General features: G+C 44.4%; 5 protein-coding genes, 3 non-coding genes and 2 pseudogenes across 31 annotated transcripts in view; 3 read left to right on the top strand and 7 right to left on the bottom strand.

Moving 5' to 3' along the window:
- The window catches only part of Tex261 (testis expressed 261), a 9394-nt gene extending 3969 nt beyond the window's left edge, over window positions 1-5425 (bottom strand). The window contains exons 1-3 of the mRNA XM_026405127.2: window positions 5266-5425; window positions 4280-4359; window positions 2785-2938 (exon numbers count right to left, since the gene is read on the bottom strand). Of these exons, the coding sequence (XP_026260912.1) occupies window positions 2785-2938; window positions 4280-4359; window positions 5266-5335 (304 nt within the window). The 5' untranslated portion in view covers window positions 5336-5425. The remainder of the gene's footprint in view (window positions 1-2784; window positions 2939-4279; window positions 4360-5265) is intronic.
- Window positions 5426-25100: 19675 nt separating this feature from the next.
- Window positions 25101-35073, top strand: Nagk (N-acetylglucosamine kinase). Of its 2 annotated transcripts, XM_026405124.2 has the most exons (11): window positions 25417-25473; window positions 26477-26725; window positions 27298-27382; window positions 27534-27632; window positions 28414-28555; window positions 29360-29470; window positions 30157-30269; window positions 31888-31975; window positions 32885-32982; window positions 33417-33495; window positions 34297-35073. In XM_026405124.2, the coding sequence occupies exons 4-11, from the start codon at window positions 27573-27575 to the stop codon at window positions 34485-34487; spliced, it is 882 nt and encodes a 293-aa protein (XP_026260909.1). In that variant the 5' UTR covers window positions 25417-25473; window positions 26477-26725; window positions 27298-27382; window positions 27534-27572; the 3' UTR covers window positions 34488-35073. The 2 variants fall into 2 exon arrangements, with proteins under 2 accessions (XP_026260907.1, XP_026260909.1); XM_026405122.2 differs by lacking the exon at window positions 26477-26725 and having other exon boundaries at window positions 25101-25473.
- A 3539-nt stretch (window positions 35074-38612) lies between these two features.
- Paip2b (poly(A) binding protein interacting protein 2B) lies at window positions 38613-77588 on the bottom strand. Of its 2 annotated transcripts, XM_026405094.2 has the most exons (5): window positions 77427-77588; window positions 76678-76781; window positions 49680-49828; window positions 45724-45900; window positions 38613-44472 (listed from the first exon to the last, which is right to left on the bottom strand). In XM_026405094.2, exons 3-5 carry the CDS (start codon window positions 49815-49817, stop codon window positions 44416-44418), a joined length of 372 nt encoding a protein of 123 aa, XP_026260879.1. In that variant the 5' UTR covers window positions 49818-49828; window positions 76678-76781; window positions 77427-77588; the 3' UTR covers window positions 38613-44415. The 2 variants fall into 2 exon arrangements, with proteins under 2 accessions (XP_026260879.1, XP_026260881.1); XM_026405096.2 differs by lacking the exons at window positions 76678-76781; window positions 77427-77588 and adding an exon at window positions 70963-71051.
- On the bottom strand, window positions 52528-52738 carry LOC113194170 (small nucleolar RNA U3). The gene has a single exon (XR_003302240.2). It is a non-coding gene; the product is annotated as a small nucleolar RNA U3 (small nucleolar RNA).
- Window positions 77589-96838: 19250 nt separating the features above from the next.
- LOC113194163 (transcription factor Sp2-like) lies at window positions 96839-99313 on the bottom strand (annotated as a pseudogene).
- Window positions 99314-114840: 15527 nt separating this feature from the next.
- Znf638 (zinc finger protein 638) lies at window positions 114841-242090 on the top strand. Of its 6 annotated transcripts, XM_026405097.2 has the most exons (28): window positions 114841-115003; window positions 185292-186807; window positions 191228-191289; window positions 194520-194558; window positions 196053-196351; window positions 197487-197761; window positions 199000-199146; window positions 200013-200135; window positions 207473-207531; window positions 207747-207796; window positions 212540-212590; window positions 215923-215988; window positions 217040-217126; window positions 217391-217456; window positions 217792-217832; window positions 219334-219465; window positions 222154-222282; window positions 223578-223619; window positions 223903-224037; window positions 226706-226831; window positions 228646-228683; window positions 233144-234362; window positions 234929-234994; window positions 235859-236798; window positions 237587-237694; window positions 239001-239102; window positions 240003-240121; window positions 241644-242089. In XM_026405097.2, the coding sequence occupies exons 1-28, from the start codon at window positions 114888-114890 to the stop codon at window positions 241707-241709; spliced, it is 6219 nt and encodes a 2072-aa protein (XP_026260882.2). In that variant the 5' UTR covers window positions 114841-114887; the 3' UTR covers window positions 241710-242089. The 6 variants fall into 6 exon arrangements, with proteins under 6 accessions (XP_026260882.2, XP_026260883.2, XP_026260884.2 ...); XM_026405098.2 differs by lacking the exon at window positions 217391-217456 and having other exon boundaries at window positions 241644-242090; XM_026405099.2 differs by lacking the exon at window positions 237587-237694 and having other exon boundaries at window positions 241644-242087.
- Window positions 162988-163957, bottom strand: LOC113194131 (small ribosomal subunit protein uS2 pseudogene; annotated as a pseudogene).
- An 18412-nt stretch (window positions 242091-260502) lies between the features above and the next one.
- Window positions 260503-260620, bottom strand: LOC113194173 (small nucleolar RNA SNORA3/SNORA45 family). The gene has a single exon (XR_003302241.1). It is a non-coding gene; the product is annotated as a small nucleolar RNA SNORA3/SNORA45 family (small nucleolar RNA).
- A 553-nt stretch (window positions 260621-261173) lies between these two features.
- On the top strand, window positions 261174-469070 carry Dysf (dysferlin). Of its 17 annotated transcripts, none has more exons than XM_077791802.1 (57): window positions 261175-261392; window positions 288386-288441; window positions 289145-289236; window positions 306178-306283; window positions 317272-317386; window positions 318618-318710; window positions 319075-319286; window positions 320296-320424; window positions 320821-320883; window positions 321635-321685; window positions 324115-324145; window positions 324869-324984; window positions 326153-326279; window positions 328925-329028; window positions 335542-335610; window positions 335789-335832; window positions 339231-339313; window positions 348310-348351; window positions 349649-349764; window positions 350230-350346; window positions 351500-351677; window positions 352289-352413; window positions 354227-354333; window positions 359533-359725; window positions 361749-361904; window positions 365209-365340; window positions 365425-365591; window positions 366337-366451; window positions 366723-366828; window positions 367081-367223; window positions 368879-369052; window positions 382974-383067; window positions 383566-383643; window positions 390614-390795; window positions 393234-393374; window positions 394091-394120; window positions 395507-395536; window positions 403258-403359; window positions 403476-403637; window positions 404648-404813; window positions 405185-405261; window positions 411157-411219; window positions 433006-433104; window positions 443382-443510; window positions 443771-443926; window positions 445418-445509; window positions 448229-448399; window positions 449057-449199; window positions 450549-450688; window positions 451747-451835; window positions 451983-452078; window positions 452490-452631; window positions 456641-456740; window positions 461611-461789; window positions 463398-463507; window positions 464950-465097; window positions 468772-469070. In XM_077791802.1, exons 1-57 carry the CDS (start codon window positions 261305-261307, stop codon window positions 468808-468810), a joined length of 6408 nt encoding a protein of 2135 aa, XP_077647928.1. In that variant the 5' UTR covers window positions 261175-261304; the 3' UTR covers window positions 468811-469070. The 17 variants fall into 17 exon arrangements, with proteins under 17 accessions (XP_026260941.1, XP_077647928.1, XP_026260943.1 ...); XM_077791801.1 differs by lacking the exon at window positions 261175-261392 and adding an exon at window positions 272497-272749; XM_026405156.2 differs by lacking the exon at window positions 348310-348351 and having other exon boundaries at window positions 261174-261392.
- Trnav-cac (transfer RNA valine (anticodon CAC)) lies at window positions 284832-284905 on the bottom strand. The gene has a single exon. It is a non-coding gene; the product is annotated as a tRNA-Val (tRNA).
- Window positions 469071-576716: the final 107646 nt, after the last annotated feature.

The raw sequence follows: 576716 nt of genomic DNA on the forward strand, positions 1-576716 counted from the left end.
GCAACTCAGCAAAACCCTCAGCAAATTAGCAAGACCCTGTGTCAAAACAAAAAACTATGCAAGGGATGTAGCTCAGTGGTAAAGTACTTCTGAGTTCAATCCCTAGCACCCCTACCCCCTTCCAAAAAAAGATGGGAGAATCAGCCCCAACCTGTTCAATGCAGAGGGCATCATGAGTAAAGTCAGAAAATAGGTAAGAAAGTTCTAGCATGCTAATAAAAAGGGGATTCTGTGTTACATAACACAAAGCCTGGTTGCAATGAAACTTTTTTTTTATTAGTGGATGTTTTCTTGCAGTATTGGGGCCTCATACATGCTAAGCAAGTGCTCTACCATTGAGCTATATCCTCAGGCTTTTTTAAATTTTATTTTGAGACAGGATCTTGCTAAGTTGCCCAGTGCTTACCTTGAACTTGTAATCCTTCTTTAGCCTCCCAAGTAGCTGTGATTATAGGTGTGTGCCAACACACTCAGCACGAACTTGGTTTTTATTGAATATGAGTTCTAAAGAAAACTCTCCTATAGGCAGTAGGTAGAAGGAAGACATGATTATGCAGACCAGACCTTTAAGAAATTCTAATCCAAACTGAGAAGCATAGAAATAGTCAACTCAAGTAAAGGGGCCCTCATTCCCTGGGAGTAAAAGGCCATAGTTTGTAGACACTTTGAGGTATAATCATATGGTTCCTCAAAATACTAGGGAGGAGGTCCTTCCCCATCCTACCCCAGAGGGAGGCAACTAGTCTGATATGTTCTGGTCCCACACACACCTCTTTAGTGTGCAACTGAGTTTATGAAAAAGAGCAAGCAAGTAGATCCTGGAGAGAGGTTACTCAGAGATAGGTGTCCCTAACTGTTCCCATGTTGAGATGAAGGGTAGGCATTAGAAAGAACATGTCCCCAGAATCTGAACCTCCTCACACACCCCTCACAGCAACTACCATGTCTCTTTTCTACCCCCTTGCCTCACCCCTTCTAAGATGATGACCACAGCTCTGCTTGCCTAGACATATGCTAAGGCTAAAGGAAACTGAAGACAGGACAATGCCCTGTGCCCACAAGATCTTTTGGAAAATCCCAGAATCTCGGAAGGCTCAGGCAGGAGGATCAAAAGTTCAAGGCTACCTGGGCAACATAGTAAAACCCTGTCTCAAAAATAAAAAGGACTGGGGATATAACTCAGTGGTAGAACGCCCCTGGGTCCAAACCCCAGTCCATTAAAACAAAAAATCTAGGGCTGGGGTTGTGGCTCAGCAGTAGAGTGTTCGCCTACCACATGCGAGGCCCTGGGTTCGATCCTCAGCACCACATATAAATAAATAAATAAAGGAATTGTGTCCAACTACAACTAAAAAATAAATATTAAAAAAAAAAAATCTAGCCAGGCACAGTGGTGCATGCCTGTAATCCCAGGGGCTCAGGAGGCTGAGGCAGGAGGATCGTAAGTTCAAAGCCAGCCTCAGCAACTTGGCCCCTGGGTTCAATCTCCGGTACCAAAAAATAAATTAAAAAAAAAAAAATTTTTTTTTTTTTTAAAACTACCTTGGGCATCTAAATGGCAGGCTATAGGCTGGGGGAATGATAAAGGAAGTCAGAGGAGTCAGGACTCCCACAAAAAACCCTGATGAAGAAATTTTACAGTGAAATCACACCAAGGCACTCAGGGAAGAGATCAGTCCTAGTTTACTACTGAGCCCTACCTGTGGATAATAATCTCTTTCAAAGTTTTCCACAGAAATAGAAAAGTAGCTCTAAAACAACCCCCGTCTCTGTCTTATACTCTGACCCAAGGCTAGGCTGACCAATATGATTAGCAGATGAAACAGCAAACCTTGTGATGAAAAACTTTCTGAAACCTTCTCCATGAACACCTGTAAACCTCTATAATCATCTACTACGTGCCAAATGAATTTCCTTCCCAAAAGTCCTGTCAGAAGTATCACCTCCAAACAGATGGAGTAGCTAAGGCCCAGAGAAGGGGAGATGACTACACAAAGTTAGAAAGTGGTGGCAGGGCAAAGGCAAGAAGGCAGGGGCCCTCAACTTCAAAGGAGCTGCAACCACTGAGAATCTGACTTGAAAAGGCAGTCCCCATGAGACATCTGCACCAGGCCCTTGTCTGCAGGAGGCTCACAGTCCTTTGAGGCTCCAGTCTTTTTTTCTTTTTGGTACTAAGGATTTTTAACCCAGGGGTGCTTAACCACTGAGCCATATCCCCAGCCCTTTTCATTTTTTATTTTGAGATAGGGTCTCACTAAGTTGCTTAGGGCCTTGCTAAGTTGCTGAGACTGGCTTTGAACTTATAATCCTCCTGCCTCAGCCTCCCCAACTTCTGGGATTACAGGTGTGCACCTCTATGCCTGGCAAGGCTCCAGTCTTAATCATGACTTTAGGCCAAAGGACTGGATGGGAAGCTGCCTACCTCTCAAGATAGGGCCTCATGCTTTTTAGGCCAAAGTAGTTTCTCTGAGGCTGGGACTACTCAGTCGAGAGCCCTGCCTCTGCCAATCTACACCATCTTCTCCCTTCCCAAATCCTTCTTCAAACTTACCTCTTTGGAAAGGCCCTCCCAGTCTAAGCCCTCCCCCCCAAAAATTCCAGGCAATGGGGCTAAGTCAGGGTCTAGGGGCCTCAAGACTGAGAAGTCCATCTGCCCAACCAGCCTTGCCTCCTGGAGGACTTTGTGGCTTGCTTCCTTCTCTGTATCCCCTTCAGTACTCAGGACTGAGATGGGCATATTTATTCAACCATGTCAGCTGCCTCCCCAATTCTGTCCTCTCTCACCACATGACAGGATGAAGTTAGGCGAGGTCAGCATGATGAAGGGGAAGGTCTGGAGGAGGCCAAAGTAGACCAAGTTGGTGAAGAGGCCTACGCCAATCATGCTTGTGGGGAAGCGCTCAAAGACATAGAGCCCAATCAGCACAGCTGTGGAGAACTGGAAAAAAAAAAAAAAAAAAAGCACTCGATGCAGGAAGCCCTTCCACACAGCCTGCCCAGACTCTCTAACCCCAATTGCCTATGGGTAGCACTAGGTTCATACTTTAATCTCCTCATTTATAGTCACAGGCCTGGTTTCCCCAGCTAGACTCTCAACTCCCAAAGGGCAGCTTCTTTAAATGCCATTTCTCAAAAAAATTTTTTTTGCGTTTTTTTCTTTTTATAGTGCTGAGGACTGAACCCAGGGCCTCATGCACATTAGGCAAATGTTCTATCACTGAGCTACATCATCAACCCTTGAAGTTCTTTGACAACTACCCAAAGTAAGAAAAATATACTACAGTGACCCCAACACACACACACACATATATATGATCAGAGCTCAAATTTAATACTAGTCTTTCCTTTTCTTTTTTTCCCTTTTTTGGTGCTGGGGATCAAACCCAGGGCCTCATGCATGCTATGCAGACACTCCACCACTGGGTTACACTCCAAGCCCCTATTCCTTTTTTTTTTTTTCCTAAATGCTGATCCCAACCTACTGAACTGATTATACAGCTCATACAGCTCAATAATGAATTGTGCCCGCAATTTGAGAAACATGTTCTGAAGGAGGTGTAATTGTCAGTGCTTAACAAGTGACAGTTGGCTGAAGGAAGGTCTAATTCCTGCACCAACACCCACATGCTGGGCCTCTGAGCCCAGAGCTAAGGGCTACAGTCTTGTCTCCACCACTAACTTCCAACACCAGGCCATGTCCAGAATGGAAGCAGCTGCTGACCCCAGAGGCTTGAGTGGCAATGGACTCTTCCTGTCCAGATGTACCCCCAGTCTCTCCTGCAGCTGGAGGAAATCTGTCAGCAAGCAATCACTCCTGTGGCCTTGGCATCAATAGCACAGACCATATCCAGGAAGAGAAGCCTCCCATGAGGCACGCTTGGTGTGTGTGGGGGTGCTCCCCTTAGGACAAATCACACAATCCCATTAGAAAGACAGCATTGAACAAGCATTCAAAACTGTCCTTAAGGTTCCTGTAAGTTCTAAATGCTGGAGACAGAGCAAGGAGACAGAAACAGTGAAAAACAGCCAAGCAAAGGCAAAGTCTCAGGCCTGTCAACAGAGGATGTCCACTCAGCTGTCACCTTAGGAACAGAGAGCGAGGTCTGCAGTGCCACTTGGGGAAGGAGGCCAAGTGGTAAGCCCAAACCTGGGCTCAGGAGTGCAGACCCAAAAGACAGGTCACAGACAGGGCTCTCATCATCCAAGCCAAATTTTCCCTACTTCCTGCTTTTGAGCTAGACAAGAACAAAGGGGAATATTGGGGAAAGCTGCCACTTACCCAGATCATGTATTTTATGATTCTGCTGGTAGCCACTGTGTATTCTTCTATCAGTTCTGCCAGGTAGTAGAGTCCAGCCGCTGGGGAATGGGGAGAGGAACAAGCAGGGAGAACATCAGCCAGGGTGACTTCTGCCATCCTGGTCATCCCTCTCAGCAGCCAGTTCCCCACCAACCCTCACAGACTCCAGAAACTAAGGCACAAATCAAACAATCCACATGTTGCCCTTACAAGTCTGGAGAAGCAGAACCTTGTTGGAGCAACTAAGGAGAAATTTCGTAAGAATGAATGGAAGCCGGCATGGGACTCCTCAGCGCAATGCTAACCTCTGGCCCAGAGAACATAATTTCATGCACTCGTTCAATAAATCTCTTCAGGGCACTTAATATGGGCCAGGTGCTAGGCTGAGTGCTGAGAATACAGTAGAACAAGACAGACAAGAACCCTTCTGACCAGGTTGAGGGGAGGTGGGAACAAGTAGGGAGAAGAGTCAGACTAGCCCAATGTAAGAAGGCTACTTTAGGGCAGGGACTGAGCACTGCCGGATCACCAAATCCCGGAGGGCTTTCAGGAGAAGGTAAGAGATGGAGTAGGAAGGGGACACAAGGGATCAGAGCATCAAAGGCGGAGAGCAGCAAGTACAAAGGGGCAGAGGAAACAAGGCAACAGCAAGTGTTGGGGAAAGTTGGGCAAGGTGGGTCCGCGAGGATGGCAGCGGTTAAGCGGTAAGCAGGCGCCGGGAGGGCACTTCAGTCAATCTGGCACTGCCAAGCGGACTTTGTGACACTTGGCAGGACGCGCGGTCAGGCCAACCGGCTGGGCTTAGCCGAGAGTGGCAGGACATGGAGGGCTGGGGGTGGGAAACGACGAAGGTCGGGGGTGCAGAGCAGGGACCCCCAACTCGCTCCAGACCCCCCGCGATGCGACCCCTGGCAAGTCCAATGCCGGGGCGGAAGCCCGCAAAGGCCAGGGTGGCGCACTCTCACCGACGGCCAGTGTGATGAAAGCCACCTGGATGAAGAGCGACAGCCAGCTCAGCATGTACATGAACCACATGGCGCCCCCACCCCGCCCGCCCCGCGGCCGCCGGGACGGGCCTGCGCGTTTGGGCTCCGGCAACACGGAGCCACCACCACCGCCGCCGCGTCCCCGCCCCGCGGACGGCCTACGGCTGTGCGCGGCCGCCGAGAGGAGCCCGGCCCGAGCGCCGCCCCCGGCCAGGTCCGCACTAGCGCCGCCCGCCGGCCCGGAGGACCAAGCGCTGCTGCGGCCTCGGCGCCGCTCTTGCTCTCCGTTGTTTCTTTTTCCAGCTCCGCCGCCCAGCGGACGCTGAGCAGCGTCAAACCGTGGGACAGTCCCCAGGAGCAGAGAAGAGGAGGCACTCTTACAGCAGCTCGGAGTGCAGGTTGTCCACTAGGCCTTCTCTCGCTATCGCAGGTAACAAGGACGAAGTTACTGATTGCCTTACAAGTGCCGGGCGCTGTGCAAAAGGCTAGGCTCCATGTTCGTGACAGAAATTGATCCAATGATGCGAATCATTTTCTGCATGGAAGTTTGGGTTACCTTGCTCCAGGTCACACATCTATGAAGTCTCACAATCAGGAGTTGGAGTGCTTTTAATTGGTCACCCTCAGACCTAACTCGACCTTTATATAGAGGCTCAGTTCTTTGGGGGTCGATTCTTTCTGTACCTTTGTGTCGCTTGCACCTTGCTCAATGCTGAGAACGCAGGATGCTAACTGCATGGTCTGCGCTTATCAACCCTCTGGGAGAGTTGCTGAAGGATCAAGAGGAAGGAAGTTCTTGTTTAAAAGTTCCCCATCTAGTGGCGGAGACAGGCGTACAAAATAAAGTGTGTATAGAAGGATTCTGGTATGCTTTTTCCTATCAGCATCACATTTTGATGCATGAAAAAGTCAAAATTACCATAGGATCCAGCAACTCCACTTTGGGGTACATAAGCAAAAGAATTGAGAAAGTAGAGACTTTGTACACCACTGTTCATAGTGGCATTAGTCATTATAGGCAAAAAAGTGGAAACAACACAAATATTCACTGATAGATAAAAGGATAAAGAAAAGGTGGCATGTATATACAACTGAGTATTCTTTAGTCTTATAAATAAGTGAAATTCTGGGCTGGGGATGTGGCTCAAGCTGTAACATGCTCGCCTGGCATGCATGGGGCGCTGGGTCCCATCCTCAGCACCACATAAAAATAAAATAAAGATGTTGTGTCCACCAAAAAGTAAATATTAAAATCTCTCTCTCTCTCTCTCTCTCTCTCTCTCTCTCTCTCTCTATCCCTCCCTCCCTTCCTCCCTCCCTCCCTCTCTCTAAAAAAAATAAGTGAAATTCTGGCATATGCTACAACATGTGTATGTGAAACTTGAAGATATTATGTTAAGTGAAAAAAAGCCAATTACTTGAGAGACAAACCTTGAAGATATTATTTTAAATAAATATGCCAAGCATTGTATGGTTCACTCTTGTGAGGTTCCTGTAGTAGTCAAAATTATAAAGACAGAAAATAGAATGACAGTTTCCTGGGGTTGGGGACAGCGGCCAATAGGGACTTATTGTTTAGTGGATAGAGTTTCCATTTGGGGAGGAAAATTTTCTAGAGATGAATAGTGGTGATAGCTGCAGAACAATAAATGCACACTTACTGTTACTGAACTGTATACTTAAAAAAACATTAAATTGTAAGTTTTGCATCATGTATAGTTTACCATAATGAAAATACATACATTTCCCTATGAAGAGAAGGAGTGGAGTTCAAGAGTGGAAGAAAGCATTCCCACTGTATGTCTTTTTATATCCTTAAAACACTGAGCTATGTAAATGTATCACCTATTCATAGTTTAAAAATTAAAAATGTCCACAGTATACTAGATCTACTAGGATGTCTCACATTTTCTGTTGTTGCCCAATCACTTTGTGAGAAAAGCCAGTGTGGTACTTGAGAAGGAAGAGGGTTAACCTTGGATCATGTGACTTGGTAGTTCCTGATTGGCCCAACAGGGTAGCTTCATTCTCAGATCTTTTCTTCTAGGCAGTTTATATTTGAGACACAGAAGCATCACAGAAGCATCAATGAATAGAGGCATGATAAATTCTTAATTGATCTTTAAATATCTCTCCAGAAATGAAAAAATAGAAAAGCATCCTCCATCCCATTCCAGAAACTTGAGGTTCCAGAGGGTGGGAATATTTACCCTAGACTAAGCCAGCCAGCGCTGTTACTCTAGATCTGGACACTTTCATTGCCCCACAGTTTTAAGATTGCAGACTGGCCATAGGAATCAGAACTAAGGAACCAAATTTTCTCTGAGACAGAAAGAGAGAGCCATAATTTCCTGAGAGCCACGAGAAGCAAGCAGTGAGAAGTAAAAGCAACTGGCTCCTATCTGTTCCATCCAGCCCAACAGGACAGGGCAAGGATCAGGAGGCTCCTTGGGACCATGCCTAGCAGGGAGTCAGGCTGGGAAGCAGCAAACCCAGGCCTTGCTTAAAGGAAAGAGAAGAGAGCAAGAGGGACCGACACTCAATTCAAGGGACTTATTTCAACAATGACAGGATTTGTAGATTCAGAAGTCCTGACCAGATTGTTAATTCAATCTTTGACAGGCCCTAGTAACTACACATATTCTTTTAATTTTTACTTACATTCATATGTTACCATGTAATATCTGCATGTGGGGACCAACTCCCAAAAAATCTCATGAGGGGGCCTGGGGAAAGCTAACTATGTCAACATCACACTTCTTGACCTTTTAACTAACATCAAGGATAGAAGATAAGATGTGCTAGCAGTCACAGTGCTCTGTGCCACCATTCCGAGTGAGGATGAATTAACACATCTAGAATAGGAAATAGTACTGAGGCAGGCACATAGGGTTAAAAATTGGTGATAAGAGTCAAGTGACAATAAGCCCTGCAACTCCAGAAGCTAAAGTAAGAGAATCACAAGTTTGGGGCCAGCTTAGGCAACTTGGTTAGAACCTATCTCAAAATAAAAAATTGAAAGGGCTGGGGATGTATATCAGTGGTACACCACCCCTGGATTCAATCCCCAGTACCGGAAAAAAAAAATTGGTGATGATTAAAAGAAAGGCACTACATGCTCTATGTTTAAGATAAGTGGCAGAAACAGGAATAGAGGATTGAAGTTCAAGTCAGAGACAAAAGGAAAGGCCTGCATGCTTTATGCTTAAGCTGAATGGTAAACCCTATCCAACTACTTCCATTGTTCAAGATAAACAACAGAAAACATCAAACATGATGCAAATATGTCTGATCACAACACCTTGACCTATCTAACTGTAATCCTCATTTAAATGAATTTCTGTGTTAAAAGATATGCCCAGGAGGGTAGTTAGGGGAGACCTAACACAATTTTAGGCACATTTTGAAACGTGTAAACATTTTTGACCAAGTTTAAATTGGACAGATACAATAAGAAATTGCCCCATAGCTTATGTATATGTTAATTTGTAGCCCCTAAATGTATAAAGGCTATTCACCTCTTGATTTGTCTGCTATTCTGCCTATGAGGATGGATGCTTGCCTATGAGGTAACCATCTTACTTAACTAATCAATGTAACAAATGATTCTTTCTAACCCTCTCCATGTAAAAGCCATGTTTGATTTCTATCCTGAGTGAGTTAAAAGACCTGCTGAGCCAGTGACATTACTACTATTGTCTCCATCTTACAGATGAGAAATGGAGGCACAGAAAGGTTCAAAGTCACACACCTGTGCTTAGAGGAGATTGGAATGTGGGAGGCCTGATTTCAGATAACGTGATTTTCCTTTGTATCCTCAAGTCACCAGTCTTTGCGGTCAGGTGATTCTGCCTGTCCACAACACGTGCCTTTTGGCTAGTGGGCTTGGTCTGCCTTATCTCTATGTGTGCTGCCTGGACTCCTGGGCTCATCCTTTCCTCCCTCTGTCTTTATCCTTGCAAGAACTAATGAATACACCAGAGGAGTCCAGTTTTAGTCACCTCTGGTTTGGTCTCCAATGTTTTCACTATTTTGTCTTCTCACATTCCCTCAAAATTCACTGCACTCAAAGCCTGGATGGGCATTTAGTTGGATCTGTGGTCCCATGGCTCAATCCAACAGGCTGGATCATCTCTGGGGTCTAGAAAGACATTTGTGTGGAATAAGACCAAGATCCCACGGTCAAAGTTCCCATCACCTGGCTGTGTTGGCTGCTGCCCTCTAGTGGCCATCAGAGGAGCTGGCGCAGACCACAGTTAGGGTAGAGTTAGTGGCCTCCTGGAAGAGTTTTGTAGAGATAATTGAGGTCTTACTGCCAGTCTTAAGAGTGAAGGCCAAGTAGGGAGGCCCTGAGAGCACACACACACACACACACACAAATACCCACATCACACCCATCACATACACATTACACACAGCTGTGGTCAGGATTCACCTCAGCTTCTGGGCCTGTGCTGCCTCTGACTGACCAGGTAATTGTTGTTGTGCAAGATTCCATGAAGTCAGACACAGGCACAAGACACCATGAAGTCACCAGGCAGACAGGCTTGGAGATCCAGGCCCTTCTTTCCTTCTAACCCTTATTCTCCTTTTGTGATTCTTGCCTAGACCTGACCTGTCTCTGCCAGCTCCCAGCCTTCCTCACAGAAGTTGGGGGTTGGGCAGATTTAAGGAGACATGTTCCTGCCCATCCCACTCCACGCCCAATACATACCACCATGTCACCACAAGATGTCCTCTTTTGATGTCCCCATATCCTAGGGGGTATTTTTTCCTGTAATGGTTCATGTAGTTAGCAGGTTGGTTTGGTATTCCACAGCAGGGTAGGATAGCCAGAACAAAATTCTAGTAAGAGACAAAGCTCAAACCATGAAAAGCAATAACGGCGGCTGTGTCCACAGCATCTGTATGTCTTAGTAGTCTAAGCTTCCTGACCCCGACCTTGTTTCTACACTATGTCTCTGCCCCCACTCAAGCAGCTGCTTCCCAGTCTGGGTACCCTCCCCCATCCTGGTCACATGCTTGGGGCCCCAACTCAGGTGTCTGAGTTAAAGAGCTCTCCAGTGACAAGTCCTCAAAGGCTCTATTAATTGCCTCAGTTTTATCTTCAGCTAAGCTGCCAGGCCTGAGAGGAGACATGACGAGAAAGAATCTGATGGGGGATGTAAGACCCCAGCAAGTTGTTAAATCAAATTTCTAGACACCGAGAGATCTCTGAAAGAAAAGGATTTATTGAGCTGTAAAAAATGCTAGTCTGGAAGAAAGGAAGAGTCCTGGGACAAATTCCCTAAGCCAGGAGCAGCATGGCGAGGTAGCAGTTGGGAAAATATCCATGAGATTTAAACCAGAGTATTTTATAATGATAATTTTGGGAAAAGAAAGAATCAATTGCTTACCCTGGAATTTCCTTGGCTATAGATAAAAAGGGCAGAACAACATGAAGCAGACAAAATTTTGGAGGCAGTAGGTTAATGTGTAAGGAGAACTTGTCATTCCTGGACCGGTCGGGGTTGTCAGCAAAGTGTGATGGCTCCTTGAAGGTTGTCCTCTTGGGGTTTTGTGTTAAGGGTTTCAAAATACTCTTGGGGATGTGGAGCAGGTTCTTTGTTTGACCTGAAGGGGTTAGCGAAATAGTTTCTCTTACCTCTTTTCTCTTACACTCTTAGCCTGTAACTATATTTAGGACATGTCAGAATTTTTCTCTAACCAATATTCAGTCCTCCCCCCTACACACACACACACACACACACACACACACACACACACACACACCAGAGCTCCTGAGCAGCACTGTCCAGGTCCTGCAGCCTGGTGGGGTGGGTTAGGGTGGGGGAGCAGCTGGCTGGTGGAAGTCCAGCTGGCCTGGGCTTGGAGGGCCTCTTGGAAACAGCCTTATTAGCCAGGACAGCAGAGTGGCATCACAGTCGCTTCTGTCATTAGCATAATGCAGATCACTGAAATCCAGGCCTGAGTGTCTCCTGGCCTATATGCAAGCAGCTCCAGGTGGTCTCCCCTGACAGGAACTTCTGATGAGAAGAAAAGGGAATACTCTTGCTGACCAACTGGCCTCCTTCCTAGGGGCACAAAGGGGATCAGTAGATCAAAGAAGTAAGAAGGTCCTGGACCAGGAAGTAGCCAGTGCTACCTTCCACTTCACAAATCAAGCCCAAGGTCAATCTATATATGAACACCTAGCCCACTTCTCTGCCAGGAACTCTTACTCATTATTCAAAACCCAGTTCAAATATTGCCTAAGAAAGTCACGGGAATGTGTGTATCTCCATGTCCCCAGATCCCAGCATGGAGCCTGGCACAGAGAAGTGGATATATGATGGGCAAGAGCCATCCTGCCTGTAAGGCTGGCCCCTGCAGCTGTACTTCCGCCAGGTCACACTATCCCCCTTGGAAGGGTGGATCCCTGACCCAAACTAGTGAAAGGGTCACTTGCTGGAGAGGGTCCCTGTGAGAAGCTGGATTGGCCTGTGTGCAGTGTGTGACACTCAGCCATCACAGTGGCAGCTTGTGAGCCCCACAGCCACCACTTATGCCATGTGGGTAACAATAGCAGTTTGTGTTGAGAAAGCCTGAGCTGATGTGCGTGAGGAAGAAGTGGACATTGGGTGTGGTCTGCGCCTTCTGATCACAGTTCCAGGCCTTTCCTGTCCCAGCTGTCTCCCACTCTTGGCTTCTATGACACTGTTGAGGATCTGTTTCTTGCAAATTACTTGTCCTAACTTCCCCCAGAGAGGACATTTCAGGGCTGAACAAATGCCCCTAGTTATCTAAATCATGTCTAAGTGGAGCCTGGTGGTTCTCAGCCCTAACCATGAGAAGACTCCCTGGGATGAGGTTCAGTGTCAGCAGATTTCCAAGTCCCCACTTCCACAGGGTTCCCACAGGGCAACCAGGTGGAAACCACTACCCAGGGGAAAGAAGAACACAGGAGGCATGGATCCTCTGGAGTCCTGAGACCTACACCGACCAGGCCTCTCAGGTTGGGCTACAGAGTTTTTGGCAGTGGAGGGGCCAGCATGTGTCCAGCCTGCCTGTCCTCATTTTCCTTCCAGCTCTTACCTTGCAAAAGCAAACCCTGGAGCTTTCCAGCCCTACTGCCCACACAAGATTCTCCAGATCATGACTCTGAAACCTAAAGAACCTTGCCTATCTTGTCCCCTGCCTCCTGAACAAATCCCTTCCACTCCTACCCTGGAGGCACTCAATGTGCCCTTCTCTTGGCCTATCCAGTTATTACAGTCTTTCAACACACAATTAACATCCTTGCCTCCAGGAAGCCTTCCTGGTTGCTCCAGAACACTCTAACCCTTTTCCTCTCCGGCCTATGTCACCGAGAGTCAGCATCCTGACTCTCTTGCTTCTTTAATTAATTTTCCAGGCATTTCCATCTTGCTTCACCAGCCAGCGTGCAAGGCCCTGTGGCCATTCATCCATAACCTTGCCAGACACCAGGCTTGGCACGAGGCAGATGTTCAGAAATCTCTGGGCCCCTTTCTCATCTCCCTGCTCCAAAGAGTCAGCTGAGGATGCCAGGTGAGATAGGTGTAGGCTTTCTCTTATACACGCATGCAAATGTGGCCAGTGGGAGTTGCTAAATTGGGAGGGAGGGCAAGATCACCTTTTAATTTCATCCCAATCTGGAATCTCTGTGCCCAACACACCAGATGAGCTGCCCATCACAGACTGCCTACCACCTTCCATACATTCTCAGAGTGGACAATGGAGGGATGTGAGTCTGAAGCCACAGCCAGTGTAGGAGACCAAGATTGATGTGTGACTGGTTTTAGGGCCCTGACTGGCTAACTGCATGGCTCTGTGTGTGTGTGTGTGTGTGTGTGTGTGTGTGTGTGTGTGTGTGTTGGAGTGATAAGGACAAAGCTAAATGCAAACTTCTGCCAACCAATAGCACAGAATGGCATCTCCCAAGAGCCACTGGAATCTCCTTGCTATGGCCTTCTGCAGCCTTGATGAGAGCTGAGTTAGCAGCTTCTCCTCCGAGAGCCTCTGGGTCAGCTGGGGTAGAGGCACAATAGACTTCAGAGACTGACAGGTGTCCAACCTCCAGACTCTCACTTACCCACAACCATATACTCTGCCCCAGAAAGGCACTACACAGAGAGGCCCCCTGCAGCTGGCAGTGCAGAGGGCACAGGTAGCCATGCAGGCAAAGAGGCACACGGGGACTTGCTCAGACATGGAAGCAATCAGGATGGAAGTGGAATAACTTGTATACAGATACACACAGATCAGGCAAACCCACAGACACAGGACCCAGCACAGATCTGGGCTTCACACCTGACATCCTCTGTAGACACCCAAATCAAGCCTTTGTCTGGGTTAGTAGGGCAATGACAGTTTTTCCCACCTCCCTTTTCTTACATCCACTCACCTTTTCTTGAGGCCTCCTGAAGTGAGGCCAGCCCAGGTCCCCCTCTCCTGGAACTCAGGGCTCTCTGTTCTGGGCTGTGCTTGGTAGATGAAAGTCAAAGTAGAAGGTGGCCTTCCCTGCCTACGCTGGGTCTGGAGCCTCCACACACAGGAGGAGGCTCAGGGCAATCAGGGTAGGTCATCGACACCCCTGCTGCTTTCCCAGGCCCAGCCTTGGTTACAGCATTTGCCTGGGACTGGCCCAGTCAGGACTCTGGCTCCTGAGGGGAAGTCTGGCCCGAGAGAACCCGGTCTGGGGTCTCCAGTGTCCCGCTCAGGATTCTGGTCAGCCTATCCCACCATCTGCCAGTGAGTCCTATAAGTCAGGGCACCTATGGATGGCCTTGCCTTTAGCCATTTGGAAGCAGCTTCAAGGCCAGTTTCAGGGTGGTCCCAGGGTGGGGCCTGGCTATAAGAATTGTTCTCTCTGGGCATCTCCTGGAGCTGGGCACCACATGCCACAGTTGGATCTGAATAACTGCAGGTACCCTGTGGGGACAGTCCAGGTCCTGAATGTGAGAGCAAGGCAAGCCCCTGTGTGCTGGGCTATGGGATTGGACTAAGGGAAGGAGTCAGAGCTGGATCTCAGAGCCAAGCCTGGCGAGGACTTTCTTACTGAGGGCTGTTGCCCCAATCTGGGTTGTCAGGTGCCACACCAGATATGGCATCTCTCTTTTCCTCCTGTCCACACACTCCACCGGGTCCCTATAGTAGAATTCCAGCTCATCTCACTCTGGCCCTGCTCTCTGCTCTTGTCTACAGCTCTCCTCCTCCAGAGTCACTAGGCGGTCTCTCTCTCCATTATTCAGATCACCTCCTCAGAGGTTAACTCCTGACCACACCAGCTTAGTAGCAACTCATCCCACTTCCGCTTAACCTTTCCTTTAGAACTTCTCACTGCCTGACAACACAGTAGATACTTCTGTCTGTCCCACCAGAATGCAAGCTCCACAAGAGCAGGGACTTTGGCCTACTTAGACCCAGATTTCCCAGTGCACACAGCAGGCATGCACTAAAATGTGCTAAAGGAACACGAGAAGGCACGCCAACGACAGGCAGGTCCTAAGTGACAAACGTGCGTGAATATACACTCAGCACACACCTGCACACACCACACCAGCACTGGCGAGCAGAGGCATGCGTATTCTCGTGTCTCACTAGGCTCAGCTCCCCAGAGCCCAGGGGAAGCGTTATCACCCATGTTCCCCCAACCAGGCAGCCTCCAGCTGGACTCCACTCAGCCCTCCTGGTGCTAACTTGGCCTGACACGCCGGCTGCACATGGGGCCTCCCGTGGAAGCTGTGGCAAGCCCACCACCATTGTGGTGGCTGCTAATTGGCTCTGTGTTGGGCCTTGGGTCACCGCTCGGTCAGCCATGGCTGATACCTTCTTCCCACTTGTCTCAGGAAAGGCGCGGCTGTCCCTTCTGCTTAGGCCTCAGCAGGCCATTGAACCGCATATGCCCAGCCACGTGGGACCGGTCTGGCCAGCTAGCTTCTCTGATGGTGGCTGGCCCCTACCCTATTCACTCTTGAGAGATAGCAGAAATAACCCAGTGGAGTGGGCAGTTGTCTTAGGGACATGGCGTGATAACCAGGGTAGGAGAGAGAGCCCAAGCCAGGTGTCTATTTGTCATCTGACTCAGCACCTGAGATCCCACTACTATAGGGACCACACTCTAGTCCATCCTTGCTCACCTTCAGGGTTTCTCTTAAAGTGCACATCCCCTACTCGGGGACAAGAGGAAAAGACAGGGTCCTGGAGGGTAGGAAGAGGGAACACCATTAATTGGAATCTTATAATCAATTCTCACCTCCATTATACCCACCTGTCAGGTCCTGCACGTGATGCTGTTGTGCCCCTGACCTCTATGTCAAGGTATTTTCAGCAAACTATTTTCAGAGTAGAAGCAGCTGCCCTCACCCACCATCACACCCACCATCACACCCACCTCTGGGATGTTAGGGCTCTGGGGATCTCAGTGTGGTTATTCCTCAGCCAAGGTTCTGACCCTCAGTGGGTGCTGGCTTATCTGACTTTCCTCCCAGTAGGAGTTGAGAGTGGACAGTGCCTGGGATGTGAGAAAGCTTAAGGCCTTACTTGATACAGGGGAAGGCTCACTCCACTCCCTATTTTTCAGATCCCCAAGGTGTACCCCTTCACAATTTTATCAGGGCCCAGGCATATTTTTTTTTAATTGTTGGTGGTGGTAGTACTGGGAATTGAACTCAGTGGCACTCAACCACTGAGCCACATCCCCAGCCCTATTTTGTATTTTATTTAGAGACAGGATCACACTAAGTTACTTAGCACTTCACTTTTGCTGAGGCTGGCTTTGAACTCGCCATCTTCCTGTCTCAGCCTCCGGAGCTGCTGGGATTACAGGCATGCACCACCATGCCCTAATCTTCTCCTGGTTTGCTACTAGAATAAATACATCCCAGTCTTCAGACAATTCTCAAATCCTGCCTCCTCCACAAAGTCTCCCCTACTGCTGTCTTGCCTGACGTTGCATCCTGTGGTTACATCTTTGCTCCGTCTGCCTTGATCAGGGGACTGCAGAGCTTAGGGAAGATCTGGGCTGTGGTGTGTCTCTCCTGCTTTTCCTCCTCTGGTGCTCCAGTTTGTGGGGCAGGTCATGACTGCAAAAAGCACTTCATCAAGTCAACAACTCCAATGGCCTCCCTTCTTGTCTGCTGGGGAGGGCACACAGAAGCTGTTGAGTGATACTCCTGGGTCTGATCTAGCCCTTGCTCTGGATCTGGAGAGCTGAAAGCTACTTGGCTTTTCCTGCTTAAGGGCCAGAAAGGGATGGGGCAGGCCAAGGCCTTGCAGAAACAGCACCTGTGTTGATGCCAAACAGAATCCTGTCTGCTCCAGGGAAGAAATTAAGAGGAAGGAGTGGAGGGTCGCCAGCCTCATTCTACTCCCTGATAGGGCTCAGCTTGGGTCCAGCAGGGACAAGCTGCCTCGAGGGTATGGATCCCTTGCTTCAGGTGGTTCAGCCCAGAAGGAAACAAAAGTACACTCCTAGAGCTAAGTGTGAGGCTTCTGGGGAGTTAAAAAGTTTTATGGCCTTTGAGTAGGATTCAGCCATTTATAAATCAGTGGATTATGAAAGAAAAAAAAGAGAGGTCTGGTGTACTGATTCACACCTGTAATCCTAGTGACTCTGGAGGCTGAGGCAAGAGGATTGCAAGTTCAAGGCCAGCCTCAGAAACTTAGTGAGACACCACCTGAACATAAAAAAATAAAAAGGCTAGGGATGAGGAGGGGGTTGTGGCTCAGTGGTAGAGCACTTGCCTAGCATGAATGAAGCACTGGGTTCTATTCTTAATACCTCATATAAATAAATAAAATAAAGGTCCATTGACAACTAAAATATATTTTTTTAAAAAGGCTGGGAATGTGGCTCAGTAGTTAAGCACCCCTGGATTCAATTCACAGTACAAAAAGAGATAGATAAGTAGATAGATAAATTGAAAAAGAATACAAATTCTACTTCTATTTGGATTTCCTTGAAATCTGCCCAAGGGATCAGTGAGTTGAGTATAGAGCCTTCAGGGCCATAAACTTGGGGATACCATAGATCTATTTCTCCCAGAGTTTTCCAAACTGGAATTTAGAAAGTCTGGATATATATTTGGCTGGGGTGGTAGTGGTGGTGTTGGAAACTTCCCTGAGAGACAAGACCCTCTTGACTCAGAACCTTGCTTCTCTAGTCAATAAACAAAATAGAACAGGAATGGGGTTCTCTCCTTTGGGAGTTTTTCTGAGCCTTAACCTACTGATGGGCATCATGATTCTTTAAGATAAGTGTAGGGCAGATGGATTTTCAGTGTCCCCCCGGCATCATAAGAATCATTGCTGTGAAACTACCAATTATCTCCCAAGGGAACACTATTTGGGAAACACTGTTGAACTGATCTGTGTAGTAATATCTCATTCTATTATTTGCAGTAGCATATAATTCCTGCCCTCCTAAATTATTGGAAGACAATTTTATGAAACCTAAAAACATGACAATGCATGTAATCCCAGCTAATTACCCTACCCAGCAGGAAATGACAGATGCTCTTCAGAGTTGATGCCAAACATAGGCTTTATCCTCATTTTCCAGATTCTTCTGTGAGGCTCAAGGCCCATAGACAAGGAACCACAACTTTATGACCTTTATATACAGTGTACAGATTTTTGTTAAAAAAGATACTTCATCTATATCATGGAATACTACCCAGTAATTAAAAGGAATGACTTCAGAGACATGCAATCGTGTTGCTGAATCTCCAGGGAATTATGCTGGGTGAAAAAAGTCTACATTTCTAAACTGTGTGTGTGTGTGTTGAACCCAGTGGTGTTCAACCACTGAGCCACATCCCCAGACCTTTTTAAAAATATGTTATTTAGAGACAGGGTCTCACTAAGTTGCTGAGGCTGGCTTTGAGCTTGTAATCCTCCTGCCTCAGCCTCTGGAGTTGCTGGGAGTCCCAGGTGTATGTCACCACACATGGCAATTTCTAAACATTCTTGAAATGACAAAAGTTTGAAACTGGAGAACAAATTAGTGGTTGGCAGGAAGGGAGGGAAGGGAGGAGTGTTGAGTATAAGAGGACAGCTGGAGCAGTCCTGCTAGAGATAGGATTACTCTGCGCATTGACTGTGGTAGTGAACACACAAACCTACACGTGATAAAAATGCATAGAATTAAGCACCCAAATTCACAATTATAGAAATGGATACAGACAAGAATGGAGAAATCTGAAAGATTGATGGGTTATGTATCTATGTCAACATCTGGGTTGAGGTTTTGTACTATAGTTGTACAAGATTTTACCATGGGAAAAACAGAAGTCTCTGATATCTCTCACAACTGCTTGTGACTCTATAATTGTCTTAATAAAATTACAATTATTTACTTAAAAAAAAGAAATATAGATTGGGTGCCATGGTACCTACCTGCAGTCCTACTACTCAGGAGGCTGCAGTGGGAGGATACCTTGAGCCCAGGGAGACCCCATATTAAAGAACAAACAAAAAAGAAACTCAAGGGCTGGGGGTATGGCTCAGGAGTAGAGTGCTTACCCAGCATGTATGAGGCCTTGAGTTCCATTTCCAACACCACCAAGAAAGGAAGGGAGGAAGGAAAAAAAGAAAGGAAAGAAGGTCAATTTTTATAAAAGTAGGACCATGGGTTCCTCACATGTGTTAATGGACAAGCAAAAGCTTGGGAGAAATGGCCTTCCTTTGCCCTCTCCCTCCTTGAGACCTCTTTCAGAAGAGATCTGTTCTAGGGGAGTCCACCTCACTTCCCTGAGATCTTCACTCCCTTTCCTGGGACACATAGTGTTCATGGCTCAGAGACCTCCATATTTGGCACTCCAGCTAGGAACCAGGGAGCTGAATCCTGACAAAGGAATGGGACAGGCCAGCGAGTGGAGGTCAGTGCAGACAGAACAACTGAACTCATGCGGCCTAAGGAACCTCAGACGCCAGAAACTGGACACCAATGACCAAAGACCTGATGGGAAAAGAGCACATATCAGCCAATGCCTGTAGGAGATATGGTACTGTTTAACCCTGAACTTCACATGGCACCCAGGGGACCCAAGAGGAGAAAGAGAGGTGTTGGGTCTTAGTTGCGAGTGAAATGGCTGTAAATGATGAGATTAAGCTTTCCACTATTAGGGGGAAATGGAGAATTAAGACAGAAATCAAGTTTATTATAGGAAAATAGTTACATTTTTGTATCCCTGAGTTTGTAGACTCTAAAAAATTGAACTCACTACCAGGTAGGCACTTTTATAACTGTACTTATACACAGATAGACACAGGTATAGATCACTGACATTCTCATGTGTATAAAACCTGTACCCAGTGGTATGCTGGTAAATGTTGAACAGGTAGTTCTTGAAAACAGCCATAGCCAATAACCTGATTTGTAGCAGCTATTGATTTCTGTGGTATAGACATTCCCACAATGGTGATTTCAAGCTACAGACATATCTCTTAATGGAGTTGGAGAGACGTACACAAAACTAGGTCTTTGTGAGTTGGTGTGAGCGTGCTCCGGTGCAACACCAGAGCTCTGACACAAGTCACATTTGTACATTGATGCATCTGCCCAAAGGTGCCTAGATGTGTAGGATTGCTCAGGTTTCCTGGAGGATGGAAATGCTAATTCTAATCCTGTAGACACATTCCTACAGGAAAAATACATAGATGTTATCTCAAATACATGCGTCTGCAGACTCAGTCATTTACAACATATACAAAGACAAGTTCAAATATTTAAGTAAATATGTGCCTGTCTACCTATAGATTCACACAGGCTGAGGCATGCACATAAAATCCTATGCAGACACCCACATACCCAGGAAGGAAGAAGGAATAGATCAGAGTGATGTGCTCAGGTTGCTGCCCCAGTCTGAGGTTCCACACCCTTCAGAACCACTTCAGATAGAGTCAGGTAAAGCCCTTCCTTCCCTTCTCTTCCTTCAATGGTTGAGGAACCTTGAGGGGAAGAAAGTTTATGCCATTTAGTTACACATGCTTCTGCACTCTGGGGACCACATATGCCCTCCCCACCTGGATTGGCCTAGAAGAACCCTTCCTTACTTCCCCAGAGGCTCCTTCCTCCACTCTCTTTCCTTGTGAGATAGTGAAATCCAACCTTTCTTCCCTTCCTCGTCCTGGGTCAGAAGCAGGAGATGTCAGTGTAATTCCACTCAGATCCCTCCCTGTGGTTCCTGCTTTCCTTACGCCCTTATCATTTCCCTGTTTATCTCTTGCCCAGGCCATTGCTTAGCCTTCTAAGTATCTGTCTCCATGCTCCAAACTCTCTGCTCCCATTTGGCCCATTATAAGGAATCTGCCAGTAAATCAGCACAGTGCTGAGGTCACATATGTATTGGCAACTCTTAGGGCTAGATCCCGTTGAGGCGTCCCTGATTAAGACAGTTAGGGACCACCACAGGGACAAAAGGCAGATGTACTCTCAAGGCCTTAACTCATGATCTACTGCTCATTAAAAGTATTACAAAAACGGAATGAGTCTGAGCCCTCAATTATAACAGGGACTTAGAGAGGCAGCCTTTGCTAATAAGCACTGACTTCACTTGAACCTGCTGATGACTGATGGGTAACTAAAAAAGGATCAAGCTTGGCATCTCTGCCTTCATTTTGTATCTGTCTCCTTTATTACCTTAAACTGTGGGTCAGATTTCTGCTCACCATTGTACACAGGCGTGGTAAGCATTTAAGGAGGGTTCATTTAAAGCTGGTAATTGCCTGCTTCAAGGCTGAAGACACCAAGATAACAGTAAGTAGGTATTTTTGAGATTTGCAGGGACATTCTACTACTCATTTTTACAACTTCCTTCTACAGCAGCACCTGGAAGTCTTCAGACAGTGTCGTAAACCTTCCAGGAACAGTGGAGCCTTGCAGAGAGGTCACCCCATTAGAAGAATGACAGTAAGCAGAAACAGTCATCTCATGGGAACCAAATTGCCCCTTTCCAGGTTCACAGGTCTGTTAATCATCCTGCAAAACAAACGGAGATTGCTCCCTCAAATGATAAGGATTTCTCCTTTCTCTGGAGCCACAGACAACTCACCCCCAGCAACCCAATAAAAGGTCTGTCCTTCCTGATTACCCACCCCCCAGTGCTCTCTCCCTTTTCCTTGAGGTACAGCCCCACCCCAACGAATTTTGCCTATATATTCATATTCCTGACTGATTCAGTTTCATTTCTATTGTTACTGTGTCAGCAGTTCTCATCTCCAACATCATGCTCCAACATCATGACCACATGACCAATTCTTGCTCCTTAGTTCACAATTTCATTTCTCCTTATTTTTTTCAATGTCTTTCTCTCCCTAGTGTTCTGCAAATTGTCTGTGCATTGGAACTTGCTTGTTCTTTCCTTCAGTTCATACAGGGCATTTACTATACCACATGTTTATGGCACAGTACTTTATAGTTTACCAGCATTCTTTTTTCCCCTGCCTTATTTATTACATTAGAAATAAATTACCTTAATATATATAGAATCCCACCCCCACACCTAAGCTATTTCAATTTTCTGTGTGTGTGTGGTACTGGGGATTGAACCCAGGGCCTTGTGCATGTGAGGCAAGTATTCTACCAACCAAGTTATACCCCCAGCCCTATTTCAAAACTAAATGGCACACTTATAAATAGCTCAAGATCAAGGAAGAAATCACAATAAAAGTAAATAAAAAGTGCTTTGAACTAAGTGTAGTAAAAGCTTAAAATATCAGGATCTCTGGGATGAAGCAGTACTCAGATGAAAATCTATAACTTAAAGTACTCTATCAGAAAGAAGCTAGAATAACAATAAATGATTTTCAAATTATATAGTGGGAAGGAAAAATAAGAGTAAGACCAGAAATATATGAAATAGAGAAGAAATAATACAGCTAAAATTTGATAAAAAATGAGCAAGTCTATTCAAGAAAAAAAGCAAGAACATAAAAATTAATATCAATGGAAAAGGAGCTATCAAAATAACACTACAGATGCTAAAAATATATTAAGGTCATATTATAATTGTATGCCAACATATGTGATAGCGTACATATCATCTACCAGCATTCTTGAAACAATTTTTGGAGCTCCTGTCATGTGCAAGGTACTGAGGTTAGCCCTGGAAATACAGTATTGAGCAAAGAGAACTGTTTCATGAGCTGTCAGAAGGATCTGTTAAGACCTTTGGGGCTAAAAGTCCTCTGTTCCAAAATAAGTGGATTTGGCATGAAAGATATTTTCCCACTGTCCTTCTTAACACCTCTGTCCTGCCTCCCCTGAAACTATGGTCTTCTAGCATCACACGGACAAAGTAGGGAAGATAGAGAACAAGACTGTGGCTTACGGATATCTAAAGGAAATTACCGACCTCGTGAGTATCATAGGAGCCACTGCTGGGATGCTGCAAGCCCAGTGCAAAGGAGCTTTAAACTTTTACAAAGCTATTTAGAGTTAATGAACACCTTCCTGTACTGCAACACCTTTATTTCTTTCTTGTTATAGTAACTAACCACACCCATAATAAACACTATTATTTTTGTGAGTTTAGGCTAATTTGATTTCAAAGCCTCAGTTTTCACTGATAACGTGTGGCTGGAAATCTCTTCCTTGTCATAAAATTTTAGGATGATAAACAAATTAAGGTATATAAAGAACTTTAAGGATTATAATGTGCAACACAAATGTATAGTATTATTAGTCTTTTATTAAATGCTACTTTCTTCAAACCAATCACATGACCAATACTTATTTCGGAAACAAGCAGTCAGTGACTTTGAACTTGTATGATCTCCTGCCATCATGCCCAGCCAGGAGAGGTGACTGAAATACTCTGGTCTGGATGGATAGGAAACAAGACATATAACACAGTTGCATAACAGAATGTACTGCACGCTACAAATATGAGCCACACATGTAATTTAAAATTTTCTAGTACCCGTATTTAAAAAGATAAAGACGCTGACAAATTTGAATAATATAAAGATTTAACCTACTATATCCAAAATGTTATCATTTTGATATGTAATTCATATACAAATGATTTGTGAGATATTTTTACATTCCCCTTTGACTGTATGATCATATGTGTATTTTATACTGACAACATATCCCATTTTTGTCTAGCCACAATTCCAGTGATCAACAGTCACATGGATACTGTGTAGGGCAACAAATATAAATGTAATTGTTAAGATCAAGTGGTAGTGCGCTCGCCTGGCATGTGTGAGACCCTGGGTTCGAGCCTCAGCACCACATTAAAAAAAAAAAAAAAAGATCTGTGCAACACTTTAGGGTTTCCCAAAAGTTTTTGACATTTAAATCTCATGTATCCAGGGTAGGTGTAGGTTTACCATCTTCATTCTGTATATATGAGAAGCAGCAGCAAATTATGTGTAATTCTTTCAAACATCCAGCTACTAAATGATGAACTCAATCCTTGTCTTCAAACCTGGGCACTTTCCTCTTTGCTTTCTTTTCTAAACAAGCAAACCAAGAGCACACTGGAATATTATCACAAATGTAGGTTCCAAGACTCATTGCAATGGTACAGAAAAGGAATCCATTTTTCTTTTTTTGTATGGGGGATTGAATACAGGGGCACTTTACCACTGAGTTACATTCCCAGGCCTCTTTTATTTTTTTCTTTTGAGTCAGTGTCTCATTAAGTTGCTGATAGTCTCATTAAATTGCTAAGGTTGTCCTCAAATTTGCAATCCTCCTATCTCAGCCTCCCAAATCACTGGGATTATATGTATGCATCACCACGCAAGATTAGGAAAAAAAAATATTTTTTCAAAATTGACCAACAATTTCGCGTCGTGTCTCTGCTCAAACTCCTGCCCAGTTTGAAACTCAGCAGAATCTATTAGCTGTTATTCTAAAAATGTGTGTGCTGGATTCGCAGCTACGAATGAAAATGTCACAGGGCAAGAATTTTAAAACCTTTATATTCTCTATCATGTAGTGATTTACTTTTTATTCGTTACTTAGTTCTTCAGCATCCCGAATGTAGGAAATTAAGATTCTTCTCTTCCAGTTTAAAAAGCACAAGTATGCCAAATATTCATGTCAAAGGATAACCAGACTCAGCCAGCTGGCTATCAGGTAGAGAGTCCTGTTCAAGATTACAAGATGGCAAGCATGTAAAAGGTCAGGGGCTGGACAGGGATAGGCTAGCTCTAGAATTGGTGCCTTAAGAAGTACCCATCCCTAGACTGATGTTCCCGAACAGACTGTGCTAAGGGCTGCCCTACTGGAAGGCAGAGTTGGGCGTCGGGGACACAGAACCACTCTTAGGAGCCCAAAGGGCCCGGCAGTGGCCAGCTTCTCTTTCAGACCTGGCCAACTCTTCCTCCTTCGGGTTACCAGTCCCTTTCCTGACGCTGTGGGAGAACGGGTGCGGAGTGGTGGATGGAAAGTAACAAAAGGCCTTTAAAACTTTATCTGCTGGTCTGCGTCCTCGTAAATACCCTTCACGGATAACTAAATTAGGTCGGCAGTAAGAGCTGACTGTTTCCTTCTCAGGACAGCCTGGAGGGTTTTTCTTGTTTTGCAAAAGGCTTCTACTCCCTCCTGGTTTCGAATATTCACACAAGCGCAGCTGAAGATCCGCGCAGGTGTTTTGTGCACGCGTGTGATTTTCGCCATCGCCAGGGTCCCACATTAATTTCCTTAGGACGCCCCGGGACCCCAGGTTTGTGCGCGGAGCTCCCGGAGCCCTGCCGTGTGTGTGCGTCACCGTCAGCGTAACCCTGCACACAGCCGACGGGAGCATGGCGCACGCGCAACGCGGAGCTGCCAGCAACTTCCGGACGTCCAGGGCCGGGGAGGGGAGTGACGAGTGGGGCCAATTCGCGACGCCACTTTCTGACTCCAGCACTGGGGATCCAGTACCCATCCTCGGAAGCAGGGTCCGGGAGGAGGGAGGCCCGGCCGGGACCGGGAAGAGCCGCTAAGAAGCACAGAAGCCCAGTCCGAGGAGTTGCCCTGCCCGGGCCAACCACGGACCAAGGCGGTTCCCAGAGCCACGCCCCCTCGCGCGCCCCGCGAGCCAGCTAGACTGCGCAGACGAATACGTGACGCGGGGCGGCGCCGAGCAGGAGGGAGGGAGGGAAGATGAAGGAGGGCGGGGGAGCAATCGGCGGGACCAGCGGCGGCGGTAGCAGCAGCATGGCCGCTCTCTATGGGGGTGTAGAGGGGTGAGTGCGGCCCGACGCCGGGAGCACGGGAGGGGCGGACTCGGACATTCCAGGCTGGAGGGCGGGGCGGAAGGTCATGGCCAGCAGGGTGTGCAGGCAGCCTCGCACCTCAGGATCCGGCCACTGTGGGCTTCTGGGTTGCAGGGCCTTACGGAGAAAGGGTGTGTCACGTGCAGGGCCAATCTTAAGTGCGAGGCGTTGTCCCTTGCAGGGCCTCGGTGAGTGCCAAGGCCACACCCCAGGGGGTCCTTTGTATTTTACAGCGGAACCACGCCCCTTTCGTCCACAGACAACTCACTGGACAGCCCACTCGGCGTATTCCCTCTGGGAAAGCAGCTTTTTCCTCATTCCCAGATCCAGAAGGAGTTTTTGCAGAACAGGTGTCAGGTGTGAAGTTTCTGGGTTGGAGATAGCAAGCTGGAGTGAGTGGAAGCTGGGACAAAGATCTTTGCCTGAGGGTATCTGGGAGCTGGAACAGCTGCGCGACACAGTGTTCACACGTTCTGGTGCCCATGCCCCAAAGCTTTCATTTCTCTTGGCACCACAGGCACCTCATGCTGGTTTGAATCTTCTGTTACTCTATTTTTCTGCTAAGAATCTTGTCTGTAGGACTTTCTGTAGTAGCTCTGCCCTGGGTATAACTTTGGGTAATACCTCTGCCCTCTCTGAGCTTCAGTTACTGAGGACAGAAAGGAACAAGATGATTGATTACCAAATTCCCTGCCAGTGACAAAATTCTGTGAATCTGAATGTGTTGACTCAGGATATAATAGAAAGTGACTTGTTTCAGAGCTTTTGAATCTGATTGAATTAACTTCAGTGTATGCCTTATCTCACTGCTGACTTACCCAAAAGTCTTTTCACATGAATTGTGAAGGTTGATCTCCCCCATCCTGTACCATCCTGAATTTGTAGCACTTTTTTTTTTAAAACCTCAGTCAGTGTAGCAGTTTGCATTCATCCCTGTAACATTCATCTATAAGCTATAACCCATTTTTTTCAGTTTGTCAAGAGATTGTTTTGGATGTTGAATCTACCACTTCACATGCATTGACTACTGTTTGAAACCTCGTGTCTTCTTTGAATCCGATGAGAAGGTCTTCAGTGTCCTCTCCTAAGACATTCCTAAAAGTACTGATCCATAAGGAAACACACATCCCATCACCACAGATCTGCCTCTAAACTACCATTTTCCCCAGTAATCAGCATTGGAGGGTTTAATTGATTGTGTGTAAATTCTCCCTGCCATCTGGTGAGCATTTCTTATAAAGATGTCTTGAAGACCTTGGCAGGTGGAGCTGGGTCTTGAAAGGCAGCCTTTAATAGTTATGAGAGGAACAGAGAGATGTACACATTTCTTTAGCTTTTTTTTTTTTTTTTTTTTTTTGTTAACCAAATGTCTGTGCCAAGCTGTGTGCTAGTAATGAGGCTAGATAAATGATCCAGAGCTTGGGCCAGTGGAGCTGTTAAATCTATTTAGAAGTAGTCACAAGCAACTGAACACATGCTTGATGCAGAGGAAAATTTTAATAGTTATGGGGACACTGTGAGGGTTTAACTAACATAGCCTTAACTAAGTGGGGTGGGCCACACATCAGAAAATTTCAAGGCCCAGATGATGGATATTCAAAGGGAAGCTGAGGGAGAACTGTGTTTCAGTTTCAAGACAAACATCAAACCACAGAGGTGGGTTTGAGAGTGGTGATTGGGATTACTGAAGCTATCTCTATCACACTGGGCTTTGCCTGTAACAGGGACTGCACTGGTTTAGCTCTACTGCAGGTTTTTTCTAAGCAGAACTAAGTGCCCTCTTGTGTTCTGTAGGGGAGGCACACGGTCCAAGGTCCTTTTACTTTCCGAGGATGGGCAGATCCTGGCAGAAGCAGATGGACTGAGCACAAACCACTGGGTAAAAAGCCACACTGAGGGGACCAGAGGGCTTGGTTCTGATTTTATTCTCTAATTCCAACTGAGGTGGTGGCTGGGATTCATAGAGCAACTGATAGGGATGACATAGGTCTTGCAAGCCTTTGTAACTCCTCTTCCCTTGATTGGGCCAGCTAATCGGGACAGAAAAATGTGTGGAGAGGATCAACGAGATGGTGAACAGGGCCAAACAGAAAGCAGGGGTGGATCCTCTGGTACCTCTTCGAAGCTTGGTGAGTCCGGGGTAGAGCCTTGGAATTAAGCCAACAGCAACACTAAGACAGGTGGCAAGTTTAGACTGGATGAACTTGATAACTATGGATGAGAAGGCCTCCAAGGTCTAGTCCCTGGTGTTGAAACTCGTGATCTTACCCATTCTCATGGTTTCAGCTGCCACCTTCAACCACAAGTATATTGAAAGAGTAGGATTAGGGAGAGCCACTGAAACCTTGGTTTAAATCCCAGCTTTACCACTCAGTATCTGTTTGATCCTTAAGAAGTGGGTCTTACTTTCTCAGCCCGTTTCCTCACTTGGAAAACATTGCTAGCAGTAGCTAGAGTTATTGGGAAAAGTACAGTGATACATCCCAAAAGGGTTAACACAGAACCTGACCCATATGCACTCATTATGTGTAAGCTATTCTTACTCTCAGCTTAGATCTTCCTCCCAAGTTGATGCAGCTCTGGCTACTCCTTGTACACATAAGTGAGATGTTCTTTGGACACAGCCAAACCATCACCCCTTACCTTGTTTCTCTGCCTGATTTTTCTAAGAGCATTGTCTAAGCTCTAAACATAGCATTGTTAAATTCCTCTTTCCTCTGTCCATCCGCAGTCTGGGCTGTTCTTGGAGCCAGGGCCTTCTGAGGGGTGGTGGTGTGGGATGGAGGGACTGAGGCTGGATGAGCAGGGTATAGCCAGACATAGAGCAGGAGGCAGGCATCAGGAGGGTTGGGATGAGAAAGGCACTGTGTCTGGAGCTCTGCTTGCTTGCTCATCTCCCATGTGGCCCAGGGCCTATCCTTGAGTGGTGGGGAGCAGGAGGATGCACTGAGGATGCTGACGGAGGAGCTGAGGGACCGATTTCCCTACCTGAGTGAGAACTACTTTATCACCACGGATGCTGCAGGCTCCATCGCTACAGCTACGCCAGATGGTGAGGAGGTGGATGGAGGGGTGAGGTCGAGAACTGGTTTTTTCTTGGGAAAGCCCCTTAGAGGTAGCTGGCAAAACTAGTATTGCAGTATCTGGAAGGAAGTCTCTGTGTCACCGCTCTTCACCCAAATCCTTTCATGATCAGTTTAAGCCTCTGTCAAAGCAAAACTTAGAAGATAGAAGTAAAGTGGGCAAGAAATGTAATCATGATGGTAAGCAAATCAAACATAAGACTTCATTGCAAAGGAGGGAGCCCTTGGTGGCAGCCAGTGAGAAGCAGGCTGAGGGTATCCTAGAGCACAGAGAAGAAAGTTGGGGAGCTCTGTGATTTTGTAGTGCTAGATCACAGGATTGGCATTTGCTAGCTCTACCATCCTGGAGAAGTCATGGAACTTTTATATTTGTAACTTTTATATTTATAAGGAACAATTATATTTATAAGGTGCTAACTAAATATTACTATAAGAACAATGTCTAGCACAATCTATGGCACATAGTAGGAACTCAGTAAAGCAGGTAGACTCACCTGAAGACTGGCTTGGCAAGGAGCCACATTCCCTTAAGGAGATGTAGACCATGTTCCTCAGTCCCTAGAGACAGGCTCTATGATTGCAGTTTCTCCGAGGCCCAGGCCCTCCCCTTTAGGCAGGAAACCTACTGGGCTCAGTTTTCTCCCCTGTAGGACTGGGTGGTAACCCTTTTGCCTGGGATATGTGTAGTTTCTGTCCTATCTTCTTCCACAGTCGGAAGCTGTTGCTCTGTACAGAGCCTTGGCCACACTGAGCCTTCCCTGCCCCTTCCCCAGGTGGGATCGTGCTCATCTCTGGGACAGGCTCCAACTGCAGGCTCATCAACCCTGATGGCTCCGAGAGTGGCTGCGGCGGCTGGGGCCACATGATAGGAGACGAGGGCTCAGGTGAGCTCACACTGGGCCTGGACCCTTTCCTTCCTGCAGCTCCCCATCTTCTCCCCTGCTCTTGGCCTACTAATCCCTGGGGTTTTTCTGGGGATAGCCATTCCAAGTGCAGGGTAATGGCTGACAGATCATAAGAGTTGCAATTGCTGGACTAACTGCTGACATTGCTCTTCACTAGTGATTTTGCTCCAGGGTTCAGATTCACATCTCAGCACAATGGCTGTGGCCTACCTGTGTTGACTTTTGGAGACCTTAGGGAAGAATTGAGATTATGAAAGATCATAGATGCCATACCAGTCCGCTTCTGGGAAAGAGATAGAAACTCCTCCCACCATGGCCTCTTTACGGGTAGCATGTGTACATTTTCTCAGGGGCCCTTGGGGCCCAGCTCGAGTTGTGACTCTGGCACAATTGTGAGATCTGATTGACCCTGTCTTTGTGTAGGAGATGCTGTGATACAGATTCACCTATTCTGTCTTCCAGCTCCAGCTTGCTTTTATCGGGGTCAGTCAGATACAATTTCATTCAAAGCACCTCCTTCTCCCCAGCATCCCCACCCCCAGGAATCAGGAAATGTAATTTTCTATAAAACCCAAGCAGATCACTAACCCTGTCTGGGTCTGAGTTTCCTTCCTGGTGAGCTCCAAGAGATTGCCCATCTTCTTAGCACTCTCTGCTCTCTGCAGCCTACTGGATTGCACACCAAGCAGTGAAAATAGTGTTTGACTCCATCGACAACCTAGAGGCGGCTCCTCATGATATTGGTTATGTCAAGCAGGCCATGTTCAACTATTTCCAGGTACTTCCCTGGCCCCAGTGAATGTGTCTACCTAGGGTAGGGCAGTGGGGGACCCTGAGACAGAGCAGTTGCAGGAGAGGGATTGGGTGGGCCAAAGTGGGTCAGAGCTGCAAGGTGAAGTATAGGTAAGAACAGAATTTAGAATGCTGAAGACAGTGCATTCCAAAGGTATCATGAGAAAGCTGTGGTTTGAGAACAAGTGGTTAGCCAGGCTTCATTCTTGGGCAGCTAAAACCCACTGAAACAGCTTTCTAGGCTAACATGAAAATTGCAAGTGAGGTCAGGAAGGAGAAATAGCAGGTAGAGTCTGAGCAAGATCCTTGAATGCTGATCTGCTCTCTGGCCTTTATGGGTCAGGAAAGCCTATTAAGAAGGGAGCAGAGGAATTTCAGAGGGAGGCACAGCCACCTACCCAGCACACTGGGGACTGACTCCTCATCTATGCTGGGCTCAGTTGTGGGTTGAGAGAAACAACTGCCTTTAATGGAGCCAGTGATGAAAGGTGGGAGGATGTGGAAGGAAGAGGAGAAGGAAGACAAATTTATTTAATAGCTCATCTATCTGCATGAGGGCCAGTCTGTCTTTTGGGGGTCACTTAGGCAAGCTGGACCTAAAGCTGAGGAAGGCGATTAGAGACATTGGAAGGTAGGGCATGTCTTCTTAAGGCTGAGGGATTGGTGATTAAAGAGTAACCCTGTCCTGTGCCACAGTGAGGAATAGGGAGGGACCAGGAGAAAACACCTCCTTAGCAGTTTAGTTGTCTCACCCAGTCGATTGTGTCTGCACTCCACCAGCACGCCTGCTGCTCCCTCTTATATTTTTCAGTCATTCTTAGAAAGTTGTTACCAAGGTTTGCTGTGAGCTCTGGCACATGCTTGTAGGCATAAGAGGCTGAGGCAGGAGGATCATGAGTTCAAAGCCAGCCTAAGCAACTTAGTGACGCCCTGAGCAACTTAGCAAGATTCTCTTCCAAAAAATAAAAAAGGGTTGGGGATGTGGCTCAGTGGTTGTGGTTAAGTGCCCCTGGATTCAAAAAAAAAAAAGAAGAAGAAGAAAAGAAAAGGAAGTCGTTACTAAGGTTAAATGAGACTGTGTATAAAATATATATGTAGGTACTCAAATTTCAGCACCACTTCCCTTTACTAAAATGTGTCTGGGAAATCACTTGAGATGTTAGGGGTAGGCAAGTTTGTTGGGGAAGAAGGACCTTCTGTGGTCACATAAGTTTGGGAGAAGCAGATGAATTTCTTGGTTGCAGTACCTCTTGGAGCCTTTGCTAACGTGTGTTGTAACTCTCCCAGGGACAGCTGCAATATATGGTATTACTTAGATTCCTTTGACCAAAGAAACCTTTCCAAGAGCACTTTAAGGAACATGCTGTGGTGATTACATATCTGTATTCTATACTGCCTGTAAGTTAATTGGTAACAATGAAGTTCATGCTAGGAAAACACTTTTCTCAAATGAGAAATCTCACATCCTTATACTTTCTAGAGCTAAAACATGCTCCCAGAATTATTCTAGCTCTTCAAATAGTATAAATTAGGAAGGGCAACTTAGGTGGGCAAATGGGATTTTCTTTACATCTCATAGCTGTCTTGTGGTGTTTGTCTTTCAGGTGCCAGATCGGCTAGGAATCCTTACCCACCTGTACAGGGAGTTTGACAAAAGCAGGTTTGCTGGGTTTTGCCGGAAAATTGCCGAAGGTACTGAGGTGGGGTAGGGTTTTGTCGGGCTTTGTTTCCCTCAGACCTGCCTAATTAGAGGGTGAAGTTCATATGGGGGCTAGACACCAATTTCCCTCTCACCAAGTGACCTCACTGTTTTGCCACCTCTGTCCTTGGTGATGGCAGGCAGAGGGCTTGGGGTGGAGGCAGAAGGGCTAGATAGTTGTGCTGACTGTTGTTTTGTATTGTCAGTGTTTCTCCTTGACAGCTGTCAAGGCTAGGGCAAGCTATATGCCAGTTTCTGAGAAATGTATGAAACAGTTTTCATTTAGACAAATCTATAACATTTTTTTAAATCAGTTACATCCAAAGAACTAGGGGATTAAGGAAACCTTGGGCATATTTTGTTGGGTGTCAGAAGCTCAAAATATGGCTTGCTTATTTAGATTTTGCTTTCTACTCTGTTAATTTGGATTCCATAGCCTCAGGGTACTCTTGGGCTCTTTTAGAGCCTGCTAGACTGAGCTCCTTCTCCCCAGTAACAAGGAAGGGGCTAATCAGTGGTAGACTGCTGGAAGCAGGGTGGGGCACTGACCAGATGTCAGCCAGCTTCTTAGCTGAGTTCCTGGGTCCCCAGAGCTGAGAGATTTATAGGGATAGGCTCAAAATAACTCAGTGTAACTAGTAATCTGGTGGTAGGGTGCTTTGGGGCAAAGGGCTGTCCTTCCCAGTGCCTGGTAAAGCATTCCCTATAGGGTACCCTTCAAAGGTGCAGCGGGGAAGTGGAGAGTGCTGCCATGAGACTTGCTTGCCCCTGTGCCAGTGGTGGGGCATCTGTCCTAATTCAGACTTCAGCCAGCTAGAGGTGCTGCCCTGTGATGGGGAGAGTAACCGGGACAAGCTGTCCCTAGGTGTTCACCAACCCCCTTTTCCCGTCTCCTATCCCAGGTGCCGAGCAGGGAGACCCCCTTTCTCGCTACATCTTCAGGAAGGCTGGGGAAATGCTGGGCAGACACATCGTAGCAGTGCTGCCCGAGATTGACCCGGTGAGTGGAGGTGCTGCTTCCCTTTTGGTGATGGAACTGCCCCATCAAACCCTGCATCAATTAGAAACTATTTTAGATGAAGTTATGAGGTGAGAAAAATTTTGCTTATAACATAAGAAAATCCTATGGTCAAGTGCTTCCCTCTGTAACTGGTGTGTTACTACCTGTATTTACATGTAGTAAATGGGTTTAATGTCTGTCTATCCCCTTTCTATCCATTCCCCTTCCTTTTCTCTTTCCTATTTCTGTAGTTGCTTGCCCCTTTTCTCTTCCCTCCCCTGCCTGCTCTTCCTTTTTCTCTTTCCTTGAGTTCACCTTATTCTGTTATTGACTAGAGGGAAAGTCTGGGATTTGGGGTTGGTCTTAGGAAACTACCCAGCAGCTCCAGAGATACTTGTTCAGTCCACAGCATCCATTTTTGGCCCTCTACCCAGGTCTTGTTCCAAGGGAAGATTGGCCTCCCCATCCTGTGTGTGGGCTCTGTGTGGAAGAGCTGGGAGCTACTGAAGGAAGGTAAGTCTCGGGGCAAGGGGAGGGGAAGGGCAAAGGCAGAGAATGGGTCTGGAGTGGAAGTCCAAGGAAGCTGCCTGTTTTAGGAAAAACTGATACCTGTGCCCTGAGGCCAAGACAGGCCACTGATGCCTCAGGTTAAGGCCCTCAGCCTTCATTTTGCCTCTGTCCCATCCGACTTCCACAAACTAACTATATATTTATCTTTTTTTATTTTTTTGGTGCTGGGGATCGAACTCAGGGCCTTATGAATGCAAGGCAAGCACTCTACCAATTGAACTATATCCCCAGCCCTAACTATATATTTATGCTGGGGATTAAACTTCGGGCCTCAGACTTGCTGTGCATGTGCTTTACCACTGAGCTGCAGTCCCAGTTCCTTGAGGTCCTGAAAACGTGTTATATTCAAATGATTTATTAAATAACCTCTTTTTAAAAGTTAAAGTGAAAACTCAGAATCAGAGCTCCAGCATATGATAAACGGTGGTAACATCCCTAATCAGCAAATCCTGGCCAGAAGAAAGAAACGTGACTTCTTTCCAGGCAGCCTCCTTTCAGGAAGTTGCTCAGCTCCCTTTAGACATTCTGCAGGGCTCAAGGGCCCCTATTGGAGTTCCCAGCATTGGAGCTGAGAGGAGGGCAGGCCTTTGAGGCTGCTGGCTGCATGTGCCCTGGGATCCACTGTGTCCTGGGGACTTGGCCTGTTGGCCCCTTCAGCATCTTCACAGAAAGACCTTAGCATCTTTGTCCCCTTCCCCTCCTCCTGGTCTCTTCTCATTTCTGTCCTTGCATTCTTCCTTGCAGGTTTCCTTTTGGCGCTGACCCAGGGTAGAGAGATCCAGGCTCAGAACTCCTTCTCCAGCTTCACCTTGATGAAGCTGAGGCACTCCTCCGCCCTGGGTGGGGCCAGCCTAGGGGCCAGGCACATTGGGCATCTCCTCCCCATGGACTACAACGTCAATGCCATTGCCTTCTACTCCTACACCTTCTCCTAGGGGACTGGTCCTAGCTCCTCCCATTCTAAGCCTAGTGGACATTGGGTGCTAGAAAGGAGGTCTTTTCTTTTTTAAAAACACATATAGAAGAAAATAAATGCACTCTGCCCATTCCCCAATTGGATTGTGTGTTCAAGCACCCTTGCTGTTATATCCTCAGTGCACCACTAGCAGGTGTCCCAGAGGGCTTAGGAATGGTTTTGTCCATAGTTGAAAGCCCCACCTCCAGGGACTTGGTCTGTGATCTGCATCCGTTCACCATGTTCTTGGACAGATAATTTATCTGTGCCACCTCAAACACATCCCCCTTGCCTTACCATACACATTAACCTGTGACTTAAGTTTTCTCCTGTCAAAAGTAGGTAATGATTCCTGCCTAACCCCTATTGGAACTAAGTAATCTTCCCCTGAAGTAACCACAGGCATATTACACCCTCTCCTGAGATTCTCAGTAGGATTTAGGGACAATACAATTCTAGTTCAAAAAATTTTTTACCTCACTGGATTTGGTAGTTGTAAGTAAGCAGTGCATTTTTCAGTTTCTTGTGTGAATGAATTCTTGAGTTTATGAAGATTGCTGAGGTCCAAGAAGGCCAACTAGGGATAGCCTATCTGGATGGCCTACCTGCCTGTTCCTGATACTAGCCTGGCTCTAGTTATGGCATGACATTTTGTTTGTTATGTGGCCCTGGGAATAACGAGCATCCGAGAAGAGCAGACATGGTTCCTGTCCTCTGGATTCTGTAGTTGGACTAGTGAAGACAAGCCTAAAGCTTCCTGTGCTGCTGCCTGTGCTACAGTCTTGATCCACAGTGGCTGCCTCTACAAGTGTCCAGAGTGTACACTATTAGAAGACATCGATCACCTCCTGGATATCAGTTCTCAAACTTACATGCCTCAATTCTAGAGTTTATTTTAAAATCAGGTTTCAGTCTTTTTCCCTCCTCCTACCTACCCCCTACCTCAAGAGGTCTGACTCAATAGGTCAGAGATGAGTGGAGTGGGTGAGGAATTTTTTTTTTTTAATAGTCTCATTATGTTGCCCAGAGTGACCTCAACCAAGATCTCAAGCATTCCTCCTTCCTCAGCCTCTCAAGGAGCTGGTCATATACCACCATGCCAACCTAGGAATTTTCATTCCTACTCAATTGTCTGGGTGGTTTTTGCCAGAGGTCCAGCATCTGTACTTGCTTATTGCTTCTGAGTTCCAGTTACACTCTCAGGGGTTCTTAAATCTTACCTGTCATTCATGTGGAACAGAATGGCCACAGCTCTCTTCTCTTGCCCAATGTAGCAAGCTGGTGCTTTGAGCAATAAGAACTCAAGCCAAGTCCCTTCAAGGGACAGAGCACTTCACATCCAACTGTCACCCAATTCTTTGGGTCCAGCACTTGGCAAATTGCTAGTACCTCACCTTGTAAAAAGTCTGCAGAGAACAAGGATATAACAGAAGTATCTTTGCTATATCCCACAGTCCTAATAATAGCTGAGTTATTGAGTGGTGAGCTTGATTGTATTATTATTTTAGTAGTAGGGACTGAATCCAGAACCTCATGTGTTAGGCTCACTGAGTTGTATCCACAGCCCTTTTTACTTTTTTTTGTTGTTGTTTTGAAGACAGGGTCTTGCTAAATTATTCAGGGCCTCATTAAATTGCTGAAGGCTAACCTTAAATTTGGAATTCTCCTGTCTCAGCCTCCTGAATTGTTGCAATTACAGGCATGAGCCACCATGCCCAGATTTTTTTTTTTTTTTTGGTACCCAGGGACACTTTACCACTGGGCCACATCCCCAGCTCTTTTTTTTTTGAGACAGGGTCTCAGTAAGTTTTTTAGGACCTCAGTAAATTGCTGGGCTGGCCTCAAACTTGTGATCTTACTTCCTGAGTTTCTGGATTAAGGACATGTGCCACTCACCTGGCTTGGTTTTTTTTTTTGTTTTGTTTTAATGTGTTCTTAGGATTAGGTTCAAGCAGTGTTTTGGTAAAACGTTTATAAATAATGAGACCTACTTATGTTCTTCAAATATGACCATCACTCTATTTGTGTAGACTCTATATAACTCCAGTTGAACAGTGGAGGTTTTAGAAAGGAATAGCAGCATATCTTGACTTTCTTAGTCCAAAAACATGATTATTGAGTAAATGTTAGTTGAAAAAATGAAGCCAGATACACTGGTGTCCACCTGTAATCCCTGCAATTCCTATTAAGAGAGGAGAATTGAAAATTGGAGACCAACCTCGGCAACTTTGCAAGACTCTGTCTCAAAGTGGAAAGGGCTGGGGATGAAGCCAGTGGTAGAGTGCCCTGCATTCAATTCTCAGTATTATACAAAAAACAAATGAAAATCTCTCCCATCCCCCAAGTACTGGGGATTGAACCAAGGGCCTCAAACATGCCCAACAAGTGATTTACCACTGAACTATATCTCCAATCTCTCCACCCCATGAAGATAATCTTAAAGTACCTAAGGTCAGATATGCTCCTAGATTCTATCACATTTAGTAGATGTGATAAGGTTTCAAGCAGGGTGTGGTCACATACCTATAATCCCCTTGGGAGGCTGAGGCAGGAGGTCACAAGTTTGAAGACTCAAAAAATAAAGAGCCGAGGATGTGGCTTAGTGGTATAGTATGTTTATCTAGTATGACAAACAACAAAACTACACAAATGTGATGAGGTTGTTTATTCTCATTAGTAAGACACTATTACACTAGTTGCGGTACAGGAGCTTATTTTTGTGTGAGAGTTTCCTCCCCTTTAAACATATGCTTCCAACAAGATACCAGGAGCAATTAATGGGATTTTGCACTACCAAGGCATCCAAGCCTATAACAGCCTCATGACAAGGCAAGAAAGCAATGAGCACTGGACTTAAATAAGGCTGGTACTGCCTTCATCTGTCTGATGTTAGCACAGCTCATCATCCAGACCAGTCAGCTAACACTCATGTCTTCCAGGTGTGATGAAGTGCTCTGAGTGCTAAAAATGACTCGGCCATTTTTTAATTAGCAAAATTCAGAGCTGTACATGTAAAATATATCCACACTTTAGTACACTACACTTACAATTAAGTTTAGTGCAATTTAAAAAATGAATATACCATCCACATCTTCAAGGATGTTACAATCTAATATATCAGCCCTATACTTATAACTTAGAAACTAAGTTATAAATAGGCAAGTCAACTCAGATTTTCTCCCTAGCTTTGGCAAGAAATCAGGGCTCAAAGCAAAACCCATGGGCTCATAATCTTTTTAGCACCTAAAATCCTTGAAAGAAAAAAGTACAAAACACCAATCATCTCAATAGTCGTCCCCACTAACCCTGTAGCCCCAGTGCCTAAGATGAAGCTTTGAATGTAGTAGGCGCTCAAATTTGTTTAGTAGTTGAAAGACAGATAACAGAATCTTTTCACTTTTTTTAAGGTAGGAGTTACCTTTGGCTCAAATAGAAGTCAACTCTTCAGTTTCCTTTCTAGCCCAAGAAGTCCCTTTCACCACCTCTGTTCAAAGTGTACTTACTGCCACTACTGGCTGAGATGTATTAAGAGATTTCACTCACTCACTTTCTTTTCTTTTCTTTTCTTTTCTTTTCTTTTCTTTTCTTGGTATCAGGGATTGAACCCAGGGGTGCTTAACCACTGAGACACATCCCCAGACCTTTTTCTATTTTGTTGGAGACAGGGTCTTTCTAAGTTGCTTAGGGTTTTGCTAAATTACTGAGGCTGGCTTTGAATTTGTGGTCCTCCTGCCTCAGCCTCCCAAGCTCCTGGGATTATAGATCCACACCCAACAATATTAAGAGCTTTCAATGTGCTAGTCAATATTATAAAATTCTAATTTTCAAAATAGACTCAGGGTAGGTGTCATACCTTTACCAATGAACAGGTTCAGGCCTAAGGGCACTAAGAAAGTGGTGAAGGTGGGGCTTCACTCAGGTCTGATTCCAAGCCCATGCTTTTATTGTTTTGTAATCTCATTTGGAAGGAATATTATTCAATTGAAACTGATATGTCTTTAGACATTAAAAAAATATAACTCACATACCACACACACATACCCCTACATTATGATGATACATAGTGAACCATCCCTAGGAAAAAAAGTACCAAGGCCAGCAAATGCACTTTATTCTCATTTATTGAAATTTTCAACAGCTGCCATTTGGTGTGTATAGCAAACTTTTAAAAGTGACTTCTATTTTTTATATTTTTATGAAAATTATTTTCTTCAATTTTAAAGCACTATCCCTCCTCCAAAGTAGTATTAATAACTGCCATGTAAAGTTTATTTAGAAGGGGGGAAGCAACAATAGCTTTTAAACATTTATGAAACTGCGACAAAGTTCCAAAGTCTCAACCTGGGCCAGCCGGGGGTGCTATGCTGTCCCCAGTACCATCAGTACTTTACTTGCCATCCATACCAACAGGGGTGCCACACACACACCCTCTGACCTTCTGGGGCTTCTTGTTCCACAAGCTCCACTCTCTCTACTTCTGCCATCAGCCCTCCCTCTCTCCCTCCCTCCTAATGTGTCCAACAAAGGCAGTACAACTTTTAATACACGTTCAGCTTTGTAACTGGAGACATGCTACTTATTTAGGAAGTTCTCAGATTCCCCCATCCATTCTGGAGGAGGAAAAACATCCAGCACAGCATAGATGGTTTCACTTTCTTCTCCACTGAGACACATGCTCATACTTATTAAATGGATTTATTAGATGCTTCAAAAGTCCTGATGTGTAGTAGACAGCACAAAAGTTTCTTATAAAAAAATGTTGCAAAATTATAAAAATTTCTGCAGCACTCAAGGCTCCTTCTGTGGAGCTTCTTAGTGACAAAGCTGGTTCTGAAAAGTAATTCCTTTGACACGCACAGTAGCTTCACCTATGAGTCCTATATATCTATGTTCAAAGAGTTCCATTTAGACCACAGGAATCTGAAATCCAAGTGCGTCAGGCTGTCTGGCTAACAAAATGTACATACCCATCAATGGGATACTACTCAGTAGTAAAAAGAACAAGCCACCAAAACATGTTCTATGTAGTGGATGAGCCTCACAAACATTATGTTAAGTGAAAAAAGGCCTGATACCAGACACCACGTGCACGACTCCATTGATGTGAAATGTCAAGAAAAGGCAAATTTATACATGGAAGTGGTTGCCTGGAGTAGGAACAAGGACTAACGAACATGAAGATCTTACTGGGAGTGATGAAAATGTTCCAGAACCAAGTAATGGTTATGGCTGCACCACTGAGGAAAGTTATTAAAACCACTGACTTGTACAACATTTGAAATGGGTGAATTTTATGATATGTAAAATATGCATCCTTAAAGTTGTTTTTTAAAAAAAGACTCCCTACCTCCCAACTACCCTTCAAGCATTAAACAATTTTGAAGAGCTCACAATCAAAAGAACAGGATTATCACTTAGTGTTGATTTACACAGTAAAACATTTTACTATTTTATAGAAAAAAATATTTTAGTAATTGTAAAATAGTAAAATGTTTTTAAATTTTATTATCTCAGGGCTGGGGGATGTAGCTCAATAGTATGTGTTTGCCCAACAATGAGGAAGGCCCTGAATTTGAGCCCCAGCAATATAAAACAGAAAAAAAAATTTCAATTTTCTGTAGAAATAAATAATCTAAAACATTTATTATTTTGAAAAAAAAAAGCCAGTGAGAAGGTAGATTTGAGGAAGTAAGTAAGTAAGCTCAGCAAATTTTGCAAATGAGACTTAAAAACAAAAGCAGCCTTTTAAAAATAATTCCTCCCCGCCAAATAAAGATGGTGTCTCTGTTCTTTTAGATTTCTCTCACATCCCCTGGAAGCAGGAAGTACAAATCTCTTGGCTAACACCCTACAGAGATCAGTAAATCCAGCTGTCTTTTTCTTATGACTTCCCTAAAAATGAAACTGACTGGGAATAGCAATGGGGGTTTAGAAAGTGAGAGCAGAAGGCCAAGTAATATGCAAGACACTTGATTATTTCCTTGGGTAGATTTCCTGCTCCCCTGTCCCTGTCACCAGTAGCATGTTCAGTATGGGAGATTAAAACAAGGGAGAAAGAAACTCTAAAACCTCTCTTTCCAAACTGTGACCAAGTCTGTGGATGAAATTCACAAGACAGCAAATCAGGGTCAATCCTGTTCTCTCTGCCCATTTGCCAGTATCCTAGAGGAGATGCACAATCTTCACAAATGGGTGAATATCTCCAAATCTTGATCAAATTTTTCAGATCTCTACTGGTTCTCATATCTCAGTTATCACCTAAACCAAGATATCATTAGCCTGTAATGCTGAGTTGCTCACTGAAGAAGGCCTGCCTCTTCCAGCCACCAGAGGGTGGATGTGGGAATGCTGTTTCTGTGGGCTACCTCTTCTCTCAACTTTGCTTTCTAACCTGTTAATTACCAGCATATTCACGTGACCCCACTATGGCTCAGCCTCTCTTAAATCAAGATAAAACTTTTCAACATTTATAGCAAAAAAACAATTTGGAAAATGCTTAGTATTTCACTAAAACATTTACTGTAAGCTACTGTTAGCAGGGTAAATTTAAAGACATCCCAACTGTTTCGACTTTGCAAACTAAAGGTGCTACAAAGATCCATCCTTATCTTTATGATCTTTCCAGGTCTGTCCTTATATGATTCCCAAAAGTAAACTAATGTACACAGAAACTGGTCCGAGGCTCAGAACTGCCATGTACCCAGGCCTAGGCTATATCCTTGAATTTTCTGTTGCAGTTCAAATATCTTGAGAAATTCAAAAGATGTTCCTTTATTGTTTTTTCCCATGAAGAAAAAGAGGAATTATCTCCTTGTAGTTTTAGAGTCAAATAAATAATCACAGTAATCTAATAAATTAACACTGGGACCAGCCAGATTGGCAACTGTTAAAAATACTCCATTTCTATAAACTGTCAAACTTCTAGTTGCCAATTTTAAAAGTAAGAAGACAACAGTGGCTTAAATTCAACATCAAAACTATCACTCATAAACACAAGCTTTGCCTTGCTTGCACTCAGACCTCTCCTGGGGGAAATCTGAGATGGAGGCTCTCAGCACTTCCCCAGGGAAGGGCCTACCAGACCCACATGAATTTTCTGCTAAGAAATTGGCAAATTAGGGCTGAGCCTGTGGCCCAGGGGATAATCCCTTCCTACAATCCCAACACATTTGAGAACATGAAATAGATGATAAAAAGAGTTGGGCCACAGGAGGAACCAGTGGAAGCACAAGTCCTATATATTAAATAAGGGATCACCTTGCACGCTGCTTCCTGATCTGGAGGGCAGCACATTCTGCATCTGAGGGGGACTGAAAAATCCTGCCCTTAGGTTCCAGACTCATCTGGTTGAGTTTCCTTAGTCCAGACCCAATATACCTTGTGACACTGTGCTGAAGACAGACATCCAAAACAGCCAGCACAGCAGAAGAAAAATGAGCCTCTTGGACCATGCCTAGTAGTTCAGTCTACCTGACATCAAAAGAACAAACCTTCAGGATGAAGAAATGGTTACTCTGGATCCCTACAGAGCTTTCCTGATGGGTAGCCAAAGGAGAGTCCATTGTCCTCTTTGTGAAGATACCAGGATCTTGAAAAAGGGTCTTCCTACAATGCCAACACATTCCAACAGCCTTCAGCATTTTTGAGCTTAGATGGGCTAATGGAGACTAGAACAGGCACAGTAGCCCCAGGAGAGAGATTTCCCCTATTTATGTACTTCCAATGCCTTCTCTTTATTAGAGGCAACATCCTGGCTGAAAACTAAAGCTGGAATAAACAAGGTTTTTTATTCAGAGTCCTCCCTAAAATAAAATTAACAATTTCATTCTCTTGAGGTAGAAGCTTTGGGAATATGCATGTTTGGCAATACATGTTCCGGAAGCTACTCATAGTCCTATGACATGTGACCTAGTGAGAAAGACCATTTTTCAAATGATTCCACCCTATAAACTTAAATGAGGAAAGATATGGGTTTGTATTTTAAATCTGGTATTAGTGTAAACCCAACAATTTATGAGGCTAAGGAAAGAGGATTCCAAGTTCAAGGCCAGCCTCAGCAAGTAAAGAAACCCTGTCTCAAAATAAAAAATAAAGGACTGGGGATGGTAGCCCAGTGGTAGTGCACCACTGGGTTCAACCCCTTAGTACTGGAGGAAAAAATCCTGGCATTAGCCTGTGGATCTTCAAAAAATCAACAAGGGAGGCTGGGATATAGCACAATGGCAAAGTGCCAGCCCAGTATGCATAAAGCCCTAGGTTTGATCCCTGGCACCCTCCCTGCCCCCCCCCCCAAAAAAGTCAACAAGTGAGCTCATAAGAAAATGGAGAATTTCTTCAGCTTTCCAGACCTAGTCCTTTTCTTCCAAACTCTGTCCCACAACCACATACTGAATCTCTACCGACTTTATTTCAAGTTATGTGATCTTGCCCTTATAGGCCTATCACCCAGCAAGCAACAGTTATACAAAAGCCACTGCATCCTCAGATCTCCGCCAGTACTCATCCTGGGAGAAGAGCCAGCACTAGACATGCTCTTTCACACACACTACTACCTCCTAAGTTCTCTGTACACAAAAAGCAGCTCCTGGTGCCCAGTTTAGTCCTTAGATGTATCAACAAAAACCCTCAGTGAGTTATAGGTAGGAAAGACAACAGGAGCATACCCAGAAAGGTCAACCTAGAAAACTCAAAAGATTTGGTGTATGGGAACAGTAAAATGTGAAACAGCTTTAACTATCCTGGAGGGTTGTAGACACAGTCATATGGGTCTAGCAGGACTCCTAGGTCATTTTTCAATTCCTCTGCATACTTTTATAAGGTAGGAGAAGCATCCAATCTGTGAGCTGAGCTTCTTACTCATGTCCTGAAAAATATACTTCCTTGAAAAGGTGCATAAACTTTTCTGAGGGAATTAAGATACTAGGAGAACCATGTTGATGGGACTGGAGAAAAAATTAAAAACTGAATAAATTTTAAGACAGAAACAACCCAAGATGCTACAGTAAACAAAAAACAGGATTTAAGGTTGAGTCTCCAAACTCGAGCTAATGGCCAAAACAGAAGGCTTCTCACATGTTTTGGTAACATAACTTTTCCTAAAAACAAAGTAGGGCTAGGGTGGAAAGCAGATATGGGCAGAGACAGCTGAGGGCTGAGGTGGCGAATCAGCCCTAAGTGCCCTTTCACCTGTAAATGATGAGACTGATGGTAGCTGTAAACAAAGGCTTAAGAAGAGGACAACAGCAACCACAGGACTCTAGTGACAATCGCCATCATAGTCCACTCCTTCTATGTACAACTTTCATCAGAATGAAGAGTTACTGTAAACTAAGAACTTTAAGTCTGTTTTTTCTTGAATGGGGTTCAGAGCAGAAAGACATGGCTCCACAGGCCATTGGTACTCCCAATTCACTGCAGAAACACCAGGGAACAGGAGAGCTGGGCTCCAGACTCTGGTTTGCACCATGTGTCTCCTCTGCTTGTCCCTTTTCCCATCCAGCAAGACTTCGCAACAGTCTTTGCAAGTAGCTCTGTGGGTATTTCTTGCTCCTGGTAGGTACACAGCAGGATGAGAAGGGTATTTCTTAAAAACCCAATATTCCTTGGTCAGCTTATTTTGTTTAAACACAGACAGTAGAACATTCCTGATAAAGGAAAAAATAAAATGCGATTTCCTTAATTCAAAAAGAGCTAATTAACAACAAAACAGGAAACTGCTCCAAAGTCAGTAGAACCAAAAGGAAATACTCAGAGGCTTGTAGAGTCACAGTATCCAGTTAAACCGAGGTTCCCCTTCCCGGCTGTACTCCCCTTGCCCACCCCACCCGCCTCTAGACAGCTCTGCCTTTTTGTGCATCACTATCCCCAAATGTGGGGACAGGCAAGTCCTCCTCAAAGGTTCTGTTGGCTCAGTACTTCACTCCTGGAATAAACTCCTTGGCATCTGGGTTCAGGTTACTTTTGCTCTGAAATAAGAACAAGAGATAATAAATCCTAAGGCAAGCTGTACTTTAAAACTTATTTTCTTCCTACTTAATTTTTTTTTTTTAGTACTAGGTATTGAACTCAGGGCCTCATTCATGCTAAGAAGTGTTCTACCACTAAGATACACCCTCAGCCCCTCCACTTCCACTAATACCATTACCTTCCCCTTAGCCTTTAGGACAAAAAGAGAAAATTCCTTGTAACTCTATTGTTGCTGGGCTGCTCTCAATGGCTCCTGACATACTTAGCCCATACTTAGCTCATTTTCTCCTTCCTGTTTGAGATTCTGTTCCCTTCCTGATGCTTCTCACAATCTCATCAGAGGCCTTTCAGTTCAACTCTAAAAAGAATTTTCATTTCACAAGTATCTCAACTTCGTGAAAATCAGAACTCCATGAAACCGGTCTTGGTTACCATAATTTCTACTTTTCTTCATTTTTATTTCTTTGGTTATAAATATATTCACACCTCTGTTGTGAATACCCCAAAACTCAGCAAACTTCAGGGCATAATCATTTGAGACACAAGTTGGGTGAAAAACATAATGCATACAGAATTCTGACGTTACATAAACATGGAAGGCAAGAAATTTATTTATCTGGTCTAATTATAAGTGGCAAATGACCTCTCAGGAATAGACTCCTTCTAAAATGAACAGGCAATTTTTATGATACAAACATTCAGAACTTAGGTTTATTAAATACAGACTTGGGCGACAGTAAAGAGGAAGATAGCAGCAAGTGATCATTTCAGAGCCTGTTTGGAGGTTCTAGCAGGGAAGCACAGCTACTCTAAATTCTTGACCAGAACGGGCTTCCTCTACTGGGGAAGATCATCCTCAATTTGTAGCTTCAGGCAAGACACATATAGAGTAGTGAAGGAGGAAGGGACACCATCTAGTCAGGTCAGCAGAAACAACCCTGGTGATAAATGGGGTGACATGTCACAGCCAGACGGCCCTCAACAGATCATGTGAAACCAAACCTGATCTTGAGTATTCAAATTTATCCTTCGTCTGAATAGTTTTATGAAAGCCCACTGGCAGGGCAGGGGAATGAAAGTTGGCATCATGTCTTCACTGCACCCTCTCATCAATGCCCATCTAAGTGGTGAAGAAACAGCAGCTCAGAGGGCTCCAGAAACTTGCAAAAGATTGAGGGCCAGAAAAAGTCTGTGACTCCAAATTCTACATTCTTTTTACTGTCTTATGTGGAAATACACATGGTTCTTACCAAAATATCTTCAGAATTATGGTCATCCCCGACGGACAGTCCATTTAACTGCTGCTGCAACTGTCCCATGGCCTGCGGCAGGTCTCGTGCTGGAATAAACCAGTCTTGGTCTTCCTCATCCAGCATCTCCTGGAAGCAGCGGTCTAAGAAGTCTTGCTCCTGCAGCTCCTCCTCCACCTGGCATGCAAAGGGAGCACCTCAGATATCCTATCCAGGGGACGCATCCCTACAGGAAGCCCCCACTCCTTCCCTTCAAAGGTTATTGCTCTGAAGCTAAGATGAATTTGTATGAGATTTAAGAATTAAGATGCTTGTTATGATTGGTTAGGAAAAACACGATTTTTAATTTTTAGCTGAATTCCATCAACAATAAAACAGAGAAATAGTTATTAAAAATTTTAGATCTTTGGGCTGGGGATATAGCTCAGTTGGTAGAGTTGCTTTTCTTGCATGTACAAGGCCCTGGGTTCAATCTCCAGCACCACAAAAATAAATAAATAAAATAAAGGTATTGTATCTACCTACAACCAAAAAAGATATTTTTAAAAAAAAATGTCAGGTCTTCACACATCTTGTAAGACCTACAATATGTACCAGATATTTTCCATTTCTATGGCCTTGTGGAAAATCATTTTACAGCTTAAAATTCTTTTTTCAGTCTTGTTAAGAAAGAAATTATTAAATTTCCCATTTTATAGGAAATATGTAAAAGATACAGAAAGTATGTAATTATTGTACTACTTGGATAGTGGAGATTAAATCAAAACTAATTCTTAGCTCCTGGCCCACTTTTCTAGTAATGAGATCCTCAAGGCAGAAAAGTAATTTCAGAACCTCAGAAAGACACAAAAGATACTTTGTGGCTGGGTGCAGTGGTGTTTACCTGTAATCCCAGCAACTCAGGAGGCTGAGGCAGGAGGATTGCAAGTTCAAAGCCAGCCTCAGCAAAGGTGAGGCACAAAGCAACTCAGTGAGACCCTGTCTCTAAATAAAATACTAAATAGGGCTGGGGGTGTGGCTCAGTGGCCTAGTGCCCCTGGGTTCAATCCCTGGTACCCCCATTCAAAAAAAAAAAAAGATACTTCGTGGCATATCACTAGAAAACCAACCATGTCATCAATATAGTATTCTCTCAAAGCAAGAAGAAATGTATGAATATTTAAACAACTCCATATTTCTTAAACTCTGCCCCAAACTAAAGCAATAAATACATCTAGAATATTTTACACTTCTTTGCAAACACTGTTACTCATAGTAAGCTCTGCAGATTTTCCAGTGACTTTAACAGGCTTCCTGCCTCACATCTGGCAAATTCCTCGCCTGCATCCTGATGACAAACTCACAGCTCACTAGCGCCACCACTAGAATGAACATCAAGCAGAAAATGATTTTTCAAATTAGCCTATACAACTCACAAGTCACTGGTGGTAAGATTTAAGAAAAGGATTTTAACTTTGTAATTAGTCACATTTTTTAAAAATGTCAAGTGAATTACATAGTTATGAAGTTATTAAAATAACCACAACAAAATATTTCCAAGCCACAAGATTTAACATGACTTTGTGTTTGTTTGAAATTTCCTGGAATTTTCTTGCTCGGTTCTTTTATATATTCCCTTTCTGAAGCATTTTACTTCATATATTTCTCTTTCTGGGGCTTACTATGTAAAACTATTTCCTGAATTGTAGCAGTAAGCTGTTTTCTTTGTATAAGAGTTGGGAAATTAGGGCTGGGGTTGTAGCATTGCCTAGCACATGTGAGGCACTGGGTTCGATCCTCAGTACTACATAAAAATAAATAAATAAAATAAAGGCACTGTGTCCATCTACTTACAAAAAAAAAAAAAAAAAGAAAGAAAGAAAGAAAAAGAAAAGAAAAAAGAAACAAAAACAGATGAGAAAGTAATGCCAAATAAGTAATACCAAGACTTAATACCAAATATGAAGAATTCCAAACAAGAAGAAAAAAAGCCACCTTAATTTCAACACTCAGACCTGAATGGAGATTACTGACATTTTGGAATGTACCTACCCTACTCTTACTAGACACCATGGGAAAACGGCAGGAGCTTAGAGTAAAAAGTCCCCTGATAATTAGAAATGTACATACAAAAGAATCGTAAGATTTAAAAATTCAATAAGCATTCTTCATCTCTTTCCACAGTGTAGACAGGGAGTAAAAGCACATTTTATACACTACATATAACTGTTTTTTTGCCTCCTCCAACCCTTAACAATAGGCGTCTTTTCTTCTTAAAAATTCCATGGAAGCCGGGCAGAGGGTATAAACAAGCCATTTATAATAAACTGGTATGTTTAATCTTACTTCTTCCCTTCTTTTCTCAGTTATACTTTCTGAAGATGACTGATACTATTTTTATTGGAACTTAATTCTTTCTCCTCTCACAGCTACATTTCAAATTCTTTCAGCATCAAATTCAATGAGTTATCAAAAGATCAATGTCTCATTCCTAGTTTTGGGAGCTTGTATGGTGTTCTGCATACAATGAATCTTGAGTTGAACCTCAAGTGAGAAGACATTGGATTCTATAGCTGGTAACCCAGATATAATATCTTCTAGCATATGTGAGGCACTTTCCAATAAGAAATCTGAGAAAATAGAATAAGATGAAAACAACTTGATTGTGGTTAAAAACTGTATAGTTCACCATGGTCAAACAAAGTGACCTATAGGGGTGTAAGCAGAAATTACATCAATCAGATCTGAGATCCTAAATCTTCCTGCTCTCGAGGAGTTCCAAAGTTTCTCTTAAATACTCAATCCCCTGGCTTGACATCACATACCAATTGGAAAATAATGTTACAAAACTAGTATTTCCTGTAAAATATTAGGGTTGGGAGAATTCAAGCAAACAATCGTTTACCTGCTTGGCCTTTCTAAGGGCCTGGCAGAATATAACTGTCACTGCTTTCCTAGTTCTGAAACAAGTTATATTTTTAAAGTTTCTAAACTATCTTTCCTCAACCTCTTTGGGTATGTGTGCATGTTTCTGTAAGCTGCTAGGTTTCCAATACTTTTCCAAGTACCCTGCCTCAGTTTGCTATATTCTTAGATACAGAAGCCCACATCTGGCCTACAGTGTAAACATCTGGCTCTTAAGTTCCAGTCCTAATCAGCAGGGTTAAGAGCATGTCAACAAGTATTATCAAAGCCAGGACAAATTGTTCATGCTTTCAGCAAATTTTTTTCCAGTCAGAGGCTAGTTAAAGGCAGAGTCATATAGGTCAACACAAAAGCTAAATGCAACTATTCTAAAATCCCATAGAAAATATATTTATTTTCGCTTAGAGTTCTTAAGCATCTATTATGTCTGCATTTATTTTCAAAATGAAGCACGTTTCACATTTCCAGTAAGAAAATAAAATCAATGAACTTCAAAGTACAGAAAAGTAAGCTCATTACCATTCTATTTCTTATTGTTCCATAGTATAAGCACTTAATTTCAAGATAAAAGACCTTAGCTAGCTGGGTGGGGTGGTACAAGCTTGCCATCCCAGGTACTCAGTAATCCCATCTGCTTGGGGAGGCTGAGGCAGAGGATCACAAATTCAAGGCCAGCCAGGGCAACTTAAAGAGATCCTGTCTCAAAAACAAACAAAAATGCTGGGAATGTGGCTCAGTAGTAAAGCATTCATGGGTTCAATCCTCCATACAGGTGTGCAAGGAAACCAGTGACACCTTCCCCTTTTTTGGTGGTACTGTGTATTTGACCTAGGGGTGCTCTCTGATACTGAACTGTATCCCCTGCCTTTTTCCCCCTTGAGACAGGATCTTGCTATGTTGATGAGGCTAGCTTCAAACTTTCAATCTTCCTGCCTCAGCCACCTTGAGTCATTGGGATTATGTGCTCCTCCACACCCAGCCATTTTTATTTTTACAAAAAATATTATAGCTATTGAGTTACATGTATCATTAGCTTTTACTTCTTTCTTTACCTGTCTGTTGAAGTCCTCTTCATTCTCCATCCACATATATTCTGCAAATGGGTTTTCTTTTTCATCATGCCCATTTAGTCCCTGGTCCTCTTTGGATTTTACACTGGGTGGTGTATTTGCCACACTTGATCCATTCATTATGACAGACTCTATAGGAGCAAAAGAAAGGATAAAATGAATACAAGGATCAAGAAAATGTAAACCCACAACATTTAAGTTCTTTTAGAAGTTTCTGAAGTTCTGAGCCAAAGACTTAAATGAACAGAGACTGTTAAGACTATAACTGTGGGGCTGGAGTTGTGGCTCAGTGGTAGAGCACTTGCCTGGTATGTGTGAGGCCCTGGATTTGATTCTCAGCACCACATACAAATAAATAAAACAGCACCACATATAAATAAATAAAATAAAAGAGCCATTAAAAAAAGACTTATTATTATCAAGCCAACCATATCCTGCAGTTACCAACTATACAGATGTACAATTCTTAAAGAGTTAAGAGGAAAAAAAGGGTCTAGGCTTATTATTTTTTTTTTTCCCTAGGCAAGAGGCATAGGATAGGGTGGGGGTAAGGAATCTTCCCATGCCAAATTCCTGAAGGTCCTAGAACCTAATCCAGATCCGCTTCCTTAATGATTAAACAGGAAGAGAGAATGTATTCTTTTTCTATTTCTTAATTCTTTTTGTAGTCCTGGGGATTGATCCCAGGGCTTCACACATGCTAGGCAAGTGTGCTACTACTAACCTACATCCCCAGCCCGAGTATGCATTCTTAATGAACACTGTAAGCACCTGCTCCTTATTCTGATTCTCAAACTTTGTGTTTCTTTAAAATGTATTTCAAAAAAATAATCCGTGTTCATTGTATGATAAGCAAAAAGTAGAAAAAAAATCACCAGTTGTCCAACCATCTAAAGTTAATAATAATTAACAATGTGGTGGTGCACAGAAACTTCCTGACACCCTGGCATGTATGTAGATACAGACATACACATGTTCCCCAAATTTCCATTCTCAGAAGTAACAGGATCATGATGCATTAAGCCCCACCATTTTTTTCTCATTTGTGTTAATATAGCCATAGGTCTTTTGGAGTATGTCCAATGTTTCTGTATTGTAAAGTTTGGATGAACTTCTGGTATTTATTTTTTTCTGATGATTTCTTTATAACTGCTACATTGAAGAGTATGTTCCTTTGTTTAAGTATCTTGATTTATTGCCACCCTCCCAAAAGAATTTAAATCCCCCCAGCAGTGTGTAAGTGCCTGTTTTTCACATTCATGAATACTATAATTTTTAAACCATTCCTAGTCTCATAAAAGAAAACCTGCATTTTATTGTTTACGCTTCTTTAATTTTTACTGAGGCTAAGTATTGTGAAATGTTTACTGGCCATTTTTCTATTAAGATTCATGGATTTTCCTTATCTTTGGTAAGAACACGTATTAGTTTAATTTTTTAAAATTAAAAAAAATTTTATAAAAACAAGTAAAATAATTACTACATTTGTTTATTACTATTATTTTTTGCAGTACTGGGGATTGAACCCAGTGGCTCTCTACCACTAAATTATATCCCTAGCTATTTATTTATTTATTTATTTATTTATTTATTTATTTATTTATTTATTTATTTTGGTGCTGGGAATTGAACCGAAGACCTTGCACGTTAGACAAGAACTCTACCACTGAGCTACACCCCAACTCTTATTTTTTATATTTAAAACAGTCTCCCTAAGTTGCTGAGGCTGGCCTAAAACTTGAAATCCTCCCACATCAACTTCCCAGGTCGCTAGAATCACAGACATACAACACCATGCCTAGCTATATTTGCTTCATTATTTTTGGTGGCCATATTTGCTAGCCTTCATCTTTGCTTACAGCTTGTGTGTGTATGTCAGTCTACGACTCTTAAAGGTGCATATGTATGGAAAAAAAGAGTTTGCTTTGGCTTGTAATCCATTTTGGTGTTTTGTTATCACTGAGAATGTGTCTTTTTTCTACTCTTTATCTTATATTAACCATTCTTCAAAAAACATTCCAGTCTTCACTCACTTTTCTTCTCTGTCCTACTGTACCTAGGGAGTACCATGTTAAAATTCTTTCAGTTTTTTCTGTTTCATGTGCATAACCTTTCTTGTTCCAATTATATCTCAATTCCTGAAAAACAAGACTTGAGGTGCATATATTTTGTAACTTACCACAACATTAAAGACTCCATAAATACTTGTGGCTTAATTGTGCTTTGGCAACTTTCTCTCTCTATCCCATCTTTCTTCCACCTAATTCCTTGGGGCTTCTTTATAGTTTCTTAACAAATTATTTCCCTCTTGTCTCCATCTTGGCAACACACCTAAAAGCCTTTCTTTGCATCTGAGTATACTAAAAATTTCTTACTTAATCTTCTTTAGTTTCTGCAAAATTCCTAAACTATTATGAACATTAGAAATCTACTCTTGTAGTTGGACGTGGTGGCATACACCTGTTAATCCCAGCAACTTGGAAAGTTGAGGCAGCAGGATTGCCAAATTCAAGGCCAGCCTGGGCAACTTAGCAAGAATCTGCCCACAGAATAAAAAGTAAAAAGGGAATATAGCTCAGTGATAGACTGCCCCTGGGTTCAGTTCCTAGTACCACTAAAAGAAAAAGAAAAACAAATAAAGCCCTAATCTTGTAAAAAGGCAAGTAGAACTGTGAATAGTAATGAATACATGGAAAAACAACTCACTGATCCTTCTAAAAGAATTCCATTTAAAGCAGAACCCATTAAATTTACCATAGGTTTAAATAGGGGACCTGGTAAGAAATATATCTGTTTAACATATTTTATTTATTTATTTATTTAAACGGAAACCACTCAGATTGCATTCCCTCCCTCTTGTTCTCTAAAAACGAAAGAAGAACGATCATCAATGGCAATAGGCAGCTGCAGCAAAGCAAAACCAAAAGCCAGCTTCACGCTCAGAAGGGAACGCTACGCCTCCTCCTCAAGACATATTTTAGATAGTTAGAGACAAAATAAGACAATATTTATTTCAATACAGGATCTTAAAAACAATTCTACAGGGCTAAAGGAGGAATCCTGTTCTTTATTTTTACTACTTCCATTTGCAGCATAGAAATGACAGAAGCAAGTCAGCTTTAAATGCCAGAGCAACTGCATAAGTAAGTGTGGTATTACTAAACAGAGACTCTTACAGGTTCTCTACTTTTCTGAGTAGCAGGTTATCCTGTATTGTATTTCCAAAGATTTATTTGGCTGTTGTTTACAATCAGCACTTCTCCCCATCCATGTGGAAATTGTCCACAGAGAATCAGAGTTCAGTTTTCTAAAACATCTGCCTTTATCAAAAAAATAAATACTAAGTGCATATGATCATAAGGAAAAAGGGAAGGCAGAAAAAGAACAGAATACCCCTTCTGATTTAAGAGCAAGGTAGAACACAGAGCAAATTACACAATGCACTTGTTCATGAGAAAGGCAATGGTAATTACCATAAACTCAACATGGAGGTGTTACTTGTGATTTTATAATGTATGTATACTTGGGGTTTCATCCATAGTTCCATAATTCCATCCATCTATCTATCCATTTACTCAGTGCAGTGCTAGGGATGGAATCTAGGGCCTCATGTATGCTAGGCAAGCACTGAGCTACATTTTCAGTCCTAGATAGTTATAAAAGGTACTTTAGGCTTCAGAAACCAGAATCCCTGCCTCTCTTTAACCTTGTGGCCTCCTTTCACCTGATCCTTTTTGTCCCCAAGGCATACCACAGATACCAGAACTTCTCTTCCTCAAGCCAGGTCATAGAAATTAAAAATGTAGCTGGGCTCAGTGGTGCACACCTGTAATCCCAGCCACTTGGGAGGCTGAGGCAGGACAACTGTAAGTTCAAGGCCAGCCTCGGCAATTTAGTGAGACCCTGTAGCAAAATAAACAGGGGTGGGGATATAACTCAGTGGTAGAGAATCTCTGGGTTCAAGCCCAGTACAGCAGAAAAAAGAAACTAAACTTATACTCTAATCTTCCCCCTACCTTTCTATCTCTCAGCTAGTCATAAAGAAATTCTCTGACACATCTTGTCTGACACTAGATCATTTTTAAAAAGGGTCCAGTCCCATAGTTTGGAGCAAGGAAATTTGCACAGAGAGGCCAAGAAGAATCTTGAACAGACAGGCTTTGCTGGTTTTCCCCACTCATTTATTAGCATTAGATCATACCTTTTTTGTCTAATTACATTGTTACACAGTTGTCTATGTTTCAATCATATTTATGCAATGAAACCTTCATTTAAAAAAAATAAAAAAGGGTTCTGAAAGCTTCTGGACAGCTGAATGTGTGGAGGCTGACAGGAAGGTAAAAAATGACTCATCCACATCCTAGCAAGATGGTGAAGCCAACTTCTGGAGATGGACACTCCTGGGCTCAGGATCCTTCCAAATCTCACCCTATATCTCTCTTCATCTGGCTATTTATTTGTATTCTTTAAAATATCTTGTATAATAAACTAGTAAACATAAATGTTTCCCTGAGTTCTGTGAACTGCTCTAACAAATTAACTGTACCTAAGGATGGGGTTGTGGAAATCTCAATTAGAAGCCAGCTGGTCAGAAGTTCTGGAGGTCTGGATTTTTTTAAATTAATTTTTTAAAATTTATATATGACAGCAAAATGCATGACAATTCTTATTACACATATACTACATTTTTTCATATCTCTAGTTGTATACAAAGTATATCCATACCAGTTCATGTCTTCATACCTGTACTTTGGATAATAATGATCATCACATCCCACCATCATTAATAACTCCATGCCCCTTCCCTTCCCCTCCAACCCCTCTGCCCTATTTAGAATTCGTCTGTTCCTCCCATGCTCCCTCTCCCCACCCCACTATGAATCAGCCTCTTACATCAAAGAAAACATTCAGCATTTGGTTTTGGGGATTAGCTAACTTCACTTAGCATTATCTTTTCTAACTCCATCCATTTACCTGCAAATGCCATGATTTTATTTTCTTTTATTGCTGAGTAATATTCCATTGTGTATTTATGCTACATTTTTTTAATCCACTCATCTACTGAGGGGCAACTAGGTTGGTCCCACAGTTTAGCTATTGTGAATTGTGCCACTATAAACATTGATGTGGCTGTGTCCCTGTAGTATGCTGGGTCCCTGTAGTATGCTGTTGTTAAGTCCTTTGGGTATAGACAGATGGATGAGAGGGATAGCTGAGTCAAATGGTGGTTCCATTCCCAATTTTCCAAGAAATCTCCATACTGCTTTCCATATTGGCTGCACTAACTTTCAGTCCCACCAGCAGTGTATGAGTGTATCATTTTCCCCACATCCTTGCCAACGCTTATTGTTGTGTGTATTCATAATAGCTGCCATTCTGACTAGAGGGATAGAACCTAGGGGCACTTAACCACTAAGCCACATCTCCAGCCCCTTTTATTTTTTATTTTGAGACAGGGCCCACTAAGTTGCTGAATCTGGCTTTGAACTTGTTATCCTCCTACCTCAGCCTCCTGAGCTGCTGGGATTACAAGCGTGTACCACCACATACAGCAAGAGATCTGGAACTTTGGAGTCTGCAGTGGGTGACAGTCTGGTGGACTAAGCTCTCAATCTGTGGGTTAGTATAAGAACAACACTGGCTTGTGGGCCTACTGGGTGAGAGTGAACTGGTGCTTCAAGTGCCCCATTCCTTTAGTAACAGGGTAGGAATTTTGCTGGACACTGGTAGCTCCTAGGGAAGCAAATGGATGTTTCCAACTTGGGGAAGAAACAGAGTATGATAAGATTATCATCATTAAATTTCCCATTTCCAGTTCTTCACTTTTACCCAATAGGTATTTGGCATTAAGAAATCTAAGAACACTTTGAAACTTATCGCTCCCCCACCCTACCTTCCCTCTCATGTTCTGAGTATATACAGGGGTACTAAACCCTGCAGAGCATTTGCTTTAGTACTTTACCATGGTCAAGGGCTTATGTCTAAAATATCTGGCTTAAAATAGGGGCCTTAGTTACCAGCCATAATGAACACCTACACCTTTCAGATCCAATATACTCTTACCAAAAATAGCTGTTCTTTGGATCTATATGAGATATTTCATAAGCTATAAAATCTGAATTATGCCCATAATAACAGTTTGGGGTGTGTAGGTGGTACCAGGGAATGAACCTAGGGGCACCCTATAACTGAGCTACATCTCCAGCCCCCTTTTTTTTTATTTTAAATTGAGATACAGTCTTGCTCAGGCTGGCCTCAAATTTGTGATCCTCCTCTCTCAGCCTCCCAAGTCACTGGGATTATAGGCATGCAATACCATGACTGGCTATATTTGGGATTTTTGACTGAATTAAAAAGTCATCTCTGCCAGGCACAGTGGAACATGCCTGTAATCCCAGCAACTCAGGAGCCTGAGGCAGAAGGATTGTAAATTCAAGGCCAGCTTTGGAAACTTGGCAAGACTGTCTCAAAATAAAAAGTAAAAAGGACTAGGGAGACAGTTCAATGGTGAAGTGTCTCTGGGTTCAATCCCCAGTACCTAAAATTAATAATTAATTAATTAAAAAAATAAAACTAGCCTCTGCTATTCTGTTTTCAACAGTTTCATTATTCCATCCAGCCTGTTTAATACTATTTTTAAAATTAAATATTGTGGATAATAGTCTTTAATTATATTTACTTCAAATATGCTGCCACTGGATACAGGTTTTACCTTTCCTCATTATATCTTAAAAATGCAAGCCCTTGGCTCAATCTACTCATTTATTAAAATCTGAGTGCCAATTTACATTAGGCACTGATGCTTTGGCAGCAGGATATACAGTTCTTGCCCTGGTGGTATTTACATTCTCTTAGGAGAAAAACAAGCAAATAATTAAGAGTAACTATGATTTATACTGTAAAGTGAGAAGTAAATGAGACTATTAGAAAAATATAGGGGGAACCAATCTAATTCAGCTGTGGGCAACATTTTCACTGATACCTGAAAAATATAAATCAGCAATAAGGAGAGGAAAGAAGCATGTGCAAAGCCTCAGGCAAAAGAGACCTTTTCAGGACACAAAGAAGGTAGATGGGCATCTAGTAGAAGGACAAGGAAGAGATGAGGCTGAAGAGGCAGATAGGCTGGATCACATGGGGCTTCTGGATTTTACCCTAAAAGTGATGAAAGCCATTATAAGGAGTTCTCAGCAATATAATGACTTGATTCAAATTATGTTTTGCACTCACTCAGGCTGCTATGTGGAAAATGGACTGGAGAGACCCAGAGCGGATAATGAGACTAGTAGGGCAGCTAATGCTCTTAATCCAGATGAAAATATGGCGGTTGCTTGGTTCATGATGGTGGCAGTGAGAAGAGAAGTAGGCCAACTCCAAAACTATTTCAGGAAGTTCTGGGTGATGAAGGCGATGTGGGGAATCAGGGTGAGGGAAATATCAAAGATAATTTTGGTACAAAGAACTGGGCAGATGGTAATGTCATTGTCTGAGCTGAGGAATTCTGTGGGAAGAACAAAATTTTTCCTGGGTGGCGATGGTGGGGTGGGCTAAGAAGGGTGATGAGTTCTATTTTGGACATGTTAAATTTGCAACGCCTCAGAAACACTCAAATGGTGATGTTAAGTAGGTTGGCTATATGCATCAAGAATAGAAGAAGTGTGGCTAAAAAGAGAAAGTTGGAGTAGTCATTTATATAAATGGTAACTGAAGTCATGGGACTAGAAAACACTGCCTAGAAAGAAAGAGCAAAGTGAGATGAAAAGATGGTCCAAGGCTCAGCTCTGATGTGTGTGAAGATTTTAAAAAGACAGGCAGAGGAGGAGGATAATATGAAAGGAGGTTAGGTAGAATCTAGAAATGAGAAGGAAATCAGAAGAATTTGACAATACAGAAATCAAGGAAGGCAGAATTCCAGTGTAATAGATTAAATGGAAGTTCACCAAAAGATATGTATGGCCTGCAGCCACCAGAATTTAGAAGAGGCAAAGAACAGATCCTCCTCTAAAGCCTTCAGAGGGAGTGCAGTTCTACTGATTCCGTATACTGGCTGATTTTGGAACACTGGCCTCCAGAATTGAGAAAGAATCAATTTTGTGTTTTAAGCCATTAGTTTATGGGTAATTTGTTACAGTAACCACAGAAAATCAACACATTTCCAGTGAAGTGGGAATGCTGAAGACTGCTAAAAGGTCAAAGAAGAAGAAAGCTAAAGAGCATCCACAGAATTAGGAAATTAGAGATTTCTGATTACCTTAATAAGAGCAGTTTCCATGTAGAAAAATAAGGGGGAAAGTCAAATGGAAGTGAGCTGAAATACAGGTGACAGCATGTGTGAAGTAACTCTTTCAAGGAGTCCAACTGCCAAAGGAAGCATGGGCAGAAACTGGAGGAGTGAGAAGTCCACAGAAACTAACACTGAAAAGGTCAGCGGCATGTTTAAGTATTCACAGAAAGGGTCTAGTAGAGAGGGAGAGGCTATGAACACAAAAGAGAATACACAACCATGCTCCAAAATACAAATGGCTAGGATTCTTAGTGATAGATGACTGCAGGGTGAGCATTAAATCAGAGCAGCAGGAAAAAGAGCATGGGGAGAGGGATTTGAACCATACAAAGTCATAGGAAACATCGCTAGCCTACGGCAGGTGATTTCACTTGCCTGGAGGCAGATATGCTGTCTCCCAAGTATGTTTCCCTAACTGGACAGTTGCTGAATTAACCTGTCAAACTCTAATTCTCCAACTTTCTAGTTAGCCTTTCATTTTCTCTTCTAATTTTTTGCAGGGTCATATCCCTCCCCCCGCCACACATTTTTTTCTTGGGTGGCAATGGTGTTGGGGGGTGGGACCTATATAAAGCTACTTAGGCAATACAAGAAATAACTTTATAAAGCCTTTAAAATCATGTGGAACATATTTTTATATGCCATGTTATACTTGGCACTAAATTGTCTCTTTATTTGAGAATTGTTCTTTTATTAAGTAAATAAACTCATCAGATTTTATCCATCATTTGGTGGAGGATTCAAGGAAGACAGAAGGCAGGGAGAGTAGTGCAACTGTCATAAGGGTGAGGGAATATAAGTGAGATATGTATAGAGATTAAAAATCAAGTTCCAAATTAATCTCTAATTAGAATGATTTTGTCACTGGGTGTGGTGACACACGCCTATAATCCCAGCAACTCAGGAGACTGAGGCAGAAGAATATTAAATTCCAGCCAGCCTGGGTTACTTAGCAAGGAGGAGGGAAGGAAGGGAGAGAGGGAGGGATGGAGGGAGGGAGGGAGAAAGGAAGGAAGGAAGGAAGGAAGGAAGGAAGGAAGGAAGGAAGGAAGGAAGGAAGGAAGGAAGGAAAAAAAAAAGCTGGAGATAAAGCTCATTGGTAAAGCACCTCTATCTCCAATCTCCAGTAGTACTGTTAAAAAGAAAAAGATTTTTGTTCCTGGTATTCCCATTTCACTCATTCATGGAGCAGCAGCTGCCAAATTTTTAATAGAAAACAAGTAGGTAATCACTCTGCTAAGCTTTTCTATGTTGACCTCAGTGCACAAATGCTACATTATTTATCTTCATATGATACAAAAAGAGTGCTTACAAATAAAATGTCAGTAAGTGTTAAACACACAGAAAACTGAATTTACCTGCAATAAGAAGTTGACAAGAAGATTCTGAAAACATGATCAGTTGACATTAAAGTCAAGAAAAAGAGAAACAGCCAATCACAGTGGTTCACACCTGTAATCCCAGGGGCTCGGGAGGCTGAGGCAGGAGGATCATGAGTTCAAAGGCAGTCTCAGCAACTTGGGGAGACCCTAAGCAACTCGGCAAGACCCTGTCTCTAAATAAAACATAAAAAATGGGATGGGGCTAAGCTCAGTGTTTCAAAAAGAGAGAGAGAGAAAGATAAAGAAATAATTTATGTGATAACAAAAAAATATAAAAACAAGGGTAAATTACAAATAGAGGCATCATTTAAATTAAACTTGGCCTGGTGGGGTGGCTCATGCCTATAATCCCAGTGGCTCCAGAGGCTGAGGCAGGAGGATCACAAGTTCAAAGTCAGCCTCAGCAAAAGGAGGGTGCTAAGGAACTCAGTGAGACCCTGTCTTTAAATAAAACACAAAATAGGGCTGGGGATGTGGCTCAGTGATCAAGTGTCCCTGAGTTCAATCCGGGGTACCACTCCCCCAAAATTAAACTCAGTGCTGCCAGATTAGAAAGACAATAGCAATTTGATAAATCTCTTTTCTATTAATGGTATGATGTATCCTGTACTATTCAAGGGCTGAGGACATAGCTCAGTTGGTAAAGTGCTTGCCTTGCAGGTACAAGTCCCTGGGTTCAATCCCAGCACCGCAAAATCCAAGCAATAACAAAAATAAAACAAAAAAAGACTCTGTCTTATACTATTTGATAAATTTGCCCCATTGATGAAATGAAATCTGAAAATCTGATACAGACATTCTGAGAAGAATGACAACAATGAACTTTATTAAGGCTGAGAACTTCATTAAGCTGGTTCCCTGGACCAAAGCCAAGAAAACAAAACAAGCATTTTCAAATAGGATTAAAACACATACGGCAAATGGCGAGAAGGCATATTCTAATTCAGTGATTTTCAGTCTCACAAATACATCAGATCGCTTGGAAGCTTTTCCACAACCATACCTGTCATGCATTCTGAATTGTTAGGCCAGAGTCAAGGCCCAACATTCGTATTTTTGCTCAATAATTTGCTATAGGTAATTCTGATGGGTAGAAAAACTAAAGATGACTAAAAACAATTCTTCCAATAAAGTGGCAGACTGTGTGGAATAGTACAAATTCTAATTACTCTAATTTCTACATCAGCAGTTCCCAATTTGGTGTTCTACTAATCTGTATATTCTCTTTGAAACAAACACAATCCACATTTACATGGCTATGTAAATTCAGTGCTCTGAGAAGTCCTTTTAAAGCATTTCCTAGTTTTATTTATCCAATTTATTACATTTATTTATTTATTATCTATTGATGTGCTGTGACCGTATCCCATCCAAAATTAAGGTTTTGAAACTTAAAGCCAAAGTGATAATATCAAGAGCTGAGCCATGAGGAGGTGATTAGGCTCCACCCTCTTGAATGGAATTAAGGCCATTATAAAAGTAGCTTCACACAGAATTTGACTCTTTTGCCCTTCTGCTGACATAGGGATTCACTACTCCAGAGGATACAAAACACCATCTTGGAGGCAGAGAGCAGCCCTCACCAGAATACCGGACCTGCTGGTACGTTGATCTTGAACTTCCTAGCCTCCAGAACTGTTTAAAACAAAAACAAAAACAAAAAAAACTTCTATTCTCTATAAATTGCTCCCTCCCAGTATTTTGTTATATGAGCACAAATCAATGAAGACAACTATTTGTTACACTTTTAACCTAGTATCTATTAACTCACAAACTTTTAGAAACAATGTCCTACGGATATTCTGTGATGTCAGCATTACACTATGAGAGATGTACACAACAAGTCATAAAATAGACTCCATAAAGCATTTAATGGCACTTCCAAAGGTAGAATCAACAGATTTGCCAACACTTGGTGACTCTGTACCCAGACCTTCCTTCAAACTCTACTCCTCCCACTGAAAGGCAATCCATCTTCCTTCCAGAACATCAAATGGCAGTCAGCACAGTATCCTTAACTTCTCCAGATCTAGCTCTAAAGAGTTATTACATACTAGTAACAGGGGGAAATACTTGAAGTTTTTAAAGATAATATTAATCAAAACATTTATATGGGAAAATTATTACATATAAAATATGTATAACTTTCCTCATCAATAAGTGTATAAATGTCTTAAGACTGACTGACAATTTCAACTTGTTTTATCAGAAATGCCACAATAGGAGGTCTCTGTGCCTAAGTTTCCCCTAGTTTGGCCTCCACTTTATATTTGATTGATTACACATATATTTGAGACAACATTACTCATTATTCAGTTTGGGACTAGTCTATTTATCATCTTGAAAGCTTCTTAAGGGCAAGAAAGAAGCTGGCACCCACCTGTCCCCAGTAAATAATTTGTTGATTAACTGCTGTTTCTAGAATTCTGTATTCTAAATCTCATTATTCAGGTAGGAAGCCCATACCCTTAGGGGCAAGGATCTGTAGCTGAGCACTCTTCATGGGGTATGAACAGCTATTCCCCATGGCCAGTGGCAACCCCATTCTGAAATCTGTTTTTGACAGGTTAAGTTATTCAAGGTGGAAAATCCCCCACTTCCAGGAAATTCTGAGATAGTCTTATTCACTATTAGCACTTAATAACACCAGGTGGCTATCACATTCTCATGAGTTGTGGATTAGGCATAATAGTTTGCCACAGTGGAACTATCTAAACTGGAAGAAAACCAGGGATTCCTACAAAAAAAAAAAAAAAAAGAGGGAACCGTTTTCATTTTATTTGATATACTTTTGGTTAAAAAAGAAAAAAGAATTGTTTGCCATAGCAAAGTGGGAAGAGGGGAGCCAATCAGCCTAAATACCTATGTAATGAGACAGAGAAAACAGCATGCACTACAAGTCTATTCAGGAAGAGCAATAATTTGGGGTGGGAGAAATTTTTTGTAAGTTAAGTTGGCTGGGTGAAGTAGCACACACCTGTAATCCTTCATGGGAGGCTAAGGCAAGAGGATTCCAAGTTTGAGGTCATCCTGGGCAACTTATTGAGATCTTGTCTCAAAATAAAAAATACAGTGGCAGAGAGTTTGCCTAGCATGTATAAGGCCCTAGGTTCAATCCTCTGCACAGGTTGGGGAAAAGGTAATTTGTTGGAGAAATGTGAGACCAAGTTAAAGACAGAACTGTTCAGAGAGAACAGGGAATGTTTCTCTGGCTAACAGGGGCACAATGCTGGAGCACAATGAAGAAGAAAAGTCAAGAGCAATATGTTTTAGAGAGTAAAAGGATTCATATTATGTAATAATAACTATACTTGAAGACTTTCTACTTGCCCATACAGAGCTTAGGAACCCATGGATTTTTTTTTTTTTTTTTTTGGTGTGGAGGTTTGAAGAAACAGAATTTTACATCTAAGTTGTAAAGAGGGAGCTAAAATAGCTCATGAGTTGAGAAAGCATTCAAGGCAAACTCCCCCAGACCTCTAAGCAAAAGAGAAGACCCACTAAATAGTCAAATTACATAGAGCAAAAGAGTAATCTACCCAAAAGCAAGGAGAAAGAACAAAAATAAAATAATAACTCTTCTAAGAAATTCACTAACTATTCTTTTAATCTTTACAACAATCCTATAAGGCAATGGCTGTTATTGTCTCATTTTTTCCCCAATGAATTGTCTATTGTTCAGAGATGCATTAAATACCTTGTGTAAAGTACAACATTGTAAATGTCACAATTGGGGCTTAACCTTACATCTTTTTGAGCCAACCCCAAAACCCAAGCTCAGAACCACTACCCACTTCAATTCCAAAATGCCTTTTTTTTTTCCAAAATGCTAAGTTTCACTTTTTTAAAGAAAAATATTACAAATGCAGGTGGTAGAAGCAGGCTGAAGAAAAATTATATTCAACAAAAATACTGAGGTCTTTGGAAGAAAAAGGTGAACAAGGTCATATAACCTGCTAGTATGTTTAAATCAAAATAAATAATATTCCCTACCATACTCAAATAAAGTCCATTTAATTTGAAGCTTGCTGGTACATTTAGGAAGAGAAAGCAGACCCCCAAAAGGTCTATAATCCCCTATGCACAATTTCAATATCCAAAGCTCTAAAAATTAAAAAAATTCATAATTCAATAATTCATGTGAAAACTTAGCTGACAGTAAAACTTGAAGTGAACTGATATGAAACTATGTACAGACTTTTTTTTTTTTTTTTAAGAACCGCTTATAGGGTTCAGGAAATAGAAAAAGAGGGAGAACTACCAAAGTCATTCTACGAGGCTAACATCACCCTGATTCCGAAACCAGACAAAGACACTTCAAAGAAAGAAAACTACAGACCAATATCTCTAATGAACCTAGATGCAAAAATCCTCAATAAAATTCTGGCGAATCGGATACAAAAACATATCAAAAAAATTGTGCACCATGATCAAGTAGGATTCATCCCTGGTATGCAAGGCTGGTTCAATATACGGAAATCAATAAATGTTATTCACCACATCAATAGACTTAAAAATAAGAACCATATGATCATCTCGATAGATGCGGAAAAAGCATTCGACAAAGTACAGCATCCCTTTATGTTCAAAACTCTCGAAAAACTAGGGATAACAGGAACACACCTCAACATTGTAAAAGCAATTTATGCTAAGCCTCAGGCTAGCATCATTCTGAATGGAGAAAAGATCTGGAACAAGACAGGGATGCCCTCTTTCACCACTTCTGTTCAACATAGTTCTCGAAACACTGGCCAGAGCAATTAGACAGACGAAAGAAATTAAAGGCATAAAAATAGGAAAAGAAGAACTTAAATTATCACTATTTGCAGATGACATGATTCTATACCTAGCAGACCCAAAAGGGTCTACAAAGAAACTATTAGAGCTAATAAATGAATTCAGCAAAGTGGCAGGTTATAAAAAAACATGCATAAATCAAAGGCATTCCTGTATATCAGCGACAAATCCTCTGAAATGGAAATGAGGACAACCACTCCGTTCACAATATCCTCAAAAAGAATAAAATACTTGGGAATCAACCTAACAAAAGAGGTGAAAGATTTATACAATGAAAACTACAAAACCCTAAAAAGAGAAATCGAAGAAGACCTTAGAAGATGGAAAAATATACCCTGCTCATGGATAGGCAGAACTAACATCATCAAAATGGCGATATTACCAAAAGTTCTCTATAGGTTTAATGCAATGCCAATCAAAATCCCAACGGCATTTCTTGTAGAAATAGAGAAAGCAATCATGAAATTCATATGGAAGAATAAAAGACCCAGAATAGCAAAAACAATACTAAGCAGGAAGTGTGAATCAGGTGGTATAGCGATTCCAGATTTCAAACTATACTACAGAGCAATAGTAACAAAAACAGCATGGTACTGGTACCAAAACAGGCGGGTGGACCAATGGTACAGAATAGAGGACACAGAAACCAACCCACAAAACTACAACTTTCTTATATTTGATAAAGGGGCTAAAAGCATGCAATGGAGGAAGGATAGCATCTTCAACAAATGGTGCTGGGAAAACTGGAAATCCATATGCAACAAAATGAATCTGAATCCCTTTCTCTCGCCAAGCACAAAAGTTAACTCAAAATGGATCAAGGAGCTTGATATCAAATCAGAGACACGGCATCTGATAGAAGAAAAAGTTGGCTACGACCTACATGCTGTGGGGTCAGGCTCCAAATTCCTCAATAGGACACCCATAGCACAAGAGTTAACATCTAGAATCAACAAATGGGACTTACTCAAACTAAAAAGTTTTTTCTCAGCAAAAGAAACAATAAGAGAGGTAAATAGGGAGCCTACATCATAGGAACAAATCTTTACTCCTCACACTTCAGATAGAGCCCTAATATCCAGAATATATAAAGAACTCAGAAAATTAGAAAATAAGATAACAAATAACCCAATCAACAAATGGGCCAAGGACTTGAATAGACACTTCTCAGAGGAGGACATACAATCCATCAACAAGTACATGAAAAAATGCTCACCATCTCTAGCAGTCAGAGAAATGCAAATCAAAACCACCCTAAGATACCATCTCACTCCAGTAAGATTGGCAGCCATTATGAAGTCAAACAACAATAAGTGCTGGCAAGGTTGTGGGGAAAAGGGTACACTTGTACATTGTTGGTGGGACTGCAAATTGGTGCAGCCAATTTGGAAAGCGGTATGGAGATTTCTTGGAAAGCTGGGAATGGAACCACCATTTGACCCAGCTATTCCCCTTCTCGGTCTATTCCCTAAAGACCTAAAAAGAGCATGCTGCAGGGACACTGCTACATCGATGTTCATAGCAGCACAATTCACAATAGCAAGACTGTGGAACCAACCTAGATGCCCTTCAATAGACGAATGGATAAAAAAAATGTGGCATTTATACACAATGGAGTATTACTCTGCATTAAAAAATGACAAAATCATAGAATTTGGTGGGAAATGGATGGCATTAGAGCAGATTATGCTAAGCGAAGCTAGCCAAGCCCTAAAAAACAAATGCCAAATGTCTTCTTTGATATAAGGAGAGTAACTAAGAACAGACTAGGGAAGAAGAGCACGAGAAGAAGACCAACATTAAACAAGGATGAGAGGTGGGAGGGAAAGGAAGAGAGAAGGGAAATTGCATGGAAATGGAAGGAGACCCTCAGGGTTATACAAAATTACATACAAGAGGAAGTGAGGGGAAAGGGAAAAACAGTACAAGGGGGAGGAATGAATTACAGTAGTGGGGGTAGAGAGAGAAGAGGGGAGGGGAGGGGAGGGGAGGGGGGATAGTAGAGGATAGGAAAGGCAGCAGAATACAACAGACATGAGTATATCAATATGTAAAGCAATGAAGTGTAACTGATGTGATTCTGCAAGCTGTATACGGGGTAAAATGGGAATTCATAACCCGCTTGAATCAAAATGTGAAATATGATATATCAAGAACTATGTAATGTTTTGAACAACCAACAATAAAAAAAAAAAAAAGAACCGCTTATAGGGCTGGGGCTGGGGCTGAGCGGTAGAGTACTTGCCTAGCGTATGTGAGGTCCTGGGTTCGATCCCCAGCACCACATAAAAATAAGTAAAATAAAGGCATTGTGTCCAACTACAACTAAAAAATAAATATTAAAAAAAAAGAAACGTTTATAAACCAGGGTTGGTTGGTTGGTTGGTTGGTTTATTTATTTATTTTGTGCAGTGCTGGGGATTGAACCCAGGGCTTTGTGCATGAGAGGGAAGCACTCTACCAACTGAGCTATATCCCTAGCCCCCATGTACGGTCTTTATTTATCCCACTTAGTATAAACACTTTTGCTTTGCTTGAATGAATTAATGTGTGTGGAAAAAAGTGTTGCCCCAGACCCATGCAGCACTATACAACAGAGAGAAAGTGTCTTTCTAAAACCTGGAAATTTCTCAATTCTGAATCTCACCTGGTCAAGGGGTTCAGACTCTCTATGGATCAGTATTCAAAAGCATTTAAAAAATAATTTCCAAGAATGATTAAATCAGAGGCATTCAATCGCCATGATTTCATAAACCAGTATGTTTTTTATACTATTTGGGGGCCAGACATAGTGGCACATGCCTGTAATCCCAGCAATTTAGGATGCTGAGGCAGGAGGATCACAAATTCAACGCTAGCCTCAGAAACTCAGTTAGGCGCTGTTTCAAAATAAAAAATAAATAAATAAAAGGGTTGGAAATGTAGCTCAGCATAAAGTGCCCCTGGGTACAACCCCCAGTACTAGGGGCGGGGGAAAAGAAGAAAATATTTTGAGGGAAACACAAGATTAGAACTTTTCACAAACTAGGTCAAGAGAGTAAAAGCATCCTATCAACATCATTTTATAAAATACTATTTTAACAATAAAATATATAAAGTCTTAATTCAGTGCAAATGACAATTCATTAAATTGAATAAATTAAATTTTACAAAAACACTATGTGGTCCTTATTTTCTTATTTCAGGGCTGCTAAAAATTCACCTGAGACCAACACTGGTCTGATCTGAGGCATAGTGCCCAGCTATAAAGTTGTCTGAAGAAGTTGTTACAATGCAGATAACCAGGCATCTCTAACCTAGGAGGCAATAATTCAGATGGTTTGGGATAGAGCCTCCCCCATACACATCTAGATTACTTTTTAGAAGACTCCTGGGTTGTTTATGATGTGCAGACAAGCTTCAGAACCACTGGTCTAGTCTCTAGTCTCCTTTTCCTCATCTAAGGAATACCTTCTCTAAGGGTATAAAGGGAACCAAACAGGATGTTTCTAGGTAGGGAATCTGCCCCACCCAGTGTTTGCCATACAGTTATTCCTCTGAACAGTCCAGGCTGGACCAGCTGGTCAATTTAAAAACTGAAGCTATTAGCAGTGGAACAACAGGAATTAGAGAGTTGACAAGCAAGAAAAACTTGTTAAAGCACATTGCCTCTATAAAAAGATGTTGCTCCCAAAGTTTTCTCTCTTCAACTCAAAGATTTTACAACATATAATGCCTAAATTCAGCACAGATGTCTTTGTCTTGAGCTAAAGAAAAGTAAACAAGTAATTTTTAAAAATATGTGCATTGTATCTACACGTGCATGTATGTATGTATATGTGTATTTGTATGTATATTCGTATATACCCATCTATTCCTTAATAACTGCTTCTAGTTTGTAATTTTTATGCCAGGTTTATGATTTGGGCCTTCATTTTTCAACTTCAAAAAGATGATCAGAATTATTAGTATTAGCTCAAACAATACAAAGGACAAATCACAAAAATATGAAAAATCCACAGCACACTTGATGTTTTGTGAAGCAGACTACATTCTCCAACAATCCAGGAAGGTAATTCTAGTGATTTGTCTCTTTCTGAAAACGTTTCTCTTATTATCTCAAATTAGTATTAAAATCCCTAAAACCTAACAATAAACATAGCTAGCATCTTTAAAAACACATAAAGCTTTGAATTTAACAAGCACTCGAAGCCTTTTACCAGTTTTAAAAAAAAAAATCAGGCCTTTCTAAACTAGCTTAAATGCTAAATGATGGAGGACACAGAAGGGACATCTAACTCCTATTCCCATGGGGTTACATCACTAAATCCTATTTACTAGAGTCCCCCGTTCTGTCTAAACCAAACACAGCACTACACTGGCAGAGAGGGTTGAATCTTTCATGATTTGCCCCATAACCTGTGTGTTCCCAGAAACTAAGCTTTCTTTTAGAACTAGATTTTTATGATTCATATTTAGTAAATGGTGGTGATTCTTAATAATTTAGTATGTAAACCAGTGGCATCAGCAAAAACTTGTTAGAAGCAAATTCTCAGGCCCCACCCTAGACAAGCAACTCTGGGGTGGGGCCTAACAACATGTATTGTAACAAGCCCTGCAGGTGATTCTGATGCACGCTCAAATTTGAGAACCTCAGGTATGCAACAGATAGAAAAATACCTTCCTTCTCTAAGTCAAAAGCCAAGCATTCTCTGTATTTTATTTTGATATCGAATAAAGATTTCCAATTAAAATACATAATCTCCTTATTACTCCCAGCCTCCTTTCATTGAAAGTGTTTTATTTTCATGAGTTAAATAAGCAAACAAACTGCTACCAGAGATTTACTTGGGAAAGGGTACTTTTCCCATCCAGACTGATCTTACACAGCAGTACTGTTTCATCCTCTTACATCTAAAGTTCTAAACAAGTATCTTCATCATGTGAATCTCAGACATTAGAAATTCTATAATGAAACATTAACTAGTTCTGAACATACCAAATTTACTAGAGAAGAAAAATGGAATCATTTGCTATATTTCAGAACTGCATTCAACAGGAAGTTAAGATTTCAAAAGTTTTCACAATTATATTACTTCCAAGTTAACATAATTAAACCAGAATACCGTATTCTTAAAAACTTCTAGTCCAGCAAAGTTTTACTGCATTACTTCTTGCTTTCAGTGGGGATAAAGCAGAGCCCTCACAGGCACATTGTAGTTCTGTAGTCTTGCAGGTACACAAACAGTTACATGTGTTCAATATTAAACCAAAGGTCCTCTAAGCCTGCAGATGGTGTTAATAACTCAACACCAGCACCAAAGCCTAAACAACAGAGACATGAAGAACACTGCTAGCAAATAAAAGTAGATTCACTAGAAAACCACATTCTGTTCTGCCAAAATTATCACATAAAAACTTTACTTCCCTGAGGTAACTGCATTTAAAGAGTAGGCAAGACAAGTCTATAGCTCACATTGCACCTAGTTTCCAAAAACAGGCAACTGTTTCAAAGCACACACACAAAAATGAAGAGAACATTCTTTATTTGTATATAGGTAGCTCAACACACTAAACTGAACAAACATTAGCACAAAAGAAAACTACAATCACAGAATGATTTCCATGCTACAAACGTGACTGCAAATAAAACATGAGCAAATAAAATCAAGCAATTTATTTAAAAACAAAACCACTTTAAGTTCAGCCCAGAAATTCAACAATAGCCATTAACAGTTAATTTTTAAAAATAAATTGTATCATATTAACAAGAAAAAAACAAAAACAAACATGATCATCTCAGTAGTTGCCAGAAATGTGTTTAATAAAATTCAATGGGCTGGGGGTGTGGCTTAGTTTGACAAGGCCCTGGGTTAGATCACCAGCACCACAAAAACAAACAAACAAAAAAACAGAGCCAAGCCTGTGGTGCCCGCCTGTACTTGCAGCTCTAGGGAGGCTGAGGCACAATGATCACAAGTTCAAAGCCAGCCTAAGCAATTTAGCAAGGCCCTAATCAACTTATCGAGGCTCTGTCTCTAAATAAAATACAAAAAGGGCTGGGGATGTGGCTCAGTGGTTGGGTGCCCCTAGTACCAAAAACAAAACAAAACAAAACAAAAACCAAAGAACCCCCCAAAACCCAGGAATAAGTAAAATCATGCTCTTTGATGTAATCAATTTACACACATGTAAGCATCCCTATTTCAAATTTTTAGTGCACTTCCATTAAAGACAGGAAAAAGATTAAAAATATCAACTATTATAACCACTAATTAATTCTAGTCAAATGGTCCATCCAATGCAACTAGTCAAGAACACACTATTGGAAAGAAAGAGGCAAGATTATCCTTATGTGCAAATATGATTTTGATTTTTCAGCAAGACTAAGAATCAACTGGTAAACTATTAGAAATAATAGAAGCTTAGTAACAAGACTGGCTATAAAATAAACACAAAAATATATAAGGCACTTAGTTCAATTTATTTTATAAATAAGAATAAATACAAAAAATTAATTGTATTCATATAAACCAATAACAACCAATTAGAAGAGATAAAAGAATAAAACAAAAGCATTCTTTTTCCCTAAACTGAAACAATTTTTGCTGTGGGATAACTTAAAAATTTATATTAAAAGCCCTAAAGTTGTTTTATAGTCTTTTCCTACAGACATTCTATGTCTGAGAATTCAACCCAAAAATACTTTCTCAAGTCTGCTAAATGTACAATGAAATTCCCCATGGTGGCGATGGGGGGCAATGGTGAACATAATATAAATCCAGCTATTAGAATGAGACAGGCTTAGTATGATGGTGCACACCTGTAATCCCAGCAGCTTGGGAGGCTGAGGCAGGAGGATTGCAAGTTTGAGTCCAGCCTCAGAAATTTAGCAAGGTCCTCAGCAACTCAGTGAGACCCTGTCTCAAAAAAAAAAAAAAAAGGTTGGAGATGTGGCCCAGTGGTGGAGTGCCTCTGGATTCAATCCCCAGTACCACACACAAATGATGATGTTAGGGTATAGATACCACCATTAAATTATAACCAAACTATAGTGAGAAAAAGACTATACATCACGATCCTCCTTGTTAAAAATGTTTACATGCATAGAAAAGGTCTAAAAAACAAAACAAAAAAGTGATTTGGGTGGCAAAATTAAAGATTATATTTCTTTATATTTTATCTTAAATTATGCAAGGAGAATATTGCTTTCTTTATAATCAAGGAAAATGCTATTTTAATTTATACATGTGTGTGTATGTAGATATTTAAATCTCCTTTTCTTATTTTTTCTCATGTATGTGTCACATGTAGGCTCCGGGGCTTGGATTCCCTCCTCTTGAGGTAGATCAGCCCACTTTTGAAATGTGCACTACACAAAGTTGCCTTAGCTTCATTTTTTAAATAAAGGTCCTATGGTAGTACCACAGAGAAAACACAATTAGGTAAATATAAATTGATTAAAAGTGTGATTGCAGTAGAATATTATATGTAAATATATAAAAATACTACAACTGAATATTAAAAATAAAGTCACTATTAAAATAATGCAGACTACAGTCTGGAAACATTTGTTTTATTTTATTGCTCTTAAAAATATTTTAAAAGTATACAAAACTGAGGGAAAGAAGTAAAAAAGACTGTCTCCCCATTTCCTAGGGTGAATCTTCCCATCTTTGCTGTTTCTGCTATGTATTCACTGATACCAAAAAGACTAGCAGCCCCCAGATCCTTTCTTCTGATTTCTAATAACTTCATGTCATTCACTCACTCACTTTTAAAAGGTAATAGAAACACATAATTCCAAAAAATTAAAATATAATATAAGCCTCCATAAACACATAATGGCAAAATCTCATTTCTACTCTTATTCTCCTTCCACAGATAAACACTTCAATTGGTTCCTTATATGTCTTCAGAATTTTTTTTTGCAAATATGCATGTATATTGTACTGTTCTCTCTCAACACAAAAAAGTAGTATACTAAAAACTCAATATATATTAGAGGTCTTCTATATCAGTACATAGGTCTTTTTCACTCTTCTTTAAAAGTACACAATATTCCATGGTTTGGATTTTCCAATTTACTTAACTAGTTCCCTCTGATGGATACTGAAGTAATCTCTACCATATAAACAATAATGCCAAGTATAACCACCTACACACATCTAATTCATTTCTAATGTCTTTGATGAAGCCTCTAAAATGGTTCAGGAGATGAAATCATCATAAGGTTACAGGTTCACTAGGCTGAAAAGTGTCCCTTTTCTATTTCTCATTATGTACAGTAATATGTAGTAATTATACCCTTAGGGGATTTAGCTCATAAAAGTGAAATGACTAAATAGAACACACAGAATAAACCCATTTCCATTAAAAATACATATGTATTTATGTATACACATGAATATGCATGTAAAGTATAAAATATATCCATCAAAACATTAACCATTGATTCAGGATGATAGTATCTAGGAATTACTTTGTAGTCCCCCCCACACACTTTTGCCGTTCAGTGATTTCTATTTACAACAATAAGAACAGACTACTTCTGTTTAAAACAAAATAAAATGTTAATTCAAATTAAGCTGGATATATTTCTTTTATCTGCCTTATATTTCTATAGTGCTTCAGAGGGTTCAGTATCATCTCATTCCAGTGATTTATCCTCAGCACTTTATATATTATTAACTGCTCCTTTTTCTTGATTTAGATAGCATTTTATTAAAATCTCTATTATCTCACTTGCCATAAAACAAATCAGTTGTTCATTCATCTCTTTTGCTTGCCTGTGAACTCCATGAGTAAGTCTCACTATATTTTCAGCACCTTGAATAGTACATGTCCCACAAGAGATTCATACATGGTAAAGAAGTCAATTATTTCACTACAATATAGTAGTTCCAAGAATTCAACATTTGTATTACTAAATCCTTACAGATACCATGCCAACAATCTGAGAAAAACTAGCACCAGTTACTAAGCAGCACCACGGTTTACTCAGTTGTGACATACCCTCTGGTCAAGTTTTTTCAGCCTACCAGTAGTGTTCTGTAAACTTCATCTTTTTCTATCTGTGCCTTTGCATCTGCTGATCTCTCTTTGGAATGCTGTCTTAAGGTTTCATTTACCTAGAGAACATTCCCACTCATTCCTTAAGAATGAGTTCAAGGGCTAGGGATGTAGCTCTGTGGTAAAGCCCAGGCTTAGCAACATGCAAGACCTGTGCTTCAATACCCACCATGGGGGCAGGGGAGGACTGAATCAGCTTAAACAATACCTTCTCTGGGAAGCCTTCATATATTCATATCCTTTCAGGAAGAGTTGAGAATTCCCCAAATTCGATATTTTTGTATCTTTTACTATGTATAAGCCTCTGAACTAAGTGCCAAGGATAGAAAGACAAGGCTGTGGATCCTGCCCTCATGAAGCTCATAGTGTAGAAGACAGCCATATGAATAATCACATTATAAGATATTAAACGCAACACCAAGAAGAAGATATATTGCATATCTGACATGTGTCAATTACTTTTTTAGTAGATGCCTTATTATCTTTGATCATGTTAGAAGACATTTGAATTGGAAAGAAGATTGAAATTCTAAGACTGCTGCCCCTAGATAGGGTCTGAAGAACTCTCTCTAAGGAGTTTTATATATCCTATAGTTGTCAGACAAATAATATATGAAACCAACCCTGCTTCTTTGGCTGTAAGAAAGGAAACCAGGGCGCAGCGCTTCAACCTAGGACATAATACAGGTTGAACTTGAGGAAGATCAATAACCAAGAATATGGCTTGGCTCAAAATTCTGCCTGTAGGGTCCTCCATTTTAGGAAGTTTCATTTTATTTAGACAGACAAATCCAATCAGATTATTTTCTTTTGGAAAATACAAATATTGGGTGAACAAAGTAAAAAAAAAAAAAGCAGGTGCTAGAGCTCAAATCCTATCCTAAATACTGTTGAGTTAGTGTTCTATGAGGTTTTAAAAGCTCTAGAACCGAGAGACAACATGGATGCTTGTAATTATTTCCCATTCAAATTTACATTTACTACTCAGCACCAAAGGTAATATGTGTGAGCCTCTTCCTTGAAATCTAAAAAGTGTTTAACATGTAATACATATACATATGAAATCAGGCTCAAAATTCCAAGAACTTGATCAAATTCACCCACCTGATAGACAGCAGAGACAGAATTCAAAGACCATGATTCTACAATATCCCGCCAGTTACATGGGCAAATGATCTCAAAATCAACAAATGACAAGTACAGATTGGCACAGGTCAATGGAGAGAGGCTCAAAGGGGAAAAGTTTATTCATAAGAGTAGAACAGATATATTCTGGAAGTATACTTGGGAAGGTAACATGAGAACGAGCACACCAGGTGTCACCTTGGTCAAGGTAATTGATAATTTCAACCTGGACCTCCCTCTCCAGATTTAGCTGTCTTTCTAACTCAAATATAAGACCCACATAGCAAGAATTTAATCTCTAGCTTGGCTTATAGTAAGTACTTACTAAATATATGTTGAATAAATAAATAAGTGAACAAATTATCAAAGAAGCTAAAGGAACATTCCACAGAGAATCTGGGGAGGGTACCATGAAATGGTCTCTAAGGATCACTTAGAAGCATGGTTGATCCTCACTATTTGTGGATCTCATATTTGCAAATTCATTTACTTACTAAAATTTATGTATAACCCCAAAATTAACAAGTGGTGCTCTTGAGGTCTTTCCTGGATAAGTATACAGTGGTGAAAAATCTACTGCCTCTTGCATACATCTCAAGCTGAAGTCCAATAGGTGACAGGGCTCAAAGATTCAGCTCTCATATAGAGATGACCAGAGGACAGACAGTAGGGGGCAGTGCAGTGCAAGAAGCTCTAGCTATAGGGCCAACTGGGATAAGGATTGAATCAACTTTGGCACCTGTTAGTGAGGAGGCCCCAGGCAAATCCATGAACACTTTTGAACCCCATTTTATAAAAGTCTATTTTGTAAAATAAAGAAATTAGAATCTATCAGGATGGGTTGTTTTTAGGTTTAAGATTATAACCTATGTGAGATAGGTAGGTTCAGGAAATGGCACTGTGGGAAGTCTAGAGCAGTGAGAGATGAGGCCAGAACACAGTGCCACAGTGCTTCTCTGCATTCTGTACACACCCTGAACTGCAGAACCTCTCTCTGCATTTAATTCTTGGTTTATAGGTTTATCCTCCACCAAACTGAGCACCTCAAGGTCAAGGTCTCTACGAAGAAACATAGCTACAGTCCTCTGAAATTTGCAAAGGAATAACTATTAAGCACAAACATACCTGAAAAGACTTTACAAAAATAATGTAGTTTTTCATCTGCAGTCTTATATCAACTTACAATAGTGATCAACTCAGACATCTGCAACTTATCTGGGGGTTTTCTTTGATGGCTGTTATAACTCTGACATAAATTATTCGACATACCTGGGCATTTGTTAGTTTTAAGACCTTGCTCTACTGAGTGTAATTTATTAACAAGACTCAAACATATGATCCATTAGACAACTTATCACCTCAGAGTAAAGATTGCTTTGAATTCACTCTTATCTTTCTTTATACAAGATAAAATCCTACCATAAGTAAAATATAGGGATGCATATTTATATATCTTACAAGTAGAATAAGAAAAAAAATTTTCTTTTCACAAAAGCTTTACAAAATCCTGGCCCAAACACAGTGAACATGATGTTAAACTCACAGCTTATATTTCTTCACTGAGACCTGGGAAAAACAATTCCATTTTATGTAAAATCATAAAACTAAGAATTATGGAAATGAATAGGGTTTTGTACACGTGTATATGCTGGCTCTCTCATGCACAAATAGCCTAAGAGGCCTATCAGTCTTAACCCAATATACTCTCATTTCCTCCAAATCCTCACAGCTCAATATCTAAATTAATATTTTCAAACTTCTAAAATTTAAATCAAAATTAAGAGTGGTTAGTTTTTCCCTATAAAACTCTTGGCATAATTTTATTTAGGGGGCTGGAATGTAACTCGGTGGTAGAGCATTTGCCTAGCATACTCACCTGGGTTCAAATGCCAGCACTGCTAAAATAAATAGTACAAGACAGTGTGAAGTATAATCTATAAACATATGGCTAGAACCAACATCAAGCAGCTATACTATGAAGGTGAATACAAAGGTGAAAAGAGACTATGGAATGTTGTTTTTAAACAGATTCAATGCTGTTATTATCCATTCATAGGTTGGGTGTGATCAAATCCCATCGTGCAGTACAACTAAAGTATGTCCTATATTTTATGATAGGATAGCCAGGCCCTTAACTGGAAACGCTGACGCTTTAGTTAAGCTCTTTAAAGTATAATCCAATTCCATCTACTGAAAAATATTACATTTTAGGTCTGTTGCTGCCATAGGCCCCTTTCACCTGCATTTTCAACAATTATCATCAAAAGAACTGTATCGGGACAATGATCCTAAAAGATTATAACGATCAAATGCCATCTTAAAGGAGGCAAAAATAATTTACCTTTAACAAAGCGATTAAAGTTCCCAACCTTGCCAAGTTCCCTGTTCAGTGTATTCCGCCTCTTTCCAGTTCTTCTGTCTCTCTTGCGTTCACCTTCCAGCTGCCTGGAAGAAGCAAGTGGAAAATGTTAGTTTCCAAGAAAAATGAGAATGAAATTTAGGGGGTGAGAGGGTGATGGACTCACTCTCAGAAGACAAAGCATAAGAGAAGCAGCCAGGGTTTCTAAGTTAAATTAGGTATGAAGAATGAGGGCTGGGGTAAAGGTGGAGGGAGTAGAAGACAGGCAGAAAATGCGCGGGGTCCAGCCAATGGGGGAGGGGTAAACGCGCAACTCCTCCTCGCTCTCCCCCGGGGGAGAGGGCGGGGGATGCAGCAAGGGTCAATTTGCGCTACTAGCAGTAGTGCACCGGGATAGTGACCCGGCCCACAAGTCCGAGAATTCGGTCCGAGTGTTAGAAAGGGACTGAGGAGACTCAGGAACTTGAATGGGAGAGAACAGAGCACCTGCGCGGAGAAAAAAAAAAAAAGGACTAAAACCCTCTACTGCTCCCCAGAGATACAGGGTGACCCAAACGGACGTCCCTTCTTGCCGAAAGGTGCAACGTGGGACCCCGCGGGCTTTCCCTCCCCACAGGTGTTCGGGTAGGCGCGCGCCGCCCCTTACAGCTCCCACGGCGGTCTAAAAGGGGGCGCAGGACGCCCCTAGATCCAAGGGTCCTTTCCCTTATAGCTCCGGCACTCGAGCCCACCTGTGCTAACCAGAAGTCCCTCCTCCAGACCGTATTCTGCCACTCCTCGGGGAGCCTAAGCCGTCGCCGCAATGGTCGCAGTCGCCAGGACAGTCTCGGCCTCTAGTACCAAAACGTGAGCCACAGCACGGGAGAAGCGCCACTAACACTCGCCCGGTTACCTCTTACTGCACACTGGCTTCTCACCCCGCCCCCGAATCCAAGCCATTGGTTGCCGGGCACCGCCCCATTCGCCTATTGGACCGAGGAAGATGCCGCTCATTCACCTAGAGGGCATATGTAGCTTTTATTGGTCTAAGTGTGAAGCTGTGCCCGCCCATTCCCTCAGAAGTTTAAGCTTGTGATTGGTCTTAACGTCTGTCCGTTTACTCCCTTAGTTCTTTCCCTCGCGGTGGGGGTTTGGAACGCCCCCCTAGCCGGAGACCCTCCCCCGCACCGCCGACTGATTGACTAAAAGGACGCTGAGCTAATCCGGAATAGGCTTTGGGCCAAGGACGCGTCTGGCCTCCACGTGGGGGAGGAGCCCAAGGCTCAGCTCCTCTGGGTTTGTTTACAAGAGCTTTAGCTTTTGCTTTTTGCATTGGCCGAGCCGAAAGCCATTCCCACCGGGGTTAGCCAATCAGTTTAGCAAACAGGAGGCTGGAGGCGGGCTTCAATGGGATTTCCCCTGCTGTCAGTTGCCGCGGGAGGAGCTTTGAGCAAGGGTGGCTTGGACTTGGCGCAGTGTTTTGTCGCGGAAAATTTAGGAGCTAGGCTCCTTGGAAGACTAGAAGGAATTAGAGGGACGCTTCCACATTTTTAAAAACAAACCTGAGTTATTCAGGTTTTTTTTAAGGCTAACTTATTTTCTCCCTTGGATTTAGGGCGTCCAATCTTAAAGGATTTTGAATTTTATTCTTCAAGAAATAGGAATATCTTTATGGTATATGAGTTTACAGTATATATCTTTGTCTTCTCCCACCCTCTTATGCTGACTAAAGAACTTGACACAAGTAGAGGCTTGGTGAATGAGTGGATAAATGATAATAAAGAGGAGAATTAAATTCAGATTAAATACCATAACTAAGTATATTAAATACATATTTAACATTAAATAATACAATAAAGTAAATAAATCCATTTATTTATTCATCAAATGTTGTTGAACATCTTCTAAAATGTTCCAGACTGAGATCTACGCTCTGGATATATAAAATGGATAAAACAATGAAGATGCACCCCTAGTGCTTATTCCTCGTTAAGGAGAATGCCTAGAAGCAAGTAACCAATAAGTTTTTTTTTTAATTTTTTAGATGTTGATGGACCTTTATTTTATTCATTTATTTATATGTGGTGCGGAGGATCAAACCCAGTGCCTCACACATGCTAGGTAAATGCTCTACCACTGAGCTACAACCCCAGCCCCAACCAAAAAGTTTTAAAATGTTAGGTTGTGGCTAAGTGCTCTAAAGAAAAATACAACAGAGTGGCAGAATGTTTGGAGGAATGGCTATTTCAAGTGTAAGTTAAAGAGCTGGTCAGTTTAAAAGTCTCTTTGAAAAAAGAACATTAAACCAAGACATGAATAATGTCTAGCATGTACAATTCTAGGATCTCTATTCAAATTGTTTCACATTAATTTTGAAGTTTTATGATTAGGTGTACATCTGTTTAGGATTGCTTGCTCTATTTTTGTTTTTTGTTTTTGTTTTTTTAGTTGTAGATGGACACAATACCTTTATTTTATTTATTTATGTGGTGCTGAGGATCCAACGAGTGCTCCACACATACAAAACAAGTGCTCTACCACTAAGCCACAACCTCAGCCCAGGATTGTCTGCTCTGTTTTAAAGTTTTATTTTTATAGATCATTCCTCAGTATCTACTGGATATTAGTTTCAGGCTCCCCCAAGGATTTTTAAAATCCATGGATGCTCAAATTCCTTAAATTGGCCTTCTGCTTCTGTGGGTACATGAAATTTGCCATTTAAACAATTTTAAGTGTACAGTTCAGTAGCATTAAGTATGTTCACATTTTTACATTTAAATTTTTAGGAAGTGACATACTGTTTTCCAAAATGGTTGCACCACCCGTTTTACATTCCTTTGAATAGTGTACAAAGGTTCCTATTTTTCTTCATCCTTGACAACATTTGTTATATTGTTTTTTTATACTAATCATCTTAATGGTTGGAAATAATATCTACTGAGTTTGGTTTGAATTTTGCTAATGATTAGTTATGTTGAGCATTTTTTTCCTGTGTATATCTGTTTTCAAAAAATGTCTATGCAAGTCCTTTTCCCATTTTAAAATCAGATTTGTTTTGTTTTTTGAGTTGTAGGAGTTCTTCAGGTATTCTGGATATTCATCCTCTATCAGATATATGACATGCAAATATTTTATCCTGTGAGTTGTCTTTTCTCTCTATTGATAGTGTCTTTTAATGCTGGTGGAGGGTTTCTGATTGTGCAAGGACGCCATGTGATTCTAAAGAGCCTGTTTTTTCAAAGCCATAAGATTGCCCAAGTCCCTCTCTTATTATCCTCCTGAAGGCCTCTTAGGGAAGGAAGCAGAGGAGGCTATGGCAAGGCTATCATAGAGACAGATTTAAAAAAAATAAAATAATTAAGCATTTCTTATAGGGTCAAGTTTACTTTATCAGACAAAGCTTTAAAGCAGAGTGGAAATCTTTTTGTTTGTTTGTTCTTTTTAGATATACATGACAGTAGAGTGTATTTTGACATATTATATGTGCATGGAGTATAACTTGTGGAGTGGAGATCTTGTTTTGTTTTGTTTTGTCTCCCCTTACATCCCAGAGAGGTTCCTGGGAGAAACCCCGATAAACTAGAGAGGTAAAATAGAGAAATAAGTGGATACACTGGCTGGGCTTTGAAGCAGCTACAGTTACTGTAAAATCTCTTCTGAACATCTTCACCAACCCAAGGAACAATGTAAAGAATATTTGGCTCAATGGGGGGCTCCAAGGGAGAGCTCTTTTGTGACTTCTCTCAAAATTGTTATACTATCCATTTATTCTAGAAACAGGAGGACTTCTAAAACAGAGTCACCAACCCTAGGGAATTTCTACAGGATCTTTCTATAGGGACACTGACTAACTCAAGATAAATGACCTAGAGATACAGGCATTTGGAGATCCCTAAGAAATGTCTGGGTCCTACCTTATTCCCTGTGGTGAAACCAACTAGTCAACAATTATACACAAAGATAATTTATACACAATTTTCTTTATAATGCTGTTTTATTTTCCCATTGTTGGGTCTGGAAGATAAACTCTCATGCATGCTAGGCAAGTTCTAACACTGAGCTACACCCCAGTCCCTAGTGCCTTGTTATTTATTTAATTTTTTGGTACTGGGAATTGAACCCAGGGGCACTTAACCACTGAGCCACATCCCCAGCCCTTTTTATTTTTTATTTTGAGTCAGAGTCTCACTAAGTTACTGAAGCTGCTTTGAACTTGCAATCCTCCTGCCCTAACCCCCCAAGCCAATGGGATTACAGGCATGTGCCATCTGGTCTGGCTAGTATCTCATTCTTTATCACGAATGGACAATGATAATCAAACAATTGAAGAAGGCATCTAACAGGAAAGACAATGATTAAATTAAACACACAGGAAAAATAAGCTCAGTGGAAACTGAGACAATGTAAGAAACAAAGTGAAATGAAAAAAGAAGGAAACAAAAAACCCTTTAATTAATATCCTTTAAGGATAAGATGCTGCATCATTAAATGAGAAGAAAATGCTACTTAAAAAAATTCAGAAGACAAGAAAGAGTTCTTAGAAATTAAATAAAAACTTAAAATTAGCGTTTTTCATCCAGGCACAGTGGTATAGGCCTATAATTTCCACTATTTGGAGGGCTGAGGTAGGAGAATTCCAAGTTCCAGGCTGTCCTCAGCAACTTAGCCAAACCTATCTCAAACTTTTAAAAATCTTTTAAAAGGCCTGGAGATGTAGCTCAGTGGTAGAGCAACCCTGGGTTTAAGTCCCTGCACTTCCATAAAAAAATGAAATAAAATAAAATAAATTTAGAGTTTTATTTTGCTCTTAAACAGAAGATGCCTGGAAATAAGAAAATGGGGCTCCTACATTCCACCCAGCAGGCAGGAACAAGAAGTGAAGAAGCTATGTCTCTTCCCTTTAAAGGACTTCCAGGAAGTGTTTCATTTACCATTTCCATTTACACCCACTGCCCAGAACTTAGTCATATGAACAAACTCAGCTGTAGCGGGAGTCAGGAAATTAGTTATTTATTATCAAGTGCTGGTTGTAAAACAGGGATTTTACTATTAAGTTAATAGAAGAGAATGGATATGAATACCACAGAAGAGCTGGAAGATGAAATTGATAAAATATCCTATAAAGCCAGGTGCAGGGGTCCATACCTGTAAATCCTAGCAACTTGGGAGGCTGAAGGAGGATTGCAAGTTCAAAGCCAGCTTCAGCAACTTAGTGGGGTCTTAAGCAACTTAGTGAGATCCTGTCTCAAAATAAAAAATCAAAAGGGCTGGGGATGTAGTTCAGTAGTAAAGTGCCCCTGGGTTAAAGCCTCAGTACCAAAAATAAATAAATAAATAAATAAGTAAAGAAAGAAAGAAATGTCATATAATAAGGCAAAATTTAAAAGAAAATTACATGGAAGATAGAGAAGATAATATAAGAAATGTTCTAGAAGGAGGGGTTGATAAAAATTCTGAAAGGATATAAATTAAATGATACCAAAACATGTCTCATAACTAACTTAATTCCTTAAAAAAATGAACTCAACAACCACCCCACATTTTGAATTTAAAAAGTCCACACCAGTAATAACTAATACTTGCTGAGTTTTAACTGTGTGTCAGGTATCACTTTAAGCAGTTAATATGTATAATCTTCATATTTGTTCTTCAAAACAACACAGTACTGTTATGGTTCCTCTCTCATAAACAGATAAACCAAGGAAAATCATTCTGTTTTCCTGCGGAGGGAGAATGGATTCAGATGTCATACCAATGATGTTCCATGTGTATCAAGAAGGCATGAAGAGGGCTGGGGTCGAGGCTCAGTGGTAGAGCGCTTGCCTAGGATGTATGAGGCACTGGAGTTTGATCCTCAACACTACATAAAAATAAACAAATAAAATAAAGGCATGCTGTCCATCTACAACTACAATTTTTTTTTTTAAAGAAGGCATGAAGAGCTGCATTATCCACATAATGAGGTTTTCCTGTGCCTCAGGCTTCCAAGCAGGTCAGAAAATGTCTTGAGAAAGATAGAAGGGATGACTGGCTTCGGCTTTGTGATTAGCTGGGATGACTGGGGAAATGGTTTTCGTTGACAGGCTGGGGCTTGGAAGACGTGAACTTCTGAAGGAAGCTTTCTTACTGGTTTGTCTACTTATGAGGCAAGAGGGGAAAAGGGAAAGTGGAGAATGAATGCTGTCAGCAACTATGAAAAATGGAGTCAGACTTTTCATTACAAACTCTAATTCAAGTCCAATCATTTGCAAAGCAATAGGGATAAAATGATCCTATAAGTTTCCAGGAATAAGAAGGTCACCTAAGAACAAATCAGGAATCAAAATGAAACCAGATTTTCCAATGTTGACACAGGAAAACAGAAGCTAGTGGAGGAATGTTTTCAAAATCCTGAGGGATCATTAGTTCTAAGCTACAAATTGGTACCCAGCCATACTATCAATGAAGTGTAAGGGTGGAATAAAGACATTTTCAGACAATCACAGCCTCAAGAAATTACCTTTCAGGGACCCTTTTATTGGGAACTTCTGGAAGATGCACACAATATATTGCATATATACATTTTTTGAATTTGTGGGCATGTTTATTGCTGAAGGATGTTCCCAGAACACAATTTATAAGTACATAATTCTTCAATGTCATTGAAGAATAGACATTAACACAGAAGCACAAGGATCAAGAACAATCAGGAAAGGTGACATTACAAAAATGGACAAAATAAAGTGCCAGTGACGGACTCAAAAGAGACAGAGATGTATTAACTGTCTAACAAAGAATTCATAAGAGCTAGTTTTAGAAAGCTCAATGAACTTCAAGAGAAAAAATGCAAAATAATGAAATGATGTAAAATGTGACTAGAAGTGAGAAATACAATACAGATTTTGAAATAATAAAGAAATATCAAACAGAAATCCTGGAACTAAAAAAAAATACAGTGGATGAAGTGAAAAATGAAAAAGAATCAACAGCAGCATTGATTAAGTAGATGGAAGAATCTTTGGATTTGAAGAGAGATTCCCTGGGGGGAAAGTATGATTAGAAGAATAAAAGAAAAAGAAAAAGAAATGAAGAAAGTTTCCAGGATTCATGAGATAACATCAAAAGAGAACGTGGGAGGGCCAATGGCATTCAAGAGGGATCAGAGAAAGATAAAAGGGAAGAAATATTATTTAAAGAAAGAATGTTCCAAACCTGGAGAATGATAATATATATCCACATACACCATGGTCTAAGGCCTGCAAACAGATTCAATCCAAATGAGGCTACACCAAGACATATTGTAATCAAACTGTCAAGGATCAAAGACAAAGAGAGAGTTTGAGAACAACAAGAGAAAACAAGAAAATAGCATAAAAGACGTTAATATATTGCATATACTTTTATTTTATGTACATTTTGATGTTTGACATCTCAAAGGACCTGTGTGGGGAGAAACTGCCCGTCTTGGGGCTAGTCAATTCTTGGGGACAGCAAAGGGCTCAGCTGAGAGCACAGCTTTGATATGCAGACTTTATCTGCCATCTCTATCTGTTTCTACATCCCAAATGGCCATATTACTCTGCCTGGATCATCCCAGGGTTGGGTACCAGGCAACTAGACACCATCCCTGGAACCCAAAGCCTGCCAAAATTATACAGATTTGCCATTCCTAAACGATTTACCTTGCCCTGTGTTTTCCTGGAAACCCCAATTAAGACTTTAAGCTCAGGCTTTCTCCTTGCTTAAAACAATAAAAAGTTATTATCTTACAATTCTGGAGGTCAGAAGTTCACAGAAATTTAGTTTTTGTTTTGCAGTGCTGGGGATCAAACCTGGGGCCTTGAGTATCTCAAGCACTCTACCCCTGAGCTACATCCTCGGCCCCCATAATTAGTTTTAATGATCTATAATCAAGCTGTTGGCAGGCCTGAGTGCCTTCTGGAGGCTCTAAGGGATAACCCATCTCCTTCCTATTCCCATCCTCTAGAGGCCACCTATATCTTTGGTTCGTGGCCCCTTCCTCCACCTTAAAGGCCAGCAATGTAGCATCTTTTCTCCATCCAACTTATGCTTCCATCCTCATCTCTTTAACTCTGATTCTTTAGCCTTCCTCTTTTTTTTTTTTTTTTGAATGTGGGGGGAAGGAGAATAGGGGATCGAACCCAGGGTCACTTAACCACTGAGCTACATCCCCAGCCCTTTTTATTTTTGATTTTGAGACAGAGTCTCACTAAGTTTCTTAAGGCCTTGATAAATTGCTGAAGCTGGCCTTGAACTTCTGATCCTCCTGCCTCAGCCTCCCAACCTGCTGGGATCACAGGTGTGCACCACCATGCCCAGCTTCTGCCTTCCTCTTAAAAGGACCCTTGAAATTAAAATGGGCCCACCGAGATGGTCATCATTATACAAAATATATGTATGAAGATTTGAATTTGGTGTCAACATACATATATACAGAGATATGAAAACCTGTGGTATATATGTGTATTAAGAATTGTAATGCAAAAAAAGAGTACATGTATAATGGCATAATTTTAGCGTGAACATACTTTATATCAGAGTTACGAAAAATTGAGCTATAAATAGGTAATAATGAGTGTAAGGCATTCTACTAATATCATGTATGTAATAAATAAATAAATAAATAGGCCCATCGAGTACTCCAGGATAATCTCTCCATCTCAGAATCCTCAACTTAAACTTACAAAGTCCCTTTTATCACGTAAAATTATATATTAATAGGTTTTGGCAATCAGTGTGTAGGCATCTTTAAGGGCACATTATCCTAGCTGTCACATAGAGCTAGGGGTAGAGACAGGATTCAAATCTAGGTAATTTTTGCCCAGAGTTCTTACTCTTAACCACTATGTTCTGCTGCCTCTGTATTTACATAGTCATCATCATGTTAACACTGAATGTCACAAAATTCATGATATGACCACATTGGGAGGATAGGGAGTAGGAAAGTATAGATTAAAAGTCAATAGATTATCTGGGCAGGTGACACACACCTATAATCCCAGTGGTTCAGGAGACTGAGGCAGGAGGATCTCAAGTTCAAAGCCAGCCTCAGCTGTTCAGAGCCACAGCCGAGTTGGGATGGAGCCTAGCATTTTGCCAGTACTTTTGAGTTCTCGCGGAGTTCCCTGTTGAGTTCCCGTTGAGCTCTCATGGGGATTCCTGGAGAGTTCATGTTGGTTGGTGAAGTTCTGGTGAAGGGAGTTCCGGTTGGTGTGTGGTGTGTCCACCACGTGGGTGGCGTTCCTGGGAGTTCGGAAATAAAGTTTGTTCCTGCTTGAGTGGCTCGTGATTTGTGCCCAGCCAGACTGCAGCACTCAGCAAAAGCGAGGTGCCAAGCAACTCAGTGAGACCCCGTGTCTAAATAAAATACAAAATAGGGCTGGGGATGTTGCTCAGTGGTCGAATGCCTCTGAGTTCAATCCCAAGTACCAAAAAAAAAAAAGAAAAGAAAAAGAAAAAAAGGCCAATAGATTAGATTTAGCCTAAAACTAAAAACTTCCAAGAATAAATATATTTATTATTAAATTATATTGTTATTGATAGTAGTTTATTAGTAGATGAAGATTTTTATATGTCTCTCTATATACATATCAAAAGAAGCAGCTTAAAATGTTGAAAAAGGTTGCCTCAAGGGTGGAGAGAACAGGTGATTTTTCAGTATCAGTCTAGTGAAACCAATTGATTTTACAACCACATGTAGGTATTACTTTGACTAAACACAAATAAGTAGAAAACCCCAGGATGGGATCTGTGAGGCACTGTTTATGGAGTTGCTGTTTGTAGTGTCCTCCCTGCTGGTCTCTGCTCTCAAGTTTCCCCGCTTCCTGACCTTGTTTTAGGATCTTGTTACTTGCCTCTGGCTCCTTGCATGAGGTAAGTTCTACCGAGTTACGTCAGCGTTAGCACCCTCCCTTGGATACAGTTTTGGTATCTGTCCTCCAGTTAAGAGTCCTGGGACTCTGGGCATCTAAGCCTGCACTATCAGAAAGGGGCCTAGGCAAAGACTTACTTGACTTTGAAAGGTTCCAGGCATGGCTTGTGCACAAAGCACCTCTTTCCCATATTTATTTGGCCTGAAGACAGAAGGCAGAGATCAGAGTCAAAGGCCAAAGGATAGATCCCATACACCAGGGAGTTAATCTTAGGAGCAATATGAAGAGTAGGAGCCCAGTTGTTGAGGCAACATGGGATGAATGGATGAACAGGGGTGAAGGAATGGACATTCCTTCTAAGAGCAAGGAATAAGAGAGAGGACTGGCACACTGGGGTGGACCTTGATGGGGATAACACTAAATGAGCCATACCAAGTTTTGGTTTCTGAGCCTGTCATTGGGACCATTAACCAATCCTCTAGTTTTTGGTTTTGTTTAAGTTTTTGTTTTTTACAAAGGCATAGACAGAGGTTTACTTAGGAAGTAGATACACATTCAACCCTCCTTGGGTTGGGGCTCTAAAATTTATAGAGGGGCAGTAGTTGGGAGCCAGGCTGGAAGGGGAGCCAAAGTGGAGCCCCATGCTTTCACACTGGTTTTCCCTGTATTTGTGCATTTCCCTCATTTTACAAGGGCACAGGCCAACGGTGTATCTCTCAGGAGTTTTAGTTATTCCTAAGCACTTTCTTCATCTCAATGACTCAGGGACATTTCCTTTGAGATTCAGATTCCTGTTTCATTTATCCCTAATTCCTGTCTCATCCCTGCCCCTCGCCCCCAGACTTTGATTCCTTAATCTTAAGGGTTAGGGGCAATGATCTATCTTCTGTGGCTGCCTCAGGCTGGTAAGGGATGAGGACCCCACTTAGTCAGTGATCAAAAGTCTCATCCTGACTGTTCAAAAGGAGTCAACCCACTCAGTTGTGGAATGGGCTAGAATTCTTGTACTGCCATCCTCTTAACATGGAATTGTTGTAATCAGCGTCAGTGCCTCTGAAGTTCCCCATACAGGCCACAAAGAGGTGTCATGGGAGAAGATCTATCTCCTAAGAAGGGTCTAAGGAGTTACCAATAAGAAGAGGGAGCTTGACTCAGGACCAGCAGGGTTCTTGGTATATGTGATGGAAAAGGGTTTCAGCACAGACTAGTCAAAGGCATAGACAGAGATTTATTCAGGAAGTAGATATATTCTCAAGAGAAAATGTGGGCTATCTTGAGAATTAAAAAGCCAATCCTCCAGTATTTTTTATAGAGTCATGCAGAGGATACTTTTCTACTCCTCTTTGAGTTAGGCATGGGTATGCAACTTGCTTTGGAGAATAAAATGTGAGTAGAAGCATATGTCATTTCTGGACAGATACAAACAGACATAAAACCAGCATATTACTTATAAAATCTTTCTATCGCAGTGATCATATAACCAGTATTGAGACAGAGCCTCCAACAATCTGGGTCTCCTGAGTTACTGTAATGAGTAGTACCCTATAGACAAAGTATCAAAGTTTTGTTTTAACTAAGCACTAAATGTGCCCCTGTGATCCCAGTGACTCAGGAGGCTGAGGCAGGAGGATCTCAAGTTCGAGGCCAGGTTCAGCAATTTAGTGATACCCTTAGTAATTCAATTAGACCCTAACTCAGAATAAAAAATAAAAAAGAACTAGGGATATAGCTCTGTAGTAAAGTATACCAGGGTTCAACCCCCAGTACCAAAAAAAAAAAAAAAAGACTTGTTCATGACAACAAAGGACTGTTTGTTACACAGCCTGACCTACCCCTACTTGACTAATACAGGTCCTGAAGTACCAGAGCAGTAAACACAACAAATAGTCCTTAAGAACTCAATAGATCAAGCCCAGAAAACCAAGTTCTTTCGTGCATCAGGAACAGAACCTCAAATGATGGCTGTGTGTAGTAGGCAGAGTTCAGATGGGCAAGGATGTTGCCTTTTAAACTGTACATCACTATATGACATCACCATTAGCAAAGAGAAATTCCTATGAGAGAGGAGTAATAAATATTTGTTGAAGCTTCTCCATAGGACATCTCCTTCCTGAAGTGCAGGCCTGGATTTTAGAGCCCTTAGAGGTAAGATAGCCTTATAGTTCACATCCATTGTGGAGGACAGGCAGGCAGTGGCTGAAAAGAGCCCAGATTCTGGAGTTAGACTTGCTTTCATACTTAGATTCTGCCACTTGCTGGCCTTGGGCAAATTACTCAATCTTTATAAAATGAAGGTGTTAAAAATATCCACTTCCTAGGCTTGAGAAAATAAAAATGATAGTATGTAAAGCAAGACATTATTTAGAACATGGGTTATAAAAAAACTAAAGGCCTATTTCTGGGGACAGGGTTTGCCTCGAGGACCTGAGCAGAAAAGACAGCTAATTAAAAGATGGGAAACAAGTAACTTGTATTAATTGTTGAGCTACAGAAGAGCTGGGCTGAGAGGCCAAGACATATTTCGGGGGATAGTGAAGACCCGGAAGCCTGCTCAGTACCTTCTGGAAACAATGAACACTAATCAGGGCGAGTGGATAATAAATTGTAAGGTAGCTGGGCATGACTGGAATCCCATCACTTGGGATGCTGAGGCAGGAGACTTCCTTAAATCTAGGAGTTCAAGAGCAGCCTGGGCAACACAGTGAATCTCTGTCTCTGTCTCTGTCTTTCTCTCTCTCTCTCTCTCTCTCTCTCTCTCTCTCTCTCTCTCTCTCTCTGTGTGTATCTGCAAGGTGAACCAGGGGTGAGTTCAGAATTTAAATGACCAAGTCTTCTGAATCTTCTGTGGAGGAAGACCTGATGGGTAGATTTACTGTGGAGATACAGATAGCAGTTAATATGGAAAATGTCCTGGTTCAGGAGCTTGAATGAAAAACCTTCAAGGAAGCCCTGGGTGCTAGAGAGGGTTAATTCCTCAGGTTTCCCAGGCATGTCTTCAATGTGAAACTCTCATGAAGCAATATGAAGGATGTTATTTTTTATATTTAGAGCTAGATATAAGTAGTCAGGAAGCCCTGTGATAGGGCAACCCCGAGCTTTAGAGAAAGAGGTCGTTTGGGCTGTCTAGAGTATATGAGATGGAAAATTAAGAACACTAAAAAGAGGCAGCCTGCCTGGAGAGATGACAACAGCCCTGCATGTGGCAGCTGCTGCAGGCTGTGATGGGATGCGTGCCCTAGCCTCAGATGCTGAGCTCTGGGAAACTGTGCCTAAAAGCTGGAATTCCCACTTCCTGGGATTTGACCTCCACCAGGGTCAGCGTCTGTGAGAAATGGGCACAGGGATGCAGTTAACAGACATGATGTCCTTCTGGGATACAGTCACCCTCATAACTTTGCAATAAGTTAAGGGCCTACAGACTGTAAAACACTAGACTGGTTCAAACAAGGTCAGAGCTGAGATCAACAAAGTCTGCAGCCTCTGGATTCTTGAGCAACTTCCAGAACCTAACAAATAGCCTCTCTCTCTGAGTAGGAAGGGGTGCTTCCTTTAGTGATGCCATTAGAGCAGGAAAGCAGTGAATGAGCCGCTAGTAATGTCCAGTGTGTGACAAGCTGTGTTGGGGACTCAGTAGTCCTGGAAGGAGCCCTTTACTTTACAAAGGTCATTGTGGTATGGCTGAGGAATTGGTGTTATAGATTGTGAGAAGGGTTTCAGCTTCAGAATTGGGAGTGCATGCAGATACAGTGGTGTACACCTGTAATCCCATTGCCTTGGGAGGCTGAGGCAGGAGAATCGCAAGTTCAAAGTTCGCTTCAGCAACTTAGTGAGGCCCTAAGCAACTTAGCGACACCCTGTCTCAAAAAGAAGAAGAAGAAAAGAAGAAGTAGGAGTAGTAGCAGCAGTAATAGTGGTGGGAGTGCAGCTGCTTGGCTAGCTCTCAGACTGGGCAGAAAGTCAAGTAGACACTTGCCCTAGGGAGGAGGGTGATAACTGGACAGGCCTTCAACTCCCCCTGTAGATGGGACCTCTGGAACTGATATGGCAGGACAGCCATAGGATATGGCCCCAAACAATATTGAAGTTGTCAGATGTGAGTGCTTCTGGTCTCTTGGCCTTGAGCTTTAAGAGGCCACAGACCTCAGACAGTGTGGGCAGCGTGTAACTGATAGCAGCTGGCTCAGGATGCACTGTTTCCCACAAACAGCTGGAATGAATGGTCTTCTGGTTCACTGCCCTCCCTCCCTGGAACATTTCAATCTCAGCAATACTGCTTCTTCTCTTCTACCCAACTATTTTTTTTAAAACAAAGTGGGTCCAGTTAACCATAAGGCTTGGCTTTGCAGAGTTGCCTATGAGTGTATGTAAGGACCTATGGTCCTCCATCTTTCCACATGGTGCTCACCTCTTCCTCAAAAGAAGCATTAGACAAATATTCTTTAAGGATTTTTTAATGAAGCATCCAATCATTAGCTTCTCTAGATATCTAAAAGTCCTGATCTGGCTTTTCTTTACCTACCCTACACCCTCCTTCTTAAGGTTGCACTTCTTAGGAGTGCAAGTAGAATGCAAACCGCCCCCCCCCTTCTTTTTTCTCCCCTTGGTAGGGATTGAACCCAGGGACTTGAGCATGATAGGTAAGAACTCTATCACTGAGCCATATATATCTCCAGCCCCCTAAAATACTCTTTCTATAGTAGGTCTGGAACATAGTACCAGTTCAATGAAGCATCAATCTGAAGACTCCAAGCAGAGATGTGGGAGCCAGGCATGAAGTTATGGAAGAATGATCCATCACAGCAAGGCAAGGAAAGAATGGCAGGGCTGAACCATGATAGATCCACAAACTTTAAATTCTCCTCCACTTTGCCTACCAGGAGCTAAATGCAAAAAATGTCCCATCCCCCTACATGGAGACTTCGGTCAACCTAAAAGGCATAGTTTGGCTAATGTTGGCATTGGTTAGGTCAATTAGGATAGAACAGCTGAAAGAAAGAGAGCCAGAGGGAGAGTCCAAAAACTGTCCAAGAGAGAGCCAAGACCAAGACTGGAGAGAGCAGGTGGTGTCAAGTCTAACAAAAAGCAGATAAAGCTAGATGGTTAGGAGTCAGGTGGAAGGATGGTAAAGAATGGGATAGGGTCTGGGAAGAGTATAGAGGATGTAGCCAGGATTTGAAAGGAAAGCTGAGATGAGATACCCAAATCTCATTTGTGTTAGATGTCTACCTGAAGGTATTTGAGTAGGTTCAACAGATTTAAAGGCACAGGATGGGAGGGGGCATTACATTAAACAAAAATATGTGATACTGATGATAATTATTTAATAGTAATGATGACTTCAATACCCATTTAAGTAATAAGCTAAAATAGCTTTGAAGTTTGTGTGGCATAGTTGGGAAAATATAAAAATGTGCTGAATGTTAGATGCCATTAGAGAATTATTGCTAATTTTGTAGGTTGTAATGGTGATATTGTAGTTAATAGGAAGAATACTCTTATTTTTTTAGAGCTATCAGAAAATATTTAAGGATGAACTATTATGATAACTGAAATTAATTTTGAAATGGTTTAGCAACCCATACACATATACATGTAATGAAGAAAAACTTTGACCAATTTTGGATGCAGATAGTGAGTTTATGCCTGTCCAGGATAATATTCATTGTTTTCTTAAGTATTTTTTCTTAAAGTTATGAATAAAAAGCTAACACATTAGTTTTTATTAATAAGTTGACTAGAAACTAAAGCATAAGTTATGTAATAAATTATCATACTAATGAGAAATCCAGTCTTTGTGGGTGAAAATATGTTATCAATGATGACTGTTGACCAGAAACATTTGGCCAAAAGACTTTAATTTAAGAGACTTTACAGAACAAATTTGAGCTTAGAAATGGCTGATAAAATAGTTTCCAGATTTCTCTCAATTATTGGGTCTTTCCCAATTTCAATAAGGAACATTCATTTGAAAATTCATCATTTTTTAAGGGAATTGGAAGATTTCTTCTCCCAAAAACTTGCATCTATTATGTGATTCTTACCAATTTTTGCCTAGCCTCTTTAGATATGTCTTCATGACTGCCTGATTTACTCCCTAGTAAAATTGCCACCTCTTTAAGTGTCATTACTCAGAACTCTAGATTACCCTCCAAGTACATGATCAAACAAATATTTGTTTATGGATGGACTTAAAAATTCCCAGCACTCCCCAATTTATCTTTTGAACACCATCATTTTTTCCCACAGTATTTTGAAAACAAAACTCATTCACATTCCCAATGATTAAAAGGGTCTCCCTGTGCCCTGGAAACCAAAATTCCAAGAACATCTACAGGTTCCAAATTTACCCCTCCTGTAATGGAAAATCCAGTGCTGACCTCTCCTTGCTGAGGTGGCAGTTTCTGATTGCACAATATTGTGTTCCCCTCCAGGGCAGCAGGAGCGCAGACACTCTTCTCAGAGTCTGTCTCCTCACTAGAAACATAGTCTGTTCATTTAGCAATTAAAGCTGTCAGCACAGCAAGCTGGCAAGAGAGAGAGCAGCATCTGTCCCTGGGCAGAAGCCCTTGGCAGAGCCATGACTTCAGGGCCTGGGGAAACAGGTAGGACAGTGACTGTAATTTGTCACTTCCCCAGTACTTGATCATTTGTACCTTATGTACTGGCAAATGACATACGCATCACTCTAAGAGGAAACAGACAGGAAGTATGGGAAAGAGGTAAGAACAGAAATGGTCTGTGGATCTCCAAGGGCTCAAACCTTGAAGTGATGTTGTTTTACCTGTTCAACCTTCCATTCCGCATTCACAAATAGACTGTGCAGCTGGGTGCCAGGAACTCAATGGCTAATGGGACATGATTCTTGTCCTTGAAGAGCACACAGTAAATGGGAAAGATGAAAATGTAACTAAGTGCTACAAAGTGTTTTAGACTTTATGGGGCTTGGGGAAGACAGACAAATAGGAATGGAATGAACTGTGGGTCTCCACAGCATCCACCTGCCTCTTTGTCCTAAGGTGCCTAATTTCCCAACCATCGCAGCACGTTAACTCATTGCAAGCTTCTTTTTATTCAGGGAGCAGTGAGTACCATGGATGGAACTCAAGAGCACCTGACCACTGAGCCACATCCCCAGTCCTATTTTGTATTTTATTTTAGGGTCTCACTGAGTTGCTTAGTGACTCACTTTTTTGCTGAGACTGACTTTGAACTTGGGATTCTCCTGCTTCAGCCTCCAGAGCCGCTGGGATTACAGGCATGGGCTTTTTTTTTTTTTTTTTTTTTTTTTTTTTTTTGTAGTTGTAGATGGACAGCATGTCTTTATTTAATGTCTTTATTTTTATGTGGTGCTGGGGATCAAACCCAGTGCCTCACATGTGCAAGGTAAGCAATCTGCCACTGAGCTACAGCCCCTGCCCACAAGCTTCTTTTTGAATTGAATAATGACTGAATTATTAGAAGACCTGGGTTCTAACATGAGTATTTCTTTTTAAAATTTTATCTTGAGACAGAGTCTCACTAAACTGCCCTGGAAGACCTCAAACTTGAGATCCTCCTGCCTCAGTCTTCTGAGTGGCTGGGATTACAGACAGGCACCACTGCAACTGGTCTATCATGACAATTTCTGACGTTAACTGGCTGTGTGATCATGTGGCCCTCATTTCTTTTTCTATCTCTCAAATATTTCATCTAAAAAATGAAGATAATTGTCTGTCCTTAATCCTCCTAGTGCTGATGATCAAGGGCTCTGAAAAATGAAGATATTCTGTCTGAACAGGGTGAGGAAGGGGAAGGGAGGACAACATGGGTTTGAGGTAGAAAGTGAGAAAAGGGAAGAGAGTGTCATGATTGTAGGGCTATATGGAAATCCTGGGTCAACAGGGATATAAATCTATTTAATAATTTTTAACAAATAAAAATACTATCTCAGTATTTTTCACTTTTAAAAACTCACAAATTACTTTATTGACAAGATGATTATTTGTATCACTACACATACAATGATCCAGGAAAATATGAAAAGGATGGCAAATGTGTCCAGAAATATCATAAGCTACATATAATCCATTATTGGTACTTTCATATACCTCTCTTTGACTACACATACACACACACACACATGCAGATGAAACTATTGTACACATGATGTTCTTTAATCTTTTTTCACATTTGAAAAATATTGTGGCCTTTTTTTTTTTTGTACCAGAGATTGAACCCAGGGGTGCTTAACCACTGAGCCATATCCCCTTTTTATTTTTGAGATAGGGTCTCCCTAAATTACTTGGGGCTTTGCTAAATTGCTGATCCTGGCTTTGAACTTGCATCCTCCTGTCTCAGTCTCCTGAGCCACTGGGATTATAGGCATGTGCTATCACACCATCTGTGTACATATTTCATGCTAATATATCTAGACTATCATTTAATATGGGTGTTGAATCCCATTGATTGTGTTATTTCATAGATTGTATGTCACAATTTATTTAACCAGTTCTCTATCAATAAACATTTATTTATTTCCAATATGAAAACATGGAAGTGAATATCCTTGCAAATATATCTTTAGAAAAGTGTATTTTTCCTTCCTTAGGATAATCTAAAGAACTAAAATTGTGGGATTACTTTTCCCCCAAGAAAGTAACTATTATGTAAAATTTTTGCTAATAATTCTCTCATTTTTCTTTGTAGTTTTCCCCATCTGTATTTATTCATAAATGCTCACATAGAAGTTTTTAAAAATTCTTATATAGTGCAAACTTATCTGTTCTTTCTTTCTTTCTTTCTTTCTTTCTTTCTTTCTTTCTTTCTTTCTTTCTTTCTTTCTTTCTTTCTTTCTTTCTTTCTTTCGAGGCAGAGCACTATGTTGCCCAGGCTGGTCTTAAGTGATTCTCCTGCCTCAATCTCCCAAGTAACCGAGATCTGGGATTCTTAAGTGCACCACTGTGCCCAGCTCACTCTTTTGTGATTTATAACTTTTGTTTTTATTCTGAGAAATCTCTCTCTAATTGATATTTACATTCACTAAGTTTTCTTTTATTTCAGTTTCAATATTTTTCTTTTAAGTATAAAAATAATCAGAGTTTAGCCGGGTGCAGTTGTGCACACCTGTATTCCCAGTAATTCAACTCAGTAGGCTGAGGCAGGAGGATCAGGAGTTCAAAGCCAGCCTCAGCAAAGGCGAGGTGCCAAGCAACTCAGTGAGACCCTGTCTCTAAATGAAATACAAAATAGGGTTGGGGATGTGGCTCAGTGTTTGAGTGCCCCTGAGTTCAATCCCCAGTACCCAAAAAATAAAAATAAAATAAAATAAAATAAAAATAATTTTTATTTTTTGAGACAGGGTCTCATTAAGTTGCTTAGGGCCTTGCTAAGTTGCTGAGGCTGGCTTTGAACTTGTGATCCTCCTTTCTCAGCTTCCTGAGTCGCTGGGATTATAGGCATGGGCCCCTGCACCCAGCTTGGATGGAGATGTTTTTATGTGAATCCAGATATGAGTTGAAATATCGTGCCACTTAGCAAAGAGAATTGCTAGAGAAAAAAAAAAAATCACGTGCTCATCATTGCCACAGTTTGGTGTAAACAGAAAGCAGTCATGAGGGAGGGAACTTCCATGGAAAGGAAGAAGAGAGCAATTAAATAAAACTTCTTTAAAGCACACACAATATACAACGTTCATCATCCCAAGTAGAGAACATAAGGCAGCATTCTCCATAAGAAAAAATGAGGAATGGGGAGGGTTCATAGGTATTTGACTTTTCAAATAAGAAATTGGAGTGTCTGGAGGAGCACCCTGACAGGGCTGGGCAGTGGTGTGGAGGCACCTCCTGAGCCTCTGCAGAGGTGGGTGCCAATGGGGAGTTGGGTGCAGGGCCTATGGGCATCCTTAGTGGTTGTGTTTGGGGGCAGAGAGGCATAGGAGTTGGGGTGGGCCAGGCAGGATGGGACTCCCACAGTGCTGGAAGTGTTGGGGGTAGGGAGTGAGGATGAGAGGGGAGCTCAGATTTGCTCCTTGATGGAACAAAATGCATGTTTTTCTTTGAAAATAAGGGTTCCCATGCATCCTGGTTTAGAACGTCTCATTGGGCATGGCCAGTGTCCATGGTCTAGACAGGCTGGGAGCTAGTGATGAAAAGGGAAGGACCGGTTGGAGCCGGGCTTAGGAGAAGGAGAGCATAGTGAGCAGAGTCCCTTCCTATGGGTCTGCAGCCACATATCAGGAGTAGGGCTAAAGGCAGCCATGGGCACCTATCTGCCAGGGGCCCAGGTAGGACAGATAAAGGATTGCAGCTTCTGTCTCAGTTGGCCTTATAAGTTCTTTGGGACAGGTGGATCTTGTAATGCTTGGCAAGGTAGTCACTTTTCATGAAGCTTTTCTGACCCTGGGTGCACTCAAAACTGTTTGTCTTCTGTGTGGATGAGAGTGTACCTCTGGAGCTTGTCTCTCCATGTGAACTTCTTTCCATAGAAGAACTATTTGCAGAGCAAGAGCAGCTTTCTGGTGTGTAGTTGCCCGTGGGCCTGCAGCAGGGATGCTTTCAGAAAAGTCTTGCCACAGTCAGGGATATGGACACATGCTTTTTCTGGCCCTGTCTCCAGACCTCTTCTCCCCATCTTTGCAATTGGGACTCATGTAGGCCATATAGCACTTCTCCCCAGGTGGGGCATCTCTGGCTAGGACCTCCTCCATCTGCAGCTGGATCTAGTTGGGGCTTAGCTCACTGATGGTCAAGTTGTTTCCAGAAACATTCTGCACTTATAATTGCTGCTGTCTGGCTAGTGTTGGTGATGGTGACAGCATGCCCTGGACTTGGACTTGGTTAATATTGATGGTCTGCATTGCCTGGGCAGCTGCTGTGGTGTGTTCAGAATGATGACTCTCCCAACAGGCTCAATCTGTAGTAGGGATTCTCTTTTGGGAGAATTGAATCCAACTGTTTTCTGCTGGTCCCATTCAGCTAGGGAGCTTGGTGTGCAGGGCTGCTACATATGGTTGTTGAGGTGGATGCAGCTATTGCTAAGAGGCTATCCTGAACAAGAACTGACTGTACCTTTACCGGAAGGTGTGCAAGTGGCAACCCTGAGTAGGCGCTGACTCTGCAGTCTGAATCTGAAAATTCTGGGAGGGTTTTTGCCTGATGGTGGGAGGGCAGTGGGTGCAGTCTGCACTCCCTGCAGAGTCTCTTGGAGGATCTGCACCATCTCCTGCTGCTCTGCCTTTGGGGGCACCATCTAGACCATAGCTGACTGCCTGCCTTCCCAGAGCTCTGAACAATCAGGTTGTTTTCTTCCTGGTGACGTTGTCTGCCCTGGTCTCAATCATGGTCTTGATTAACACCATCTCCATTTGCTCAGCCACAACCTCAGACAGTTGGGAGGCAGGAAGACTCTTCTTTCCTGGCTTTCTTGTTAGTCTAAGACAGTGACAGGAGGGGAGGGGATCTTTTGGTAGAGGAGCTGAGTGGTGGCTCCAGCGTCACTGGCATTCACAGGTTGTTGATGGGCAGGGTGAGCATCATTTTACCATCCCTCTCTGTCAGCTTCACCAAGTTGGCCAGATTCTACACAGGATTGATGACTGTACTCAACTTTTGGATGGGGGTTGGCTTGATGAGGAACAGGCTTGTGACTGGATATCTAACAGGGTGGTGATGGCTTGATTTGTACCAGGAATGAGATTGGGTTGGTGAGATTGGGCTGTACCTGGATAGCCTGGGATTTGCTTTCCTGAATCTGAGGGACTGCCTGGTACTAGATATTGGCATTTGATCAGGTTCCTTTATTGATCATGGTGGGGTTCTGGATAACAAACACCAGCTGTTCTCCAGGAAGGAAGCACTAAGTTGTGACCTCTGAATCTGAGGTATATTTCCTTTGGAGGACAAGATGCCAAAGCTATTCTTGCCAGGACCAAAAAGGAGAGGAGCAGGTTTGACAGGGACCAGTTTTCTTGGCATGGGTTGGGGGAAGATGGGGAGGAGAAGGCCCTACAGAAGCTTCAAGAGCTGGAGGGACACTTTTGCTATATGTTGCAGCAAACAGGGTCAAGAGAGAGGGCTGGACCGTGGACCCCTGGACTGCTCTGATGCTGAATGCCCTTAACTGTCCACCCTCCACCTGATAGAGAATAAGGACTTTGGGTGATTTCCCCAACTTCACCCTCTTTCAGCAGGAAGCAGCTTGGAGATATCATAGTCCATTTTTCAATAGAAATGAAATATAGAATTGACAGTGGGGAAATATAACAGTGGTCCACCTTATGCTTTAAATATAGCCTTTGCTGCTCTGCCACTGCAATTTATTTTTTAAGTGGACACGTTTCTTTCTCTTTCCCTGCTCCTCCCTAATCTCTCTCCCTCCCTCATCTCAAGGCAACAGGATTATCTTTCTTCGTAACCCTAGGCAGAGTTATCTGTCCTTGAGTATAAACCCACCATAGGAAGGAAGTAATCCAGACTTTGGGGATGGTACCAGAAGATCTTGGAAAGGACTATCTCCCAAATTAAAAAGTGAATTACAACTCCAGAGAACCCATGGAATGTAGCCTTTGAATCACTTCTTTAATAGCCCTCCGTTCCTGCTGATGGGCAGAATCACAACCTCTGGGACAGGAGTCCCCTGTGTTTCTCCTTTGCTAGCAAAGCAATAAATCTTCTTTTTACTTTTTCTCAAAGGGGGGTGGGGTGGGGGAATAGCTAGGAGTCCTGGTTAGTGGCAGCTTGGAGCTCCAGGTTGTCCCTGGGATTGACTGCAGAAGGGTCAGCCGTGTTCATTGTGGGTGACTAATTATAACATCTTCCTCCCTGGCCTCTTCCACCACTGAAAGCCTCTCTTTGTGGCTGAGTGTTAGTGCTTGCCTAGTATGTGTGAGGTCCTGGGTTCAGTTCTCAGCACTACCAAAACAACACAAAAACTCAACTGTATTTCTTAAGAGGGATAATACAGGGTTAGGGTTGTAGCTCTGTGAGTCACTGGGTTCTATCCTCAGCACCACATAAAAATAAATAGATAAAATAAAGATATTGTATCCATCTAGAACTAAAAATATTGTTTTAAAGAAAGAGGGACAATAAAACCCATTTTTACTGTTCCTGTATAGAAAGATATGGTTCTGAGAATGTAATCCAGTCAATAAGAACAGTATAGCAATCTCCACAGTCTCAGCCAAGTCTTACTGCAACTAAGGAAGGGTCAGAGAGAACTAGGCTTCTTTTTTTCCCAGCAAAGCAGATAGGGCACAATCTGTTATCCAAGGGAGGGGAAAGGAACTAATGGCACTCTGAATAATACTGTGAAGCTCTGAGAGTGCTGGAGATGAAATTAAGAAATGTCCTTCCCTCTAAATTATGAGTCTTATGTATGTCTCACTTAAAAGTTCATTGTTTTGGTCACTTGTTTATTTATTCAAGAACATTTATTATGTACTGAGAATGGATTTCAGTCTCCATTTGTCCCATTGGCCAGATACACAACCATATGCAGTGGCCCTGGGTAAGGAGCAAATCACCTGAAGGTGACATTGGAGCAAATATCTGAAGGAAGAGTCAACCTCATGGCTAACTGGAGTAGAACATTCTAAGGAGAGAGAATAGCAAGTATAAAGGTCCTGAGATAGACATAATTGAGGAAATAATAATAATGCTAAAACTCTTATGGCTATAATGAAGTGAAGGAGAATAGTGCGTAATGAGGTAAAAATGCTAAGTGGGAATGTAGACAGTGTGGTGTCTTGTAGGCCATTGCAAGAACTTTAGCTTTACTTTGAATGAGATAAATTGACTTCGTTTTTAAAGAGATTTCTTCTCCTACCTAGGAATAAGTTGCAGTAGGAGTAAGTAAGACCAGAAAGGCAAGAAACAATATTTTGGATTGTTCTGGATCACAGTGGCAGCAGAAAAGGCAGTGAGAAGTGAGTGGTTCTGATATTTTCAAGCAGAACTGATAGGATTTTGCTACCAAATTGGAAGTAAGAGATGATTGAGAGGAGTCCAAGATGACCCCAGTAATTCTGGCCTGGGAGATTGGAAAAATGAAGTTTGCCCATTTACTGAGACCGGGGAAGATATCTCAGTGGGAGGGGAAAGTATGCAGAAAAGATCAGCATTTGGATTTTGGACCTGTTAAGTTTGAGTCATACAAATGGAGAAGGGCAGTTAATTAGATTTATAAGTCTGGATTCCAGAAAAGAGATACAGCTGGAGACATGATTATGGGAGTTGGAAGCACATGGTTGGAACCAAAGCCCATGGGACTAGAGGCTATCCCAAGGGAATGAGTGTAGTTGGAGAAGTGGAAAGAGCCCTTCTGGCCTTCTTGCTAAACTATGCGGAGCTCATTCTTGCTTTAGGGACTTTGCCAAGAATATTCTTCCTCTAGACCTTCCCAAGGCTTGCTCCCTCACTTCAATCACACCTCCCTCAAATCAAAAGATCTCCTTGACCACCCAATCTAAATGGCATCCCTTCTCCTTATACCCACCAATCATTCTGTGTCCCCTACTTTTCCAATTTCCTAAAATCACACCTTCATTTGTTTACTTATTTATAATTTATCTTTTCCATAAGGTTAGGACTTTCTTTTCTTCTTCTTCTTCTTCTTCTTCTTCTTTTTAATATATATGTTTTAACCAGGCATGATGGCCAGGCCTGTAATCCCAAGTTTGAGGCCAGCCTCAGCAGCAGCTTAGCCAGATTCTATATCAAAATAATTTTTGAAAGGGCTGGGGATGTAATTCTGTAGTAGAGTGCCTGAGGATTCAATATTGCCCTAGTAGAGACAGAAGGAAAAGGGAAAGGAAAGAAAGAAGGAAGGAAAAAAAATATATATATATATATATGAATACACACATATACACACACACACACACACACACACACACATTTTAAGTGTTTGGGTTTTCCAAGAAGCAGACCTTAGGCAAAAATTTGCTTGTGAATGTTTATATGGAATATGATTAAAGGAGATACCAGTAAGAGAATGGGGAAGTGAGACAGATAAGTCAGTCAATAAAGGATAACTTGTCAAGCAAATTACCATTGTAGTTAACTAGGGCTCTGTCCTGCAGGAAAACACTGGGCCTGAAAGAATATACTGTGAGGGGTATCGTTGCTGAGATATTAGTAAAAAATGGTTCCCTCTCTGAATCTGTGGTTTTGCTTTCTGTGGTTTTACGTACCAGTGGTCAACTGTGGTTAAAAATCATTAAATGGAAAATTCTAGAAAAAAAAAACAATTTGTAAGTTTTAAATTTTTTATTGTTTTAAATAGCATGAAATCTCACTCCATCCTGCCTGGGATGTGAATCCAGCTCACTCTATATGTGCCACTTGCCCACCACTTAGTAACTGTCTTGCCTATCTGATTGACTATGAAGATATTGGATTGCTTGTGTTCAATTAACTATTATTTTACTTAATGATGGCTCCAAAGCACAAAAGTAGTGATACTGCTAATTTTATTACAATATATTGTTATAATTATTCTATTTTACTGTCATTGTTTATCACTGCACCTAATTTATAAATTAAATGTTATCATAGGTAAGTATGTGTAGGGGAAAAAAACACAGTATGAATAGAGTTTGCTATTATTCATGATTTTAGGAATCCACTGTGGGTTTTGGAATGTTTACCACAAATAAAGGGTAGTACTGTGTCAACTCCTATTGGTCACCAATTGAGGGTTGTTTTTAGGGTGTATTAATTCTTTCCTGATGAGTCGACTTGCTCACAGGCAGGCTGTGTTCTGACTTCTGAAGAGAGTCAACATGCAAAGAGATGTAGATACTTATAATTAGAAGTGGGATGGAGTGCAGTACAATGGTAAGGACCAAAGGTATATTGTGGTGGGGGCACAACACCATCTCCCACATCATTCTATCCCCAGTACCTAGAACTATGCCTGGTATGTAGTGGGTTACTCAATAAATCCATGCACCTTTCAATTAACATTGTTCACATGAATCTCATAGGTGTTTTCTGGAGGGAAAATCATATTTGGTACTCAGATCTTAAGTTCTCCTGACCCACATAGTAATTTTCTTTAATTTTCCCAATCCTTAGTAGAGTTGAATACTACACTCATGGGCAAACTTGTTTGATGGTGATGTGGACACTGAAGGAGCAGAATCTGTGGGAGGCACATGTCCAGGAATCCCAGGCAGAGATTAAGAGCAGAGTAGAGTGGAGGAGATGGGCCGGACTAGAGCTGGGAGGAGCACAAGCAGAGCAGACAACTCAGGGAAATAGCATCAGATGGAGTTTGGAAGAACTTCTGCTTTTCCAATAGCTACTATGTGAAGCTAACTCTTGGATGACTGTTCAGGAGGGAATTTTTCCCTCCCTGATTTGAAAAGGCACCCATATATCAAACATTAAATTCCAGTGTATCCTTGCACCTATTTCTGAATTCTACTCTGAGGGGATCGTTCTGTCTGTTCTTCTGACATTTCAGAAACACAGTTTGACTTCTTTTCAAGTCATCTGTTTTTTTTCCTGCTTGAAAGCTTATAGGATTATTTCCTCTGTATTTATGTTTGCCTATGTTGGGAAGCGACCCTCAGCTGTGCATGTGTGCATGTATGTGTGTGTGTGTGGGGGGGTGGCTAGGGATTGAACCCAGGGGCTTGCTTATACATGATAGGCAAGGGCTCTACCTCTGAGAGTCGTCCCTAGCACCCATTCAGAGTCTGTCATAAATGGTGTTGTAGCTTTCCCCTTGTTCAATGGAGCATTTGCACTTGGAACTCTGAAGTGCCACATGAGAAATCTTTCTACCCCAAGGCCATCAGGCTACAAGGAAATTAAGCCACACAGAGTGGCTTACTTGGGTGCTGTGATCAGTATAAATCTCACCATCTGAGACACCTCCAAGGAAGGCTCTGGTTATCAAAGAGAAGAGACAAACCATCCCTTCTATACCCCTTTCAAATCTCTGATACATAGAATCCATGAGTCTTATAAAATGGTTGTTGATTCACACGATTCAGCTTAAACAGTTTGTTACCCAGTCAACAAGGATAGCTTAAGTGTAAGCTTCTTGAAGGATATGGGGACTCACCAAAGTGGTTCCTTGCTATGGAATAACCATGAAATTCAACAGTAGTGAAGAGCAAAAGCATCAGGGCTGCCCAGCTCCAGGGGCCCCCAGTAATACAGGAGACAAAAATAACCATGGTTGCTAGAGTTGTGTTGAGTGGCCATTATGGTTGCTGTGGGTGAACTGTCCGCAGCCAGAACCAGGAGAATGGGAATGAAAAACAAGGCTAGTGCAATAATCTAGGCAGGAAGGGGAGGACCTGAGCTAAGATAGCAGAAGTGGAGAGGGAAAAAGGATACAGTTCAGACAGTTTTCAGAGGTTATCCAGTAGGATCATGAGGCATGTCATAAAAATCTGGAATGACTCCCAAGTGTCTTCTCACAAAAGATGGTGCTATAATTCCCCAGGTCAGAGACCAGAGGAAGAGGGACCAATCTGAAGGGAGAGATGATAGGTGGAGGATTTGGACGTGTTGAATTTGAGGTGCATGGGACATATGACAGAGAGTTGGACTGTAAATAATATTTTGGGTTTTAACAGTATATATTTAATAATTAAAGTCATGGAAATGAATGGTGTGGAAGACCAAGAAGATGCAGAAGGAGAAGAAGGAGGGCCTAAGACCAAACACTGGGGAATGAAGATGTTCAAGGGCCAGGCAAGGGAGAGGATCCCCATAAAGGTTTTTCTGAAAACAAATTATTGCATAGGTGGTAAAAGACAGAAAGCATCTGGTGTCAGAGTAACCAAGAGGGGAGAGAATTTTAATAAACAAGATAATGGTTAATAATACCGAATATCTCAAAGAGCAAGGAGAATGAGGACTGAAAAGTGGCCATTGAATCTGATCATTATAAGGTCACTGGTGACTTTAGAGAGAGCAGTTTCTGTGGAGTGGTGGGAATAATGAACAACGGGCAGTAGACAAGGACTTACTGCAGAGTCAAAAGAAACATGAGTTCTCTAACCAGGCAGGGAAAGAGAAAAGAGCATTGAAATCTGAAATGGCAAGGAGAGGAGGCAGAAGGGGTGGGTGAGTGGGCTGACTTAGGCCTTTGTCAATTATACTGTAGGCCTTTGTCCCTGGGAGAGAGGCTGGGTAGTACAGTGGTTAGGAGCTATCCTTCTGGCATTTGTGTTTAACTTCACCACTACTAACTAGCTGTGTAAACTTGGGAAAGTTACTTAGGGTTTGACTTTAGTTTCCACATCTGTGAAGGATAATTGTAACCACATCTTAGATGTTTGTGAGTGCTTAGACTAGCACAAGCAAAGAACCCAGTAAATGTTAGTGGTCACATTAGTTCTATCATCAGCATCATCAGTGCATTTGTGAACTCTGGCTTTTTTTCTCAGTAATAGCTACTGCTTTTGCTTTAGGAAACTGATTTTCAGAGTATGATCCAGGGACCTCTGGAAGCCCCAAAACTCTTTCAGAGGGCTTGGGAGATCAAAACTACTTTCCTAATACAATATGATTTGCTCTTTTCACTTCCATTCTCTCACAAATGCATAGTGCTGTTTACCGGATTCAATGTGATGTGTGATATTGTAACAGACTGATGCAGAAACAAATATGAAAATTTAGTTGTTATTAAGGCAAACAGAAAAGACTTTTAAAAATGTTAAAGAATGCCACTCTTCTCAGCTGTTGGTTGTGTTTTAGAAATTATAAGTATAACTTATAGCTTATTTTTTCATAAAAATGTGTTATTTATGTTAACATAAAATGTATTTATTTTTGTTACTTTAGATGAATGCAGACTAAATATTTAAACACTTATCTGTTTTAATTTCTAACATGATATATTTCCAAAAGATTTTATTCACATAAACAAAACCTCTTAGAGGTGATAATAATTTTTAAGAGCACAAAGGGAAACTAATGCTAAAACATTTGAGAATCATTGCTCTAGAGACAATTGGAATCAGATCAGGATGTGTTAACTAATTTGTACTCTATTCTCTGGTCACATAAACTCACTTGTTTTTCCCTAAAAAAATGATTTTGTTCACAGCTCTGAATCTTTGCTGTGCTGTCCCCTCAGTTTGGAATATTTTCATTTACTTACCTGTCAAAATGTGGCATATCCTTTAAGACACCTGTACCCCAATTTCATTGGCATCTGGTGATTTAGGTCCTCAGCTTCCCTTCTTAGAAGGTTATAGAATCTAGAACACTTATGCTCTTTGTTATGATCTCTTTCTTATTGTTCACCCATCATATCAAACATAGTGATAACTATGTTCCAATCTGAGCAAAAGTGGGAGAACAACCCTCTTCCCAATTCTTTTTCCAACTTTGTCACCTGGGACCCCATGCAACTTTTCTTGTTCACTGAATCTCACAAACCTGCCACTTTCATTTTTGCATACAAGTTCCTTTCTATTAGAGTCAGACAGTCTAGGCCTGTGAGAAACACAATACCCTGCTCCCCATGCCTACATCTCTTTTACTCCTCAGGGGTTCAAGAACTAAAAATATTTTCATTTACAATAGAAGCACTTCTGTCAGATTCCAAGCCTTACTTTATGTTCATTTGGGAATCCCCTGTCATTATCATCATCTTTCTGATCCTTATTTGCATTCCAATTCCCACACTAGGTCTGCAAGGGACATGTTTTCCTATTGTATTAGTTATCTATTGCTATGTAACAAATGACCCCCCGAAACTTGGTGGCTTTAAATAATATTTGTTATCTCAGTTCCTGGAATCTGGGCTGACTTGGCTAGGTCTTCTCCTTCAAGTTCTCTTATGGATGATGATCAAGGTGCCAGCTGGGGCTATGGCATCTCAACGCAGGACTAGGGAAGGATTTGCTTCCCAGTTGTTGGCAGGATTCAGTTCCTCACTGACTATTGTCTGGAGGTCATCATTTCCTGCCACAGAGGGCTTTGTAAATAGCAGCTTGTTTCATCAAAGCATGTAAACTAAGAATGCAATAGAGTAAATCTGGCAAGAAGGAAGTCATTCTTATCATGGAAGTGACAGCCCAATGCTTTTGCAGTGTCTCTGGTCTCCAACTTATGATGATTCCTCTTGCAATTTTTGACTTTACAATGGGAGTGAAAGTGATACTCATTTGACAGAAACCATACTTTAAATTTTGAATTTTTATCTTTTCCTGGGCTAGGGATATGCAGTAGGATCCTCCCTTGCTATGCTGACAGTGGCATCTGGCTGCTAATCTGTCAGACACCCAACAGGAGATACAACTCATCTTCTACAGTGTACTGTGTTTCTAGACTGTGATGTTCAGTGGCTTAGGTGTATTATAAGCATTTTCAACTTAAAATATTTTAAACTTATGTTGGATTTAATCAGGACATATCTTGTCTTAAATTGAGGAGCATCTATATTCTATTTGCTAGAAGCAAGTCACTAGGTCCAGGTAAGAAGGCAAGAAGATTACACAAAGCATGAATGCCAGAATCATTGAAAACTACCTTGAGAGATACCTTCCACACTCCTTTTCCTTGACAGTGAAACTAAAACTCATTGAGGTTTAGTAATTTAAATCAAGTCACTCAGCTAATAAATGGTAGAGTTAGGTTTGATTTTAAGTCTTTCTAACCCTAAAGCCCACTCTTCTTACACTGTATTTTCACTGTGGCTATCTCACCATTCAACTGCAGCCTTAAAAAGGGCAAGAGGAGCTTATGTGCTATAGTGATAAAAATGTTGGGCCAGGCATGGTAGCTCACACCTGAAATCCCAGCCACTCCAGAGGCTGTGGCAGGAGGATCGCAAGTTCAAAGCCAGCCTCAGCAAGTTAGTGAGACCCTAAGCAACTTAGTGAGACCCTGTCTCAAAATAAAAAATAAAAAGGGCTGAAAATGTGGCTCAGTGGTTAAGTGCTCCTGGGTTCAATCCCTGATACCAAAAAAAAAATTTTTTTTGATAGGTGGATGAATTAGGGAATCAATTAAAATAGTCCATATTTTGGAACTGTGCATAAGAAAATTGCTAAACCAGGGCTGGAGCTGGGGCTCAGCGGTAGCACACTTGCCTGGCATGTGTGAGGCACTGGGTTTGATTGTCAGCACCATATATGAATAAATAAAAAAGGTCTATCAACAACTAAAAAAATATTTAAAAAAGAAAAAGAAAATTGCTAAACCAGGTTTCAAAATAAAAAGCCAGGATGTAAAACAGACCATGGGTCAAACTAAGAGAAGGAAGCAGAGGGGCAATCCAGATACATTGTTGACCCCATGGAGTTCTTCAGATTTCCTTTCCTTCTGTGTGAACACGGTCTTTCTCTCTTGGTTATCGAAGACAGTTCTTGTGTATTGCCAGAATTCAAACAGTAAAATTGCTAAGGATGCTCAAAAGGCATTCTGAATAAAGTTATATCAATATCCATATAAAACCCATTCAGCCTATGTATTTATGTGTATTTGACCCAAAAGTCCTAACCTATGATACCATGATGCTAAAGAGCAGGGGATAGTAGCAGCCAAACAATACTAAAAGAGATAGAAAGACCAAAATTTTAATGCAAATGTGGATGTTCCCTTACCTCATAATAACTGAATTATTCATATATAATCAAACATTGCCTGTAAAAATAACACTTCTAATAAACTTTTTTTTTGTATTGGTGGAAACTTACAGTATACATTTCATTTTTTTTTCTAATTAGATACACACATTTTATCTAATTAGATCTGTAGTTCCTACTTTTTATGGGAGCTCTGTAAGAGGTTTATAGATACAAAGTTATACTATAGAAAGGGGATTGGCTTCCACCATTTTTATCAGTTAAATGAGAGCTCACTGAGAAAAAGATGCTGGAACCAACATTTTCTTTCTTCTACTTCTTTCTTCTAATGAGAATTATTTTTTTCCTGGCCAGATCTTGTATAAAATGTGACTCTGAAGAACTAAGCAAAAGCAATAACCATGTGGTCCTTAATAAGAAAGGGAGACCCAGGTGCAGTGGTGCATGCCTGTAATCCCAGTGACTTAGAGGTTGAGGCAGGAGGATAGTAGGTTCAAGGCCAGCCTCAGCAACTTATCAAGGCCCTAACCAACTTAGTGAGACCCTGTCTCAAATAAAAAATAAAAAAAGTTGGGGATGTGGCTCAGTGGTTAAGTGCTCCTGGGTTCAATTCCTGGTTAAAAGAAAAAAAAAAAAAAGCTACCCAGTCAAGAAGTTCATATTATGTGATCATGATGTTTCCATTTAGGGCTAGACAGTAAGTATCAGCCCACCTTACACAGCCTTCATCAAAAGAATCCTGAAAACATATTTTGTAACTTTCTAGTTACTAGATCAGTGCTGTGTAATAACCTACCCTAGAGAACAGTCACCTAACTGGGATCCTAAGTTTCATTGTTTCTCTAAAATATCCCTAGGTATGAGCAGAATGGCTACCTGGGCAATCTTTCCATGCCCTGGGTAACTAGAGATGTGTATTTAGTGGCTGAGCTATGAGGCTTAACTTCCAGACTATCATTCTAATTTCTAGTTCTGTTAATTCAATAAGAAAACTTAAGAGAAAGTTATCAGTGAGGACCTATGTCACCAGAAAATCCTGCACTTCGGAAAAACATATAAATACATATCCAAGATTCTATAAACTTGCTGATATTACAGTATTTAGGAGTTGTAATTTCTGCATTTTTTTAAGTGCTAAGAATCACATGCTAGGCAAGTGCTTTACCACTGAGCTCTACCCCCAGCCAAGGAATTACTTTTTAGAAGTTTAGTCTTTAGAGGGGTAGGGTTGAAGGTGACTACCTCTGGAGGTTACAGCATTACACAAATGATGGTTTCATGATGGTGAAGCTGTGCATTTAATTTTTTTTTCAGTTATCAAAGAGGAATTTTGTTTTTCTGAAATTTTTGATTCCATGCCCAGAATGTTACTGTTTATAGGCTTAGATAGGTCATTTGCTGTTGTCAGGTGGCATTTGCAATTGTTGAGCAAGACTCCTTTAGCCATAAAACCATGCTAACCTCTCCAGGACATTCATTCCTCAACTCTTTGCTGACAGTACACAAGTTATCATATAGCCTGCATGGGGTGGTGAGGTACAGTTCTATTTTCAGTTCACCCTCTGGCTTGCTCTATAACCTTGGGAAAATCACTTCTAGGCCCTGTGCCACAGACCTGCTGTCCGTAAATTAGGGCTGATTATAACCTTCCTCTGGCCAAGTCAGTGGAATTCATGAATTCTGAAGTCAAGCAAGTAAGAATTTCAAATGCTCTTGGAGACTATCACATACATTTATTATTTTGAACTTTTTTTTTTTACAGTTCAACCTTCTTGAACATTTGATTCTATTTTTTCTGTAATAACACATCAACACGGAACACATTAAAATGATTTACCCCAAATTGGATGGCTTAACTATACTCTTTCCAACTTTACTACTCAGAGATGGGAATTTTTTTCCATCTTGCTTATTCATTTCCATTTCTCCCAGCCATTATCCAGGGTCCATTGAACATGACATCCAAGGGATTTCACTTGTGACAGGGGCTTAACCAGGCTTCATTCATTCTATCTTCATCAATGGATGAAAATCAGTATTACTTAAAAATTCATAAACTTAAGCCTCTCCTAAACTTAAAACACCTACATTTACACAATGTTATCTTCTTATCTTTATGTAAGGCAAATGTCAGCTAGACTTTCTCTTCCTTTTGCAATCTAAATGAGTTCATCTTAAATAGCCAACAGGGTGGCCACAACCCTTCTCAAGATCACCAGTCTTTGCTGAGGTGCTTGTCTCTTCTAGTCTTTCAACCCCGAAGCCTCAGCTTTGTGTGACCTTTTCACTTCCAACTGCTTCAACTTCAGCCTCTTCCTCAGTTTCTACAAAACTCCATTCACACAAAGCTTCAGTGAAATTTTAAGATTTGGGAAAGTAGCTTCCAATTTACATGTCACACCCTGCTTTGCTTAAAACTCTATTTTCCCAAATTATCACCAGAGATTTCCCATTAGCCCTTTACTCAGTGCATACACAGCCTTGTCCTTGTCCCCTTGGCTTGTCTTTCCTATCCCCTCCTTGCTTGGCCTATCTCTTCTCAACACTCTGTCTTCCTCTCTCTTCAGGCAAAAGATAAATTCCTCTCATATTCTCATGCAAGGAAGTTTTTCTTGTGTTGCTAGGGCTGCTGCTCATAATCAATATTTTCATGGTCTCAATTGACACCCAAAACAAATTATGAGTGTATTTTTCCAAAAAGAACAGTTTTCTGCCCCCGAGGAATCCTGGTACTATTTATTTACTGAATTTCTTCCTAATGATACTCAATAGTGCATGCTTACTTATGCATACTTGTAAGCATTTACAAACTAATTTGTATTCTACTTTTCTCATGTTATTTCACATGTATTTCCCCATTTATTAATGTAACCCATTTTTGCTACTTTAATGTGTATCCTCCCAATAATCAAGTATCCTAGTAGTTTCCAGTTTTATTTTGTTTTTCATTATAAATAGTGTTGCTGGGGTTGGGGGATATGGCTCAAGTGGTAGCATGCTCACCTGGCATGCGTGAGGCACTGGGTTCGATCCTCAGCACCACATAAAAATAAAATAAAGATATTGTGTCCACCTAAAAAAAAACTAAAAAAAAGTCAATATTAAAAAAAATAGTGTTGCCATAAATAATGAATGAAAATTGATTTTCTAATTTGTATTATTTTGAGGGACTGTATTGTATTCCATATGTAGATAATTGGATGTAAAGAAATGGTTTCATAGATCTTGTACTTTGCTACAGCACTCTTGAAAATAGTTATTCTGTGAAACAATTTTATCAGCTTATGGATTTAGCTATTTTTCCTAGCTCTATCAAGATTCTCTTTTGTAATTTTCAACTAGCATTGCAGCAAAGTCAATAATTTTTCCAAGATTTACTTTCTTGTATTTCTTCTTGTATGGACTATTTGCTTATATACTTGAACTCTTATCCAGTGAAGTCTGGGTATTCATTTTGTTTTAATTGAGATATAATTCACGTATACACAATTCCTCCATTATTACATACTTCAATGAATTTAAGTCTATTCACAGAGTTGTGTGACTATCACCACAATTTTAGAACATTTTAACACCCTCAAAGAAATTCTGTGCCCAAGCATCAATCTGGCCCCCAATTCCCAGCTCTGTGCAACAACCACTAATCTCCTTATATGTTTCTATAGATTGACCTCTGTTTATTTCATAGAAATGGAATTATATAGTATGTGATCCTTACTGACTGGCTTATTTGACTTAGCATAATGTTCTCAAGGTTCATTCATTTGAAGCATATCAGTACTTTGTTCCTTTTTATTGTGGAATAGTATTCCATTATATAGAATGGATATATATCTACATAATGACTATATCCCATTGCTTTATCCATTCATCAGTTGATAATCTTATAAGTTGTCACCACTTTTTGTCCATTATGAATAACATTGCTATGAATATTCAGTTTTTGTATGGGCATGATTCACTTCTCTTTAGTATGTGTGCAAGAATGCAATTGTTTGCTGTTATGGTTTAGATTTGAGATATCCCCCCAAAAGCTCATGTGTAAGACATTGCAAGGAAATTTAAAGGTGAAATGATTGGGTTATGAGAGCTTTAACCTAATCATTGCATTAATTCACTGATAGGGATTAGCCACAGGCAGGTAGGGTGTGGTTGGAGGAGGTGGGTCACTGGAGGTGTGCCTCTGGGGTATATATTTTGTACCTAGTAAGCCTAGCTTAGTCTCTCTCTGCTTCCTGATTGGCATGTCCTGAGCTGCTTTCCTATGCCACACCCTTCTTCTCTGATGTTGTACCTCATCTTGGGCCCAAAGCAATGGGGTTGGTCCTTTATGGCTGATACCTCTGAAACTGTGAGCCCCAAATAAACTTTTTCTCCGCTCTATGTTATTCTTGTCAGTTCCTTTGGTCATAGCAATGAAAAACCTGACTGAAACAATGGATCAGATTATAACTCTTTGTTTAACTGTATGAATAACTACTGGACTGTCTTCCAAAGTGGCTGTACTATTTTACTTTTCCAACAGCAGTTTCTCTACATCCTTTCTGTATTAGTATTTTAGGGATACCAAAACAAAATACCCTAGACTTGGAGACTCAAACAACAGAAATTTCTTTTCTTATAGTTTTAGAGACTATAAGTTCAAGATCAAGGTGTCGGCAGGTTTGGTTTATTCCAAGATCTTCTTGGCTTATCAATGGATGTCTTTACCCTGGGCCGCTGGGCTGCTGGGCTGCTGTCTGTGTGCACACACCTCCTACAAGGACACCAGTCATATTGGATTAGGGCCTCAAATAGGGTCACACTTATGATCTCATTTAACCTTTATTACTGCTCTAAAGGGCCTATCACCAAATACATTCATATTGGGCACTAAAGTTTCCACATATGAATTGTAGGGGATGCAATTTGGTCCATGACACTCAAAACATTCGTTATTATCTTTTTGATTGTATATGTTACATGTGATATATATTGTTATTATCTTCTTTCTATATAAATATGTATTGGATTATATATAATCAAAGTACATATAAAAATATATATGCCTTTTTTACAATATCCATCTTGAAGTGGATATTATGAAGTGGAATCTCATTGTGGTTTTGATTTTCACTTCCTTGATGGCAATTAATGTTAAGTGTCTTTTCATGTGCTTATTGGCCTTTGTATATCATCTTTGGAGAACTATTTATTAATATCCTTTACCCTAATTTATTTCTTTGTCATAACATATATTAGTCCTATTGTGGATTATCTGCATTATTGAATAACATATAGATATAAAACATACTAGGAGCAGTTACAGGAGAATTTTTCTAAATGTTTTAATCTAAAGAAAGATTAGAAACATTTAAAAATCAATTAAAATGTGTTTATATGAAAAATAAAAAAATCATTGCAAAAAATACCATAAACATAGCCAAAAGACAGGTGGGTAAAAGATAAACTATTTATGGTGGATTAATTTACATATATGAAAATATTCCACAGCTTTCAAAAAGACCAACTAAATAGAAAAACAGACAAAGGGTATGAGCAGACCATTCACAGAAAAGGAAATTAAAAAGTTAAGTTTGATAGCATGCTGTATAGAGAAATATGTTGAAACAGGCACTCTGAGACATTGCCATGGGAACATAACCTGAAACAAAACTGTATGGAGAGGAATTTGGCAACATTCATCAGAATTTTAAAAGTCCCCACCTTAAGGTCTAGCATTTAACACCCAGATATTTACTCTAAACATACATAGGCTCATATGCCAAGTGGCTATAGATAAGAGTATTGATGGTATTGCAGTACTTACTGACTACAGTATTGTTTGTAATAGCAAAAGCAGAGAAACAAGTAGAAATAATTTGATGAAATACTATGCCATCAACATAATGAATGAAAGGCATCGAGATACATTGTTCGTATAAAAGGTGGAAAACAGTATGTGTGTGTGTGTGGGGGGACTGATTGGAAGTATTGTGTGTGTGTGTGTGTGTGTGTGTGTGTATTTTTAACGGAGACTGTCTTGAAGGAATATGCAAGAAATTTAATGGTAGCTTAAAAGAAAAGATATCCAATCTGGGTGGGGGGCAATAGGCAGAGGCAGCGGAGGATGAAAACTCATTTCATTGAATAGATTTTTTTACATGATTGAAAATTTTAACCATATCACACATTGCCTAGTTGTAAGAAAAAAATCAACTGACGACGACGTGGTGTGGGTTGTTCTCCACTGTGAACCAAGGCCACTGGAATTTCAGAATTGGGTTTTCTTCCCGGCAAATATCTCAACCCCCTCCATATCAAAACTTGACTTTTGATATTGGAATGCGCCTTCTGTGGGCTCCTGCAAGTCCCTGTTTGCTGTATCTGCACACCCATCCTACGGATTACGAGATCCGAAAGTAAGGCTGTGGCTGGCCCGCAGAAGATGTCCGGTAAGAAGCGAGCAAAGAAAATACTTGTCTAAAACAGGAAAGAATCTGCAAAATCAGAAGCGTGTCCCTAACGTCTTAGACTGTTACAGAATGTGCTTCCCACAACCTGGAAGGTTATGGGTGGGACAGCGCTCAGGACCGCTGAACCTGAAGCGTCGCTGGGCAGCTGCTGGGCAGCAGAGACACTTGGGCGGTCCAGCCTGCTCCGCCCCGCCCCCGGCTTCCCGCGCTCTGCGCCCATTGGCTGGCCTCGCCGGTGGGCGGGCCCCGCCGCGTGAAGCCGGGCGCCCCGGGGCTGATGCGGCGGCGTGCGAGGCGCGCGGGGAGCTGCGCGGGTGCTGCGCGGGTGCTGCGCGCGCGCCGCCGGCGATGCCCCGGGACCGCGTTTCTGCCGGGACTGCACCCCGGCCGGCAGCCGGAGCTGCGACGGCTGGGTCGGTCTCGGCTACCGCGGGAGCGCCGCGAGACTCGGACCCGTTGAAGCGGTGAGCGCTTCCTTTTCCCCTTATGCTCCCCGCCCTCGCCCCGTGCCAAGGGGCAGTTGGCCGGGGGTGGGCAGGAAGGGGCGGGCCGACTGGGTGCTACGCACCGGCGTCCCCGGGACCAGGTCCAGATTCACCCCGTGACTGTCAGTCCCTAAGATGCCTGTCGCGCTTAGTAAGTGGTGTGTGCAGATGTGCCAACTGGTCATCGAGCCGCCGCGGACACTTGTCCTCGGCCTTTGGTCCAAGCAACTCTGATATGGATCTGGATGGGTTCGGTGAACCAGACGCGCAGTGCGAGGTCCCCAGAATACCCGGGTTAAGTGAAAGCCCCCCTCGCACTTAACGGTACCTGAGAGGCCGGGCTGAGGGGTCACGCAGCAGCTTAGCTTCTGTGTGGGTAAAATAGCTCGGATGAGCTTGAGCTCTTTTAAGAAAAATTACATTGTAGAATTGCATAATTTGCTCTGTCTCATCCAAAAATAGCTTTTGATGCCAGGATAGTAATTTGAATGCAAAATTGACTCTTCCTCCCCATAGGAAGAAAGTTTTTTTTTTTTTTTTTTTAATAACAATAGATTTCTTGAAGGAAATTCTCGGAAAACAGGAAAATAAAAGGAGCCATACATAATGTTCTAAATGATCAATCTTGAAGAATTAGTTTTGTTTTCTCATTTTGCTTAGGTGTGCTTTCACCCACCTCTACATAGACAGGTTCCAGAGTTTGGAACGATGTAAATTGCATCCCCCAGCCCCATCCTACTTAGCCGAGGGCAAATGTGCTGCACCGAGGACTCGGGGCTGACCCCAAGATCCGGAGAGGCTGTCCTGCTGGCCAGGTTGTTTATTGCAGCGATTTGCAGTCATAAAGGACACTGTTCTCGCTCCCGCCTTAGGGGCATTTGGTAGCAGCATCAGCTCTTTCTTTTCGCCCTTCTTGGCCTGAATCTTCTCCAGTCCTCTGGATGGATCAGGCTGGATGGAGGCTTGAAGTAAATAAGTGAATTGTTCTTACTCAATACAATGGATATTAGTTCTATACACCCCTCTCCCAATTTTGTGGTGTTTGTGGGAGTTGTTTGGAGCCGAAAGTGCAGAGATTGATAAGACGTTTTGGAAAAACGGGATGCTTTGGTATTGTCATCTTGGCACTTGAACCAAGTTCTGGTAGCATTTGTCTCAGCCTGTTTTGCCCCTTTCCAGCCCTCTGGATTGATTTGAGTTGAAAAGGAATGCCTGTTTCCTATCTTGTAAGGATTAGGGAAAGAAATTGCTGACTTTGCAAAAAAAAAAAAAACTGCAATTTAGTCCACTTTCTATGGACTAAATTATAATTTTTTTTTAAACGAGAGCATATGGAAGGTTGTGGAATACTGTAATTGTTCTTCACTAGGGGACTAGAAAGTACAAATTTTGCTTTGATTCACTAATTAGGAAAAACTTAAATACTTTGAATGCACCTTTTACAATTGCCAATGCTACCATTAATTTACATGTAAAATCAGAAAGTATCCCTGATTTATCTTTTCTATAAATCTCCTTTGAATAAATTTAAAGAACTCATGTGTTGTTTTGCTATTCCTAGTTGTTATGATTCTTAGTGTTTTCTTTAAATTTTAAGTGTATTTTAGTGAGAGGGATAATAAAGTATAGTATTTCCTTACCTCTTGCCTCTAGGGACAGTTTATACTCTTAAGGAATATAGTAACAATTTATAAAATAGAATGATTTGAAGAATATGTTGAAGATTGCTCTTTTTAAAAAATATGTGTGTTGTGATTTCTAGAATTATTTTTCTGCAAATTTTTGATGTGGTATAATCATTTGAATGCAACATTGGTATTTTTGTTTACTAAATAGTCATGAGCTCTTTTTTATATTTATTTTTTAGTTGTAGTTGGACACAGTACCTTTATTTTACTTGTTTTTATGTGGTGCTGAAGATCGAACCCAGGACCTCAAACATACTAGGCAAACAGTCTACCACTGAGTCACAACCCTAACCCAGTTTTGAGCTCTTTTATGGGAATACATCATCTTCCATTAAATAAATTTTGCAAAATACAGAAAAAAATATATACCTACTGTTTTCAGTCATCAATTTTGAAGGATTAGTTTTTCCAGTTAGTTTAGACCAGATACTACATGCCCATGTTCCAAATTTGAAATGGTGTCAGTAGTGTTGAATATGCAATTTTTGTGATGAGGGGGTGGGAAGACTTATAGTTTATATTAAAATTAAAATTTTTTCCATTGACATATCAGCAACATCAGAGACTATTATGACTTTTTCTCCTTTAAGAAATGAATGGGATAATAAAATGCTTTAGTAACTGACTATTAGGACTGCTAATGTTAAATGCTGTGGGTTTTTTTTTTTTTTTTTTTTTTTTTGGTACTACGTATAGTGAATCCAGGGGTGCTAACCACTGAGCAACATTTCCAGCCTTTTTTATTTTTTATTATGAGACAGAGTATCTCTAAGTTGCTTAGGAACTTTGAACCTGTGATCCTCCTGCCTCAGCCTCCTGAGCTGCTGGAATTAGAGGCTTTGATTGTTTTTAATGACATTAAGTTGAAAGGTTTTTTTTTTAATGTTTATTTGTATTTCTTTTTTTTTTAGTTTTTGGCAGACAACATCTTTGTTTATATGTGGTGCTGGGGATTGAACCTGGGCCGCACGCATGCCAGGCGAGTGCGCTACTGCTTGAGCCACATCCCCAGCCCCAGTTGAAAGGTTTTTGAGAACTCATTTCTCAGTGACTTTTTTACTAAAAGTTTTCTTTTTTTCTTTTTCTCTGAAACTTCAATCTTTTCCTTGCAGCATTCATGTAAGATCTGTGGTTTTGTTATCAAGGTTCAATCCCCTCTTTTTTTTATCTTACACATGTGAAATTTTGCAAGATTAAAAAATAAATTCTTAAGACATATGAATGTTCTATCATTTTTTATTAAAAAGAAATATGTATAAAAGATTCTGAAATATAGTAAAGATTATACTTGTATAATATTCAGGCTTACTATTTTGAGAGAAATTCTCTTGCATAGTAACATTTTTTTGTTGCTTTTTTTTTAGAGAGAGAGAGAGAGAATTTTAATATTTATTTTTTAGTTTTCGGAAGACACACATCTTTGTTTGTATGTAGTGCTGAGGATCGAACCCGGGCCGCACGCATGCCAGGCGAGCACGCTACCGCTTGAGCCACATCCCCAGCCCGCATAGTAACATTTAAAAGCCTTTGAGTTTGGGAGGCTGAGGCAGGAGGATTGCAATTTTGAGGCCAGTACTGAGGGAAAATAAAAATATGATATCATTAAGTTTCCTGTTCCTTTAGATATGGATTGTTTTTCCTTCCTGAAAGATTTTCTGTATCTTTTCTGAGATTGTATGATAGTGTGCTCTTCCAGTGGTTCTTTTTTTTTTTTTTTCTCCATAGGGCCCTTTTAACCTGAGATCCCCTCTTTTTCCCTATTTGGTAAAATTTTGGTAATTTCTTCCTTTCCATCAATTCTGTTCTCCTTTCCTTAGTTGGACTTCAGACCTTCTGGTTCAAATTTTAAATTTATTATAATCTTTCTTATATTTTTTATATCTTCCTTTCTATTTTTTTCCAAATTCTCCAGGCAAAAATTTCAACTATATCTTCTAGTCCTTCTATTTAGGATTTTATTTTAATCATCATACTTTCAATTTTGTAGAGCTCTTTCATATTCTCTGATTGCTTCTTTTCATAATATCCTATTCTTATTTTAGGAGGGCAATGAGTTTTCTTATTTTTAAAGGATATTAAGTGTGGGTTTTGCATTTAGAGTTGTCTTTTGCTTTCTTCATTGTTTCTGCCTTTGGAAGTTCTTTTTTTTTTTTTCTTTCTCTCTCTCTCTGTGGCTTTTCCATTTCTTCAGGGAGAAGCTTTCAGTTCTTTGCAGTATAGGATGTAATTTGGGGAGGAGGCCCAGTGAAGGAGAGGGTGTCACAAGTCCCCAAGAACAACTCTAGGTTGAGTGATTAACTAGGAGGACTTCAAAATTCTGCATATACTTGTACTCACAGCTAAGATTTATAGCAGTAAAAGGATACAAAGCAAAATTGGCAATGGGAAAATGTGCGTGGAGTGAAATCTGGAGAAAAAGAGATGCAAGCTTCCAAGATTCCTTGTCCCAATGGTGTTCCATAGGATTGCTTGTTAGTTATGACTGCAGGGTGAAATGTTGTCTACCAGAGAAGCTCACTAGAGACTCAGAACCTGTGGTTTTATTGGGGACTGGTCACGTAGGCACCTTCTGCCTAGCATGTATTGAAATTCTGGATTCCCAGAAGGAAAGTAGGTGTTAAGCATAAACTACATTGTACAATCAATATTTAGGTGCAACAAACCACTCCTATCAGTTAGGAAATTGTGAGAGCCTTCCTGAAATCAAAGTTCCTAAGCATCAGCCAAGGGCAGACCTTGTAAGCAGGCCTTTCAAACGTTAGCAATGTCAGGCCTGCTGTATGAATTCTTCTGCATGGGGACCAAGGGTCTCATAGTTTCATATATAGTCTGACTCACTGTACTGCTTTCTGCTCCATACTTTATCCTTGCCCTCTATTGGTAACCCGGAGGTCAGTACCTCTTTCCTATGGAGCTGACAAAGTCACTAGGTTGCAAGAAAATGGGAGAATGGCCCTGGGAAAGGGTGCATTTAAACTTTATGCGTTGTAAACTATGATTAGATGAGGAGTTCTCAAAGTAAAAGAGAATAGAATCAGATACCACAAGGATTTCAATTAACTTTTAGATTATTGTATGTTGTCTTAGGACAGTGATTCCTGAGGCTTGGGGAAGCCTCTGTTGGGGAAGTGGGTGGGTTGTGTGAAAAGACTACTGTTTGCTTTGCTTATTTTCTAAGGATATAGTTGGATGTTGGATTTAAATCTCAAGATGGATATTGAGTGGGAAGAGAGGGGAAGACATCTTAAGTTAATGGGCTGTGGACCATTTGTTTGACTCTCAGTATTTTACATGGTTTTGAATTAACTGTTAATACTTTAAAATAAAGCAGACACACACACACACACACACACACACACACACACATACACACACACACACACCCTGCCTGCCTGCATTTCCAGGGTTTAAAGATATGAGAGCTCTGGGAAAGCTGAGACTGCTTTAGTTCATGGCTGCAATAGCTGGAGTTGGGGGCAGATCTGTCCCCCTCTCCTTTTTTTTTTTTTTTTTTTTTAATGGTGCTGGAGATGCAACCCAGGGTTTATCACATGCTACACAAGCTGTCTACCACTGAGCTACATTCCCCAGTAGCTCATCTGTCCCTTTTGGAGAAGATGTGCTTCCCTTTTGCTCATGACACCAATTTGTGGGCTAAGTGTCCGTAAAAACTTATCCTTTATATTTGTGCTGTTATTTTACTGCTATAGCTTTAAGAAGGAAAGACAGTATATTTTGGGTCCTTTTTTCTTTAAAATATAGAAAAACAAAAAGGTCCTTTCATTAAAAAAAGGTAGGGGAAGAAAGAGCATTTTTTAATGTGTAGAAGTGAAGAGAATTCCTATACTTTAATATGTAAACAAAGAGTATTTGTGTCAAGAAAAGATGCCATTGCTGGATGTGATGTCACATGTCTGTAATCCCAGTGATTCTAGAGGTTGAGGCAGGAGGATTTCAAATTCAAGGTCAGCCTAAGCAATTTAGTCAGGCCCTAAGCAATTTAGCAAGACCTTATCTCAAAATCAAAAATAAAAAGGACTGGGGATGTGGTTCAGCAGTTAAATATCCCTGGGTTCAATTGCTGGTACAAAAGAGAAAGAGAGGAGGTGGGGGAGAGGGAAGAAGGAAGGGAGGGAGAGAGAAGAAAAGATGTCATTATTTAGCAGTCAACCTTGGGGCTGGGAATGTAGCTTAGCAGTAGAGTGCTCACCCAGCACGCACAAGGCCTTGAGATCAATCCCAAGAATTGCTAAAAAATAAAATAAAATAAAAAATACAAATCAACCATACATAGTAAGCATGATACCTACTACAGTAGTTCCCCTTTTTTTGTTGGGGACAAAAAAAATTGGTGGCACTGCAGTGGTTGTATGTAGGGTTCAGTACTATCTGCAGTGCCACCAATTGATCTGGTAACCACGATGGATACTAAATTACAAACAGGAGGGTGGCATATGCCATGTGACTATGTTGGACAGGTCCTGGGCAGGATAGAGCAGAAAAGTGCTCTTTTTATTTTTATTTTATGCTATTCAGAATGGTGTACAATTTTAAAACTTATGAACTGTTTATTTCTGGAATTTTTTATTTAATATTTATGGACCACAGTTAACCACTGGTAACCAAAAGCACAGAGAAGGAGGGAATGTTGTATACAGAAGAGATATAAAAATGTTGTTTTTGAATTGGTAATTAAATAAGGGAGATATATATATATATATATATAATTATGAGCCTGAGGGCATCAATACCTTAAATTCCTAAAGCAGTGCCTTTTTTTTTTTTTTTTTTTTTGGCATTACTGGGGATTGAACCCAGGGGTGCTTTACCACTGAGCTATATTTCCAGTCCGTTAATTTTGAGAGAGTCTCATTAAGTTGCCTGGGCTGGCCTTCCGCTTGTGATCCTCCCACCTCAGACTCCTGAGTTGCTGAGATTATAGGTATTGCTCACCAGCCCAGTAGCAGAGCCATTTTTGGAGCAGAAATTTTGTTTCTCAAATAAATAAACATATAAATATAATTAGAAATATTATTTCATAGCATATTGAAGACATTGCGAGGATTTAAAAGGCAAGCTACAAAATTAAATTATTTATATCATTTTTAATTTAAGCTCATGCAAACATATTTAGATAATGTCACACACTTAGCAGTATTTGTGATATCTGAAGATTTTAATGGTTGACAAATTTTTGAACTTTTTTGCCCATGAGAATACCAGTATCAGAAGACTCACTGGGCCTGTTTGAAAAATCTGTCAAAATTTAATGAAAATATGTAAAAATTTATTAGCTTATTAATTATATGTAGTGCTCCTGGGATAGTAAATAGTTGAGATTAACATTGGACATGCTGGTGACAACTTGTTTAAAGGAAATAGACACAAATTTAATTCAACGCAGATTTTACAAGGAATAATTCTTAGGCCAAAAGTTTAAAATTGGAACTAGTAGCTGAGTGTAATCCCAGTAACTAGAAGCCTGAGGCAAGAAGATTTTGAATTCCACGCCAGCCTCAGCAATTTACTGAGGCCCTAAGCAACTTAGCAATACCCTGTCTCAAAATAAAAACCAAAAGGGCTGGGGTGCCCCTGGGGGTTCAATTCCTAGTACAAAAACAAAAATAAAAAACCCAACCTATGTAGTCATTAACGCCATGAACTTGATACTGATACTTGAACTTCAGGTAGTTCAAGGCTTTACAGCACTAATAGTATGAACAATATATTAGTTTCCTATATGTAGTTTAGGACCAAAAATACTATTTGAACTGTTAAATCATACGCATCATATAAGGTAAAATGTGTGCCTCAGTTTACCTATGAAGAATGGCTCAAAGATTTGGCTTGTTTGGTTGACATTATAGTCTTTCTAAATACTGCAGATATTTCTTTATAGGGACATTCACAAGGAGTACCATTATTTATTTGATCCAGTTTTCTCATTTTTAGTTAATTCTTTGTTGCTACCAGAAATTAAACCTAGGGGCCCTTAACCACTGAATCACATACATAGCCCTTATTTATTTATTTATTTTCAGACAGGATCTCACTAAGTTGCTGAGGCTGACCTTGAACTGTTGATCTTCCTGTTGCAGCCACATGACAGGGATTACAGGTGGGCGCCACCATGCCCAGCAATAAATGTTTTTGGAAATTTTTTTCACTAAGGAATATTCTGGATCACTTCAATATGTGTGGAACCTGGTTTCCAGAAATGAAAATTATGTCCTTAAACTTCATTCTCAGAATTATAGAATTTAAGAGTGAATTCCAAGGCAGGGTCTTTGATTTTACACTTTATAGAAATGAACTCTCATTTCTCAGTAACATCATATAAATGGATAGCCACAAATCAAAGTATCAAAAAGGAAACAGAGGGGCTGGAGTTGTGGCTCAGTGGTAGAGTGCTCATCTAGCACATGCGAGGCCCTGGGTTCGATCTTCAGTACCACATAAAAATAAATAAATAAAATAAGGTATATATATAAAAAAGTAAACAGAGCATCAAATTTCTACAAATGTTTTTAATTCCCTAAGTTAAAAAAAAAACACTATGCAAAAATTTCATCTTTTAGTTCAACTTAGTCTGTTTTTCAGTTATTTTTTTTTAAAGAGAGAGAGAGAGAATTTTTAATATTTATTTTTTAGTTTTCGGCGGACATAACATCTTTGTTGGTATGTGGTGCTGAGGATCAAACCCGGGCCTCACGCATGCCAGGCGAGCACGCTACCGCTTGAGCCACATCCCCAGCCCTCAGTTATTTAATTAGTAATTTTAAGTGTGTGAAAGATTGTAAAGGTTGTAGATTATAAAAGATTGTGAAGTTCAGATTCATAAATGGAGAGTTGTGTGCAGTAAGCATGATTAATAATTTTAACATAAAAACTGTTAATTCTGGGGTCTGGGATTGTGGCTCAGCGGTAGAGCTCTCTCCTCGAACTGGTGGGACCCAGGTTCGATTCTCAGCACCACATAAAAATAAAGGCATTGTTTTAAAAAAAAAAACCTGTTAATTCTGAATATGCCAATTATAATAATAGGTGTTTCTGTGTAGGTAGAATGCACAGAGTATCTTAGCAAATCTCTGAACTATACACATAAAATTCATCTTTGTTTGAAAAAGAGCCTGTATTTAAGAGTTCTTTTATGATACTTAATTTAAAAAAAAAAAAAGACTACAATTCACAAATACAGAGCAGAACTCCATATTACTCAATGGTTTATCTGGGTGGTAACTATAGACAGGTGAGGCACGGCTAGAGGAGGTAGGTCACTGGGGGTCACTGCTCCCTGGCTGCCATGATTGGAGCAGTCTCCTCCACTGTGTCCATCTGCCTTGATGTGCTATTTCATTTTGGTCCTTTTGGACCCATTCACAATGGACCTGTTGGCCATGGACTAAACCTCTGGAACCATTAGCCAGAATGGACTTTTCCTCCTGAAGTTGTTCTTGGTCATAGTGATGCAAAGCTGACATGTTTTTGGTTTTAAATCAAAGGTGTTTTGAGCTATATGAAAAACCTCATAATTAAATGTTCCTGTTTTTTTAATTTGTATTTTTTTTCAGTTGCAGGTTTATAGTCTTAAATAATAAAAGCTTGGGTCACGTTACATGCCTAAATCATAGTTTGTTAACAATAATGTTTGATTCTTTTTCTGGCAATTGAATTTTTTTATTATCTTGGTGATTTCAATTATTTATGCTACCAAAATTTGTATGTGACCATTATTATCAGTGGGAGGTGAAAATCTCAGCTATGTCGTTGGACATGCTGCCTATGAAAATATGGGTATGACATTATTTTAATTCATTTTTCATTGCTATCATTTTTTTCCTTACATAGGCACCAAGTGTACTTTTGTGATGGTTTGTTTCACAGTGGTAGTTTTAGGAATTGAACATGGAAAATTCCTGCTCATTTATTTTAACATTGTAAATACATGTTAGACAATCTATGATACAGTGTGAGTTTCTTCACCCTTCTCTTACCCCCTGCTGAATCTTTTTTTTTTTTTTATTGTTGGTCGTTCAAAACATTACATAGTTCTTAATACATCATATTTCACACCCCTGCTGAATCTTAAATGAGAATTCCTGGTAAAGCTTCAGGGCAAAATATTTAAAAATAATACCTATAACTTTGGTGGGATCTGAGAGGTTCCACCCAAACTCCATTAACATATGTATTTTCTTTAGACATGGAGAGTTCAGGTGAGGTGTGAGATTCCATATTGTATTTTGTAATAATGCCTGAGTTTCTGTTGTTACATCATTGAAATTCTTGGTTTTGAGACAGATGTCTGCGGCCTGTGAGAAGCTGCCTTGTCTCCCTCTTCCTGGCAGTGCTACCCTCACCCTGGCTCGGATGCAGATAGAGCACTGCCTTCTCAATTGCTTGCTGTGTGTTGCCTTTTCATAGAATTATAGACTTGAAAGACTTTAGTAAAGCTTTTGAACAGAGAGGAAATTCTTTTTTCTAAAGTTCTCAAACTAGCCCAAGAAAACAGAAAAAAAGAGGGACAATGGGAAATATTTTCCTAAATCTTCAGTTTGTAGATACTGAATTGTCACTGTTAATATATTTGCATTTCTCCTTGCTCCCATTTGGTCTTTCTTTGGGATCAGATGGGGGAGTGGGAGTTATGTTTCTGAATACTTTCTTCAGTGGTTCCCGAAAGTTTGGTCCCTGGGCCAGCAGCCATCTCCTGAGAACTTGCTGGAAATGCATGATCATGTTCTATATTCTAGACCTACTAGATGAGAAACTCTGTTGGGGAGTAGGGTGGATGACAACCTGTGTTTTAACAAACCTTCAGGTGATTCTGATATGTGCTGAAGTTTGAGAATCACCATCCTATATAGCTTGACTGGTATCTATGTCGGAATTGCATGTAGAAACCTATATGAGTTCCCGAACTCCTTCAGCATCTTCTTGCTTTCTCCCACTGCTTTGGACTCTAGGATAAAGTATATATTATGTGGTAAATAAAGTATATTAAGTGGTAAACTGTGGACATTTAAAAAATTATTTTTATGTCTTAAATGGACATAATACCTTTATTTTATTCATTCATTTTTATGTGGTGCTGAGAATTGAACCCAGTGCTTCACACATGCTAGGCAAGTGCTCTACCACCAAGCCACATCCCTAGCTCAAATAGTAAACTTTATCTCAGCTGACTGGGACTTTGTGATAGTTAGAGTTAACTACTTCAAGTGACAATTAATTGCCTCAATTAATTATTGAAGTAATGGATGAGACAGAGATGCCTTAAGCATTTCCAAAGAAGTCAGTTAGCTCTGGCACCCTAGGAACTATTGATCAAACCGGAACCTAGGATTTGAGATATGGCCAAGAGCAATTATTATCATTTTGGTAAGTGATAAATGGGAGAAAAGATGAATGTGTACCATTCAGGTCCAAATTTTAATTGTAAAATATACATAACATAAAAATTTACCACTTTAATTTTTTTTTTTAATTTTGGCCAAGGCCACATGGGGCCAGTTAGATACCTTTCTCTCTCTCAGTTACAATTAGATACCTTTCTCTCTCTCTGTCATTTGAACCACTTTAAAATATACAATTCAGGGGGACTAAGTACATTTATATTATTGTGCAACCATAGCCACTATACATTTCCAGAAATTTTATATCAATCAAAACTGAAGCTCGGTATTCATTAAATAATAACTTCCCATTCCCCATTTCCTCCAGCCTGGTAACCACAATTCTACTATATTTATGAATTTAATTATTCTAGGTACTTCACATAACAGGAGTCAAATAAACTTTGTGTCTGTCTTGTCTTATTTAGCACAATGCTTTCAAGGTTCATTCATACTATAACATGTATTAGAATTTTCTCCTTTTTTTTGAGGTACTGGGGATTGAATACATGACATTATGCATGCTAGGCAAGTATTGTACCATTGAGCTAAGTCTCCAACTCCAGAATTTCATTTTTAAGGCTAAATAATATCTTATTGAATATTTTGACCACATTTTGCTTATTATCTTTTCATCAATGGACATTTGCGTTGTTTCTGCCTTTTGGCTGTTGTGAATGATGCTGCTGTGAACAGTGTGGTAACTATATCTGTTCAAGTTCCTGCTTTCAACTCTTTTGGGTATATATCTAGAAGAGCAATTGCTAAATCATATGGTAATTCTATGTTTAGATTTTTACTAACTGCCATATTATTTTCCCACAGTGGCTATACCATTTTCCATTCCCAACAGTAATGCATAATGTTCCACTTTTTCTATACCCTTACCAACAGTTGTTATTTTCTATTTCTGAATTTAAAAAAAACAGCCATCCTAATGGGTATTAAGTGGTATTTCATTGTGGTTTTTATTTGCATTTTCCTAGTGATTAGTGATACTGAGCATCCTTTTCTGTGCTTGTTGGTCATCTGTATCTTCTGTGGGGAAATTTTCATTGAAATCCTTTGCTCATATTTAAAAATTGGGGTGTTTTTTATTTTTGAGGGGTTCTCTCTCTCTATATATATATATATATATTTTTGGTATTAATCCATTATCAGATGTATTGTTTGCAAGTATTTTCTGCCATTTCATGAGTTGCCTTTTCACTGTCCTTTGAAGCTCAAAAATTTTAAATTTTGATGAAGTCTATTTATGTGTATTTTCTTTAGTTGCCTGGTAATTATTGAATATGATACTACTTTGGTGTTATATTTAAGAAATCATTGTCAAATCCAATGTTGAGAAATTTTTACACTATGTTTGCTTCTAAGAGTTTTATAGTCTTAACTCCTTTTTGGGGGGGGATTGAAACCAGGGTAACTTACCATTGAGTTACATCCCTATCCCTTTCTATTTTTTTTAATTGAGAGAGGGTCTCAATAAATTACTTGGGACCTCAAGAAGTTGCTGAGGCTGACCTTAAACTTGTGATCCTTCTGCCTCTATCTCTAAAGTTATTGGAATTACATGCATGTGCCAGCATGCCTGGCTTATAGTTTTGACTCTTAAATTGAATTAGCTTTTGTATATGACATAAGGTAAGGGTCCAACTTCGTTCTTTTGCATGTTGATATCCAGTTTTTCCAGCACCATTTGTTGAAAAGACTGTCCTTTTCCCATTGAATGATCTTTGTACCCTTGCTAAAAAGCATTTGAACATATATGTGAAGGTTTATTTCTGGGCTGTCTTTTCTATTTCATTGTTATTTATGTCTGTCTTTATGCCAATATCACATTCTTTTTACTGTACTTTGTAGTAGGTTTTGAAATCAGGAAGTGTGAATTCTTTAGCTTTGTTCTTTTTTAAAAAAACATTTATTTTTTTAGAAGTAGTTGGACACAATTTATTTTTATGTGGTGCTGAGGATCAAACCCAGAGCCTCGCACGTGCTAGACGAGGGTCTACCGCTGAGCCACAATCCCAGTCCCCAACTTAGTTCTTTTTCAAAATTGTTTTAGCATTTCAGGATCCTTTGAGATTCCATATGAATTTTTATATGGATTTTTTTCTGTTTCTGCAAAGGTATGTTTTTTATTTTGATAAGGATTGCATTGAATCTGTAGATTGCTTTGGGTATTATTGCCATTGTAACATTATTAAATCTTCCAATTCATGAATATGGATATCTCATTATTTTTTTTCCTCCTCCTCCTCCTCCTCCTTCTTCTTCTTCATGGTGCTGGGAATCAAACACAGGGCAAGCACTCTACCAATCAAGCTACATCCCCAGCCCATTATTTGCCTTCTCTAATTTCTTTTAGCAGTATTTTGTAATTTTTAGTATATGTCTTTTACCTCCTTGGTTAGGTTTATTCCTGTGAACTATTTTATTCTTTTATACTATTATAAGTGAAATAATTTTCTTTTCATTATTAGTATATAGAAACAATTAATTTTGTGTTTTGATTTTTTATCTTGTAACTTTGCTGAATTTGCTTTTTTTGATTCTGGTGTGTGTGTGTGTGTGTGTGTGTGTGTGTGTGTGTGTGTGTGTATTTAAAATTATTCAACAGGGGCAAGGGACTACCATTGTGTTTTTTTCCATTTTGTGTGTGATTTGTCCTAAAAAAGTCTAGGATAGTGTTTCAATAATTTTAAGGGTTTTTCTGACCACTTATAAAGAAAAATTGTGCATAATTGAGGAGGCCAGACAATTGAATAGTATTGGATTTCTGACTGTGCTGAACAATTAAGACAGGGTCATACACATTGTAGAATTTTAATTTTGTGTGGCCCTTGACCCTTAAATACCAGTAGCTCCTGGATTGTGGGTTCAGCCAAAGGATAGCCTCTACAGATTTTCATAAATCAGTGGGTAGGTAGGGCTTAGGAACATACTGACTTAGATTGAGAACATTAGAGAAAAATATATTCTTTTAAAGAATATAGGGTCATCAGGAAAGCTAAGTGGCTGGTCAAAGTGGTGCATGCCTGAAATCCCAGTGACTCTGGAGACTGATGCAGGAGGATCATAAGTTCAAGGTCAGCCTCAGCAACTCATCAAGGCCCAAAGCAATTTAGTGAGAGCCTGTCTCAAAATAAAAAATAAAAAGAGCTAGGGATATGGCTCAGGGGTAGAGAACCCCTGTGTTCAATCCCCATTTTAAAAAAGAAAAGAAAAGAAAGCTAAGTGAAAAATTAGAGGAAGAGACAAACTGGTCTTTAGAATGGGTTGCATAGAACTGTATATGCTATAGCTGAATAAGGAATTTAAGGTATTTTCAAGGATTATTTTGATCAAAATCAAGGCAAAAACAGATTTCATTTAAGTTCTATCTGGAATTTGAATTCTTAGTTGCTAATACCAGGAAGCAACCAGCAAGTAGATCTGTACTTGAAAGACTCATAATTCTCAGCCTGTAGTATTGGCTTGGTATTGCAGTGCACCCCAGTGCCAGCCTATCCCTCTTTACTCCCAAGGGAAGGGAAGAGACCCTTGAGAGGGGGAGACCAGCCCTGCAGTGAGGAAATAAGATAGTGACTAACATAAGAATTATGATTTGATGTAATGTATTACTGGTTTAAACTAAGGGAACCCAGAATGGATTCAGCATAGAGAACTGTCTTGAGGCTGGTCATGGTGGGCATATGCCTATAATCCCAGTGGCTCAGAAGGCTGAGGCAGGAGGATCGAGAGTTCAAAGCCAGCCTCAGCAAAAGTGAGGCACTAATCAACTCAGTGAGACCCTATCTCTAAATAAAATACAAAATAGGACTGGGGATGTGGCTCAGCGGTTGAGTGCCCCCAAGTTCAAACTCCAGTACCCAAAGCAAAGAACTATCTTGAGACTTGTAACTATAAAAAGTGACACAGTCTTCCCCTCAGGAGGGCTCCATGAGATGGTTTTCCTTAATTGTAAAGGTTTGGGGCATAGCTAGTCTTAATCTGGCATTAAATTAATAGACTGGATTGTGCCCAGTTTTGGTTAATGTGCTTTAAAAATGATGTAGATAGGCAGAAATGGTGGCACATGCCTGTAATCCCACCTACTTGGGAGGCTGAGGCAGGAAGATTAAAGTTCAAGTCCAGCCTGAGTGATTTACTGGGATGTAACTCAGTGATAGAGTGCTTTACTAAAATGTGCCAGGCCCTGGGATCAATTCCCAGTACCACACACACAAAAAAGTGGTGTAGATAAATTCAGAAGCCCAGGGTAGGTAATCAGAATTATCAAAAGCAGGCAAAGTAGCAGCCCTAAGATTGGCTTAAGCATTTTTCTTGGAGCCCAGTCCAGATTAAAGGTTTTTAGTAGCAATACTACAAAACACCACAAGATGGTGACAGAACTCTATTTTTTTTTTAAACACCAAATTTGGAAGAGATCAGGTATTCCTTGATGGAAATGAGGAAAAGAAAGATTAAAAATGTTTATATTTCAAAACTTTTGGAATGATTAGAATGCTTGTTCTGGCAAGATTTTACAATGCTTGCCCATGATTTCTGTGAAGTATTTCATACATGTTGAAAAGCAATATTGATCTGCGTATTAGGCACCTTGCCTCTTGGGCTCTTGCAGACACTGGTATTGCCTCCTTAGCATTCTGTTCTCCTTTCCTCTCCTTTCTGACCTCTGTCCCACTGTCCTTTTCCACTAATACTTTGTAATTTAAGGATTCTCCAGCACTGTTCCTGGGTTCAAATAGAGACTCCCAGTTATTAACTGTGTAACATTCAGCAAATCCCGTAACTTTGTGCCTCGGTTCTTTTTTCTACAAAACAGAGACAGCAATAGTGCCCACTTTGCAGGATTATTTTCAGGGTTAAATGAATTAATAAGTGTAAAAGCACTTAGAACAATGATGGCACATATAATGTTAAAATTATGTGGAATTAAAGTTTAAATTTCTGCTATTCATTGAGTTGATTTATCTGTCATTAGACAGATGAGTGAACTTCTTGAGGATTTTCCCTGATTAAAAAAAAAAAAAGAAGAAAGAAAAATATGTCAAAATACATTCTACCATCAACTAACTAAAAAGAAAAAAAAAAAACAAGGGCTGGTGATGCAAAGTAAAAAAAAAATTAAAATTTAAAAATTTAAAAAAGAAAAGTCTAAGTCAGATTTACCAGTTTAGGTAGGATTTAATAGCTTTTTTTCCCCTCCCCATCAGTCATCTTTCCCAATTTTACCTGTTTGTTTATTTTTTAAACTTTATTATTTATTTCTTTTATTTTATTATTTTTATGTGTATTGGCTTGGTATTGCTTAGGATTGAACCCAGTGCCTCACACATGCTAAGCAAACAGCTTTATCAATGAGCCATAACCCCAGCCTAATTTTACCTCTTTAAATTAGTCACTGAAGAGAAAATTACAGGCATTTTATTTATTTATATGAAGGATTTTTTTATTAAAGGGTTGTGTTCTCAGAAAGTGAAACAAGGAAAAAATATTAATGCAAGTTAGATTTTTGTTCTATAGATATTTTTTAATCTATTCAGGGGAAAAATCTTTGCAATAATCAAGATTTTTAAATGATACTCTGCCTTATTTACTTTAGGATTATATTAAGATATGTGCTAGTGAAGTTAAAATTGGTACGTTCATTTTTACAGAACTTTTTAAATGAAGCACTTTTAAAATGAAGTATCAAAAATATGAAATTGTTTTCTACAATGATCCCCCAAAGACCGGTACCATAATTAAGCTTTTCCAGCAACCCCACTACCATGATTAAGCTTCTTGTCAGCAAGATCTTACAGAGCTTCGACAGGATTTCACAGGATTTCTGCAGAGAGCTCATTGCGATTTGAGGCTTCCTCTTTCATGTAAATGCCAGGTTTTCAGACAAAGGGTCTGATAGAGGCTGTCTGAAGAGAGCTCACTGTTATTATCTCTGTTTTCCATGGTAAAAACTAGTGAAACCCCTGTTTGTCCTAAGATATGGGACAAAGAGTACCTGCCATGTAACCACTCCACTGAGTATAAATCTAAAAGAATTTCCCCACCAAGGTTCCAGAGATTTTTAGGCATCAGCCCCTCTAGACCATTACAACTTAACCCTGCATCCTGAAAATTCCTCAGGTGTCCAGTCTCATCTGTCCTATATCATCTCCACATTTTTTTTTTTTATCAGTACATTATAGTTTTACATAATGGTGGGATTTGTTGTTACTTATTGGTTATAGTTTTACATAATGGTAGGATTTGTTGTTACATATTGGTAGATGCACACAATGTAACAATATAATTTAGCCAGTATCATTCTCCAGTAAAAAATATGAGATATTTAAAGATAAAAATCATAAAAATAATGCCCTATACTTACCACTCATTTAAACAAATAGAATGTTAATAATATATTTGAAACTTTATGGTACCCCTACTGATTCCACATTCCTTCCTGCACATCCCCCAGGCTGGCTTTGTGTGTGTGTGTGTGTGTGTGTGTGTGTGTGTGTGTGTGTTTGGGATTGAACCCCAAGGCCTTGCACATGTACTCTACCACTGAGCTACACCCCCAGCCCTTTAGATTTTTGATTTCTTATTCTCTTACCTTAAAATGTAACTTACCCACTTATGGATACATTTATAAACAATGTAGTGCTTAGATTTGTATGTTTGAAAACTTTACACCAATGGATACATATTATAGGTATTCTTTTGCAAGTTACTTAAAAAAAAAAAGAGTCAACATTTTGTTTTCTGACACTCATTCAAGTAGATACATTTAGCTGGTGCATTTTTACTGCTGTATGGTATTCTGTTTTGTGAATATACCTTTTATTTTGCTATTTATCTGTTCAATGAAAAGAAGTATTTAATTCAAGAAAGCTTTAAACTTTGCTGTTAAACATTTTGTGAACATTTTGTGACTGTTGCCTGAAACACACATTCAAGCGTTTTTCTAGGCCACTCATCTAGGAGAGCTATGCTGGGAAACGACACATAGTTTTCTACAGTGATGGTTGTCATGCACCTTCCTGTCAACAGCGTTAAGAGTTGGCATTACTCCCATCCTCACCAACATTTGGCTATTTGGTTTTAGCATGGTGTGTGCAATATGGTCTGCTCCAGTCCCTCTGGACTCCTGAGTTTTCCTCATGACCTTTTCACATACTCTTTTCTCTGCCTAGAATGTTCTTTTCCCTGTGATTTGCACAGTTTGCTCTTTTACCTCCCTCAGGGTTTTACTCTGTTTTCCTCTTGTCTGTGAGGTCTTCCTGGCCAGCGGTGTGAAACCTGACATTCCTCTCCCTTCTTCCCAATTCTTTTGCTGCTTTATTTTTCTCTGAGCACTTATTGCTTTTCCCTTCTGGCAAGGGAGAGGGAGTTTCTATGTCTTTTTTGTGTGTGTGTGATAAATTAATAAAGTTCTTTATTTTTTTGTGTGTGCGTGTGCGCGATTTGCTAAACTATTTATTTATTTATTTTTGTATGTCTTGTTCTCTCTTGTAGCCCTAGAGCAGTGCCTTGCCTGTAGTAGACTTTAATAAATATTTGTTGGCTGAATTGAATGAATTTCATTTGCATTGTCTCGGTTATTAATGAAGTAGAGCATATTTTTTTTTTTTTGTGGCCATTTGTGTTTCTTCATCTGGAAAAGTGCTACTCAAATATTTTGTTCATTTTTCTATTGTGTTGTTTAATACTTTCTTATTGATTTTAAGGAGTTCTTTATAAATTCAGATTATAAAATTCTTCATTGAATTTCTCAGCGGGGCTGGGGTCTTGTTAGAGTGCCGCAGCTCCTTCCTGGAGGCAGGAGGTACGCTGTGGCCTGCAAAGCCTAGAGCCACAGGAGCAGTGCCCGGATGAGGCCAGCGGTGCCCAGTGGCCCCAAGACCCGGGCATCCTCTGCCTTCTCTCCACTTCTTGCTTCTGCACAGCAGTGTCTCCTGGGAACCTAGGGCGCCGACATGGATCGCTCTTGCTGCAGAGGTGAGCCTTCCTTCACGACTGGGGGATCTGGGGCATGGAATCCAAAGGCGCGCTGAACACAGGAAATGGTGGCGGAAAAAACCCCAGCCCACTTTGGAGGAATTCCTGGACGTGGAAAATCAATGGTGTTGCCACATAAAAGCTTCCACAAGTGTTTTGAAAAAATCTCTATTATAATGGAGTGGATTTCATTGATTTGTCCAAGAAACACAAATCGGAGATACTTATCATGGGTTGGGGGGCTGCTGGAGATTGTGAATCCAGGACCTTGCACATACCAAGCAAGTACTCTACACTGAGCACATGAGCTATACCTCCATCCAGGTTGAATGGCTTTCTAAACTTTCACAGTGCAATATGTACTATTTTTTCCCCAAAATAAAGCAAAGCTGTTCTCACTCTCTAGAGCAGGATCTATGACTTTTGGGGTCATGTTAGAAACATGACCAACATAAGAGAATTATGAGTCCCCCCAAACAAAGTCACTAGTGGGAGATCAAGCAGAAAGGACAAAGCTTATTTGAAGATCATTTGCAGGACTTGGATTTAAGTGCTCATTTGGGCAAGGAATACCAAAATATGATATTTAATTAGATGTAAGACTGAACTTAACGTACCAGGTGGTTTCTGTCAGAGTCACCTTGGTGGCTGGTGGTGACAATATCAGAAAGTTTCCTGTCTCTGTTTTTTTTTTTTCAGAGTAGAAATTAGAAGTTTATTAAAGGACAGCAGAAAAGACGTCTCCCGGAGGAACAAGGGGACCCAAGAGGTGGAATCCGTGGAAGTGCGGTTGTCTCCCCTTTTTATAGTTTTGGGGATGGAATGTAGGTTGAAAGGCCCGAGGGGTGGGACACAGGTGGGCCAAATAAGTAATCTGGGCCGGAAGGACTTCATTATCACTTCTTGGGATGGGCTATCTCCAAATCTGTTGAGGGCTGTTTCCTGGGTTCTATTAACATTTCTTTGGGGTGGACTTTGGCCTAGGGCCTTTGGGGGGGGGGGACTTCATTAACATTCCATCATGAGTTGTCTGGAGTCATTGTCAGCATGGCCTCCATTTTAGATTTTACTGAATGATGATATTAGACCCGATTTACCTAACTACACTGACTACCTAATTTTAAATCTGGCTTCATTCCCCCCTCTAATTTTGGGAACTCCTTACTGCTGTAAGGAAAGGGGGCGAAGATCCTTCTGGCTTCTTCAGGCTGAAAAGGGACGGTGTGGGGCAAGCAGTTTGGAGTCCCCCTTTAAAAATCGGGTCTATCCAGTGGTACAGCCTGAGCTTGCCCCACTGGCCATGAGTGGTGGAAGCTTCAGAGGACACAACCAGGGCCTCCAGGCCTCTCCCTCACCCTGGGGACCACCTCATCCTCCTGGAGCTGCGGCTGCTATCCCTGAGTGAGAGGCGACCCTCTCTGACCCTAAGGGGAAGCAATCCATGTGCAGAGCATCAGCAAGGATCTCAGGTGTCCAAGAAATGACTTCACACCCTCCAGGTCGCCCAAGCCTCCCTGGGGTAGGGCATTGCTGGGTTTGCACCTACCTGTGGAGCTGATTCCCCACATTGGTCACACTGGCTGTGGAGACATCTTCCAGGTGCTCAAGAGTCCTGACTTGGCTGCTGCCCAAGCCCCTTCTGGCCTCCACCCTTCACACTGATTACCGCTACTTTGGCTAGTGCCTGGCTGGGAACCCCTGCCCACTACTGGCCTCCACACAACAGTAGCAATGCAGACTGTCCCGCTGGCCCTCTAGATCCCCTCTCTGTTGCCTTTACCTCTCCACCACAGAGGCCCTTGAGCACCATGGGTGGCCGCCCAGAGGTGCTTGGCTACCTTTCTCCAAGGACCTTTCTGGCCACACCACACCACCCCTTCGTTTGCTGCAGTGCTGCAACATTTCCTCCACCCAGGGGAGAAGCAACAGTATCTCAAACAAAACCCAGGAATTGGTGTGTGACTCATCTGCTTGGAAACCTTCAGTCCCCAAACTGCCTTCTAGGAGTTTTCTTGGCCAAAGCTGCCGGATGTTTGAGCCTTTTCTTTCCAGGGTAGATGGATTGAAAGATGCCAGTTGGTGACTATTTGTGATCTGGGCACTGCTATGTTTTGAAGGAGGTGAAGGGAGTCACGCTTGTTTGTCTTCCCACCCAAGTGAAGAGTTGTTGATGTTCACTGCTTATGCTTAGACAGTATGCAGTTTGTTTTAATTTAAATTTATTTTTTGTTGCAGGGGATAGGGGTATAGGCTTATGAAGAGCATTCTGAATCTGAATGAACTCTTTGTTGTCCCTGGTAGGAGAGACACCCCTAGACTGGCCTCCATGCCATCTCCCTTGGTCATCTTCACTTGCTGTAAGAATTTGCGCCTGTTTCAGGAGCATCATGTCTACTTGGATGAGCCCATCAGAATCCACCACTCAATGGCGTGTTGTCAACCATCACAGAATAATGCCATCTTTGATTGCAAAGTGCTGACAAGGAACCATGCTTTCCTCTGGTTGGATCACAAGACAGGCAAGGTCAGACTCCTGCATCGTCTCCCCACCTTGCTCCACTTGATACTGGCAGTTGGAGATAATCAGTGGAATCAGGTCTCGCTCCACTTCGTAACTGATAATATGCAGGGAAGATGCAGGTGTGAGGGATACCACCTGGAATCAGGGAGAAGCTGCGAGCCCATCCTACCATCAGAGCAGTCTCGAGGCTGGAGGCCTTGCACTCAAGCATGGCTTTGACCACTGCATCATGAGTGCCTTGTATTCATCCCCATGCACCAGGTATTGGTCCATCTGGGCCGTGTGGTCCTTCTGCAGCCCAGGAGAAGAGGGTTAGTTATGGTGGGGCAGGGTAGGGTGTTCTGCAAAGACCCTTCTCCATAGGCAAAGAAAGATAGCAGACACTGTTGGAGGTGAGAAGCAACTCAGCTGGAACTCCCTTCGAGGTCCAGCCATGACAATCCTGGAGGTGTTCAGGAGCATGGCCTCCACAGGGATGGAGAGCCTGGGGAGAAGGGAGGCTGAACCTGGAGCTTCTTGATTTCTCTACACACGGCAACACACCAAGCAAAGTGACAAAAACATGTCATCTTTGAGTCCCAGATAGTCATCTTAAAGATGCCAGGAGTTTCAGTGCCATTTTTTTAACCCCAAGACAGTAAGAATTTGACAATTTCTGAGCACTGGGAATGGAGAAGACGGAAAGCCAAACTCATTGCACCATCTCTCAATTCTTACCCATCTCTGCCTGGCAGAGAGCACAAGACACAGCTTGCAAGCTGAGTAAGCAAATATTAAAAGAAACACTCATTCACTTTTCCTGTGTAGAATTCAATTAGAAATTAAGCCTCGATAAAATGCAGGTGAACTACAAACCAGAAACACACCCAAATGTGCACACACAAACATGCCCATACCTACCTTTGCCCCATGGCAGGTGGCCTAAACCCACCCTGAAGCAGAGACCAAGGACCAGATGCCTGTGTCCTGCCGATTATGAGGGACGGGAGAGTGAGGAGTGGTTCTCACAGCTTTCCTGCTCTGCCAGGGACCTGCGTCTCACCTGCTGTGCAATTACTTCCTTGGGAAACACCCACCAGCATCGATGGCCCTGCCTGGAGAGGCTCTGCACAAATTCCATCCCTCGAAGGCTCGCGAGCCTCCGGACCAGGTACACACGGTGCCAGTCGTTCCCTGCCTGGGTGCAGAACTGCCCGACACATCACAGGTAGTACTGCTCCTCCACAGCCAGCTCTGACAGTGCAAGGAGAAAGCTGGTCAGTGACTGGGGACTAAGAGCCTACTTCTGAGGAACTCAGTAAAAGAAAACATCCAGAACAGGGGAACATGGTAAGGGCCAGCAAGACCCTAAGGAGAGTTCCTTTTCTGAACTCGTAGCTAATTTCTCCAAGGTAGAGAAGACCTGCCTGAGCCCTCCCGAGGCTCCAAGAGGAGATCAGAAGCCCTGTCGAAACACAAGCGGGTCCTGGCCACCTCCCGAAGGTACTGACAAGACACTGTAGTGGCAGGTCCTTGGCCTCGGCTCCCCTGAGGAGCAGGTCTGTAGGAAATGGCCTTCCTCCCTCAGGCAGTGGAGTTCACTCCTTGTGCAGTAAGCACTGGTCTTCTCATGAATTGAATCCTAAGGAGCAAAGAACAAGAAAGAAAAGAATATTATACTTTTCAACAGGCAACTCCTCAATCTTCTAAAATTGCCAGTGATAATTAATGGGGAAATAAAGGGCTATCATTATATATAAAAAAAAAGACCCTTCATTAATTACTCCTATAGTGAATATTCTACTTTGTGGCTTACCTTTTAGTTTGCTTCTGTAATTTTTTGGGTTATCTTTTAATAAGCAGTTTTAATTCAAAGTGGAGAGGATCATTAATATTTCCCTTGATCCTTTGTGTTGAGTCTTGTATAAGAAATTCTTTCCTATCTTGAGGTCATAAAAGTATTTTCCTATATTTTTTGGTAAAAATTTTAGAGATTTGTTTTTCACTTTCAAGTATCTAATCTTCCTGGAATGAATTCTGGGTATGATGTGAAATAAAGGTCCACTTTTTTTTTCCCCCATATGGAAAGCCAATTGTACTTTTACCACTCATTGACAAGTCTGTTCTTTCTCTGGCTGATCTGCAATGCCAGCCTGCTGGGGACTGAATGTTTGTGACCTCCCTTCCCCCCACATTCATCTGTCAAGGCATTAATCCTTATTGTGATGGTTTTTGGAGGTGGAGACTTTTAGAAGGTAATTAGGTCTAGATGAGGTCTTAAGGGTGGAGTTGCCATGCCCTTAGAGGAAGAGGAAGAGAACAGAGCCCTGTCTGTTACTGCCATGTGATACAGAAGAAGGTGGTAATCTTCAAGCCAGGTAGAGAGTCCTCACATTGAATCTGCCAGTGCCTTGATCCCTGACTTGCAGAACTATAAGTAATAAGTTGTCTATTATTTAAGCCACTCAGCCTATGGTGTTATGTTAAGCAGCTTAAGCTAAGATCCTAACTCTGATATATATCAAGTGTCCATAAATCTAGATCTTTTTCTGGGCTTTCTTGTCTTTCATTCATTTTTGTCTTTTTCTGTACAATGCCATATTTTCTTCTACATTATAACCTTGATATCTGGTAGGGCAATTCTTCTTCCATAGTAGAGTTTTTGTCTATTATTGGCTCATCATTCTTTTTCCCCCCAAAGGTATTTTGAAAATTTGTTCTGTTTAGATCTATATGACAGTAGAGTGTATTTTGACAGATTATTCATACATGGAGTATAACTTCCCATTCTTGTGGTTGTACATGATGTGTAGTTAAACTGGTGGTGCATTTCTATAGGAACATAGGAAAGTTTTATCCAAGTCATTCTACTGTCTTTCCTGTCTTCATCTCCCCTCCCTTTCCTTCATTCTCCTTTGTCTAATCCACTGTTCAGTCTTCATCTATTCTTCTGTCTCCACTCCCCTTATTGTGTATTAGTATCTGCATATCAGGGGGAACATTTGGTTTTGGGGGCATTGGCTTATTTCCCTTAGCATGATAGTCTCCAGTTCCATCCACTTACTGGCAAATGCCATAATTAATGTTCTTCTTTATGGCTGAGTAATATCCCATTGTGTATATGTGCCATGTTTTCTTTATCCATTCATTTGTTGAAGGGCACCTAGGTTGGTTCCATAGTTTAGCTATTTTGAGTTGAGCTGTTGTAAACATTGATGTGGCTGCATCATTGTAGTATGCTGATTTTAAGTCCTTTGGGTATAGAATGAGAAGTGGGATAGCTGGGTCAAATGGTGGTTCTATTCCAAGTTTTCTGAGGAATCTCCATACTGCTTTCCAGAGTAGTTGCACCAGTTTTCAGTCCCACCAATAATGTATGAGTGTACCTTTCCCCCCACCTCCTCTTATTGGCTCATCATTCTTTCATATAGATGTTAAATTATCTTATCAAATTCCAAAGTATGACTAGGAAAGGTTTTTGGTTAAAATTCTATTCAATTAAATTCTATTAATTCTTTTGAATGTATTTTGGGAAGAATTTATGTATTTATGATATTAAATTTCTTATCTATAAACACAGTATATAGCTTATATTTATTAAGTCTTTTTAATATGTTTAAATAAAGTTTTAAAAAGTTTTCCATATAGAATCTTGCTATAATTTTAAATATTTGCTCTTGGTATCTTAATTTTTATCACTACCATAAGTAGTTGTTTTAATATTTTCTGACTTTGTTAGTATGTAGAAATGTACTTCACTTGGTAATTTGATCTTATACGCAGATACTTTATTAAACTGTATTATTCTACTGATTTATCTGTAGGTTCTTTGGCATTTTCTTCTTCTTTTTTGGTACTGGGGATTGAACCCAGGGGTGCTTAAACACTGAGCCACATCCCCAGCCCTTTTTATTTTAAAAAGAGACAGGGTCTTGCCAAGTTGCTTAGGTCCTCATAAGTTGCTGAGGCTGGCTTTGACCTTGTGATCCTCCTGCCTCAGCATCCTGAGCCTTTGGGATTTTAGGCATGTACCACCGTGCCCAGCTGGTGTTTTCTATACAGACTGTTAAATCATCTGCAAATAAGACAATTCTGTTTCTAATCTTCAATCTTTTTTACTCTTATTTTTTTTTTTTTGGTCTTATCTCAATAGTTGGGACCACCAATGAAATGTCAAAAACAAAACAAAACAAAACAAAAAACATACAAAAAAACCCCAGTGATTATAGGTATCAGTGCATTGAATAGTGTTGCTACAATTTGAGTTTAACCTAAAACTTCAGAATATGACTTTATTTGGAAATAGGGCCTTACAGTTGTAACTAAGGATGGACATGAGATCCTACTAGACCTAAATGCAATGCAAATGTCCTGATAAGAGATAGAAAAGAACACACATAACCCTGGCATGGTGGCTCATGCCTGTAATCCCAGCTACTCAGGAGGCTGAGGCAGAAGGATAGTAAGTTCCAGGATAGCCTGGGGAACAAAGCCAGACCTTGTACCAAAATATAAAAGGGCTTGGGATATAGCTCAGTGGTAGAGCTCCCCTGGGTTCAAGCTACAGTACTGCAAAGAAAAAGGACACATAGATACACAAGGAAGGTAGAGGCAGAGATTGGAGTAGTCTATCTGCAGTTCAGGAACACCGAAGATTGCCTGCAAGCACCATGGCACCTATGCCTTGGAGTTTCCAGAAAGAATCAATGCCAACATCTTGCTCTCAGCTTCTGGTCTTCTAAAATGGAAGAGAATGCATTTCTGTTGTTTTAAGCCACCAGTTTATGGTAATCTGTCATGGCAGCATAACGCAATGGACATCTTTGTCTTTTTTTTCCTGACATTTGTAATTTATTTAATTTTGTTTATATGTGTGTGTCTGTGCCGAATGCCAAGTGCCAATGTCTCGGCTTGGCACAGAATCACGAGCCACCACACAGCTTTGTAGGTTCAAACAGCAATTCTTTATTCCCGATCTCACACCAGCCTCCACACGCGTTCAGGGACAATTCCCAATATCCCCGATCCCAAATCCTACTCCACGAGGCTTTTTTCAAATCCCATTTTAATCTCACGAGAACTCAACGGGAACAAGCAGCAGGAACACCCTAATCCCAGCAGCAATAATCTTCAACCTCAACTTCCCTAAAACTCCTATTGTCACGCCCTAAACCCAAGGACGGAGATACTTCCTGCAGGAATACACCCTAATCCTGGATCCACCCTGGTGATTGAGCAGGGTCACCTTTCTCAAACACACAAGCAAGGTCGCAGCAAATTTCCAAGGCAAGTCCATTTAACATGGGGTACACTGGCAAGGATTACGATGCGTCATACCTACTTGGTAATGGCCCTCAGCATGTCTGAGAGACAGACATAGGATAAGTTTGAAACTGAATCTTTAATTATAGTCCTTATTTTAAAATAAATTTTTGTTTATTTTTTTAATTATTATTTTTTAAAATTTTTGTAGTTGTAGATGGAGAGCATGCCTTTATTTTATTTATTTATTTTTATGTGGTGCTAGGGATCAAACCCAGTGCCTCACACATGCTAGGCAAGTGTTCTGCCACTGAGCTACAGCCCCAGCCCTAAAAATAAAATTTTAATTGGCAATGTATTCACATAGTTCAAAACAAAAAGGTATATACAAAAGGGTATACTCCAGCCACCCACCATAGTGTTCTTTATGTGTGTGTGTGTGTGTGTGTGTGTGTGTTGTTTTTTTTCATTAAATATAGCTCAGTGATCAGTCCTGACCATTATGCAAAACTGATTTCTTACTCATTTGTACAACTTCATAGTATTTTTATTGGTTGGGTATATAATTGTTTGTTAAACTAATTCATGTTTGTGGAATTTAGGATGTTCTTAATTTTTTGTAATTATAAATAGTGCTTTTATGAGTGTATCTATTGGATAAGTTTCTAGAAATAGATTGCTTTTTTTTTTTTGAAAACAGGAAAAAGAAGGTTTATTGCTTTGCTAGCAAAGGAGAAACATAGGGGACTCCTGTTCCAAAGGCTATAATCTGTTCATCTGCAGGAACAGGAGGCTTTTATACGGGTAATTCAGAGCAAATGAGAATAGGGAGAGATCAGGAAGGAGAAGATTAGAGAAGAGATCAGAAAGAAGGTTAGGGAAAAGAAGTTGGGGAAAAGAAAAAAAAAACATGTAAGTTTCAAAGCTACAAGGGATATAGTCCAAGCATAAAATGAACACTTGTTACAATCCCCCACTGTCAATTTCTACATTCCATTTCTATGGAAAGTGAGTGATGACATCTCCAAAGCTACTTCCTGCTGAAAGGGGGTAAAGTTTGGGGAAGTAACCCAAAATCCTTCTTCTCTATCCTGTGGGGCATGGACCATTAAGAGCATTCAGCTTCAGAGCAGTCCAGGGGTCCACAGTGGCAGATGGCAGGTGACTGGACAAGGCATACATAGGGCAGGGATCATGCTAAGCCAACAATAAAGACAGCAAAGCATTACTTTTTTGTAAACAATTAGCACAAAACAATTACTATTTCAACCAGTCTCCAAAAACTATGAGGACAGTAACTCATAATCTTCTCAGTGGAAAACGGATCAAATTCAATCTTAAGAGGTTAGGAAGATTTGTAAGCCTATGAAATCAGACTCAAATTAATTCAGGACAAATTTGTGATTAGTATTATTAGGCACACTCACACAAGAACCTTTCCTTCATAGCCTCCAGCTTTACTTACTGTTGGTAGGGCTGACACAAGTGTATATCTCAAGTTACATTAAAAACAACAATAACAACAACATTGTTTTTTCCTTTTAAATGACTACCCACATAGGACTGGGCTTGAGCTATACTCTTCTGCCAGGTATTTAGGACCAAGTTGGTCAAAACTGACCTTGTTCCTATATATTCTTAAGAGTCAGCTGAGAGTCCTCAGAGATCACTCTTGGGGACATGTGTGAAACCTCCTGGCTCCTTTAGCTCTCCTCTAACAGTGGTGCCACTTCCCAGGATTTGTTGGGGTCTGGCTGCATAAATGGCTTTTTTGGGAAGCATTAGGGACATTTCCATCTCCAGTGACCCTCCTCATGGCAGAATGTGTACTGCTTGGCTTCCTATTCTCTGGGGTCCTCTTTAGATCTTCCTGATTCGTAGTTCGGGTGGCTCACCAGAGTTGCAGGGCTCAGAGAGGGGTCTCTGTCGTTCCCTGGGTCCCAGCTGACCTTAGAGGGCAAGGGCCAAAGTGTTGGCTGCTTTTCCTTGGCCCTTATATTTCCTTGACTTTGGTTTACAAGTTATTGGTTTTAAATGCCCAGAAAACCAGTTTCATTTAATTGGGGTTAGTATTAGTATTGGAAGTCAGCATTATATAATATCTATCCTGTAGGTGATGGCTCAATTAGTCTCAAATATTGACCCAGGTTTTTTTTTTTTTTAAAGAAGTAGTATCTCTGCAAAACACTGCAGGCAACAGTTATAAAGTTTATAAGGAAAATACAAAACAAAATTAACATAGCAAAAACATTCAGTTTGTGTAATAGATATGAACCAAAAAAAAAAGACTTTTATAATCTTGAATCTTTGCTTAGTTACCTTATATGATATCCCCTGTTTGAGATCACAGTAATCTTTACAACAAAATCAATCTTTTGCTCACAGCTGTACATGAGCTGAAGTCTAGCCTATTTTGGAGCCATTTTAACATGGAGTAAGGTGGGAGGCAGAGCCTTAACAAAAATCAAAGGATACCCTTAAATCTCTTGGAAATTTTAGCAAACAGTGTTAATCATCAGAAATTGACTAAACAAAAGCCACAGTAAGGCAGGGCTCTTCACAAATAACACAAAACAACATTACATCTGAAACATGAGTCACAGAAAGGCTAAGAGAGCTTTAACTTTCTTTTTGTGGAAAAAGTAGCAGGATGATTCCGTGTTTTAACATGTCATCTTTAAACAGATCAGGCTCTCCTTAATACCTTCTAAAAATACCTTTAAATTCCAATTTGAGTGTGCAGAGTAACACAAAATTGTACATATAACTTTTTGACAACAGGTTACTTTATCTAGCTATAAAACATCAAATATATGAATAAATACCAACCAAATTTATTTCAAACCTGAGACTTTTGCTACACCTAATTTTAGTTTGGAGAACACCAACTTGGCAAAGTGCTCTCCAAAGCTTTACATTTATCTAAGCTTAAATTTTAAAAAAAATTTTTTTAGATGTTGATAGACCTTTATTTTATTCATGTAATGTATGCGGTGCTGAGGATAGAACCCAGGGCCTCACACATGCCAGGCAGGTCCTCTATCGCTGAGCCCCAGCCCAGCCCCAAAGCTTAAATTTTAAAGTACATTAGAATCCAGAGTGTACAGAACAGTAAACACAGGTCTGCATGGATTAACAAAGCTCAAAGGATAGCCTTAAATCTCTTGGAAATTTTAGCAAACAGTGTTAATCATCAGAAATTGACTTAGCAAAAGCCAACAGATAAGACAGGTCTTCAAATGACAGTGTGACCCTTCTATGTCAGACCCAATGTATAAAAAAGAGCACTTATTGGTTATCTTGCTAGTAAACTTACATATACTTTCATTTTAAGCTTTTACATAACACTTAGACATGGCTTGGACAGTTCTCAGATGCATACATATCCTATTCACATATATTTTGGGTGTCAACTGTATTGTTTAACCTAAATAACAGTTGTTTGTTTAGTTACAAAGTAATCATTTAAGATTTTAAAACAGGTACGAACCTCAATTCCTTTAAGACTTGATTTCCCCAAGTAATAAACCTGACAAATACAATAAAATTATCCATAGATAAGAGCAGATCAATGTTTCAGACTTTGCTTCATATTAGTATGTTAAAGTTCAAATAACTTTGACTCTGCTAATTTTAGCCAATTTAATCAAACACACACTTTCTGAGATTTACCTTCTGTACACCTTCTGTGACTGACTTAAACATTCACAACTTCTTTACATCCTTAGTTTTGCCCACTTTCATCTTGAACTTTAGCCTAAGAATACTACTTTACCAGATAATACTTCCTCCTCCAGAAACATTTCTTTTACCTTCTAATTTTTCTTACTAAAATATATTTTCATACCTGTGGCTTTCTTTTATCTTGTCTATTTTTGGACCCTTTCTTAAATTCATATTCTGAAACAGACCTTATGAATATTATCTGTGCATTTAGTTTACAGGATGATTTTATTCCAGGAGAGAGTTGGACAATCCAGCATATACAAAAACTGTGTCTTAATCTTTTGAATTTAAGGGGTTAGATGCTTAATCAATTTAGAATCCAGAATGTTGAATTTAAGGGGTTGGAGCACAGGATATTTTTGAGCCTGACCTCTCTCCCTTATCATTATCACAATGTCACCAACTTTAAATGAGTTCCCCACAGTCAATTGTACCCAGAGGCTCCTTTGGGGCCTTTTTCTTTTTTCTTTTCTTTTTTTTTTTGACATCTAACATTTTGTCATAAGCTTTATTGGATTGACCAAAAGCTCAAGATTAATAAATAGCATAATATTGTCACTGACCAACTTATTAATCCCAGGCTGAGTTACTGATAGAATGTTCCTAATTTCAGAAGTGGCTATGGTCCAGAAGAAACTGAGTCTCAGAATTCTTGACATATTATCTAGCTTTATAGTCATATGACAGACTTTATAAAATGTATAGATTTATTTTTTTATTTTTATTTATTTATTTATTTATTTTTTATTGTTGATCATTCAAAACAATACATAGTTCTTAATATATCATATTTCACAGTTTGATTCAAGTGGGTTATGAACTCCCAATTATACCCCATATACAGATTGCTATATCACATCAGTTACCCTTCCATTGATTTACATATTGCCATTCTAGTGTCTGATGTATTCTGCTGTTTGTCCTATTCTCTACTATCCCCCCTCCCCTCCCCTCCCCCCCTCTCCCCCTCCCCTCCCCTTTTCTCTCTCCACCACCTCTACCGTAAATCATTTCTTCCACTTGTATTGTCTTATCTTACCCCTCCTTTCCTCTTATATGTAATTATGTATAACCCTGAGGGTCACCTTCCATTTCCAAGCAGTTTCCCTTCTCACTCCCTTTCCCTCCCACCTCTCATCCCTGTTTAATGTTAATCTTCTTCTCAAGCTCTTCGTCCCTACCCTGTCCTTGGTTACTCCCCTTATATCAAAGGAGTCATTTGGCATTTGTTTTTTAAAGATTAGCTAGCTTCACTTAGCATAATCTGCTCTAATGCCATCCATTTCCCTCCAAATTCTATAATTTTGTCATTTTTTAATGCAGAGTAGTACTCCATTGTGTATAAATGCCACATTTTTTTTATCCATTCATCTATTGAAGGGCACCTAGGCTGGTTCCACAATCTTGCTATGGTGAATTGTGCTGCTATGAACATCGATGTAGCAGTGTCCCTGTAGCATGCTCTTATTAGGTCTTTAGGGAATAGACCGAGAAGGGGAATAGCTGGGTCAAATGGTGGTTCCATTCCCAGCTTTCCAAGAAATCTCCATACTGCTTTCCAAATTGGCTGCACCAATTTGCAGTCCCACCAACAATGAACAAGTGTGCCCTTTTCCCCGCTTCCTCTCCAGCACTTGTTGTTGTTGGACTTCATGATGGCTGCCAATCTTACTGGAGTGAGATGGTATCTTAGGGTGGTTTTGATTTGCATTTCTCTGACTGCTAGCGATGATGAGCATTTTTTCATGTACTTGTTGATTGATTGTATGTCCTCCTCTGAGAAGTGTCTGTTCAGGTCCTTGGCCCATTTGTTGACTGGGTTGTTTGTTATCTTATTGTCTAATTTTTTGAGTTCTTTGTATACTCTGGATATTAGGGCTCTATCTGAAGTGTGAGGAGTAAAGATTTGTTCCCAGGATGTAGGCTCCCTGTTTACCTCTCTTATTGTTTCTTTTGCTGAGAAAAAACTTTTTAGTTTGAGTAAGTCCCATTTGTTGATTCTAGTTGTTAACTCTTGCACTATGGGTGTCCTATTGAGGAATTTGGAGCCCGACCCCATAGTAGATCATAGCCAACTTTTTCTTCTATCAGACGCCGTGTCTCTGATTTAATATCAAGCTCCTTGATCCATTTTGAGTTAACTTTTGTGCATGGCGAGAGAAAGGGATTCAGATTCATTTTGGTGCAAATGGATTTCCAGTTTTCCCAGCACCATTTGTTGAAGATGCTATCCTTCCTCCATTGCATGCTTTTAGCCCCTTTATCGAATATAAGATATTTGTAGTTTTGTGGGTTGGTTAGTGTATCCTCTGTTCTGTACCATTGGTCCACCTGCCTGTTTTGGTACCAGTACCATGCTGTTTTTGTTACTATTGCTCTGTAGTACAGTTTGAAGTCTGGTATCGCTATACCGCCTGATTCACACTTCCTGCTTAGCATTGTTTTTGCTATTCTGGGTCTTTTATTATTCCATATGAATTTCATGATTGTTTTATCTATTTCTATAAGAAATGCTGTTGGGATTTTGATTGTCATTGCATTGAACTTATAGAGAACTTTTGGTAATATCGCCATTTTGATGATGTTAGTTCTGCCTATCCATGAGCAGGGTATATTTTTCCATCTTCTAAGGTCTTCTTCTATATATTTCTTTAGGGTTCTGTAGTTTTCATTGTATAAGTCTTTCACCTCTTTTGTTAGGTTGATTCCCAAGTATTTTATTTTTTGGGGGGATATTATGAATGGAGTAGTTGTCCTCATTTCCATTTCAGAGGATTTGTCGCTGATATACAGGAATGCATTTGATTTATGCGTGTTGATCTTATATCCTGCTACTTTGCTGAATTCATTTATTATCTCTAATAGTTTCTTTGTAGAACCTTTTGGGTCTGCTATGTAAAGAATCATGTCATCTGCAAATAGTGATAATTTAAGTTCTTCTTTTCCTATTTTTATGCCTTTAATTTCTTTCGTCTGTCTAATTGCTCTGGCCAGTGTTTCGAGGACTATGTTGAACAGAAGTGGTGAAAGAGGGCATCCCTGTCTTGTACCAGATCTTAGAGGGAATGCCTTCAATTTTTCCCCATTCAGAATGATGCTGGCTTGTGGCTTATCATAGTTTGCTTTTACAATGTTGAGGTATGATCCTGTTATCCCTAATTTTTCTAGAGTTTTGAACATAAAGGGATGCTGTACTTTGTCGAATGCTTTTTCTGCATCTATCGAGATGATCATATGGTTCTTATTTTTAAGTCTGTTGATGTGGTGAATAACATTTATTGATTTCCGTATATTGAACCAGCCTTGCATCCCAGGGATGAATCCTACTTGATCATGGTGTATAATTTTTTTGATATGTTTTTGAATCCGATTCGCCAGAATTTTATTAAGGATTTTTGCGTCTAGGTTCATTAGAGATATTGGTCTGTAGTTTTCTTTCTTTGAAGTGTCTTTGTCTGGTTTAGGCATCAGGGTGATGTTGGCCTCGTAGAATGTATTTGGAAGTTCTCCCTCTTTTTCTATTTCCTGAAATAGCTTGAAAAGTATTGGTGTTAGTTCCTCTTTAAAGGTTTTGTAAAACTCTGCTGTATACCCATCCGGTCCTGGGCTTTTCTTAGTTGGTAGTCTTTTGATGGTTTCTTCTATTTCCTCTATTGTTATTGGTCTGTTTAGGTTGTCTATATCCTCCTGGCTCAATCTGGGCAGATCATAAGACTTAAGAAATTTATCGATGCCTTCACTATCTTCTATTTTATTGGAGTATAAGGATTCAAAATAATTTCTGATTATCTTCTGTATTTCTGAAGTGTCTGTTGTGATATTGTCTTTTTCATCCCGTATGCTAGTAATTTGGGTTCTCTCTCTTCTTCTCTTCATTAGCATGGATAAGGGTCTGTCGATTTTATTTATTTTTTCAAAGAACCAACTTTTAGTTTTGTCAATTTTTTCAATTGTTTCTTTTGTTTCAATTTCATCTCTGATTTTAATTATTTCTTGCCTTCTACTTCTTTTGCTGTTGTTTTGCTCTTCTTTTTCTAGGATTTTGAGATGAAGTATGAGATCATTTATTTGTTGGTTTTTTCTTTTTTTTAAGGAATGAACTCCAAGCAATGAATTTTCCTCTTAGAACTGCTTTCAATGTGTCCCATAGATTCTGATATGTTGTGTCTGTGTTTTCATTTAACTCTAAGAAGTTTTTAATTTCCTCCTTGATGTCTTCTAAAACCCATTGATCATTCAGTAACATATTGTTCATTCTCCAAGTGATGCTTGATTTTTCCTTCCTTCTTTTATCATTGATTTTCAGTTTCATTCCATTATGGTCAGACAAAATGCATGGTATTATCTCTACTCCTTTATATTGTCTAAGAGTTGCCCTGTGACATAATATATGGTCTATTTTTGAGAAGGTTCCATGTGCTGCTGAGAAAAAAGTGTAACTAGTTGATGTTGGGTGGTATAGCCTATATATGTCAATTAAGTCTAGGTTATTAATTGTGTTGTTGAGTTCTATAGATTCCTTATTTAACTTTTGTTTGGAAGATCTGTCCAGTGGTGAGAGAGGTGTGTTGAAGTCTCCCCTGATTATTGTATGGTGGTCTATTAGACTCTTGAACTTGAGAAGAGTTTGCTTGATGAACATAGCTGCACCCTTGTTTGGGGCATATATATTTATGATTGTTATGTCTTGTTGGTGTATGGTTCCCTTGAGCAGTATGAAGTGTCCTTCTTTATCCCTTTTGATTAACTTTGGCTTGAAATCTATTTTATTAGATATGAGTATGGACACTCCTGCTTGTTTCCTCAGTCCATATGAATGGTATGATTTTTCCCAACTTTCACATTCAGTCTATGTATATCTTTTTCTATCAGATGCGTCTCCTGTAGGCAGCATATTGTTGGGTCTTGTTTTGTGATCCATTCTACTAGCCTGTGTCTCTTAATTGGTGAGTTTAAGCCATTAACATTTAGGGATATTATTGAGATATGGTTTGTTCTTCCAGCCGTATTTGTTTATTAATGTTACTAAATCTGATTTGTTTTCCTCTTTGATTACTTTCCCCCCTTTACTGTCCTACCTCCCACTGTTGGTTTTCAATGTTATTTTCCATTTCCTCTTCCTGTAATGATTTGCCAAGGATTTTTTGAAGAGATGGTTTTCTAGCTGCGAATTCTTTTAACTTTTGTTTATCTTGGAAGGTTTTAATTTCATTTTCCATCCTGAAGCTTAATTTCGCCGGATACATGATTCTTGGTTGGAACCCATTTTCTTTCAGTGTTTGAAATATGTTATTCCAGGATCTTCTAGCTTTCAGAGTCTGTGTTGAGAGATCAGCTGTTATCCTGATTGGTTTACCCCTAAATGTAATCTGCTTCCTTTCTCTTGTGGCTTTTAAAATTCTCTCCTTATTCTGTATGTTGGACATCTTCATTATAATGTGTCTAGGTGTGGATCTCTTATGATTTTGCACATTCAGCGTCCTGTAGGCTTCTAGGATTTGGGATTCTGTATCATTCTTCAAGTCTGGGAAGTTTTCTCGTATTATTTCACTGAATAGATTATTTATTCCTTTGGTCTGGAGCTCTGTGCCTTCCTGTATCCCAATGACTCTTAAATTTGGTCTTTTAATATTATCCCATAATTCCTGGATGTTCTGCTCATGGTTTCTTAGCAGACTTGCTGAGCTGTCTATGTTCTTTTCAAGTTGAAATACTCTGTCTTCATTGTCTGATGTTCTATCTTCTAAGTGATCTACTCTGCTGGTAGTATTCTCAATTGTGTTTTTAAGTTGGTTTATTGCTTCCTGCATTTCTAGGATTTCTATTTGTTTGTTTTTTATTACCTCTATCTCCCTGTGAAATTGATCTTTTACTTCCTGGATTTGTTTGTCAATGTGATCTTTCATTGTCTGATTTTGCTGTCTCATGTCTTCCTTGAGACTCCAGATCATCTGAAGCATGTATATCCTGAACTCTTTATCTGACATTCCATCTGTTGCAGCTATTACCTCTTCTAAAGTTGAGTTGACCTGCATTGCTTGTGGTCCTTTCTTTCCTTGTCTTTTCATTCTGTTTGCGTTTCTTTCTGCTTGGTGAAACTGTTGTGTTTTTGAAATTTACCCCCTATTTATTTATATTGCTCTTGTATAGTTGGGAAGTCTCCCTTGCAGGGCGGGTAGTGGCTGTGCTCCTCCTCTAATTATGGTGGTCTGTCTGCCACGGTGGTCGGTCGCAGGTCTGCCCCCACTGCGGGCGCGGGTGGCAGCTCTGTTCTGCCCCCACTTCAATTATGGTGACTTAACTACCATGCCCTGGGGTCGTTGGTCCTGATCTGGATGTGGGCAGCAGCTCTGCTCAGTCCCCACTCCAATAGGTGTGACGTGTCTACCACACTGGCAGGCCTCTAGGCCAGTGGGTCGCAGTACTGCACAGCCCCCACTCCCAATGGGGGTACCTGACTACCTCTCCAACGGATCGCTGAACCCCCTCCAGACCTGGGCGGCGGCCCTGCTCCACCCCCACTTCAACCAGGGTGACGTGACTGCCTCGGTGCTATGTGTCCACCACGCTGGCAGGCTACCAGGCCTGTCTTGCCAGTGGGTCGCAGGACTGCCTACCCTGCAGGCTCAATCAGCAGCTCTGCACAGCCCTACTCCAAATGAAGTTACTTGGCTACCATGCCGCAGGGTCGCTGGTCCCATTCTAGGCATGGGCGGCTACTCTCTTAGGCCCCAGCTGCAGTTGGGGTGTCGTGATACCACGCCAGCGGGTCACTTGGCCTGCTCTGGGCACAGGCGGCAGCTCCACTCTGCCCCCCCCCCACAGCACCCAGCAGGACCCAGACCGAGAAGCAGTCACCGCCGGTTCCCCAGCCCTAGGCCAAAGCAGCTTCGGGAGCCAGAACCCGGCCTCTCCTATCCCGACGCACTCTCCGCTGGGAGCTGGCTCCAGGGAGCGACCCCCACGGGTTCCCCAGCCCCAGGCCAAAACTGTTCCGGGAGTCAGAACCCAGTCACCCCAAGCTCAGCGCACGCTCCACTTGGAGCTGGCCTCCACTGGCAGTCTCCGCAGGTTCCCTAGCCCTGGACCAAGTTAGCCCCGGGAACCAGAATCCGGCCGCTCAGAGCCCGGCGCACAATATTCTCCACAGGTTCTCCAATCCCGAGCCTGAGCTATTTGTCTGCGAGACGCAGGCAAATACCAGCCTGAAATCACCTGTTCTGTAGCTGAATGAGCTGAGATCAGTAGAAAACAGGGATGATTACATCACCACTCCAAGATGGCGGCTGCTGACCTCCTCCGTGGACCGGTGTCGGGAACCGAACTGGACCGCTTCTCTCCTCTGTCTCAAAGCCAGAACTCAGCATTAAGCGCGGCCATTGTACCACTGGCGGGAGCCCTCCGAATCCGTATCGCTGCACCCCCGCTCCAGCACCTCACCACTTCCCAGCGCACACTGCAGACTCCAGCCGCGGGGCGATCGCCGATCAGGCTATGCGACCCTCCGTGCGGAGAAATCGAGCTCCCGCAGCTGAACCTCGAGTGATGGAAATCCGTCCACTAGATTCTGGAGCACCTCAATTTCACTGGAAATTCCCAACAAGATAGCCTTCAGCCGTTTCACCTCGTCTTTCTCCTGCTCAGTGATGCGGTGCACTGGGGTGATGCACTCCCTTCGCCGCCATCTTCTCTCTATATAGATTTCTGGGGCCTTTTTCTTACACTAGGCACATTGATATGCAATGGCGGAGGCCCTTTCCATCCTTTTCTTTAGGCTTCCTTGAAGATCCTTTTTCAGAGGCTGCCTACAAAACACAAGTGGGCCTTATTTTCTATCTTTTTCTTTTCTGAGTTCGGTTATTTATTCTGCGGGTTTCCCCAGGCATTTAGTTTGATGGGATACTATTCTAGCAAGAATTGCTTTGCCCCAGTGATAAATATTCCCTGGCTAAATAGGGTCTCCTGTCAGATCTTAAAAGGGGAGACTCTTGTCCCCAGGTCATAACCTGACAGTGCTGGAACCTACTACCACATCCCATGTGGCCAGCAACCTCCACCTCAACCCAGGGGGAAAAGGGGCTGAAAGGCAGAGCAGAGCCCAGGACCTCTTTGGTCATTTTTCTACAGCCTAGGTGGGTTTTTTTGGGATTCCCCCCCCCCCCCCAGTTTAGGGCCAGTGTCCTTGAAATGAATGATCATGTCCAATGAAATGATCTGCGGCTGATTGGGGCCAGGCTGAGAAACAGTGCTGGGAGTACTAGCACTGGGTTTAAAAGATTTAAATCTTTTCAACCCTTTCTTCTGGATTCCTGCTATCCTTGCACAGAAGAGGCACTCAGTGCCTTTTGGCACCTTCAATTTAGTTCCTGACGGTTCAGACCCCTTAACATGAAACTGCGTAAATGCCTGTACATATACTCTACCCCTGACAGACCAACTTCAGCATCAGTCAGAATTGTATAATAATCCAGAAAAAATCATTCAGAGGCTAGATTGTATTACAGCAAACCATCTTTCTCTTAGGCTTGTACCTATAGGTGGCCAGTTCAGCCAAGATCTCTCTGCTCCAGAGACTACTGGTAAGATCAATGCAACATAGTCCATGTCTTAAAGGCCAGAAACAGACAAAAAACAAAACAAAAACAAACAAAACAAAACAAAAAAACCCACAGCTGAGAGAGGATCACCTAAACCAGGGCTGACAGATAGGAACCTTTAAAAACAGACAGACCTGCATGTACAAATTTCTTTTACTTACTTTACCTTTGACCAACCACAACTATAAGATTGTACAATAATCTAGAAAGCTATTTAAAAGCCAGATCTTTACAGTAAAACATTATCTTAGGTAGACTTATAGGTGGCCCTTTCTTCAACTCACTTTACCTCCGACAAATAAATTCTAATTGCAAGATTGTACAAAAAGAAACAGAGACAACCAGAAAGAAGTGCCAAAACTATGGCTGATAGATAGGAACCTTTAAACTGACCAGCCAAGAACTTTCCCAAGAGACTTTCCGTAGAAACAATGCAGTACTGGCCATATCTTAAAAGGGGCAGTAGCAGATACAAATAAAACAGATAAGTGGAGGGAATTCTCAAGCCCAAGGCCAACAAACAGATGAGAACCTAGAACAGATCAGAAGGGACTACATATCCCTAAGTCCCACTTAACCGTGACTCTTAAACCAGTGGTGCCACAAATGTCCCCAGAAAGAGGGACCAGCTGTTCCCACAAATAGGAACTAGGTGTATGGAATCAAGGGTCTCTGCATGCACACTGAGGGATTTACAAAATGGCCAAGGGTGTGTGAATTTCCTCAGTTCAGTTTCCTTTTTCTCAAAGTAGAGCAACTGATGGAGCAACTTGTACAGTTCAAAGAGAGAAGGTGGGAATTTCCAGAAAGAGCTTTGGCAGCTGCTGGGATGGTCCCTCAGTTCCTCCCTTTACTCACAGGAGGCAAACTCACAGGTCTCTCAATTTCTCCAGTAGTCAGCTCTGAACAAACTCACCAGCACCATGAATCTCCGGCATGGAAATTTTGGGGTTCCTTGGAGAGCCAGGCCTGCCCAAGAAAAGCTGGAGCAGGGGCTGCTCTTGGCTCCTGGCTTGGCTTGCCAAATTTGTAACCGAATGCTTGATCCTCGTCCTCAATGCCAATCCAATAACAAAGACAAGGTCTTGAGGAAAAGGAAAAAGGTTTATTGCTTTGCTAGCAAAGGAGAAACACAGGGGACTCCTGTCCCAAAGGCTGTGATTCTCTAGAATTGCTATTTTAGGTATGTGTTTTTGTTGATAGATATTACCAAATTGCTTTTGTTAGAAAGATTATAATTTACACTGCAGATAGGAATCAGTGAGAATGCTGATCACCTATACTCTAATCAACAGTCTTTTTTTTTTTTTTCCTAGTAGTGTTGAGAATCAAACCCAGGGCTTAAAATGTGTGAGAAAAGTGCTGTACCACTGAGCTTATGCCCAGACCTTTTAATTTTATCTTGAAACAGGATCTGGCTGAGTTGCTGAGGCTGGCCTTGAATTTGCTATCCTCCTGCCTCTGCTTATAGAATAGATGGATCATAGGTCTGTGCCATCACCTCTGTCAACATAGTCAAAATTTTGGATGTGTGCTAATCCAATATGAAGCTATGGAATCTCCACTTAGTTTCAGTTTACATTTTCTTCTCAGTAAAATGGAGCGTCTTTTTAGAGGTTAAATAGCCATTTGTGATTCATTTTTTTTTCTTATCATTTTCCCACTTTCCTATTGAGTTACTTTTATTCTTATTTATTTATAGGTGCTTTAGGAGGGCACTAGTTCTTTGTAATGTGAGTTATGGACATTTTCTGGGTTCATTTACTCTGTAATAATGCTTTCTACACTCTTCTGATTTTCTGAATTTATAGGTTGTTTCTTTCCTTAGAACTAATAATATTCTTTAGATAGGGGCAGGGCCCCCCCAAAAAGTAAAATTTAGCATGCCGAAAAGATGGTATTTTCAAAGAATCCTAACAACTCTGCGACTTTCCTATTCTTTGGTCAAAATTTAAGGGATTTTATTTTCTATATTTCCTTTGTTTCAGATAAAATTTAAAATCTAAGAACTGTCTCCTTGACTACACTTAAGTTTTTGAAAGTTTGCTTTTGCCACATAGAAAAAAATGTAAAGTAGAAAAATGAGATAGTAGAAAGAAAAATAAGGGGGAAAATTCCCTGAATTTCCCTAATTGTTAACGCCATACTTTTAATGATATGTACTTTGAGACATATGTACATATACGTCTTAATATCGTTGTTTGAAAATGAGACATACTTTAAACTTGTCAGGTCATCTTACAAATCTAAAAAATGTTAGTAATATTTGTTGTATGGATATAAACCAATTTTGTGGTTTATCTTCAGTTGTTTCTGCAAACTCACTTTTTCTTCATAGTCGTTAGCTTTTGCTTATTCCTTGCATTTGGCCTTGACCTTCTTTTCTTCCAGGTATCATCTCCTAGGTATTTGTATTGATGGCTTGCAATTTCAACTGCTAGCTACATGCCTACAACTCACAATTGATATGTCTAGCTTATAAATCTCTGCTGAGCTCCAACCTATATATCAAAGCTACTATGTAGCATTTCCACTTGCTGGCATCCAGATACCTCAAATTCTATGTACCCAAGCAAGTGAGAACTATGAAATTCCCCCACTGCAAACCTGACATTCTGCCAATGTTCCTTATTAAGTGAACGGCACAGTAATCTGTCTACCAAATAAGGCATAAACACAGGAATCATCATTAATGCATCCTTCAGCCCTCCCCCATGTCTACTGTGTTACCAGATCATTGCTCATTTTCTTTTTCTTTCTTGCTTTTTTTTTAAACTTCATTGCCATACATGCTTTATTCAGTTCTGGAGGGGCACATCTTGTGGGGAAAATGGTGGTGAGCCACCTTAAGGGTCTGGCTTTTATATGGCCCTAGCAGAGCCAGGTCATTGGAGGAGCTAGTAACCTTTGGCAAGCCCTCTTGGCAGGCATGGCCAGTAATGGGAGGAGTTTCATTGCCCATTTTTTCTCAAGTCTTTCCATTTCTTAGTGTCTTTACTGCCAATATTTCAGTCTATGATATGACCTTTGGCCAACCAACAGGTCTCTGTGTTCCCCATTGGATGCCATCTAAAATTCTCTATAGCAATGCCTCTTGAAGTATCTGTGGTGAAGGACCATTATTTTTTAAAAAATTCCAATCTGTTACATTTTGTCACATTTGTAAAAGATAGTAAAAATAAATTAATAGAAAAATGAAATAAAGGACTGGGATTGTGTTTTGGTGGTAGAACGCTTGCCTCACATGTGTGAGGCATTGGGTTCGATCCCTAGCATCACATTAAAAAACTAAATAAACAAAATAAAGGTATTGTGTTCAGATACAACTAAAAATATTTTTAAAAAGAAAAATGAAATAAAAACAAAGCCAAAATATAAGCTTCAATTTTTTTATTATCAGACACAACAGATATAAATCTTCGCTATCATAGTGATATAAAAGTTTCCAAATACTTACTCTAAGATTTTGCATTTACCTTGATATGTACTGGTTGCAAACAACACACCATATCTGATTTGGCCTACTATTGAATCCTCAATGCTCAGGGCATTGTCTGGTATACAGAAGACACCTAATAAGTATTTGTGAAATTAAAAATATAACTTTGCCATTTTGGGGGCAAGTTGTTTCCAATGATTGGTCACTTTAAATATCACATTGAGCATGTCTATAATTAAGTCTTCATTTCTTCAGGCTCAATTCCTAGCCATAGAATTGCTACATCCAGGGTAGAGACATTTTAAAAAGGTTTTGTTAAGCTAAATTGCCTTTTAGAAAGATTGTGATCCCGTCAATGTTGAATGTGAGTGCCATTTTTGTTCCTTTGCAATAGTCCTCTGTTTAGCTCCTTCTCCTAATTTAACTACTTCAGTCTTGGCCTATGTCTTGGATCATCTTTGAGCTGGGGAGAAATAACTTTTCTGCCCCTTGTCCCCATTCTGCTTTTCCAGGGAATGGTTCATTACCAGGTGGTATTTACCTTTATCTGAATAGAGTAGTTTGGGATGGTTGGAGGGGGCAGGAAGGACCATTGCTCTTTAGGATATTCTAGTTCTTTGAGTCTTCCTAGGTCTGGATTTTTTTTCCCATGGTGTCTCCTTTAATTTAGTTTGGCACAAATTTTGACTTTTGCAGCCAAGCAAAACTAGTGATTATCTGACTCATATCTGTGTTAGTCTGTGGGCATGAAAGTATCTCTTTGTAAGACCCTATGGTCTTTTTTTTTTTAACTTTACTGAAAATTTATTCAATAAAATAATAGAAGAAATTTTTTCAAGTATATATTTATTATTTTTCTTTGTGACAGAGGAATGCATTACAATTCTTATTACACATATAGAGCACAATTTTTCATATCTCTGGTTGTATACAAAGTACATGTACGTTTTCATACATGTACTTTGGATAAGAATGATCATCACATTCCACCATCATTTTTAACCCCATGCCCTCTCCCTTCCCCTCCTACCCCTCTTCCCTATCTAGAGTTTGTCTATTCCTCCCATGCTCCGTCTTCCCACCCCACTATGAATCAGCCTCCTTACATCAGAGAAAACATTGGCATTTGTTTTTTTGGGATTGGCTAACTTCACGTGGCATTATCTTCTCTAACTCCATCCATTTACCTGCAAATGACCTGATTTTATTCTCTTCTATTGCTGAGTAAAATTCCATTGTGTATAAATGCCACATTTTTTAATCCATTCATCTATTGAAGGGCATCTAGTTTGGTTCCACAATTTAGCTATTGTGATTTGTGCTGCTATAAACATTGATGTGGCTATGTCCCTGTAGTATGCTCTTTTTAACTCCTTTGGGTATAGACCAAGGAGGGGGATAGCTGGGTCAAATGGTGGTTCCATTCCCAATTTTCCAAGGATTCTCCATACTGCTTTCCATATTGGCTGCACCAGTTTGCAGTCCCACCAGCAGTGTATGAGTGTCCCTTTTCCCCCACATCCTTGCCAACACTTATTGTTGTTTGTCTTCATAATAGCTGCCATTCTGACTGGAGTGAGATGAAATCTTAAAATGGTTTTGATTTGCATTTCTCTAATTGCTAGTGATGATGAACATTTTTTCATGTATTTGTTGATTGATTGTATATCCTCTTCTGAGAAGTGTCGACTCTATGGTCTTTCCTTGTTGGCTTTCAGATAGGCTGACTTAAACTGAAACTTGGACTTTCTTATGAGAATTAGATGTCCACAATAATCAATACCTGAGTGAGGATACTTTTTATTACAAGTTGCAGAAAATCCTAATACAAACAGATACATTTATTATCTTCCATAATGGGAAGTCCAGAGGTAGGGTGAGCTTTAGACTAGTCAAGATCAGCAGTGGTTCAATTATGTCATTAGAGACCCAAGTTTATTCTTTTCTTTGTTCTGCTATTCTCGACAGATGCTTCCTCCTATGATCGGCTTCTTGTGTTGCAAGGTAGCTGCCAATAGACACAAAGGACATAGACTTCCTTGGTGATTCTTGATATAGAGAGAGGGAGGGGGTTTTTATTAAAATGAATCAAGATTTTCCTTTAATGTGATTGGATCAACTTAAATTATGTGTTCCCATCTAAAATGTTTCTAAAAGCCATTAAAAATGTAGGTTTTGGGGCTGGGGCTGTTGCTCAGTGGCAGAGTACTTGCCTAGCATGTGAGAGGCACTGGATTTGATTCTTAGCAGCACATAAAAAAATAAATTAAATAAAGGCATGCTGTTCATCTAGAACTATAAATTTTTTTAAATATAGGTTTGGTAGGTAGAAAGTTAGTGTTCCAAGTTATAATTTAACTAGCTCCTTTGTAATCACAGACCAAGGTTGGTTACTTTATAGCTAGGGCATAGAAGAATCTGCATGACACTCCATATTTTATGGATTATCATTTCTAATCCTTTTATGTTATCAATTTGTATATTTGTCAGGATTTTGGTTTTCAAATAACAAATACTCAGTTCAATTTGATTTAAACAAAAAAAAGTGTTGGGCTGGAGATATGGCTCAGTGGTAGAGCATTTGTCTGGCATGTGTGAAGCCCTGAGTTCAGTCCCTAGCACTGCCAAAAAAAGGTGAGGGGAAGGGGGATTTTATTGATTCATGGAACAGAAAAGGGTATGGGATAGTCTGATTTTGGACGTGGCTGAATGTAAAGCCTGAAGTGTTATCCAGGTCCTTCTTTCCTAGTAAGTTTTCTCAATTTGGTAATCATGAGGGCCATCCATCAAAAGCCTAAGACTCAAATCTTATTAGCCTTAGCAATCTCAGCAGAAAGAGTATCTCCTCTGATCACTTTGGCATAAAAATCCCAGGAAGCATTCTGATTGGTTACCTTCTTATTTCTGAATCAATTACTGTGGCCATGGGAATAGAATATTCTGATTGGTTAGGACTGAGTCATGTGTCTCATGTGTTCCAAGTTGGCAGTTCAGCCATATCTAAACTTGGAAATCCTTGCCCTCTGGAAAAATGGCTTGGTTATGGGAAGAAGGGGGTGGGGGTGAATGTTGGGAAGGCAAAAATAACAGCTGCTCACTAATTTAGCAGTTCAAAAGGGTCCAAATTTGCTACAGCAGTAATTCTCAAATTGTGTTCCCCAGACATACTAAATCAGAAATTCTGAACTAAATAGGCATGGCATCACATGCCTGTAATACCAGCTACTTTGGAGGCTGAGACTAGAGGATCATGAGTTGGAGCCCAGCATGGAACACAGTGAGCCCCCAATTAAAAAAGAAGAAGAAGAGGAGGAGGAGGGAGGGGGAGGGGAGGAGGAGAAGGAGGAAGAAGAGGAAGAAGAGGAGGAGGAGGAGGAGGAGGAGGGAGGGGGAGGGGAGGAGGAGAAGGAGGAAGAAGAGGAAGAAGAGGAGGAGGAGGAGGAGGAGGGAGGGGGAGGGGAGGAGGAGAAGGAGGAAGAAGAGGAAGAAGAGGAAGAGGAAGAGAGGAGAAGGAGGGGGAGGAGGGAGAGGAGGAAGAAGAGGAGGAGGAGGAAGAGGAGGAGGAGGACAAATGAAAAATGAAAAATTCTGGTAGTACAGCCAGAAATCATTTCTCCTTCTTTGTTGATACTCTCATACTTTTTTGTAAAAAACTTAATCATGGTTTCTTTTAGGTCTTTCGATGTGTTTGTAATTGCTACTATGAAGTCTTTGCCTGTTACATCCAATATCTGGGCCCCTTCACAGGGGGTTTTGCCGCAGTCTGGCTGGGCACAAAATCACGAGCCACTCAAGCAGGAACAAACTTTATTTCTGAAACTCCCACCAATGCCATGTGCGCTCCCGGGAAATATGCTGAACCACACATGTGGCGTTCTCCCAGGCTACACTACACCAACAGGAAGGTCCCTCCTCCGGAAATCCCTCCTACCGCATTTCCCCAAGCAATGGGAACTCTCCAGGAGTCCTGCTAGAGCTCCAAAGTAGCAGGCCGAGGCGGACAGTAGGGGTCTAATATCCAATTGAATGCAGATCTTAACATAATCATATCATCTCAGTGGCTTGCTGGCATCACCTTTCAACCAAAAATGCCATGCGTCATTACTACTTGGCTATAGCTCTTAGCAGGGTTTCTTTTGCCTATCTGTTTTCCTCTGTACAGGTTACCCTTTCCTGTTTATTTCCATGTCTCACAATGTTTGTTGTTGAAAACTGGAGTATCTTGGGTAATATATTGCAGCAACTCTGGATACTGACTCTCCCCCTCCCCAGGCTTATTTTGTTATTGTTTGTTTAGTGACTTAGCTGAACTATTCCAGTGAAGTCTATTTCCCTTTCCCTTGAAATGCACAGCCTCTATTTTAGCTCTACAGAGGCTGAAGTCTTAGAATGTATACATGGTTCCTGGGATAAGTATTTCATCAGGGCTCTTTTTTCCTTTGAACCCAGGACTTTATTTGCTCATGCTGGGTAAACATTCTATCACTGAGCTACATCCCCAGTCCTTTTAAAAATTTTAGTTTGAGACAGGGTATCACTGAGGCTGGCCTTTCATTGGTGATCTTCCTGTTTCAGTGTTCATTTTGACTTCCAAATTCTTCCTTGATCTCGCTGTTATACTCCATCTGTCATTATCATATCATATCCAGCTTTTATTTATTTATTTTGGTACTAGGGACTGAACCTAGGGGTACTTTACCACTGAGCCACATCCTAGACCTTTTTTATTATTATTATTATTTTAATTTTGAGACAGGTCCTCTGTAAGTTGCAGAGGCTAGCCTCAAACTTGTGATCTTTCTAACTCAGCCTCCTGAATGCTGAGATTACAGATGTGCACCATCACGCCCATCCAGCTTTAAGCCTTCATTAATTGCATGCTGATTTTCCTATTGTTTCTGACCATGCCCTGAGTTATAAATTTCTCCAAGTCTGATTGAATTAAACTTATGTTCCTTTGCAGAGATAGTTTTTGAGAATAATTCCTGATGTTTGTGCTGTTCCCAGGAGGCTTTCTCTTTCCCTAGTTCTCTCTTGCAAATTTGCTGACCTACATTTTTGCTTATCAATATTGTGAAACTATCAGCTTCCTTTTAATTTCTTATCAAATTTCTCTATTGTCTCTGAGACTGCCCCTAAACTTGAACTTGTACTCTGTTCTAAATTAAGCCATTTCCCCTGAGGAGAACTTGTCTGTTCATAGCCTGCCTCTTCCGCTGAGCAAAATCTCTGAGCCACTGCTCCAGAGTTGAAGTTTGGAATAGTGGTCCACTTCTGTGGAAAGACAACCCTAGTTTAAGAGCAGACCTCTGGATAGGGGCAGTAGCCTTTGATCTTCTCAGCTTACCTCTCTTGGAGTGGGATTATGACCTAAAAACATGTTGGGAGGAGGCCCAGTATTATTATTTTTGAAACTGATATTTGTTTTCCAGGAACTTTATTTCCATTTTGCTTAAGAGCTGTGGAAGAAGAGCTCAAAACCACTCTTATTCCTGCCCATTCAGTGGCCTTAGCAGTGGGTGCTACAGACCAGTCTTCAGTGGCTAGCTGGGCCTTCCATCTTCAGTGGGGAACTGCTAGATAGACATAAAGGCTACTTGCCCATCTGCAGACCAGTCTGCATCCTCAGGTTGAGTAGCAGTGAACTCAGGAGCCGGCGCCGTTCCTTCACCCTGAAATGCCTCCTTGGTCATGGGCTTTTCAGTGGCAGCCTCTTCAGTGCCTCTAGAATTAAAGATCAGGCACGACCTGCAAGGAATGTTCAGAGGAGATGATGCCATGTGTGTTCAAAACTTCCTGGGCCAGCACCTGGGAAGATTCACCACATCAGCCCCACGGGGTGAGTTCCCTTGTTGTCTCATGGTAAGGCAATGTCCACGCAGTGCAGAGGAGAATCTGTGTTGCACATAGCGATGACAGGCAGGTTGAATAAAGTGCCTCTGAAGAAGCTGGTGGTCAGACCTGGGATCAGTAACCACCAGATGATGTGGCTCCTGGAAGGTTATCTGGATCTTGTTGGTGAAGATTCCAGAAGTAAAGTGGCCAGTAAAAGGCGTGGCTCTAGTGGAGCAGCAAACTTCAACACAGCCACTGGTCAGGATTCCTAGGGTAGGACGCTGACCTCAGCAGGGCTTTCAGTGGCTACAGTGGCACAAGTTGTTAGGAGAAGCTTCTCCCAGTTCTGCTTCAAATTAATGATGTAGATACCATTGCTTTCCCTTTTGTAGATGTACTGTTCCATCTGGAAATCAAGATTGGTACCACCTAAATGGGTCCCTGCTAAAAGGAATTTGAAGACATCTTTCTTCTTCATTTGGAGGACCTCAAGGGTTTCAGACATTGTGCAAGTTTCCCATGAAGTTATCACAGGAATTCAGAACACTGTTGTATGAACCCCTCTCTAGGTAGCACAGAAAAGCAGGGCCCTGTTTTATCTGAGTAGAGCCTCCCTCTTGTAAATGTGGACTAGGCATAATAAGGGCCCCAGACCTTTCTGCTAATCTAGACTGAAGAGAGATGCTGATGGCTGGTTCCTCTGGAGAGAGATTGTATTTCTTGGGGGGTAGAGAAGAGGAGGCCCATCTTCTCTATACCAACTAGAGTGAGATTTCATCACACTGAGCTTTGAGATGACAAATGAGTAGGTTATTCAAATGCCAGAGACTCCCACTGTTCTTACCAAGATTTGGTAGATTTCTTTCTTTAGTAAGTCTATTTCGTCATTCACTATTTGTTGTTAGAACAATTTACAGAACTTCAAGCGGCTATTTTTTAATAGTAATTTTCACCAGTTGTGGTTAATTCACTCACTGTGAAGCATGTCCATGAAACTCTTCCTGCATCCATTCTGAAAAATCCCTCCCTCCTTCCTTCCTTCCGATTGAACCCAGGCCTCATTCATGCTAGACAAGTGTCTACTACTGAGCTATACCCTCAGCGCCCTTTAAATTTTTTATTTTGATATAGGGTCTCACTGAATTTCCTAGACTGGGCTTGAACTTGTGATCCTCCTGCGTCAGCCTCCACAGTAACTGAGATTATAGATGAGTGATGCCATACCCACCTTCTTTCTTTTCTTTCCTTTCCTTTTCTTTCCCTCTCCTCTCCACTCCCCTCTGTTTCCTTTATTATCAGGAATTGAACCCAGGGGCACTTAACAACTGAGCCACACCCTCAGCCCTTTTTATTTTTCATTTTGAAACAGGGTCTCTCTAAGTTTCTCAGGGCTTTGCTACATCGCTGAAACTGGCTTTGAACTGGTGATCTTCCTGTCTCAGCCTTCTGAGCTGCTGGGATTACAGGTAGGCACCATCATGCCCATCTGGCTAGATCTTTCTTAAATTGCTTTTGTAGGTAATGTGTACACTGTACACAGTGTTATCAGGGTAAAGGGCTCATAAGATGTTCATCCTTCAGGTAAAGGATTATTCTCATTTTATGCTTGAGAAAACTGATTATTAATATTGCTTAAATTAGAGCTTAGATTAAAATTCTGTTGTTTCTAAAGCCCAATTCATTGCCCACTGATTGATTATGATTTTGAATCATGTTTTAATGAATTGATTCCCTCATTTTCAGATAAGAATATTAGGTATATACCGCTGTATAGACAGTTTATCCCCAAACTTAATTTAAAAAAATAATATTTTTTATCTTAATTATTTCTGGGGGTCAGGAATTGAAGATTAACTTAGTTAGGCAGTTCTAATGATGTTGCTTTCAGGATGTCAGTTTACGATGTACTGTGTGTGTGTGTGTGTACATAAATGTATATATTTCTTTTTTTTTTTGTACTGGGGATTGGACTCAAGGACATTCGACCACTGAGCCACATTCCCAGCCCTATTTTATTTAGAGATAGGGTCTCACTGAATTGCTTAGTGCCTAACTTTTTGCTGAGGCTGGCTTGAACTTACAGTCCTCCTGCCTCAGCCTCCTGAGTCACTGTGATTGCCGGTGTGTGCCACCGAAGTTCAGCCCCTGTGGGCCTCTTAACAGCCTACTTGGATGTCCTCACAACATGGAAGCTGGCTTTCCCTAGGATAAGTAATCCAAGAGAAAGTGGGTAGTCGGCTGCTCTCCTTTTTTATGACATAACCTTGAAAGTCACATAGTATCACTTCTGCCACATTTTCTTCATTAAAAACAATGAACTAAGTCTGTCACATTCAAGGGGAAGGGAATTAGGTTTCATCTCTTGAAGAGAAGTATATCATATGAATTAACAAACATATTTAAAAATCATTTAACAAGGAGAGACAAACTGATTTCTTCTCACCATTGCATTAGCTTTGATAAAACTCCAGAAAAGAAACTGCTAATTTTCTTGAGTTAGTTTTTGAACTTCTCTATATATTATGCCTTGGTGTACTTTATAATCTCCAAAATTTAAGGATCAGTAAGAATCAAGTTTTCTTTCTTTTTTGGTACTGAGGATTGAATCCAGGGCTACTCTACCACTGAGCCACATCCCTTTTTATTCTTTGAGATAGGGGTTTCACTAAGTTGCTTAGGATCTTGTTAAGTTGCTGAGGTTATTCTCAAACTTGCAATCCTCCTGTCTCAGCCTTTAGACGTCCTTCTTTTGAAGGACAGGAAAGGATTCTGGGATTTCTCAGACTTTTCATCATGGCCTTCTGTCTATGTCAGGACTTAGATTTAGAAACTAAAGACAGAAGAAGGGCAAGTAGTTGCCCCAAATGGTACTTATTAGAATATTTGCACTTGAACTGAAATAGTGATGAGATGCTTTATGTCATTGAGACAAAGCCCCATTTAGTTAACAGATCACAGGAGAACGTTCATGATGACTCTTCTTTTTTTCTAATACTTTTGCGCTTTGAGCTGTGACAGAGCTGAGCAGGCAGAAACTGAGGGCTGGATAGAGCTACTCAATTCTTGTTGTCTGGCCAATCAGAAAACAGGGTGGATGAAAGAAGAGGGTAGGGATTTATGGATAAGAGTTATGGTAAAGAGACAGTGATGCTGGGATTGGTGGGGGTTGGGGATTTAGCTCAGTGGTAGTAGAAGGCTTGCCTAGCACACACAAGGCCCTGAGTTCTGTCCTCAGCCCTGAAAAAGGAAAAAGAAAAAAAAATATAAAGACAATGATGAGTAGAATATCTTTCCCCCCCTATAAAGAATACTGACACTTCTAGCTGGGAATGAGAATTTATGGAAGCCTTTCAAGGTGACTAGAAAGCGTAGAAACCTACAGTATCATGGGTCTAGCAGACTATGATAAAGAGTATTTTTCTTAGAAATGCCATAGGTCTTGATGAGTAGCTTTTGGTGCACAGGAGATTTCCAGATACAACTTATGGACAAGCCAATCTAATTTCCCCTTCTTTTACCTTTTACATGTAATAAAACTGAAATCTGATGAGTTTTGTATCAAAGTAGGAGCCAGAGAGGTGACTCTTGTAATTCCTAATCCAGTGTCTTGTGCAGAGTTACATGTTGCTGTGTCTGTCAGACTTTGCATAATCTGGTCCCTCACCTTTCTCTCCATTCTCATCTTGTCCTCTTTCCGTCACTCTTCCTCACCTGAGCTGGCCTTCTTGTTAGTACCAGGGCCTTTGCGCTTGATGTTTCCTTTGGTCCCAAAGTTCCTCCAGGTATCTGCATGGCTTCCCTTGTCTTCCTGTGTATTTCTGCTCAGATGTTGTCTCATCAGGAAAGACTCCCCTGACTCCCCTATCTAAAGTATCTCCTAGTTCCCACCTCATCATTTTCCCCTTTACCTGTTGTATTTTTTAAACTTTTATGTTATCACATCATGTACTTATTTATTTTTTCTACTGAAGTATAAATCTGTGAGGTCAGGACTTGAGTTTTGATCACTGAAATATCTTCTAGTACCTAGCAAAGTGACATAGAAGAAGTATTCAATGTATTGCAGGTCAAATTATGTTACTTCTTTGCTCAAAACCTTTCTCTCATTCGCAATAAAAACCAAAGCCCCTTTAAAATGGCCTTTGTCGTGGACCCAATTGTGTTTCCTCTACCCGAGTTCACAAATTGAGGCCTTAATTCCCAGTGTACCTCAGAAAGTGGCCATATTGGGAGATTGGCCTTTTAAAGAGTGGTTAAGGTTAAATGAGGTCATAATGGTGGGGCTCTCATCTCATAAGGTGGACTGGTCTCCTTATGAGAAGAGGAAGAAACAAAAGGGAGCATGTGCACAGAGAAAAAGCCTTGTAAGAGCACAGTGAGAAGGTGCTTAACTGCAAGCCAAGGAGAGAGATCTCAGGAGAAATTAAACCTCCTGATACCGTGACCTTGGATCTGCAGCCTCTAAGGAATGAGAAAATCATGCCATTAATGATGAGGATAGCTGGGCGTGGTGGCACATGCTGTCATCGTGTTGGCTCTGGAGGCTAAGGCAGGAGAATTGAGAATTCAAAGCCAGCCTCAGCAAAATTGAGGCACGAAGCAACTCAGTGAGACCCTGTCTCTAAATGAAATACCAAAAAGGGTTGGGGATGTGGTTCAGTTTTCAGGTGCCCCTGAGTTCAGTCCTGGTACTCCACTGCTCCAAAAAATGATGGGGATAATTCTGAGAAATGCATCTTGAAGGATTTAGCTATTTATGAATATCGTGGAACATACTTACACAAACCTAGATGGTATAGGTCAATCACTCGATGCAGCCAAGAACCATGGTAAACTTGAGGTTGCTGCTGGCATCCATAGCATACTGTTACTCAATAAACTTTATGAGCAGGAGTATACTATAAAATAATGATAACGAGTATGGGAAAGTAAATACATAATCTAGTCGCACAGTCATTTACTATCATCACATATTGTGCTCTATAGATAGTTGTTTGGACTATATTTTTATACAACTGGCAGCATCATCACAACACGTGAATAGTGTGTTGTGCTACAATATCACAACAGCTTTATGTCACTAGACAGCAGGAAGTTTTCAGTTTTCTGTAGTGAACAGTATAATTTCTGCCAGAGCAGACCCTCAAGTAATATTTTTTTATATGTTCTTTTGGAAGATAGCCAGGCATAGCCACAACAAGAGGAGACATAGGAGAGTCTCAGGAAAACAGAATTTACCATACTCATAGGTGCTGGAGGCCAGAGGCATGGCAGGCCATGAAGGTCTGTAGGAGGAAACACCAAGGTCAGTCAGGAAGAAGAAGGGGCAGGATGGAGGGCAAAGCATAGTGTTACCGCTGTTGACTGGTGACGAGACCTTGCTTCCCCAATGTTGAAGGATAACACCAGAGAGCACGCTGAGGCAAGGTCAGAGTAGAAATTAGAAGTTTATTAAAGGACAGCAGAAAAGACTTCTCCCGGAGGAAGAAGGGGACCCAAGAGGTGGAATCTGTGGAAGTGCGGTTGTCTCCCCTTTTTATAGTTTTGGGGATGGAATGTAGGAGAAGGGTTGGGACACAGGTAATCTGGGCAGGAAGGACTTCATTAACACTTCTTTGGGATGGGCTATCTTCAAATCTGCTGGAGCTGTTCCCTGGGTTCCATTAACATTTCTTTGGGGTGTACTATGGCCTCCATTTTAGATTTCACTGATATTAGACCCAATTTACCTAACTACACTGACTACCTAATTTTAAATCTGGCTTCAATAGGACAGGCTTTCATTAGTGTTTCTGAAGGAAAAGCTAAATGGGACAAGGTGAACAGCTAAGAATTGGCTAGTTTGAGTAATTGAGGCAAGTGCTAAGAGATAAGCATGGTTCTTAGTTCCTGACTACTGACATTGGGATTATCCTGGCAGAAGAATAGGGCCTCCTTCAGTCTAGGGACCAAGGGAGAAAGTAGGGCTCTGGATTTGTTAGTTTGCATAACAAAGGTATGTTCTTGTTGAGCCCTTGTTGGTCTTCAAAGAGTAGACTACCCTGGTTTTTAAAGTGTCAAACATCATAACCTAGAAAATTAAAAATGTATACAATACATATTTGTTGGATCAGTTAATGAGTGACCAAATGGCACTGATCCATGGGTAAACAAGTAGATCATTAAGCCAGAAGGTCCATAAACACCCTCCCATCAATTTAGAGGCACACTGCCTGAACTATATCCCCAGCCCTTTTAATTTTTGAGACAGGATCTCTCTAAGTTGCTCAGGCTGGCCTTGAACTTGCTACCCTTTTGCCTCAGCCTTCTTGCCTCAGCCTCCTCAGGCAAGGGTCATATATCCATTTTTATATATAGGGATGAAATAGTTCTTCATTTTTTGGAAAGGTATGATATATTTTGAATACAGGAAAAGGATAATTTACTTAATATCTGGAATCTTCATGATTGACTTTATTCATTTCAAAGAAAATAAAGCTAGATTTCCACCTCATATCATAAAATTAATGTTAGATGAATTAAACATCTAAATATGAAAAATTATGAAGTTGCAAACTCAGAAAACTTTGGGAGAATTTTATATAATTTCTGGGTATGTATCTTCTTGGGAATAGGAGGAGGCTTTCTAGTCTAAAAAAGAAAACTTAGAATTCATAAAGGAAAAAGTTCATAGATTTGATTGCATGAAGATTGAAAGTTTATAATACCAAAAGAAACAAAACATTAATGGAGAAAAACCAATTATAATGTGGTTGAAAAGAATTAATATTCCTTATGTAGTAAGAACTACCTTGTAATAAGAGATTATCTACTTATTAGAAATATAAGAATATGAAAAGGAGTTTTTAAAATAAAGAAATGTACATGACTAATAAGTATGAAATTGTATTCCATAGTTACATGCAATTTTTCACCCATCAGAGTCATTTATGTGTGTGTGTGGTACTAGGGGTTGAACCCAGGGGTGCTTATCACTGAAGTACATCACCAGCCTTTTTATTTTTGATTTTGAGACAGGGTCTTGCTAAGTAATTTAGGGTTTCACTAAGTTGCTGAGGCTGACCATGCCTTGTGATCATCCTGCCTCAGGCTCCTAAATCACTGGAATTACAGGCATGTGCCACTGTGCCTGGCTTTCATTTGTTCTTTCAATAAATATTTACTGGTTTTTCTACTCTGTGTTAAGTATCATTCTTGGAATGCAATGAAGAAAACGGACAAATATCCCTGACTTCATGGAGCTCATATTCTGATGGAGGAAGATACATAAGAAAAAGATAAACCAGGTGTGGTGGGGCACAGAATATCAGGTACTTGGGAGACTGGGGCAGGAGGGTCCCAAGTTCAAGGGCAGCCTGGGCAAGTGGGTGATACCCTGTCTCAAAGTAAAAATTTAAAAGGATTGGGGTGCGGGGCTGGGGATGTGGCTCAAGCGGTAGCGCGCTCACCTGGTATGCGTGAGGCCCGGGTTCGATCCTCAGCACCACATACCAACAAAGATGTTGTGTCCTCCGAGAACTAAAAAATAAATGTTAAAAATTCTCTCTCTCTCTCTCTCTCTCTCCTCTCTCACTCTCTCTTAAAAAAAAAAGGATTGGGGTGCCCCAGGGCTCAGTCCCCAGTAGCACAAGAAAAAAAAATTTTTTTTGATGTGTTGGAAAGTGGCAAATGTAGAAATAAATAAAACCACAGGTGAAGTCTACCTGAAGGGAATGAAAGAAAATTTAAGAGATTACTTTGATCAATAGTAGAAAACTTAATTGGAAAACCTAGATTCCATGAATGCTTTTCAGAAACTATAATTGTTAACCAAATTATGGAGGAGAGAAATTCTTATCAAATTAAATGTTGTAAAATATCTAGATAAAATTGTTGAAGAATAGCTCTCATAAATAAAGCACCAGACAAGATATTTCCAAGATGAATTTTATCAAACATTAAAAGAACAGACAAGCCAATGATATTTAAAGTATTATAGGTTTTAGAGAAAGAAACGAGTTTGTGGGTAAATGATTATTCTCCTGCATATTTAGTGTAAGAGGAAATTTGTATAGGCTTTTTGGGAAATATTCTGGCAACTATTAAAATTATATATTTTAATATATGTACACATATATTATATAAATATTTGTATAATATTTATATAATAGTCCCACTCTTGGGATTCTAGCCTTTAGAAATTAAAGCATCATTTGGTAAGTCAATTTGTATATGGTAATACTTTTAGTAGCAAAAAAGACTGGGAGCAACTTCAGGGTACCACAACAGGTTGAATAATTGATGGTGCAACTATATACTACACATATTATACAACTATTAAAGAGAGAATCTACATGGCTTACCTGGAGAAATGTCAGTAATCAGTGCTAAGAGCCATAGCCAAGTAGTAATGATGCATGGCATTTTTGGTTGAAAGGTGCCAGCAAGCCATTGAGATGATATGATTATGTTAAGATCTGCATTCAAATGGATATTAGATCCCTGGTGTCCACCTGGGCCTGCTAGGGGACTCCTGGAGAGTTCCCATTGGTTGGGGAAGTGCAGTAGGAGGGAATTGGGAGGAGGGATTTCCTGTTGTGGTGTCGGGGAGAACACCAGTGTGGGTCGGCATGGGAGCATACAGGGCATTGGAGGGAGTTTTAAAAATAAGCTTTGTTCCTGTTTGAGTGGCTCCTGATTTTGTGCCCAGCCAGACTGGGGCAAATCAGAAAAGCAAATATCAAGATAATGTGTACATTTTTCGGAAAAAAAGAATAAAGAACATTTTTTTTTGTTTCATGTTAATCACACATTGTGTGAATATAAAGAAACATGGAATTAAACTCATCAGATAAGTTTATACTATTGGTTAACCAGGATTTAGGGAGAACTGGTTGGTTATTTATTTGTTTTTGGCTTGTTGCCAAATGTTTTTTTTTTTTTTTTAAAGATTCATCTTTTAGCCTTTCCTCTGCTTATTTCAATATGAGTATGGGTGCCAGCTAAAACTGATGTGTGAGCCTCAAAATGGGTGCTGTGATTTGCGTGGTATCTGGAAGGTAGGGGTTTACCATATTTTGTTTAATGATTGAGTTTTTATACTGATATAATAGAGTCATCTTGAAAAGATAAAGCACTGAAAAAAATTCATTTCTCTCAGTGCAAGGTTTTTAATGGCATTATGAACGCCTACCACAGAGGCATTAGTGTGAAATGGTGTATAATAGGATTTCCAGAGTTAAGCTTTTAGCTCAGTATTTAATTTCCTGGCATTTTGAGTGGCCACGATATACATCAGTGATTGCCATAGGAATTAAGAAAAAAAAAAAGAGTGCAAGGTGAAACGATAAAGATAGGAGGAATAAACTTTATTTGTACAAAGCATCTTGATATTAAGTGCCAGGCATTACTTGTTTTAATGTTATTACTGAAGGGGAAATGATCATGGGAAATTTCATGGAGGAAGTGAGACACTATAGGTCTTCAAAGAGGGAGTATAGTTTATGGGCTCACAACAGGCATTGACTAACACTATGCTCGAGTCGGCAGAGGGCGCCGCAGCACGCCATAGCACCGCAGCGCCCCCTTCCGGAAGCAGGCTGCCCCTGGTCCTCTCTGGTTCTTCGGGCGAGCGCGGGTGCTGGAGGTACGCAGGCGCCAGGAGCCGCTTAGGACTCTTTGGTGCTGGAGGGGCGCGCATGCGTGCAGCTCGCTGGAGGCGGTAGCTTCTTCGGCTTCGCGACTGAACGCTGAGTGCTAGACTGTGTGGGGCGCAAATGGGATCCGGCTGTTAGTCGGTAGGCATAGGTAGGACCGCTGCCTTGTGGGGAGCAGGGGGCTGGAAGGCGGAGGCTCGAAGCGTGGGGGTCCTGCGCCTTTCCTGTGGTGTCCGGGCCGACTATTGTATGTGTGTCGCAGCGGCTGCGCACAAAATGGCGGCGGGCAGACGGCGGGGGCGGGAGGAGCTGGGGGACCCCCGGGATGGCAAGAGAAGGGGTGCTGGGCGGCCCCGCTCGCGCGTTTGCTCGCCTCGCTGCCCAGGAGCGCTCGATCGGGCGCCGGAGCCTGCGTCGGAAAGAGCCGCTGACGCCGCTGCACGGGCCGAGGAACGAGAAGAGCCCTTTGGCAAGGCCGGGCGGCCCCTTCCCCTTGGGCGCAGGGCCTGTCGAGGCCCGCGCCAGGCCTGACAGCCGTGGAAGCGGTGGTGAGGGAGCCCGAGGAGGGAGGAGCCATGCCCCTCCGCCCAAGGAGGCGGCGGAGTTTGAGCCGAGTCCTCAGGCCAGCGACGTGGTGCAAGAAGCATGCGGAGAAGAGCGTGTTTGCGTTTGGGGCTGGGGGATTTGGGGTGGAGGGGAATGATGCGATCCAGCGCCTTTTGCCGGCCACTGTTCCCTGTGCTTCCTTGTGCGGAGAAAACGTCACCTCTGTGTGGGATACGGAGGGCTCGTAAATGGCGGTGATACTTATTTCCACATTTCTCGGAGGAATCGTGAATACAGAACGTCAGTAATTAGTTTTTGTGTGATTCCTAGCTTTGGAGGGGGCGATCTGTTGGGGAAAATGTATCTACCCCATGCTCGAATCCTTGAGGACGTTTGAAACATCTTTTGTTGTTTGAGTTAATTGTGAAGGTGGGAGACTTAACAACTTGACAAAATTTTCAATTAAGCTAGACAATGAGGGCCACCGCCAGCTAATTTTTCTTAACCTTAAAATTTGCCTTTAGGCGAAATTTGGAAGGAGGGGAGGAAATACGACCAATGTGAAGGAGTTCGGAAGAAAAATTGTCACCGGCTTATATTGATTGAGATTCTTTTCCTAACCAGCTTTGGAATTAATGACCCCCACTCCCAATCCTCTTTCGTCATTTGTTGCAAAAGGTTAACTCATTTTTCAGGGATGTTGTGTTTGCTGGTTCAGATTAGCAATTTAAAATAACCTGGAAAAAGAAATTTACAAAATGGAGATGAATTTAAGGACGTTTACAAAGAAAAATAAACTTGCATGTTACATTACTAAAAGATTGCTTTAAATGTTAATGATTGGCATTCTAGATTTAATAGGCTTATGTTGTATTTTTTAAATGAAATTTATTTGACAGCATTTCACATACACTTTGTGTCCCTATGTTGTTATATGTACTTAAAAATAATTGTGTGGAATCCACCATATTAATATGCTAAAATGTGCTGGGCCATTCCTTCCTTGGACCAAGTAGGGGTAAAGATAAAACAGTTGAAAGAAACCACTAAAATCTAATTTGTTTTTATTAACTGGTTTTCAGAAAATGTTTGTCGCATATATTTGTCACCTTATATATTGGTTATATTTGTTTCATAATTTTTTTCTTAGTATTTTGTTATGGAGGGTTGTATGATAGAAACTAGTGTGTAAAATATTTTCATAATCAGTTGTCACCTTATGGCTGTCTTATAGGTTTTTTTCTTTCTTTCTTTTTGGTGGTGCTCTTAAGGTGATTTCAGAAAGTTTTGTTTTAATGTAATGGAAAAAAATGAGAGACAGTTTCATGGGAAGAATAGACTTTGAAGATCTGGATTCGGATCCCTATTTTCCTTTTAACTGTGTGAGACTTGGGACAAGTTATTTTTGTCTTTATGAAATTTTGTTTCTTTATTTGTAAAGTGGTGATGCTAACTGCTTTCTGCTTGAGTTTTTTTTTTTTGGTCACTATTGAGACAAAATATGGAAAGCTCCTATCCCTTGATACATATTAGTCTCTTAATAAATGTTAGTTGTTAATTTTAATCCAGATTTTAAAGTTCTTAGGCAACATTTCTTGATAGAAAATTACAGTTTGGGAATATTGCTTTTTAATTAAGAAGAGGCTTAAAAGAATTTAGATTCAATTAATAGAATTTTAGAGTTCAGAGATAATCTTTCATTTAAATATTTTGGGCTTCTATAAACTTTATGCTTCTCTTGCACTTTTCAAAACATGGTAATAATGTATTACATGATTGTGTTAGTCTTTGTATCTGTTTGCATGATTGGTACATATTGGATATGCAGAAGTTGGGTGAATGAACTTAGTAGTTGCTAGAGCCTGGATGATATTCCCTTTCCATTGTGCCTTAATGTATATTGATCAAGGTTTGAATAAATCTGGCCATTCTTATATGTGTTAACATACTGAGAAACAGTGCTTCTTGTAAAGGTATTCATTAGAAAAGTTTAGGCTGTTTTGCAAGGTAACAGGAGTTAATGAATATTGAAATATGGTTCAGAGATTCTCCACCTTGAAAGTATTTGTTTTTGGCTAAAGCTAATAAGCTCCCCACTTGTATCCAACTTATTTACTCTTTTCATTGCTTCAACTTTGTGTAGTCTGAATTTGGTGGTTGGAAGTGGAAGGAAAATAAGTATATGGAAAACAAGAATAATAGAAAGAATGGTGAGGAAAAATGTAGAAATAAAACCCACAGGTATAATAATAATCAGTGAGGATCAAGAATAAAAACATTTTGGAATGAAAATAAGAAAGTTCAGGGAGCAGGAGAGTTAGCTTTAAGGTGCATATATTATCTTAGTAGTTATCTTGGGGTAATGTATATTTTGGATTGTTTTTCAACACTTTAAAGACCAACATGTACTTATTTTTCCAGTCTGTATTAAATTTTTGTACTTTTCACCTGTCTTATTTATATTGTCTATCTTTCATAACCTAAGTATTTAAGTCTACAAGCTCCCTACCTAAAGCATAGGTAAAAACTTTCAACTAATTTTTCTGTTGTCTTGCTGAGTGAAAGTTGCCAACCTTCTGAATTGTATTTTAACAGTTAATTTTTTTTTTAACTTTTTAAAACATTTTTTAAACATTTTATTATAGAAATTTTAAATATATGCAAAAAAGAATTACATAATGATTCATCCAAGTACCTGTCATCCAGCTTCAATAATTATAAGCTAACAGTCTGGGGCTAGGGTATAGCCCAGTGGTAGAACACTTGGATATCATGCCCTACTTTGATCCCCGGTACTGCAAAAAATAAAAAATGAATAAATAAAAGAAATAAAAGTAAACAAGCTAATATTCAATCTCGTCTAATCTCTACCCTTGCCCTTCACCCTTAGTTTTTTTTTTTTTTTTTTTTTTTTTTTTTGGTACTGGGGATTGAACCCAGGAATACTTAACCACTGAGCCCAGCAGCCCTTTTAAAAAATTGTATTTAGGGACTGTCTCACTGAGTTGCTTAGGGCCTCACAAAGTTGCTGAGGCTGGCTTTGAACTCATGATCCTCCTGCCTTAGCCTACCAAACTGCTAGGATTACAGGTGTGTGCCACTGCACCCAGATCTTCACCATGTTTTTAAGCAAATCCTATGTCTGTGATCAGTTCTTTAATATATAGTTAATATTTTCTAAAATGTTTAGGGAAATTGCTTATCACATCTAAAATAGCCATTACCAATTTTTAATGATGACATAATTGTTAATAATTTTAAAATATAATATCAGATATTAAGGCAGTTTTTAGATTTCCTACTTGTAATGTGTCACACACATGCATATATAAAGTTTTGTTGGAGTCAGGATCTGTGTGAGATTCATAATCAGAGCAGTTGCTTATAATTGGTTGCAATTGGTTGATACATCTTTTAGGCCTAATTATAAACTCCACATCTACCTGTTCTTTCTTGTTGAAGAAAAACCTTGCTTTTTATGCATTAAATGATACATTTATATAATGGCTTTGCTTTATCTGAATTAGTGAATTTTGATATGACTTTAAAATGTAGTCAGTAATGCTAAATCTGAATTTAGGAACGACTGGGAGAAAGGTGGAAATAAGCAATTAATTCCTATTTCTATTTCTAATATATTGTAATTTTCAGAATTTACCCAGTCTTAATAAAAGGAACAGATGTCTACCTGCTTCTTACGTAAAGCATTTTATTTACTTATCTAGCATTTTTTGAGCTCCAGTTATAATTTTAATCTGCATGACAACATTCTGAGTGTTCTGTTTTTATTTGGATTTTTAAATGATGAAACTTAGGTTAAACTGTGTGCTCAAGGTCCCATTGTTATTAAGTAGCAGGACCAGAATTATAACACTGAATATAAGGTCTAAATTTTTAAACATTGGGCTATAGTATCTCTCTAAATCTGAATTAATAGTGTTAATTTTTGCTTATGGGAGTAAACCAATTTTGTATGAAGTCATTCATTGGCACCTCTCCTTGCAGGGGTGGATATCTTTGGATCAGTGCAAATTTCCCCAAAGATTGGATTATTATAGATTGCGTAATGGACTGACTAACAGTAGTTGGGGACGGAACATGATGTAGAAAAAGAAGGGCCAGATTAAAAAATGAGTTTTGGGGCTGCCGATCTTTTTTATGTCTCTTGTCATATTTGTTTATAATCTTTTTGACCTAGTGTACAGTTAAGTTATAAAGTCCAGTGTTGTACATAAAATGTTGGATAATTTAACCATTTTTTAATGAATTTAAGCTTTGGGTGACAGGGAATGAATTGCTTTTCTCCCTTCTGTGCATGGTGCATGTGTGTACACACACACACACACACACACACACACAAAACTTACTTTTTATCTGAACAATTTGATAGTAAGTTGCCTATGTTGTGCTTTTTTATCCCTACATACTTTAGTGTATATTTCCTAAGAACAAGATGTTTTGTAATATTATAGTTAACAACTTTAGTAAATTTAAAATTGTTAAAATTCTTAAATCTGAATTTGTATTCTGGTTTTCCTCATATGATCCAATAAAGTCGATTATAGCATTTTTTTCCCTTCTAGTACAGGATCATCTAGGCTGGGATACTGCATCTAGTTGTTATATCTCTTTAGTCTTCTTTAATCTAGAACATTTCTGTAGCTACCTTTATTTTTTGTGAAGTTGACATTTTGGGGTATACAGTCATCTTTGCTCTTCTTTTTGGGGGGGTGTACTGGGGAGTGAACTCAGGGGCACTAGGCTACTGAGTCACATCCCCAGCCCTGATTTGTATTTTATTTAGAGTCAGGGTCTCACTGAGTCGCTTAGCACTGAGGCTGTCTTTGAACTCTCGATCCTCCTGCCTCAGCTTCCTGAGTGCTGGGTTTACAGGCGTGCACCACCAATGCCTGGCTTTGCTCTTCTTTTTAACAGAACATTTCTCACTTTGAATTTTGTCTGATATTTTCTCTTGATTAATCAAATTTCAAATTATGCATCCCTGGGTGGAAAAATTGTGTAAATAATGGTATGTCCTCAGGATATCAGATCTGGAGGCGTGTGATGTCCATCTGCCCTTCATAGTGTGACTTCATGGGTCGTACTATGTTGGACATGTTTTGTGTAACATGTTTGCTAGGAAAGACGGTTTAAGACCATGTATATGTCCCACTCATCAAAATTTGCTTCTGGATGTAACATTTGCTAATGATTCTTGCCTGAACCATTCTTTACTGATAGTTTAAAAATGATTTTCCAACTCTAGTTGTTCTCTAAATTTACTAGTGGAAGGTCAGCGCTCAATAAGAGTCTTCCCTTCTCCTTCATTGATTGATTTATTGATATGGACTCTTGTTGGTTTTCTCAGTGTTTTATGATTTTTTACTGTTCAGATCTTTCTTGCCTTCTCCCATTTCACATTTGTATGTCTTGCTTTCCACATTGTGAGAGCACTGGTTCCCAACACCATCAAAACATTTACTTATTTGCTCATTCCTAGGATATAATCTAGAGTAGTTTTAGCATGACTTCATCCGTATTACTATCCAAAAACATAAAACAAAAAACAAAACTCCCAAACCTATTAAATGAGTGAAGAATTGTTCCCATTCCCTCAGCTGTATCAGAACTGAGGTATATAAATTGAATAGTGAGTTATAAGTTACTGAATTTTTCTTTTTCCTCTTCAGTGGGTTGTAGTATTCATTTAAAATATGATTGAATTAGTTTGCTTTCAGTTTGAGGTATTTCTCTCCTTCCCAACCTTGTTGATTTAATATTTTTTAAAAGTATGTAGATTCTTAACATGCTTCCGAAATTTCAAACTATATTATAAAAGCTAACTAACTCAGTTGTAGAGAGAACTTGCCTCCGGTGTGTTAGGAACAAAACAAACAAAAAACAACATAAGGTGTATTCCAGGGCCAGGCATGGTGGCATGCACCTATGATGCCAGCCCTTGGTGCTTTGTTTGGCGGGTGGTGGGAGGATTGCAAATTTGAGTCCAGCCTCTGCAATTTAGCAAGGCCTTAAGCAACTTAAATGAAAATAAAAAAGGGCCAAGGATGTAGCTCAGTGGTAAAGTGCCCCTGGGTTCAGTTGCCGTGAAATATTCACTCCATGAAATATCATTTTTATATCCCTTAAGTCTTTGCTGTCCATTACCTTTTATAAATAACCCACTTCATTGTGTTCTGTGCTATTTTATTTTGTACCCTTAAGCAGATATGTGTATATTTTCTTATTTCCCGTTTTTGACAAATATGGTTTACTATATATGTTCTTTTGTACTTTGTAAAGACGTTATGGGTTTTGTTATTTTAAGGCATTCATTCAGTCAAGTACTTTAAGTATGTTTACTTGGTGATTTTTGAACCTACTTTAAGCTGAATGGGAATATTTTTTGGCCTGTGTTATCCATGAAAGAAACAAGTAACCAAATGTCGGGGAAGGTAAGGATGTGATTAGGCCTCAGAAACAGTTGGAACTGGGTATTGAGTGCCTTCACTATTCTGTTTACCTGTTGGTCCTATTTGCCTTTGTTATGGTGTCTTTATTTTGTTGCAGTGCTTGTGCTTTCTGAGGCAGTGACTATGGTTGTCAGAAGCATTTCGAGTTTTATGAACATCTGCTACATTCTCATTTCTAGTTTTAAAAACAATAATCCCAGGGAAGATTATTTATTTCAACTTGGATCAGGTGGTTTCTTTTGAAATAATCTATTATGCTTTTTAGGAGAGTCAAGGTAGTATCACCAATGCATATATATGCTCAGGGGAGCAACATTTACGATGAAAACATTTGTGGTCTAGAGACCCATTTATGTATGCAATGTACATGCTCCTAAAAAATAAAAATAAATGTTAGCTCATGTATCAAAAACTTGTTTTTCTGGAAATAATAACAGTATTAAATTATTGGTATATGGGGTTGTTAGTGCCTGGATCTCATGGTGATCTGTTATTAGCATTGTGCTTTGACAATGGATCCTCCCTTGTTCTTCAATTTTGAACTCATTATGTTTATACATCCTTTCCGGTAGCAGTGCAGTTTGTGATGCTCTTCCTGATGCCAACTTAAGTTTTTAATTGTTTTTGCTTTCTTTTACTGCTTCTTTGAAAGCACCATGTTTTAGCATTTTAATGCCCAACATGATATTCTCTATTCACCGTCTTGGCACCTTCAGAATTATGGCATGTGTATCTTAACATAAGGGAACAAAATAATGGTAGAAAAGAATTGACTGAATGGGTATAGCTCTACATGGTAAGGGAAATTAGAGTGTAGTTTAACTGAGAAAAGCACAGAATGAACAGCTGGACTCCTGTATTAACTAGCTATTATAATAACTGCATTCTTAAGTGCCAAAGCAAATGTATAATATTCTGAGACAATGCTCTAACAGAGTGGCTTCAAATGAGGTATGTGGGTGAATACCTAGAAAAATAATTTTAAAATACTATTCTTTCCTTTATAGTAAATTGGTGGAAAACTTTTCTGCATGTCAGCATGTCATAACGGTGGTCCCCCCACTTTATTCTTTTTGGTAAGGAGGTAAGACAGGTAAAGAACATGAATTATTTTAATAGTTAGAAAAAAAGAAAGCTATAGAATAAATTTACAATTAAGATAACAGTATGAAAAGAACACCAAGGAGAGACATAGATTCTGTTATGGTCTTGTTTCCTTCCTGTGTTCTAAGGCTTCACTTAATCTGTACAGTTTACATTGGGATTTGTTTGCTCTTGGTTATGAAGTTCAAATGAGATAATGGGTATTAAAGTGTTTGTAAACCATGAAGTGCTACAAAGTTCAAGTATGAGATTTTTATGTAAATCTTTTTATTATAAATCTGGGGGAGCCATCGGCTAATTTTTGATGCTGCTTTTGGATTCTAAAAAGTTTTTAGGTCTTTTAATACCTCTAAAAAAATTTAGGGCTTCCTTTCCTCTGAAAGACAGTATCAAAATAATAGGCAATTGTTGATTGTCCATAGTAGTAGAAATCTCAGAAATTCCTCATGGGATTTAATGGTGATATCTTTTTTTTTAAATATGTCAGGTCATTTCTTCATGCTTCCCTGAAGAACCCAGCTTCTGCTACATGGTTCTAAAAGAATTTTTATGATTGATATACTGAATTCTTATTTTAGAGTGGTAGTTTTTGTTAAGAGCGTTCTTGAGAGTTTTTAGCTGCTATTTGTCAAAATAAATGTTTTGTGATCATTAAATAGCCTGTTTTTGAAAAATAATATAGGAAAAAATAAAATGTCAATTAAAAATAATATATAGGCTAGGGATATATAGCTCATTGGTAGAGTACTGGTCTATCATGTTCTAGTTCCTGGGTTTTATCCTCAATATCACAAAATAAATAAGAAAGAAAACAGCATACTTCTGAGTTGTAAAATTGTGTTTAGCATAAACTGTTCTTAAACTCTTCTCTATCACATGTGCATATGCATATGCAAAACTAGAAGAATTCTATCAGAATATTAGTTTACTTTAGGTGATGGTTTTATTTATTTGTTTTTGAAAGGGAGTATTTCTGTGTTGCCCAGGCTGGCCTCAAATTCCTGGGCTCAAGATGTTCCTGCTAGCCTCCTGTGTAGTTGGTCCTACAGACAGTTGCCACTGTGACCAGTTTTGGGTTTTACTGAAAGATTTTGTTGCTTTTAATTTTCTATAACAAGCATATATAATATTATAGGAATAAAAGTTTTAAAGGATTAATACTGTTTAATTGCACTCATTTTCAAAGGAGTTAATAATCCATAGCTCAGATCTCAACTTGGTTTAATGATTTCATAAGTTGGTTATCTGTAAATTCCTCTGGGTGAACTCTTTAGGACTAGGGCTGCTGGGGTTAGATGTCTGTCTTAATTTGTTTTGTTGTTTTCCAGGTGTTAATGACAAATATATCCTTGTCTTTGGTTCTTATTTCTTGTAACATTGTTTTTCAGTTTCATCCAGTATCATTCTTACAAGGCAGAGGAGTTGTTTTCTTTGTTATGGTATAACATAATTCTTAATGAGAGGTTTCTACAGAATAGTTTGTAAATAAAAGACTGCTCTCTTAAATCCTGTAAATGTATAACTTTTAACATCTAGAAAATACATAAGTAAGTTTTTGCTTTTAAGGAACATAAAGTATAGTTATATCCAACTGGTATTTGTTCATAATTACATCTAGTAATTAGATGGCTGTGATTGAAATCTTTGCCATTTGTGTCTTGTTTTGGAGGAGAAACAATATTTAGAAGGGCTTGTGGTCCTGAAGTTCTAAGAGGAATCATCAGCAAGTGGAGAAAATTGTGCAGAAAGTGTTTGAGTAACTAGATGACAGACTGATTTCCAAAGCCATCATTGTTTTAAAGGATTGAGTTAAAAACAAAATTGTTCTTAGAAGTAATTTTATTATGTAGAAGGTGGTAGGTACAGTTTCATATGACTTGTGATTGTTTAAAAACACACCTGGATTTTGTTATCAGTGGGAATTTTTTTTTTTTTTACATTGAATTTGGGTATCAGTGTTCAATAAGCTTTGTCTGCTTATGTCTGGTGAATTTGGAGCTTATGTAACTTGTCTTATTTTAGTGTTTTACTCTAACTTGAAAATTAATAATTTGTAAATAATGAGGACTTTGGAGGTGATAGTTCAGATAGTTTAACAAATATTTGAGGGTCTTGTGAGTAGCAATAGGGTTTATATGCTTGGGAGATAAGTCTTAATGATAAGCTTCAATTGACTCTAAATTGTTGGAAAAGATTATGCATGTGAATACAAAAACATTAGCTAGTAAAAGGTATAAGTCAAAAAATGGTAGAAGCAATAATTAATAAACCTTTCTTAATTATTGGCATTGATGGTCAACAAAAGTTTGATGGATACTGACTTTGAAAGTGAGTAAAGTCAAATCAGTGTCTAGGGCAAGGTTATGTTGTTTGTTTTGATAGGGAGATGGGAAAAGAATAGAGGCAAAGGTCTAGCTAGAGTAAGTATCTGGTAAAATTAGAAAGGTAGAGATTGACTAGATTGGTTGGACCTTGGAATGAAATAAAGAATGAGAAAGAGAAACTCTTGGGTTTTTGAACAAGAGCAATGTAGTAAAAATGTCCTGTTGCAAAGATTGAATGTGTTGGCAGTCTGTAAAATGATTGGAAGGGAGAATTTCCCAGAAAAATTAGCATTTTACTAACATTGTGTATAAAGTACGCAAAGTTAGTTTACTTACATTAAGTATAAAGAAAAATGTATATATAATTATGAGTGAAATTGTAGCTTGAACCTGAAATCAGTGATCAGTAAATAGAATCCATAACTTGGATTCCCATTGGTAGACGTAGATGCCACAAGACTTCACAGTACACTTTGGGTATACAAGTATACAAGTAGGCAATTGATGGATAGCCCAGGCATAATGTATGCTTTAAACAGCAGCAATAAACAAAAAACTGGAAGAGGGAAGGCAAGTTCTGTGGCTGCTGACCTTGGTCCTGAACGATAACTAAAGTACTATTTCTCTCAGAAGTAGGAGTAACGTAGCACTTCTGATGGGCTGGTCAGCAGCCAGTTTTAACTAATACATGTCTGGGGATTGCAGGATTGTCTTGCTCACATCTGTTAGTTAAGAGTATGGATTATGGGGTTAAATTACATTGAATGCAAACATGGACATAAGCAAGTGTGTGCTTCTTAACTTCTCTATGCCTTAGCATCTGTTATAAAACTATACATATCTCAGGGAGTGTGGGAACTAACAGTCCACATAATATGCTTAGAACTGTAAATGACACATGGACAATGCTCTATAAAGTTTATCATTGTTATTACTAATATATCTAAACTTGCTATTGAGGAAATTCAAAAGTAGGGGCTGGGGTTGTGGCTTAGTGGTAGAGTGCTCGCCTAGCATGCATGAGGCACTGGGTTCGATCCTCAGAACCACATAAATGTAAAATAAAGATATTGTGTCCACCTAGAGCTAAAAAATAAATATTAAGAAAAAAAGAAATTAAAAAGTAGGGTGACTGGTTTTGTTACATATTATCTTGTCTGTTATAACCAGTTTCATGCTCTTGCGTCTGCTTTGTTAGACTCTGAATTCAAGTTATTGACAGCAAAGTTTTACCTTATAAGAAACTGTTTAATAGCAGTTTAATTGCTGTGTAGAATTTATTAGGTGTGAAAGCTGGTTCCAAGGAAGAATGTGTCTTAACAGAAATGAGTCTTACAGAAGTTTAAGGTTAACCATTGTTACTTTCATTGTTTATATGTATGATTCATGCATATTAAGCATGTGTACATTTCTAAGTATTTTAATGCATTCATCTTCTTTTTCCAGCATTAAAACATGAAATAAATACTTTGTGTTTTTCAAGATTATTTAAAAGAACCTATAAATACAGCACCTAGCAAACAGTGCATCACATACAGGAACTCTGGCTTGAATTTTGGGGTTTGTGTTCTGGATTTAGGAAAGAAGAAAAGAAGGTTTCAGGAAAAAAATTTAAATTCTTGTAAGCCTTTACTCTAAAAATATATGAAATGCAGAATGGTTTCATGGCTTTATTTCAAAATGTTTTACACTGGCTGTAGAACCCACTTCATGAAGTAGTTTGAGTTAAAATGATCTAATATTTGTGTTTTAACTTTCAGCTTTGTGTATTTCTTGGAAAATTTCGCACCACTTGTGAATTCCTTGAGCCTGGGCATTGCAAACCCACTTCTGTTGGGCCCATCTCCTTTGCACTTTGCTCAGATTAAGACTCAGTTGGCGCTTCAGCAGCTGAATGCCGTTGCCTCACATGGTTCAACACCACCTTACACTTTATTAAATCAGGCATTCTTGAAAGTAGCCATGTCGAGACCCAGGTTTAATCCTCGAGGAAACTTTCCACTTCAAAGGCCACGAGCACCTAACCCTTCTGGGATGAGGCCTCCAGGACCATTTATGAGGCCTGGATCTATGGGTCTTCCAAGATTTTACCCAGCAGGGAGAGCCCGTGGAATCCCACACAGATTTGCTGGCCATGAATCTTATCAGAACATGGGACCACAGAGAATGAGTGTTCAGGTAACTCAACACCGAACTGATCCAAGGTTGACCAAAGAAAAGTTGGATTTTCATGAAGCACAACAAAAGAAGGGGAAGCCTCATGGTAGCCGGTGGGATGATGAGCCTCATATGTCTGCATCAGTGGGAGTGAAACAGAGTTCTATTACACAGGTTACAGAGCAGAGTCCTAAAATACAGAGCCGCTATACAAAAGAGAGTGCCTCAAGTATCTTAGCAAGTTTTGGATTGTCTAATGAAGATCTAGAAGAACTTAGTCGCTATCCTGATGAACAGCTAACTCCTGAAAATATGCCATTGATTTTGAGGGATATAAGAATGAGAAAAATGGGGCGCCGATTACCTAATTTACCTTCTCAGAACAGAAATAAAGAAGCACTTGGTAGTGAAGCAGTTTCAAGTAATGTGATTGATTATGGGCATGCAAGCAAATACGGCTACACAGAAGATCCACTTGAAGTACGTATTTATGATCCTGAAATTCCAACCGATGAGGTCAAGAATGAATTTCGGTCACAGCAGAGCATTTCTGCATCTGTTCCTACTCCAAATATGATATGTAATACTATGTTTCCTGTTGAAGAAGTGTTTCGCCCGATGGACTTCCCCAGTGAGTCCTCAAATAATCAGTCCTTTTTCCCAGTTGAGAGTGGAACCAAGATGTCAGGCTTACACATTTCAGGACAGTCAGTCCTTGAACCTGTAAAATCCATCAGCCAATCCATTAGCCAAACAGTTAGTCAGACAATGAGTCAGTCTCTGATTCCTCCACCTATGAACCAACAACCTTTTTCATCTGAATTAATTTCAGCTGTAAACCAGCAAGAGCGGATCCCACATAAACCTGTGATTAATTCATCTAATGTACATGTTGGATCGAGAGGAAGTAAAAAGAATTATCAATCAGAGACTGACATTCCCATTCAATCTCCCTTTGGGATTGTGAAAGCATCATGGCTACCAAAGTTTTCACATGCTGATGTCCAGAAGATGAAGAGACTTCCAACTCCTTCTATGATGAATGATTATTATGCAGCATCTCCAAGAATATTTCCACATTTGTGTTCTCTGTGTAACGTAGAATGTAGTCATTTGAAGGTGAGTGTTTTTAAAGATCACTGTATAATGATGGTCAGCGCCCAAGTTTTCTCTAAATTCTGATGTGTGTGCTGGTGTTAATAGGCATTAAGGAAATTACACAAACTGATTTTGATTGCAAAAATCAGTGCTTTTAGTTATAATCTTATATACTGCTGGTTTTAGTACTGAATTGAATGTTCTACACACCTGTTACTGGGCGTACCACATAGTTTGTCCATTTACTTTGAACTTTCAGTTATCCCATTTATACAACACAATTTATATAACATAAACTGTGTACTTATAACATGATGTCACATGAGTTGTGTTTAAATAACATCTTTTAGCATAAAATATAAAAACTTGGTAAATCATTTGTGCTGCATACTTTGAAGAGACATTTAACGTTGATTTAAATGCATTCTGATTTTTACATGGACCACTGATAATTTATTTTCTTATCATTATTTTAATATTGAGAAGGGGCTTTGTAAAATAATGTAATAGTAAAATGAGTCAAGATGCATTCATTATTATGGGACCAGCTGTAGGTTTAGCAGATAGTTTCTAAAATAGGCTTAAGGTAACTTTATTGGTTAATATAGTTAGAAGGAAGTTTTTTGCTGAGATGCTGAAGAGTAATACCATGTAGACTATATTATTTAATAGTAATCATTGGTAGATTTGAGCAGGAATTTCCAAGTAAGTTTTATTATATGTTTAGAACCACAGGTTTTTCTTTTTACTATTGTAATTTGTAGATTTAGATGGCAAATGCCAAGTAGGAGATGTTTCCCATAGGAAGAAACTGATTCAAGGCCTTAGCCTTAAATTGGTGTGTTCTTTGAAGAAGCTTAAAAATCTGAGGGTGTTAATTATCCTTTTTTTTGTTTGTTTTTTTGCTACCCTTTTTTCCCCAATTTATCCACTCAACAAGAATCTGATACCTAGATCTGTTGCTCTTGTTATTTAAAGTTAATGCCAGCCAAAGAAAACATTCTGGGCTGGGAGTGTAGCTCAGTGGTGGACCATTTGTTTAGCATGCACAGGGCTTTGAGTTCAATCCCCAGTATCCAGGAGGAGAAAAAAATTTAAAAAAACAAACAACTAGCATTCTATTCATTTTAACCAGAATTATTGAAATCTAATAAAATAATAAATAGTTGGCCATATTTCATCAAAAGTGATAAAAAAGTCTTTACCTTGAAAAATCTCAGAATAATTCACAGTGCTTTGTTGTAAACTGTAAGTAATGCTGGCCTCAGTGTTAGAAGCTCTTTGTATTACTGTATCTGGGCATACCACATAATTTTGAACTTTTAAAAGTAATATTCAATTGAAGAAAATATATCTTCACATAAAGAAATTGAAGTTTTAATTTTTGTTCTGTAGACTAGAAAAGGTATACACACTTTTTCAATGTATATTTACTGATACCAGTTTTGTACATAGTTCTGTAGGTGCCAGGGCAGAAATGAGGAACAGTATTAAATTTAGATGTTTTCAAACAACTCATACAGTTGCACTGAGGAGGAAAATTATGCATCTAAAGACTTCTTAAAAATTAGGAAAAGGAAAAAAATGGTTTGGTGATTTATTTAACTTGTTTTCCTGTGATGGAGGGGAAAGATACTTAGTATTTTTATCTTGTTCAGATTTGTATCAGTCAGGCCAGCATTATCACTTGACCAATACCTATTGTGTGTCTAACAGTATGTAATTAAAAAGTATAAATACACTTCCTGCCATCAAAAGACTTTTGTAGTCTAATTAGATAAGACTAGTGGATTCAAAGTTACTAAGTGAGTCTAGACTAGAATGCCTCAAGAATGAAGACTTCGTGGAGTAGTTCAAATGATGTGAGGGCTTTAGATATACCTATCTTGAAAGGGAGGAGAGATGACATTCCAGGTGGGATCAATATGTGGATAGGCAAAGGTCTGAGAGAAGAATACATCGATTGCAATGCAGTGGGTGGCATTTGGGAAAGAGTGATGAGCATGCTAAAGATAAATAGAAGGAGTCTTGAAAAGCTAGCCTAAGGAGTTTAGATTTTAGTTGGGAGACATTAGGAAGTTTAGTTTAATTTCTTGATATGTGAATGGGCATGTTGAAAGTGTATAGGAGATTTGACTGAAGTGTGCAAGTGAATGAAAATGAGATGGGAATGAGGAGTAGGACATGTAATTGGAGGCTTCCTTTACTATTCAAGTGTAAAATAGTGGAAGCCTGGGTTCATAAGATAAAAATTTGTAAGAGGAGAAAATCACTTAGTGATCATTAGAGCTTATACAGAGTTCCTTTTAAAATAAAAACCCAACTTTTTAATAGCACAACAAATTGAAGCTCATTGAAGTAATGAATTCCACCACTGAGTGGACAAAGGATAGTATGCGAACATGAACTTAGATGATACAACTAACTCTTTTGTTTTTCTGATGTACTGCCTCATAAATGTGCATATATGTGACATTATAAATATATAGCCAGTAAATATGAATTACCAATTGCAAGCTTTTTCCTGCTGAGTAAATCCGACAATTCTTTTCTACCCATCCTTGAGTCTTTTAAACTATAGCGTAAAGAGATACTTTGAGAATGTAACAGTAGATTGTGAAGTATTTCCTTTCTAAATTATGGGTTGGGTTTAAGAGGGGCTTTCCTTGGTTTAGAAAATTGTCTTTCTGACTGAAATAATTTGCTTCAAGATCAACCTGAGAATTTTTCAAGGTAGTTGGAGATTAGAGAGCAAGTGTTGATAGGGGTCTGTATTTTACAGTTCCATTCTGATCCTGTCCAGTCTACAGTCCTTGCAGGATTTTCTGCTTTGGTAGGTATTATCCCTTTTTTCCCTGGAAAGGCAGTGTTGCTTTTGAACCAGTTATCTGATCTGGATATTATTACTAGGGAATCTAGAAATTGGGATGACATATATATATATTTACTGAGCTTAAAGTAAGTAATGTCAGTAGGTAAAGTAAGCCTGTTAGAAGATAGCAGTGTGTGTATTGAATTGAAGAGCACATGCCTTAAATAAATAGGGCAGCTATCACCTTCAGCTGATAGTTGCTATGAGAATATGTATTTCAGTATTGTGATATTTTAATATTTCTTCAAGAAAAACTAGAAATTGGATTTGGGGATAAAAATCTCTGAATTTATAAGTGTTGGTAAATTATTTAAATAAAATACTTTATGGTCCAAATAAATCAAGCCAAACTCCCTGACTGCCAGTGTGTCTGTATGGTGTAAATAATGTCCAATTAATATCAAAGATGTGGGTTTAGTATTACTACTAGAGACTCTTAACTGCTAATCTTTTTTAGCTTTCTGTTTGTATTACTGAGGAGGATATGCAAATATTTCCTTTTTGCAGCCCACAATCAAACCTTGGGGCTTAATGAAACAGTTCATATTTGTCATAATTTGTTAAGTATTTCAGATAGTTCTTGCCAAGGCAGAGTTCAAAATTAGTGTCAAATGTTGTTTTAATATGGAAACATCTAGTTTGTCTTTAGAAATGACCTAAACTAAAATGTTTTTGAAATGGAAACAAGATTTTCCTCAAGGGAAGTTGTAAAATTCAGAACTGTTTATTAAGGTTTTTTTGCCTTTCCAAATGCTGGAGGAACAATAAAACATTGAGTAATATACATGTTGCTTTTAACTGATTGTTTTACTTTGGAGACTGTATCTTTAAAAACTGTATTGGTTTTTGTTTTTGTTTTAAAATCAGATGTATCTTTCAGGAGCTATTTATGGTTATAGATTGTAATTTTAGGGCAGATTTATTTGTAAATGAAATAATGTATAAGAAAGCATTTTGTTAATTGTAAAGCTCAATATGTAAGGGATACTGTCTTTAAAATGGCGTCACTTTCCTTTAATCTTGAAAATAAATTAGATTTTATTATCAGTTTTTCATATTTTCACTAATCTTATCATTTCTCAATATAGTGAGTACCTTGTTTGGAATGGTACTGGCCTAGTAGTATTTGGTTGTTGATGATGTTAGCATGAGGTATAAGTCATTCAGATACTATATTTTGAAGATGCTGTTTTGTAGATAACCACTTGCACCTTATTTATAGTTTTTGTTCTCTGAATTTTTTTTATACTCGAAATGAGTTATTTTATGGTCTATGCTTTTATTTTCTCCAAGTGTTAATATGTATTGATTTCAAAATGGGCATCCATGGGTATAATTTTTTTTGAACTTTTTTTATACTAAAACATTTTTAAATGGGATCAGTGAGGTATGGTGTTTCAAGGGCATTTGGACACCTTTAAGTTTTGTTTGTGAAAATTTTATTCCCTGGCCAAATGCTGTTTATAATTAGATTTGTTGTAAAATCGTTTGTCATTTAAAAGATAAATCTAATTAATTGGTCAACAAGAGGAATATTCTAATTTTAGTACTTTTCTCCTTTTACAATAGGATTGGATTCAGCATCAAAACACATCTACTCATATTGAGAGTTGTCGACAGTTGCGTCAACAGTAAGAACATTTTTCTCTTTAAAGATTATTGCCTATTAAAATACTAATTTTGTAGCAGTATATTTAATATTTTTCCAAAAAGAGAGAATTCAGCATGATCCTTTCCTCTGACTCAACTCCTTCCTAACTTAATTCCCAGTAGGTAGATTTTTTTATATCTTTGGTTTTTTTGCTTTGCTGGTTTGCCTTCCCTGAATGGTTTATTATTTCAGAGCAGATATCATTCCCTTCTATTATCTCCCCCCTTTCTCAAGGGTTAAATAAATAAAAACTAATCCAAGCCATATATCAGTATTTAATTTCCAGTCTAAAAGCTCTCTGGCTCAGAATCTTTTCAGAATAAATCTTAAGTAAGGAATGAATATTAGTTCCATTCTACTTTGTTCCTTATTTAAGACAGGGCACCTCTGAAGATTTCCCCTACTAGATATGGAGGTGAAAAATACTGCTTTAGAAGTATTCTCTGTGCCTGTCTCCCTATCTTTTTCCTTTTTCTTTTCTTTCTCTCCTTCCTTTCTTTCCTTCTTCCCTTTGGAGAGTATGTTTACATTGATTTTTTTAAAAAAAATAATACTGAAGATTTAACCAGGGGTGTTTTACCACTGAGCTATACCTGCAGTCCTTTTTATTTTGAGATAGGATCTTACTAAATTTGAGACTGGCCTCATACTTGGAATCCTCCTGCCTTAGCACCTCCCCACCTCCAGTGGCTGGGATTATACCACCACGCCTGGCCAGTGTTGGCTTTTTTGAAGGGTTCAGGAACAGTGTCTTGTGGAATGTCTTCCATCGTGTTTGCTTCCTGATCATTAAATTTAGATTGAACAGTTATGTCACAGATACTTCATAGGTGATGTATTTATTGCATCACATTGAGACATAGTCTTAGTTAGCTTCTTGCTCTTAATCATTATGTTATACTACTTCATTAGTGTATCATGCTTTTAAAACATATTTTTTACTAATTAGGCAGATATTGGGTGATCCAACTCTACTTTTAGTATGTTATGCTTTATCTTTTTGCTTTGAGCTTTGGAGATAAGAGCATTTGTTTTAGTTGGCAAGCTAGTAAAGGTCTAAAATAGTATTACTGATTCCTTTTTTTTTTTTTGGTAGAGGGACACAATAACTTTATTTTATTTATTTATTTTTATGTGGTATTGAGGATTGAACCCAGTGCCTCACCCATGCTAAGCAAGCACTCTACCACTGAGCTATAGCCCCAGCCCTGTTACTGATTCTTCAGTAATAGTTCTCTAGCCCTTATGAACCATAAATTGTAGAGCTCTGGAAATTTAATAATAATTTCTATGTATTTTCAACCAGCTTATCTGTGAGAAAACTAAGGATTACACATATCAAGTAACCGACTTTTAAGTTACATAGCCATTCAATGACAGCACCTACATTGAAAAATCTAGTTTTGTTTGATTACAAAGGTTTCTTTGTAAACCTTGTAGTCTAAGACTAGAAATTATCTTCTTGAAAGGTACAGAATAATGAAAATGTAGGAGTAGATAAAAGGATTTTTTTGTATTGGAAATTATTAACATTAGATTGGATTGAAGTTAACTTTTTGTCCTTGTAGTTTCTCACCTCATAGTTTCTCTCATGTTGCTGCAAGAAGTAGGGGGCAGAAGCTTTCTCAGAATTTTCTGTCATTTTGCCACTTATGTTTCATTGTTTAGAACTTAGCCTATCTTCTGGAAGAGAGCAAATATAACACTGCTTTAGTTTTTGTAGTGAAAGCAGTCAAGAGAAAAAGGAGTTGAGAATTATTGTTAACTCATTAATAATAGCAACAAATAAAAACTATTTTACCTCTTAAGTTTTGATCTAACTTTATTTTCCTGCTAGGTGAATTACTAAAACAATCTGCTATACCTCCATTACCTGACGTTTGTCTTACTACTGAAATTGTATTCCTGAATATTAGTGACTTAAGATAATTACTATGCCCAGCTACCTATTAGTGTCCAGATTCTCTAAAAAAGTTTTAAAATAATTTTTAAAACATTACACACACCTGTAATTCCAGCAACTCAGGAGGCCAAGGCAGGAGAATCACAAGTTCAAGGCCAGCTTGGGCAACTTAGTGAGACCCTATCTCTAAATAAAATAAAAAGGGCTGGAGGTATAGCTTAGTGATTGAGTGCCCTGAATCCCCAGTACCACAAAAAAGAAAAGAAAGAAAGAAAGAAATGAAAAGTTAAGAGTGAAGATGGCTTCTGTGATCTTACTCATTTTTTTATGAGTACTCCTTAATCTTTCATTGTTTTTTCTTTGCTTAAGTATTGTTCATAGATTTTGTTCTCACTCCTCCTATTTCTATGTCCACCCTGTGTTAGTCTCACTCTCAAGACTACAGCTGTGGCTTTTATATGCCTCATTGCTAAACATTTCAGTTCTCATCTTTTTGCCTAATTCTAGAGATTCATGTACAATTGTTTTAAAAACATTTATTTGATATTCTTGCTTAGAAATGTTCATGAGTTTTTCCCTTTTATTTGTGTACAACCTCATTACTTGATTTCAAGGCCTTTCATAAGTTGTCTCTCCCTGAGGTAGCCTTTCCAGGTTTTGTCCTTTATAATTTCTTTTCATCATTCCTATGCTGTAGCTGACCAGACAGTGGAATAGAACACCTATGTTTTGCCTCCAATCCTTCACTTATTTATTGCTAGTATTTGAAATCAAACCTAAAACATACCTGTTGATAGACCTTTTTAAGTGCTATCCACAAAGTAACCTTTCTGTGAATTCTCTCCTGATTGTTCTTAATAGATGTATATCTTCAAGTTGTACCATCTCTCATTGTTCATATTGTATTCTGAGAGATATCATGTAGAATATGATAAGCATGGAGTCCTGGAGAGTTCTGTAAAGTAACTAAAATGTCTTCTCTCTTTTAACCCTTTCTAAACTCATATCTTTGTACCTCTTCTGTGCCTCTAAATACTTTTTGCATGTGCTGCCCATTTTATTTAGAGTTTGAGGCCTTTAAATTATGGGGAATAAGTTTCTCTGATATACATATTAGCACAATACCTTATTTATTGAATTAGACACTGAAAATATTTTATTTCTAAGAAATTTTTCATATTTAAAATATTATTAATCACGATGTAAACTTAGATTTTTGAACAGTCTTCAGATATTACAGATAAAGATTAATTGAGCCATATAATCTTATTTTAAATGTCTATTAATATTATTTATTTTCAAAATAGATATCCTGATTGGAATCCTGAGATCCTACCATCAAGAAGGTAACATTTTTTAATAGCGTTGTTATTGTTAAAACTTGATTTTCAGCTGGGCACGGGTGGTACACACCTGTAATCCCAGTGGCTCGGGAGGCTGAGACAGGAGGATTGCAAGTTCAAAGCCAGCCTCAGCAACTTAGTGAGGCCCTGAGCAACTCAGTGAGACCCTGTCTCTAAATAAAATATTAAAAAAAGAGTTGGGGGTGTGATTCATTGGTTAAGTGCCCATGGATTCAATCCCTGTACCAAAAACAAAAAACCCAAAACAAACAAAAAAATGTCCTTAATTTTCTTCTAAGAGCAAATATTTACTTTTTTAAAAGCTATTCTTTCCCAGAGCAGTGGAGCACACCCCTAATCCCAGTGCCTCAGAAGGCTAAGGCAGGAGGATCGCAAATTCAAAGTCAGCCTCAGCAACATAATGAGGCCCCAACCAACTTAATGAGACCCTGTCTTAAAATAAAATAACAGTGGGCTGGGGATGTGGCTCAGTGGTTGAGCACCCCTGGGTTCAGTCCCTTAAACCAAAAATAAAAAGCTATTCTTTTGAATTGTGTCCTACTTTCATCACTTTTCATAATGGGCAAATGCAGGAAGCTCTCTAAAGCTTCTTTACTTATTGTATGTTAAATAATACGTTCTTTTTCTGAACTTCAACTTTCTTTAATCTTTAATGAAAATATTTTTATTCTAACTTTATTATAATTTCATGTTAAGCTTTGAATTCCTGAGAATACCAACTCAATTTATGTGTATACACATTTATGGAAATCAAAAAAATATATGTAGGCTGTATACTTTTTCAAGGAAAAATTTTTGAAAATATTTCTGTATGTAAATCAGTTTCTAAATTCTCTACTTAGCTTTATACTTGAAAAACATAATTCGTAAGAAATCAATGATGACACTCTTCTGTAAACTAGAAAGGGTAGGATTCCAAGCCATTGGAATGTTGATCATCTGTTCTAATTGGTTTCTTCCAAACCAGAAAGTTGAATTATATCATAACAATAGGTTTTCTTGTTTTAAGTAATACTTGTTATGAGTTTGATATTGAAGGTAATAATTAATTTTTGAGGAGGTACTTCTAGCTGGGTATGGTGGTGACTTGAAAGGATAAGGTAGGAGGATAGCAAGTTCAAGGCCAGCTTCAGTAATTTAGCAAGACTCTCAGCAACTTAGTGAGATTCTGTCTCAGAATAAAAACTGAAAAAGACTGGGAGCTGGGTTTGGTCGCCTGTAGTCCTAGCAACTTGGGAGATTGAGACAGAAAGATTACCAGTTTGATGTCAGCCTCAGTATCTTAGCGAGGCCCTAAATAACTTAGTAAGACCCTGCCTCAAAAATAAATAAAAAAGGACTGAGGTAGCTTACGTAGCTTAGTGCCCCTGGGTTCAATCCCAGTACTGTAGGAAAAAGGAGGTACTTCTGTCACTTAGTATAATTTTAATTTACATTAAATTGCTGCATCTTGATTCTTTTTCTTCTACTTTGTAGAAATGAGGGCAATAGAAAAGAAAATGAGACTCCAAGAAGACGTTCTCATTCCCCCAGTCCTAGGCGTTCTAGGAGATCAAGTTCAAGTCACAGGTTTCATCGATCTCGAAGCCCAATACGCTACCCATATAGACCAAGAAGTCGGAGTCCAAGAATTTGCCATCGGTTCATTTCTAGATACAGATCTAGATCCCGATCCCGTTCGCCATATCGAATTAGAAATCCGTTTAGAGGTAGTCCAAAATGCTATCGATCAGTCAGCCCTGAAAGGACATCAAGGAGATCAGTGAGATCATCAGGTATGCTGATAACCATGAAACAATAAATCTACTTATTTTGATTAAAATTTTTAGTTCCTTTTGTTTAGATTTTAAGAAATAAAATCGTTTTATAAAATTGTAAAATTGCTGTGTGAATTCTGACATATATCTCAGAGTCCATTTTTTTGGTAATTTTGGGAGAGTTGTATCTGTCCATGCACAAAAGTAAGCATGTGAAAACATAGTTTGCCTTAACTATAGACTTTCTTTTTTTTTTTTTTTTTGAGAATTTTTAATATTTATTTTCTAGTTCTCGGCGGACACAACATCTTTGTTGGTATGTGGTGCTGAGGATCGAACCCGGGCCGCACGCATGCCAGGCAAGCGCGCTACCGCCTGAGCCATATCCCCAGCCCCTAGACTTTCATGAATACATTTAAAACTTAAAAAATTACTCATATGTTTACCCTGTTTAAGAAGAACTTTGAATAGTTCTTTTCTCATATTCAATATATTCTAAAAGGTTGAATGTAAATGGAAATATTTGCAAATTTATAAGGCAGCTGGTCTTATTGTTGTGGTCCAAGATCCCCTACATATCCATAGGATTTTTTCAAAGTTCTGTGAGGTTTTTCTTTTTCCAATTACATCTATGTTCGAGGCTGGATTTTCTTTATGTTTTCAACCAAAACGGTGTATCCAGCGTATTGGATGCAAAACCACAAATAAGAATTTTTAAGTATTTCCCATTAAGCCCAACATTAAAGTGTGTAGAGAAATGTACAGTGTTATTACTCATTTCACTAATTTTTTTTTACTTTGAGAATTTTAATCTTTATAAAAGATGTCACCGTTAATATTGGAGTTTATATTAAATGAATTAGTAAATTGTTTGAAAGTTCTATTTTGAACTTTTAATATGGTAAATATCAGTAAATACAATACAAATTCTTTGAAGTCCTCAGCATGTGAAGAAATCCTGGAGCCACATGGAATAAAGGAACTACATATAAAAGCCTTCAGAGTGCACAGTTAAAACTTGAGACCATTTTTTTGTGTGTTTATCTTCCCTATTGAGCTCTGTGTGATAAATGTTAGTCTTTTTTTCATGATGTCATGAAGTGGTTCTATATATTCCTTTCAATTGAAGTTGTACTTACATTCTTCTTACTAGATAGAAAAAAAGCATTAGAAGATGTGGTACAACGATCTGGACATGGGGCAGAATTTAACAAACAGAAGCATCTTGAAGCCGTTGATACAGGACACTCCCCAGCACAAAAACCTAAAGTTGTCAGTGGAATAAAGCCACCAGTTAAATCTATAAGCTCTACAAAGAGTGATGCAAATTTAGGAGGACATTCTGCTCGTAAATCAAAGAATCTTGAAGATGACACCTTACCAGAATGTAAACAGGTGTCTGGTAAAGCTGTCTCTCTCCAGCGTAAGGTCAGTAAGTCTTTTGTTTATTAGTGAAAGTGTACATATATATGTTATTATGGCAAAGAGAAAACGAAGTTGTCTAAATTTTCTTATTCTACATTTCCAATAAATGTGAACTCATAACTTGTTAAATTATTTTGATATGATTCCATTTCATTGGTTTCTCATATACTCTTAGTATAAAAATCCAATAATTCAAATCTTACAGCTTAGAAATGTCAGAGATTTGGCATTTGATGCGTCAAAAAATATTGTGATGGCATGGCAAAATTTTTGGCTGGCTTCACAGATAGATTGTTGTCTTCAAGTGCTTAGGTATATAGTGCTCTCAAATTTTTGTAAATACATTGAAAACTTTGTTTTTGCATGGATCTGGCAGGCAGGGGAGATAACTGGGGATTGTACTCAGGGAAGCTTTATCACTGAGCTGCATCCCCTCCCCTTTTTATTTTTTTGAGACTGGGTCTTATTAAGTTGCTGAGACTGGCCTTGAACTTGAGATCTTGCCTTAGCCTTTCGAGTAGCTAGGATTACAGGCATGTGCCGCCATACCTCAGCACATTGAAGATTTTCACCAACTATTTCTTGCCCCAAAAAGGTTATATTTAAAAAGGATAAACTTAGAAAATCAACTTGTAATTACAGAATTTCAAAGAGACTTTGGAAGAAGTATTAAGTATGGGGAAAATTTTGAAGAGGGAAACATTTTTAATTTGTCTGACAAGACAGTATTAAAGTTCTTTTCATTTTGTTTCAAGACTTCTGTAGGGTAGTAATGAATTTTTTTTGAAAGTTCTTTTTGTATTTTAGATAATTTTTAATATGGATAATAAATTTGATTATTATAGTATATTTATATCTAACAAATGAATATTTAAAAACATTATACCCATATACGATAACATTTTTAATCATTAGAACATACAATTAACAACATGGGAAATTCAGCTTCACTCTATGATGGGCCATGTAGGTTCAAATAGAAAATTTTTCTTAATAGCTCTAGATCATTTCTTACCCCCCCCTTTTTTTTTAGCATTTAAGAATTTAAATGTACCCCTGAGTATAATCCCCAGTATTTCCTCCACCTGCCTTGCCCATGTAAAAAAAAAAATTATAAACATTTAGAACAGATCCATTAATGGACCAAGATTAAAAGGATAATATATTATACAAGGAATTATTATTTTGTTCTTTGTCACTTAACTTGGTTTCTTTTTATTTTCTTTCACTCCAAAAAATAGCTTCGGAAAGAGCAGTCTTTGCATTATGGTTCAGTTCTTCTTTTATCTGAATTACCAGAGGATGGCTGTACTGAAGAAGATATTAGGAAGATATTTCAGCCATTTGGAAAAGTTAATGATGTCCTGATCGTTCCATATAGAAAGGAGGTGAGTCATTCAGTCTGTTTTAAAATTCATGCAGTTGTTGTTTTAGTGATTCTGTAAATTTTTGTTGGGTCTCTCAGCTGGTTATACTGCATATGTTCACTGGGAGTTACAAGTGTTTGGATGTGAATGAACATGTTCCCAATTCTTTGGTACACTTTTCTGTAAAGGGCCAGATAACAAATAACTTTAAGCTTTTGTGGGTTGGCCATAGCATTCTAACTACTCTCACTGTGGTATAAAAGTAGCTATAGTTAATATGTAAATGAGCAAGCATGTTCCCCAAACTTTACAAAAATAGATGGTGTGCCATATTTTACACCAGTGGAGTTATACTAAAATAAATTATTTTCTTTGTATGGTAAGTATTTTTTGGATGTGGGGGATATTCCTATAGCTCATCTGATAAAGTTTAGAACTATGAGGAACCCTAAAACTAAAGCAGAACATAGGTGTGAGTTAAGATAAGGGAACACAGTGGTAGTGTCATCTTTACTGCAGGAAGCCTTAAACATGTTCAGGTTTGAGCAAGCTAGACAAGATCCTGGCTTTACTCCTGTTGTTCAGTTAACCCTGTCTTGCTATTCCTTCTTGTTACATGAGCCTGCCATGGATTTCTGGGTCCCTCTTCCTGTCTTGGTAACAGTATAGAGATTCTATGAGGTTAAATATCCTTTTCATGCATGAAACATGCTTAAGATCAAATGATCAAGTGAAACAAAGAGAGGCAAAAGCAACTGGGCCTTAAACTAATTTCATAGTTTTCTGTTCCATGAGGAAGTATTAAGTCCATTTTAAAACACAGGGGCTTTTAAAAGGTACCCCCCCCCTTTTTTTTTGGACTGAAAAAGAAATAAATTTCATTTTAGGCTTACTTGGAAATGGAATTTAAAGAAGCAATTACTGCAGTCATGAAGTATACTGAAACATCACCTCTTGTGATAAAAGGAAAAAGTGTGAAAATAAGTGTTCCAGGAAAGAAAAAAGCTCAGGTAAATTGAATTTTGGTACTAGATGTTTTGTTGTTGTTGATTATTTTAACCTTTTGTTTAAGTGTGGCATACATGCAAAAAACTTTATGAAATGTAAATGTTAGCCCAACAGATTATGTGTATAAATTCAGATACACTGAAATTTTAAAAACTCTTTATGCATATACATACATAGCACCACAATGGTTTAAATAACAAGCAACAGACTAGGATCATACTTTACATATACTTAACCATATGTAAAACAAAACTAGCAAGTGTCTGTGAACTGCCACCTATATCACAAAACAGAACATTGATAACATCCTTAGCTGCTGATCCTCAACCCTCCCTGCTGCCCACAGGTATTTCCTCACTTCCTTTCTGAAGCCATGGTTGAGTTTTGTCTGTTTTATATTTTTATATAAACAAAATCAGAGATGATATGTTCTTTTGGGATCCTTATTTCCTTAGAAGTGTTAATTTTTATGAGTTTAGTCTTGGTTAGACTGTTTTCTGTGCTTAGTTGAAAGAAAATATCAATAGAATTATTTTAAAATCTTCAATAGTATTGCTTTGTGTGTGCTCTTTTATTTTTCTATTTGCTGTAGAATACAGCAAGGTTCTATATGAAACATTTCCCAATAATAGTCTATCCGTATTAATATATGAGGTGTTTTTCTCATTTTTGCTTTCTGTGAGGCATTACTTTGTATTTTACAATTATTTTAAGGTTCCTTATTGGTTGATGTTTATGTTATTTCTAGGTCTTTCACCATTATAAATAAGACTTTAGTCTTCTTGTTATATGTCTCTCACAGATCATCCTTTTGTGTTATAGGATATACAGTAATACATAGTATTAGATTGCCTGCAAAGTAGTTGCAGTATCATATAACCTTGTAATTTGTGTGAGGACTGGTATTTCTAAATTAGCAATATTTTAATTTCTTTAGTTTTAAAAATTCAGTATATCAAAAATGGTATCTAAGCTGGTCACGGTGGTGCATGTCTGTAATCCCGGTGTCTTGGGAGGCTGAGACAGGAGAATCGTGGGTTCAGAACTAGCCTCAGCAACAGCAAAATACTAAGCAACTCAGTGTCTCTAAATAAAGTACAAAATAGCTGGGGATGTGGCTCAGTGGTTGAATATCCTGAGTTCAATCCCCAATACCCCCATCCCCATGGCATCTAATTTTAATTTGCATATAGTGAACTTTCGTATTTTTATATAATTATTAGCTATTTTTTACTAGGTATTTTAGTGAGTTGTTGGTTTCTTTCTCCCAGTGGGTTCTTATCAGTTAAAAATTCATTTGAGCTGGTGTGGTGGCACTTGCCTATGATCCCAGGGGCTAAGGAGGCTGAGGCAAGAGGATTATAAGTTGAAAACAAGCCTCAGCAACTTAGCAAGATCCTGTCTCTGAATAAAAAATAGAAAAGGGGCTGGGGATGTGGCTTAGTGTTTAAATGCCTCTAGGTTCAATCCCTGGTACCCTCCCACACCCCCCAAAATTCATTTGAAGGTGTTTATTATCCTAGATACTAATTTTGTGTTATATAAGTATCTGTGTATGAGTGTATACACATACATATATATATATATATATATATATGTATGTGTATATATATATATACATATATACATAAGTTTTTAATTTCCATGTGTTCAACTGGACTGGTATTTTCCTCTGTGGCTTTTGCCTTTTTCCCCTTTTATCATGTTTTGGAATACCTTCACTATATCAGTGCCAGAAAGATACACTTCCTTTATTTTCTTAATCTATTTTTCATGGTATAATGTGGGGTTAGGCTTGGTATTATATACAAAATGGGTAGCAATTAACCCATTGCTACTCATACCTACTCTATCCTTATTGATTTAATTATCCTTATTGATTTTACCTCTTTAAATTTCTTTATATACATAGGTCTGTTTTAGATTATTCTGTTACATGAATCTAATCATTTTTATGGTGTTACTATGTGGTATAAATTATTATAATAATTATTATGTAACTTTACAATATTTCCTTATCTTTCTGACAAGAATTCCTCCCAGCCCTAAGCCCGTGGGTGCTTTATCACTAAGCTACAACTCAAGGCCTTTTACCTTTTTTTTTTTTTTTTTTTTTTTTTAATTTGGAGACAGGGTCTTGCTAAGTTGGAGAGGCTGGCCTCAAACTTTTGATCCTTTTGCTTCAACCTCCCCAGTAGCTGAGATTAAAAGGTATAAGCTATCATATGTAGAGTTCTATTTTTAGATATTATTTAAATTTATTTTGGTTTATCTTGAATATTTACTGATGTTGGTTTTAGAATCAGTTTAGATTCCCTGAAAAGTCTCCCTGAGATTTAATTGATACTATACTGAATTTGTATAAATACAAATTCACCGAGTCTTTCTCTTTAAAAGCATGGTTTATCTCTCCATTAATTTAAATTTCATTTTATGCTCATTAGCCAGTTTTATAATTTTTTATAAACAGTTCTGTATACTTAAGGGGCGTTAAATTTATAAGAATACATATATTCATATAAAACATATTTCTCTAAGAGAAAGGGGCTTTACTTTTTATTTATTTTTCAGTAGCCACTAGTCGGGTAATGCATCATCCTAGTTTTCCCTGCTATGTGCATGCTGTCCATTCTTGTTGTCTTGGTTTTGACCCTCTGTATTGCTGATTATATCATTTAGGATTTTGTTCAGTTTCATTTAACAGAAACCTTACCATCAATTTATTAAATAAGAATTACCTTTATGTTTTACTAGGAAATCTTTATGTAGTTTATCCAGAGCTGGTGCAGCAGCTTCCATAATATCTTGAGGAACCTAACCCATCTTTCTTCTCTACCATCTTTAGCATGTAGCTTTCACCTTCAATTGTAAGATGGTTGCTATATCTTCTGGCATCATTTCTATATTCTAATCAGAAAGGAGGAAATAAATGGGTTTGAAAGAATGAGTTACCCAGAAACATTTAACTATTTAATTTCCTAGAACTACCACACATGGCCGTTTCAAGTTGGGGAGGAGGTTAAGGAGAAGCAAGGATAGAATGCATAATTTCAGAACTTAAGCTTTATCTTATTGACAGGAAAATCTTATTCAAAGGTTTGAACGTAATGGAAGGGATTAATTAGGATGATGCATCTGGAATTGGTTTGGAGAATGAACTGAAATTCAGCAAGTGACTTGAAAGCAAAGAAAGCCTAGCAGTTTGACCAAAGTGGAGAGGAGTCAAGAGAGCGCTGAAGTCCAGTTAGAAAATTCATCTAGTCAATTCATCTTGTATAATGGTATTATTTTTTGTAGATTAGTAATCTTGAAAATAGGAAAGTAAAGTAATTTAAACCAATGATTATTAAGCAAGACTTAGCTGGTTATTAGATTTGGAGAAATGGGGAAGCCAGTCTTATTTATTCTTTAATGTTTAGGAAAACAGATAAGAATACATTTAATGAATTAGAGTGTTTCAAACAGATTAAAATCCTTTTAGACAATTTTTTTTGTAAGATTTGTTAAGGTAATGACTTAAGCCCAAGAATCCAGACATATTTGCTATCATGATTTTTCTAGAAATGCATAGGGGAAACTGTCAACACCAGAGGCTGGACAACATGTCATCCACCTGTCAAAAATATTGATGTTCTTCTTTAAATATGGTTTGGATGATGCTGAATTTAAGGAGGCTTAGACGGCTAACTCATGACTCCCTCTGTTGTGATAGAACAGCATTCCTAGGCACTGACTGGAGGGAAACTCCAACAGAACTCTGGTTGTGCCTTCTTCAGACGGGAAGTATGTGGACAGTCTTTTTGGCCTGTTAACAGAGTAAGTGGAAGACATTGAGTTTTCCTGCCAAAGCAAGCCAAAAATAAACTGGAAACCCAAATTAGAAAAAAAAGGACTGTGCTGTTGTTTTCATGGTCCAGATCATGATTTTTGGCATGAGTAGTTAGAACCAAGATGAAACTTAATTGACCTGCCCAAATTGATGTTAGGACTGCCTCTGATGTGTTTTACATAAGTTTTCCCCATTTTGCTGCTTTTCAGAGTCAATAAAGAAATTTTTAGAATAGGTAAAAATTTCTAATATATTTATATTAATATGGATTCGCATAACTGATGGAAACTCAGTTACTTATCTTTAATAATAAGCCAGCATAAATCTCTTTCCTAAATAGTGATTCTTCCTTCTGAACTAGTCCCTTTATTACTGTTACTCATAACCTGAAAACAAGTATTCAGAGAACCCCTCCACCCCCGCCCCCAGAGAAATAACTTCAGGCATATACTCACAAAAAATTTTTTAAAGGGACCGGAGCCCTTACTCTAGAAAAAAAGTGTGATCAAATCGCCCCAAAACAAAACCCTTAGAGCTATGAACTGTTGTTGTGGCTCACCCTGTAAAAATAAGCAATACTTCAGAAATTTCAGTTTGATATTTTTTAGCAACATGTATAATATTATATCTAAAACTAGAACAGTCAACTAAGAGCCAAGAAGATTGCATGGAAATGAAAAATAATTTGGGGAGAAAGTAAGCATTTGAGCATTATAGAAAATCTAGTGAGTTAGCAAGGTGATAAAAGCAAAAAAATGTGATTAGAATTCAGATGAGGGTTGATTCCATTTTAAATAAAAAACTTTCTTAAGCATGTATTATGAGTTTGACAGTGTAGAATCTGCAGAAGTTATACAGTGGTGAACAAGACAGACGTAGTCCTATCCTTATACCTTATATATGAGAAAAGGTTAAAGAGCTGAAACTGATGTAAGAGGAAAGGCTTGGTAGGTAAATCTAAAAAACCTAATCTACACAGAATTGAAACTTCAGAAAGAGGACATCACTTAAATGGCTGTGAAGATTTTAATATTTCTTGGTTATGAAGGAGAGGGGTGACCTACAGTGATCTAGGTAGACACAGTAAAATACAAGAAGTAATCCAGCCTTCAGGAGTGGAACAACACATTATCAGGGTTGTACGGGAAAAGACTGTGATTTATTGCAATTCAGTATATCTATTGCAAGTGAAATTCTAATATAACTTAAGATAATATTTTCAGACATGTATGGGCTTAGAAAGTTAATTCATTTACGTATTTTTTAGGAAGTAATATAAAACAAAGAACTTAAGAAATGGAGAATTATATAAAATGTACAGTCAAAATAATCACATTGATAAATTAATATAGCATAAATTATTTAAAAAGATAATTTTATGCCAAACTATATCATCAAAAATTTGTGGTAAGTGTGGTGGCATGCACCTGTAATTCCTGGTGCAGGAGTCTGAGGCAAGAGGATCATGCGTTCAAAGCCACCTTCAGCAACTTAGCAAGATCCTAAGCAACTCAACAAGGGCTATCTTTAAATAAAGTATTAAAAAAGGGGCTGGAGATGTGGTTCAGTAGCTAAACACCCCTGGATCAATCCCTATCTCAAAAAAAAAAAAAACTGCACTGGGGATCGAGCTCAGTGATAAAGTGCCCCTGGGTTAAATCCCCAGTATCCCTTCTCCACTCCAAAATTGGAATGTAGCAAGATGTGAGGGCTAAAATTTTTAAAACTTATACAGAGGAAATTAGTAGTTTGGAGTTTCTTTTAAAATTGAAAGTAACAAAATAAAAATAGGAGATTTAATATCTTCTGAATCATTGAGGTGATAGAGACATTTGTAATACAGTCCTTTATAGTACAGAGAGGAAATTGCAGAAATTCCCCAGAAGAACAGAAAATGTAAAATTACATGAGAACTATTATGAAAATCATCTCAATTTAGCAGATTTTACTGAATATTCACAAATTGCCCTACATGATTTTTAGGCATTTAAATAGAGTGTGGAATATAACAAAGTCCCTGGTATCACAGAGTTTAAGAGATACAGAGAGAATAGACCATCAATAAATTAACATATGTATCATGTCTATTGGCAACAAGGGTGGTAGTGAAAAACCATCAGGAAAGGGGAGTAGAAGTATTCTTACTGGGAACAAGAAACTGGAATTTTCAATAAGGTAATTGAGGGAGATGTCATTGAAAAGGAGGTATTTGAAGAAGTACCTGAAGAGGGTTGGGGATCAAGCCGTGTCTCACAGAGAAGGAACAGCACTTAGTTGTAAATCACGTAGTTCCACACTAGCTTGTTTGAAGAGAAGAAGGATGCTTGTGGTTGAGGGTGGAAGATAAATGGGTGGTTTGAGGAGTAGAGAGTAGTGAAACATTTGGAGGAAACCTTTACAGGCTATTAGGTTCACCTTTTATCTGCAGTGTCAGTTACTGGTGTCAGTTCTGATCCAAAAATATTAAAAGAAACAATCATAAGTTTTAAGTTGTGTGCCATTGTGAGTAGTGTGACGAAATTTCCAGCTGTTGTGCTTTGTCTTTGCCAGAAACATTAATGAGCCCTTTGTCTAGCATATCCATGCTGTGTAACTTCCCATTAGTCACTTAGTGGTCTGTTTTCACACTAAATGTGGAGGTGTTACAGTGCTTGTGTTTAAATAACCCTTATTTTACTTAATTATAGTCCTAAAGTGCAAGGATATTGATGCTGGAAATTTGTATATGCCAAAGAGAAACTGTGCTTCTTTTTAAGTGAAAAGGTAAAAGTGTAATCAATAAGATATTTCAAGAGACCATATTTGCATAAATTTTTATTGTCGTATATTTTTATAATTGTTCTATTTTATTATTATTAGTAGTAAATCTGTTGTTGTACCTAATTTGAAAGTTAAACTGTCACAGGTAGGTATGTATGTAAAGGAAAAAATACAGTATATATAGGGTTTAATACTATCTGTAGTTTCAGTTATCCACTGGGGATTTTTAGAATGTATACCACACAGAAATGGAGAGATTACAGTACTGGCTTTTGCTCTGAGTGTGGGAAAGTTTTCGGGGCTAGGAATGGCAGGTTTAATCTGACTTTATGTTGTCAATAGGGTGTGAGTAGATGAAAAGGCAAGGACAGAAGCAGAGATCCTTCTGAGTCAATTGTATTAATCAAAGCTAAGTAATTTACCCTGATTGAATTGGAGTGCTGGCAGTTAGACATCTGAAATGTCACAACACTATGAGAAATCATGTTTTTGAAAGATAATGATTAGAAAAATGTATGTGAGTGATGAGAAAATATAAAATTCTGCTGTATGATCACAGATTGAAGGAAATATTTTTATTCTATCTGTATGTAGAAAAAAGGGTAAATAAGCATTTATACTTCATAGTAGGAAGATTTTAAATGGTTTTTATTTTTCTTTTTGAATTCCTTTTGCTTTTGTGCATTTTCTAAATTAATTTTTATAATTGGGAGAAAGCTAAAATTTTTGTTAAATATTTTTTGTTTATAGAACAAAGAAATGAAGAAGAAAACTTCAGACTCAAAGAAATTAGCTGCATCTGCTTTGAAGTAAGTGATTCTATGGTTTCATATGTGAGAATTAATGTGTACATGAATTGAAAAATTTAAATTTTAAAACTGTATTTTAAATCACCATAACTATAATTTAAATGGGACATTGTTCCAGTGGAATGATATTTACCTTTTTTAGTTTTGAATGCTTCATTTTTAAAATTTTATAGAACTTCTAAGTTGGTTGCTAATTTTTTTCTCCTTTTAAATAGGAAAGATGCAGATGCTTCAAAAACTGTTGAAACTGTTACTTCAACTTCTGGTAAGTTGTTAACTTTAATATTCATCCAAATGAGGGTGTTTTGTCATTTCACTTGAATGTTTTTACAAGATGATGCTTGAAAGTCATTATTATACTTTAAATTGCATCTTTAATTGTATTAAGTAAGCATTTAATATTTAGTGCTCTGTAATACAGAATATCTGGAATAAAGATAAGGACTCTATGAGATAATGTATATAAATGACCTATTGTAGTTCCATATTTAATAGCTGTAGCTGTATTTTTACATATTTAGGTTATAATACTTTGCTCCAACCTTTCCCAATAAACCACAAGATAAAACGTAAAGAAAGGTTTGGTAAGATTGCTTACCTGTTTCCCTTTGGTTTTTAAAGTTAGCTGAGAGCCAAAAAGTAAATAACAACAACAATAACAAAAGACTAAGTAAATAGATATTATTACATTTGGGTGCTAAAAGTTGTTTCTTTATACTCAGGAAGGTACTTCATGTCTTTTTTATGAATCTAGCTAAATGAATTTTGCATAGTTTTGAAAAACTGTTATCTTTTTCCCTCAATCCAGTTAGGACTAGAAAAAAATTGCAGCCAAAATATACCCTCTTGAGACTAGTAAGGATAAATAGATTAATAGTGAATGACAGAGAGAAAACTAAAATAAAGCAGACATGAAATATAATCAGAGAATTAAATTGTTTTTTGTATGTTCTGTTTGGGGATGGCAGGTATATAGTGAGTTTTGGATTTCTATTCAGAATAAGATAAGATTTGAGGTACTGAAATTATTAACCAAGTGACTGGAAAATTGGATTGTGTAAAATTATCTCCTTTCTCTAATAATGTTTAGTTGGATAAAGTAATGAAGCATTGGACATTAATGGAGGTACTGTGGCAGTCATTTTGACTAAGATTTTAAATTAGATGATGTATATATTACAAGTATTACATAGAAGGCTGAGTTATAGTTCAGCAGTAGAGCGCTCACCTATCATGGCTTTGGGTTCCATCCTCAGCACCACATAAAAATAAATAAATTAAGGTATTGTGTCCAACTACACCTAAAAAATAAACATTTTTAAAAAAACCAAGTATTACATAGAAACAAGATTACCTTTTGCAGGGAGATGGCATAACAAAGGCAGTAAAACTGAGGAAGCACTCTGTAGAAGGCCTTTAGGAGTCATGCTGAGGAGTTTTTTATTTGACCCAGTGAATAACATTTCCCAAAATGTGTTGCATGAGAGTAATTTCTAGAAGATGATTTGGGTCAGATAAAATTTAGGGAATGTACTATTTTTTTTTTTTAAATCCGTGAAAAATTTATTTTCAGTTTTGTTTAATCCTCTGTTTCCTAAGCTTGGCTAAAGTACACTCCATTTTTACTCTAAAATTGGTAAAAGTTGGTACAGACCCTGGGTAAAATTGCCATAGAAAATATGGAGCCATCTACTAGTTGTTTAGGATTCTTACATAGATTGATAAATGGAGAGATTGAAAAGTCCTATTGAGGAAACAGTTGGATTCACTTGGGGTAATTAGGACTTGATATGAAAAGGTTAATTAGAATGGCATATGAAGGTAAAGTTTGAATTTTGTTATGTGGAATTTTTTTAGTAAGATATAAATATTAAAGGAATATAATAATTTTAAAGTTTTGGGTTGGATGAATTTTGCTCCAAGAATGGTAATATTGGGTTTGCCTGTAGTTCAGCAGCAAGGCGCTTGCTTAGTAGCATGTGTGAGGCACTGGGTTTAACCCTTAGCACCACATAAGAATAAACAAATAAAATAGGGGCATGCTGTCCATTGACAACTACAAAAAAAAAGAGTGGTAATATTGGTTATTACAGAAAAACATGATGTTAGATTTCAATTTAGCCAGAATTTAGCTATTTTAGAATATCTCCTGAATATCTTTAATAGCTAGTCATATGGCATTGAATGTGGAATGCAAATATGTAGGAAATTTTCTAAGTGTAAAGTATAAATGTTAAGTTTTTCTAATATAATAAAAATAATTACTGTGAAGAAAAATGCTTCAAGTTAAATACTAAGCACTTCCTATTTTCTAATGTAAATATAGAAAGAGAGGAACCTATAAAGAAGTGTTAGGTGAAAGAATGGTATACAATATCTTTTTTGAATTTAGATATGTCAGATTGAAGAGTGATATGAAAAGTCAATTAAAGATAGTTTGATTATAAGCACATCAAAAAGAATGAAGCTGTGGGGAAGAGGCAAAAACATAAATTTGATCATAAAGGGAGACTTTTAAATTCTCACCCAATACTAATATGAAAGAAATAAAAACATTAAATAATATGTGTTTTAGAAAGTGAGAAGTGCTGTGACCAAAAGAAAAAAATAGAACCAGGATAAAGGTGATTAATTGATTTACCTTTAGAATATAGTATGTAAATAATAGTGATTTTTTTTTAAGCAAAAAGTTCTACTAACAATCTGTTCCCAAAAAGGGAAAACAGGGGTAAGTCAAATTTTGAGCATCTATTTGAGTTATGTTATTTACACTGGGCACTTAATGTATTTATGTTGGTTACTTTATGTAATCTTTTCTCATTTTTAAATAAGTAAACAGATTCAGAGAAGTTATTTGACTTACTGAAGACCACATGAAGAGTTAGGACTCAAACTGTATGATTTCAAAGTGTTTCGCCTGCATAAAACTACTGCTATCAAAATGAATTCCCAGATGAAAATTACTTTATTTTAAATGTAATTATAGGGGCTGGGAATATAACTCAGTGGTAGAGTGCTTGCCTAGCATGTGCAAGGCCCTGTGTTTGATTCCCAGTACCACACACATACAAAAAATATATAATTATAAAAATAATAAATGATTACAGAGCTTGTTCTTAATCTCTCTTGATCACTGTTCTTCTTTTATCTTAATAGTTTCCCTAAAAGTTTGCTCCACTTTTCATGCTATGCTTTTTTTCCTAGTTGATTCTCTCCTTTCCATGTCTTTAAGGACCAGTTACATCTCTTATACATATTTAAACCTTCTCCATACCCTCAGATGTACTCGTCTCATTTAAAACAATTACCATGGATTGAACCCAGGGGAGCTCTACCACTGAGCTGCATCCCCAGACCTTTTTATTTTTTATTTTGAGACAGGGTCTTTCTAAGTTGCTGAGCCTGACCTCCAACTTGATCCTCCTGCTCAGCCTCCCAAGTCTCTGGGATTATAGGTATGCACCACTGTGCCTACCTTTTAACCTTTTTAAAATCTAGTATAGAATAAAGTCCAAATTCTTCATCTTTACATAAATTACCCTTTGCCCTTTGAAGGCTTCATCTTCCTTTTTCTACCTCAAAATTCAGCTATGTTTCAGCCTCTCAGAACAATTTATATTCTAGGCATGCTATGCTCATTCATCTCTCAGTTCTTTACTTATGCTGACCATTCATGTAATTGTTGTCTGACTCTCAGTGAGCTTTACTTAGTACCTACTTAACAAGTACCAGGCAAGGTGCTAAAGGTAAAAAAAAAAATCAGTGAAGGGGCTGTGGCTGCATTCCTTAGCATGTGTAAGGCACTGGATTTAAAAATAAAATAAAATAATTCTATCCAAAAGGTCAGTGAAAACTTCCTTTTGTGGGGTAGGGTTAAGGCCAATTTTAATTCTTTCTTTATGGCCTGTCTCAGTTTCTTCAGTACCTTCCCTGACTTTCCTTCTCTGTTAAAAGTTTGCAGCTCTCTTCTAGTAATAATTTATACATTAAATCACTTGGTATTAATAATTTGTGTTAATAAGTCTTTGTATCCTTTACTTGCTGGGTAAGGGAACATTTTTAATTTTATTTTTCCATCATTTAAATGTTAAGTCTTATGCAGCGGCGCATGACTGTGATCCCAGCAGCTTAGGAGGTTGAGGCAGGAGGATCGGGAGTTCAAAGGCAGCCTCAGCAGAAGCAAGATGCTAAACAACTCAGTGAGACCCTGTCTCTAAATGAAATACAAATAGGGCTGGGGGTGTGACTCAGTGGTCAAGTGCCCTCGAGTCCAATCACCGGTATTCCCCCCAGAAAAGTTAAGTATTTATATCAAAATAACCATTGGATCAGAAATTTAATGTGTCACATAGCCTGGTAAAGATATTTTTAAATGTGGACAACATATTTTTTAAATTCCAAAATGAGGAAATTCATTCCAAATAGGAAGACATTTGATTACATAAAAAATACTTTTACATAAACATTTCTTAATATTTAAAGGGGACAAGTAAATGAGGAAAATGTCAACAACTTAAAGAGAAATTTGGCAAATAGAATAAGTAGGTAAGATGATGTAGGGATGTAAGAAATAAGGAAGATATTTAAACGTGAAAATTGATTCAACTTTTCTTATAATTAACAAAAATTAAATCATACCAGTGTTGATGTCACATTGGAAAGATTTCATAACTTTTGTCACTGAGTTAAGCTTATGGTTAAGTTACTCAAACATAAGTTGTTATGTTTGAGTGGAAATGTAGAAGCCCCACTCTCATATTTGATAGGAATACTAATTGGTACAGCCACGCTGGAGGGCTCTTTTAATATTAATTATTAAAAATTTAGTGTGTACCTTTTGACACATCAAGTTCATCTTTAAGAATTTGCCCTAGTAATAATTCCTCAAGAACATCTTGGGATGTTTCTTGCCATACACATAATCAAAATTAGGGCCAGGTTAGCTCTTACCTTAACCCAAATGATGTTATTATAATGTGTTATTGAAATATTTTTCTTGTTATTTTAGCCAAAACTGGACAAACCAAGACATCTTCGGTCAAAGTAAACAAATCTACAGGTAATTTTTTGGGAGGGGGGAGATTGAAACAGTGTCCTTTCGCATGCTAGCAAGTGCTCTACCACTGAGCCACACTCAGTCCTCCAGGTGTGTTTACAGTTAAGATCTAGACACATTAGCTAACTTTAAATTAAGAATGTCTAGCAGTAGTCTTGGATTTCATGTGATACAGTCTTATTGAATGTATATTAATTCTCAAAATATATAATCATCCTGCAATTCTGAGAAACAAGATTTAGTGCATAATATTCTTTCCTTATAGTAATTATCAAAGTAAGATAATTTAACTGGAGAAAGTATTTCTTATAATGAACATCACAGATATTTTCTTCCTTTTCTTTCATTGATGTTGTCTCTTACTTTGTTTTATACAATAGTCCAGAAAGCAAACATGATCTCTTTGCAGTTTTTATAAGACTAGTGGGTTTTAAAGTAATTATTATTATTTTCTTTACTCTGGCATAATGCTTCCTTTTCCTTTCCCTTCCATTTCTACTAAATGCAGGTTAATTCAGGGTCATCTTTAAGTGGATAAGAGCAGTGGATTAAATTGTCTTCCCTACAGTATTAAAAAGAAAAAGAAGTAGCTTTTTACTGGGAAATACCACCATTAGTGGCAGACCCAGAATTTTCATGTAGCAGTTTCTTAGAAGCAGTCATCTGAGGGGGTCTTATATTGCAAGGAAACTTGTCTTAAGACTGCATTTATTTATCAACAGTTCATTATTACTTTGATAGGAAGGATATGGAAGTCACTGGTAGAGATTTGGTAGGCTGGGAGATAAAGCTGCTAGAAACATCCCAAGAGTCATCTTTGTATTTCTTGAGGAATTATTACTAGGGCAAGGGATATTGGAAATAGATGCTGGCTTTTTTTTTTTTTTTTTCTTCTCAAATTTTGGTGTACAAATGGAAATAGGAAAGTGAATTGACTTGTGATAATAATAGGGATAGTAAAAGAAACGCATGATAGGCTAGGGGCAAAGTTACTTCAGTGTAGTAAAATTTATGAATTACTGGGGGCTGGGGTTGTAGCTCAGTGGTAGAGTGCTCACCTGGCATGTGTGGGCACTGGGTTCAATTTTCAGCACCACCTAAAAATAAAATAAAGATATTGTGTCCACCTACAACTAAAAAAATAAAAAGTGTTAAAAAATTTACAAATTACTCAGAATTGACTACTTGTGTGACAGATTGTAAAGAATTGGTGCAGTAGTTCCTGTACCCATAGGGATATGTTCCACAACCCACAGTAGATACCTGATACTGCAGATAGTACCAAACCACACATATACTGTTTTTCTGACACATAAATATCTGTGATAAAATTTATTTTATATGCTAGGCACAGTAAAAATTAGCAATGATAATAAAATAATAAAAAATTGGGAATATGATCTCTAAAAATATTTTACCAATTGTACTTTCACCTTTCAGTGAAAGTAAGAAGCACTTAACGGCTTCTTTGGCATGTGTGAATTGTCAGCATCACAACACTTTTTTTTTTTTTTTTCAGTTGTAGGATGGACACAATGTAGTTATTTATTTTTTATGTGGTGCTGAGGATTGAACCCAATGCCTCACACATGTGAGGTGAACGTATTACCACTGAGCCACAACCCAGCCCAGCATCACTACTCTTGAGCTTTGGGGCCATAATTAAGTAGTTAAGTAAACACAAATGCTCAAATAATAGTGTGATATCAGAGACTGCTACTGAGTAACTAATGGACCAGGTATACATTGTTGATATGCGGGATAAATAGCACATTCACATCTCAGGCAGAATGAAGCAGGACTCAGAATGACACAAAGTTACTTATAAATTGTTTAATTTCAGAATTTTTCCATTTAATACTTTCAATCTTTGGGTATATGAAACTCTGAAAAGCAAAATTGAAAGATACCTTTCATGTTGCTGTTTTAGAACAACTATTATGGTCTGTCCTTGAATATAAAAGGTGGATTTGTACACTATTACTCTTGGATTTTATGGATGTCAGTTATTCTCTCCCTCCGTCCCTCCCTGCCTCTCTCTGTGTGTCTGTCTTTCTCCACCCCCCTCAATTCTCTCTCCCTGTCTCAGGGTGTGTGTGTGTGTACGAGAGAGAGAAAGAGAGATTGATATAATTTTTCAAAAGTATGGTTGTATTCTTACAAGGTTACTGTTAGATAGTTGTGACAATCTCCAAGCACCTTTGTTTATATATGAGGAAATGTATGCAGAAATCATTAATGCCCCCACATTTTTTTTTTTTTTTTTTTTTTTGCTATGGCAGTGGTCGGGCACCAGGAATTGAATTCAGGGGCACTTGACAACTGAGCCACATCCCCAACCCTATTTTGTGTTTTATGTAGAGTCAGGGTCTCACTGAGTTGCTTAGTACCTCACTGTTGCTGAGGCTGGCTTTGAACTCTTGATCCTCCTGCCTCAGCCTCCTGTGCTGCTGGAATTATAGGCATGTGCCACTGTGCCTGGCCACATCTTCTTATTTTAACTTGGAATTCAACTTAGATTTATGGCATTTTCTTGCTGAGTTGTTATAGATTCTAAAATTCAAAGCTAAATTTCAGAATGGTGAGGTTTTTGGCTTCTTAGTGATCTTTTTTTTTCTTTTTTCTTTTTAATATTGTTTAGTTGTTAATGGTTCTTTATTTATTTATATGTAGTGCTGAGAATTAAACTGAGCGCCTCCCACATGCTAGGCAAGTGCTCTAGCACTGTGCCACAATCCTAGCCCCTTTTTAGTGATCTTTACTGCAACTTTGATGATCACAATCTCTATAAATAGCATCATCACAGAAAGTAAGCAACAATAATCCATGTGTAGGCAAAAAGGAATTAAATAGTCTTGAACAGCTAGAACACCTTAGGAATAAGTCAGAAACGGTCTTTATGTGACTTTGAGATGTTCTGAATTTTTTGGTCAACTGACAGCAAGGGAAGCTTGGATCTTGGAGGTTCTGTGTATAACTGGTTTTGGAACCATTGAAAGTGTGGGATTTGGAATTGTTTTTATGTTCTTAGAATTAATAATTTAGCTTCTAGTTGATCCATTCACTTAGAGATTCATTTAACTCACCTTAATACCATTTACACATATCCTAGTAAGGGAATGAATTCTTATGTCAGTGATTTCTTTTCCCCCTGAAGAAATTATCATAGCTGGATTTTAGGAAATCATCTGTGCTTTCCAAGATGATACAGCATTTTATATTTCAAATAAAAGATGTTCAGTTTTGCGTATATTCTTTCTCTGTGAAGTTCGTTCTTTGGAGATTGTTGATACTAGTTAAATAAACCAGTTTTGACTGTAGCTTTTCTTATTTAGGGAAATCAGCGGGTTCTGTAAAATCTGTGGTAACAGTAGCTGCTAAAGTTAAAGCTATCAAAACAGGTAAGACTAAAAGAGGTTTATTACGTTTACTTTTAATTCTTCCCTAAAGCATACAAATACAATATCAGAAACAAATTTTAAATTCACAAATAATTTTTAGTATTTAATAACATTTTGAAATAGATATTGCTATGACCTATATAGGACTTTTATTTGTTGGTACTTTTATCTTGGATAGTAAACTGCCATTAAAGATACATTTTTGTGCAGTGATATAACTCATAGCTATATTTTATTTATTCACACATGCACACATCTGTATATATAGCTTTATAGATTGTATTGATTATATTTAACTATATATGTAGTTTTAGAGATTGTATAGTTTGACAGATTTATAATCATATAATCAGGCTACTCTGTCATTCTCTCCTATAAATAGTTTAGTCTTTGCTTTTTTTTTTTCAGAATTTTTGCTTCACATTACCTTTCCTAGCTTGTATAATTTTTTTGATGTTTGTTACTTTAAAAGATTAGTTCTTTCCATGTTAGTAGAATGAATTTCTCTGTAAAGAAATAGTACATTTTCTCTCTAAGTACGTTATTTTAAATAAATGTAGCTTTTTGAAACTTAGCATGATCTTCTTAGTGGTGGTATCTTTTCTTAGACTAGTATCAAAGAACCTTTGCAGAAATTCTAAAACATGTTTTGCTTCTGTAATTATGTGTTTCTACTACATGAAGGTTAAATTTATTTAAGGCCATCAACAAAACATTGTATCTTGGGCTGGGGTTGTGGCTCAGCAGTATAGTGCTCACCTAGTACGTGCAAGGCTCTGGGTTTGATCCCCAGCACCTCATAAAAATAAATAAATAAAATAAAGGTATTGTGTCCAACTACAACTAAAAAATATTTTTTTTAAATTGTATCTCAACTTAAATTTACTTTTACTATTGGTAAACAGATATTGAAAATAAATGGAAATAATGAATATATGGAAAGAACTGCTTTTACAATAAAGTTGAACAATTCATTTACTAATACATTAGTATGAAACATGCTAAAATGATTGAACAGACCTGTAGAATAACAGTTGGATTGTTTTAAAAGGAAAATCTACTGGAAAGAAGTCTTTAGAAGCCAGAAAGGCTGGGAATATCAAAAACAAAGATTTAAACAAACCTGTAACTGTACCAGGTAAGCTTGAAGTATTATCATTCTATATTTTATTTTTTTTTAGATCCTTTTATTGTGTATTCAGGATGTATTTTGAAATTTCCCTTAAAAATCCTCAAAGGGATTATTTTGTTTTCAGAGATAAATGTGTTAGGTTGAGTTTGATTTGAACCAGGACAGTGAAAGAGACTTGAAATCACAAAATAATTTAAGTTATTGTTTACATTTACTAGTTTCATTAAATAAGTGTTTTTGTAGACTACTAAAACAGACTATTTCATGCAGCAAATTCTGAAGTAAATACCAGTACAGAAGCTAAAGCTGCTGAAAGTGCTAAAGAAACTATTTCAGGTAGGCCAATAGAATTTTATTTTGTTCCCCTATGGTTAAGGATAGAGGAAAATTTTTAAATTTTAAGAAAAGCAGTACCAAGTTTTCACAGCTATGTATTTTTAAATACCACTGTTGTACACAAGATTATTCTGAAATTTTGCTCTTAAAAGGAAAAAAATATTATCTAAAAGCCAGTGTCTCTTTTGTAGTTATTACCTACTAATTTTCTAGTCTTTTGTCAATTGTAAATATGTGCATATAGCTTCTGTTCAATCCATTGTAAAGTGAGATTTTAATAAATATATCTACATGAATTTTAAAAAAATAATTGTTATTATTATTTTGGTATTAAGAAGCTGCTTTGGAAGCCACAGAAAATGAAGCAGTTAACAAGGTCAGTTTTTATGTTTTATTTCTTTAAAGCTCAAATTTTGACAAAACAGTTGTTTTGTTTTGTTTTTTTGTAGATCCATGTAAAAAAAATTTACAGTATTTGTGTTGTGGAAAATTCAGTCATTTGTGACTCCTTAAATATGGTTTCAGTTCCAAAACCTTGAGTTACAGAGTAGATCTTAGGGATAGATTACCAAAAAAATGTGTACATATTTGAAAAGATCACTTTTCCCTGAGAATAGCTAAAATGGGGTTTGGGGTAAATAACAGTTCATCAAATTAGAACTCATAGAATTTCGTGGTATCTTTTTTCTTCCTAGGAGATATGCTAATATTATATTTTTTAGAACACACGAGGTTGTTTGATGTTGTGGGGACTTTTGGAGGGGCAGGTGGAGTTTCAGTTTATTTGAAGATCATAAAGTTCACTTTGATTATTTTCTTGTAATTATATTTATCATTAAGAATATTAAAGTATCATTAATTCCTATTTTATTTGTTTAGATTTTAAGGGCACTCAGGTGCTAATAAGCACAAGTTTATTTTGCTGTAACAAATCCATTAATTCATTCTTTAAGAAGTCACTAAGTAGACTTTATTTTAGGAATCTCTTAAAGGACTTTAAAAGGAACCATTTTTTTGGTATGGGGTATTGAACCCAGCCTGGGGTGCATACCACTAAGCCACACCCCCAGCCCTTTTTATATTTTAGTTAAGAGTGTTGCTAAGTTGCTCAGGGATTTGATAAGTTGCTGAGGCTGATATTTGAACTCAAGATCCTCTTGCCTCAGTCTCCTGAGGCACTGGAATTACACATATGATGTGCCAGTAAATCACTCTCAGAGGGTTTATGAAAATTATAAGTTTCTACCTTTTTTTTTAAACAAAAGTGAAAAATTGCCAAGCTTACTATATAGCTTATCCTTAGAAATTTTCCCAATATTCACAGAAAGAAAAATAGTATTGATGTAACAGTTATCTTAGAAAATAAAATGGATCAAGATAGGTAACAGTAGAAAAGAAAGTACTTCCTCAAAGTGTGGATTAGGTTGTTGGGTAAGGATCTTAATGAATTGGGTAAGCTTTTTTTATGTTGCCTAAAAATAATTATCTTACTTGGGAAGATAAAAAGATACACACTAATTTGGAGATTGAGGATGTTGTGTCACAAGGTATAGGAAATGGCAATAGTACATGAAAAAAAAAGAAGTTGTAAGTAAGCTTATGTTTTAAAACACCGAATGGCAGGGGGAAAACAACCCACAGATCAGGACTAAGTGACAGGTTGTTTGACTATAGTTACTCTGTATATTTGAAGAATGTAAATTTGCAAATGTAAGGGGAAAGGTTGTTTTTTATTTGAAGTTTATTCCAGCCTCCTGAATTGGTCAGACTTTTCTCAGTAGTAAACACAATTTAAGTACTAACATAATGATGTGAAGTATAAATTTAAATATAAAAAAAGTTAAATTTTAATACTAATTTCTTAATTTCTTTTGAAGGAATCAGAAGAAATGTGTGTGGTACTTATTTCTAATTTGCCTAATAAAGGCTATTCTATAGAAGAAATTAATAACTTGACAAAACCATTTGGTGGTTTAAAGGATATTTTGATTTTATCATCTCATAAAAAGGTAAGAGTTGTTAATATTAGTGATAGTTTGCACACTAATTTTGAGAAACATTAAATTCATGAAACTATTTAAAAGCAACATTGCAAAGTAATGCTTACATTAAGCTAAGAGAGTTTTAAAATGTAAAACAGATTTATTTTTAATACTGTCCTATTAAGGCATAGTTTTAATGATAAGAGGGAATGGCTAACTAATATGTCAAAGATTTACTCGAGATTGTATTTTACTAGAAAATGTTTAATATCTTTAATGTTTAATAAAAAGCTGTTTAATAACAAAATTTTATAGATGATTCTTCTACTAGTATGTCTTATTCTATTCTTTCATCAGTGATAACTCAAATGAGCAGTCACCGTTTTCAGACATAAACTAATAATGCTAACTCTACTTAGAATAAATAAGTTTGCTGGGCACCGTGGCACATGCCTGTAAATCCCAGCCACTTGGGAGACTGAGGCAGGAATACTGCAAGTTCAAAGCTTCCTCAGCAATTTAGCGAGAACCTGCCTCCAAATTTTAATAAAGGCCTGGGGATGTTGCTCAGTGGTTAAGACCCCTGGTTGAGTACCCCCCAAAAAGTTTATCTGTATGCTACAAACTTTCAGTATTTATTGTTTTTGTAATTTTAAAACAGCACAGTAAGATTTTTTGGTTAATAATAAACAACTGGTGGAAGGTATTCTATAGGAGGTAAGATTTCAGGAAAAGTATGAACATTGGAAATCATGCCATTAGATTGGTAAACAGCAGTGTTCTTATCATAGAAAGGTGTGTTGGAGATCATGAAAGGTCTTTGAGGCCAGTGTTCTTAAGAAAATGAGAGAAGAGTGAATACAAGTAAGTTATGTAGTTTCAAAAATATGTCAAAAATAGGTTATTTGAGTGTTTCACAATTCTACAAATGCATTAAAAACTATGCATTGTACACTTTTAAATGGGTGAATTTTATGTTGTGACAGTTACATTTTATTAAAAGAAAAGTAGATTATTTGTAAGTTTAAAGATGATGACAATAAAAGGAAATGCATTTTTTTAATATTAAGGTTTTATATGTGACAGTATATTGAAATAGGGGAAATTTGCATTTTTAGAAATAGTTAAAATTTTTTAATAACTTAATTTTTTAATTAATTTATTTTTATGTGGTGCTGAGGATCGAGCCCAGTGCCTCACACGTTTTAGGCAAGTGCTCTACCACTGAGCCACAACCCCAGCCCAGAAACAATTAAAATTGATTACTGATAACTTTACATGATTCATTAAAGTATAAATTCATGTATATTATATATTGTATATAAGTATAAAATCTAAACACAAAAATACCTAGGTTATTAACTACCCAGTTTTGATTAGAGTAAAAGTGTTAAATACTTGGAGATTTAGTTCTTTTAGCTATTACATAAAAAAAATCAGATTCAGTACAGTAGTCCATCCTGCCTCCTCACTACTGCTTATATAGGAGAATTACATTTGATGACTATAGGGATGCCTGAAACTGCAGATAGGACTGAACTTTGTATATACTGTATTTTTCCCAATACATACATATACAGATATAATGCCTTTTCCATCTTAACTAAGTACTTAATATGCACAGTGGCCATAATTTTTGCTGATTTGATTTTCAGATGCAACAGCAAAACTAGCACAGATTTCTTTTTCCTTCTTCACAATTTCACAGATAAAAGATTTGTCTTTATCATAGATCTTAGCAATCTCAGCATGTATTTTTTTTTCTTTATTATGTATAAACTTTTTACCTTTTTACTTGAAGCACTTTACAGCTCCTCTTTGGCACAAATTGTTAACATCATACTCTTATGCTTTGAGGCCGTTATTTAGTAAAATTAATGTTACTTAAACAAGAGCTACACTTAACAGTAACAGAGATGGCTATTAAGATGACTAATGGGCAAGTAGTATGTGTATACAGCATGGATATGCTAGACAAAGGGATCTTTCAGGTCCCAAGCAAGAAGTGGGATGACTGGAGATTTCATCACACCACCCATAATGGCATTCAGTTTTAAAATTTATATATCTTTTTTTAGTTAATGATGATATTAAAATTAACATAAAGGAAAATGGATACTTGAAATTAAAAAAACATTTGTATAAAGTGAGAAACAGAAGCTTCACATCCGAAATATGCTATTTAGCATATTAAAAGTATAATGAATAAATGGGCAAATGACAGAAATAATTTGTGAAATATTTATAGCTGTATACAAATACATAGAAGATTTTTACCACAGTATATATTAGCAAGTGTATAGAAGAATTAATTTCAACTTACCTAGGCTTGAAAATTAAGACAAAAATACATAGAGCTAAAATTTTATACCTATGAAGAAAACAAAAAAATAACTTGACAGTCGTTATACATGTATTTACTCAAAATGTAATATCTACATGTTAGATACTATTGTACTAAGAATGCAGTGAATAATTTATTACCTTAATGTCAGTTACTAGAATGTTTTTTGTTTATATTTGTAGTATTGCCTTACAAGTTAAGTCATTTATTATTTCTTAGTAGTTTAGTTAACTGTGTGCATCACGATTTTGAGGTCTGCATTTTTTATCTTAAAAATATTTATTAAATTGTTTAAGTCATTTGACTAAAGTATTTTCTTTTCAAGAAAAAATAAAGACTTTGTTTTTTACTTGTAATTTTTATTTTAAAAGGCATATATAGAAATAAGTAGAAAATCTGCAGATTCTATGGTAAAGTTTTATACCTGCTTCCCAATATCCATGGATGGAAATCAACTCTCCATAAGTATGGCTCCTGAAAACGTGAATATAAAAGATGAGGTAAATCATAGATTTACACCATCATTTTTATTAGATATTAATAAATTTTTTTGTCAGATTTTTAAAGTCTGTTATGTTATCCTGTTTTCTTCTTTGGTGCATGTCTTTTTCTCAGACGCGAAGAAAACTTTTGGTCCTCCCAATAATCACTTAATCCACTATTGAAGGAATCCTATACATAGTTTGTTGGGTTAGAAAAAAAATTAAAATTATCTGAAACAGGCATCTCCTCACTACTCATATCTTACAGGAATTTTGGAAGTTTTCTTAATTCTTTTTCTCTGATTTCTTTTTTTTTTTTTTCCTGATTCCTTACATGTGAGCCTTCATGAAGTTTTCTTTCTTTAACTACAAAATTTGTTTCCCTTTCTTCATTCTGTCTACAGTTACTTCTCTTAAAAACTTCTATTGGACCAGCAAAGTTATACTCCTTTGTACTTTATGCCTTCAGCTATGTCTCATCAAGTCCATTCTTCACAAAACCACAAAAATGACAAAGTTCTTATCTATTCAAATTCAGTAAAAACCCTTCAATGTTTCTATGTGACCTATAGTGACATATTACTATGTCTAGAGGAAGGTGGAAATGCAAAACACTTGGAAATTATAGAGAGTGTTTTATATATGTCACTTGTGTCAAAGAAAAAAAGAGAACCATAGTCTCATAAGATAAAGTTCTTTTCCTGCACATAAAACTTTTCATTATTTATTCTTTGCCAGCTTTGACATTCTATTCTCATGTCACTTTGGCCTTTTTATATTTCAGTAGCAATAGTTCACTGTACATTTCTACACTATGCAGCTTTGTATTTGCCTGTATCTGTTATTCCTCATCTTCTTCTTTGCTTTGTTAGCTTTCTTTTTTTCTGTCTTTTTTTTTCTTCAATTTTTTAGTTGTAGATGGATAAAACTCAGTACCTCCATGTGCAAGGCAAGTGCTCTTCCACTGAGCTAGCACTCCAGCTCCTGTTAGCTTCTTTTAATATTAAATTCTCTTCCTTTTGTTCATATTAAGTCATAATTAGTTCCTTATATGTGAATTTGAATGTCTTCCCTAAGTGGCACTTACTGATCTTTAATTAATTTAGAGAAATAAGGAAAATGAAGTTGTATGGGGTAAGACTTCAATAACTTTTTCAAAAGGAGGGAAATATTTTTGGAAGGAATCAAAGTTTTGTTGCTCATTTGATGAAATAATGGATAATGCAAATTTGTGTAGAGTTTTATAAATCTTGACTAACTACATGAATGAGAAAGAGCTTATTTCTTCAGCTTTTATCTTTTTGACTTTTTAGGAAGCCCTGTTTACAACCTTGATTAAAGAAGATGACCCAGAGGTGAGTTTTGCATTTACATACCCATGTTGACGTGTTTGTTAGAAACATTGTTTTATTGGTTCATCTTTTAGGAATTAAAGAAAACCTTAGTAGCAATATTAAGATACCAGTACTGAAGGGATAAGATATGTCATGTGAATCTTACTTTCTTTATCTACAGTCATTTTCTTACTCTTGAGAAGACATCATATGGCCATTGTAATTTTAAATTACTACTAATCTGTGTTTCACAGTTTGAAGCTACAGCTTTGAATTTTTCTGTGCCATCTCTTAAAAAATACAGGCAAATACAGATAAAATTTATAGCCAGTTTGTGCATCTTGATAATTTACCAGAAGATGGACTTCAGTGTGCACTTTGTGTTGGACTTCAGTTTGGAAAAGTGGATCACCACATATTCATGAATAATAAAAATAAGGTAACAAGTTCCTCCCTAATTTAGCTATTACGAATATATGACTGGACCCTTATTCTTGTGGTCTGCAACTTTTGTGGTTGCGGGGGGCTGGAGTGGGCAGTGTACCAGGGATTTTTAACCCACGGACACTTCAGCGCTGAGCTATATCCCCAGCTCTTTTTATTTTTTATTTTTGAGACAAAGTCTTACTAAGTTGCTTATGGCTTGGCTGTTGCTGAGGCTGACATCAAACTTGCGATCCTCCTGCCTTGGCCTGCTGAGTTGCTGGGATTACAGATGTGCACCACCATGCCTGGCTGTGATCTGCAACTTTTAATTCAACTTCTGAATTGAAGCATTTATAAACACCATTCAGTTGCTTAGTAGGATAACAGACCAGGATATTTTCTCCTCAACTGTGACAAGGAAAAGAAAATAATCAATCTCTCTCTGTCTCCCTTTCTCTTTTTTCAGAACTTTTAGTTTTTAAGGAGAAACAAGATTCATGCAGGGGAAGGGATAAAATAGTCCAAAAAGTATTATCTAACTGGGAAGTTTAGATTGAGTTTATTTGAATCTGACTTTAACTAACTTTATGGCCTTGGCAGTTTGTTTTATACTTATTTGTAAAATGAAATACACATTACCAGATATCTTTTTAAAGTTCCTTTCAGCTATAAAACATACATTTAGGTCTGTTCATTTATGAGAATTATAAATACTCATTTCATGATTTGGCTTCTTTTTTTTCTTTTTGTTTTGGTACTCAAGATTGAACCCAGGGGCACTTTGCTCTATCACTGAGCACATCCCCAGCCTTTTTTATTTTTATTTTATTTTGAAACAGGGTCTTGCTAGGTTGTTGAGGGCCTCACTGAATTGCTGAGGCTGGCCTCAAACTTGCAATTCTCCTGCCTCAGCCTCCCAAGTCTCTGGGATTATAGGTGTGCACTATTATGCTTCTTCTCTTAAAATTAAGAACCAAAAATTGTTCATCTATTTGCGTTTTTCATACCCTCTATATTCAATATATATTTTAGTTTATGACCATTAAAATTAGGTTTTGATCAGCAGTATTTTATCTAGAAAGGATTTCACATTAAAGTGGATGATTTTTGCTTCATATAAAGTATATATTTGATCAATGACTTTTTTTTTTTGGTATGTTTCTAACTGAAAATAGAGCATGTTTGGGATTACATGTTTAGGATTACAGATGTGCATATAGGAATGGTGTGACATAGGCTGGAAGGTAGGGCACAGATGGCATGTACAAATTCTAAAGTTTTACTTTAGGCAGACTCTTTTTGTACCAGGGATTGAACTCAGGGGCACTTGACTACTGAGCCACATCTCCAGCCCTATTTTGTATTTTATTTAGAGACAGGGTCTCACCCAGTTGCATAGTGCCTCAGCCTCCTGAGCCACTAGGATTATAGGCATGCACCACCATGCCCAGCATCATTTTGTATATATATATATTTGTAGACATTCTTAATACACAGTCTTTAAAAATTCATATCATTTTCAGTTTTTCTTTGCCTTTTGCAACATTCTAAGGATCGTTTTCGTTCCTTTACTTGGAGATAGGATTAACAATACCTTTGGAATCACACACCTAGAGCCTGAAAGAAAAAGACAATCAAATTATTCAAGAATTTTAAAAAAGATATTATGGTGGTAAAATATACAAATTCTGTCATTTGCAAAAAAACATAAATTTACCATTGCAGCAATGTTTAAATTCACTGATTAATTTCGGTTATTAAGTATTAGGCACATTCACATTTTATTGACAGTATTATCGTTATCCATTTCCAGAAGTTTTCCCTTAATCTCAAATAGAAGCTCCATTAAACAATAACCTGCCATTCCTCTTCCTCCCAGCCTGTCAATCAACATTGTATTTTCTTTTTTTTTTTCCTCCTTGATTTTTTTTTTGGGGGGGTGGGGTGGTAGAATGGAACATAGGGCCTCTTGCATGCTAGGCATGACATGACAAGAACCATTTTAAAGGAGGAAAAGTTCATTCTGGGGTTCACAGTTTCAGAGGTCTCAGTCCACAGATAGCTGGCTCCATTCCTCAGGGCTCAAGGTGAGTCAGAACATCATGGTGGAAGGACATGCTGGAAAGCAAATTCAAGACATCACACCAGAAAGCAGAAAGAGCACTGCTTAACAAGGACAAGATATAAACCCCAAGATACACCAGTGACCCACCTCCTCGAGCCCCAGCCTATCTGCCTACAGTGACCATCCAGTTAATCACAGTCAGTGGTTGAACACACTAATTAGGTTAAGGCTCTCTTAACACTTCACCTCTAAATCCTTTTGCATTGATTCACAGATGAGCTTTTAAGGAACACCTCATATCTAAACCATAACATATGTCTTCCAGGTTCATACATGTTGTATCATGTGTCAGGAGTTCCACTTTAAGGTTGAACAATATTTTATTGTATTCATATATCACATTTTAAAGTCTACTCATCCACTGGTCGACAGTTTTGTTGCTTCTATCTTTTGGCTATTGTAAATAATGCTATGTACAAATAAATGTTTGAGTCCCTTTTTTCAGTTCGTTTGGGTTTATGGAAAGAGATGGCTAGATCATACTTAAATAAATGTAATTCTACTTTTAATTTTTTAGGAACTACTCATCCTTTTTTTTTTTAAATCTTCTCCAAAGGCGATTCTTCAGTTAGAAAGTCCTGAATCTGCTCAATCAATGTACAACTTTCTGAAACAAAATCCACAAAACATAGGTGACCATGTATTGACTTGCACGTTATCTCCGAAGATGGATTTATCTGAGGTAACATTTTTTGTGTGTGTCAGTTTTTGTTCCTTTCGAAAATGAAAAAAAAAAAAAGAGCACTTACCCAAAACTTAGAAGATATACTCTGAATGTAGTTTGAATAATTATTCTTTAAATTTTTTAAAAAATTTGTTCCTTTTAATCAGTAGTCAAACTAGTTTTGACCCTAAATATTTTTTCTTTTAAAATTTGTTTTGCAATCACTTGTAATTGTCATGGTTTATGGAACAGTGTAAATTTGTCTTCATGAGAATAAAGTGAGGTAATTGTGAAAAATATAATATCACTTTTTGACATGTGGGTGGAGTGATCATCATTATCTCTAGGATAATGATGATAATGATAGGCTGCTTTGGTTTTCCTTCTGGGAGAAAGAAGTGTGTATATTTGTTTTAAATTAAATTTTATTGGAAATTCTGTTCTTAGCTGGATATCACAGTATACGCCTTTAATCCCAGCTACTTGGGAGGATGAGGCAGGAGGATCACAATTTCAAATCAATATCAGCAATTTAGTGAAACCCTGTCTCAAAAAATAAAATGAGCTGGGGATGTGGTAAAGTGAACTGGGTTCAGTTCCCAGTATTGAGGAGTAAAAAAAAAAGATCAGTGTATTCTTCACTTGAGAAAAGTTCTCATTGTTTATTTTTTCTCTTCAATTTTTATTGTATTTTTCTAGGGATTTTTTTTAGTTGTTTTTTTTTTTTAAAGCTCCTACAGTTGTCTGAAATATCTTTCTTAAACCAGTTTATGTGCTTATCACATTCAATCCTATGCATTTGTTTTTCTCTTTTACTTATGAATTGGGAAAGAAGTTACCTCATACAAGTATCTGTTAGATTTCCTCTGCTATCACGTAAGGTTTTGTTCCCACTAACAGGCTACTCCACAGATTGAGAAGACTGCTTATGAATACTATCTTTGGATGGGGTTTATTGACTGTCAGTAATATCTGCTATGCTAGTAGGACATAGACTAGACTTCTGTCACAAACTCTATTAAAAGAGGTTCTCTAAGCAGATTATTCATTTTATGTAAAGTACTATTCTTTTTTTTCTGACAGACTTTCTAGAAAGTTTCAAATGAGATAACATATGATTCCTAAAGAAAAGTCCTCCTTTTTCTGTGTATAAGCTCTAAAGGGCAGATATTTTTTATTTTTGCAAGTTGTTCACAGATATGTTCCCAAGTACCTAAGATAGTGTTTGGTACATAGGCACTGATCTTTTAATTTCTACTTTTTTTTTTCTGGGGGTGGGGGGTGGGGGGTCTCAGAATGTTGTTTTGTTGGAAGTTCAGAAAAATATTTAAAAGGTTTATTGTTCCAGCATTTCTACATGTTTTGAGGAGGAAACTTTTTAAGTCTTCCTTATAAATAGAAATCTTTTAAAATAATTCTACAAGGAAGATGGTTATATTTCAGGTTTATTGGCTTTCTTATAAGCCACAGATAGTTTCTCATTCATGTTAACATTAGGGAAAATTTAATTGCTATATGTGAATTATTCTGTATAACACAATGTAATGGTCTTTATTGAGAAAAATATTTCTAGAACCTGATTGTCAGGTGAACACTGAAAACTATCTATTCATTATTTTTAACTCATTATGTTCCATCCTGTGTATAGGACACCTTTAAAAACTTAAACTGAGCCGTTTTACAGGTGTTCCAAAAAGTTTATGGATATTTGTGTGATCTTTATATAGGACAATAGGACAAAATGGGTTTAAGGTTTAAACTTTAAAAATTTTTTAACTGAATATTTAAAATCCAATAGAATAACCTCTAATAAAATATGGATTGTGTTTCAGGCTCAAACTGAGAAAGACCCAGAACCAGAAAAAGAAAGGTATGTTGCTTTAAGTTTGCTAACATTTTGTACAGTATTTAGATACTGAATTTTATTTCCATATTTATAGTAAATAGTCTCACTGTAGAAAAAAATCCTATCTTACTCATTCCTTTTGTGTATATAAGAAGTCATTGTGGTTTTCTTTTGGGGTTCTGTTGACCGAGGGGTTTTGTTTTTTTTGTTTTTGTTTTTTATCTCATTCAGGTTTTACTGATTATTTAGGTAAACTATGAATTGAAATATAAATATTACTGTTTAGATTAAATATACAAATATTACTTCTTTATAAAATGCTTTGTAGAAACTAACAATTTAACTTCATGATCAATATTATATTATTTTTGTTAGAGTTTTCTATTTTATAGTGAACACAATAGTGAAAAATTAATTTCCAAAATACAAAACATCATTAGTTTAATAAAAAGATAATTTTTAATAAAAAGATAATTTTCAGTGTATATTTTGGTACATTTTAAGAAACTAAAGTGGGGAAAGGAAAATTTGTCAAAAAACAAAAAAGTTAATATGAACTGCTTTGTAGTTTCAGAGGATGAAAGCTCATTTTTTAGAGTCCCTAAAAATTAGTGATTCACAAACTTGATTTGACCACAGTAAACTCTGTCCTTACTAACGTTTTCATTAAAATGGATATCGTTTTCATTAAAATGGATATAATCTTTGTCACTTCCTTATCCCACCAGTTAATAACCTGCCATTCACTGCTTTTATTTGCACAGCACTGATTTAGAACATTTCTTTTACCTCTTGTGTACTAATTCATCACTGGTATTTTGTTAGTCCACGTTATAAGAACATGTAAGCTTGAAATAGCAGTTTGAAAGTATTTAAATATAAAAAGTATTTGTTGTTTAGTACACTGATTTTAAGATGCCTGAAAACAGAATGTCTTATGGATGTTTTCTTCTTAGTTTTTATAAAATTTTACTATTCTAGATAATAGAGATGACTATGAGTTCATTAACACATATTGGTAACTTTGAAGCAATGGTTTTTCCACATGTGTCAACACATGCTTTTTAAGTTTACATCATCAACCTAGTTACATTCATATACCTAAAGAATAATACAACCAACAACGTTTTCTCTTAAAGCCACAGAGGACTTAGTAACAGTGGCGCATGTAGTAGTACAGAGACCAACAGTTTTTCCACAATAACTCTGTGACTAGTAAATAAATAGACTTGCCCCCAAATTCATTTTCTGTACTTTGATAGTTTTCTCTGAAGTCTGCAAAAGAAGAGCTATTGCCTATAGCAGTAATAATTGGTCATTATCTTTCTTTTATTATTTAGATATATCTTTTAAAATTAGATATTAATAATGAATTTACAGGTAGTTGTTCAGTCTTATAAAATTAATTTAGAAATTCTAGCGTTAATCATTTCATAGTTAATTTCTAGTATGCCATTCATTTTTTTCTGACTTATATGAGATGAAGGAGAAAGATACGGGATATGGCCAGAATACTTAACATTTCTTTTAGAGTAAACTGATGTTAAGAAAATACTAATATAAAGTACTTGTGGTTGCCATTCATCATGAATATGATCCTTTTGTTTATAATTAATGTAAACTATTTAAATAGATTTCCCATGTAGAGAAAATATCATTCATAATTTAATAATAACCCACATATTAACCCTGTATTCATCCCCCTTCCATGCAATCAATATTTACATATCATGTGACTAAAGTTTCAAATAAGGATGCTAGATGAAATTTCCCTAACTCACTAATATTGGGAAGTACCCAGTGAGACTCTGAAATAAACACTAATCTTCAGTATTGTGAAGTCAACTCTAAAGTTTCCTGTCTTACAGTGTTACCCTTCGTTCTCATGCTCAGCTTTTGTTGTATGCCTTTTTTGACATTGTAGAATTATGGGACTTTGGGGTAGAATAGGGGAGTAGGAAATTAGATACCTGTGATGAATGCCTTCCTGGAATCCTTTTTGTGTGCCATTTTCCAGAATATGACTGTTTTCCTGTTTAACTCTGGTGTTAATAATGTCACTTATTTGACATCTCAAACTAAGAGAGAGGCACAGAAGGACAAATGTGGAATTAAATCTTTTTTCCAAATAGTTCTATGTTCTCTTTCAAGTGTGGAACTGCATAGTGATTCATTTTGTATAAAAGATAATAACTTTTTATAGCCAAACTTTAATGGTAAAGGTAAAAAAAAATCTTGCTATATTCTTGAGCCAGGAATCAAGATCCTCTTCATTGTTATTCTTCCAGCCCCGTAAATGTTTGTAAAGATTTTAGGGTTAATATGCAGTTCAGTAATGATTCAGGACTTTGAGTTTATTCTTCATCATCAGAAATTAATCTTGTATTTTGAGAAATAATATTCATGTATCTGTGTATGTCACAACTTCTTTGTCATGTTTGTGCTTAGCCACAAACTTTATTTGACTAGTCCCAAGAATTTGGAACACATAAAATCAACCACTGTTTTTTTTTTTTTTTTTTTTTTTTAATTTGGTAACAGGGATTGAATTTAGGGGCACTCGACTACTGAGCCACACTCCCAGCCTATTTTGTATTTTATTCAGAGACAGGGTCTCATTGAGTTGCTTAACGCCTCACTGTTGCTAAGGCTGGCTTAGAACTCGAGATTCTCCTGTCTCAGCCTCCCGAGCCACTGGGATTGCAGGCGTGGGCCACCATGCCTGGCCATTGGTGTTTTTAATATAAAAGATGTGAATTATTTCAAATAAAAGCCTTTCATTATACAAAGTGTAGCTTTTACAGTAAATAGAATACATATTAAGGTCCATGGTTACTGGTTCTTCAACTCAAATTACTCAAACTTGGTGCCTTTGCAACTTTTGAACAAACAGGTGTTTTTCTGGTAGAAAAGTGTTCTATTCTTCTTTGCAAGCCTAATTAAATTTACCATCCTTGTCGGAGAGCCAGTTTATTGGCTCAGGTGATTAAACCCTGATTTGGACTTTTTCGATGCTTCTGAAATGTGATGAACGTCTTAGGACACAGGTACACGTCATCTTGCATTGTTAACTAGAATATATTTAACTGTACTTTGAGAAGTTTATCAGAGGTACTCTTTACTATGAGGTATTGATATGGTAATCATCATTTTTTTTTAATTTTCCTCCAACCTGCTGCTTCTAATGGAATTATGTGAATATATTGGTTAAACTTTAATTTGTGTTGACAGCATGCTGGATGTTGTCTTCAAAAGCTAAGGTGTTCCTTATTCTCCTAAGATAAATTCTGATTATAGAACATAAATATTAAAAATACTTTGTCTCTGCCTCAGTGAAAGTAGTGGAATTATAAGATGACGCACTTTTGTTTACTTTGGGTTTGGGAAGACCATGATGAGAGATAACATCAATTACATGTACTTGGCTATGTATTTTTTCTATTTCTTCTGAATATCTATGGCTATGTATTTTCTCTATTTCTTCTGAATAACTAGATTTTTTTATTATTCTTAGTACTGGAGAGGTTTCTTTTAAGAACATATATTCCTTTCTATAATGTAGCCAGAGAACAATGTTTTATAAGACAGTATGTTCATGTTAAGGTGGTTCTATCAGTTTTCACCTCTAACTTTAAATTCCCAACAGAATTATTTTAAAAAATATTTCCAAAGAAAAGTCTTCTTTTAAGTATATATCATTAATAAGTATAATTCTTGGGAGATTAAAACAAATCTGTCTCACATCAAAAAATGAGAGGATATGGTTAAGAATGACATTTTCCCCCTACCAGTTTGTTTAGATAAAGTTTACATAGAAAATTTTAGTTTCCTTGTAGAACTGTACACATATTTTCTTATTTCAGTTACCACTTATAAGAGGATAGGACATCTAATAATAACTGAAGGTATTTGAAATTCACATTTGGCCTTCCAATAGGAAGTACAAACTTGACACAGCAGAAAAAAATATTGATTATAACTCAGATGAGTAAAATCAACAAACATATCAGTAGTCGTACTTCTGTCACTGTTTCCTTTGAATTAAAGAGAAATCTTCAAGCCAGGTGGGGTGGCACATATGCCTATAGTCCTAGCAACTTCCGGGGCCAACTCAGGAGGATCACAAATTGGAGGCCAGTCTGGGCAACTTAGTGAGACATAGTTTCAAAATTAAAAAGGGCTGAGAATTGAGTTCAGTGGTAGATCTTCCCTGGGTTTAATTCATAGTACCACCAGAAAAGGAAAAAAAAAAAACCGAGATGAAGGATCTCTTAAGTTTTTACATTGTTTACACACTTACATCAGAACATCTTAACCACTTTAATGCTGATTGGCTGGATTTCCCAGTGCTTATTACGAATGCATCGGGAAGTCTTTACAATTGGCATCAACAGAATTATTTATAATGGTTGAATTCTCATCATAGTTTGATTTTTGTTTGTTTTTGTTTGTGTTCTTTTTTGTTTGTTTTTAAATACTTTTAGCCCTGACTTGAAAAACAGTCCAGTTGATGAAAGTGAGGTGCAAACAGCAGCTGATAGTCCCTCTGTTAAACCTAGTGAGGTTGAAGAAGAAACTACTCCCAATATTCAGACAGAAACTTCCATACAGCAGGAAGAGCCTTGTGAGGAAGAACCTGAAAAAGCACTGTGTGACTCTGACTTTGCTATTGAAACACTGGAAATTGAAACTCAAGTGGAGGAGGTCAACGTAGAAATTCCTCTTGTGGCAACCACTCCAGCTAGTATTGAATTATTTGTGGAAAATATAGAGGAGTCTGCTTTAAATCAACAGGTGTGTACCACTGACTTTGAGAAGGAAGAGGCAGAAATTATGAACCCTGAAACAGAATTGCCAATATCAGATAGTGTACTTATAGAAGAAAGGAGTATCAAAGGAATTCTAGAAGATTCTCCATCTGAAGCAGAAGATTTCTTTTCTGGAATCACACAATCTATGGTAGAAGCTGTAGCTGAAGTGGACACACATGAAACTGTTTCAGAAATAGTGCCATCTGCTTGTGTTACGACTGTAGCACCAGGAATTTGCACTGGGGATGAGAAGATAGTGAATAAAAAGAGTATTTCTGAAAAAAGCGACATAGATGAAAAGGAGGAGAATGAAATTAATACCAAGGAAACCAAAATGGATCTACAGATAGGAACAGAGAAGACTGAAAAGAATGAAGCTAAGATGGTTGCAGAAAAATTGGAAAAGATTATGGTAGCAATGAAAGAAAAGCCTGCAGAAAATATTGTAATCAAGGCCTGCCCAAATAAAGAATTGGGTCAGACCAATAAGCCCGATGAAACTGGTAAAACTAGTATGCTGGCTGTATCAAATGTATCTGGCAATAAATCAAATAGTAAGGCTGCTATGGTCTCTTCTCCTAAAGCAAAAGCTCCAGCGTCAAAAACTGAAAATCAGAAAAGTTTTCTAAAATCTGTGCTCAGAGATCAAGTAAATGTTGAAAAGAAACTTTCAGCCAAAGAACTTGGTCTACTTAAAAGTACCAGATCAGACTTGGCAGAAGGCAGCAGTAAATTCAAACCCACTCAGAGTGGTGTTACCAGAGAAAGCAGTGGAAAGATCTCAGTCCTGCAAGGCAAGGATTCTAAACTGGATTACAAGGACATAACCAAACAGTCTCAGGAAACAGAGGCTAGACCTTCCATCATGAAACGGGATGACAGCAACAATAAGGTGAGGAGAGTAAGAAGAATGACTCAGTGTATCTTTGAAGTGCTTAGCTCTGCTGCTGTAGTTACAGAGTAGGAGATGTAACTTTGTTTCATACTTTCATCTCCTCACTGTGCCCCCAAGCTCTCATTTCCCTTTCTTAAACAAATCCATTGAATTAAGCCAATAGGCATTTAGAATATCAAGCTCAAAGTTCATAATTAGTTGGAAAAGTATTATTTGGTCAAAAATATAACTGTGGTTTAAAAGGAAAATCTGTAGTGAATCTTTTAATGTGACTTAGCATTCTCCTTCTAAATGAAAAATCTTTTTTCTTTTAAATTGAAGCTTCCTTTTTGTAGTCACATAATTGCCCAACTTAGACATTATGAATATAGTAAGGAGAAAAGATCGGTAAAAGTGAATTTAGCTACAATTTTCAGAGACTATGCCTGTACTATGACCATAACTTAATTGTGTATACTCATTAAATATTTGCATAATTGTGTTTAGGGTTTTGGGGTTTTTTAAGAACTTTAATTATCTGGATGTAAATTCTGTTTTTCTGTATTTCTTACTTAATATTTCAGGCTTTGTCTGGGCAAAACACTAAGAATTCTAAAAGCACCACTGGTAGAAGTTCCAAATCTAAAGAGGTAAAAAATAATCCACTAACACCACTACTTCATTTCCATCCTTCCATTACAGAATTCGTCTGTCTTATAACTTGAGTCTGCCTTATTTAGTTAATAAAATGTTTAGAGAAGGAGAGGTATAGAGTAAGGGATAGCAATGACTGTTTTCTTTTTGACCCTAACACTAATTCTACTACTAATACTTTTTATCTTGAAGTAGGCTAAATAGTTTATTACATGTACTTACAATTGATCATTGGTAGCATTCTAAATAAATGTGGGAGCACTGATGAAAACTGGTTTCTCTAGGCACCATTTTTCAAATTACAGATGTTTTGTTTTCAAATATAGTTACATTAACTAGTAATAATTGTTTTCATTAAATAACTTTATCAAAGCATAAGCTTTATTTCTTAGCATTGCATAAGTAAAATGTGTATTGTAAGTGAATTGATCACTGGGAACAGTCCAGTGAGCTAGTTACATTTGCAGTGGTTTTAGAAGTTCTGTAAGTCCTCTCAGAGTACTTATTAGATATTTAGCATATGGATCAGTAAATTCTTTATATTAATTGTTTGACAGATGCTTAAATGTAGCATTTTTGTGCCATTGTTGTATTACAAAACTTAGCATTTAAGAAGTAATCAATCTTATTAAAATTATGTGAAAATGGAATTAGATTGATATCATTGAATCTCTTTAACATGTATTCATGAATTGCAGTTAATCTGTTTGTGGAGGCTTTTTAAAAAATCCTAATTTCATTTTAGCCTTTAGGAAACTGCAGTATAATCTTACAAATGATCTGCCTGCACATTTATTGTGACTATTTGCAACCTGAGTGGTCAGTAGTTGTTAATACTATGATTTTTAACTTCCAAACAGGAACCGTTATTTCCGTTTAACTTGGATGAATTTGTTACTGTGGATGAGGTTATAGAAGAAGTGAATTCTTCTCAAGCCAAGCAGAATCCATTAAAGGGAAAAAGGAAAGAAGCTTTTAAAAGTACTCCTTCTGAACTTAACTTGAAGAAAAAGAAGGGGAAAACCTCAGCCTCTCATGGTGTTGAGGGAGAATTATCTTTTGTAACATTGGATGAGATTGGGGAAGAGGAAGATGCAGCTGCACAAGCTCTAGTCACTGTGGATGAAGTAATTGATGAAGAAGAACTAAATATGGAAGAAATGGTAAAAAATTCAAATTCACTTCTTACATTAGATGAATTAATTGACCAGGATGATTGCATTTCCCACAGTGAACCAAAAGATGTTACTGTTCTGTCAGTGGCTGAAGAACAAGATCTTCTCAAACAAGAACGCTTGGTAACTGTGGATGAAATTGGAGAAGTAGAAGAGCTACCTTTAAATGAGTCAGCAGACATAACTTTTGCCACTTTAAATGCTAAAGGAGATGAAGGAAATCCTGTAAGGGATTCCATTGGGTTCATTTCTTCTCAGATGCCTGAAGACCCTTCTACTTTAGTCACTGTAGATGAAATACAGGATGACAGCAGTGATTTGCATTTAGTGACTTTGGATGAAGTAACTGAAGAGGATGAAGACTCTCTGGCTGATTTTAACAATCTAAAAGAAGAACTTAATTTTGTTACTGTTGATGAAGTTGGAGAGGAGGAAGATGGAGACAGTGATTTAAAAGTTGAGTTAGCACAAAGCAAAAATGATGGTCCTCTAGATAAAAGAGGAGATAGAAAGAAGAGAGCCATGGACACAAAGAAGACAAAACTTGAAGCCTTGTCCCAAATGGGTCCAGTAAATGAGAATGTTTCAGAAGATCTGAAAACCATGATTGAAAGACACTTAGCAGGTAGATTATTGGAAGTGGTAGTTTTCCTGTTTTATGAAAGGGTTATATATAAAATTAATTTTAGACTATATGTTGTGGCATTACCAATAATTTCATCCTGTATCAATATAGTAAGCCAGCAAATAATATTTTCCACAGAAATGTGTACAGATTTCATATATTCTCTTAGTTATAGACGAGAACTTGCTCTAAGGAAAGGTTGTCAAACAGAAAACTAGTATAGCCAAGTTAGAATTGGAATGATAATGGTCTATTTACATTGTGGGCAAAACAGCTTTTGATGATCAGAAGGATGTTTATACCACACTGCCACCCAGTGTTTGTTTAAACTTAGGATTTAGAACAATTCATAAATGTACAATTTTACTTTAATATTTTGATGGTTTAGAATAATAGAGCAGCTCACTTGTAGGACTTGAAGGAGATAAATAATTTCCATTAAAGAAAATCAGGGAAGATTTAAACCAAAGAATAAAATAATAGGAAGATCTCCACAGGCTTATGTAACAAATTAGAAAAATATGTATAGCCACCTTAAGTAAAGAAGATAGAGAAGAAGAGTTGTTTGGAACATGATAAAAGGGAATGTAGGAGGATGTTTTAACTACAAGGAATATATTTTAAATGAATTCTATTTTAGACTAGAAATGGGGTTCCTTCTCAACTTTGGGTATTATTTGCTAAAAACTAGGGTATTGAAATTATTATTCAAACAATTTAATATGTTTAATTTAAAGCAATTTAAATATTGTTACTAGAGCAGTAAATTTAGTCTTTCTGTTTTAAAGCTAAAACACCAACGAAGAGAATTAGAATTGGTGGTAAAGCACCACTCTCAGAAAAAGCTGTTGCAACAGAATCAGCAAAAGGTGAAGAGGCCTTCCAAATTAGTGAAGGTAAAGCAGGATTGTTAGGATGTGGAGAGAGTTACATAGCATGAGATGGTGGTAAAAATTTCAAAGATTACCATCTAAATAGAAAAGCAGTAAAATAGAAGAGGAGTGGGAAATGGCAGGTTTAGGATTATTAGGTCCAGATACAATTTTTATTTTCATAATTTAGAGATAATGGACCATTGAAATTAGGATGAGATATATTTGTAGAAATGATCTATAAAAGGTTCTTCTGACCATGTTGTAGCATCAGGTAATTGTCTATTTTTAATGCTTCCAAGCAGCCAGCCAATAACATAAAATGTCTGAATAACATTAATAAAATTTAAGTTGAAACAAAAAAGGAACAGTATCCAGCAAGGGAGAATACTTCACTCAACAAGTATGTGGCTTTGTGTCCATTATATTGGATACAGTCTATACTAAAATGCTGAAAAGTGTAGAAAAGAACACAAAGTTCCTGATATCAGGGAATTTATTACCAGTATGACTTAAAACAACACTATAAGGTATCCCTTTTACCATTATTCTCTTTGCAGTGCCCTCCTTGCCTCCTTGTTCTATCTTATATTAGAAATAGAGTTCCTTCTCAGCTTTGAATATTATTTGCTAAAAATAAAGGTTGAAATTGCTATTCAAACAATTTAATATATTTAATTTAAAGCAATTTAAGTATTGTTACTAGAGCAATAAGTGTAGTCTTTCTGTTTTAAATTTTTCTCTAAGGAAAAATTATCAACCATGAGTCAGTCCAAGTTCTTTTGAGTCTTATCTCAGCTGGCCCTTAGTACTATACACAGTCCATTAGAGGTTATTCACTCTGCTGAGCTTTCATATTTATAATTTCACTTTTAATTCTCTCTTAGGCTATCAATTTAGGCTCAGTTTTCTAGGTTGGAGGGGCATCAGAATTATTCTCTGCCAGTATATCCTTTCCCCTAATTTCCACTTAACTCTTCAACCCAGCACCTTGTATAGACAAGTTAACTCTTCCCAGAACTACAGTACTACTTCTGTTCCCCTGTAAGTTTTTTTCTGAAACTATATGTAAATAAAATTTTCTGTTAGTTTTGGCCCTTTTACCTCTAAATGCATTTAATAAATCTAAACAGATTTACCCATATATTTTTTTGACATCAGACAATCTAGAGAATAGTATATGCAGAATAGTCAAGTGGTATTAACCAAGGAAGAGTTTCTTTGAGTTTTAGTCATCTAAGGTAGGGATTATCCAACATTAACTTCACAAAGTCTATAAATCTATGTTGAATAGCTTCCTTTTTTCCTTGAAAATTTTTAATGACTGTAGTTGATGAAGAATCTGGATTAAAGGATTCAGAACCAGATCGAAAACGCAAGAAGACTGAGGACCCATCTTTAGGCAAATCAGTGGCACCTGATGTCCCAGAAGGTAAAGTGAAATGTCTGCACCATAATAATTGTTCTGTTGTTTAAATGAATTATTGAGTAACCTTGCTTGTTACTTCTGAAGACAGCTTAAAAAGTAGGCTATTTTTTTAACCTGGCAGGATTATTTTTATTGCACTCTTTTAAAAAGTCTGGCATATATGTTTCCTGTTTTATTTCTGGTGCTTTCTTTGCTGCTGAGGTGAGAATTGAGTTATACTTGCCCTGGCAGAAACTCCAGTTAGGTAGAACATGCAGAAAAGTTAAGTTTGCAAACTTTTTTTAGGACCATATGAGGTAAACCTTGTTTGCTCAGCCAGTACACTCCATAAGCAATCACCTATCATTCTGCCTCTTCCTTTTATTTTTTTTATCAGGGTATTCCTAAAATTTTTTATTTTAGACTCTGTCAGATTCTATTCTGAAGGATAATTGAATGTTCTTTCTAATTCAGCCTTCTCCGTGGGAAACTATTCAGTTTACATTATACCACTTAAGTGGAATTCTGGCATTCCTGAGAATGAAATTTTGTTGTTGTTGTTGTTTTGTTACTAGAGATTGAACTCGGGCATTTTACCACTGTGTTACATCCCTAGGTCTTTTTTTATTTTGAGACAGGTTCTCTTTAAGTTGCTGAGGCTGGTCTTAAACTTTTGATTCTCCTGTCTCAGTCTCCCAAATCTCTGAGATTACAGGCATTTGCTACTGTACCTGATAATAATTTCTTTTAAAAAAATTATGTTTTATAATTAAAGTTATTGCTCTTGATCTCACAGTATATAGAATGTTTACTATCCTTGTATGTAAGTATATATACTATGCTTAAAATGTTTGGATAAACTGACATAACTGTTAGTATATTATTAATTTTCTTCCTTTCTCTTCTCAACTCTTTATCTTAAAGATTTAGATTTTCTTGTACCGAAGGCTGGATTCTTCTGTCCAATTTGTTCCCTCTTCTACTCAGGTGAAAAAGCAATGACAAATCACTGCAAGAGTACTCGTCATAAGCAAAATACAGAGGTAATTTCTAATTATTAACTCTTAAAATCTCCAGGTGCTGTTATTGTCTTGTAATTGAACTTGTTAAATATCTACCCAAAATGTACATTTTTTTCCCTTTTTCGAGAACTGTTGTGGATGTTCTTGCTAGTTTATTCATGTAAGTCCAAAATCCTATTTTCTCTCTCACTATACCTTGCCAGCAACTTCTAGCCCTTATTTCTTTTCCTCGAACAATAGCATTTGCCAGAGTAGATTCTGCAGATTAATAGTCTCATGTGACACTCCATTAAAGTAAAAGAAACTGCATATTTTGATGCCCTGTTACAAAGTTAGCAAACTAACATTTCTTCCAACAAAAAACATATGGGGAATTTTTTTTCCTGAATTGCTAGCCAGAAAGTATCCTGCTTAAGTTTATGCAATGCAGTTTCCTAAATTGATTGATCACAAAGCCCTCTTTTTAAAGTTTTACATGTTTAGGCAGTACTGCTCTAGAGAATCATTCTTAGCCATTAAAGCAGTGGTTCTGATTCCTCCTGAATGTTTGAGATTGTTTTACATGTACTTTCTATTGAATTTGTGCCATAGACACTCATCAAACATTGAACTATTATGTGCTGAAAGCTTATTTAATCCCCTCAACAACTTTAAAAGGCAAATGTTATTCCAGCTTTTGACATGAAGACCCAGACTCAGGATTACATTTCTAAACCCAAGGTTACATAACTAGTTAGTATCAGACATAGGATTTGGACCTAGTTGTTTTATTCTAGCCTCAAACCCTTATACATTTTACTTATGTTCCCTGTGCTTTCAACTTTATTGTGTAGTTTTCCATTTAAAACCCAACTGCATAATATGGCATTTGGAATAACATTTAAACTTCTTATTGTGAGTCCATAAAGCCCTACCTGATCTGACTTTTAAACTTCTCTGAACTCACCTTTTTATTACTGACTTCATCCCAACTTTTCTGGCTCTCTGTTTGACTTTTTTTTTTTTTTTCCTGTAGTACTGGGGATTGAACCCAAGTGTAGTCTGCCACTGAGCCATATCCCCAGCCCTATACCTGGCTCTTTTTTCTTTTTTTTACATGAGGGCTCCTTGCCAGTTTTACACCTTTACAATGCTATTTCTTTGCCTCCTCTCAGTTTCACTTCTTTTTGGTTTCAACTCAAATATTAGCTCCTTAGAAAGAACTTTGCTTAAGTAAGACCTAGCTAAAGTAGGACTTTCCAGCTTAACCCCTCCTCACAAAAGGTCAACCTAATCAGTTGCCTTATAATTTCAGAGTGCTTACTACTTACCCAAAATTACTTTATTTATTTTTTTCTTTGATCATTTGTCTTTCCTAATTAGAATATAAGCTCCATTGTATACAGTGCTTATCTTACTTTGTTGTCCACTGAATCTTCAAGCACCAAGCATAAAGCTTGGTATATATAAAATATAAGACTGATGAATGAAAAGAAGGAATACTAATATAAAGCACTGTGTTTGTTATCTAATAAGTATTTCATATTGTAAATTGCTTTCACAGAAATTCATGGCCAAGCAAAGAAAGGAAAAGGAGCAGAATGAGGCTGAAGAAAGAAGCTCTAGGTGATTGGGAGAAAGGGAAAAGAATTCATTAGAAATTTGTTTAGGGTCCAGTTGATTTGTGTATTTTTGTTATCACTTAATTTGTAATTTTTGTTTCAGAAGCAAATATTCATGTTGTATAAATTTCTGATTGCCCTTGATGTAGAGAGACTGATGGGGAAAGTATGATGTGTTTGATTTTTATATCAAATCATCAGGCATGGAGAAATGTCTTTTAGAGGTGTTAAAATAAATGTTCCTACTGTATATTTAAAGTGTTGTGTTTGTGGTTAATTTATTAAAAACTTGCTTCTGATTGCAGATAAGGTGGTTCTACAACCCTTGGGATTTGGGATGTTTGGGAATTTTTCACATATTACTGGAAGTCATATCATGATAGTGTTTAACCTTGTTTCATCCATCCATGTATTACAGGTCAAAGATTTCTTTAAATGCTCAATTTTTCTAGATAAAATTAGATTATATCATGTTTGACGTAGGTAAGTTTTGAATAAAGTATTGCTTTGATTTAATTTTATCTATTCATTTATTGGTACTTGGAATTGAAGTCAGGGGTGCTTAACCATGGAGCAACATCCCCAGCCCTATTTATTTGTTTGTTTGTTTATTTGGGGACAGGGTTGCTAAGTTGCCGAGGCTTGTCTTGAACTTGAAGTCCTCCCTCAGCCTTTTGAGTCCCTGGGATTACAGGCCTGTGCTACTATGCCCGGTTTGCTGTCATTTTTAAATGTGTTCATATTTCCTTCCCCCCTCCCCGCCCCCCGCTTCTGCTTCTATTAAAACTATTTCTGCCAAGAGCTTTTCAAAGTAGTACCTCTCAATTCATTATTAGCTTGAACCTACAGAGGAACAGCCTTTACTTTCTGTGAACTTTTACAGATGATTTTAAAATCCTTTAGATTATTATCCAATATGTTTGTAAAAAGTTGGTACAGCAACAAAAATAAGTGGATTGTTAGAAGGTGCTGGATGGACATAGTCCTGTACTGTATATTTTTAGATTAGGCTATACTTCAAAATTCTTTTAGTATTTGATTCCTTAGAATGTACCCGATAATAATAGAGACTGAATGGAGAGAAACCATAGCATCAAAACAACTTTTTAGATCTCTTATTCCCATGACAGCACAGGAGTTACACCACAGCCAACAAGTGGAATAAAGATCAAAAACACAGCACTTCTTGCCAGGTGCCATAGCACATGCCTGTTAATCCCAGTGACTCAGGAGGCTGATGCAGGAGGATCCCAAGTTCTAGGACAGTCTCAGCAACTTAGCAAGAAGACAATGCCTCAAATATGTTGTAGAGTGGTAGAGTGCATCTGGGTTCATTCCCCAGTACCACAAAAAAAAAAACAAATGAAAACAAAAATAACAGCAGTTCCAAACTCACTGTACATTCAGTTCAAATTTAGCCACAGCCTCAGCAAGACTACATATCATAGATAGGAAGTAGAGTGAGTAGAGGGAAGTGCAAGAATCTGTTGGGATTAGAACCCATATAGGTGAATGAGGTAATAGGGGGAAGAAGAGATATTAAAATGCTGGAGAATAAGGTGCTTCAATCTAAATCATCAGAGTGAATGAGAATCTTTCATTTCTCCTGGACCTGCTTTTGGAATTTTTGCATCCAGAGAAGTTACAAGCTTCTTTAATTTGTCTGCATCAACATTAGAGTTTAATTTTAAGTTCCTTTCACACTTTTTTATTTCCTTCTGAGTAATTATCTGGGGGAAAAAAAGCTATTTTTTCTTGGAATTGCTATTCTACACTTGAATTAAAGGAACTTCTAAAGCATAAAAATTGTACAGATTTTTTTGTTTCATCCTAGTGACTGATATTGACGTGATAAATGATATTCCTCTCTGCTGCTTCTTGCATTTAATGCTGGTTATTTTTTATCATGGGGCTTCCAGTACAAGTTTTTTTGTGAAGTTTTTAAAAAAATAAGCACATTCTTTTCATATAGTTTTCCAATTCTTGATGTTTTCAGAAAACCTTGAAATACCTCCTTAACTTTAGTCATACCACACATGAAATATGCATGTTTATAGCAGTTTCTGCTTATTAGTGGATTGAGGGATGTAATTTGGATTGCAATCTTCTTTATAGGTTTCTGTCATTTCATCAACTAGATACCAAAGCAAAATAGGTGGCATTCAATATGACCTCTATAAAAGCTTTGGAATTTATTCCACTTCCTATTATGGAATGCTGTGGAAACTTACCTCTCCAAAACCTCTCCTTTGTATTTTTTTTTGTTTAATCATGGGAAGTTTCTAAAGCTGAAATTTTTTATTTTAGTATTATTTGAGGAAAAAATACCAAACATTTTAAAAATAATAATTTGTCCAGTATATCTCCATACTGAACTGAGTTTCAACCATTATTAACTCAAGGCCAGTAAGATATATGTGAGTATGTGTATAGTTCTCACTACCTCTCTTGTATTATGTTAAAGTAAATCTTAGCATGATATTTTACCCATAAATGTTTCATTGTGTGTTTCTAAAAGGATTCATTTTTCCTTTTTGGAGATACTGGGTATTGAACCCAGAGCCTCTCAAATCCTAGGTAAAATTCCTAGCCCCCAAGATTCTTTTTTATTTTTATTTTTTAAAGAAACTATGTCTTATATATATATTTTAGTTGCAGAAGGACACAATACCTTTATTTGATTGATTTATTTTTATATGGTGCTGAGGATCGAACCCACTGCTTCCATGTGCTAGGCAAGCGCTCTACCACTGAGCCACAACCCCAACCCCCCAAGATTCTTTTAAATGTAACCAATATCATTAAAAATATTCCTTACTTAATTCAGTTCAGGTTTTCAACTTTTGTGTGTGTGTTTTGCTTTTTTTTTTTTTTTACACTGTATCTCAATCTACATTCAAATAAGGACCATACATTGTGCTAGCTGATATGTCTTTTAAATTACATAGTATAAAATATAGATTCTTCTCTCTCTCCTTGTAATTTATTTGGATAAGAAACTTGTTATTTGGTTCTACAAAGAAGCTACATCAAATGTGGTCTTTGGGGCTAGAGGTGTAGCTCTGTGGTAGATTGTAGGCCTAACATGCACAGGGACCTGTGTTCAATCTCCAGCCTTAGGGGGCAAGGAGGGAAGAGGGGAGGGTGGATAGGAGGTCTTTGGGCCCAGGAACAACCCACAAACTTGTTATTAGTTATTATGTTATTTGACTTAAGAACATAAGTTGAGATTGTTTATAAGCATTTTAATGGTGATTTATGTCTCTCCATTGACTCTTAACAATTTAAAAAACTTAAATTTGCATTGTTTTGTGGGGATTTTTAATTTCATTTTGTGTGTTTTACAAAAGCATTAGTCTGCAATGGATTAAAAATTAGGGAGAAAAAGAAAATGACCCAGCACATAGTTTGAGAAACACTGTTGATAGTTTTCCTGAGCTCTGGATTTTGATGATTGCAACCCTATAATCCCTTTAACACATTTCTTATCCTCTGTTGCACTTATAGGTTGATAGTTGAATATGGACACTTCATTAGAATTTGGCTCTTTTTCTTTCGGTAGAACTGCTTCAAGTGGTCTTCCTCATCAAGAGGCACAAGATGTCTGGCTGCTTTGACATTTTAATAGCAGTTGATGCTTCATTTTTCACTTAGTAACTAGAGATTGAATAGTGATGTTTTAATTCTCTCTTCCTTCTTCATTTATAAGATGGAATACTTTTCTAAAGGGAGATACTACTCCTGATATTTGGTTACTCAGGGGTGTCATTTGTGTAAGAAAGACATGACAAATATTTGATGTTTTTCCTTTATTTGCCTGATTTTACAGAGTGAGTCATTTCACTGGTACCTATCAACAGTGATGAGTTCTTTTATAAAACATGAACCCATGAATTTTAACATACTTGATGTTTCAAACCTTTACAGTTTTAGCTTTGTTGATGCTCACATTATCCCATTTTTAATTTAACTCATTGCTCCTATCACTATGACACTACTAGCTGTTATTGTCTCCTTACCGTCTATACATCAAGGTGTTCTAGGAGCATCTGTACATTTCCTGCCCCAAACTTGAAGCCATCCATTTCCCTAAAGAATAGTGGATAATTGGGGTGTTTATTGCTTTTGGATTGGTCATTGCTTTTCAGTGGATAGAATTTAAAAATACACGGCTTTTTTTTTTCACATTTTTTATTGGTGTATTATAGTTGTACATGATGGGATTTGTTGTTTCATATTTGTACATGCATACAATATAACAATATAATTTGGCCAATGTCACTTCCTATCACTTTCCCCTTTCTTTCTCTGCCTCCAACCTACTGGTCCCCTTCCTCTACTGATCTCCGTTTGATTTTCATGAGATCTGCCCCTACCTTTCTTTTCCTTTTTCTCCTGTAACTTCATTTTTTTTTTAATGGTAAAAGGGGTTCTTATTAATAATGAATGGATTTCAGGAGGGCTGTGCCAGGGACCAGGAACAAAAAACAACAATTGGGCACAGTTTGTATAGTTTAGAAATGTCATGTTAGAAATGTCATCTTGCACAGACCTAAAGTTTTACTTTTTTTTAATTGATTAAAAAAATAAATTACAGCAGAATGCATTATAATTCTTTTTTTTTTAAAAGAGAGTGTGAGAGAGAGAGAGAGAGATACAATTTTTAAATATTTATTTTTTTTTTAGTTTTTGGTGGACACAACATCTTTGTTTGTATGTGGTGCTGAGGATCGAACCCGGGCTGCACGTATGCCAGGCGAGCGCGCTACCGCTTGAGCCACATCCCCAGCCCCCATTATAATTCTTATTACACATACCTACCATAATTTTTCATATCTCTGTATTTAAAGTATGTTGACACCCAATTCTTGTCTTCATACATGTACTTTGGATAATGATGTCCATCACATTCCACCATCCTTACTAATCCCCTGCCCCCCTTTCCCTCCCACCCCTCTTCCCTATCTAGAATTCATCTATTCCTCTCAGGCTCCCCATCCCTACCCCACTATGAGTCAGCCTCCTTATATCAGAGAAAACATTTGGCATTTGTTTTTTTGGGATTGGCTAACTTCACTTAGCATTATCTTCTCTAACTCCATCCATATACCTGCAAATGCCATGATTTTATTCTCTTTTATTGCTGAGAAATTCCTTTGTGTATATATGCCACATTTTTTTTTATCCATTCATCCACTGAAAGGCATCTAGGTTGGCTCCACAGTTTAGCTTTGTGAATTGTGCTGCTATAAACATTGCTGTGGCTGTGTTGCTGTAGTATGTTGTCTTTAAGTCCTTTGAGTATAGTCCGAGGAGAGGGATGGCTGGGTCAAATGGTGGTTCTATTCCCAGAATTCCAAGGAATCTTCATACTGCTTTCCATATTGGCTGCACCAATTTGCAGTCCCACCAGCAATGAGTGTGCCTTTTTCACCACATCCTCACCAACACTTATTGTTGTTTGTCTTCATAATAGCTACCATTCTGACTGGAGTGAGATGATATCTTAGAGTAGTTTTAATTTGCATTTCTCTAATTGCTAAAGATGATGAGCATTTTTTCATATATTTGTTGATTAATTGTATATCCTCTTTTGAGAAGTGTCTGTTCAGGTCCTTGGCCCATTTCTTGATTGGCTTATTTGGGGGTTTTTGGTGCTTAGCTTTTTGAGTTCTTTATATACCCTAGAGATTAGTGCTCTATCTGATGTGTGAGGGGTAAAATTTTGCTCCCAGGATGTAGGCTCTCTGTTCACCTCACAAATTGTTTCTTTTGCTGAGAAGAAACTTTTTAGTTTAATTCCATCCCATTTATTGATTCTTGCTTTTAATTCTTGTGCTATAGGAATCTTATTAAGGAAGTTGGGGCCTAATCCTACATGATGAAGATTGGGGCCTACTTTTTCTTCTATTAGACGCAGAGTCTCTGATTTAATTCCTAGGTCCTTGATCTACTTTGAGTTAAGTTTTATGCATAGTGAGAGATATGGGTTTAATTTCATTTTGTTGCATATGGATTTCCAGTTTTCCCAGCACCATTTGTTGAAGATGCTATCTTTTCTCCGGTCCTTGTTTTTGTAATTTTGTGGGTTAGTCTCTGTGTCCTCTATTCTGTACCATTGGTCAACCAGTCTGTTTTGGTGCCAATACCATGCTGGGTTTTTTTTTGTTTTTTTTTTTTTTTGTCTGTTTTTTTTTTTTGTTTTTTTTTTTTACTATTGTTCTGTAGTATAGTTTAAGGTCTGGTATAGCGATGCCACCTGATTCCCTCTTCCTGCTAAGGATTGCTTTAGCTATTCTAGGTCTCATTTTTCCAGATGAATTCCATGATTGCTTTTTCTATTTCTATGATGAATGCCACTGGGATTTTGATCGGAATTGCATTAAATCTGTATAGTGCTTTTGATAGTATGGTCATTTTGATAATATTAATTCTGCCCATCCAAGAGCAAGATAGATCTTTCCATCTTCTAAGGTTTTCTTTGATTTCTTTCTTTAGGGTTCTGTAGTTTTCATTGTATAGATCTTTCACCTCTTTCATTAAGTTGATTCCCAAGTATCATATTTTTTTGAAGTTATCGTAAATGGGGTAGTTTCCTTCATTTCCTTCTCCGAGAATTTGTCACTGATAAACAGAAATGCCTTCAATTTATTGGTGTTGATTTATATCCTGCTACTTTGCTGAATTCAAGAAGTTTTCTGGTGGAGCTTTTTGGGTCTTCTAGGTATAGAATCATATCGTCAGCAAATAGTGCTAATTTATGTTCTTCTTTTCCTACACATATCCCTTTAATTTCTTTTGTCTAATTGCTCTGGCCAGTGTTTCAAGAGCTATGTTGAAATAGAAGTGGTGAAAGAGGGCATCCCTGTCTTTTCTGGTTTTTACAGGGAATGCCTTTAATTTTTCTCCATTTAGAATGATGTTGACTTGAGGCTTAGCATAGATAGCCTTTACAATGTTGAGATATGTTCATTATCCCTACTTTTTCTAATGTTTTGAACATAAAGGGGTGTTGTATCTGGTCAAATGCTCTTTCTGCATCTATTGAGATGATCATATGATTCTTATCTTTAAGTCTATTGATGTGATGAATTAAATTTGTTGATTTCCATATGTTGAGCCAACCTTGCATCCCTGGGAAGAGTTCCACTTGATCATTGTGCACAATCTATTTAATATGTTTTTGTATTCGATTTGCCAGAATTTTATTGAGAATTTTTACATCTATGTTCATTAGAGATATTGGTCTGAGGTTTTCTTTCTTTGATGTGTCTTTGCCTGGTTTTGGAATCAGGATGATATTGGCCTCATAGAATGAGCTTGGAAGTGCTGTCTCTTTTACTATTTCCTGAAATAAATTGAAGAATATTGGTATTAGTTCTTCTTTAAAGGTCTTGTAGTACTCAGCTGTGAATCCATCCAGTCCTGGGCTTTTCTTGGTTGGTAAGCTTCTGGTGGTGTCTTCTATTTCCTCACTTGATATTGGTCTGTTTAAATTGTGTACATCTTCCTGATTCAGTCTGGGCAAATTGTATGACTTAAGAAATTTGTCAATGCCCTCAATGTCTTCTATTTTATTGAAGTACAAGTTTTCAAAATAATTTCTAATTATCCTCTATTTCTGTAGTGTCTGTGGTGATATTACCTATTTCATCACATATGCTGGTAATTTGAGTTTTCTCTCTCTCTTCGTTAGTATAGCTAAGGGTCTGTCAATTTTATTTATTTTTTCAAAGAACCAACTTTTTGTTTTGTCAATTTTTTTCAGTTGTTTTCTTTTGTTTTGATTTCATTGATTTCAGCTCTAATTTTAATTATTTCTTGCCTTCTACTGCTTTTACTGCTGATTTGTTCTTCTTTTTCTAGGGCTTTGAGATATAGTGTGAGGTCATTTATTTGTTGACTTTTTCTTCTTTTAATGAATGAATTCTACTATGTTTTCATAGTATCCCAGAGATTTTGATATGTTGTGTCTATGTTCTCATTTACCTGTAAGAATTTTTTAATCTCCTCCTTGATGTCTTCTGCAACCCATTGTTCATTCAGTAGCATATTGTTTAGTCTCCAGGTGATGGACGCATTTTTATTTTTTATTTTGTTATTGATTTCCAATTTTATTCCATTATGATCTGATAAAATATGTGGTAGTATCTCTACTTTTTTGTATTTGCTGAGAATTGCTTTGTGGCATATAATATGGTCTATTTTAGAGAAGGATCCATGTGCTGCTGAGAAGAAAGTGTATCCACTTGATGCAGGTTGAAATATTCTATGTATGTCAGTTAAGTCTAAGTTATTGATTGTGTTATTGAGTTCTATAGTTTCTTTATTCAACTTTTGTTTGGAAGATCTATCCAGTGGTGAGAAAGGTGTGTTAAAGTCACCCAAGATTATTGTGTTGTGGTTGATTTGACTCTTGACTTGAGAAGAATTGGTTTGATGAACATAGCTGCATCATTGTTTGGGGCATATATATTTATGATTGTTATGTCTTGTTGGTGTATGGTTCCCTTGAGCAGTATGCAATGTCCATCTTTATCCCTTTTAATTAACTTTGGCTTGAAGTCTACTTTATTTCATATGAGGATGGAAACCCCTGCTTGCTTCCACAGTCCATGTGAGTGGTTTGTTTTTTCCCAACCTTTCACCTTTGGTCTGTGTATGTCTTTTCCTATCAGATGAGTTTCCTATAGGCAGCCTATTGTTGGGTCTTTTTTTTTTTTTTAATCCAATCTGCTAGCCTATGTCTTTCAATTGGTGAGTTTAAGCCATTAACATTCGGGGTTATTATTAAGACATGGTTTGTACTTCCAGCCATATTTGTTTATTTTTGTTATTTAACTTTGATTTTTTCTTATTCCTCTATGATTAGTTTTTCCTTTAGGGCACTACCTCCCTCTAATGATTTTCATTGTTTTTTGTTTCCTCTTAATGGAATATTTTGCCAAGGATGTTTGTAGTGCCTGTTTTCTAGCTACAAATTTTTTTAACTTTTGTTTATCGTGGAAGGTTTTTATTTCATCTTCAAATCTAAAGCTTAATTTTGCTGGATATAAGATTCTTGGTTGGCACCCATTTTCTTTCAGAGCTTGATATATGTTGTCCCAGGATCTTCTAGCTTTCAGGGTCTGTGTTGAAAAATCTGCCATTATTCTAATTGGTTTTTCCCCTATATGTAATCTGATTCCTTTCTCTTGTGACTTTTAAGATTCTCTCCTTATTCTGTTTGTTGGGCATTTTCATTATAATGTGCCTTGGTGTGGATCTGTTGTGATTTAGCATCTTGTAGGCTTCTTGAATTTGGATTTCCAATTCATTCCTCATGTTTGGAAACTTTTCTGATATTATTTAATTGAATAGATTGTTCTTTCCTTTGGTTTGGACCACTATCCCTTCCTCTATCCAAATAACGCTTAAATTTGGTCTTTTTATGCTATCCCATATTTCTTGAATGTTCTGCTCATGGTTTCTTACCATTATCACTGTGTGGTCTATGTTCTTTTCCAGATAATATATTTTTAATTTGGTTTATTATTTCATTCATTTTAAGGATTTCTGTTTGGCTTTTTTTTTTTTTTTTAAGAACCTCTATCTCCCTGTTGAGGTGATCTTTGGCTTCTTGGATTTGTTTATGTAGCTCATTGTCAAAATGGTCTTTTCACTGCTTGTATTTGCTCTCTTATATCTTCAATGAGTTTACAGAACATTTTAACTATGTATATCCTGAAATCTTTCTCTGTCATTTTTTTCTGCTGTAGCTGCCAATGATTCTAATGATGTATTGACTTGATTTATTTGTGGTGCTTTCTTCCCTTGTCTTTTCATGTTGCTTGGGTGTCTTCCTTTCTAGCTCTGTGGGTCTGGAGTGTTATTGTTTATACCCTAAAGGTTTGTAGTGCTCTTGTAGGGTTCCAAGATCCCTCTTTGTTGGGAGGGACAATGTTAACATCCCAATATCAACAATACATCACCTATGAATAATTTGTTGTTATTAAGACATTTACAGTTTAGTCTCAATGTCCAGAAATGTTGGATTCAATTATTATCTAAAATGTAATCAATAGTTTCATAAAAAGTTACAGTTTCTGGCGATGGACAATGAACTGGCATTGCCATAGGGCGATATGCTGAGGGGGAAAGATGTGAGAGTATAGAGTTAATATATCTTAGGAAATGTGAAAGAGAAATCTACTGAAGATGGTAAGTAGCAGGGGAATAGACAGGAAGTAATTTAGGGTAGACAAGTACATGGGAAGACAGTAGAGTACATAAAACAAACACAGATGTATTTAGAAAAATATAGGATGTAAAAATAGTAAAATTTGGAGGGGAAAAGAAAAATGAAAGAAGAAAAAAGAGAAAGAACAAAAAGGGCATATGCAACTCCTTTATATTATATTATTCAGATGACTCAGTCCTCAAAACCGTATTTTATGCAAAGTTCTTGGTTTCACATATGTTGGGGATGTGAAGTCCAGAGGATAGAAGCATAGAAGAGGTTGTTGCTAGTTTTAGAGATCCGTTTCTTTCCTGCTTCTCTTCTCATCCAATAGGTGAGGTAGTCTGTTTTAAGCTGGTGTCTCTGCCCTCAGGATGGTGTAGGTAACCAGGGTGAGATGACTGGACCTGGTGTAGGGCATCTGGGAGCGGAGAGTGCCACTCCCAGTCCCAGCAGTGAAATTATACCTCACGGGTCTCTTTTTGGGACCGCTCATCTGACTTGAGCGCCTGGTATGGTCTCCTCTCTTGTCTGGAGATTTCCCAGATCCTGGTCTCTCTTTTAGGCTCCAAACTTTAGTCCCATCCCCTCTCTCAATTAGTCGTTCCCAACTGCAGGACCTCTCACCCCCAGGCTGACACCAGGTGGGCAGCGCCCTGGTTGCACTGCACACCTGTGCAACTGAGAGCTGTTTTTGTGTTGGGTGGTCACTATGCTGAGTTATTGCTGCTGGAGGGGAGCTGGATACCTGGTATCTGGCCAGATGGAGATCCGATCTGAAATCTGCCCCCACCTAATATGGTGAGAAAGGTCATCCAAGATGGAGTCAGTCTGCTTCCAGGACTGGGTTGTCTGGTGAGGTGAGGAGAGCTGGGCATTTTGCTGTCGATAGGTAGTAGCTGAGTGGCCTGCATTCTGGAGTTCTGCAGAGGTGCTGATAGGTGAACCTGCTAAGCAGCTTGAGAGCCATGGGTGAGCTAGAACTTCGGGCTTTGGGTTTGGGAGCCAGGGTTCTGGAGTCCTGCTGGAACACTGAGGCTCTGAGTCCTGCATGGGGGTCACATGGCTGGTGATTTCTGTGGAAATCAGCTGTAGAGGGGTCCTCTTATACTCTCTGAGATGCTGTATTTCCACTAGGTAAGACCTGGGTCACAGAGCGACACAGGATGCTGCCTCTCACTGGCCCACCATCTTGGAATCTCCAGGTCTGTGATTCTTAACAAGCTTGTGCACAAGGATCTGTATGGACTTCTTAGAAGACAGGGAACATAGAAATCATGTAGTGTTTTCACATTGTGTCTTGGTCAGAATTCTGTTTCCTGGGGGTTTCTCACTTCTTATATTAGAAAATGGTATCAAACATGTCCCTTAATTTCACGGTTTGAAGAACTAACCTCTCCAGGACCCATTTTTGCCCTGAAATAGTAAGCAGTATAAAATTGTTGGAACACCCATCCTTCTCAGCACTGATCTGGTTGTGTTGTCAAAGGCTTGGTATATTAGTTATAGCCAATGGTCACAACCTGGTTACCTTGAAACAAGTTTATTCTTTGAAAATTCTTGATGTGGCTGTGTCACAAGATCAATGGGCTGGGAAAGTGGTTCAGTGGTTAAGCACCCCTGGGTTTAATCCCTGGTACAAAAAAAAAGAAGAAGAAGAAGAATCCAAGATCAAAGTGTTTGTAGAAGCACACTCCTTCTGAGGCTTTGGAGGATTATTGGTTTCTTGCCTCCTCCAGCTGCTAGTGGCTACATTCCTTGACTTGTGGCTGCATCACTCCAAACTCTGCCTTTATCCTCACATGCTTTTCTTTGTGTATAGGTGTCTAATAACTCTGCCTCGCTCTTCTATAGATATATGTGGTTTTGTGTTTATGGTCTACTGGGATGATTCAGGATAAACCCCTCTCAAAATCTTTAATCACATAATGTTCACAAGTCTTGGGGATTAGGAATTGAATATGTCTTTGCTGGAAGGTTTGTTTTCCCCTCTGCCTGCTATACTTGGCTATGGGAAGTAGGTACCCTCTGTTGTCAGCCCCCAGTGAGCAAACAAGCAAAGCACACACCCCATGGCCCTGGATAATCCAGACTGTTGAATCTCACCTTCAGAAGAGGGCAGGAACAGAGGGGACATGTCTGCATTTGACAAGGAAGCAGAAAATAAAATCTTTTTACCAGCTTCCATCTTGGTGTGCTATAATTTCTTATCCAGCTATGATTTTTTTTATTGTTTCTAGATGTACATGACAGTAGAGTATATTTTGACATTATACATACAGGGTGTATATTCTAGTTGGGATTCCATTCTTGCGATTGTACACGATGTGGAGTTTCACTGGTGGAATTCTATATAAACATGGATGTCCGATTTATTCTACTGTCTTTCCTATTCCTGTCTCCCCTCCCTTCCCTTCATTCCCCATTGTCTAACTCAATGACCTTTTTGTGTGTCAGCATCCGCATATCAGAGAGATCATTCAGCCTTTGATTTTGGGGGATTGGCTTATTTCACTTAGCATGATAGGATCAAGTTCCATGCATTTACTGGAAAATGCCATAATTTCATTCTTCTTTATAGCTAATATTCCATTTGGGTATATATACACATTTCCTTTATGCATTCATTTGTTGAAGGCACCTTAGCTATTGTGAGTTGAGTTGCTATAAACATTGATGTGGCTGTGTCACTGTAATATGCTTATTTAAGTCTTTTGGGTATACAGCAAGGAGTGTGATAACTAGTTCAAATGGTGGTTCCATTCCAGGTTTTTTGAGGAATCTCCATACTGCTTTCCAGAGTGGTTGCACCAATTTGCAGTCCCATCAACCTGCTGCAATTTAAAAGAATAAAACTACCACCTCAGCCAGAGAAGAGAGATACTCTCCCCAATTCTGGATAACCTTAAAATAGTGCTTTACGAATGTTTTATTCTCACCACAAACTCTCATTATATAATGTCTTAAAATAAAAATAAGTTCATGTGGAAACAGGGTTCTAACATGTTTACTATTTATTCTCCATTCCTTTCCCCTAGTACACTTTGACCTACCAGATTTCTCTGTCCCAGAGCACAGAGTGTATGGTCCTAAAAGACTTGAGCTCACAGAAAGAAAAATGGATTGACCTTGATGATTTAAATAATTTTTCCTTAAGTTGCTCTCGTTGGGAACTTTCCCAGAGGAGAAACCAGATGAAATCCTGAGTTAACAATCAAAGTAACTCAGCTGATAAATATGGGTAAATTTAGGAATATCTGTGTAAATATGTAACCTTGGGATAAGTCAGGGATCATTTATTACAACAATAAAAGTAGAAGCCATAAGGGAAAGAACTGAAAATTTTAACCACAAAAAGATTTTTAGCTTTGGTTATGTCCTATCTGGTCTGTCTATAGAGTAGATTTCTTTGGGTGAGTTGAGGGGGTGTGCTGAGCTAAAACTAACTGCCTGTTGTTTAGTTAGAAATCTGGCTTTGACAGGTATTGGGGCTCAGAAAATTACACCCCAAAGGGAAGGCTTCAGATGCAAAATTTCTCTCTTGCCTTCTCCTGCTGTCCTATCTCACCTCTCACTCTCCACCAAGCCAAGCTGTAGAAACTAGAATCCCTCTCCCCCAGGGTAAGTCAGAAACCAGAACCCTTCCCTACCCCCCCCCACCCCCCGCCCCGCAAAGCTAGCCATGAAACCTAAAAATATCACTTTAATTTTTCCCTGTTTTTCTTTCTTGGAGCTGACCATAAGGAAATTTTCTAGCCTCCCTTATCTAATAGTAGATCATAAGACCTTCATTTCAGAAAGGACCCTGCCCTATAGGCAGCAGGAAGGAATGTCAGACAGGCCTTGCTGACTGTCCTTGCAGTCCACTAGCATTTGATCATGATCTTTGGGTCTAATCACATTTCTGCATGGTTGTCTGTGCTTTGTCAAACCTAAGCATAAAAATGGATAGTTCATCCTGGGGCTTGAGGCTTGGGCTTTCATGTCACAAAACTACCATCAAGTCAGACCACTTGGTGATACACACGTATAATCTCAGCTATTCAGGAGGCTGAGGGAAGACCATCGCCAGTTGGAAGCCAGCCTGTGTAACTTAGATACTGCTTCAAAATTTTTTAAAAAGGAAAGAAAAGAAAGAGGGACATAGCATATCTAGCATGCACAAGGCCCTGGGTTCAATCCCCAGTTCTAGCAAGTGTGGGGGTAGCGGGAGACACAAATTAACTTCTTAGGTTTTTCTCTCACTAACCTGCCCTTTTTTTTTGGGGGGGGGAGGTATAGGAGTGTTGACCACTCTTTACGGTGGGCAGAAGAGGGATTACTCCCTTTTCTGCTCCTATATAGGACTATGGTCTATAAGGTCACCAAGGGTAATTAATTGTTCAGTGCATATCTGTCTGTGCAGCTATATGTGACAACTCTGAGAGTTATTCCTTTAATGCTGCCCCAAGACAGACCTCACCTCATATAAATCCCCCTAGCAACACAGACATATACACACACCCCAAGACTTCACCTCATCCTCTGGGGAATTTTCTGGTATCCATCAAAACTTTACTCTTAATATTATTCCCTCTCTTCTCTCCTGGTCTGGATCCTTATCATAATTCCAAAGGAGAGGAGAAGGTAGACAGAAAAACAGAACGTTAGTATGCTTAATGTCATGACTATCATAGCCAAAGTTCTTTTGCATCAAAAAAACAGAACTGTGCTTCGAATTACTCGAAGCCAAATGTGCAGAGACTCTGTCAGTTGGGGTTCCTGGATGCTAGCTACAGCAACCCCACCTGGGCATCAGAAGCAGGAAAAGATTTCAAGGGAGCTTTGGAGGCTTTGGCTTGGGAAATAGATGGGACTTGAGCAGCAGAAGCCACAGCTGTGATTCTTTGATCTTCAGCAGTAAAAGGTTGTTTTTTTGCTGCCATTGCAACTACAACATCTGACTTCCTAAAGCTCCACAAGGACTTAGTCCTAGGACAGAACATCCCACTGGCTTAGCCTGGGTAAATGTGCACAGTGACAGGGAAAGGAAGGTCCTGGCTCTGCAGCTTCCAGCCATGGTTATCTCCCAACACCATTCATAAGGGGGTGGGAAGAGGGGAAATGGCAATCACCACAAGGACCATCTTAGTACTCATAGGGAGTCACATGAATAGTGGGACTCAGGAACAACATCCAGAGGGTCTCTGCCTCTTGTTTTCCCACCTCATTCCCTAGTCTTGATCTCTCTTTCTTTGCAGAGAGATCTCTATTTCTCCATGCACCTGGCCATTTCTGAGCCTCCCTTTCTATTTGTGGAGCTCTAGTCACACACAGGCTAGTTAGTGTCTCTTGGTCCCAAATTCCAAACTCTTGGGAGAGATAATCTGATTGGTTAAGCTTGAGTAGTCTCAGAGAAAGTGATCCTTTTAAATAAACATGATAAACATGTCTTAAAATTTGAGGAATAAAATTTGGCTACATACTTGCTTGCTGAACTTTTATTTCTGCACAGATTAAGCTAAGCAGAAAAAGTTTGAACACAGGCTGCTGTATGAATAAAGTACAAAAGTTTAACCCATGAGGAAATTTCTTTCTTTTCAAATCACTTTAATTACACCTAGGTAGGGACTTCTTAGATCCAATTTTAGCTCTGCCATAGATCAGGTTCATGTTGCTTCATACATCTGGATAGAGCCAAACTGTACTTCTTTAAAAATAGACCATAATTTGGGCTTTCCCTACATCAACAGGGCCTCTTGCCCTTCTTCCCAGTGCAATTAAATTGTACTCCCTACGTGGAACCCTTCTCTAAAACCTTAGTATGGCAACTGCCTGCCACACACAAGACACCTATAAATGTTGATGAGTGAATGTATGTTATCAATCCACCTGTCACTTTTATCCATGACAAATTTGTTTTATCCCATCACCCAAAACCACCAAGTTCTGTAGTAAGAGATTTAATTACCTGATCTGAAGATTTTCCTTCCAGCTTGGCCTTACTTTACTCATCCTCACTTTCATGGTCTTGTTTCATGTCTCCCTCATATCTCACCTTGAATCTCTGCTGTCACCTCTAGCTCTTCATCAGAGATGTCTTCGTGTGTGTGTGTGTGTAAAAATCAGCATATGTTACTTTTACAAAAAGATGAGGCAAAATTGCAACAACCATGCCCCCCCTTTTGGGGAGTGTTGAACCCAGGGGCACTTTACCATTGAGCTTCCTCCACTTACACTTCCTTTTCCAAAAGGCAACTAACCAGAGGGAGTTTTGTGAGATAGATGAGATCCTGCCACTTCTCTAGATTAAATAGGCTGTAAGCAGCTCCCCACAGATCCTGCAGTTTTTCAATATAACCCTGCATCCCAACACACCTTAATTTATACTCCAAACACTGTGTTCTCTCCTCCCCAACTCCTTCCAGGACCTTGACACTGAGCACTCCCTAATTTCTCCCAGAACACTCTCTTCCTCTGCTCCCACCACAGTCTCACCCAGATAACTAATTGGCCATTGGATCCAGGGACTACATTAGGGTTCCCTTCCACCTGTTCTCATGCTCCCCAATTTTCTGAACGTAATTGCACTAACAGATGTGTACTGGGGTATCATTGGCTTGATCATTCAATAAATGTCAAGTTTCTCCCACCAAAGTGGAAGCTCCTTGAGGCTGGGAACCTCACAAATTTACTAGGATTGTTAAAATGAAATGCCACAGATTGGGTGTCTTAAGTAAAAGAAATTTATTTCTCACTGTTCTGGAAACTGAAAGTCCAAGATCAAGTTGTCAGTGGATAGGAGTGGTTTCTTCTTTTTCTTTTTCTCCTTCTCCTTCTCTGATTAAATCCAGGGTCACTTTACCACTGAGCCAAATCCATAGCTCTTTTTATTTTTTATTTTATTTTGATATAGAGTCTCCCTAAGTTACTTAGAGCCTTACTAAGTTGCTGAGGCTGGACTTGAACCTACAATCCTCCTGCTTCAGCCTCCCAAGCCACTGGGATTACAAGGCATGTGCCCCCACACCTGGCTAATTGACATTTCTTCTAAGGCCGACCCTTGCCCTCTTTGACTTGCAGATGGATACCTTCTCACTGGGTCCTCATATGGCCTTTCTGTGTGTGCACATATTTCTGTTTTATCTTTGTTCAGATTTCCATTTTTTTATAAGGACACTAGTCAGACTATATTAGGGCCCACTCTAACGAACTCAATGTACCTCAATCACCCTATCTTCCATTTATTTACCTGCTTATTTATTTATTTAGTAGTCCTATCTTCCAAATATAGTCACATTCCAAGGTACCAGAAGTTGTTTGCAACATGTCTTTTGGAGGGACACAATTCAGCCCATAACAGGGACATGTCACTTCTGTTCATCATGGTTTCCACATCACTCAGAATGGTGCCTGGCTTATCCTTTCTACATACTTGTTAAATGAATGATTGAATTTCAGCACCCTGCTCTTTGCTTGCCCCAACTATTATACTAGAGACAAAGCACAGACAGATTGCTGCAGGAGGATCTAAGTGACCACAGGAAATGTGTGCTATCCTGATCTTGAATGTATGGGCCTTTAGGGGAGTGTCGCTTCCCCTGGTGCTTCCAAATGGGTCTCAACCAGTCAGTAGCTGACTTTTTTTCTGCCTTGGGTGTGTCTGCTGCCCCCATGAGCTACTTGAGGAAGTTTAGTTGGCAGCTGCACACCCATCCAACAGGCCCTCTTTAGAAGGTGAGTCAGGCTGCTGGGAGAGTGGCTCTGCATAGCTCCCGGAAAGCAGTTTAGCAACAAGTACTAGCACCTAAAAAAAGTCATGTCTTGTAACTTTATAATTCTGAGACTAGGAATCCAATCTGAGGATCTAGCAAAGGATGGCACAAGATGGGTTTCTAGCCTAGTTTTAATTACTTTAAGAAAATATTTCTCACTGTTATAATAGTGAGGATCTTGGAAGAGCTTAATGAGTACAAATGGGAAAGCTTTATGAATCTAGCATATTATGTAACAGCAATTGAAAAGATTGTTTAAGAAGAATATTTAATGATCCAAGAAAAATGTTACACACAAAAGTGGAAGGCAGGGCTGGAAATGTGTGTTTGCTAGCACACAAGAGACCATGTTTGACCCCCTGCACCACATTAATAAAAAAAAAAGTTAAACACAGATTACATATGTGTTCTGAACCCATATATTTAATAAATAATTTATATGCATGTATCCATTCAGAGGGGAAAACCTGGACTGGTTAGTATTCATATATTAATATATTAACACATTTTAGAACCAGAGATTTTTTTGTGTTACTTTTACAACTAAGAATGAAAGCCACGTTTTTTGTTTGCTTTTTGAGCTACATCCCCAACCCTTTTCATCTTTGTTATTTTGAGGCAGTCTAACTAAATTGCTTAGGCTGACCGCGAACTTGCCATCCTCCTGCTTCAGCCTCCCGAGTCGGTGGGATCACAGGTCTGTTCCATCAGCAGAATGAAGAAAAAAAAATTTAGAAGAGAAAAAGATTTATAACACATCATGCCACGTATCAATTTCTTGGGGTACAAGGAAAGAAGCCAACATTAACTTTTAAGGTCCTAGGTACACTACTTTTCTGATCTGGGCAGTAATGTGGACATTAACTGTCCCCTCCAGTGAATCAAAACCAGAGAACTGTGGCACACCAGGACAAGTTCTGGGTCGGGATGTGACTCCAGTCTCAGCATTAAGCAAAATTTTAAGGCAGCCGTTCTGTCTGCCAATGAAATTCTAAGCTAAGGGAAAAGTGCCGGCCCTGCGCCTGCTCCCCAGCCCTACCTAGGGATCCCCTGTGGGTCCTACTCAGAGAGGTCGTGTGGCTTCTGGAGAGTTATGGAATCCGAACCGCAGGAGCTAGAGACAGGCTTGGAGCAGCGCTCCGCTGGGGGTATAAGATCAGGAGAAGGGCCGAGCATAAGTGAGAGGGATCTAGGCTACGCCGGGCGCTGAGTCCTGGTCCAGTCCCAGGCCATTGCGGCCGCCGCCCTGTCCGCGGTTCACCAGTCAGGTGTAAAGTGCCTTGTCATTGGGGATGCTGGTGGCCCGAGCATTGAATTACATCTCTGTGGAGCCGACGTAGGGCTGCGGGGCTGGACAATGAATAGAAGCCCCTGCTCTAGCAACGCCCGCAGACTGGCGTTGAGCGCAGCCGGGGGCGGGGACCGAGCCTAGCCCACTGGAGAGGCTTGGGTTGGCCTGTTCCCCTTTAAGAGCAGCTGCTCTGATCCAGGAGCCAGAGATCCTGAGGCAGCCTCGCTCCGCCGGCCCTCTCCAGGGAGGGCACCCTCGAGCAGCGCCTCGGTCCGGCCCGACCGGTCCTTCCCAGCCCTCTTTGCTCCCGGGGCGCACGGGACATTAGGCGCGCCAGGCATGCTGAGGGTCTTCATCCTCTACGCCGAGAACGTCCACACCCCGGACACCGACATCAGCGATGCCTACTGCTCCGCGGTGTTTGCAGGTAGGGGGGGCCGAGCTCCCGCCAGGGCTTAGGGTGGGGTCGGGGGAGGAGACGCCAAGGCTCTGTGCCCTGGAGAGCGCCTGGAGGTGGGGGACCCTGTCCCAGCTGCCAGAGTGCGGTGGAGTGTGGCAAAAGCATGACATCCTCCAGGAGGGGCGACTCAGAGGGAAACTGAGGCTGAGAGAGGGGGAGGGAAAGAGAAAAGGAGAGAGAGATGAGAGAGAGAGAGAGAGAGAGAGAGAGAGAGAGAGAGAGAGAGAGAGAAAGGAGAGAGAAGGACAGAAAGAGAGAGAAGAAGGAGAGAGAGAAAAGAAAAGAAGAGGAGGAGGAGGAGGAGGAGGAGGAGGAGGAGGAGGAGGAGGAGGAAGAGAGAGAGAGAGAGAGAGAGAGAGAGAGAGAGAGAGAGCGCTGAGCAGCGCTTTCTCTCCTTTCACCTCTTCTGGACTCTTGAAATGTGTCTTTCCGCACTGTGGGTAGCAAAGCGCGGTGTCGCCAGGCTCCCCCGGGATCCTCTCCCGGAAGGCCTGCTCTCAGACCTATTTATAACCCAGCTCTTCCAGCCCCAGGCCTGGCTTCTCTCCTCACGCCTTGCTCACTACCAGAGTCTGAGCTGAGCTGATTTGTGGCCGCTGGGGGCAGAGGCACGCCCACCTCTCCAGGAATCCTATTCTTGCTTTGGGCACAGGATGGAAGAAATAGAGCAACTGGGTACAGCTGTCGCCAGCACCAACCTTTAGGGGCTTTCTGTCTATCCCCAACCCTCCCCAGCAGACAGGTACATTGTCTGGGTGTTATCTGGTGTCCATTATCAGATTGGGGCCACCTTGAGCAATGCGGCCTGCTCCTCTACAAGATTGGGACCTCCCATAAGAAGGTCTTCATAGGGTTGTGTCTGGAGTTTTTTCCTCCAGTATATGAGGGCTCCGTCCTGTCTGCTTCCCCAGGACCTCCTCAGGGACAAGCCAGGGCTGGAATCTACACAGCTGGGTCTTTGGGATTGGTGTCATAGTGAAGGATCAGGGGGGGCTAGAGTTTAAGCCAGTCTCCTGACCCACTCTGTGGGTTCCCTTCTCAGCCTCCATCACCTGCCACGCCCCCTTCTCCCCAGAGGTCTGACTTGCAATCTACCTGCATCCCAGGCCCTAGAAATAGCATCAGGGGCTGGGGGCATGGCTCTGTGGTAGAGTGCCTGCCTAGCATGTGTGAGGCACTGGGCTCCATCCTTAGCACCACATGTAAGTAAAAATAAATAGAACAAAGGTATATGTCCATCTACAACTAAAATAATAATAATAATAATAATAATAATAATAATAATGTTATAGCATCAGCTGATCCCTGGGCCTTCAGCACAGACATTCCCTTTCCATTTCACCCACTCAGAGGTACACCTGTTCCTAAATGTCAGTGTACACATATTTGGTGCACAGCTTGGAGCTCATGGGACATCCCACATACTCCAAGGAGTAGAGGCCCCAAGAATGCAGACTTGTCCACCCCAGCACACACAGATGTGCTGTCTCAGGCACTCCACTGCTGGCTATGCGATTGGGGTCTTCTGACCTTGTTGGGCCAGGGTAGAGCTGGGAATTGCTGAAGGGTTCTGTGGCCTGGAAAGCAGCATGTACCAGAGAATCCTGGGGCAGGGGCTGTCCACCTGTATTTTTCCCTAACATGCTCTTTGACCTGCTCTCAAACAGTTTTCCACAGCAGCCTCCGGAAACTAGCTTTAGCAAGGTGTTTCCAGTCAGGAGGACAGTGGTGTCAGTATGTGTGTGGTAGGGAGGGGGGGTTGGTACTTCCTCTCTGCATCCTCAGTTCCGGGCAGGCCAGTGGCCCGGTTCAACTGCCTGGCTGATGGCTCCCGGCTCCATGTTGCACAACTTCAGGGGACACTATTCACACTGTAAACTCCTGGCTGAAGAGAGGGAAGATCCTCTTGCAGGGGAGAAAGACCGTTGTGCATTAAGCAGCTGCCCTCTCTTGCAGCACCCCTGCCCCATTCAGTAATCCAAGTGCAAGGCTGAATGGGAAGGGCCTCTCCACAGCTGTGCAGTGCCCAACATACACTCTCGTCCACAGCCGTCTCTCAGGGGCTTTGTCTCTAGTGTCCACTTGGCCTGAGCCACCTCCTCCCATTCAATACACCAGCCTCCTATCTCTCCCTGTGTCCCTCACCCTAGATCGAACTCTAGTATGAGAGAGGAAAGGAGAAATAATGAGGGAAGCATTTCCTAACCCCAGAAGTGCTTTACCCACAGGAAGTACTGCTGGTGTGGCTTCTCTCTGGTCATTATTTCAGCCCCCAGGGCCTGTCTGAGGAGCAGTCTCCCCTTCCTCCATCCCCATATTTATACATCCCTCCCCTGCCCCATCTCTGAAGGCTGTCCTTTGCCCTGTCTGGCTCCTCTGAGTGGGCTTCCCCTCCCTAGAGCCCAGAGCTAGCTGGAGGGAAAGCAGGTATATTGTCCATGACGATCCCCTGGGCCTGAATGAACCCTGATTTGCAGTGACCAGTGTCAACACCGGGCTGTGGGGAATACAGTCCTTCCCCTCCCCATCCCTGGCCACATTCCACCTCCTGCATTAGCCCAGCTCCAAACCCAAGTCCAAATTTGGCCTCCTTGCCCATGCAGGCCTGCTCTCCCTCCTTCTCCAGGCCAGGGCCAGGTTAGTGAATGATTGCACAGAGGCTCTGGTCTGGGACACAAGATGAAAGCAAAACTCCCTTCTGAGAAGTAACCCTCACCAGCTGTTGGGGATCTAGCTTCCCACACTATGTTTTTGTCCTATAAAGCCCCTCCTCTGGCTACATGATTTTAACATCCCATAATGACAACTCATAGCTCCTCTGTATAAGCATAATTTTACTTCTTGCTTATAGCAGCTCTGTGAGGCTGAAGGGCAAGGATAGACTCCCCCTTTAAAGGTAAGAATTTGGCCCAGAGAAGTACAGGGGCCTAGCCTAGGTCACACAGTGACCAGAGTACCCCTGGCCTGGCAGTGCCCTTTGTTGTTCTCAACATCCATGGCTCATAGATTAGAAAGTGCTTTGGAATGCATACCACGCGCTGCCCACACCCGGAGTGCCCCGACTGAGTCAGCCAGGGAGGGCAGTGTTCTGGGTCCCCAGCATGGGACAGAGTTGAAGCAAGGGGGGTGCAGGGCTATTGGGGGGGGTGTACTGGGAGACAAAAAGTGAAGGATCCTGATTTTTAAAATAAGTCTTCCTCACAAGGAGAGGGAATGGACATTCATTATGAACAAGATGCCATGTTCCAAGACTGGTTTTTGAAAGCTCATAACAATCCTATGAAAGAGACCTGTTGAACTGATCCTGTGCTTATGAAGTGCCAGACAGTCTTCTAAGTAGAACATTTAACATGAGCTACATCATGGTCCACTTCAAATTGGTAACAGGCACTTAGATACATTTACATCAACCTCATTTCATCCCCCTAGCAAGCATATATGGTAGCAACTGTCATCACCCCCATTTCACAGATAGAAAAACAGAGGCACGAAGAGGTTAAGTAACTTGCTTGAGGTTATATGCTGCTAAGTAGTGGAGTTTGGATTCAAGCCCAAACAGTCTGGCTCCAGGGTCCTCTCTCCTGTCTTTCTTGCTCCCTGCATGTTCCTCTTTCCACATTTATTCATTGGCAGGACATGCTAGCAGGGAGGGCGCTGACACCTGTCACATATATGCTGCTTGGGCACTCTGCAAAAGGCACTGGTGTTTTGCTCAGTCCTCCCAACACCTATGTGAAGTGTAATCTTCTTGCTTTCACAGAAGCCTACATAGACTCTGAAGGGTGAATCACATGCCTCAGGTCATACTGCAAGGGCAAGGTGAACTGGGCTGGAGGCCCAGGATCATTTCCCTTCTGGGCAGGCTCTTTCCTGGCAGTCGCACAATCGTGGCTGTAGCTGAAATCAGGACGGTGTGTGCATTTTACGCTCTCAGTGGACACACAGGTGCCTGTCAATCTCCACTGGTTGCATCGTGATATCCGTGTGACACATCCTTAAATGAAAGGGAGGGGAGAGGGAAGGAAGCAGTGGGAAATCCATATTTCTGGAAGATTTTGATATTGCAAATGTGCCCTAAAGGAATCCTGTACACACCTTGGCCTTGGGATGAAATAAAGCCCCCCACAATATTAGAAGAAAGTGATCAGAGACGGCGAGCTGCTTCTTCCAACCTTCTTCCATGATCAGGGAGATAAAGCCACTAATAGATGACAGAGAGGACAGGGCTCACAAACTCAGGTGTCTCTGGGGTCTTGGCAGGTGGTGCAATGGAGATGATGAGGCCAGAGGGAAAACTAAATGTGCCTATTGAGTAAGTGGGGGCAAGTGTGCACCCCACCCCTCCCCAAGCCCCTGTTCACAGGTGCCAGATTATCAGTGTCAGGCAGAAATTTGGGGGTCCACCTGTCAGCTTCTCTGATTTCTCAAGACAAGCTGTAAATTGAAATTTATATGGAAAATCCTCTAAAGCTTAATTAAGGCAGGAGTTTGTTATAAAACATTGTTTAGGTCCAGGATGACTTTAACCTGATGAATTTTAATCTGATCCCTCCTTACCTCTGACAGCCCTGGGAATCGAAGTAAACAGGTCCTGTTCCTGCCAGATTATGGCTCCTAAACTGGCCTGTCACTTTCCTAGCAGGGCCGGAGCAGCCTGGGATCTGAGGAGCTGCTCTCACCCACAGTCTTAAGTGGGATGCAGACCTGGCTGTTGGGAATGGAATCCTAAGTAATGGTGGGATAAACAGGATAGTCCCCTCACTCCTGTACTAACTGAGATGCACGTCATCCTGGCTGGCAAGATTCTGGTCCATCAGGCTGTCCGGGAACCCAGATCCTCCTGCCTTGTTGCTCTACAATCCCCAGGGCCCCCCTCACAACTTGGTCCCGGATGGCTCACCACCATGGTTCACATTCCATCCTGAGGGAAAAGGGGTTGGGGAGACATGTCCTTGCTTTGTAAGGCAGTTATATTCACGTCCCTCCTGCTCATATCCTGTTGGTCATCATTCAATCTCATGGTCCAATCTAGCTGCAGAAGAAGCTGGGAAATTAGTTTTTCTATTTGAGTGGCCCTATACCAAGTAAAACATTCTGGAAAATGTCTGTAGAAGAAGAGGAGGACAGATATCGAGGGGCAAGTTGAGAACTCAAACACACTGTTGGTTACAGCTTCATTACTGATACAAGTCCCTTGGGAAGAAGCCTCATTAAGTTCGTAGGCCCCAGTTTGAAGCCTGCAAGGGGAAAACTCTCTGTTTAGGGAGAATTCCTGAGCAGTGAATAGGAAGGGCCAAACTGAGAAGTTGGAGATTGGGATGGGAAAGAGGCCTTTGGAAATACCCAGGACTCAGGTCCCTAGGTGCCACTTTTCTGGTTTGCAGAAGTGTGTGGAGCCCCCGTTCCTTGGACATAAGCCAAGAGTTTGTTCAAATCCCTTGGAATGTTCCTCTGGAAATATTAGATATATCCCCTGCCAATGTTCTGCGTGAGGGGCCTGGGGTGTAGATGTGGATGGGGTAGGACGGGGAGACAGGAATCAATGTGACAATTAAGAAAATTCCACAATATCTAAAATTTCCTCTAGAGGGTGGTATTATTCTCTGAGAACCACTGGCTTAGCCAGATCATGGAGTGGAACCATTCCCAGAGCCACATGCAATGTCCATCACATCCACTCCAGGACAGCCTTGACCTACACAACAGGGATACCTGGGCCATCAAGCCTCCGTCTCCGCCCTCATTCACCACTCCACGGTCTAGCTAGACATTCAACAATTACACAAGTAGGCACTCTGTACAATTGTGATGGTGCTAAGAAGGAAAAGCACTAGCAGGTAGTTATTTGCCAGAGGACCCAGCCTATATCAGGAGGCCAGGGACTGCTTCTCTGGGGAAGCAATATTTGAGCTGAGGCCCAAGGGATGGATGGGGGTGGCCCTGAAGAGAGAGCAGCACAGGCAGCTGCAAACAGAGGGGACAGCCCACCTTAGAGGTAGAAGGGACTCGGCATGTCCTAGAAACTGAGAATTCCCTGGAGCTAGCGTTCAGGGTCAGGGGCTGAATGGCCTTACCGTCTGGGCAGAGGAAAGGAATCTGGGATATTCCAAGAGCCTAGGAGGGCTTTGAGGAGTTTTAGGTAAGGCAGTGATCTGATCCTATTTGTTCTACGATTAACTGACTAAAGTGTGTGTGTGTGTGTGTGTGTGTGTGTGTGTGTGTGTATTGCCAGAGTGACTGTGGCCAGTTAGGGGTCACCTGTAGTAACCCAGGCAGAAGAGGAGAGTGGTAGACCTGATGGGGGCATCTGAAGGCTGTGGGCACCCACGTGGTACCAAAGTCATGGGAATCAGGAAGGATGACTTGGGTTGCACATGCCTGAAATTCTTGACTCAAATAGACTTGAATGATAAATTGTCTTTTGATCAATGCACCTAATTGACTCACCAGAGACAGATGAGCTTTGGGTATAGATGATCCACAGCGTCACCCTGGACCTAAGCAGACTCCACTTTTCTCTCTGGTCTTTGGATCCTGCTACATCCCAGAGGCTGGTTGGCAAGTGGATCTACGTGCTTCATTATTCTCATGAGGCAGGAGAGGGAGTTGGGCTTCTCCATTCATAGCATAGAAGCTTCTCCTTTCAGGGGAACAAAAATCGGGTGCATGTCCACTGTTTAACCAATAGCCATTGTCAGGAGATGGACTCAGATAGGGCAAGATCCACTCTGGAGCTGGAAATGGGCATATGCACAGCCAGGTTCTGCTAGGAGAGAGGAAGGGGCTGGATGTTGGGAAGGAACCAAGTGTTCACTACATCTTGAGGGTGAGTGAGAGGTGTAGAGTCAGGAGGAGGAGCATAGGGTCCAAGCAACTAGAGAAGATTCTGGAGAGGGGGCAGCTCTAGATAGTCCCTCCATCACCATCCTTCATCCCATGGCGAGTTGCTGGCTCCTTTGGGCTTCTTGCTTCTTGAAAGTACTTCCCACTGTGCCTTTAGATCTGGTTGTTGCTATCTGTTGTCTCTATCCCCTGATGGTGAGCATCCTGAGGGCAGGGATATATTGGCCGGGCTCAGTACTGTTCCAGCAAGAGTCAGTGATGATGGGTGTGGAATTCACTTATTCTCTCAGTCAACCATTTGGAAATATTTATGGAGAACCCACTTTGTGCTGGTTCCAGAGCTGAGGAGGCAGCCTTGAACAAAACAGATGAAAATCTCTCTTTTTTGGGGGGGCATACTGGGGATTGAACTCCGGGGCACTTGACCACTGAGCCACATCCCCAGCCCTATTTTGCATTTTATTTAGAGACAGGGTCTCACTGAGTTGCTTAGTGCCTCGATTTTGCTGAGGTTGGCTTTGAACTTGTGATCCTCCTGTCTGTCCCCCGAGCCACTGGCTGGGATTACAGGTGTGCGCCACTGCGTCCAGCAATCTCTGACTTCTTTGAAGAAATATTCTAATAGGAAAGATGGAAAAGAAATAAGATATATACATACCTAGTGACTGGTGTTTAAACATTATGAAAGGGAGAGGAAAGGAGAGGGTTGTAGTCTTAGATTGAGTGGCCACAGAAGGTTTCCTGACAGTGGCTACCTGAGGAAGGGATGGGATGAGCATCACAGTCAGAAGAACAGCTGGCAGAGATCCTGAGGGGTGCTCTCCTGTCCCTGAGGAGGAGCTAGAAGGCTAAATGGCTTGAAGAAGGCAAGACTAAAGGCCAGTGAAGTCAGGTGGGGGCTTGAAGGTCATCAGGTCTGGGTTTTATTCTGAGGGAGCCATTGAATGTCTTTGAGTGAAGGAGTGACACCAGGTGGCGCTGACTGGATAAAGAAAAGCCTGTGGTGGGGACCTAGGGCAGGAGCAGGAAATACATAGGGAATCTACTGCTATGACTCAGACACTGGCTTCAACCAAGGTAGTCACAATGGAGAATGTAGATGGTGGGATTTTGGACATAGAATTTTTACTTTTTTTTTTCTTTCTGATACTGGGGTTTGAACTCAGGGGTGCTTTAACACTAAACTATACTCCAGCCCTTTCTATGTTTTATTCTCAGACAGATTCTCAAAAGACTACTGAGGCTGGCCTGGAACGCGCAATCCTCCTGCCTCAGCCTCCTGAGTTGCTGGGTGTGTGCTAACAAGTATGGCTTTATTCTTTCTTTTAAATGTTTTTTTTTTTTTCCTTTTCCTTTCTTCTGTCCACCCACCTTTGGACATATTTTGCAGTAGTAAAGTTAATAGAATTTGTAGTTTTGGTGGCTAGGTGGTTCTTTCTAGAGAGATTAAAAGAGAAAGAGTGGAGACAAAGTGTGGATATCTTCCAAAGGATGTTGCAAAAAGAGAACAATGTGGGGAGAGATTCAAGATGGCAGATTAGAGGAAGGCTGCATTTCCAGTTGTTCTGTGACTTGAGATTCAAACAGTGAGAGTCCTGCTTCTCAGCAAGGTATGATGAAATCCATTTGTTATGGTTTTCATCAAAGCAAGAGATTATCCCAACATGTTATGTTATCCCTTGGAAAGAAAGTATGGAATTCAGGAATGTGAATCTGAAGCAAGCAGAAGCATGTGGAATCTATACTGGATCAGAAGAAGATTCTGTTTGGGGATCACAGTGAAAGACTTTTCCATGGGGAAGGTCATGAAGTTGTCTTGAAGAGAGGCCACCAGAAATAAAAATTGCTGATATGCCTTTGCATTCGCCCCTCTGTGAATACCAAAGCACTGTGATTTCCCACACCTTCAGGAGGTGACTGGTATGATGAAAGAAGAATAAAGTGATAAAAATGGGCTGGGGTTACATTTCAGTGGCAGAACACATGCCTGGAATGAATAAGGCTCTGGGTTAGAGCCCAGTACCACTAAAAAGATAAACAAAGTGATAAAGGATTTGAGAGAGAGAGAGAGGGGGCAGAGGCGGGGAATGTGGCTGGGGGTGTAGCTAAGTGGTAGAGGAGGGTGTAGCTCAGTGTGCTTGAGGCCCTGAGTTCAACACACACACACACACACACACACACACAGAGAGAGAGAGAGAGGGAGAGAGAGAGAGAGAGAGAGAGAGAGAGAGAGAGAGAGAAATGAGTGGTAGCTGAAGGAGTCGTGAGGTCAACAGGGTGTTTTATTAAAAGCAGTAACATAACGTCTGTTGATGGAATGATCCAGTAGACAGAGAAAACTTGGTATTTAGGGGGTGGGTAGGATTGCCAGAGCCTTGTCACTGAGAGTGAGTGGGGATGAGCTCTATTGGTCCTCATTGGTCTTAAGTTCATTTATGAGAATGTAAGAGAGCTGGGAGCAGTGGCCGAGGCCTTTAACCCCAGGGCCTCAGGAGGCTGAGGCAGGAGAATCTCGAGTTCAAAGCCAGCCTCAATAACTTATCAAGACCCTAAGAAACATGCCAAGATCCTCTATCATAATAAAACATTTTAAAAAAAAAGGTCTGGGGGGGCTGGGGCTTTAGCTCAGTGGCAGAGTTCCTGCCTAGCACACAGGAGGCACTGGGTTTGATCCTCAGTACCACATAAAAATAATAAAATAAAGGTATGCTGTCTATCTACAACTACAAAAAAAAAAAAAAAAAGGTCTTGGGATTTGGCTCAATAGTTAAGGCCCCTGGATTCAATCCCCAGTATATAAAAAAAAAAAAAAAAAAAAAAAAAAAAAAACCCAACAACAACAACAACAAAAACTTAAGAGAAACTGAAGGATTTGGAGATAGATGCTGATGCGGGTCAGAAGAAACTTGGGAGCCTGAGGACATTCTCTGTTGAGTAAATAAGCAAACTGAAGGTGAGGATGTATGATTGGCTGTTGTAGGTTTGGGGAGAGAAAAAATTGCTGTAAAACAGCTGTCTATGAGAGAGGGAGGCTGATGGACTTAGGGAAATGGAGTGTGATTGCCCGCAGCAACATGGGTCTACTTGAGTTTGGGATCATGACTATCAAGTGACACCACTCAAGTCTGCCTCATTATTCTCCAACACATTTAGCTGTTAGGGTGCGGGTGTGGAGAAGGCAGGGTTGGATTCCCCGGGGTTATAGCTCGGCGCTGTGAAAATGCTGTATCCCTCAAAATAAGCGGGGAGGGGTGGGAATTGCGATTTTGCTCAGCCCAATGATGCTAATAACTAGTCACCAAATTTAGGTTGCGTAAGGAGGTGAGTACTTGGGAAGTGGGAGAAAACAGACTGCCCTGACCTGCGTAGGTGCTGAAGTGTTGGGATATACAGAGGTGAGAAGCCGGGGCCCTGTGGTCAAGAAGTTTATAAGCTGGAAAGGAGCAAGACATCAGGTGAAAGTGTGCTAACGAGGGTCACCCCTCAGGGCTCACGTCATAAGCAACTTTCCCTCCGGTGGGGTAGAGGCATAGATTGTTGGGGCTGGGGAACTGGAGATGGAGTCCTGGACTCCAGCAATCGCACTGCGAAGTGAACACTGACCTCCGTCTCCGGAGACCAGCGACTCTAGATTGTCACGGAGAAAACTCCGAGGCATGTTCACAGGGCGGGTTTCCAGCCACCAGAACAGTCGCCGGGGCAGCCCGCTGGAGGGGAGAGGGTCGGGGGCGAGCGCCGGGAATGAGACAGGTGGGAGCTGCAAGCTGCGCCCGGGCCGAGGCTCCAGGCTATGAGCTACGGGGCGGCCGGAGCTCGCCACTGCGCAGACGCCTCCTTCAGCGCTCGATCCAACTTGCTGTTCCCTGGGACTCACTCGCGTCCCGGCTGCGATTCCGCACCCTCCCGCCCGCCCTCAGTCCAGGTTCCCACCCACTCTCCAAGCGGCGCAGCGGCCCTCGAGGTCTGGGCGGGTGGAACCCCGGGCGCTGGAGGGCTGGCGGAACCGTGCTGCTGAGCCGAATTGCGCTCTGTGGCCGAGCGGTGCGCCTCCAGCCAGCTGCGCTCCAATTCCCGATGTGGGCGGGGACCCTCGCGGTGAGATACCAGGGCGCCTGCAGGCGCCCGTCCGACCCCTGCCCCGCTCCGCCCACCGCCCGCAGGGCGGATCTGGGCAAGGGCCGGAGGGGAGGATCCGCCCAGCGGGTGTCCGGTGTCCTCCCGAGGCTTTTCACCAGGGGTTGGCCACTTTTCCACCGAGACAAGCGAAGGCGACAGCTCCTTTTCGGCGCGTTTTCCCCGGGAGCAGATCGTTTGCTTGGTGGGTGCCTGGATCCTGCGTTCGCGCTCCCGCTCGGTCCGTGCGCCTCTGCGCGCCCGGGGCTGCTGAGCCATGCTGTGCTGCTTGCTGGTGAGGGCCAGCAACCTACCCAATGTGAAGAAGGATGGGCGCAGCGACCCTGTCGCCAGCCTGACTTTCCGAGGTGAGAGACCGATGGCTGCCTCTTCCACGCTTGGGCACCACTACACCCTGAACCCACTGCTGAGTCTAGGGCCCCGGCACAGGTGCTAACTCTAATCCAGGACAAACTTTGTTCCTCTGTCATCCGGGTCAGAAATCCCCGCCTGAAATTGACTAGGATGAAACGGCACAGTAAATGCCACAAGATTTTGAAATTATGGAAAATCGAAAGTGTCATAAAATGTCAAAGGTTATCACTCTTTTAAGACAATACTCAGAAGGAATAAAGTCGAAGTTCTTAAGGGTCTGAGTTGGAAGATGGGTGCAGAAGATAGGACTCGGCCACTTAACTGGGCACAGTGTGCTTTGAAAGTTACGCATTTCATTCATTCACTCGTTTACTCAGGTATCTTTATTGAATGCTGGCCATATCCAGTCAGCCACCCATCAACCAGCAGGAAGAGAAACAGAATAGGATGGATATGGCCTTTTGAGGAGTGTCTAGGATGTTTTCCCAGATTCAAGGAGCTAATCCCCTATAGGCTTTGACCAGAGAGGGCCTCTGGGACAGAGAAGGAATCACTCCCAGAAAGCCAGCTCCTTTATCCCCACTTCAGGCAGATACTCCCACGGGAGGGTGTCTCAGGAGGGGAAAAGGAAGAGGAAGGATCTGTCAAATTTGAGAGAAGGAACAATAGCTGTGAGTCAGGACCCCAGCTCTGCAGAGAAAGATAAATAAGGAGAGAGGGCTTCCTCTTAGCACCGAGTCATACTTTGTGGCTTTGTGGAATTGAAAATATGTGTATCACAAAAATAGTCAAATGGAGAGAGGACAGGGCTTTTCATGAGGGTTGAAATCAGTGGGAGCACCCAGGGGGCTCCATAGTTCTGACCCGTTTTCTCCTCTGTACCCCTAAGTAGCCTCCAAATAATAATGATAGATGAAAGACACCCTTTAGCAAAGTGAGTTCTAGGTGTAGTTTTTATTCTTTGTTTTGGGACATTTTACATTTTCCCTCTTGAAAAGTGTGATTGGAAGCATTCTAGACAATGTAGCCATTTTCATCCATCAGTGACAGACCAGGGTGTTCACTATGCTGGAGCAACTTCAAAGCAAGGTCCTTTGTTCTCCTGATACCATAAATACTGTCTAGGCTTGGCTATATAGAAATTGTGGGGCAGGGCTGGGGGTGCAGCTCAGTGGCAGAGCACTCACCGGGCAATGTGCAAGGCCCTAGGTTCAATTTCCTGTGTGAATGTGTGCATACACACACACATACACACACACACACACACACAAATTGTGGGCCCATAGTTGTGAGGCAAAAAAATTCTCCAAGGATACTGAGCCCCTGGGGCCACATCAGCCTAGGATTCACATTTGCATGAAAACCCACTGGATCTGTTTTCATAGCTCTTTCCCTGTTTCTGCAGCAGCCCTGGGGTGGCAACTGTCACGCCCATTCTGCAGATGAGAAAATAGAAAGCCAGGGAAGTCACATGATTTGTTCATGTCAGTGGTCGCCCCAGGGAACTACCACCTCTTGAGTGGGTACTGCCCTTGAGTCAGGCAGGTAACCAAATCTGTTGAGGCCCCCTTTTGTTGTTGCCCCTGTCCATGGAACCCTGAGCAGGTACAACTTCCGGTCTTCCCCAAATCTGTATTCCCTGCAATTTAAAAAGGCCTTATTATTTACATTTGAAAGCCCTTAGGAAAGCTGGAATATAATAGAACATAACCTCTCCAACTGTTCAGTCTGTCTTTCATAATCAGCTGTGTTACCACCTTCTCCACGGAGGTCTCCAGGGTCCCCCTGGCTGCCTAGTCTCGTCTCTGGATGTAGCATCGCCTCATCAGCTCAGCTAGCACACTCACTCCAGCCACCCGTGCTCAGTACTCAGCTCCTCCCCAGGACACCAGGCCACCTTGTTTATTCATTGGCATGTCCTAGGGCTGAGCACATGTGGGCCATCAGCAGTGTCTGTGCCTCCTCTGGCTCAGCCTCCAGCCATCCTCCAGATGTGTTTATGCTTGAGAATCACCTGGAGGGTGTTTGAAAAACCAGCTCCTGGGGCCCCATCCATACAGGTGCTCATGCAGCAGGTCAGGAAGGTGAGTTAAAAATCAGCATTTGATATGTACGTGGTGCAGGACATGGTGGAACCACACCTTGAGAAAAATTTGAATCAGAGATGATGTGACAGGTGAAGCCCATACGCCCCCCGCCACAGGTAGTCACGATGGAGTTTGGGGCTGAGTTGATACCTAGGGAGGGAAGTCATTAGAATCAGACCCAGAACTCACAGAGCTCAGGTGAGGTGTGGTACCCCAGAACAGTATGGGGTACTGTTTATAAAATTTGTTGCCACCCCCCTCCCCCTCTCCAGGAGCTAAGTCACTCTGTGTGGGACTCAGGTGTAGGTGTTTCTGATGAATCTGAGCGTTTTGGATGCACAGTCAGCTTAGAAGCACTGAGCCCAACCCCCTTGTGGCACAGAGGGGACAGTGACCTGCTTGCATAGAAGCCAGCCTACCCTGTGTGCTTGGTTCCAACATGTAGCCTGAAATGTATGGGCCTGGGCTGGCCTGGCTTTGCTTGCAGTTGTTCCCTGGGCATTCTAGCCTCAGATGAAATTTCAGGACCTGCCTCCCAAAATAGACGATGAGCTGCCCGAGGCTGGACTCTGAGAACACTCTTTGGCTTCCCTGTCTAAGGAACTCAGGGTAGAGGCTACTCATGAATTCTGGCCGTGTCTTTGTTTTTGTATTAATTAATTAATTAGTTAACTAAAAATGCCATGGGTAACTAGCCGTGGTGGGTATTTGTGTGTGTGAGCAGCTTTGTTTCCTATAGCATTTGGTCATCTGTACCTCTCTTCTGCCTTGACGTTTTCCATTCTGTAATGTGACTATTTATATCCTTCTAACTCATACATTTGGTTCATTGAAAAATTATTTATTGAGCACCTACTACATGCTTGGTAGTGTTCTATGTGCTGGGAATGCATCCAAGGACAGAGTCAGATCCCTGGTGCTTTGGAGCCAGATCTGCCGTGCCCCTCACTTGGTGAACTTCTGCTCTGTGTCCCCTGCCTTGAGGCCAGGATCCTAGGAGTCGCTGTCTATTTCCCTTCTCACTCATCCTCAGGGCCTCTCCTGTCTTTCCAGCCTCTCTTCCTCCTTCCTTTTGACCCTTCCCTTCACTCTGTCTCCTGGGAAGGAGCCTGCGGGTTCCTATAGAACCCTCTGTCCTTAGAGAATACTCCTCTTCGCCTGTCAGGGCAGGTAGGCTGTTGGGGCACTGGCCTCTCAGAACCTGACTTTTTAAACAAGTGCATAATTTAATATATTGAAAATAGCTTTCTGTTTTTTTTTTTTAAATAAACATAATAGGTATTCACTATAAGAAACGGCAAATTCCAGCTGGGCGCAATGGTGCCTGCCTGTAATCCCAGTGGCTAGGAGGCTGGGGCAGGAGGATTGCATGTTCAAGGCCAGTCTCAGCAAAAGTGAGGGACTAAGCAACTCAGTGAGACCCTGTCTCTAAATGAAATACAAAATAGGGCTGGGGATGTGGCTCAGTGGTCGAGTGCCCCTGGGTTCAATCCCCAGTACCCCCTCCTCTCCCTGCTAAAAAAAAAATAGAAAGAAAAAAAGAAATGACAAATTCCAGAAAGACACGAGGCAAAAGTAAAATAGACCCCAAATCCTGCCACTCAAATTAATTTGTAGAAAGTTTTGCATGTTTCATTCAAGATTTTTTTCTTTTAAAAAATCTTTAGTTATGAAATTTAACACATAAACAAGTACAAAAAATATAAATGTATAATTTTACATGGTGGTTCTCAGCTGGGAGCGATTCTGTTCTTCAATGAGAGGTGACATTTGGAAACATCTGGAGACATTTCCGGTGGGTGCCACTGGAGAAGTGGGGGTGTTACTAACATCTAAAGGGCAGAGGCCAAGGATGCTGCTGAAAGGTTGCACAGAACAACTCTGCAACACTCACAGCAAAGGTTTTTTGTTTTGTTTCTCTTTTTTTATTGCCTTTAAAAAAATAAATGACAGTGGAATGCATTACAATTCTTATTACACATATATAGCACAATTTTTCATGTCTCTGATTGTAAAAAAAGTATGTTGACACCAATTCGTGTCTTCATACTTGTACTTTGGGTAATGATGTCTATCACATTCTGCCATCCTTGCTAATCCCCTGCCCACTCCCTTTCCCCCAATCCCTTTGCCCTATCTAGAATTTGTCTATTCCTCCCATGCTCTCTCTCCCTACCCCACTGTGAGTCAGCCTCCTTATATTAGAGAAAACATTCGACATTTGTTTTTTGGGGGGATTGGCTAACTTCACTTAGCATTGTTTTCTCCAACACCATCCATTTACCTGCAAATGTCATGATTTTATTCTCTTTTATTGCTGAGTAATATTCCATTGTGTATATATGCCACGTTTTTTTTTTATCCATTCTTCCACTGAAGGGCATCTAGGTTGGCTCCATAGTTTAGCTATTGTGAATTGTGCTGCTATAAATATTGACGTGGCTGTGTCGCTGTAGTATGCACAGCAAAGGTTGGTTGGCCCCAAATACTCACAGTACCCAATGTGGAGAAACCCTGCTTTCGCGAATGCACTTTGAATGGAATACACAGGTAATAATATTCCTGAGGTCGGCCCCACCCTCCACCACTTATCTCCTAGACCCCTGCCTTCCTCTCCAGAGGCAATCCCATCCCAGAATTTCCCCCCTCCAATGTTCACATATTTGCATTTTGACTCAAAAAAGAGAATATTATATCAGTACAAGTTCTTCTACATAACCTTTCAAAATGTCTGAAGAATGTTTTATTATATGGGCACATCATTATTCAATGCCTTATTGATGAATATTCAGGTTACATCACATTTTAGGTATTTTATCCAATTCTTAACTTATACTGCTACTTCGAGGAGTGTCCTGGTGACTAAATCTTTGCCTGCATATTAATTATTTTCCTTGGGTAAAGCAGCAGAAATGGAATGCTGTGTCCAAGGTAATAGATGGGCTCGAGGCTTTGCTGCATTTCCCAAATTGCTCTTTTGAAAGTCTGTACTAACTCTACCCTCTGCCAATCAAGCATGAGAGCTTCTTTTCTTTTTTATTAACACATATTAACTGTCCAGTTTAATGCGTTTCAATGTGGCATTTTTCTACATGCATATATTGTGCACTGATCATGTCTAACTTCCCTTCTGTCCCCTCTCCCCCTCCCCTGCTGGTCCCCTTCCCAGTCTCTAATAGTTCCTCCTCTAGTTTCAGGTCATTTTTTTTTGTTTTATTTTTTATTTTTGGTTTCACATTTAGGAAAAAAAAAACTTGCAATACTTCTCTTTCTGTGTCTGGTTTCTCTCTCTCTCTCTCAGTTGTAAATGGACACAATATCTTTATTTATTTATTTATTTTTGTGTGGTGCTGAGGATGCAACCCAATGCTTCACATGTGCAAGGCAAACCCTCTACCACTGTACTGCAACCCCAGCCTCTGCCTTATTCCTCTTAACATGATGTCTCCCATTTCCCTGCAAATGGTAGGATTTCATTCTTTTTAAGAGATGAATAATATTCCATGTGTATACCTACCATATTTTCTTTATTCACTTATCTGTTGATGGGTACCTAGGCTGTGAATACTGTTGCAATAAACATGGATATGCAGGTATCTCTTTTGTATGCTGATTTCATTTCCTTTGGATATTTATCCAGGAGGGAGCTAGGTGGAGCGTATAATAGTTCTATTTTTAGTTTTTTTTTTTTTTTTTTTTTTTTTTGGTGAGATCTGGTACCAGAGATTGAACTCAGGGGCACTCAACCACTGAGCCACATCCCCAGCCCTATTTTGTATTTTATTTAGAGACAGGGTCTCACTGAATTGCTTAGCACCTTGCTTTTGCTGAGGCTGGCTTTGAACTTGCTATCCTCCTGCCTCAGCCTTTTGAGCTGCTGGGATTACAGGTGTGTGCCACAGTGCCTGGCTTAACTTTCAGTTTTTTTGAGAACCCTTTAAGCTATTCTGCAGAGACTTGCACAAATGTACACTCCCACAAACATTGGATAAGGATCCTTTTTTTCTTCACATTCTCCATGGGGCCTTATTTTCTTTCTTTCCTTTTTTTTTTTTTTTATTGTTGTTGTGATGCTGGGGATTGAACCCAGGGCTTTGTGCACGTGAGGCAAGCACTCTACCAACTGAGCTATATCCCCAGCCCGGGGCTTATTTTCTTTCCTTTTTATGGGCATATATTAATTTTACAGAATATAGGGTATCATTATGGCATTTTCACACATGCAGAAAACACAATTTGGTTGGTTGTAGTCCCCAATACCTCCCCTTACACTTCCCTCCTCCCTCTACCCCAGTGGCCTTCCTTCTACCTTAATGACATACCTTTTTTCTTTTTTTTTTCCCCTCTAGCTTCCACATATGAGAGAAAAAAAAATGAAACACTTGTCTTTCTGAATCTGGCTTATGTCTCTTAACATGATTCTATGAGAGTTCATTTTCTTAAAATCATCTTTTCACAGTGTCCCAGGGTTCAATAGTATTCATGCTATTTCAACACTACCTATTAGTCTTTATTTCTCACTGAGTTATTTTTATTTTTATTTATTTATTAAATCACTTTATTTCATTTATTTATTTTTATGAGGTGCTGAGGATCGAACCCAGGGCCTTACACATGAGAGGCGAGCACTCTACCGCTGAGCCATAACCTCAGTCCCTGAGTTATTTTTTTAATTTGTCCATTTGGGCTATTTGTCTTCTTGATTAATTGCAAGTACTCTTTACCTATTAAAAATATTAACATTTTGTCATAGGTGTTTCCAGTATCTTCCTCAGTTAATTTTATTTTATTTGACCAACAAAAATGGTATAGAAATATCTTCCTCAGCTGTTATGGACCTTTCAGTTTAAAGACTACCCCTCTGAAAGTGTATTCCATTATAGGCAGTATATCTACTGCCCACTGTCCTTCCTGGCCACGTCTTCTCTGTCTGGTGTGGTTCCAACAGGTTTAGGAAGATGGGAATGGGGGATTCTTGTGGGTAAGAAGAGCAGTGCTTTGCTGGTGATGGGGGAGTGACAGCCGCCTAGGATGGGGGTGCACAGACTTGAGCCCTCAGATGATGTGGCAGGTATCAGAATCCACCTCCCCTTTTGGTTTGGGGTATCTGTGCCAGGAGGTGAAGCAGACTGTCCTTCAGCGGAAGCCAGGTCAGTTTTCTCTCCTTTCAGCTGCTCTTGCTCTCTGGTTATCTTTGGAGACTTGAATATCTACCACTTTCTTTGTCTTAATGGGTATTCTACTGGGGTGTCAAGAGAGTGTCCTGTGCAGAGCAAGCCCTCAATGAATATTTGTGGGATGAATGAGGGACTTCTCCTCAAGGCAGCCTGCAGGATCTAAAGGTCCTCTGCAAATTCTGAGGAGTGTAAGTCCTGTCACTCCATGAGGACAGAAGCCGCCATCCTTCTCACTGTCTCTGGGAGTCTAAAATCTCCCATCCTCCCTCCTGCTTTCTGCCTCTTTCTAGGTAGAAATATGTGCAGCTCCCATGGGCTCCCTCAGTCAGAACCTCAAAGTCATCCTGCCCCTATTCCCCACCTTGACATTGGCTGGTAGATCCCAGGACACCTCCCCTGGACTTTTAAAAATGTTGTGGTAAAATGCACATCACATAAAATTTCTCATCTTAGTCACTTTTTAGGATACAGTTCAGTGATGTTAACTATATTCACAGGCCTGGAGGTGTAGCTCAGTGGTAGGGCACATGCTTAGCATGCATGAGGTTCAGGACGCTGGGTCCTGGTTTTTTTTTTTTTTTTTTTTTTTTTTTTAATTCCTAAGCTTTTCTGAACTGACCCGTATGGTTTATTTTCCCTCTGCTTTCTCTGGATGTTTTTCTAAAGCCAAAATCAAACAAAGTCACAAACAAATAAAAAATCCCCATAAAAGAAAAGACAAAAAAATTCATATCGTCGTCCAACCATCAGCATCATCTATCTCCAGAATTCTTCCTCTTTTCCAACTGCAACTCTGAACCCATTAAACACTAATCCCTAAGCTCCCCTCCCCCAGCCCTGGCAGCCACCACCCTACTTTGTCCCTATAATTGTGACTACTCCAGGTACCTCATTTAAGTGAAATTTTGCCTTTTTGTGGCTGGCTGAGTCATTCTGTCTGGAAGAATACCCCCGAATTTCAGCCTGATCTTCACAGATGATGCTGAAACCCAGTTTTGCCAAGCAGGTTGGGAGAGGGTGTAGCTCCCTCCCTTTCCCCCAGAGTGAACTGTGAGCACCCGAGTCTGTTGAATGCCACACATAAAACTATGTCTCAAGGGGTTGGGGTTGTGGCTCAGAGGAAAAGCACTCGCCTAGCATGTGTGAGGCAGTGAGTTCTATCCTCAGCACCACATAAAAACAATAAATTAAAGGTATTGTGTCCACCTACAACTAAAGATTAAATGTTTAGGAAAAAAAACCCCATATCTCAAGGTTAAAAGTAATTCTTAGGGACAAGACAGGTCTAAATTCATGATGAGGATGGAACTATTTTTCTCCTCCTCCTTCTTCTTTTGAAATTAGAACACTTTTTTATAAACAATTCCAGAATGTAAAATGATTTTGTATCAAGATTCTTTGAAACTTTTAAACCTATATGTAACCTAAGCTTATTATTATTTTCATTTTCTACTTTGCAACCTAGAAAATACATGACAAGTTAGATAAAACAAAAAGAGAAAAAAAATCTAAATTGCTTTATAGAAAAAAAATCAATGAGCATAAAAATACCTGGCTCAAAACTAAAACAAAATCCAACCAAGAAATAGATTATGTATTATGTAAAGTCCACTAATCCTCTAACTTAAAATAAATGGAAAACAATTCCACCATCATAGCAACTTGATGAATAAATGTAGAACTACTGTCCTGGAGGGAAATTACATTTTATGTAAGAAAAATGTAATAGTGCTTTTAGAAAATGAGGAAAAAATTATTTCCACACTGGAGGGCAAGCATGCTACACACTTCATGTTGACTTGACCTAGAACTTAAAGAGTCTGTTCACAGATGAAAATGAGAGGGACATTTACGTCGTAAAACACAACTTCTCAACTATTTTTTCTATTTAACCTCAAGAGAACCAACTACAGAGCTTCAAAAATTTAAGGATAGGCTGGTGCCAAAGCAACTTTCTATTTTCTATGCTTTTGGAGAGGTGACATGGTACCCCCCGGCCCCCCCTTCAATTCCCAAGCTTTTCTGAACTGACCTGTATGTTTATTTTCCCTCTGCTTTCTCTGGATGTTTTTCTAAAGCCATTTTCTCAGAACCTTTCCTCTGATGCCTGGGCTGTTCCTCCTCTGGTCTTCTCTGCCATCCTCTGGGTGCCTTTTCCTCTTCTGACGGGTCTGCGTATGGCGGGCTTGATGGACACTGGGACTGATTCATAGGAGAGGAGCTTGTGAACCAGGTTCTGTGCTCCATGAACCACCGCTGTGTTCTGCTAAGGTTCATGGGCACTGGTTTCTCTGAGAAAGAGTCCCTGCTGAGTTGGCAGTAGCTCAGAGTCTAGTCTCAGTCTACTGTCATGGACTGGTAACCACAGAGGTTAAAGGGTTTTCCGCTTTTTGTAGGTTGGTCTGGAAGGTTCCAGACTGGGGAGTCTCTGATCAAAGTTTCTACACCTGGATCTTGTTACCAACCTCTGCTCTTTACCTACAGGTTTCCAAATAGTTCTCTCTCATCTTTCTGAAAGAAGTCTTTGACTCTAAGCCTCTGGCTTTCTTTACTAAATCTCTAAGTCCATCTTTTTTTCTTTTTTCCCTAATGAGGACTTAACCCAGGGGTACTTTATACCTGAGCTACAACACCCCCAGCCATTTGGAGACAAAGTCTTTCTAAGATGCTCTGACTGGCCTCTGCCTTGTAATCCTCCTGTTTCAGCCTCCCCAGTTGTTAGGATCACAGGTGTGCACCACCTTGCCTGCCTGCCCCCAATCCTTTTTACTTTTAATTTTGAGACAGAGTCTCACTAAGTTGCTGAGGCTGGCTTTGAACTTGCGATCCTCCTGCCTCAGCCTCCTGATTCCCTGGCATTACAGGGGTGTACCACCATGCTGCCTGGCTTCAAATTCCTCTGGAAAATAGTCTTACTACTTCTGTGAACGCTTCATTAGGTGGACAAAAGGGAATTCTCCTTATTAGGCTGAGAACTTGGTGAGAAATCTGATGGATGGTATTTACTCTTTAATTGTTTCAGTTTTTTGGCACAAACTTTCCTCAAACACTGAGACTGTGCATCAACCAGGAAGCTCAAAACCATGACGCAGCTGGGCGCGGTGGAGCACGCCTATAATCCCAGGGGCTCAGGAGATTGAGGTAGGAGGATCTTGAGTTCAAAGCCAGCCTCAGCAACATTGAAGCACTAAGCAACTTAGTGACATCCTGTCTCTAAATAAAACGTAAAAAGGGCTGGGGATGTGGCTCAGTGGTCCAGTGCTCCTGGTTTCAATCCTGGGTAACAAACAAACAAACAAACAAAACAAAACAAAAAGAAACCATGATGCAGAGATTATAAAATCTATTTTTGTCCAATACTCTTCTCCTGTTTATCTCATCATGTAAAATCTATTATTATTCAAACTGCGTACACTACTCCAAGATGCCATTTATAAAAGTATCTTTCAAGAGTTGTGTTTGGGGCTGGGGTACTTGCCTAGCACATGTGAGGCACTGGGTTCGATTCTCAGCACCACATATAAATAAATAAATCAAACAAAAATCTATCAACGACTAAAAGAAAAAAAAAAAGAGTCATCTTTGTTCATTCAATGGTATCTTTTTTGAGGCAGGGGCCAGTGGCTACAATTGTCCCTATCTGGTCAGCACCATGGGCCAGAGCAGAGGCTATCGGTGGAGGAGGCCTGGACATGGCCAAAAGGCTGGGGCAACAGCTGCTGTTGTCTTAACTGTTTCCTTCCCTTGGTGTCCGTAACTCATGTGATGAGTGCCAGGCTCATGTCCCCTTTCCTTCTTGCTCCTCTTTGGGGTAGCATTGCCCATAAGCAACCCCTTCTTAATGTCTCCCAGAGGGTCCCAAGTGGACTCTTCTAACCAGGACCCTGTGAAATCTCATTTCAGGCTCTTGTTTCCCTCATCTTTAGGGAAGGCAGGAAGTGGAAAATGGCTCGGAGACTCTTAGCCCAGGGCTTGACACACACACACACACACACACACACACACACACACACACACACACAATGCTCAATTAGGCCGGCTGGAGTCACCAGGAAGCGAGTTTCCGAGTGGACGACTCCAGTGAGGGTGCAGCTGGAATTTTCCAAGTTACTCCTGTAGGTCACACAGAAAGCTGATCTGTGGCAGGGGAGGGGAAGTGGACACTTGGCTTGCCTCTATGTCCCCCCAGAACCCTATGCTGTAGACACTCTAGTTCTTATCTTGTCAAGGCCTAGAGAGAGGTGAGCTCTACTCTAGGTCACTCCCTAGTGGCTACCATTGAATGACTCCAGGGTCAACTTCAACTGGAGCCACAGAGGTTCGGCCCCGGCAGCCCTACACCAGCATCGAGCGGATAACTGGTGCCCTTCCAGGACACCTTCCCTGGAGCCACCGGGCCTCCTTCCATCCCTTCATCTGTTGACCATTCAGGAAGGCTTCTGGGGTGCCCCAGGAACAGTGCTCCATCCTCTGGTGAGAAAGTGAGTCTGCAGCCAACGTCAGAAAGAAAAGAGCCCTCACTCAGCACCTGCTCAGTGTGCACGTTGTCATGTGCTAGGGTCACTGCAGGAGTGAGGTGTGGTCTCTGTCCTCGGGAACTCACAGCCTGGTTGGGCTGTTATTCAACTGTTATCCAGCCCCTGTGTCCCAACTCTCTCTCTTTCTCTCTCTCTCTCTCTCTCTCTGGTACCAGGGATTCAACCCAGGGGTGCTTAACCATTGAGCAACATCCCCAGTCCTTTTTAATATTTTTTATATAAAGACAGAGTCTTTCTGAGTTACTTAGGCAGATTTTTTTTTTTTTTTTTTTTTTGTGATGCTGGGGATTGAACCCAGGGCCTTGTGCATGTGAGGCAAGCGCTCTACCAACTGAGCTATACTCCCAGCCCATCTGAGTTACGGCCTCACTAAGTTGCCGAGGCTGGCTTTGAACTTGCGATCCTCTTGCCTCAGTCTCCTGAGCTGCTGAGATTACTGCCTGGCACCACTGCTCCCAGCACATCGTATATATATATATTTTTTAATATTCACAAGCCTTTGTGGAGGTGCCATTATGATCTTACAAATGAGGAAACTGAGGCTGCAATGTTAAATGAATTTCCCAAGATTCTTTGAGCAGCTCAGAAAGGTTGGATTCCTTTTCACAGTAACGGGAGATGAGAGTAGTTCAGGTTTGCACTGATGGCCGCAGGCCATGCAAAGTACAATAGCCCACGCCTCCCCACTCATCAAGACCTGGGCAGCAAATGGTACCGGGCTGTATTCTTTCTATCCCAGTTATTAAGTTAAAAAAAGAAAAAAGTCAGTTTCATTTAAGAATGTCTTTGATGAACCAAAAATGGTTAATACTAACCCTCAAGGATACGTGTTTTTAATATTTTGGGAGGTGAAGTAGGAAGCCTGAGTAGCTCACTTCTGCACACCAAACAATGACAATTGCCAAGGGAAAAGCACTTCAGTGACTGCTTGAGTTATAGGCTAAACTAACCACTGGTTAATTGGCCTAGTTTTCTTCTTTAAGGTTTCTATACTTTCCAAGTTTTATTAATTAATTAATTTATTTATGTGCTGGGGATTGAACCCAGGGGTGATTAACCACTGAGCCACATCCCCAGCCCATTTAATTTTGAGACAGGGTCTTGCTAAGTTGCTTAGGGCCTTGCTAAGTTGCTGTGACTGGCTTTGAACTTGTGATCCTCCTGCCTCAGCCTCCTGAGCTGCTGGGATTACAGGAATGCACCACTGTGTCTGGCTGTTTATTTTTTCATGGAATACTATTTTTACTGGAAAGAATGATTGACAAACTATGGTTATTCAGACGTGCATATTCGGTAGACAAATTCTTGAAAATGAACAAAGCCAGCCTGCCACTTCAAGAAGAATAGTTAACATGTATCTCTTCTGCCAGTTGCAAAGTTTGAACTTTCAAGCAAAAAGTGGAATTTTAGAAAGCTTGTATTTTTCATCTTCTCAGTATGTACACCTTTCTGGTGATGTTAATGGTGATATTAATGAAGGTGATGTTTTTGGTATCATATAATGAAATGTGTCAGCATTTGGAAGATCTGCACAACTCAGTGAACAAAATTTTTCCAAATGACAGAGGTAGATGTTACAGAATCATGAATGGGTAAAAGATTCATTCAAAGTGCAAGGTAGAATAATTAGTTGTAATGTAACAGGGAACAAAATGTTCAGTGATCTAGTTTCATGTTTCACATTGCAACTTACCTTTAAGAAGTTCAAGAGATACTACTTAATGAGTTTAGATGTGGTTTCAAAGTATATTCACAGTTACCTGAAAGTTCATTAAAGTATGTCTCTCCTTCCAGCTACATCTCTGGCTACATTTTCTTCATAGATATTGACCAACATGTCAACAAATTGGATGTAGACTTAGATATGATAATCCAGCAACAGTATTAAGGAGATTTATAAACATGTAAAAACAGTATGAAAGATGATATGTCATGAGCTTTGTAATGTTTTGAACAACCAATAAAAAAAATAAACATGTAAAAACAGTATTACTTTGCTTTAGAAGTTACAACTATTTTTCAAAGAAATATGTCACTTATATTAGCATGTTTTGGGTGTCTCATTATATTAAATTAATTGCTAAGTAAATATCTTAAATGCCTTAGTTTTAATTTCTATTGTAGTAAAATTGGATAGATGTGAATCTCGTAGATCAAAGCTCTTTGGAGTTCACAATCATTTTGAAGAGTGACATCTTGGGACCAAAAAGCTTGGGAACTGCTGCCCTACGGAATCACAGCCCCTGGTCTCTTGCTGGGTCAAGCAGGTGCATTCCTATCTCTGTTAATCCATGAAGAAGGATTTTGGACAGAGTTTCTGGCCACCCTCCTGGAGGGGCCACCCAGTAGACTGATAGGCTCAGGTGAGGAGGTTCCCATAAGTCTACTAGGACGCCGTGGAATGCATCTTACTGTATCCATAATGGAATCATACAATATATGGAGGGTTTTTTTCTCTCTATTTTTATTTGTTCTAATTAGTTATACATGACAATAGAATGCATTTTGACACATCATACATAAATGGAGTATAACTTCTCATTCTTATGGTTGTACATGGTGTAGAATCACACCTGTCACATCAGTCAAATGTGCACATAGGGTAATAATGTCTGATTCATTCTACTTTCCTTCCTAACCCATGCCCTTTCCCCTTCTTTCATTCCCCTCCATCTAATTCAAAGTACTTTCCCTAGCCCCTCCCTTTATTGTGAATTAGCATCTGCACATCAGAGAAAACATTGGGCCTTGGGTGTTTTTTTTTTTTTTTGGATTGGCTTATTTCACCTAGCATGTTATTTTACCATTTACCAGCAAATGCCATAATTCCATTCTTATTCAAGGCTGAATAATATTCCACGGTGTATATATACGCCACATTTCTTTATCCATTCATCTGTTGAAGGGCACCTGAGTTGGTTCCATAGTTTAGCTATTGTGAGTTGAGTTGCTATAAACATTGATGTGGCTGCGTCACTGTCATATGCTGATTTTTAAGTCCTTTGGGTATAAACCAAAGAGTGGGATAGCTGGGTCAAATGGTGGTTCCATTCCAAATTTTCTGAGGAACCTCCACACTGCTTTCCATAATGATTGCACCAATTTGCAGTCCCACCAGCAATGTATGAGTGCATCTTTTCCCCCACATCCCTGCCACAATTATTATTGCTTGTATTCTTGATAATTGCCATTCTGACTGAAGAGAGATGAAATCTTAGAGTAGTTTTGATTTGCATTTCTCTAATTGCTAGAGAGGTTGAACATTTTTTCATATATGTGTTGATTGATTGTAGTTCTTACTCTGGGAAGTGTCTGTTTATTTCCTTAGCCCATTTATTATTGGGTTTTTGTTTTTTTTGGTGTTAAGTTTTTTGAGTTCTTTATATATCCTAGAGATTAATGCTCTATCTGTGGTGCAGGTGGCAAAGATTTTTTGAGGTAGGTATTTTTTCAAAAAAGAAATGAAACATTTTCTAGGAAGATTGTTGATTTTTAGAACCAGAAAATTTGCATAAAAACACTTTAAAAAGTCAGGAGTGACAATAACAAACTCATTAAGAAGAGTCAGTCTGAGTATTTTCTTTTAAAAGCATCCTTCTTTCTGCCCAGGCTGCTCTTTGGTAGTTCCAGAGCTGGAGGAGAAGTTGTGCAATTGCACTGGGGGGATTGGCATCCCTTGGTGGGCTTCTCGGGGAATCTGTTGGTTTTGGGAGATTTCCTCTGGCAGCTGAGCTACAGTGCTGAATGAATCCAGCAGCTGCACCTACCAGGGTGGAATGAGCAGGGTGGGATATGTCTCTCCATTTTTCCTTTTGCTTCTCCCTCAGGGGTGAAGAAGAGAACCAAAGTCATCAAGAACAATGTGAACCCCGTGTGGAATGAGGTATGTGTTTTTATCCTATCCCCTCCCCTCCTCCTCCTCCTCCTCCTCCTCTTCCTCCTTCTCCTCCTTCTCTTCTTCTTTTTCCTCCCTTCCTCCCTCTGTCTCTCTGTCCATCTCTGTCCTATCTGTCTCTGCAGAACAAGTTAGGGGCTTTGGCAGAGGTGGCTTTTCTCAGTGGTGTCCTACAGGGGCTGATTGTCCAGAATGCTAACCAAAGTCTCCTGATGGGGTCTGGATGCATGGGGAGCCTTTTCTCTGGGGAGGGCTGAGGAGCCTCTGGCAGGGCTACCTGACATGGCACTGCTAAGGGCGTGGCTTTTGAATGAGCACCATCTGGGTCTCTGAGGACCCTGCAGGGTTACATGGCATGTTTCCAACTATGCTTTTGACCTGGTTTGCTGGCATGAGTTGGAATTGAGTTGGACCATGGAAGAGTGGACCATGAGAGTGTGGCCTCCTCTTCTGTTGCTTTCAGCTCTCACCATCACCTCTGATATTCATTCATTCATTGGTGCATCCAACCATCCACCCACTATCCATCCATCCATCCATCCATCCATCCATCCATCCATCCATCCACCTATCCATCCACCTATCTATCCATCCATCCACTCACCTACTTGAATGGATGCATGAACACAAACCAGACAGTCTCTTCTCCTGGGGGCCACAGGTTAAGATATCTTTTCTTCTTTTCTTCTAGGGCTTTGAGTGGGACCTCAAGGGCACCCCCCTGGACCAGAGCTCTGAGCTTCATGTGGTGGTCAAAGACCATGAGACCATGGGAAGGAACAGGTGAGATGGGGGCTCCATGGCTTGAAAGCACAGGTAGGTCAAAGTATATGTAAACTCCAGAATCCGGGCTGGAGAACTGGTGTTTGAGTTCAGCATTGATTCACTGGGGACCGCCTCTCCTGGGCCAGAAGAAGTGGTCCTCAGTAGATGCTCGGAACAAACTCAGCTATGGCCCCAGGAACATGGCTGCAGGTACAGCTGAGAGCTGCCCAGGTTGCAGGGGAGAGAAGATGGGCTAAAATCAGGTGACCCCAAGTTTTTGCAGATAGCGTGTTCATGTGCCCCAGGAGCAGGGAGGAGAAGGCTCCCTGTCTCTTGCTCCAGCCCAGAAGCAGGTCCTCCCTTCCCCCTCCTCATTCCCTCCCTTCCCAGGCTGGGCTGGTGAGGGTGGGCAGGCAGAGCGAGGCTGCAGCTAGTGGAATACCGCGGAGGAGGGCTTTGTAGAAGACACGGGACTGAAGGTGAGATTTGTGGTTTAGAAGACAGAAGAGTATTCATGGGCAATACAGACTGGCATTTCTCTGTGGCAGGTTTCTGTTGAGTTCTTTCATGTACCTGGTGGGGGGAAGGGTTTCTGGGCAGGGGAACTAGCAAGAGGAAAGTCATGGTGGCAAGACAGGCCATGAATGTCACCTCTGCCGTTGAGCTCCTGAGTCTTCCTGTGTTTGCTAGTGGGGGAGATGGGCAAGACCAACCCACCTTGCTCACTGATGGAGCTGGGGATTGTGGTGTGTTGGACTGGGAGACTGGGAGACTGCAGAGTGACAAGCCTTGCTCGCCAGGGGAGGGGTTCCGTGGTCCCTGGTGGGTATGACAGGGGGCCACTGTGTTAGAGCCAGCATGACGCCTGGTACTGTTTGCTGATGTCTGGGACCAAGGCGCAGGCTTGGGTTTGCTGTTCTGTGACCCATTCACAGGGGAGCCTTTGTCTGGGAACTGGGTCAGCCGGTTAGCCAGTGTCTGAGGCCTGGAGGCTGACTATGTCTTCCTGTGATATGGGAGAGGAGGACTAGGGAGGATCGCAGGCGGCCAAACACCCGGAAAGTTTGAAATCTTAAAAATCCGAAAGAAAAATCCTACACTGCTGTGCCTTTGTAGCACCTGAGGCTTATGGATTCCAGCCCCATGGCACAGGGGGCAGGTGGGAATCAGTTCAGGTTAAGCTACCTTGCCACACAGAGACTGTGGAAGATGAAATGGCCTCCAGCAAACCGAAGTGGCAGACATTGGGCATTCCTTGGAGGCTTCCTGGAGGAGGCCCACGTTGACTTGGAGTTGGGGCAGGCTCTGGAGAGGGTATTCCAGTGTGGAGGTGTGGAGGGCAGCCTGGCTCAGGCCTTATGGTGTGTGTGTGGAGGTCTGTCTCATGACATATGCAGCCCTTTGAGGAGGGGGAAGTGGGGCTGCACTGGGCCTCCAATGCCAGGCTGGGGATCTCGACAGTAAGACCATTCAGCTGATGCTTACCAAACGCTTGGCAGAGTACCTGGCCCTGTGCTGAGCCTGATAGACAAGATCCTTTTCCATCACTGAGGGACTACTACTGTGATTATCTTCATTACAGGTGGGGAAACTGAGGCTCTGAGAGATTGGTTAGTTTTCTCAAAAGCTGGTGATGGTGGATCTGTGATTGGAGGGCATGTTATCATGACCTGCTCATAATCCCTGAGCCCCTGTGCCTCAGGGGACTCTGGAAGCCCCAGGTGGTTTCTGGGCCCGTCTAGAGAGTTCATTTCCCCCAGTGATGCTGGAATTGAGGGTTTAGTGAGGGAGAGGTGAATAGGTTACAGCAGGGCATGCTGAGGAAATGCACGTTTTATTTTCATAATCATATTCAGTGTTATTATAAACTGTTGGGGGGTTGTTTTCTCAGACCACAAAGACAATGTGAGAGAAGGGGCTATGAACATATTTTTATTCAATTCAAGGGCCAGGCTGAATCCTCAGAATGACGGTAAGCCAGGGTCACACATGGGCCGTGGGTCATGTGTCACATAGAGGGGGCTGGGTGCATTGAACCTTGCGGCCTTCCTACTGGCCCTCATGGATGCCTTTTAGATCCTGTGGGTAGCTGGCTCCCTGAGAATCAGTTCCCCATGACCAAGTCACTGCAGGTCAGTTTTGAGATCAGTTCCTCAAACCTCAATTGCATAACAGCTAAAGTGACCGAACTTAACAATTTACTTAAAACTATAAATACAGTTAAATTTATATAGTAAATTATAACTATTGGTATAATTTTTCATACCCAAGCACTTACTTTAATTTTGTATTTTAAGCAGTTAAAAATTAAATTGCAATTACACTAAATTAAAATGTAAAGTTATATCCATAAATATCTGAAGAATATGAGAAGCTGTCAAAGCAATGTTGTCCTGGAAGAATGTAATAGGCACAAATGGAGTGCGCAGCCTCCACAGCAGTTTGCTCAACTGTAAGGTGCCTGAGGGTGTCCCCGTCTGGAGCAGCAGGAGAGCAGGGTCCTATGATTAGATGGAGAAGTACTTTCTCAGTTTCAAAAAAAAAAAAAAAATCAGAGCCTCGAAGCATTAAAAATTCTAAGACTGTCAAAATGGGAAACATTCCAGGAAGTGACAAACAGCAGCCACAGGACATTTTAAATATTGAAGGAAAAGGGAGAAAGTTCAATGAACTTAGTTCAAGGATCCTTTGACACTGAACGCCCACTCACTGCCTTTAGGCCAACACTGTCCATTTGGGAGGTGATGGTGACCGTAGTCATCCAGTTGTCCTCAGACCTCCCGTGGGTTTCAGCGAGAGCCCAGGGGGCTCCCATGGCCAGCCCCTTCACTGTTGGGATTCCTGGGTGTGTCCTCCCTGGTCTTCTTCCAGCAGGGGCTCGGGGACCACAGCAGTACTTCACTCATCTGTCTCCACCTTATCTCTGCTCCCTCTTTCAAACCTCCATCCTCCTCCACTTTCCTCCATCTGTGTCTAGAGTCCCCTCAGCGCCTCCCTCATTCTTTGTAACCACTTTCCACACCTTTTGTCCACAAGCTCTTCTCCTTTTCTTTCCAAACCCCCTCCTCTTTTAATTCATTCTCCCCTTCTCTTCCCCCTTTTCCATCCTGCTCCTCTTTTCCTCTGGCTTCTTGGGCATTTGGGACTTCTGTCTTTTCTTCAGTGATCACTGGCAGTTTTGGGGTGGCCTCCTTAGATCAGGTCTGCTGGCCTGGAGTGGGATCGTGGGAAGCTCTCCATTCACTCATATCTCAGGAAGGGGACCTTAGTCTTGGAACTGTCTCAAGGCTGTTTAACACCCTCCTACCCACCTGAGAGGCAGCCCCAAGCCTGAGAGACCCTGGGCCAGCTTCAGGGCTGGATGAACTTTGGATGGACCAAAATCAGGTTTCAAATGCTCATAAAAGGAAGCTCTGCTCCTCTGGATGGAAGTCACTGAAGCAAATCCAGCTGGAGGGTGTGGAATCTGGTCCTGGGCTGCCCTGGACCACTTCCTGTTTATTCTGGGCCTTTCTGGGAGGAGCTGGAGGAGAGATGATCCTGGTCTCTGATGGAGTGTTTGGGCCTGTGGGATGTTCAGCCCCGAGGCGCTGATTTCTAGTTCAGAGCAGGGGTGTCCAACTCCCCAGGGCCTAGGCCTTTCCACTGTGCAGCTGGACTGAGAGCCACCCAATCCCGATTCCGGACTAGTTCTCCCCAGTAGAACTTTCTGAGGTTATGGAAACGTCACATCTGAGTGGATTAGGGAAATGGAGGAGCTGAGTCTTCAACTGTATTTCATCTTAGTGACTTTGAATGACTCCATGTGGCCAATGGCTACAGTATTTAGACAGGGCAGCTCTAGATTTTTTAGAACAGTGTTCTAACCCTGGCTGCCTCTTAGAATTACCTGGGAATTTAAAAACATACCCATGTCTGAGCTCCACACCCAATAGATCAAACAAGAAGCTTCAGTGGGCTGCAGGCATCAGGGCTTTTGGAAACTGCCCACAGGAGGCCAGGGTACACCCAAGGTGGAGAACCCATGGAGTTAGAGCCATGCTGCCACTTTGGAAAGGAATTGTTTTCAAATTTTTCATGGATGAGCTGAGGAATAGATATAAGCAGTTATTCTCGTAATTGCTTGAATATGTAATCACCATAAAAATCATTCAAATAAACAAAACAATAAGTTCTAAGTCAAACTAAGAACAATAACAAACAATGCATAATTATTTAATAAAATAATTTTAAAAATATATATTTTTTGGAACAGGGGATTGAACCCAGGGTCGCTTAACCACTGAGCCATATCCCAGCCTTTTAAAAATATTTTATTTAGAGACTTTTAATATTTTATTTAAAGACTGAGTTGCTTAAGGTATTGCTAAGTTGCTGGGGCTGGCTTTGAACGTGTGATCCTCCTGCCTCAGCTGCTCAAGCCACCTGGATCACAGGTGTATGTCACTGTACCCAGCACAAATATTAAAAGGAAGCTGAAACTAAACATGGTAAAATTGTTAGAGAAATGAAAAATAGAACAAAGAATCCTGCTGGTAACTAAACCCTGATATATGAAAATGAGACTTATTAAAATACAGTTCCAGGGGCTGGGGTTGTGGCTCAGTGGTAGAGCGCTTGCCTAGCATTCGAGGGGCCCTGGGTTCGATCCTCAGCACCACATAAAAATAAATGAATGGAATAAAGATATTGTGTCCAACTACAACTGAAAAAAACACAAAAAAACCAAAAACAGTTCCATAAAAGGCAGCTCAAAATGTCAGGGAGTGAGTGATATTTGATAAAACTGGATGTGGACCGAAAAAAAAGGAAGGAAAAAAAATTCTAAGAATCCAATCTGTGTTGGGAAATTTAGGCAGAAAGTAATTGTTCCTAATGAAAATAATATTTTTTAAAATGAAAATAAAGATGGTAAAAAAGAAAAAAGGAAAGAGTTTAATCGTGCTGCATAGAAAATGTAACAGCATATTAAACTAGCTTAATTTAATTTGTTTTGGAAAATGCCTCTAGAAATTACTTAATAGAGGTGTTTTTTTTGTTTTGTTTTGTTTTTTGTTTTTGTTCTACGGATTGAACACACAGCTTACATATGGTAGGCAAGCCCTTTACCACTTATCTACATCCCGGGTCCTTTTTAATTTACTAAGTTGCCCAGGCGAGTCTTGAACTTGCAATCATCCTGCCTCAGGCTCCTCAATAGCTGAGATTCAGGTGTGCCCCACTGAGGCTGGCATATAGGTGTAATTTTAACTTAAGTTGTTTGATAAATAAAACACGGAAGAAAAAAAATCTCTATGTGATCTCTACTTCCTCCTGGCAAAACAGTAGGGTCAAAGTGATGGTCACTTTGGCCTCAGTAACTCACCAGCTCTAAGCCTGATCAGAACAAGGGGACCAGAGTCAACAAAGAGACATACACGACACCCTGTTAGAGGAGAATGGCACAAATATCACACAGAACATACTTATATTAAAACATAATTCATTGTTTCTCTGAATACAAACCTAACTGGGTACCTGTTATTTTACCTAGTAACTGTACCTGCCGGGTGCACGCACCTGCCTTGCTTTAATTGAGCAGCACAGAAGGGGACCTAGGCCACCAAGAATCAGGAATATGTGACTGCCTTAAAGAACCTTTAGGTGTTCACAGTAGCATTTTCTTTGGAATTGTGTGATCGCTCACTACCTTTCGATGACCTGATAACTTCGTAAAGTGGTCCTGGGGTTTGGGGGCAGTTGCTCTCACCCTTCCTCTGTGGCTGAGTGTCAGTCTGACTCAGGGCTAGGAGGCAGCTCAGGAACCTCCCTGAGTATAGATGCTCCTCCCTCCTTCCTCCTTCAGCTGCTTCCCCCTCCATGCCTACACTGGGTTGGGCGACCTGGTCCCATGGGAGGAGTGTGGACTTGGAGAAGAGCTGTGGTCTAGTTCCAACAGCTGTATGGCTTTGGGCAGGTCACCTAAGCTTCCTGAATCAATTTCTTCCATTTTAAGTCAAAGGTAAAGATGCATCTAAGGGACCTGCAGTAAAGACGTGCTCCTCTCCTGCTAGCTCTGTTTGGCAAGTCTCTTCCCCAGGCCCCCTGTGCTGCCCTCCTGTGGCACAGCTGCTTCAAGTGACAGTTTTTTATATGTCAGGAAGACCTGAGATTCAAGAGATGTCCCCTTGTAGCCTACTGTGGTGCCTGGACTCAGCCCTCTCCAATGGAAGGCCACTCTCAGCCACCTAAGGTTCCAAAAGGGACTAAATCATGCTAATTCATAGGTGGCAGCCGGGGCTTGCTGTTCTGCTCCTCCTTGGGAACTTGGAGGATGCTGCTTTACAGCCCAGGCTCTGCTTAGACAGGCAGGGAGAGGGCTCACGGTGAGCACCTGGGTACCACAGTTGCCTATGAAGGGCTGTCTCAGGATTGGCAGGTCTTCCTGATGTAGATGACCATCTCCTGGAGTAAGGTTTGGTGCTCCCAGGGTGAAGGTGACTGTGACTTGGTGCCTTCTGTGACACAGAGCTCAATCTGTTGAGGTAATGTTGGGATTGTTTTTTTTTCATTTTTTTTCTTTTTATGGAGGGGCGACTAGGGATTGAACTCAGGGGCACTCTACCACTGAGCTACACCCCCAGCCCTATTTTGTATTTTATTTAGAGACAAGGTCTCACCGAGTTGCTTAGTATCTCACTTTTGCTGAGGCTGGCTTTGAACTCATGATCCTCTTGCCTCAGCCTCCTGAGCTGCTGGGATTACAGGCGTGTGCCACTGCGCTTGGAAACACTTAAAAAATTTTTTGAGACAGGGACGTTTTAAGTTGGTTAGGGCTTCATTAAGTCACGGAGGCTGGCTTTGAACTTTCGATCCTTCTGCCTCAGCCTCCCCAGCTGCTGGAGAATGTGGGGATTTCTTTTCTTTTAATTTCTTGAAAAAAAGGAAAAAGGTTTATTGCTTTGCTGGACTCCTCTCCCAGAGGCTGTGATTCTGCCCATCATGAGGAACAGGGGGCATTTGAAGAAGTGGCTCAATGGCTACATTCCCGTGTTCTCTGTTGGAGTTGGAATTCATTTGTTAATTTGGGAGATAGTCCTTTCTGAGATCTTCTGGTGCCATCTCCAAAGTCTGAGTTACTTCCTTCCCGTGGTGGGAGAGTGCTCAAGGACAGATAACTCTGTCTAGGCTGGGGAAGTGATGTGGGGATTTCTGGGAAGGAGCTGGACATGACTCTTAGTTCTCTAGGGTAGGAATGTGCAGGGATGGCAGAGGTGCCTAGGTGATGGGCCTGGCCAATTGGTGCCTGTCACCCACACCTGGAGTGCTGATGTGATTTCGAGGTTCTGGGAGGAGCAGGTGATCTAGATCCTCCAGGCTGTCCAGAGCCTGGGTAGTGGCACAAGACTGAGGGTCAGGGGCTTTGCTCAGCAGTCTGTCCCATCTTGGCTTTGTCTTGACCTGGACTCCTCAGAATGTCTGCTTCCTCATCAGGACAGCGGCAACAACAGTACCTATGTGGCAAGGTTGTTGTGACATTTCAGTGAGATAATGTGCATGTGCCAAATGCCTACTAGGGCTTGGGTCATGGAAGGCTTTCGGGTTATGGGGGTTATTGGTAGTAGCTGAATCCATGTAGATGCACATACGTAAACCACACAAGTGTGTGAACATTTATCTGTATGTCCCACGTGGACACGTGGCAGTCAGTACCTGAGTGTTCAATACTGTGACACACACACATATGTGCAGATATTCTTTCTTTAAAAAAACTTGAAAAATATCATAAAAATTATAAAAAATTATAAAGTAAAAAAAATGATAAGCAAGCTCCATTCTTAAAAGGTTCTAGTGGAAGATGTGTAAATTCTCCCACCTTTCACCCATCTGTTTCTTTCCTTCTCTCCAGAGCTGTTCACTATTAACAACTTGGTGCATATCTTTCTCGACTTTTCCTAAGCATATGCAAGCATCTCTTTGTACAATGCATGTACATTTACATATAGAAGTGTCACCATTGCTTTTTGTTACTCACCATTGACCCTGTCCCAGGTCAGTATGTTACTTGACAGTGTGTCAACCTCATTTCTAAATGGTTATGTGATATTCCAGTTTGGGTGCACCAGACTTTATCCTCCTGCACTCTTACCGATTGGCATTTGGTTTCCCTCCAAATATTTTTGCTCTCCAATGATTATCCACGGAATAATTTCATCCAAATGTTTTTATGTTCTTATTCTATTTCTTTCTCTCAAATAGGTCCCTTAGAAGGGAGATCACTGGATCAAATGGTATAAACATATCTTTTTTTTTGTAGATTCTGTCAAATTAGTTTTAAAAAGTGTCACCAACAGTGAAAAAAAATACTTGCCAGTCTTTATTTTTGCTAGTGTGATAGCAAAAAACCCAAAGACGGTATCTTGTAGTTTCTTTGACTTGCAAAGTTGAGCATCTTTTCATAAACTTATTGCCCATTTACATTTCTTCTGTCTATTGCCTACACTTCTGGTTCGAATTGCTTTGCTTTTTTCTTATAAATGAACATATAATGAATATATTTGGGGGTGTTATTAGGGATATTAACACTTGCTCTATTTTATGTATGGAGGATATTTTTTTCTGTGCTCATCAGTTGCTTTGTGATAGTGCATCCTCATGTGAGATTGATACCCACCAGATGTGTGTGAGTGTGTGTGTGTGTGTGTGTGTGTGTGTGTGTGTGTGCGTGCGCGAGTGCATGCTCACAGACATTTAAAAAGGCAGAGCTGCTGTTTGCTATTGCTAAGTTGGCAAAAATAGGCATGAGTTCAGTCTCTGGTTTTAGCAAGCCAATTTTCTGGCTCCCCTTTCTGAAATCCTTGGGCAGTTGATTGAAGTGGGAATGTTTACAGTTTACTATCCCATTGTTCTCAGGAGGTTCGAAAATGTTGGCCATATCCTTATTTTCAAGGATTTTTATCATTATATTTTGATCTGGATTCTATCCAGGACATCCCTGAGTTTCAGAATAATTTTTCTTTTGTCTTTCTCTGAATTGAAGTAGAAAACTATTTAGAGTTACCGTGGGGTAGCCCCTGGAGAATTGGATCCTGGAAGGAAGGCTGGCAGAGGCCAGGCAGACTCAGGGGCTGTGGAATGTCCTGCTGTCCCTCATTTCCTGCCCCTTCCTGACGGGCACACACAGCTGAGTGGCTCACATATTTCCTCCTGGGTGTACTGTAGCCTCCCAGGAGAGAGAGGGAGAAAGAGAGAGGGAGGGAGAGGGAGGGACCTCCCAGGACTGGGGCTCTCTTGACTTTCCTGTCTAGTCTGAGTGATGAGGGGAAGATGCAGCTGAGTCAGGGAGGAGCTGAGCTGTAAGATAGAGATTAAATCAACATGCCCTTTGCTTAAGGTGAAAGATCGAGAATGCAAAATAGGTACATTATGACCCTTTTGGAACGTTAAAAAAAAATTCAAACTTTTAAAAAAGTTGCAAAAATAATACAGAGAATATTCAGGTACCTTTACTTAGATATACATATCAATGACATTTAAAAAATTTTTTTTTTTTTTGGTGCTGGGGATTGAACCCAGGAGTGCTTTATCACTGAGCCACATCCCTAGTCATTTTTTATTTTTTATTTTGAGACAGGGTTTCATTAGGTTGCTTACAGCCTCTCTGTGTTACCTAGGTTGATTTTGGACTTGTGATCCTCCTATATGGGATTAGAGGTGTGCACTATCACATCTGGCTTTGTTAACATTTTAGTCCATTTGTTTGATTATAGTTTCTTCTCTTTTCTTCTCCCCTCCTCTTTTTCTCTTTCCCACTTGAGGGTAAATTATATCATCTTGGCCTTTTTACACCTAAATACTTCCAAATATATTTCTTAAGAGTAAGATTTTTTTTTAACCCAACCATAGTGTAGTTATGAACTTCAGTGAATTTAACGTCTACAAACTTGATTTATCGAATCTACTATTTGTATTCCAATCCTGTCAATTGTACAAATATTGTTTACATAGTGATCTCCCTCCAGCACTCTTGCCAGGACAGGGTCCAGTCTAGGGTCCCGTATTGAGTGCAGCCACATTTCCATGGCTTTCTGTAATCTGGAACATTGTGATTGTCTTTGTCTTTTCTGATTAATTTGCACTTTTGAATTACATAATACCCTTACTCTTTTTAAAAATAGAATACTCCTCATTTGGGACTTGTCAGATACTTTCTCATGACTAGAGTAGGTTAGTATTTCTTGACCAGAATGCTGCCCAAGTGAGGTGCCCATCTCATCATGGAGGCACCTGATGCTCCTCCCGGGGGATGTTCATTTCCATCACCTGGCCAGGTGTTGTCTGATTTTTCAATTGTCTCTTTATTGCTCTTTCTTCCCCTTGAACTCTTAAGAGATGTTTTAAGATGATGCAAATGTCCTGCTCCTAATCAAGATGGCTCCCTGGATTCAGCACCTGGGCATGATTCTTGCCTGATCTAGTCTCTACCATGATGGTCGTGAGCTGCTTTCTCGTCTCCAGCCCCCCTTTTAGCTGTACATGGAGCGGCTGTTGGTAGGTCTAGTAGTCTAGACTTTGCAGGATTAGCAATTGTTGGAATTTTCAAGGGAGTTTGAAGGTTGGGCCCAAAGAGAGAGGAGAGGTGCCAGTCTGGGCTGAGTGAGCCGCTGCTGCCAAGCCCCACAATGCAATGGCACCATCATCCCTATCCTGTGTCCCTACTGTGTTCTGGCCACCTACCCTCGAGCCCCCCCCCCCCCCAAGGCCAATTTTCCAGGTTGAAAGACCCCCAAGCTATCAGGCGAGGTGTCTCATCTCCTGCATTCATGAAGGACAGTGCCGGAGGGAGGGAGAAGCCATTCCAGAGCTGAATTATTCTGTTAGGAAGTCTTTCCTTCTGCGGAGACTCAGTCTTTCTCCCTGAAATGTTGAGGCTATTATTTCTATTCTACTCTCTGGAATGACCACAAAGAAATCTAACCTCTTAAACACGACAGCTCATGATCTAAGGTGACCTTCAGCATCATTTGGTAGGGTGGGAATGTGCGGGGAAGGACAGAAAAAGGGTGAGCAGGGTGGGGAGGAATGGACCAGCATTCACCAAGCTCTGTCTATGCTCTGGCACACGTGTGGGATGTTAGGTTCCTCAGCTGAAATTTTACCAGAATCCTCTGAACTGTGTGCTCTTCCCCTAAAGCTCCAAGATTGTGGTGGAGGTGGAGCAGTGCTCAGACAGTGTCCAGACTGTGGTAGATGCTCACTATGCATTTGTCAAATGAGGGTCAGTCTCAGGAAGGTTATGGAACTTTTGCAGCCACACAGCTGCAAAGCAGCCAAACTGGGCCTCCAACCCAGGCAGGATGACTTGAGACTTCTTATTCTTTTTTTTTGGCAGGGGTGAGTGGGTATAGGGGATTGAACTCAGGGGCGTTCTACCACTGAGCCACATCCCCAGCCCTATTTTGTATTTTATTTAGAGACAGGGTCTCACTGAGTTGCTTAGTGCCTCACTTTTGCTGAGGCTTCTTTTAAACTCATGATCCTCCCGCCTCAGCCTCTGAGGGGCTGGGATTATAGGTGTGCGCCACTGCACATGGCCAAGAGCTTTTATACATAATCACTGAATGTAAATACTGATCTAATTTAGGAAGGTAGTGGATGGAGAGCATTTTCAAGGTGTTGCTGTAGATTGAAAGGTACAGTTTGAGAATATGGGGTTTGTGCGTGTAGCACTCTAGGATCAGCCACCTGGGGTGTCCCTGTAACTACACATCTTGCCAGCATTTCTGAGTCACCTTCCTTTGGAGTGTTGGGGAGAAACTTGTCTCCAGCCCACTTCTCTGTCATTCTAGCTGCATCCGCTCCTCCCTCCTTCCTGCTCCTAACAGTTCTTAGCATCTCTGCATTGCCCCAGCCTGGTTTGCTACACCCCTTCATTCTTCAGTTCACAGCCCCATGGCATGAAGAAAGCACTGGGTAACTGGCGTGGGGGGCCTGTCACCCCTTGCAGGCATTCAGACCATTTTCAGTGGACTGTCTGCTCTTCTAGGGGTCCTCAGCCATTTGGCCTCAGAATTGCCTCTGTGTGACCTACTGGCTTCTCCCGGAGTTTCAGCCACCTGCTTGACGCCACCTCTGCCCTCCACGTAGGACCTTTCTCTTCCACCTCTCCTCTCTCTTCGGGCCCAACCTTCAAACTCCCTTGAAAATTCCAACAATTGCTAATCCTGCAAAGTCTAGACTACTAGACCTACCAACAGCCGCTCCATGTACAGCTAAAAAGTACACCCAATGAGCTTTTAAAAAGCTTTTAAAAATGTCCACGCACTCCTGATCTCTCCAACAAAGAATTGGCAGGCTGGTATACCTTAAATGCGCAGGTGCAGCCACAACCCTGGGCATGAAGATGTCTCTTTGATATGCTGATATCATTTCCTTTGGATATATTCCTAGAAATGGGAAAGCGGGTTCGTATGGTAGATCTCTTTCTAGTTTCTTGATGAAACTCCATACTGTTTTCCACAGTGGCTGTACTAATTTACATTCCCACTTGTTTCTTACATATCATTCTAGAGTTCTTATTGCTTAATCCTCAATATAGGTTCTAACTTCCCTATTTTAATGCAATAGGTAACATATTATAGACATTCTTTTATTCTTTGTTCTTTTCACTTAACAATGTGTCTTGAAGACTTCCTATAAAAGTGCATGACGAACTTCATTATTTTTATAAGTATATGGCATTCCTTTGTATGTATTCCTTTGTATTCCTACTTTACCTGCTTTGCATGGTGGACATTTGGGTTACCCTGTGTTTGTTTTTACACACAAGGAAGTAATAAGGCCCATTTTTTCTTTTCTTTTTTGTATTAGGGATTGAGCCCAGGGGTGCCTTCTTACTGTGTATATCCTTATTCCCTTTTTAATTTATTTTAATTTTGAGGCAGGGTCTTGCTAAGTTGCTGAGGTTACCCTGGAATTTGTGATCCTCTTGCCTCAGCCTTCTGAGTCATTGGGATTACAGGCATGTACCGCCATGCCCTTCTAGTTCCAATATGTTAAATAATTTTTTTCAATTTTTTTATGTTTTATAAAAATGAATTTAACTGACCAGCTTAATTCCTGCCTCCCACACAGTGCTTCAGTATTGGTTTTGGAGGCTACCACCCAATCCCTCTTCTCTCTGCTCTGCTAGGGCAGAGGCTCTACTGAATAATGGAACTAGTTCTTTTTCATGGGGGAAAAATGTGTGCCCTGTCAATACTAACCTGCCTTACTCCTCCATGCCAATTCCTGATTCTGTTTCCTTGGGTGGCAGCAGATTTTTTTTTTTTTTTTGAGTCCCCATGCTCCTCCTGTTCCCACATTCCGATGGCTTCAGAATACAGCAAAGCCAAGAGAGATCATGACCAGGTCCAGGGAGGTTCTGAGGACCTGTGGCATTTTTCTACCAGTAGGCTGCAAGAGGCAGGGTCAGGGCCCAAGGTTCTCCTTGCCACCCACCAGAGTTGGCTCCTACAGCCAGGGTCCTGCACAGGGGCCCTAGGCCCCTCCTTGCCTGGTTGGCTCCTATTGAATACTGTTTGACACCTGCCACGCCACTGGTTGGTGCCAACTGAGTGTGTAGCATCCCAGACGTGCAGAAGGCAACTCAAGATGGGGCTGTGGGGTCTGGTCCCTCGGGGCCTGGAACTCCCTGAGTAAAGACCCAGGGAGCTTTAGTCTCTGCTACAGGAAATGGATGAATGGATGAGGAGAGGCCTTCAAGGTGTCCTCTGATCAAGGCCCTCTGGGGGTCCCTGACTGCACCCCCATTGCCTCCTCCTGAGCAACGCTTGCACCAGGCCCTCTGGAGGGAGGCTCTGCATCTCCCTGACTCTCCTGAACCAGGTCCCCACAGCCCGCCTCTTGGGCTTTGAGATAGGCACTGTTCAGTCCTTCCTCCTAGGGATGCCGGGGCTCTGGAAGCCAACTGGCACCTTGGAGGGACTGACCACAGGGCTTATGGTGGTGGTGGACCTTGGAGGGTGCATTTCATGACACAAAAAGAGGTATCAGGGAGGAAATAATAGTCGATCTGAGGCAGCTTGGAGGTGCTGGGCTGGCAGGGGTGGGGCCAAGGCTTCCTTCTGCACTTCCTCCCATTGTTCCCACCCCACTTCCGGGAATTCTCCTGGGCCTGGGCTGAGAGGTCAGGGCTGCCGACAAAGGGAGACAGGAGACCTGGATTTGTGCTGGCCCTCTGGTTTCGACTCCCAAATTGGAGCTCCAGCCCCATGTACAGGTCTCTAGTTGACTAGGTCTGCTGTCTGTCCCCTCCACTCCTGCTTCCTGGCCTGGCCTTCCTGTCCCCAATGCTGGAAGTCTCAGGGCTGTGGGGATTGCCCAGGGAATCTGGAGAGCCCTAGGACGGGCTGTGCCATCTCTGCTTGCACAAGTCATTCTGACCTGTCACTTCAGTTTTCCCAGGAAGGAGGGACAGGGTGACTGATCTCTGATGTTGCATGGTCTCAGGGGTCCTCTGCACCTACCCTCTGATCTTTTTGACTTTGTCTGGATCCCGAGGACACTTGACACTTCAGTCAACATACTGGTGACAGGTGTCCACCTCATGGTGGCTCTTTGGGATAGACATGTATATTGTGAGGGGATGAAGGAGTTTCAGAACTCCGCAATGAATATTAATAAGTCCCTCCATTTAGCCTTTCTTTAAAGATATATGAGAAAAATTGACTTTGAATATATACCACATTTCTTGTCTTCCTAGCAAGGTCACTGCAAGGTGACTGAGAGGTGGCCTACCCCAAGAAGGATGGAAATAGATGTACTTTATTGTCCAGAGGTTTATACAAGTGACTATTTTTTTTTGTTATTTTTAATGTAGTGAAATGTTGTATACATTAAAAACCTACCATTTGAACCTTTTAAAATATATATTCAATGGCATTAAAGTTGTGCAGTCATCACCTGATTCATCTCTAGAATTTTTTCATCTTCTAAACTGAAAGTCTACACCTATTAAATCATAATTCTTCACTGCCTGGTCTCCCAGCCCTGGCGACCACACCGTTCTACTTCCTGTGTCCAGGAATTTGACTTCTCTAGGTACCCCAAATAAGTGGAATTGGACAATACTCGTCTTTTGGTGTCTGGCTTATTTCACTTGGCATAGTGCCTCCAAGGTTAACCCCTGTTGTGGCTCATGTCAGAACTTCCTTCCTTTTTAAGATCAAATAATATTCTGTTGTAAGTACGTATTGCATTTTACTTATCTGTCCATCTGTCCAACTTGGATTGCTTCTACTTTTTGGCTATTGTGAATAATGCTGCTATGAACATTGATATGAAAATGACTGAGTCTGTGATTTCAATTTTTTGGAGTATATATATCCAGAATTGGGGTTGCTGGGTAATACTGTAATTCTCTGTTTTAGCTCTTTTGAGGCACCTCCAGGCTGTATACCTCAGCAGCTGTACCTCTTCCTGTTCCCCACCAGCAGTGCACAAGGGGTCCAGTTTATCCACATCTTTTTTTTTTGAGGGATGGGGTACTGGGGATTGAACTCAGGAAATTCAATCAATCACTGAGCCACATCCCCAGCCCTATTTTGTATTTTATTTAGAGACAGGGTCTCACTGAGTTGCTTAGTGCCTCACTTTTACTGAGGCTGGCTTTGAACTCAGCCTCCTGAGCCACTGGGATTACAGGTGTGCACCACTGCGCCTGGCTGTCCACATCTTGACCAAGGCCTTCTCTCTAAATAATAGCCATTCTAATGGATGTACAGTGGTATTTCATTGTAACAAGTTTTATTTATTTTTTAAAATCAGCTAATTAGGTCAAGATTGCAGTTTTATTTTATAGGGTCATAAAAACATATATCCAAATTAGTGGTTACAGGGGTCAGAAAACGGATGGTCCTGGATACCAGGTTTGGTTCATCCATCGGAGAAGAAGGAAGGGAAGAGGAAGAGGAAGATGAAGGGTGAGAATAGGAGGGCAAGGGGAAGGAAGAAGGAGAAGAAGAGGGAGGAGTAGGAGGGGAAGAAGGAAAGTGAGCCATGACTGTTCATTGGATTAATGAAGCTCCGTGCCCTGATGGGACTGTCAGGCTGGTTCAGATTCCCAGGAAAGCAAGCAGGGCCAGTGCCTCCCTTAGGTGGCAGGTTCTAGTGGACTCAGCCGCTCACCCACTGTTTTCCTGCTGCTGCAGAGGGGCACGTAGTACATGGTGCATTTCATAGCTCAGGGAACACACTACTCCTCAGAGCCCTTCAAAGGGCCCTTCGCTGGCCACTGTGCTGGTGGCCCACTCTTTCCCAGGAGCCCATTGTGTAAGGTGCCCCCGGCCTCGGTGAGACGTGTGGCCTCAAGTGTGTGTGCTTTTGGCCATTCTGGGTCTCCCCAGGGAGGGAGGCTGTCTCCCCTGCCTTAATGTCCTTTCTCCCTGTGCCTGAAGACAGGGAAGTTCCTTTGTTTTGACTGATGATTGCTGCTGTTGAGTCCTGGTGTAGTTGGTGTAGACAGCCTGTGTAGACATGGCTGATGGGAGCTGCTGAGGCTCAGGAGCAATGCAGGTGTGATGATGGAGAAGGTGACCCTGCCTTCCAGGGATGCCAGCCTGGTATGCTGTCAAGGAGTGGTGGGGAAAAGTCCTTACATGTGACAGTGGAGACCTGGCTGGGCCTCCGGGGTGTGGCAGGAAGGGTCAAGGTTGACCTTGGGGAAGGGCGTGTGCCTCTTACCCCTCTCTTATGCCCAGGTGTTTTCCCAGGGACCTGGTCTTCCAGGGATGGTGCCTGATAGTGACTTGGTTGGGGATGCAGGGGGAAAGTTCAGGGGCTCCCAGGGGACTGGTGGTCTAGGTAACTTACCTTTGTGTATGTGGTGGTGGTGGTGGTGGTGCTGGTGAGGGGTCTGGTGGGAGAAGAACCAGGGCACATCGGGCTAGTTTTCTACATTGGACTTCTCTGTCCTCCCAGGTTCCTGGGGGAAGCCAAGGTCCCACTCCGGGAGGTCCTTGCCACTCCCAGCCTGTCTGCCAGCTTCAATGCCCCCCTGCTGGACACCAAGCAGCAACCCACTGGGGTAAGTACCAAATGGCCCCTGCATTTGGCCAGTTTCTGGTCTGAGTCCTTGACTGGTGGCTCCTACTCCCTCTGTCACCTTTGATTTTATGACTTCAGAGATGGGTCAAAGTCCAGCTTCCTGAACTAAGCCAGATCTTGGGGTGAACACAGGAGGGACACAGAAATGGGAGGGAAGGGGGCCCTGGTCAAGTCAGCTTTGACCCCTACCAACTTGGCCTGCCTCTGGGTCTCGTTCTGTCCATTGGGCCACCTTCTGTTCCAAGTTCCCGGTCAGCCTTGGCCATGGCTCTCTGAGTCTCCCTGAGAGCACTGCCTTCCTCATTGCCCAGCCCCATGCTCCAGATTTGGAATAACTGAGTCATCCGGGTCACAGATTACAAGGAAGGAAGACAGACAGCCCTCCCCTGCCCACCAGGACCTGTCAGACCCCCTTCCTCTTCTTCCTTTGTCTTTCCTGCCCCTCCTCCAGCCTTGCAGGGTACTCCTGTTCCAAGCAGCCAATTCCCAGCCCTCATCTCTGGCCTCCTGTTATTTTTAGTGAGCTAAATATACCCTGCAGGGTTCTTTCTTCCTGGTCACTAGGATTCCTGACCTTCCCTCCAAGTCTACCTTCTAGGATGCACTGAGGAGCTATAGATCTGGAAATGCTTCCTCCCAGTGAGACCTGGGAAGTTCTGGGTGGGCCTTGACTTTTTTTCAGATAGGGTGAGGTGTGCTCCTGTGTGTGTGTGTGTGTGTGTGTGTGTGTGTGTGTGTGTGTGTGTGATTGAGCCCTTTGCTGGACAGGGCAGTCTGGGCTGAGCTGAATGTGAAACCACACTGGGTGCTGAGATCTGGAGAAAGGGAACAACTGGGGACCCAGAGAATGGATGTCCAAATGGGACGTCCAAGGGTGCCTCTCCAATCCTCCAGAGTGGGAGGGGCTCCAGTGGCTTACTGCACTCCTGGTCTGTGACTCTCTTAATGCTGCAGTCTGCTCCCAGGGTCTTGGGACAGTGATGGCCAGGCTGCTTCCTTGGTGGGGAGTTGCCACTTCCCAGAAGAATCCCTTCCTGTCTCAGACCTTGTGGTTGACAGGACATTCTGGTCCAGTGCAGTGTTCTCGAGTCTATCTCTGTCACTTCCTGAGTCTCCTCTGAGGCTTCCCTTGATCTCTCCAGTCTCCTGGCACTGCCAAGGAGGATTCCAAGGGGTGATGGAGCTGTCCCTTCAGGGATCCTGAAGACAGCCCTAGCTGGCCCTGGAGAAGGCATAGGGATCAAGGGAGCTGGTGAGAGGCCGGTGGGGTCAGGGAATCTGCGAGGAGCTTTTCCATCGCACCTAGGGTGAGGCCATTCTTTTGTCATTACGCGACCTTAAAGCCTCCAACTAGAGTTCCTCACTTCCTTGCTGAGATGCCAGCCTCTCTCCACCAGCCCTTTATGCATCTGTGACACTGGCATTTCCTGTACACACTTCCCTCCAAACTCAAAGTCTCCTCCAGCCCCTGAGACAGAACCTTCCAAACCTGGTCCCTTTTATGGGACTGAGCCAGTTGAGCCACCATCCACCTCTCTTCTTAACTCCTGTTCCCACACTCTGTGGGCTTGATGCTCAGACTAGGGGACGGCTGCCTTCTCTCCTCTGTCCTGGGACCCTGCCTGTCTGCAGACAATCCTTCATCAACCAGGTCTCCAAGAAGGGCATAGAAGAGCCAGGAGCTGGGGAACGGGGAGGAGGGCTGGACCCTGCTCAGTGAGCCCCCAGCTGGGGAGAGGTGGGCCTCCTGCCTGCTGCCCAGGGTGCAGCCCTCACTGTGGCAGGGCCCAGAACCAGACTCTGCTACCTATGATAGCACCGAAGTCACAGTGCAGCCCCAGGCAAGTCATAAGGAGCCCTGGGCTGGTGCTTCCTGCCTGGGACTTGGGCTGTTGGAGTTGCAGTGGGAGTCATCGTGAACTGTGAACCATGAACGTTGCTTGGAGGGGACAGAGCCATGAGACGCTGAAGGTTCCACCAGCCACTCTTGAGGCTGGATTTCTGGGCTGGACCCCCCGAGCAGAGCGTGCTGGGTACCTCAATTTGCTTGTAGTTCAATTGCCTCTAAGGACCAAAGGAACCTGCTAAAGGAATGATGGGAGTGAAGAGAGGCCCTGCGGATTTGCTAGAAAACCCTAGAAAGACTGAGAGGAGGAGGAGGCATGGGGAGAGGTGGGGAGGTCCTGCCGCAGGCTGGGCTGTGGTCTCCCTGTGCCTATGGCTCAGTGTCCTCCCCCAGCCCTTCAGATATGGCATCTGGACTGTGTGCACTGGAGAGTCCACAGCTATCCAGACAGCTTCCAGACTGATGAGGACAACACTGCCCCTGTCCTGAGGAAACTTGTGGCCAATAGGAGTGTAAGAAATGGCCTGTGCGTGCATTTTCAAAGCAGCTCACTGACGAGGGTGTGGACACATGATGAGAACTATTGACATTGTCCCAGCCTTTAAGCCAGAGTCAGATCAGAAAGGGAAACCCCCTGGATGACAAGAGCACATGGGGTGGTTCGGGGGAGCCAGGGCACTGCATGCTGGGATCAGGCACAAAATGAGGACAGACAATGCTGCAGTGAAACCCTGAGCTTCTTTCAAGTGGTCTGAAGATTCTGCCAACCCACACTGTCAGCTCAAGCCCGCCCTACCCTCCACCAGCCTCTGGAGGTTTCCCTAGGGAAAGGTGAAGGAGTCCTGGGCATACACTAGGCCTTGCCTGTGCTGTCCTGACTGTGCGTTGTGGGGGTGGGGTGGGTCTGGTCTTGAAAGAGCTCAGGGTGGAGAGCTGTGGCCCAGGAGTAGGCAGCAAGCCGTGGGCTGAGCAGTCAGATAACCTGCAGCCTGAGCCTGGCTACAGAATCTATAGGGGGGCCAGGGACCCAGGAGGAGCCTACAAGGTGGCTCCCTGCCTCTGTATTGGGCTTCCTGAGCCCTTTTAGCCTGGGGACCATTCAGGAGCCTCTAAAGTTCTGCTGATATTGTTGGCTGTGGACCCCCCAGAATGACTGGGGTTACCCCACTCCATAACAGTGTATTTTGGTGGACACATAATTGATAATGGCCTTGAGGTAGGATAACCTCCAGCCAGGGACCTGAGAAACTGGGTTATCAGGTGGGTACATTGACATGGAGGGCTGTGAAGAGCATCCCACCCAGGGCTCTAGGCCAAGGTCATGAGGTCTGGGACAGCACAGAGCTCACATCCCATAGGAAGAAGACCTCAGCACTGGCTCTCTGGAGAGGGAAGGGTCCCAATGCTGGGTGGGGCTACAGACATGCTCCCTTTCCCTTGAGATCCTCAGTGGAGCCGGAGGCCTCCAGTATTAGTTATCTCTGCTCCTAGCATGAAAACTAATTTCCCTGGAGTCCACCCCGTGCTGGGGCATCTGTTCTAGATCCTGGTTTCTAGACCTTCTGAAGCTGCCTGGGATGTTCCTGTGGCTCCTGGATGGGCCATATAAGAGATGGGCCTGGCTCTTGGCTGGAGGTCTCCTTCCAATGCCTGGAACCACCTGGATGTTGCCAGTTCTTTAGATGCTCAGTGCAGGGCTACTAGTGTGGAAGTACCTGATGCTCAAGAAACCCCACGAGGGGCTGCCTGGACTGCCTTCAGATTCTAGAGCTATCACCCTTTCCTGCTTCTTGCCGAGGGCTGCCCCTGAGCGCCCTGTGCTGAGGTGCTGACACCAGGCCAGGGTGGAGCCGGTAACCCTCCTGCTGTGCCATCTCTGCAGAGCTGGTGTATCAGAAGCCCCAGGTGGTATGGAGCCGGTAGATAAGCAGGGTGAGCCCATACCTATGATAGCACGGAAGTCACAGTGCAGCCCCAGGCAAGTCATAAGGAGCCCTGGGCTGGTGCTTCCTGCCTGGGACTTGGGCTGTTGGAGTTGCAGTGGGAGTCATCGTGAACTGTGAACCATGAACGTTGCTTGGAGGGGACAGAGCCATGAGACGCTGAAGGTTCCACCAGCCACTCTTGAGGCTGGATTTCTGGGCTGGACCCCCCGAGCAGAGCGTGCTGGGTACCTCAATTTGCTTGTAGTTCAATTGCCTCTAAGGACCAAAGGAACCTGCTAAAGGAATGATGGGAGTGAAGAGAGGCCCTGCGGATTTGCTAGAAAACCCTAGAAAGACTGAGAGGAGGAGGAGGCATGGGGAGAGGTGGGGAGGTCCTGCCGCAGGCTGGGCTGTGGTCTCTCTGTGCCTATGGCTCAGTGTCCTCCCCCAGCCCTTCAGATATGGCATCTGGACTGTGTGCATTGGAGAGTCCAAAGCTATCCAGACTGATGAGGACAACACTGCCCCTGTCCTGAGGAAACTTGTGGCCAATAGGAGTGTAAGAAATGGCCTGTGCGTGCATTTTCAAAGCAGCTCACTGACGAGGGTGTGGACACATGATGAGAACTATGTTGACATTGTCCCAGCCTTTAAGCCAGAGTCAGATCAGAAAGGGAACCCCCTGGATGACAAGAGCACATGGGGTGGTTCGGGGGAGCCAGGGCACTGCATGCTGGGATCAGGCACAAAATGAGGACAGACAATGCTGCAGTGAAACCCTGAGCTTCTTTCAAGTGGTCTGAGGATTCTGCCAACCCACACTGTCAGCGCAAGGCTGCCCTACCCTCCACCAGCCTCTGGAGGCTTCCCCAGGGAAAGGTGAAGGAGTCCTGGGCATACACTAGGCCTTGCCTGTGCTGTCCTGACTGTGCGTTGTGGGGGTGGGGTGGGTCTGGTCTTGAAAGAGCTCAGGGTGGAGAGCTGTGGCCCAGGAGTAGGCAGCAAGCCGTGGGCTGAGCAGTCAGATAACCTGCAGCCTGAGCCTGGCTGCAGAATCTATAGGGGGGCCAGGGACCCAGGAGGAGCCTACAAGGTGGCTCCCTGCCTCTGTATTGGGCTTCCTGAGCCCTTTTAGCCTGGGGACCATTCAGGAGCCTCTAAAGTTCTGCTGATATTGTTGGCTGTGGACCCCAAAATGACTGGGGTTACCCTACTCCATAGCAGTGTATTTTGGTGGACACATAATTGATAATGGCCTTGAGGTAGGATAACCTCCAGCCAGGGACCTGAGAAACTGGGTTATCAGGTGGGTACATTGACATGGAGGGCTGTGAAGAGCATCCCACCCAGGGCTCTAGGCCAAGGTCATGAGGTCTGGGACAGCACAGAGCTCACATCCCATAGGAAGAAGACCTCAGCACTGGCTCTCTGCAGAAGGAAGGGTCCCAATGCTGGGTGGGGCTACAGACATGCTCCCTTTCCCTTGAGATCCTCAGTGGAGCCGGAGGCCTCCAGTATTAGTTATCTCTGCTCCTAGCATGAAAACTAATTTCCCTGGAGTCTACCCCGTGCTGGGGCATCTGTTCTAGATCCTGGTTTCTAGACCTTCTGAAGCTGCCTGGGATGTTCCTGTGGCTCCTGGATGGGCCATATAAGAGATGGGCCTGGCTCTTGGCTGGAGGTCTCCTTCCAATGCCTGGAACCACCTGGATGTTGCCAGTTCTTTAGATGCTCAGTGCAGGGCTACTAGTGTGGAAGTACCTGATGCTCAAGAAACCCCACGAGGGGCTGCCTGGACTGCCTTCAGATTCTAGAGCTATCACCCTTTCCTGCTTCTTGCCGAGGGCTGCCCCTGAGCGCCCTGTGCTGAGGTGCTGACACCAGGCCAGGGTGGAGCCGGTAACCCTCCTGCTGTGCCATCTCTGCAGAGCTGGTGTATCAGAAGCCCCAGGTGGTATGGAGCCGGTAGATAAGCAGGGTGAGCCCATACCTATGATAGCACAGAAGTCACAGTGCAGCCCCAGGCAAGTCATAAGGAGCCCTGGGCTGGTGCTTCCTGCCTGGGACTTGGCCTGTTGGAGCTGCAGTGGGAGGGGTGCTCTTCCAGAGGATTGGGCTCCAGGGTCAGGATCCCCAGGGCAGCCAAGATGTGGCCCCTTCAAGTTCTTGTCTAACTTCTCTCACTGGGGGTCACTCAGAGCACTTGATTTAACCCTGCAACCTGAGACTCCTCTACTCCCCTGACCCTTCTTGACCTTTCTTTCTAACAGATGCTATAATTTATGTTTATTATTATATATTTTGTCTTCCTCCTTTGCTGAGATATCAGATCCATGAGGTGGAGACCTTGTTCACAGGAATATCCCCAGGATCTTCAACAGGGTCTGGTCCCCCGCAGGTGCTCTCAATGTGTATTTGCAAAGGGAATGAGTATGTGAATTAATCGAGTTGGGCCAGACATGACAGGCAGGGTCCCCATTCCCTGTCTTTCTGATATGGACACACACTGACCTAAGCAAACACTGTACCCAGGACTGGCCTGGTAGGTAGTCACACAGAGTCCCATGTTCAGAAGGACCCTGGATTTGCTTTAGTTGTCTACCATTACCGTGTTAAGATTCTAATAATTTTTGAATGAGAGACCTCAGCTTTTTGTTTTGCACTGGGGCCTGCCAATAATGCATCTGGTTCTGACTTAAACTATTTCTGCAGGAGGGAGCCAGCCTGAGTGGGGTAGGGGGCTCTGTCTGCTGAGTGAGCTTCTTGCAGTCGTGGAAGGAAAGGATTCACAGATTTTTTTTTTAACACTTATTTTGAGTTAATTTAAGATTTAGAGAAGAGTAACCAAGAATATTATAAAGAGTGTTATGCTCTAATTGTTTGAGACTAATCTGCCAACATCTTGGCCCAGCATCAGTGAACTTCAGTGTGTAATTTCTCTGATTCAGGACTCTGTCCCGCATAACCATAGCACAGCCTTCAAAATGAGCAAATGACATTGACACAGCAGTTCACCTAATCCACAGACCTCCACTGGAGGTTCATCGGTCTTTTTTGACAGGATCACTTCTAGCCAACGGATCCAATTCAGAGTCATATGTTGGGTTTAGTTGTTCTTTTTCTTTTCTTTTTTTGTACCAGGGATTGAACCCAGGGGTGCTAAACCACTAAGCCACATCCCCAGCCCTTTTAATTCTTAATTTGAGAGGTCTCCCTATGTTGCTTAGAGCTTGGCTAAGTTTCTGAGGCTGGCCTTGAACTTGCAATCCTCCTGCCTTGGCCTCCCAGTTTGATGGGATTATAGACACCACAGCACCCAGAAGTAGTTGTTTCTTTAGGGTCTTTCTGTCTGAGATAATTCCTCAGTATTTTTTTTTTACTTTTATCATCTTGTAGTATTGAAATATTTGGAAATGCCGGTCACTTATGTTATAGAATGTCCCTTGGTTTGGGTTTGTTGGATGTTTCCTTGTGATTAGATTTAGGTTATGCGTCTTGGCGTGAATGTGGCATGAGTGATGCTGTGTTGCTCTCATTGTTGTCTATCAGGTGATATGATTTTTGATTTGTTTTCTTAGTGCATCATTCCCCTTGATCGTTTGTATAAACGGGTATTTGCTGGGTTTCCCATTCACCCACCCCACCTTCTAATGAGTAAGGATTTTGTGGGGAAGTATTTTGTCTGGTCATAAGTATCCTGTTCCTCACCAACCTTTCCCTGCAAGTTTGCTTTCGTTTGCTTTACTTTTTGTGGTGCTGTGGAGTCAAACCTGGAACCTCATGCATGCCCAACACTTGCCCTACCACTGAGCTGTGTCCCCAGCCTGATCTCCCAGTTTTGACATGAATATCCATTGTTGTCTTCTGGTTGAATATATTATTGTTTTTTCTTAATTTTTTTTTTTTTAGCCGTAGATGAACACAATACCTTTATTTATTTATTTTTATGTGGTGCTGAGGATCGAACTCAGTGCCTCATATACGCTAGGCGAGCGCTCTAGCCCTGAGGTATAACTGCAGCCCATATATTATTGTTTTGATGGTTCCTAAGTGGTGATGTTCTAAATTAATCCTTTTTATTAATCAGTTGGCATTCTACTGTAAGGAAAAGCTGTTTTCCTCTTTGATTATTTACTTATTTCAATATGAATCCATGTGTTTCTGTTTTATTCAATGGTTTAAATTGTTACTATCATTATTGATTTTCATGTTTTAAATTGTCCCAGATTTGGCCGGACAATCAGGGAGCCCCTGTCTTCTGTGTCCTTTTGAGATGTTTCTATTATTCACTGAGCATTTCCTTGCTTTCTGGCTGAAATGATGATCCAGGCTCATCTTGTACCTCCTCTGCCTTAGCCCCAGAATTAATTACTTTTCCAAAGATCCCTATTAACCTTTTTTAAATATATATTTTTGGTTGTTGAGGGACCTTTATTTTTATTTATTATTTATGTGCTGTGCTGAGAATTGAACCCAGTACCTCACACTTGCTAGACAAGTTCTCTCTCACTGAGCTACAATTCCAGCCCAACTAGCCTTTTGATAAAGTGGGGGAAACCCCAAGAAGGGTTTTAGAAATACAGATGCAAGGCCCCCTGGTGTCTCTGCCCTGTCCCTTGCTCCAGGTTGTTTGTCCTAGTTGTCCTCCTCCTCCTCCTCCTCCTCCTCTTCCTCTTTTTAAAAAATTTGTTCTAATTAGATATACATGACAGCAGAATGTATTGCCACTCACCGTACACAAATGGAGCACAACTTTTCATTTCTCTGGTTATACACGCCAGAGTCACACCATTCGTGCAATCATACACATACATAGGGTAATAATGTCCTTCTCATTCCACCATCTTTCTCACCCCATGCCCCCTCCCCTCCCCCACTCCCCTCTGCCTAATCCAAAGTTCCTCCAGTCTTTCCTTGTGTGTGGGGGGGCGGGGATTTTGGATCAGCATCCATTAATCAGAGAAAACATTTGGCCTTTGGCTTTTTGAGATTGGCTTACTTCATTTAACAGGTTATTCTCCAGCTCCACCTGCAAATGAAGTGCCTCGACCCCTCCCCTCGCCCCCCCCCCCCCCAGGTGGTTCTTTTCCTCAGGAGTTGCTGAAGCTGACGGTGCAGGTGGTGTCCGCTCAGGTGGCGACACCTGGTGGTGGTTCACGAATCTGCAGGGCAGGTTATGGTCCTGTGTGGGATGGTGGGATTTAAAGGGTCTCAGTTGCTTAGGGTGTCTTCCTTCTGTCTTCTGAACCCTGCTTCCTACTGTCCTGCACTAAATTTGCCTGGCTTCCCTTCCCCAAGCTCCAGTCTGAAGGACATAAGCATGAGACCTCGTACATCAAAGGCCTTCAGCCAAGATCTTCAGCTCAGGGCAGGGTTGCCTCAGGAATCTCTGGGTGTTCCTAATATTATCAGAAAAGATGTCCAGTGTCCTATGCTAGAGCCACTCAAAGGGAGATCATGCATCATTTAACACTTATAAAAACTTTGCCAAAACCCATGAAATTACTTATTGTTTAACGCTAAGCAGAAGAAAAGCATTTTTTTTTTTTTTAAAATATAGCAGAGCTGTACATTATTTGCTCGAAACGACTGGAGAGAAAGATGTCAAACTGTGAGAGTGGAGGAATTATGGACAATTTCTTTCTTATGCATTAGTTTTCTTCTTCTTCTCCTTCTTCTCTTTCCTCTTCTTCCTCCTCCTTGCCCCAACTCCTTCTTCCCAAGGGGCACTTTACCATTGAGCTGCTTTCCCAGCCCTTTATTAATTTTTATTTTGACACAGGGTCTTGCTAAGTTGCTGGTGCTGGCCTTGAATTTGTAATCCTTCTGCCTCAGGCTCCTGAGTTGTAATTACAGGTGTGAGCCACCATACCTGGCCTATTTTTCTTCTTTAAGGTTTCTATACTTTCCAAGTTTTTTTTTTTTTTTTTTTTTTTTTTTTTGTACTGGGGATTTGAACCCAGGGGTGCTTAACCAAGTGAGCCACATCCCCAGCTCTTTTTATATTTTTTTCAAGATAGGGCCTTGCTAAGTTGCTGAGGCTGGCTTTGAACCTGAGATCCTCCTGCTGCCTTAGCCTTCTGAGCTGATGGGATTACAAGCATACACCGTGAATATTCATTGTTGTCTGTTGGTTGAATATATTATTGTGGGTTGTTTTTGGATTTTATTTATTTATTTTTATGTGGTGCTGAGGATCGAACCCAGGGCCTTGCACATGCTAGGCAAGCACTCTACCACTGAGCCACAACCCCATTCCTATTATTGTTTTTTTAAAAATTTTTTTCTAGTCCTAGATGGACACCATACCTTTATATATTTATTTTTATGTGGTGCTGAAGCTCAAACCCAGTACCTCACATATGCTAGGTGAGTGCTCTAGTTTCCAAACTTTCTTAAGCAGAGTATTTATAACTTGGATTAAAACAGATGGCTGCCCCAGGAGACTGGGCTGTGGCATGGGAGAGGCTCAGCCAGGCCCCTGCTGGCCTGGGAGGCGTGAGGCTGGAGTGTCTGTTGGGATTGTGCCTGCCAAAGGGCTCAGGGACTCCTTTGAACAGTGTGGAACTCAGGGTGGGGTTGAGGTGGGCCCTCTTTCTCTTGCCTCTGTGGGGCTTGTTGGGTGATGATCATCCCTTGTTGATGTGGATGGTGCCACTCAGCAGAGAATGTGGTGGGGGCAGGGGTGCTTCTAGGAGGGCGGGAGTCAGTAAGATGAGTGGCAGCCCAAGACCCTCTCAATGCTGGCTTCCCGCTGAGCAGAGCAGAGCTGAGCTGAACTGTCTATGGAGAAGGAGGGCAGGTCCTTGGCTGAGCAGAATGGTTAAGGGGAGTTTTTCTGAAGATTTGAAAAATCCTGCCAGAGAAGTTGGATCCCTGATTCCAACTTAATCCTCATTCACCCTCATGAAGAAGCTGCTGTTGCTATTACTACCCCTCCTTACAGATAAGGCAACTGAGGCACAGGCCCAAGTTCACCTGGCTCCCGGATGGTTAGAAACTGACCCAGATTCTGTGCCCATAACTACCTGACTATGCTCAGGGGTCCCTGGGGGTGGCTTTTTCACACTCCCTGCAGATTAGATCCTTGTCAGCGCCCTGTTCCCTGGGGAAGGATGCGGGAATCAGGAAGGATTCGGGAGGGCAGTGGTCTGAGGCCAGCGTACTAACCTGCTGCCCCATCCCCATCTCTTCCAGGCCTCGCTGGTCCTGCAGGTGTCCTACACGCCGCTCCCTGGAGCTGTGCCCCTATTCCCACCCCCTGTTCCCTTGGAACCATCCCCGACACTGCCTGACCTGGACATGGTGGCTGGTGAGGAGCCCATCCTTTGTGTGACAGGGCCCCCGGCAAGAAGGCCAGCAGGGGTACCCAAGCCTGGGGTAGTGGGGGGCTGCAGAGAGACCTCCCAGCCTTCGCTGCCTTCCCCTGATTGGGGCTGCCCAGGCGTGGAGAGGAGAGGGTTTGGGTGGTGGGGAGTCCTAAGAGCTGCTTCTGCCACACAGAGAGACGGGGCAGGAGGCATGACTTCCTCTGTGCTTCTGAGGGTGGTGTGAAGACACTCTCCCAGCTCCAGCTGCCCAGGGCAGGGGCTGTGCATGGTGGGCCCTCTGCAGTCCACAGCTCTGAGGTGTATGTGACTGAGTGAGGTCTGTCCAGGTTATACCTAAGGCCTCACCTGCTCTCCAGAATCTAGTGCTTCCCTCTCCTGGCCCCAATTGGCCTTTAGTGATGACATGTGACCAAGAGCTAGTTTTTCTTTGAAAGAATCCTGGGATACCATTAGGGGACATGAGTTCCAGTCTTGCCTTTGACACTGACTTTGAGCTGGTCGCTCTCCCACTCTGGGCCTACAGATTATCATTTGTGGAATGAACAGGCTGAATTAGCTAAGTCCTGGGCCTGCCTCAGTTCTCTTGCCTCTGGGGGGCTTGTCGGGGGATGATCCAGGCCAGAGGGCCTGGTTTGTCAGTGGGGGTCGGGTGTGGGAGCAGGCAGGGCCTCTGTGTGGTCAGCCTGCTGGCGTAGCGCAGAAGCTACATAGATGGGTGGGCCATGTGCATTTGCTAGTGGTGAAGAGGCTGGGAACCGGAGCAGTTTCTGCTTTGGCTGGGTCTTAAGCCTGGCTGGGAAGCCAAGTCCTGTGGAGGGCTCTGTGGAGAAGGAGGCATCTCCCTGGGGCCCGGCATTGTCTGAGCTAAGATGGGAAACCACTCTGGACTGGGTTACTTGAGAAGTCCAAGCTGGACTGGAGCTGGAAGAGGCTCAGGGGGAGGAAGAAGGGTGTTCTGAATGGTAGAGGAGGGGGAGGAGGAGGGCCCCAAAGACTCTGGGACCCCCCTGAGGTGAGTGAGATAGAATTAGGTTTGGGCCAGTTGGGGTGTCAGTCCTGCCTGCAGAGGTGGTAAGGAGGGACACTGAGCTTTGCCCTGAGCTGGGTGGGGGGGGGACAAGCAGGGTGGGGGTTGGGGGTGCAGTAGGTGATCTTCCCTCACTCGGCTCCCTCCTGCCCCTCCTCTGGGGCTGTGCCCTGCTCATGTGCCAGGTGGGGGACAGAGCCGGGCCGAGACTTGGTCCCTGCTCAGTGACAGCACCATGGACACAAGATATTCTGGAAAGAAGTGGCTGGTCCCCACGGGTGAGATGCCAGCCAGAGCTGTCCCCATCCCAGACACTACCACCTGTAACCGACTCACCGGACACTGCTGCCAGCCCGCTGGAGTGGGACGAGGCGGCTGGACGGCTCCTCTGCAGAGCTGGGGGAGGGCCAGGGCCATTCTTTCTTCCTCCTGTCGACTAACTGAACTGATAGCCTCAGGATTCGGCTGTTGGCAGCCTCTCTTCTTCCTACCCATCCACCCTGGCTTATGATGGGAGAGGGAGGGCACAGGCAGGCGGCGGTGGGTCTCAGTGCCCATGCTCTCTGGGTCCTCCCTCTGCTGGGCTGGGTCCCAAGGGCAGGGCCAGAGGACCCAGAGCTCATTGGGGCCCTGTCCTCCCAGACACAGGAGGAGAGGAGGACACAGAGGACCAGGGGCTCACAGGAGATGAAGCAGAACCATTCCCGGATCAGAGCGGCACTCCAGGCCCGGGGGGCCCCACCACCCCCAGGAAGCCGCCTTCCCATCCTCCCCCCTACCACCCGGGGAGCAAAAGAAAGAGAAGTGCAGCCCCATCCAGAAAGCCGCTGTCGGACAAGCAGCAGGACTTCCAGGTGATGGGACGCTCTGGCACCCCGATGGCTTTAACCCATCAGCAGCGCCTGGCTGGTGTGTCCAGCCTCAGGGGAGCTGCTCCTGGGACCATGAGGGCCTCCTGGTGGGAATCTGCTTTCCCTGGGTCCTGGGCAGCTGCTGAACAGGAAGTTCAAGTCTTGGGGCCTCAGAACAAGCCTCTGCTCAGGCCCAAGGTTTTGGAAAATACCTCACTCACCCACTTTCTTATTGTGATGATAATCTGTCCTTCCACGACATGCTGTTTTTAAGAAGAGTTAATAAATAACAGTCAATTAGAAAGTTGGACCAATGCACTTATTCTTTTTTCATGAAAATTACTTTAATATTTCAAAACAATATTTTAAAATACTCAACCTAATGTTTGGAAGTACAGATGTTCTCGAATTCGTCATTCACTTACAGTTCAATGGCAAAAATTCTTCATTTATGTCTCAGAATGTAAAAAAAGCATTGCATCTAACAATATAAAGAACAGGAACTGGGGACCTACGGACAATAGCTCAGGGGAAGAGTACTTGCCTTGCATTTGTGGGGCCCTGGGTTCAATCCCCATCAACACACACATGCGTACACATAAGAAAAAAGAACAAAGACTATTTATGGGGTTACTTCAATGCATAAGCTCTACTTCTGAGAGAATTGTCAGCAAGGACTGTTCAAGTCTCTTTAAAATGTCAGTGTCAATAGGGTCTCAGGTGGGGTTTGTGCTGAATGAAGAGAGTGGGGCTACTCCCACCCTCCCACTGGGATCCCAGGTGGTTTATGCAGGGCAGCGTGGTAGCTCTTCTGCAACGATGGGATTTTATAGATGCAAGGGACGTTGGTAGGAGATATGCTTGTTCTTAGAATGCTCTTCCTAAAACATTTTAAACAGTCTTTCCAAGAAGCCGGGTGGTCCCTGAGATTTGTGTCCCTCGGGGCAGAGGGTGGGTGGTCCCTCATTCACTTTCTCCCTTCCTCCTTCTCATGGTCCCTGCTGACTTTCAGATCAGAGTCCAGGTGATCGAGGGGCGCCAGCTGCCGGGGGTGAACATCAGACCTGTGGTCAAGGTCACGGCTGCCGGGCAGACCAAGAGGACTCGGATCCACAAGGGAAACAGCCCTTTCTTCAACGAGGTGGGAGACACCGGGCAGTGTTAGGGCCAGAACCTATGCAGGTCTTCCAAATGGGGAGCCCAGAGCAGTTTATTCAGAGTGTTCACCTGGAGTGCTAACTTTGGTTCAGGAATGGGAGAAGGACTCCAGCTATTATTCCTGCCCAGGGTCTCTCTGCTCCATGTCCCTGTCATCCTGTAAGGCTGTGCCTGAGATGATATCCTCTGTGGGGTCATCTGTGGCAAACACCCCAGAACCTGTCAGATTCCCAGAGCTCAGCATGGAGTTGAGCTCAGCCCTCATTTCCTATGTGGGCTCTATTCCCGGGCTCGAAGGCCTCTGGGTGCTGATCTTCCCCCTGCCTGGCCTGCGGGGTCATAGGCACTGATTTGTCTCCCTTTTCCCCTGGACCAACAGACTCTTTTCTTCAACGTGTTTGACTCTCCCCTGGAGCTGTTTGATGAGCCCATCTTTATCACAGTAAGTCTCAGCAACCCAAGCGTTCTCCCCGCGCTCTCTGTGCACATGTGTTCGTGCGAGGCATTGTCCGTGTGTGTAGGTGCACATCTCAGTGTGCATGCCTGTCAGCATCGTCGGTGAGTGTGAGTGTGTATGTGTGTGCGAGAGAGATACGGGTTAAAGTCTGGCACCTGGAAAACGTGGACCATTCGCAGCCAACCTCTGCTGGGCACGGGAGCGCCCACACACCTGAGCTGTGGCCTTCCCTAGGTGGGACACCTCTGGGTGGGTCACCTCTGGTTGTAGTGGACGCCTTGGTTTTCATCTTATTTTGTTTGTCCATGGGCCTGCTTTTGGCCATTATTTTCTTTCTCTGAGTCTTCTCCCACTTGGAAGGTGGTATGTTCTAGTGGTTAAAATGAGGGCCTCGGGGCCGGATTATCTGAACCGGAGACCCATCTCTGCCCCTTGCGGTTATGTGATTCTGTACAAGTCCTGTCATCTCTGTGCCTCTAGTCCTTCACTGTGCAATGGGGACAATAAGAGTGCCTACTCAGGGTACTATTCTTGGGAGCACTATTCTTGGGAGCACTATTCTTGGGAGTACTATTCTTGGGAGTACTATTCTTGGGAATCATTTAGAACAATCTGGACTAGAGTAAGTGCTCATTATTGGCTGTTCTTATTTGGGAGAGAAGAGCTGTTGGGTTGAACCCTGTCTGGGTCACAATTTCACTCATAGATGTGGATTTTAACTGCTCTTTCCTCCTAGGTGGTAGACTCCCGTTCCCTCCGGACAGATGCGCTCATTGGGGAGTTCCGGGTAATTGTTCATTTCCTTGCCATCAGTCAGTTTTCACTTACCTGTGTTCCCGGAGGCGCTGTGGGTTACCTGCAGGGGCTGGCTCTCCAGAGACCTTGTGTGCCTGGGTCTATGTGGGGAAGATTTCAACCCCTCCCCTTAGAAACCCATCAGATTTCCCAACTCAGAAAACCTCTCCACAAAGGTAGCAGAGAAGTAGGACACTTCCATTGTTGAATAAGCATTAACTGGGGTGGGCTGAGCATCTCAGGCCATCTGCTGAGAGATTACCAAGACAGGAAGGAGTCTCATCCTTTCATCTAGCCAGTGGATTACATTATTTTCCATTACATTTCCATTTTTTTGAGAAAAACAATAACTAGCCAGGCATGGTGGTGAACACCTGTAATCTCAGTTACTTGGAAGATGAGGCAGGAGGATTGCAAGTTCGAGGCCAGCCTCGGCAACTTAGTGAGACTCTGCCTCAAAGTTTAAAAAGACAAATAATAATAATAATAATAATAATAATAATAATAATAATAATAATAAAAGGCAGGCCGGGGTGCTGGGGATGCGGCTTGGAGGTAGAGCACCTCAAATAAGACAACTGGGTAGAACTGCTGGGCACACAGAGTTCATCCTAGGTTTGGTGGGTCATGACCATCAGTGTCAGCTAATTTACTTTATCCAGAGGAGAAAACAGGATTCCAACTCCTGTCTTTATGACAGGAGGTACTTTTACAGCCTGGAGCATGGCACCCACTCAAGTCAGGCTGGTAGCTTCCCTCTGGGCCGTAGAAGGACCCTCTTCCTTGATGTTTACATTTCAAAGAGAAGATGCCCTTGGGGAAGATGTCTAGTCTCCATATCATAAATTTTATAAAATGCTTAGTTAGGTTTTGGAAAGCTACATTTCAAACAGATAAAGTACTTATATTTACTGGTTTCCCAAGGTAAAATGTATGACAGAAAGAGGAGAGCTAAAATCTTCCCCTATTTCCAGAAGGAAGAATTAAGCCTCTTCTTTTTAGTTCCTGTTTGTCTCTACATCTGGGAAGGCAGCGTCCACCCAATTCTGGCCAATGCTGGGACTGTGCAACCTGGCACTCTCTGCCCTGACCTCACCTTCACGGTGGGTCAGGAATGGGGTTCAGCTGAGGGCCCTGAGGGAAGGAGCCCCAGACTGCTTATTTGTCCTGGGCAGCCCGGAAGGGAGCAGTCCACCTCTGGGAACCCAGTACCGGAAGCACAGTGCGTCCCAGAGGATGGTTCAACAGCTTGCAAAAAATAATTTCGTGAAGTGAGACAGACCTGCACGGTGCTGTGACGTGGTTTAGTGTGTTTCTCACTGATGTTCTTATTGGAGAATCTTTGAGGATTTATCAAAAGGAAAGAAAGAGTGCGGACTTATTTTAACCTGCCTCTGCTGTCCAAATCAATGACCCCCTCCCCTCCTCTGGGAAGTAGCCACAAGATTTTCGAAAAACAGAATCTAATTTCTTGGTGAGGCATTTCTTTAAAGGAGTGGGTTTGAGTCTGAGTCATTATGTAACAAATGAAATCTTAATTATTTTGAGACTTGAGTCTTTATATTCTTGTTCTGAGAATCCATGGGTCAAGAAAGATATTTTTCTAGTTATTAATCTGTGATAAAAAACTTCGTATTTTATTTTATTTTTTGGGGGGTGGGGTACTGAAAATTTAACTCAGGGACAATTTACTATTGACCTACATTCATAGCCTTTTAAAAGTTTGAGACAGGGTCTCACTAAGTTGCTTAGGGCCTCACTAAGTTGCTGAGACTGGCCTTGATCTTACAATCCTCCTGCCTCAGCTTCCCAAGTTGCTGGCATTACAAGCATGTGCCATCATGCCTGGCTAAGACTTTGTATTTGAGGGAGTTTTATATTCACAGAAAAATTGAGTGGAGAGGCTGGAGTCGTGGCTCAGAGATAGAGTGCTCGCCCAGCATGTGTAAGGCACTGGGTTCGATCCTCAGCACCACATAAAAATAAAATAAAGATATTAAGTCCACCTATAACTAAAAAACAAATATTAAAAAAAATCAAGTGGAATATGCAGAAAGTTCAGGTGTACTCTTTGCCCTTCCATTGCCCCTCAACCTCCTACTATCAACATCCTGATAATCTATGATTTTTAAAAAAGGACACTATGAAATATAGGAAAGAAAAGAAACAAATCAAACCCATGCAAATCTACTGCCCCTCAGAGATAGCAAAGGTGCCATTTTGAATACTTCATTCTCTCTTTCTTTTGGGGGCATTAACATACTACCTAATTCTATAACAAATATATTCCATAGAGTGTCACGTGATGTTTTCCTTTGTCTCCAAAAGTTTTTAAAACAAGCCCTTTACTGGCTTCATCGAATGCACCATGCTGTAACGCTTCAGTGCCAAGAGTTTGACTTGTGTTTCCTTTGATTTCAGATGGACGTGGGCACCATTTACAGAGAGCCCCGTGAGTTCTCACCTCTTTGGTGTGTCCTTGCATGAGACTCTGGAGGCTGCTTGGGGACACTTGCTTGGGTGCTCACTCTCCCTCCCTGGGGGGTTTGGAATGGAGGCCAGGCTTTCTTGGAAAAGAAGGCAGGGGTGGCATCCTTCCTCCTCACAAAGCCTTCAGGCCCTCAGGAAGACACAATCCCCACCTGTGTCCCATGGCCCATTCAGGGATGATAAACCTGGAAGGTCCTGGGGACCGGGGTCACCTCAGATAGAGGCAGGTCATTTGGGTGATGAGTCCAGGGATTCTTGTCACTCTGATTTGGTCACTTTCTGAGGAGGTTAAAAATGGTTTAGCTTTGCCTCTTATAGAGGTTTCTGTTAATACTTCTGATCTACGTAGATGCTCAAAGTTGATTATTCTAGGCTTAAAAAACCAAATTTGAGACATTTATTTACTTGCCAACATCACCCAGGTGGACCATGTCATGATTATGAATAGCTACGTCTTCTCCTCAGGAAGAGACAGCCCTATTGAGTGACTGTGGCATGCCATGGAGAGCCATCTTTGGTCATCCTGGTGTTAGAGCTCTTGGTTTCTCAGCCCAAGGGATTCTAGGGTTTGGTTCTTTCCTTTCTGCCATGGCTGTGCCCTTTATCTCACTGTATTCGATCCATCCTGGGCTCCTGGACCAAGTTGCAGACTTGGGTCTTCCCGTTCTTGATCATTCTCTTTTAGGTCACGCCTATCTCAGGAAGTGGCTGCTCCTCTCGGACCCTGACGATTTCTCTGCTGGGGCCAGAGGCTACCTGAAAGCCAGCCTTTGTGTGCTGGGGCCTGGAGATGAAGCTCCTGTGAGTACCTTTCCCTGGGTCTTCCTCACAGCCCTTCACATATTGCTTGGTGGTGGAAGCACCCAACGAAAATCCTGAAGCTTAATTTTTTTTCCTGATTTAAAAGAATGCATGATAATTATGAGAACTGTAGAACATGTAGAAAAGTATAAATAAAAAGGACTCACTCATAAGTCTACCACTTGGAGAGAGCCATTATCAATATCTTCTCACCTGCTTTTCTCAAAAACACGTGTGTATTTTTCTTTTTGCAAAGGGAGATCGTTCTCTCCATGATATTGCAACCTGAATGTTGTTGCCTCAGATTATATCATTATCATGTGGATGTCATAATAGGTGAAGTTCTAAATCAAAGGAGGAAGTGAGGGAGAAAAGTGTGGCAGTCCCCTTGAGGAACCAGGAAGAGAAGGGAGCAACCGCAAATTCAGGCTTCAGGTGTCTGAGGTCCAGAAAGCTGGGCATGCAGCCTAGAGAGGAAAAATATAATAAAGTTAGTTTAGTGATAAATTTTTAGTATAATTTTTGATACCAGTATAAAAGTGAATTCTGTAAATAATGATATGGGTGTGTTTAAGGGAAGAAAGAATTTTTTTTGGGCTCTGGTTTGTCTTTAGAACCCTGAAAGGGGTCCACAGGAGGACCCCTGGGCAGTTCCTGGGTGGTAATGATTTATGTTTGGGGCAGGTGGGCAAAGCATGTTTCCTCCATATTGCAGAATAAAGCCCTGCTTCCTGGAAAAAAAAAATGAGAAGAGCATTCAGAGCTGGGAGGTGTCAGCACCCTGTGTATTTGGCAGTGTTGTGGCAGAAAAAATGGGCAGAGCAGCTGGGCGCAGTGGTGCACACCTGTAATCCCAGCAGCTCCGGAGGCTGAGGCAGGAGCATCGAGAGTTCAAAGGCAGCCTCAGCAACTTAGGGAGGCACTAAGCAACTCAGCGAGACCCATCTCTAATAAAATATAAAAAAGGGCTGGGGGATGTGGCTCTGTGGTTAAGTATTCCTGGGTTCCATCCCTGGTACCAAAAAAAAAAAAAAAAAGGAAAAATGTTCCAGAGCAAGTTGTCTTATGAGACACCGCCCTAAACATGGTAGGCTGAGCTCTTAGAAAAGGAAGGTCAAACACTGCACCCGAGAGCTCACAGAGGAATCATGTTTGGCTTGCTTTATAGCTGGAGAGAAAAGACCCCTCTGAAGACAAGGAGGACATCGAAGGCAATCTGCTCAGGCCGACTGGGGTGGCCCTTCGAGGAGCCCACTTCTGCCTGAAGGTCTTCAGAGCCGAGGACTTGCCTCAGAGTGAGTGTGGAGCAAACCCCTTCCCCATGGGTGGGCGCCTGCCACAGCGGTTGTGAGGACATCGCGAGGGTGGATCCCGGGAGGGACCGTGGTTGGCTCCCCGGGAGAGGAAAGTGCATCACCTTGGGAGTCCCTGGGGCACATTTTCATCCTTCCTCCCACCAGGCACCATCCCTTTGCCTCCTTCCTGCCTCCCTTTGGCCCGTCTTCCTCCTCAAGGGTCTGTTAGGGATCAGTGCTGGACAGCTGGCCCTCTACTCTGCTGCCTGGCCAATACCTTGAGCCTTTCTAGGTTTCCCAAGGTTTTTTTTTTTTTCCCCCCTGTGGTGCTGGGAATTGAACCCAGGACCTTGTGAACTCCAGGTAAGCCCTCTACCACTCACCCATACCTCCAGCCCAGCAATCAGGATTTAATGGAAAATAACACACGCTGCTGGAGTTAACCAGATGCCAGAATCTGGAGCTTAGCAGTGGCTGCTGGGCTCCATTCCGGTGTCCCCTGGCTCTTTAGCCACTCTGGAACCCATTTTTTGGGTTCTCATCAAGAAAGCAGCGCCATCTCAACACTGCCTGCTCCCAGGTCAGAGGTCAATGATGTGAGGACATCCTCGTTGGCAGAGCCTGGGCAGGAGCTGATGCTGGAGGGTTTGCAGGAGGCCTTCCTGGGACCATTTCTCTACAGATGAAGAATGCTGCTCCCCCCGTGGCTCTTCATCCCCCCATTACTTGGGGCTGTCCGTGTTCTAGCACAGAAAGTCCCACATTCCAGGAAACTGTTCAGTCCCTAGCAAACTGGGACCTTGGATCACCTGACTTGTGATCATCTCCCACATCCTCCCAGGAAGGCCAGCATGGCCGCTACCCCGATTCTCACAGTGGCTGGCCTGGTACTGGTCTCACCCTGTGTATTTAGTAAACCCTGGGGGAATCATACCAAATATTGGGGAGCCATGGGTACCAACCTCAGCTGCACAGTAGAATCACTGGAGCGGCTTAAAGAAAGTATAGTGCCTGCCCCCACCGCCACTCCCAGCCTTTCAGATTCACTTGGATTGGGGTAGGGCTCAAAGGCTTTTCCCATCAGGAGCCCATTGTGAGTCACTATTTCAGAGTGTGCATTAGCTTCATCAAGCCAGTCTTCTTCCCCAGCAGTCAGTGAGAACATCTGCAACTTGGGTCCTCATTGACATGTCTTGTATAAAGCTCTCTGAGGGTGTCTGCTTTGATGAGTGACATCCATAAATGAAATGGGTTCCTTCTGTGCAAGCTTACTTGGACCAAAACCACAGGGAGGAAGCCTTTGAATAAGGAATGGGAATTCAGTGGATATTAGAAGACCTGCTTAAAATCATTCTTTACTCATTGGCTGCAACTGTGTGGAAGAGAGATTAGCAAGCTTCCAGAAGGCAAGGCAAGGAAATGTTTGCTTTTCTTAAGGTGAAGGAGCTTTGTGTTGTATTTGCTGCAGTGTTGTTTAAACATAAATAAAAACAAAATAGATGAGTAAACAGAACATGATTATTTGCTAATCGCTGTGACCTGTTATTCATGTAAGCATTAGAGAGTGTATAATCTTTAACTGTTCCTCTCCTCACACTCGTTCATGGCCATGTAAAACATAATATATAAAATATACATATACATATGTATGTACATAACACATCTATCCATATATACATGTGCAAATAATCTGGCTAACTCAGTTAAATAATTTGGTTTGAAGTATCATAGATTAAAAACTCTTAAAAGATCCCACCACTTGGGAGCCTGAGACAGGAGGATCGTAAGTTCAAGGCTAACTTGGGCAGTTTAGAGAGACTTTGTCTCAAAATAAAACATAAAAGGGGCTGAGGATGTAGCACCACTGGGTTCAATCCTCAGTACTCCAAACACAACGAAGCCAGAATTGACTGATTGGCTAACCTTAGGTAAATTACTCTGCTAATGGAAATAAAGGACAATGTCAACCAGGTGTTGTGGCCTATACCTGTAATCCCAGGTACTTGGGAGGCTGAGAAGGTGGCGTGGGTGTTGGTGGCAGGTTCAAGGCCAACCTCAGTACTTGAGAGATTAAATGGGCTGGGGTGTAGCTCAGTGAGGGAGTGCTTGCCTAGCATGCGTGAGACCCTGGGTTTAATCCCCAGCATCAACAAAAACCAAACAGGAAGGGTCACCAACAATGGGGTATTATAAAAACTTCCAGTCCTTTTTTAGAATGCTTACTATCCTTGGTCATGTAGATCTCGAATCAATCAAGCAGACATTTAAAGACTTGCTCTGCAAACTTCTTTTTTAAGTTTTTTCTTTCTTTTTTTTTTTTTTTTGTGGCACTGGGGATTTGAACCCAAGGCTTCATACCCTACCACTGAGCTACACCCCCAGCCCAGAGACCTGCTCTGAAACCTCTTGATGCTGAGGGGACAGTGGACAAGGTGTCTGGGGCTGAGGAAGGAAGCAGTCCAGGGCTCTCAGGGGCTGTGGCTCTGCAGCAGTCCTCCCTCCTGGGAGCGCCTGGGCTGAGCCCCAGAGGATGGGGCCATAGTGTCTCACTCAGGTCGAGCCTGGGCTTCCTGGAGACGGGTGGAGCAGAGTTGGGGTTTGGCATGGGGGATAGCAGGTGGTGATTGGCTTGTCCTTCTGCCCAGTGGATGATGCTGTGATGGACAACGTGAAGCAGATCTTTGGCTTTGACAGTAACAAGAAGAACTTGGTGGACCCCTTTTTGGAAGTCAGCTTTGCAGGGAAAATGGTAAGGAATGAGGGAGGGGGAGGGCTCCTGGAGTGGGGAGAGGGCTGGGCATCCTGCAAACAGGTGTCAGAGAGAACAGGCCAAGGTGAGGTGCAGTGGAGTTGTGTGCATAGCGGGCACTGATCCTGGGAAGCACGCCCAGGTCTGGCTCTCTGGGCCTGCTGCCCACAAGAATGTGGACAGGTCTGCCTGGGGTGTCCAGCCAGACACCGAGGTGTGGATAGACCCAGAGAGGACAGATGGACAATGGATACCCTGGTGGAAAATTAAGCAATTGTTGTGGAAAGCAGATGTGAAGGCATATAGAGAGGGAAAGCTTTTTAAAGAAAAATGTGGAATGAGCCAGGGGTGGTACACACCCAGGAGGCTGAGGCGGGAGGATCACAAGTTCAAGGTCAACCTGGGCGACTTAGTGAGACCCTGTCTCAAAATAAAATAAATAAAAAGGGGTTCAGGGATGTAGCTGAGTGGTAAAGTGTTCACTTAGCCCTTGTAAGGCCTGGGTCCAAAACATGATTATTCTTAACAGTTGTGGCAGGAGTCGGGCAGGGAAAGACCACTCTGGTGGGCACCCTAGGGATTCTTCACTGCCCAGGGCTAAGGCAGTTACACCTGTCCCCGTCAATTTCTTCCCCTGCCCTTCTCTACACACAGGCAGGTGCCTCCCAGTGTCTATGTCCACTCTGGGCTGCTCCCGGGCTTCAGCCGTTGCCTCTGCAGGGGGCACTCTCACAGGTCTCTTTAGCTCTGATTCATCTTTCACCCTCAGCTCTGTTTCTGAACAGCTTTGACTCAGGAGTCATTTTCTCTGCCACCTGCTGCCCCACGTCCGGGAGCCTCCATCTTAACCGGGTATCACCACCCAAGGCAGAACTTGAACATGTGGGCCTGCCTGGACTCCTCCCTCTTCTCTCTCCATCTACAGTAAACATGCCATCTCTAACTCTTGACCTCCAGAGTTGACCTCAAAGGACCCAGCCTTTCCCTGCGTCCCCAGAGCCACTGCCACCTCTTCCCAGGACCACACGACCGTGTTCCCCTGCTGCCGTTTTTCCTCACCATGATCTTGACCCTTTGGAGACCCTGGCCACTTGTCCAAGTTCTGGATTTCTCTGATTGTTTCTTGCAGGTGTGGCTTAACTTGCTCTGCTGGCTCCTGTACTTTCCGTAAACTGAAAGTTAGGTCTGCAGACTCCATTAGATTCAGATGATGTATTGTTGTCAAGAATTCGTCATAGACGATGCTCTAAATGTCATGTTGCAGCATGTCAGGAAGCAGCGATGTCAGGCATCAGTGTCATGGGTGATGACACCTTGGACGCTCCATTAAGGGGGTGCCTCTGGATCTCCCCCTTGTAAAAGTCAGTGTCCTCCTGTGTAATTCCAGCACTCCGCAGGCCATAGCCTGGGCTCTGTGAAGGTATCCTATTTCTGATTGTATTCAATGAGTAAATCATTTCCTTGGGGTTGCAGAATGATGATTTTCATTATCATTCCATCTCTCTTTATTAGTTGGCATTTCTCTGTGGAGAAAAGCTTTGATCCCCTTGCCCCTTTGACTATTACAAGGGACCACATTAATTTTATTAATTCAACGTGTTGGAATCTGTCATTGTTGGCTTGACTTACACATTATCCTGAAATTGACTATTTCGAGCCCTTCCATTGGTTCTTCATCCCCAGAGCTAATGCAGAGTCTCAATGAAAACGTCTTGGGTCCCGTGACTCAGGCTTTAAGCTCCTTCACATGCCCCTGGCAGATCTTTACTCTGGTGCAGGTTTTGGTTTTTGGTTTGGGGTCTGCACCTGACACCCTGGACCTAACCTCAGGAAGGGCTGGGACAGGATGCCCTTGTGGCCTCTTCTCTCCGCTCTCAATCACCTCCTCATGGACTCTCCCTGCTCTGCTCTGCAGGGAGGAGACAGGAAGCTATGGCTAGGTAGCTTTCGCTCCAAGGACTAGGATCAGTGTTTTCCACTGACAGGTGGAGAAGGTCATGCCAACCGGGAAAATGGTCTTTATTCCATGTTCCCCCATGATAGGGTGCTTCCATGGTGTGACACCCAAGACCAACTTCAATGGCCTGCTTTCCTTAGAGCCACATCTCAGGAGCTCCTGCTGCTCCCGGGTCTTTTCCAGTCCCACTCCATCTCCCCTGGCCTTTTTTTTTCTCTTGATATCAGGGATTGAACCCAAGGGTATTCCACCACTGAGCCACATTCCCAGCCCCTTTTAAAAAAATATTTTATTTAGAGACAGGTCTTGCTGAGTTGCTTGGGGCCTCACTAAGTTGCTGAGGCTGGCTTTGAACTCGTGATCCTCAGCTTCTCAAGCCACTGGGATTACAGGTGTGCACCACCGCACCCAGCTCCTGGGGCCTTTTGACCCTGGGAGTTTTTCTGGCAAGGTGCAGATGGCCAGGGGAGGTGAGCAGGGGCGGGGCCTGGCTGAGGCCCAGGATTGTATGAAGCCCAGGGCAGCTGGGCTTAAGCAAGAAGCTGCAGCCCATGGTCTTTCTCAAAAGGGTGGTGGGAGTTGAAGAATGAGTTTATAAGGAAGGGGCCCCTGAAATCTCTCCCTTGATAGTGTCAGCCTGGTCAGCCTCCTCTGTGGTCCTTGATCTTTGTGGCCTCTTCTCTCTGCTCTCAGTCATCTCCTTGTGGACTCTCTCTGCTCTACTCATCCCTCTGATGATCTCATTGCATCCTAATCTGCCAAGTGCTAGGGTTTCCTCCTCTGGTTTTATCCATCTCTGCCTGGACATCTTTGCATTTCCTCTTATGGGCACAAGGTGGCACTATTACCCAAGATGTGAACGGTTCAGATTTGACCAAGTTACTAAGGGGGATGGTGTGGGGTGTGTGTGTGTGTGTGTGTGTGTGTGTGTGTGTGTGTGTGCGTGTGTGTGCATGTACTTCATATATGGGAAAAGGCAAGGGGAGGTACTTGTAGGGAAGGGGTGGAGGTTCAGAAATTTTTTTCTGAATTAAAAAATATAGCCCATTATTTATTAAAAAGAAGAGTTGAAAAAAAAATCAGAGAACAGGAAAATGAAGCAAAACCCACACCCAACCCATATTTTATTTCTGTGTCCCTCACCATCCCCGAGATAGCCATGTTTCACCTAGGATCTGCCTGTGTTTCTTTCTGGTATGTTTTCCTGTTGATTTTCCCTTCCCTTCTCCTCTTCCCCCAGCTGGATATTGGTTGCTGAGGTCCCGCAAGGTGCTGGCTCTGCCTCTTTCTTTCATCTTGTAGATGTGGCCTTTTTTTTTTTTTTTAAATATGTTTAGTACTACTTCATAATTTTTGCATAATTATGCCTTTTTTTTTGGTGATTTTACTTTAAATTGGTTCCCGAGCCCAGTGCTGTAGTGATGTCTGGTGCAGAAGGGCAGAGGTAGGTGGACTGGCCTTTGTCACACCCCCAGGCACACATCCCAGTGGCTCTTTCAGAGGGGGCCTCCAAGGGTTGAAGTGTTTGCTGTGGAAGAGGCTCTGGCCTCCCCAGGGTGAGGCTGAATGCCCTGAGTGCAAGAAGCGCAGTGCAGACAGGGCTGTCAGCTACGGTATTTTGAGAGTCCTTTCTTTTAAAAAACGGCATTAGGTAATACCTCTACGTAGGAACATTCCATCTCTTCTGTTACCTACCTATCATTTCCCTGTCTCTCTGTACCCATTCAACACTACTCATTTCCTCCTTGCAAAGGAAGCCTTTGTAGCTAGTTTCTTTTATATTATTTGAGTTTCATTATGCATATGGAAGTAAACATGACTGTAGATTTTTACCTTTTACTCTTCTAATATAAATGGCTGCACATTAGACTCATGGCTCTGCAGCTTGCTTTTTCTATATATTATTTCTAATAATATATATAGCTTGGACATCATTTCATGTCTGTGCATAGAGTGGTCCTCATTCTTTTTTAGAACTGCATAGTACTCTATTGGGTGAATGGACCATAATTTATTTAACCTGTCCTCTTTTGGATACCTGGGTTGTTCAGAATCCTTGCTAGTCCAAGCCATTCTGTGTTGAATAACCTCACATGTATGTCATTCTTCCCATGTACAAGCACTTCTGTGGGATAAATGTCTAGAGGTAGAATTGACAGGTCAAAGAAAATATGTACTTGTAATTTTGATAGGTAGTGGCCAATTGCCTCCTAGAAGTATCAAGCTATTTCATTTTCCTACCAGCAAAATGTGAGCGTGCAGTTTCCCAACAGTGGGTTGTCAGATTATAGAGAGTTTTATAATCCGATGATGAGAAATTGTATCTCATTGGTTTTATTTGTGGTTCTTCTATGATGAATGAGGTTGAACATCTTTTTAAAGATTTTTTAATTTGTTATACATTACAATAGACTGATATATATATATATAATGAGTTGATTATATACAATGGAGTATCATTTCTCATTCTTCTGGTTGTACATGATGTAGAATCCCACCAGTCGGATAGTTATGTATGTACATAGGGTAATAATGTCTGATTCTTTCTACTATCCTTTCTATCCCCATACCCCCTCCCCTCCCTTCACTCCCCTCTACCTAATCTGAAGGAAGTCTATTCTTCCCTAGCCCCTCCCCTCATTATGAATCCACATCTGCATAACAGAGAAAACATTCGGCTTTTGTTTTTGGGGATTGGCTTATTATTGGCATGATATTCTCCAGCTCCATTCATTTACCTGCAAATGCCATAATTTCATTCTTCTTTAAGATTGAGTAATATTCCATTGTGTGTGTGTGTGTGTCCACACACACACACACACATCCCACAACTTTTTAATCCATTCATCTGTTGAAGGCACCTAGGTTGGTTCCATAGTAAAATCAAGAATCAATAAATGGGATGGATTCCAACTAAAAAGCTTCTTCTCAGCAAAGGAAATAATCAATAACGTAAAGAGAGAGCCTACAGAATGGCAGAAAATCTTTACCACCTGCACCTCAGACAGAGCACTAATCTCCAGGATACATAAAGAACTCAAAAAACTTAACACCAGAAAAACAAATCACCCAATCAATAAATGGGCCAAGGTACTGAACAGACACTTCACAGAAGAAGAAATACAATCGATCAACACATAAATGAAAAAATGTTCACCATCTCTAGCAATCAGAGAAATGCAAATCAAAACTACTCTAAGATTCCATCTCACCCCAGTCAGAATGGCAATTATCAAGAATATAAGCAACAATAAATGTTGGTGAGGATGTGGGGAAAAGGCACACTCATACATTGCTGGTGGGACTGCAAATTGGTACAACCATTATGGAAAGCAGTGTGGAGAGTCCTCAGAAAACTTGGAATGGAACCACCATTTGACCCAACTACCCCACTCCTTGGTTTATTCCCAAAGGACTTACAATGAGCACACTACAGTGATGCAGTCACATCAACATTTATAGCAGCTCAATTCACAATAGCTAAACTATGAACATCTTTTAATGCTTCGCTGCCTGTGGTGTCTCCATTCCTGTGAACTGTTTCATTTCTTGCCCACTGTTCCACAGCTGCTCTCTCATCTTTCCCTCCTCCTCCCTCTCTTTGCTAACACAAGGCCCAAAGTCTGGCACCCATCCCTTCCCCCAGCCCCACACAGCCTTTGCTTGAGCTCGTTTTACAGCGGAGAGGAAGGTGGGGCAGGGGTTGGCACTGGGTGGATGAGGGATGGAGAAAAAGCCCTCACTCTGGGGATCTGAAGTCCCTGATCTAACTCAGATGCTCATTAAATGAGATAATGCACATAAAATGCAGTGCTTAGCACGCTACATGGTCTATAGGAAATGCTCTGAAAAGGCTTGCCGGTTATTTTTATGTGCAGAACATGCAAACCCACCAGGATCTACTTATTTGAAACTGAGTCTTTACCTGCTGTGTCTGTGTGTGGCTACAGCCTGGGGCTGGACAAAGGGCCTGGTGCTCCCCATAGACCATGTGAGCTACTCGTGTTAGGATTCTTGTTTGGGACAAGCCTTGTCTTTAGGGCAGGGCTGGTCCGAGACAGACTGTGACTTATAGGGTTTAGATCTTCACTGAATTTTGTTTCACTCTCAGATGCAGGTGCAGGGCCTTGGCCCCCTTCCTGTCCCTCCCCCACCTCTGATCTCCACTCCCTTCCAAAGTGGAGAGTCATGTGGTCTGATGGGCAAAGGGAGGAGGGGTGCCTTGGACTATGGAGGCCTCTGGGATTCAGGGACCCCACATTTAGGATCACATCCATAATGAGAGGTACAAAAGGAGAATTTCCAGCCAGAGGTATGAGTTCAGGGTGGAAGGACTGTGCCATTCAGGCAGCTCACCCAGCTCCAAGCTCTGGGTCGGACCTCCCACTGAACTTTGTCTATGTCTGAGTCCACTGCACCCGACCCCAAGACCCCAGAGTCTTAAGCCCAGGCCTAAGGGCAGTCAGTGTGGCGGAAAGTGGCCGCTGGCTGGGGTGGTCCCTGAGGGATCCCAGAGTCCCATGGAGCTCAGTGCCCCTGTCCTCTGTGTCTCCCAGCTCTGCAGCAAGATCCTGGAGAAGACGGCCAACCCCCAGTGGAACCAGCACGTCACGCTGCCCGCCATGGTGAGCCTCCATCTGCTGCCCACTGACCCTCCCCAGGAGGCCCTGGGGCCTGGGACTTGAGGAGGTCCAGGCCCCTGTCCTCTCCAGCCTCCTGCGGCTTCCTGGACTTCTGTGTGGGGGAGGGGATGTCACTGTCTTCAAAGGACTACTCTCAACACGCCTCTTTTTCCCTCCTCAGTTTCCCTCCATGTGTGAAAAAATGAGGATCCGTGTGGTGGACTGGTGAGCTCCAAGCCGGGGTTCTAGAGGGGGTCGCCCTGAGGGCCACGGAGGCCCTGGGTTGAGTGAAATGTGGTCTGCGCAGAGTGAGGGGGTGCAGGGCTGGTGGTTTGGGGACGCTGGCCCGCTGCTTGCCCACCATGTCTGTCCTGGTAGCAGATAAAGAGGGCACAGCCAGGGAGGCTGAGGGGGCTCCATCTCTGGGGACCGAGGGCTGGGAGGCTCCCTGGGGGAGGTGGGGCATCCATGACCTGGTGGGAGAGAGGGGTTTCATATGTCCATGGTGACAGCATTCCAGGGAGCAGAGGGTCGTCCACTGAGGCCTGGAAACCGAGGCTTCTGGGAGCATGGGCTATTGTCCACCAATGGGGTGGAACAGGACAGTTTCCAGGATAGGGAATTGGGCCAGTGGCCTGAGCAGAGACAGCACTGCAGGTGTGGAGCAGGTGAGGACAAGAGCTCACGGGCATCTTAGAAAAATCTTAGTATCTCACACTCATTGAGCACCTGGCAAGCACTTCATGTGCACCATTTCCCCTGACCCTTGACTCAGTAATGGGGTCCTACTTCACGCGGCAGGGAATAGATTGGGAAAGACGGAGTGACCTGCTTGAGAGGACAGCGGGAACGTAGTAGAGGAGGTGAACCCCAGCCTGCATCTTTAACCACGAGGCCACACTGCCTCCTGCAATGTCAAGCCGATCCCTCTCACGCTTGAGGGGGACGTTCAGGGTCCACCTATGCAATCTTTAGGATACCAGGCTTTCCATAAAGAGAGCTGTCCTTTCTCTGCCCCCAAAAGTCTTGGCCGTGTGGTTCCCTGGCATGCTCTTCTTTGGTCCCAGGCCCATGACACCCCCAACCAGCAGGATAATGAGAGACCAGGGAAAAACCCCCAGGCCACAGAGCCATTAAAGTGTGTGCCAGTTCCCCAGGCCTAAAGAAAACAGCTTGTGAGAATTAGAGGGAAGGGAGCAACGGGGTGGTGGAGGTGGGGGGGGGGAACGAGGGAGAGGCCCCCGGGCTGTGACCGCGGGTATGTGCCGTGGGGAAGCGGTTTGGAGAGACCCACTTTACATCCCCAGAGCGATCCCTGCATTTCAGCTGGCGACGTGTGTGTTGTGCTGCCCGGGGCGGCTGGCGGTGCGTGCCTGGGCCGGTGTGTGCATGGGCTCGCGTGTGGATGCGGTTGTGCCCTGTGCCGTGGATGTGCTGGCCTGACTCCATCGGAGCCGTGTCAGAGGCATCGGCATACTGTACAATCCAAACACATTACCGAATCTGGTGGTTGCGTCTCTGGTTTGGGTTGAAGTGGCATTTTTATTGTGAGTCTATTTTCAGACTCGCTGTATTTTCCAAAAGCAACCCCAAGCCCCAAACCCCAACTCTTGGCCAGAAAGCATTCCTCTGTTACATGTTCCTGTCCCGAAAAGTGCTTTCTTCCCAGAAAACAGATAAACTTTTGTAATTACCTGAATCCTGGAAATATGATACAGTCCATATGGCCTTTTCTCTGAAACTTGATCTTCCTTTCAATTCTTTAAAAATTCCTTTTTTTTTCATTAAAATAAAAAAAAAATGTCCCCAAAGCCACTCCCCACCACCATAAAAACAACCTCTCTCCTCCCATTCTCCTTCCTTCCTCGCCTGATTCAGAAAATCCAACTCAGAGGTCAGAAACCCAGTTCTTTTTCACGAGCTGGTATTTTTTGGGGCTGGGCAGGACAGCAGTTCAAGGATGCCATCCACTGTCAGGTATCTGTATCAATAATCTCAAGGAAATTCTCCTTTTCCAGTTCTTGCTCATGTCCCTCACCAGAACAATGATGTAGATTTGTGCTGACAGGTCACCCTTCCTCACGCAGCCCCTTTGTCCTGATGGAAAAATTTCAAAATGGGAGTTGAATCACCTTCCTGAGAAATATGAAGAGGAAGAAAGGGATCAGCAGAAATTGCTATCTCATGGGGATTTAAAAAGAAGAATAAAACCACCAGGCTCAGGTGTCTTTTGTAATGGAGCTGGGATGTACCCTCTCCAGATGCCACCCACGGCCAAACTTCACCTAGCAAGGAAAGAGGGCATCCTGGACCTTGAGTAGAAGAGGGATTGAAGGTGCACCAGAGAAACTTCCTGAAGGTCATACATAGGTCTTGCTCAGCCCAGTGTTTCTCAACCTCAGCAGATTGATCTTTGGGGCCGATAGTCCTTCACGATGGAGGTTGTTCAGTTTGCTGTAGGTTGACTAGGAACATCCCTGGCTTTACCCTGTAGGTGCTGGGAAGCACCCGCTTCTCACTCCAAAACTTAGCCAAATGTTCTCTGCGGGATCAAAACGACTAGGTTTAGAATCTCAAGTTCAACCTGCTAAGGAAGCAGCAAGTGGCTACAACCAACTTGGTTTCCATGTCAGGAGTGTCAGGCCCCAATTCAAATATTGGCCATCTCTGGAAATGAATTAACTTTTTAAACCTCAGTATCCTTAGCCTGAAGTCGAGGCTAATTGTAGTACCTACCTAATGGGGCAGATGTGAGGATTAAGTGAGCTAGATCACATGACGGGTTGAGCACCGTGCTTGGCTTAGTAGTGGCTGAGTAAGGCTTAAATGTTAGCTGTTATTTTTATTGTTATCAAGGGAGGCGGGCATAGGGTTCAGGAGAGTCTGCACAGGAGGTCGCTGGCTAATGGGGTGATCAGTCACTCTCCTACCCACAGTCCTCTACGCTGCGTGGGAAGCATGACTGGCTCCTTCCTTGCCAAGGAGCCATGTGAGCCACAGCAGGAGCACCAGAGCAGGCATCAGGACACCAGGCCTGGCTCTGCTCCTCCTTGTCAGGCTGACCTTGGGGAAGTACCTGCACAGCTCCAAGCCTGGGTCCTGGTTATACAACAGACATGAAGATGAAAGTACTTGTTTCTTAGGGCTGTTGCAAACTCCTGGAAAGTAAAGATCAAAAGTACTTGGTCACATGGAAAGTCACACACAAAAGGGAACCATGCATTGGCACTGGCTAATTCAAGATGGTGGCCTTGGAGTTAGTTTTTCCTGGTCTTCTCCTTGAACTTGTTATTTCTTTAGCTGCTGAAGTCTCAGCTCTGTCTGGGAATTTGCTCTTGAGCAGCCTCCTGATGGCTTACCCTCCCTGCCTCCCGCCTCCTCCCTGTCAACCTGAGGGGTCCAGGCTGCTGGCTGAGCTGGTTGGCTGATGAGATACCAATGGTTGGCAAGACAGACTCGTTCCCTCTAGGGGCAGCTGGAGTAAGCTTTCCGTCCAATCTCTTCTTCCTTGGGATTACCAGGTCTCACCAACATACCTGGTGTGAAGACTGGGACTCCCCACATGTAGACAGTGGTCTAGATCCTCCTCCTGTGCTCAGGTTCTCTCTGTCCCCTTGTTCTAGGGACCGCCTTACTCACAATGATATCGTGGCCACCACCTACCTGAGTATGTCGAAAATCTCTGCCCCTGGAGGAGAGATAGAAGGTAAGTTCCACCTGCGTTCAGTTCTCTGACCCCGCAGGCTCTTTCCGTCTCACCTCTGAGTTGGAGAGTTTGCAGAAAAGGGAGGATTATAAGGTCTTTGTTATCCATTTTCCATGGAGTAGGGCTCTGGCCAGTGAGAGAGAAGCCCCGGAGACACTCCTCAGGATGCTCCACAGTTGAATGGTAGAATGTATCACTGAGTGCTACAATGAGGGTAATCTCTTGGTAGATGACTGTGCATAGCAGTTTCTATTTTGTAATGGCTTGTATGAGTCTTTTGAAAAGTAACCTATTGTTATTTTATAAAATTTTAAATAAAAAGATAACCTGAAAAAAAGTCTATAAGACCTTTGTGTGAAATTACATGTTAATTACCCCCCGGTCATATATGTGGTAAATAAATCTTCTACCGCAGGCAAGAACTATTAGTATTCTGGGATCTTTCTGTGTTTATCTCTGTGTGTGTGTGTGTGTGTGTGTGTGTGTGTGTTTGTGTGTGTGTACATACATAAAGGAATATAAACGTATATATTAAAAGTTAAATTGTTTTGAAAATTGCCTTTTGTCACTTGACAATACAATGTAGATGTCTTTTCATGTGATTAAATGCTTTTCTACAACCGTTTTAAGGAAACAAACATTTCATTGTGTGAATGTACCGTAATTTACACACACTAGTAAATGTTGAATATTTAACTGTTTTCTAATTTTTCTACATTATGAACAACTGGCTTTCAATGACTATTTTTGTAGCTGAATATCTGTGCAGTTCATGAGTTTTCTTTTGGATGACTATCTAGTAGCGGAATTGCTGCATCAGAGGATTTTAACATTTTTAAGGTTTTTTTTTGTCTGTATCCACATTGTCCTTTAAAAAATCTGGACTAATCTATAATCCAGTTACTCCCATAAGCTTTTTCTGTTGCATCCACATGAATGCAAGGTAAAATAATAATGTCATAAAGATCTTTGTTAATTTATTGGCTGAAAATAGTATCCGATTGTTGCCTTAATGTTCATTTCACTGATAGCTGGTGAAATGGATCAGTGTAAATTTAAAAAGACTAAAATTTATATGTGATATATATTTATATACTTTATGGCTATTCTGCTAAAAATGCATATTTTTGGTCCATATTTATGATGGTACACTGTCTTTTTCTCATTGTTTTGTAAGAGTTCTATATGTATACGGATGTTTATTCTCCCCTGTCATACATGTGGTAAATAATTCTGGTCAGCTTTATTTTACCAACTAATATTTCTTGACCTACAGCAATTTAAATTTTTCTATAGCCAAATCTGCTAATCTTTTTCTTAGTGAATAAGGCAGGACTCTAACATTTTTTTTTCAAAATTGTTTTTTGGTGATATACCAATACTACATTTTAAATAATTTTTCTCTACAGTGTTAAATGCTATCTTTATCACCTACTAAATTCCTAAATGTGTTCTTGGGCCTCTTTCTCGATTTTCTATTATCTTCATTTGGTATGTCTGTGTATTACTTCTTTGGTTTTGGTATCTGGGTTATGCTGGCTCTGTAAAATTAATTGGAAAGATTTTAAAGTCTTCTCTAACATCTGGAACAGTTTATATAACATAAGAATATAGTCTTTTGAGGGTTTGAAATAATTCACCCATAAAACCATATGGGCTGGGTGCCCTTTTAGAGTGGGTGTAGTAATAGCTCTTTTAAGCTTTTCAATTTCTCTTGTGATGATTGTTATTTTTAGTTTGTTGCTTTTACTCTAGTCAAGTTTGAGAGTTTACCTTTTTCTAGGAAAACATCATTACTTTAAATCCATTCCCATACTCTTGTGCAGAGCAACCTTTTATATGTAAACAGTTCTTTCTACCTGTGGTATTTTCATTTTTCTCGTTTCTATTGTGTTGGAGTTTTTTCTTGATGAGTCTTACTAGTTTTTTTTTTTGAACTTTATCAGCTTTTGTCAATTTTATCCTGTTTAACTCTTGAGACTGATTTCACTGTTTCCTTTTTAAACTTTCTAATTTCATCCATTTGTCTTTAATGAGTTCAATAGTTGAAGTCTTGTTTCTGCCTTATATATCGTGCTTAAAAGGTCTTCACCAAACCAAGGTTATATTGAACTGCTTTTAATTTTAAGTCTTTATACTTGAGTGCTCCATTCTGAATTTGTTTCAGTGTACTTTCTGAGACCAGTGTGATTTCATTCCTGTGTAGGTGGTGTACATATTTTTTTTTTTTCAGAGGAGATGTTTTTTGTAGGAATTTATCTCTTTCTCATAGTTTAGAAAATAACAGTCACACCATGCTTCATGACTGGGGTGATCTGACAAGTGCTTTGCTTATTGATTTAATTGTCCCAACGTCACAGAGTGTACTTATACCCACCAAGAAGGCCATGGGGTCATCAGCCATACAATCTTAGGGGACCACTGTGTCAACTTGGTCCTTCGTGTACTGGAATGTCTCATGGGTCACTTACGGTACTTAGGTCCATCTAGGTGCAGGACTGGTTTCATTATTTATTTTTCCTGAGACATGTAAATTCTTAAATATGAGTTGAGGGATATATTATTTTTTAATTCTAACATCATTTCTGGGGCTGCTGAGGGCAGGGTGGGGCAGGAGGGAGCTGCCACTCTGCAGCTGGCCAGCTTGGGGTCACCTTAGGCTGGCTAGGCTTCTTTGTAGCTGAGGGACTTGCTCCAGTTTCCTCTCTGTAAAATGAGGCTCTTACGAATTCTAACCTAAGGTTGTGGGAAGGATCCAGTGAGATTACAATGGGAAAGTTCTTACAGTACCTGGTACAGAATAAACCCTAAAGTCACACTAGCTATCATTCTGCTTGACTTTTCACATCACTCATCTAATGTACTTTTCTGCATCAATTCTGCTTTCTCGGCTTTCCATGTGGCCTTAAAAGGAACTATTTATTATACACTCTTTTTTGACAGACTTTCTCTTCCCTCTGTCTTTATATATTTTTCCTTTTCTTCTTTACTGCTGTCTGTCCTCTCCCATAAGTTTTGCTGTGTCCACGAAGGGTGCCTCTTGTTCACTATTGAGGATCCCAAACCATTTCCCAAAACATTCAGATGGAGGCTCTCCTGAATCTTACGGGTGCTGTTTCCCCGTGGTGGTGGGACTCTGTCATTCCCCTCCTGCTTTATTCACTCTCGAGCCACGATCAGCTCAACACGGGGGTCCTTGCCCCGACAGGGTGCAGGTCTGTCTGTCCGTCTGCACAGATCCTTAGCGGCAGGACAGGCTCATGTGCTTAGTTCCTGGAAGACAGTAACCAGTGCTCTTGAAGTCAGTGCCTTCTCCAATCCCTTTTTCCAGGTTCTCTGAAACAGTTTTCAGACAAACCTTTTAAATATAGGAAATTTCAAACACATCCTAGAGAATTATACAACAAACTCCCAGCTACCCTCGCTCAGCTTCAACGTCTAGCGACTCTCTGCCTTTCTGAGTTCACCCTTGATACAGTGCATTGGTGGAATTCATAAAAACAACCTTCTAGAAGGAGCTGCTAAGGACTCCTGCCCCAGCTGCTCCCCTCCTGACTGGGAGAACTGCCTGTTGCAGGAGGAGGTCCCCTTCATCAGGCTCCTACAGAGGGCTGTCTGGCACGTGCTGGCAGAAGGACCTGAGGCTGGGACACTGCATCATGGGGTGGTGCAGGGGTGTTCTGGCTTCCTCCCAGGTCACAACTCTTGGAATGGGAGGAGGTTGTTCTCTGGTTTTCTGACGGCTACTGTCCCTCTCTGAATCCTGGGACAGATCCCGGTAGAGGCCAACATGACTTTTCTGACTATTTTCCAACAGCTGCTGCTCCACGAGGCTGACAGCATCCACCTGCTGGAGTGGATCAGTCCTCATTTCTGATGGAGATGTTGGCCTTCACCATTTTTTGTGTGTCATTGTGATTATTTTTTTTAAATTAGTGCATTATAGTTGTACATAATATTGGGGTTCATTTTGACATAATATATATAAGTATGGGCTATAATTTGCTCCAATTCTGTCCCAGGTAATTCCTCTTCCCCTCTCCTTCTCACCTCCTGTGCCCTTTTCCTCTACTCTACTGGTCTTTCTTCTCGTTACTTATAATTTATTAAAAATTAATGCATCATAGATAGATATATGTACATAGAGCATTCTCATCAGATTCATTTCATGGTCTCTCCCCTCTCCTGTCCCTCCTCTCTCCCTGACTCAGTTTCTTTCCTCTACTCCGCTGATCTCTCCTCTGTTTTCTTGGGATTCCCTCCCTCCTTTTCCCCTCCTATTTTGGTCTAGCTTCCACATAGGAGAGAAAATATTTGATCCTTGACTTTCTGATTCTGGCTCATTTCACTTAGCCCAAGTCCCATCCATTTACCAGCAAATGACATAATATCATTCTTCTTTCTGGCTGAGTAAACTGCATTGTGTGTGTGTGTGTGTGAGTGTGTGTGTATCTCACGTTTCCTTAGTCCATTCATGTATCGATGGGTACCTACGTTGGTTCCATAGCTTAACTATTGTGAATTGTGCTGCTCTAAACAGTGATGGGGCTGTGTCCCTGTAGTACGCTGATTTTAGATCTTCTGGATAAATATCAAGGAGTGGGATTGCTGGGTCATGTGGTAGTTCTATTCCTTGTCAATGGAGGAATCTCCAAACTGCTTTCCAGAGCGGTTGTACTAATTTGCAGTCTCATGAACAATGTACCAGTGGGCCTTTCCCCTCCCCTCATCCTCACTGGCATGGATTATTATTTGTATGTTAGATAATTGCCATTCCGACTGGAGTGAAATGAAATCTTAGTGTACTTTTGATTTGCATTTCCCTGATTGCTAGAGATGTTGAACATTCTCTCAGATATTTGTTGGCCATTTGTGTTTCTTATTTGAGAAGTATCTCTTTAGTTCTTTTGCCAGTTCATTAATTAGGTATTTGTTTTTGCTGTTAAAAATTTTTTGAGTTCTACCAAAAGCATTATACAGATCCAATTCGATCCTCATCAAAATACCAACGACAGAACTAGAAAAAAACAGTTCCAAAATTCATCTGGAGAATGAGAGACCCAGAATAGCCAAAGCAATCCCGAGCAAGAAGTGAAGCTGGAGGCACCACAATCTGGGACCTCAAATTATACTGCAGAGCGACAGTAACAAATACAGCATGGTCTCGGCACCAAAACAGACGTGAAGTCCAATGGAATAGAATAGAAGACATGAGACACATCCACATAGATACAGTCACTGATACTCAAAAAAAGTGGTAAAAACATATTTTGGAGAAAAGATAGCCTTTTAAACAAATGGTGCTGAGAAAACTAATATCCAGTAGTAGAGTAGTAAAACTTGATCCTTGTCTCTTACCCTGCACAAATCAACTCAAATTGAATCAAAGACCTAAGAGTCACATCATAAACTCTGCATGCTAGAAGAAAACACAATAGGCTCAACACTCCAACATATTGGCACAGGCCCTGAATTCCTTAACAAGACTCCTAAAGTCCAAGAAATAAAACCAAGAATCAATAAGTGGGATGGCATCAAATTAAAAAGCTCCTGCACAGCAAAGGGAAATATTAAGATGTGAAGAGAGAGTTTACAGAATGGGAGTAGATCTTTGCCACCTGCTCCTTAGACAAGGGATTAATATTCAGAATACATAAAGAACCCTAAAAACTTGACATCTGGACTGTTTTAATGGGAAGGCAAGAAAGGTGTTTATGTGGCCACTAGATGGCGCTCATGTCACAGGCAACCCAGTGTGCTTCAGGGAGGTTTCCAAGAGCAAGACCATCTCCTCCCAGATGATTCTGGAAATAAAGGAGAATCTTTTTTTTTTTTTTTTTTTTTTTTGCAACCAGCCAACTGGATTTTAAATATATAGTTAAATAGCTTGATCTATGTGACAATAAAAGAGTTAAACTGATTTGTTGAACTGGGCTATTCTTGGGACTGCTCAGTTTCTAAGATGTCCCTTCCCGGAGGTGGCTTTCTTTCTGAGGCTCGAGCTTCTCTCTAGTCCTGAAGCTTAGCACTTGCCTGGTTTCCTGTTCAGCTTCTTGGCTTGTCCCCTGACCCCCTCAGAACATGGCCTTCCCACTGGCTGGGGATGTGGCTCAAGTGGTAGGGCGCTCGCCTGGCATGCGTGAGGCACTGGGTTCGATCCTCAGCACCACATAAAAATAAAAGAAAGATATTGTGTCCACCTAAAGCTAAAAAATAAATACTAAAAAAAGAACACGTCCTTCCCACTTTCTCTTTAGTTCTTTTGTACTATTTCTCTCCTCCTCACGGGGTTCTAGCCCATCTGGGTGATTCACCACACTTGATTTCCTTACAGCTTTCAAAACCCAAACCAAACTGAACTCTAAAAGCTTCTTCTCCACATCCCCCCCACTTCATGTTTCCCCAGATGATTCGGTTCAGTTAGGAGTTTTTGTTTTTGTATTCCTGTTTTTATTCCCAGTGAGGACAGGACCGAACACTAACCTCTTAAGCACTTCTGCCCATGAGTTTGCCTGGACACACCAAAGTATTCCTTGGACCCTGTGCACCAAGGAAAAATTTCTTTTTCTTTTTTTTTTTTTTCAAAAGGAGTGCTTTCCTTAGACGCAGCAGTTCTTTCGAAAGGTCACAGTCACGTGAGACCGGTGAAACCTACACGGAGTTCTTGATAACTTTACACATGAGAGAATCATGCTGTATAAATAGCACTCGTATCCTACAGTTTTTTCCATGGCTAAGAAACCCCAAGTTAGTTTCTTCTTGTCTTTGGAACGTAGATGATGATGATTTCCCAGCAGTTTTTGGTTTCTCCTCTTGCCTGGCTCAGGCGAGTGTCAGGCAGCCAAATGCCATGGGCTTGGGGGTGTGCCGAGAGGCGGAGGGAACTGGCAGGCCGGCTGCAGGTAATGGCCTCGACTTCTCCAGGGAACATGTGTGTCCCTTGGGACTGTCTGCAGGGCTGTGGCTTTCAGGGCTTGTGGTTCATTGGGCAGGGAGGGATGCTCTGTCTTTTTCAGTTTCCCCCAGGTGAGGGAGTTGGGCTTTGCTGCTGAGGCCACAAAACTGGGAGTATTCATCTGTGCTATGGGACTTCCAGGTCCTAGTTCCCTAGGATCAGAGAAAACACACCAAAACACTTGTGTTTTGGCAGAAGGATGATGAGGACTAAATAGAAGCTTTGTCTTGGGCGGGCTCTCCGGCCACCCTGCCCTTGACTTTATGAGCTGTCTGCAGACACAGGGGAGAAAACCTGGGATGAGTTGTACCACCCAGAGACCTGTGACCTGCCCTCAAGTTAGGAATCCCTGGTCTCAGATGTCAGCAGGGCTATGTCTTGTTACATACTCCCAGTGCCTAGCATGGTGCCTGATTAGCCTTGCTGAATGAACAAATGGATGAATGAAAAGGAGTGCTTAGTCCACCTGGCCACCAGAGGCATGTGTAGGTCAGGTGGCTTGTAGAATTTGGGGGACATCTGTGTCTGGCTGGGTACCAGTTTGCAAGCCAGTCTGTGGGTGGGAAACCAAGTTTACCTCTGCAAGAAGCACCTGGGGATTGGAAATATGACCTTGGCCTCATCAGCCTGAGATAACTGGCTGGGTCTGTTCATAATCATTTGCAACCAGCTTAAAGTGGAATCTGTTTCCTTCCGGGGGGCCCCTGGCCACTATCCTTCTTGGACCGTAGCTGTACCCGAGTAGGTCAACTTGCCGAGGTCACCTTGCTCCCCTGTGGCCAGAGGCCTGGCTCTCTCACTAATGAAAGCTGATTCCTGTGGCTATTCAAAGGACCATGAACTTGGATTTTCTGCCAGCGGGCATTTGAAGCTGAGACCTGGCCATGGAGGGACTGGACTCACCCTCCTCCCTGTGCCTCTGGCCTCACTTGGTTAGCCCTGTCCTCTTTTCTGGGCATCCACATTCCTCTCCTCTCCTTTCTTTCTCTGTCTGCTCATTCACAACATTTTGCTTAACCCTTGAATCTATAGGAAAAAGCAACAGTTTTTTTTTTTTTTGGAGAAGAGTAATTGGTAAAGGTGAGCAATGCCTGAAAATCATCCCCAAGTTCACTAACATGTCCCTAGGCTTGATCATGACCTCAGACTGGTAATTACAGCTTTGCTGATTGGAGAAGGGGAAAAATAAGAAGAAAAGAAAAGGAATATCAGAGTATAGGAAAGGGCAGAAATTAAGGAGAGTCAGTGGTGGAAGAAGACTGAGGCTGCTCATTCCCCTGGGGTATCTCATACCTGCCCAGAAATGAGTGATGGATAGATACCAAGAGCCAAAGCATTTCCTTCCTTGCTTCTATTTCTAGAATCAGTTACCAACATTTATGGGCACACCAAAGTGTGCAGAGCCTTCAGCTAGTGAACAGCATCTGTCACCAGGTTTTCTTGGAAGCAGTAGGTGCTAGAAGCCAGATCCCCAGGCTCCACTGTTGTGAAAACGCAACTCTTATCTTCAGTGGCAATACTGGAAGTGACCACTAGGTGGAGATGTTGTGCCTTAAAACACCACTGCTTGGCCAGCTGGTCCCTAGTGTTAACCTGCCTGTTGGGTTTGGAGTCCTGGGTGTGCCTTGCCGCCTCACTCTGATCCCTTCATGTTTCCCTTGCTCTTTCTTTATGTCAGTACTAGATGTTTCTCACTCATCTGGCTATAATATAGAAAAGCATATTTTATTATTAAAGTAAAAATATTATTTCTTGAATACATTGAATCATGCTGAACATATTAATCATGTTTTGGGTCCACTTTTCCGAGGGCTTACTGTGGTCCTAGGGGCTATGTCTGACTGGGGTGGGGCTGGTGATGGCTTAGTCTGTGACAAACTCCTGGCTGGGCTCGGCTGGAGCCTGGGGCCACGTCTGTTTCTCACTTAGGAGCTGTCTTTCCACCTGTCTGCCGTCTGTCCATCCACGTGCCTGTTCATGTAACCATTCCTTCACTCAGCCGTGCCCATCCTAACCCCTTTTCCATTTCTTTATGCTTCAGAGGAGCCTGCAGGTGTGGTCAAGCCTCCGCGAGCCACAGACCGTATGTTGCTGTCACCTAGGGGACCACAAGGGCTTGGGGTCTTGGGTGTCTTTTTGCTGGAGGGGTGAGGGTGTTGGAGACTGGGGAATTCTCTGATTTGCATGAGATGGGGTTGGGGGTCTGGAGCTTATCACAGGTGATTACCTCTCACCTCGGGTTGAACATGTAAATTGCTTGGAATGTCTTAAAAGTAATTTCTTCCCACCCTCCCAGACCCCTTCCTACTACTACGGGGCTGGGGCTGGGGCTGGCAGTGAGGGGTTAGGGCAGGCATGGGGCTTCAGTGGTCCAGGTGGAGTGCAAAGTGTCTCAGGGACCGGGAGCAAGCCAGAGAGAGTGAAAAACTCTAGAAATGGAGCTCACAGGTAGATCATGATCAAGACCATCAGCACAAATGACTCGCAATGTTCATGTGAGCTTCATTTTCCAAGACCTCCTACTTTGGTTCTCAGAGCCAGAGCCCTGTGTGTGCTGGGGTCTGGAGAGGGAGGGTGTGGAGGGTGCTGCTGGCTGAGGGGTGGGCCTGGCTCCGGCCTGTACTGCCCTCCCTCACTTCCAGGGTTTTACAGTGCACACCTTAGGTCGGCTCCAGGTGCTCTTTTGCTAAGGCCATTTTTATTGTCTTTTCTTGGTCCGTCCTTGTGTGGACAGGGTCATCCCAGATGGTCCTAGCTCTGCTGCCCACCTTTGGCATTCTGGAAATGTCCTCTTCCCCACTTTCTCTGAAAGGGACAGAGGGCTTGCAGGGTTTTTAGAGTCCCAGCCTGAGAAATGGAGCTATGGACGTGAAAGTGACATTAATAAAAGCCTCCAGAAAAGGATGGGGATGATGTGGAGGACAGATTTCCCCTCATTGTTTATTCTCTCCCTAAGGCTCCTCTGACCTGCTCCACTTAAAAATTGTTCATTGTATCGTGTGTGTGTGTGGGGGAGGGGATCCTGGATGGATCAAGGCCATCAGGACACAGGGGCTTGTGTCTGGGGGCTGCACTATGGGGGAGAGACCTCTAGTGGGGCCTTTCACTGGACTCTTGGCTGGCCTCCGCTGGAGCCTGGGGCCACATCTCTTTCCCACTCTGAGAGATGGCTTCTCTGGTCCCAAGGCTCTGGGACCTCCTTTGTGCCTCCCGTGACAGTTAGGTCTAGGGCCATTCTTATTTATATATTTAGGGTGGCTGCATCTGGTGCCTGCAGGGAACCTGAGGGCCAGGGATGGGCTCAGGTCTGAAGGTGGCTGGGTTGAGCCCTAGAAAGCCCCATGGGGCCGGCGCCTCTGATCCCTGCTTCTGTCTTCCAGTGGATGACAATCTGGGCTTCCTCCCCACCTTCGGGCCCTGCTACGTGAACCTCTATGGGAGCCCCAGGGAGTTCACAGGCTTCCCGGACCCGTATGCAGAGCTCAACATGGGCAAGGTGAGCTGCTGGAGCACCCGGTCCCCAGGCCCCTCTGGTGCCCAGGCTGGCCTGTGGGGGTCTTCCAGCCTGGCCTGCAGCATCTAGGCCCCGCCTAGACTCCAGGGTCAGCGGTCATCCCTTCAGAGAATTCTCCTTCTGTCTGGCCTGGTCCTGGCTCCTTCTTCCTGCGTGTCCCTCTCCGCCTGTGCCTCAGGAGCGCTCTGATCTTTTCACTGTCCTGGTCCCTTAGACACTCAGGCCACACCCCTCTCAGGTTTTACCCCCTGGGGTTGGTTGGAGGCTGGCACAGACCATCTGCTCGGTGACTTGGCAGAGTCCCGGAACTCTCTGGGCCATGACATCCTCACCTGCAGTCATGGGTTGGCCCAGGAACCTCCTGGGAGGTGAACTGAGTGCTGGACGGTCCCCCTTTCCTTCTCTTCCTCCCCCCCCCCCATCTTTGTGACCAACCTCCCCTCGCAGGGGGAAGGCGTGGCCTACCGAGGCCGGCTTCTGGTGTCCCTGGAGACCAGGCTGGTGGAGCAGCACAGTGAGCAGAAGGTGGAGGACCTCCCCGCGGACGACATCCTCCGGGTGGAGGTGAGGGGCACTCTGGGAGAAGGGCGGGTCCCTGCTGGGGACAGACAGGGCAAGGTGACCAAGTGGGTGTCATGGCAGAGGGAGGACTCCGTTCTGCCTCATGCTCATCGGGCCTTCACCTCTCTGGGCCTCAGCATCTCAGGTGTCAACTGGGAATCATTCAACACCTACCCTGCGCCCAGGGAGGAATGTTCAGAGGCTTAAAGAAGAAAAATGAAAATATACGGAAAGCCCAGAGCTCAATGAGACGCTGTTCTGTAATAATGATGTAGACATTTGAAGTCGACTAAACAATGACCATGTGTCAGATATCGTGCTAGCGATCCTTCTGATGTCCTCAAGTCTTCCCAGAACCCTGTGAGGTCTCCGTTGTTATTGTCTCCATTTTATAGAGGAGTAAACTGAGGCTCAGATATATCAGAGCAACCAATGGTAGAACTGGGCCCCTGAGTCCTGGCTCTACCACTTACCAGCTGTATCAGTTTTCCTCTCTGTAAGGTGGGCATAATGATGACAAGATTGTGGGAACAAGTGAACTAATGTATGCATGCAAGAAGCACTTGCTCTCAACATTCTCCTAAAACCTGATAGTAGTTTAATCCCTCTTCGCTCAGCCATGAAGAGAATCAAAAAGTCACGTTGGTTCAAGTCACATGTGACTGAGTGCCTACCATGTCCTCAGCCCTGTTCCCAGAGAGGACAGTGAGATTCGCTGCTCCCAAGCCTGTGGCCGAGAGTGCCGCAGAGCTGGCTGGCGTGGTGGGGGGCAGGAGCTCCGGGCAGTGACCTGGTGGTTGAGAGCGTTCAACTCACTGAGTGGCTGGGGTGGTTCCAGGCTGCCCCGAGGGGCACCGCGGGAGCCCTTCCTTGGCTGACGTGGTGATGCCGTTGCTGCTGGTTCGGATTAAGGAGCAGCACGACCTTGGGGGAGCAGATCTGATTGGGGAAATGTGGCCAAACACACAGACCTGGCATGCGTTCCTTCAGTCAGTAACCAAAGCTCGGTGCTGTTTCTGAGTTGGACCGATTTGCCAGTCATCAGTCCAGCCAGGAGTCTCCGGGTGCTGGTCACGGCCAGGGCCTGCCAGACACGTGACTCTCCTTTACCTTGGGCGTCTTCATCGTGACCCTCCTGCCCGCTCTCTGCCCTCAGAAGTACCTCCGGAGGCGCAAGTACTCCCTCTTTGCCGCCTTCTACTCGGCTTCCATGCTGCAGGACGTGGACGACGCCATCCAGTTTGAGGTCAGCATCGGGAACTACGGGAACAAGTTTGACAACACCTGCCTGCCGCTGGCCTCCACCACCCAGTACAGCCGGGCGGTCTTTGACGGTGAGGCTCGAGATTTGGCTCCTGGATGAGACCCGGATCATAGAGCGGGGGCCGCACCCCGAGTCCTGCCTCCTGTGCAAGGCTGCGGGAGGCTCCAGGCACCGGCCCTGGCAGACTGTTTGGGGTGACCCCAGCTCTGCTGCCTGTGCTGCCTCCCGCAGTGCCTCTGCAGGTGGGGCCCCGCTGCCAGAGCCCACAGCCCGACTCCTGAAGTCGCCGTGGTTCATTGATCCTGACCCAACCCGTTCATTACACGCCATTCGGAGTCTGCTGAGCTTGGCTTGGAGACTTGGGAGATGTGGGCTGGGATTTCCCTGCAGGGCCTGCTAACCACCCCTCCGTTTGATGTGCTCAGGAGCCCCAGGGAACCACAGCTGACTCGGGGAGCTCAGGCAGCTGGTTTGGATGTTGGGGAACACAGCTCACACCATGTGTGTCCCAGGGGGTTCTTAGGAGGGAAGGGGGAACCGGCACCTGTCTCCCTCCCACCCTGGGTATCCTTCCCAGTCATGCCAGTTGCAGCCCTGAGTGTCCGGGGGTCTGAGCTCTGCAGAGCTGTGTGCCACCTGCCCTTGGCTTCTGCCCAGTACTCAACCCCCTCTGCCCTCCAGGGTGCCACTACTACTACTTACCCTGGGGCAACGTGAAGCCTGTGGTGGTGCTGTCATCCTACTGGGAGGACATTAGCCACAGAGTGGAGACTCAGAACCAGCTGCTCAGGATCGCTGACCGACTGGTGAGTGGAGGCCTGCCTCAAGCTATGTGCATGGCCCCTGCCCTGCCCTGGGTGTCTGCAGACTTGTCCACCGGCAGTGTGTCTGCGTATGTATGTGTGCGTGTGCGTGCACACACACACACACACACACACACACACACACACACACTACTATGCCCAGTGAATCTCAGGGCATTTTGTCCTCTCTGTGTCCTGCAAAGTTAGGCTTGTGGTCCTGTCCTGCATGCTGGGAGGAGGAGGTCACAACAGTTCTGGGAAGCACCAGTCTGATGTGGGAGAAAACAGAGAAAGAGAGAGGGAGGGGGAGAGACAGACAGACAGACAGGAGAGGGCTGAGAAGGACAGAGCTCAGCGCTGATCCACATCAGATGCCTTTTGACTCAGCACACCCAAGAGCTGGTGCTAGAAACTTCTTGCTAGAAGCCAGAAACTCAAAGTGAACAGAGAGCTGCCCCATCCTCAGGAGACTGGGGTGGTAAAGGAGGGTGAGGGCTCCACAAGCCTCTCACCCTGAAGCTTCAGGGTGGCAGAGGGAGAGGCGTGGGGCTCAGAGGAGAGCTGCCAGGGAGCACCGGGAGGTGTGGCAGGCACTCGAAGGGCCCCTGTCCAGTGGGGGGACAAGGGAAGTGGGAGCTCAGATGGGGTCCCGGGAGGGTGATGAGGCCATGGGAAGGAGACGACCTTCGAGGGGCAGTTGCAGGACCTGGGCTACAAGGCCTTGGTGGCTTCTTGGACTTGGGGAGATGAAGCACCGAGCAGTGACTCTGGTGGCTGGGGAACTGGGAAGCGGGGAGAAGAGCAGCGTACAGGGGTGGGTGGCAGGTTCTGTTCTGGAGGTGAGGAGTGGGGGTTGTCTGCATGTGCTGGGGGCTGTGGGCCTGGTGCTCAGCCAGGAGTTGAGGAGAGTCAATCATCAGGGGACAGAGGTCAAGGGAGGGGAGAAGGGGGTTGGAGAGGTCTGGGCATATCTGTGGATGAGCACAGGTGGAAAGAGGGGCTGGAAGGAGTGCAGGCCAAGGTGAGCGGCCATAGTGCCTATCGCTTCCTTGAGACTGGTGGTTCTAGGGGGAAGGAAGACCAGCAAAGACCAGCAAAGACCAAGAGGAGGAGAATTCAGAGTTGACAGGGAACAAGAAGCGACTGTTCTGATCTGTCATTGTCTGCAGACTTCAAGAGAGCAGGGACTGTGTTTTCTATCTAGTGTCCATCCTTAGGCTGGTGGTGCTGGGCCAAAGTACCCTTCAAGAAGGCTGATGGATGGGGAGGGATGCATGGTGGACTGAGGGACAGTCCTGGGCCTGACGACGTGTTCCAAGAACAATCTCCACCTCCTGGCTTGGGGCTGAACCCAAGAGGTCTGGGGAAGAGCGCCAGGAGGGGGCCAGGTGAAGTTCAGCCAAAGTCCAGGCCATGGGGGTTTGGAGAAGGCCTCCCCGTGATTGGAGGTAGCTGAACTGCTCCTGGGGGTCAGTAGTAGAACCTTCAAAGGAACGAGGTTCCAGGCTCAGAGAGGGCCACTCGCCCACGGGAAGTCAGACCTGGCTGGAAGGTGCTGGGTGAGGAGCAGGCTGCATTCAGATCCATTGACGGCACTGAGAGCACGTGAGCTTCTCGCGTCTGTGTGGGGCTGAAGTTTCCACCTTGGGAATTGTGGGGAACCCGGAAGGTTCTTGGGCCAGGCAGTGCTGGTTGGTTGGGTCTGGGTTCTGCTTTCTCTGTTTAATCCTTTTTGGTTCAGGGCCTGGGAGTTGGGTCCAGTAGATACCTTCCGTTCCATGGTGACACTCCTGACCCTTGCCCGCCTGTTCCACAGGAAGCTGGCCTGGAGCAGGTCCACCTGGCCCTGAAGGCCCAGTGTTCCACTGAGGACATGGACTCCCTGGTGACTCAGCTGATGGATGAGCTCATCGCAGACTGCAGGTAGGGGGTACCTGATGCCCACGGCGCCTGCCTCCCCTGGCTCGGCAGGGCCAGTTCCCCGGGAGTGTTTGTGTGTGGCAGTGAGTGGCTGCCCGTCTCCCAGCCACGCTTGGCCAGCAGTCCGGCCCGTGCTGAGTCCAAAGGTGGCAGAGTCAGCGCGGGGAGTTGAAAAGGTGACATTTAGAGCAGGTCATAAATCTCCGGCAGCAGCAGTGGCAGCTGTGGGCGGGGGCGGCCCTGCTCACCTGAATGGGGAGCATTGTGTCTCGGATCCCCGACCTCTTATTTCCCTGATGGACTCTCCAGGAGGAGCTGGTGGAGGGTGGGGGCGGGGGTGGGGGGACGGGGCCCCTCCTTCCCCCAAGGCCACGTCGGGACCACAGTTTCTGTTTAGCCTTCTATTGACACGACCGATTGTCAACTTCAGGAAGAGGGGGTCTTGGGAGTGATGGAGAACAGAGGTGCCGAGGCCCAGCAGAGGGGACACATCCCAGCATCTGCTGGCTGGGTTTAGGGGAGCCACTCCAAAGGGAGCTTTGAACTTCAACTTACCATGAAGAATAACTAACTTTATAATAAGTTTGTAATATCTAGTAGAGAAAGTGCCAGGAAGTTAGGAAGAACTTAATCACGGTAGCTGTCATTATTGTTCAGAAGAAGAGATGGCTGGAGACCTAGGTCCTGGTCCCTTTAACTAGCTTTGTGACTTTAGGTAGCGCCACTTCTCCAGACCTCAGTTTCTCAGCTGTTAAATGGACTTAATAAGCAGTTGCCCTTCTCCTTTCTGTGGGGTTAAGTGTGAGTATGTGCAAATGTCGCCTGTGCCCCTCCCCCTCTGGGCCTCACTCATCACCCTCCCCCACCTGGCTGTGGAGTCCTGTTGAACGTATTAGAGAACAGCTCCTGTGCGGGGACCCTGGCAACCATGCCGCCTGCCACAGCGCCCCTTCCGGTCCTTTATACCCCATGAGGAAGTGTATCTTTATCAAAGTGTTACCCCAAAGACACTCCCCCTCATGTGGGCGGGTGGAATTCCAGACAGGTCATTCATCCATTCTCCGAAGCTTCTGGAAGCCTGGCAGGCTGAGTGCCAAGCACATTGACAAGGCGCAATGTCAGCCCTCCGGGGGGTGATGGATGCAAACATGAAACATGAAGTGAGCGTGCCGGGGAGGGAGAGCCCGCGCTGTGGCAGCTCCGAGCAGGTGCATCTGATTCCAACAAATCCCGTCCAGGGAAGCTTCCCAGAGCAGGGCTGGCCCGTGTGAACCTGGAGGGGGAGGAGAGGGGACTGCCCAAGCAGAGACTCAGAACCAGGCTGCCTCCAGGGGTGTGAGGGAGAAGCTGATGCCCCACGGGGTGGGCCTGAGGGGCCTGCTGGAGCTCAGGTGGTCGGCGATAGGGGCTGGGATTTGGATGTTCGTTCTGGCTGTAGGATGAGGATGGAGTGGTGGTGGTGGTGACATGTAGGTGCTGGGGGCCCAGGTGAAGGGAGAGTGGACATAAGGCTGTATGGGTGAGTTGTGACAAGGCCACTGAGGTCCTAGGCTGGGATAGGTGGGGCCCGAGGGAAGCAGAGGGCAGCGTGGACACTCTAGGAGGCACTGTGATGACAGCCTCCTGTCGTGCCAGGCACTGTTCTCAGGGTTTTTGCATGTATTAACTAATCATCACAGTAGGAAGCAGAACGATCCCCATCGTACCCATGAGGAAACTGAGTCATGGGGAGGTTGATTAACCTGCCCAGATTCACATGTCATGTATGCGGGGGAGCCCCTTGATGTACTGTTCTATCACGGACAGAATTTGACAGTGGATTGGATATGGAGGCCAAAGAAGGGTCCAGAAAGGACCCCTGCTCTGGGAAGGGCAGCTGTGTGGGTGTTGGGGCCATTCTCTAGGAAGTCAGCAGGCAGAGGGGCGATGAGGTATCAGGACAGGCCGTGTGCAGGGGAGGACATCTGTGAGGAACCTGGCTTGGGGTCTGGGAGGAGGAAGATGAGATGGGCTGGCAGGGCATGCAAGGCATGGTCAGCACAGGGGTGGGCTGCAGCTGTGGGGTGGGCTCACAGGCGGTCCCTGTATCCCACCAGCTCACACCTGCAGAATGTGTCCCATGGCACAGCCTGGGGGCTGGGGGGACAGGGCTAGAGTTTTCCCTGTAGTGCTTCTCCTGACTCAAAAGGGGCAGACCTTGGCAGGTCTACGGTGCCTGGAACATTTGAAACCCAGGTCCTGGACTGCCTGAAGTGCCCTCCTCTGAACTCTGCTCTTTGGAGGATTTGGCTGAAAACACTTCTGCCATATCTGGCCCTTGGAGTTTCTACCCTGGGGGGTAGCAGGGTGGCCAGGTCCTTCCAGGGATATGGGTACCAGCTCAGGAGCTTGGGAGGGGAGCTGGGTTCCCAACCTCCTGGGAATGCACACAAGTGGGTCTCCAGAGGAGGAATTCAGGAGTCAGGACTGATTCCTTCAGGCATCCCCTGATGTTACGGAGCTGCCCCGGGGCCTCAGTGAGAGGCCTTCCTCCTGCTCTGCCACTGAGCACAGACCCAGCTGACAAGCAAGGTATCCAGCTACCTCGTCCCCAAGCCAGGGTGCCAGGGCTGACCACAGGTGCTCACCCATTCTCTCAGCGGCCCTGCCCCCATCTCCAGCATCAGTGCCCCTTGTTCCAGCCCAGGCCCAGCCAGCTCTCTCTCTGGGCTAACGGTGTCCACTTTATACTTTCTGGCCAGCCTTCTCCTCTGACCTCTAGACCCAAGGCCCCAACAGCTGTGCTGTGTCTGTGGCTGTACAGGCCCCGGGCACACTTTATCACCCCACCCCTTGTGTCTTCTTCTGGATTCATCATTCCCAGAACCCATGCTGGGTACGGGGCCAGCTCTGAGTGTCCCCCTTCCTCTCTCCCCCCACTAGTCGTCACTCTGCCTCTCCGCGTCCTTCCTCCTTCCTTTCTTCCCCTCCAGCCTCCTCCCTTATTGTCTTCAGGATGGTGCCATGCCCACCTCCTCGGCAGCCCCGCAGTGGCTCCTACTACATTGTGGCTCCTACTACATTTCGGAGAAAGTCTCAGCCCTCATCCTAGTGAGCACCCCTCTCTGTCCCCACCATCTGCCTCATGGATCCCCGTCCTTTTGCATCTCTGTGCATCCCCTCCCCTCCCACCCATGTTCTCCTTGCCTCTGTGCACAAAGCTCTTCCCACTCCGCTGAGCCTGACTAGCTCCTGTCGCCCTCCAAGGTGCAGGTGGGAACCACTTCTTCCAGGAGGGACTCCTGACTCTATAGGCTGCTCTGTGGGGCTGGAGACCCCTCTCCGGTTTCTCCCCTAGAGAGAGCAGGGCGGGGTCTCCTCTCTGGGTAGCCTTCAGCTCAGCTGAGGCCCAGCAGCACCATTGCTCAGAGTGAAAGGAATGACCCCAAGCCAGTTCATCTCTCAGGCTGCACACTGCCCTCCTGGTGGCTGTTCCCCTACAGTCACCCACTTGGTCCTGCAAGGGCAGGCAGCAAGCAACTTGTGAGGAGCCAGCTCTGGTCTCTTCCTAGCAGATCCCTGCACTCAGGGCCACTCAAGGTTGATTTCCAAGTCAGCCAGAGGTAGCAGGGCGTCTGCCATTGTTTTAAGGCTGGGGTGCAGCACCCCATTGCCTCGACTTGCCCGACTCCCCTTCTTTCTGTACCGCCTGCCTTGGGCTTTCCCAGGGTGGGAGCATCTCCTTAGTGGCGCTCACGGGTCCCGCCTGCTTCTCGGGGGATTTTGGCCAGGCTGGGGCTACCATGAAAATCTCCCTCTGGTGGTCTGGAGCACAGTCCCTCCCAGCTTCCGACCCAGGCTGGGCGCATAAATCACCCCAGTTGGCTTGCGGCTCTCCTACCCTGTCGCCCGCCGCCCCCAGCCCCGCTGCGGGGCCTCACCCGGCCAGCCGGCCCGGGCAGCCCCGTCCGCGGCACCCTCGGGGCAGTAAATATTATATTACTACAGGGTGTGCAGTACGTGACCTGAGACAGGCCCCGGGGCTTAAGTTTCCCCGAGAAGGAGTTCGCCTCCTGCTCCCCCCCCACCCTAAAAATTCAATTAAAAAAAATAACAGGAAAAATGTAGTGCGCCGAGGGCTGCCAGAGTGGTGGATCTGGCGGCGGCGGTGCCGCTGCGCTCCGGCGGTAATTGGTTCTGCATAGCTCCGGGAAATTGGCAGAAAAATAAATCAGCCGGGAGCCGGGAGTCGAGACGCTGCGGGGAGGGGAGTAGGAGGGGGCGCTGCAAGCGAGCGGTGGGAGCAGACCTGGCGGCTTTGACTAATGTCCTGTTGGGGAGTCAAGGGCTCGCCCGGGGGTGGGGTGGGGGCGGGGCACCCCCATGCTCCAGCAGGGACAGGCCAGAGGGGGTCTCCTTGGTGTAGGAGCGCATAGACGCCCCCACCCGATCCAATCCTGCGATCCTGCGTGACCCTTGGTGGTGGAGGGACCTGAGACTTGGAGTGATGTGGAGCAGCCCTAGGAAGGACTTTTAGGGAGCCCCTGCGGGATGTGGGTATATGTATGCGTGCGCATGTCCGAGGTTGAGTTTCAACCTAACTCCACACTTGGGGCTCAGGGCAGTGTTATGAGGGCTGCATGTAGCCCCACCACCTCTCCTAAAACTTCCCCAGGCAGAGCGTCTGGGAGGGGTGTTGTGGGCCGCCCCGGGTGGACACATCTGTATTATTGGTGGCGGGCCTCCCCACAGAGTCTGCAGTGGCTTGTCAGGGGTTCATAAATTTCTTTCTTGGAGAAAGTGTGTGCACAACGCAGAAACGATTTGTTTCAGTGTAGGGCAACTTAGTGTTGGGGCCTCTGCCTAGGAGAATGCAGGGACAGGATGCAGACCCTCTGGGTCCTCTGAGAGCTTGCAGTCATGGGTGGAGAGGGGACACCCAGGCAAAGGCACTCATCAGACTAAGGGTTGAGGGTGAGCCCCAAACAGGTGGCCCCAGAATAAAGGGCTTCAGGCATCGGAGTGGGAGGTAGAGGGCAGACAGGTTTGGGGAAGCTTCCTGGAGGAGCTGAGGGTCACAGAGGGGGCCATTCATGTCGATGAGGCTGGAGAAGGCACTGCGCAGACAGGCCTTCCGTTGTGGGGCTGTGCACGTGTGTACTTGTGTGTACACACATATGTGTGCTTGAACCTGGGGCAGCTTTGGCCTTTTGTCTCTCATAGCCAGCCCCTGAGTGATGTCCATGAGATACCTTCTGCCACCCACCTGGACCAGTACCTGTTCCGACTTCGTACCCGCCACCTGAGCCAAATCACTGAGGCTGCACTGGCCCTGAAGCTTGGTCAAATTGAGCTCTCCGCTGCCCTGGAGCAGGCTGAGGACTGGCTCCTGCGTCTCCGCGTCCTGGCAGAGGAGGTAGTTAACCCTGCAGGGTGCTGCTGCTTTCCTTTGCTGTCCTATTGCCTGGAACATTGGAACTGGGTGTGGGGGGTGGACACTGTCTGGAGCATGATCCAACCTTGGCTCCACTGCTGGGAGGAGACCTTAGGCAGAGGACCCAATCTCTTTGAGACTCAATATTGCCATTTGCAGAAGAAGAGGAGAGGATGCAACAGGATTCTGGGTGTTATGGGACACAGCACAGAGCCAGGTATATAGTAGGTGCTCAATAAATGCCCCCCAACCCACTAAAAGATGGTAGAGACAGTGCTAGGACCAGAATCCATGGTGTCTTGCTCTAGTTCTGGTGCTGGGCCTGCTTCTTCAGGGACCTGACTTCTTCCTGCCAACCAGTACCTGTCTGTACCTGGTTTCCAACCTGCCTCTCACAGGCCCAGTGTTTCCTGCTCTCCTAGATGCCTTTGAGCCCCAGACCTGGGGAGGATGGATTGCTGTAACTCTGAACTTTGTTGTATCTTAGAATTGGCTCCAGTTTATCTTTGGGGCACCCTTTCCCCACATGCATACTCTTCCCCTGGTCTGTGAGGCCAGATGTATCTACTGAGTTCCTGGGCAAGCAGGCAAGCCAGGGGTTTGTTGAGAATGAGAAGGATCTGCTTACAGGTCATGGGCAGACACAGCTGCTGCCCACTCTGACCAGAGCCATGTGGGATCCCCAAGGAGGAGATGGAGGTAGTGAGAAGGGATGTCTCTAGAAGGGCAGGCTGGCAGAGGGCCTTCTGGAGCAGCAGGTTGACAAGGGGAAGTGGGGAAGGCTGTTTAGGAAGGGGTTCTGGGCCCTGGATGCCTCCCTGGGTGGCCAGCCGACACGTGGCCAGTTCCTTGGGGACAGGCTGTGTGTCTCAGCCATTGACCAGCCTGTCACAGTGGTGGGGACCATCCTGAGGTTTGGTCTCTGGCTGCATCTATAATCTTGCCCTAGGCTGATGCTGAACAGAGTACAGATTAGAATATAGCTGGGAGGATTAAGGTCAAATGGGAGCTCTTACTGTAAGGGAGCTGGAGGGAGAGCTCTGCTCAGACTTGTGTATGCATCAGAAGCTCCAGGGTTCCTGACCCCTTCACCCCAGGTCTGGGATGGAGCCTGAGAATTTGTGTTTCTAACAAGATCCTGGGAACTCCTGCTGCTCCTGGGGGACACACTTTGAACCCCTGGCATGGTGGTTGGGAACACATGTCTGGAGGCAGAAAAACCTGAGTTGTCTCCTAACCTTTCTAAGCCCGATTTTTCTCACCTGTCAAATGGGGAAACTCTTCCTGCCACCTGGGCTGTCGCAGGGATTAAGTGAAACAGTGCATGTGACAGGTTAGTGAGTGCCCCAGGAGCATGGACTTTCAGCAACAGACCTGGGTAGAGAGCCAGCCCCATGGCTCACCATCCTTGGAAGCAGATGGACCCTTTCCCAACCAGTGCTTTGTCCAGAGTGTGCAACGGGCAGTTGTCCCTCATGGCTAGAAGCCTCCAGGGCCCAGAGCCTGACCCTTCTGTTCCAAGTTAGTCCTTCTGTTCCAGACCAGGCCTCAAGGGTCCCCTGTTAGAGGGAGGAGTGCCCCCTGGGAAGATGTGCACCTTCTATGGATTTGCTGCTGCCCTCTGGGTTGAGGGAGGGGAGTCTGGTCCCTTAAGTGTAATACTCATCCCCAAGAACATCTGCCCAGTAGATGGGATGTAAGAACTGACGCTCTGGCCCCAGGCAGGAGTGACTCTTCCTGGAAACCTATGTTCTGCTTCTGGTGTGAGCTGGGGGCAGCCTCATGCCCTGTCCTCTGGGGGATGCAAGCCGCTGGAGACTCAGCCAGCCCTGGAGGTCAAGGGGAAGTTCAGGAGTGGGTGGTGTGTGGATGGAGGCTGCTGAGGAGAGGTCTTGCGGCCTCTGAGTTAGAGGTCAGCTCACAGTGCTGTGCCACTGTGAGGTGTGGGCCTGGGCATGTCACTGGTCACTGTCGCTAGCCACGCTGACGGCCACCTTTCCTCCAGCCCCAGAACAGCTTGCCGGACATCATCATCTGGATGCTGCAGGGAGACAAGCGTATAGCCTACCAGCGGGTGCCGGCCCACGAAGTCTTCTTCTCCCGACGCGGGGCCAGCTACTGTGGCAAGAATTGTGGGAAGCTGCAGACCATTTTTCTGAAAGTGAGTTTTCCTCTCTTCAGGTCATGATCGCAGTTCTCAATTCAAAGCTTTCCTCCTACTTCATCCCTTTCCTGTTCCTGTCCTGGACCTGGGGTTCTGGTCCTGGAAGAGAAGGCACTTTGGTCAAAATGACTTTTGTTTTTCCTCTGTCCCTCACAAAGTCCCCAGAATCCATGCTTATGGTCTAGAAGGTGCAAACGGTTGGAGCTGGAATCATGGGCCCCTGGGAATGAATGAGGAGGAGTCTGTGGCCCCAGGCTGTGAGGGCGGGTTGCAGATCTCTGAGGCTGTTCTTGCCCCGTAGGGCAGGTCCCTTGTAGAGAGGGCCTGGCCACCAGCCGTCCACATCCTGGCACAGACCTCGCTGCACACCCTGCACGACTCCCCCCCTCTACTCCAGCGGGAGCCATGCTGGGGTTCAAGTTCTTCACTGCTGGGAAGGTTGGTGTCTGGGGCTTGGGTTGTGCCTGTGACTCAGAACCCTCAGAGGGAGCAAGGACTCCTGCCCTCAGTCTCACCCAGCCTGCCCTCTCCTTCCTTTCCTCCTCTTCTAGCACCCCAGCCTGCTCCCTCCGCATCTTCTCTTGGGGGACCCACCAGCCTTGGTGATAGGGAGGTGACCCAGTGTTTGGGGAGAGGCCACTTACCCTCCTGGGTTAATATGGGGACCCAGGGCCAAGGCTGTTTTGGTCAGGGGACTGTGGCCTGGTGGTCAGAACACAGTGGGAATTCCCCCCTGAGCTGTGGCCCTGCAGGCCCAAGAGGAAGGCCCCTCTGTGAAGCTGCCATTCAGGCTGCCCTGCTAGAGGCTGAATGGCCAGGAAGTAGGCCTACTCTGCCTCTTCCTGTTCCGTCTGCCGTCAGGGCCTACCTACCCAGCCTCAGCTGCCTCCTTTACCCCAGCCTGGTCCAACTTCCCATAGCCCTTTTGCTTCCCCACGTCTCTCCTCCCACCTCATCTCTTTCAGTAAGTCATTGTTGATCAACCTTAGCCTTGAACCTTCTGAGTAGAGCCCTCTGTGCTCTTGACCCCTTCATATACTGGCCAGTCATTCTTATTGCTCCCTAGTATGGGTGGAGATGACAGGCTTTAGCTGGGCAGCGTGTACAATTATTTCTAGGTCTGACTGGTCCTCTGTGTGGCCTTGGGCATGTTGCCTAACCTCTCTGAATTTCCCATTTTCTTCTCACCTATACCATGAGGATAAGGCTGTCAACTTCATAGGTTTTGAGGACTGAATTAGATAACCCAGGCAATGGACCTTGCTGCACCTAGGTGATCAATGGATATTGGTGTCTGCCCTCTTCTTCCCTTTTCCTGTGGTAGAGATCCCATGCTCCACAGGAACCTGGATTAGAGGCCAACCCCTGGGCAGGAATGGGCGTATCTGCATTGGTACTTCAGAGGAGAAGCCAGCTTTGCCAAGAAGGGAGGACTGTGTGTGTGTGTGTGTGTGTGTGTGTGTGTGTGTGTGTGTGTTGGGCAGGGGACTACCCACAGTCTGCTCAGATGTTACCTGGGGCATGTTCCTCGTGTGATCCTAACCTCTAGGTCTGACCAAGAATCTCCCTCCTAAGCCAGTTCTCTGCTCATGGGGCAGAAAGGAGAGGAAATGGAGGAGTGGCCCCATTTGGGGGGCTGGCCAGGGAAGGCTGTGTGCTGAGAGTTGAGGTGTGGACACAGAGGCACACCTGGGGGCCTCCCTGGGACAGATTGAGTTCTGGCTCTGACCTCTTGGCCCTGTAGCCACAGCCAAATGCAAACTGAAAATTTTCCCTGATTCTAAGCAAGGAAAAAAAAAAAAGAAAGATACAGAATTGTTTCTCGAAGTCTTCCCCACTGAGTTTATGAGGCCCGCCAGTAGCTCCTGAGCAAGCTCTACAAAAATGTTGGCAGGCAGCAGAGACCAAGAAAACATTGGTGTTTCTTAACTTAAACCAAAGTTGGAAAAAATGAGCACCAGCAGAGAGGGAGAGGAGCCCCAAACTAGACATTTCTTTATTTGCTGTTGCTATTTTGGGTCGGGCAGGCTGGCCCTGTCTGGGGGAGGGCAAGGGAGAGAGCTGGGGGTGGGTGGGGGAGGGGGGCCAGGCATTCCTACCATCTCCCTGGGGCTGGTGGTTTGGAGGGGAAAAGGCAGCTAACCACCCCCGGGACAGGACAGCTGAAGCCATCAGCTGTGGGGAGGTTTCCAGGGGGTGACACGTATGATCAGGGGCTCCTTCAGGCTTCACCAGGATGAACCAGAAGCAGAGGGTCTGGGATGTGTGAGATGGTGGCTGCCCAGGCCTGGCCAGCACCACTTCCTGTGCTGTACTGACTCCCGCTAGGGGTCCAGCCCTCCCCACCAGCTGGGGACCTTGGCCTTGGCTTTCTACTCTTGGTCTGAACCCCCGGTGCTTCCTGTTCCTCCCTCTTGACTCCCTGTCCTAGAGGACATACTCTTCTGAGCTCGTGCACATGGGGCCTAGGTACTTCATGGGTCACCTCCTGTATGGGGACCGTGTGTTATTTATTCGAAGAGTGAGAGACTTCTGTTTCTCACTCCATATCTCACTCTGGGCTTTAGTCAAATGGTGAAGTGATCATAGAAAATGTTTATTTTTTTTTTTTTAGGTTGGGTTATTGCGGTTATTCAATTTTGGCAGAGTGTCTGAAGGTTTCGGGATTAAAAGCACTTGAAGACCCGTAAATAGTGGTTAACATGCTGATAAGCATTTGAAAATGTAGGGATATTAGATGGTACACTAACGTCTGGCTAAAATTCGAAATACGGAGAACGAAATGAAATGGCCTTAATTTCTTCCTCTTCCAGGCCTGTGTCATCATTGTGTTTCCTTTAAAGACAAATTCTAGGACGGTTCTGTCTCAGAGGGTAGCCACATCTGGCTCTTTAAATTTAAATTAATTAAATCAAATAATTCAATCCCTCAGTCACACCAGCCACAGTTCAAGTGCTCATTAGCCACATGGGACTTGTGGCTACCCTATTGGACAGTGCAGAGGGAAACTATTTTCCACTGTAGCAGAAGATTCCATGAGACAGTGCTATTCTGAAGAGAATGGGATTGAGGGAAATGGAACTGTGAGAGAAGGGGAAGATGAAGGACCCTGGCAGGGGAGAGAGTTCTTATCCATTCCAGTCCAATTCCCTGAAGTTCTAAGTTGTCCCATAGGCATTGGTCAACATTGAGGGGCTATTGAGCTGGTATGTCCAAACCTGGAGCACCCCAGTCCCCACCCCAGTTGGGACATCCTGTTCCTGAAAGGGAATGTGAGTTTCTATCCTTCTCTGTTGCCTAGTATCCAATGGAGAAGGTACCTGGGGCCCGGATGCCTGTGCAGATACGAGTCAAGCTCTGGTTCGGGCTTTCTGTGGATGAGAAGGAGTTCAACCAGTTTGCCGAGGGCAAGCTGTCTGTCTTTGCAGAAACTGTGAGTGCCCACCAGCTGGCCCCCGCCTCCCCCTGAACCTGCGGGACCTGCCGCAGCCCAATGGACTCCTCTTTCTCCCTCCAGTATGAGAACCAGACCAAGCTGGCCCTGGTGGGGAACTGGGGCACCACGGGCCTCACCTACCCCAAGTTTTCCGATGTCAGGGGCAAGATCAAGTTACCCAAAGACAGCTTCCGCCCCTCTGCTGGCTGGGCCTGGGCTGGAGATTGGTTCGTGTGTCCAGAAAAGACGTGAGTTGTGGGCAGGGTAATCTTGTGAGGGTGGGCTGCCCACCAGCCACCGTCCCCTCTGCCCCAGCCCTTTCTCTCAGAGTCCCCAGCTCTGTCAACTCCTCTGCCTCCTGCTACACTGGTCACTAGAACTGGGGCTCTCCCAGGACTTGGGCTCCCTATACAGTGTTCCTTCTGGAAGCTCTCTAACACTGACAAGTCCCCGTTTGACTTGGCCATGTCCTCCATGACACCAGGGACAAGCTCTTTCTGCTCCTCATGGAATAATTCTTGGGTTGCAGGCAGCTCACCTGTTCCCCCAGTGGTCCCTCCCAGATCGACATCATCTTTCTCCATCCACGTTGCCATCTCTGCCTCTTCCCCTGTCTCTCTTCCCGTTTGGTTGATGTTTGGGAATTTTTTTAAAAAAAATAAATTATATAATCTAAAGTCAAGCACTCGGATCTTAAGTGTGCAGTTAGATAACACCTTATATCTCTAGGACTCTCTGTTGTGCTTCACTCCCCACCCAGCTTTTGGTGCCTTTGACTGGCCCCCTGTCTCTTTTTTTATCTTGGGTGATATATTCTTTTCGCCATGCACGAGGTGTCCCTGGGTCTTTTTTTGCTCTGGTCTCTCACACCCTCCCCTCTGTCTGTCTTGGAGTGAGGCTGATGTGCAGCTTGGCCAAGGCAGGGTGCTCTCCTGGAGGTGATGGGTGGATGGGGGCCTCTGCAGCAGCGGTTCTGATGGGCCTCCCCCGTAGCTTGCTCCATGATGCTGATGCTGGTCACCTGAGCTTCGTGGAGGAGGTGTTTGAGAACCAGACCCGGCTCCCCGGGGGCCAGTGGATCTACATGAGTGACAACTACACTGATGTGGTAAGGGGGTGGACCCACTGTCCAGGACTCTAGGGAAAGCTGCCCCACCTGCCCCTTGAGCCCCAGGAGGGGCCTATGGCTCAGAGAAGGCTGGGGCAACTTCTGCCCTGCTCCTACCTGCTGAGTCTCCACGTTCTGGGTTCTAGAAGAATAGGAGTCCTGAGTCACACGGGTCTCGGGGGCTCTGCCATTCTGTCTGGGGCTTCTTTTCTGGGCCCCTGCTGAAGTCTGTCTGATTTTCTCACATTTGCCTTTCCTGATTTGTCCCTAGAATGGAGAGAAGGTGCTTCCGAAGGATGACATTGAGTGCCCACTGGGGTGGAAGTGGGAAGATGAGGAATGGTCCACGGACCTCAACCGGGCTGTCGATGAACAAGGTGGGTCACCTGTACAGCCTGGTGAGCCCCCCACATCCTGGTGAGCTTCAGGTGTGCTGATGAGGACTGCTGAGTGCCACAGCCCCTTGGCCTGGAGCACTGGCTTTCATTGTAGTCCAGCCCCTCTTCAAGTGACAAATTAGGACCAAGCGTCACAGGCTGCTTGAGTCTGTGAGCATGCCCCAGTTGAAGAGATGGCCTCAGAAGAGATGGGGAGTTATTGGGCAATGGGTGACTGGTGTCCTCCCCCAGGCTGGGAGTACAGCATCACTATCCCTCCGGATCGAAAGCCGAGGCACTGGGTCCCTGCCGAGAAGATGTACTACACGCACCGACGGCGGCGCTGGGTCCGCCTGCGCAGGAGGGACCTCAGCCAGATGGAAGCACTGAACAGGGTGAGCTGGTGGGGGGTGGGGACTGGGAGAGGTGCTCCTGGTTGCAGGAGGTTGGGGTACAGGTGCAGACACCTGTGCGCACACAGATACGTGCAGGTGTGCATGTGACATGCATCGGCACTTGGGACTCATTGGAGCTGCTCACAGATCACACCCAGCACACTCAGTGATCACATCCAGCACATGTACAGATGACTCCTAGTACCTAGGTTTGCAGATCCCACAGACACAGCATATCCACGTGGCACGCCTACCACAGGGGTTCACATACAGGGTTCTCCTGCAGCCCCAGCAGGTGCAGAGCTACCCCAGGAGTAGGCCCGGCTTCCTAGAAGCAGAATCCATGACATAGCTTTGGCTCCAGGCCCTAAAGACTGTGTTCTCAGGAGGGAGAGGGGAAAGGATGTGCCTTGGGGAGGGGCCCACTTTGGACCACAGAATCCTCCTCACCTGGCAGGCAAGGGGGCTGGGTTGGCATCTTCCTAGCTGTCTGTCATTGGCTGAAGGCTGCTGGGGCATGCTGGGATATAGACCTCCCCAGCATGGTGGCTCTAAGCAGGTTCTAAGCAGGGCAGCTGCAGGGAACTTGGAACCACCTGACATGATTGCAGGGTGCGAGCATGGGGGCTGGTGAAGGGATAAGGATGGGCTCCGTCAGCATGTACCCAAGGACGGGACCCCACCCCACAGGACATAGACAGGGCCAGAGTGCACACGTATGAGCACACATGACACATGCCCTTGCTCCAGAGTCACACAGATGCCCAAGTTCCGCATGGCCTCAGTGCCTGCCTCCCCTGGACCCTCCTGGTTCCCTCCTTCCTTCCCAAGTGCACTTTTGAATTTTGGCCCAAGAATCAGGCTTCCACCAGTCTAAGTGTAGCCTTTGGCAGGACCCAGGTTCCTTCCTCTCTTTTGAGCTCAGAATCTAAAGAGGAATGTCTCTGGGTCGGAGAAGAAGGAGCGTTTGGTAATTAGCTGTTGCTGCTGCTGGGAGCCAGGCACACAGTGCTCTCCCTGACGGGCTGGTTGTCAGAGGTGGGGCCTGGCCAGGTCCCTTAGCCTTGCCTCCTTCCTGATCTCCAGGACTGGCCTTTGTCTCTGCTTGTGGCTCTAGATAGCCTCAGGCTGCTTTCTCCCAGGAGCTGAGGCGAGAGGCGTCCAGATTTCCTCTGGGGCTGGGAGAGGGGCCTCTTGGAACAAGTGCAGGGGGTCTCCACAGCTCGCCTGGATCCCACCTCCTGGGGAAACAGGATCTTTGTTTTGCCTCTGAACTGCAGGCCCACTTCTATTTTTATAAGCTGGGAATATGAAGAAGAAAAAGGAAATGACAAGAAACCCCTGGATTTATGCAACCCTCCCCTAATTCAAGTCAGCGAGCATCCCCAGAGCCAGGGTTTCCACCACTGCTGCATCACCTTCCCCTCCTGCGGGCTCTCCTGGCAGCCACGGAGCCTCCTCTCCCCTCCTGATGTTCTCACCTAGAGGTCTTGTTGCTCCAGATGCTTCTCAAAGCCCCCCTCCTCCAGGCAGCCCTCCCAGGTTTTCCTACCTGGTCTGCGCTGCTGTGGGAGTCGGTGGAGAGGCACAGCTGGGTCCTGGACGCCCCGCAGGCCTAGCAACTGGCCTCTGAGCCACCCTGTTCTCCCGTGCAGCACAGGCAGGCAGAAGCGGAGGGCGAGGGCTGGGAGTATGCCTCTCTCTTTGGCTGGAAGTTCCACCTTGAGTATCGCAAGACGGATGCTTTTCGCCGCCGTCGCTGGCGCCGCCGCATGGAGCCACTGGAGAAGACGGGGCCTGCGGCTGTGTTTGCCCTCGAGGGTGCTCTGGTAGGTGGGGCTGCACCTGTCTGGGGTCTGGCTTGCTTTCCCAGGGCTTTCCAGGGGCTGATGGGGGAGGGACATGGGGGTCCCCAGGTTAGTTTATTTTTTTGGATGTGACATGGGCCAGTCACCCTGTCTGGGTGTTGTCCTAAAATAAAATAGCATCTTTCTGCTTCTTTGAGTCGTAAGTAGTCGAGAGGGAGGGGCCATCGCTTCTGATCACTGACCGGCAGGACTGGAGCCAAGGGACCCTGATCTTCTTAAAGAGGCTGGTTGGCATGGAGGTGGGAAGCCCAAGACACTGTAGTAGCTAGAGATGTCGGGTGACCCTGGGATGCCCTGGGTTGTCCTGAGACAGGGATTCTGCTCACAGGCTTCTCAGGTACATGGGGAGAGATGAACTTTAGCACCTGAGCCCGTGGAGTGCAGTTCTGCCACCAGTGGCACTGGAATCAGTTCAAGATTACCCAGAGTCTGGGTGATGGACTCCCCCAAAGAGATGAGCAGACGCATCCTGGAGAGTCTGAGTGGGGACCCTCAGGCCAGTGATATATAGCTTGTGCCCTGCAGATTCCCAGGGGTGGAAGTGAGTGGCCTGATGGTGGTGCCCCCTCTGAAATCGAGTTGTGAGCATGTGACCCCCATGGGGGCTCTGGCTGGGACCCCGGAGAGCAGGTCTCACAGCTGCACTGGCTGATGGGACAGGAAGCCATCCATGGGAAGCCAGCCACATGTGCCTGGGTATGTCTAATGGACACCAAGGACATAGCCATGGTGTGGCCTAGTCTCCAGGGCTGAGAGGCTACAGGGGGTGAGCCCCGGATCTGATGGGAGTTGAAGCCAGCAGTGGCCATGAGGGAGTGAGCAGAGGTCTGCCACTCTCAGGCCTTGATGGTGAGCCAGGCCCAGCCATGGGAAGAGGAGCAGAAACCCTCCACTGGTCAGATCATGTCTGAGAAGCCGTGGGCTCCAGAGGAAGCCTGCTCTCTAGTTCCTGGGCCAAGTCTTGGGGAAGTTGAGGGGAGACAGCAGAGCCTGGGCTCTCTGGCTGCTGAACTGGTCCTCAGGCCAGCTCAGGAGCAAGGTAGGAGGGAGCAGGGCTGCTGTTTGGTGACCCCTTTTGTCCTGAGTCAGAAAGGGCTTGGCCCAGGACTGGGCAGGGCCTGGCATAGTCACGTGACTCCAACTGAGCGTGGTGGGAAAAGACCTCCAGGAAGTCCTGAGTGTCGGTCAGGCGGGGTCTGGTTCGGCCAGGCAGACACCGTGAGTAACCAGGACTTGCTTCCATCAAAGGGAGACTCAACTCATTTGGGCTAAAGAGACAAGGGGGGTTATGGGCTCTCTTAGCCGGGAAGCACCCAGAAGGTAGGCAAGGCGTCAAGGTGGCAGGAGATCCAGGTTCGCATGGTGTCCCCAGGACTCGCACCTGCCTTGGCCTCGTCTCATATTGGCTGTCTCCCTGGTGGCAAAGATGATGCTGGTGACCAGAGGCTGACCTCCTCCTGACAGCCCACGAAGCCCTGCTCCATCAGCTAGTACAGCCCACCTCCCCGCTGGAGACCCCCGAGGGCTGCTTTCTCAAAAGTGCTAGTAAAAGTCTCCAAGTGACTGGCTCCACCTGGTCATGTACCTGAGCCAGGCCCTGCTCCTGGGGGAATGGAGGGTTCTGATTGGCCATCCGGGTCCGTGGCCCTGCTCTGTGATGGACAGTACCTCTGCCAGGAGAGAGGAGCTTCTGAAAACAGAGCTGGGCAAAGAGCTCAGAGGGCAGCAGCTGAGTGCTCCTCAGTGGGCTGCGGGGAGCCACTGTGGGGGGTGGGGCAGCGGTGCGCTCTGGTCAGAACTGAACTTTGGGAGCGCCAGTCCTGGTGGAGAGGGAGCATGCCCATCGGGGCCGTCAGGAGTTTTGGGCAGAGGGAGATGGAGTGGTAGGAGGGGAAGAATGAAAGGGTAGATGGAGGGGCACCCCTGGTGGGCCTGGGGCTACAGTGAGTTCTCGGCTGGCCCTGACACACACACGTGTAGTGCTGTATGAATACAGATCTGGCGGCTGCCTGCCAGGTGGCCTGAGGCAGGGAGGTGGGAGTGTGGGGGCTGAGCATCAGCTGGGAAGGGATGGGGCCAGGAAGGGAGGGGGGGTGCAAGGCCAGAGGTGCCCCGAGACTCACGGATGAGAGTGTGGATGGGTGCTGGGGCAGGTCGGACCTGGAGGAGGAAGGTGAGGAAGGCTGGGGACCCGCTGCCAAGCTTTCGTGGCTCAATGACTGGGAGAATGGGGGAGCCTTTCCCAGAAACGGAGAAAGCAACTCTTTTATTCATTATGTGGGAGAAAATGTCACCGGGCATCATGGCAATCAAGTGTCAAGTCGACAAAGGGGAGGTGATGGATTACAATTCAAATGTGACCTGGCTGTGGCTGTGATATGCAGGAGAAGCCAGAGGCCGCCAAGTCCTCTGAGTCCTGGGAGAATGGGGGCTGCAGCAGAGAACAGAGGGAGCCAGTGGTTTGGGAGGGTGCATCCCACATACCTGGAGTGGGAAGACCACAGAGTTTTGGAAAGTCCTAGGTGTGTCCAGCATTTGGACAGAGACACAGGCCCATTTGACAATAACTGTCTAGACCATACTCTGAGTGAGCTGAGCCCCTATCAGCCCCAACACACATCCTCCCTTCCCCCACGAACACACTCCTCTCTCCCAGTCACCTTTACACACTTCCTGCCACAACAAGGGCTAGTCTGGGCTCTTTCCTTGAGCCCCACTGTCCTTGCCCTGGACATACTGATGCCCCAGCGAGTGACTGGGTCTAAAGCCCATCTCACATCTTGGGACAGATGGTCCCAAGATTTTCTGGTGCCAGGACCCTGCTGCCTTACCTGAGTGCTGGTCCTTGCTCACAGTCTCAATGCCATTTTGTGTGTGTATGTGTGTGGGTGGGTACTGGAGGTTGAACTCAGAGGCACTGGACCACTGAGCCACATCCCCAACCCTATTTTGTATTTTATTTAGAGACAGGGCCTGTCTCACTTTTGCTGAGACTGGCTTTGAACTTGAGATCCTCTTGCCTCCGCCTCCCGAGCTGCTGGGATTACAGGTGTGCGCCACTGTGCCCATCTCCAGCGTCTCTTGATGTGCTGGTGAAAGCTTGGTGAGATGGGCAGCGCTTCTGAGTGTGCAGGTGTGCTCTGAATTCTGCTTCCTCTGCCCACAGGCTGTGGACAGGTCACTCATGCGTTTAGGGAGTCTGTTACCTCACTCATGAAAGGAACTGCACCCTAGGGTCATGGTCAGGGTTAACAGGGACGCCTGTAGAGAAGTTCTCCTCTGACTTGAACAAAGGAGCCAGTCAGGGGATCTTGTTAAAATGCAGACTCTGATTCAGTGTCCAGGCAGGTCCCCAGAGTCTCACTTCACAGAGAGAGGCAGGGCCTGTTCACACCTGGCTGAAGGTATGTGGCCAGCATCTTGGATAGGGAGGCAGGACCAGATGACCTGTTCTCCCTATTCCTTGATAGGACAGAAATGATATTCTAATGCTCCTCCGATCTGGCCCCTGGGGAGGGCCTGTGTGATTAAGACAAGAAATGATCACAGTGAGCTCCAGGGAGGAGCTGTGGGGAGGATGCGTGCTTCCGGGGTGACTGACTGACTGATGAGGGGCGGCTTCCTGGCGGAGGAGACTGGAGGCAGACTTTGAAGGAGCCAGGGAAGGACAGTGGGAGGGGGGCTGATAGCCTTCCTGGTACCTTGATGTCTGGGCCCAAGGACAGGCTTGAGGATGCCCACGGCCTTCCACTACCCCTCCCCTGGCCTGTGTGTCCACCGGAGGGCTGGGCCTGGCTGGCTAGCCCCCTTCTGGAAGACGTCTGCTTGGAAGGGAGGCCCTGTCTGCTCATTAGCACGGGCAGCCTTTCCCTGAAACCTTCGGCAGGGGCCAAGCCTGGCTCCCTCCGCGGAGCGGGAGGCCCTGGCTCCGTCTGCTAATCGTCTGCTGTCTCCATCCCGAGCATTATTTTATTTTCGTATTATTCTTTTTCCAGCTAATATCCTGGCATTCCCAAAGACACCGGGTTTCATAATCTTCCTGGCGTTCCCAGGAGTTGGGAAGCGGAGCACAAAGCCGCTATTATAGCGCGTTCCATCCAGCCTCCCTCTCCTTGCCCCACACCCCTTGCTGCCGCCGCAGCCACCACCGCCGGCTCCCACCCAGTCACCCCCTCCTGACGCCACCGGCCTCTCTGGGAACTCTGGTGACGGCTGCTGGGATGAGCTCACGGAATCTGTCCTGTCGCCCTTGCCCTGGGCCTGCCCTCCATGCGCAAGGGGTTTTTCCAAGCCCTTCATCTGCTCAGCCCCGAGGGTTTCCTCAGGAGGCAGGAGGGGAGGAGGTGGACCGGCAACGTGTGCTCAGAGCCTTGGAGCTTTTCAGAGCTGGGAGGAACTTTCATGATTCTGAGGATGTCCTCAAACAGACTCCTGAGCTGCAGGAGCCTTTTGAAATCGGATGCAAAGTTATGCACGTGTGTGTGCGCGTACAAGCGCGCAATCTTCGAGTGCGTCGCAATCTGCGTGTGTATGGTTTGCATGTGCGGGTATGTAATGGCTAAATTGTGGTGTAAGGTCCTGGGTTTTATCCACCTCATTAGGGGATCCAGGACCCCAAAGGGGATAGAATCACTAAAATCTGTTTAATCACGTGCCAAAACCTAAAGTGAGACAATCTGTATTATCTCATTTTATCCTTATGGTGACCCTAGAAGGCTGGACTCTATTATTAGTCCCATTTTACAGTCAAGGAGACTGAGGCTCTAGTTGGGCACTGCCTACTGCAGTAGCCACTAGTCACATGTGGCTATTTAAACAGACATCTAAAGTAATCTAAAGAGAATTCAGTTCCGAGTGAGACCAGCCACATCTTGAGTGCTCAGTGGCTGCACAAGCTGGCACAGGATGGTACATCATTGCAGAAAGTTCTACTGGACAGTGCGACTCTAGAACAGCTCTGAGATCTAAATGTCAGCACAGAAGAAACTGAGTCCTGAGAAGTGGGAGCATGGGTCAGTATTAGAAGCAAGGTCAGTCAGCCGGCTCTTCTGTCTCCTCTCCTCAGATGTCTCCTGACCATTGGCCAGATGGGTAGTTTCACCCCCTTTTTATAAGTCACTTTTGTAAGAGCAAATGTTCGTCCTCACCCATCAAAGGCCCTTCAGGGTGGGACATGGCAGCTGAGCAGCTGGCTGTGGCCCTTGGCCGAATCCCCACCCCACCTTATAGCCAGGAGGCTTGGTTTCCCTGGGGCAGTTGGGCAGCTAGAGAAGCATCTCCCCTCCACCCAGGGTAGCACCCACCTCCAAAGCCTGCAGTTGTTGGTAGAGGCCTGAGTTCTGCCCTGAAGTAGAGAGGACCCAGAAAGACAGGTGTCCCGAGCCTGGGCCACAGGCATGGAAGGGCAGTTGGGAGTTGAAAGTTCTGGGGAGGGGATCATGGAGAAGCAGGTTCCAGAATGGAGTGATTGGAGATCAGAGCTGGCTGACAAGGAGGCCAGCTGTGGGTGGGCGGTGGGGTGTGTGGGAGTGTCTGCCTGCCACCTGGATGGAGCCAGTCCTCAGGCACCGTTCCCAGAGCTGGAGCCCTGAGCCAGGGCAGTGCCCCGGAGGTGTTAGTTAACCCAGGCCTGCAGCAGGGGCTGGGGCTCGGCTGTTGGAAGGCAACTCTGTGCAGCCCAGGTTTCTTGTTCCTGTCCCCTACCTGACATTGTGCTGGAACGGGGGTGCTTGATGGCTCTCCTCTCCTCCCTGTCTCCCTGGCTCTCTTCCAGAGAAAGAAATGTGGGCAAGTGCTCTAAATGCATGCACTCCGGGTCTATCTTGCCTAGATTGGGATGCTAAACTCTGGAGGACCCAATTGCCAGACAGAATGGCAGCCATATTTTGTTGGGCAGAGGTGTCAGGTGCCTCCCTGTATACACAAGGGTCTGGCTTCGTGATTTCTAGGGGACTGTATAATTTATTGTCCGGTGTGGAACACTATTAATGATCATGCTGGCTAAACAGGCATGAGTGGGACCGTTCCAGGCAAAGTGGGACATACAGTTGTCCTAATTACCGAGGCACGCTGGCCGGGGATAAAACCTGCCAGAGAGCTCTTTGCACCCTGCACATGTGGAGATGTGGAAACCCTGGAGGGACACACACCACATGCCCTCACCAGCCCACACGTGGCACTGTGGATTCTCCAGGTTTCCTCATTCCACTCCCACATCCCCAGGGGCCAGCCAGTAGTTTTGCAAGGAGTTTAGCATCTGCTTCCAAGCTCTGGCTCCAGCTGTAAATGAAATGGGGTTGCACCCTCGCCTGCTATTCTACTTAAGGTTGCAATCAGCCCTGATTAGGAAGGGAGTTCTGCTCGTTCCTCTGTTCCATTCCCTCTTTTAAAAGCTTCTCCTCGCTTGGCTGTGGCTGCTGGCCTGTGTGGGGTTTCCCTCCAAGCTCCAGGGCAGTGAAGCGGGTTCCCTACAGTCCTGACTTGGTACTCAGTCCTCTGCAGCTCCAGAGCTTGGCTTAGATGCTCTGAGCTCTGATGGGGGAAGCAGGTGTTGTTAGGAAAAGCCTTGAGCAGGTTGGGCATGGAGACCTTTGATTCTGCCCGCTAAATTTGCTGTGTAATCTCAGGGTAGACATTGGTCTCTCTGGTCCTCAGTTTTCTCACTGATTATCAGATGGGCATGATAATGACACAACACCAATAATAACCTCCCCTGATAGAGCAGGGGTTGGTGAAGCATAGCCTACAGGCCAAATCTGGTCTTCTGCCTGTTTTTGTAAATAAGGGTTCATCGGCAGACAGACGGTGGTCATTCACTTGCATATGGTTTGTGGTGGCTTTTTGCTGCAATGGGAGCTGAACAGTGCGACAGAGACTATAGGGTCCATAGTAAAAGTATTTACTACCTGGCTCTTTATGGTCAGCAATAGTTGACCCCTGTCCTAGGGCACATGCCATGCATAGTCATCTCCTGCTCATGCATAGTCATCATATTATCTCATTTAACCAGTTTTAGGAGGTGGGTTCCATTGCAATCCCCTTTTACCAATAAGGCTCAGAGAAGACAAGTCGTCATTATTGTAGCTGCGTTTCCTCACACAGGGATTGTGAAAGGTCTTAACAGATAATGGCTGGATTGTGCAGGGTTTATCGTATCCCTCCTACCTTGTCCTATTATTTGGCTGTCCCAGCAAAGTAAATAGAGAAGAGACAGTGCAGAAGGTGAGAGTCTGGAACGTCCCCCGAGTACTGTGCTGGTCAACAAGCTCTCCAGAACAAATAAGGCCCAGATTGGTAGCATTTGCTGATTTCCATGGTGAACCCACCCTACCATGGCTGGTTTTGAGCCAATCAATGTGGCACCATTGAACAGGGAGACGGTCAAAGAAGGTTGGGAGCAGGGATACAGGAGTACCTCATCACAAGGGTGCTGACTGCAGGAGGAGAGATGATCGCAAAAGATAGTAATTAGGAGAGGTTTGAATATTTACCACCTTTGCTTTTTAATATGATCTCTTGAGTTGTCAATTTGTCTGATTTAATTTTTTTTGGTACCAGGAATTGAACCCAGGGCTGCTTAACCACTGAACCACATCTGCAGCCCTTTTTTTTAAAAAAAATTTTTTATTTAGAGGAAAGTTCTCACTGAATTGCTTAGGGCCACGCTAAGTTGCCGAGGCTGGCCTTGGAATTGCGATCCTCCTACCTCAGCCTCCTGAGACCCTAGGATAACAGGTGTGTACCCTGGTAACTGACTGCATGATTCGGTTTTTATTGATGACGGTGTCTAACAGCTGACTTGCAGACTTCCTGAAAACTTAATCTGCTCTCGCTAGCCCCGTGAGCTGGCCCTAGAACCCTCTGCTCCCTGGTCCTGTCTGCAGAAGTCGAGCTGAGGGTGGCCCCCAGCAGTGGTGCCCTTTCCAATAGCCGTGCCACCTGTGCTGCTGGCACCATCCTGGGTAGGACGTGGGTCCTCCTGGAAGTGAAGGAGAGCGGCACATCTGCTTGACTCCGCTGGGACAGGGAAGGAAGGCGTCCCTGGTCTCCCGGGTGGCAATGACATACCTCTAGGTCCTGTTGATTCGGCCAGGCCACCATGGTGTGGCTGTGTGGCGCTGTCACCTGCCCGCCCAGCCTGGATCTTTTTGCAGCATCCGCCTCAGCTCTCACCCCTTCTGTGTCCCTCCTTCCTCTTCCATGGATCCTGACCTGCAGACCCCGTCTAGGGCAAGGCCACTTGCTGCAGGGCCTTGCAGGACACAGGACTCTCAGGCCTGCTGCTGGGCTCCATCTTGGTCTTGATGTGACTTCGGTGGGTGAGGAGTCCCCTTCCACAGGCTGCATTTTCCTCAGGACCTGCTCACCTCCTCCTGGCTGAGGTGCTTGGAGGTGAGGCCTGGACAGACTCAGGTGTCCGTTGGCCTGGGGCTCCTGGGGAGCCTGGGAACATCTCTGAGGGGTGAGTCCCTCCTACCTCAGGCTCCTCCAGGGAGCCGTGGCCTCCTGCCGGGCAGCAGTGGGTTGGAGGCCACCCAGGCCCCGGGGCGAGCAGCAGGATCCCTTACACAGCTAGCCCTGGGACAGAGTGCGTGGCCACAGACCGCGTGGCTGCCAGCCCCAGCCTGGGAGTCGCCAGCATGAGCTATGGAGGCAGGAATGTGATTGTGGGAAACCCAATGCCCTGGCCCTGGCCCTGGGGCCGGCCAGGGTGTGTGCAGGGCTGTGGGAGGTGGGGGGCAGAGCGCAGCCTCCCTGTGGCCTGGGCCTAGCGAGCACTCGCTGCTCCTGCTGCCTGCCCCATGCTGCCAGTGCCACTCCCCCTGCACAGCGCCCCCCCTGCCCTCCCCCATCACGGACCTGAGTGAGGCCACACCCAGGCAGTGACAGATCCTGGCCTCCTGAGCTGGGAGGCGGCCGACTGGCACGTGGTTCAGGCAAAGGGGAGGATGGTGGTTTGTTTCATGTAATCAGTCTTTCCTGGATCCCTACTAAGTGCCAGATATTGGGCTGAGTGTGGGTATCAAACTACCTTGCCTGTGTGCGTGGGGGATGGATTCAGGAAGGAGGCTGGCTCGTCAAGGAAGTGTCCATGCCTCAGTGATGAGTCAGCTGAAGAGAGAGCTCCAGTTAGCTAGCTGACAGGGCATGTCAGATGGAGAGGACAGCCTGTGCAAAGGCCTGTGGCCAAAGGATGGTGGGCTCAAGGCATTAAAGAAGACCAGAGGAGAGGGCATCATTTAAATTAACATGACACTAGAGAGATGACAGGGTTAAACTGATGTCACTAGTACCCCTTACTGAGTGCCAGGCATCTTGCCCAAGGCTGCAGGTACAACATTTGATTTAATTGTTACTGTTGGTTCTCAGCTGGGGGCAATCCCTCTACCCCCAGGGTCATTTGACAATGCCTGGAGACATTCCTGGTAGCCACAACTCAGTGGAGAGGCTGCAGGCGTCCAGAAGGTTGAGGCCAGCTGTACTGCTGCACACCCCGGGGTGCACAGGGCAGGCCCAGGACAGCAGGACTCAAGACAGACTCCTGTATTTTCCACCTACGAGGTGGGCGGTTGTCACGACGATGATGGTGGGGTCTCAGGACTCCCGATTTCCCTGGCTCGTGTCTTCCCTATGCCCACTGACCCATACTTGGAGGACTTGGGAGTTCCTGTCCCCCTCCCCTCCTGGGACTGCATGCAGCCTGGCGCGTTTCTGTGCCCCAGGGTCTGTAAAATGAATTTGTCACCTGGATTTTCTCCTCCATGAACATGACTTGCTGCTCCAGGTGACACATTTATTCCATATCTGCCGGCCGCTCTTTTGCCCTGGGACGGCCGCTGTCAGGTTGCTTTGCCTTCGTGTGCTCCGGGGTCACAGAGGTGGTTGTCATCCCTCCCTGGAAGGCTGTGGGGACTCTTTGAAGAGTCCCTGGATTTGCACACTGCGTGGCAGTACCCTGTACATCACACTGCTACTTAACCCTCTTCCTTTCTTTTTCAGTCCTGGGGATGGGACCCAGGGCTTCGCATGCGCCACCGAGCCACCCTCCGGGCCCCCGCCTGCACTCTCCTCTCACCTGGGGGGGGTGCCTCTCTGGGGCGCCCGCCCTTGAGTCAGGCTCAACCCCTACAGTAGTTCCAGGGTGTGAAGAGGGAGGCGCGTAGGTGGGGTGGGGAGCTGGCCATGGACTTCACTCCCTTATTCTGTAAACATCTCACCAGGGCCTCTCTAGGGGCACTGGGGACCCAGCGGTGCCCGCGTAGGGCTCACCTGCCAGTGATGGGGGCAGTGAGCAGAAAGGTGACCGTGCCAGGCATCTGTGCTAGAAGGAAAAATAAGGCCACAGAAGAGGGTCAGTGGCCGTTGGGGAGCTCAGGTCCCTTGGGGGAGGGTTGGTGGCCAGAGAATGTGAAGATGTTGGGCTGCTGTGTGGGTGGCGTTCTGACCAGAGTGTGAACCGGGGCAGCCGGGGACTGGGGCTCTACTGGGAGGCACTGAGTCTCGTGACTGTTCCTCTGCCTGGCTCTGAGCATGTGTCTGCCCTGCTCCCCAGAAATGTGTCTTCCTCACCGTCTCCATCCGACTCTTGGAACCACAAGGAGAGGGGAGGAGGGAGGGACGTCGGTGAGTGGCATTGGTGTCTCGTGACCCCGGGGGATGGCTGGGCCCCTCCCTTGGTGGCAGGGCAGGTGGAGAAGGCCAGGGGGAGGACCCCCTGGGAGTTATTCTTCGGGCAGGGGCTGCTGTGGGCCAGGCCTGAGCGAGGCCTGTACCTGGTCCCAGCCCTGGTGGAGCCCCAGACAGAGCCTGTGTGGGGATGTTGACGGGCGGCAGGAGGGGAGGCCGTCTGAAGGAGGTGTGAGGTGAGTGGGGATGGGTGTTGGCAGACACCACCAGCAGGGAGGTCCCTGAGGGTGCCCCTGAGGCAGAGGTGAATTATGGGGCCTGTGTAGCTGGGCGACACCCCCCACCACCACCACTTTGTGCTCACCCAGCACCCTACCTACCGGTGGGGCACTTGTGTGTGGCCAGGCTGGGGAAGAGGGACCAGGGTCTGTGGCCCTTTCTCCCCAACTGAACCCAGTCCCTCTCTCCAACCACACCCCAGGCCCCATAGCCAGCAGCTGGAGGGGCCAGCTGCCAGTGTCAGATGCCTCGCTGAACCCCAGTGCTGGCTGGTGTCCCCACCTGCTTGCCTTGGTGTCCTGTGTCTGCTGCCTGGATGGCCTGCTGGGAGCCTTCAAGTCTGTCCCCTGCTTGGCCTCAGAGCCCACAGGCACTGTAGCCAGGAGGGGTGCTCAGTGGCCAGTAGCTGCTTGACTTGTGGCCAGCGCAGCTGTGCGGTCAGGCCAGGAGCCTCTCCTGGTGGGAACCCTGGGGGCCACAGCTGCCCAGGAGGGAGGACCTCAGGACGACGAGGCCTTTGGACTTCTCCTGCCTGCAGTATGACACCCCTCCCTGTTACCCTGCTGGTGTGTGTGTGTGTGTGTGTGTGTGTGTGTGTGTGTGTGTGAGAGAGAGAGAGAGAGAGAGGGAGGAGGACCCAAGTACTGGGGAGGCGCCTGCTCGTGCAGGTTTGATCCCCAGGGCTGGGGTCCCCTACGGAAACGCTCACTTTTCCAGCTTCCTGGAATAATTGTGAGAATACAAGTACGAGGTGTCTGAACGCCGCCCCAGCATAACCGTTTCCCCAGGTCATCACTCGCTAACGTTTCTGGAACATTTGCTCAGGTGCCAGGCAGTATACCAAGAACTTCTTTAGTTGTCCATCACGGTACCTCTGAGTTAGGTGCTGTAGACCTCTTTCCAACTCACAGACCATTCATTCAGAGACACAAAGCAACTTGCCCACAGCCGTACAGCCAGTTAATGACAGGGTCAGAATCGGGGCCCAAGGGATCTGGTTTTAGAGCCACCTTGAAATTGTGGTGAAAGGAAGCTAGGGCAGGGGCACTGTTCCTCCCTGTCACAAAGGAGGATGTCTGGTGAAGTGAGCCAGAGCCAATCACTGGCAGGATGACCTTGGGTGGGGAGGACTGGGATGCCTGATAGCAGCCTGGCACAGCCAGCAGTGGGAGCCAGGGTGATCCCGGGCAGCTTGAGGGGGCCGGGTGTGAGGGAGGCAGAGCTTGGTGTGGGATGGGCGACGGGACAGGTTCACTGGGGCCTGACTGGGAGGAGGTGTCATTTGACCCTTCAGGTATAAGAGGCACTGAAGGTTCCCGCTACGGAGCTGAGTGACAGTGGGTGATGAAGCTGGTCCTGGCTGGCGGGGTGGGTGGGGGGACAGGCATCCAGGGACTTCTGGGATGAGGGGCCTGGGCTAGGCTTGATGGTGGCTGTGGTTTGGAGAGGAGAGGACAGATGTGAAGGTGCATCCAGGGTGAAGGTCAGGGCTACGCTGCTGAGAATTGGCCCGTCTGGGTGGACCTGGGTGGACCTGGGTGGACCTGGGTGGGACCAGCAGGCCACCCCAGGAAGGCGCCAGGGCTTTCTTAGAGGGATTGCGCGCATTTGTGGGGTGGGAAGAGCCACTGGGGAAGGAAATGGAGCAGAGGCCACCTTATCCCTCCACCCTGCCACCTCTGAAATGGAGCAGGTGACTGTCTGAGGAGAGGGCTGGAGGAAGGATTGGAGAAATAGCGATGGCAGAGGGAGCAGGCAGCAGGGGGCCTCTGGGCTACTGGCCCTTGGAGGAAGGTGGGCTTGAGGGAGGGCACCGGAGAGGTGGGCATCTGGCTCAGGGGAGTGGTCTGGTCTTGGTGTTCCTAAAAGTGGCTCAAGGCTCCATGGTTAGATCCCAGTGCTAATCAGGACAAGGTGACAGGCCTGCCCAAATGGCTCTATACACAGTAAACTGATGGAGAGATTTCTGAGCCAGCTGTGGCCCCAGTCTGCCTCCTGCTTCTGTTCCTGTCCTTGGCCCCAGACTCTCCCTAGCACAGTGGGAACTTTGAGAGACAGTGAGTATCTAGCACAGCCTTTCCCCAGAGCTTGTGATCTGGGACCTATATGCCTCTGGCACCAGCACTGTCTATAAATATGCCGAGGGTGGATAGTGGGAGCCCAGAGATGCTAACCCGGGACCTCCAGACCTTGGCTCCACTAGATGCACCCCAGTAGCCAGCTCTCTGCTGAATTCTTCCTTGGAGAGTCCTTTAGAGTCTTTTCCTGTCAACCTGTAATCTGGAACAGCTCAGAATTCCCCCCCTGGCTTATCCAGTCTTCTCTAGAGGGTCGGAAGAGTTTCCCACAATCCTTTGGTACTTTGACATTGGCGTCTAGCGATGCCGTAGAGAGGATGAGCTTCTGAGTGTTGTTGGAGGCCAACTGCTTTTAGCAGCTGAAGAGTGTCGTGACCCTGGTAGTGAAGGGGTGGGTGCAGACATAGGGGAGTTCAGGGCACTGTGGGTGCTCAGGAGAAGTGACTAAATTAACACGACACTAGAGAGATGACAGGGTTAAACTGATGTCACTAGTACCCCTTACTGAGTGCCAGGCATCTTGCCCAAGGCTGCAGGTACGACATTTGATTTAATTCTTACTGTAGGTTCTCAGCTGGGGACAATCCCTCTACCCCCCGGGGTTATTTGGCAATGTCTGGAGACATTTGTGGTAACCACAACTTACTGGAGAGGCTCCAGGTGTCCAGAAGGTAGAGGCCAGGTGTGCTCCTGCACACCCCAGGGTGCACAGGGAGGGCCCAGGACAGCAGGACTCAAGGCAAACCTGCGTTTCCCACCTACGAGGTGGGCAATTGTCACGTTGATGATGGTGGGGTCTCAGGACTCTCAATTTCCCTTGGCTTGCGTCCTTCCTACGTTTCCCCGCTAGCTCTGGGCTCTGGGGTCAGAATCTGCCATGACCAGTTTTGTGCCTCCAGGGTGGTGTAGTGGATGATAGGAGCGACGATTCCGTGTCCGTCTCTACCTTGAGCTTCGGTGTGAACAGACCCACCATCTCCTGCATCTTTGACTGTAAGTGATTCTTGGTGGGACCTACAGAGGTGATGTGGGTGCACACCCTATACTTCCGTTTGCATGGGATTACGTGGGCAGGTGTGTACATCGGGGCTCTGGAGAACCGAGTCCATGTGCTCTCTGATCAGTGTCTTTAGGCATGTGTGCACATGTATGTCTGTGCATGTGCACATGTGTGTGTCTGTGTGTATGCACGTGTGTGTGCACTTGTGCATCCACTCAAGTGTGAGAGTGGGCTCCTCCCTGTCCTCCTCTGTCCCTCCCAACTCCTGCAGCTCTAGTCTGGCCCCAGGACGCAGCACTCAGTTCTGCCTTGGAGCTGTGATTCGTCCTCCTGGCTTGCGAGGCTCACTCCTGAGAAGTGGCCTATGTCCCTTCTGTCGTTCAGCCCCTCTGTCTGCTGTCCTTGGAGGGCAGACTCCCCTCCCCTCGAGCCCCAGCAGTTAGACCCCGTCAACCCCTCACTCTGGTGTCTCTGTTTCTTCTTTGGTGAAGATGGGAATCGCTACCACCTACGCTGCTACATGTACCAGGCCCGGGACCTGCCAGCGATGGACAAGGACTCTTTTTCTGGTAGGTGGGACAGAGGGAGGAGCACGGGGGGGGGGGGGACCGTGGGCTGAGAGCTGAGTTGGAGGAGTCAGGCCTGCAGGCAACAGGGGATGTGGCCCGAGGCATCCCTCGTGGGGGGTGGCGGCTGCATTTGCTGGATGTCATTGCTCGGTCCCGTGGCCTCCTGGTTGTCAGGTGCAGCAGCCCTTCCTCTGGAATCTGCTTGACTTCTCTGCAGGGTTTGGCATGGCTGACCATCCCCTCTTTCCTGAAAGCCCCCCAGGCACGGCTTCCAGGCCACACCCTCCCCAGGGTCTCCAGCGGCGTCCTTCTTCTCTGCTTGCTTCTTGGCGTGGGCTGCAGTTGCTCTAGTGGCCCATCCTGTGCAGACCCAATCCTTGAGGGGCCGCCACCCCCAGGTCCAGCTCCTCTGCATTTCCTGCCTTGATCCTGGGGTTCAGAAACCTCCGTCACAAGGTTCTGTGGCTTCTGACACCCAAATCTCTCAGATCTGTTCCCTTGTCTTCAGCATCACACTGTCACATTACGCTGGCCTTGCCCCTTCTTGCCCTCGTGGCTTGCCTGCCCTCAGCATACCTGGGCACATCGATCATCTGCTTTCAAAAACCCTGGCAGATGGACCCCCACTTGCCAGCCTGCCCCTGTGGCCCTCACCCGTTTCATCTGGGGCTCGTCGGCCTTCGTCTGTTTGCCAGCCTCTTCCAGGTGCCTGACTTTTGCATTTAGCATCCTCTCTGCCTAGAGTGCATTTCCTTCCTAATCTAAACCAGATGAACTCCTAGTTGTCCTTCAAGACCCGCCGGGATGCCCTTCTCCAGGATGAGATGGTTTCTCCTTCCATAGGACTTGGCTTCCTCTCTGGTGCCTCTCTCAGAGCCCTTACCTGCTGCATAGATGAGTTGGGGTCTTCCTGCTGCAACCTTCTCACTTTGACCATGACCCCCTTGCCCCGCTCCCAGGAAAGGGCTTTGTCTTCCCCTGAACCTGTAGCACTGGGCACCTAAGAATGACTACTTTCTGAGCACTCCCTATGCCCAGGTAGTACTCACAGATGCAACCCTGTGAGGGCTGTGCCAGGGGCAGGTCAATATTTGCAGCGATTTCTAACTCTGGGATTCACATCCGGGCTCTGGCCATTGGAACTTACCTTGAGAAATAAGAAGGGGTCTAGTTCACTGCCTTGCTTTCTCTCCTGGGGAGGTTGTGAAGGGGGAGGGTGCAGGCAGCAGGTTTGTGCAGGGTGAGTGGGCAGGTGGGGGCTCAGGTGGAGGGCCCCTTGTCTCCTGTGTGCCTAGTTGGCCCAGGACCCTACAAGTCAGGAACTCCTCCAAGGGACCAGCGTGGGAAGCCAGTGCTCAGTCCAGGGACTGCAGGGCAGGGTCAGCCTGGCATTGGCCTGCGGAGATGTCACACTTTCCATCCTGGCCCCACCCCCTCCCCCCAGATAAACATCCCTTGAGCTTTGCGGGCACTGCCCAGGGCTTCCTCAGAGGCCACTGGCTTCTGAATGAAAGGCCCAATTGAGCAGCTGATGGAAGGGAAAACAGCAGCCAACGCGGGGAACCTATAAAACCCAGAGTGTTTATTTTCACTCCCAAACCCTAAACCAAAGCAATCTCTCCCCTGGAACTGACCCTGGGGCGGATGGCGGCCCGAGGCTGTGCGTGGCCACTGGCTGGCATTTCTCTGAGGAAACTCATGTGTGAATCCGGAATGTCTGGGGCCAGGGGAGGGTCTAACTCTGTCTGTCGCTGGTAGCACCTTCCAGCTGCCTGCTGCTGTCTGGGGCGGAGGGCCCTCCCCGGGGCAGGCTCCTGAGCCTGACCTGGGCCTTTCCTGTGCTCTCCTTGTCCCTCTGCGGTGGACTCTGGAGCTGTCCAGAGGCAGGGGCTGTATCTGTGCTTCCTCCCTGGCTGAGGAGTTGAGGGATATGCAGGAGTTGCCCAGAAAACACTTCTGGAACAATATCGAACTCGGGAGAAGGAGGTTTTTTTTTTAAAAAAATAATTTCTTTATTTTTAAAACTTGTTCTAGTTAGTTATGTATGACAGTAGAATGCCCTTGGACACATTGTACACGAATGTGGTGCAGAGTCACACCGTGTAAACATGTGTGTGTCATGTGTGTCATCATGTGTGTACATAGGGTGATAACGGCCATCTCATTCCACCCTCTAGAAGGGGCTTTTTGGGGTGTTGTGACCGTCCCAGGCAGCCTGGGGATTCCCCTTCAGGTGGGGCTTGAACACGTAGCCAGCCTGGGTCCTCTGCACCCATGGAAAGTGCCTGTGGTGTGTGTGTGTCCTGTACCGCAGTTAGACCTACACATTGTAAGATGCTCTTAATTCCAGTGGCTTCTTTTGGATATGGGGGTGGGCCTGTTGGTGCCTGGCCAGCGTCTCTGGTATGTGCTGGCTTTGCCTTGAACTGAAAGCCGTGACTAGAGAGGACAGTGACATTTGTGTGGCACCCAGCTCTGCCTTGCCTGCCCTGGAATTCTGGAGAGGGTAGCGTGGTTTCCCTGAACACACGTCAGCCGGGTGGCTCTTCTTGACAGACTGATATTTCTCAAAGGGTTCCCTGTGGGAAGCTCTCTGCTCCACCAAGTTGCTCCCCAGATGACTCTGCTTTGTCCCATCCCCCAGAGGAGAACTTGGTTGGGTGGCAGAGCTGCCACCCAGATGCAGCACTGGCAGGATGCTATCACATTCCAGGAGATGGCCCTTAGCTGGAGGAGCCCAGAAATATTTCTTTGAGGGTCTCATGGGGCTCCACGTGGCTTCCCAAGTCACATTGTTCATTAACCCGTGGCTGGGGTGGGTGTCAGGGCAGAAGCACCCGTGGCCCTCTTTGCTGGCCCCATGGCTCCTGGGAGGAAAAGGCTGTGCAGTTGGGTGGTCCTGAGAGAGGTTCCTGCCAGGCTGGGCCACAGTGACATCTGATGAAGGGCTGCTACACCGTGGCCTGGGGACCAGAGCTTCAGTTTTCCATACAGATGTGGACTCTGTCCTGAGTGGGGTGGGGGAATTCTTGCTTTGGGGCTTCCTGCGTCTGGATTCTGGTCACGTCCTCCGGCCCCCTGTCCCTTTTAGGCAGGGCTTTTTGTTAGGGTTGGCTCCTTCAGAGGTATTCCGCCCCGGAAGCATAAGGAGGTGTTTTCCCCAAATGCATCAGAGGCTGGTGAAATGCTCCACTGAAGAAAGGTTCCTGAGAAGGAGAGAGACTGGGAAGGAGCTTTCAGGTTTGCAGGGCGCGGGGGACTAGGAGGTGCTGCGGCTGTGGGGAAGGAGGCTGTCCAACCCGTGTTAGGACCCGTGAGCTCCTGGAGGAGGGCGACATCCAGTCCACAGGATTCAGGCCACACTGCTCAGCAGGAGGCCAGGGCCATGGGTGATCTGCTCACCTTGGTCCTCCCCTCTGCCCCCGCCCTGGGTGCTCCCTACTCCCTTTCACCTCCACCAACAACTTCCTGTCTCCCAAGTGCCCGTGCTCTTTGGTGTCTCTGCCTGCTGGGTGCCTTGACACCCTTGGCTGACCTTGATCCTGGCCTGTGTTGATTCCTTCCTGATTCTTGAGGCTCAGGTAGGAGACCACCTCCAGGAACCCTGACTCGATGTCACCAGGCTACTCTGGGGACCCCTACACCTTGCACCTGTGTGCTCCACTATGAAGTCCCACACAACCTACGCTCTAACTCTTGTTTCATTGCTGTTTGATGATGCGAAGAGCTATAATTGGTCTCCTTCATCTAACCATTCTTAGGTCAGTGATAACCTACCCACAACTATACATAAAATGAACGATATATTATCAATAACACCAGAGCAAACAGCTTCATACAGATAGTGTTTGGCTAATTTGGGTCATTCCAGTAATATGGAAAAGGGGGCCTGCATGGCTTTATGTTTTATGGGCATACTTCCCAATTACTTTTCTGAAGGTTGCTGAATTGCTTCCAGCGATAAAGAATACCTCATACTTCATCAACTCTTTGCCAACACTGAGTGTTACAATTTTGAATCATTTTTCTTAACTTTTTGCTGTCGGGTAGTTTTAATTTGATTGCTGTGATCCACTCCATGGTCTCCTTCCAACGAGTGTGACATGTAGGAGCACTGGACTTGGGAATTGCAGGTCTTCCTGGGGGCAAATCTCCCTCTTTGGACCAAGAGTGTGACACTACTCATCCTGTTCTCCACATTGGTGGTCTGGGCTGGTTGGTGGAAAGGTCCCACCGGGGAGCTTAGGATGTTGAATGCAGAAGGTCCTCCTTTGGAGCAGCAGGGCTCAGTCCAAATGGCCAGATGCAGGGCACTGGATCCAGCCAAAGAATTGTCTGCCTGGAGTTTGACATGGTGGCTCCTGCCTGTAATCTCAGAGGCTTGGGAGCCTGAGGCAGAAGGATTGCAAGTGTGAGGCCAGCTTCAGCAACTTAGTGAGGCCCTAAGCAACTTAGAGAGACCCTGTCTCAAAATAGAATATTAAAAAAGGGCTAGGAATGTGGTTCAGTGGTTAAGTGCCCCTGGGTTGAATCCCTGGTACTCCCCCCCCCCCCCACAAATAATCAACAAACCTGCCTGGGACTTGGTGCAATCCCTGGCTCTATTGTGATGGGGATGCTGGTGGAATCCTGTGTGTGTGTGTGTGTGTGTGTGTGTGTGTGTGTGTGCGCGTGGCTGGAGTCTCTCCAGGGCAGCTGTGGTCCTCAGAGAGAACCCTTCCAAACATGCCCCCTGGCCCGGGGTGCACAGCCCTGAGGAGAGGCTGAGGCTGGGATGAAAGCAAGAACCCAGTCCTCCACCTTCCCTCCTCTTGGCTTCTCTGCAAGAGGATGTGTCTGTGAGTCCATCTGACCATCTTGCTGGAGCAACAGTGCCCCCCTCCTTGTTTCGCTTTTTGGGGGAGGGGCTGGGCCCTCTGGGGGAGAGGCCAGGCCCCAGCACACAGTGGCCCAGTGTCTGAGGCCGGGGGCCTCCAGGCCTGCTCTTTACAATGTCTTTGTTGTGTTTTTTCTCCCGTGGGCGGCTGGGGGCCGTGTGTGGGTCTGGGTGAGTTTTGTTTGAAAGCACCCACCCCCCAGGGCTGAGCTCATTGCCTGGGCTGCTGGGGCTGCTGGAGGGAGCCGGCCTGCTCCGGGGGCCGGCGTGGGGGGTGCTGCCAACACCAATACGGCGTGCACGGCCGCCACAATGTGCAATTGTGATCTTTGTGTAAACGCGGTCGGTCTGGGGCCCGCACGCTTATAAAAATAAAGCGTGGGGAAGCACGGGGGGTGGGAACAAAAGGGGCTTTTTCGCCGGCCCTCTAATATGGTTTTATTTATGGGAACGCACCCTCCTTCCCTTACTGGAACTGGGAGAGGTTCTCTGCTGAGCTTGGAGCTGATGGTATCACAGCCAGACGGTTTCATTAAATGCACAGACGCCGCCACTGCCTTCGGGCCCTGCCAGGGGCAGGAGGGAGAGGACTCAGCCAGCCTTGCCAGGGCCAGTGCGTGGAAAGGGGAGCCCTATGCCAGGGAGGCTCCCACCAGCAAGAGGTGGCATTTGCCCCCGCCTCTCCCCCTGCCGTTCCTTCTATCCCCAGAACCTTCCGCTCCTCTGCTACTCCACAGCAGGGCTCAACACCAATTTCCTGCAGGACACTCCCCGTGACTGACCCTGCTGTGCTTCTGTGCAGGAGGTGACAGGCTGGCCCCAGGCTAGTGGTCACCCTCCTGTGGCCAAACCCAGCATTGTGCAGCCAGTGGGGGCCCATGACTTCTGCCTGGTAACTTAGATGCCCCTCCCCCTTACGATGGGTTCTTTGAGCAACACCCACCCCCTTAGGCCCTGCTCTCTGGGTCCCTTTATAGGAGTCCGGCTGCTCCTCACCCACCTTCCCACCTCTTCTACCAGCAGAGTCCCTCTCTCTGCTGTGTCCTATGCGGTGGCCTTGGCTTACCCCTTGGTATGTCTTCTTGGTGGGGTTCACTGTTTCCTCATCCCAGCCTCAGGGTTGTTTGGACATTCTTGCACCCTTCTGAGCCCAGGGAGGCAGAGACCATTGCTTTTAAGGTCATTGAGGCTCTCTTGGGGTCCCACAGGGTGTCAGTGCTGGGGCAGGCCTGTGGGCTCAGAGCGGCGGGGCACTGCAAGGCGCCAAGGGCATAGGGCTTCCACGAGGGCACTGGGCTAAGTCCTCACAGACATTCAGTATCAGCTTCCAGCCTCCTATGTCCCCAGACTTTCCTGTCCAAGTGCCCTCAGCATTTGACATTTGGAGTCTTACAAAATGGTAACAAATGAGTCTTCAGCCCAAGTTCCCATTCCGTTAGGACAAGTTGGAAGAGCCCCTTCTTCTAGGCCTTGTGCTCCTCTCTTAAGTAATGCGTAGTCCCAAAGGACCTGCTCCCTCGTTGTTTTCCCAAGTGTGGCCTGAAGGCAGCATCAATATCACCTTGGAACTTGCTGGAAAGATTTGCAGTGTCATAGTGTGGGGTGGGACTCAGCAATCTCTGTGCACCTTCCAGGAGATTCTGTTGCCTGGTTGCATTGGAGAACCACTGTCCTAGAATCTGCTCCAGTGACACAAACTTGCCTTTGGGACTGGGCAGAGAGAGTGGCTAGTGGCTAGGTCCCAGACTGGTGCGTCCAGGGCTGGCAGGCTGCAAAGGAGTTTGGAGATAGCAAGGAGCTCACACGACCCACTGCAGAGCAGCTCTTAGGTCCACGCCCACTAAGCCAGGACCATCTCTGCCTGGGTCATTGCCGTAGCCTCGTAACTGGTCTCCTGAATCACCTCCCGCCTCCTCCAGTCTGATCTCCCCTGAACAGGAAAGGCCCCTGAGGAGAATGGGTTCCAGCGTGGATACATTGCTCTGGAGTGGCGGCCACAGCCCTGCTTCAGCTTTGTGGCCTGGGCACCTCCTGAGAGGAGACTCTCATGGTCCCTGCCGTGTCCTGTCTCTCTTCCCAACTTGGCCCATACAGATCCCTATGCGATCGTCTCCTTCCTGCACCAGAGTCAGAAGACAGTGGTCGTAAAGAACACCCTGAACCCCACCTGGGACCAGACCCTTATCTTCTATGAGATTGAGATCTTCGGTGAGCCGGCCAGCATTGCTGAGCAGCCGCCCAGCATCGTGGTGGAGCTCTATGACCACGACACCTACGTGAGTGTGCCCAGCTCGCTCCCTCGCCCCCCACTGCCCACCTGCTGCAGGGCCCCGGGGAGAGCTGTGCTGTGAGCTCTGGGTTTCCACCCAGCTGGGTGCTCCCCAGGGCTGGGGCTGGTGGCCTCTCCCCTGACCCCTCAGGCAGTGGAGTAATTAAAACTATTTAAGAGGAATTAAAAATGGATTGCTAGCACATGTGCTGTGCCCTGTGGCAGATATTACTAATCAAATGTGGCACAGTGAGGGGACAGATCTGGAAAGGGCACTTGGCTGTGGTCAGGAGCCTGGGTTTTCTCTGTCTCTACCTTATTTATGTGATTCCAAGAATAGCCTCTTTCCCCATCAAAAGCTGCTGATTCCTCAGACATTTATCAGACACTCGCTTTACGGAGACGGGTGGTCCCTTATTTGAGGCTGAGACTCACCCAGAGAGTAGAGAATCCTCTATGTATGTGAGTGAGCATGTCCCAGAGTGCCATATAGCTCTGTGGCACAGGCAGGGACCTCTGCACGGAGCTGTCCAACAGGACTTCCTGTGATGACGGAAGTGTTCTCTAGCTGTGCTGTCCAGAGTGGGAGCCACTAGCTGCATGTGGCTAGGGAGCACTTGAAATGTGGCTAGTACAAACCCAGAAACTTGAGTTTTAAATTTCATTGTGTTTTAAAGAATTAAAATGTGAATTTAAATAGCTGCAGGTGGCTAATGCTCCAGTATTGGAAAGGCAGCTCTGGAAGGTTCCAAGGAGGGAGGGATGGAGCCAGGCTGGAACATCAGGGAAGTCTGTGGGGAGGACAAAGGCCCCGAAGGAAATGGGGTCTGGGGTTGGTGGGGGAGGCTGAGGGGCACTGCAGCATAGTGTGGGGGTGAGTGTGGGCCTGCGAGGGGAGGGGTGGGCAGGCTGGCAGGGGGAAGGGAGTGCGAGTTAGGAAACAGAGTGGGGGGTTGGTGATGGGGTCAGAGCCACATTTTAAGAAGTTGATGCTCCTGGAAGAGATGACCAGGGGTGTGGCAAAGAGGCCCCGCCTGGGTAGTGGCAAGGAGAGGGATGGCGGGGGCAGGGTTTGGAAGATGTTTCCAGTAAAAGTTGCCACAACTTGGATGCCAGGGACCTGGGGAAGGGCTGTCGAGGGTCCCCACCAGATATGTGTGGGGTGTCAGCTGGCAGTGGTAACGTGGGCCTGGGCTGGGAACCCTACTTGGGAACTCTGGGAGGAAGAGCGAGGGCCCTGGGGAATGAGCAGCTGGAGGGAGCCTAGTTGGGACTGTGTGGAGAAGGGTGCAGGTGGAGGGTGGGCCGGGAGGTGCCCAGGATGTGCCAGAGTTCTCTGTGGGCCTGTGCGCCCACACCCCGTCATGGTAACACTTTCTGGAAATATCTCTGAAATGCTGCTCTCTCCCCTCTCATCCCACTGCCACCCCCAACCCAGGCCGGGGCCCCTTTGCCCAAACCACCCGCCCTCTTCTTCTTAAAGTGTTGCTTGGAGTCCTTTCCCTCCCTGTGGGCTAGCATCTAGCAAATGACTGCTGCCCGGAGCTCCTGCATTCCCGCCTGCCTAGCCCTCCGCCAGTCCCACCCCATCTCTAGCTCTCAGCAGCTGAACGGGCAACACCTGGCCCAGAGCAGCCTCGGGACCCCTTTCCAGTGCTGTAGCTGCTGCAGTTAACGCTCACTAATTGGTGCCAGACTGTCACCTGCTGGTGTGGGCATTTATGTGGAGCTGGTGGCCATTCCAGGATGGCTCTTGGGGACATCGAGGTCCCCTGCAGTGGTATGGCTGCAGTTAGCGTGCCCTCCCAGTTTTTGCTCTGGGTCTGTCCCTGCTCTGGGCAAGGCACGAGGACTTGGGAGGCCACACCACCATCTGGCGGAGACCCAGGTTCTGCCCACTGCCCTTGCTGGACTTGGCCAGGCCTGTGTGTGATGCACAGTCTCCGTGCGGTGGCTGACAAGGGGAGAGGCCAGCAGCACTGGGGGAAGTGGCCATGTGAAGGCAGGAGAGGGAGAGGCCAGCTGAGGCCATTGGGCTGGAGGAGGAGAGGATGTATAGGCAGGGAAAGAGAGGTGTCAGGCGGCAGTGAGGGGGCCTTCGGTGCCAGAGGAGGGTTTGGACTCTGTCCTCTGGACAGCAGGGAGCTGAGGAAGGTACCTGGGCAAAGGGATTATCAGGTGAAAACATTATTTTGGGAACATAATTTGATGAGCATGGTCAGAGTTTTTCCATTTTAAAGCTGGAAAAATTAAGGATGAAAGTGAACAGTCAGGACATAACCAAAGTCCCTGGGAATGTCACTCACATGGCTGCGGGCATTAGAGAAATGTGGGGAGACTGTCTCTCTGGTCTGGAGGCAGGCTTCAGGCCTACTGATTTTTGGAGGCCACTCTGAATCCTGAGCTGGGGGGATACTGACCCTTCTCCCTCCACACCTGGTCTAGGGCGCAGATGAGTTCATGGGTCGCTGCATATGTCAGCCCAGCCTGGAAAGGATGCCCCGGCTGGCCTGGTTCCCACTGATGAGGGGCAGCCAGCCGGCGGGGGAGCTGCTGGCATCTTTTGAGCTCATCCAGAGAGAGAAGGTGAGGCTGGGCCGCATCCAGACTCAGGAGGCCCAGGAAGGGTACCTGGTGGGGTGGGGAGGGCAGGGTTGCCAGGATCCCCCCACCTGCTGCCAGGGCCCAATGGGATTCTGGGCAATCTCTTCTGAAAATCAGGTCTCTGAGTGAGACCCATTTTGCCCATCTTTTCTGAACCCCAGATCAGGACTCCATCATCACTGGGGTAGAATGTGTGGGGTCTGTCACGTCTGAGTCCTCTCATCCCTGGACTTATTCTGCCCTGGGTCATATCCCGATGTGGCCTCTAGGAGGAGGGCCTCTGTGGTCTGGTGGTGGGGTCTTAACCGCTGTGATGGGACAGGCAAGGGCAGGATCCTTGTTCCAGTGCTGGCCCCGCCATGGCCTAGTTGTGTGGCCCTGGATGGCCACATCTCTTCTGTAAAACAAGAGGCTTGGGTTTGAGCTCTGCCTTCAGACTTATTCTTGGCATCACGTGAACCCCCACGTGTAAACTGAAAGGAGGGCTGCTCTGGGTGACGTGTCTGGAGGGGACATTTAGCTTCCCCTGCACCCCTCCCTCTCCCAGGAAACGGGGTCTGCAGCCCCCTGCCCTGTCTCATCCCCGGCACATTCCGTGGTGGTCATTTTCATGTTTTGCCGGGCTGGGGCCGAAAGGAGGGGGCTGAGGTCTTTGGGTGACAAGCGCATAATCGATGCCCTCTTTCTCTTCCCCCTAGCCGGCCATCTACCATATACCTGGCTTTGAGGTAAGCCTTCTTCTTATCTTTCCTTCTTTCAGCTAAGCTCCACCCTCCCTGTGTCTTAACCCCCTTCTGGCTCTAGGGAGGGTGGTCGGCCGCTCTGACACTGCCTTGCCTGGAGTCCCAGGGAAAGCTCCTTAAGCAGGGGAGGGCTTGGGGGGGCCCCAGGGCAGGGTGGGGAGGGCTTGGGGTACTCCAGGTCTCCGCGCCCAGCCTGGGCCTTGCCAGCCCTTGTTCCTTGAGAGGTCTGAGAATCACAGACTCCCACCTTGCAGAGGTCTCATGATCATCCATCATGGCTCCTGGCTGTGCTTTCAAGCTCATCAGGGCTCCTATCCCACTCCTCCTGTCCCACTCCAGACCAAGTGGGAACGCAACCTGTGGTGTGCGGCCCTGGCCGTGGTGCCTTCCAACAGTGCCCAGGGACTTTTAATGTGCACCTGGGGCTACTGACTTAACCCCATGATTCAGAAAGTGAGGGCCCCATGTAGCCTTTGCCCACCTGGAGTCCTCCTCATGCCAGCTTCGAGGCGTGGCCCAGCACCCTCTGCTTTCCCAGCCCTGCAGGAGCTTCTGATGCATGTCAAGTTTCAGAAGCCCTGATGTAGACTGGATTTTCCAACTTTTTCTTCTCATGGGACACTGTTTTTCTCCCGGCAATGGCAGCTTCAGCCCCTTGTCCCTGCCCTCCTTCCCTGTCCTGGGGGCCATGGGAGAAAACACAGATACCAGGCTTATTCAGTTCCTTATGCTGTTCCAGACCGGGCTCAGGTGCAGCTGTGCGGGCTCCTTTCGGACACCTCATTGGCCCCTGTGAGGCGTCCACCTGAGGTTCAGACAGTCTTTACCGCACGAGGCCACCTCTGCCACCCCACCCCTCTGCTTCTCCCCCGACTCTTGCTAGTTTCCCTTTCTGTCCTCTCCCAGCTCCGACTCTCAGTTCTGCTGGCCCTGGAGACTCAAGGTTGCCCTCCTTGGCCCCCCAGGTCCACTTGCCCTGCAGGAGCAATGACTCCAAGGCCCAGGCCCGACTTCCTCCTGGGGTTGCTTCATAGGGTTCCAGGTCCTTCTGCCACCTGTCTGTCCTATTCCCTTCTCCGGTCACTTCTGGAGCTGCCTGGGCTCTAGGCTTGGGCATGAGTCTTTCCCACATGTCCTTCCCTGGCTCAGGTCTATTGCATCTTCTTTCTCGGGCATCACGGAGGGTGTGGCTGGGGAGCACGGCATTCTCCCCTTGCCGGGAGGGGCCTTTCATTGGCTCCTCTTGGTGGTGGTGTCTGGGGTGCTGATCTCTGGCCCAGCCTTGCTCTCCTTGTTACTAATGGAGACTTCTACCTCCCTCTTCCACATGCACTATCTCCTGGATGTGGAACATTCGATGGTGTGGTCCAGGTGCAGGATACATCAAGGATCCTGGACGAGGTGAGCCGGACTGGAGCTGTGGCCTGTGGCTGGGGACCAGTGGGCAGACACAGAGGGAGGTGAAGGCCAGCTGTCCAGCCTCCCTGTCCATGCCCCAGAGTCTTCTAGCTTCCCGGTGCCAATAGGCACCTGTCACATGGGGACCTATCTGGGCTTTCTCCCTCAAGCTCTGTGTGGGTCCAGGGCTGCCTGGGGAGTGTCCCGGGGTGTGTGTCACCTCAGAGGCTTGCTGCCTTCTTGGGAGGGCCAGACTTACCCAGGCTACTCAAGCTCTAGCTGGTTGACTACCAGGTGGCATGTTTGAAAGACTGAAATGTTCAGCAGGGCTCAGAATAGTCAAGGAAGCCTCTCTGGTGGAGGCAGCATTAGCCAGACATCTGTGCAGCACTTAGCAAGGTGGAAACACACCTTTGACCCAAGGGGCCACGGACCAGCATGGGAGTTTAGGAGGTGGATGGAATGTGGACTCCTAGCGCTTGAAGAAGTTTAGAGCTACAGCTACGTGAAGAGAGCCACGTCCTTGGGCGTGAGAAGCACGATCTCTTTCGGCCTCCTGTGCATCGGTCAGGGGATGATGATGAGTGAGCGGGCAGCAGAGTCTTGGATAGAGAGACAGGAATGAGGGCCCTGGTCAGAGGGCCAGTTGGGAAAAGGGCAGCCACTTCCTGTCATCAGGGAATCCCCAGGCTGGGAGCGGACACCGTTTGACATTTTCAGTGCAATTTAGACTTGAAGCGCAGAACCAGGATGTGGGATCTGCAGGCCCCGCGCCCCTTACCTCACTTCCTTCACTCCCAGACTGAGGTGGGGTCCGCCAAGTGAGCTGGCCGTGATTGCGCCTGACAGGCGGCCTCCAGCTTCTGGCTGCAGTTGCGAAAGACTGCCGATTTGGAAAGGGAGGCAGAGCCTGGTCCAGGGAAGCAGCACGGAGCCCTCGCTCTTGATTGAGAGCACTCTGTGGCCAAAACCCACAGCCTCCTCTGAAGAAGACCCAGCCCAGGGATGAGTTATTAAAAAAAAAAAAATTAGAATCCTTCATAACTGGATTTGTCATATAGAGCAGTAAAGGCTCAGATTCTAAGCACAGGGATCCAACTGCGGTCTGGTTGTCAGGAAGCAAATCAAAACTGTAGCTTTTGGTCCAGATCCTTCAGAGGGCCAAGTGTCCTGCTGCAGGGCCAGCCAGGCCACAGGCTGAGGCCTCTTGTGGGTCAGCAGAGCCAGGGGAGAACAAGTCCTGGGGTCTGCTGGGCACAGGGCTGGACTGAGCCAGCAGGTTCAAAGGCCTGAGGTCTGATCTAATGAAGGGAGTGTCATCTAGTCCAGGGAACAAGCCTCCAGATGATCCCCACCCCCATAGCTCAGTCTACTTCCACTCGCTCCAAGGCCAAGCTTCATGCCACAGTGAGGGTCCTATTTAGTCTTCCTGCTCCCCAGAGGTGGGAGGGGGCAGGTCAGGGCTGCTGCTGGGTTGGTCCTGCAGAGAGTCCAAGGCCCTGGTGGTATACTTCTGTCTTCCGTGCTGTGGCCAAGCCCCTGCCATTGACCCCCATCCACTCCCTCCCAGGCCTTAGCCTCATCCCTTTGGGGACTACCTGAGCTTTCCCGAAGCCCTGGAAAGTCTGAGAGTGGGGAGGGCAGATCGGGGGTGTTAGAAGTTGTCTGACTGCATGGTGCGTGTTGGGGAGGGAGGGACTGGGGGAGAAACCAGCGAGGAAGGAGGCTTCTGAGACAGTCACCGTCATGGGGGACCAGACTAGAGGGGGCTGGAGGAGCAGATGGGGCCAGGGACTCTGGATGGCCCCTCCAGAGAACATCTGTGCCAGGGCGGGCAGAGGCAAAGATCCACACGTGCCTATGAGTTAGATGCTCTGCTGTTTGCCAGAGTTGCAGGCTCCCAGAGCAGGACAGTGGGGCTGGCTTCCTGGAAGAGGTGACACCAAGCTAGTGTTTGAAGCAGGAATAGGCAGAAAGTGCCCAGGAGCGGGTGCAGGCAGCAGTGCCTGGGGCTGGGGCTGTGTCACTGCCTGGGGTGACAAATTTCCCTTCTGGCAGGCTGGGTGCCTGTGTGAAGGCCTCTCTTGGGGAAGTAGATGGTTGCCCTGTGCACTGGAGGCTGGAGTCTCAAAGGGCGTGTGGAGGTCCACGGTCCTCAGGGCCTTTCTGTCTGTCTTTCCCTCTCTGAGCTTCTTCCCACCCTCCCTGGGCTTCACCCTGCTCTGTGTGCTCCCTGGCTGCCTCCCTCCTTGTCCCGCCTCCTCTGAGCCCTCCTCTGGTTCTTTTTCTTTTTGTCCGGAGAACAAAGGCGGTCGGCACTGCCAGGGGGAAGGAGTTCAAAGAAACGCAATTTCAGATTTCCTGAGAACTGGAGAGTGTGTGCATGCACGTGCGAGCGTGTATACATGTGGGCACTCGCGAGAACACACGCACACGTTGGGCAGGAGAGGTGCTGGTGGGCTCCTTTCTAACCAGGGCCCTTAGGATGTGGAGCACGCGCAGAGAGGACCCCCGGGGCTTGCGGTCCTGACCGTGCCAGGGCTCCGTGGCAGGGACGCCCTCGTTGGAGAGATCACATGCTCTGTGACTGTTTTCATGGCTGGCTCAGGGGCCATCCAGATGTCACCCCATGTGCCCGTCCCAATCCAGGAGACAAGGTGTGTGACTCTCACTCTGAGATGTACTGGAGGTACCCTCCTGCACCCCTACATCCACTAAAAGGAAGAATTTGACGTTTTGCCATCAGGAAAATAAGCCCAGTGGTCCCCCATCCCCCTCTTCCTCCCGCAAGGCCTTAATTTGAAACACTGTTTTTCCTGGGAAGTGTAATTAGAGCAGCATGTTGCTCCTAACGAGCTGGGTGGGGCCGGCAGACAATGGAGCCCTCCCTGCCGGCCTGGCTGCCCCCTGCCTGGAGCTCCCTGAGGAACAGGGATGTGAATGTCCAGAGGGTCCCCCGACTCTCTCCCACTGGGCAAGGTGGGGTCTATAGGCTTCTGGTGATGGGACAGCTAGGTGGCTGGAGAGGCTTGTCCCCGTCTACTCTGTCCCGGCAAGAAGCATCTGTCCACTGCGGTGCCACCTGGACAGGCCTCCAGGTGGCTTCAGCTCTGTGGGGAGAGCCTCGCTGTCCTTGAGGTCCTCTTGATCTGAGCCGACTTGGTGGACACCCTTCCCGCCCGTTCAGCCCACCACTGTAGCTGCTGCAGGTCTGGCTGCCCTGCCTTCAGGGTGCACCAGAAAGGGGCTGGCTCCCTCTAATTGGCTTATGTGGTATGGCTGTCCTTGGAGTCCCCGTCACTCGTAGGACAGTGAGTCGGGATGTCCCAGTTGCGCTTGCAGTTTGCATCCCACCCCTGCCTGGCCATCCTGACAGGGCCTCCATTTCTGATAAGGGTCACAGCACCTTCTCTGAGAAGATGAGAAAGGGGGTGCTCAGGAGCTGTCTCTGCCTGGGCTCAGGACTCCTGTTAGAAACTCTGAGGTGCTGCAAGAATGGAAAGTGGAACACCTTGGAAGTGGGTGGGCAAGGCCAACGTGAGGCCAGCAAGCACCCCTGGGCAGGCAGGCCCCGCCTTTATCCCTCATGCAGCACTGCCCCTTGCCCTGATGGGAGGAGCGTGGAGTTGTCATCTACTCGATGAGCTGAGGTTAAAATTGGGGTGGGCAAAGGGATGGGCTCTCATTAAATGGCTACAGTTGGATCCAATCCAGGTTAAATATTCTGAAAGTGGACCACCAACTTTCTATCTCTCACACTTCCATGGGTGAGATGATCAGAGACTGGTTAGGATCGTGCGAACTGTGGGTGGGGCCCGGGTCATTGAGGATTGAAAGATGTCAGAGAGTAGGGTTATGGGAAGTTTCCGGAGAGTTTGGGGAGATTTCTGGGTGCCTGGAGAACTTGACCTAGGCTTGGAAAGCTGTGTGAGATTTGGGCAGATGAGCAGACCCATGCAGACAGACAGCGGTGAGCAGGCTGGGGAGGCAGGGCTGGGCGGGGACCCCAGGGCCTGGCGAGAGCAGATAGGATTGCTGGGAAGGAGAGAAGGTGTGTGTTGGGATCATTTCTTTATCCATCTCTTCCTGCACTCTTCCCTCTGTCTGCCCTTCTTCCCTCCCTTCCTTCAGTAATCTACCCATGATCATTCATTTATTAGGTAGGGGATTTAGCTGTGATCCCAGTGGTACAGAATTGCCGGTTTCACCAGGGAATACATAGAACGGTGTGCAGAGGGAGAGATGTGTCTTTCAGTGGGACTCTGGGCTGTGGGAGCCCTGAGGGTGCTTTGGCTTATGCTCAGGGCATAGAGAAGATTTAAATGGACATCTGAAGTCCAAACAGATCAGGTCACCAGATGAAGTGGCTAGAAGCTCATTCCAGACCCAGGGTCCAGTGAGTTCCAAGCCTCTAAATTAAGGAGAGCCTGGTGCCTCTGGATACCTGCTAGAGCTCAGAAGGGTGGGGGTCGGCACGTTCTGGGAGGTGGCTCATCAACATTGGGGCTCCTGGAGGGGAAGTTTATCTGGTGAGAGAGGTGATCAGAGAAGTCAGCAGGACCGGGGAGCCTCCTTGGAGGCCTCATTAACGAAATTCGCACTATTCCTGCCAGGGTGGGGGATTTCAGGAGTGTAAGCAGAGGGTGGCATTTTTTGGAAACCTGGCCTGGCTGCAAAGCTCTTGTGCACTTTTGGGGGGAGTGGGTATGCCAACTCACATGCACAGAGACCACTCTGGATGGTAGTGAGTCCGAGAGAGAGGGTGCTGGCTTGGGCCCAGGAAGAAGACAGGGTGGGTGTGAGAGAGATTAGGGACGAGGGGAGGAGAAGCCCAGGGTGGCACTTTTTTTTTTTGGCTTGGTTGTCTAGATGGCTGTGGGGGCCAGTTTCTGAGATGGCATTGAAAGGGAGAAAGCAGAGTCTAGTTTTGGACAAGTTCAGTGTCAGCGGCCCGTCAGGTGCGTGGATGAACGGAGCAGAAAGATTCTAGGAATGGGGCTGGGAAGACGATCGGGAACAGAAAACCCAGGAGCCCTGGCATTTCAGAGCTGGTGGAGGGAGCGGGGGAGGCTGCCCCGGGGGAGACTTAGCATCAGAGGGCAGGAGGGACCGCAGTGTGGAACCCGAGGGGTGGCTTTAGGAAGCAGATGGGGTGGGTCAGCTGGGCAGATGCTGTGGAGGGTGAGAGGTGGGAACCCACGAGTGAACTTTGGGCTGAGCTTCTAGGAGGTGATGGTTGACTTTGGAGAGAGAAGTTTCCAGGATGGGGTGCTGGGGGGAAGCCGAAGGCTCTGGGCAGGGAGGGAGGGAAGGCCCTGGGTGGGGACAGGAAGGGAGAAGAGAGGAAGGAGAGGAGGAGGCGGGAGAAGGCCCACAGAGGGGAGTGCGCGGATGGATTCCAGAGAGATGGGTCGGGGCAGGAAGAGCTCCAGGAGCCAAGGTGTGACACCCATGGCGCTGGGGGGACAGTGTGGTGGCAGCTGGTGTGGTGGAGTGGGTGGGCAGAGGTGGGATCCCAAGGAGGTGGTGGAACCAGCCTGGGGCCAGAACGTCCTGGGATCCCTGGGGACAGGATGTGGCTGGAGGTGGCCATGGATGTGTCTGGTGCCTGGCGCGGGGATCTGCTGATGGACACACCTCTAACCTCTGTTTCTGCTTCCTCCTCCTGCCTCCGCTGGGCCGGCGCCCCGCAGCTGTGCGCTCCTGCCTTCTTCCTCCAGGGCCTGCTGCACACGGTACTAGCGCTGAACCCGCCAGGGCTGTGGTCTAGGGCTGTGGTCTCCGTGGGCAGGTTCCCGTCCTCTGCACATGGCCAGGACGTCTCACCATGGAGCTCTGGGGGCTGGAAAGATGGAGTCGGGGACTGAGGGAGAGAAAAGGAGAGCGCAGAGGGGATATGTTCTGGGGGAAATGTATTGACGGGTTGTCCTTCTCAGGGAGCTCAGGGCTGTTCCCTCCTTGGTCCCTTTGTCCCTATTTTATCTTGGCCCCACAGTGAGCCGAGCCTCAGCCAGAAGAGGCCACCATCAGGCCATGAGTGAACCTTGAAGTACCGCCTTCCTTTAGAGAGGCCACCCCGGTTCACAGCCACCTGTAGCTGGTGGCCTTGGAGTGCCACCGTGGACATCACACGAAGGGTGGCCCGAGCAGCCAGGCTACTGCAGTGGCCGAGCAGGCGGGAAACAGGATGTGCAGCCCTGGACATCAGCCCTCTTCAGCCAGTCAGAATGTGGGTGGGGGAGGAAACTGAGGCGTCCCTGCTTATACTGCCAGCATTGCTGTGGCATTTTAATGCTTCTGGTGGCCCTGCGGTCCTTAAGTCATCCTGGGAAGAGCAACACCGGTACTGATGGTAAAAACAATGGTACTGACAACTGTAGTAATAATTACGGTCACAACCATTTATTAAGCACCTTCTGTGTGCCAGGTACTCTTTACATTTATTGTCTCGTTTAATTCTCAGAGCAACTTCACAAGAATATTGCTATCCCCGATCTTTAGGAGGATCCTGAGTCACTGAGGTTGGGTGATTTGCCCAAGGTCAAACTGTTAGGCAATGGCAGAGCTGGAACTGGAGTCCAGGTCTGTCTGATTCTAGAACAGAGCTTATGACTACTGCTACAGGTCAGAGAAGCCTGGCATCATCTGAGTGTCCTTGGACAGAAAGGATGGCTTGGGTTGGCTGTGAGGTTTCATGAAGGCGGGAGGAAGCTGGTATTTTTTTCTGTTTCAGCTTCTCTCACCATCTATGACAGAGCATCTGTAGATGCATGTGTTATCCTTTCAGAAGAAACCCAAAGCTAGTTACTTGGAAAATGACTCTAATGATTCCATGGTTGATTAAATGAGATTACAGGAAGCCAGCTCTGTAAAATGTTCAGCACAGCCCTTTTAATTCTAGTCAACCTTTTCTGAATGTTATGGCCTCCATGTATGGATGGGCAGGTTGTGCACTGTACAAGGGCAACTGTGTCTAAGGGGGTGCAATTTCTCACACAAACATCATAAATATATATTTTCTTATAAAATTTTTCCAGTAGGTGGCAGTAAAGTGTCTTGTCCTAATAAACTTTTAAAATATGACAGTTTTCTGATATGAAGCAGATTGTCTCGAGAAAGGGATATCTTACTCTAATGGTCACAAAGGTGTCACCAGTAGTCCTCGTGAGAGTTCACGTGTTCCAGACATAATGAACATGTGTCTCCTTTTCTCTTTTATCGATTGTTCTGCTCTTCTGGTATACAGTGTTCTGTCCTCATGGGGGACAGGCGTGAGAGATCAGGTTTGGGGCTGGAAGGTGTCTGGGTGTGGATGTGGGTGTGCGGGATGGTAACCCAGTTGGGTCTGAGCCAGGGGGCAGGAGAAGCAGGATAGAGGGAGGCACGTGGATGTTCTGGGTTGAAGCAAGCCCCATGTGCATCGTGCGTGTTGGGGACAGGGAGACCCCGAGCTGCTCTTGGTCACCAGAGCCTGCAATATGGGAGGAGGTGAAGCTTGCTATTCACTTGAAATGGGGTGACCTGAACCTGGGGGATGGCGTTTGGTGATCCTGGAAAGGGTGGTGCCTTGCAGAGGCTGACAGCTCCCCCACTTCTGCCTGCCTGTCCCTACGTCTGGGTCTGGGTCTCTGTTCTGTGTCTCCCCAAACACATCATTTTTTTCTTCCTTTCTTACATCTTTGGCTTGGTCTTCTCCGCCTTTGTCCACTTGCTGACCCCTGCAGTCCGAGGACACAGACTTGCCCTACCCGCCACCCCAGAGGGAGGCCAACATCTACGTGGTTCCCCAGAACATCAAACCACTCCTCCAGCGCACGGCCATTGAGGTGAGCCTGGCCCGGGGTGGGGGCGGGGGCTGGGGGCAGCCTGGCCCTCTGCCTTCCTGGACCCAGTCTTCCCCAGGGCCTAGGCCTTCCCAGCCATCCCCTCTGTCTGTCCCTAGATCCTGGCCTGGGGTCTGCGGAACATGAAGAGCTACCAGCTGGCCAGTGTCTCCTCCCCCAGCCTCGTGGTGGAGTGTGGGGGCCAGGCGGTACAGTCCTGTGTCATCAGGAACCTCCGGAAGAACCCCAATTTTGATGTTTGCACCCTCTTCATGGAAGTGGTGAGCCCCCACTCTGTCCCCTCCCAGAGTCCTGGGGGCTAGAGTGTCCTCCTGGCCTCAGGCAGTCGAGGGGTGGAGCTTTGGCTCCCTGCGGGATCCCTGGGGGCTCGGGTCATGTCTCTGCCTCACTTTCCTCTGAAAACGAGGAAAACGCTCCTTCTCTCCTCACTAGAAGATCTTGTCCTTAGAGCAGACAAGTGGGGCTGGCCTCCTCCCTCCCACCCAATCCTGGATTCGCAGAAGCTTCTAGGAGCGGCTGGTTTTCCTTCCAGGGCAGGTGACGGTCTCTGGAGCTCCCCTCAGGGACCTGCCAGGGCTCTGACCCCCCAGCGCCTCCTCCCAAGCTGCCCTGACCCTGACCCTGGCCTGGCCTGGGCCCGTGAGAGGTGCTTGCTCCTCGGACCTCCGTCCCCCAGCCCTCTCCGGCTCCCTGTGCTGCCTGGGCCTAGGAAAATGGCCTGCGAGATGAAAGCGCTCTAGGAATTCCAGGCCCAGTGGCTGTCAACAGGAGCCTCCTCTCGGTGGAGCCAAAGCCGCCACTGGAGGAGAGCATATAAATTATTTCAAGTTGTGTTCAAAGTGCTTTGGGGGTGGGGGAGAAGGAGCTGGGTCTGCAAGCCAACTCTAGAGTATCCACTTGGGGGGGACTGTCTGCAAGAAATGTGGAGTCCTGGGCCAACTCCCCTCTCCCTCTCCCCGGCCAACGTGCATTCAGGGAGGGTAAGTTGCCTTGCTGAGCTGCAGGCTGAGCTGGGTGTATTTGGAAGGTAAAGCTATCTGGGGAAGCCAGCCTCCACATAAGCATTCGAGAGCAAGGTGTGTGGCTTCTGCTGCCTTGGCCAGCTCCTGGGTTTCTGCCATCCGCCATATTGGATTTCTGGCTCTTGGGGATCGCCTGTGGTCCTTTCCAGTTCCCTGGGCCTGCTGGTGAAGGGCCCTCCCTTCTTTCCCTGAGACTCCCCAGAGATGGGCTCAGGCTGGTATCCGAGCTCTCCGTCTCCTCCACCTAGATGCTGCCCAGGGAGGAACTCTACTGTCCCCCCATCGTGGTGAAGGTCATTGATAACCGCCAGTTTGGTCGCCGGCCTGTGGTGGGCCAGTGCACCATCCGTTCCCTGGAGAGCTTCCTGTGTGACCCCTACTCACCGGAGAGTCCGTCCCCACAGGGCGGCCCAGGTAGGGGGCAGGATTGTGGCCTGGAGGGGCCAGGGCAGAGGGGCAGGGCAGGCAGCACCTCCCAGCTGAGAGGCATCCTGAAGCTCATCTCTTTGGGGGGCCTGGGTGAGAAGTGGCTTCGGGTCAGCTAGACCAGAGGTGAGGAGGGATGGGTCCAAATGGAGGTCAGTCGAGGGACGAGGTGACCAGGGAGGAGATGTTGGGGGACGATGGCGGGGGTGGGAATGCCAGGAGAGTCAAGAGAGAGAACTGGGAGACAGGGTGAAGAGGAGTGGGGAGAACTGAGAGGTGAGGAAGTGGAGAGACCGAGGGGTCTTGTCCGAGCTCCCCGGCCGAGTCCCTCACCAGCCTGGACGCGGTTCTCCCTGCAGATGACGTGAGCTTACTCAGTCCTGGAGAAGATGTGCTCATTGACATCGATGACAAGGAGCCCCTCATCCCCATCCAGGTAGGGTAGACGCAGGGCCCCATGGGACAGAGGCCAACTCCCCTCCCCAGGGGCTGGCCTGGATTTCCCCTCCCCTCCACTCCTCTTCCCCATCTCTTCTTGCTCCTGCTCTCCGTGCTTTATTGTCACACGGCCATTAGAGAATGTCTCCCCCTGCACGTTGGTGGCTGGTCACTGCCTGGTGGAGGGACCTAGATGTGGGCTTTCAGTCTTTGAAGGGGGGGGGAGTTGTGGTCTTCAAGAAAAGACTCAACTCGTTTTCCTGGAAGCTGGCGCCTGATACCTTTGGGGCCAGGTTGAGGGTTTGCCCCTGGAGGTGACTCAGTAAATCAGAGTGGAGAGACATGAAGGAGAAGGAAGGTAGGGACGGAGGGCTGGGCGGTCTTGGGTATTCTAACCCCATCACCCTCCCCTGGACAGACCTCTTCTTGGGAGGAGAATTCTTCCATGGGCTGGTACTTGGTGGCACGTGGGAGGTAGTGATGCATCTTACCTTGTTCCCCTCCACCAGGGACAGGAAGGAAGAGGGGCAGGAGAGGGACATTATTTTAAGGGTCTTCAACTCTGAGGAAGTCAGAGCGATCCTTTGCTCTATTCAGCTACCTAGGGCCTGCTGGTGACTTAGATGCAATGCTAAATGACACAGCCCAAGGTCTGTGACATCTTTAACCTGAGAGGGAGGGCACTCTCTGTACCTGGGGTTTAGAGGGGCTCTGGATCCTTCAGAGCTGAGGCCACCCAGTCTTTTCCTGCAATAAACATGGGGAAAGGCAGAGGCCATGAACTTGCTGACTGTCACATTGTCATCCTCTTCTCTGGGCTCCACATGATGCTGGCCACATATTGCATGACATCTCTGACACCCTCGGGCTCCCAGAGCTTCCAGGCTGCCTGAATCTTCCCCCCCGTGTAGATAGCCCTGTGTCCTCAGGCCCCCAGCTGCAGATGTGCTCAGGGTGGGGTGGGGCTTCAGAGAGGTCCGGGTCCTTTAAACTGTCAAATATTAGCTTGGAGAGCAAGAGAACCAACTTGGGTGTGGGTGGGGCTGAGGATCCTCAGGTCACATCTGCAGGGCTTCCCTGGGTCACTGAGGGCTGTTTCCCCCTTTCTCATTCATTCATCTTTCTGCCACTTCCAGGGGAACATCTCTGGGGTCAGTTAAGGTCTTGCTCTGTAGTTTCCTAGTGCTAAGAGGACATCAGAAGCCCCAAGCTCTCTGTCTCCCCAGCCTCCAGGACTCCCCAGGGCCCTGAGCTGCCAATCTTTCTGCTCAGGTAACCTTGGCCTCTGCCGTCTTGCTCAACTCCTGGTTGGTCTTGAAGATTCAACTCTGGTGTGGTCATCTCTCTTGAGGAGTCTTCCTTGGCTCCTCCCCTTTTCCTGGAAGATCTCAGTTACTGAACTTGCCCTAGATCCCTAAAGGTCAGCATCTTCCTTGGACTAAACTCAGGACAGTGACTGGGGTACCTTCCTCTCTGTATCCTCAGTGCCCAGCATGGGGCCTGCCTTAGAGGAGGTCTTCAGTGAAAGTCTGTATGGATGGGTGGATGGATGGATGGATGGATGGGTGGATGGGTGGCCTGTCCTGTGTCTGTATGGGTCTCAGGAGGACCCTCTCCTGGCTGGGGAAACCCAGATGGACATTTCAGATGGCTCAATAGGAAGGTGAGCTAAATTTTCTGCTCATGCCTTTTGGTCTGGTTGGGTGTTTAGGGCTGAATTAGGCAGAGAATTTGCCCCAAACTCTGGGCTGCCTGATCCTGGCTCCAGTTTCCTGCCCTGCTCAGTGGGCTGCCCAGCGGATCTCTGTTCTATGAGTGTGGCCCTCAAAATGTCTGCAGATTTGAATGAGAAGGGATTATTTTGGGGCCTGTTGGCTACAAGTACAGCCAGGGGCAGACAGTAAGGAGGCTAGTCTGGATGTCCTCCCAGCGTGGACACAAGGGAACCAGGGCTGGGGTCTGAGCCAGAGCCAGGCCCAGGCTCTTTGTGGAGAGCACATGGCCATTCTGGCTAGAGCTGCTGGCCAGGCAGAATGGTGAGGAGCTGGAGCAGAGAGCTGGCTCCTGGCTGAAGGTGCACCATTGTGTGTGTGTGTGTGTGTGGGTGGCCTCACCTGACCTGAGAGGTGAGTGGGGAGAAGGAGGAGGGCCAACCAGCTTGCTCCCAGGGAATAGACTGGATGACCTCCCCGTGCTGACCCCCAGCTGGACAGAGACTTACTGAACTGATGGAGACAGCCCTGGCCCTATTCTCAAGGAGCCCGAAATCTAGCAGTGAGACCAGCCCTGGTCTCCAGGGAGCTCTGACCCTCCAGGGAAGCCCCCAGTGAGGTGTCTGATTTTATATTGTGCTTTCCTCTGAGATCTATTGATCTGACCTGGCGGATCCAAGAAATCTTTCACCCTCCGTCTCTCATACACAGCCCCTGGCACTAGGGGGTTCCTCTCCAGGGCTGACCAGGGAGGCAGTGGGCTCCAGTTGTAATAGTTTACCAGGTGGTTTTGGCTGGGACCCCCGCCCCTTCATCCTATGCAGATAGAATGGAGCGCCCTGGCCTATAGGAACTGTCGGAACAAGGATTCTGGCAGAATTTAGGTTTCGCCTGGCTCCCGTTTGGGCATCTGGTGTGATTCTCATGATTGACGCCCCAGCCCTGCCCCCATGGCTTCCCAGCGGCTCCCTGTTGTGGCGCTGGCCTCGGGCTCCTTTCCAGCTGGCCCTGTTCTCTCAGATCCCGCCTTTTCTTTCCTTGCTCATACCTTTCTGCTCAGAAAGTCTCACCATCATCTGCGGAGGTGCTGGGATGAGCCCACTGCCCAGGTAGACTGTCCCCTGAGATTCTTGATGCTGGCGCACAGAGAAGTCCTCTGCTTCTCAGAAGCGTCTTGGTGGGTGTCAGGAGTCGTCAGTTCTGGAGATGACAAAGTGGGTGGATGAGGCAGATCTGCCTCCTGGGGCTCGGGGCCGGCACCCATCTCTGGGCCGGGGAGACCCTGGGAGGGTGGGTGCCTGGCATCTCTGAACTGTTCTCTGCAGAAGTGGGCTGGGGTGGGGGTGGGGCTCCTGCAGATCAGCTCCACTGTTTGTTCTTGGTCCATCAGGGCTGTCCTCTGTGTAGGTGTCAGATGGGTCCCTGAGTGTGTGGTGTGTGTGTGTGGTATGGCATGGGAGTGTGCAAGGGAGATGGGGAAGATGGGAACAAGAGAGTGGACAAGCTCTGAGGGTGTTGGCCAGAGGTGTGTGCCTAGGCTTGTTGGTGGCCTTGACCGGTGAGTGTGAGGCAGGCCTGGTAGATCCCCACAGAAGGAGAGCACACTTGATTCCACCCAGGTCTCCACTTTTAAAAAGGATATATTCATTTTTATCTGATCATAAATATGACACAGGTTCATTTGATATAACTGGGAAAATACAGGAAAATAATGAGCAGGTAGGCATTGCCTCCAACTAAGTAAACTGCTGTCCACCCACATTTCATTCTCTATCCTTTTCTCCTTCTGTCCCTGATTCTGACTCCATTGCTACTTAAAAAAAAAAAAAAAAGAAGCCTAAACAAACAACTAGGGCCTTTGTTTATGAATCTGTTTTTCTAGTTAAACCAGTTCTGGGTGTTATGATTATAAAGATGGAAAGAAGAACAGTAAGCAGACGCTCAGGGCTTGCTGCCCCAGCTAAGGCCCAGCAAGGGTCTCAAAGCTCAAAGCAGACATGGTGGCCTGCACCCCCCATGTTGCCCCCTCTCCGGGCATGGAGAAGCCTGCAGAGCCCACTTGGCATGTTAGGGTGACTCTCAGGGACCGGTGTGGGTGGGGTCCCCTCTTCAGGTCTCTAGAGGAGAATTTCTGGAGTGGGGATAGAGAGAGACAGAGAGAGAACACTTGGGGAATTGGATCCTGGAGAGACGGGAGGTGTCTAGTGGACCTCCACTGAGTGATGTCACAGGGTGCTTTAGCAACTAGGATACCCAACATCAGGGACTCTCCTGGACCTGGGGTCAGCCTGGGCTTGAATAATCAGGGATGCCCTCCAGGAGGTTGCAGGAGGGAGGCCTCAGAGGAGACTGGGTGGGGTTAGAAAAGGGGAGAGAGGGCTTGCCTGGCAGGCAGGAATCTGGGCAGAGGTTTGCAAGTGGGACTGTGTTCGTGCGGGTGCGCACGTGCATGGATATATGTGTGTGTGGCGAGGTGGAATGTGTTTGTGTTTATGTGGTGAGGTGTGTGTGTGTGTGTGTGTGTGTGTGTGTGTGTGTGTGGTGGGCGTGGGCTTATCGAGGAGGCGGGCCTGGCAGGCCAGAGTGGAGGAAACACCAGAAGGTGGCATGGACCTGCTCCCCACGCCCGCGGGCTGAGGTGCAGGGATTGGCCTGCTCCCAGGCCCTCAGGCCCCCAGGCTCCCAGGCTTGGGGTAATTTTGAGCTTGCTGCTCCAGTTATAGTCTCTGGGACACCATGAAGGTGGAAACACACTCCCAGAACTGGAGCAGCAAATTATGCCCGCATCCCAAAGGGGAACGTGTAATTTCTGAAGCTGGACTCCGTCTTTGGGGCCCTATGTTTAGTGTGTTCTTTTTTCTCCCACTTGCTCGGGTGAACTGCCGGTTTCCCTCTCACCTTTCTAAAAAAGGACTGTAGTCAAAATAACAATAGGGCTTCTGTGGGCTTCAGGAGGAGAATGGGAGGGGCTGGGCCCTGTCTCTGCCCAGCCGGGGGGTGGCACGGGGAGGTCATCCAGTCTATTCCAGGGGCCGCGCATGCCCCACTGCACATGGCCACTGGGCCTGGCTGGGTGCCCTTGGGCCATTGTGCCCTCCTGCCCAGGCTTCTGGCTCTGATGTCCCTGCAGTGATGCTCCCTTTAAAGAGCAGGGTGGCCTCTATGAGTCCCCGGATCTCCTCCAGGTGCCAGCAGGGCTGCATCCTCCATGTCCTTCTCTGGCTGTTCCTGACCTGCTGAGGAAGGGAGGAAGGGCCTGGAGGGTTGACCTCCTATGGACTCTTCCCAGAGCCCTCTGCGTGGGGCTCAAAAGAGGAGAGGGTCCAGCCTGGCAGTTCTGGGTCCTGCTGAGCCCCCTACCTCCTGCCTGGCCTCCTTTGTCCTGCCCTCGGGGCTGCCTTCCGGGACCATCTGCTTGGTTCTCCTTCTCCCTTTGCCGTTGCTACCTTTTCTGCTGAGACTGCCTCTCCTTGACTTGTCTGCTGCTCATCTACCCAGACCCCTGTCACCTCCCTCTGGCCCACTGTGATGCTCTCAGAACAGATCTCCTGCCTGAGGTCCCCAATCCCAGGGATAAGTACACCATAAGTACCGAGTCACAGTACTGAAGACAGCAAGCCAGGGTCCGACGCAGAAAGCGAGTGGCATAGGGTGGAAGACTCTTAAGGTTTCCCTGGTACAAGTTTTGGGGAGCCATGTGATGCTCTGGTTCTTGAGGCCTGAAGGCTGAGAAACCTGCAGTTGCTCGGGAACCCTGCCCAGCAAGATGGGAGAAAGCCCCTCTCTGATGGGGAGCGGGAGCGTCCCTCAGGTAGGCAGGTTTTGGAAGGCCAGGGAAGGCACGTGAAAGGGCTGCCAGGGGCAGGGGCAGCATCCAGTGCCTCTCTAGAGCGGAGTGTGCGGGCCCTTCCTCCCCCTCTTGCTGGAGGTGGGCTGGGTGCCGTTCTCTAGAAGGGATCCTGATTCAGAGATGGCAGGGTACTTGCCTGAGGTCACACAGGTGGTGGCCACGGGGCCAGGCTTCTCTGACGCGGAGCACACATCTTTCCCACAACTGTTGTGGCTCCTTGGAGGAGGAGCAGCGGGTGCTGGACAGAGGAAGAGGACGACTCCGTGGGCCATCCAGCCTTCCCCGGATGAATCCTCTGACCCCCTCACTAACTGGCCTGTTTAATTTGTAGCTTTCGGATGGTCTGTCAAGCTGGGCCGCCACTAACACGGTGTCCTCTCCTTCCGGCCCTCATGTATGTATCACTTACCTATTTGTGGGCTCTCTGATTTCCCTTGGGGGGCTAAGGGGTGGGAGCTAGGAGGGGAACCGAGGAGGGGAAGAAAGAAGAGATAGTCACCAGCCTCGATCCATGAAATAGAAGAGGTTGGGAGCAAGCTATGGGGTAGGGTCTCAGCAGTGATGTCCCCATGTTATTCCGGGTGCCTCCTGAGATTCCTTTCAATCCTGTTAACCGGCGTGGGGGCTGGGGTTGGGTGGGGCTGCCTGGCCACTGGAAGCACTGGAATTCTCTGGATTGGACTCTGACTTCTGGGACACAGGACACAAAAAGTCAGTGTGTGCAAAGCAGGCTGACTTTCTCTGTCCCTCCCCAGTGCATGGAGGGTGTGTCTGACTGAAGGGCCCCAGGGTCCTGGCAGGTTCTGAGAGGTTTGCTTGGGCCACTGGTCAGCTTTCTGCCTGCCTCAGCTGATTCCCTAGTGTCCTGCTTCTGGGTGTGGATCCATGGGGAAGGTGATTTTGGTTTGGAGGCTGCGGTGTGTAGACATCAACTCCCACGGTCCAAAGGGCAGTGAGTTCAATTCCATTCCTGTGTGAATGGAGGACTGCTGAATTCAGGGTCCTATGGAATTCTAGAGGAAGTGCTTTCTATTTGTACTTTTCTCTGGTTTATCTTTTGTAGAAGTCATGGAAAACACAAAAAGGCAGAGCGTTAAAACCACCTGTATTCCTACCAGTTAAAGGGAAGGACTTTTAAGATTTTGATGTGCCGACATTTTTAGATGTTTTTTATGTACCTGTGTCTACTTTTATTATTATTTTTAAATTGAATTTGTATTGTACATTTTTTTTTGTATTGGGGAATTGAACCCAGGGGTGCTTAACCCCGGAGCCATATCCCCAGCCCTTTTTTTTATTATTTTTTAAAATTCAAGACGGTTCTTGCTAAGTTGTGTAGGGCCTTGCTAAGTTGCTGAGGTTGGATTTGGATTTGAGATCCTCCTGTCTCAGCCTCCAGAGTCACTGGGATCGTAGGCATGTGCCACAACACTTGGTACTACTTTTTAAAAATCTGCATTTCAAAACTTAAAAGTATAATGAGAATGCTTTTCCATTTTTTTAATATTCTTTAAAAATATGGCTGCATGTGCTGTGGATATCCATAAAGTATTAACTACTCCTTATCATTAAGTGTCTAATTTGTTAATTCTCACTATTGTCCCTTTTATGTACCTCCCAGGAGTTGTTTTAGTTTACTCTCTGTAGGTCTAGCCATTTCTTGTTAAAATGTATTACTAGGCATTTTCTAGCCTTTCTTGTTATTCTCAATGGAATATCTTTTATTCCCCTTAAGGATTTTTGACTAATAGCTGGGTGCCATGGTGCATGCCTGTAATCCCAGTGGCAGTTGGGGGTTGAGGGGGGGCGGGCGCTGAGGCAGGAGAATTACAAATTCAAAGACAACCTCAGTACCATAGTGAGGCCCAAAGAACTTAGCAAGACTCTGTCTCAAATTAAAATATAAAAAACGGTCTGGGGAATTGTACAATGCAAATTCAATTAAAAAAATAAAAGTAGACACAGGTACATAAAAAACATCTAAAAACATAGGCACATCAAAATCTTCTCTTCAACTGGTAGGAATACAAGTGGTTTTAACTCTCTGCATTTTTGTGTTTTCCATGACTTCTACTAAACTGTCTGTGGCTTAGTGGTTAAGCACCTCTGGGTTCAATCCCTGGTACTCCCCAACCCCCTAAAAGAGATTTTGACTACTAGAATATAGAAAATAATATTTTTGTGTATTACTTTGAAACTGACTCTTCAGTAATTCTGACAGTTGTTAGGTTGATTTTTTGGGTTTTCCAGGTGGGTAAGATTGTCTTCTTCAAATAGTAATAAGTAGCTCTTTCTAGTAGCTAATATTTTGTACATTTTTCCAGAATAACATTTGATCATAGCTAGCTAGTGAATAAAGCTATTTAGTCACTGATTCTTTCATTTTCCATACCTTAGGATAATTGATTAGTGTTTTTAGATATTCTGGATCTGGTTCAGGTCATGTCCTTTATTGTTATTTTGTTGATAGATTAAATAGATAGAGAGGTTGAATTTTATCAGGTGTCATTTGGCATTTACCAAGGTGATCATTTTGTTTTTCCTGTTACTATGATGTATAATTTTGTAATATAATTACTTTATTCCTGGGGTAAACCAAATTGGTCCATTTGGTTATGGTATTACAGTTTGCTGAGACTGAAGCCCTCTGATCCAATGCAGTCAAACAGGTAGTTGGTTGGCTGCTTGAAAAAGTTGGTTTGATAGGGACTCATTAAAAATCATAGCTCATGCCATAAGCATTTCAGCTTTACCCCATATCCATGCATCTTCATTTGCTAATCATTTGATGTGTGCTGAGCCCTTTTCTTTGAATTTGGATGTCCTGGACTGAGGACCACGTTATCCTTTTGTTATAAACCACATCTGAATTTTGGCTTTGTATTTATTACAGTTTGAGGAGAACTCAATGATCCTAGCAAAAAAGTCTGAGAGCAGTGCTTTGTTTTTAAACATTTAAGATCCCCGATCTTTTGTGTTCTCACTGGTGTTTAATTTTTAAAAAGTCAAGAGAATTACATTAACATTTTACACATTGTTGTAATCTTTATCTAATTACCACATTGAACAACTGGCATAAACAGATTTGGAAACCAATGCAGTTGGCTGTTGGTAAACATACAGCTCACCTTCTGGGAGTTGCTGGAACATTCTAGAAGAGCCACAGGCATCCCCTGGCTCTGTATCTTAGATTGTTGGCAGACAATGACTAGTGTTTGTTCATGGTGAAGGGATAGTTTGGAAGCAGACATCTACTACACATACTATACATTACCTATTACTTATTTAGGATTTTTGCATCTCTGTGAATCAGTATTGCTTTTGGCTTATCTTTACTAGACTTTGATATCAGGGTTATACCAATCCCACAAAATATTTTTCAGTTGCATTTCTTCTTTCCATGTTCTTTAACTGTCTCTAGGGTGTGAGAACTATTGTTTCTCAGGAGTTTTCCACAATACGCTTGAACCTCTCTTTGTGAATTTGACTTATATGAATTGGAAATGGTGTTATATTATCTTTTAAAAAGTTACTTTATGTACAAAATGGATAATAATATGAATCAACCTAAATTTTAAAAAATAATTAACAATTCTATAAATTCAAAGGTGGTGGCCAAGTGAATTTTATTTATGGTTTAGCTGATAAATAGGATACCTGTCATCTTTTCAGAAAACAGTATGTAGAATATGAGTTTTGAATTATACAAGTTTACCAAGAATGGGTATTTTGTGTAATTGCATAAGACAATTGCTCTCCACTTGTGAAACTGGGCCTGACCTCTTTTTGGAGGGAATTCTCTGATCAATTTCTATACCTTCAGTGAATTTGGTAGCTTAGACATCCCTGCATTGCCTGTTAACCTTGGGCTGGGTTTATGCATGCTCCTACAATTAAAGACAATGCTTTTGTATCTGTCCTGTTTTTGTCTGCAACACTAATTTTGTATATTTGTCTTATTTATTTTTCTTTATTTGGCTTAATAGCATTTCATCTATTTTATAGTTGTTTTTTACCCAAACAACCAGCTCTGTGACAATTCTGCAAATGTGAAGTTAGGTTGTTTAATTTCTCTGCTCAAGTCATATATTTTGGATAATCTAAATTATCATTTCATATTTTTCTTTCTCCTTTAAGAAAAACCTTTGAAAGGAGATATTTGTCTACATTTTCTTTTTTTTAAAATTTGTTTCAGTTTTAGATGGACACATTTATTTATTTTTGTGTGGTGCTGAGGATTGAGCCCAATGCCTCACACATGCTACCACTGAGCTACAATCCTAGCCCCTATTTGTCTACATTTTCTTCTAAAAATTTTGAATGTTTTGCTTTTCATACTATTATATGTGTGTGCATGCATGCGTGTGTGCAAACTGTAAGGTAGAGATTAGTTTTTTATTTTTTCCAAAATATAACCAGTGACCTATATGATAATGACATCATCATAGAATGACCCATCTTTTTACATTAGTCTATAATAACAGCTGTGACATATATAAGGTTTTTATATAAATATGGGTTTATTTGTGGGCCCCCTATTCTGTTCCACTGGTCCATCTCTTTTTTTTTCTGTATTCTTAGACCACTGAGTGTGTGTGTTTTAACCATAGCTTTCTAATGAGTCTTGATATCTGGTACAGGAAGTATCCTGCCCTGTTGACTTTCAGGAGTGTCATTGCTATTCTAGTCCTTTGCTTTTCTACCCCAGTTTTAGAATCAGCTCATTGACTTCATAGGAAAAAAACAAGTGTGTGGATCTGTGACTGAGATACAGTGAACGTCTGGATCAAACAGGGGAGAATAGACAGTTTTACAATACTATCTATTAAACCATCAACATGATATGTTTTTCCATTTATTTAGGTCTTCTTTAATGTCTTTTAGTAAATTTTTATAATTTCATTAAAAAATTTGGTACAACTTTTATTATACTTAGGTCTACTATTTTATGCATTATTGTTCTTTAAAGGTACATTTTCTAATTAATTTTTACACATATATAAATGAAATTGATTCTCATATACTGTTCTTATATCCAGAAACTTCGCTAAACTTTCTTATTAATTCTACTGATTCATGGGTTTCTTCTGGGTTTTCCGTGTGTTAATCACATAATTTGTGATTCATCATAGTTTTAATTCTTCCATGTATATTTTATTTCTCTTTCTTTTTTCTTGTTTCATTTTCTTGCCTTATTGCACTGGCTAGGACATTCAGCTGGATGTTTTATGTAACTGGGTATTCATTTAAAAAAGAATGTTTTTATGTTTCACCATTGAGTATGAAATTTCTGAGGAGAACTATCACTAGTTAGCTAAGTTTTTATCATGAATGTTGCTAAGTTTATTGAATATTTTTTTGTGTATCTGTTGAGGTGATCGTATGATTTTTGTTCTTCAATCAGTTAATGTGGCGAATTACATTGATGGGCTTCTTTTCCTTTTTAGTGCTGAAGCAACTAAACATTTCTGAAACAAACTAGCCTGGTCATGATATATTATCTTTTTTTCTGCACTGTTGTGTTCAGTTTGCAAATATTTAGTATTTTTTTGCATCTACTTTTTATGAACGATATGGCTTGAAATTTCTCTTTTTCATACTAATCTTTTTAGCTTTTGGTGTCCACGTAATAGTAATTTTATAAAAGGACCTGGGTGTAAATGTTCTTTTTCTAGTCTCTAAAAGAATGACATAAGATTGGCACTATCTGGGTCTAAGTGTTTGGCAGATTTCACTTGTAAAACTGTCCAGGCTTAGCATTCTTCTTGGGGGATATTTTAAACTACTGCTACAATTTTAAAAAATGTTTATAGGACCTTTGAGATTTTCTGTTTCTAGGAGAGTCACTTACAGTGATTTATATTTTATAAGAATTTATCCATTTCCTCCTAAAAATAGGGCATAACATTTTTCATAATACCTTCTTAATTTTTTTATATTTTTTTTATTGGTTGTTCAAAACATTACCAAGCTCATGATATATCATCTTGCATACATTTGACTTAATTGGGTTATGAACTCCCATTTTTACCCCAAATACAAATTGCAGAATCACATCGGTTACACACTCACATTTTTACATAATGGCATATTAGTGACTGTTGTATTCTGCTACCTTTCCTATCCCCTACTATCCCGCCTCCCCTCCCCACCCATCATCCCTCTCTACCTCGTCTGCTGTTGTTCAATTCTCTCCCTTGTTTCCCCACCCTTTCCCCTCACATCCTCTTCTATGTAATTTTGTGTAACATTGAAACTTTCTTCTTCTAGTCATGTCTAGTAATGTCTCCTTTCATTCCTAAGATTATATTTTATTATTTGTGCCATAATTTGTTGGATTTTTTTTCAGCCTTTTCAAAGAATCAGGTTTTAGCTGATCTTTTGTATTGTTTCTGTGTTTTCTGGTTTATTCATTTCTTTATTATTTCCTTCCTCTATTTGGGGGGCGGTTATTATATTTTTAACCTCTTGGTACACCCTAAAGACTGTACAATTCTCTCTAAGCTCTGCTTTATGCTTCTCACAGGAATTGACAAGCAGTGTATTTGTTATTTTCCATTCTGAATATTTTATGATTTCTGTTATTCCTCTTTGACACCAGTATAAAAATGTATTTTGGAAGTTTCTAACTTATACTTTACCTTTTTGTTATTGATTTTTTAGCTTAACTGTATTGTGTTCCAGAGAACGTAGCATGTGTGTAACGATACTTAGAAATGACCTGACACATTCTTTATGGCCTAGGAAAAGGTCAGTTTTTGAAACCCTCCTGTAAGTGCTTGAAAAGAATATGTATATTCTCCAAATGGGTTTTACATATGATATGTCCATTTAGAACAGATTTGTTCATTGGGTTATTCCAATCTACGTTTCTTCTAATTTTCATGCATGTGTGGTTTATCAGTTTCTGAAAGAGATATATTAAGACCCTACCTCAAAGTGACATTTCTTAGTTTCTTCTTGTAGTCCTGTCTGTATTTTCTTTATGTGTTTGATGCTACATTATTAGATATAAACAAGTTGGTAATTCTTACATCTTCCTGGAGATTTGAATCTTTTAACCTGTCTCTTTGCCTTTAAAAATCTTCTACCTTTTAAAATAAATTTTTTCTTACGGTCTGTTTTGTTCATGTTAGTAAAACTATGCCATTTTTTATTTGGTAGCATTTCTCTTTATCTTTTTACATTCGACTTTTCTGTGACTTTTTTTGTTTTAGATGCCTCTTCTGTGAATAGCAAATAGATGGATTCTGTTTTTTTGTTGTTGTTTGTGTGTTTTGCATCATTCTGATATTTACTGATATAATAGCATTTATTTTGCCATCTTATTTTGTGTCTCCCTTAGCCCTGTCCTGATCTTTTTTCCCTCATGTTTTTCTTTTTCAAAACTGTACATTGTTTCTATTTCTTTAGCAACTAATAGAGAAATCTTAACAAGCATATTTAACTTAGCAAGTCTAAGTTCAATTTGCATGTACAGCCTCTTCCAGAGCATTACATGGAACTTACGATGCTTTACCTCTGATCACCTACCAGTTTCCAAACTTTTGTTCAATACTTTAGTTCCATCTTTGTAAACTGCATTTAAGAGCATTCTTTTTTTTTTTTTAAAGCAGTGAATTTTCCCTTTATCCAAACTCACACCTTCTATTTCTTTTTGAATGTCAGGCTTCTTTCTCTTGGGATCATTTTTCTATTCCCTGAAGTAGAACTGATTGAACTTCCCATAATTGGGGTCAGTTTATTATAAACATTCTCACTTTCTAGTTGTCTGAAAATATTTTTAGTTCATGCTTATGTTGGAAACACTAGACTCACTGACAATTATTTTCTGTCAGCACTGTCTTCTGACTCCCATTGTGCTGTTGGCTTCTCAAATCTTAGGGCTTTTCCCCCTCCCCATTAATTCTGGATAGTTCTCAACTGTTATCTCTTCAAATCTTACATATTCCCCAGTCTCTCCATCATTTCCTTCTCAACTTGGACTCCTCTAGTCTCCTTCTCTAGTCTCCATGTCAATTAAACTTTCTTTTATATTACAGTTGGTCCTCTGGGATCTGTGGGTTCTGTATCCACAGATGCAAACCACCATGGATCACAAAGATTTTTAAAAATTGGATCTGTTCTGAACACGAATATACATTTCCCCTTCTCATTGTTCCCTAAACAATACACTATGGCAACTATTTACATAGTATTTACATTGTTTTAGACATCATAAGTAACCTGGAGATGATTTAGGATATGCAGGAAGATGTGTTTGGTGATCGAGTGCTTGGTGCTTGGTACCAAGCTGCACCATTTTATACAAAGGCCTTGAGTACCTTCAGATCCGGGTCTCTTCACCGGAGTCCTGTGGATACTGAGGAACAACTGTATTTGTTCCCTTGTATTGCATTTTGGCTAATTTCTGAAGATTTCTCTTCCTATTCACTAACTCTAGCTATTTCTTATCTGCTACCTAACCCCATTTGTTGAGTTTTTAGTCCTAAGTATTGTATTTTTACTTCCAAAAGTTCTTTCTCCAATCTGCTTGTTTGTTTGCTTTTGCAGTGCTAAGGATTGAACCCAGGATTTCCTGCATCCTGGGCAAGCAATCTGCCATTGAGTTATACCCCCAACTCCCTTCTTATGAGGGAGGCTCTTATGAAGTTGCCCAGCTCCAACTTGTGATTCTCCTGCCTCAGCCTCCTAAGTAGCCAGAATTACAGATATGCATCTCTTGCCTGGCTGCTTACTTGTCTTTGAAGATCTCTTTTCCTTTTGTTATATTTCTTTTCTTTCTTCTTCTTCTTCTTTTTTTTTTTTTTATTAGAGACAGGGTCTCACTGAGTTGCTTAGCCCTTTGCTATATTTCTAATGTATTTTATTTCTTTAATCTGTTAAATACCAAATTTTCGATTCTGTGCCTATTTCAATGAAATTGACACAGGTGCATCAAAACAGGATGGAAATCATAGCCTCGGGCTTATGATATAATTTATAATTGTTATTGACATTGATGATAATATTAATGAATATTATAACTTCTCACTCATCTATTACTTTTCTCAAGACTAGTATTTGAAAACAAATATTTTCAAGTTTAAAAGTTAAAGTGTTTTTAATGATCTTTAATACACATAGAATGCCCTTTGAACATGTATTTTTATCATTAAATTAATGCTTTTATCATTAAATTAAAAAAAAAAAAGAAAACAAATATTTATTTCAAGGTTGCCATCAATGGTATATTTATGACTCAATTTGAGTTTTCAATGGTGTCCCGCATATGGGCGATGGGACGTAATGGGTTAAACAGTCTTCTTAGTAAAGTGTCATTTCTGACCATTCTGATTTTAGTTGTTCCAACAGCTCTGGTTCTGCAGTTGGTTGGTTCTAGTTCTCTTGCTCATGGTGTCTTGTTCCTTACGTGTTTCACTATTTTTGATTGTGAACTCATGTTCCTTGGAACTTTATCTGAGAATATTTTTGAGGCCTGGATGGAAGTCACATTCTTCCAGAGAGGATATGTGTTTACTTTTCCCAGATGCCTGGAGACACTACAAACCCAGATTCACTTAAAACTAAATGTTCAGCTTGTGGCTTTTCGGGTCCCCTTGTTAGTATGCGTTTGGTTCCATATTTCTCTGGATTTTTCCTTTCTCATTTGCCCTTAAGGATTTTCTTTACATCCCCATCAGCCCAGTCGTGCATTTAAAATAGATTTTAAAGATATCTGTTAATTCACATGTTCTTGCTGGGAGGATTTCTCTGCTTGTCTAGTTTGCCATGTTTGCTGGAAATCAAAGTCTGGATTTTTATTTTAAATTTGACAAGTTTGGGTTTTCAATCAAGCAGGTTGTATCTGCTTCAGGACTGACTACTTTAATTTCTAGTTTGTGGTATCTTCTCGAGACTTCCCAGGAACATACAGAGCAGTTTTTTTTTCTTCCGCTTTCGACTTCGCTCTTGAGCTCAGGGAGACACTTGTCTCCACCTTCTGATGGCTCTCCTTCTTCTAAACCAGAGTGCCTTCTCCCGTCTTTCGCTTCTGCCTACAGAAGAAAGTTTTTGCTTATTAAGTGCCAGGAGCTCAGGTGGATTATGTCCATCAATGTGTGGCCCCTCCTCATATCAAACTTAGAGGGAAGAAGGAAACCGTTTGGATTTGCTAGGATTTGACTTTGCCAGTTGGAAATCTAATGGGATGGGAGATGTAAGAAGGGATCTTGTGTCAGAGGCTTTTCTTCTGGACAGAAGAGTTTGTTTCCTGTTTGTGGTGGCAGTTGGGTGTTTGCTGGCCAGGTCAGCGCCACACCATGGTCCTTATTATTAAGTTCTCTGCAGGAGTTTGTTAAGTAAGGGAGAGTCGACCCTCTTCCTGAAGCCAGGGCTGGACTTCAGGGCATTTTCTGTAGCCTTGGCTGAATGCATCCTAACCCTGGTGGGTTCAGACTTCTGACGGGTCATTTTCCTCGGGGTTGGATGCCTATTCTTCAAGCTTCTAAACTAAGGATGCCAGTTTATGAGTTTATGGTGAGACACGCCTGCCTGGGGTAAGCCACCTTGAACACTGGGCCAGGTCTTCGTCGGCAAGCTCAGCCACCGGGGAAGCACATTGTGATTAGAGATGGATGAACAACTGATCAGAATGAGGAGAGCCAGTGATGTGATCTGAAATTCAGTGGCAGCTGACCAAGATGGTCTCATTCGTCCATCTCCTCAGGCAGGGATGGCTTCAGCCTTGGTGCTGTCTCCCCTGATGGTGCAGGTGTGGACAGCTATCAAGATTCAACCCTGGGTTGGGCACGGTAATCCCAGTGGCTTGGGAGGTCGTGAGTTCAAAGTCAGTCTCAGTAAAAAGCAGGGTGCTAAGCAACTCAATGAGACCCTGTCACTAAATAAAATACAAAAATAGGGCTGGGGATGTGGCTCAGTGGTCAAATGTCCCTGGGTTCCATCTCTGGTACAAAAAAAAAAAAAAAAAAAAATTGCAACACTTGCTTCTTTCCAGGGTGGACCGATTGCTTTTTCATTGATGTATTCTTTCCCTGGATGTACTCACACCTTCCCACAGAGAGTTAAGGCTTAGCAAAGGAGGCATTCTTCTCTGTTGAGGTGATTTCTGCCTCTCCTTGTTCAGATCCCCATGCATTTATTTCATGGTCTGATTCTGCAAGGGCGGCCCTGTTTCACTTAATTCCAAATTTCAGGGGATGCTTCATTGCGGCTCATGAGTACTGACAACAATTTATCCCAAGACTTTGAAGCAAAGGTTTTTCTGAGCAAAGGAATCAATTACAGGGCGTGGCTCCCCAGTCAGAAGCATTTCCAGAAGGCATAGGAGACAGCTCCTCTCTGCGCTTCACGGTTTCACCTCTGAACTTGGGAGTCGGAGCGGGAGCGTTTTAACTTTAATAGCGTTCACGGTTTTACCTGTCCTTTCGTACCTATCAGTGGAAATAATTAAGAAGATACTCAGTTTCTTCTGAAAGCAGGTTTCCTGAGGACATGACGTGGCAATGTTGGTGTAGCCCAAAATCACTGTGTTGGAAGGTAACAGAAGTGTATTTCTTTTAAAAAGATCTGGGTTCAGCTGCTGCTACAAAGACTGGCTTCTCTGCTCCCATTAATGTTGAGGGGGTTCGATGCCCATGGTGTAATCTGGACCTTCCTTGTGACTCATTCTCTTATTTTCTCAGAGCAAATACAAATCGCCCATCAAATGACAAGTGAAGGCATTGGGGGGGGGTGGGGGGTGGCGGGCAATGAAGAGAGGGAAATCAGAGCCGAAATCTGTTAGCTATTTGGAGTAATTGGTTATTTGCTGTGTTTGCTGGTTGGGAAGCAGAGCACATACTTTACGGTCTCTCCTGTTACGGGGGCTGGAGTCACCCGCCGATATTGGATCCTTGTTGCCGGAGCCCTTGGCTCGGGGCGCCTTTCCCCTGCTTGGCATTCCTGTGGTCTCCTCGGGGGTGCACCCCTCCTCCCTCGATGCACACTGCAGGGGGGACAGCCCGGGGTGAAACTCGTCTGGCAAACTCCAGGCCCCATCGGGAGGAGGAGGAGGAGGCCCCTGTTCTCCCAGCCAGCACCCCTAGCCTCCACCTTCACCCGCCACCATCCTCCTCCCCGTGAGGTCTTTCCCTTGGGCTCAAAGGACCTGCTGGTCCATTCAGAGAAAAAAGACTCTTCTCTTCTTATAGGGCCATTCCTGGCTGTCCTTGGATATCTACAGATAGAGAGCTTTCTCCAAGGTTTAACCTATTGCCTCCCTCTCTCTCTTGGTCCTGCACACCATCCCCCACCTCCCCTGGGTCTTAGTAGTGCTTGGAACCTGCCAGAGCTCACTTCTGAGCACAGGGCTCCTCTCAGGGTGCTTGGTGAGGTTCCTTAACTCACTCGGGTGTCCTTCACACCTCTCTGCATGAACCGTGGCCTGGGGAAATCAGACTGAGTTAGCACCAGTTCAAAAAATTATTTGAAAAGTCATGTGATTTTGTGTATGAAAATGCACAGTCACTCCAACAGTAGGTTGACTTTGGCCCATAGGAGGCTCCCCCCAAATCCTTTTAAAATTGAATTTAAGATAGCTAATATTAGTGTCTGTAGTTTGAAAAATACTTCTGTAGTCCTGGGAAGGCCTTCAAAAACAGTTTTTCTCTCAAGTAGCATGCTGGAACTTTTTAAGTAAAAACTGGCTCCCTCAGCAGCGGGCTTAGGTGAGCTCTTGCCCACCCAGCCCTCCTGGAATCTGCACAGATTCTGAATTAGAGATGTGTCATTGGTTTCTTCATAGATTTGGATACTCTGATGAAATCTTCTTTCATTCAACCTATTGAATGGGTTCCATTCAACCTACTGGATTCCATTCCTTTAGGAGTTCTCCGTGGGTATATGGGATCAGGCTGCCCTTGGAAGACCAAGTCCATGGGCTCAAGTATTCAGCTTAGGCTCTTGAGTTGGGAAAGGGCCAGCAAGCTGGGTCCCTCAGGCCTCCTGCCTATGTGAGCCCCCATTTAGAACAGACTGGAAGTCAAATGACGAGGTCCCCTTACCATCTGCTTGACTTTGCTGGATCTCAGGCAGGCTTATTCACTGGGTCTTTGAGAGCAATTCAGCACTTTGGTTCAAGGCCTCCCCCCCGCCCCAGGCCCTGCTGCTGATCCAGCTTGAAGTCAGGGTACACAGAGGAATGATCTCCTGGACAGACGAGGAGGCCCGACTACAGGGAGTGTCAACAAGAGTTTGAGAGCCCAGTGTTCCACTTGTGGAAATAATTAAGTGATTTTTTTTTTCGTTTTTGCTGTGAGTGTGGAGAGTTCTGCTGAATCAACATGGTAGCTGGAAGTGGGCATTTGTCTGTGTGGTTTTTTTTTTGGGGGGGGGGGGTTAAGTGGTTTAGTATGCGTGGGGCAGGGTCAGTTTGAAGTCAGGGTATTCGTCTGGTCTGCTGTAGACGTGAGTACTTGAGTATTATGTATGTGTCTGTATTTGTGTGTCATGAGTTGGTAGTCTCAGTCCCTTAAACCTCAGAACAATTAATTGAAGAATTAGAGGAATCATCATAGTATTGTTCCAGTTATGCAGATGGTGAGTCAGGGGGTAGCAGTGTTGGTCATGAAGTGGATGATGTTGGTCATATCAAGAGAGTATATGGGCTGGGATGTAGCTCAGTGGCAAAGCGTCTGCCTCACATTTACAAAGCCCTGGGTTTGACCCCCAGTTCCAAAAAAGACAACAACAACAAAAAAGAGTTTATCATGGTAAACTTCATAGGTCAGAGAACATCTTCAAAGACATTAACTCAGAGTCTCATAATAACCCCAGAGTTGGATTGTTATAATTATCTTGATGCTAATGATTCTCTAAGAGAAATTATGTTCAAAATAGTCTAGGATGTGTACCTCTGGGTTGACACAGGCAAAGAAAGCCTTCTTAAAATCATACAAAAAAGGACTCCTTTATTTAGAAGTGAGTGCATCCAGCATTCTCCATGGTGACCTAAGATTTAACATTATAACCTTGCTGAAAGATAAATGTCGCCAAGTGCGGTGGCTCACGCCTCTAATCCTAGCAGTGATAGAGGCTGAGGCAGGAGGATCGTGAGTTCAAAGCCAATCTCAGCAAAGGCAATGCACTCAGCAACTCAGCGAGACCCTGTCTCTAAATAAAATACAAAATAGGGCTGGGGTTGTGGCTGAACAGTTGAGTGCCCCTGAGATCAATCCCCGGGACCCCCCTCCCCCCAAAAAAAATGATTGTTACCAGAAACTTTTCTCTTTGATTCAAGCAGTCATCCAGGGGAGAAATTAAAAGTTTTGTTTTTGTCCTCCAACCCCACCCCACTTTCTAACTTCACAAAAAGGAGGGGATAGAATTATTATTGCCAATTTTGCTTTCCACATTTGTGTTAAATGTGTTAGACCCACTGGCTGATAATGAGAGATTAAATGTTTGGAATGTACCATGCTGATTTGGGTCTTTGGAGGGATTAGGGTGCCCATTAGGCTGGATTGAGCCTGGAGAAACATGTCTTTGTTACATGGCTTTGGTTGCTCGGGAACTGAGCGTTGGCTATTAGCTGAAATCGGAGAGGCTCTCAGTCCGTGCCTTGATCACACTTGCTTGGTTGGCTGACTGAACAATGAGGGGCCTTGAACCTGGAGCATGGGAGAATAAAGTTTTAACAGCCAGATTTCTTGTTAGAACCTTAGATGACACTTCAGAAATCAAGCCTCTTGCATTTCTTTGGTCTCCTTGCCATGCTCCAAGGCTAGATGCTTAGCTGTTGCAAAATGAGGTCAAGAGCACACTTGGAATTAGAGAACATAGAGCTGCGTCCCTTTTGGCACTTTGGAGGGTGGGAATCCATCAGTGTCAGAGGGTTAGTTGGCCTTGGCATACCTGGGGTAGGGGGAAAAGCTACTCTGCTTTTTTGTGGGTCTCGTTCTTATGGGTGTGCAAATGTACTCTTGAAGTTCCTGGGAAGAGAAGGAAGAAATGGGCTTGGAATAACTCCAGCAGAAGCCAGATTGGTATAATGGCGGGGATGATATTTTCAAGTCACCTTTGAGAATGTTAGAAATATAATTTTACTTTTCTGTAAGTCAACTTACTCTCTCCTTTGAGTTCATATATTTTTTTTTTCCCCTGATGGTAATCCTCAAGATTTTAGGTTTAAACTTCTGTTAGTTTGGGCTTTCTTTCCCCCTCTCCGTCCCTGGGAGGCAGCTAAATTCTGGTTTGGGCTTCCATAATGTCATTACCTCTGCAGGGCGTGAGTCCTATTCCTGGCATGTGTCCACCCTGGCATCTAGGGGCCTGCTGATTTCAGGGCACATGGATTATATTCCATCTGCTGACAGCGTCTTCTCATCTCTGCCCCACCATCCTGTAAGGCCTCCTGTCCCCTCCCCCTTTAACTAACTTGCAAGTCCACCCAGGGAGCGTGGCGCTATTTAGCAGCTAGCTCTCCCATGATTCTCTGGGATCTATAGGAGAAGTCAAGGATTCGCTGGGCTCTCTCCCATGACATCCATGAAACCATCTTCTGTCAAGTGCCTCATGCCCCCATTCTTCTGGTAACTTCTGGATGCTCCCAGATCCCCAGAGTCAAGGAGGAGCCAATGGGAGTGGGGATAGGCCTTATCAGGAGACTTCACAAGTCTCTAGTTCTTGCTTCCTGTCTAGTTCTTGCATCCGATGGGGGGAAAGCTGGCTTGACAAAGCTTTCTACAAACCTGCCATTTTAGTGGTACATTATCTGCCTTTGGAAACTCCAAAGCCATGGTTCAGCACCTGCAGCCAGGAGACCACAGATGCCCCCCGCTGCTATTTAGGCATTCATATATCCATCAAAAATTTACTGAGCTGCAAACTTGTATCAGGGAGGGTTCTAAGTATTGGGGATATGGGTGTCCCCATATCACAGAGCTCTGCCTGTGGTAAGAAGACACAAGTGACCTATATGGGGTGTCAGGTGGGGTTAAGGACTATGGAGAAAGGGCAAGGGAAGGTGAGTAGGAAGGTGGAGAGGGTGCTGTCATGTAAAATATGGCCATTAGGAGGGAAGGACTGAGATGGCATTGGCAGGGAGGGAGCTCCTGCAAGGAAATGGCATGAGGGTGTGAAGAGTTGAGGACCCAAAGGGCCAGTGTGGCTGGAGTGGGGTGAGTGAGCAAGAAATCAGAAGGGTGTGAGGTGAGAGAGGCGAGGCTCCTATCACTAGTGGCTTTCCAGGTTGTGAGGGCTTTAGCTTTATTCTGAGTTGACAAACAGAAATAATTAAAAGCTGGGTGGCTGCGGCCAGTGTCTAGTTGCCGATGGGCAGGATTTGGTAGAGGTGAGTGTGATGATGTAGGAGAGGATGGGGAGGATCATGGAGTGAGGTCTTTGAATGGGCCATAGGTAATGAGACCTGGGCACAAGTAGAGGCTGACCTTGGGTCAGCTGACAGCCACAAGGGGAGAGGTGGCGAGGGCACAAGTGCTGTGGGGTCTTGAAGAAAGACAGCAAGAGGGATCAGGGTCCATGACAAGAGCAAGGCTAGGGAGGAGCATAGCGGTCCAAGGAGAAAGAGAAGTGTGGAGGAGTGGGGGTGTCAGGAGATGAGGAGAGAAAAGGGCTAGGAAAGGAGTCGGGGAGGACAGATGGCCCTGGGTGCGGTGGAGACTGACATGAGCGTGGAGCGAGACTGGGCAGGAGGTTTGATGTTTTCCTCTGGTCATGTTTGATGTTCGAGACAGGAAGAGCTGGATTGAAACCCAGGCTGTTTGGGTCAGAGATAAGATGGCTCCAGAGAAGGGCAAGAGAGTTCAAAAGCAGGAAGCACAAGACGGGGAGCCAAGGACTGGAGGGGCAACAAGCGGAAATTAGGTCATGTGTCCACCATGTCTCCTCTGCAGGCACCATCTGCATTGAAGGTGAGGGCGGTTGGCTAGAAGAGGGGTCCTCTATGGGATGCAGGAAGGAGATGGGGGCAGACTCACTGAGTGGGTGGCCCCACTGTGATCAGAAAAGAAGCTTTATCCTGGAGAGCAGTTGCTGCCATCTCCTCTCAGCCATTCCTGGGATCTGGCAACCCCTCATTGATTATTTTTGTCTCATTTCATATAAATGGAATCATAGTTTTGTTTTTTTTTCTTGCGATGGACTTTTATTGCTCAGCATGTTTTCAGGGTTGATCTGTGCTATAGCATGTTAACTGTTTTTTATGCATTTTGATTGCCAAATAATATGCCATCGAATGAGGGCATCCTATTTTCTTTATTCTTTCTTCAGTTGATGGACTTTAGGGTTTTTTCCCCTTTTGGGCTCTCATGAGTGATGCTGCTATCAACATCCAAGTACAAGTTTTTGTGTGGACCAGACATCTTCATTTCTCTTGGATCTATGCCAAGAGCAGAAGTGTTGGGTCATTTGGATCTTTGTATTTAACACTCTGAGCGGTGGCCAGACTGTCTGCCAAAGTGTCCGCACCATGTGATTTTCCCACCACAGCGTGCGAAACTTCCAGTTTCTCCATATCTTCAGCAACACTCTTTATTATCTGATTTATGGGGTATGGCCATTCTGATGGGTATGAGATATTTTCTCATGATGATTTTGAATTGCATTTCTCTGATGGCCAATGCTGTTGAGCATCTTTTCATTTGCTTGTTGGTCATTTGGATATCTTCCTTGGAGGATAAATCCATTGCTCATCTTTAAATTGGATTAATTGTCTTTTTTTTCTTATTGTGTGAGTTCTTTACATATTCTGGACACAAATTTCTTATAAGATAAATGATTTGCTAATATTTTTCTCCCAACCTGTGAATTGTCTTTTTAACCACGGTGGTGTCCTTTGAAACATATTGCTGTTATGATTTATTTAAAAAATTTTTAGGTTTTAAAGTTTTGAAAGACATTCTTGTATGCAATGAAAACTCAGAAATTTTTGAGTAATACACACAAAGAAGGAATAAATGAAACATAATCTTACCATTAAGAGGTAAGTACTATGAATATTTGGGAGTCCATTATGCATTTTATAAGTCTCATCAGTTGTGAATATCTCTCCAGTTCAATATTTCTATATAATCATTTCTTACGTTGCATAATCTTTAATAATGTGGGTGAACAGTTTGCCTAAATAGTTCCTTGTTCTTGGACACTTAGGTTGTTTCCAATTTTTCACTCTTTTTAATGAAGTTAAATCTTTCTGAATATGCATGGTTAATTTCTTTGGATGGGTTGGAATAGAATTTCTGGGTCAGAGCATATACATTAAAAAATTTTTTTCTGAGGATAGTGCTGGGGATTGAATCCAGGGCCTTATGAATGCTAAATATGCTCTCTCCTCAGCTACATCTCCAGGACCCGATTGCACATTTTTAAGGCTATAGAAACTTGTTCCCCATTTGCCTTCCTGAAAGATTGAGGCCAGCTATGCTCTGCCAGCAGTTTGTGGGAGATAGCCCTTGGCCAAGAAGCCCACATGGTCCATGAAACAATACTATTAACAGTAATAGCATTGCATTTATGTGCTATGCACCATTTCAAGCACTTTATACATATTGACTGATTTATTCCTCATAATAACTCAAGTTGATGTTATTTTGCCATTTTACAGATTAGATGATTGAGGCACAGAGAGGTTATATTGTTGCCCAAGGTCAACAGCTGGGAGTGCAGGATTTGAACCCTGGAAATCTTGTTCCTGAGTCCTGGATCCTAACTACTTTGCTTTATTCTTGATTTAGGTCTCTATCTTATGCAATCAATTGTGGACAGAGGTAGCTGTAGGTATAAATGCTCAGGAGGGAGGAAGCTTGGTACTCTCAAACACAATGCTGACTGTTGCTTTAAAATGTTCATCATGCTAATAAAGCTAACCCTTATTTTTTAATTTATTCTAATTTGTTATATATGACAGTAGAATGCATTATAATTCAGATCACACATATAGAACACGATTTTTCACATTTCTGGTTGGACACAATGTAGAGTCACACCATTCCTGTCTTCATACATGTATTTAGGGTAATGATGTCCATCTCATTCTACCATCTTTCCTACCCCCCATGCTCCCCCTTCCCCTTCCTCCTCTTTGCCCTATCTAGTGTTTGTCTAATCCTTCAATGCTCCCCACAAAAACCCCATCATGAATCAATATCCTTATATCAGAGAAAATATTTGGCATTTGTTTTTTGGGATTGGCTAATTTCACTTAGCATTATATTCTCCAATTCCATCCATTTACCTGCAAATGCCATGATTTTATTCTCTTTTAATGCTGAGTAGTATTCCATTGGGTATATATACCACATTTGCTTTATCCATTCATCTACTGAAGGGCATCTAGGTTGCTTCCACAGTTTAGCTATTGTGAATTATGCTGCTATAAACATTAATGTGGCTGTGTCCCTATAGTATGCTGTTTTTAAGTCCTTTGGATATAGACTGAGAAGTGGGATAGCTGGGTCAAATGGTGGTTCCATTCCAAGTTTTCCAAGGAATCTCCACACTGCTTTCCATATTGGCTTCACCAATTTGTAGTTCTACCAGCAGTTTATGAGAGTGCCTTTCCCCCCACATCCTCGCCAACACTTATTGTTGTGTGTATTCTTGATAACTGCCATTCTGACTGGAGTGAGATGAAATCTTAGAGTGGTTTTGATTTGCATTTCTCTAATTGCTAGAGATGTTGAACATTTTTCATATGTTTGTTGATTGATTATATATTCTTTTCTGAGAAGTGTCTGTTCAGTTCCTTGGCCCATTTATTGATTGGGTTATTTGTTTTTTTTTTTTTTTGCGTGTGTGTTAAGGTTTTTGAGTGCTTTATATATCCTAGAGATTAGTGCTCTATCTGATGTACATGTGGTAAAGATTTGCTCCCATTCTGTAGGCTCTCTATTCACCTCACTGATTGTTTCTTTTGTTGAGATGAAGCTTTTTAGTTTGAATCCATCCCATTTATTGATTCTTGGTTTTAATTATTTTGCTATAGAAGTCTTATTAAGAAAGAAATTAAAGGGATACATAGGAAAAGAAGAATTCAAATTATCACTACTTGCAGACAATATGATTCTGTAACTACTAGACCCAAAACATTCCACCAGAAATCGTCTAGAACTAATAAATGAATTCATCAAAGTAGCTGGATATAAAATCAACACCCATAAATCAAAGGCATTTCTGTATGTCAGTGACAAATCTGCTGAAAGAGAAACTAGGAAAATCACCCTATTTACAATAGCTTCAAAAAAATAAAATACAAGGGAATAAACAAAAAAGGTGAAAGACCTCTACAATGAAAGTTTTATTGCAGAATGATCAGAGAATGTGACTGTCTTGGGGTTTATTTCTGAGGCTTTATTGAGATTTGCTTTGTGGTTTTTGATTTTTTTCTAAGTGCTTCAAGGGTGCTGGAAAAGAAGGTATATTTTCTGTTTTGGGTTTACATGTTTGTTTGCTTGTTACCATTAATGGTATTATCCAGACTCTCGGTCTCCTATTCTTTTTTAAGTTTACTTGGATTTTCAAGACTGAGAGACATAAATCCTTTCCCACAACTCTTGTGTTCCTGTCTTTTCTTTGTACAAAAACATACTAGTTGGTTGTCTGTCTTTGCCTGACTTATAAATGCAAATGTTAAAGTATCTGGGCTGGGAAAGAAAGGAATTGAGCAGCTAAACTGAATTCCATTTTAACCATTTTTACCTACGTGTACCTATTTGTACATATTTGTGTGTCTTTGTGTGTTTCTGTGAGGGTGTACATGTGATTTGGCATATACATTTCCCTTAGATGTGACTGTGTCAATATTTTCTCCTGTGTGCTGGTCATTGTGAGTTTGACATATGTGTCCATATATGTGTGTTTTTCTGTAGCATCTTTTTATTTAACTTGAACCTTAAACATCGGGGCTAGAGACTGCCTTGCTATTAGTTTGGCTTTTTGTGGAGTGGTTAAAAGTCAGGAGCTCTGCCCCTTTGTGTGTTAACCCATCTGAATCTTGGTTTATCTCTCCCGGCAGCAGAAGATCTTCCTGGTAAGTGGGTCCAGTACCAACAGCTTCTCTCTGGCACTCATTCTTTGCTCTGTCTGGGGACCAAGAATGTTAGGACCCTAAACCCCTGCTGTCATCCTCAACCCAGAATGCCTGTTCATGTGGCCCTGGCCTGGCTTCTCTTGTGCTCATCCCTTCATAAGCAGGAATTTAAAGGACTTGGTGTTGGTCCAAAAGGGCCCCTAGTATTTTCAGAAGTTTGATGGTAGCGATTCAGGTTATTTTATGACCTAGTGCAGGCTCCTCTGGGATTTCCTCTTTGGATACCTTGCACATGGCCTTTCTCATTGTACTGGATGAGCTGCCGGGGTGTGGACAGGCATAAACTGAGTGCCCAGCCCCATGTGGGTTTCTGAGGCCTGCCTCCTTGTGACCATCCCTCCTTTAGGGAACTTGCTGACTTCCTGGGGGACAGGGCACATTCCTTAGACAGGACATGGCCGGAGGACTGTTCCCCGCTCAAGAGCTGGAGGAGATAAAAGGTGGGAAGGTCAGTGTTTGCCACACAGACTACAGGCCCCCCTCTTCCTGCAAATGTGAGTGACTAGAGGAAGGAGAGGGCTGAGAGAGAGAGAGAGGTGACAGCCTCCTCTATGCTCACCCAGTCCCCCTGTTTAGCAGCATCTTTTGAATACAGGTCACTTAGTATGTATTGATTTTTAGGGAGTGTGCCTTGATTTGACCTCTAGGAAATCTAAGTTTGGGTTTCCAGTGTGGGGAGGGGAAGGGCAGGAGAGGTCTAGTGCATTTTGTTCATCAATAATACATTACTGACATTTCCCCCCAGAGCATCCTCGGTACCCTCTGATTTTAGCATTGGTATGTCCTTGGGATATAGAGGGCGCCATGATAATCATACCCACCTTACAGAAAGGCCCGAGAACCTGACAGAAACCCACACAGTGGGGTCAGCACCAGGGCCAGAGCCTCTGCCTCTCAACCCCAGGCAGAGGTAGACACCCTCTCCTCCAGTCTGTGCCCTGGAGAGGCAGGGTTTCAGCTCCCTGCTCCCCTGAGCTCTCCTGTCAGGTGAGCCTTGGCATCTGGGCCAAGCCGGCGGCCTTGGTGGGATCCATTAAGAAGGACCTTGCTTGGCAAGTTGTTTCTTACATGGTCTCTTCCTTTCTCCCCTCCCAGGAAGAGGAGTTCATCGACTGGTGGAGCAAATTCTTTGCCTCAATAGGGGAGAACGAAAAGTGTGGCTCCTATTTGGAGAAGGATTTTGACACTCTAAAGGTGAGGTCTCGCTCCCAAGATGGGGTTCTCTTCAGGCCTGTCGTCACGGGGCACCTGGGATGGGCAGCGGGAGATACAGCAGAAAGATAATGTGTGTGTGTGTGTGTGTGTGTGTGTGTGTGTGTGGTTGCGACTCTTGATGAACCAATTGGAATGAGAAAGGTCACCCACCTATTTGGACCAAGAAGTCAATGTGGGCTGGGATAACTAAGAAAGTATTTTGGTACCTGTGATACTTGAAGTATTTGTAGGTAAAATGATGCTGGAGTTTTGCCTTAAAAATGCCCCTTCAGACCCCAAAAATATGTAGGAGGAAGATACATGGTATGGGTGGTCCTCTGACAGATTTTCAAAAGACTAAAAATGAGTAAGCCTATAAAGCATTAATTGTTAACATTGGAGATGGGTACTGATCTCTTCTAGTGTTGTTCGAACTTTCCTATAATAGAAAATTTGTATTAAAATAAAAAGTGGAATCAATCTGAGAAAGTACCTGTGGCCTCTGAATATAAAAATATGGTGAAACCTTGTCTCTGGATAAAAACCAGGGCTATTCAGCCAAATTCTGGTATTTTGAGGAAGTTCTAAAAATACAATCACTCTTTTAAAAAGTGGATTCCTTTTTAAAAAGATGCCCAAAGTGACTCAAAAATCACTGCCCAAAGGAGTTGCAAGTTTCCTGTACAGGTTTACCAGAAAAAATCCAGGATGTCAGGTTAAATTTCAGATAATGATGGATGATTTTAAAGAACAAGTATGCTCTAAATATTGTGTGGGACATACTTATCTAGAAATTATTTTTTATTTATCTAAAATTAAAATATAACTATGTGTCCTATATTTTCACTCACTTCTTTTGAATGTAAATGAGAAAGATTCTGTGCCCCACGATTACCCACAGGCATGGATAGGGGAGAACAAATGGTGGGTGAAGACTGTCACATGCATGGGAAGGGTCCCCAGGACCTTAAAGGGGAAGGGATAAGTGAGGGTCCAGAGTAGTTGGGTGGCCTGGTTTTTCAGCTGATTTTTCTGGCTGAGAGTCTTTGGTGGGGACCCTGGAAGGTGGTTTCACAAGGTGGCAAATGTCATGTCTGACGTGTTGGAGGCTGCCTGGTGAATTGTGCCTGGAGACCTGCCAGCTCAGAGATTAGGTGACAGGCAGCAGCAGTGGCTCCCCCAGCAGTAAGCTCTTCCTTGACTTCACAGCTGGGTATGTGAGGTTGGGCAAAGGGACAGGACTATTTGTGTACCAGGAAGAAGGTTCAACACATTAGGTCTGGCATGTGGTCCTGTGGCCTTGCCAAAAAATGAGACAAACCAAGCAAGAATGAGGACTGCTGCCAGGGTGGCCAGTGGCCCTAGCCCCTCGCTGCTCCCTAGGATGCCGGATGCTGAATTGGCACCCAGCCCTCTTGCTTGACCTCTCTGAGGAGATCTCCAAACAGCATCCAAGTGAAAATAGCCTGTCCAAAGCAAAAGGCATTCCAACTATTTATGGGGGGAAAACTAGGCTTAGAAGGAAGTCCTTTAAGGATAAGTAAATAGAAGAAAACCAGCATCACCAGCATGGGTCTTTGAAAAATAGCCTATAGCATAATGGAGAGAACAGAGTATACAACAAGTGGAGAAAAACTCATTTTGGAATTTACTAGCATAGGGCAAAAACCAATGCATAGTCTCAAATAGCAAAATGAAAATAAAACATATAACAAAGCATTTTAAACAAATTATAGAAAAAAACAGTAGAAAAAGAGCAATACATATTGGTTTTCCTAATAAGCAAAAATAGATTAAACTCTCCTATTAAGTGAAAAGGACTCTTAGACTATATCAAAAGTTGAAATTCATCACACTATCTGTTTTTTTTAAATATTTATATTTTTAGTTGTAGTTGGACACAATACCTTTATTTCACTCATTTATTTTTATGTGGTGCTGAGGATCGAACCCAGGGCCCCATGCGTGCTAGGCAAGCTCTCTACCACTGAGCCACAATTCCAGCCCCCATCGCACTGTCTCTTTATAAGACATGTCTAAAATGTACAACTTAGAATGGTTAAAAAGATGCTTTGGCAACCAATATTTTGGCTACAAATACAATTTCAGGTAAGTATGAACAAAGGGGAAGCAGGTAGAACTAAAGTAAAAAGCAAAGAAAAAAAAGAGTTTTATAGAAATAAAAAAGATACATTTCAATGAGAAGACTCCCAATGCTTAGAAATATTTGAGCAAAAATGGACAGGGATTTATAAACAATTACTTCAGACAGATAAAACACAGAAATTAAAATTGAAGTGAGGGATTTTAATATATATTACTTTTTGACCAGTCAAAAAATAAATAAGAAAATAAAAAATCTGAATAACGGGGTAGATGTTTTAAAGTTCTATCAAGTTAATGTTGCATCTTTACATGAAGTCACAGTTGTAGCTTTAAAATAGAAAATAAAAGTCATAAAAAATAGAGAATACATTTCTTTCTAATGCTCAGAGAATGCTTACAAAGTTTGATTACATATTAGTTTAGTAATATGTTCCCCAAAGCAGATATCATACAAGAGAGCTTAAAATAAAATGAGAAATTAATAACAAAAGTTTTAAAAGAAAGTTAAACCAGTTTGAAATTTTAAAAAGTATTTTATTAGGACTTCCAGTACGAAATGACTGCATAAATCAGCATTTTTTCCCTTTTCTCTTGGAAATCATTCAAACCCACAAAATCCATTTTTTTTTTTTACCAGAAAAGTTGGAAACAAATACGAGTTGCAGACTCCAAAATATAAGTAAGGGCTGCCCAAGGACAACTGAGATTGGGTAGAGACCACTTAGCAGTAAATGATGAGAAGATGCATTGAGGAGGATGAAAGCGCATAGGGGTAGCAGATCCCAGTGAAACTATCCTTCCAAATGGAAGAATGCTGATAATTATTTAAGATGTGTGATGAGTACATGGGAGTGTGTTATCTATTTGTTTTTACTTCTGTGTGCTTGGAAATTTTTTATAATAAGTAGTTTTAAAATATAGTTCTTGGAATTGAGGTTGCACTGTGAAATATGAAAGTTAATCCCCTGTTTGCAACACTGGAGCTTTGGAGACAGGATCAAAGTGATGGCAGAAGCCTCCATAGACTGGTTTGGTTCTAAGAAGCAGAGATGGTGAACTACATGAGGATCACCCAGATGAGCCATAGTTGCAGGAAGCAGTCTGCTTCTGTGGTAGAAACAAAGGGAGTAGCTGGTCCAGGAAAATCCAACTTACTTAGTGACAAATAATAGTAAAATAAATGGTATAGCATTAATTTACAAATTCTAAGGGGTGGGGAAGGAGGGGAAAATATAAATCAAATTTAGAAATGAAAGAGGATATACACCCACTGAGAAATTTTGCCAAGGAGCAGAAGTGATGGAACATTTTTCTGTGAGCTTTACAGAAATGGGGCTGTTAGAAAGCAAAGAAAGGGATGATGAAATGAGTGGAGAGGAGTGTGAGCTGGTAGGACTCAGGAAAAAGGAAGATGAAACATGAAATTGGAAGGAGCAGAGGGCAGCATGGACACATGGGGAACAAACACACTCAGGGGTGTAGAGGACAGAAATGACGAAAGCAAGCAAATGATGGAAAAGGAAAAATGTGAAAAAGGAAAAAGAGAAAATGGCAGATATTGAAGTCAAAGAAAAGAGGCTCAACATTTGCATAATTGGCCCCTCTGAAGATGATAACCAAAACAGTGAACCGAAACAAGTAAACATAATAATTTAATCCAGCTTCACTGGAATGAAGGAATGTTGAATATACATTTTGTAAAGGTCCACTGTGTATGAGGAAAAATGGACCCAGCTTGGTCAACTCTGAGACATATACTAGAGTAATTACTGTACTTCAGAGTTAAAGAAAGAATTCTTTGGGTAGTCATAGCTCTTTCTCATTCCATGGGGTGGAGGAGAAATAGATCAAGATGACTTCAGTTTCTCTACAACCTTCAAAATCTTAAAGACTGTAAAGCACCATATATAGGATCATCAAAGAAATGCAGGGGGACCTGAGGATTTTACATTCAGCCAAGCTGTCCTCAGGCATAAAGACTACAGACAGCCGGGTGTGTGTGTTCAGGAACTGAGTTAATGCAATTCCTAGGAGCCCAGCTTGACAGAACTCTCAGGGAAGAGCTTTAGCCAGCTAGGTGACCAGAGCAGAAGGACTGTGCGTGATCCCATTTTATCTTAGAATCCAAAGGAAAACGAACGGAAGGCTTAGGCTCAGAAGACAATGTAGACACCACATGATATGGTAAATGCAGAATAGACTGAAAATGTAGAAATGATAAAACTGACAAAAAGTCAGTGGAGAAGGAGGAAAGAAGGTGAGATGAGACGTAGAGTAAGGACATTAATTGCTCTATTACAAAATGAATGGAGTGGAGAGATTAAAAAATTTGCAGATCACACCATAGGACTATAAGCAAATTATGACCAAATAGTAAAAGATAATCATTAAGAAGAAAATGTTGCCTAAAACTAGGCGATAGAGAGGGAGAAGGAGGAATATAAAGTTTAACCCACAAATACTGTCTCCAAAGACATAGAGGACTAATTATTATTAGTATGTATACATTTATAATACCAGAATGGAAACTCAGGTCATCCTAGATACCAGAACACACGAACACACACACACACACACACACACACACACACACACACACGCATTGGGCAGCTAGAGATTTCTAAAAAACCTATGAAACTAGAAAATTCCATGGCTAGCTCAATAGAAAACAAAGGTATAACTAAGGCTAAAAGTATATCTGTCATATCACTACCTGTAACATCAACTGCTTATTATGAAATTTAAATTTGATCTCAAAACAAAATCTCTGTTAAATCAGACCTCAAAACAAAAATCTAACTCTAAGACAAAGAGATTTATAAAGAGTGAAAAATAAAAAATTGGTAATATGTGTACCAGGCAAATGTAAATGAAAAGATAGCAGAAGTCATGATGTTAATACTAGATATGAGAGTTTTCAGGTTCCTAAGATTGAACAGGACAAAAGTTGGCAATTTATGGTGCTCAGTGGTACAAGTTCAAGATAGCACAGTAATGAGAATGTCTACGTGTGAAGCAAGACAACATCATCAGCTACAAAACAGAGAGTACAGGAGATGGAAGAAGCAATAGAAGCATATTGAAAAGTAGAGAGAGATTTTAATCCACCTCTCTCAGTATATGTCAGATCAAGGGGACAAAAATGTGAGAGGATACAAAAGCCCTGGCATAATTAGTAACCCAATTGAACTTGGAAGTCTGAGAATAAAGACCACACCTGTAGCACGATTACAAAATAATGACTATGTAACAGACCATAGAGAGAATCTTAAATTTAAAAAAAATGATGCCATCACAGACACCCATTTTCTGATTATAATGCTATAAAATTCAAAATTATCAATAAGATCAAAAGTCCTCACGGCCTCTTCTATTTGGATAATTAAAAAATACAAACCCTCTATTAATAATTTTTGAGTGAAAGAGAAAATACAAACCAAAGGTGCAGGATATCTAGGAAAGAATGATAAAATACTAGACAGTAAAACTTACTAAAGCAGCTTTCAGAGTACATTTATAGCCTTCAGAACTTAGGTTAATTATAAAAGAATAAAAACTAAGCATCCAATTCTGAAACCAAATAAAACTGTAATTACATAATGCCAAGAAAATTAAAATGAAAATATTATCTATCAATACAAATAGGGCAATGCCAAGACAGTGGCAAGCAGAGACAGTTTTGAGGCAGTAAATATTTTAAGTATCATGAAAGAAAGAGTAAAGTGGATAATAATAATAAATTATTATAATTTATTATAATTATATAATTATTATTATAAATTTATTATTTAATAATACATTAAAACACAAAGAAAATATAAAAGCAGAAATGAGAAACTCAGAAAAGAGAAAATGATAGAACTGAAAAATCTGAGAACTTATCCTTGAATTGAAATGAATCAGTAACATGAACAACTCTCCAGCTGATTCAATAAGAGATGTAGAGAAAAACAAGCCAAAATCCGTAATGGAAGTAGGAACATATGATTATAATGAAGAATTAGAACAGTTCAGGAGAATTTTAAGTTCTATGGAGGGCCCTTCCTGTCTGTGGATTTCATATCTGCAGACTCAACCAATCTCAGATGAAAAATAGTTGAGAAAAATTTATTTTTACTGAACATGTACAGAGTTTTCCTCCTATCGTTATTCTCCAAACAATGAATAAGTAGTTGTTATAACTACTTATTTGAGTGAAGGAGAAAATACAAACCAAAGGTTTACTTACATAGCATTTACGTTGTAGTAGGTATTATAAGAGAATGGTATAACTATGCTGGAGGATGAGAAAAACTATGCCATTTTATTTTATTTATTTTTATTTATTTTTTGGTACCGGGGATTAAACTCATGGGCACTCGACCACCAAGCAACATCCCCAGCCCTATTTTGTATTTTATTTAGAGACAGGGTCTCACTGAGTTGCTTAACGCCTTGCTAAATTGCTGAGGCTGGCTTTGAACTCACAATCTCCTGCTTCAGCCTCCCTAGTTGCTGGGATTACAGTGTGTGCTGCTGTGCCCAGCCTATGCCATTTTGTATAAGGCACTTGAGCATTTACAGGTTTGGGATATTTCCATACTAATAAGATTGAAAATCTCCTTGAAATGAGTTAATTTGAAGGCAAAGAGAAATACTAGGACTGTCTCAAGAAGGAACAGAAAACTATGAAAGAAACAGGGAAGTTATCAGAGAATTATCTCCCAAGAAAAAGCCACAATCAGGAGATTAAAGAGGCAATTTCTTAAATATTAAAAAAAATAATTCCTATGATACATACACTACTCCACAGCAGAAAAAGAAAAGTAAAAAATCTTGTTTTTTTTTTATAGAGCTAGAATTGCTTTACTACCAAAATCTGATAAAGCCCACTCATACATATAAATCTCATTTATGAAATGAATATATGTACAAAATCTTAAATAAGACCAAAGGGAACCAAATCACATATTAAAATAAAAAGTCACGCATGATAGTGAAATTGACTTTATGGTAAAAATAAGGAGAGGTCAATATTAGGAAATCATTAATAATATCCATCTTATTGAAAGGTAAAATTAACTGAGACTCAATAGATATAGAAAAGCATTTGGTAAGATTCAGTAGCTACTGTTGATTCTTTGGAATGAGTCACATATCGGAAATAAGAAGGAGTTTCCTCAATGTTAGAATATATCTCACCAACAGCCAACATTCAGCTTCATGACTTCTGCAGGTCTCTATCCCTAGAAATTAGGCCTCTGTTTCTAAAGAATGTTCCTTAAGTGCATTTTTCTGGGGAGAGGGTTCATAGCTTATTGATCAGTGATCACTGAAGTCTTGTGTGACTCAATATACGTCTTTAGGGAAGCTCTGGGGACATCCCTTTTGACAAAGAGAAGAAAAGACTCACCATGACCACATACGTTGTTCTAACCATGTGTATTCTAACCATTTCCATGTGGACAAAAAGAAATAGGTCACTCATTTTAGAAAAGAGGAGACAATTATCATTACCATCATGTGTGAAGGATTTGCTTGACCACCTGAAAAGAATCTGCTAAGTCAGAATCACTAGGAGAACCCAGGAAGATGCAGCAACTGTTTAGAAAATCTAGTGCATTTGTCTGGGGACAGGGTTCACATTTGCAATACCAATTAAACATTTATCTTAGCTAGGAATAAACTTAATGAAAAGCATGTAGGCCCTATATGAGGATAACTAGAAAAATAAGTTTTGAATAAATTCAGCATCAGATTATATCTCTGGATAAAAAAAACTAATACTGTAAAGATCTTGATTCCTTCCTCCAAAATTAATTTTAAGTTTAATGTGAGTCTAATAAAAATTCCAAGAAGCATTTGTTTAGAACTATACTTAATGTTCCAAAATTTCATCTGGAAGAACTTCAGAATATGTTATGGAGCTGCCATAATTAGACATAGTGTTAGTGAGGAGTAGACAGAATGATAGAGTAGAATAGAAAGATATCACAACCAGCAGGATGTGTGATCACTTAGTGTGTGATACAAGTCACTGTGAAAAGGAGGAACAGTTTAAACAAATAAGACCTTAGACAATTGCATAACCATTTGGTGAAAAAGAATTTGAATTCTTTCCTCACTCTGTGTACCACGTTGAATTGGGTGCTTGTTCCTGCTGAAAGAAGAAGACACTCGGAGCCTAATTTGAAAGGCAGAAGCTGTAAGGAAAAAGGTCTTTATGAGACTGTGTAGAAATTTCTGGAATGGCTAAGAAAACAAACAAATGGAGCACAAACACACACAAACATGACATCAGCACATACAAACATAAACATACCATAAAAATATCATACACATATCATAAACAAGATTGAACAGCAAGTGATCAACTGGGATGAGATATCTGTATCATGTTTGCTAGACCAGTGGTTAATATCCTCTACATACAAAGAGGCCTTTCAAATTACTACAAATCAGAAAACAGACACCAGGAGATGGAAAAAGGATAAATAACAAGGATGAGCAGTTCACAAAGAAGAAATACAAAGGGCTGATAAACCCATACAGGTTTTTCCAGTGGACAAATAAATGTGAGTTAAAAATTCAATATACCATCTTTCATCTATCAAATTATCAAATTAGTATCTATCAAAATTAACAAACGTTTAAGTGATGTATAAGGCTAGAATATGATACATTTGCACCTGTAGTTGGAAGAACGAGTCTAGACAAATTTTCTAGAGGGCAATTTGACTGTGCTCATCAAAGTTCTTAAAACATTCATACGTTTTGACCAGGATTTCTTTTTCTAGAACCTTACCATAGAGATGCATTTAAATGAATACACAAAGCATATGGGTAGCAGTTTTAAAACTCCTGTAATTTATAAGTAATTTTTAAAAAATAAGATTGAACAATTGCAAAACTAAATGTTGGCCATAACTTATGGTACATTTATATAATTTGATGTTATATTGCCATTAATGAGGGTCATGTAGAAGTATATTTTTCACCTATAAAGATATTGTGAGGATAAAAAAAAAAGTTAACACAATTTATTTCCTGGGACTCCATTTTGGTAAGAAAAAATTCCAATAAAAAATATTAAGAAAATGTTCAAAAGGACACATACCAATTTTTCATCACATAATTATTTGTTATTTGGGGGATTTTAAGTGTTATTAATTTTTCATATTTGATTATAATTTATAATTTTTAATATTGTTATCACTTGCATAATTAAAATATTACTTGGAAGAGAGAGAATTTAAGCTGGGCCAAAATGAGAAATAATATTTTAGAAAGATAAGAGAGCAACTAATGTATCTTTACTGTTAATTTCAGTTTTAACCAATTCAGCATGTCTACCTGTTAACATATGAACCAGTTCAATATTACTTCTATCATCTTTATCATCTGTAAAAAAAAAATACTATTTCATTTTTCAATTTCAAAAAAATTTTTCTAGCAAATAATCATTATTGGCTATTTGAGAGCAGACAAATAAATAATAGATTCAACAAATTTAAGCTGATGCTCAGCAGCTCTGCTCGGCTTAATGTTTGATGCTGTCCTCATTGGACATCCTGAGCAGGGGTTCATTTTTGCTTGAAATGCTGATCTGTTAATTTTCCAGAGTTCTGACTCCGTCTACAAATAAATTTAACTTTTTATATGTTTGTAGGCTTATCTTCTTTTTTTTGAAATATTTATTTAGTTGTAGATGAACACACAGTATATTTATTTATTTTTAAGTGTGCTGAGGATCGAGCCCAGTGCCTCACACATGAGAGGCAAGCACTTTACCACTGAGCTACAGCCTCAGCCCCAAGCTTATCTTCTTAAAAAAAAATGCACCATTCATTTTCTGTGATGATGCTCAAATACGTAGAATGTTAATTCAAACACTCACTTCCATAATGGACTGAACCAGTGTCTTCCCTCTTGCTCCCTCTCCTGGGGTTTTCGTTCCATCTCTGACTTTTCCCCCATTTCTTTCTCTTCTTCTTGGTTCCTCTGCACCTCTCCCATCTTGCCCTTCTCTTTGTCTGTGTTCCTTTATTTGTTTTGGTCCTCACTCACTTTCTTCTTCTCTGTTCCTTCTCTCTCTTTCTCTACTTTCATACTATTGTGTGTTCCCTCCTTTTCCCATTTCCTCTTCCTTTGCTGTCCCTCTGTTCGCTCTCCCATGTCCCCCTATATGACAGGTCTATGACACATCATTGGAGAATGTGGAGGCTTTCGAAGGCCTGTCCGACTTTTGTAACACCTTCAAGCTCTACCGGGGCAAGACTCAGGAGGAGACAGAAGATCCATCTGTCATTGGGGAATTTAAGGTAAGTCCCTGAGGATGTGTCCCTGGGTCAGCCTAAGTAAAGAAGGGGGTGGGGGCAGTAACTGCAGTGGTGACCATGGTGCTGATGTTCGTGACCACGTGGGTGGTGGAAGTGGTGATGCTCCTGATGGTGGTAATGGGGCGGCATTGGGCTGGGTGAAGTTCATGTGATGATTCTCCTAGAGATGAGAGCAAGGGTCATAATGGTTATCGTGCTGGTGACAATGCTAAAAATCAAAATTAATCTCTCATTTTTTTCAGGGCCTCTTCAAAATTTATCCCCTCCCAGAAGATCCAGCCATCCCCATGCCCCCAAGACAGTTCCACCAGCTGGCTGCCCAGGGGCCCCAGGAGTGCTTGGTCCGCATTTACATTGTCCGAGCATTTGGCCTGCAGCCCAAGGACCCCAATGGGAAGGTAACTTTCCTAGAGCACTCAGAATGGCAGGCAGGACTACAAATGGCCTCAGGAGTCTGGACATGGTCTCTGCCTCAGGGAGTCACAGTAAGCTGGGGAAACCAGAAAAACCTGTGCAGAACTGAGATGTCACTGGATGGAGTTTTTGTCAAGGACCAAAATGTAGGAGGTCAGAGAAGGGCAAAGTTGGTACAGGACTTTGGAAATATGTAGAAGGTTTTGGGGAAGGAATAGGATTCTTAAGTACAGATGGAATTTTGATAGGTCAGGAGGGAGAAGAAAGTAGTATTTTAAGAGGAGTCAAAAGCACAGGCAAAGGTTTGAAAGGGGAGGGCTTGGCCCACTGGCCATTAGGATGTGACATAAGGATCAGCCTGGAGAAGGTGTAGGTGGAGGCTGGGATTTACAGGGCATCCGTGGTGGGAAGGAAGGAACGAAGGAGGGAGGAGCAGGGTTGGTAACTGCTGTGCCCAGCTGTGGTGGAGCTGGAGGTAGAAGGAAAACCAGGAATGCTCGAGGTGCCTTGATTTAACATTCTGGTGTTTTGTTCATCATGGATTATTGGCGTTGATTTTAATTTTCAAAATACTGCACTGAAGTATTATTTATCTTGAGTCCTGACTTTTGGGGCCCTCCCTTAAATTGTATGCCCGAGGCAAGAGACTCAGCTGTCTCACCCTAATCCTGGCCAGAGATGGAAGAAGGAGATTTGAAGGAGGGAAGGAGTCTGGCAGTCACAGGGAGACAGTGAACTGGGGGACAGAGGAACGCTGGAAAGAGAGAGGAGAGCTGAGAGGCAGGAGCGGTCCTTTCTTACCTCCTGACACAGGTTCAGGCCTCCTGTGTGTCCTGGAGGCTGTGGGGAGGGGCTCAGCATTCTCCTCCTGCTGCCTGGCCTCTCAGGGCTGGGAGGTCAGATGATCCTCAGCCTTGGCACCACAGATGGCCTCCAGGATGTGGCCGGGTTGGCTTATATCCTTCACACCTTCTCCAGCCAGGCTTGCCCTGGGCCTTCTCTGGCCGGGCTGTTCCTGGAGGATAGCTGAAGGACTGCTGTTGCTTTTGGGCCATATCCAGGAGATCGGCTTGGGCCAGTCTTGGTGGAGAAAGTGGGACCATCTCTCCCCCTGTCCATCTGCTTAAGCAGCAGTCACAGAGGGAACCCCAGCCTGGCCTAGTCCCACATAGAATCCAGTCTGTTGAGTGTGCGAGCATGGGGGCTGGGCACTCCCCCAGCCTCTCCGGTGGGGTGATGGATCAGGGGTAATGAAGACTCAGGTGCCCCACTCCCGCTGCAGGGGCTGAGGCTAGAGGCTTGTGTCAGGGGCCATGGGGTGTAGGGTGGGCCTCCTGGCCTGGCAGAACACAGTCCACATCACAGCCTCCCAATGGCTGGCCCCCTCACCCCGTCCGGAGGCAGGGGACTCAAGAAGCCCCCAAAGACACATTGGGATAATGATTTCACTTCAGTGTCTCTGTGTTGTCCTTCAGTGTGATCCTTACATCAAGATCTCCATTGGGAAGAAATCTGTGAGTGACCAGGATAACTACATCCCCTGCACTCTGGAGCCTGTATTTGGAAAGTAAGTGGGGAGCAGCTGGGTCCTGGGCTGCAGAAGCCAGTCTGGATACCCCACAGACCAGTGGGCAGATGGGGCTGCTGCTGGGCAGTTCCTTTCTCCTGGGGCAGAACTGTATTCCCTAAATCTTGCATTTGGTGGGTATAATCTGAGCTAGCTCTCAGTGAGCCAAGGGCTGGAGTCCCAGCAGAAGCCCCTAGTTAGCACACTTAATGATTGCCTAGAATATCAGAAATCTGCACAGAAGCTCAGAAGATGCATCGGTTAATTCCTTTTTGCATAAACTTTTTCTTTGGATTTACAGAAAAGTGACAGAGAGGATACCGAGTTGCATATACCTTTAGTCCTACTTTCTATCTTACCTTCACCCAAATGAGGAAATGACATCAGTGCATTGCTATCCACTAAACCCTGGACTTTATTAGACTCTCACCAGTTTTCCACTAATGTCCTTTTACTCTGCTTTTCTGGTCCAATGGACCATGTTGTACTCAATGATTTTTCTTTTAGTGCCCCACATGTGTCTGCTGTGGGTAGTTAGGGGAAGAATGTAGACCCGAGAGTAAGTGATTCTAGAACGAGAACAATAGAAGGAAGTCTCAGTGCTCATGCTATGGGAGCAGCTTCTGGGCATCCTGAAATCCTGAATCACTGCTTGGTTGTGAGCTTTTTTAGGTTGACAGCTGGTGGCTGTCTCTCTAGCACCTACAGAAGCAGCCTCTTCTGATAGAGTCAAGTGATATATTGAATTCATACCTGGTAATCCGTTTGGTTAGTTGTTGTCATTTAGCCTGTGACCAAGACCCTGTCAGCCTGGGGAAATGCAGTTTTTGAAGGGGAAACGGTCCTGGTCAGCAATGCAACACCACCAGGCTGGGACTGGAGGGAAGGTGGAGGGTGCAGAGGGCAGCGCTGTTTGCTGAGCCCCAGTGGCTGGCACACGGCTGTGGCTAGTGGTAATGGGCAGTGGATGGGCCTATCCCACAATGTGTGTGCGTGCGTGCCTGTGCTTGTGTGTGCACCCAGGGCAGGTTGGAGAACACACTCCTCTCACTCCCATCTCCTTCCAAATCATGCCTGAAGGCTGGTGTGCCTGGTGCTTCTTGCTCCCCCAGATCCCAGCAGAAATACTCTCTACAACCCTTGAGATAATCAAACACAGCTTTGTTGTCTGACAGTGCCCTTCCCTGATGGATGTTGTGGTAGGCAAATGGCTTTTCTGCCTTCTTTAAGTTCTATCTATCTATCTATCTATCTATCTATCTATCTATCTATCTATCTATCCACCTACCTACATTCCTACCCACCCACCCACCCATCCATCCATCCATCCACCCATACATCCATCCATCCATCCTAGAGATTGAATCCAGGGGTGTTTTACCACTATACAGCTATACACCCAGTTCTTTAATTTTTTACTCTGAGCAGGGTCTTGCTGAGTTGCCAAGGCTGGCCTCAAACTTGTGATCCTCAGCCTCCCAAGTGTGGCATTACAGGCATGAGCCACTGCGCCCTGCTAAGCTCAGCCACTTTAAGAAAGCCACAGACTCACAGCCACAGGGGTGAAGCTACTATGCTCATCCATGTTTAACCCTAAACACCCTGATGGTGCTAGGGGAGTATTTTCCTGTTCGAGCTACTCTTTAGGTTCCCCAGATGGAGTGTGTGGGTGAGCGTGTGGAGGGTCTCTGCCTGTCCCCTTGCCCTGCTTATTTTTCTTCCCCTCCCCTATGGCTGGGGAGTGCAGGTCAAGGGAAGGGTTTGTTCCATGTGCTAGCTGCCCTTGTCATTCGGCTGTTCTCTGGGTGACAAATGTTTTGAGCCAATTTATTTTCCTGTGGGTGCTTTCAAGAGGCTCTTAGAGACCCTCTGAGCCTCTTTCTCTCCTCTTGGGATGTGGGAGATGCTGCTTCCCTGAGCTGAATGTCTCCTACCCCCTGGTCCTCAGATGGCCTGGTTCTAAGATGGCCCCCTCCACAGTCTCTGGCTGTTGGAACCTGGGAGGTCCTTTGGGGCAGGATTCAGAGCAGATCCAGTCTGGCCTTGAGACAACCCCTCCTCCGTGAGATGCACTTGGGTCCCTTGCTCAGCTGTGGATGGGAGAACAGTACCTCCAGATGGGGCCCCGCCTTCTCCTCTCTGCAGAGTTAGCCTCCTGAGCGTGAGTTAGGCCGTGGGCCTGTGTCTCCCACTCCAGGGAACTCATTTCAAGGGGAAGAGGGCGAATACCTCCAGCTTGACCCAGGTGGTGGCAGGGGGCTCAGACCCTGCAGGAGCTCCTCTCCCCCAAAAATCTGCTCAAAAATCCTTTTTCCATTCTGCCCTAGAAGTTGGTGTGCTGCCCTACGTGCCCAGAGAGTGGGTCCTGGGCCAGCCCCTTGGTAAATGCCAGAGCTCTGGCTCCTGGCTTTGGGGTTTGATATCTCCTGTCTCCTGGTGGTGTAGTGGGAGCTTCAATTTTAACTTTCTGTTCCACTTCATTCATTCATTCTGGGGGCTGCCAGGCAGGTACCTGTTCAACCCAGTTTATATGGTACACACACACACACACACACACACACACACACCCTCTCAGACAAGCTCTGTACAGTGTCCGATGAGTGATGTGACAGGAGACTGGAGAAGGGTGGACTTTTGAGCTCCTGCCCTCGTCCTGCTCCTCGATGGGTCTGTTGACATCAGGGGGCTGGCAGTGTCCTGAAGTCCACCCCTCCTGCAGGATGTTTGAGCTGACCTGCACTTTGCCTCTGGAGAAGGACCTGAAGATCACCGTCTATGACTATGACCTCCTCTCCAAGGATGAGAAGATTGGGGAGACAGTCATTGATCTGGAGAACAGGCTGCTGTCCAAGTTTGGGGCCCGCTGTGGACTCCCGCAGACCTACTGTGTGTACGTGCTTGGGGCTGGTGGCTTCTCTGACAACCAGTCACCCTGTCTATTGAGCTTTTTGCTGTGTGTCCACCTCGGGCTTAGCACTTCCCAGGTGTTCTCCCCTTGAGCCCAATGGGGGCCTTGACTTCACTTAACAGATGAGGAGACTAAGGTGCAATAAGGCCCATGGCTTATGAGTGGTGTGCTTAGGATTTGAACCTGTTCATCTGACTCTGAGGACCTGCCTCTTGTTTGTATTGTTATAACCCAGTTCTCTGGTATACCATGGAGGCCTGCAGAGAACTGGGCACCGGGGAAGAGATGAAGAGGGAAGGAGGAAGGGGAGGAAAGGAGATGTCAGTGGGCTTCCGCTGGGCCTTGCGGGGAACTCTGGGATGGTCTGTCAGGGGACTTGCAGGTGGATGGTCCCTCTTCCCACCATCTTGAGTCTTGTTTGGGTCTGATTCTCTAACTTGGGAAATTGGAAACATCTAAGTACCAATTCCATGGGTACTTAAGTCCTTTGCCTCTTTGGTCCTCTGTTTTTCCATCTAGAAAATGATGCAAGTGGAGGGTGGGTGATGCTGTCTCAGGGGTACACAGGTCATTACCGACCCTTCTGCCCCGTTCAATGTCCTTGGAATGTCTCATCTTTGCCTTGTACTTGTGCTTCAGCTCTGGACCGAACCAATGGAGGGACCAACTCCGTCCCTCCCAGCTCCTCCACCTCTTCTGCCAGCAGCACAGGGTCAAGGCCCCCGTGTACCGGACGGACTCTGTGACCTTTCAGGATAAAGAATATACCATTGAGGAGATCGGTGAGCTCTCCTGTGACCCCCACACCACGCCGAGTCTCCCTCTCTCTCTTCTCCTCTTTCTTCAGTTTTCTCCTGTCGTAAAGGCTCGGGTGGACATGGTCCACGTCAGCAGGGCGAGGGCTTGGATTTCTGCAGGGCAGCACAGATGCACCAAGCTTACTCTTGGTGTTTTGGGACCAATATGTATCCATGACACCGTTGTGAAAATCAGAGGTCAGGGTGGGGTCAAGGTCAGTGGTCAGGGTCAGAGCTCTGTCCAAGGCCATGTTGGAGCTCATCTGAGGGCAAGGATAGGAGTGAGTCTGAAGCCAGGATCAGGGTCAGCGTCAGGGTTAGGATTCATCTTCTGGCTTTGGTAATTAGACTTTGTTCAGAGTTTGGGGGACATCCATCTCTGAGAAAAAGTTTTCTACTTGAATTGCAGCAGCCCACCAGCTGGACCTTGATGCACCTTCTGAGACCCCCTGGGTACTGTCCATGCACCTATGTCTCCAAAGGGCAGGCAGGAGGTCCGTCAGTGCCCGACGCCTGCCCCCGGTTCTGCCTGATACTGATGGCTGAGATCCCCCCACATGCTCTCCATGTGTCTGGGATGCCACAGGCCTGCACTGCCCACCCAGAGCAGCTCAGCCTCCCCGGAGGTGTTTACAGGCCCAGCTGGCCCCTCGCCTCCTGCTTGTTTCAGAGGTGTTTGATGTCAGAGCTGGTGCTGAGGTTATAAAAGGGAAATGACAGCTTTGATGCCTCCCTGCCCAGGTCTCCCCCCTCCTCCTCCTCGTTCTGTTTTCCTCACTCCCCAGATTATGGCCGAGCCAGGCTCAGCCATCAGGCACCACCCCCCTTTTCCTATGGAGCGTGCATCTGATCTAGGGATAGTCTCATTTCCTCCAGTGGCCACTGTTGCTCTGTGAGCACATTTAGCACAGAGACCAGGGCTTGTGGTCATAAAATTGTGAGGTCCAACATCTGCCTGATTTTGCAGATGAGGCCATGGAGGCCAAGAGTGGTTAACAAACTGCCCAGAGTCACCCAGGCAGCTGGGAACAGAGCCGGATCACTGGCTCCTACAGGGACATTCTTCTTTCTTTGGGACCCCTATTAAGGTGGGAGGGCAGGTCCAGTAGGTGAACGTGTGTGTATGTGTGTGTGTGTGTGTGTGTGTGTGTGTTGGTGTATGTGACCATATCCGAGTGCCCTGGGCATATTTGTGGGTGTGTATGTGCATGTGGACTACCGTCACTCCCAGACAGGCCTCTAGCACAGGGGCCTCCAAGTCCGTGTCTCTGGCTGGTAGGCCAGGCTTCTCAGGGTCCTGTTTCTGGTAACTTTTTGTCCTGTCTCTGGGGTAGAGGCTGGCAGGATCCCGAACCCACACCTGGGCCCCGTAGAGGAGCGCCTGGCTTTGCACGTTCTTCAGCAGCAGGGCCTGGTCCCCGAGCACGTGGAGTCACGGCCCCTCTACAGCCCTCTGCAGCCAGACATTGAACAGGTAGGACCTCAGCCTCTGGGTCCTGGAGCCCTTGAGCCCTAGAACCCCACCCCAAGGTCAGCATGAACACCTAAAGGACACACTGGAGCCCCTGGGATTTGGCCAGTCCCTCTTTGACCCATTCCTTTGCAGTCTGAGTGGTCACCACTGGTGAACTAGGAGGGACCTCTAGGAACTGGCCTCCTTGGCCACCTCCAGCTCTCAGAGGTGGTGGTGGGGGGTGAGTCCCAGCAACCCCTTTAGCCATGTGTAGGCCCAGCCTCTGACTTCAGTCCACCCTTCTAGAGCCCCACTGTTCTACCCGGTCCTCAGGGTGTCTCCCTGCTCACTGCCATCTGTCAGAGGCTCCGTGTCAGATGCCCAGCCCTGTGCTGGACTGCAGCTGGGTGTTCAGAGAGGGTTCCTAGTACCCTATGACCAAAGGGCAAAGAAAGCCATAGAGAGCATCTGCAGGAGGGGCAGGGGAACCCTCCCATGCAGAAGGGCAGGTGAGCCTGGAGGAGATGAGCCCAGAGCTGGGTTTGGAGGAAGCTAAGGGGAGAGAAGGTCACAGATGAGGAGGGGTCAGGGTGAGTCCTGGAGATGCCTTTGTCAGAAGCAGACTCTCTTTCCCCAGGTGGCCTGATGACCAGCCTCCCTAAGGTAGTGCAAGGTCAGCACTGCAATCCCTGCCCCTTAAGATGGGGACAAAATTCACATTGGGCTTGCAGAGAGGGTGGGGCTGAGGGTGGGCAGGTGGAGGGGCATCCTTTCCTGGAGACCTTCCGAGTCCCCTGACTAAACCCTGCTCTGTCCCCCCCACCATATTGCATAGACCACTCCTTAGCACACATCAGCCCCCTGGGGAGCCTGCCAGGTTGGTAGCCTGTGGGGAAGCTGGCTCACCTCTGCAGAGGACCCTGCAGTCCCTTGATTAGGGTCCCTTCCCCACAGGGAAGCCTCTTCTTGGCAGGGCCTGAGTTTTCTCTGTCCTGTTCCCCAAGTGCCTGGCCCAGAGCAACTGTGCCATGGCCATTTGAATGTGAAGGCTGGTGGCAAAACAGGCTTGTATCTCACAGGGGAAGCTGCAGATGTGGATCGACCTGTTTCCCAAGGCCTTGGGACGGCCTGGACCTCCCTTCAACATCACCCCACGGAGAGCCAGAAGGTGACTGACCCAACCCCAGGCTCCCAGCTAAGCTGGAGGCGGGAGGGTCGTGCTGGCTCTGGGTGGGAGCAGTAGGTTGATCTTTGGCCAGCTACTCAGCTCTGGTGGGAAATCTGTGTGGATCTGAGTCTTTCTCCATCCCCTCAGGTTTTTCCTGCGTTGTATTGTCTGGAACACCAAAGACGTGATCCTGGACGACCTCAGCGTCACAGGGGAGAAGATGAGCGACATTTATGTGAAAGGGTAAGGCGCCATGGCCATTCTGCCTGTGCCGGCTCAGGGGCTTGCCCTGCACCCTCGGGAGGCGCCCAGTGGGTGGAGCTCTGGGAGAACAGCAGGCTTCAAAGGAGGGTTCTTGGAGGGTCTCCTCCTTTGGGACATTGTCCTCCCAACAGATTTCTTTTGCACTCATCTTTGGGCTAAAGTTACAAGGTTTGAGGATGCCCCAGGACAGTGGCTGAGATGTCAGACTGCTTTCTGATGTGTGGCACGTTTTTGCATCTTGGAGATTTCCTGGGAATTCTCTTTGCCATATCATTTACCCAGTTCATTGACCTTTGTAATTCCTCATTCCCAAGTTGGGGACGTTGTGAAATCTTAACAATAAATGCTTTTGGCGTGTGTGTGTGTGTGTGTGTGTGTGTGTGTGTCTAGCTGGATGGTCGGCTTTGAAGACCACAGACAGAAGACAGACGTGCACTACCGCTCCCTGGGCGGCGAGGGCAACTTCAACTGGAGGTTTATTTTCCCCTTTGACTACCTGCCTGCGGAGCAAGTCTGCTCTGTCTCCAAGAAGGTGAGTGTCCCTTGGCCCCAGGGCTCTCAATCCAGGCTTTGCATTGCCAGTGGGATCCCATGGCTACTATCCCCATCAGTGTTCCCACCACTCTCCCCTCACTGCCAGCGCTACAACACTGTCCTCTCATTGCCGATGACCCCACGGGCACTGCTCCATCTCTCCGCTGCTCCTCTCCCTTCCAAAGCTGTTGCCACCATCTCTTCTTCCTCTTCCTGTATCACTGCCATCTCTGGCATTGATGCCACCCATGACCACCCCACACCACAAAGTGACACATCTGTCACATGAACAAGTTCAAACCTTACCAACACTGCCTTCCTCCCTGCCCCAGATGAGCCAGGCCGCAGGAAGGGTCTTGGGGTCTACATGGGAAGAGAGGGAACCCCAGCCTGGTCATCGGAGGTGCAGAGAGGGGTGACTTCTAGGGAGCTTCCCAAGAGGGCTGGCCTGGTGTGTGCCTGGGTTGCCTTAGCACTGGGCATGGCTTGGCAATCCCTCTGGCTGCCTGGCCTCCTGCAACTGTGTCTGGTGTCTGAAGTTGCTGTCCAGGTTGGACAGTCCCCGGGAGCCTCAAGCACTGCCCTCCTCTCTCCACTCCACCACCTCTCGCTGCAGGCTGAAGGCACCTGGAGAGACAGGCCAGCAGCAGCCAGCAGGGAGAGGTGGATTTGGGGACTTCAGTCTCTGTGTCTCAGCATCTCCCAGTTTAGGTCTTCTCTGGGCCACAGCCTCTCTACCTCTGATCTAGGCAAAGTCAACGGCAGGTGCCTCCTGCCTGAGGCCCGCCCTTAGGGAGCAGCCACCAGAGCACAGTGAAGGGCTTGCTGTGGGCAGTGAGGGGCTCTGGGCCAGGCTGACCGGAGGCAGAGGGCCCTTGGGAGCTTCTGATCACCCTCATCCACCACTTTGCCTGGCATGTCTTGCCACTTGTTGGTGCTTTCCTGCTTAAGGGGGCAGATCCCTCTCTGAGTAGGTCCTGCTGGTCTGGTTTCCATCTGGGGGTGTCTCAAAGCTTCAGGCCCCGAAGCCCCTATGATTCTCTCTCTCTCTCCTGACTGGTTGAGAGAGCTCAGGAAGGGACATAGGTGATAGGCTCGGGCTACCTTGCTCTTCTCAATTCTCCTCATGGCCTCCTCTGCCTGATCCTTCCCAGCCTAACACAGAGTCACCTGCACTTTAGAGAAACCAAAATGTCCATTGGACATTCTCAGATCATCAAACAGAAAAGACCCAGAGAAACAAGGTGAAAGGGATCGCTGGGTAGCACCTTCCAGAGAGCAGAAGTTAGCCACAGGTTCTGTGGAGTCAAGGACAGCCCAGACCACTGCTAGGTCTCATCTCCTGTGCCTTTGCCCAGTATTTGTCTGTCCCAGACTGGTGCCAAAATGGAACACATGCTGCCATCTGTCAGAGAGCACCATGTCATATAGGTCCCAACCCCCCTCCCGAGACTTCTGTGGACAGGGAGGGCGGGGCCAGGAGTGGAGAACAGAGCACGGAGGCACCATGGGTGCCATCTCAGGGGCTCCCCAAGCCCTACAGGGGCTGGCACGGATGAGGAAACTGGGGCCAGGAGATGCACATGGCCACTCTGATGGGAGATGGGGCAACCCCTCCACTGTGACAGGTGGGCATGTGGCAGGGGGTGGCCAGAGGAGAGGTTTTTGTCTTTTTCTTTGAAATAACAGAAGAGAGATGAACTGGCCTGTCACGTGATCCGAGACAAGTGGAAAGGGTGGGAAACAGTGCCTTTGCTGAGTGGGAGAAAGAGGAATGGGGAGGGGACATGGAGTGTGATGGTTAGTGGCATGAGAAGGGTGACCTGGCATCTCTGAGGGCCCAGGTGGAGTTGCTGATTAATAATTTGGGCTTCAGTGAAGTTCCGTGTCTGCATCGAAGGCCTTGGTGAAGAAGCTGGGTTAGCTCACGGGGTACCAGAGGAAGCACCGAGGGTGACCAGGAGGGTCTGGCTGGCCTGACGGCCTCCACTCGGAAGGAGAAGCCCATATGGAAAGGGATGGAGAAGAGGGAGAGGAGTCAAAGAGTGAATAAGAGGCACATTTGGGGAGGAGGGGACAGCAGGTGCTCTTGACCTCAGGCTCTGTGCAGAGGATGGCTGGGGGCAGAGACTGAGGTCACAGGAGGAGGAGGAACAGAAACAGCCCAGGTGGTTCTGAAGGCAGCCTCTGGGGAGAAGGGGCCCTGGGTGGCAGGTGGAGCCATGCCCACAGCAGGGCCCTAATTAGCTGGTCTGGGCTGACGGACATGTCTGAGGTGGGCTGGTGCAGGGGCTGTGCAGCCTGTGGGCTCCCTGGGCCTGCTGCAGAGCCAGCCCTCGGCCGTGGGCTTCAGGGCCTCTGGCACGCAGGCCCTCCAGGGACCCCATTAACCAGACGAGACTGTCGTAAAGTACAAGGTCTCCTTTCATCCGGCTGCTTTGAACCACCGCTGGTTGCCCTGGCCCAGCTCCCCACCTGGAGCCCAGCACACCCACCCGGGTCTGCAGTGCGGCAGGCACCCACCCTGCAAATAAACAGCTAGTAAAAGGGCCCAGGCTGGGAGCATAATGAGCGCCGGGGACCTGGGGGGCTCATTCCCCAGGCTGGAGCCCCCGCCCAGCTGCTCCCACCAGGGGCTGTTTGAACCTCTGGCTCATTACTGAGCCCATAAACCAGGCCGGCCAGAGGATCGGAGGCTGCTGGCGGCCCTGCAGGCGGGCCTGGAGCTGGCCATAAAAGCTGGCCAGAGGAGGCAGACACCTGCAGGAGGGCTGGGCTGGGCTGGGGCCTGGAAAAGGGGAACATCAGACAGAGGGGTGGGGGCCAGGTCGGCTGGGGACCTAGGCGCCTGCTCCAATCCAGGCAGCAGTCCTGTAGGTGGCTGTGCACCATGCCCACTTCTCAAGGGCCATGGTCATGGGCTCAGCAGAGAGTCCCGTGGGATCCGTGTGACCATGCTGCTCAGTGGGTACTCAGGACCCATGAACCTGTTGTCCCCAGCACCTCCAGTGTCCCTGAGACTTGAGTCCAGGCCCTGCTCTGTCTGCCTCTCCAGATCTTCGCCTGTGCTTGCCACCAGCAAGAGAAAGAACAAGCCACTGTGAGCAGGACAGCCCAGTGATGGTCCTTGGGGTCGAGTGTGCCTAGAGTCAGGGGCTGGCTCGGGCCCACACCTCTCAGTTGCTCCATGAGGCTCTGAGGGAAGCAGTCCAAGGTGACCTGGCTCCAGGTGGAGCTGGTGTGAGGGAGGTGGGACCAGGAGAAAGGGACCCCTCCTCTTGTTCCAGTAGGAAGATGGGGACTCCCAGTGCTGGGGCAAGCTCTGGGGGTGCAGAGGTATGGAGAGGGGTGATGAGGGACGAGCTTGGGTCCTGGTCCCAGTGCCAGCTCCTTATCACAGTGTGCTGTGGTTCCTTCTGGTGCCAGCCAGGGTGGGTGGGGGACCCCACTGAGATCTCAGCCCTGCTGAGATCACTCTGAGAGCAGGACCCTGGAAGCTGACAGCCTGGGTTGGAACCCCAGCTTGCCACTTCCTGCCATGGGACTTTGGACAAGTTGCTTGCTTTGGTCTCCTCAGCTGAAAACATAGTGTCCCCTTGTAGGCTGTTGGAAGGATCGTGTGTCTAGTGGTAGAGGGCTGCCCATGTGTAGGAAATGTGACATTAATGTTTTTATTATTAGCTGTTAAACCTGGGCAAAGTCCTCTTACTCCTTCAAGCCTCAGTTCTATTGTCTGAAAAGCCAGTGATAACCTTGACTGACAGGGTTGGGAGGCCACTGGAGCCAGCTGACGTGAGGTGAGCCTGTGTGGTCTTCTTGTGGATCCTGAACACTACCTTCCAGAATCTGCCCTTACCAGCCTTCCCACCAGGACTTGGCTCTGGCAGGTCCCACTCCAGGGACATCCTACTCCACCTCTTCTTCCAGGCAGCCCTCCAGGTTGCAGGGACTGTGGCCTCGCTAATGTTTTATTCCCTGTTTTCTTCTCTGCTCTTCCTCTGGGTCAGGATGCCTTCTGGAGGCTGGACAAGACAGAGAGCAAAATCCCAGCAAGAGTGGTATTCCAGATCTGGGACAACGACAAGTTCTCCTTTGATGACTTTCTGGGTGAGCCTTGTTTCCGGTCGGCCAGCACTGTGTATCAGAGGCTGGCCCAGAACCCACTGCGCGCGCGCGTGCGTGTGTGTGTGTGTGTGTGTGTGTGTCCGTGTGCCCCTGAAAACATGGTAGGGTTTTCTGCTCTCAGGGGGCTCAGAGTCACTGGGTCCCCAGTGCTGGGTGAAATGTATGACGAGGCAGTGTCAGAATGCTCAGAGTGATCAGAGTGGCCTCCAGGGTGGGCCTCTTGCAGGATGGGGGACTCAGGTAGGTGAGGAAGAGGGCTGAAGCCTGCACAGGTGTGTGCTGCCTGTCACAGCTGAATGGCTTCGTGCTTGGCGGGTGCTCTCATTGCACCCCAGTCCAGACAGATTGAGTCCAGAAATCACAGTGTTCCAGCCACTGCTCCTCCTTGTGCCCAGGTGCTGGCTGAAAGAACAAACCACAGACTCCATCCCCTAATCCCAGGGGTCCGGTGGGGCTGGTGAGATCCTGAGCTGGGAGCAGGGAGCTGGGCTGAGGGTTGGCAGAGGCAGTGCCTCTGCAGGGGTGGCATGTGGGGACAAAGATGGTGACTCTGCGGCGTTAGCTCTTCCAGTGTTAACTCTGGAAAATGGGGAACATCCATAGGGTATTATTCATAAAATGCCACGAGAAAGAAATGAAATGCTGACCCATGACACCATGGAGGAACCTTAGGAATAAGCTAAGTGGGTGGTGGTTCATGTCTGTCATCCCAGCGGCTGAGGAAGCTGAGGCAGGAGGATCACGAGTTCAAAGCCAGCTTCAGTAACTTAGTGAGGCTGGATGTGGCTCAGTGGTTAAGTGCCCCTGGGTTCAATCCTGGTACAAAAAAGAAAAAAGAAAGAAAAACATGCTAAGTAAAAGAAGCCAGATGCAGAAGGACAGCTATTTCATGACTCCGTGTATAGGAAAGGCCCACAGGAGGCGAATCCACAGAGAGGCAGAACCATCAGTGGGGACTGGGAGGAAGAGGCAGGGTGGAAAGGGACTGTTTAGTGGGTACAGGGGTTTCTTTTGGGGCTGATGAAAATGTTCTGGAATTAGATGGTGGCAGTGGTTACACAACTCTAAATGCACTAGAAGCCATTGATTTGCACATTTAAAAATGGTTACAGTGCGGGCTGGGGTTGTAGCTCAGTGGTAGAGCCCTGGCCTCACACATGTAGGGCACTGGGTTCAACACTCAGCACCACATAAAAATAAAGGTATTGTGTGCATCGATAACTAAAAATATTTTTTTAAAATGGTTAAAGTGGTAAATTTTATGCTATTTGAATTTTACCTCAATTGAAAAAAAAAGTTTAAAAAAGAATTTGAATCCATGTTTAGTAAAGGCAGCCCACGGAAGTCAGGATTCCTGCTTCCATTTCTTCTCTGCCATCTGGGAGCAGGGTGGCCTGCGGCAGATCGCCGATGCCCTCCTGGATGGCTCTTGATTGCAGAAAGGGGAGCCCTCAGCCTCTGCAGGGGGCGTTCTGAGGAGCAGCTCCCAGCAGGGGAGGGCTGGCTGCCCATCAAACTGCTCTTGTTCCCTGGGACTCCCACAATCCAGGTCCCATGTCCAGCAATCAGCACACTTAGGGCTGGGAGCTGCTCAGGACTTCATTAAGAGTCAGATGTAAAAGTGATGGCACCCAATTTGAATTTTGTTATTTGGCTTGTTGTTTTGTCTATTATTCCTGTAGAAAGATTAGATGACCACGGTAAGAATGGTTCTTCCTCCTCCTTAATCTCACCACCCAGAGATAACCTCTACCCACCTTTTGATGTATACTGTTGTATGTTGGTTCATTGATAAACAAACATGGATACGTATGCATTTTATGTAGACATATGACATGTATATAAATATCCATCTGCACAGTATGTGAATGGGTGTATATCACACATATTGTTTTATATTCTGGGTTTCTTTTTTTAATTTAACATTTTGAGAGCACCCTCTCTGGTCCATGGGCATCCATCTACATTGACATCTGCATCACCACATTTGCCTGCCCGGTGTTTCATTGTATAGATGGAGCCTATTTTGCTTGGTTTATCCTCTCTCGGTAGATCGTCAGGCCATCTTTGGTTTTCCCAATGTGAGTGACATCCCTAGGCAGACATATTTGGAGCCTTTGTACATAGCTGTCCTTAACTGTAGGAAGTAGATTTGTTAGAGTCTGCACAATTTTAATGGTTTTTGAAACATTTTGTTCAATTGCCCTCCAGAAATATCTTATTTATATTCCTACTTGTGTCCTGTTTGTACAAGGGTGACATTTCTCCTAAACATTTGCTACCACTGTTACTTTTTTTTAAAAAAAATTGTCAATGCCATATTATTTTAATTTTTATTTGTATTTATTACTTATAAGGTAGAACATCAAAAATATATTCATTAATCATATTGTTAGTGGGCCTTTTTTCCATGGTTTTGAGATCTTTTATTCTTGGTTTTCAGAGCTTTTTATATATTAAGGATACCTTGAAAATTTCTTGCCATTTTTTTTTTCATTTGCTCTTAATATTTTTATGGAATCTTTTTGCTATAGACATTAAAATTTGGGGACATCATGGACTGGGGATAAAGCTTAAGAGTAGGGTGCTTGCTTAGCATGCATAAGTCCTTGGGTTCAACCCTTAGGTTGGGAAAAAAATGGGAACATCTATACTTTATGGAGTGAGGCTTCAGAATTAATTTTGAAAAAAAAAAGAAAAGAAAATTGTACTTTAACTGAATTAGAAAATAGTGTGAAAATAAACAGGCTTATACTCTATTTGTTTATTTTTTTTAATTTTTTGGTGGTATTAGGATTGAACCCAGGGCTTCACATATGCTGGGAGAGTGCTCTGCCTCTGAGCTATATGACCACCCACCCTTTCCCTGCTCCCTTTTTAAAAAAATTTGAGACAGGGTCTCATTAAATTGCTGAGGCTGGCTTCCAACTTGTGATCCTCTGCCTCAGCCTCCTGAACAGCTGGGACCATATCCCACTTCATCCTTTGTTTTTTAAAATAAGCTTCATAAAACCATTAGCAAATACTATCTTTTAATTCTATGAGATTTCTCTTTTCCACTTTATACCGTGTTTTATAGTTAGATAGCTTATACCCTTTGAATACTTGTTACTTTTTAATCTTAATGGTAATATTTAAGCATCTATAATCTCACCATCCAGAAATAATCCTGTGTTTCCTTAACTATTTTTAATGTAGATCATGATGGGATAATTTGTGTGTGTATGAGTGTGTGTGTGTATCTTAATACTCTGATATTTACTTAATATTATATTGGGATCATATTTCAAATGGGAAATTAATATTTATCTGCACTGGGTGGAGGGACATGTGGGTGGATAGATAGATGAATGTGATGCATCAGTGAACAAGTGGGTAGATATAGTGCTGAACAGGTGGAGGCTATAGAGGGAGGTAGATGGATTGACATGGGTGGGTAGATAAAAGGATAGATAGATAAATGGATGGGTAGAAAGAAAGAAAGCCAGGAAAAGTAATAAGATCCAATGCCCAGCCACAGAAACTAAGCATTGTATGCTTTCCATGATAATAATCTCTTCAATTTGGCCCCAGGAAACAATCTTGCAATCCATCTCTCCCATGAGTCCCTCATGACGCGTGCTCCAATCCTGTTGACTCCATCACATTTGATTGGATTAGGTGAAACCATGAGATTGCTGTTTTTGTAGGACAAAAATAGTTACCTATTGGCATTTTGATATGGTTGAACCAAATAGCTGCAGCTATGGAGAGAGGATGGATAGCATGGTAGGGTAGGTGACTCAGTGACAAGATGGCTGGTTGGAAAGCCAGGTGGGTGGATGAAGAGACTGGGGTGAACCACAGCGAGGTCCCGCTTCACACCTCCTAGGAGGGCAAGAATATAGTAATGCTACTGAGATGAAGCCAGAGGTGTTGAGGATGTGCAGAAGTTGGAACCTTTGTACCTTGCTGGGGTGGGTGTGACATGGTGCAGCTTCTGTGGAGAATGGTGTGGGCATTCCTCACACACCTGGATTACCATCGGACCAGCAGTGCTCCCAGGGAATTGAAAACAGGAACTCAGAGACTTGTATGCCAACGTTTATTGCAGTATTATGCACAGTGGTCAAAAAGTGAAACAACTCAGGTCCATCAACACATGTATCAATATATAAAATGGGTTATATACATATAATGGAATATTATTCAACCATAAAAAGAATGTTACTGATGTGTACTATAATGTGTCTGAGGTTTGCCAACATAATCAGTGAAATAATCCAGAGGCATAAGGGCAAATATTGTATGATTCCCCTTGTGTGAAATATCTAGGAAAGGCAAATTATAATAGAGATGGAAGGTAGACTAGAGATCTCCAGGGGCTAAGGAAAGAGGGAAATGGGGAGTTTTTGCTTAATGGATACAGAGTTTCTATTTGGAGATGAAAACATTTTGGAAATACTGGGGATGGTTTTGCAACACTGTGGCTGGAGTTAACGCCAACAAATTGTACATTTAAAATGGGTTAAGATGATCCATTTATGGTATATATATTTCACCTTGATAAAAGTAATTTTAAAAAACCTGGTGAATGTAGACGTCTGTGTGTGAATGGGTTTGTCTGTAGTAAGGTGAAGGGCAGAAGCGGGGGGCTTGTTAAGGATGAGTCAACAGGATGAATGCAGGTGGACACTGAGTAGATGGATGGGAAACTGGGGAGGGAATGAGAGGCTCCAGATGGGGGGTGGACAGTTTGTGGGATCTGGCCCATGGCTAAGCCATGAATTGAAGCGGAGGAGGTGACGGTGAGCTTTCTCGAGCCTGCCTGCCTTAGGGCCACCCAAGGGCAAAGCACATCTCTCTGTGGCAGGCTCCCTGCAGCTGGATCTCAACCGCATGCCCAAGCCAGCCAAGACGGCTGAGAAGTGCTCCCTGGACCAGCTGGACGACACCTTCCACCCGGAATTGTTCGTGTCCCTTTTTGAGCAGAAGACAGTGAAGGGCTGGTGGCCCTGTGTAGCAGAGGAGGGTGAGAAGAAGATTCTCTCGGTGAGTCTTGCTTCCCCAGCTCCCCGGTGGAGGGTGCCTGGTGGTTTCTTCCTTAGAGAGTGGCGGGCAGCACGTGCTCCCTGCTCCTCTCCTCTGTCCCTCTAGTTTCCAGGGCATTCTCCTCCCCTGTCCCCGTTCCCATCCTCAGCCTTTCTTTCCTTTGAGGCTCACACCCAGGGGACACTTAATTAAATAGACTATGATGGCTGGGCAGGGCGTGATGGCACACACGTGTAATCCAAGCAGCTCTGGAGGCTGAGGCAGGAGGATCATGAGTTCAAAGCCAGCCTCAGCAGTGGTGAGGCCCTAAGCAACTCAGTGAGACCCTGTCTCTGAATAAAATACAAAATAGGGCAGGGGATGTGGCTCAGTGGTAGAGTGCCCCTGAGTACAATCTCTGGTACCAAAAAAATATAAATAAAAAATAAATAGATGGATGGATACATAGATAATGGACGATGCTTCTATTCTGTGTGTTCCTAACAGTGATCTGGGTTTCCTGGGGGATGGACAGGGTCATGTCTCTCCCATTGGAGCAGGACCCTCCCTCCTGGGGATCATCCTGGCTCTGCTCTCCTTGCTGAGAGGTTTGATCTGGGGGTGATTAGAGGACCAGGGAGAACCTTCTTTCCGCCCATCCCCCAGCTCAGAGCAGCTGCAGAAGGAAGCGAATCCCAGACATAGAAACAGCAGGCAGCCAGCCAACCTTAAAGTGGCCCTTGAAATAAAATACCCTTGTTATGTGGAGAATTGTAATGATTACTACAAAATACTAACACCCCAAATGAAGCATGAGCAAAGGACCTCCGTGGATAATCCACAGAAGTGCAGATGTCCATTAATCATGCAAAAAAGGGGTTTATTCCTTCTAGTAATTAAAAGACTATTTTTAATGTGATTTTTTTTGTTTATTAAATTAGATATCAAAAAAGAAATACTGACCAATGGTGAGAACGTAGAGAGACAGACCTCCTTATTTACTTTGCTAGGAGTGTTAGAGGTTTTAGTGTCGGGAGAAGCACTTTGGTAGCATACAGCTAGAGATGTAACCATATTTATGCCTTTGGACTCTGTTGTCCCACTGCTAAACTCTCTTCTAAAGAAATAACCAGATAAAATGAAATAGTTCTGGGATGTTTGCTGCAGCATTATTTTATAATATCAAAGAGTTGGAAACAACCTAAATGAACCAAAATAAGTAGTTTACTAAAATACATTACAGTCAAGCACCCATGAAATGTTTTACAATCATTAAAGACCAAACTTTAAAGAATATATAATTATATGCTGAAATATATTCCTAAGTGAAAAGGGCGAGCCGTAGACCTGTGTATACAGTGTGATATTCCCTGCACTTGCAACTTTGAGGCATAAAAGGTTACTGACTGACTGCTTGTCTGCATGCGGTGGAGGTATGGATGATAATCTTTCTTTATACACTTCTGTAGATTCTAAGTGTTCCCCAGGGAGAGGGTACGGCTTTTATCATCGAAACATCTCTACATCTTAAAAATATTAAAACAATGAAGTGGTCTTATGTTCATCCCAGCCTGGCTCCTCTCCAGGCCACCTGGTAGTCCCTAATCAGACTGTGTCCCCCCCCCACAGGGCAAGCTGGAAATGACCTTGGAGATCGTGTCAGAGAGTGAGCATGAGGAGCGGCCTGCTGGCCAGGGACGGGACGAACCCAACATGAACCCAAAGCTCGAGGATCCAAAGTTAGTGCCCAGGAGCTGGAGGGGTACAGGCCCTCCTGGGGGGGCACCCAATGCACAGCCATGCACAGGTCACAAGGCCCACATGGCTCAGAGAGGGGGCAGGTGACAGGCATCATTTCAGGGGTTGTGTGCCAACGTGCTGTCATACAGCATGTACACCTTGTCCTTGGGAACCGTCCCTGTTGGGTGGTCATTATCCCCATTTTACAGGTGAGAAAACAAAGCAAAGTTAAATAAGGTTTTTCCAACTAGGAAAGTAGGAAGCTGAAATTCTCCAGTGTGCTCTGATTAGCTCTCATCCAGGTCTTTCCCTTCACCATGCTGCCTCCATGACTGTCCTCTGGTGTTGTGGCTTTCAGATGGCTTTTTGGGATTTATTTTCCCATCTGTGAAATGGGGAGATCAGTGCTTTTTCCTGCCCACAAATACAATTTTTAAATCCTTTTTTTTTTTTAATCCCATACATCTCTTAGGAAAATAAAGCAAGCCAATGGATGTGGGCTTCTCAAAGGCAGCTCCTGGACCGTCACTAAAAGACAAGTGGGGCCAGGCAGGGTGGCATATGCCTGTAATCCCAGTGGCTTGGGAGGCTGAGGCAGGAAGATTGCAAGTTCAAAGCCAGCCTCAGCAACTTAGTGAGGTCCTCAGCAACTTAGCAAGACCCTGCCACTAAATAAAATATAAAAAAGGGCTGGGGACCTGGCTCAGTGGTTAAGTGCCCCTGTGTTCAATTCCTGGTACAAAGAAAAAAAAAAGACTTGGGGACTCGGGGCTGTGTATGATGTCCCCAGCCAGCCTGCTTAGTACAGACGGCTCATTTTGATACAGCGCTATCCTGAGTGCCATGCATCTGGCCGAGCTGTGAGGGGTGTGGTTGCCCCCGGATGCTGGGATCTGGTAGACAGAGAAGAGAAAAGAAAGCCGTGAGACCCAGGGGTACAATCAGACGTGAGCACGGCCTTGATCTGGACACAAAATCCTGCGTGTTCTTTTGAGCTGTGGGGCTGGCTGAAGGCAGGGTTTTGAGGTTCTTGGTTGGGAGTGAAAGAAAATCAGCCTCTGGGTTCTCTTCCCACCATCCTCCCCGAGTGCAGCCCAGCCATGGCCATCTGGGAAAGTGGCTAGCTGCTCTGGGGCCCTTGGGCCACGGCTCACCCAACATGGCAGCTCCCAAATCTGGGGTCTGTGATGAAGGCCTGAGGCGTGGGCTCCGGGGAAGGCTCCTGGGGAGGACGTCTGGGACCAGCTCCAGAGCACCTAGAACAGGAGGGAGTCAGAGTCAGGGCTGATGCTGCAGCAGGGGCTGGGGACAGGGTTGCAGACCTCAGGGGCTGAGTTTAGGGGCAGAGGCTGAGGGCGTGGGTGAGTCCTGGGCATCCTGGAGGCCAGGGCTATTCGACCTGCAGGCTCAGGTTCGCTGACTCCTGGGGTCTTGCTTCCAGGCGCCCTGACACCTCTTTCCTGTGGTTCACCTCCCCGTACAAGACTGTGAAGTTCATCCTGTGGCGGCGCTTCCGGTGCGCCTTCATCCTCTTCCTCATTCTCCTCATCCTGCTGCTGTTCCTGGGCATCTTCGTCTACGCCTTCCCGGTGAGCAGGCCCGATAGGGAGGCAGCTGTGCCGACCTGGGGGAGCTGTTGGGCTGCTGGGGAAGCTCATCCTCAGGAAGAGGAGTAGCCTCTGTCCCCAGGAGTCCCTGGTCCCATGAGGGGACTAAGGATGACCCCTGGGGAGCCCTTAGTCCCAGGGGGGAAACTGAGTCCTTGCCCTGTCAGGGAGACACAGCGGTCTTCAGCGAGCCCCTGGAACAAGCGTAATCAAGGGGTTGGCAAAAGATGAGGCCCCTTGGGATGGAGCGAGCAGGGGACACTTTTTGAAAGACGATGTGGAAACTGGGTTTGGACAGGAAGTTAAGAATTGGGGGGACCACAGGGGATGGCCACTCTGCCTTGAGGACCCCACTTGCTAAGTCCAGAGGAAGAGAGAGGCAGGATCCAGGAGAGGGTCCTGGTGTCTCCTGAAGACCTTGGTAGAGTGTGTCCTGCCTCCTGCAGTGGGGGTGGGGATGGAGAAAGGGGGGAGTCTGGCCCAGGAGCCCCTCAGTTTGGCAGGGCACACAGTGGAGGGTCCCTTTCACTTGGTAAGAAGCCAGCTGATACCTGGCAAAGAGCTTGCTAGGCCCACACCAATGATGGCTGCTATGTCCCAGCTCCATGGGACCCTGCCCTGGGGAAGGGGGGCTCAGGTGTCTGCCCTGGCTTTTACAGGTAACTCTGAAAATGCCCCAGCCTCCAGTGTCTCTAGAACTTCAGACATTTAAAGGATCACAGCATTCTCAGGATCACACCTGATTTCTCACGTCCTTTACATCTTTGTAATATAAGCATTTTAAACCTATATAAAAAAGTAGAGAGAAGGGTGTCACCAGCCCCTGGATACACTGATTTTCACAGCAAAGACTCGAGGGGAAGGGCTGGCTCCAGCACACAGCTCCTGCCCAGGGATCACTGGTTTCTTGCTTCAGTCCGGGAGCCTCGTCCTCATTGCAGCAGCTGCTGGGAATGACTCCCAGGCAGCTCTTTGCTCTGTGAACCCTCCAGGAGGTGGAAAGGGGTGGAGACTCCCCCGCTGAGGGTTGGTAGCTGGCATTGCCTTGTCGGCAGAGTGTGTCCCAGAGGAGGAAGCCTTGAAACCATAGACCACCCCATGCTGTCTCTAATGTCATAAACGGAGGAGAGGAGCCATGGAGGGACGGATGTCCAGGCCCCAGCTCTCTAGGGGCCAACACAAGAAAGAAGGCCCAGAACCAGGATGGCTGATGGGTCCAGCTACGGGCCAGGCCCCCCACGCTGGCTGGGGTCACCTCGGGTGCCTTGTTAACATGTTTTCTGGGGCTAGCAAGAAGAGTTGAGGTCAACTGGCCAAACTGGACTGTGGTGAACCCAGATTGGGGGGCCCTGGAAGTTTGTATCATTTCAGGGGCCTCTTTAAGAAAGGAAAAAGAGATCCCAAGGTTAGAGACAGGTCTGTAGAAGGAACCACTCAAGTATGGTGTCCTGGAGCACAAGCTGCTGCCGGAGGTGACCTGGGCTGTGACGAGGCCCCAGAACTTCTGCCTGGGATTTGCTCCCAGGGGCGGCCCAGGCTGCCCAGCTCCTGTCTCTGGGTCAGCTCCAGCTGGGTTTTGCTCATTGGGCATACCAGCTGCCATCAGCTAGCTGGGAGACTTTCTCAAGCCAGCACATGTGTCTGGGAAGAGTGGGCACGTTGGGGGCATGAGGAGATGAGGAGGCCTGTGCCACCAGAAGTTCTTGGTTTCCTGGGAGACATTGAATAAGGACGAATAAGGACGACCACAGAATAAGGCTGGCCACCGTGGCTAATCGAACATTCCATTAGGAGGCCCAAGCTGTAGGGGCTAGGAAGGGGGGCTGGTGCAGGCACGCTCCTCCACGTGGGCCTGAAGCCACCAGCACCAGCATCGTCAGGGAACTGGCTAGAATGCAGAGTCCTGGGCCAGCCCCCAGAATTTGCATTTGGGCACACTGAGGTTGGAGAAGTGCTATTAAATGAGATGGAGTTCTGCACTTGAACTCAGCAAGACCAGCTCCACCCATGACTTCTTGTGTGACCTTGGCAAGGTGGAGGCGGTGGGGGGTGGTGGTGGGGGACGACCAGGTCAGCTCTGGCCTTTTGTGACTGTGACTAGGACCAGGGGAACTCCTTCAACTTCCTTGTGGAGCAGCATATCAAGCCATGTCTCTTCCCAAAGAGCCCAGGGGAGGGCAGGGGCAGACCCCAAGCAGCACCCCCACGGCCCTTTCTATGCCTAACCCCAGGCCACAGCCAGCTTGCCCATCTTATGGGGCCTTTGGTGGCAGACCTAGGATCTGGGAAGGAGTCTCTCTGCCTGGCTGGTGGGAAGGGAAGGATTCTAGTCCTTTCTAGCTTGTGGTCCTTCTTTGTCCCTAGGGCTAGCCTTAGCCTCAGCCATGTGGGCAGGAGCTGAGTAGCATTTTGGGGGTCCTGTTCAGAGGCTCTCCCCTGACTCCTGGACTCCTTAACAGTATCACTGTCCCTCAAGTCTTTCTAGAAATTGTCCTCTTTAAATACTGACCCTGCCTTCCCTCTCCTACAGCCAACAAGGAGGGGCACATCCTAGTCCAGGGCGCCAAGGACGCAGGGGCCAGCCTGGGACTGAGGCAGCAGGACTTTTGCTTGCAGGCTTTGCTCCAGGCTGGGAAAGTCCTGCTCCCCTTCACCCAAGTCAGTCACCTGGCCAGTCCCACTTCTGTGAGGACTGGACTGGTGCCCCTCACCTGGCTCTCATGCCAGGGACAGAGGGCTTATGCTAGCTGGCCCAAGCCAGGCCCTGTGGAGAGGGGCCCAGGGTGGGGCTGCTCCCCTCCAGTGGGCCCAGTCCCCCACCCTCTTGGAAATTCCCCTGGGAGGGGCGAGGGGGCGGCCTGTCTGATTCCTCTCGGCTCCCCCCTCAGAGCCAGCTGGGAGCAGGGCCAGCGTGGGGAGGCAAGAGGAGAACTGGCGGGGAAGGCCGGCCGGCTTTGTTTCCAGAGTTGGCTTCCCCGGGCCGGCGCTGGGGAACATACTGTCCCAATTAGGAGCCCTGTGTTGTGTTGTGTATGTGTTCATGGTTTTTTGGAGGGCGGAGTGGGGAGGGGAGGTTCCTGTCAGTCCTGCAGCAGGCCGGGCTAAATCAAGGGCCACCCATCTCTGGTCCTGCCCCGCATCACGGCTCCACAGCCCAACTCTCTTTCTCTGGCAGGGAGCAGGGTGACCAATGAGATTGGGGTTTCCATGCGTGAGTGTGTGTGTGTGTGTGTGTGTGTGTATGGAGGCCATAGGGGAGAATTGTGGCCCTGCCTTCAGCACCAGGAAGAGCCCAGGGTGGGCCTCCCGAGGCTAGGCCCTTGGGGATCAGAGTCCTGGTTGGAAAGTGGGAGTGGGCCCCAGACTAATGGAAGAGAAGATGGGACAATTCAGGTGGCCTTGGTCCTAGATATGGGGAGGGTGCGAGTGGCTTCAGGAGGGTAGGGGTCTGCCTGATGGGTGGGTGTGCCAGTCAGGGTGGAGTTTGTGCCAAGTGTGGGGGGGAAGCAGGTGTGGGCGAGGAGTGGGCAGGTGGGTGAGGAGCCACGAGCCTCCTTTCCCAGTCTCCTACCTGTCACTCAGACCTGTCCAGCTGCTCTGGCTGTGCCTGCCCAGAAAGGGGTCACCAAGTGTCCCTGCCTCCTTCCTCCCTCCAGAACTATGCTGCCATGAAGCTGGTGAAGCCCTTCAGCTGAGGACTCTCCTGTTCTGGAGACGGGGGCGCGGGCTGCCCTCCTAGCCAGGGCTGGCCTGCCTCGTCCGCCCAGCTCAGCCGAGCTCCTGCAGACCTCCGCAGCCTGACCCTCCTGCCAGGCTGGGTGGATAGCACCTGCTGCAAGAGTGACTGACGAACGTGTTGCCCTGGGATCACCCACTTCATCATCTCTTTCTCCCCCAGTCTGATCCCCTTTTGGATCAGCTCATATAATTTCAGTATAAAACAGACTGAACCACAGAGTGCATTGACTGTGTACTTGAGCAGGGAGGGGAGTGGGGGTGGCTGGGCAGGGGAGGGGTGTGTCTGGGTGGACCAGGTGAGCACCGGGGTGCCACCATTGCTGGTATGGCCTTTTAGAGGGAGGAGCAGGTGGGCGGGGCCCCTGGAGCTGCTTTTACAAGGCTGCCTGGGGGTAGGGGGCTTGGAGGCCGGGTGTCTGGCTGGCCTCACCACCAGCATTCTGGGCCTCCTTTCCTCTCGCCCCCTCCCTCTCCTCACTCAAGTACCCTCCTTCCTTTCCAAGTCTGCCCTTTGCTCCGGTGGGCAGTCACCTGAACCGTCTGGTTTCCTTGGTCATGCTGAGGAAGAGGTTCCACTTTACAAAAAAGAAGAGTCAGGCTGGGCGCTCCAGGCTGAGCGGGCTGCGGGAGCTCTGGCTCAAGCCAGCCTTGTCCCTGACACTCTTGGGAACCCCTCCCACTGCTTCCTCCTTCTGCTTTAAAGGTCTGAGCTGGAGAAAGACAGCTTTTCCTTGCAGTCTGAGGCCTGGCCTTCCCCACTGGTCTGACCTTTCCTCAGGAAACCAGGCTCACTCGGAAGGAGCAGCAGGAACATGCTGGAAAATGCAGAGCTGGAGAAGGTGGCTTCTAAATGTGGCCTCCGCCGCTCACCCCAGGGCTGGAAAACCAGCCTCCTTTCCGGTCCCACCCAGGCCCCAAGGTCCCCAAGGGAACCTTCCAGCCCCACTTGGTTCTCCCCTGCACTCGGGGACCCAAGATCAGGGCCCTCCGGATTGGGAGGTTGGAGGGTGGCTGAGAGAGGGGTGATGTCCAGTAATTACCTTGGGGAGGGAGCTGTACCTTCTGAACAGAGTGATTCTACTTTAGGGGAGATTCAGGTGGGATGTGGCCGTGAGCCCCAAGAACTGTGTGGCCAGTGCTGAAACACTGCCACCTGAACCCTGGAGCCAGAAGCCACAACTCACACAGAACACGCAGCAGGGAGCCGGATCCAGAGCGCTCCTGGAAGGCTGAGAAGGTGGCGAGCTCTTGCTGGGCATGTGCAGTGTGGCCCGTGTGCGGCAGAAGGGGAGGCTGCCTCCAGAGCAGGCTGCAGGAGAGTGGGCAAGAGGGGGGCTGCAGCTCCAGGAGGGGCCAAGGGAGCTTTGCAGGGTGGAGAGGACTGAGAACATGTGAAGGTAGAGAGAAGGAAGCCCCTGAATCAGGAAAGATGGAAGACAGGAGAGAGTATGGGTTTGCCTGATGGGTGGGTGTTTTTAAAGGAATATTTAAAGGAATCAGTTTCTGGAAAAGGTAAGGAGGGTGTTAGCTCTGGAAAGAAGATCCGGCTTTTTCTTCCAGGCCCAGAAGGCAAGCGCAAATAAAGGCATACCATGCAACTATCAGCCGGCTTAAAAGGGTTTTGAGGGTCATTGTCCCATTTGTTCCATTGACTCAGATGTTTTGTCCTTGCCACTCTGGGTTGCAGGTATTAGAAAAGGCCACTCAACCTAGTAAAGGGAACTTAAGGGCTTTATGGAAATGAAATGTCAAGGGTCGGCTTCAGGCAAGGGTTCATCCAGCTTCTCAACTAGATCACTAAGAGTTTGTGTTTTCTCTCTGCTCTGCCCTCCTCAAGGTTGGCTTTAGCTATAGCTGGCTTCATTCCAAAACTGGGCTTGAAGCTGTTTCCTGGGATCACATGGGCCAATAAGAAAAACTCAGGGGGGTCTGGGGGATGGATGCTAAGGGGATACTTGCCCAGCAAACATGTTCAGTGTGGAGGTGCTTCATGTGGTAGGCCCAGAGCAGATTCCGAGGATCAGCAGTGAGTTACCTGTGACTCCTGTCCTCCCAGGGCTCCCAGCAAGGACAGAAAACTGTCTCCTGATAGGAGGAGTGTCCCAGAAGGGGTGTGTCCTGCCCTGTGGAGAGGAGGCACAGGAGATGCTCTCCAGAAGGGACATTATTTGAGCAGAGGATTGGACTGGCCCAGAGGCTAAGAGAAGGGGGTTCCAGTGATAGAGGTGGAGGCCGAGTTGTGAGCTGGAGCCGTCAGAGAGCTCTGCTGTCCAGGGTGTGGTCACAGCAGGGACGCGGCTCAGGAGATGAGCAGAAAGAGGGGCTGGAAGGGGAGGGTCAGGTGTGCACACCTGCCTCATTCTGGAGGCAATGCAGAAGCACAAGAGGACTCAACACTCCACTGATGGATCAGCAGCCTGTTTTTTTTTTTTTTTTTTTAATGATCCCTCTAGCTTACTTCTTATCTTGGGAGACAGGAGTCCCCAGGCGACTCAGAATGGGCTTCAGACAAGTCAAGCTATGGCCAACTATCTCTGGCAAGGAGCATGGGGATCCCACCTTACTCTCAAAGTGGTCTCTGGTCACAAATGCTGAAGAGCAATTGCTCAGGGTGCTGCGTGGCCGGTTGCAGAGGGCCATTGTAGAAGGCTGGTTCATGAATCCAGAAACCAACTGGGGACTATCTGACAGGTGAGGTTAGAGTGAATCATTCATTCCTGTCTTTCATTCATTCATTCATTCATTAAAGAAATATGCATGCATCTATATTTGCCTATGCATATAGACGTACACGGAGACAGAGACGGAGAGGGCTGTCCGCAGACACGGTGCTAGATTTTGGAGATGAATGTTGAGCAAGACACACGTGGGTGCTGTCTTCCCTAGAAGCAGGAAATAGGACAGGAACAGACACTGTCGGAAGGACAGGAGGTACAGGGTAAAGCAGGGGAGGGAACGCATGAAAAGGGAAGAGAGTGCAACCAGGCAGGATGGCACACGTCTGTAATCCCAGTGGCTTGGAAGGCTGAGGCAAGAGGATAGAGTTCAAAGCCAACCTCAGGAAAGGTGAGGCACTAAGCAACTCAGTGAGACCCTGTCTCTAAATTAAATGCAAAATAAGGCTGGGGATGTGGCTCACTGTTGAGTGCCCGGAGTTCAATCCCCAGTACCCCTCCCTCCACAAAAAATAGGAGGGAACAAATTGCCCAAAGGCAGGCCATAACCAGAAACAGGCTCTAAGATCCCTAGGAATTTCCACATGGATACCGAACAGTGGTTCTCAACCAGGGCAGTTTTGTCCTCCAGGGCATATTTGGCAATACCTGGAGATTTTTTTTGGGGGTGGGTGTACTGGGGATTGTATTCAGGGGCACTCAACCACTGAATCACTTCCCCAGCTCTATTTTATTTAGAGATGGGTTCCACTTAGTTGCTTAGTGCCTCACTTTTGCTGAGGTTGGCTTTAAACGTGATCCTCCTGCCTCAGCCTCCATAGGATTACAGGTATGTGCCCGCGTGCCTGGCTGGAGACATTTTTGATTGTCATAACTGACAGAGGAGAGGTGGAGATTGCTTATAGCCTTCAGTAGCTGCTAAACATCCTACAAATCCCAGGGCAGCCCCTTTATCCCTACCCCACTGCCCACAACAAAGGATTATCCAGTCTAAAATGTCAAGAGTACTGCTGTTGAGATATCCTGGCATAGAGACAGTGGAGTCCAAAAATGATGGTCAGATAATTTGCTAGGATTTGAGGACAGACTTGTCAGGGCTAGGGGAGTGGTGGGATGGGAGAGAGATTCCAAGTGCTTCCCAACCGTCTGGCTTTATGAGGGGTCAGCTGTGGTCCCATTCATCAAGTCCGTTCTGGATAAGGACGTTCAATCGTGTTTACAGCACGAACAAAATGCCCTTCCTGCCCTCCATATCTCCCAGCTAACTAGGGGGGAGGTCTCTCTCCTCCTTTTGCAAAGTTCTGGAAAGCACCGTCCATGCTGGTTGTATCCACATCCTCACCTCGCCCTTCCACCCACTGTGAAGGTTAAGCCATTGACCTTGACAGCCACTGGCTCAGGAAGAGGCATGTCACTCATTTATGGTCAATGAGATATGAGGGGAAGGTGGTGGAGTTAGGAGGGGACTGGGGCACTGCTAGAAAGGGTTGCTCCTAAATACAGAAGGATATAAAAGGAGACATATACTCATCTTTTGTCTCTTAATCTTGTGGAAAAAAAAATGTAATGACAGGAGCTGTAGCTGCCATCTTGGTGTCTTGAGACAAATTTGAGGAAAGGAAGATGGGAAGGACCTGGTTCTTGATGAAGCTCTGGAGAAAGAACCCAGCCTGGAACTGCCCCACCTCCAGACCAGATGTCTTGTGAGGCAGGATCATAAATTCCTGATTGTGCCAGGCCCTTTTGTCTGGGTGGTATGGTACCCACAGTATCCTTTCTGGGGAGTTTCATTCTGTTCCCTAAAATCCAGTTTTACTACAGTCACCATGAAGCAGGGCTGCTGTGTACAGGCCCCACATCCAAGACATCATATGCTTATTATTTATTATAATAATGTCCCCACAGATGGCAGTAAAGTGTTTTGTTCTAATAAAACCAGTGTGTTACAGTAGTTTTCTGATAGAAGTAAATCACTTGAGGACAGGGCACCTTTTTCTAATTCACCCAAGGGCACCCTCCAGCCCTCGTTGTTAAGTCTGCCGACGCTCGTCCTTCAGGACCCTTAGCGGCGATGGGAACAGGGATGTGCTCCGCTTCTTGGTAAACTCTGCCTGTCCTTGGCTCCCTGGTTCCCTGGTCACCTGGGTTTCTTCCCCTTCTGTGACGGGGCCTTCTCAGTATTCTTCTCTGTGGGTCTAGAATGTTCCTTGGGGCTCTTTTCCTGGCCCTTATTTTCACACTGCAGACCTCCTTGGTCACCTCACCCTGTCATCCGACTTTATTTGGTCCTCAGAGGTGAATCCTCGTCTCACCCAGCTCTTCTCTTGAGCTCCAGGTACCTTGTTCGACTGCTTAGCCCTGGGCTCCCCCCACCCCCACCCCCTGGGTGACTCCAGCCCACAGCTCAGAGGCTGTTACTCATTCAAAATCTCCATCCTCCACCGGCAAGAGAAGCTCCTACTTCATTCTTCCCTCCATCTCCCCAGTCACTGGGGCTTCAGCAATTGGGGACCCATCGCCCCCACCCCTCTGAGCCTCTGGGGCTGAAATGGCATATCAGTCCTTAATGAGATGTCTGCTTCCTCCACCGAAGAGACTTTAAATGTTTCATTGCAAGTTCTCTTTAAACAGGCAAGGCCCGCAGAGGCGTTTCAAATAGGATTTTATGTTCTGAAATTCAGTTAGTCCTCAACATTTGAGATCAATTTGGGCTGCAAGGTGGAGAATAAATCTCATCTGTTAAAAAGTGGTTCAGTAAAACTTGATAAGCCTTTTGTACCTGTAATGCTCAGTTCTCCCTCCCCCTCTCTCTTTTTTCCTCTGCTGGTATTTTTGAGAGATTCTACACATGCACACACACACACACACACCTATGCACACGCACCCATGCACACGCATCTATGCACACACGAACACACAGGCAAACATGCAAATATTCACAGAGCACACATGCATACCTATATCTGCACATACTCTGTTTTTCCATCCCTTTTTTGTGTTTATGTGGCCAGTCCAGGATAGGGTGACAGGGAGGAGGAAAGACCTAGAAAGAGCTAAAGCCCCGCCCAGGCTGCCCCTTCCATTTGCCTCTACCCTAGGGACCTTGAACTTGTCTCAATCTTCTCTCCATGTGTTTCATAAATGCGGGATTATGGGATTTCCAGAGAAGCCAGGTGGGCATCCCCTGCCTGGGACCTGGTGACAGCCCAGGAGATGTTTCCCCGCTTGAGAAAATGGCCTGGGTGAGGGCAGGGGTTCACCCGCCATGCTCTGTCCCTTTGCGGCTGAAATGAGCGCAGCAGCGACTCTCCCCTCCCTCCTCTTCCCTGAGTGAGAGCTTCTGTCCTTCCCTCTGGGGAAAACAGCGATAGCTCCTATTTCCTGGGGCTTGGCCAGCGTGGGTTCAGACCTGTGTCTCTGCCTTTGTTCTGGTCTCAGGTTTTCATGGTGTGTGTGTGTGTGTGTGTGTGTGTGTGTGTGTGTGTGTGTGTGTGTAAAAGAGCCAACATATGAGACAGATGTAAAAAGAGACAGATTCACGGTGAGAGACAGGAACAGAGAGAGACAGACGGAAAGGGTCAGCAGGGACATGAAAGTGACCAAGGATGTCTTGCCGTGGCTGGAGCATCTTCTCAGTTTGCTTATAGTTCATCCATGGTCAGTACCTGCTCCATTTCTATTCTGCCCTCCCCAGTGGCTCCCAGGCTGATTTAGAATATGGGAGAGAAGAAGGCGAGGGTCTACAGCCCACCCAGACCACCCAGCCCAGCTGGGCAAGCCTGGCACCAGATTTTCCTCAGAAGGCAGGAGCTGTTGCAGACTCTGTGGGTCACCACCGTCCGACACCCTGAGGGCTGGCTTGTGTGTATTTGTGGGGAGAGGGGTTGGCTCAGCTCTGAGGATGTGGGCTGAGTGCCTGCCCCAGCCTGGCTCTTCTCCATGTGTCTGTGAGTGGCCTGGAGCAGCAACCTGCCCCGTCCCCTTGTCCCACACTCCTCTGCCCCCCGTTAGGCTCAGAGGCCCCCATGGGATCCCGCAGGTGTCCAATCATGCCACCACTCAGCTCAGGCCCAGGCAGGGAACTTTTCCTTCACTGCTGGGTTCAGCAGACATGTCCTGGGGTCTCTTCAAAAGGAACTTGACTGAGAACAAATGGTAACAGACCAAAGCACAGCAAGAAATCCCACGAACAACAGGTGACAGTTTTCTAAAGTACCTGCTGGTGTGTTTTGTGACTCTAATCTCTTGTTTCCTTGCCTTCTCTTGGAGCCCTTTTTCCATCTGGGATTACCCCAGAGAATAGGAGGGGAGGGGCAAAGACACCTCAGGACAGGGGCGATGGAAGGACGGTACCATGGAAAACCCCAGGGAAAGCACCCTGTTGGATTTCGCTGAAGTGGGACTGTGGATGGCCAGCTCGGGAGCCCTCTCTCTGGGGAGACTCGAGCTCAGACACGGTTTGGCAGCGCTTCAGGGGCTGAGTCTCCTTCAGTCTACAGGAGGGTTCGCAGCCTGATTCCTGGTCACAGGAGATCTTCCTAGAGCCTGGTGGCTAAGGGCAGGAGCCCTGGGATCCGACACATGGCAGCCCGAGTCCTGCCTTCAGCACTGGGATGTGGGACCTTGGGCAAGACACTGGCCCTCGAGGTCACGTGTCCTGTCTGAACCCAGGGATGAAGATGGCCTTCCCCCCAGTGTCGTGAGGACTCCCTGAGACGATGCCTACCTAGTGGGTGCTCCTGGGCAAGCGAGGGAAGTTGTCACACTTTAATGAAGTAGCTCTGTGTCACCTGGGTGCTGCAGGAGGGGGGTGCTGAGGAAGACAGGGCAGGCGAGAGGGGGTTCCCTCCCTGGAGGCCTCCCCCAGTGCGGGGTGATGTCACTCCATTTCTCTGCCTGAGAAGGGCAGGGCTTTCTCCCTGGATGTGGGAAAGGAGCAGAGAGAAGCCACGCAGCTGCCTGACATCATGGTGGTGACCGCCATCCCATCCTGTCTCTCAAGCCACCTGCCCCTTCCCCTTGTCCCACACCATGTCTGGGGGTTCCTTTCTCAGCCAGTGGTATGCTTTATTCCACTGGCCACCTTCAGGTGGGCTGGCTGAGAGTCACCCCTAAGGACCAGAATGGGTGTCCCCTATAGATGTGGAGACAGACCCTGTAGACAGACCCAGTCATTTAGTCACACCTGGTCACGCTCAGACTCCCCGGGGATGCACTCTGCTGCTCTCGGATCTGGTCACACACTGACATAGGCACGGGCACACACGAGCATCAGACGTACGTCTCTCTCCATGTGCACGTGTGTACGTGTGTGTGCGGACGTGCTTCACATAGTCAGCCAGAGTTTGCTCTGGAAACCCAAGCAGAAAGGAGCGTGTGAACGTGGCCATCATCAGGGATAAATTAATCCCAGACATGTAAAGGGTTTTCTATTTTCATTCTCAGCCCTACTGCAAATTCAATTAGGACTCTCTGCCAGCTACTGAAAAGAGGGGACAAGTCAGTACGTGGCTGAGCCTGGAAAATGGGGCGGGGCAGGGGACCCTTCTGGACCCACATCCTCCATTCCCCCTCCCTGTTGTCCTGGATCCAGGAAAGAGTTGCAGGGATCTTGGATTCCCCACTCCGATTGGACTTGGGGCAGCACCAAGGTGCCACGGGAGACGTGGAAGTTTGAAAAGAGGGATGCTGTCTGCGAGATGAGCTTGGAAGTGACTGGCGCAGGTTCCCTACCGAGGCCATGGGTTCCAGGGCCTGGCAGATCTTCACGGCTCCAGGGTTTGCCCAGGGGACACCCACCTTGACCATGTCTGGGGAAGAGAGGCCTGGCCAGCAGACTCTTTGCCAAGTCTTTCTGTGCCCCTGGCTGCGTTGACCCTCTCCTTCACTCTCCATGCTCACAGGCCACCTTCTGACGGCAGCTTAGCTCCAGCACCTGCGTGCTAACAGGGGCACTTGTGTCTCCCCGGTGTGTCCCCGAACTGGCATCTGGGTTTGCAGGTCCTCTCGGAGCTCAGCTCATGGGGGTCTGCTCCTGGCACCTGGACCTGGCGTTCTTAGCATGCCTGTGGGAGGGGGGCCCTCCTGGGTGGAGAATGTCCTTTGGAAGGCCACCTCTCTTTGCTGACCCCCTTCCTGTGTTTGTGTCTGTCCCAGGCTAGGGATGAAGTGCACGCCCTCAGGTGGGATGCTGCCCTCTGTGACCCAGCTGTCCCCTCCTCCCGCTCTTCTGAAGGGAAGGGACCTGGTGGGGAACTGAGCTGCTTTAAGGGTTCCTTAAAGACAGGGGAACTGGGCATCTTGATTCCATGGGAACGCCCCGAGGAGGCAGGGAGGAAGCCTGTATTGGTGAATTGATGAAATCATAGATATCTCTTTTTTTGAGTTCCTGATTGAATTGGAGGAGCCCTCAGGGAGTCGGAGGCAGGAGGGGAGGAGAGTGGGGAGGGTGGCCCTGGGGACCTGCATAGACAGGCTTACAAGGAGCAGGTTTTGGGGCCCAGTGATAGGCTTCACAGAGGAGCCGCAGGCCAAGGGCTGAGGGTAGGGCTCTGTCTGACCATCCCGGGGGCCCTCTGGGGCCTCTTCCTTAACGGAGGCCTGGCCATAGAGAAATGGCTCTTCCTTAGGCTCCGGGTGCCCCCTCCACCATGGAGGGTAGGAAGGAGCAGGATGGGCTGGGGCCAGAGGCTTGAGCAGGGGCCTGCTGTGCCAGCCCCTGGCCATCAGTGCCAGGTGGACGAGCTCCTGTCTTGCCTTCCCCAGGCCTCTGTGTGGGGGAGGCTCCATTCCATGACCAGGCAGACTGCTGTGGATGCCTGAGATTCACGCCCCACCTGGTCAGGCTGGTGGCCCCACCCTGCGCTCCCCTCTCCCCTCCTGTGTCAGGGAGTTGGAGGAACTTGGGAAGCCCAGCCAGTTCCCCTTCTCCAGAGCTGCTCCTTTGCTGGTGAGGTGAGATTGGAGGCTGACCGGCCTCAGGGCAGTCAGAGAAGTAGCCCTAGCCTCTGAGTGCAGGCTGTGTGTGTCAGGCACTGTGCGAGGCCTGTTGACACCCGGAGTCGTCCCCCGTGAGGGGCAGCTAACTCCAGCCTCATTTTAGAGATGAGAAAACTTTGGAGGTGACACAGTGGTTGACAAAAGGCTTGCTCTTCACCCCCATCCCAGCTGCTCCAGCTCAACCAGTCTCAGGTCTGTGACATCTAGGAGTCCTGCAGGGCAGGGAGGGGTGGCACTCAGGAGACAGGTGGGAGCCATGGAGGTGAAGGTGGCGTTGGTTCTGTGGAGTCTGCAGTGTGTCCGTTCACCTGGCAAATAGTCATGAGAGCAACTGTTCTAAGCAGAGGCCTGGTCCTTGTCAAGGGTCCTCGTCAAGGATCAGATGATAAACAGTTTCAGGTGGTGATGAATGAGGTTTAGGAGGAAAAATCAAGTAAGGTGAAGATATTTGAAAAAATGATTCTAGGTGGGACTATCAGAAGTGAAGGTTCTTTTCAGATGGGAGAGGGGAGAGACCCTCAAAAGAAAATGTGACCTGGATGAAGTGAGAGAGGGAGCCTGAAAACCTCAGTCAGAGGGCACAGCAGGTGTCAAGGCCCTGAGGCAGAAATGGCTTGCTGGATGAGGCCCGTCTTAATCTTCTCTTGGGCCTGGGAAGGAATCTCAGCTCCTTCTTATCCCTCACTGCTTTGCCTCTGCTGGGACCCCCGTGGGCACCCTCCTCCTCTCTAGGCTGGGCTGGCAATACGGGCACAGATCCCCTTGGCTGGCTTCTTTCTCCTGGTTGGCCGTCTGGAACCCGGCCTGGGCCCTGGGAAATGCTTCCGGAGTTCACACTCGTCGCTGCCCACTCTAACCCCCGCTGGGGATTTGGGCCACATGCTATTTCCAGATGGGCAAGGGTGACTATTTATTTTATTTTTAAAAATAGCTTTTATGGGTTTTTTGTCTTATTACAAAAGCCATATATGTTCATTATAGAAATTTGAGAAAACAGCTAGCAAAAGGAAGAATAGAAACCAGCCACTAATCCCATTACCCAGAAAGAACCACTTCGGGCGCTTGGGGTAATTCTAGAATTTTCCATGTATAAACTATATGTGAGCATTTTTTAAAAATGTGATCTCACCGTACCTAGTGGTTTGTAACCACGATTCTGAGAACGTCCGTCCACATCCCTGAATGCGCCTCTCTGACATGATTGCATGGCTGTCTGACAATCTATCCTTCAGAGGAACCACGGTTCCTTTAGTCAGGCTCCTCTGGGTCAAGACTGTTAGGTAAGTTTTCTTTTCCTGAGCATCGTGTCCCCTGGTCTTACCTGTGGCCGCTCCAGGTGGTTATTTATTTTGAAATGTCCAAGCAATCCCTGAGATAGGAGGGCAGGGTGAGATGCTCTGGATGGGGGTCTGGTTGGACCAGAAGGTTCCTGCTTCTTTGTCTAGGGCAGGGTTCTTGAAGTCTCTCAGACACCCCCAGGCAAAAATGGAACCCCTGGAAAGACAGAGGAGATAAGATTTAACTAGGAAATCTTATCTCCACAGCTGTCTACACACAGCCCTGCAAAGGCAGCTCTGGGCTTCTCTCCTGCCTCAGGCACCTTCCTGAGGTGGGGTAGGGATGGTGGGGGGAACCGACGATGGACCCGGAGCAGGAAGGGGTGGTCAGCACCACCTGCCCTGAGAGTGCATCCTGGGGATGTGCAGAAGGCCTTGCAGGAGAGCTGGGGGTGAGGGTGTGGGTGGGGAGATCTGGGAGGCCCACCCCCCAGGGAAATGTGGGTGCAGCGTGGACTGAGGCTCGGTGAGGTGCACCAATCAGGAAAAGCCTCTTTTGCTTCCTCCAGGAAGCTGCCTCTGATTTCTCTCCCCGAGCAGGTTCATGGAGTTCTGGCTTTCATGGATTGCGTCTCCCTCAGAGTCCTGGCCACCCTGCTGTGTGAACACCAATTATTTGCACATGCCTGAACTTGACGCTGGCATCTCCCCTCACCATCCGGGAGGGCTGGGACTATTCTGTTCCCGCTCCTCAGCCATCACGGGGTCAAACATGGCTCCTTCAGTTTATGATCAAGTCCAGATGCCAGGGATGTGGCCCACGGGGGACGCTCGGGTTTGAAATGTTTCTTTAATATCTTTTTCTTCCACCCTAAACTAAAACCCTGAAGGGATGCTAGCATATCTTCTCCACGTCCACGCCCGCCCCACAGCACGGTCTGTAGACCTCCATGCAACACTGAACTGGGGAATGGGAAGAAAATATTGGCAAAATCAAAACTTAGTTGCCAGGTGGGTTGGTGCCTGCCTGTATCCCAGCAGCTCCAGAGGCTGAGGCAGGAGGACCATGAGTTCAAAGCCAGCCTCAGCAATTCAATGAGGCCCTGAGCAACTCAGTGAGACCCTCTCTCTAAATAAAACACAAAAGGGCTAGGGGGCCAGGAGGCAGGGCCAGGGGTGGGGGGAGCTGGTGATGTGGCTCAGTGGTTAAGTGCCCTTGGTTTCAATCCCCGGTACCAAAAATAAAGCAAAACAAAACAAAAATTGAGGACATGATGCTTGGATGGACCCTGGACTCCACTCATCCTACGTGGCTGATGGCCACGTGTTTTGTGTGAAGCCAACAGGTGACCCCAGGCAGGGGGTCTTAGTCACAACACCTTTGTTGGTCATCTTTTGGTGCTTTGCTCTCTATGTCTTATCTTTTGGCGTGAACCTGGTTAATGAAGAGGATTTACAGATTGCACGATCTGGAGTTCACTGAACCAACACCCACAAAAAAAAGACACATGACTTAAAAAAAAGACACCTGCCATGAAACCACTCTAATGGAAGAGAAGCTAGCACTGCACACAGAAGAGGCAGATGGAAGGTGAACTCACACTTCCAAGAAGAAATGACTGGCAGAGCTGACTCCCACAGCTGCTCCCAGCCAAGGCTTGATGGACAGGTTGCATTAGGAATCGAAAAACCCAGGACATAGAGTCACCCCTTGGGGGATTGGTCCTAAGACTCCCAACAATACCAAAATCAAATCCCTTATATAAAATGGCATAGTGTTTGCATCTGACCTACGTGCCTATGATGTATATTTTAAATCGTCTCTAGATTGCTCACAATATGTAATGCAATGTAAATGTTCTATAAATAGTTGTTATACTGCATTATCTAGAGAATGGTGGCAAGAAGAATAGTCTGTGCATGCTCAGTACAGATGCAATTTTCGGGGGGACTATTTTCAATCTGCACGTGGTGGCCAAGGAATCTATGGGTACAGAGGGCTGACTGTAATTAGATCTGCCAAGAAGTCAGGGACACAAGCTGAAACGCCGTGAGGACTGACTTACATCTGCTACCTGTGGCAGTGACCCTGGCTTTAAACCTAGAATGTGCCCTGAGCTATTGACTCAGGATATACTATATGGGGAGGTCACTAGTGCAGGCTCATGCTTTTCACCCACAGGGCTTTGCTGTGGAAGGGTTTGGTGACCACAGCTTCACAGCCTCCGGCACCCGGCTGGGCCCGTCTCAGGGCGTGGGCAGCGTGGGCATGAATGTGCATCTGGGAGAGGTTTCATGGCTGAGCGTTGGACGAGCCTCCGTCACTCAGTGTCCTCACCCCTCCTTCTCCTCCGGCCCCCCCCTCCTCTCATTTATTCCCGCCTGCCAGTGGGTGCCCCGGCCTGACCCTCATTAACTCCAAGTGTAAAAACCATTTGTCTGCAGCCCTCTCCTCCCCCAGCTGGGGGCTGGGGCCAGCCCCTTCTTTCTTCCCTTCCAAGCTCAGACCTCTGTGGTTTATGAGCTAGACCCTAATGGCTAGGCCCCCTACCACAGGCTGGACTTGTTAGGGGATGGCCTCGGGGCTGCTCGGAAGACCTATAAAGAGGGAGTGATCCTCCTGGGGAGCCCAGATCTGCCCCTCCTGCCTCATAAGTTGGCAGATGGCGCCCTACACACCTCTAAGGGCCCCGTCCTCAAGGACGATGAGGTAGATGGCCTCTCCCCGGGGCTGCATAGGACACAGGCTGGGTAACCAGGTGTGGATGATGCTGTCTTTGGCTTGCTCCTCTCTCCCCCTGCCCCAGCCTCAAGGACACTCCTGCCTCAAGGACCTCTGGTGCCTACCTGGAGGGGGTCACTGTTCACCCGCCAGCTCAGAGAAAGGGGACTCTGGTTAGTGAGGAAAGAGGGGAAACTGGACCTGGGATGAAACCAGCTCACAAATACCAAGCGCTCGGCACCTTACAGAAGGATTTGCTATAGCAGCGGATCAGACAGAGGGCTGAGGAGTGGGCCAGGGGCCTTTGGGTGGCAGCACTGAGGATCCTGAGGACTGCAGACTGTCCTTTCTGAAGAGGGAGCCTTCCCAAGGGGGACACTGAACTGTCACTCAAAGGCAGATGCCCTCTCCATCAGCCCAGGGCTCCCAGGCCACCTTGGGGACATCCTCAGGCCACCTTGGGGGCCTATACCAGGGACAAGGGACCTGAATCCCTCTTAGTCTTAGCAGGGGCTAGTGGCCTGCCTTCCTCCCTCGGGGCTGCCCCGCAGGGCTGGCAGAGGTGAGCAGGCAGAGCTGTCCCTCCTCCTTCCTGGAGTCAGAGAGGATCTGGGGTTCGTGGCCAGGAGCCCAGGCCGGCCCTGCTCGAGAAGGCCGTGGCCCTGTCATCACTCAGGGGGAGCCACAGACTGTCTTGACGAGAGTGCCTTTGGGTTTAGGTAACATCCCACCTGTGGGGAGGGCAGGTGGGGGTTTCGTGCTGGCTGCCAGAGGCAGGCTGTGGGGACGAGCTGGCCTCTGCAAGGAGCTGGGGAGCGGCCACCCCAGTGGGGGCCAGGTGGTGCAGTCTGAAGATCCCTGCCAGGGGGTTCCCTGGATGGCTTTGGGCTTTGGCAACCACCTTTTCCAGGTCCTTCTTTAAAGGCGACCACCTTCCACTCCTGAATGAGGACCATTAAGCAGGTCTCCCTTCTAGGCCAGACCAATTAATCTGCCCTCCCCAACTTTGAAGGCCCAGAGCGTCCTCAGAGACCTGGGAGCAGGCAAGTGGGTGGTGTGCACAGGGCTTTATGTGTCTTCAACTTTGCTCTAGACTGTCCCTGTCCACAGGGCAGGGACCCAGGTGTCAGGGGGACAGAGCTGGGAACAGATGTGGTGACCCTCCTGGGGTCTATCCCAGGGATGTGCTGACTTGCTCCTGGGCCCAAGGCAGGCCTGACCTGGCACTTCGCAGTGGGCTGCCTGGGTGGCCCTGGGCTGCCCCCCGTCCCACTCCCTCACAGCTGTCCCATCCTCGGCCCTCACTGGTCCCTGTGGTGGCTGCTCTGGGACTCACTCAAAGCCACGGCTGACCTGCCTCCTCGCCTGCCAGGGTAAAAATAGATGTTTCCACGGCGGCCACCTCTCCTCCCCAGGATCAACTTTCTCCCACTTGAGTCCCTGCCAGCGCTCGGCTCCGTGAGTGCAGCACCACTTGCAGGGCTGAGCCTGGCGTCAGGGCGCTGCTCGGGAGCCAGGCTGCTGTGAATGCTTTATTGTTCGGGGAGTGACCCCGGGTGTCCCTCCTTCGGGCCTGGGCCCTGTCCTGCTCACCGCCAGGCCTCTTCCCATTCCCTCTGGCCTCTTAGCTCCTCGTCTTCTACCTCACCTTACCTAGGGACCCTTCTTAGAGGGCTGGCTCCATGGGCATGTGCCCTGTGCTAACAGGGTCCCATAGAGATCTAGGGTCCTGCTATCAACTCACAAACTTCGGGAACCCACACTGTGATGTGGGGCCCTGTGAACTGTGGAGGTAGGCCTGATACCTCTGGGGTCTGATGGGAGAGACCTTGTCTTCGCCTCCACAGAGGCTCCAGTCTGATGGGAAAGGCACCTTCTCTTCTCTGGGGAGCCCAGAGATCGGGGGAAAGGACACGGTGGCCTCCAGAGCACACACTGATGGGCAGGCAGTGTCTGCCCTGTGAGCCCCAGGAAAGGTAGGAGACACCCTCCTTGGTCCCAGAGAGCCTCAGATCTGATGGGAGACACAGACCCTGCCCTTGGACACCGCAAAGATCAGTGGAGAAGGCCCAGCCTCTGCCCTTGGAGAACGGGTACTCTGATGGGGAGACAGAGCCCCTGCTTTCCATCAACCCACAGTCAAATGGTAGAGGCACTGGCCCTGTCCTGGGGCGCTGGGGACCTCGGCGACGACTAATTAGACACATGCATATTAGGGTTGGTCCCAGGGAAGACTCAAAGGCATTTGGGTGGCCATGGAGAATCTGACCAAGGGCAGCTATGACAGCTGCCAAAGAGGAAGAGTTCGGGCCTGGGCCCCCCCTCCCACCCCGGGACAGGGAGATGGAGGGGAAAGTGGTCATGCTGGTTCTGTGGGTGTTCAGGGTCCTGGGAGCCTTGGGAGGACTTCTGAGGGACTCCAGGAGCATGGCACCACTTGGATGCTCCTGAGGGTGGCAGTCCCAGGGCAGCAGGTGTTTCCTGGCAGCATGTGGCCAGGGTCCTGGCCATGGGCTGGGTTCATGGCCAGGTCCTGAGGACTGGCACTCTGACTTGGGCCTTTGGAACCCACAGATTCCTTAAGAGTGGGTCGTCACTGGGGTCCCACGATCCCACGAAGAAGAAAGAGGTTAACTCGTGACTGGGTACGAGGCCCCAGGGAAGGTGAGTGGGATGGTGGCAGTTTCACCTGCACCCTGTGGGCCATTAAAGAACCCAGGAGAGGGTTCCCCTTGGGGGCAGGGGCAGGATTTCCTGAAGCAGGTAATACTCTAAGGGTTGGACTCATGGGAGGTTTGAGGGCCTCTGCCTGTCCCCTATCCCCTGTCCCCAGCAGGCTGCAGCTCTGGGGCCTCTCCAGGCTCCTCACTTAAAACCCATGGTAGGGACCGGGGGAAGTCTTTCTTGGGGGTGAGGTGCTCCCGCCCTCTGAGGAGCTGGGGTGCTCCTGGCCAAGACCAGCCGCAGAGAAGGTGGAGCCCTAGCGTCCAGGGGTCCTCCCTCCCCACGGAGAGCTGACAGCAGGTCACACTCTTGCCTTTCCCTCTGGGTGGCGAGGGCGTCCAACTGGCTGGCCCCTCAGGCAGGAGGCCTGGGCACCTCGGGAAGCTTCCTGTGGGCTTCGTGCTGCACAGAACCTTGCAGCACCCGGGGGAGCACCAGCCCATGTGGTGTGTGAGGAGACTCAGGGGTGGTCGGGGCTGCTCTGGCCTCTGGCCTGGAAAGGCCTGTGGGCAGCTGTCGTCTCTGGCCGGCTGCAGCCAGGCCTCAACCCCTCATCCCCCAAGTCCACGAGGCGTCCCTGGGGGGATGGTTGGACCTCGTGCTTGGGGGAACCTGGGCTTGTTAATCTCAGAGCATGAGGCTGAGTGTGCGCTGAGTCCTGAGTATCCCTAGGACTCTCCATGTGGGGTGATGGGTGGAGTCCCTCCACCAGTCTCGTAAGGAGGGGGCTGTTGATGAGGACAGTAGGGAGGAGGGACAGTGAGTGGGGACGGGACCTTGGGAGCCAGGAAGAAGGCTTAGGAGGTACACTTTTAACCTTACAGGATGATCGTGTGTACCTAGGTGACACAGAGCTGGGGACCTCAGAAGGGGGTCCACCCAGGCATGCCTCTCTCAGCAAACAGTGTCCCTCAACCAGAGTCCCTCTCAGGTCCCAGTTCTTCTGGGCATCGTACTCACGGTGATTGTGGGACATTAAGTGCGAAGGTGCCAACTCCTTCCTGTTGAACCATCATGCCCACAAAGGGCCCAGCTGTGGGTTGTGTAGTGGCCAAGGCAGGGTGGGCACAGGGGACCGAGAAGAGCTGCCAGGACTCTGTCCCTCTGAACTGCACCTTTGCAGGTCAGGCAGTGGGAGGGAATGCAGTGAGATACCAAGAAGAACTTCTGGATGGTCCATTTGGTAAGACCTCTGGCACCAATAAAACAGGTGTTTTTGAAGTTTCTCCTTCCTGGAAATCTAGAGTGAGGATTTCCTCATGGTCCACCACTAAAACTGGATGGGCCAGATGCCCACATCCTTGGGGGAGATGGAGCCCTTCTCTTTCTTCCTCCACCCAGGATGCTGACTTCAGGGCTCAGCTCAATCCCCCAAGGCCCCCAACCTCTGCAGCCCACAGATATATTTCTTCTCTGCCCTGGTGAAGCAGCTCCCAGTGCACCTCGCAGGCACAGCCCTCTGACATTTCCATGCGGGGAGAGTGGCACCCCGACTCCCAGCTCACCTAGTCGGACCCGGAGTCCAGAGAGGGCAAGGAACCTGTGGTTAGAGTGCACAGCCAAGCAGAGAGAGCAGAAACAGCTCCATCCCCTCCCTAGGCTGCCTGGCTAAGTTGAGGGTCATCACTTCATTAATCCATTCCGTCAGCAGACCCCGAGCTGGCTGAGGACAGAGGGCCACGCATGGGGTGGGTCAGGCAGATGAGACGGGCCCTGTCCTCTCACCTGGGCAAGCAAGTGTCCCTGTACCCTGCAGTGTGGCTGAGGCTGCATCTGGACCAGGGTGGGTGGGGGTCCCTGGGAAGGCTTCCAGGGGGTAGGGATAAGACGAGGGGCTGGTGGTGAAGCAGAGTGGGCTGAGGGCCGAGCGGTTCTGGGTTGGTGGGGAAATGACCCAGGCTCCCTCCGATGGCCACCCCCAGGTCTGTGAGTCTGGCCTCTGCTTGACCTCCCTTCTGTCCCCGGGACTGGGGCCCCTCTCAGTGGCCTCCTTTCTCTTGCCCCTCTCCTCGCGGGCTCCCAGCAGGGTGTCGCCCTCTCCACCTTCCTCTCCCCTCCCTGTCTTGGCCACTCCAGGAAGAAGCCTTCATGTTCCCCACCTGCCTCTCGCCTGCAACCCCAGGCCTGTGCGGGGGAAATTGGGCCATTTGAAGAAGAAAGGAGAAGTCAGGAGAGAGGAAACTCCCGTCTCAGGGCGCAGGCCACAGCTGGGGTGAAAACCTGGTCCTCATTAACACCCCGAGTCAGGGACCAGGGTGGGGGTGTCGCGCCTCCCCAGCCCTCCCTCAGGGACCAGGAGGGGAAGGGCATGCTGGGAGACCTGAGCCCCAGTTATTGGGAGCAGATGGGAGGGGGGCAGGGAGCCTGGGGAGGGAGAGAGCCGGCTTGGGGGCAGCGGCTGGTGGGAGCGTCCTGTGGGGTGAATGGGAAGACCCTTCGAGGTCCTGAGCCCAAGACCTGGACATTTCTCCTCCCTAGGACTCAGCCCAGGACTGGGGTGGGCTGAGGGTGGGAGTGTGCTTGGGACTGTGTGTAAGGCAGCCAGTGTCCACAGGACCCAAACTGGACTTGCAGCCACGGGGAGGCCCTGAGGGGGGCCTCCGACAGCAGGAGCTCTCTCGAGGCCAGTTTTGGTCAAGGGCCAGTTTGCAGAGAGTTGCTGGTGGTGGTGAGGTTGCTGACAGTGTGAGACTGAGGTGTTCACTCAGTCCACATCTGAGGGGATGGGCCTCCCGTCCAGTGCATCTCCAGCCTGTGGACACACCTGTGGCTTTGGGGGAGGGGTCTTATCCTGGAGGTCTGAGTAGAGAACTCACTGATTTCTGGGTCACAGCCAAGAAAACGCAGCCCCTGCCCCTGCCCTCATGGGCTCCGTGGGTGTTTGCTCTGGAAACAGGCGTGGGCTGAGGGGACAGGCCTGGAGGACTTGTAGGCCAGGTCTGGGCCTTCACTGCGGCTGTCCCCCTCAGCCCTCAGCTCAGAGAGCATTTTGTCTGCAGAGGGCAAGGGTCAGGTGTGGAAGTCCTTGTCCCTTTGGAATCCACTAGACTGGTCCTAGAGGAAGAGGCAAGGTGGGGTAGGGTGGGGTGAAGGCCAGAGTTGTGTCCCTCCTTGGCCCTGGCACCTCAGCCGGGCACTCCTCCCACTAGGTCCTGGCTCAGGCAGCCCCCATGTACACTTCCGGCCATGGCTTGGGCCCAGATTCCTCCTCCAGTGTTTTAATTAGATCCCTCGCTCATTAGCCGCCCAAATGCCTTCCAGATACCCTGCAGCTGCTCCGGCCCTCCCCACACCTGCCTGTCCAGCTGGGCCTCCCCCACACCTGGAAGACATTGAGCCTCCAGCCAGAGCCCTTGAACTCCAGCCCCTCCCTGTGGCCTCTAACAGCCTGGGCTCCCGAGGAGAAGCAAACCCTTCACTGAGAGAGGGTAGGGGCCACGGAGAGCAGCCTCCCCAGCCTTTGTTAAGTTGGCCCCCGCAGGGAAGTCTGAGAAGTGAGTTGTGGCTATAGCACAGGAGATGAGTTTAGATGTCACCACCTGCCGCAGCCAGGGGACACAGGGACTCTGTTCCCCCTCTGCCTCATCCTACCCAGGCCCTCCTGCAAGGTCTCCCTTGAGAGGACCTATTCAGAGCGCAGAGTGTCTGCCGTCTGCATGGGGCAGGGGACAAGCTTATGTGAGGGGAGAACAGAGCACTAGGGGTTGGAGAGTTGTGGCTTTGATCTCGGCAGGCTTACCCCACCAGGAGGCAATTCCTGGAGGACTTGCCAGCCCAGATCATCAATTCAGTGAGTGCCAGAGACACAGGGTCAAATCCCAGGTCCTGGCCTAGGCTTGAACTCAGACATTTGCCTCTAGTGCCCATCCCCTTCCTGATCTGCTGGGTTGTACCAGCTCCAGGGGGCACCGGTCACACAGCATCTGATTAATTAATTCACTCACTGATACAGCCCTTAGGAGGAGCCAGGAGTGTTAGAAGAGCTTCGTGAATATCAACCGTTCCGTCCTCACATGAAACCTGTGGGTCGGTGCGAGAAACCTCGCTTCACAGGTGAACTCTTAGCAGAGCTGTGGAAGAGGTCCCTCACGTCCACACAGGCTGTCAGGGGCTGGTGGCAACAGGATTCCGATCCTATCCCTGTCATCTCTGCTCTCTGACCCCCTGCCTGGCTTTCTCTCCAGAGTAAACCCTGCGTGCTGCTCCCGAGTGCAGGCACTGGTGGCCCTGTGTAAGGGTAGCCAATGGACAGAGGGAGTGCTGCCACCTACCCCAGGACAGGCGGAAGGTCCTGTCTGCGAGGGCAGGGCCGGGCAAGTTGGTCATACATGGTGGAAAATGTGAATACCACGCTTCGCTTAGAGAACTGCGCTGAGCATGAAATAGAGAAAGGCAGAGTCTCCCCCACACCTCCACTTGTCCTTCACAGTCCTGATCCTGCAAGCAGGACAGATGCTTCAACTTCTCCCCCAACCCCCAAGCCAACCTGTAGGATGATAAGTTTTTGAGATGTTATTTCCTTTCACTGAGTATAATAGACAAGGACCCAGTTTATTGAAGCAGAGTGGAACTGGCTTATCTTCAGTTTGGATGACGGCCATGTGAGGGGGCTGATGCTGGGGATTCCTGATCTTCAGCACCTTCCAAGGCTCCTCAAGATCCCCCAAAGCTCCCTGAAGAGCCTCAGGACTCTCCAGACCTCAGAGTCATTGGGCAGAGGGGGCCAGTTGACCATGCTTTGTAGGGTCAGTTGGTGGCCTGAATGGTCCTCTGGCCAGTCCCTCTAGCACCTGCCTTAGGCCTCTCTCCTTCCTCTCCTATGATCACAAATTCTGGGCTGAGTGAGCTAGTCCAGGGAGGACACACAGCAATGAGAGCATCCAGTTGGGTCCATTTACATATGGGGAGCAAAGTGGGTGGGCAGAGATGGCCCCTCCTTCAGCCATCCTAGACCTGTGTGGATGGGGTGGATGAAGGACCTTAAATAGTTTTTCCATCCACCCTCCACCCCACATTGCATGTCCCCAGCAGAAGGCTGGGTGTGGCTGGTTGCCAGTCCTGGGAAATCCACCCAGCCCCATCCCAGGTGGCAAGATCATGGCGGCTGCGGTCGGGGAGAATGACAAAATGGGCCTACACCGTTCTGTGTTCCACCTCTGCAGAAGCGCTCTGCGGCTGGGTCTCTGTCTCTGGGACTCCCAGAGCTGGGCTCCTCCCCAGCCACCCCACAGACCTCTGCCTATTGAATTAGGCTCCACCTTGGCCCCGTGTCCAAATACAGTCACCATAGGGCTTCAGTCTATGAATTTTGATATCAGGCTAATGAAAGAAGCCAGCACCCCCCCCCAAACAAAGGCAGAATGTTCTCTCTGATATGTGGGTGCTAACCCACAACAAGGGAGGGTAGGGAGGGGAAGAACAGAAGTTCATTGCGTTAGACAAAGGGGAATGAAGGGAAGGGAGGCGGGATGGGAATAGGAAAGACAGTGGAATGAATCCAACATCACTTTCCCATGTTCATACGTGAATACACGGCCAGGGTCACTCCACATCATGTTTAACCACTAGGATGGGATCTTAATTAGAATAAGTTTACTCCACGTATGTATAATATGTGGAAATACACTCTACTGTCATGTGTGTCTAAAAGGAACAAATAAAAAAAATATGAATTCTGAGAAGGTGGGCTGGGGACCCGATTTTTTTCCATAACGATTAAAAAAAAGAAGAAGAAGAAAAAAGCAGGCTTTCATGGTTTAGTAAATTTAGGAAAGGATGAATTAAAACAAATAAAACAGGATTCTTCACTGCTGTCTTCTCAGGGCCTTTTATGGCGAACAAGGAGATTCCAAGGTGGTGCTGGGGCAATGCAATGTTTGGGGACATGCAATGTTCCCCAAACACATTTGACTTTGCACCCACTTCTGACTGACAGTCGCCTGCTGCTAGTATTTTCTGCATCTATGGGCCCGGCTGCACTGACCAACTGCTGCATAGCTTCTGCTGACCTGAGTGTCTTGCAGGCAAGGTCAGTTGTATTGTTGACCCCAGAAGTTGGGTCAGTCACCAATAGGAGCTCTTCCTGGTTATCGCTCATGATCCATCTCCAGTGAATGATCCAGTTGTGACATTATCAACCATGCCTGTGTGGGGTGAGGTCCCAGGCTCCCTAAGAGTATGCCCTGTTGTCTTGGAATACTTGAGGTTCACACCTGTTGTCTGGATGTAATACTCAATAGTTCTCCCTTTCATTTTTGAGGGTGTTTCCATTTGAATTTCAAATGATTTCAATATAAGAAAACTAACGGTTCCTTCCTCCCTTTTCTCTTTCTTTCCTTTTTTCTTGTGAGGCTCTAAATGTGTTATCTTCACTTAATCCCGAGACCACAGCTGTTGGTCTAGGTCCCTGGACAGCAGCTCTTCACCATCATATTCATCTATATCAGAGTTGGTCAGTTTCATTTCCTCTGAAACCTCATCAAATGGCCTTGACTGTCGGCATTTCCAGCAACATTCTGATACTCTTAGCCCTCACCAGAACCACCCGTTAACAACATTCTAGACTCTCTATCCTGATTCTCCAAAGAGTTTCAAACAACGCCCATAAACCGATTCTAAAGGCTTGAACACATTTTCTCATGTATAGTCACATCAATGGGCTTCCCTTCTTGGCACCAGTTTCCTGTTAGTCAGCTCTCCACTACTGTAACAAAGTGCCTGAGATAATAAACTTATAAAGAGAAAAGATTCATTCTGACTTACATTTGGAAATTCCAGTCCATGATTTGTTGGCCCCATTGATTTGGGCCTGTGGTGAGGCAGCACACCATGGTAAGAGCACAGGGTAGAGCAAAACCATTTCTATCATTAGTCAGGGAGAAGAGAGAGAGAGAGAAAGGAGCCACGGTCCTATAATTTTCTTTGTGGGCATGCCCCAAAAGATCTAAGGGCCTCCTACAAGGCTCCACCTCTCAAAGATTCCACTGCCTCCCAATAGCACCAGCCCCTGGGGACCAAGCCTTTAAGGCATGTCCTTCGGGGACATTCAAGATCCGAATGTAGCAATGTCTGCTGTATTTTGGTTGCAGCCTTGCTTTGATGCTGAGTGATAGGCAGCCCTCCGTGGGGTAGCCCTTCATCTTCGCCTTTGATCTAGCCCACACGATCCCCCAAAACTTTGCTGAGATTGGCACCATCCAGGAAATGTGGACCAGTTTTCCTCCTCCAAGATCTGAGCATCTTCAGCATTGGCATCACCTGGGAGCTTGTTAGAAATGCAGGGTCTCAGGACCCACCCGGTCCAATTAGACTAGAATCTGTATTTTTAAGCTCCCAGGTGATGGATGGGCAGGCCCGTTCGAGTTTGGGAATTAGTATCTTGATAGTGATATTTTTCATAACCACAGGTCACGACCCACAGTGGGTTGCAAAAGCAAATCACAGGTTACCATCAGCATTTTAGAAAATAAAAGTAGAAATAAAAATATAGGCTGCACTGACTTAGTAAGGGCATGTATTGGGGGTGGGGGACTCTATGTGTTTTACTATCAAAAAAGTGTGAAGACCCTGGTCTCAGGGCACCCAAGGGTAGTGAAGCAAGGGACTTAAGTGCTGACCCCTGCCTGGCCTTGCCCACCACCCCCCTGCCTCTCCCCAGCCGCCTGGGTTTCCCGTCACTGACCACACACACCTTGTCACCACACCCTGTGGCCCAACGCCTGGGTTTTGGGGTGTGGTGGGGAGAGCTAGATCCCAAAAGAGTGACTTTTAAAATAGGTTCTTCTCCAGGTTTATTTTTCCCTGGCCACCTCTGCTCCTCGCTGTTCCAACTCCTTGCCCGGTTCCTCCTTTCCCCATTTTTATTCCAAGCTGGAAAGCAAAGCCAAGTCCAGCTCATGAGAGATGGAGTTTCTCCCTCTTCACGCTGTAGAATTTTCCTTCCCGAGGTCCCCTTACCCCATACCGAGAAGTCAAAATAACCCCGCTGACCCCTTCCGTCCCTGCCTGCATTGCCGTCCCTGCCTGCATTGTCGGCACTTCTGGCCGACAACTACCAGTCTTCCAGAAAATTGATCTGATCTTTGACCCCAGTGCTCCCCTGGAGGCAGACCCAGTCCCCTGCTAATGCCCCACGCTCCTGTGGAGTGGGGCGAGCGGAGGTGAGCAGGGCAGGAAGAGGGCAGGAGGCCCTGCAGAGAAGCTGGGGAGGCAGTGCCTAGATGGCAAGATGCAGAGGCTGCCTTGGCCATTTCCCCTCCCCTCACACTCAGTTTCCGGTTCAAGGCTGAAATGCAATGATTGAAAACCTGCCAGGGCTCTCTTTGCTTTGAAAATCTGTCGTCATCGTTGTCATCATCAGCATCACCGTCATGATCACCGGCACTGGGGTAGATGGCAGAGAGTATGCCCTGTTCTCTTGGAATGCTTGAGGTTCACACCTGTTGTCTGGATATAATACTCAATAGTTCTCCCTTGGATTCTTGAGGGTGTCTCAATTTTAATTTCAAATGGTTTCCATATAAGAAAACTCACGGATGTGCCAAAGGTCAGTCACAAAAGCTAATAAACAGTCCAACTGGGACTTGACCCGAATCACACACTCCTCCCAGAAGGCTTCACAGCCCTCCCAGGTGCCTCAGGTCCTTCCAAGGAGAGCTCAGGGCCTTCCCAAGAGGCCCCAGCTTCTTCCCAGGATGCCTCACCTTTTCTTTCTCTTTCCACCTGGCAGGAAGGGCCCTTGGGTCGGTGTGGGCTGTGGCTGTCATCCTGGGCTCCTGGCAGCCCTGAGAGCCAGTTAAAGGGAATCCGCTTACCCGCTAACCATCCCTCCCAGCTGCAGGGTGCAGCAGAACCCTGAGCAGCTTCTGAGGCCCCAGATCTCCTTCATGGGTGGCCAGGGATGAAGGGGAGGCTGTGGTGTGGTCCAGGGATGCAGGTCTTTCCCCCGGTTACTCTTCCTTTCCCCATCACCACCCAGGCCTGCTCCGAATCCCAGTTATAGACACAAAGTGTCTCGGGGTGAAGGACGTGCCAGCTCCCTCTTCTTGTTTCATGCAGGGTGTGTGCTGCAGGTGGGGGGGAGCAGGGAGGCCGGCGAGTTAGTGGTGAGCGGCGAGTGGGAAGCGAGCAGAGGCTGGGGTTTTGCATGTGGAGGGGCTCGGGACCTTGGTTTTGGGATAGAAGGACATTAGCTGTAGGTGGTGTGCTCTGGCAGTGACTCCCCTTGACCTGGACTTGGCATTAGGGTAACAATATTGAGGCACAAAGCCACCCCCAAAGCTCCTGGTATCCTTATTCTTCCAGGCCACCCATGGGCACCGAACTGCTGACAGGCCTCTGGCTCTGCCAAAGTCACTGGCCTTTAGACACATGAGGCCTGGATCTTGTCCTACTGGACCCAAGCCCTGATGCTTTTCTGGGGATCTGCTCTATCCTGTCCAGGGATATGCTGGGAACACAGGTGAAGGGTGCTGCCTGGTGCCTCTCCTGGGAGGACACCTTCCTGAATACCCACATACACCTCGCACACCCACACACGTCAGACACAGACTGACATCTAGACGACCCCATGCCTACTCACCCATTCATATCCATACACACATGCACACACAGGCACCCACACAAGCATATAATCACACACGTCTACATACACGTGCATGCACACCTCACACGTGCATACAACAGGCACCCACGTGTGCCATGCCTCCTAGCTAGTCATACAGGAGCTGGGAATGACTCCTCGCCATGGAAGAGGGGAGGACCTGGGCTCTGAGAGCGGGCCTGGGTGAGAGGCTCAGGAACACTGAGAGGGGAGGGTGGGTGGTGCTTGGAGCATAGGTGGCAGGCAGGTTTCGGGGACAGCGTGGCCAAGGCATGGCCAAGTCATCCAGACTCCCCACTCTTTTGTCCACACCCTTCTGTCCCAAGGGGTGAACCTCTCCTGGCCTCTTCTGTCACATAGACCCTCTGTCCCGTCTCTCCTCCTGACTTATTTAGAAAGAAAACAGACCACCTAGAAAAAGGAAGCTCAAACCATACTGATGTCGGACTTCTTCCCAGCAATCACATCGGCAAGAAGACAGATAAATAGGTTTTCAAAAATTTCAGTTGGGTTGGGGATGGGGCTCAGTGGTAGAGCACTTGCCTAGCGTGCGTGAGGCACTGGGCTCGATCCTCAGCACCACATAAACAAATAAAGATACTGTGTCCACCCAAAACTAAAAAAATCAATATTTTTAAAAAAATTTCAGTCTGCTCCACAGTGAGTTTTGTGGGGGGAAGCAAAGGGCAGGTCCTGTATCCACCCTTGGATGGGAAGGTTGGGAAGAGAAAGTCCCCAGCGACCCTCTTAGGTGACACTTGCTGTCAGGATTGAGTGATCCAAGGTCTTTGAACACCTGAGTGGAGCAGTCAGATTGGCCTCCGGGTGGGTGGGACTGGACGCGTCAGGATGGGAACAAGCAGAAAGGACACCAACGGGCTAGGGCTTGGTAACTGCTTGGCCTCTTCCGGGTGTCATTGATGGCTTCTGAGCTTGCTGCAGGTGGCCTTGGGTTTGCAGGACAGAGCCTCCTTCTCCTCCTGGAATGTGGCTGTCACTCAAGTGTAGCTAGACTGACACCTGTGGGCTTAGGAGACCTTGCTCTGGTATGGTGCATTCCACAAAGTCTGTTCACAAGTCAGAGTCAAGTCTGTGGTCAGGGTGAGGGTCAGTTTTATTTTGCCAGGGTAGGGTTTGTCTTTGGACAGGGTCAGTCCTGTGGCCAGTTTCAGAGGTTGATCTTGACCAGAGTTGCAATCAATCTGAGTCAGTGTCAGGGTTGGTCTGTGGCCATGGTTGTGGTCAGTCCGAGGTCACATTGATGTGACCAGAACTAGGGCTTAGTGGAGCTGAGAAGCGGTTTACCCTCACTGAACACTGTGGCTGGGACTTGCAGCAAATCCTGCTCTTGAAAGGTCTCTTGGCCACTCTGCCCATGGAGACTTGTGCCCTGTCTTGACATTCGTGATTTTGAGTTCCAAGTTCTTTTGACAAGGCTTGGGTTGGGGGGCAGCATGGCCACCAAATCATGTGTCCCCACAACTGGAAGGCCGCAGTTTCCCATGTCCAGGGTCACAGTCTGAGGAAACTTATGGGGCCATGGAAGAGGGTCTCCTTGATTCTTGGGCTTGGCATCTGGAGGCCAGGTTGTGGTGTGGGATTGGCCAGTTGTGACACAGCTGGCCATGGGCTCTGGGCCCCAGCAAAGCTGGGTGACACCCATCATCCCCTATAGACTCTTTTCTCATCACCCAAAACACAACTAGGAACTTGGTCAAGTGGCTCTTCTGCCCAAGCCAAGGGGCAATCCATTTCTTGGCCCTCAGCTAATACCTTTCAATGTGTCCTCTCAGAAGGAGTCTCGTCCAGGAGAAGCAGGAATGGGAAGGGACTTGGAAGTCTGGAGAAAAGCCAAGTGGCCCTGCTCTGGGTCAATCTGGTGTCAGAAAAATCTTGCAAGGAATGGAAGGTTGGAATCCTGGAACCCTCAAATTCACTCCACTCCAACTGGTGTCACCTGAGACCCTTCTGTGACCCAGGCCTGATCTGGGCTCTGCAGGGAATTCTGAGATGAATCTCGGTTTTGATCCCAAGACTTCACGAACAGGACCAGAGAAAGGTAATCCATGTACTGTGTGTGGGGACGGCTGCCGGTGGGGTGGGGAAGGGGGCTGCCGATGCCAGAAATGCTCCAGGGCTCAGGGGTCCTCAATCCACGCCGCTGCACGTTTGAATCATCTGAAGACCTTGGAAGAACTAGGGATGCCTGAACTCTGCTCCAGAGCAGTCATGACCAGAATCAATGTAAATCGACACCCTCGGAAGACAGGATGCCCCCGGGGCCCCTGTTTTAGTCATCTTCTTCTATGCTGTGACTGAAAGACCCAATCGGAACAACTGTACAGGAGGAAAGGTTTATCTAGGGGCTCACAGTTTCAGAGGTCCACAGAAGGCCGGCTCCATTCCTCAGGGCTCCAGGTGAGGCTGAACACCATGGCGGGAGAGCGTGGCAGAGGGAGGTGGCTCACATCATGACTAGGAAGGAGAGAGAGAGAGAGAGAGAGAGAGAGAGAGAGAGAGAGAGAGAGAGAGAGAGAGACTTACCAGATACAAATATACACACCCAAAGCCACAGCCCCATGCCCACAACATCATGGTGGGTTTAAAACATGGCTGCCAAATTCTTTGGCGTCCTCTCCAGTGAGAGGTGGGGTCTGTGTCTCCTCTCCCTGATCTGAGCTCAGTGACAGCTGACCAGTAAAATAGGAAGTGATGCTTTCCACCTGCATGTTTCTGGGGCCAGGTCTTAAGAGACTGGAAGTTTCTGCTTCCTGTCTTTTGGAATGTTTGCTTTTGGAATCCAGCTCCCATGCTGTGAGGAAGTCCAGCGGTCACACAGGGAGGAGAGGCTGCCGTGGGTGGGGGGGGGAGTTCTGACCAACGGATCCAGCTGAGGTTCCAGCTGATAGCCCCACCCACCACCAGACAGGTGAGCAAACAGATCTTCAGCCCATGTCTTTCCTTAGACAGTGAGTCAGTCCCAGCCTTGAGCCAGCCCAGAAAATACTGGGAAGGAGCCGAGGTGACCTATTCCCACTAAGTGCTGTGGATTTGTAAGCAAAATGATAGTTTTATGTTTTAAAGTCAGGGGTTGGCAAACTTCGGCAGAGGGCAAGATAGTCAATATTTAGGCTTTGTAGGCCAGGAGATCTGCTTTGGAACTATTTAGCTTTGCTGTTGTTAGTGCACACGCAGCCACAGACAGCACAACTTTTATTATGGATACTGAAATTTGAATAGAACATGATTTTCACATGTCATGAAAGAGTATTCTTCTCCTGGTATTTTTCCCAACTCTTTCAAAACTTAAGAGACTATGTTTAATTCATGGACTTTACAAAAGCCAGCCAGGATCATTTGTGGAACTCTGCTTCAAGCCGTTATGGCTTGGAGGGTTTGTTTTGCAACAGTAGATAACGGGTACAAGAAATTCACTATAGAGATGCTTCTGTGACATTTATGTGACCATGAGGTATGAGGCATGAAGAAACGCCTTTGAGTTCACTGCTACAGTAACTCATTTACAAGAAGGGTGGGTGAGCTGGGAGGGCTGGATCCAAGAGACAGAGAAGTTTGCTGCTTTCCAGCCATGTTCAGGGAAGAGAGGCGCAGAAAGTGGGACCAGGAGAAGGAGTCCCCTCTTAAGGAGCTGGAATGTTTTATTAGGCTTCCCTGGAGTGAAGTAAAATCTCCCACCAAACATTCCACCTCTCTTTTCTAGATCTACCTTCTGAGTGATAATTGTCTTCCCACAGAGAGGCAGTTGTTTCTGGGAACACTTATTGGGTGCTTAGGGTGGGCCGTGCACTCTTCTAGGTTCTTTTATGTGTATCAACTCAATAACGCCTCACAGGAATTTGTTATTATTCTGAATTTGTACATGGGGGGAAATTGTAGCTCAGAGAGTGTCAGTTAACTTTCAGGGCCTAATAAGCCAATTCAGCAAAGTTGCAGGATACAAAATCAACATACAAAAATCAGTAGTGTTGCTATAGATATATACCAACAGTGAATTATCTGAAGTAGAAATCAAGGAAGCAAAAGCAACAACAAAAAAAATAAAATAAAACCAAAAACCAAAAAAGAAAAAACAAACCACAGTACCAGAAATACATTTAACCAAAGCCATGAAAGATCTCTACAATGAAAACTATGAAACCCTGATGAAAGAAATTAAAAAAGACACACACACACACACACACACACACACACACACACTTGCATAATGGAAAGACATCCTATGTTCATGGATTGGAAGAATCAATATTGTTAAAATATGCAGGCTACACAAAGCAATACACAGATTGAATGCAATCGCTGTCAAAATACCAATTACATTCTTCATAAAACTAGAAAGAATGATCCTAAAATTTGTAAGGAACCATACAAATGAACAACTAAGTAACCAAATCCATCTTGAGCAAAAAGATCAAGCAGGAGTCATTACACTGTCTGACTTCAAAAGACTCTACAAAACTATAGTGATCAAAACAGCATGGTACTGGCATAAAAATAGTTGCATAGACCAATAGAACAGACCCTAAAAGGAAACCCACACATCTACAGTAACTGATTTTCAACAAAGGTTCTAAGAACATGCACTGGAGAAAGGGCAGTCTATTCAATAGTGATGTTAGGAAAAGTGGATATCTATATGCCAAAGAATGAAACTAGACCCCTACCTCATCAGTTACAAAAATCAACTCCAAATGGATTAAAGACTTAAATTTAAGACATGAAACTACTAGGAAAAACAAAACCACAGGGGAAGTGCTTCAGGACATTGGAAGGGGCACAGATTTTTGGATAAGACTCTCAAATCACAGGAACCAAAAGCAAAAACATACACATGGAATTACATCACAGTAAAACTTCTGAACAGCAAAGGAAACAATCAACAGAAACTCAGAGACAACCTACAGAGTGGAAGAATAGATTGGCAAACTGTACATCTGGCAAGGATTTAATATCTGGACTATATAAGGAATTAAAAAAAATCTTTACACCAAAAAGTGTTGATTAAAAAGTGGGCCATAGAACAAAATAGACATTTCTCAAAAGAAGATACACAGATGACCAACAGATATATGAAAAATGTTCACTGTCACTTATCATCAAGGAAATGCAAACCCCACCACAATGACATATTGCCTCACTCCAGTTAGAACTGCTATTGTCAAAGAGACAAATGACGACAAGTGCTGGGAAGGATGTGGAGACAAGGGGATCCTTGCACAGTGTTGATGGGAATGTAAATTAGTACAGATATTATGGAAAGCAGTATGGAGGTTCCTCAGAGATTAATAATAAGTCTCCCAAATGATCCAGTAATCACACTCCTGGATATATATCCAAATGAGTGGCCATCGTATGTTAGACATCTGCATTCCCCATGTTTATTGCAGTGCTGTTCACCATAGTCAAAAAATGGAAACAACCTAAGTGTCCATCAACTGATGAGTGGATAAAGAGAAGGTAGTTTATGTACACAATGGAATACTATTCAGTCATAAAAGGATGAAGTCCTGTTATTTGCAATGACATGGATGGAACTGGAGATCATTATATCAAGTGAAAGAAGCCAGACACAGAACTACAAGAACTGCATGATCTCACTTATATGTGGAAGTTAAAAATGTTGATTTCATCCAAGTTGAGCATAGATTGGTGGTTACCAGAAACGGAAGAGAAAGGGGAGATAAATGGGGCAAGGTTGATGGATGGGTACAAGGTCATCGTTACTTAGGAGGGAGAAGTTCTGATGTGTCATTGCACATTAGGGAGACTACAGATACCAATTATGTCCTGTGTGTTTTAAAAAGACAGAAGAAAGAATTTTGAATGTTTTCACCATAAAGAAATGAAAAATGTTTAAAGAGACAGATATGTCGAACTTGATTTAAACAATGCACCATGTCTGTACATATTGAAATATCACATGGCACCCCACAAATACGTACTCTTTTATTTGTTATGTATCAGCTAAAATAATCAAAGATGAAAAATAAATAGATTTTAAGACAAAGATTTCAGCCCAGGTAGCCTGGTTGCTGATCCCAACTGCTTAATGATGATTCTGCTGTTCTGTTCTCCACCCTGTTCCTGGAGAGGGTCCCCTGAGAGAAGGTGTGTTCCAGGCACTTGAATGGACGGTTTCTTCCCCAGAGAAACAAATCCACGTCCGGTTTGTGCTCTGCCCTTTGTGGGTTGGGTTAATGCAAGTCTGTGCCTGAGATGCACGAGATCTTTCAGCTCCTGCTTCAGCTGGGACTTGAAAGGCAAAAGTCTCCATTGGAAAGGTCAAGCCCCGGAGGCCTTGGTAGGTATCAGGAGGACAGAAGGCAGGGGGACAGTAACATGCCACTTCATGTGCATAATATTTTTCGTTATATTTTCTTGCCTCTCTAAATCTTTTCAGCCTCTGTGAAGATGTCCACTTTCTCATCCTGATATTGGCTTTTGATGTCTTCGGTCATTCCTTCTCTTTCTTTCCCCCACTTTTTCCCACTAGTGGTGTGACAATTTTATTGGTCTTTAGGAGTCTCAGTTTGGGGCTTTGTCATTTTATGCTCTTGTCTTTAATATTTTCTTCTAAATTTTTGGGTTGATTTTGGTGTTTATTTTTTAAAAATTTGTTCTAATTATTTACACATGAGAGTTGACTGTATCTTGACATACCATGCACATGTGGAGTGTTACTTCTCATTCTTCTGATTGTATATGATGGAGACTTACATTGGTCATGTAATCATGCATGCACATAGGATAGTCATGTCCGGTTCATTCTACTATCTTTCCTATTCCCATCATCCCTCTCTTTCCTTCATTGCCCATTGTCTAATCCAAAGAACTTCTATTCCTCCCTAATCTCCTCCTCATTGTGAATTAGCATCTGCATATCAGAGAAAACATTTGACCTTTGGTTTTAGGAATTGGCTTATTTTGCTTAGCTTGATATTCTCCAGCTCCATCCATTTACTGGCAAATGCCATAATTTCATTCTTCTCTATGGTTGAGTAATATTCCATTGTGTATATGTACCACATTTTCTTTATTCATTCATCTGTTGAAGGGTGTTTATTTTCTAACTGATTGGCATTGAAGTTTTATTCATTGTTCTCATTATTCTTCTGGCTTATACCTTGTCTGATAAATCATGGTGGTAAAATTTCCCCCTTTTCTTTTGGTTGTAACAAATTTTCACAGATACTATTTTTGTCATTGTGAAGTTCAAAACATTTTCTAATTTTTTTCTGGTTTATACATGATTTCTTTTTTGACTCTTGGAATATATATGCTTATTTTTTTTTAATTTCCAAACATAGGAAGATTTTTTGTTATCTTTTTTGTTATTGATTGATTTCTCATTTAATTGCATAGGATTTAGAGAGCATGCTCTTTATGATTACATTCTTTTATATTTTTTAGGTTTATGAGCCAGTTATATGGTCAGTATTTTTTCCAGGATTATAAAAGAAGTTTTATAGAAGATGAATTTAAGTTTTCTGTAGAAGAGTAGGGCTAATATCCCAAATATATCAGGATATGTACAAATAAACATTGTGTGAATACATGATACATTTAACACTACATATAGTTGAATACATCAGTTTTTATACAATTTCCAAGTGTATGTAAATAAAAATGTATCATCTACTGTTACTGGGTGATATTTTCTATTTATTTACATTAGGTCAAGTTTGTTAATCCTGTGTTTCAAAATTTCTGTATCTCTACTGACTTTTTTCCTTTTGCTGTACCAGTTATTTACAGAATGTATTCAAATCTTCTACTATGATTGTGGATTTGTGATATTTGTTTGAAGTTTTGATAATTTTTGCTTTATGTACTTCTGAGGCTATGTTATTAGGTGCCTCTAGTTTTAAGCTTCTTATACCTTGTTGGAATGTGGTTTATGATGGTGAATGAAACCATTTATCTTTAGCAGTACTTTTCCCCTTAAATTCTATTTTATGTGAAATTAACACAGCTCCCTCAGCTTTTCTTTGGTAAATATCCCATGGTATGTGTCCTTAAGTTTTTGATTGATTCTAAAAAGTTTCAAGTAACTTTTTTAAAAAAAACATTCAAATAACTTTTAATGTATAACTTATAATTGTATATTTAGTAGTATGATAATGGGAAAATAAAAGACTGAAAGTATGGACCCAATTGCATACTATTTCACAGGTGGACATTCCTGGTACTTTTCCAGGGACACACGTTTGGTTGCTTATTCCAATGGAGGACCTGGGCTTGTTTTAAAACCTCTCAGTGATGACTTTTCTCCCTTCTCCTGTCTTGACCTCCTTTCCGTCCCCCATTTCTTTCTTTCTCTCCCCAGATCTGTTCTGCATCAAGTCACCTCTCTGCCTAGCCTGGGGAGGAGGGGCATGTGCGTGTATGTGTGCACCTGAATGCGCACACATGCGTGTGCAAGGAGGCTGGGGCGAGTGTGTATCTATTCCTGTCCATCCTCACCTTGCAGTTGGAATTCTCCAGAATCCCAGCTTCAGGGGCAGGTGGTCTGTCAGAGCTTGGGAAGGTTCTGGACTTTTGTTCTCTCCCCGACTCCATGAGATGTGTGAAAAATCTCAGTTCTGAAGCTTTCTCTTCCAGGCTGGGAGGTGGTCTCAGGGTTGGGGAGGGGGTGTCCTTTAACTTTCTGGGAAATCTTTTCTCTCTAGATTTTGGCCTAGTTATTTCTCACTTTCTTGGGAGCTTATCTGTGCTCTGAAGATCCTGTCCTGCCAAGTCACTTGTCCTAAGAGGGTTGACCCCCATCACGCGGCTCACGGTTGCCAGAAGTAGAAGTCAGTTTGCTCCTTTTTGGAACTCGGCTCCCTCCCCTGGCTCCCAGGACGTCACTCTTTCCGTATTTTCTGCCTGCCTCTGCTGCCCCTTCCCGTTCTATTTCAGTCTCCTTGATCTAGACCTTAAATATCGGTGCTCCTTAGGGCACACATCCCATGTGTTGGTTTTCCTCTCCCTCTATGTGTTTTCCAATAAGCTATTTTCTTGACTTTAATTACTGCCTGGGATGCTCAATCAATATCCCTCACCCAGACCCCTCTCCTGTGTTCCACAGAGTATGTCCATTTACCTACTGGGACATCCTCTTGAATCTTTTTCAGACAAAATTACCACAAAGATTCATCATTTCCTCCCACATCTGCACCTCCTCGGTCAAGAACATTACCAGCGAGGCATGGGGGTGCGTGCCTTTAGTTCCTGCTACTTGGGAGGCTGAGGCAGGAGGACCCAGAGTTTGAGGCCACCCTGGGCAACTTAGCGAGACCCTGTATCAAGAAGGAATAAAAGAAATGGACCATCATTCCCTACTAGCTGCTCATTGGACCCCCAGAAGTGTCACTAAGACTCTAGTATCAAATTATGCTTTTCAAGTTGGAGTGGAGGGCTATTGTTACTGACTGAACTGGGTCTTCATGTTCCCTGATTCCTATGTTTAAGTCCACAGTACTTCAGAGTGTGAGCTTCCTGGGAAACAGGGTCTTTGCAGACGTAATTAGTTAAGATGAAGTCATTTGGTTGGGCGCCCATCCAGTATGACGGGTGTCCCCATAAAAGGGAGAAGCCCCAGTCCACATCCAAAGTGGGTTCCCCCCAAATCAAAGTGGGTAGAAGGCACGGCAAACAAAGGGACGTCAAGTGTGCCTCCTGCCCCTGACAGAGAGTGCTGCGCTTTGTGCCGTTTGGGGGCACAGGGGGTGATGCTTTGGGAACATGTTTAGTCACAAGGACAGGAATGTTCTCCCCATTTCTCCATGGGACCCTGACGACTCCGTCCCCAGGAGTCGCGACAGCCCTTGGGTGACGCTCTTCAGGTGGTTGAGCGGGCATGGGCGAGGAGGCTGATTTTCAACCCAGAGCGAGACCCTCCCTGGGCCCTGAAGGGCGTGTGGAGGCGTCTCCATGAAGACTCATGTGCGGGGATCTGGAGTGACTCTCCATAAGCCCCTCAGTGAGGGCAGAGCTGGTTCCTCAAATCTTGGGACTCGATCAAACACCAGCCCCCAAGGGGACCCCGAAGGGGCCTGAGAGGAAACATATTTTTTTTTCAAATTTTAGATTTCTTTTAAAATTTGTTCTTTTTAGATATATATGACAGTCGAGTAGATTTTGACATATTACACATAAACGGAAGGTAACTTCTCATTCTTGTGATTGTACATGATGAGGAGTTACACTGGTCGGGTGTTCATAGATGAACATAGAAAACTTACTTCCGGTTCATCCCAGTGTCTTTCCTGTTCCTACCCCTCCCTTCCCTTCATTCCCTTTGTCAGATTCAATGAACTTCTAATCTTCCCTTCATCCCCCAGCCCCCATTTTTGTGTGTTAGCATCCACATATCAGAGAGAATATTTGGCCTTTGGTTTTTTGGGGATTGGCTTATTTCACTTAGCATGAGGGTCTCTAGTTCCATCCATTTACTGGCAAATGCCATAATTTCCTTCTTCTTTATGACTGAGTCATAGTCCATTGTGTATATATACCACATTTGCTTTATCCATTCATCTGTTGAAGGACACCGAGGTTGACTCTATAGCTTAGCTATTGTGAATGGAGCTGCTATAAACATGGATGTGGCCATGTCACTGTAGCATGCTGATTTTAAGTCCTTGGGGTATATGCTGAGGAATGGGATAACCGGGTCAGATGGTGGTTCCATTCCAAGTTTTCCGAGGAATCTCCAGACTGCTTTCCAGAGTGGCTGCACCAATTTGCCATCCCACCAGCCACGTAGGAGTGGACCCTTTCCCTACATCCCTGAGAGAGAAATGTTAAGAGCTGGGCAGAGTTTGTCAGAGTGCTGGACCCAGCAACCTTCTGGCCCTGGATCCTGCTCTGGGAGAGGAGGTACCTGGGGCCATGGTTACCTTCTCTGAGCCCCCCTTGAAGATCAGGCCTCCAGTGGGCTGTGGAGACCTTCCAGGCCTGTGGCCTCCAGAACTTACCATTCCTTCCACTTCCAAATCTGGCTGGAGGCCTCCTAGACTAGAGGTTTTGGGATCCTTCCTCCAGAGGTCAGAGGGTGTCTGGGCTCCTGCTCTGTGGGTTTGGGCAGTGAGATGCCCTCTATCATGTGCTCTGAGCATGGCCATGCATCCTCTGTCAGACTAGCACTTCCAGAAGATGTCAGCAAAGCTGCTGCCCTTGGCCCCGCTTGGTGTGCAGATTCCTCTAGAACCTTGGTGCCCCTCAATCACCAAGGTCCCCGGGCTCCTCCCTCCAGGCCTGGGCTCTGACTTCTTTAGGGAGCCGGAGCTTCAGGCCCATCTGGGAAACGCTCACTGCCGAGGGGTCTGGCACCACATCCAGGTCGGCAAGGCTATATTTAACTGGCTATATTTGCTGTCCCACTCACTTGTCCCAACCCGGCCCCGCCTGCCGCCCCCCCCCCCCCCCCCGCAGCAGCCTGTCCTGGACCATGGTGCCCGTGTCGTCCCTATTCACCCTGCTCCAGCTGTGCAATTGTGGTCTGCGCCACAGGCTATTTTTTGCTTGGTGCCAAAGATTATTCAGTTATCAGGAATGTGTGTTTAAGTGGCCGTCTCCGGAATAAGGATTATAAATAGGAACTTGGGGTCAAAGCCTGGGTCCCAGTGTCCTCCTCCTCTTTGTCCCAGTTCCTGTCCCAGCCCTAGGATTTTACTGGGGGTGACCCCATGAGGCGATGAGTAGCAAGATCCAGGGGTTTCTGGTGGAAAGGACCCGAGGCTGGGGGTGTCAAAGGTCCAAGACAGAGAACACCCCTGACAGGCAAATTACGTGACCTCCCTGAGACTTGCTGTCTCATTCTGGGCCATGGGGTAGCCCCGACCCCGTCACTGCCTGGGAAACAGGTGGCGGGTCTCTGTTGGTCTATGGAGGAGAATCCAAGTTAAGCCAATGGATATCGGGGAGGAGAAAGGACCAACTGTTGAACATGAGTTCTTTCTGGGAAATAGGCAATAGGGTATGAAAAAAATACCCGAGTACTAGTCTTGGGAGTGAATGTATAAAGGTAGAAGGTGCCTTTAGGGCACTCCCAGGCAGATGGTGGAGGCCAGGTTTAGGATTAATCCCAGAACCAAGTGACCTCAGCAGAATGCAGTGGGCATGTCTGGGCAAAAGTACCTGAAAAAAGGCTTAATCTTTCTCTGACAGAGAGTGTGCTGGGTCCCCAGGCACAGGTTCTCTTGGAGAACAGGTCCAGGAAGTCTGGTTGGTCAAGAGGGTTGGGTGGCTTCCTGGTGACCAGCAGTCCCTCCTACCCTTTCCTAAGACTTGGCTTGGGCAGCTTTGTCTCCCCTTCAGCCCACCTAGGAGTAAGGGGCAAGGGTAGAGGTCCACCAAAATGCAGGGCTGGGACTGGCCCCTGGGGGCTCTGTACTATTCCCCTGAGCTCCTCTCCATGCTCCCCAGTGTGGTGGAGCAGGGGAAGGACACGATGTCACTATTTCTCAGTCAAAAAAGGGCAGGAATAAGGCACAACCTCCCTCCTGTAGTTGTTAGGAATGAAGTGGTCTAACAGGATATTGTTCCAATGAATGGTAATGAGCAGAACTGTATTGGTTGACCTCAGTGGTCCCAGCCTCCAGTGTCGCCACATTGAGCTACACCCACCAGTCCTGTGGCCTCTGGCTCCATACTTTGGATCTCAGTCTGTCCCTGGGGTGTCGGTCCATCCATATATCCTCCTTTCTTAGTCATCTTCCCATCCCTTACTCTGGTAAACCTCAAGCATGGATAACTGATCTGAGGCTTAGTCATGGAGACCCCTTTATTCCCCCAGATCTCTGAATCCAGCTCTTCCTACTCTTCAGGTGGGGTCAGTACCTGCCCCACATTCTTGGCCCAAGATGGCGCTGCCTCCTTCTGTGGCCATCAACATACAGGACAGTTCCTTTCTGATGATAACGTGGATGAATTCACTGTGCACCATCATGAAATGGGATTGACTTTTTATACCTTGGAAAGACTTTCCATTTCCATTTGTAGGTGGGAAATTAAATTCCTACCACAGATGACCTTTGGGTTTTTGAAAATGTGGACAAATGGAGGCGTGGGACCTACCCAAGTGGAGGTGGGGGTCAGGCAGGCGGTGTCTCCCGGGGGACATGGTGCCAGGAGAAGGGATGTGTGGATAAGCCAGCCGCCTGGTGAGAGAGGATCCTGGGTGCGGCCAGCACGTGGAGAACCTTCTGACAGCCCCGTGCGGAGCCTTGTTCCACCATCACCAAGAGTTTCTTTGCCTTTGCCTCTGGGGGCTGTTTTTGCCCTGTTAGATGGTGTGGAAAGTCCTAGAACATCTTGGTTGTGCTGCAGAGGCCAGAGCGAGTGCCATCATTTCCCCCCTGTGCTGTGGTTGGGTAAGGAACAGGGAAAAGAGGGACAAAGAAAGGGCAGGCTTAATTTACTCAAGTCCTGACCCCACTTCTCCTGGCCCCCAGCCCCCACTGCTCTTGAGGGGCTCGTGGTGGCTTGGGACAGGGCATGGGGGCTTGTGTCAGGCAGGATTCAGGCACACAGAGGACTGAATGGAGACTGACCCTTGACAGTTTTTTCCTGAGGACTCAGCTGCCGCCTCCTTCTCCTATGACAAACTCAGGGTGACCCTCCACTCAGAACCTTCCTTGGCTTTCCGCCCCGGGGCCCCACAGGAGGAGAACCCTTTTCTTGCATCTTCCGGGATGAATCCTCTCTTCGTTTTGTGGCTCTTGGCTGCAGAGTTCTGATCTCTGCTTTGGCGGTCTCACCGCCCTCTTTCAGCTCTGATTCCCTCCGTCCCCTTGGCTCCACGCCGGCAGTGTTTGCATCTATACAAGGTTCTCAAGAACCTTGCTTTGGTGACCCAGACTGGGCCTCTCTCCCTTCCTGTCAGGCCTGCAGCTTGGACCCTATTGACTAGGACTGTCTACCTTGGACAGCAGGACTTTATCTTGGCCTGTGCCTTTCCCCCAGGACACTTGGCCTAGTGGCCCTGATTCTCTAACAGAGCAGAGCCACGGCCCCAGGACTGCACTGAGGGCAAGGAGAAGTGGTACCAGCACCCCCCTGTGCCAGAGGCCCTGGAGGGGTGACCTGCACCACACTGACTGCAGGTAAGTCCACCCTTTGCAGGTAAAAGCAAGACGAGGACACTGAATCACACTCATCTTTACAGAAGCTCCAGCTACAGGTATTACCATCGCTGATTTATAGATGAGGAACCTCAAGTCCAGAGAGGAACAGTGTGTCACCTGAGGTCATAGTAAAAGGCACAGCCAGGACTGAAAACCAGGTACTGCTGATGCCCCTCAGCATTCCCCACTGGAGAGGTAGCAGGTGAACGGTGGAGAGGCCACTGCCTCCAACTTCAGTACCCCAAACCCTTAGACCTGGGCTTTGGTGGGTCTACCTTGACATGTTGTAGGTTCCTCTCTGTGGCTGGAAATGACCAGGACTGGCACTGCTTCCGGTAGGGGTACCCTGGGATTGGAATAGGACCTGGGTGGGTGGGTTCTGTCTGTTTCTCCTCCTTAGGGTACCCTCTGACCCACAAGCCTGCACAGGTTCAGAGAGCATTAGGCCCCATGCCCTTGTGGGGCCCAAGAGCCACACTTGGTTCTGGGTGGGCATTTTGGTGAGTGGACTGGTCCCCGGCTGGTGAAGTATTTTGTGTGTGTGTGTGTGGGGGGGAATCACCCAAGTCTGGGCTTTCAGAATGGTGCTGACATGCTCATTTTGAATGACTCAAATTGTTTATGTAGACAGGAGCCTGGCCAAAAAAAAAAAAAAATATTGCCCAGATTCTACCTACCCTCCAGGCGGCTCTGTCATCCCCTGATATGAAGCCATCTTGCTGTGTTGTTGTGGCTTATTGTATTAATTGGTTTTTCTCTCAGTTGCCTTGAAACCTCTTTTAAAAGACCTACACCAAGGGAGATTTCCCCAATTCCCTTTATTACCCCTTCCCCACCATGTTTCACAATCCTTAGATTTTTCAAAATTGGATCCAGATCTGAGTTCCAAGCCCCAGTCCTTTAGCTAAAACAATCTCCCTTTGTCCTGGCCCTGGTGGACAGTGCTCAGCCCCTCCTGACCCTTACCCTTCTGGAAGAAAAGGAGGCCTGCTCATACCCTGGGGTTTGCAGGAGAATAAAGATGTGATACAACCTGCCAGAGGGCAGATGGCTGCCCACGGAGGTTTGGAATTGGCACGTGACATCTTGTACGTCACCCTCAAGAGGGCACTCTGTGTTGTTCGTGGAGGCGGTGGCCAAAGGGACAGGCATCCTTTGTGCTTGGCACCTGTCCTCTTTGCGGTCTGCTTGCCTGGGTCCTGACCCCTGGGCTTTTTTTCTAACACATGCTCTTGGTTTGTGCTCCCTAGTGAAGCTGGGGTGAGGGCTTGGCATGCCGCAGCCACCGAGGGCCCTACATCCGGGGAGTGACTGTCCCCCGGGTGGACAGAGGTGAAGGGACTATCCCTCACCCGGGAGGTCGGGGCTGTGAGCCCCATTTCCTTCCAGGCAGCCTCTGCCCAGGGGACCCTCTCTGAGCCTCTTTGTCTCTCTCTTCTCAGTGGGACTGTCAAAAGCTGAGCCTCACAGGTTGTGACTAATCACTAGCAGATTTTTTTTCCATCTAAGAAGAAGAAAAAGCTGAAGGAGATGAAGAAAAACCCCAACAGTGAATAACTCGGAAGAGTTTCCAACGTGTGGGTGTTTTTTCTGGGACCAAAGATCAGGAAGATTCCAAATGTAAACAATCCCAAAATAACTCAGTTCTCCCAACCCCAGGCATTCCCAGGACTGAATGTCCACACTCCCTCCCTTTCCCTCAGGGAACCCGGGGTCAGGGAGAGGTGGCAGGGCTTGGGTACCACGAAGAGCTGCCGGAGCGAGGCTTTCAGGCAGAGTATAGGATCTATGAGACCAGGATGGAGTCTTCATCCGTTAATGGTGATGGTCTTTCCTTTTGAGAAAAGGGGCTTCTTTCTGCCTCATCAGACCAGATGGAGCTGGGATTCAGGGCCATGGCTAAGGCTCTTTGCTCAGAGTCATATCCCATTGTGTTTAAACCAAGCTCCTGAGACTTCTTGCCAGCATAGTGTAATGGAAAGAATATGGACTTTGAAGTCACACAGGGTTGGAATCTTGGCTTCACCACTTATTAATTGTGTGGCCTTGAGTATGTTATTTAGCATCTGGGAATCTCAGTTTCCTCCTTTAAAACTGGGGCAAGGATTCTCACCCAAAGCATCTCGACCATAAAGTGCCAGTATGATGCCTATTGCTTGGAAAGAGGTCCCTGCATGGTCCCTCTGTCCCTCTCTTCCTCCCATGTACATTGCTTGAGCTGGAGAAATCAATTCTTTTCAGCCCTCTCTTTTCCAAAAGGAGGATGTGCAAAGGTAGAGATCACTCCTTCTCCACGCTATTGGAAATTGCTATTGCAACTCTTTTTCTTTTCTTTTATCTTTTTCTGAGAGAGGGTCTTGCTCAGGGCATTGCCCAGATTAGCCTCAGGCTCCTGGGCTCAAGGGATTCTCCAGCTTCAGCTTCCATGCTGGGACCACAGGCATGCCCCACTACACCTGGCTCATTGCAAATCCTATGGAAGGAGAATATATTAAACATATATCGTAAAAAATCTTTCTGGAGGACATAATGCTACAGGATGGTGCAAGTCTTGGAGAACATTATGGAAGTGGTGACAGTGGAGTTGATGCTATTTGTGATCATGAGGTGATAACGAAGGGCATCCTGGTGAATTTCAGAAGCAATGGAGGAGTTGATGGAAACGGGATGGAGGTGATGGTAGGGGTAGTGGCAGACATGGTAGCAGAGGCTATGAGTGGAGGTAATAATGGTGAAATGAAGGTGAAGGTGGTGTTTCAATGTGGGTGTTTTTCTGGGATCGTGTTAGGATGATGCATCATGTTATCCTGGATCTGGCATCATGGTGAGCGAGATCTGGTGGCACGTGATCGGGCTACCTTCGACGGGTCATCACTAAGTAGATAAAGGTGCAGAAGTGGCAGGCAAAGAAAGGTGGAGGGATGTTTTATGATTAACTGTTACTTTGGCTCTGAACTACAATTGAGAACATTAGACTTCTTAATCATAGCTGATTGAACACACATGTTTATCTTGGCTACGTCCAGAAGCCCCACTAAAATGTCATTAATGGAATTTTTTAAAAAAGGCATAAACCCACAGGAAAAAAGAGAATGGGAGAGGAAACAGCAGCCGGCAAGAGAAGCTAACAATTTGGAAATTAGAAAGTGGATGGATGAGTGGTACCTGACTTAGCAGACCTCAGAGATCTGAAATCCAAGCCAGCCAGGGGAGGGGGTTGATGGTGGGAGCCAATAGGTAGCAAGATATTTCTAGCCACAGGATCTTGGGAAGGCCTGGGAATGGGTGACACCAGTTTCTTCTGATGGCAGGGATTCAGAATGAGAATGAAAGGTTTTTTAAAAGAAGTGGTAAGCATCTCCTCAGCCCAAATTTATTCCTTTACCCTATGCATCCAGATAGTCATCCTCTCCCATGCTGGAACGTGGCAATAGCTTATGGTCTAAAATGTTGAAACAGAAAGGTTCTGGACACAGAGGCACCAGGCATAGCTGAAGGAGAGGTAAGGAGCCAATCTCAAAACAGGGGGATTAAGGATAAGTCTGTTTCCTGAAAGCCCAGGCTCTCAGCTCTGTGCCTCATTCCAGTCCCAGAACACTGGCAGTCATGTTAATATCACATGGGAAGACATTGGAACAGGCTTCCCTGGGAAAATGGATTTTCCCAAGAGAAAAGACCTGCAGGTGTGGATTCTTGGTCTCCCAGTGAAACTGTGAATTCCACGAAGTTCTATCTGCTCAGGAATCTGCCTATTGACACCTTTCTCTCCTGTCCTCCAATCACTCTCAATCAACATTTAGTGCCTCACACTTCAATTATGAATGGGCAGTGAAGAATAGCTTGATAGTGAATGGAGTCCTTCAAGATGGAAGAGGTCAAAAAGAATCGTGGAGGAGACAAGGAAGAGGGAAATAGCCCCAAAATGATGATCATCATTTTCAAAATGATAGAAGGTAATCATCATTTTTGTGCTTTTCTTCATTATTTCCTCCACAATTCTTACTTCTTTTAAACGAGAACAGGAGATTAATTTTTTTAAAAAAATTGGGCAGAAAAAAGGGAGAACTTAGAAAATACAAATATTTGATTAAAAATCAAAAAAAAACAAAGGTTGGGAGATAAAGTTAAGACAAGTTTCCCCCAAGTAGAACAAAACACTGAAGAAATGGAGATTGACAGAAAAAGAAAATAGATGTTCTGTCTAGGAATAGCCTCTAAAATCATAAGTCCTGGAGAGACATAAAATGAGAGAAGGAGGTGAAATTACAAAAGAAACAATGCAAGAATATTTCCTAGATCTAGAGAACATGCATTTAAAGACTGAAAGTTTTCTGAGTGTGCGATAAACTGAATTTTAAGATAAACAAACAGAAACAACTTATTCTAAGGTTCACTGGAGTGAAATCTGGAAACTCTGGATAAGAAAACTCTAAAAGTTTCTGGAATGAAGAAAAATAGTTTATTTTACAAATTACCGAGAATCCGAACTGCGCCGAAATTCTCTTAATAACCACAGGATAAACTAGAAGAAAATGAACAATGCTTCCAAATTCTGAAGGAAGTGCTTTCCAAACTGGAGTTCAATACCCAGCCAAACCAGCAATGGAGTGTGACGATAACAATAAATAAATAAATAATAAATAATTTTGGATATGAGCAGTGTTATGTGTTATGGTCTAGATCCTAGGTGTCCCCTGAAAGCTCCTATGTGAGACAATGCAAGAAGGTTCTGAAAAGCCTCAACCCAATCAGTGACTTAATTTCCTTTATGGGGATTAACTGAGTGGTAACTGAAGGCTGGTAGGGTGCAGCTGGAGGAGGTGGGCATTGGGGGGCTGGCTTTGAGGCATATATTTTGTATCTGGTGAATGGTGACTCGGTCTGTTCCTGATCATCACGTGAGCCACTTCCCTCCACCACCCTCTTCCGTCACGATGTTCAGCTTCACCTGGAGCCCCGAGAAATGGAGTTTGCTTCTATGGATTAAGAACTCTGGAACTGTGAGCTCTCCAATAAACTTTTCCTCCCCTATAATTGTTCTGGTTGGGTCTTTTAGTCACAGCAGCGAAAAAGATGACTAAAACAAGTAGTGTTTAAAAATTACCTCCTAATTACCCACTTCCAGGAGGATATTGGGAAACTACCCATCTTAATTAGAAAGTGAGTCAAGGAAGAGGAGGGAGGCAAAGATCTAGAAATTAGGATAAATTCAAAGTGAAGTCCAAGAATCGTAGCCAAGGAAAGTTTCCTTTTGTCATCAAAGTACATAAAGAACACAGAGAAAAACTGGTCCAGACTGGTCATGAGGATGGAGGCTCTAGGAGGGAGGTCCCCAAGAAGAAAATGAAACTGATAGTGGCACACAGACAAAGGAAATTTTCAGTTTTTTTGGGGACAGCTTGGGATATGAGATGAGATATGGAAAATTAAGCAAATGGCCAAAACGGCAATTTTCCTGTACAACCAAAAAGGTTGTACAGGAAAAGGTCTCCATTGTGAATGGCAGTCACTGGGAATGGCAGCGCCAAGACTGAAGATGGCTGCCATCAATACCAGTGTTCAGGTGTGTGCTTGTGTCTTCAGAGGTAGGGTGAAGCTTGTACGTGAGTGGTGTGTAAGACAGTGGAACACTCGTGTTCTGTGGTATAAAGTCAATAGACAAAACCTAAAGCTAAAATATGCAAGAAATACCAGCATCACTACGTCATTTAGAAAAATGGAAACAAAGACTAGAAAGAGTTAAAACAATTTAAAGGGTTTGTTTCAAAAGAGGGCTCAGAGGCAAGCAGGATTGGTGCAGAAGTCTGGTGTTTTTCATTATAAACCTTGTAGAACATTTTCCTTTCAAAATATGTACATGTATTACTTTGATAAAAAAAGTAAAGATTTAAATTGAATAGAAGAAAGCCACGCTAGATGATGCACAGAATGTCTTGACCAAATAAATCAGTCCAAATGGCCCAGCACCGAAATCAGCTAAAAGACCTGCTCCATCCACTGCCCCTAGGTCCAAACCCAAGTCTTGGATGTGTCCACACTCACCAGAAAGCCACAAAAGGGAGCTCAAGAAATACAGGGACAGCTTACATTTGCTCCACTGCTTGGGCCTTTCCAGGACCATGTGGCTGCCATCCTGGAGGGAGAAGAGCGGGGAGGGGGAAGGGGAAATTCAAGCCGAAAAGGAGAGATGATTTGGCTTCTCCCTGGGGGAGCAGGCTTCAGTCCTCCCACTGCACCCGCGTGAGCTAGACATCGCCTGGTCCCCTAACTCCTTAATGAGCCCTGTCTCCTTAACCAGCACCATGAGGTGTTTGTAGATCAGTCTAAGAATCATTGCAGTCCTCCTTGAGGGCAAAGCAGATTGAGGGGGATAACTGTGAATGACAGCTCTGTAATCCAACAGTGATGGTGGTCATGAAGTAAAAGGCAGGCGACAGTGGGATGATACAATTGAGAAAGTGACAATGACACTTTTATAATGAGAATAATAGTGTTCTTTTTAAAAAAAAATAAAGAGAAAACTAGCTGGGAGACATGGTGGAGACAGTGCTGGATAGTGACAATAGTCTTGTTGCTGGAGGCAATGGCGGAGATAATTAGAGTGGATGATAAAAGTGGTTGTATGATTTATGATGAAGAGGTGAGTGGCAGCAAAAGGTGGAGGTGATGGAGGAGGGGATTGTAGCAATGATAGCAGTGGTGATATGGTGGTGATGGTGGTGCTGGGACACTGTGATAGAAGGGTTGATAATTGTAATAAGGGGGTTGATGGTAATGATAGTGGTGAAGCAAGGGGAGGTGATAGTCATGGGTATGGAATTTATAATTATGGCAATAAAGGTGCAAGTGAGTAGTGGTACTTAGTGGTGATAATGGTGGGACAATGGGAAGAATTATGGTATTGATGTTGGAAGTGGTTGTAGTGGGAACATGGGCCAAGATGATGGATTTTATAGAGGTGGGGATGGTGGATTTGGGAAAGGAGGGAATGCGGTGTATGTAGTAGTGACAGGGAATATTGTCAAGCTGGGGCTATTAATCAAGAGCAAAAGACAGACATATGTGCGGTATCTAAAATTATCACTCTGGACAGATGGATTATGGTACAGTAACAAACAGCCCTCACATCTTAGGGAGTTTCCACAGCAAAATTCTCATACTAGATATTTAAAATGGGTTGGAAGGGGCGTCTGTTCTCATAGTCACCCATGGACTGGTACTGATGGTCAGTATAACTCTATGTGCTTTTAGGATGTCCGTGGGAGTAAGAAGAGAACACGATGCACTGTTTCTGTGTTGGTCAGCTTGGGCTAGTTAAGGGGTGGTAATGAAGATTACACCATGTCCAGAGCCTTCCACAACAGACCCTCTCACTCACACTCTATGCACATTGCAGAATGGCTGTGGCTTTGCCGGGCATCATTTCTAGTCTGGGATTCAGACTGGTGAAGCAGCCTCCATCTGTAACTTTGCCAGGCTTACAGCAGGCAGAAAGAGAATATGGTAAAATATGTTCTGGGGTTTCAAGCTTTTACTTGGAAGTGACATGTATCATTTCTGGCTACATGTGTTAGCCAAAGAACTCCTCCAACAACTCCTCCTCCTCCTCGAACAACTCCTCCTCCAACTCTTCCTCCTCCTTCTCCTCCTCTTCTTCCTCCAACTACTCCTAATCTAGGCCTCACACCTACTGGTAAGCACTCTGTCACTGGGCTATATGTCCAACCCTCAAAACTGATTTCAAAAGAGGCAGGGAAGTACAATATTCTCATTTGTCTGGAAAGAGAATGGAGTATTTGTGAACTATATTCAATGATTATGATAGGTACTCTTTTCAAAGAATGCAGGAGGTAGAAAGAGCAATGGTGAGATCAATGGTGAGGGCTGCAGTGATCAAGTGGAAGGGACTTGTTCAGGGTGGAGGGACTAAGGTACAAGGGGAAGACAAATTAGAGGGAAGAAACACCATGAGCAAGAGTAGACAAATCATGGCCAAGTTCTCAAACTTATGGAGATGAAATTTATAATTATGGCAGTAAAGGTGGAAGTGAGTAGTGGTAAGTGGTGTTAATGGAGGGACAATGGAATAATTGTCATGGCCAAAGTCCACTTTGGCTCTATGAATGGAAAGACTTTCTAGATCATTTTAATAGAATCATGGACTATCAGGGTTGGGAGTGACCTGGAGCCAATCCACACACTCACCCTGTGAGGCTTGAATCCTATTTCCAAGAATTTGGTTTAGAAACTTCTAGCCACGGAGCACTCCCCGTGTATGGGGCAGCTTGTTTCATTTCCACAATTTCTGATGGTCAGAGGTGTTGACTGCTAAAGTCACAAGGAATTGTACACAGGAGCAAATGAGCAGAGAGAGGTATTTTTACCCACTGTGTCAATCCCTACCTTCGTAACTGTCTCAACAACCTGTTGGTCTAAATTGGTCTAAGAGCGAAGGTTTGGTTGGATGATCACCCAACCAACCTTGAATTCCTTCACACCTCAAAGCTCCAAGGTCACCACGGTGGTAGCCTTTATTTATGCTCTAGGGGTAATGTTTTAGAGGTTGGATCCTTGAAAGTGCAGCTCGGGTAATGGCTTCAAGAATGATCTCTAAACCTTACTTTACCAAAATATCCACCTGTTCCATCTGCTGCTCAGCCTCAATTGCTGCATCTCTCTGTAGACCAGTTCTGCTGCCGTGCTGCCCCGCCTTAACCCCTTTCCACAATTTCCAGGAACTATCTTCTGGGTTAGACTGTTAACTTTCTGATTTCCTTTATCTAGCAATATATTTGCTTCCTACCTTTCTTCCCTGAGGCCAGCTTTGCAAACCATGTGGCCTTCCATAACCCTCCAGGGTCCTTTGCTTAGCACAAAGTATGCTATTCCTTTAGGAGGCAGAATCTCTGAAGTTATGATACTAAGTGATTTTTTTTTCTCTGCTCTTCATCCCTTCATTAATTTAGCACTTTTTTTCATTAAGTACCTACTGTTTGCTGGGTACATTGAAGGTAAAGTACTTAGCACAGATTAAAGTACTCAATGACTAGTAGTTCATTTTCTTCCCACCCTTCCTTTGGAAAATTGTCCTACTGGTAAAATGACACCACCATGAGACCTCTAGTTCTGGGTGTAGGGAAGAAAGCATTGGCTGAAGCATTGGCTGTCCCTGATTGTAGCGCTCCTTGTCCCTCAGTCTTCCACATTGGATATTCTACAACATGGGAAGGGCCAGGCTTGAATGTTCAATCTCCAAGACTACCTCTGTCCTGTAATATCTGGTTGACAATGACAATCACCCTGACCATCTGATATCCTCTTCTCAGACATGAGATCTAGTCTTTACAGTCGGTAAACTCATGTGGTTTTGGACAGAGTGCTCCAGGGATGACTTATCTATCTTCTCAGCTGCCACATCCTGTGGAGTGTCCCCATCTTTTTATTGTCTCTTCTTGGCTCAGCTTTAGGAGATGCAAGGGGATGGCAACGGGCCATCTTCCTCCTGAAGCCCCCTCTTGGGAAGGAGCATGAACTCATTTGTGAGCACGAGTGTTCTCTGGCAGGACTCATGTCCCAGAGAACCACCCAAATGACCAGCTGACCAGGGCAATTCCTCCCCCTACCTACGAAACCTTCCAGGCAGCTATTTTCCCAGCCAGAGGGTCTGCAGGCCTGTGCCCCTTCCAAGAGAGCCATTCACATCACATTTGTAAATAGACACAGGCTCCAGAGAGTGCCGTGTGAATGCCATCCTGAGAATAGTGCCCTTGGGATTGTGCAGTGTCACAGCCCACCTTTGATTTTTATTTGTGTTAATATTGTGTTCCCTTGGGGGCAAAGAGCTTTAAGTTTTCAAAGCATTCACCTCTGTGTCTTCAAATGGATCCTTGAAACACTCTAAGATCAGGTGTCATTTCTAGTTCATAGATGGGGAAACTGAGACCCTGGAAAAAAGTAGGTGGCAAAAAGAGGAGTAAAAAAGTAGTAGCAAAAAGAGGAGCAGGAACTAGGACCGTATCTTTTGACTCTTAGCACCCTGGTCTGTCCACAGCATTGCATCTGGTGATAACTCTTGACCTTCTGCAAATGATGGCCTCAGCCCCACGAGGCCTCTACCACTCTTATTACCATCTCTGTCTCCTGTTCCTTTTGGGGTATAGACCTCTTATTTCCAAAGCAAATGTGTGATCGGGACTCTGGGTTGATGGGGATGAACAGGAGCACAGGTGTTCTCTGAGAGACTACCATCGAGGGCTCCTGTGGTCCTCCAAGGGAAGTGAGGGGGAAGGAGACCCTCTGTGCCCGGCCCTGGAAAAAACGAGGGCGCAGGAGCAGTTCTGAGGCAGGGGAAGTGCCACTGGTCCCCCACATCCCACATCCCACCTTGCATCCATATCCCAGCCCCTTATCATCCTCTGCACAGCCTGTCAGATGCCTCTGACATCTAGAAATCTGAGATGCCTGGAAAAGAGGGAAGAGACAGCAATCAGCCATGAGCTCATTCGTAACGGCGCCAGGCGCCCCTGCGGGACCCTTTTTCCATGGCGGGGTCCAGGCTCCTCGGGTGGCGATGACTTCAGGGCTGGAGATTCCCCGCTGGCCACCCCAGGGAATGGACGCTGGCTTGTGGTACATTCCAGCCATGCTCCCCTCAGCCCTGGTGACATGAGAACCGGAGCCTCTGTCTCCCAGCTACTCTCCAGGGGAGGCCCAGGCCTGGCCTGTCCCCAGCCGTCTATGCAGCACCTCCTCCTGACCCAGACCTTTCCGGTCTCCGCTCTTCCTGTTCTGGGGGTGGAAAGCCCACGACCAAGAGATGGTTCCCTCCTGCTTCTTTCTTTTTGGTCTTTCTTTCTTCCTACTTTGGGCCCCCAATCTTCCCCTGAGCCCTTGACCCTGCCTGCCCAGCAGACATCAGTTCAGACAGCCAGGGTCTCCGGGCTGTGACTTGAGAGAGGCAGTTGTGAGCAGAGCTGGGAATTACCTGGGGGCCCTGATGATGGAACTTTCCAGAAACTTTGCCAACCCTTTTCTTCCCGAGCCCTTCATGAAGAATCCTACGTCAACCCTGTCCAGACCTCCTGCCCTCCAGCCCAAAGCAGCCATGCCTGGGCAGTCTCCTTTTTTCTTCTGGCCTGCTTCATGACCCTCAGGAGTTTTGTGCCCCTGTGGTCTGGGACGTCTCTACCTACTGATGACACTTCTCCGAGCTCCCCCTTGCCTCATGAGCCCACCACTATGCTCTGGTCTAGGACTTATTGTTTTCCAGATCCTTCTCACAACTGAGGGGCTTCCCTATTCCCTTTTCCTCACCAAACCTCACCCTCTGTCTCCTTGTTTCTTACCCATGTGTACACACCGGTGAGAATCTGGCCCACAGTCCCTCTTATTTCCAGTCTGCTGTTCTGGAGTCATCTACACTTCGCTCTTGACCTGCTCAGACAACCCCACTCAGACTTGGGCCCTCCTCTCCACTGAATCGATGGTCACTTTGGTGAGCAGTGGCTCATCACCACTTCCTTCTCAGACTTGCACCGACCACCTCTCCTCCTTGGTCTCTCTGCTACCCACCTGAGCCAAAGGACCCCCCCCCACCATCCCCCACCAGACGACAGCTTAATTAAGAGAGAAAGTCATTTCTTTCTCTGGTAGAAGACTGGGACCATGGCGGGTGTGGTAGTCTGAGGACCTTTTGCCCCTTCTAATTTTTCTGCCATCTTCGACGTGCTACTTCCATTTCTTGGTGGGGAGGAGGGCAGCTCTGGATGGTCACCAGTGGGAAAGGGGAGAAGATGAAGTGGATGCCATCAGCTTCGCATTAAAGGCAGGACTCAGAGATGGCAATGTGACTTCAGCTCACAGCAGCTCAGATCCACTGGCAAGAACATGTGGCTCTTCTTGCCGGGGACTATCTGTCCCCAGGTAGCCAATGTGCCAAGTCCCATTGCCAAGCACGGAGGGGAGAGCTGACTCCGGGAGGCTACTATTGCTGATGACTCCTGGTTCTAGTCCATTGTTTGTCCCTCCCATGTTGGTGCCCCCAGGGTTTCCTTTACGACCTACTCTCTTCTCCCTGTGTGCTCTCCACTGGGGCCTAGAACACTCCATGGATTCAACTCTTGCCTTGGTAATGGCTTCCGATTCCTCATCCTTATTGACCTCTTTACACCCACATATTCACCTCATAGTTAGGTAGTTCTTTCTGGTGGCCTCCCTAACACCTTGAAATCAATATGTCCCCAGCTGAACTCCTTATTTTCTTCCCAAAGCTCCCCTTCTTCATGTGGCCTTTGTTCCTTCGATTGACACCCCCTCGTCTCCTCCCAGGATTCCCCATATGATCCCTCTCTTAAGCTCACTCAAAGCTCTCTGTTCCTCTCCATATCCCTGCCTTGGTCCATGTCCTTTTCACCTCTCACCTGGCCTTGGTGGTCACCTGCTAGCTGTCCTCTCCCTGCCTCTTTGTACTTACCTCTCTGGGTCTGCATTGTAGTCAGACTCCTAAAATGTGCATCTGACCTGCTCCATCCTTCCCTCTCTGCCCAGCATGCGCCTGGCTGACTGCTGCTTCTCCTTCTAGCTCCTTCTGCCCTGCTTCTCCTGGTCCCATTCCGCCATTCTAAACAGTGTTGTGAGCTCTGAAAATGGCATGTTCTATTCCTCTGCCCAACTTTCCCACCCCATCCCGTCTCTCCTTCTTCCCAACCACATGGCAAACATCTGTTCCACCCTCGGGTCTTGGCCAGAATGTCAAGTCCTCTGGGAAGCTCTTTCTCACCCCTCCCATGCCTGTGGGAGGGCTGAGACATAGCTCTGCCCCCTGAACTCCAGGGTACCGTCTTTGTGTCTCCCAGACCACAACCGTAATGATCGATTTATGAATCTCTCTCTTACCTGCCCAGGAGCTCTTTAAGGGCAGGATAATGCACTTTCCTTCTCCCTGTTCCCAGTACCTGGCACAATGACGGGAAGAAAACGAGCTTCCATGAGATGTTCATTGGATGAATGAAAGATCATGCCACCCTGGCTCAAAAAAAAATCCTTCAGTGGCTTCTCCTTGACCACGTAATAAAAGTCCGAGCACTTTTCCAAGGCATCACAGGTGAAGGCCATCAGCTTTTCCAGACTCAACTCCCTCTCCATCACCTCAACCTGCCACGTCTTGTCCTAACCACCCACACTGAGGCTTTGGCATCTTTTGTCATTTGCTTCTCTCAGCCTGGAGTGGCTTTTCCTCCTTCACTTGTTGGGCACCTGCTCTTTGATCCACCCAGCTCATTTGCACATTCTTCTCTCTACATTGCCATTTCATACTTGGCCTTGAAGTTCTTTCTTGTTCCTGCCAACAGAGTGCAGTGTCTAACTGTAATACCGACACCCAGCACCCATCCTTCCATCTGGAGTTCTCTTTCTTCCCCCACTCCCCCCACCACCCACATGGCAGAAGAGAGGGAGCCACCCTGGTAATTAACAACTCTATCTCTAGGTCCCCACTGGTGGACTTTCCAAACTGCGCCCATTTTAGCTCCTCACCCTTCTGGTTCATGATCAACCATCTTTTCCAGGCCAATCAGAGTTCTTCCTTGAAATACATTTTTAAAAAGAAACCAAGACAGAGAATGATATAAAAATGATAAAATATGCTGGGTGCTGTGGCACATGCCTGTAATCCCAGCAACTTGGGAGGCTGAGGCAGGAGGATCGCAAGTTCAAGGCAAGCCATGACAACTTAGTGAGGTTCTAGACAACTGAGACCCTATCTTAATAAAAGGACTGGGGATATGGCTCAGTATTAAAGCACCCCGTCATTCAATCCCCTGTGCCTCCCCTCCAAAAAAAGGGGGGATAAGATATAAAGCTTGAAAACTGATGGAGGTCATGTGGTCATATTTTCTTTGTGTGAAGGAAGCCATTGCACATTAAGAGAAGGATGTGCATACTGGAGGCAAGGTAGGGAGAGGGAGACAGAGTGTGTATTCTGGAGGTGCTTGAAAGTTTCCAGAAGCCCAACTGCATCTCTACCCTTATTTTGACTCAAATTCTCTGAGCATATAATATCTCCCCTCCCCACCCCAATATAGTTCAAGCTGTAACCAAGAGTCCTGGTGATGCATGTACCTATTTGGTTCTGCTTAGCTATCTGAGAGCCAATTGGAACCGTCCCAACTCAGCCTCCAAGTCTGCAGAGGGAGCAGCCCCTGCTGGATGTTCCCCCATGGGGGACAGGGTCTCTCTCTTCTCCCTACCCAGGCTCACAGCCCCAGACCAGCCGGTCTACCTTTGCAGATGCAGTGACTAAGAGCTTGCATACACAAACACTGGGCTGCTGCCTGACCATGGCTTTAGTCTCATTTTAGGCTGCGTAAACCCATCAACAATCAGTAAATTAATAGTCTGTGAGCCAAGGTCACTCATGGTTTGTTTACTACAGCTGCTATTCCCCTGGGTTGGGGAGCCCTTTCCACAGGTGTTTCTTGATCCTGGGTTTGATTTATTCCCCTCCCTCCCCCGCCCGTCACCCAGGCTAATTATTGCTTTTGTTTATAATTGAGTTAAGTAAACTGACCACCATCTTCCCCAGCAGAAGCCTCTATGCCTACACGGTCCATTAATGCTGCCGCCGTGTGGCTGGACATCAGCCAGTTTGTAGGACACTGAACATCTGGATACGGATGCTTTCAAGGATCACTGCCAGAAGAGGCTGTGTCAGGGTTTGGGGAAAAGGACACGACAGGAGACTTTCATTGCCCGTGATCAAAGACTTTGCGTGGCACTCAAACCAAAGCATTTATAAGGTGCAGTGGGGGTGGGGGGGACAGCCTGGGAAAATAGCCCGAGGCAGGAGCTGGGCCTGAGAGAGGAGTAAGATATCCCTCTGGGAAGAGAAGGTGGAGCAGATCCACAGAAGAAAGAGATGGTCAGCCAGTGGTGACTGAAGAGAGGGGGCTTTGACGGAGAAGGTTCCATGGAACAGGGCAGCCCCGGTGCCCTGTCCAGAGATGGAAAGGAGGTGGGGCTGGTTCACTGGAACTGGAGCTGCAGAAACGGAGTCCAGCATTCCCCCAAGGACCCACTGCATCCAGGGACCCATAAATACTTGACTGTTTTTGATGTACAAAGACCAAACTCCAGGCCCATCAGCAGGGTGTCCTCAGCAGGGAGGAACAGCCACACGCTTTCCTTCTGGCTCCCATGTGGCTCGCAGCACATGGGAAGCTGTCTGGGTGGGGGCTACCAACCAGAGCTTGGCTGCCCCCCAGCCCTTGCCCTGAGCCCTGACGTCACCAGCCCAGACATCTGGCTGTCAGGTCTGATTGAGCTCATGCTTGGAGGGAACTGGCAGGCCAGGCAGCCTAACTCCATGCACACCAAGCCCACCCAGCCAGCCTCCCTCAGAAACTCTGGCTCCTTCCTGGGGGGCAAAGCACTTCACTGTACCCAGCCTTGATGGCTTCCTAAGTGGAAAGGGAATAGCAATAGCACCTACCGGGATTAACAAAACCTGGGTTCTAAATAAACTTAGCAAGTAGAGCCTGGCATACTGTAAACATTCAACTAATGGAAGCTACTGACAGAAATATATATCTTGGTGTCCCTCTGACTCTTTGTGACAATTATGAGCTGTGTGACCTTGGAAGAACCAGGGTCTCTGAGCTTCAGTTTCCCCATCAGTTAATTGAGAGCATTTTCATCAAGTTTTCTTTTTAAGCCAAAGTTTCATGATCTGTAAAATGAGGATGGTATTTTTTTTTTGGGGGGGGAGTATAGGAAGAGGCTGAAATGACATCTGGCCAATGTGATAAAGTTCTGAAAAGTATAAAGAGCTGTTCTAATTCAAGGGCTAATAATGATAATGAGCCATGGTTGTAAGTATTCGTTAATGTTGGGAGTTTCCTAATGAACTTCCATTTGCTTGTTGAGGGTTGAAGGGGAGAATTTTCACTGCTGAGGTTGAAGATCGGCAGAGGGATTCTGACAGTACATAGATTATGCAGGGACGTGGCTGAATGTTTGCAGTTCTCTTGGGATATCTCCAAATCATTAGGTGTGTGGTTTGGACAGACTCCCCAAGTAGTTCTGTCTGATGCCTTTCACTCCTGCCCTGCTCCTCTTCTAGGGTATTCTTCATTTTAGCTTAAGACTTTGGTTGTAAAGTCAGTGCCCCAGAGATTCTATTCACAGCTATTCTCAGCTACTCACACTCGTGTGTGAATGAGGTTTCTCTAAGGAAAGAGTTTGGGCTAAGAAAGGAAAGACCTGGAGTTGGATCATAAGAGGAGAATTCCACAGGAGGAAAGAGAGTAGGAAAACACCTCTTTGGCCAATGAGCCTGATAATTGTGTCGGATGAATAGTTTCAGTTGCCGTTTCTTCGGAGCATGCATAGAGTCTAGATTAGGGTAACTTGGCCTCTTTAATACCATATTTCCCTCCATGACTTCCATTGATCTTCCCCTCTTGGTAGGAATAATTGCTAATTATTGCATATCTCAAGAGCTTTACTTTCTATACCTTGTATTGTGAGAACAATATATGATTCATTTTCAAGCATGTTATGATGCAAATTAGGTGTCTTAGGGTGGGATCTCTAAAGCAGTCACTGAGATAAGGACTTGAGTGCAACTAGGGAAGTGATCCCCAAAGCACCGGGGGAGTGCAGAAGTGGGAGAGAAAAGAAGCCAATAAAGGGAGCTTTAATGCAAAACCATTGGTGTGGGAACTGGGACCCATTATCACTGGGGAACTATGAGAAACTGTTATCCCAACCAATAGGAAGGAAGCTGGGTATTTATCCACCATTTCCCCAACTTCTTTGGGCTCAAGACTACTGTCAGGATGGTTCACTTTCCAGCACTTCTGCCTCGTCTCACATAGAGCAGAATCACAGGTGTGGAGGAGGATGTCTTCAGTATGTAGAGGTGAGTGCTGAGGGTCTCTGGCCAGGGCCTCAAGAGAGCCTATCACAGTATGCTTTTATAAATGACCTTTGCCTCCACCTCATCAAGACTCTAATATGCAATCCAAAGTTGGGGATTGTTGGGCTGGTGCACTGTGACAAGGTGTTTGGACCTTACTAGAGGTGGTCATTATGAGATGAATTTTTAAAAAGTTAGTTCAGTATTCTGTCTTTATGAGTCTGTCATGTTTCTGCACATCTTGCAAGCACAAGCACAGGTTCCCTTTTTCCTGAATACCTCGTCAAGGTTGTGTGTAGAGTTAACATTTTGGGCAGCTTTGTTTACTGTCCAATATGCTAAAGATAATGTCTTCCCCTGGGTTGAAGTTTAGGCATGCTTATTGCCTATTAAAAAATGTTTGGGGTCCATAAACTCTGGGATCCTCTCCTATAACATGACCCACTGTGGGTGCAGGCATATATCTGATCCTCTTTGCCTCCCCTGTGGGAATTAAGATTCGTGTAACTGGCACAATTGTTGATGCTCTGGATACTACTCACTGCTATGAGTAATAAACTTTCCTTTATCTCTGAACCAAGGAGTCGTGGGTCTTCTGCCAGCCTCCACAAAACTAACTTGGCAGACTAACTCGCTAGCTTGCAAGTAGGGTAAAATCTCAGTCCTTTTACAATTCTTTCCTCCATTCCAATCAAGGGCCTGGCCTGGTCATTGCATAAGTGATAAAAAGAGACATAAGTCTTCCTATTCAGGAGCTCCTAATGTATTTGAACAAATAAGACAAATGAGTAGGAAATCATCTGCAGCTCTGCCTGAAGGGTAGCAGCACCGTGCTTGAGTAGGGTCTCTGAGGGTGAGTGGGTTGGAAGGAGGGGAGGGTCCTCAAGCCATGGAAAAGTTTGCTCAAAGCAGGGAGGTTGGGGGTGAATGCAGGTGTCCAGGGAAGTCCTGGGATAGGTGAGGGTTGGCTCCAACAGCGTCAGGGGTGCCCAGCCGAAGAACACAGACTGGGCCCCCCCGGGTCATGGGGAGCCCTAGAAGCCCCTATATCATGTTGCTTCTTTCTCCTGTGTTCCCCCCTTTTCTTTTCCAGGACCCACTGTCCTGAACACTTTGTCTCCCCTAACTCACAGTGCCCCAGTAGGCCTTGGAAAACAGCCCCAGAGAAGATGCAGCAGTTTTGTGGGCTCATGGTTGTTTGTGTGGCCTGGGGGAAGGGGTGGGAGCTGACGAGTCCAGAGTGTATAAGAGCCTTTACCCGCTCTCCTAAGTAGCAGCCAAAGACCACCAGGAACAGCCAACAGGGAAGAGATTTATGGCTAAGCCAGGAGGAGCATCCCTGTGAAGATACCTACACAGTCGTTTTGACGGGAGAATTTACAAGCGTCCTCCTTTGCTTGCTACTGAGTGGAAAAATACACCGGGCCCAGAGCTGTGAGCTCCTTGCCAAGGCCTGTGACTCATCCCCAAGTCATAAATAACGGGTCCCTCATGGCAAGCAGAGAAGGGAGCCGGGCCCAGGGCCACGTATTTATTAGAAAAGAGAGTGGAACCATTAGTCGGGGGCTTGGTTTCCGGAAAACTCAAACCACACCACGTTAGAGAAGGTCAGGAGGCACTTCCACAGGAATTTAGATCTGACATTTTTTTCCATATTCTTAACCTCTTATGTGGAGTGGAGACCCGTGGATGCATCTGCCAGAGGCATCCTCTGGCCACCCAGTGACATGGGCCAAGAGGAGGCCTTACCATTTAGGGCCTGTGGGGGCCTGGGCTGCCCTGATGCATCTGATGTTGAGTGTGGGGGGTGGGGGGTGGGCAGAGCACTGTGCCTTGGTGGCCACCACGCTGTGTGCATCAGGAAACATTTAGTGCCTGGAAGTGTGACCTCTGGCAAGTTACGGCCCCTCGTGAGGCCTGTGTTTCACAAACCTCCGGGGCTGCCATTGGAAGGAGGTCGGGGAGCAGATGTAGCATAGCGCAGGTGCACGCAGCTAGCTCACGTTTGCAAGAGGAACAATCTAGGAAAGAGAAGAGAGGATTTTTTCTCCTCTCTGGATCTCTCCCTACCTCTCTCTGGGTTGTTCTCCTTGTCTCTGGGCCTCTCTCCATCTCTGGGTATATAGGAATGAGATAGAATCCAGAGGATGATAAATGCAGAAAGAGGGAACAATAAATCATCTACAGACTCTCAATGAAACCTTTCATGCTTGAAGAAAGAATCACACAGCTGGGTGTGATTCAAAGAAAGCTGAACTCCTTGACTCCCCCAAACCCATTCCTGTGTGTTGGACACCACCTCCCTCGTTGCTCAGACCAGGAAACCAGGTGTCTTAAGTTTTCTGCAAACACTGCAGCAGTGACTAAAGCCCATGCACACCCTTCCGACTTCTCTTTCTTGGTCTCTGCACCTGCAACCACTGTGCTGGCCTCACCTGATGGCATGGGTCTGAGCATGTTGAATTTCCTATCCTCCCACGGCCTCCACATCTGGCTAACGTCCTTTCTCTGCAGCCCACTGGGATGCAGGCCTGGGGAAGCTGCACCATTCAGACTCCTGGCTTCACTCTTTTTCACTCACCAAGGCCCAGGCTGACCCTTCTTCTACAGGCTCCTTCCTCAGAGCCCCCCTGCTGGTGCAGACACCCACTTCAGTCGGCTGAAGGGTTCGTGGTCCTTAAGTGCTCCTACCTATCCCTGAACCCAGGCTGTTCATGCATTTCTCTAGGCAGGGACGATCTTACTCATCAAATGCTCCCTTGCCTACAGATGACAGCTGGAGAGAACTCAGGAGTGAATGATGAATGGCCAAAGAGATGAATAAAGTGATGAATTAATCCTGCCTTTTATGACAGCCCTTGGCACAGCCAGGAAATGCGTGCTGAGACTGCTTCCCTGCTCTGAGCTCTGTCCTCTTCTCTTTGCTTTCTTCTGGCCTCCAAAGCCAAAGGCCTTAACTAACCACTGGCCTTGAACACAGATGACTAATGGAAGCTCCATGTGTGGGTCTCCGTTTGATCTTTGTTACCTCGGCTGTTTGGGAGACTTCTCTCTGCTCCTCGGCCCTGCACTGGGCATCTCGGACACTGCATAGTCATGAGTGTTTATGAATGTGGGTTTCTAGGGCCTGATTTTGAGGTATCCAGGCTGAACCTCATGGGGTTCCTTTGTGTACTGCATCACAGAACATAAGCACTGAGACAAAATGGAGTGTCAGAGGGTCAGACTTGGAACACTTTGAGCCAATGTCTTCACTGAGATGAGGTTCTGAGAGACAAGGGCTTGAACCATAGTCCTTAGTGCTGGAGGGAGAGACAACCCTGGAACCTCAGGCTCCTGACCCCTGTCCAGAGGTGATCTCTCTGTCTTTGGGAGTTGCCTTAGCTGTCTCATCTTGCCACCACTTCCCCTCTTCTTGATGTCCCAGGAGCCCTGGGCCGGTCCAGCTCCCTATCATTCAGCCAATGCTTCCCACGGCCTCCTAGGTCCTCTCCACATTTGTTGTCAGCCTTTCTGGTTTCCAACTCTGCTGGCCGTTTCTCTTTGCAGTTAATTCTCCTCCTTCCACCGAGCACCTGATACTCAGAGTTTATGGGACCCCAAGCCACCTCAGTCTTGGGGACACTGAAGGTGGGTTTCAGAATCTCAGGACTTAGGAGTCAACTTCTCAGGCCTGATTCAGGGCAGGTCTCATCCCAGTGCCTGGCTGAACCTGTTCGAGTTTTTGGTAAACTAAGAAAGGATCTGTGTAGAGTCACCTAAGGCCCTTCCACCTCAGTGGGGCCAACCGCACTCGCTGATCAGTGAGGGAGGATACGTCCCGCCACAGGGCCTCAATCAGAAGAGAAACGTGGAAATGAACATGAGGGAATTTCTGTGTTTAATTCTTGAACTTCACCACTGAAGTGTTCTCAGAATCAGGTGGGGCCACTTGAGGAGGAACCTCTGGAGGGGAGATGGACTCTGGGTAGAGATGGCCTGCAGCAGAGGTGGGACAGAGGCTGGGAGGTCCCTCACTGTTCCTGGGACCATGATAAACACCGAGCTGGAGGATCTCCACGGTTGGCCTCAGGAAGTGGAAAACCTCACCATCTGTAGACCCCAGATGGGTAGAAGGAGAGAGAGGACTCAGATTCAGCCTAGAGGGGCCATTCAGGCTGGTACCCTGCCCTGCAGCCTCTGGGAATAGAATCTTCAGCCTCAGATTGGAGAAGGCCATCGTGAGGCAGCTCTCAACCCAAGCTGTTGTCCTATGATTTGAATGTCTGTCCCTTCCAAAATTCACATGATAGCTTAATTGTCATGATAACTATATGAAGAACTGGGGCCTAATAGGAGGTGTCAGGGTCATGGGTTAATGCCACTGTCGAGGGGCTGGCCGACATGGGTTCACCCCTGCTTCCTTCGCCACCTGAATTAGTTATGACTTGTCACACATCATTCACTTCCAGTTATGACACACAGGAGGCCTCAAGAAGGCGATAAGAAGACCTCACTAGATGCCGGCACCTTGATCTTAGACCTCTCAGCCTCCAAAGATATTAAGAAAGACATTTCTGCTCTTTAAAAATTACCCAATCTCAATTATTCCATTATAGCAGCAGAGAACAGGCTGAGACACCCGCTAAAGCCATCCTCTGGAGACAGACACAAAGGCTCCCAGGGAGCAGTTAGAACTGCATGCCCATCCTTCCTCCTTCCTCCCAACCGGATCAGATCCCTCGAGAGGCAATGAGAGTCTGAGAAGCGCAGTGCTACTCATGGGATATGGGGCAACAGGGATGAGCTGGAGCATTATTTGGAGGAATAAAGGCCACCAGGTCACATTGCCTCTGCCCATCATGTGTGCCAGGGGACACCTCCCAGAAAGTACCATACCGCAGCTTGGAAAGAAGTTGGTACTTGGTGTTTTAGCCATGCTTTCTGCCTTGGCCCACCTTCACCGGCTCTGGAAATATCTCCCTATTCCAGATTTTTACCCAGTCTGTTTTTTATTCCCCCCTCCCTTCCCAGAGCAGCCTTCTTACCAACTTCCTACCCCCATCTCAGCCTTCATCTTCTGGATAACACCTACTTCATCTTCCAGGGCCCATTCACTTAACCAACATGTGATAAGTGTTTACTGAATAAGACACCAGGCACTAATCAGAGGCCTTGCTTGGAACTTGGAGAGCTGAATTCAGGCTCAGTTCTCCTTGCAGCTAATCCTCTGCACCTCATTTGCTCGTGAACTTGGGCAAATCACTTCCCCTTCTTGGCCTCACTGTCTCTGTCAATGAGGTGGCTGGGCCAGCTGAGCTGTGAGTCTTCCAGCTGACACACGCCCCCGGGTGGCAGTGAGCTAAGGATCAAGGTCCCTGCCCCCATGTTCTCCCTGCTGGTCTGCCTCACTCTCCCCAGCTGGGAGGAACATCCTGAGCAGCGTTAAGAATAATAAACACGCACTGATAAACATCAATAGGCCCCGTCTGGTGCCAAAAGGGAAAAAGGAAAGACTGTGCTCTGTTGGCTGGAACCTCCCCAGACCTAGGAGCTACAGCCAGCTCCTTAATCATCTGGAGACAGCAGGCCGGCTCCCCCAGCCCCGCCCCAGGCCCAGGGCATGCAGAGGCCAGGCAAGGTCCTGAGGAAGCCGGCCACTAGGTCCTCAGCCACTGGCCAGCGATGTAGGCCCCACACCCCCGGCGCTAAGGCCCCTCTCTGGATGGGGGTGTTATATCACTGCCCTGCTTCGAGCATTTAGCAGCTCCCCAGTACCCTTAAGTACCCACAGATGGAGCCCACACACTCTGGCCTTGCACAGAAGCCTCAGAGTGTAGCCTGAGCCTCATGGATCACCTCCTCCTAGCCAATAGCCACAGAGAGCACCTGGCCATTCCCTGCAAATCCCACGCTGTCCTTGCTCTGAGATTTTCCACAGACTGCTCCCTTTTGGGGAAGGCCTTGGTTCACTTGGCAAAATCCTACATCGATAGCCACTTCAGGCACCAGAGCCCTGCGGCGTTAGCATGTTCCACTCTGGGTTTAGCTCAGGATTCTAATCATTTGGTTCCGAACTGTGAACCGAATCTTCAGTGAACTTCTGAGAGAGGCAACCAGAAGCAGAGATGTTGTGGCACAGAACTTGAGCTCTGCAATCAGGGAGTCTGGATTCAAAACCTGTCCTGTTACTTTGCTGTGGGGCCTTAGGCAAATCACTTAATCCCTCGGTGACTGAGTCCTCAGTAAGTTAAGAATGACATGAATAATATAATACTTTCCTTTCAAGGTTGCCTTCAGGCTGACAAGAGCTGACACACCTTGAATGCTTGGGAGAGGGCCTGCGACAGCCACATTCTCTCAGTGGTAGCCATGATTATTATGCTTGTCCACCACAGCCTACCAGGGTTTGGCACTTCGGAGGTTTCAGAGGCATTTATTCAATGACAAAATGATGGTCTGACTCATCTAGAGAGAAGACTACAGCCCCGACTCCTCCTTGCAGTCCTGGCCACTGTGGTTATGAATAGCTCTCGGGTGTCTGGCTCTAGGGATGCACAATATCGATACAGGAGAGGTACCCACTGAGGGCAGGGGCTTTGTTTTCTGCAACAGGACAAGGACATTGTTTCAGGAGGAGTGAGTGGGGATGAGCAAATTTGGGGACTCTGGTTACATAGGCGTCCCCAGGAGGCTGATCAACTCAGTGGTCAGTGCCTTTGGGATTGAGTGCTGAGTCATGTAATACTTGGAGTCAGAGAAGGAGGGTGACCAAGGCAGGAAGTGACCTCCTGTGTTCAGGGCAGGGGACCCCTCCAACTTCCGACCTGCGGGGACTCAAGGGCTCTTCCCAAGAGCAGGCGACCTGGCTCATTCATGAAACCACATGTCCGAGGGAACCACCATCCCCAGAGAGGCTGTGCTCGCTGCCCTCCAGCCTTCCAGTCTCCATGGGGAAGCTGTGTCTCCCTGCTTTGGTCCAATTTTCCATGTGGGATTTCCGGAGACACCAAATAGGTCATGTGACAGGAGACATGGTTCAGGAACTGCGTACATTTCTAAAATTCCTAACTCTATTTTCAGATGTCTGCTCCCCTGTGCACACAACCCAGCCTCCTACCCCCTCTCCACCTCAGGCCCCAAACATACCCTTTTATTATGAGCAATATGCTCCTTTCCAGTCGAGAATAAGAATCGTTAGTAAGTGCATGAATCAGAGTTTTAGTGGGTTGAAAATTATCCCTTAATCTGAGATCTTCTTACTAGATTATGGTTAAAACTTTGCCAAAGGGGTCCTGGTGGGAAGTGTAGGCTATTTGGAATGCAAACTGGGAGAAATGCAAATACACTCTGCTGTCAGCGTCCCCTGCTCTGACCATCAGGCAACTTGGAATGACCCTGTGGCAGGCAAAGTTCTATCTGCAGCTCTGTGCATCTGCAGACTGCAGCAATTTGTGGGTGCAGATCAGCTCCGGCCGGTGATTCTGCCGAGTCTGTCTACTCCTCAGCAGCAGAGAGATGCAGAGTCTGGGGCAGATGGCATTGAAAAAGTCTGTCACATAGTCAGTGCCTGGAGATGGTGGGCCATGTGGGGACAGAGCTGGGCCTCTGGGTTAGAGGGGCTAGGGAGAAGGGATTCTAGGGGGAGGCGAGATTAGCATCACTCACTAGCGAAGGTGGGACTAGGAAGGGGGTGAAAGCTGAGGCAGGTGCCTGTCACTGCGGCCGTGAGCAAGGGTCACACCTTTGAACAAATCATCAATTGGTGCCCCTTCTGGCTGGACATAGACCTGAGCTAGTGCAGGGCTCAGTGGGCAATGTCTGGGCTGGACCTTATCCCTGAAGGACATCTGAACTCCTCCTGCTGGGATCCTTGTGCAATGAATTCATGACCTGTGCAACCTCACACTGTGGCCCTGAGCTCTGGAGCACAGGTTCTCTAGTGTGTGTTCATGCTAGAGATTCCTGGATCGAGGACTGTGTCTCTTCCCTCCTCTGGGTCCTTCTGCTGTCTCTTCTAGGAGTTCTCTCCTCTTTGGGGCCATGATGTGAGGGCTGTGAGTCTGGCAGGGAAAGGTCAGCAGCTGTAGCCTTGGGCCTTATTAATGGGGTCCTGAATGCCACCAGGGTGCCCTCCTGTCCTCTGCGGAGGTGTCCTGGGGAGAGCTGATTAAGCAGCCTGGCACGGTGTCGACACTGATTTATGGGCTGCCCAGAAGCTTCTGCCCTAGAGCTGGGCTGCTGCATTATTCAGTGAGCCGTAAATCTGCCGCTGGAGCCGCCTGCCAGCTCCGTCCTGGAGACTGAGGAGTGAGGAGGAAGGGAAGGGTGTGCGGGGGGGGGGGGGGGGGGGGGGGGGGGGGAAGGGTGGCTGTCGGGACAGGGGAGGCGCTCCGTGCACGGTGTCAGTTCTGATAGGAACGTCAGCTCTGCTCTTTAGGTCCCTGTGTTGTTCTCCCAGAGTCACCTGTCCACCCCTTCAAGTGTCATCAGTGAGACTCTTAAGTCCTCGCTTGGCTACTCTGGTCCGGTCAACTTTCTTGTGTCTAACCTAGGTACCTTTTATAGTAGCTGAAGCCCATGGTTCCTGCCAAAGCCAATTTGTATGTGTATGTGTGTGTGTGTGTGTGTGTGTGTGTGAGTGTGTGTGTGTGTGTGAGTGTGTGTGTGTGTATGTGTATATGTGTGTGTGTGTGTGAGTGTGTGTGTGTGAGTGTGTGTGAGTGTGTGTGTGTGTGTGTGTGTGTGTGTGTTGCTGGAGACGGAGCCCAGGGCCTCGCCTCTGCTATGTAAATACTCTGCCACTGAGCTACCTCCCAGCCCCATGCCACAGGCAATTCTTAACAGGTCTTAAAACTATCAGATCACATTTCTTTAGAACAAATTATCTGTCTGAAATTGGGTCATCAAGCAATGGGGGCCCCCAATTGCAAATCCTAGCCGGAGCCTCTGCTAGTCTTCCTTTTGCCATGGTTATTTTACCTCACTTGCTCATACCTGCGCGTGAGAAAGATAGAGTAGGGCAAGAGAAAGCCGCAGATGTGAGAGGAAGTGTTCTCAGACCTGAGCCTGCATCAAAATCACCTTGAAACAGAGATCACACTTGGTAGAGTGACACATGTCCCAGGGACTCAGGAGGCTGAGGCAAGAGGATTATAAATTTGAGGCCAGCCTTGGGCAATTTAGTGACACCCTGTCTCAAAATTTAAAAAAAGGCTGAAAATGTGGCTCAGTGCTAAGTGCCCCTGGGTTAATCCCCAGTACCCCCACCCCACACACACCCCAAACAAAATAAACAAACAATTCCACACCCAAAAAACCCAACCCAAATTGCTGAGTCCAACTCATGACTCATGTTTCTAATTCAGCAGGTCTCAGTTAGGGACCCATCATTTCTATTTCTTTGTTTTTTTTCCCCCACATTTTTAATTGGTGCATTAGAGTTGTACATATGGATGGGATTTATTGTTACATATTTGTACATGCACACAATATCACAGTATCGTTTGACCAATATCCCTCCCCAGCATTCCCCCTTGATAATTTGTATTATTAATAAGTTCCCAGCAAAGGCTTAATGAAGGCAAGAACGATCATTAAAATTTGCAAATTGCTGAAATCATTCATTAATTCAATAGACAGGCACTGACATCTACTAAGTGACTGCTGTGCCCTGAGCCAGGAGCACAGATATGAAGAGCCAGGCACCTGTGGGCAGTCTCCTGGCATTGGCTGAGAGTTGAATCAAGCAATGCAACAAATTCAGTCCCTATTTGGGGACCTACAAAGAGCCCTCACGGATAACTGCTGTGATCTACATAAATGGTAATGGCACCCTCTCACGCTTCCTCTTCTGAAACTGAGTGACTCTGGGCACTCCCAGAGATCACATGGGTTTTAGTTAAGTCTGAAGATATTACTGTCCTGAAAAGGAGATGTTCCTGAAGGTTGGGTGGTTTAGAAGGTTTCCTAGAGGATGACGGGAGACCTGAAGGATGGGTTGGGGTAGGAGGAGGAACCCACAAACACGTGATCCATGCTGAATTAGCAATCTTTTCAAAATTTAACAAATAACATTGGGTCTACTTGCCTTCTGAAATTTAGACTGCTAAACCTTTCCCCTGATCTTATTGGTCCCAGATTTTTCATTTAAAAAAAAAAATAGTTTCTCACTTGCCTTTTCTACTGGGACTTATAGACAACGAACATGCTTGTCTCAAAGATTTAGTCACAAGCACAGACAGTCTAAGTGTGTGTAAGTCTGGGACGTGTATGGGTGGGGTCCATGTGGAGGGGATTTGTGATAAACTGGAAATGGGTTGTAAGAAACTCTAACAAAAGACTCCTGGCTGGGAAAGGGAAGTGCTTGTGGGGAAAGGAGCAGGTTATTTAGAGGCTATTGGGGAACCCTAATGAGGCTCAGATTGCATTTATTACTCCCCTCCCATTATACTTCCCAGAAATAAATATTTTACAACACTTTAATGCCTTTTTGTGGTGTTTGCATTTATATTTTTAACTAGAATGAATCCATGGGTTTCTCTTTGTCTATCAACTTCAGTCATGATTGATTTTCTATTAGGTGAAAATTTAAACACCTTCTTCTTTGGCTCCTATTCTCTTAATCTCATTGTATCCCAATTCTTAGTTAAAATCGTTCTCATTATTATGGCTATGGTTTGTGCTCACTCTTGACTTAAATCATACCATTTTTTAAAAAAAATACAGCTTTTAGTTTTTCCTGAAGTTAATTATTGCCTTGGTTTTTCATTTGTTTTGGTTCCTTTGAATATCTAAATTAAATTTCACCCTTCCATAACTCTGTAAAATACCTTTACTCTGTAAAGTATCATTTTCCGACTGATCCAATCTACCCACTAACTTGCCACTTTTCCTTTTCCTCTCTCTGGCACCACGTCTCCATGTGCTTTCTGATCTATGCTCCATCTGGTCTCACTTCTTCCCATGGCTCTGCACAGCTTCATCATCCTGCTCTTTTCCCTACTAACATGCTGGCACGTTCCCTTTGCCTCCCTCTTATGTTTATTCCTTGTTCCTTTGATTCCATATGCGTCTTCCGTTTTCCTAGTCCATTCCCTTGCTTTGGTAATGCATATTTTCTGATAGCTTCCTGAGAAATGGCAGGAAAGAGGGATATGTGAGAAGACCCTGAATACCGAAAAATGTCCTTATTCTACTTCAACTAGATTGAATTCAGGTAGAGAAACAGAGTCTGAAAATAACTTCCCCTCAGAATTACCAGCTTCCATTTTGTGCTCTTGAAAGGTTCAGTTTAATCCTTCTTCTCAGTCCTTTGTTTGTCTTTCCTCTCAAGAAGCATTTAAGGTCTTCTTTTGTTACCCCCTGATATTCTAAAATTTCGTGGTGGGTCCTGGGTTATGAAAAAACTGGACTTCAATCAAGAGAGTTATTTTTTTCAAGCCTGGAAAAATTTCTTGTCCACTTCCTTCTTTCCCTCATCCCTACCTTCTTTCTCCCCTTTTCATTTTTTTAACATTATTTCTGCACCATTTTCTCCCTTTACCCTGTGCCGAAGCCAAGTGCCAATGTCTCGGCTTGGCACAGAATCACAAGCCACCACACAGCTTTGTAGGTTCAAACAGCAATTCTTTATTCCCGATCTCACACCAGCCTCCACACACGTTCAGGGGCAATTCCAATATGTCTGATCCCAAATCCTACTCCACGAGGCTTTTTCCAAATCCCATTTGAATCTCACGAGAACTCAATGGGAACAAGCAACAGGAACACCCTAATCCCAGCAGCAATAATCTTCAACCTCAACTTCCCTAAAACCCATATTCTTAAACCGGGAAACGCCTTAAACCGGGAACACCCTAAGCCCAAGGACGGGGATACTTCCTCAAACCTGCAGGATACTTCCTCAAACCTGGATCCACCCTCGATCACCTTGAGCAGGGTCATCTTTCTCAAACACACAAGCAAGGTCGCAGCAAATTTCCAAGGCAAGTCCATTTAACATGGGGTACACTGGCAAGGATTACGATGCGTCAATACCTACTTGGTAATGGCCCTCAGCAACCCTGGACCATCTAGATGTTGGAAATCGGGTCTCCTGAAGTTATTCTTTAATTTTTTGGATCTTCTATTTTATTGTCCATATCCTCATCATTTCGTTTTTATGTTATAACAAAAGTTACTCTCTTAAATTTGTCCTCCAACTCTACTATTGGATTTTTGTTCATATATTTAATCTTCAAGTGTTCTTTATTGTTGTGTGATATATATTGAGGCTTCCTATTACTTTTCTTGTTATTTTTCTTTCCTTTGAGGGCAAATAAGGCATCTGAGGGAATTTCCCTGACAATCCATTCGTATTTAGAATTGAGGCTGGAAAGTGGATCAAAATCTGGGAAAGGAGGTGAGTTTTGTGGGCAGGTAATAAGGTGTTTAGAGTCTTTTACTGTGAACATTCAGAATATCTGTGGATCTTGTCTTTAGGCTAATTCAGGTTCTCCATTTAAAAAACTTAAAAAATTTTTTTAAAAATTCTTTATGCGCCTTTCAAATGGTAGAGCCTTACTTATACCACATAGCTGCTGCTAGTGTTTGGGAACTTGGTGGATTTGGTGCTGTAAGCATGGCCACTGAGATTTTGCTTTTGCAATTTGCTCTTCAAATAGTGGAGTTACTCCCACCACCACCAAATCTGGGTTGACTTTGTAACTGCTTCAATCAGCAAAATATGATGGAAATGATGCTCTGAGAGTTCTGAGACTTACACTTTAGGAAGGCTTGGGAACTTCTACTTTTATACTTTTGGTAGGCTGAAAGTACAAAAGACACCATATGAGAAGCCAAGCTATCTGCTGGGAGACCATGAAAGAAGACCACATGGAAATGCCAAGTAGAAAGACCAAGACTAGAGGAGGTGGCCCTGAGACCATATGGAGAGAGAGAGAGAGAGAGAGAGAGAGAGAGAGAGAGAGAGAGAGAGATTGATTCATCTAGGTACCCCAGCTAAGCCCAGCCTTCCAGGGGGACCCACTGAGGCACCAGACACATGAATTAGTCATCTCAGAGGAACCCAGTGGAACTCTCAGGTGACTATGGTACCCAACCAACATCCTATGGTATGGAATAAGTATTTAGCTGAATTTAATCAACCTATAGAAGAGTAAGCTATGTTACTCTTTGTTTGTTATTATAAGCCATTAAAATTTGGGGTGGCTGTTAGGCAGCAATAAATAACCCGAACAGTAACCAGAACAGTAACAGTAGATGCAGAGAGCTTAGGCCTGTAACACATAATCTCATCTGCAGATTTCCACTCAAGGCCTTGATTTTAGAATAACTTCTTTTTCTCTCTCTGTATTTAGATTCAGGGGCTTCTGTGGTTTGAGAGTTTATTAGCCCAAACTTAACAATTGATATTAAACTCATCATCCCAACTGTAGCATTTCAGATGTCTATGCTGATATAATTCAAGCACACAACTTCGTACTATGATGACCCATCATTTCCTGATCCAATATCTTGACTCCAGATAGAAAACCTTTTCCGTCAAACCTCTCCCTTACCTAGGATATTTTTTTTTCCTCATTCTTTTCTCCAAAGCTCATGGATAACTTTTGAGAAAGTGGAATTCTAACTCCTTCCTCACAGCGTCTTTCTATGTATATAATTCTTCCAGCAAGTCTAACATGGGCCTCTAGCAGAGCAGTCTTGACTTGATGGTTTTATGGAAGCCAAGGTTCCCAGCCTCCATTAAAATTAATGAATTAAAATGAATAAATTGGGACTTTTAATTGGCAATCTCTGCTGGGGCCTCTAAGACCTTCCCTCTAATAGCCCACGACAGTGTAGCAATGAACATATATAATATCAGTGAAAACCAAAGCTGATGAGCAACACATTGTCAGATTACAAGAGGAATTTACTAAACAGAACAGCTGATAAAACTGTATCACAAAATTAGAAACAAGTGGCACACACATGCTCCTCTTGGGATAAAACAGAATATTTGTTTCTTTCTCTGGTTGCCCTAATGCACTCTGAGATCAAACTAATTCAAGTCCTGGGACATTATCTCACTTCTGTGTGGGTGCTGCTTCCCACTGAGGTTTTTAAATTCCTTGGGAGACTGTAACTGCTGGAGAACAGTGGGACTTTATGGGGTGGCTCGCATGGCAGTGCCTTGCATTTCAAGAAGTACATGATGACCCTCACATGTGAGGACAGAGATATTAACAGACCTGGTAGCAATGTATGCTGGAAATCACAGGCTCAAGGTTTCAGGAAGTTCCAGGGGTGGGACGAGACACCACCATGGCACAGCAGCACCAATTTTTTTTTTTTTTTAAAAGACTTGGTGTGTTCACTTCAATAGCACACATAATAAAACAAAGGCTGGGAACCAGATGACCCTGGGAACTGGGTGGAGATCTCTATAGGATATAGAGCCCTCAGAAGCCCTGTTTCCATAGTTATGGGAAGACCTGACTGATTCCTAATGGACTGTGGTGGGACCAAAAAAAAAAAAAAAAAAAAATACACATTTTTGTCTGTTGCTAAAGCCGTGTTTTGATACATCTTTTTTATTTTGCAAATGAATGAAAAAAGGGAAAACACTCGACTTCAGTTTATTTTAAAAAGACAAACTGTAGAACATGAGAAAGGAAACCTCATCCTGATGACTCAGAAGTGCAGAGAGTAACTAGAATACAATTTTAGAAAACTGTTTGGAACCCTCACCAAATTGCAGGGAAAAAAAAATATGTGGTCTCTACGAATAACTAAAGAAAATTGGAAGGAGAGAGAAGACCAAGCTGAAACAAGCAGAGGATGAAAAGATGACAAAAAAATGAGATGAAAAGGAACCAGCTGAGAAGCCAGAGTGCCTCACGGTACCTCCTATGACATAATGAACCACCCCAAACAGCAATGACTTAAAAATTTTTATGTTTTCAGAAGATGAGGGAATGAACTAGAGCAGGATCAATTGAGCAATTATTCTGCTCCTTATGGTAAGAGGTGATAGGTTTTAGTTGGGAACTAAGCTAGGATGACCAAAATAGTTCTACTTGCACATCTGGCCCTTGGTGGCTAAGAGGACTGTGGGACCCCTTTTCTGTCACATAGTTTGAATTTCTTTGTATGGCAACTGGGTCCCCAAAGTGAGCAAGTAGAAGCTACCAGGCCTCTTAAGACCCAAGATTGGAAATCTTCTAATTTCAGGTCTGTTGTTTTCTATTGGCTAAGTCAAGCCACTGGGTCAGCCTAGATTGAAGGGGAGGGAAGTAGTTTCCATCTCTTGGGAAGAGTTGCATATACACACAGCTTCAGGAGGCATTGTTGGAAGCCATCTTTGTGGTCAACCTACCTAGGAATTGAAGGTTCGAAGTTTGGGAAAGAAATTTAAAGAATTAATATTCATACCAAAGGAGGTGAGGAGAATTGACACTGTGGAAAATTGGATTAGTGTTGTGGAAGACGAACATGAAATTTCTCCCAGAAAGCATGAATGAGTACAGAGTTGAAATCCTGCAGGAGAAGATGGAAGACAGAGAAACCAGGTCATCGTAATGTAATCCTTTTCTCAATGTTTGTTAGTGACAGAAATGGCTTTATGTCTAGAATCAGAAAAGGCCAGAATTCCATTTTCTCAAACTTCTAGTGTTCAAGATTATGTCTGACCTATGGCAGCTAATCAGGCACACGCTACATTACCTGGGACTCTGAAAAGGATGATTGTGTTGCAAAGATGAAATGAATGAGAAGAATTCATTTTGAGGGTGACAGGATTGGGCCTAACGCAGCAAAACCATAGTGCAAGCTGCCGTGTGTAGGGTCCAGTGCTAGATGTGGTAATGCTGCGAGCCAAGCCTCTGGGACTTGGTGGTAACATACCGGAGTACCACTGGATGTGTTCCATGGTGTAACTTGACTGTCATTCTGTGCCGCCTATCTTGTGAGCCTGCATCAATCTTGGTCTTGTGACTATTTTGGTAAGATTATTAATATAATTTTTTATAAATTATTTCACAACTAAAGTATCCAGAGTTAGTTTGAGTTGCTTGGAACTCAGACCCCTAACTTACCATACAAGGATCTGAACAAATAAGATTTCCATTTCTCAGTTTCGTGAGAAAAGTCTGTAATCCACAGTTTTAAAAAATTACTTGAAGATGTTCAACGTGGAACTGAATAAATGATTCTCATACTTAATTTTTCTTTCTCAAGATTTTTATCTCGCTATTCTAGGGCCTGTATCTTTTGTACAAATTTTGGAATAAGTTTGTCTATGTCTACAAATGATATCTCTGGGACTTGGTAGGAATTGCATCAAATCTATGAATCAATTTGGATAGAACTGACATCTTTATTATACGTGTCATCTAATCTACGAACATGGAATGCTTTTACTTTTATTTCTTTTATTAATATTTTATCATTTTTAACACATAGATCCCTGATTACAGATCCACAATTTTTACCATACATGTTTTGGGTAAATGTATATCTAAGTGTTCAATTTTCTTTGGAGTGATTATAGATGATATCATGTTTTTATTTTATTTTATTTTCCATATGTTCATTGCTGATATATGAACATGCAGTATTTTTATGTGTTGACCTTTTGTTCTCTAAACTCCTTGAACTCACATAGTATTATATTTTATAAATTCCATGAAATTTTCCATATAGACAACCATGTCACCTGCAAATAGAGACAGCTTTATTTATAAATTATGTGACTTTTCTTTTTCTTGTCTTATTTCAGAAAGTAAAACATATAGTACAATATTGAACAAAATTACACAAATGCATTCTTGACTTGTTCCTGATCTCAGGGAAAGTGCATTTTAGTCCTTCACCATTAAGCATAAGATCAGTAGTAGATTCTTTTTATAGATTGTTTAATTAGCTTGAGGTAATTTCCCTCTATTCTTAATTTGCTGAGACTTTTTTTAAAAAAAAATCACGAATGAGTGTTAGATTTTGTAAATGCTTCATTATGGAATTAAATGTAAAACAAAAAACTGTGAAATTTCTTTTAAAAAAGGAAGATCTTGGGATCGGCAGCTAGGCTAAGAGTTCTTAAATTTGACTCCAAGCCACAATTCATTCAAGAACAATAATAACAATAACAAATAGGATCTTGTCAAAATTAAAAGTGTTTTCCCTGTGAAAACCCTTGTGACACAGATGAAAAGACAAGCTACAGAGTGGGGGTTAATGTTTGCAAACAACACACTTGACGATGATTAGTATCTGGAATACGTGAAGGATTCTCGAAACTCAGCAGTTAAAAAAAATAAATCCAATTGGAAAATGAGGAAAAGACACGGACAAACCTTTTGTATGGAAAGGATATACAGATGGCAAATAAGCGCATGAAAAGATGTGCTGAACATCACTAGCTGCTTTATTCACAACAGCCCCAACCAGAAACAACCCAAGAGTCCTTCAATGGTAAATGGTTAAACAAATTGTTACATATCCATACCATGGAATGCCACTCAGTAATAAAAAGGAACCAAACATCGTTGCACACAACAACTTGGATGAATTGCCAGGGAATTATGGTGAATGAAAAAAAGCCAATCCTAAAAGATTACATACTGTATGATTCTATTTATATAGCTTTCTTGAAATGACAAAATTATAGGAATGGAGAACAGATTAGTGGTTGTCAGGGGTCATGGATAGGGTGTAGGGGTGATTTGGGTGGAAGGAAGGTGTAGCTACAAAAGAACAACAGGAAGGATCCTTGTAATGGCCGAACTGTCCTATAGCTTTACCATAGAGATGGACACAATAATCTACTCATGTGCTAGAATTCCATAGAATTAAAATACACACAAACACAAGGAGAAATGGACACATCTTAATATGACTGATGAACAGGATGTTAATATCTTGGTTGTGACTATAGTTTTGCAAGATGTAACTTTGTGGGAGATTAGGTAAAGGATACATGAGTTCTTTTGTGAATATTTTTGCAACTGCATATGAATTATAATTCTCTCAACATGAAAAGTGTAATTAAAAAAAATGTTACATTAGAGCAGTCAGAAGCAAGACAAAGGTGCCCACTATCACCCTTATTAGTTGATACTGGCTGTGAAGTTTTAATTACTGTAATTATTTAAGAAACAGAAAAGTAGAAGAAACTAATAATCAGGAAATAAAATTATCATGATTTGTATATAATCATTTTCTTAGCTTAAAAATTCTAAGGAAGCAGCAGAAGAGAGTTTATAAAGGAACCAGTTATGAACTCAGTTAAGAAAATCAAGAGCTTTTTTATAAAATGGTAATAGCTAGTTAAGGGGAAAAAATTTCCTTGGCATGAACTATTGAAAGCTGTGCAGGACCCACAGGAATAAAACTTTTATAGTTTTACTGAAAGACATAAAAGAGGCCTTGAATAAATGGAGAAACATGATGTTGGGAAGATTCAATGTGTAAAAATGTCATTTCACTGCAATTAATTTATACCTTTAATAAAATTTTGATACACGTCCCCATAGGATTTTTTCTGAGCTTAAAGAGAATACAAAGTTCTCTAGGAGAAATAAATGAGCAAGATGTGCTTTATTGTTAAATAAAAAATTATGCATTCCACTAAAGAAACTTAAATAAGTACAAAATGCACCAAAAGACTAAGGAGAGAAAAAGTAATAAAGAAAACAATGAACTGCAAAAAGGAAAATAATAGAACTGATAAATACATTCAATGATTCTTTCTTTGAAAAAATAATACAATAAACAAATTCTCCCTTATGCTCTTCACCATGATAAATCATGGAAGAAATGAAATATAAGAAAAAATAAATCTAATGTAAGTTTTCTATTAAGCATGAGATACATAGACATATTTTTTCCTACTAACTTCTTCAATTAAGTTTTCTTTTAATACCATGTTGTTTTAATTTCTCTAGCTTTATAATAGGTTTAATAAGCAGAGCAGTTATAAACTTTAACCTTTGAAGTAATGAGACATAGATTCAAATACAGCTCCCCAACATTTAATGCTTTTTGATATTGGTAAACTTTTTTAATATCTCTAGACTGCAGGTATCACATTTTGCTGAATTTTGGGGAGGAGTAAATATAATCTATAATGTGGGGGACACACTAACTTACTTGGGCACTCAGTGGATATTAAGTTCTTAATATACGGTAGGCAGCCTCTGAAGTTTTTTCTTTGCAAAAAATTCTTGGTTTCTGTTCTTTATTCCTCCTCAATTTTAGAAATGCATTGTCAAATTTTTTAAATAGTCACATTGGGATTGCATTAAATGTATAGATATATTTAAGGAAGGAGAGCACTTGAATAAATATTTTTTGTATTTATGAAAATGTAAACATACATATACAATTTTAGACATTTTGATAGAAGTGTCTTCTTTCCCAGGCACAATGCATAGTTCTCCTATTACTTAAATTTTCTTTTCATGTCCCTAAGCAGAGGGTTTTGCTTTTCTTCAGTTGACGCACATCATTAGGTTCAATCATTTTGGGACTTAATGGTGTTTTGTGGAAATTGTAAATTGGATGTTTCCCATTGTTTTTTTTTAGGCTGGTTATTGTTGATTTGTGGGAAAGTTACTGATTAGAATATTTATTTGGTTATAGATAGATGTGAAAACAGTTTTGCTTTTTTTTTTCTTTCCAATCTTTTTTTCCTTTTGTCTTTGATTTATTGACCTCCATGACATATCCCTATCTGCTTAACTTTCACCTGGATTCTACCACCAAAAAAAATCCCTGACTTAGACATCTGGGAAGAGTCTGAAATTAATACTCCATTTGTTATCCAATGCTACATTTATGCATCTCCTTTCACCTAGAATTTAAAGTGAAGGTATTTCCTAACATTGACCTAATATTGACTCCTACATTCTTGGAGTTAAGATTATTTGCTCAAGCACGGATTTTGAAATATCATTGAATTCAGTTTAGTATTATTTCTGTGATTTTTCCCCCTTCTTTATTGGTTTTCTGTTGGACTTATAAAATTATTCGAGATACTACCTAATTCTTTCTCTGTGTCTTGGAATAGTTTTAATAGTGCAAAAATGATCTACTGAATCTTGAGAGTCCAAAATACTTTTGGTGTACAGGTCTCTAATGGTTCCTCAATTTCTTCTCTGCTTATTTCTCTATTAGTTGTCTCTCCTGTTTGGAATCAATCTTGGTCTATATCACCTGTTCCCCAGCCTCCTTACCTCTTTTCTGTTCTTTCTTCTTGAATGATTCTTCTTGAAACCATTGAATGATCCTGGAAAAGGTAGAGATTCATATAGGGTAGGTAGCGACTATGCCCTGCATTGGGGGTGTCAGAGTCTGAGCAGGGTGGGGAGAGGCTGCATTTAGTTGTGAGTGGCACTGAAAAGAAATCGTGTGGAGTGAGACTGGCCCCCAAAATAATTATATTAAGAATTATGAGAGCCAGTTCTTACACTGTCCAAGAGGGGAGTTACAACTGTAAGAAGTATATATATAAAAAAAAATCTAGGCTGGGCGTGGTGGCGCATGCCTGTAATCCTAAGAGAGGCTGAGGCAGAAGGATGCCGAGTTCAAAGCCAGTCTCAGCAATAGCAAGGTGCTAAGCAACTCAGACCCTGACTCTAAATAAAATAAAAAATAGGGCTGGAGGTGAGGCTCAGTGGTCAAGTGCCCCTGAGTTCAATCCCTGGTAACCCTCCCTCCCTGCCCCAGGAAAAAGCAAAAATAAATTTTGAACTAATCATGTAATGCTGAATTGGAGACCTGGGTATGCACTCCTGGCTTTCCATATGTAAAACAGAACAGATACAGAACTTAATGTATGTATTTTTGGTATTTAGTTTTCTTTTGCTGAGTAATAAAGTACCCTAGACCTTAGTGGCCTTAAACAATAGACCATATTCATTACCTCGTAATGTCTGTGTATTAGGAATTCAGGAATGGCTTAGCTAAGTGCTCAGGGTCTCTCACAAGGCTGCCATCAAACTGTCAGCCAGGGTGTGGTCTCACATGGAGGCTCTATTAGGAGAGGATTTGCTTCCACTCTCATTCATGTCCTTGTTGGCAGGATTCTCTTCCTTACTCACTGTGGACTAGGGCCACTTCAGTTTCATGTAGTATGGCCTTTCCAAGAGTCTCACAACATGGCAGCTGGCTTCCCTGGGGCAAGAGAGAGAATTCAAGCTGGGAGTCACGTCTTTTAAAACCCAAACTTGAAAGTGACATCCCATCACTTTTACCATGTTCTGTTTGTTAGAAGTGAGGCACTAGATCCAGCCCACATTTGTGGAAAAGGGATTGTATAAGAACCTGGAGTCTAGGAGGTGGGATCGTTGGGGTTATTTACCACAGGGAGGTAGATAGATTCCTCAACTCCACGTGCTGAAACACCCTAATATCACTGAGCACACACATCTTTATTTTTTCCTGCCTTTCCCACCACTTTTGAAGAAATGGAAGAATTCAGGGACTGGAGCAGAGAAGGCACATGATGAGCCTGGAACATTCTGTTGTGACAGGAAAGTAGTGTTGAGAAATGGATGGCCATGGGTCAAAGGGACCTAGAAAACAAAAGGGACTTCCCCTTAGCTGAATCTGGGATAATATGGCAAAATAGATGAGAAAGTGCTAACTTTTTCCTTATCATTCAATAAAATAGAAATCCACGAGTTCATGATGGTGTAAGTAAATGTGTGGATATATAAAAAGGAAAAGAAAGAAACCTGTCCTTAAGAGAAGGATACCAACTGTGAAGAACGGCTGATGGAATCAGAAAATCATCATTTAACAACTCTCCAAGGAACAAGTGATTCAGCCAAGTGTGGATGGAGAATGGGATGGTGTTAAGGTCTGTAAACAAGTCAAAATAACACCTGGTATTTTGCCAGGGGAATGTTAGAGTTCGTAAACAAGTCTGGATGGTGCCTGGCAAAATGCCAGAGGGAGTGGTTTGAAAAGTAACAAAAGTGAGCCATTAAGTGTGGAGATTCCTTATTGGTTGACTGATGTATCTAGTTTATGCTAATTAAGATAAGCTGTGCAAAATGTATAAATAGCTCTGTTGTCCTACAATAAACGGCTCCCATTCCTGCTGTGTCAACGTACACAAGTTATTCGTCACTCCCAGCTATTTTGCTGCAGCCGGACTGCGGCAGTTGGTGGCCTGTACGGGGAGCCCTGGGACACTCGGGGGTAAGTGACGAAAAAAAGCTGCCCGTCCATAGATAGGACGGGAGCAATCTGCTCGTCCCTAGACAGATAGGGCGAGAGGAAAAATGGCCATTTCGAGAAAATGGAAAAGATTGATACAGTATGTTTGTGTCTTGTTTTGTCTCAGTGTATTGTTTTGTCTTTATGATGAAAATATGGAAGGGATGAGAAGTAAATTAATAAGGGAAAGAGACACCCCAGTGGAACCAAGAATAGTTAGGACATGTATTGATAAGAGCCCAGGAACTCTAGTCAGAAAGAAGAAAAAAGTTCAGAAGAAGAAGGATTATCAAAAAAAAAGTTGCAACAAAAGGCTATTACTGAATACTTTTCGTTACTGGAGGGTTCGTGAATTGTTGCGGCGGCTGCCACGTGCATGAGCCAGTCATGGCACAGCAAGGGCTTTCCAAGCAGCAGCAGCAGGCTCTTCCACTGCCGGGAGCCCAAATCTAGACCTGACCTGGAGGCAGTCTAGCAGGCTCTTGCTCCCTGTGCCTGAAGCAGTTTGAGTCTGGGGACACTCCCCAGGGCCATCCGGGGATGCCTGGGACACTACAGCTGGCAGAAGACACTACCAGTGTCCCTGATGTTTGGTCATTTACAATGCCAATAACTAAGCTACAATGGTTCTCCCACACCTGGAAGCTAATGAGTAATGAGCACTATTAAGGCTTATTTCAAATGTAACAAAACCTTGAGATAATGTACTAAATTGTTCAGAAGGTTGTTTTCTTAGTAGAATGCTATAAGATTTTCTTTAGCCATCTGGAGTTCCTGCCTTCATCCCAGTGCCAGTGAAAACGAGGGTGGAAGAGTTTCCAGTGTTGCTGAAAACCGGAGGAGATTTCGGCTGAAAAGCGGACGAGACTTCGGATCAAGCTAGCTGCCTGCAGAACTTACCTGGACTGTGATTTAAGCTAGCTGCCTGCAGACCTGGACTGTGATTTACCTGGACTGTGAGTTAATCTATTGAGACACTGCTTTACCTGGACTGAGACAACAAACTGTAATCTGCAACAAATTGTAACTCGGTATCTTTGCTAATAGTGCCATTGCTGGTATAATTTTTCCAAGGGCTTCTTGCATGGAGCCATCAATTGGCTTGGTATTGTAGCATTTTGTATCCTCCATTTCTGTTTGTAGCAGGTTATTTATGGTGTTTCTGTAAAAACCACTATGGTCCTTATTTAAATTAAACAAAAGGGGGAAATGTTAAGGTCTGTAAACAAGTCAAAATAACACCTGGTATTTTGCCAGGGGAATGTTAGAGTTCGTAAACAAGTCTGGATGGTGCCTGGCAAAATGCCAGAGGGAGTGGTTTGAAAAGTAACAAAAGTGAGCCATTAAGTGTGGAGATTCCTTATTGGTTGACTGATGTATCTAGTTTATGCTAATTAAGATAAGCTGTGCAAAATGTATAAATAGCTCTGTTGTCCTACAATAAACGGCTCCCATTCCTGCTGTATCAACGTACACAAGTTATTCGTCACCCCCAGCTATTTTGCTGCAGCCAGACTGCGGCAGGATGGTTGCATAAGGCTCAAGGTACCTCGCTACAAAGCACTCGGAGATTACAAAGAGTGGCTTGACAGTGGCAGACACTCCCTTAATTAAGCAATCCAGGCCTAATTGAAATCACGTGACCCCCGAAAGGCTGCCACAGAACACGAAGGCTGGGATTCAAACAAATCCAAACGGAGGAGCCTTCAGCGAAGTAGCTGGCCTATACTTGCAAAAGTATCAAGGTCAAGAGGGTCAAGAAAAGAGGGAGGAATTGTCTCAGACTGAAGGAGACTGAAGAGATGTGACGACTAAATGCAATGTGTGTGCTTCGGGATGGATTCCATTTGCTTGTGGATTCTATTGAGATGGTGAGAAAAACACTATGGGTTCTGTGGCTTGAATGGTAGTAAGTATCCCTATTACTTTCCTGACCCCACGGTTATATTGTGATGGAGAGGAAAGATGTACTTGCATTATATAGTATTAGGGACAAGGGACATCCTATTGGTAAATTGCCCTCTAAATGGTTTAGGGGAAAAAATTCTTTTACTATTGTTGCAAACTCTTTTTAAATTCAAAATTATATCTAAAAGAGATAGAGGATAGAAAACTGGATGAAGTGAATGATCCTGACATATCAAACCTGTCAACAAAGAAAAGAGTAAAAAGTAGAGGGATTCTATTCAGCAAGTTATGTATTGTATTTTCTTCTTTTTTTTTTTTTTTTTTTTGGTACTGGAGATTGAATCCAGGGACACATAAACACTGAGCCACATCCCCAGCCCTTTCTAATATTTTATTTATAGCCAGAGTCTTGCTGAATTGTTTAGGGCCTCGCTGAGTTGCTGAGGCTGGCTTTGAACTTACAATTCTCCTGCCTCATCAGCCTCCCGAGCTGCTAGGATTACAGGTGTGCATCACCATGCCCAGCTTCTCCCAATTTTTAATTCTCTTCTCATGGTGCATGCCTCTCTCCTCTGTGCCAGGTACCTGTGGCCACCTTTCTTTCCTCCTTGATTTGCCTTGCTAGAGACAGTTGTTTGAGGACTAGAATCATGGGCTCAGCACACTTGTTTCTCAAAATTGTCCTATGAGATAATTGGTGAAAAGGGGAAACAGCCATTAGGAGTTAAGTGTTTTGTCCCAGGTCTATCCATCCCCAGATCCCGTTGTACAACTGCCTCCCATAGAGCAAATCCAGGAGGAAAGAGTTGGCAATCAGTGTGCAGATAGCAGATTATGTGAGTTGATTCCTCTCTCTCTCTCCTGTTGGTTCAGCTTCTGCAGAGCCACCACTCTGACACATCATGGTACCCAGCCAGTAGCTGACTTCCCAATGCATAGCTACTATTATCTTTACTTTAAAATTTTTTTTTTTGTAGTTGTAGATGGACAGCGTGCCTTTATTTTATTTGTTTATTTTTATGTGGTGCTAAGTATCAAACCCAGTGCCTCACACATGCTAGGCAAACACTCTGCCACTGAGCTACAGCCCCAGCCCTATTATTATGGTAACTATAGTCTTTTCAAAGAGCCAACTCTTGTGTTTCCCATATATACACTGTATACTTTTATTATTTTAAATTTATCATCTTCTAATTCAGTATCTTCATATCCTTTAGCTTTTCATAGGTTTACTTTGCTTTTTTTTAACTCACTTTTTTATTGGAGCACTTTATTTAATTACTTCTGCTTCATGAGAAAAACAGAAAACTATATGCATGCTGCTTTTTAGAGCTTTGTATTTTTTCTTCTCTTTGCTATAGTTCCCCATTGTTTCTTCAACAATCACGAATTACAGTTTTGATTTCCTCTTTGACTCTGGGGCTGTGAAAATTATCCCCTCATCCCTTCTAGAGTGGCTTCATTTTATTTGTTTCTTTGTTTTCCTTTTGTTATTGACTTCTAGTTTGGTTGCATTATGGTTTGAATTTATGCATTGTACTGTTTTTCCTTTGTAGATTTTAACAAGATTTTCTCTGTGGTCTAAGATATGATCAAATGTTGTAACCACTCCGTGGCCATTTGAAGTGAATATTGTCTGGTTTCTACAAAACACATTTTGATATAACTCTATTAAGTCAAATGTTAATAACAATTTTAACCCTTTTACATTCTTACTGAATGTGTGTCTGCTTGATGGCTCAAAAAATAGTGAGACACCTTCAACCTTTAGATGGCCTCTTTTGACTGTGATTTCCTCTTGTGCATTCGATGCTATTTTTGGTGCACACAGATTAATGATCCTTCTATTCTCATTTAATTTGTATCATTTACCAATATAGGGTAGCATTTTCTCCCCATTAGATTGCTCCCCCCCCCCCCGCTGCTTTTTTTTGCTGTGAATACTTTGTCAGATATAAATTTGGTTTTCATTCTGTTGGTTCTTGGGTAGTAGATACCCCAAAGATTATCCACCCCTTTTTCAGAAAATAGTGACCTATTTTAGAGGGAGTGATTATGGAAGATTCTGACCTTTGTTTGCTCCAGAGATGAGCATGTGACCCAGGCTGGGCCAATCAGAATCCTCCTTGAATGTTGGGAATTGTGACTCTGGGTGTCCCTGAGTTTTGCTACTCCAGGTATAAAGGTGTTCTTGGTGCTGCTGTGCCACAGCCCTTATCCTACTGTCAACTGGGAAACAGAGGACATGGGTTGCTGTCATGTGGAAGATCAAGGAGAAGCAGAAGAGGGCCAAGGATGAGAGACAGGAAAAGAGTCCCAACAGTGTGAATTTTCCAGGGCCATTTAGTCCTGAGTCGAGGAACTGAATCACCTTATACAATAATAAGGCTTCCTGCTTGCTCTTCATTCTTCCTTACGCTTTCATTTCTCCGTTTGCCCATTTGCTTTGCAAATTATTTATATTCAGAAATTAGGAAATCAGACTTCCTATTCTTGTTCTACTACTAACTTCTTTAAACACATACACATACACACACACACACACACACACACAAACATACACACACACACACACTATATATATATATATATATATATATATATATATATATATATAGTATTTCTTTAACAATCTCAAAAAGAACATAGTAGGTATTTATTTCTCCTGTGTGAGATGATTTCATGTTTTTAACTTTCTTCTCCACATTTACCTCCCATTTTTTCCTTGACATAATAACATTTTAGATTCATATTATTATTAGGAAGGAGTATGTTTCTTATAATGACAGACCTGGGCATTTCTGTTACTTTAAAAAATCATGTTAATATTAACTCCAATTTGTTATCTAATTTCTACCCATTTTTCTATTTGCTTATAGCTCAGCGGGAGCATTACTCGGAATAAATTTTTCTGGATGGTTGAAGGAGGAGTATTATTTTAGTCAGCTTTCTTCACTGCTATGACTAAGGGATCTGGCCAGAACAATTTTAAAGGAGGAAAAGTTTATTTGAGGGCTCACAGTTTCAGAGGTCTTGGTCCACAGAAGGCCAGCTCCGTGTCTTGGAAGTGAGGCTGAACATCATGGTGGAGAGTGTGACAAAGGGAAGCAGCTCTCATCATGGTGATCAGAAAGCAGAGAGAGACCCACCGGCCAGATACTAAATATATACCCCAAAGCCACACCCCCAATTCCCACCTCCTCCAGCCATACCCTACCAGACTTCAATTAACTGAATCTCTATTAGGGGATTAAATCACTGATTGGGTTAAGGTTCTCACAACTCAATCATTTCTTCTCTGAATCTTGTACCTGTCTCACACGTGAGCTTTTGGGGGACACCTCACATCCAAACCATAACAAGCATTCATGCTGAATGCTTACATGTTTGAGAAATGCCTTAATCTCCATCACAAATGAATCACAGCTTTCCCATTTTAGTAGACATTTTTTTCTCTTGGAACTTTGTAGATATTATTATATTTATCATATTTCTTTTTGTATTTAGATTGCAGAAGAGAAACCTGTTTTTAGTTCAGTCTTCCTCACCTTGGTATGTAAATTCCTCTACTCAAAATGCTTAAGGGATTTGAAAACTTATCTCTAACATCCCGAAATGTCACCAAATGTATTTTAATATGGCTCCTTTTTTATTCATGATGCGTGGTCTTCCACAGAACCTGAAGATTAAGGATAATTGGCCATCTTCTCATGTTTCCTCCTCATCTATTTGCTTGCTTCTCTCTTTCTGGAGTGATAATGAGGAAGGTAATTGTTTTAAAGTGCATTTTGTATCATTATCAGGTATGGTGAGGCCAATAGATCTGGAGATGGCTGCCACTGGAAAGATTGCTACTCAGAGTTCCCAAGAGGAGAAGGTATGTGCCGTGTGCTGTGTGGGGGTTACTCATGGGGAAGCCTGGGGGTCAGTCAGGAGGCAGAGGAAACAGGGCAAAATGTGAGCTGGATCCTTTATTGTGGTTCATGAAAAGAAACAGTGAGGCAGTGTATGCAGACTTAGGAATGGCTTGTTTAAATAATTTCAGTAGCTAATCCTAGTTGCCTCTTACCCTGGCTTTCCAGTCATTAAGACAGGTATGTAATGGGCCGCAGTATGAGAGCCCTATAAAGGAAACATCTTGGGAGGGGGTCCAGATTGGCTGGTTTGCATATAAAAGTGATGCTTTCAAGGGTGACTTTATTCTCTCAAGGAATTGGCAGCCTTGGGGTGGAGGGGGTAGTGTCTCCATAGTCTGCAAGGTCCTGGATGTCAGAGCATCAGAAATATAGATAATAGGGGCTGGGAATACAGCTCAGTGGTACAGTGCTTATCTAGCTTGCACAAGGCCCTAGATCTTATCCCCAGTACTGCAAGAGGAAACGAAATGAAATGGCACCATGAATACGAAAGCAGCTACCAGAAATTAAGTCTGCTTGATTATTTCTGATAATAAGAATATATCATTCTTTACTTATTTATTATTATTATTTTTTATTTTGGTACCAGAGATTAAACCCAGGGGCACTCAACTACTGAGTCACATCCCCAATCCTTTTTTTTTTTTTAATTTTAAAGAAGGGTCTCTTTAAGTTACTTAGTGTCTCTCTAAGTTGCTGAGGTTGGCTTTAAATTTGGCGATCCTCCTGCCTCAGCCTCCTGAGCTGCTGGGATTACAGGTATCATTATTATGAAACATATTGACTCTTCTTTTTCTTCTCAGTCGTACCAGAGTTTTTATATAGTGTATTGATTTTTATTTATTTTCCAATGACAGTTTTTTATTTCATGGTTCTTTTCTATTTTTGTTTCCTTTTAATTATTAATTTTGGTTTTTATTATTCCCTTTTAAAAAATGAAGTCCTTTTGGTTTGTTCCGTTATTTTATTTTCAACTTCCTGAGTTGAATTCTCCATCCCTTTATTTTAAATCTTGATTTCTAACGAAAAAATTTAGATCTAGACACGTCTTTGTAGACAGAAGTTTTACAAATTTTGAAACGCCTTTCTCTTGTACTCTCATCTCTCGTCATTATTCAGTTCTAAAATGCTCATAATTTTTATTATAATTTCCTCTCTAACCCATAAGGTATTGGCAGTGTGATTGTTCTGCTTGTTTTCAAATATATGGGGACTTGAATGCTTTGAGCTGTGTTTTGTGAAGTGCAGACAGAACATGCGGTCTGTATCATAGTGATAAGACTTCTTTTGACATGCATTTCAAGTCAAATATCATAAATGACTGTGTATACTTGAGAGGAGCATGCATTTTCTATTTTTGTGTGTGTGTGCAAAGTGCTATATGGTTCTATTATATCAAAGCTTCTATAATTTTATTACTCAAATCTTTTGTAATCTGAGCAATGTTTGACTGCATGATTCATTCATTTCTGAGAGTGGCCCACTCTTGGATTTGTCAATTTGTCCCTCAGTAGTGCCAGTTACATATATTTCAGTCTGCATTGTAGTCTACAGAGCACTATTATATCATTCTAATGGATGATTCTTTTTAAGAGTAGAAAAAAATTCTTCTGTGTTTCTACAAAAATAATGTTTTCTTCTGTTAATATTTTACCAGTCTCTTTTTGGATAACATTTTAAATGTGTGTTTTGCGTAACTTTAATTCCAATTTTTCTGTCTCATTCTAGTCGTTTATTTCATAAATAGCATATGAATTAAAGGGGAAAGCCATTATGAAATTCTGTCTTGGAATAATGATTTAACCCATGTATATCCACTTCTTATAAATACGATGATATTTTAATCTCCTTCTCCAATCTCATATTTGTTGGTCTTTACCTTGGTTTTTCTTTGCTTCTTTATTTTCTCTCCCTTCTTGCTTTTTGAGGAATTATTTTCCTCTCCAGGTTTGGAAGTTATACATTCTGCTTCTTTCTTTTAGTGAAAAGTCTTGCTTGAGAGCTCAGACTTCCCGAACGCTCTTCTCTATGGGGCGGTTGGGTGGTTTTTTTATCTTAACCTCAACTCCATGGGTTCACAGTTGAGAACCAGGCATCCCGTGAACACCTTCTTCCTGGTTCCTCTCCATGTCGATGGCGTTGTTCTGAACTTCATATCTACATAGGGAGCTCCATCTCTGTTTCTGGACAAGGACGAGCAGCATGTCTCTCGACGTGTGTCCAGGTGGGCAAGCAGAGTTTATATGGCCCTCTCTGCCAGGTGGGCTGTGTTCATGGCTCCCTGGCTTCACATAGGAGCCCAGTAGCCCTGCCTTCAACAAACCCTCTGTTCCCAGCTCTTAGCTGTAGTCCAGCTCCTGCTGCTTTCCTTACCCATGCATTCACCTGTAAAGACCTTCCTTTCTTTATTCTCTTTAACATGGAGAGATATAAATTCTATAGAGACATGTGTGGGTGCAACTCTCCCTCTGGGCAGCTATCTTCCAGGAAGAAGGGGGGTTCTCTCCTCTCCAAGCAGCATTAAGGCCACATCTTTTACCTGGTCCAACCTGGGCCTTTCTGGGTCCCTAGGGGCTCTTGACCTGGACCTGGCCATCGTCTCTACCCTGCTGCCAGGTCACCCTGGCCTGGATGGCGAAGCCTGTCAACTTCTCCTGAATCACTCACAAGCAGCTTGAAGGTCAAAAAAGGCGACATAACAATACAATAGCAGGAACAAAAGGGTGATGACAGAGATGGATGGAGAAGAACTAAGAAAGAGCTTTTCCCAGGGCCCGTTCCAGAGCCATTCTGGACGTTGGACAAGTATGTCCCACTTAGGTAGCACAGGGCAGGCTCAGCTGCTGGCTGGGGGACTCCCAGGCCCTGCAGCCTCCTTCCTGCCTGGTTCTTCATTTCTTTTCCTGACTTTTTTTTTAATATTTATTTTTTAGTGGTAATTGGACACAATATCTTTATTTTATTTTTATGTGGTGCTGAGGATCGACACAACCCCAGCCCCCCTTTTCCTGACTTTTTGGGTGTGTGTTTTGCATAATTTTAATTCCAATTCAAACAAATTACTGATTTCTTGTGGAGGCTCATAGGAGCGTTTCTGCCTCTTGCCCACTCAGTACAACTCGCTAATACTGAGCCCATTGGTGTGAAGTACTCACATGGCTTCTGGTCAAGACAGACCCCGTAGGAAGGGCTGTGTCCTCTTCCACTCCTCTTGTGCCTTTACATGAATGCTATCACGACATGGAAACCAATGTCATCATCATCTTACAGATAAGGAAACTCAGGCCTGCAGGATTTAAGCAACTTGCCCAAGCTCACTCATAGCAGAGTTAGGAATCAAATCCAGTTTCCTCTGCTCTCGAAGGCTGGCTCTTTCCTCCATACTCTGTGGCTGGCTGATACAACAGAAGTAGAAGGTGAGGCCAACATTTGCATCCAAACTAATTCTCAAGTTACTTTCAAGGTAGCTTCCAAATTACTAATCCTGCCCAGAGATGAGAAGGGGAGGGACACGAGCGGACCTCACAATTCACTGCTTCTGGAAATGACCCAGCACTTCCAAGTACTTCTGGAAGAAGCTCAGTGCAATGCGTTGGAAGGATGGTCGGCTCTTTCCTGTTGATTTTGTGGGAGGAGGAGGGTGCTGAGAACTGGGAAAGGGGAAAGGTCAGGTGCAGGATGAGAGGAGGCTAGCCATGCCTGGTCAGATAGGGGAAAGTGGTGGAAGCATGGTTTGGGTGTCACTGTTGGACCTCAAGACATCCCTCTACTGGCACCATTTGAGGGAAAAGTCTCTATACCCCACTCCCTTCTTATGGGTGTCCCCTGTTGAGAACCAGGCTCCAGAATCTTTCCCAGTTCAATCCAGCCTTGGAACCACCTTACCCAGAAGAGGCTGTTTTATATTCTGACCACTTCTCCACAGGGCTCAGAAGGGCTTACGGGAGATTTCTGCTGTGCTGCAGCCCGTGCCTGACGCAGTGATGAGTGTTCCCAGGGAGGCTGCTCACTGAGATTCATGTACACAGTACACAGTGTCTACCTGGAGAAGGGTGTCTGCACCTGGATGATGGGCCTGTCTGCCAAGATGCCCACCTGCAGCCACTTGAAGAGGCCCTGCTGATGCTCAGCCTGGGGGCCATTCAGCCCCTCCCAAGGTCAGGCTCTGACACCTGCTACAGGCCACCTGAACAACTGGATCTGGACTGTGAGGACCTGGAGATCCGTGTTTCTCCTAGCCCCACTTCTCTCTACTCAGGTTGGCTTCTCTGAAATACAATGGCATGATTGATAAAAAATGGGTTCCCTGTCCTTTCCCTTTGTTGGATGCTTTTGTGAATGGGGAGGAACTCATCTGCTTCCTCCTTTCAGAAAGGGAAGAGAATCAGTCAGACTACAGTAACAAATCTCAAATTTCAGTGGTTTAAAACAAAGAAGATTTATTTCTCCTCCATGTTCTGTGTCCATCCTGTGTTGCCTGGAGGCCTGATCCCTGTCACCCTTATTTGCTGGGTGCTATGGTGGAGGGAAAGGGCTCTGGAGGGCTTCGTACCGGGGGCTCCAATCTGGAGGTGACACACATCACGGAGATCAGGAAGTGTGTTTGGAAACTAGGAGGTTGGAAACAGAAACCCCAAGATTTGCAGCGTGGCCAAGCAAGGGACACATTTCTGGAAGGGTGAGGAGCTGAAGTTTCAGGTGGGTGGTCAGAGGGGGGACTTCTTCTTCATTCCACATCTATTATCTTCAGAGCTAGACTGCCCCAGTTTTCATTTGAATTCTGCCACGATCTAGATGGGTGACTGAGCAAATTGCTTGGGAGCTCTAAGCCTCAGTCAGTGTCCTCATCTATAAAACGGGGACAATACCAGCCCAGATGCCACAGCTGATAATGTGCTGTAATGTGCTGTCAACCACCTGATTCTCAGCCACCTGGGTCTGTGGACATAGACCATGATTCTGTCCAAATCCCAGGTCTTCACTGGCCAAAAGAGCTGACTTAGTAACACCCACGTGGCACAAGATGGCAGCGTAACTTCTTCCTGATTCCCACATCCCCATTATGCTCCCTTTCCATCCCAAGTCTCCAATCCCTCCCTGGTAGTTCTGGGTTCTCTGAGGTCTCCCTCCAATCCCAGCTCTTGTCCTGGCTGGAGGGCACAGAGCTGAGCCTGTCTGTGGTCATCTGCTAAGAACTGATGGCAGATCTGTTTCAGATGTATCCAACCCAGGTCCTCCCCAGCGCCTGCCCCAGGGCTCTCGGACTCCTTCAGCTACCAGGGTCTGACAGGCTCTGGCCTCCCATTGCATGTGAAGTGATCACAGCCCATGTGGGTGGCCCTCTACCCCCAGCAGCACCCTGAGCTCCAGGCTGCAGCTGGGAGGGTTCCGAGGAGCCCACTCTGTGGAAAGGAGGGAAGGGTTACAGAATCCCTCTAAACAGGCAAAACAAAGCCATTTATCTTGGGGCATTAGTCACTGAGCTGCTGACGCAGGAAAACATGCTGTACTCTTGGCAATCATCATTTACATTAAAACAGGATGATTTGTAGAGTTGGAGGCCCAGGACCCTTCCAGACTTCCCCACCCACCTCTGTCTATCCCTGCAAGTGCCAGAGGCTGGGGCTGTGGGCTTTTCCTTGGAGAAGAGGGACTATCTTGCCTTGGGTATAACAGATGCCCGAAGTCCCAGACCTGTTTCCTTCCAGGTGTATACTGGCCGTGGGACCATTGGAGGCCCTTAGCATTCCAGGGCCATGCTTACCAGTGATCAGCTCCCAAGCAAGACTAGGTTTGAGGTTCATATTTTGTGTGTTCTTTTTTCTTTGGCTATGTCTATTTAATGTTTTGAAGGAAGGACTTTGATCCCTCAATTTTCCCATATTCCAAAGACAGAGAACAACAACAATGAAAAAAAATATATATATATATATATATTTCCCTCCTCCCAGGCCCCTTTCTCTTACAAGATTATCTCATACAGGGCTGAAATTTGCAACTTTGAGAAGTAATGTTCTCTTTCTAGCCTTAGGTGATAAAAGAGTCAACCTTTTCAAGGTGACTTGGCATTTGGCTTGAAAGTAAGTTTCAGGGGCTTTGTCTGGGATGTGGTCCCTAGAAATCATATGTTGGAAACTCAATCCCCAAAATTATATGTTAATGGTATTTGAAGGCAGAACCTTTGAAAGATGATTGGGTCCTGAGAGCCGCCCTCATGAATGGATTAAACCATTCATAGATTAGTGAATTAAAGGGAGCGCCGTTGTGCTTTTAGCAGCTCTCTCCGGCACTGTTGCTGTTTTTCCTGATGCTTCTCGCCATGTTATGATGCAGCTTAAGAAGACCCTCACCAGAAGCCAACAAAGTGCCACTGTCATGCTTTTGGTCTTTTCAACCTCCAGAACCATGAGCTAAATAAACCTCTGTTCTCTCTTCTCTATAAATTACCTTCTGTAGTATTTGGTTGTAACAAGAGAAAGCAGACTAAGTCAGCAGGGAACCGTCACACACACCTTCACATAGAAGACAGGTGCCGTGGTCACCTCTTTCAGCCCTGTGTCCATTCTCAGTATCCCTGGTCATCGTGCCCTTCCTGCCTTGTTCAGCCTGTTTGCTCAGGGTGGAGCACATAACTTGGTCTGAACCAACAAGGGCATCATCTTCTCCCAGCCTCTGTGATTGGTTCAGAGACAAATATCTAACCCCATCAGAGCCAATGAGTTTTCAGGAAACATTTGTTGACTTTCTGAAAAAGTTGGAGTTCCAGCAGGAGAGAGGAGGTGAACGTGAATGTGTCCTTGGCCTGGGATTTTCTCTCCTCTTGGGCAATGTGGTGTCAGGAGGTTGGTATGGTACTGCTGTGTGGAGGCGAGAGCCAGAGGGACTGGAGGGCCACCTTGTGGAGCTGAGGGTAAAGCAAAGGCATGGAGAGAAACCGATTCACTGGGGACATCCTTTATACAGCTGGGTCAAGCTTCTCTGGATCAACCTGTTGAATTTGGTTTGAGAGCCAACACGTCCCCTTTGTTGTCGAAGTTAGTCTGAAGTGGACTTTATGTCACATGTGGTCACAAAGCCTTGACCAGCACAATAAGTAAGTGTGATCAGAATTCAGAAGACCTTGGAATCCAACCTCTGATCACTTGCTTGGGCCACCTCACTCTAGAGATCACCATGGTTACCTCATGGAGCTCTATTCTTCTTTTAAGACCCTATCAACTCCCTGCTTAGAAGGGTCACAGGACTCTGGAACCCAGAACATTCTGTGGGCCTACTCTAGGATGCACATTCTACCCAGAGACAGACCTATATTACCTCTAGTTCTTGTGTCTCCTAGCACATATTTAATAAATACTTATTCTCCTGAACAGTTGCACTGGTGGGAAGGGTGGGTGAAGGGTGAGAGGGAATACAGACATTGTGACAGGGAGGACTCTGAGTCTAGGTCACAAACCAGGAAGGCCTGAAATGGGCAGTGGAAGAGAGAAGATTTTAGACAAGAAGAAAAATTGCTTTTGAAGATGAAGGGGAAAAACCGTGTTGGAGCCCCCTGCCACTCCCAAAAAAGTCCATCTCTCAGCTTGAGGTGTGAGTGACTTGGAAGTTGTATGACAGAAAAACAGAATAACTGCAAGTGGGGGGTGATGTTGGGGCAGGGAAGAGCTGTGACAGAGCAGTGACCGGCAGGTGCTCCCCTGACTGGACCCATACCCTCTGCTGATATGTGTAATCCAAAAAGGTGGTTGATAGAAAGCATGCGCTTCCAATTGACTCTGGAGACAAATTTTTATACTGCAAGTGACAAAGGATCCCTTAATGAGTAGCTCAAGTGCCAGGCTGAACCTCTGGACAGCTTTGGTGGCTGCAGGGCCACTGTGCCACAGCCCTCTGCCTGATAGCCACGGCAGGGCTCCTATTTTCTCTCTCTTCTTGGCTGGACTCAATCCCCATTCCCCACCCCCAACTTTGGACACACTACTCTTTGCTCGGGTGTGGGCCACTCCTACCTCTACCCAAATCCTTACCCCCTACCTCAGCCCCTGTCACCAACAGGGCCTCACTTTGTACCCAGTGGAAAGTTCTGAGCTGGCACACAGCGACTTGCAGGCCCTCTGAGCATGGCCCAGACTTCCCTTGTCTCTCCCCTTCCCCGAGGTGGTCCCTGTGACGTTGGCATCCAAGCTCTTTGGATCTGAACTGAGGAGAAATGAAACAACTCACGGGTGGTCCCAACTTTCTAGCACCTTTTTGTCCCTACATATTCCCCTCTTCCTTTCCGCCCACTCACAGTCAGGTACCAATCTTTATGAAGACATATTATTTCATTTCTCTTGGGTATGTGTCTAGAAGTGGAATGGCTGAGTCATACAGCAGGGATATGTTTAACTTTTGAACAAACTCAGAATTGGTTTTTCCGAAGCAGTTGTCCCATTTTATGTTCCCTCTGGCAATGTCGGAGAGTACTAGTTGTTCCACCTATTGGCCAACACTTGGTATTGTTAATCTTACATTAAAGGTGAGGTCATGTGGGTTATAACAGCAAAATTAAAAGGACACAGTTTGAAATAAGAGTGCCAGAAGGAAATTGGACTGAGAGTGAATGGCGGTGTTTGCATCTCATCTCCATGGATTATCAGCCCTGCGACCTTGGACAAGCACTTGAACTTTGCATGTCTCCCTTTTCTCATCTGTAAGGTGGGGGATATGGCATCTCCATTGGTTGAGATTAAATGAGGTGATGGGCATAGAAAAAAAAAAATCTTTACAGTGCCTGGCCTCAACACTCCGTTAGTCTACACAGTGTGTGCATGGGAATTAGGTAAAGGTGTCACTCCCACTTTTTTTAAAAAAATATATTTTTAGTGGTCAATGAATCTTTATTTTTTAAAATTTGTATATGGTGCTGAGAATCGAACCCAGTGCCTCACACCTGCTAGGCAAGTGCTCTACCTCTGAGCTATAACCCCAGCCCAAGGTGTCCCCCTTTCTGGGTTGTCACAGTTAGGTCAAGGTGCTGGCAGTTGCATTTTCATGCTGTTGTCCTTTAGGAAGGAGTTTTAAGCAGCACACAAAGTACACAAGTATTTGCAGTGATTCTGGTTGGTCCACCACAAATTCTCAGCAACAACATGCCGACCAAACCCAGTTGAAAATAGGAGGCAAGCTGGGCATGATGGCGCACACCTGTAATCCCAGCGTCATGGGAGGCTGAGGCAGGAGGATCACAAGTTTGAGGCCAGCCTTAGCAATTTGTTGAGACCCTAAGCAATTTAGTGAGATCCTGTCCCCTGCACCCTGCCTGCCCCACCCCCACCCCCTGCAAAAAAAGGGGGGCTGGTTAAGCTCCCCTGATTCAACCTCCAGTACAGAAAGAAAGAAGAAGCAATTGCATTTGTCAGGGCATATGGTCACCTCTCCCCCAGCCCTCTCACTCACTCAGGTGACTTCCCCTTTCCTCCACCGCCTGCCTCCCTGGGTTCATGAGATCTCAGGTACCAGCATCTCCAATGTCTAGGTCAAATCTGTAGGAAGAGATTCTGTTGTTTGGTATCTATATTGAGTCCTAGAAAGTTCCACTTAAATGAATAGTCAGGTTCTAGGAAATTATTTCATATCACAGAGATGCACTAGAGACAATAGTATTTATGGTAACTGGATTTGATCTTTGAGGGGAGTCGGAGAGAGGCACAGCATTTCTGGGGCTCCAAGATAAGTGGCTTGAGTTCATGGTTGACAGCAGGGAGAGGTTGTGGAGCTAGAGACCAGTCCTTAGGACTCTAAGGTGAAGGTCAGGCTTGCATGTCTTTAGAGGTGCTTTTTGTATTTTCTATGGCATGAACATACAGAAGCCTGGGACACTTTTGCCTAAAACAAACTCAAGGCAACCTCAGCTCCAAACACACCACAAAACATGAACAGCTGAACCAAAGCTGGCCTTTGAGTTTGTGTGTTTACATCCTCTAAAAAAAAAAAAAAAAAAACCCTCCCTTTATTTTTAAACCTGAGCATCTCTTGGCTGGATCCCTTTAATCATGAGAATAAAACATGCCAACTTTGCTTATAGGGAGATGATGCTCAGAGTCAGGGGTGGGCTCAGGGAGGCCGAGGCCTTTAGGGCTGGGGGTGAGCAGCCTACATAGAGTGGAGTGGAGCATTTTGTCCCTAAGATTTTCATCCTTGGTAGCTCAGTTGAGTACTCAGTTGAGCTCCTAGGTGTGGGCGATGCTGGATGAATGACAGATGACACATTGCTGAGATCCTGCAGCGAGGAGATGGAGGAGTGCTACCTTCCCCTAAATTTAATTTTCCTGCAAGCTCAGGAATTGAGCAGGTATATACAGTGAGGGAAGCCTGCTGTTTACCCAGCCTGTCTCCAAGCCATTCAAAAGGCTGGAGAGGAAGGTCGGACATGGCGAAGACCTTTCAGTTCAGACAAGATGAGGGAGATCGACTTCCTTGTTCAAGGCCACCCAAAATGATCCAGACAGAGTTTTCTCCCTTTTCCTTTTCTGATCTTCCAAGGAAGGGAAGCGGGTTCCACTTCCCTCTGCTCTTCTAGCCCTGAGCCAGATGAGGGATGAGAAGTTTGGCCAGGCACATCTAGGGACCCACAGGGAGGAAGGGTGACAGTTGGTGGCAGTGTAAGTGCTGAGTAGGGTGAAGGGGGCACTATTAGTGTGGAATGACCATCTGAAAGAGACAGTTGAGGCTCAGGGCTGGGCAGGGGTCCCATCTCCTGCTCTTCCTGGGGTGGCACCACACACTACTCTGCCAGAGGAGTGCTGGCTCTGAAGGTGAAAGTCACCTTCTGCCTCTCTCCTGACTGCGCCGCTGGGGTGGGGAAGTGGGTGACATAAATCCTTCCTCGTCCCTGTCCTGTGGTGCTTGCCTGCGGGGCCTCGGGGAGGAGGCTCCCGCAGCTGTAAATCAGCAGGCTCCTCCAGCGCTGGCCGCCCTTCATCAGGGTGCTTTACGGCACTGACACTGGCCAGGATTTAGTGGGCCCAGCCAGGCTGAGGCTGCCTCCTCCCCTGAGAATTAAGGCCACCCATAAATCCTGGAGATTCCCATTTGCATATCCATCTGCATACATTTGCCCCTTAAATTGCCTGTCTCCAAACTCACAGAATCCAGAATCAGAGTGGCTGAGCCTGAAAGTCTCTGTTGCCTCAACTCCGATTTGGAGAAGGGAAACTGAGTCCCTGGAGGACAGGGGACCTGTCCCTGGCACAGTGGAGGTCGGGCAGAGTCCGTATCACCCAGGATTGATTTAGGTAAAAGTAGGTAGAGGAGTCAGAAAGTGAATGAGGTACCCTAAGAAGATTGGCTAGGCGGGTCAGGGAGGCTGCAGGGAGGGGGCCCCCACGAAAGGGATAATGGCAGAGCCCTGTGCAAGGGGACCAGGGGATCTGGCTATCCCAAATGCTTCCAGCAGCTATGTCCTTCCCACAAACCACTGGGGGCCCAGCAGGAGCTTGCTCTGCGGGAGCCCTCTGCCTCTCTACTTGGAGACTGCAGTGGCTGGGGGGCCCAGTCATTGCTGCAGGGCTGGTCTCTTTGGGCCCACAAGTCCTCTCCAAGGGTAGGTGCCCACTGAGCCCTTCCCTTGGGTCCTGCTTCCATCCAGACAGGACCCTAAAGCCTAAACTCAGATCTTTCTGTGCTCAAGGGACAGGTGAGGCCGTGTTAGCGTAGTCAGTTTTGCCTGCCTGACCCCTGGGGCCTGCTCAGTCTTCTAAGTCGAAGCCTCATGGGTGGATCCAGTGGAGTCCAAGTAGCAGGTGGCCAGGACAAGGAGCTGCTCTACTAAAGGACGTTGCCCCTGGCTCTGCGTGTCCCCTGCCTCAGCCCTCTGGTGGGGGCTGTGTGTTTTTTTGATCCTCTCACCAGAGGACCGTGTTGCCGTAGCCTGGGAGCCAGCAGGCTTTGAGGGGAAGCTGGTGCACATACTGAGACCCAGGTTGGGGAGTGGGTTTCTCTTGGAACCAGGGTAGCCCATCATAGTAGCCAGGCCTGAGGGCTCCCTTCTGCCATCTCTAGTGGAGGACCCAGACAGTCAGCTATACCTGGCTATCACTCTGGCCCCAGGTACAGAGTCCGCTTCTCTGTCTCTTTACACTGCCCTGTTCCCCCTCCCCACCTTATCTCAACAGGACAGAGAAGGTTAGGGACCCTGACGCTGACCAGCTGATCCCTGACACTGCCTCTGCCCCAGGCCTTCTCAGTTCCCTGCAGGACTCTGCCCTTGTGATCCAGTTAAAACCACTGGAGTGTCTCTGATAGGCGGGGCCCCAGGAGAATGGAGCCAGGATGGTCAGAGGGGAAGAGGCAGGTGGGGAAGACGGCCCTGTGTGTACCAAAAAGTCCACCCAGCAGCCTTGTGCATAGAGAGTTCTGGAGGAGGGGCTGGGCCCTGCCTCTTCTGTCCACTGGCAAGCCTTACACTCTGTCCCCTACCCCCCAGACCCTGCCTCTTTCCACAGAGGCCTCGTGGTGTTTCGCTTTCTCTTCTGTCTCTCTTCTCTTACTTCCAATGGGTTCCCTGGTTTGTGGAGAGGAAGCCCCTTCCCTCCACCCTCCAGCCTTCAGGGCAAAGCAGCCCCAGACAAAGATGCTCAGATACTGAGAGCACATCTCAGGGGAAGGGAAGGGGTGAGAGAGAGAGAGAGAGAGAGAGAGAGAGAGAGAGAGAGCGAGCGCATTCTCTTACTCTGCAGCTTTTAAAGAAATGAGAGTAATAATCTTTATAATAAGGGTTGGGATATGGCCTCCTACTTTGGGGATCACAGAGGCAGGGGCATGGCTCAGAAGACCTCCCCAGAGCCTCTCTGGCTAACACTTGCTGGGATTCTTAGAAAGCATGCACAGACTTTGTGGCGGCGCAGCAGCAGGCCTGGGCAGAAGGGCCCCCCATCTGGAAGCCTTTAAGGTCTCCCTCCCCCTCTTCCCCAAATAGCTTGTTCCCAGAAAACAGGAGGAGAAGTTACCCAACAACAAGCCGGGGCTTCCTGTGGGGCTGGCGGCCCCCTCCCCTGCCTGTTGTGTGTGCACCAGGCCTGCACCAGCTCCCAGGCCTGGGCTCAGGCAGGCAGGCCCTGCCAGTCACATACTGTAGGGTTGGTTCCCATCATCTCCTCCGTGATCTGAGCTCACAGCTCATCTTCCCCAGGAAGCCCCAAGAGTGACCTCTCTGCCCTGGGGCACTTCTGCAGCATCCTTTGGGAATACACACTTTGTGGGCTCCCTCAATTCTGTTGCACAGTCAGAAGAGGGGACTTGTGCGTCCACTTGCAATTGTTCTTCCAGCCTGGAGGGGAAGGACATTTAGGAATTGGGGAGCCCCCTTTCTGTCTTACATGATGGGGCCCAGGGAAGCCAACAACTTTCTCCAAAGCAAACAGAGAGTCAGGTGTGGACTGGACTGTCCAGTCCAGCATTCTGTCACCGTGTCCACTTGCTTGTGCCTGTCTCCTCAGGCTGACAGCAAAGGCCCCCAAAGAGCCTCCAGGTTCTGTTTGCTGACATGACGTGGCCTCTCGCACAGCTGAGGTGCTGCCTGTTGGCAGAAACTGGCATAAATGGAGGGACAGAGACTTTAGCCAGGTGGGCCAAGGGAGGTGTGGCCTTTGGAGGCAGAACGGAGGCTCTCCCATGCTGCCTCCACTCAGAGGTCCCTGGCTGCCTGGTCTGAACACAGATCCACCAGCTGATTGCTTGGCATCTTAAGGTACTTGATTTGGGGCAGCTTGGAAATGAACACCTCTACACCATGGGTCACAGCAAAAATAAGTTTTTGATTTTAGATAAGCAGAGAGTTCTGTCTTAGATGGCATCCTTATCCCTGCAAGAACTGACCAAAAAATACAGGGACGGTATTTTCTCATCTATAAAACAAGGAAAAAGCACCTAGTCTTCATGGGGAAGATGGAAATGGGTTTTGAGGATGGGAAAGAAGAAGGAGAGCCTGCTAGAGCTAAGATGCAGAGGGGTGGGTGGACAGGGAGGAGGTCAGGCTATGACACCTTTACGCAGGGTGACCAGCAAGGCACTGATAGCAGGTACCTCCCAGAATGTCCCATGAGAGGTTTGATGATGAGTTCTTCATTTGTTCATTTATTTAATGACGTGGTCTTTTTTGTACTATCTGTTTTAATTCCCTTGAGCAACACAAGATGGTGTTTCCTCAAGCTCCTGTCTTCCAGATGCCTCCAGGGAGGGGAAAGTCTGAGTCTCAGGCCCCCTCACACAAGATGCGGAGGTGTCTGCAAGCCCTCCCCTGATTTCCTGAATTCTTCCCAGGGCTGAGGGGGGGGGCGGGCATTTTTTGGCTCCTAGAGGCCAGAGAGGGGCAGGGGTGGAGGAGGGGGATGCTGTGCCAGGAGGAGGGGCACTGGTCTCAGGGCTTCCAAATCCCACCAGGCCATACTCAGCTTCCTACCCCTGGCACCCATGACCAAAGCCTGGTAGAAAAAGGGTCCAAATAGGAGGCCATTCTCTCAGGCCACCCTAGCTGAGGCCAGAGACCAAAGACTTCACAAGTCCCCGACTCTGGGGGCATCCTGAGGAGCTGGGGTGGGGCGATGGGGAGGGGGCATGTGTGACCAAGGATTGCAGCTCCAAGTGAGAAATAAGCAGGAGCAGATGGAGCCCAGAGCACAAAGTTCCTGTTTTCACGCAAATGTCTGGGACAATAAAAGTCACAGGGGAAGCCGGGGGTGGGGTTGGAGGGGAACACAGAAACCGGGGTGGGGGTGCAGAAAGAAGACGCCATGTCAGCAGAATTAGCTCTTATTAAAATAGTTTCCGTTGAATTGGTTGGGGATGGGGGTGGACTTTCCAGCCCCCTGCCCAGGGCCTTGGCTGGTCTGCTAGGGCCTGGCCCAGCCTGAGAAGGGCGGGGAGGGGTCTGGGCCTGTGCCTGCTGAGGGCTGGGGGGGGGACGTCCAGACAGCAAGTGCTCCTCAGAGCTGATTGCATTTCCTGGCCTTTGATGCCCGAGATCAAAGCGGGTCCAGGCCCTCCCGGCCTCCCAGCTCCTGGCAGCTCCCTTGCCCACAGGGTCCAGGGTATGTGGTTATGGTGGCTGGAGAGGGCAGGGCAGCCTGGCATCCATGATTGTCCCCAGGCGAGCAAGAGGCCAGGACATGGGCTCTTTCCCACTTCCGGGCTGCCAGGGACGGCCGTTTTGGGTACAATGCGTATCCAGTGTCTACACATTTCCGCGTTTATCATGCCGGCTCTGAGTCCTCAGACACCCAGGGGTTGGCTATGGAGGTCACTAATGACCAGGTTATGGGGATTGAGAGCTGAGTGCCATGTGACCCAGATCAACTGCGAAGGTCACACTCAGAATTTGCAACCTGGGGAGATAGCTAAGGGCCCACCTTGCTGTAGGAAGCAAGAACTAAAGGCTGGCATGGTGGACTGACCTTTCACAGGATCCTGGCTGGGAGGTCTTCTGGCGTGGTTTAGGGGAGGGTCCCCCATACAGAACTTCCTCCTGAGGATTCCTGAAGTCAGCAATATGAGAGCTTCATCTTGGGGGCCCTTCCAGTCTCCCGCTCTCATTTCCACTTGCCCTGGTACCATCAGAGAAGGAGCCCCAGAGACCATTTAATAACAGAGGATGTCCCTTGGGGTCTTGCTCTGGATGCCCAGGGATGTTGGTGAGCCCCTTTGGGGTGCATTATAGGGATGGGTAAGAGTTGGTCCTAAACTCCCCAGGCATCTTTCTTTACCTGTGACGCCCTTGGAAAGGCTTCAAGTTCAGGTGACGGCCTCTGCTCTGGCAAACCTCTTCTGGCCTAGCTCCTTCCACCCAGATGTTCATCAACTGGTGCTGACTCAGTTTCCCTTTGGCATAATTACATGGCCAGCAGCTGCCAGGCAAGGGCAGGCTTGGGGTAGCAGACAGGCAGTGGAGGCTTTGTGAGGAAAGCCAGGGAGGCAGAAGCTTCCAGAATCACATACCTTGTAGGCCTCAGAGGAGGGGGGTCCTCTGAGCAAAGTGGCATCGGTGCTCCTGCCGGCTGTGGGCCTGCAGCAGGCCCTGTCCAGCTCTGTGGTGCCCGCCCATGTGGAGAAGATTAGGGCCCGGAAAGACACATTTTCCCTCTCTTCCTTCTTGGAAGGAGGATCAAGGGGACCTGGTGACAGCCCAGAGATTCTGGGCGTGTGGACAAACCCGGCTTCCCGTCCATCTCCCAGGCAGCCTGGGAGATGCAGACCATCTGCAGCAACCCCCAGCCTCAGCCCCCAGCCTGTCCAGAGGAGGTACCATTGAGGCCTTCTTTCTGTTCCTGGACCCTTGGCCTGGAGGACAATGGGGGAAGTGGGCAGGGGGTTTCAGAGAAATAAGGCAGCTGGGACTGGGAGACAGTGGGTTATCCGCGGTGGTTAATCTTAGCTCCTTGTGGCCTCTTGTCCTAGTATGGGGTTAAACTGTGGCTTCCTGGGGCAGGGCCTCTGATCTCACCCTTCAAAATTCCTATATCCTGGGCTTAGTCTTCAGCCAGCTCCTGTCGCTGATTTCTTGGGACATCTGTTGGACTTTTCAGAGTTTGGGGCTGAACACTGAGATGGAAATAAGTGTTCCAGGCCAATCATGCCCTTGAGAACAGGGTCAGTGGTGAGCAGAGCAGTGAAGTGGATACGTGGTTTAGAGGGCCAGGAAAGGTCTAGAATTCAGGGACCAAGCAGAATTAGAACTGGCCAGGGATTCCTAACCTGGGAATATGTATGGGCCAGTACCCTCCATCCTGCTTACGTGTGTGTGTGTGTGTGTGTGTGTGTGTGTGTGTGTGTGAGAGAGAGAGAGAGAGAGAGAGAGAGAGAGAGAGAGAGAGAGAGAGACGGGGGGGGGTGCTCAGGAGCACAAGCAAGAATGAAATGAAAAATATTTGACACTGGTGTGGAATGGCATGGAACGGTAGAGTGGACACCAGGCATGAGCCATGGCAGGTCAGCCCTGCGGTGCCTCGTTCTCTCCTCTCTGCTTCTCTCCTCTCCTCTATTCTTTGGTTTCCCTTCTCTGTGCTCCCTCTTGGGTTCCTCAAATTGGGTGGGATCAGTGCTGTACTGCAGTTGCCCTTGCACTGCCAACCTGCAAAATAAAGGGCGAGAAACTGCCATGCTCCTGTCCCTGGCCCCATGGGAAGGCAGTGTTCCTTTCTGTCCTCAGGGTCCTCAGTATAGCTGGGTGTGGTGGACTGGACACTCCTGGGAGGACAGAATTGGAGAAGGACTCCAAACTCGGTTTTCATGCTATTCCTTCAACAGGAACCCACTTTGGAAGTGACTCAGTGTAACCAAAGCCACTTGGCCATCAGTCCAACAGGATCCTTTTCCTGAACTGTGTGAGCCGCCAGGGACCTTGTCCACAGGGTCACTCGGTGGCAGAATGGAACAGAGGGAAGTGGTTGAGACTTGACTCATTGAGGAGACCTTGTGACAGGCGCCCTCCTTGGCGCCTCCTGGGATTCTCTGTATGTCTGAGTGTGCACATGTGTGCATGTTTCCCTGTGAGAAATCATGCACGTGTGTACATGTGCCCACACGAGTCTGTGGGGACAATGTGCTTGTGTGTGCACACGTGCTGTACATGTATGCCTGTGTGCTGGCTTGGGACTCTGTGTGTGCATGCTCACACATGGAAGGCTTGGCTGGGAAACCCAAATCTCCCCCTCCCAGAACTCAACCCTTGCTCCCTGGGGCCCTGATGGAGAACAGAGAGTCCCCAAATCCCGCTATCTGGGACGGCGGCTTCTGTTGGATTTCCCCCCCTTCCTTTCTTGACACAAATAGCCTGTGGAACAAAGGGAACTGGGGATTTGGATTATTTATACAGTCAACATTAAGCAAGTTGTGGTCTATTTAAATTCTTCTTTATTAGGTCGGGAAATTCCATGGCACTCAGACAGTAAGGAAACCTCCAGGACAGCAGCTCCCATCCCACCGTGACTATTTGGTCCTCCCAACTCCTCTTGCCTCCTCCTAACCCTCTGACCCCTGCTTCTTCCAGTCGTGCTCCTGAGGCCATGCCCAACCCTCTTTCCCCATTGCATATGCCCAGACCTCCCACCATCCCTCCCCTCCTTTGGTCCAAATTCCCTTTGTTCAACTGCCGTTCCTTCCACCTCTGTTTCTGCATCCTGGACCTTGGCACCACTCAACTCCTTGACGTGAGAGGGCAGCTGGACACCAGCTTATGCTCCAGTGAGGGGAGCCTGGGAAGGAAGGTGGAGCTGGTGGCAGAATTGGGGAAGGGCAAACTGCAGCCATCCGAGCGCCTTTCATCAATAGGCTCAGGGCTCCAAGGCCTGGATACTTGAATCGAGGAAGAAAGGGCCTTCCAACCAGGGTGCTCCAAGTCCTGAGTAAATGCAATATATTGTCAACCTGAGTCAGGCTGAGAGATCTGATGCTTGTGCTGAAAATGTGAGGACACTGCTGTCATCTGGGCTGACAGTCAGGACACCATGATCTGGGGTTGCAGCAGCAGATTTATCTGGGCCAGAATAAAAGAGGTGCCAAGTGTTGGGTCCCAGCGTGTTGAGGAGTCCCTAGGATAAGGGGTGGGGTGAGGGACAAGTGAGGTACACGGTGAGAGATCTCTGAGGGCAGGACTGAGTGTAGGGAGGAGGACAAGCCTCCTGGGAAGGGGGCCCCAGGGTACCCTGGTTGTGCAGTAGCTACAGCAATATTACCCTAGGTACATGTATGACGGCCCGTATGGTATGATGCTACATTATGTACAACCAGAGAAATGAAAAGTTGTGCTGCAGTTGTGTACAATGAATCCAAAGCATTCAGATGTCATTTATACTTAATTAGAATAAATAAGTAAATAATTATCTTCTTAAAAAAGTTTTTTTTCTATGTCACTCCAGAGCCTAAGTTTGGAACTCAAGTTTGAAAGATTCTGGCCACATGGGGCAGCTCTTCTGCTCCTTCAATCTTTTTTTTTTTTTTTGAGACAGGTTCTCACCAAGTTGCCCAGGCAGGCCTCAAACTTGCCATCCTCCTGCCTCAGACTCACAAGTTGCTGTGATTACAGGGAAAGTCACTTGCCCAACTCCTTCTGCTCCTACAGAGCTGTCAAAAGTAGTTTCTTGATGCCTTTAGAGGTAGATGTTTGTACCCCTGAGAGGGCCCAGAGGGGTTCCTGGCATAGGTGCATTAATCTCTTGAAATCATTTCTTTCCAACCCCACTGTGAGCCTTCTGAGCACAGAGAATACAAAGATGTCCTCTTGTCACTCAGGGCCTGGGATGCAGGTGACGGCAGGAGCCGGATCAATGCTTACTGAGCTCAGCTGAACTGCATTTTCAGGGGGTACTGACTGACCCAGTCTGACCCTTCACCTTTCTCTCCTTAACCTCAGCCTGGAATCCCTGCTGCCTCATGACTCTCCCAGACAAGAACCTGTGCCCAGCCAGTGAAGGCCTTCAGGAGAGGGGACCCATGGAGGGCTAAGAGACAGAACTCTCCTGCTGGCTCACTGTGCTGGGGAAGGGGGACAGGACCCGGGAATTTTTGGAGGGCAGCCCCCTGATAGGGGGACTCCAGAGGTAAAGGTTACCATGTAGAGCACCATCTCTCGGAGGCCAGGTCAAGGTTTTGCTAATTAAGCTGATGTTAGCCTGTTGGTGAGTGACACGCCCCCTCCAGGTAGGCAGGACAGAGGAAGACACTGTTCCTTCCCGGTTGCATTGATTGCAGTGTGACAACCCCATCTCCAAACAGCAGCCGGGTGGGTGGGGAGAGGGCCCGAGAGCTTGCTGCCTATTATCACCTCCCTGCTGGCCCTGCCCTTGGGGCCTGTCCCTGCTGCCACCTCTGGGCCTGTGTTTCTGATTAGCGGCCCCAGCTGTGCAGCATTAGTTACATTTTTCCAGGATGAATCTTGGTTGTGACTTCCTGCCACAGGTCTGAACCAGCTGCTTGACTTTGCTTCCTGCTTCTCATCCCAGTCCCCTGGGCTACCCCAAACGCCCTCACTCTCAGAGGTCTCCTCCTGGAGTGCTGGGTCCCAGGGGTTTGTCTCCTAGGGTGGGGGGTGGGGGGCACAGTCATCGACCACTCAGTAAAATCCCTCCAGCCTCTCTGACCCGTCCCCTTCAGGGTAGGTGAGGAGGACCCAGATTTTGGCGCAGGCACTGCTGGCCACAGGGCAAGGGCAGAGCAGGCCAAGACCAAGGAGTTGCTCAGAGAAGGCTCCCAAGGCCAAGAGCCTCACCTCTAGCTTCCCAGGGTCTGCTCTCCTCCCAGGCAGGGCCTCATTTTTAATGAAGCCACAGCCTCCAACTGAAGCGGCCTCAGCCTCCTTTCTCTGGTTTTCCCATGCTCTTCTGATGAGCTACTGAGAGAAGACATCAAGTCAATAGATTCCACATTCATCTGACAGGTAGTGAGCTCTCCATCCTGCAGGTATGCAAGCATTGGCTCGAGAATAAAATCCCTTCCACTCACAGTGGCCCATAGATCTCATGTGACCCTTGTCACATCTCTGTATGGGACCAAGCAGGGATAATCCAGACAATTTTTTTTTCTCTCAGATAGAAATAGGCTGGAGTGAGTCAATGAGTGCAGGGTCTAGGCTAAAACAAGATGTAAGGACCACTCAGTCACTAAGAGATTGACCACAGGCCCCAGCCTGGCAGCTGGTGCATCCTCTCTCTTCTCTCCCTGCCTCCCAGCTTCCTGGTTGACACCTCCGATCTGACAGCTATCAAATAAACTTGTTTCTTCCCTGGCCCCAGCAGCCTGCCTTCGGCCTTGGCCTTTGGTCTATGCCAGCATCCGTGAGCTGGGACAGGTCTCTGAAAAGCAGAGCTCTGTGAGGAATCATAAAGCTGCCGGCAGTCTGAGGACAGGGTCCATGGAGGGCAACTCGTTCCTGCATCCTCGGTACCCAGGGCAGGCCTGACACAGAATTGAACTCAGGTTGGCAAGAGGGACCAGCAGCTGGAGAAAACCGAGCAGAGAGTGTCATGGAGAAGTGACTGTAGTTGCTTTTGGTGGCCTCGGGCAATCGGGAAGCTTCATCGCTCTGGGAAGGAGGTAAGGGCAGGAAGCCAGTGGCTTCCCTCCCTGGGGAGAGGACACTTGTGTCCCAGAGTATCTGGCTTTTAAAGATGCTGAGCAGAGACATGCTGGCAGCAGCCCTGGTTACCACACACTCAGGGTGGGATAATGTCCTGTTGTGGCCTCAGGGTCCTGCTATGGGTCAGGGCTGCTGCCAGGGGACCAGATGCTGCCGGGGGCCTGGAGCTGCCATGACTTCCTCTTGCCTGGGCCACTCTAGGGATGCCGTGTTCCCATCCCATAGTCCATACCAGAAGCCAGCTAGCAGCTGGGTCTTTGAGTTCTCTCAAAAGTCCTCTGAGAGTGCTCTAGCTCTATGTGGTAGATGATATGAAGCAGAGGACAGAGATCCTGCCCTGGGGACACTCTCTCCCAGTGGAGGAGATGCTGTCCTGTCCTCTAGAAGGCCCTTCTTTGGTTTATGACATATTGACATATAACCCCCAGTCTCTACTTCCCTCAAACTAATGGTTTTATTCTTCCAATTCCTTCGTTATTTTAGACAAATGTGAGCTGTCTCTTAAATTATCTGCAAGGAATTGCCAACAGCTACATTTGGCTCGACTGAGACTATGAATGAAACTGGTGTTTGTCTCCGACTGTCTAGGTTAGTGTTAGCCCTCGCCATCCCGGGGAATGGCTAATGGCAGAGTGCAATGTGTGCGGTCAGCTAATGAGAACATAGTGTTGGTTTGCCTGGGCCATGTCAACACCATCTTGGAACTGGGTGGACCCATGACAACATTTTGCACGACCAACAACTCCCCCTGTTGGAATACAGCCCTTCCCACTTCCATCACATACCTGCTGTGACAGAGAGCTCACTACGTGCTAGCTGATCACAGGGCCAGAGGCCAGGCCAGGCCAAGCCAGGTCAGGGTTCACCGCTGGTTCTCCTCCAGAGGCAGGTTTCTCAGGATCCCCCTGAGCCCCCTGGTGGTCACTGAGAGGCTGTGCTGCTCTCCTCCGGGGTTCTCCTGTAGCCAAGTGGACAAGGGGAACGACTTTTCATGTCAGGGGCTCCCTGTGCCACCCTTGTGGCTAGAAAAAATCCCCTGAATGATTGTTTGCTTGTGTTGCCCACCAGGTACAAGGTCCAGGGTCAAGGCCCACTACTCTCTCCCTGCAGTGACCTTCTTTGGGTACCTTTCTTACCCCATTTGCCTGAACCTGGCACACATAGAGTTAGGCTGCATAGAACTTGGGGTATCCCTGAGACACCCTGTGCTGAGATGCCCCACCATCTCACTGAGGGCCAGGAATGGACAAGGGACTATGGTCTAGGGACAGACAGTTGGAAATACTGGAAGCCAGACAATGCCATCTGTGTGCTGCGGGACTGGGGCTCCCCCCAATTTCTAATAGAATGGTCCAGCCTGAGAGTGAGTCTAATCTGGTCTGAAGTGTCCTAGTCACTGTGGGTCCAAAGGAAAGGAGGTCTTTGTCATGTCTGAGGAAACAGGAGAAAGGGTGTAGCTTCCCTGAGTCTTGGCCAGGAAATGGCTGCCTCATTGAGGCCCTGTGTTGGGGGCAATGAAGGAGGATGCTCTCTCTTCTCTGTCACCAGCCATACCCCTGTGTGATCACCTTCACTGTCTTTCCAAAGACGTGTCTTGGCAGCATGAGCAGGAGGGTTGTCCCTTTAAATGAGTCACTATATGGTTGGAGATAATGGAAGGAAAATGAGGGGCTGGTGAGATTCAGGCTCCTCTTTGGGTCCTAGA

The sequence above is a fragment of the Urocitellus parryii genome, chromosome 12 (assembly GCF_045843805.1).
Source record: "Urocitellus parryii isolate mUroPar1 chromosome 12, mUroPar1.hap1, whole genome shotgun sequence".
NCBI classification, from domain to species: Eukaryota; Metazoa; Chordata; class Mammalia; order Rodentia; family Sciuridae; genus Urocitellus; species Urocitellus parryii.

What these genes read in the sequence shown, in the direction of transcription:
- Paip2b (XM_026405094.2), bottom strand. Translation starts at nt 49,817, where the DNA reads ATGAATGGATCAAGTGTGGCAAATACACCACCCAGTGTAAAATCCAAA. An exon ending in AAGAGGACTTCAACAGACAG is followed by an intron (nt 45,901 to 49,679) that starts GTAAAGAAAGAA and finishes TTTGCATGCCAG; the next exon opens with GTGGAGGAGGAGCTGCAGGA. An exon ending in ATAATTCTGAAGATATTTTG is followed by an intron (nt 44,473 to 45,723) that starts GTAAGAACCATG and finishes TTCTTATTTCAG; the next exon opens with AGCAAAAGTAACCTGAACCC.
- Nagk (XM_026405122.2), top strand. Translation starts at nt 25,391, where the DNA reads ATGAAGGAGGGCGGGGGAGCAATCGGCGGGACCAGCGGCGGCGGTAGC. An exon ending in CCATGTTCAACTATTTCCAG is followed by an intron (nt 30,270 to 31,887) that starts GTACTTCCCTGG and finishes TTTGTCTTTCAG; the next exon opens with GTGCCAGATCGGCTAGGAAT. An exon ending in TGCTGCCCGAGATTGACCCG is followed by an intron (nt 32,983 to 33,416) that starts GTGAGTGGAGGT and finishes CCCTCTACCCAG; the next exon opens with GTCTTGTTCCAAGGGAAGAT.
- Znf638 (XM_026405097.2), top strand. Translation starts at nt 114,888, where the DNA reads ATGCCCCGGGACCGCGTTTCTGCCGGGACTGCACCCCGGCCGGCAGCC. An exon ending in TCGTTCCATATAGAAAGGAG is followed by an intron (nt 199,147 to 200,012) that starts GTGAGTCATTCA and finishes ATTTCATTTTAG; the next exon opens with GCTTACTTGGAAATGGAATT. An exon ending in GGGATGACAGCAACAATAAG is followed by an intron (nt 234,363 to 234,928) that starts GTGAGGAGAGTA and finishes TTAATATTTCAG; the next exon opens with GCTTTGTCTGGGCAAAACAC.
- Dysf (XM_077791801.1), top strand. Translation starts at nt 272,659, where the DNA reads ATGCTGTGCTGCTTGCTGGTGAGGGCCAGCAACCTACCCAATGTGAAG. An exon ending in GAGACCATGGGAAGGAACAG is followed by an intron (nt 289,237 to 306,177) that starts GTGAGATGGGGG and finishes CTGTCCTCCCAG; the next exon opens with GTTCCTGGGGGAAGCCAAGG. An exon ending in GCCTCCGCGAGCCACAGACC is followed by an intron (nt 348,352 to 349,648) that starts GTATGTTGCTGT and finishes TCTGTCTTCCAG; the next exon opens with TGGATGACAATCTGGGCTTC.